General features: G+C 44.0%; 9 protein-coding genes and 1 pseudogene across 22 annotated transcripts; 4 read left to right on the top strand and 6 right to left on the bottom strand.

Annotated features, from left to right (window-relative positions):
• Positions 1-25,596: 25,596 nt before the first annotated feature.
• Positions 25,597-26,765, top strand: LOC123954388 (N-acetylgalactosamine kinase-like). The gene is given in 1 exon segment (XM_046025512.1): positions 25,597-26,765. A coding segment is annotated over 1 exon segment (1,131 nt). The 5' UTR covers positions 25,597-25,634.
• Positions 26,766-37,623: 10,858 nt separating this feature from the next.
• On the bottom strand, positions 37,624-53,662 carry LOC123954389 (disintegrin and metalloproteinase domain-containing protein 1a-like). The gene is made up of 2 exons (XM_046025513.1): positions 53,543-53,662; positions 37,624-40,143 (listed from the first exon to the last, which is right to left on the bottom strand). Exons 1-2 carry the CDS (start codon positions 53,660-53,662, stop codon positions 37,624-37,626), a joined length of 2,640 nt encoding a protein of 879 aa, XP_045881469.1.
• Positions 53,663-55,776: 2,114 nt separating this feature from the next.
• On the bottom strand, positions 55,777-59,195 carry LOC123954391 (disintegrin and metalloproteinase domain-containing protein 1a-like). The gene has a single exon (XM_046025516.1). It carries the CDS (start codon positions 58,519-58,521, stop codon positions 55,777-55,779), a length of 2,745 nt encoding a protein of 914 aa, XP_045881472.1. The 5' UTR covers positions 58,522-59,195.
• Positions 59,196-63,598: 4,403 nt separating this feature from the next.
• MAPKAPK5 (MAPK activated protein kinase 5) lies at positions 63,599-97,873 on the bottom strand. 6 transcript variants are annotated; one of them, XM_046024456.1, is made up of 16 exons: positions 97,733-97,873; positions 97,483-97,608; positions 91,569-91,697; positions 83,534-83,607; positions 82,754-82,829; positions 82,098-82,195; positions 80,476-80,584; positions 78,809-78,898; positions 77,956-78,051; positions 73,891-73,971; positions 71,154-71,341; positions 69,240-69,360; positions 65,823-65,953; positions 65,419-65,540; positions 64,321-64,425; positions 63,599-63,985 (listed from the first exon to the last, which is right to left on the bottom strand). In XM_046024456.1, the coding sequence occupies exons 6-16, from the start codon at positions 82,181-82,183 to the stop codon at positions 63,891-63,893; spliced, it is 1,224 nt and encodes a 407-aa protein (XP_045880412.1). In that variant the 5' UTR covers positions 82,184-82,195; positions 82,754-82,829; positions 83,534-83,607; positions 91,569-91,697; positions 97,483-97,608; positions 97,733-97,873; the 3' UTR covers positions 63,599-63,890. The 6 variants fall into 6 exon arrangements, with proteins under 6 accessions (XP_045880412.1, XP_045880414.1, XP_045880415.1 ...); XM_046024458.1 differs by lacking the exon at positions 91,569-91,697; XM_046024459.1 differs by lacking the exon at positions 82,754-82,829.
• Positions 73,965-75,211, top strand: LOC123953974 (annotated as a pseudogene).
• Positions 97,874-125,354: 27,481 nt separating the features above from the next.
• Positions 125,355-156,817, bottom strand: ALDH2 (aldehyde dehydrogenase 2 family member). The gene is made up of 13 exons (XM_046024453.1): positions 156,589-156,817; positions 145,747-145,851; positions 143,686-143,826; positions 142,522-142,601; positions 140,006-140,117; positions 139,376-139,504; positions 138,808-138,921; positions 137,049-137,151; positions 136,294-136,478; positions 132,252-132,416; positions 130,500-130,657; positions 128,693-128,807; positions 125,355-125,787 (listed from the first exon to the last, which is right to left on the bottom strand). Exons 1-13 carry the CDS (start codon positions 156,712-156,714, stop codon positions 125,755-125,757), a joined length of 1,566 nt encoding a protein of 521 aa, XP_045880409.1. The 5' UTR covers positions 156,715-156,817; the 3' UTR covers positions 125,355-125,754.
• A 19,522-nt stretch (positions 156,818-176,339) lies between these two features.
• Positions 176,340-214,523, bottom strand: ACAD10 (acyl-CoA dehydrogenase family member 10). Its single transcript, XM_046025978.1, has 13 exons — positions 214,498-214,523; positions 209,379-209,578; positions 204,650-204,798; positions 201,050-201,244; positions 197,938-198,096; positions 196,440-196,599; positions 194,701-194,842; positions 190,747-190,818; positions 188,812-188,993; positions 183,118-183,268; positions 181,961-182,112; positions 180,622-180,795; positions 176,340-177,368 (listed from the first exon to the last, which is right to left on the bottom strand). The coding sequence occupies exons 2-13, from the start codon at positions 209,563-209,565 to the stop codon at positions 177,241-177,243; spliced, it is 1,851 nt and encodes a 616-aa protein (XP_045881934.1). The 5' UTR covers positions 209,566-209,578; positions 214,498-214,523; the 3' UTR covers positions 176,340-177,240.
• Positions 214,524-214,607: 84 nt separating this feature from the next.
• LOC123954205 (BRCA1 associated protein) lies at positions 214,608-244,033 on the top strand. The gene is made up of 12 exons (XM_046025162.1): positions 214,608-214,858; positions 216,591-216,752; positions 217,438-217,636; positions 218,923-219,112; positions 224,993-225,106; positions 226,667-226,815; positions 231,003-231,078; positions 231,746-231,884; positions 232,265-232,374; positions 234,528-234,617; positions 239,311-239,414; positions 241,621-244,033. The coding sequence occupies exons 1-12, from the start codon at positions 214,777-214,779 to the stop codon at positions 241,982-241,984; spliced, it is 1,779 nt and encodes a 592-aa protein (XP_045881118.1). The 5' UTR covers positions 214,608-214,776; the 3' UTR covers positions 241,985-244,033.
• Positions 244,034-273,001: 28,968 nt separating this feature from the next.
• ATXN2 (ataxin 2) lies at positions 273,002-400,817 on the top strand. Of its 7 annotated transcripts, XM_046024746.1 has the most exons (27): positions 273,002-274,017; positions 308,801-308,834; positions 309,972-310,031; positions 310,564-310,635; positions 311,391-311,541; positions 337,237-337,361; positions 338,978-339,069; positions 339,764-339,961; positions 341,417-341,595; positions 343,443-343,652; positions 346,296-346,478; positions 348,512-348,709; positions 349,075-349,182; positions 349,441-349,511; positions 357,685-357,989; positions 359,527-359,590; positions 360,171-360,323; positions 360,706-360,772; positions 372,247-372,431; positions 372,750-372,882; positions 376,462-376,515; positions 382,214-382,359; positions 383,047-383,274; positions 385,494-385,662; positions 386,521-387,430; positions 388,187-388,255; positions 400,346-400,817. In XM_046024746.1, exons 1-25 carry the CDS (start codon positions 273,317-273,319, stop codon positions 386,547-386,549), a joined length of 3,915 nt encoding a protein of 1,304 aa, XP_045880702.1. In that variant the 5' UTR covers positions 273,002-273,316; the 3' UTR covers positions 386,550-387,430; positions 388,187-388,255; positions 400,346-400,817. The 7 variants fall into 7 exon arrangements, with proteins under 7 accessions (XP_045880702.1, XP_045880703.1, XP_045880706.1 ...); XM_046024747.1 differs by lacking the exon at positions 400,346-400,817 and having other exon boundaries at positions 360,706-360,766; positions 388,187-388,313; XM_046024750.1 differs by lacking the exons at positions 385,494-385,662; positions 400,346-400,817 and having other exon boundaries at positions 388,187-388,313.
• On the bottom strand, positions 387,738-425,213 carry SH2B3 (SH2B adaptor protein 3). 3 transcript variants are annotated; one of them, XM_046024753.1, is made up of 8 exons: positions 424,823-425,213; positions 414,036-414,833; positions 392,182-392,283; positions 392,009-392,100; positions 391,824-391,921; positions 391,507-391,721; positions 391,240-391,411; positions 387,738-391,091 (listed from the first exon to the last, which is right to left on the bottom strand). In XM_046024753.1, exons 2-8 carry the CDS (start codon positions 414,804-414,806, stop codon positions 390,796-390,798), a joined length of 1,746 nt encoding a protein of 581 aa, XP_045880709.1. In that variant the 5' UTR covers positions 414,807-414,833; positions 424,823-425,213; the 3' UTR covers positions 387,738-390,795. The 3 variants fall into 3 exon arrangements, with proteins under 3 accessions (XP_045880709.1, XP_045880711.1, XP_045880712.1); XM_046024755.1 differs by having other exon boundaries at positions 391,824-391,918; positions 424,823-425,212; XM_046024756.1 differs by lacking the exons at positions 414,036-414,833; positions 424,823-425,213 and adding an exon at positions 407,193-408,541.
• Between the last annotated feature and the right edge of the window lie 1,972 nt (positions 425,214-427,185).

Here is a 427,185-nt window from a genome sequence, read left to right on the forward strand (position 1 = left end):
CTGCATCATGGGATTGAGCCCCACACCAGGCTCTATGCTCAGTATGGAGTCTGCTTCTCCCTCTCCCTCTGCTCGCTCTTGCTCTCTGTCTCTCTGTCTCTCTCTCTCTCTCGCAAATAAATAAAATATTTTTTAGAAAGGTCTTTTTTGTATCACTTCATATTTGGCTTTATTTTCAGAAAGAAAGTAATGATGAAATGTTTTTCAGGTTTGTTCATCTTGCTTCTCTGATGAATTTTTTGCACAGACACTGGTCTTAGATCTTCTATGGATGTAAGTAAACAAAAACGTAGTAGGAATGAGAGATAGTAAAAGGCTAGGCAAGATCCAGATTAGGATTATAAGCTTTTTGTCATACTGAGAGTCAGAGCGGACACATGGAGCTGGGCCACTATTCAAACTGCCCCCCAAGCCCCTAGATTCACATGTAAGAGGGGTATGGATGTAGACACGGTGATTTTCATAAAATTATTGCAAATACTCCTCCATGACACTTGTCCAGGTTGTAGTCATAGTAGAGTATAGAGGTATCTAAGCAGGTTTGATTAATATAGATCTATGAATGATGTTGGGTACTATCCCTCTCAACAGCTCTGTCTGCGACTTCAAAAAATTCTGCACTCCAATACCACATGTCCTACATGGGGAATTGGGTAAGGTTTGATGTTTTTTAATTCAGTCAGCAGCCTTTCACATTTTTCAACTTTCCAAGCTACCTTTTTGTCCTTTCCAAAGATTTTAACACACAAATTCTCCAGGCTTCAGCACCAGCCCTGGTAATAATAACCTGTTCTTTGTAAGGAATGCCATCTTCCTTGTATCTGTCTGGCATTATCTGGAAATGCCATTACAGTGTTCTGGGAGGTCACACTCATCTACTCTGAGGCAGCAGGGGTAGAAAGGATCCCTTTTGAGAAGGATCCCAAATGTGCGATCTGAACCTTCCTTTGTTGGCATGAAGACAGACAGTAGTGATCCTTTTAATAACCAAGGACCCTGCCACAATCACATTCTTTTCCCTTATTAACTGTCTTTTCTTTTTCCCCAGTATGGTTTTCCAAAGGAGCTTTGGAGCTCAGGTTTTTTTAAACAGGCTATACTCTCTGTGCTTATGCAACAGTCAGTGGAAGTAGTCAGTGGTGCAGTTGCTGAAGCCCTTATCTACAGTAAGAAATTCATTCAGAGGTCAGAGGTTCTGGCCATGACCCTTGTAGGCCCACATGGTCATGCTTCATTCCCAAGTTTTGGCCAAGCTTGTGAGCCGCAAAAGCTGTAAAATGTGTTATATTTTCATGACAGAAAGATTCAACACTGGTTGAATTCTTAGCAATGCAGATTCCACTAAGAAATGCATGGCTCGGGGTGCCTGGGTGGCTCAGTGGGTTAAGCCGCTGCCTTTGGCTCAGGTCATGATCCCAGGGTCCTGAGATCGAGCCCCACATTGGGCTCTCTGCTCAGCAGGGAGCCTGCTTCCCTCTTTCTCTCTGCCTGCCTCTCTGCCTACTTGTGATCCCTCCCTGTCAAATAAATAAATAAAATCTCTAAAAAAAAAAAAAATAAGAAATGCATGGCTCTGGTACTTCCCAAGACTTTGGCCAATGATCATATGAATGGCATTATGCCTCACTCTTCTCAAAAGATGCCAGTCTCTCTAGCAGTTAAAATTTTGAAGTGTTTCTTGCAAATTCAGGGAGATTTTTCACTAGGTTTCTTTCTGTCTATATCTTTAACCCAGTAAGTAATACTGGGTTATAGTACATTTAGTTTCTTCTTGTACGTGTTAACATGAACATCCGTTACCATCTGTGTTGTCTTGGTAGCATTATTATTCCACACTTGGAACTGCATACTGTCAACCACAGTAAACATATTTCTGCATGCTTGGGTAGTGACCACATACACGACATTGAAAAGGAAGAGGGTTCTATTTTGCTCTGAAATTGTGAAGTGATTAAGAGCCCCTCTTGTTTATCTCCACTCACTGCACAAGAAGAACCTGATTTTTAAAAAAATTTTTTTATTTATTTCTTATTTTTTTATAAACATATAATGTATTTTTATCCCCAGGGGTACAGGTCTGTGAATCGCCAGGTTTACACACTTCACAGCCCTCACCATAGCACATACCCTCCCCAATGTCCATAACCCCACTCCTCCTCTCCCAACTCCTCCTCCCCCAAGCAACCCTCAGTTTGTTTTGTGAGATTAAGAGTCACTTATGGTTTGTCTCCCTTCCAATAAGAATAACCTGATTTTAAAGATATGCTGAAAACCATATGCCCCAAATTCTTTGAAGTATAGATTGTCTTGATGCCAAAGGCAGTGTCATCTAAAGTCCAGACTCCCTTTATACCCCTGAGCAAGTGCTGATAGTCACAGAGAATGCAGTTCACCCTCTGAACATCTATTCATCCTGAATAAAAGGTATGTCTAAGCCTAGTATCCCATTTTGATGTGTATAAATGTGGTAGTTCTTGATAAATAATCCTTTCTTTTGCTTCATATTAATAAGAGGCCATTTTCCTTGTATGAGCAGAATATAGGACATTTTTTCTGCTTTTTCTTTCAGAAGTTTGAATATCATCAAGTTGCTAGGGATGACTGTTTTATAATAAAGAGATTTCCATTTACAATGTACCCCTTGAAGAATAGTCATTATCAGCTGTAAAGATGTCATGCAGTTTAATGTAGGAAGGGCTCATTCTCAAGTGCCCATTCAAGAATTCTTGGAAGAAAAATCACTCTAAACCTTACCCATGACCACTTGATTTCATAGAAGGAAGAGAAAAAGGGAGGCAAAGTAACTACAGTTGTCATTTTCATGGCCCAGTTGAAACAACTAATAGTCTTATACCTCTGTCTCAGTTGCCTTGCCTGAGATCCATATCTTTGACAGTGACGCAGTTTGGTTAAAGCTCAAAGCTTTGCTGCCTGTTGCAAGGATAGCTGCTCCCATCCTGAGAGTTACAAGATGACATCTGTTGTTTGACTGTGCCTCTTCCTATTCCTGTTGTGGTCTCTCTTCTCAGGAGTGCCCTAACTTTGCAACCTTCATGAAAACACAAAATTTTAGTGCTGCTTAATTGAGCTCCTGCTGTCTTCATAGAGGAGTGTACCAAGGAAAACTTGGTACAGAGAGGAAACTTTCAAAGGTCCTGCCAGTATTATGACTCAGGATCACACACCAAGAAAAGAAAAGGCTATAACCTTATTTGTTTAGTCCCAGTCCCCATGGAAGTCTTCCTCTCCTATCATTCATTGTTCTTTTGAGTCATTGAAGCCACAGGTTTCCAGAGCAGGGGTTTGTAGATCTCTGGATAGGTCATATTTTGCACCATCCCTACTCTGAATCATTCAGCCCTTTTCAAACCTCCAGTTCCTTTTCCTTTCTTTGTCACAATATGTTTATTGGCTGATTCCTAGAATACATGTAAAGTATTAGAGTAACCCATGCCTCTGTGAAAAGCACATATGGAAACTGAAAAATAATATTTGTATTCAGTTCTTTTTTCTCTTTAGCCTTACAGTATGAGGTCAAAATAATGTTTTCTAGAAATATCTAGGTTATACTTCTTTATCTAAACTTATTCGGCGTGGTGATATTATTCATTTTGAATACAACTAAGTTCATATATTACTGTTTGTATTTCATTTTGGGCTTTCCCCCACATTTTGGATGATGATGATTTTTGGCATATATGAAATATTACCATGATTCTAAAACTCAGTAGTATACTGAAGAAAGTATGCAGAGTATACCTCCTTGAGCCTTTAATCTGTTCCATGTCCTACTTCCTTCTACCCAGCTCCTAACCACCTATCTTAATAGTACTTAGTTTATTTTTCCTCTCTTTCTGCACAAATTAGTAAATGCATGTATATTTTCTTGTATCCTCCTCTCTTTTTTTAGGATTTTATTTATTTGAGAGAGAGAGAGTGTGTGTGTATGAGAGAGTGAGCATGAGTGATGGGGAAGGGTAGAGGGAAAGGGGAAGCAGAGAGGAGAAGCTCAGCAGGGAGCTTGATGTGGGGCTAGGTCCCAGGTCCCTGGGATCATGATCTGAGATGAAGGCAGATGCTTAACGAACTGAGCCATTCAGGCGTCTCTATCCTCTTCTTTCTTATATAAATGTAGCATAACATTTTTCATTTTCCTCTTTAAACTTAAAGAAAACATCCTGTAAATAATCCCATAGCAGTTCAGTGAGAGCTTCTTCATTCTTTCTTTTTCACAGCTGCATAATACTCTATTTTATGGATATAATTTATTCAATCACTCTTCTCTGTATGGGCTTTTGAATTGTATATATTGTTTTGAAATTACATACAACACATCAACAAATAATCTTGCACATATGAAATTTTGTGGAGGCACGTTCCTTCACAAAATGGGGAAGCAGTACCTCTGTAACTAACTGTAAACGTAGCTTTGTTTAATGTTGCCAAATTCCCCTTCAAAAAGGTTTTGCCAGTTGCATTCCCACCAGCAATGTATTAGAATGCCATTTTCCCACATTGTAAGCAACAGGGTATGTTACCATGCCATAAATTGTAATTTTCAGCCATTTAATAGGTGAGAAGGGGAATCTCAGTGCTGTTTAACTTGTATTTTTCTAATTTGAATGAATTTGAACAGGTTTTAATATGTTTAAGGTCATTTAAAAAAATTTTTAATAGTTATCTGTTCATGTCTTTCCCCCCTTTTCTATCAAGCTTTTGGTCTATTTTCTCTTTAACTACCCCCTAGCTTTATTGAGGTATGATTCATGAATAAAACTGTGTATATATGAAAGCATACAACATGTTGACTTGATATATGTATGGACTGTGAAATGTTTATTTACATATAAAACATAAATATATTTATGTAAATGTAAATTTTCTAAAAGGCAAAGGAACTTGTACAGTTAAAATAATTTTGGGGAAGAATAACATATGGGAAGTATCCCTCTTTTCAATTTGAAGACACTGTGATATTGGTGATGGGATAGATACACTGATCAATCAAACAGAAAAGAGAACCCACACATGTGTGGCCAACTAGTTTTTGACAGAGGAATAATAGGAACTGCATGGAGGAAGGACAGTCTTTTCAACAAATGGTGCTGGAAAATTAGATATATAGAGACCAAAAAAATCTACCTCAACCTAAACCTCACATACAAAAATCACCTCAAAATGGGTCATAGTCTTAAATGTAAAATGTAAAACTATAAAACTTTTTAGAAGAAAATATAGAACATCTTTAGGATCTAGGGCTTGGTGAGGAATTTTTAACATGATACCAAAAGCATGATCCATAAAAGAAATCCATAAAAATTGGACCACATCAAAAGTAAAAACTCTTAATTTATAAAAGCCCCTGTTAAGAGTATGAAAAGACAAGCCAAAAACTGGGAGAAAACATTTGCAAACCACATACCTGATAAAGGACTCATCAAGAATATATAAAGAACTCTTATTACTCAGCAATCCAGTTAGAGAATAGGCAAAAGACAAAAAGACATTCACTGAACAGAATATATGGATGGCAAATAAGCACATGAAAAGATGTTTAACATTAGTAGGCATTAGAGAGATGCAACTTAAGACCCCATGAGAGACCACTACAGACCTATTAGAATAGATAAAATTGGAAAAATAGACAATGTCAAATGTTGGTGGGGATGCAGAGAAACTAGATCTTTCATACATTGCTGATAGGAATATGTAATTGTGTATTAATTCTGGAAAACAAACAGTTTCTTTAAAAAACTAAGCAAATGGTGTGACTTAACAGTTAACGATTCTAGATACTTATTCCAGAGAAATGAAAATGTATGTCTTCATAAAAACTATACACAGATAATCACAGCAGCTTTATTTGTAATAGCCCAAAACTAGAAACAATCAAAGTGTTGCTCAATAGGGAAAGGGTTAAACTGTTAAACTGCAGTAAGTCCATATCATGTATTAGCAGCAAAAATGAATGAACCACTGATCCACAAAAATTAGCTGGATCTCAAGGGCATTATGAGCGAATAAAAGCAATCTCAAAAGGTTACATACTGTATGATTCCATTTGTATAACATTTTTGAGATGACAAAATTATAAAAATGGAAAACATATTAGTGTTTGCCAGAGGTTAGGGATAGTGGGGTGGGCGAGGAGTGGTATGACTATAGATGGGTAGCATGAGTGAGAACTTTGTGATAACAGAATAGTCCTCTATTTTGATTGTGGTGGTGGTTACAGAAATCTACACATATTATAAAATGGCATAAAACTATTCACATTTTATCAGTGTCAGTGTCCTGGTTATGATAACCTCCTGTATCAAGGGTGTATCAAAAGCTCAGTGAAAGGTATATATCATCTTTCTTTTTTTTTTTTTTACTTTTTCTTTTTCTTTTTTTTCCCATTTTATTTATTTTTTCAGCGTAACAGTATTCATTCTTTTTGCACAACACCCAGTGCTCCATGCAAAACGTGCCCTCCCCATTACCCACCACCTGTTCCCCCAACCTCCCACCCCTGACCCTTCAAAACCCTCAGGTTGCCCCAACCTCCCACCCCTGACCCTTCAAAACCCTCAGGTTGTTTTTCAGAGTCCATAGTCTCTTATGGTTCGCCTCCCCTCCCCAATGTCCATAGCCCGCTCCCCCTCTCCCAATCCCACCTCCCCCCAGCAACCCCCAGTTTGTTTTGTGAGATTAAGAGTCATTTATGGTTTGTCTCCCTCCCAATCCCATCTTGTTTCATCTTTCTGTGTTATCTTTGCAATTTCGTATGAATTATTTCAAAATACATTTTTAAAAAAAAACCCACAAGGGTCAAGCACATTTAAAAATCTATTAGAATGTAACAGAGGAGGGTTACCTGGGTGGCTCAGTGGGGTAAAGCCTCTGCCTTGGGCTCAGGTCGTGATCCCGGGGTCCTGGGATCCAGCCCCGCATCGGGCTCTCTGCTCCGCAGGGAGCCTGCTTTCTCCTCTCTCTCTGCCTACTTGTGATCTCTGTCTGTCAAATAAATAAATAAAATATTAAAAAAGAAGAAGAAGAATGTAACAGAGGAGGGGCAAGATGGCAGAGAATTAGGAAACCCTGTTTTTTTTTTTAATTTATTTATTTTTATTTGTTTATTTACAGCATAACAGTGTTCATTGTTTTGGCATCACACCCAGTGCTCCATGCAGTACGTGCCCTCCTCATTACCCACCACCTGGTCCCTCAACCTCCCAACCCCCCCAACCCCCGCCGCCCCTTCATAACCCTCTAGTTGTTTTTCAGAGTCCATAGTCTCTCATGGTTCATCTCCCCTTCCAGTTTCCCTCAACTCCCTCTCCTCTCCATCTCCCCATGTCCTCCATGTTATTTGTTATGCTCCACAAATAAGTGAGACCATATGATACTTGACTCTCTCTGCTTGACTTATTTCGCTCAGCATAATTTCTTCCAGTCCCGTCCATGTTGCTACAAAAGTTGGGTATTCGTCCTTTCTGATGGAGGCATAATACTCCATTGTGTATATGGACCACATCTTCCTTATCCATTCATCCGTTGAAGGGCATCTTGGCTCTTTCCACAGTTTGGCGACCGTAGCCATTGCTGCAATAAACATTGGGGTACAGATGGCCCTTCTTTTCACTACATCTGTATCTTTGGGGTAAATACCCAGCAGTGCAATTGCAGGGTCATAGGGAAGCTCTATTTTTAATTTCTTCAGGAATCTCCACACTGTTCTCCAAAGTGGCTGCACTAACTTGCATTCCCACCAACAGTGTAAGAGGGTTCCTCTTTCTCCACATCCTCTCCAACACACGTTGTTTCCTGTCTTGCTAATTTTGGCCATTCTAACTGGTGTCAGGTGGTATCTCAATGTGGTTTTAATTTGAATCTCCCTGATGGCTAGTGATGATGAACATTTTTTCATGTGTCTGATAGCCATTTGTATGTCTTCGTTGGAGAAGTGTCTGTTCATATCTTCTGCCCATTTTTTGATATGATTATCTGTTTTGTGTGTGTTGAGTTTGAGTGAGAAGTTCTTTATAGATCCTGGATATCAACCTTTTGTCTGTACTGTCATTTGCAAATATCTTCTCCCATTCCGTGGGTTGCCTCTTTGTTTTGTTGACTGTTTCCTTTGCTGTGCAGAAGCTTTTGATCTTGAGGAGGTCCCAAAAGTTCATTTTTGCTTTTGTTTCCTTGGCCTTTGGAGACATATCTTGAAAGAAGTTGCTGTGGCTGATATCGAAGAGGTTACTGCCTATGTTCTCCTCTAGGATTCTGATAGATTCCTGTCTCACATTGAGGTCTTTTATCCATTTCGAGTTTATCTTTGTGTACGGTGTAAGAGAATGGTCGAGTTTTCATTCTTCTACATATCGCTGTCCAGTTTTCCCAGCACCATTTATTGAAGAGACTGTCTTTTTTCCATTGAATATTTTTTCCTGTTTTGTCGAAGATTATTTGACCATAGAGTTGAGGGTCCATATCTGGGCTCTCCACTCTGTTCCACTGGTCTATGTGTCTGTTTTTATGCCAGTACCACGCTGTCTTGGTGATCACAGCTTTGTAGTAAAGCTTGAAATCAGGTAACGTGATGCCGCCAGTTTTGTTTTTGTTTTTCAACATTTCCTTAGCAATTCGGGGTCTCTTCTGGCTCCATACAAATTTTAGGATTATTTGCTCCAGCTCTTTGAAAAATATCGGTGGAATTTTGATCAGAATGGCATTAAAACTATAGATTGCTCTAGGCAGTATAGACATTTTAACAATAGGAAACCCTGTTTTAACCGGTCTCCTAAAGTAAGCTAATTATCTACCAGAACACTCTGATCACCCATGAAATCACCCTGAGATGTAGGATTATACACTTCTGGATCTCTACAGGGGCAGAAGACACCAGTGGAGAGGTAAAGTGGAGTGGGAATCCTTGGATTGATATCTGAAGATAAACAGAAGGGGGCATTGAAAGTGCCCTGTGACTGGGGATCAGCATTAACTTGGAGTCTTGTTAAAAGCACTCAAAAAGAGCAAAAGATCTTAAGGGGCAACTAGTGGAATTGGGCAGTCACAGGCACGGGCCTAAGCCCACGGACCCAGGACGGCCACTGCCCACGACAACCCCTACCAGAGAGTGCAGTGGAGACCCTAGGGTTGTGTGGCTTGTACCACCGCTTGGCTGGGCGCACTCCCGCCCTTGCATGAGGGAGTCTGGTGATGGCACCAGCCTGCGTTCCCTAGAACTTTTGTGCTCTGCATGCACTGCACAACAGGGGTCTGACCCACTCCCGGTCTGTGCCTGAGAACGCTCCATCCGGGCGCTAGCTGGCAGTCTATAGGAACAGGCAGGGTCTGGACTCTCCCAGCCAGGACCTGAAGGAACTCAGCATGATCTCTGGTTGTGATCCTGCAGTGGCAGCCTTCGCTACTGTGAGATCTGGATCTCAGACAGCAGTCCCGGCAAAGGCAACCACAGGAAGCAGGCTCCCTGGACCAATACACTTGCGATTTTAGTGGCACAGAGATGCAGAGACAAGCAGGTGCCTCAGGTGACCCCTGAGAGGTTGGCTGGGGACATGCACTGCCTGTGGGAGGTCACATGGCCCCGCGGAGTTTGCAGAAGAGGAGTCTGTGTGTTCTGGACCAACCAGAGGGGAGCAGACTGAGGCTTCTCTCTGAGACGGAGGTCTGGGTGCAGTTTGCTTTCCACTAAACCTCCAGAAACCCTCAGAAAGCCACCAAAACCCAAAAATCTCCAGAGAACAAAAGCCTGAAAAACTGGTTTCCATAGAGCCCAGCCCCTTGATAGGGGACAGTAGGACTCAACCCAAGCAAGACTGACTGAAAAACAACACGGCAGGCCCTTCCCCCAGAAAGCCAGCCAAAAGGACAAGAGGACAACCACCACAGGGTCCCCATAAAACTGTAAAACTCCAGTATCAGGGGAAAACAGTATATTAAGCTCCCGGTATTGCCCTAAAACCTGTATATTTCACAGATACAACTTTTATTTTTAATTTGTTCTCACTATTCTTGTGCTTTTTAAATTTTGTTAACCTACTTACCATTACTACTAGAGGTTTAATACATCATATTCCATAATAACCTTTCACTTGAGCTTTTTTCATACATATACCTGTTTTTCTTTTTTTCTATTTTTAAAATATAGATATAAGCTTCAAGTAATCCTCTTTCCCTGACCAATACTACCCATACATATAAACCAGTTTTAGTCTCCCTTTATCTCTGGAAATTTGGTTCCTTTAACAAAGATATCAAGATACACTCAGGAAGAATCAAAATCACCTTCCTCCCCCACAGCGAGGATTTATAACCACCCTCCCATCTTTTTCTTCTGTCAGTGTTTCTGTGTATTTGTTTTTGTTCTGGTATTAATATAAATCCTATTCTTGGGGTTCATTTTGGCTGCGCTCTTTTTTGGATTCTTTTCTTTTTTTCTTGTCATTTACTTTTGTCGGTCTTTTTGTTTGTCCATTTTTGTTTGTTTACCTTATAAATCTTAACCTTTGGGGCCCATTCCAGTTGGGTCTTCTCTCTTTCTCTCTGTCTCTCTCTCTCTCTCATTTTTTCTTTTTTCTTTCTTTTTGGTGGTGACTTCCAATTGCTCAGAAGCATTCCAGGGTGCATCTTGTCTGGATCGTGGTTGATATATTCAGCTATACATCCCCTGAACCACCTCTCACCAGAATGACTAGGAGGAGGAACATCCAACAGAAGAAAAATTCAGAGACTGTGCCCCCTCCATCAGAACTCTTGGATATGGACATAAACAGTATGTCAGAAAGGGAATTCTGGGATAACAATTATCCAGGCAATGGCTAGGATGGAGAAAATCATTAGTGACAACATAGAATCTCTAAGAGCAGAAGTGAAAGCTGCCCAGGAAGAAGTTAAAAACGCTATCAGTGAGATCCAATCTAATCTAAATATTCTAGCAGCTAGGGTAACCAAGGCAGAAGATAGAACTAGTGATCTAGAGGACACTGATAGAGAAAAAGAATCAGGAGGAGGCATGGAAGAAACAACTTAGAAGCCATGAAAACAGAATTAGGGAAATAAATGACACCATGAAATGTTCCAACATCGGAATTATTGGGATCCCTGAGTGGGTGGAGAAAGAGAGAAGACTAGAAGATATAGAAGATCTAGTTGAACAAATCCTGGTTGAAAATTTTCCCAGTCTGGGGAATGGAACCAGCGTTCATGTCCTAGAGTTAGAAAGAACACCCCCCAAGATCAACGAATCTAGAAAGACCTCTCAAGATACTTAATTGTGAGACTAACGAATCATAATTTTAGACAAGAGCTTCTGAGGGTAGCTAGGGGGAAGAGATTCCTTACATACAGAGGAAGGTCCATCAGAATAACGTCAGACCTGTCCACAGAAATCTGGCAAGCCAGGAAGGGCTGGCAAGACATATTCAGTGCACTAAATGAGAAGAACATGCTGCCAAGAATACTTTATCCAGCAAGGTTACATTTCAAAATGGATGGAGAGATAAAGAGCTTCCAAGACCAGCAAGGTTTAAAAGAGCATGTGACCACCAAGCTGGCACTACAAGAAATATTAAGGGTGGTTCTATAAAAGAAGAGAGAACCCAAGAGTGACATAGAACAGAAATTCACAGAGACAATCTATAGAAACAAGGACTTCACAGGCAACATGATGTCAATAAAAATGTATCTTTCAATAATCACTCTCAACATGAATGGCCTAAATGATCCCATAAAACAGCACAGGGTTGCAGATTGGATAAAACAACAGGACCTATCCATATGTTGTCTACAAGAGACTCATTTGGAACCTAAGGGTACATCCAGACTGAAAGTGAAGGGATGGAGAAGCATCTTTCATGCCACTGGGCCTCTAAAGAAAGCTGGGGTAGTGATTCTCATATCAGATAAATTAGATTTTAAACTAAAGACTATAGTCAGAGATAAAGAAGGATACTACATCATTCTTTCTTTTTTAAAGATTTTATGTATTTATTTGACAGACAGAAATCACAAGCAGGCAGAGAGGCGGGCAGAGAGAGAGAGGAGGAAGCAGGTTCCCTGCTAAGCAGAGAGCCCAATGCAGGGCTCGATCCCAGGACCCCGGGATCATGAGCCAAGCCGAAGGCAGAGGCTTTAACCCACTGAGCCACCCAGGCGCCCCGGACACTACATCATTCTTAAAGGGCCTATCCACCAAGAAGATCTAATAATTGTAAATATTTATGCCCCCAATAAGGGAGCAGCCAACTACATAAGACAACTGTTAATCAAAATAAAGAGTCACATTAATATGAATACATTAGTAGTAGGGGATCTTAACATGCCATTCACAGTAATAGATCATCCAAGCAGAAAATCAATAAAGAAATAAGAGCATTGACTGATACATTGGACCAGATGGACCTCATAGGTATATACAGAACATTCCACCCTAAAACAACAGAATACTTATTGTTCTCGGGCACACATGGAACTTTCTCCAGAATAGACCACGTGGTGGGTCACAAATCAGGGCTCAATCAATACCAAAAAACTGAGATTATTCCCTGCATATTCTCAGACTACAATGCTTTGAAACTGGAACTCAACCACAAGAAAAAGTTTGGAAGGAATTCAAACACTTGGAGCTAAAGACCATCCTGCTTTAGAATGTTTGGATCAACCAGGAAATCAAAGAAGAACTTAAACAATTCATGGAAACCAATGAGAATGAAGACACATTGGTCCAAAACCTATGGGATATGGCAAGGGCGGTCCTAAGAGGGAAATGCATAACCATCCAAGTCTCACTCAAAAAAAAAAAAAATGGAAAAACCCAGAATACCCCAGCTCTCTTTACACCTTAAAGAACTGGAGAATCAACAACAAATTAAGCCAATCTCCCACACAAGAAGGGAAATAATCAAGATTAGAACAGAGATCAATGACATAGAAACTAGAGATACAGTAGAACACATCAGCGAAACTAGAAGCTGGTTTTTTGAAAGAATCAATAAGATTTATAAACCACTGGCCAAACTAGTCCAAAAAAATGGAGGACCCAAATAAATAAAATTATGAATGAAAAGGGAGAGATCATGACTAACACCAAGGAAATAGAAACAGTTGTTGGAAATTATTATCAGCAGGTTATATGCCAATAAGTTAAGCAACCTAGACAAAATGGATACATTCCTGGAAACCCACAAACTTCCAAAATTGAATCAGGAAGAGATTGACAACCTGAATAGGTCAGTATCTAATAACAAGATTGAAGCAGTGATCAAAAACCTCCGAAAAAACAAGAATCCAGGACCTGACAGATTCCCTGGAGAATTCTACCAAACATTCAAAGAAGAGATAATACCTATTCTTCTGAATCTGTTTAAAAAAATAGAAGGAAAACTTCCAGACTCTCATTACCCTGATCCTCCAACAAAGGAAAGACCCCACCAAAAAGGAGAATTTCAGACTAAAATCCCTGATGAATATGGATGCCAAGATTCTCAACAAAATCCTAGCTAATAGGATCAAACAGTACATTAAAAAGATTATCCTCCATGACCAGGTGGGATTTATCCATGGGATGCAAGGGTGGTTCAACATTTGCAAATCAATCAATGTGACAGAACAAATCAATAAAAGAAGAGAGAAGAACCATATGGTGCTCTCAGTTGATGCAGAAAAAACATTAGACAAGATACAGCATCCATTTCTGATTAAAACCCTTCAAAGTATAGGGATAGAGGGAACATTTCTCAATTTCATAAAATCTATCTATGAAAAACCCACAGCGAATATCATCCTCAATGGGGAAAAGCTGACAGCCTTCCCTTTGAGATCAGGAACACAACAAGGATGTCCACTCTCACCACTGTTGTTCAACATAGTACTAGAAGTCCTAGAAACAGCAATCAGACAACAAAAAGAAATAAAAGTTATTCACATTGGCAAAGAAGAAGTTAAACTCTCTCTCTTCGCAGATGACATGATACTTTATATGGGAAACCCAAAAGACTCCACCCCCAAACTACTAAAACTCATACAGCAATTCAGTAATGTGGCAGAATACAAAATCAATGTACAGAAATCAGTTGCTTTCTTATACACTAACAATGAAAATATAGAAAGGAAAATTAGAGAATTGATTCCATTTACTATAGCACCAAGAACCATAAGATACCTGGGAATAAACCTAATCAAAGAGGTAAAAGATCTGTACTTGAGAAACTACAGAACACTCATGAAAGAAATTGAAGAAGACACAAAAAGATGGAAGAGCATTCCATGCTCATGGATTAAAAGAATAAACATTGTTAAAATGTCTATACTGCCTAGAGCAATCTATATTTTCAATGCCATCCTGTTCAAAATTCCTCCAGCATTTTTCAAAGAGCTCGAACAAGCAGTCCTAATATTTGTATGGAACCAGAAGAGACCCGGAGTTGCTAAGGAAATGTTGAAAAAGAAAAAAACCTGGGGGCATCATGTTGCCTGATTTCAATCTTTACTACAAAACTGTGATCACCAAGGCAGCATGTTACTGGCACAAAACAGACACACAGACCAGTAGAACAGAGTAGAGAGCCCAGATATGCACCCTCAACTCTATGGTGAAATAATCTTCGACAAAGCAGGAAAAAATATCCAGTGGAAAAAAGATAGTCTCTTCAATAAATGGTGCTGGGAAAATTGGACAGCTAAGTACAAAAGAATGAAAATCGACCATTCTCTTACACCATACACAAAGATAAACTCAAAATGGAGAAAAGATATCTCATTGTGGTTTTGATTTGTATTTCCCTGATGCCGAGTGACGTGGAGCACTTTTTCATGTGTCTGTTGGCCATCTGGATGTCTTCTTTGCAGAAATGTCTGTTTATGTCCTCGGCCCATTTCTTGATTGGATTGTTTGTTCTTTGGGTGTTGAGTTTGCTAAGTTCCTTATAGATTTTGGATACTAGCCCTTTATCTGATATGTCGTTTGCAAATATCTTCTCCCATTCTGTCAGCTGTCTTTTGGTTTTGTTAACTGTTTCCTTTGCTGTGCAAAAGCTTTTGATCTTGATGAAATCCCAATAGTTCATTTTCGCCCTTGCTTCCCTTGCCTTTGCCGTTGTTCCTAGGAAGATGTTGCTGCGGCTGAGGTCGAAGAGGTTGCTGCCTGCGTTCTCCTCAAGGATTTTGATGGATTCCTTTCTCACATTGAGGTCCTTCATCCATTTGGAGTCTATTTTCGTGTGTGGTGTAAGGAAGTGGTCCAATTTCATTTTTCTGCATGTGGCTGTCCAATTTTCCCAGCACCATTTATTGAAGAGGCTGTCTTTTTTCCATTGGACATTCTTTCCTGCTTTGTCGAAGATTAGTTGACCATAGAGTTGAGGGTCGATTTCTGGGCTCTCTATTCTGTTCCACTGGTCTATGTGTCTGTTTTTGTGCCAGTACCATGCTGTCTTGATGATGACAGCTTTGTAATAGAGCTTGAAGTCCGGAATTGTGATGCCACCAACTTTGGCTTTGTTCTTCAATATTCCTTTGGCTATTCGAGGTCTTTTCTGGTTCCATATAAATTTTAGGATTATTTTTTCCATTTCTTTGAAAAAAATGGATGGTATTTTGATAGGGATTGCATTAAATGTGTAGATTGCTTTAGGTAGCATGGACATTTTCACAATATTTATTCTTCCAATCCAGGAGCATGGAACATTTTTCCATTTTTTTGTGTCTTCCTCAATTTCTTTCATGAGTACTTTATAATTTTCTGTGTATAGATTCTTAGTCTCTTTGGTTAGGTTTATTCCTAGGTATCTTATAGTTTTGGGTACAATTGTGAATGGGATTGACTCCTTAATTTCTCTTTCTTCAGTCTTGTTGTTGGTGTACAGAAATGCAACTGATTTCTGTGCATTGATGTTATATCCTGACACTTTACTGAATTCCTGTACAAGTTCTAGCAGTTTTGGAGTGGAGTCTTTTGGGTTTTCCACATATAGTATCATATCATCTGCGAAGAGGGATAGTTTGACTTCTTCTTTACCAATTTGGATGCCTTTAATTATCACCTCACACCAGTCAGAATGGCTAAAATTAACAAGTCAGGAAATGACAGATGCTGGAGAGGATGTGGAGAAAGGGGAACCCTCCTCCACTGTTGGTGGGAATGCAAGCTGGTCCAACCACTCTGGAAAACAGCATGGAGGTTCCTCAAAATGTTGAAAATAGAACTACCCTATAACCCAGCAATTGCACTACTGGGTATTTACCCTAAAGATACAAACATCGTGATCCGAAGGGGCACGTGTACCCGAATGTTTATAGCAGCAATGTCTACAATAGCCAGACTATGGAAAGAACCTAGATGTCCATCAACAGATGAATGGATCAAGAAGATGTGGTATATATACACAATGGAATACTATGCAGCCATCAAAAGAAATGAAATCTTGCCATTTGCGACGACGTGGATGGAACTAGAGCGTATCATGCTTAGTGAAATAAGTCAATCGGAGAAAGACAACTATCATATGATCTCCCTGATATGAGGACATGGAGAAGCAACATGGGGGGGTAGGGGGATAGGAGAAGAATAAATGAAACAAGATGGGATTGGGAGGGAGACAAACCATAAATGACTCTTAATCTCACAAAACAAACTGGGGGTTGCTGGGGGGAGCGGGCTATGGACATTGGGGAGGGGAGGTGAACCATAAGAGACTATGGACTCTGAAAAACAACCTGAGGGTTTTGAAGGGTCAGGGGTGGGAGGTTGGGGGAACAGGTGGTGGGTGATGGGGAGGGCACGTTTTGCATGGAGCACTGGGTGTTGTGCAAAAAGAATGAATACTGTTACGCTGAAAAAATTAATAAAAAGGGGGAAAAAAATGGAGAAAAGACCTCATTGTGAGGCAGGAATCTATGAAAACCCTAGAGAAGGACATCGGTAGTAACCTCTTCGACATCAGCCACAGCAACTTCTTTCAAGACATGTCTCCAAAGACAAAGGAAACAAAAGCAAAAATGAACTTTTGGGACTTCATCAAGATCAAAATCTGCATAGCAAAGGAAACAGTCAACAAAACAAAGAGGCAACCCATGGAATGCGAGAAGATATTCGCAAATGACACTACAGACAAAGGCCTGATATCCAAGATCTATAAAGAACTCCTCAAACTTAACACACACAAAACAGATAATCACGTCAAAAAATGGACAGAAGACATGAACAGACACTTCTCCAGAGTAGACATAAAAATGGATAACAGACACATGAAAAAATGTTCATCATCATTAGGCATCAGGGAGATTCAAATCAAAACCACATTGAGATACCACCTTACATCAGTTAAAATGGCCAAAATCAACAAGAGAGTAAACAACAAGTGTTAGAGAGGATTAGAAAAAGGGAACCCTATTACACTGTTGGTGGGAATGCACGCTGGTGCAGCCACTTTGGAAAACAGTGTGGAGATTCCTTAAGAAATTAAAAATAGAGCTTCCCTATGACCCTGCAATTGCACTACTGGGTATTTAGCCCAAAGATACAGATGTACTGAAAAGAAGAACCATCTGTACCCCAGTGTTCATAGCAGCAATGGCCACAGTTGCCAAACTGTGGAAAGAAAGAAGATGCCCTTCAAAAGACGAATAGATAAAGAAGATATGGTCCATATACACAATGGAGTATTATGCCTCCATCAGAAAGGATGAATACCCAACTTTTATATCAACATGGACAGGACTGGAGGAGATTAAGCTGAGTGAAATAAGTCAAGCAGAGAGAGTAAATTATCATATGGTTTCACTTACTTGTGGAGCATAAGGAATAACATGGAGGACATTGGGATATGGAGAGGAGAAGTGAGTTGGGGGAAATCAGAGGGGGAGACTGTGGACACTGAGAAACAAACTGAGGGTTTTGGAAGACAGAGGAAGGGGGTTGGGTGAGCCCAGTGGTGGTTATTAAGGAGGAATGTATTGCACTGGGTCTGGTGCATAAACAATGAATTTTGGATCACTGAAAAAAAATTTTTTTAACTATTAGACTATAAGGAATATAAAGGAAGATAAAGGAAGGTATAATATAAGGAATATAAAGGAAGATAAAAACATAATTTAAGAGGAAGTTTTAAATACACTATATATTGTTCAGAATTTGCCCATAAACTAAATAATAAAGAATGGTATACACACAAAATATAATAGAAACAACAAGCTTGATATTTTATACACACATATATGATAATTGTTTCCTATAGAAAGTGCATATTCTTATGCCCATTTAAAAACTGTAAAAATCAGTGATGAAAAAAATCATGAATTTTGTAATAAGCAATTGTTTAAGGGGACATTAATAAGATGGCAGGATGTAAGCTCTGGGCCCTCATTTCCCTCAGAAACGTATATTAATTGAATGCTCCCTGCACCAGGTGAACATGCATCCAGACTCTGATTGCTGATAAATTGGGGACACTTTCTTGCCAGAATCCCTACCCCTGTAATAGTGCTATATAATCAGAAGAAGACACCCCCCAGCTCCCAGCTTCTTTCATGGGAGAGAAGGGGTTGGTTTACATTTCCAGCACCGGGATTTTCTGAGAGGGCTCTCCAGTGGACTAGCTTCTGTCCTGACAGTATTAGAGATCTTATGGGCCTTGCACAATTTAGCTTCTTTGGGGGAGAACAGAGATGGCATTTTGGACAGGTAGACATCATAGTATCTACCCCCTGCTCAGCACAGAGTGAGAAGATGAAAAATCTCACCTTAGCTTCTCCTTGAGGAGGGAGATAGTTAATCTATATATCATATACTCCAACTTCTCTAGGACTGCCCCCAAACTGGCATCAGTCTTGCTGGACTTGGAACCTTGATGATCTGATGCAGTATAGTCACTTGGTGGAGAACAGAGATGGTGGTTTGGACTGATGGATGCTATACCTCCTACCTCTGGGTTAGCACAGAGCAAAGAGACAAAAACATAGCTTCCTGCTGCTCTCTGAGGGAGATAAAGATTTGGTAGAGATGCCCAGAATCTCTGGCTAGACTGATCAGTGGAGGTTTTCTGTATGAGGCTAGTCCATGAAGACTGAGGGAGGTGCCTGATTTGTTTAATACACAGACACCAACAGAAGGAGTCAAGGAAAATGAAGAATCATACAAACAGGTTTTCAAATAAAGGAGTAAGATAAATCTCTAGAAACAAACTCTAATGAAATGGAGGTATAAGATTCACCTAATAGAGAATTCAAAATAACCATCAAGAAGATGCTTACTGAGGTCAAGAAAATAATGCATGAACAAAGTGAGAATTTCAACACAGTGGTAGAAGATATTAAAAAGAAATACCAGGCAGAAATCATGGAGCTGTAGAACACAATAACTGAACTAAAAAATTCACTAGAAGGGTTCAATATCAGACTAGATCAAGTAGAAGAAAGGATCGGTGAACTCAAAGACAGATCATTGGAAAGAATTCAGTCAGAGGAGCTAAAAGAAAAAAAAATGAAATCTTAAGAGACTTAATGGATACCTTGGATAAAAGAGCAGTATACACATTATAGGAGGACAGAGGGGGGAAAAAAGACCAGAAAGCTTAATCAAATGGATATAGAGGCTGAAACCTTCGCAGATCTGGAGAAGAAAATGAACATAAAGATCCACAAAGACTAGAGAACATCAAACAGGAGTCCACAGTTAGCCACACTGAGCCATGTCATAATCAAATTGTTAGAAATCAAAGACAAAGAAAATTTTGAAAGCAGCAAGAAAAAAGTGACCTATCATATACAAGGGAACATTTATGACTCTAAATGTTTTGGGTTTTTTTTTTTTTTAAGATTTTATTTGTTTGTTTGACAGAGAGATCACAAGTAGATAGAGAGGCAGGCAGGCCAGGGGGGAAGCAGACTCCCCAGCGAGCAGTGAACCCAACGCGGGGCTTGATCCCAGGACTCTGAGACCATGACCTGAGCTGAAGGCAGAGGCCCAACCCACTGAGCCACCCAGGTGCCCCTCTAAATGTTTTGTTTTGTTTTTTAGCAGAAGCTTTGTAGACCAAAAAGGAGTTGCATGATATATTCAAACTGAGAAGAACCTTGCCAACCAAGAATATTCTGCCTGTCAAAATTATCCATCAAAAACAGAGAGATAAAGTTTCCCCAAACAAAAGCTGAGGGAGTTCATCACTACTAGAACTGCCTTAAAAGAAATGATAAATGTAGGTCTTCAAGTTGAAAGGATGCTATAAAGCAATACAATATCATAAGAAAATATGAAACTCATTATAAAAAGCAAATATATAAATACAAAAAACTATACTCCTATAATGGTGAGTAAATAATTTTTAATTCTAGTATAAATTTGAAAGAAAAAGTGTTAAAAGTAACTAAAAGTATATTAAAAGATGCACAATGTGAATAGATGCTAATTGTAACAACAATAACAAAGTAGGAGGAGAGGACTTAAATGTTGAGTTTTTTATGTGATTAAGCTTAAGTTGTTATCAGCATAAAATAAACTCTTCTATTTTATGTAAACCCCAAGGTAACCACAAAAAATATCAATAGAAATTACAAAAGAAAAAAGAAAGGAATAAAACCTACCAAATACCAAAAATTTAATAAAACACAAAAGACAGAAGAAAAGGCTGACAAAAGGAACTGCAAGACTAACAGAAAACAGCAAAATGCCAATGGTAAATCCTTCCCTATCAGTAATTGCTTTAAATAAATTAGGGGCACCTGGATGGCTTAGTCAGTTAAGTATCCAACTCTTAATTTCGGCTCAGGTCATGATCTCAGTGTCCTGAGCCTGAGCCCCATATCGGACTCTGCTCTGGATGTGGAGCCTACTTAAGATTCTCCCTCTCCCTCTGTCCCTCCCCCACCTAAAATGAAATTAGAAAATACCTATAGACAAATGAAAATGAAAACACAACATACCAAAACATATGGGATGTAGCAAAAGCAATACTAAGAGGGATTTTGCCAAATCAGTATTGAGAAAAACAACAAAGCTGGAGGCATCACATTTCCTGATCCCAAAATCTTTTATAAAGCTACAGTACTCAAAACAATTTAGTACTGGCATTAAGGCAGATACACAGACTGATGAAACAAATTCACACTGATGTGGCCAACTGATCTTCGACAAGGGTTCCAAGAATACACAACTGGGAAAGTATAGTCTGTTCAACAAATGATGTTGGGAAACTAGATATCTACATGCAAAAAAATGAAATTAGACCCTTATTTTACACTATACACAAAATCAATGCAGTGTGAATTAAACACTTACATGTAAGAACTGAAACCATAAACCTCCTAGAAGGTTTGACATTGGTCGTGGAATTTCACAGATATGCTACCAAAAGCACAAGCAACAAAAACAAATATGAATGGGACTGTCACAAGCTAAAAATCTTCTGTACAGCAAACAATCAAGAGATTGAAAAGTCAGAGTGGGAGAGAGTATTTGCAAACTTGATATCTGATAAGGGGTTCATCTCCAAAATATGTAAGGAATCCTACAACTCAATAGCAGAGTTAATATCCCAATTATAAAACAGGCTAATTAAAAATACATTATATGTTTATTAAAAGAGATCTATTCTACCTGACTATTCATTGAAAAAAAATAAATAAAATGGGCTAAGGACGGAATAGAAATTTATTTCTCCAAAGAAGAGATACAAATGGCCAAAAAATGTATGAAAAACTGTTCAGTGTCATTAATAATCAGGGAAATGCAAATCAAAACTACAATGAGATATCCCCTCACATCTGTTGAGATGGCTGTTATCAACAAAGCAGTGTTGATTAGGGTCTGTTGAAATTAGATCCCTTGCACACTCTTCTGGCAATGCACAACAGTGTGGCCACTATGGAAAACAATATGGAAGTTTCTCAAAACAATTAAGAATAGAACTATCATATAATTCAGCAATCTCATGGCATTTATTTAAAAGATTGAAGTAAAGAATGCAAAGAGATACTAAATTTCCTTTGTTCAATATAGCTAAGATTTACAATAACAAAATATAGAAACAAATGTCCAACAGATAAAGAAAATGTGTGTATATATACCATAGTATATTATTCAGTCTTAAAAAATGAGGAACTCCTTCAATATGTGACAACATGGATGAACCTTGATGACATTATGCTAAGTAAGATAGGAAAGTTACAGAAAGACAAATACTGCATAATTCCACTTATATGAGGTATCTAAGCTGAATTCATAGAATCAAAAAGTAGAATGACGATTGTCATGGGCTGGGGGAAAGGGATATGGGATTTATTAATCAATGGCATCAAGTTTCAGTTAAGCAAGTTAAGTAAGTTCTGGGTACAATATTGTACCCATAGTCAACAATAATGTATACTACACTTAACATTTTGATAAAAATGGTGTGCTTGGGTGGCTCAAATGGTTAAGCATCCACCTTTGGCTCAGGTCATAATCCCAGAGTCCTGGGATCAAGCCCCTCATCAGGTTCTTTGCTCAGTGGGGAGCCTGCTTCCCCCTCTCCCTCTGCCTGTTGCTCTCTCTGCTTGTGCTCAAATAAATAAATAAAATCCTAAAAAAAAGTTTAAAATTTTGTCAAAAAAGTAGATTTCTTATGTTGTTTCTACAATAAAAAATGAATAATTTAGGAATGTATGATATGGGTATGGAAGAGATTTGAAATTATACAAAAATATTTGTGCAAATCTGTTGTCACTAAATTTGAAAAGCTTAAGGAAAATATGGAAGGTTCTATATAGAGTTAAGATAATCATAATACCTTAACTTGATAAAGATGGCATTTTTTAACTTGCTTATCTGTTTTTGGGTATTGAGTTTAAGAAGTTCTTTCTAGGGGACGCCTGGGTGGCTCAGTTGGTTAAGCAGCTGTCTTCGGCTCGGGTCATGATCCCAGCGTCCTGGGATCGAGTCCCATATCGGGCTCCTTGCTCGGCGGGGAGCCTGCTTCTCCCTCTGCCTCTGCCTACCTCTCTGCCTACTTGTGATCTTTCTCTCTCTGTCTCTCTCTCTGACAAATAAATAAATAAAATCTTAAAAAAAAAAAGAAGTTCTTTCTAGATCTTAGTTATCAGCCCTTTGTCTGTAGCATCATTTGCAAATATCTTCTCCTATTTTCATTGTTTTGTTGACTGTTTTTATTGACATTATTTTGTTTGCTGTGCAGAAGCTTTTTATCTTGATGAAGTCCCAAAAGTTCATTTCCACTTTTGTTTCCCTTGCCTTTGGAGATGTGTCTTGAAAGAAGTTGCTGTGGCTGATGGTAAAGAGATTACTTACTGCCTGTATTCTCCTCTAAGATACTGATGGATTCCTGTCTCACATTGAGTTCTTTCATCCATTTTGAGTTTATCTTTGTATATGGAAGAGAATGGTCGAGTTTCATTCTTCTGTACACAGCTGTCCAATTTTCCCAGCACCATTTATTGAAGAGACTATCTTTTTTCCACTGGATATTTTTTCCTGCTTTGTCGAAGATTATGTCACTATAGAGTTGAGGGTACATATATGGGTTCTCTACTCTGTTCCACTGGTCTATGTGTCTGTTTTTGTGCCAGTACCATGCTGTCTTGGTGATCACAGCTTTGTAATATAGCTCGAAATCAGGCAACGTGATGCCCCCAGTTTTGTTTTTCTTTTTCAACAATTCCTTGGTGATTGGGGGTCTTTTATGGTTCCATACAAATTTTAGGACTGCTTGTTCCAGCACTTTGAAAAATGCCAATGGTATTTTGATCAGGATGGTGTTGAAAGTATAGATTGCTCCTGGGCAGCATAGACATTTTAATAATGTTTATTCTTCCGATCCATGAGCATGGAATGTTTTTCCATCTTTCTTTGTCTTTTTCAATTTCTTTCATGAGTGTTCTGTAGTTCCTCAAGTATAGATCCTTCACCTCTTTGGTTAGGTTTATTAACCTAAGGTATTATATGTGTTTTGGTGCTGTTGTAATGAACAGACATTTCTCCAGTGAAGACATAAATATGGCTAACAGACACATGAAAAAACGTTCATTATCATTTTCCATCAGGGAAATTCAAATCAAAACCACATTGAGATACCACCGTATACCAGTTAGAATAGCTAAAATGGCAAGAAACAGCAAATGTTGGAGAGGATGTGGAGAGAGGGAAACCCTTTTACATTGTTGGTGGGAATGCAGGTTGGTGCAGCCACTTTGGAAAACAGTGTGGAGATTCCTCAAAAATTTAAAAATAGAGCTACACTATGACCCAGCAATTGCATTACTGCATATTTGCCCCAGAGATACAGATGTAGTGAAAGAAGGGCCATATGTACCCCAGTGTTCATAGCAGCAATGTCCACAATAGCCAAACTATGGAAAGAGCTGAGACGCCTTTCAACAGACAAATGGATAAAGAAGATGCGGTCCTTATACCCAATGGAATATTACTCAGGCATCAGAAGGGATGAATACCCAACTTTTGTATCAACATGGATGGGACTGGAGATTATGCTGAGTGTAATCAGTTAAGCAGAGAAAGTCAATTATCACATGGTTTCACTTATTTGTGGAGCATAAGGAATAACATGGAGGACATTAGGAGAAGGAAAGGAAAAGTGAAGGGGGGAATTGGAGGGGAAGATGAACCATGATAGATTGTGGACTCTGAGAAACAAACTGAGGATTTTAGGGGGGAGGAGGGTGTGGGGATGGGTGAGCCTTGTGGTGGGTATGAAGGAAGGCATGCATTGCATGGAGCACTGTGTGTTATATGCAAACAGTGAATCTTGGAACACTACGTCAAAAACTAATAAAGTATTGTATGGTGACTAACATAAAACAAAAAAAATAAATAAAAATAAAGCTTTGGAAAAAAAAAAGATGACTTTTTTTTTTAAATTTTAAGAACTATTTTATTTGTGTCTGTAAGATTTGGTTCCATTGTCCTCAAGCTGAGCAGTTTGTACTGAAAACTTGCAAGAGCAGGAAATGGCAGTCAAGACCTTTAATGTTGCAAATAAGATATTAATTTCTGCAAAAGAAAAAGTCAAATCTCAAAGAGGAAAATTCAGAGGGTGAAGAATAGAAAAAAATTTCTTTCTTGATGCTCAGCTGAAATCTACAGACTCAGAGCACAGCATTAACTCTTGTTCCAACTCAATCAGTGAAGAACATTAACTTCTACCACAGTGAAGTCAGCTTCCACCTGCCCTGCCAGTAACCAAGAAATTCATGGGCTGGATCTTTACCCTCAGAAGGAAATTCTATTCTCTACCCCAACAGAAGACATTCGTTCAAGTAAAAGATGACATTTTTAAAGTCAGAGACAAATCTCACTTATTCTGAATGCGGACGCAAACAAAAAGATATATTACAAATTTGTGAACTGGAGGAAAATACCATGCTCAAAAATAATTAGTGCCAGAAACATAACCATGAATTTGGCATTAAGAAGTAATCATAACTCTACATCTAAAGAAATAATCATACTCCACATCTAAAACTAATGATACACTATATGTTAACTAACTGAATTTAAATAAAATAAGTTAAATTTTAAAAGATGGTTCATCATAATTCATCACAAAAATGTAAAGGAGGGGGATTACCTTGGGAGCTCTGTTTCGCCAGTTGCAACTGCGGAGGAAAGAAGGATCTAGCGAAATATGGCTACGGAGGGTCCTGCCATGCGTTGAGTGCAAGTGGCAGAACATCCCAGATTGCTGAAGCTAAAGGAGATGTTTAACTCTAAGTTTGGATCCATTCCCAAGTTTTATGTTCGAGCACCAGGAAGAGTCAACATAATAGGAGAACATATAGATTATTGTGGATATTCTGTTCTTCCTATGGCTGTAGAACAAGATATGTTAATAGCTGTGGAACCTGTGAAAACCCAAACTCTTCAACTAGCCAATACAAATCCCTTACACCCGGACTTCAGTACTAGTTCTAATAATATTCAGATTGACAAAACCAAGCCTTTGTGGCACAACTATTTCCTATGTGGATTTAAAGGAATTCAGAAACACTTTGGTCTTAGCACCCTGACTGGAATGAATTGCTTAGGGGATGGAAATATCCCACCAAGTTCTGGACTCTCCAGCTCCAGTGCTTTAGTCTGTTGTGCTGGCTTGGTGACACTCACAGTGCTGGGAATGAACCTATCTAAGGTGGAACTTGCAGAAATCTGTGCCAAGAACGAGCGTTATATTGGCACTGAAGGAGGAGGGATGGACAAGTCCATATCATTTCTTGCAGAAGAAGGAACTGCCAAGTTGATAGAATTTAGTCCTCTGAGGGCAACTGATGTGAAACTTCCAAGTGGAGCAGTATTTGTGATTGCCAACAGTTGTGTGGAAATGAATAAGGCAGCGACTTCTCATTTCAATATCAGGGTGATGGAGTGTCGGCTGGCTGCAAAGCTCCTGGCAAAGTACAGAGGCTTGCAGTGGGGTAAAGTACTACGACTAGAGGAGGTGCAAACCAAACTGGGGGTCAGTCTGGAAGAAATGCTGTGGATCACAGAGGATGCCCTTCACCCCGAGCCCTATAGCCCTGAGGAGGTCTGCAGGTGTCTGGGAATTAGCCTGCAGGAGTTTCGAACCCAAATTCTGAGTCCAAACACTCAAGATGGTGAGTCTGCAGAAGAAAGTGAAGAACATGCTAGTTCCCCTACTCACAGCTGGAAAGATTCCACTTTTCCCATGAATTTTACTGATTTTGAAGCATACTTGAGGGTATTTGGAGAATGTGTATGTTTTGGCAAACTTAATTCTCTAGATTCTGGACTTCGTTAAATTCATTGATTCATTATTCAATAAACATTTCCTGATCTGCCATATGCCAGGTATTCTGGCGAGGTAAAGGTGGATAAAACATGGTTCCTGCCCTCGAGAAGTTCCTACTTCAAGACGTTTCTCTTTCTTTCTCCCTCTGTGCATTTTTCTGATTATTATACTACGTGCACAAAAAAGTCTAGGTTGGAGCAGTGCTTATAACTGCTGAGACACCCCCTGGAACACCAGGAAGTTCACTGCTTAGCTTGGAACTTGTTGCCCACCTAGCATGAAAGCTTTTTCTGTTTGCCTGCTGCTTTCACGTGATGTTGTTTTCACAATGATAACATCAGATCCCTGAGACGGTAAAGGTTGGAGGTGAGGGATGCAGCGCTGGGGTGGCTTCTCTTCTTAGAAGTAAAAGTTGTCTATCTGTGGGCAGTCACCACTGGGGAGCAGGGGCATCTAGCTAAGATCCAGTTGTCTCTGGAGGTAGAGTTAGGGTGCGAGCTTGTAAAGGCTGGCCTTCAGTTCAGTGCATTGCCTAAGCTCCTTAACGTGGATGCTAGTTTTCTCCTCAGTTTGGCCTAATCCTGTGCTTTCCCTACTCCCTGTTGAGTCCATACAAGCACTCAGACACTATTGTCTTGGTTGAACTATTGTACTTACTAATTGCATCTTGGTTGTGCCTCTCGACTTTTAATCCTAAACATCACTGCCCTATTCTGATGGGATCTTTACTCTTTTCTGAATTGAGCTTATTCTCTTTCTCTGTACCCATGTTCCTTTTTCTCTGAATCTGTATGTCTTTCCAACCTTTTTTTTTTTTTACCATTAAAAAAAACCCAAGTTAAACAAGATGGGATTGGGAGGGAGACAAACCATAAATGACTCTTAATCTCACAAAACAAACTGGGGGTTGCTGGGGGGAGGTGGGATTGGGAGAGGGGGAGCGGGCTATGGACATTGGGGAGGGGAGGCGAACCATGAGAGACTATGGACTCTGAAAAACAACCTGAGGGTTTTGAAGGGTCAGGGGTGGGAGGTTGGGGGAACAGGTGGTGGGTGATGGGGAGGGCACGTTTTGCATGGAGCACTGGGTGTTGTGCAAAAAGAATGAATACTGTTACGCTGAAAAAATTAATAAAAAGGGGAAAAAAAAAAAAACCCAAGTTAGCTTCCCAGAAAACCTTGGAAAACACGAAAGATACTTTCCTTAATATATTACATGCATTGCTGTTTATGTATATATTTAAGGTTTCCCCCCAAAATAATGGTTTCATTGTTTTTATAAAAACGATGCATGCTTAATCTTACTCCTTCATCTAAAATAACTACCCTATTAACCCACTTGCAATGCCTTCTATAATTTACTTACACTTTGTACTCAATAAATCTATGTTGAATGAATGAAAAAAAAATGTAAAGGAATGGGCGCCTGAGTGGCTCAGTGGGTTGGGGCCTCTGCCTTCGGCTCGGGTCATTATCCCGGGGGCCTGGGATGGAGCCCCACATCGGGCTCTCTGCTCAGCAGGGAGCGTGCTTCCCTTCCTCTCTCTCTGCCTGCCTCTGCCTACTTGTGATCTGTCTGTGAAACAAATAAATAAAAATATTTTTAAAAAAACGTAAAGGAGGAAAAAATGAACATAAGAATACATGCCAAAAAATTGTTAAAATTCACCACCTATTCTTATTTTTGAAAATTTCATGGGAACACAAAAATACTACATAAACATAGTGAAGACTGTTTACCAAAATCTAATGGCAAATAACATTTTAATTATTGAGGGGTGCCTGGGTGGCTCAGTGAGTTAAGCCTGCTTTTCTTGTTTGGTTTTGTCAAATTGGCTCACTATGCTTCCCAGAGAATCTATTTGATAGTGAGGGGTTTTCTTATTCTGGGGTCCAGTTGGCATCTCATTACTCTGATTTCTGTCTGACACGCACTAATACCACTTCGGTCTTGGAGCTGTCAGTAGTTTGTCTTCATCTATGCATACTTTGGGGTTTGTGAGATGCCTTATCAGCTTTTGTTATTATTCATAAGTTTTGATTTTGCCGTCCTAATGCTTTGTCTTTATGGAGTGATTTGAGGAGATTCTGAAAAGGAGTGCTGTGCCACTTTCTACAAATCTCCCTTCCTTTCTCATAATTAAATATGTTTCCTAACCATTAAAAAGTAGAATATTGCCCAGTATGATAAATAATTTTTCCATGGACTGTGATATGAAGCCTTACTCAAAAAGTTTTTGTTTATATTTTTGTTTTGTTTTTAAACCTAGAAAACCTGAATTCAAGTCCCAGTTTGGTTATTTGCAAATTGTTATTTTTGTCATTTAATCTTTTTGAGCATCAGCTTCTTGTTTGTAAAGTGGAAATAACAATACATGAGATTTGTTGATTGTTCAACAGCATTTCTAGAAATGCTTTGCAAAGTACAAAGTGTGAGGCAAATATAAAATATTGTTACTTCCTTCAAAGTTTCCCTTTTGACTAAGAACTTTTCCAGGATTTCCCCTTTACCATGCATGTTTTTTTCCAAAAAGTTTTTTTTTAATTTAAGGAGAATATAACAAAGTTCATACGATATAATCGGGAATATTTGACCCATCATAGAGGCTCAGTGAATCAGCCGGGAATGAAATCCTTTGCAGAAATGACAGTGCCATCCCCAGATGTCGTGATTCTGCTTTATTTGAATTACATCAAATATAGTAAGCATTTATAATGCCCAGGATCCCACCAGAGCACTTCCTTTGAAGACTTTTGTGTAAAATGGACCCATCTCCAAAATATAATGAGTTTTTTAAAGCATTATACTATTTATGTTATACATATACTGTAAGGGCCTATTCAGCCAGAGCAGCCCCACCCTGGTTGAACTGGCATTTTGTTGTAAAACTTGGATTGACCTTGCCCCCCCCCCCAGGGGAACTTGCTTAGAGGCAAGTCCCAGAAACCAGTCCCATGTAACAAAGTCCAAGTACAAGGGTGTGTAAGGCCAGGTGGAGACATTCAATCAGTGGGCGCATACTGTCTCCTTGCTACCAAGGTGATGGGCTAGTTTTCATGGCTACTGTGGGGTGAATTGTAATTCAATTAGCCACCTGTGTGTGGCCAGGCCCAACCACATGGCCTTTGCTCTATAAAAGTCTGGAAAGCAGGGAGGGGTCGTCCTCTGTAAGGGGTGGCCCCAACCTGTCTGTTTGACGGGTGGTCTGATTCCTGATGCTTGGCCCGAAATAAAGGTTTGTTTGACTTTCGCATCAGTCTCATTCCTTTAATCACAGACCCATTATTGGGTACCCAGTTTTGGGGGGACCCAACAATACTTATGTACATAAAACAATATCATATATTTTCTACCTAAAAATGGACAAAACTGATAATAATGGTTCCCAATAGGGAGGGCTGGGGAGAAGTGATTACGAGAGAATTAGCCATATATTTAATGTTCTTCACTTTAAAAAATAGCTTTACTGGGGGGGGCGCCTGGGTGGCTCAGTGGGTTAAAGCCTCTGCCTTCAGCTCAGGTCATGATCTCAGGGTCCTGGGATCGAGCCCCGCATCCGACTCTCTGCTCAGCGGAGAGCGTGTTTCCCCTCTCTCTCTGCCTGCCTCTCTGCCTACTTGTGATCTCTGTCAAATAAACAAATAAGATATTTAAAAAAAAATAGCTTTACTGGGGCATCTCAGTGGCTCAGTCAGTTAGCAGCTGCCTTTGGCTCAGGCCATGATCCCAGAGTCCTGGAATCAAGCCCTACATCGGGCTCCCTGCTCAGTGGAGAGCCTGCTTCTCCCTCTCTTTCTGCCAGCTGCTCTTCCTGCTTGTACTTGCTGTCAAATAAATAAATAAAATCTTTTTTAAAAATAAAAAAATAGCTTTATTGATGTATAATTAACATACTAAAAAAAGTCACCCATTTAAAGCTTACAATTCAGGGCGCCTGGGTGGCTCAGAGGGTTAAAGCTTCTGCCTTCGGCTCAGGTCATGATCCAAGGGTCCTAGGATCCAGCCCCACATCAGGCTCTCTGCGCGGCAGGGACCCTGCTTCCCTTCCTCTCTCTCTGCCAGCTTCTCTGCCTACTTGTGATCTCTGTCTGTCAAATAAATAAATAAAATCTTTAAAAAAAAATAAAGCTTATAATTCAGTGGTCTTAGAGTATTTACAGATTGTGCAGCCACCATCATAATCTAATTTTAGAACTTTTTTATTACTCCCCATTCTCTCCCCTAAGCTTCTTCTATATATATACTTTCTTTGATTTACCTATTTCAGACATTAATATAGATGAAATCATACAATATGTGAACTTTTGTGACTGGCTTTTTTTACTTAGCATAATGTTTTCCTTTTTGGTGGCTGAGTAATACATATATATGTATATATGTGTATATGTATATATCACATCTTCTTAATCCATTCATCAATTGATGCTAATTCTAAAATGTGTATGGAACCAGGAAAAACCCTAAATAGCCAAAGGAATTTTGAAAAAGAAAACCAAAGCTGGAGGCATCACAATTCTGGATTTTAAGTTGTATCACAAAGCTTAATCATCAAGACAGTATGGTACATGTACAAAGGTATGGAGGTCGAGAAAAATTAAGGCCATCCCACCTCAGGTTTAGCCTTAGAATAAGTACAGCCATCTCAGACCCCTATGCCCAAGGACTGAACTTTCCCCCACCCTGCTTTAGTAAGCCTCACCCTGCTTTGGTTCCAGGAATTCCCACCCTGCTTTGGTAACAGGGACCCGTAAATACCCCTGCTTTAACTAAACCTGGGGTCCAAGTCCCTACTCCGCTGTGTCGGATATACTTGGGCCCAAGCTTAAGCTTGTTGAATAAACCCTCGTGTGATTGCATAGGTTCTTGGCTCCTTGGTGGTCTCTCAGAGGCGAAAACTCAGGCATAACAGAAGGTAGACACACATCAGTGGAGCAGAACAGAGAACTCAGAAATGGACCTTCAGCTCTATCTTAAACAAAGCAGGAAAGAATAACCAATGGAGGGATGCCTGGGTGGCTCAGTTGGTTAAGCAGCTGCCTTCGGCTCAGGTCATGATCCCAGCGTCCCGGGATCGAGTCCCACATCGGGCTCCTTGCTCTGCCAGGAGCCTGCTTCGCCCTCTGCCTCTGCCTCCAACTCTGTCTGCCTGTGCTTGCTCTCTCTCTCTCTGTCTCTCTAATAAATAAACAAAATCTTTAAAAAAAAAAAAAAAAAGAATAACCAATGGAAAAAAGACAGTCTCTTCCACAAATGATGTTGGGACAACTGGACAGCCACGTGCTGAAGAATGAAATCAGATCCCTTTCTTAAACCACACACAATAAACTCAAAATAGATGACAAACCTAAATGTGAGGCAGGAATCCATCAAAATCCTAAAGGAGAACACAGGCAGCAACCTCTTTGACCTTGGCTGCAGCAACTTCTTACTAGACCTGTCTCCAGAGGCAAGAGAAACAAAAGCAAAAATAAACTACTAGGACTTCATCAAGAAGTCAAAAAGGCTTTTGCACAACAAAGAAAACAGTCGACAGAACTAAAAGGCAACCTACGGAATGGGAGAAAATATTTGCAAATGACTTATCAGATAAAGGGCTAGTATCCAAAGTCTATAAAGAACTTCTCACACACAACACCCAAAAAACAAAATCCAGTCAAGAAATGGGCAGAAAACATGAATAGACATTTCTTCAAAGAAGACATAGAAATGGCTAACAGACACGTGAAAAAGTACTCAACATCACTTAGCATCAGGGAAATGGAAATCAGAACCACAATGAGATACCACCCCACACCGGTCAGAATGGCTAAAATTAACAACTCAGGAAACAACAGATGTTGGTGAGGATGTCGCGAAAGGGGAACCCTCCTACACTGTTGGTGGGAATACAAACTGGTACAGGCACTCTGGAAAACTGTATGGAGGCTCCTCAAAAAGTTAAACATAGAGCTACCCTATGACCCAGCAATTGTACTACTAGGTATTTATCCAAAGGTTACAAATGCAGTGATCTCAAGGGGCACATGCCCCCCATTATTTATAAGCAGCACTATCCACAGTAGTCAAAATATGGAAAGAGCCCACATGTCCATCAACTGATGAATGGACAAAGAAGATGTGGTATATTACACAATGGAATATAACTCAGCCACCAAAAAGAGTGAAATCTTGCCATTTGCAACAACATGGATGGAACTACAGGGTGTTATGCTAATCAAAATAAGTCAGTCAGAGAAAGACAAATATCATACAATTTTCATATGTGGAATTTAAGAAACAAAACTGATGAACATAGGGGAAGGGAAGGAAAAATAAGGTCAGCTAAAAACAGAGAAGGAAGCAAAGCATAAGAGACTTAACAATAGGGAACAAACTGGACACCTGTGTTGACTCAGTCACTTAAGTGTCTACCTTCAGCTCAGGTCATGAGCTCAAGAGTCCTGGGATGGAGCCCCACACTGGACTCCCTGCTCTGCAGGGAGTTTGCTTCTCCCTCTCCCTCTGACCCTCCCCACCCCCCGTTTGGCTCATGTTCTCTCTTGCTCTCTATCTCTCAAATAAATAGATAAAATCTTTTTATTTATTTATTTATTTTAAAGATTTTATTTATTTGACAGAGAGAGAGAGATCACAAGTAGGCAGACGAGCAGACAGAGAGAGAGGGGGAAGCAGGCTCCCTGCTGAGCAGAGAGCCCTATGTGAGGCTCGATCCCAGGACCCTGAGATTATGACCTGAGCCGAAGGCAGAGGCTTAAACCCCTGAGCCACCCAGGCACCCGATAAAATCTTTTTTAAAAAATAGGGAACAAACTGAGTTGTTGGAGGGGAGGTGAATGGGGGCATTGAGTAAAATGGGTGATGGACATTAAGGAGGGCACTTGATGAAATGAGCATTGGATGTTGTATGCAAGTGATGAATCACTAAATTCTATCCCTGAAACTAATACTACACATATGTTAACTAACTTGAATTTAAATAAAATCTAAAATAAAAATAAAGGCTTCCACAGTAAAGGAAACCATCAATAAAATGAAAATGCAGCTACTGAATAGAAGAAAGTATTTGCAAATCATGTATTTAATAAGGGGTTAATATCCAAAATATGTAAAGAACTCCAACAACTAAATAGCAATAAAACAATCCAAATAAAAAATGGGCAGAGCATCTGAATAGACATTTTGCAGAGAGGACATACCAGATGGCAAACAGGTCCATAAAAAGGAACTCAGGACCACTAATCATCAGGGAAATGCAAATCAAAGCTACAATGAGATATTACATTACACATCAAAGACACGGAATAACAAGAGTTGGCTAGGATGTGGACAAAAGGGAACACTTGTGCACTGTTGGGGGAAGATAAATTGGTGCAGCCACTATGAAAAACACTATGGAGGTTCCTCAAAAAATTATAAAGAGAACTATGATATGATTTAGTAATTCCAGTACTGGCTATCCAAAGGAAATGAAAACACTAAATTGAAAAGATCTCTGTAGGGGCGCCTGGGTGGCTCAGTGGATTAAGCCGCTGCCTTCGGCTCAGGTCATGATCTCAGGGTCCTGGGATCGAGCCCTGCATCGGGCTCTCTGCTCCGCAGGGAGCCTGCTTCCTCCTCTCTCTTTGCCTACTTGTGATCTCTCTCTCTCTGTCAAATAAATAAAAAAATAATAATAATAAAATAAAATCTTAAAAAAAAAAAGGAGCTCTGTACCTCCATATTTGTGGAGCATTATTTACAATAATCAAGACATGGAAGCAATCTATGTGTTTATCATTGGACGTATGGATAAAGAAATATATATATTTATATATACATATAAAATATCTAATATATACCTATGTATAAGGGAATGGTATATGTAATATATATACAATATTATTGAGAAATAAAAAAGAAAGAAATCTTGCCATTTGTAACAATATGAATGGATCTTGAGAGAATTCTGATATGTAAAATAAGTCACTAGAGAAAGACCAATACCATATGATCTCAACTGTATGTGGCATCTAAAAACAAGCAAAAAGCAAAACTACCTCATAGATACAGAGAATAAGTTGCCAGAGGCAGGGCATGAGAGGGTTGGTGAAATGGGTGAAGGTGACCAAAAAGTACAGACTTTCAGTTAGAATAAATAAGTCCTGGGGTATAATATACGGCATGATGACTAATTAATACTGTATTGTGTATTTGAAAATTGCTAAGAGAGTAGAACTTAAAAGTTCTCATCATAAGAAAAAAAATTATAACTGTGGTGACGGATGTTAACTAGACTTACTATGGTAACCATTTCACAGTATTTGCAAATACGAATCATGTTGTACACCTGAAACTAATATATTATATGTTCAATTATATTTCAATAAAAATAAGCTTAAAAATGAAGTTTGAACATACGAAAAGCTGAATTTTTATCAAACTAACATAAGTCTTTGTTGTGAGCATAATTACATTCATGTGAGGTTATGAAGATGTGATATGGGTTTTCAATAAATTATTTTTTAAAAAAGTTTCTTGGGGCCCCTGGGTGGCTCAGTTGTTAAGCGTCTGTTTCAGCTCAGGTCATGATCCCAGGGTCCTGGGATCGAACCCCACATTGGGCTCCTTGCTCAGTGGGAAGCCTGCTTCTCCCTCTCCCACTCCCCCTGCTTGTGCCCCCTCTCACTTTGTGTCTCTCTCTCTCTCTGCCAAGTAAATAAATAAAATCTTAAAAAAAAATTTTTTTAAGTTTCTTTCGCCTTTCACTGGGCCCCAGAGAATGTGGTGGAGTCTTATTCCAGGCAACAAGGATATTCTCATAAGCAGTCCTGCAGGAATAAGAGAGGTGGTTGGGTCAGGTCTGAGGAGAGAAATGGCCTCTCCAAGTCTACCATTAAGGCATAACCCCTGGACTCCAGGAGCACTAATACATATCTTCAGCACCCACATTTTCTTTCCCACATTGCAATTTCCCTTTGCTCCAAAATCTGGATAAAATTATAGAGCCTCCTCCCCTACCATAGTCTACCCTAATGTGGGTAAAACTTCATTTCCTGGAATTCAAGATTTGATAAACTTTTTATTATTTACTTGACAATTTATAAATGTTTAGCAATCAGGGTGCCAGGGTGGCACAGTTGGCTAAGCATTTGACTCTTGGTTTCAGCTCAGGTGGTGATCTCAGGGTCCTGGGATCAAGTGCCCTGTCAGGCTCCAAGCTCAGTGAAGAGTCTGCTTAGGATTCTCTCTCCCCCCTCTTCCCTCCTCCCTCTCTAATATGAATAAATTTTTAAAGTTTAGTATCAATATTGCATCTTAGTAAGATTTTGGTTGTGTTAAGGAGTAGCAAGAGGCATTCTGCAAAGTGAATTGAATCTGGCCCTGTATTTTAAGGTTAGCTCCAGTTAATTACTCATATGATAGACATTTATTAAGCATTTACAATATGCTGAGTTCAAGCACTGAATAGGAAGTCGACAGGCTCTTCCATGATGTCAGGATGTAATACGAGAAAAGACATTTTCATCAATAATAATGACACAATTTGAGAACTCATAATAGAGGTCAATTAGGGACACATTGAGTGTTTTCTCCATCATTTTTACCACAGTAAAAAGCCCATGAGGGAGTGGAGAATGGAGATGGAGTCATACCTGAGGAGTGATACAGGTTCCACCACTGACCAGTTCTGGAACAAATTTTCTTTGCTTCCTCATGAACAAGATGGAGATTTCATAGGGAAGTTGGGAGGACTAAATTGAGAAAATGAATGCGAAGTATTTAACATAGTTCCTACCACAGAATGAATAACAATATTATATTTGCTTCGTGCTTCTTCATGGAGAAGTATCTACCACCTCTAAGCTCCTTTGCCTGTAATTGGAGAGATTCCTTTTGATGTGAGTCAGCAAGTTATTAATTTCAATAAATTAAAAAAACAGAAAAGACAAAATTTTAGTTTTATACATATACTTAGCACTATGGTATGTTGGGGTGTGTATACTGTTAGAAAATAAGCTTAGTTTTTTGAGTCTAGGTGATGCTCTTCAGACATGAGACATTTAGAGGTCTGAAATTCATCCCATGAAGATTAGTAATGAGTAAAGGTTATGAAATCTGCTCTAGAACAAAAATAAATGAAACCTTTCAGGTGAAAGGGCATATGGCTCTATGAAATTCTTGGAAATGTTGGGAAGTAAACTGGATATACATACATCATGTTAAACACCTGCCAGATTTGAAAAGGTGGATGATTTTAACACTTGCCCCTTGACCTTGGGACAATCAGGGTCTTCTGGCTTCCCAGGTATAGTACCTCCCACAGAGTCCCAGAACAAAATGGACTCAATAAATATGCCAAGTGGAATCTGAAGATATGTATAATCTGAATAGGGTTTTATTTATTTTTATGCTTAAACACTCTTCATTTAATGAATATACATTTATAAGGCAAATTAAAATGATCACACAAACAACTACCCTCATAATAGGTAGTGGTTACTTACAAAGTGAAAGTAATAAATGCAGGCTAATGTGGTAGTACATGTCAAACAACTTAGACGAAAGATGGCATGTACTAAAAAAGTTTCTGGTGAATGGAAAAGTTGGCCCAAGACAAATACATTGATGTCTACAGATGCATGTGAAGAGTTCAAATGAAATGTGGAAAAGAAAAAGTAAAATATTTAGTATATTAAATAAATAAAAGCTTAATTACTAAAATGAGTTCCAAAAGTGGATGAATCCCTCCTCCTACATTAGTATATTTTTATTCAGAGCCCATTCCCGAGCCATCAATTCCCACTTCACTTGTACTTCCCTGAGCCTCATTCCCACTCAGTGCTTGAGATGTTTGATATATTTAGCTTCTTCCTCTCACTACTTCTCTTATGGCTCTGATTCTTCCTCCTCTTCCTCTTCTTCCTCTTCCTCTTCCTCCTCCTCCTCTTCTGGCTGAACCTCTTCTGCTGCCTCTTCTGGACCCTTTTCTTTGGGCTCTGGAGGAGCTTTTCTTGAATGTTTACACAAAAGGGTGATAAAAGCAGTTACAACTATTAATAGTAGGAAAAAAAGTATGAGAAATATTATGATCATATTGTCTACGAACTCATGCTCATCTTTGGCAACACTGAAAGCATTTTCAGATTCCCGTTGTAAAACAGGAGAGCCACTGTCCACACTACCCCCAGTTCCTATAGTCGTGCAGTCAGGAGGGGCATAGCCAGCCTCACAATGGCAGTGCTTTAAATTGTTGCAAACTCCTCTCCCATTACACATTTGTCGTGGTTCACAGTCGTAGTTCAGCACAGCATGATCAACGCAGGAGTAATTCAGACAGATTTTTTCTGGAGCACAACGTGTGCCAGCGTCCACATCTCCATCATCAGGGATATCAGTATTATTGTAGGCATCCATGCTCCAGCACCAGTCATCCCTATGAGGCACCTGGATCATTGTTTGCATGGGTTTGACCACTGGTACATGTTTAACATTTGTACATATAATTTTCCCACAATATATATTTTCAGCTGTACACTTTACGTATTCCTGGTTATCTGAAGTGGGAAGGCCACAGTTTCCAAACCGGTCCCCTTTAGTGTTCATGGAAACGTAACAGTCTTCTGGGGCAGACCTTGCAGGGTATCCAAAAACATTTGTGCATTGAAAATCAGCAGTCTTGCACAGACCTTCAATGCAATAGTGAACTCGTTGACAAGGTGTACCATTTTGCTTGTATGTGTTGGTGGGGCACTTGTCAGAGTTACCATCACAATACTCTGGGAGGTCACACTCTCCAAAAGGAGAACGGCACATGATTCCCTTTTCTAAATATCCACACGTTTCATTACAGCAGGGTCCAGAACTACACAATGCTGTTGCCTTCAGCCTACATGTTTCGTCACAGCACGGGTTATTACCACAGTCAGGTCCACAGTCACACTCCTCATTCACCTCCAACACACCGTTTCCACACGAGGCTTGCCTACGCAGGCGACCTTGGGGCCGGGGCTTGTTAAATAGGCAGGCCCCTTTGTGTTCCCGGAGGAACTGGTAGAAGTGGTCAGAACTGCAGTTGCTGAAGCCACTTTCTTTAGTGATGTTTTCACGCATGAGGCAAAAGCGTTTATCTTTACAAGTGCAGGCCGAGTGGTCGTGCTGAATACCCAAGTTGTGCCCAAGCTCGTGGGCCACGAGCGCCGCAAACAGGAGGACATCTTCATGGTGGAAGGATTCAACAGCGGCTGCAAAGCCTCTTGAACAGGCACCATTGAGAAATGCCTGTCCCACATGGTCTTCAGGATGATGTCCCACGATCATGTGGGCAACATCGTGCTTCACCCGGGGGAAGAGCTTCTCCTGTCTCCAGCTGTTGAAATTCCTCAGTGTAACTCGCAAGTCCGCTGGGACTTCTATGAGGTCCCCCTCGGTCCAGACCTCCATTCCAGCCAGCACCACCTCGGTGTTTATTCCCCGAGTGAAGATGTTGGCCAGAGCAGTGATGTCCATTACTCTCTGGACTGTCTCATCGACGTTACCGCCCCACATTTGGAAGCGCTGGTTGCTGACCACGACGAACATCTCCACGTACTTGGTGTGTGACCAAAAGGACGGCAGTGCCTGTGGACGGCGAGGCTTCCTGCTCCCTTGTTGCCGGCTGGTGGACACCACTTGGCTGCCTTTGGAAGTGACGCCGCAGGACACTCGAGCTTGGGGTGCCATGGTGTACAACACATGTTCAAACTGTTCTGAGCTGTCCATGGGCTCAATGCCATAGGGTTTCCCCTCCTTAATCAGGATGCCCCTGAGGCCTGAACAGGTGCTGAGGGAAACAAAAGAACCCGGGACTCCTTCTATGTAGCCTTCGTAGTGACAGTCATGCGAGATGAAAGGCACTTCTTGCCGCAGGACCCCACTGTGATAGCTGAAGACTGGAAAGTTATTCACAAAATAGTCTCTCTTCACCTTCAGTTGAATCACCTGCTTCTGGCCCTGCATTAATAGTGTATAGGATGATGCCTTTTCCCCTGGATCTTCCCTTCCCTTGACCGTCAGACTCTTGGGGATGACTGTTTCGTAAGAAGCGTAATATACAGATCCAGGGTCACAGTACAAGCCTGGCAGGAAAATCAGTACCAACACCAGCATGATGCCCAACCTGACACACGAAGGTCCCGGCACTTCTGGTGCTCGCCTCCAGCCCTTCATTTGTGGAGCCCACGCCGGAAGCTCTCTGCCAGCCTCATAGGCAGCCACTTGGTATTTCTGTAGAGAAGACGAGGAGGAGGCAGACTGTCTCAAAGAAGCTGCCACTGACGTGGCCGTTGGGAATCGGTTGATGGTGTGTGGCCTGTGTCCATCAGTAGCAGCTGTCCCTGACACAGAGACCCTCGGGCGGTAGCTCCAGATCTATGCTGGCCGCATGAAGGGTGGCTACCGCCTACCTGAGAGAAGCATAGCCTCTGGCTATGTCCTTTCTAGTCTTTCCGATCTGTTATCCTTCAGGTAGTGTCCTTTCTGTGTGACTTCTTCCCCAGCATCAACTTCAGTGCTCCCTGGCTAAGGTCCTTTTGACATCGTGGACTGATGTAATCATGAAGGACTGCAGGTACTAAAAGGCAAGACCCTGCCTGGAGAGTGGAAACAAAACCTCCATGCCTTCTCAACTGTGCCGCGCGGAATGCCCCACCCCCGCCCCTCCTGTCGTCCGTTGCTTGGCTAACTCCAAGTGTTCCAGACCAGGGGGCTTAGACATCTTTGGAGGCACACTCTGTTGCTCACTTCCCCTCCTTTAAAACTCTTGCTCCGTAACACACAGCTATCATAACTCTGATTGTTCTTTATCCCTGGATGGCATTATAGGGATATGCGTCATCTCACAGGCCAGTCTGTTAGAAAAGGCCAGTGGAGTGGCAGCCCTGTGCCACAAGATAGACTTGAGTGAGCTGGTGACTCTTGGGGCAAGGGTCAATACCCCTGTGTTTTAACATCGTCAGAGTTTGGTTTCTCAAGTTCTGTTGATAACACTGTCCAAACGTGTGTATGGGGATGCCAGTAGAGCGGCCTCCCCTTCTGGGTGAGTATCATGGGCCCGTTGGTGGGTGAGTCCAGGCCCACACTCTTCATAGGATGGCCCTGACATCCTGGTATGTAATACTATGCCTGTTGTAAACTAGGTATCCTGAAAGTCTCTCCTGTGTTAGAATGCGGCCTCCGTGTGTTCAGTGACCAATTCTGTCTGTTCGTCTTTATTATACCCTCAGGTCTAGGTGAGTGCTTGTCCAAAAGTAGACAAACAAGAATTATTTATCAAGTGAATAAATGACTCCCAGGTTATGAGTGCTGTGATGTCTCATCTGTTGTGTGTCATTTGTTTTTACTTGCTTGATGCCTGTCCTGAATGGCTAAAAATGTCTTCAGGAAAACCCACAACCATACTGACTAACGGCACATTTGTGTTCTCGGTATGTGCCTCTTCCTACATTCGGCCAGCAGGTCACTCTTCTGACTTCTTCTGGCCTCACCTTTGGCTGAGAAAAATAGAAGCAGTCCAAAGAGTGCTTCCACGTGTCGGTGCCGGGTGAGGCCCCCTGTGTCTAGATCTTCCTCCTACGATGGTGGATAAGTTGTCCATGCTCCAGTTGAAGGCCAGTCCCTCTGCTTGCATGAGGAGTCTCCTACCCTTTTTAATTTCTCGTGGACTTTGTTTGCTTTTCCAGTTGTCCCTTCTCCCTTTTCCATCTTAAACATCTGTTTGTCCATAGATCCAGTCTCATTATAAGCTGTAATATCTCACCCTTATGAAACCATCCTTCTCAGCCCATGTCACTCTCAGTCACATCCAGTTTCTCTTCTGTTTCATAGTGAAGCTCTTTGACAGAGTGTATTAACATTCTTTTTCCAGTTTGCATCACTTTTTTCTTTTCTGAAATGCTTAACTTTGAATCATACCACAAACCCATGACATGCATAAGACAGAAAAGTGTTTTACACTGAATTATTAAAAAGAGAACAGCTTAGCCAGACACAAAAGGACAAATATTCTATGATTTCATGTACTTAAAATTTTTTTATAATGCAATTCAATTAATATATGGTGTATTATTAGCTTCAGAGGTAGAATTTAAGGATTCATTAGTTACATATAACACCCAGTGATCATTCCATCAAGTGCTGTCCATAGTGACCATCACCCAGTTACCCCATTACTCCCACCCCCGCCTATTTCCACTCCAGACACCCTCAGTTTGATTCCCATGGTTAAGAGTCTCTTATGGTGGGGCATCTGGGTGGCTCAGTGGGTTAAGCCTCTGCCTTCAGCTCAGGTCATGATCTCAGGCTCCTGGGATCAAGCCCTACATCAGCATCTCTGCTCAGCAGGGAGCCTGTCCCACCCACCCCCCACCTGCCTCTCTGCCTACTTGTGATCTCTGTCTAATAAATAAGTAAAATCTTTTTAAAAAATTTAAAAAAGAGTCTCTTATGGTTTGTCTCCCTCTTTGTTTACATATGATTTAATTTTTCGTTCCCTTCCACTGTGTTTATCTGTTTTGTTTCTTTGGTCCCACAAGTGAGTGAAGTCATATGATATTTGTCTTCCTATGTCTTATTTCACTTAGCATAACACCCTCTAGTTCCATCCAAGTCATTGCAAATGGCAGAATTTCATTCTTTTTTTTTTTTTTAAGATGGGACCTCATCGTGATATTGATTTGTATTTCCCTGATGCTGAGTGATGCTGAGCATTTTATCATGTGTCTGTTAGCCATTCCTATGTCTTCTTTGGAGGAATGTCTATTCATGTCTTCTGCCTATTTCTTGACTGGATTTTTTGGTTTTTTGGTTGTTGAGTTTGAGAAGTTCTTTATAGATTTTTGATACTAGTATGTCATTTTTCTGGTATGTCATTTGTAAATATTTTCTTTTCTGGTATGTTTATTGATCTTATTAATTCTTTCAGAGAACCAGCTCCTAGTTCCCTTGTGATCTGTTGTACTGTTATTGTTGTTGTTGTTGTTTAATTTCTGTATCTTTAATTTCTGCTCTGATCTTTATTACTGCTCTTCTGCTGGATTTAAGCTTTATTTGCTGTTCTTTCTCCAGCTCCTGTAGGTGTAAGGTTAGATTGTGTACTTGAGACTTTTCTTGTTTCTTGAGAAAGGCTTGAATTCTTATATACAATGTAAGTGCATTTGGTGCATCCCAAAAGCTCTGAACCTTTAGTTTTCATTTTCATTTGTTTCCATGTATTTTTTAAATTCTTCTTTAATTTCCTGGTTGACCCATTCCTTAGTAGGCTGCTCTTCAACCTCCATGTATTTGTGTTCCTTCCAACTTTCCTCTTGTGATTGAGTTCACGTTATGAAGCCTTGTGGTCTGAAAACATGCATGATATGATCTGTCTTTTTGTACCAGTTGAGACCTGATTTGTGACCCACTGTGTGTGACCTATTCTGGAGAATGTTCCATGGGCACTTGAGAAGAATGTGTATTTTGTTGTTTTAGGATGAAATGCTCTGAATATGTCTGCGAAGGCCATCTGGTGCAGTGTGTCATTCATTCAAAGCCCTTGTTTCTTGGTTTGTCTTCTGCTTAGATGATCTGTCTATTGCCCTGAGTAAGGTGTTAATGTCCCCTACTGTTATTGTACTATTATCAATGTGTTTCTTTAATTTTGTTATTAATTGGTTTATACAGTTGGCTGCTCCCAAGTTAGGGACATACATACTTATAATGGTTGGATCTTCTAGTTGGATAGACGCTTTTATTATGATATTGTGTCCTTCTTCATCTCTTATTACAGCCTTTGGTTTAAAATCTAGTTTGTCTGATATAAAGATTGCTACTTGCAGTTTTTATCAATGTCCATTAGCATAAAACATGGTTCTTTATCCTCTCACCTTCAATCTGGAGGTATCTTTGGGTCTCAAATGTGTCTCTTGTAGACAGCCTATCGATGGGGACTTTTTTTTTTTTAATCCAATCTGATACCATGTGTCTGTTGATTGGAGCATTCAGCCCATTTATATTCAGAGTAATTACTGAAAGATATTAAGTGCCATTGTATTACCTGTAAAGTCGCTCTTTCTGTAGATTGTCTCTGTTCCTTCATGATCCTTGTTACTTTTGGGGTCTCTCTGTACTCAGAGGATCCCCTTTAATATTTCTTGTAGAGGCTTCTGGGTAGCTTGGTTAAGCAACTGTCTTTGGCTCAGGTCATCATCCTGGAGTCCCAAGATGGAGTCCCGAATCTGTCTCCCTGCTTGCCAGGGAGTCTGCTACTCCCTCTGACCTTCTCCCTATCTCTCTCTCTCTCATTCTTTCTCATCTCTCTCATTCTCCCATCAATCAATCAATCAGTCAATTAATAAATAAATAAAATCTTTAACAAAATATATTTCTTGCATGGCTGGTTTAGTGTTCAGGAATCCCTCTAGTTTTTGTTGGTCCTGGAAACTCTTAATCTTGCCTTCTGTTCTGAATGACATCCTTGCCAGATAAAGTAATCTTGGTTGCGTATTTTTCCCATTTAGCACATTGAGTATATCATGCCTGTCCTTTCTGGCCTGCCAGGTAGGTCTCTGTGGACAGGTCTGCTGCCAGTCTTATGTTTCTGCCCTTGTAGGTTACAGACCTCCTGTCCTGAGCTGCTTTTAGGTTTTTCTCTTTATCTCTGAAATTTGCAAGCTACACTATTGTAGGTCGAGATGTTGACCTATTTTTATTGATTTTGAGGGGGTTTCTCTGTGCCTCCTGGACTTGAATGCCTCTTTCCTACTCCAGATTAGGGAAGTGCTCAGCTGTGATTTGTTGAAATAAACCTTCTTCACCCCCTTCATCTTCTGGGACCCCTATTATTCGAATATTATTTCACTTTATGGTATCACTGATTTCTCCAAGTCTCCCTTCATCATCCAGTAATTGTTTTTCTCTCCCTTTCTTAGCTTCCTTGTTTTCCATCATTTTGTCTTATATATCACTGGTTCTCTTTTCTGCCTCATTTATCCAAGCAGTTAGAGCCTCCTTTTTTTTTTTAAATTTTTTAAATATTTTATTTATTTATTTGACCAAGAGAGAGGTCACAAGTAGGCAGAGAGACAGGCAGAGAGAGAGGGAAAAACAGGCTCCCCACTGAGCAGAGAGCCCAATGCGGGGCTCGATCCCAGTACCCTGAGATCATGACCTGAGCTGAAGGCAGAGGCCTAAACCACTGAGCCACCCAGGCGCCCCAGAGCCTCCTTTTTTTTTTTACTGCATCTCAGGAATAGCATTTTTATTTTTCACCCGATTAGTTTTTACTTCTTTCATTTCTATAATAATGGAGTCTCTAGTGTCTTCTCTGCTTTTTTTCAAGCATACTTTTTAAATAATTGTTTTGAATTCTAGTTGTGACATCTTACTTTTATCCATATTGATTAAATCCCTGGAAGTGAGTAGTACTTCCTCCTGTTCTTTCTTTTGGTGTGAGTTTCTCCATCTCATCATTATGTCCAGAAAAGAATAAAAGAGAGAAAAGGCAAAACAAACAAACAAAACAAAAACCACCAGAAAAATACAAACAAAACTAACCAGAGGAAATAAGAAACAAACAAATGTAAGAAGAAATTAAACAACAACTAAAACAGAACAAAACAATAAACTAGATCCTGAGTGTATTTTGGTTTGTTTGTTAAAAGAAACTAGATCTCAAAAATAGGAAAGAGAGAAAAACTTATATATATATATATATATATATATATATTTTTGTGTATCTGTTTGTGTATATGTATCTCAATGTGTATGTATAGATCTCAAATAGGAAAGAATGAAAAACTTTTATATATAAATATATAATAAGTATAATATTAATTTATATATAAATATATGTTATATATAAACATATGTATTTATACAGAAATACAAAATGTATATGTAAATGTAATATATAATATAATAACATATGTAACATTATATATAATAAAATAGTACAGAAGGAAACAAAGTATATATTACAAACTTTAATAAGAACCAGAAAGGAATTTAAAAAAATAAAATACCTGAAAAGAATAAAACTGAAAGGCTAATGAATAATAATTATTTTTAAAAAGCTGTGAATTCTATATACTGTCTTTCCCCAAAGCTAAAATTTTGCGGTTCCCTATAATGGGAAAACTTGGTGCAAGCGAGTTGTTCCAGCCCGTCTTCTGGCGGAGGGGTGTCTGTTGCAGGGAATCTCAGGTGTCCTTGCTTGGTGGAATTGCACTGCTATTACCAGGGGGCAGGGCTCAGTGCGAGCAGCTTCAGATTGCACGGTGTTGTGCACCGTTTTGTTCTCTGAAGGCCTTCAGCACCGATGGGGTTGAGGATGTGGATATGGCCATGCCCCAATCTCTAGCCACCAACCCCCCTCCCCGCACTCTTCAGGAAGCCCTCACAGGTGCAGTGAATCACCTCTTGTCTCCCTGGTTTCGGACAGAACTCTTTGTTCACCGGGCCTGTGACCGAGCATTTTTATCTCAGGCACCCACTCAGCTCTGAATCTCTAAACTTGACAGACTCCTGCAGTGCAAACACATGCCGTTTTTCCCAGGAAAGGGGGTGCGGGCCTCACTGTATTTCTGCCTGTTGCTGTCCCCTGCCAAGAGAGCAGTCATACCACTATGAAGTAATTCACAGTTCATGGCAACACAGAGCAGAGAGCCGGCTGCTAGACTTGCTGTTTTCACCTGGCTTCCCAGCTCCGATCCCTGAAAATCCTGCCACACTCTGGCACCCCACATTCTTCTTGTGACCTTGGGGATCCAGGGGCCACGCTATCTGACATGGGATTCCACCCCGCCTCACCACCTGAGCATCTTTAAGCCAGGGACGTCCCCCACTGTAGCAGATTTCTAAGTTCCAATTTTGTGCTCCCCTGCTTATAATACTTTGAGGGAGCTTCCTTAAGCAGGCTTCCTCCCTCCGCCTTATCTACTCATCTATTGCCCCGAATTCACGTCTCCATACCTCCAAAAGGTGGTCACTTTCCTATTTGTAGAATTGCAGCAATTCTTTTCTCAGATCTGTGATTAATGTTGCAGGTGTTCAGAATGATTTTGTAACTATGTAGCTGAATTCCAGGAACCAGACGAAATTAGGGTCCCCTACTCCTCTGCCATCTTAACTTCTCCTCTGTGATTTCCTTTAGATGAGGTTCCTCAAAAGGTCAGGTTCACGGAGAAAGTAGAATAGAGTTGACCAGGAGCTGGGGAAAAGAGTGACCGAGAGTTATTTTCTGATGGGTACAGAGTTTCAGTTTGGGACGATGACAGGTTCTGGAAACAGATGGTGGTGAAGGCTGTCCAGCAGTGTGAATGTACTTAATGCCACCAAACTGTACACTTAAAAAATGGTAAAGACATTTACCATTTTCAAACTGTACACTTAAAAAATGGTAAAGACGTTTACCATTTTCAAACTGTACACTTAAAAAATGGTAAAGACGTTTACCATTTTCAAACTGTACACTTAAAAAATGGTAAAGACGTTTACCATTTTCAAACTGTACACTTAAAAAATGGTAAAGACGTTTACCATTTTCAAACTGTACACTTAAAAAATGGTAAAGACGTTTACCATTTTCAAACTGTACACTTAAAAAATGGTAAAGACGTTTACCATTTTTTAAGTGTACAGTTTGGTGGCATTAAGTACATTCACACTGCTGGACAGCCTTCACCACCATCTGTTTCCAGAACCTGTCATCGTCCCAAACTGAAACTCTGTACCCATCAGACAATAACTCTCGGTCACTCTTTTCCCCAGCTCCTGGTCAACTCTATTCTACTTTCTCCATGAACCTGACCTTTTGAGGAACCTCATCTAAAGGAAATCACAGAGGAGAAGTTAAGATGGCAGAGGAGTAGGGGACCCTAATTTCGTCTGGTTCCTGGCATTGGGGAGGGGAGGCGAACCATAAGAGACTATGGACTCTGAAAAACAACCTGAGGGTTTTGAAGGGTCAGGGGTGGGAGGTTGGGGCAACCTGAAGGTATTGAAGGGTCAAGGGTGGGAGGTTGGGGGAACAGGTGGTGGGTAATGGGGAGGGCACGTTTTGCATGGAGCACTGGGTGTTGTGCAAAAAGAATGAATACTGTTACGCTGAAAAAATAAATAAAAGGGGGACAAAAAAAGAAAAAAAATGGTAAAGACGGTTAATTTTATGTGATGTATATTTTATCGAGGGAGGGAGACTGCTGTGTAGGTCGAATGATGTAATCAACAGTTTTAGGTCCGTAGAAGTCATCCATGTGCCATTGCCAATCACAGATCCTCCTGCATAACAGATAATCATGATTCTGTCTCTCATGGTAACTATTTTCTCCTTAAAAAAATTGTTTTGGGTGGGCGCCTGAGTGGCTCAGTGGGTTAAGCCGCTGCCTTCGGCTCAGGTCATGATCTCGGGATCCTGGGATCGAGTCCCGCATCAGGCTCTCTGCTGAGCGGAGCCTGCTTCCCTCTTTCTCTCTCTCTCTCTCTCTCTCTCTCTCTGCCTGCCTCTCTGTCTACTTGTGATCTCTCTCTGTCAAATAAATAAATAAAATCTTAAAAAAAAAAATTGTTTTGAGGACACCTGGGTGGCTCAGTTGGTTGGGCAGCTGCCTTCGGCTCAGGTCATGATCCCAGCGTCCTGGGATCGAGTCCCACATCGGGCTCCTTCTTCTCTCTCTGCCTCTGCCTGCCACTCTGTCTGCCTGTGCTCTCTCTCTCTGACAAATAAATAAAATCTTTAAAAAAAAAAAAAGAATAAAAAAAATTATTTTGCTTCCCAAATATGCATCCTGGTGTAACTGTAATTTTATTTTACTTGTCTTCTAATAACACCTTTATTGAGATACAATTCACATGCCATGATTGTTTTTGTTTAAGAAGTCCAGTTCAAATAAGTCAAGCAGAGAAAGTCAGTTTTCGTATGGTTTCACTTACTTGTGGAACATAAGGAATAGCACGGAGGACATTAAGAGAAGGAAGGGAAAAATGAAGGGATGGGAATCAGAGGGGAAGACGAACCATGAGAGACTGTGGACTCCCAGAAACCAGCTGAGAGTCTTAGAGAGAAGGGGTGGGGGATGGGTTGGCCTGGTGATGGATATTAAGGAGGGCACGTATTGCATGGAGCACTGGGTGTTATACACAAACAGTGAATCACGAACCCTACATCAACACCGATGATGTACTGTATGGTGACTAACATAACATAATATGAAAATAAATAAAGAGTCCAGTTCAGGGGCACCTGAGTGGCTCAGTCGGTTAAGTGTCTGCCTTCAGGTCAGGTCGTCATCCCAGGGTCCTGGCATCAAGCCCCACTGAGCAGAGAGCCTGCTTCTTCTTCTCCCTGATGCTTCCCTGTTTGTACTTTCTCTCTGTCTCTCTGTCAAATAAATAAATTCTTCAAAAAGTAATAGAGAGTCCAGTTCAGTGGTTTGTAGTATGTTCAGAAAATTATGCAACCATCACCACAGTCGAATTTAGAACATTTTTCCTCACCCTATAAAGAAAACTCTCCCATTCATTAGCAGCCCCTCTTCATGTCACCCCTCCCCCTGAGCCCCCGGCCACCGCTAGTGTGCTCTCTAGGACTTTGTCTGTTCCGGGTATTTCATAGTAAGAGACTCGTACAAGTTGTCATCTTCTGTGATGGACTTACTTCACCTCACGTGTTTTCAAGGATGAGCCATGTTGTAGCATGTGTCAGTATTTCATTTCCTTTGGGCCAAATAGTAGATTCCTTTTGAATAAAGGAATAGGCCACATTTTATTTATTTACTTATTTAGGACTCATCAGTGGTTGACCATGTTGGTAGTTTCCACTTTTGGGCTATTGTGAATAATACTGCTGTGGACATTGGAGTATAAGATTTTGCTTGGACGTATGTTTTCATTTCCCTTGGGTAGGCGCTTGGGAGTGGAATGGCTCGGTCATGCGTTAACTCTGTGTTTAGCGTTTCGAGGAACTGCCCGACTCTTCTCTAAAGCAGCTACATACTTTTCCATTCTTGCCAGCCGTGAATGAGTATTCCAGTTTCTCCACATCCTCACTGACATTCAACACTGCCTGTCTTTTTTATTTTAGCCATCCCAGTGGATGTAAAATGGCTTCTGATTGTAGTTTTGATGAGCACTTTTCTGATAATTCATGATATTGCACATCCTTTCACATTCTTATTGATCTTTGCTTCTTCTTTGAAGAAATGTCTGTTCACAGTCTATGCCCTTTTAAAATTGGACATCTTTTTCTGGTAAGAGTTCTTGATCTTTTCTGGGTACTAGTCCCCATCAGATATATGATCCACTAATATTTTCTCCCATCCTGTGGACTGTCTTTTCACCTTCTCAGTGCTGTTTCTCTGAGTGGAGAAGTATTCATTTCTCCTTCCAATAGTTTTTTCACCACTATTGATTACCAGGACTCCTTTTCATCTTATAACCTATAACTGAAACTGTAAATCTCCATTGCCTATTTGCCTCCATCCCCTAGCCACCACCATTCTACTTCCTGTCTCTAGAATTGTGACTACTCTAGGTGCCTCCTATGAGTGGACTCATACAAGACTTGTCTTTTAGGAACTGGCTTATTTCAACTTGGCATAATGTCCTTGAGGGTCATCCATTTTAGTGGCACACGTTAGAATTTCTTTTCTTTCTGAGGATGGATAGTGTTTCATTGTAAGTATACACCACATTTTGCTTATCCATTGGTCATCCATCGATGGACATTTAGGTTGCTTCTGTGTTTTAGCTATTGTGAATAGTGCTGCTGTGAACACGGACATACCAACAGCTATTCAAGACCCTGCTTTCAGTTCTTTGGGGTGTATACCCAGGAGTGGAATTGCTGGTTCCTATGGCAAGTCTATTTGTGATCCTTTGAGGAACCGCGACACTGTATTCCACAGCCTCTGTACCATTTTACATTTTCACTGGCAGCACACATAGGTTCCAATTTCCTCCACATCCACGCCAACACCGGATGTCTTATTTTCTGTTTTTTGGACAGCAGCCATCCTCATGGGTGGGAGGTGGTATCTCACTGCAGTTTTGGTTTGCGTTTCCCTCATGATGAGTGATGTTGAACATCTTTTTATGTGCCGTAGGCCATTTGTGTATCTTCTTTGCAGAAATGTCTCTTCAAGTCCTCTGCCCATTTTTTGAATCAGGTCATTCCTTTTGTTGTTCTTGGTGTTGAGTTGTAGGACTGTCCCTGTATATTCTGGATATTAATCCCTTATCAGACAGACACTTGATTTGCAAATATTTTCTCCCATTCTGTGGGTAGCCTTTTTCCTGTGTCAGAAGTGGTTTTTGATGCACAAAAGTTTTAACGTTTTGTTAAGTCCATTTCGTCTGTTTTTTTGTTGTTGTTGTGACCTGTGTCTTTGGTGTCATGCCTCAGAATTATCTTGGCCAAATCGAGTGCCGTGAAACGCTTCTTTATGTTTTCTTCTAAGAGTTTATAGCAAGGCAAGTCCTGTGAAGGGGGATTTTCTGGGGAACTGCCAGGCATAAAATTAGTAACAGCTCTATGGCCATGGTGCTTTTGAGGGAGCTCTAAACTGTCCTGCCCATTCCACTGGGTGCTAGGCTGCCTGTTTTCACAGCTACCCTAGTTGCTGTGATACAGTTTTTCAAGGCTAGTGGGAACCTGAGGGAGAGGGATATGGGACGAAGGCAATTAAAACGACATAGCTCAGTGCTCTTACCAAGATTCAGCCGTTTTATACCCATTTTTTGAACAAACAAGCTTCACTGGTTCAGTGTCTTGGATTAATACCCACACCTCCAAAAGGTGGGTTTTGACTCTTTTTGCCTGTGTTGTAACTGTTTTTATGGAGGAGGGGATTTCTGAAGGACCTTATTTTAACATTTTGGGAGTGCTTCCCATTTTACCTCTTAAGTTCCTGCGATTCCGAAGGAATGCAGTGTGACCTCTTCTGTTCCACGTGGTATTTAAGTTTACAGTTACTTACCCTGTTCGATGCCACCATAGTTCATTCACTGCCACATTGTTCTACCCTTGTATTTCTGTGTGTGGATCCATCACAACATTCATTGTATTATCTGTGAACACAGGGCTCTTTTCTTTTGGAATATTATGCAAGTCCTTCTTATGACCATTATTGTCCAGTAACATGATGCAAATAAGCAGAAATTTCTAAGGCATTTGCCAAAGAGTAAAAGAGCTAAGTTATAGGGAACCTGAGAAAATAAAATTAACTAGAAAACTGTAAGTGCTATTTCAAAGTGGCACGCCACTTTATGTTTCTGAGGCAGTTTATGAGAGCTTCTACTATTCCACATCAACACCTGGAATTTTAAGTTTCAACAGCCAGTCTTGTGGGTGTGTAGCAACATCTCTTTGTGGCTATATGATCTGTGTTTCTCTGAATATCGATGACAGTGGAATGCCCTCACAGATGTTTGTTTGGCTCACTCTTGGCACTTTGACTTCAGTAGAATAAGCTTTCATTCCCACCCATCCATCCAAACTGCTCTGCTCCAGGATACCAATGAATAACTCTCCATTGTCAAATCAAATGATCAACACTCGGTCCTCACCTTGGACCTACTAACAACACTTAAAAGATGATCGGAATGTTCTGACTTACCTTTGAAAAGAATCGCTCTGCCCACTGGGTGGAAAACAGGCTGCTGGGAGAGCCAGAGTGGAGGCAGAGAGACCAGTTAGAGACTTCTGCGGTTGGAGAAGGGAAGAGGGAGTGGATGATGGCTTGCAGTGTGCTGCAGAGTGGGGGTCAGTGGCGGTGGTGGTAAGAGGTCTCATTCTGGATATCTGTTGAAAGTAGAGCCCCGAGAAATTGCAGATGGACTGGCATTGTAGTGTAAGGCTCTTCTAGAAACACTTTCGCTCTTGGGTTTTCAGGACATGCTCTCTCCTGGTGGTTCCCCTACCATACCAGCCACTCCTTCTCCCCCCACTTCTTTCCTGAGTCCTCATTTTATCAACACCTACACATGGAGCACCCCGGAGCTAAGCCCTCACCCAGTCCTTGGATCTGTTCCTTTCTCTATCTGCTGGCTCTGCTCCCTGGGCAGTGGCCACCATCCCGTGGCTTGAATATCATCTCCGGACTGGCAACTCTCAAACAGACATCTGTGGCTGACTTTCCTCCTGAGTTCCAGACCCAGTCGTCTTGCTGCCTAGCTGCCATGCCCGCCTGGGTGTTTAAGAGGCATCTCAAGCTAAACACGTCCAACGCCTGCTTTTTCCCACTCATCTGCACCTCAGTGAATGGCAACTCTGTTCTTGCCGTTGCTCAGGGCAGAGCCAGTAGAGTCCTCCTTCTTTGTCACCTTTCTCTAACACTCTACGTGTGCTCTGTCACCAAATCCTTTGAGCTCTACCTCACGGTATACGCAGATTCTAGCCGCTCCTCACCGCTACCACTTCAGCCACCCTCCTAAAAGCTTCCAACATCTCCTGCTTGGTATATCACAGGGTATCTCAGGATTTTCTGCTTATGCAATGGTGCATCATCCCACCCCTTCCTGTTCTTTGATCATGTAGCAGATGGAGTGATCCTTCAGTACTTCTCAGCTCTGGTCACCCCTTTGCCAAAGGCCTTCTGTGCTTCCCATCCCCACTGAAATAGAAATGTAAGTCCTTACCGGTCCTTACCAAGTCTTCACGTGACCTGTCTCCATCCACTGCCCTCAACTGCTACTCCACCATGCCCACTCTGTCCAGATAATGCTGACCTCCTTGCTGCTCTTCAGACATGCCAAGCACGCTCCCATCTCAGGACCCTTCCACTTAGACTCCCCTCACCCTGATGGGCTCTTCCCCTTCTCTGACCATTGGCTTCAAAGAGAATTCCACCTTCACATCACTCTTGTTCCCCTTGCACAGCTTCATCTGCTCCGTTGCACATGTTACAGCCTGACGCATCATGGAGTTATCTTTTAGTTGGTGCCAGGTTTGCAGTCTTTTCTTTTCTTTTCTTTTTTTTTCATTTTCATGGGATCAGAGGCTTTGTCTTATTTTCTACCATGTCCCTAGTACTAGTACAACAGTTCATAGGTAAGGACTCAACAGTGGTTGTATGCATGAATGAGGAGAGGTGACGTGTCAGCTTCACAGTTCAATTAGACTTCTGTAAAAAGCACCAAGGTTGGACAGCAAGCCGCGAATGTGCAAGTTGGCGTGTCTTGAGCCATTTGCACGTTAAGGACTAAGGATGCGGTCAGAAGAGGGAGATAGCTGGAATCTTTGACTTAGGATCCAAGCAGCAGGTTGCTTTTAATGCCACCATGGTCTTGAAAGGAGGGCTCTAAGGAAAGGAAGAAAGTCCTTACCAGGCTTACCTGTAACTGGGCCCAAGGCAGCAATTGCCACGTCAGTCAAATCTTGCTCCTCCTCCCCCCAGAAATTTTCAATTTAGTAGGGGAAGTAGAATGTGTTTGCAAATGATCATGTATGTGATAGGTCAGAATACCATAGGTATAAAGGAAGTTCAGTACTGGGACTTGGTGGGTGTAGATCTTACCATAGCTGAACAACGTACAATTCATACACTCTTACATCCATCGACACAGTTGATTTTAGATCTCCTAAAATCAGTGTTGATGTGCATACCCGCTGTATGCCAAGCAGTGCACTGGATACCGACACACACGTCACCCAACTTAATCTCTCAGCCAGTCTGTGAGAGGCGTCCTTTGTGTGGCCCTTACTGAGGCAGAAACCTAGGCCCGAGGAAGTGAAGTTTGGTGTCTAAGACCAACCAGCCAGAGGGTAACACCTAGGATTTAGGAAGAGAGAAGATGAAAGCCCCCTTAATCAGAAGAAAGGTTCTCTTCTTCTGGTTGGATTTGTTAGGTTAGGAGAACACAAGATGCCAAGCTTACACAGCTCTCATGCTCTTAGCATCCAAGGAGAAGAAAAGAGCTCTCAGGGTGCTTAGGAAAGATAGTTTCTACTCTTCTCTCTTATGCTTGAGTTTTTTTGTAAAACACCCACTTATATTGACATGGGTCATAAAAACAACATGACAATAAAGATGATTAAAATTGTATCTGTTTTAGAATAAAAATCATGAATAAAAGGAATTTTTTTTTGGTGCATTGTTACATAAAATGTAAATACTGCAGTAGGACTCTGATTAGTTGGGGGATCTGATGTATTGGTACCATTTTGTTCCAACAGTTTTATAGTTTTCTGTCTGGCTTTTCTTAAACCATGATGCATCAGTTACCACAAAGTTCGTGTATTGTTACCTGGAATTTTAGAGGTTCCCATGAATTGTGAATAGATAAAATATCGACTTTAATATAGAAACTAAGAAATCAAGAGAATAAACAAAACTCAAATGAATTCAACACTGTGTATGTGTCTGTCCCTTGGTCTCCATTGTCTACCCTGCCCCACTCAACCTGGATCCCTGAATCAGATGCAGCTGCTTCCAGAGAGCCCCAATTTTATAAACCCCAGTTACTAGGCTGCATCGAGTTTGAAGTGATGCTTCATCCAAAAATTGCCTTTATTTATTTTAAATTACCAGTATTTCATGAATAAAAACTGTCATAGTAAATTAGAGTACTCAGTAGGTAATGTTCCTAAAATAATACATTGATGTGACTTGGGTGAATAATCCCAGGATAGCTAGAGATAGTACAATTCTGTCAAACAATGTAGATGGAAGATGGTATGCCCTGAAAAGTAATTTTAGCTCAGAAATCGAGCCAAATGATACAAGGTATTGATACAATATTGTTTCATGAAATGGGATAAGGCAAAACTACAGAATATTTTGTATATTATTTCATGTATCAATGTATAACCAAACTGCTAAAGTAAATATTGAAAGCTGGGTTCCTCCTCCCAGATTACTGTTTCTCTAGACTGTATAGTCCAGTCAGAGCACTGGAGCCATCAGTTCTCACTTCACCTTTGCCTCTATGAGCCTCTCATCCCCCCTCAGTGCTTGAGATATTTGATGTATTTGGCTTCTTCCTTCACTATTTTTATGCCTTCGGTTATACCTGTCCTTTACCTGCTACCTCTTATGGTGCAGGCCTTCCTGGGACTTCTGGAGGCGGGGAAGGTGGGGCCTGCGGGGGAGGTGGGGCCTCTGGAGGTGGTGGGACCTCCAGGGGTGCAGGGGCCTCCGGGGGTGGAGGGGCCTCCGGAGGTGGGGCCTCTGGAGGCGAAGGGCCCTGTGGGGGTGGGGAATCCGGTTGTTGGGGGACTTCCTGGGGTGGGGGCACCTCCTGGGAAGGGGGCGCCTCCTGTGGTGGGGGGCCCTCCTGTGGTGGGGCGCCCTCCTGCGGTGGGGGTGCCTCCTCTGGTGGTGGGGCTTCCTTTAGAGCCCCCTTTGGACCCATCTCTGAAATATCCGCGGGTTTCTTTCCTAAGTCCTGTGGTAAGACCTCTGTGTCCTCAGTAGTCTCTGTGGTCTCCTCAGAGGAGCCTTCTGGCGTCTCTGTTGACTCAATTCCAGCCTTAAAGCTAATGGAAAATACTAAAATCAACAATATTAGCAAAAGAAATGCGGGGAGTATGAAAATCACCTTGTGAAGAACATTCATTTCATTCTTGCGTTTAGTAGGAATGCCACTTCCTCCTACACTTAGATTTTCATCAGGTGATTTGCCAGGGGGACCACTGTCCACACTACCCCCATTTCCTGGAGCTCTGCAGTCAGGGGGGGCATAGCCAGCCTCACAATGGCAGTGCCTTAAATTGTTGCAAACTCCTTTCCCATTACACATTTCTTTTGGTTCACAGTCATACCTAAGCACGGCATGATCACTACAGGAGTAATTCACACAGACTTTGTGTGGGCCACAAAGGGTGCCAGTGTCGACATCTCCATCATCAGGGATATCAGTATCATTAAAGGCATCCATGCTCCAGCAGAAGTCTTTTTGATGAGGCACCTGGATTAATGTATGCTGGTGTTTGACTGCTGGTATCTTTTTAATATTTGTACATACAAGCTTCCCACAGAATATATTCTTATCAGAGCACTTAACATATTTTGGACTAGTTGAAGCCCCAAAGCCACAGTTTCCAAACCGGTTCCCTTTCGTGTTCATGGAAATGTAACAGTCTTCTGGGGCTGACCTTGCAGGGAACCCATATATATCCATGCACTGAGTATCAGGGTTCTTGCACCGGCCCATAAAACAATAGTGAATTATATCACACGATGTACCATCTTGCTTATAGTGGTCCCTGGGACATTCTCCAGAAGTACCATCACAATACTCTGGGAGGTCACACTCTCCAAGAGCAGAACGACACATGAAACCCTTATGTCTCCACTGGCAATTAAAACAGCACAGTCCATCACTACACTGTGCATGCTCATTCAGCCTACATGTTTGGTCACAGCACGGGTTATTACCACAGTCAGGTCCACAGTCACACTCCTCATTCACCTCCAACACACCGTTTCCACACGAGGCTTGCCTACGCAGGCGACCTTGGGGCCGGGGCTTGTTAAATAGGCAGGCCCCTTTGTGTTCCCGGAGGAACTGGTAGAAGTGGTCAGAACTGCAGTTGCTGAAGCCACTTTCTTTAGTGATGTTTTCACGCATGAGGCAAAAGCGTTTATCTTTACAAGTGCAGGCCGAGTGGTCGTGCTGAATACCCAAGTTGTGCCCAAGCTCGTGGGCCACGAGCGCCGCAAACAGGAGGACATCTTCATGGTGGAAGGATTCAACAGCGGCTGCAAAGCCTCTTGAACAGGCACCATTGAGAAATGCCTGTCCCACATGGTCTTCAGGATGATGTCCCACGATCATGTGGGCAACATCGTGCTTCACCCGGGGGAAGAGCTTCTCCTGTCTCCAGCTGTTGAAATTCCTCAGTGTAACTCGCAAGTCCGCTGGGACTTCTATGAGGTCCCCCTCGGTCCAGACCTCCATTCCAGCCAGCACCACCTCGGTGTTTATTCCCCGAGTGAAGATGTTGGCCAGAGCAGTGATGTCCATTACTCTCTGGACTGTCTCATCGACGTTACCGCCCCACATTTGGAAGCGCTGGTTGCTGACCACGACGAACATCTCCACGTACTTGGTGTGTGACCAAAAGGACGGCAGTGCCTGTGGACGGCGAGGCTTCCTGCTCCCTTGTTGCCGGCTGGTGGACACCACTTGGCTGCCTTTGGAAGTGACGCCGCAGGACACTCGAGCTTGGGGTGCCATGGTGTACAACACATGTTCAAACTGTTCTGAGCTGTCCATGGGCTCAATGCCATAGGGTTTCCCCTCCTTAATCAGGATGCCCCTGAGGCCTGAACAGGTGCTGAGGGAAACAAAAGAACCCGGGACTCCTTCTATGTAGCCTTCGTAGTGACAGTCATGCGAGATGAAAGGCACTTCTTGCCGCAGGACCCCATTGTGGTAGCTGAAGACTGGAAAGTTATTCACAAAATAGTCTCTCTTCACCTTCAGTTGAATCACCTGCTTCTGGCCCTGCATTAATAGTGTATAGGATGATGCCTTTTCCCCTGGATCTTCCCTTCCCTTGACCGTCAGACTCTTGGGGATGACTGTTTCGTAAGAAGCGTAATATACAGATCCAGGGTCACAGTACAAGCCTGGCAGGAAAATCACCAACAGCAACACAATCCCCAACGTAACACATGGAGTTTTTGGCACAGGTCCCAGCCTGAAGTCCCTCTTTTGCTGAGCCCAAGTCCGAAACTTTATCTTACCCTCTTTCAAGGCCCCTTGGTTCTTCCATAGTGAAGGCAATATAGAGGAATAGTTTCTCAAAGAGGCTGGCATTGACAATGCCATTGTGAGTCAGTTGATGCTGTGTGGCCTATGCCACAGCAACAGCTCTCCCAGGCATGCTGAGACCCGGAGAGTCAGACATCAGCTCCACGCCTAGGCTGGCTCCCTAAGGGGTGGCTGCTGAAACTTTGGGGCTGGATTTCTATTTGGTCTTGGCCTTTGGTAGTTCCCTTACCATAGGACTTTCTTCCAACAGCAGAAGCTCTAATGTTCCTTGGGTATGTTCCCTTTACCTTCACAGGTATGCCGTGTAGGCAGACTGTAATGATTCAGACAGTACTATTAACTCGTAATTTGCCTAAATTATCCTTATTCTCAGCCCAGGCCACACTACTCCTGATATCCGTTAATCTGCTCATTCTTTGAAACCCAACATTCTGACAGGAGGTAGGGGGAGGGGACAGGGATTCTTTGGGGATCTCTGAGCAGGACAAAGTTCTCTGTACCCACTGCCTCCTTTCCTCATTTCTGTAGTTATCAGGATACCGTTTCTCATCCTAACCCTCCTCCATCAGCCTATGTTCATAAGACATGAATTTAGACTTTTTGTATCTGTATGTAAACATAATTCTTCCCTACAGCAAGTTTTCCTAATACACATAAGTGATAAATGAACTAAAGCTAGTTTTACCATGGAAGTATACAAGTGACTAGGATCAACATTCAATTCCTCCTAACTGCCCCAACATAAAAACAAACTCTGATTAGATACCCAGTTACCGTTTCATCAAGAAAATAAAAAATGGACTGTATAAGAATTTTTAAAATATTTTTTCACTCTTATAACTAAAATTAAACTGTAATGTCTATATAAGTCCTTGGATTTGGTTTTGTGTCAATTTCCTCGTGTATTTAGCAGTAATTTTAAAAGGGGGGGGAAGCCTTATCCATTTACTTTTCTTGTAGTTATTCTCTGATAAACTAAGACTGTATATGTTACCCTGCATAAAAATAATTTTATATCAAGTCAAATATTTACAATATAAAACCTTTAAAATAAAGGTTATGACTACAAGTAGCACTAAAAAATGGGGATATGCCCTAACTCAAAAAGGAATGGTACAGGGTCACCTGCATGGCTCAGTCCGTTGAGCATCCTGACTCCTCTCAGGGTCGTGAGATGGAGCCCTGCATCAGGCTCTGCTCAGCGAGGAGGGTGCTTGAGATTCTCTCTCTCCTTCTGCTTCTGCGCCTCCCCCCACTCATGCTTGCTATATCAAATTTAAGAAAAAGGAATGGTTCAATACCACAAGATCTCAGATATGAGCAGGAAAGCAGATCAACTCAATAATATTTAATTCCTAATACAGATTTTGAAATTTATCATTAGGATCTGGCAATAGAACTTGCACTGTTATATCACAAATCCACTAAAAAATTTATAGCAAAAGGTAAAATGATTTCTAGCTGGACTTCTTCTTTTATTTTATATAAGAGGAGAAAGCCTCTCAAAATTATATAATTTGGAAATCATCAGACTTAAGGTATTTCCCTTATTTGAACCACAAACAGGCAGGGCAAATTAGGCAGTCATTTTCTAGGATAAAATAATCAAATCAATAATGAAAGAACACTTCTATTTTTAAAATAAAAATTGTAACTAAGCATATCCAATTTTCTAATTCTCAAATTGAAACATTTTCTTCAAAAAATACACATGCACATAAACATTCACACACAAGATCTGACTTAGATCACTTGCATTCTTTAACCAATAATTCCTTCAATTTGTTCTTTCTCACATTAATACAACAAGCTCTTTTTAAAAGCTATCATTTTAATTTTCTTTTTATTTCTTAAGTAAGTTCTATGCCGATTGTGGGGTTCAAACTCCTAACCCTGAGATCAAGAGTTGCAGCCGCTACCAACTGAGCCAGCCAGGCGCCCCTAAAAACTATATCCATTTTTAGCTTTGAAGAGCTAAAAAGCAGGGCGCCTGGCTGACTCAGTTGGTTAAGCATCTAACTCTTGATTTCTGCTCAGGTCGTGATCTCAGGGTCATGAGATCTAGCTCTTGGGCTCAGCATGGAGTCTAGTTGTCCTTCTCCCTCTGTTCCTCCCCCTGCCTGCACTCTCTTTCCCTCTCAAATAAATCTTTTTTTTTTTTTTGAGATTTTTTATTTATTTATTTGACAGACAGAGATCACAAGTAGGCAGAGAGGCAGGCAGAGAGAGAGAGTGGGAAGCAGGCTCCCTGCTGAGCAGACAGGCTGATGCTCGATCCCAGGACCTCGAGACCACGGCCCAAGCCAAAGGCAGAGGCCCTTTGAGCCTCCCAGCCACCCCTCAAATAAATAAATCTTTAAAAAAAAAAAAAGCTAAAAAGCTATCCTCTTATGTTTCAAAAAATAAATTTCTGAAAGGTATTCTCCTATGCTCATACAATATATTAACCAGGAAGATACACAAACTGTTTTACATCAAGCAGATCTTATAACTATGGTGAAGTCCATAGGCATCTGAGTGGTAAATAATGGTTTTAGTTAAACAGAGGGTTAGCAAATCATGTGGGAAATCTTGAATTTCTTGAATGCCTACAAAAGTTGTAATTACAATATGACTTCCTACGGGTATGAGCATTTAAAGATTTTATTTATTTACTTGACAAAGAGAGAGACAGACAGCGAGAGAGGGAACACAAGCAGGGGGTGTGGGAGAGGGAGAAGCAGGCTTCCCGCTGAGCAGGGAGCCTATGCGGGGATCAATCCAAGGACCGACCCTAGGATCATGACCCGAAGACAGACGCTTGACTGACTGAGCCACCCAGGCGCCCCGCAGGTAGAAGCATTTAGAGGCTGGAAGAGATGAGGACAATTCTGTTTCACTACCAGTTACATGTGAAATTTGCCTTATTAGTCAACCTGACGTAAAGCAGGATTTGCTACTAGCCTACAAACTCCACAAATAAAAGCCCACTTGGAAGATCAAACAGTGCAGAGTCCTTTGGGGACTACTGTTTTGTCAAGAGTCCCAAGTAGGACCCACTTTTATATCACAACAACTGGATCATCCTCCAGGGCATTCATAAACTTCCAGCATGGTACTCTCGTGTGGACATGTATGGACGTAGCATTTATTTTGGGGGCCAGATTAATTCAGTCTGGTAAGACTAAGACACGGGCAACTGCTGCTCTCTGAGTAAAAAGAAGCACTATTTTGGATGTCCTAGCTCATGCCTAAAATTCACCACACACTAATGGAAAAAAGTTATCCTGAGCCTTTGGAAGACACCTAAGTAAAAAATTGAGAAGGGAATGGTAGATAGGGCATACCAGAAGTTTCCTCTGAAGAGTAACAAAGCTAACTATGGCCTTCCTCTCTTCAGCCAATACCTCGACACTGAGAAAAACAGGTGAACATTCAGTTGTTCTAGAAATAAGTACAGAGTTTTCCTGACTGCAGTGATTTGTAAGACTGCATTTCATTAAAAAACAATAATTTGATTCAGCACTTAATTCAACTCTCAGCTAAGTCTTCAAGTCAGTAAATAAGAAAACCTTTTGTTTTCCTCTGCTGCCTAACTCTTAGATTTTGCCATGTTTAAAAGTATTGAATTCTCAGGGCACCTGGATGGCTCGGTGGGTTAAAGCCTCTGACTTCAGCTCAGGTCATGATCCCAGGATCCTGGGATTGAGCCCCACGTCAGGCTCTCTGCTCAGCAGTGAGCTTGCCCCCCCCCACCCCGCCTACTTGTGATCTCTGTCTGTTAAATAAATGGATAAAATCTTTAAAAAAAAAAAAAAAAGTATTGAATTCTCAGGGTGCCTGGGTGGCTCAGTTGTTAAGCCTCTGCCTTCACTCAGATCATGATTCCAGGCTCCCTACTCAGCGGGGAGTCTGCTTCTCCCTCTGCCCCTCCCCCTGCTCATGCTCCCCTCTCAAATAAATAAATAAAATCGTAAAAAAAAAATACTGAATTCTTCTTACATGGTATACATTCACAACAGTTATTCATCACCTAAGATTAGGGAGCCTTACCTCAAAAAATATCTATTACCCAATGTAATAAGGTAATTCTTACAAAATACTTTGTGTTTTTATCCTACATTTCCAGTCAGTCACATACATATGGGGCAAATGAACCAAATGTCATCCTGAAGACAAACTCAGCCAAGTGGAAGAGTTGCAAAAGTAAGTGAGCTCTGTGAGATCAATTTTGGTCGAAGAGAATGTGATGGGATGAAAGCGAAGAACTTGCCTACAGATCGTCTTCCTCTGCCCTATAATGCAATTTGCCTGCTAGACCTTCTATTTACCAACACAGGCACCCACCCAAAACTGCTACAATAAACAAACAAAAAAATAAAAAGGGTTTATGGAAGCCCATGAGCACAATAGAAAACAATAAAAAGCATCCGGCCTTGCTTTCTGTTCAAACAGCTGATCTCTGGGCCAGAACTACCCTTCCTGAAAATGACAGTACGGAACAAATAACTACAGCCCGGGCACGCCCACATGAAGCACAGGCCAAAGCATTCGACAGTAAAGTGGCATGTTTGAGAGAAAAAACCTGGTCTTAGCACTGGGGTATGGGGAGTAGGCAGAATCAGGTTTTTTTCTCTCCTTAGGTGCTAACCCAATAGTTCAGTTTACATGTATGTAACTTTTTCTCAGAAAAATCATCCAATAAAAAGAGCCAAGAGAACAGAGAAAAGGAAGAAAAAGCAACAGAGCTCAGGGAGGTCCATGAGGAAGGGGAGACGACTAAGAGGGATCTCAGACGACCAGAAGGAAGCTCTGGTTCTACGTGAAAAGAACATTCAGATTTAAGAAGTACACCGATACCTTTTGAAAGATACAATAAAAAAGAAATGTTACCACTTTTCTTGAAATAATTAGGGACAAGAAAAATGAGGACTCTGCTACCTGCCTCTTCCGTCATGGGAGTTGGTATCCTGTGGGTTCCAGCAGGCCGTCTACAGTATGGATTCACAAAAATTTTTTGGCAGCAGAGATAGTCTACCCATAGTGCAGAAAGCAAATACACAGGGCAAGTGAAACCAGATTCCACGGTACTTGATTCAACTGTTTACTAAAGAGACAGGTCAGTATAGTCAGTCCTTTGTCTACCACCAGCAAATGGTTTTTGTACACTTTATTACAAATAAAATAATCTTGTTTGACGATACCGCCTGTCATCTTACAAACGTATGAGAAAGCAGTCCTAGAGTAAGAGTGTATCTCTAGGAACTGAACTTTTCTTAAAAACAAACAAATGAACTATACTATGAATAAATCCTGTATCTAAATTTATACAGCGTCTTTAGATAATGTGGAAATGAAATTACGATTTATTAATTTACATAAAAATTACTTTATACATTAAAGAAGAATTTTTCAAATTGTTAAAAAAACAAAGTCTGAAGCTGTCATTATTGGGATTCGTGGGACATAGTTTGCTCTTCTATCACTTGCTTCACAATTTCTGCCAGTTTTAGTCGATCTACTTTATCTGTGAATCCACGACCTGAAATGTAAAAAAGAAGCCAGTCAGCCTCCAAATGTGTGGAGCTGAGATTCCTGACAGGGACCCAATAAAGTACCAACGTGGTGTATGACAGGGACTCTGCAGGGTTGAATCTGCAGCACACTGTTTATCTGAATTCTGTAAAACAAGTGACAGGGCCAGACATCCAGATATGCCTATGCAGTTAATGTAGGACGAACCCCCACCCACAATACCCTTCTCACTCTCTAGCCTCACTTCACCTCAAAACAGCCCCAGCTCAGCCCCCAAAGATCCTTCATGTTCTACACATAGTCACTTCTCTGCATCAATGAAGAAAGGAAGGATTTTCCTACCATTCCAGCTGAAGCTTTGCAGAGTATCTCTTAGAAGTTTGCATTCCCGGTTATACTTCCAAGCCTCCTGCATTACTTCATTCAATTTTTCATCTTCATTCTCTCCTATTGATAAAGATGAAGAAGTAGTTGTGTTTTCCAGTGGCATCATGGGATTTTAAGTGTCAGAGATGGAAGGACACCATCTCCAACTTCTTGAGAAGTGATGAGTAAAGGCACAAACTTTTGACACTGTTGTTACTACCAGTCTCTACATTACATGTAGGCCACTTCTGGGCTTTGCATTCTTCTACTCTGACAGCCTCACACAAATCTTCTGACGTCCCCAGGGTCTTAGCACTAGGGTATGGGGAGTAGGCAGAATCAGACTCTGCTGCTGAGCAAAAACACATGGTTAATCTAAGAAACCAGAAGAAGGGAGAACAAGGCTGAGTGGACCACTTTCTTTCTCCTAAGCTCTTTTCTTACTTTGGAAGCTATCTATATACGCTATGTGAATTCTCTGAAAACCCAAGGAATTTAGATAGTTTTCTGGGTGCCTACTTGAGGCATCCCATTCATCTGCTGAGAAGAGCCCATTATACCCCACTGAATGGAGAGATTGCACTAAAAGAAAGCTCTCACTCAAAAGGAGACATGTACAAGTCACAGTCTGGCCATGATACATGTAGCAGCAAGGGGCACTTCTGAACTTCTGGGAGGTACTCTCTTTATATTCACGAGTTAATGACAGCCTTGCACTCTAAAGGCTCTAGAAATGTTTCCTGACCTTCATAAGCTGATCCAGACCCTGTCCACATTTTCTGTTCTTCATCTTCTGTCCTGCGCCCTCGTTAACAAACAAAGAAAACACAAAACTGCATGCTGCACCAGATACTGGTAATTAACCCTCAACTAGCAGTTTCACAGAAAACTAAAGGGGGGCAGAACTTACCACCTTTCTGAGTTCCCACTGCCATCTCTTTTTAGTGGACACGGAATAACTTATATAATGTACTTATTCTCTTAGAACACAAAGATGAGGAAGACAACCTCAAATTAAACTGCTCCTTCTAGCATGTGCACCCACGTACGCGGAACATTCATAAATGGCGTGACCTTTACCAGCCTGGGGGAGAATACACTGAGCAATCACGTCTCGGAGCTTTTCCAAGGCAACGTTTGAATCCTCGGCTCCATTCTCACGGTCGTGGATATAAACACCGTCCTTTGGCTTGGTGCTTTAAAAGTTCGGAAGAGAGAGAATAACAAGGTGAAATGTCAAAAACCAACTCTCTAGGTTTGGTTAACTCTAAACACAAAGTTAACTCTAAACATAAGGCAGAACATTTTTTGGATAAATAATTAACAACAGAGTGTCTCCAACTTCTGATGCTATTTAAAGGGCTTATCCTTTCCACCCTCATAAGAGGTAGCAAAAGGGCAAACCCCTGGCTGACCTTCCAGAACCCTGCACTCAGTCACACCAGCCATGAAAGAGAATCCACGGAATAATCAGTTACCCGAGTAATTTCCTCTTCCTCAGAATGGGGTTGTTCACAGAGTGAAGGGGTTTGAGGCTGACTTTCAGATCCTGGATTCTCATGTTGGCCAACTGTTCTGCGTGAGCCTGCTGGATTCCTGCAACCACCGCCTGAATGTAAACACTGTCATCAGTTTTCACGCTCACTTCAGGGCACCTAAAAAGCTAATCTAAGAAACTGCGAAGGAGAAGCTACAAGAACTAAAAAGGCAATTTCGCTGTAATGCTGGCAGTATACACATTTTGATAAGCCAGAGCATTCTTCTCCATGGACTAGCAAGCCCAGGGAATACCAGGCAAACCAAGGGCCATACAACAGCTAGCCCTTCCTCCTGCCACAAGGACATTAATGCAAGTAAGAAATACTAACAGACTCATGTTCACAGTCATTGGCAAGAGCAAGTGTAAAAAGAGGCATTCATGTACATCAGGGAAAGGGTGGTAAGCTGTGCCCAAGAAGCCTCCCACAGTGGCATTTACTCACTGCCCCACAGTGTGGACAGTCACTTCAGCCCCAATGGCTCAGAACCCCAACCACTTCATATGATAAGCAAGTAGATCCTCAGGAACTCATCTACAAGTCAGTCAATTAATTTACAATGAGAAATAACTGTCATGGAGTCTAGAACTTTTGAAGCCTGTGTCTTTATGACCAGTTCGGGCTCTTAATATGGGCATACCAATTAAGGAAGGTAAATAATCAGCAGAAAGCTTTCTAAGAACAAGATGATTCCATGTTTATATTTTAAAAAAGGACAAAGTGAGTAGATGTGAGTCTCCCCAGAAAAAGATGAGGAAGGATAGGATACTAAGCCAGAGATGACCTCATCTCTGAGGGATGAGACTGAGGCAGAGGAATGAAAAGGGATTTATGCTTTTTAAAAAGATACACCTCTGTTATTACTTTAATTTCAACAATAAAATTTGACAATTTTAAAAAGTAGTTAGTTCCCTCTTAAGCATGCAATTAGAGCAGGTAGAGTTTGAACTCATTTAAAGGAACTGTAATAGCTGGCTCTGGCTATACTTTACTGGATCTTCAAATCACCCTTACCAGTGATGGCCCAACTGGAGAGATGAGAATAGCTCAGGTTTGTGAGCTCAGGTTCCACCTCCTAGGCAGGCTTAGATGGACACTATTTAACAACTGCATACATGGCCATTTTTCTACACTTCACATTTAGTTTTCTACACTTCAACTCACATCATGACCCCATAATTCCTTTACAAATGGGAATATACTGTCACCTTGCAGTTCCACCTTATAGGCCTAGGGGCCACTCTTAAAAGATTCTGCACATCCATATTTTGGCTTCATTATATACTAATTCTACAGTAACTCCAGAAAGCAATCTTATTTCTTCAATTTCAAGATTTTGAGGAAAGCCACACTAACCCCATGTGCTGATCTAAGCAATCCCTTAGGATTTTGGATCGATCAAACCAATTCTGGGCTACTAGGCTTATTTATTGATTTACTTACTTACTTTTTTTTAATTTATTAATTTGACAGACAGAGATCACAAGTAGGCAGAGAGGCATGCAGAGAGAGAGTGGGAAGCAGGCTCCCTGCTGAGCAGACAGGCTGATGCTCGATCCCAGGACCCTGAGATCATGACCTGAGCTGAAGGCAGAGGCTTAACCCACTAAGCCACCCAGGCGCCCTACTAGGCATATTTAAACCAGAAAGACAACCATACACAAATCAGAGATGGCAGAAAACTCTGCTCTTTCCAGTTCTTTCTTTCCCATACTACAGCAAAACTAAGGGAGGTCTTAGGATTCTTTTTTCCTGGGCGTCTGGGTGGCTCAGTTGGTTAAGCGTCTGATTTTGGCTTAGATCATGATCTTAGGGTCCTAGGATTGAGCCCCATGGCGGGCTCCCCACTCAGTGGGGAGTCTACTTGTCCTTCTCCCTCTCCCTCTATCCCTCCCTGCCCCTTGGCTCCTGCTCTCTCTCTCAAATAAATAAATAAAATCTTTAGGAAAAAAATAATTATTTTTTTCCTATCCCCTTACTTTCTTACACTTCAATTCCCCTCGCTTCTAAGTGGGTAAGACATAAGCCTGTTTCTCTGCCTTTACCTCTCAACCATACTACGGTCCCACACAACACGTCATTCATCTGCGTGTCCATCTAAGCAATATCTAAAACCTAAAAGGGGTGCCTGGGTGACTCAGTGGGTAAAGCTTCTGCCTTTGGCTCAGGTCATGATCTCAGGGCCCTGGGATCAAGCTCTGCATCGGGCTCTCTGCTCAGCGGAGAGCCTGCTTCCTCCTCTCTCTCCGCCTGCCTCTCTGCCTACTTGTAATCTCTGTCAAGTAAATAAATAAAATTTTAAATAAATAAATAAATAAAACCTAAGAGACTTCCCTTGACCTAAACGAGCCTTGATCCTGATTTCCCTCTATCTGTCAATAAGATCACTAGATATAGTGCGCATTATCTCTTTATTATCTAGTAAGTCACCCCAAATTGTAGAAATTTGTCTTCAAAAATACTGAGCCTATTCCCTTGTCTCTACTTCTCTGCTCCAGAGCTGTCCCAGGCTTGCCGATGGCTGCAGAAGTCTTGGGTTGACAAGTCTGCAAGTCTGGCTGACCATCCCTAAATACCTTCCCTGTGGCAAATCTCTTCCCCAAAATTGACAGTGGCCTCTCAGTTATGTGCTACTAAGACTTAAGTCCCTCTGTGTACTTTCAAAGCCTGGCCCTGCCACATATATTTCACTGACTTCCCATTAATGAAGCCAGGTGGTTTTCCCCACGGATGCACTTCGGTCAGTACTCGTTTGCTCCTGCCAGAGCTCACTGTAGCTCCACGTGCTCCTGTGGCTCATTTGGCGACGTATGTTCTCTACTCAAATTTTTAAAGGCAGCTCATGCCTAAACTAATGGGAATAGGTTAAAAACTGCCATGCAGTAATTAATAAATATAAGGGGTTTTGCCTTCTCTTTAGGAACCCTTCCCTAATTACAGCCCTTCAAAGATGTTCTCTTTTTCTGAATTCCCACAGCATTCGTAGAAAAGGTAGCATGCAAACTTCTGATATCTGAAATGTTCCCTCCTTATTTCATATAAATTGGTCTTTCCAGTCTTGTTTAAGCCCCTTGGGGGAAAGGAGGTTGTCTCATAGTACACCGTGCCCCTGCCAACCCCAAAGCACAAATATGGAGGATTTCAGTTTTCACTTAGTGTATATTTACCGGGCCTTGATCTGGTCTTTTACGCAAAGAAGCTTTTATTTCAGATCCTGATTTTCAGGAAAGCAGGGATGTCTCTCTGGGAAAGACTGAGTTCTCTGCATTGCTCTGCCTTTGACCCCTCCCTGAGCCTTGTCCCAGCATTCCTTCTCAACACAGCCTTTTTGGCGAACAAAGTAAGCACATTCGAAACCTTATCCATCATCAGTTGAGCAGATGGTAGCACATTATCCAAGGCCTCAGTCGAGTTGAGCCACGGGTGGTCCAATACTCCCTCAATGGTGAGTCTTTCCTCTGGTTTGACCTTCAAGAGCCTGTAGAGAAAAGCCCAACAGAGTTGCTTTCAGAAGGCCAGGAAGTTCCTGGGTCTGGTTCTAACCAGCTCCAACTTTTGACTTTCTACCAACTCCTACGAGCCTCGGTTTTCCATCTGTTGGCAGGGGTGGGGGTACCTAACCCCTAGTGGTGAAGGCACTGTATCCTTTGGTAAGTCCTTTCTACGCTAGGCAGAGTAAGATAAAAACTGTAGGATAAGGCTTAATCCAGTGATAACTGCAGACTGAGTTCTAGGTTCAATAAGCCTACATATAGCTTATAGTTCCTGAGACTTGAATCTCCCACATCTATGTTTTTAGGACAGTGGGTTCCAGTTTCCTAAAGGGACTCAAAGGGCTCTTTTGGCTAACAGTGGCTACAAAATTAGTTGAGGGGTCATGTGGTTGTGAAAGTCCAGGTTGCTACTTGTGATAAAACTGCTAGATGTCACCATATGGCAGGACATGAACACTTTATTCCGGAAATATTCAAAAGCCAAAAATCTAAAGTCTCTGATAAGGGGATGGCATTTCCTTCTAAGCTGCATGTATTGCTCTGCACCATCTGCTTTTTGATCCCACTTCTTCACATCTTGTCCATTCATGCTGATGCAGTTCTCGGCCCACCTCCGCATGTTCCCTGGCCTTTTTAGCCCCTCCTTCCAACTACACATCCTCACCTCGTAAATGTCAGTCAGGACAACATGCATACTTGCTCTTTCAGGTTCTCTGCAACCTTCTAGATCATTCTGAACAAACAGCTTCGGATTCTGAAGAAATGATTATTTAGAAAAGAGTCCCAAAGCTGAAAGAAGATAATCCTGCTCTATGGACAGGAAATATATTCTATAGAACTGACAAGAACCACTTAGAGGATATTGATGTTTTGGTTAAGTAGCTGAGAATACAGTGTGGAAACAGCAAGGGAAGACAAGTGATGCTTTAAACATTGCTCCACCATCCTAAAAACTTTTACTTGTATATTTTAGAAACTAGTCTATCTTTATATACATATTTTTCAACCAACAGGACAAGCTCTCTATTGAAAGGGAGTAATCTCCATAGAGAAATGGTTGTACTGTCAGGAGAAACCTCCCAGGCACTCCCCCTTTAATGCCTTCCTTCATCATATTACAGATGAAGAAACTGAAACCAAAAGAGGAAAAATTACTCAGTGAACACCAAGCAGTAGGAATACAAGAAGAATGCCAAATCCCTGGCAGCTAAGCCTCCCACACAGGTGGGCAGGAAAAGAAAATATACATCAAATTTAGGTCTGATTTCTTACCTAGCCCTTCAGCTACAAAAGTACTCTGTCAACTCTCCCTTAACCACTCACTAGCACTGAATCTTCTAAATTTATCTTAGCAGTGGGGAGGCTAGAGGCCCACACAATCAGCCACCTCCTCCCCACAGCAGCTAAGGAATGAAAAGACAAATGTCATTGTCATCTTAGCCCGAGTTCAGTTCCTGACGCCATGTCTGTTCCACATGACTGGCTAACATTCAGGAAGGGCACACCATGGGGCTTACCATTTAAGTTCCTAAATTAATGCCCCAAGGGATCCGGATTCACAGCCTGGGGACAAATTCTAAGAATACAACAAGAGGGAGCAAAGCTCCCATTTTCACCAAGGTGTGGACATGAAGAGCTCTCATCTCAGGCTCCAGGGATAAGATTTCTATGAAGCACCAAGGGGAAGGTGCATGCCTGGGAAACCAATGACTTTTCCCTGGTGATCCGCCATTTTGAGGCCTCCTTGGCCTCCCTGCCCCACAGCCTGGGTACTCACTTCCTCACAACATCTTTGGCCATCTCTGAAATCTGGCTCCACTCTTCTTCTGGGAACTCAAAACTGCCTGTCATGATCTTTCTCCGCATATCCTTTGGGATAGTCCGGCTGTGGTGTTTGGAGTAAAAAGGAGGGTATCCACACAACATCACGTAGATAATCACCCCTAGGGACCACAAGTCACAGCTCTGAAAAGAAAATTAAAATAGTCACTTACAGCAGAGGCACAGCCCCAAAATAAAGGACCAGCCCAGAAACAGCCCCTTACACAGGCTGCTATCATCAAAAATCAATTAACAGGGGCACCTGGGTGGCTCAGTGGGTTAAAGCCTCTGCCTTCAGCTCAGGTCATGATCCCAGGGTCCTGGGATCGAGCCCCACATCGGGCTCTCTGCTCAGCAAGGAGTCTGCTTCCCTCTCTCTCTCTGCCTGCCTCTCTGCCTACTTGTGATCTCTGTCTATCAAATAAATAAGTAAAATCTAAAAAAAAAAAAAGCACAAAGTAAAAAAAATAAAATAAAATAAAATAATATAAGCACAAAATGGATACATTAAAAAAATGCAAATCTGAGACGTGTAATAAAATTGGATTCTTGGGTGGTTTAAAAAAAAAAAATCAATTAACAAAGAATAGAAAAGTTTCAAGTCCTAAGGGAACCAACCTTCCTCTCTACCATAGATACTCTAACCCATGTTTTTGCCTAATACTAATGGATATTTGTAGATGACACAACCCATGCTACAGAACATAATTACAAAATTATAGAGGTGAGGTGCCTGGGTGGCTCAGCTGGTTAAGTGTCTGCCTTCAGTTCAGGTCATGATCCTAGGGTCCTGCTCAGCAGGGAGTCTGCTTATCCCTCTGTGCCCTCACCCTGCTCATGCTCTCTCTCAAGTAAATAAATGAAATCTTAAAAAATTATAGAGGTGATGGGGCGCCTAAGTGGCTCAGTGGGTTAAAGCCTCTGCCTTCGGCTCAGGTCATGATCCCAGGGTCCTGGGATCAGGCCCCCCCATCAGGCTCTCTGCTCAGCGGGGAGCCTGCTTCCTCCTTTCTCTCTGTCTGCCTCTCTGCCTACTTGTGATCTCTGTCAAATAAATAAATAAAATCTTTTTAAAAAAAAATTATAGAGGTGAAAGGAATCTTAAAAATAGTTCAAACTAGGGCAACTGGGTGGCTCAGTCAATTAAGAATCTGTCTTTGGTTCTGGTTATGAGCCCAGAGTCCTGGGATTGAGCCCCACATCAGACTTCTTGCTCAGTGGGGAGCCTGCTTCTCCCTCTCCCTCTGCCTGTTGCTCTACTTACTTGTGCTCGCTCACTCTCTAATAAATAAATAAAATCTTTGAAAAAATAGTTCAAATCCCTCACTTTCCACATGAAGAAGCTGATACAACTTTTTTTAAAATTAAGATTGATATAGTTATTTAATTTCTAAAAATTTAGTTACATCAGATTACGTATTTGTTATTTGCAAATGTAGCATTCAGTTTTCATTTAGTTGCCAATATAAAGAGGACTATCTCTTAACTAACATATATACACATTCAAAAGTAATATGAGTTGTTTATTATTCCAACATGCTACTCATCTGCAGCGTATAATTTTTATGAACGCCATGCTAATTCATGAGCACCACTAGGCTCACAAAATGGAACAGAAAAAGAAGACAAAAATACTACTGGAAAATAATATATAACACAAGGATCCATTGCATGCATGCTGAGCAAATTTTAGCAAGTAAATTAATGTCATCTAAGTGCTTCTACCACTCACTTCCTGCATGTATCAAGAAGCAGGAAGCAGTTTCCAACTCTGATGCCATAATCAGCACAGCCCTCAAATCCTCACTACATAAGGGTAGAGCTGACTATGGTTTTGGGTTCGTAGGGCAAGAAGGTGTGGAGCAGCGATTTCTTGGGGACTGACCAGAGTTACGGATGAAAGTAGATGTTTAGGGTTTTTGGTCACACTGTCCCAGTGACAGGGTGGAGCACAGGGCCCTGAGTGGCAGAGGAACCTGTGTGTTCTTTCTTATGTATGCTTGTGTGTATATGTGTGCATACACTATAGGAATATGTGGGGCCCTCTCAGTGTGGGACCCAAGAAGTGCCGACCTACTACCTTTTACCACCCTCTGGTCCCTCTCTGTCACCTGTATTCAGCCATGAGTCCCCAAGAAGCATCTACTCAGCGGCTCTAGGACCTGCTTTTAAGAGGCCCTAATCCTCTTGTGTTTTAGAACAGAGATACTTGATGTACAGACTACAGACTGAGAACTATAGGACCAGGAACATTTGCCGTGTGCTGTAGACACTGTTCTAAGTTGGGTATTTTATGGGAAGAATGGTACCATAAATGGCCATGGAATGTTCTCAGAAATGGCCTCCACCTCAAAAAAACAAAAACAAAAACCAAAAAAAACCACGATAACCATGTCTTTGAGATGTGGTCAGTGGACTACAACTAACCAGATAACTTGCAGGTGATCATTGCCCTTGGCTCCTGCTGCAAAACCTCAACTGTTAAGAACCTTATTTCCTACTTCATCAGACAAAAAACCTGAATTCCAAGGAATTTTCTGCATGGATGGCTGTTGTCGGCCTTTTGGGCAAGAATATTAAGGGATAAGAATTCCCTTAGAATTCCAAAGAATTCATTCTCAGAGAACCACAAACACTTCACAGGAGTAGAGGGGCTATACCTGAAGGGTGCATGAAAGTATCTCTTCCCCTACCTTGTTGTAAGTGTAGGGCGTTGGCGAGGTAGGTATGATGCCAGATTTCTCCTTCTGGTGCCTTCTCTGTGCCTCCAGTACCTGTCAGAGTCAGACCAAAGGGGACAATTTACTAAAGACCACACAAATGACCTATAACTTGAGAAAGAATATTGAAAAAGAATGCTGAAAGACAGTAGACACTGGCAATTTTGACAATTTAAAAAAAAAAAAAGACCCTCCAGAAAACACAAACTTTCAAAAACCTCTTAAAACCAGCAATTTTTCAGTTTTTGCCCAGGTCAAGGACATGAAGATCAAGTCCTTGGAAGAGATTTAACTCTTCTTCCTGCCCATCAAGGCATCCAAGGTCATGGACTTTTTCCTGGAGACACAGACATCCCTTACGCCTGTATAAAAGCAGACCAGTGCTGGCCAGTGGATCAGGTTCAAGGTACTTGTTGCCATCAAGGACTGTAACAGTCACGTTATTCTGGGTATTAAGTGTTCAAGGAGGTGACCATTGCCATCCATGGGGCCATGATCCTGGCCAAGTTCTCCATTGTCCTCTGACTGAGAACCCGAGGGGAACAACACCGGTGTACCCCACAGATTCCTTGCAACTGCAAGGATGCTGCAACTCTGCACTGGTCTGCTTCCTCCTGGCACCCAGACCCATGCTATGGTCTTAGCCCCGTGCCCACAAAGCTGCTGATGGCCGATGTTGACAACTGCCACACCTCAGCCAGGGGCTGCAATGTCACCTGGGGCAACTTTGCCATCTCCAAGACCTACAGCTGCCTTACCCCAACACTCTGGAAAGAGACTGTGTTCACCAAGTCTCCCTGTCAGGAATTCACTGACCATCTTGTAAAGACCCACATCAGAGTCTCCATGCGGAGGACCCAGGCTCCAGCTATGGCCACCACATAGTGTTTTTATACAAGAAGAGTAAAGCGAATTAATTAAACCTGAAAAAGAAAATACCATTTATAATAGGACCATAGAATAAATCTAACAAAGATGGGAAACACCTGTATACTGAACACCACACAAATACTGCTGAGATAAACTACAGGCAAAAATAAATGGAGAAATACAGCTTGCTCATGGGCTAGAAGGCTCAGTATTGTCCAGATGTCAGTGTCCTCATATTGAACCATACCTCTAAAAGAACCCCAGTCAAAATCCCAACAGACTCCTTTGTAGAAATTAACAGCTGATTATAAAGTTTATAAGGGGGTGCCTGAGTGGCTCAGTGGGTTAAGCCCTGCCTTCAGCTAAGGTCATGATCTCAGGGTCCTGGGATTGAGTCCCACATCAGGCTTCCTGCTCAGTAGGAAGCCTGCTTCTCCCTCTCCTTGCCACCTGTGTTCTCTGTCACTCTCTCTGTCTCTCTCTCTAATAAATAATTAAAATCTTAAAAAAGAAAAGTCTATACAGAAATGCAAAGAAATTAGAATAGCCAAAACAACTATGAAAAAGAACTAAGTTAAAGGGCTAACTCTACCTTATCTCAATAGTTATTATAAACCCACAGTAATCAAGACAGTACAGTACTGGTGTAAAGACAGACAAAGAGATCACTGGAACAACAGAAAATCCAAAATTAACACTCATTCAATTGATCTTTGAAGAGACTCAAAAGCAATGCAATGCAGAAAAGACAGCCTTTTCAACAAACGGTACTGGAACTGGATATCCGAATGCTAAAAAAAAAGAACTTAGATCCACACTCATATATTATATAAAAATTAAATCAAAATGGATCATGCATATACATGTAAAACCTAAAACTATAAAACTTGTAGGAGGAAATCTTGGTGATCTTGGGTGAGACAAAGATTTCTTACATAGGAAACCAAAAGCTGAGTCCATAAATATTTTAAAAAATTGATAAATTGTGGGGCCCTGGGGTGGCTCTGTCGGTTAAGCGCCTGCTTTCAGCTCAGGCCATGATTCCAGGGTCCTGGGATTGAGTCCCACATCAGGCTCCTTGCTCAGTGGGGAGCCTGCTTCTCCCTCTGCCTGCTGCTCCCCCTGCTTGTACTTGCTTTCCCTCTCTCTCTCTCTCTGACAAATAAATAAGTAAAATCTTTAAAAATAAAAATCTTTTAAAAAATCAATTAATTCATCATATTAACAAAATAAAGAAGAAAAATATATTATCAGCCCAACAGATGCAGAAAAAGCGCTGGACAGAATTTAATACATTCCCTTTCAGTAAACTAGAAATAGAAACCTCCTCAGCCCGAAAAAGGGCATCTACAAAAATGTAACAGTTAATATGGTTAATGGTAAAAGATTGAGCATTTTTTCCTAAGATCAGGAATGAGGCCAGGATGTCTGCTCTAATCCCTTATAATCAGCTAGTGGTCCCAGCTAGTACGTAAGACAACAAAAAGAAATAAAAGGCAAACATCCTGCAAAAAGCAAAGTAAAACTGTCATTATTCATAGACAACATGACTTTATACATAGAAAATTTTAACAAATCTACAAAAAAATCTACTATAATTGATAAGTGAATTTATCAAGATAAAAGGAATCAAAAGTCAATTGTACTTCTACAAACAATCAACAACTGGAAAATGAAATTGTTAAAAATATAATTTTCAACAGCATCCAATAATATGAAATATAGGAATAAATTTAAGAAAGTATATATAAAACCTATGCACTAAGAAATATAAACATTTCTGAAAAACATGAAGACCTAGTAGATCTACCATGTTCACTGATTGAAAGCCAAAGATTTCAGAAGAACACAGTCCTGACAAGACCTTGAACTGTTTCAGACTTCTAACCTCCAAAACTGTGAGGAAATAAATGTGTTCCTTAAGGCACTAAGTTTGTGGCAATTCATCACAATAGCAATAAAAAGTAATACATAAACACAACAAAGAACTTGTATCTAGAAAATAATAACTTCTTAAACCTCGCGATTATAAAACCAAAAATGGGCATGTAAGATTTATATCTGTAGTTTATGGGTTGTTGTAGAAAATACTGTACCCATATTTCACAGTAGAATATCTAATAAACACATGGAAAAATACAGAACAGTAACCATTAAGAAAACGTTATAATTAAATCCATAATGAAATAATACTATGGACTTACCAGAAGGACTAAGATTATATATACTAACAAACATGAGTTGACGGTAAGAACATGAAGAAACTGGAACTCTTATATATTACTGGGGAATAGGTAAAATGGTACAACCATTTTGGAAAAGATGTCCCCCAAAACTTGTAAATGAATGTTCCTAGCAGCTTTATTCATAACAGTCAAAATTAGAAAACCCAAAATGGCCACCAGTCAACAAACATGGTTCAGTCCTCTATAATAGAACACTACTTAACAACAAAAAAGAACTAACTGGTGATGTATGCAGCAACGTGGATGAATTTCAAACACATGTTGAGCAAAAGAAGTAAAACACAATAGGTAAGGGCGCCTGGTTGGCTCAGTGGGTTAAGCCTCTGCCTTTGGCTCAGGTCATGATCTCAGGGTCCTGGGATTGAGTCCCGCATCAGGCTCTCTGCTCAGCACGGAGCCTGCTTTCCCTTCTCTCTCTGCCTGCCTCTGCCTGCTTGTGATCTCTCTCTCTGTCGAATAAATTAATAAAATCTCTAAAACAAAAAACAAAAACAAAATACAATAGGTACATGAGTTCCATTCATATGAATTTCTACAACAGGCAAAACTAACCCATAAGGACAGAAAGTAGATCAGTGGTCACCTGGGGCAGACTACTACAAAGATACATAAGAGCTCCTAACATGATGGAAATGTTTCGTACCTTGATCATGGTGGTGACCATGCAAGAATATCTGTTTGTCAAAAGTCATCAAACTACACTTAAAGTAGGAGTATTTTATTGTACATAAATTTTACCTTGTTTTTAAAAGAAGCTGATTTTAAAATAAATGCCTGCACCTCATTAAGCAGACTGTTGGTTTCTGAAACTGGGCCCTCCCCTTCCCATTGGTAATACATGCCCGCTTGTGCTGTCAAAGAGAAGAACATGCCTACAGACAGCCCAGTGATATATCCTGTGGCAGAAACAGCAAATGCTTACCTGAGGTGCAACGTAATAAGGGGTGAATTGAGGTGTCATCAAGTCACCTTGGTCAATTTTGGCAAATCCAAAGTCACACAACTTCACTGGGGCATCCTGAAATAAAATAAATGGGAGTCTTTCTCCAGAGTCCTCAGTAAACACTAGCAGAAAATCCAGGTGGAAGACAGGTTACCTTGAGCTCTCTTTCACGAGTTTCTGGCTGACACTCAAAGCCTATGAATAGCATGTCCTCACATCTGAAGAAATGATTCATACTGAGGAATTTTTCTTACTATCACAGAGGTAAAGAATTTCTCCCCGCTCACAGTTGGCCTTGTTTCATGACTGATATATGCAGTACTAAAATCAAGATCTTAGCCAACTTTCCCTGACTCTATCTACTGGCCCATCGTCTCCCATCCAGGGTGCGATTTCACTTTTAGCATCAGCGTCAAGACTGCCAGAGCAGCTTATTTGTTGGCACATGATACACAGGGCAGGGAGTGAGACTGGAGAGAAAAAAACACCTTATCAGCATTAACAAACAGCAAATACAACTGTTACACTTCAAGGTAATATTTAACATCTTACAGACTCCTGCCCCTCTCCAAAACACCTCCAAATCGTATCTAAAACCTAAAGTCTTACAAATGTGTATCAGTACCATCCAACATTATCAATGCCAGGGGTATAGCAGAATGTCTCTGAGCCTCTAGCAAGGAAACGAGTGGGGAAAGTAAGATGCTGGAAGCACTTGGCTCCAAGCCTCTTCACCATGGATTCAGAGAACTCTGAATCTACACCCACCCACCCATTCCCAAACTGTGTTGAGAGCGGCAGCGCTAAGATGCAGAAAAATAAGTCATCTCACCAACGAGTTATCCTTGAAGAGCAGATTTTCAGGCTTGAGGTCTCTGTGAGCAATGTTTAACAAGTGACAGTGCCGTAGAGCCAAAGCTATCTGGAAAAGGACATAATGGAGCAACCATATCTTAGAAAAGATAGCTCTTTAATACCTCTGGTTTAGAGAACTCAGGATATTTAAAAAAAAAAATCCTTAATTAAGTCCATTCAGACTGTGGTTGGTTTTCAATTTTACAGCAGAAATTAAGTAAGACTTTGGGTACCAAGAAATAGAAATGAATTCAGCTTAGTTTAGCTGCAACCTGTATTTCATTAAACAAAATAAGTAAATAAAACAGTAAAACACTTCTTTGTCCGAGTAAACTGATGGTTAAATCCTGTACGAAATGGGAAGGATGAAATGCTTCCAATTCCACTCCTCTGAGATGCAACCAGCACGGCAGAGTAAACTCTGTGCCGGGCAGTCTTCAGCAGGCCTGGGCTCTCCCAGCGAGGCAGCAGGCACTAACAGCTGGCTCCGGAGAGAACCGCACTGTCCGGAAGCTCAACTCCAGGCTCTGCCTTCAAGAAAAATGGAAAGGCACTAACTGCATATTTTCCCTCCTGATGGTCCAGTTTGCTCATCTCATTTGCTAAAATGAAACGTCACCTGTTTAGGTGGGCTGGAAGGGTTTTTGTTTTATACGAGATTCTCAGAGTACATCCTAATACTTGAAACTTTGAAAAATACAAGATGTAACTGTTAAAATTAAATAGAACAAATTCTACCTGTTCTTCAACTGTCAGTATGGAATTGTCTTGGCATTCCAAATATCAGCTCCTTCCTACCAGAAAGGAGTTGTCAAAAAATGCCTGAGGCTCCCGCACATGGCCAGGGCTCACAGCCAAGTGGGCTACCTGAAGGGCAAGTCCTCCAGTAACACCACAAGAGGCTCCTGCCCAGTGAGCAGACTTTATAGGAATTCTTGCTTTAAGGGAGAGAAAAATGCTTGAGGCTCATGGAAAATTTGGGAGAATTTTGTATTTAGAACAAATTGAACTGATTTCTTCTTTTTGCCTTGCTTGCTTAGCCTGAAGATAACCCTTGTGCAGTTAGCTTTTCACCTCTTCAAGAGGTTATTTCCAGTTAGATTCCTAATACCATTTGTGACATAAATCATTTTTCTAGCAATAAAATGTGATGTCAAAAGAGAGAGACTATAATCAGGAATAACCCAGAATTACAAAGACCTTAGAATTCTATTAAAATCTGATGAGGTGACTCATAAGCAAAAAAAAATCTTGTATACAGTTGTCCCAGAAGATATTTTTATCCCAATCTTTCAGATGTTATCAGTAGCAATTTATCTCCAAGTCCAACAGTGTTTGAACACTACGTACTCAAAGATATCTACAGTCTACACAGTAATTAAAAGATTACCTTCCTTTCAGAGTTTATTTAAATTTATAATAGGCAAACAATTGACAACCACTTAAAAGTACAGTCCCCCCCCAACCAAAGCTTATAAGGGGTCACATTTCTCCTGTCAAAGCATCTTTTTTGATTACATAACAAAGCAGGCAATGAGAGATCAAATAGAGCTTTTCTTCAAGCTTTCTTTTATTCCCCCCCATGAAATTGTGCTTGTTAACCAACGCTGTTGGCAGTTTGATTGGTACCCGGGGTTAACTTGCCTGCTTTGTTACTTGGCTGGCTTGCTTCTCTGTAAAGTGCCGGTGCTGGCTGATTCTGTGAAATAGCTCTCCCCCTTCCATCATCTCCATTACAATTAAGAGTCGAGCCCTGTTTGAAAGCATTTGATTTTGTTAAGTTAAAAAAAAAAAACTGAAACATCAAATAGCTAACCTAAAGATACCTCATCTACAAAGTGTGCAACTACTTTCTAAGTCTAGCCCTACCATGCCCCTTGGAGTTGGACCCCTTGTCACTGTCAACTGGACACTACAGATAAGGAATATCCTTCACCTAAAATTTTCTAAGAAGCTAAAATGAGAGTAAAATCATTAAGTTCTGAAGACAATGATCCTTTTGAAGATACTGTACTTAACTTGTTATTACTAGATATTAAGGGGAGGGGGGAGTGATCCTTTAAGTGACATGTTTTTATATCATATTTAGGGCACCTAGATGGAAAGTGTATTGAAAATAGAATATGACTTTGTGTAGGACATGAATTTCAACTTGGCTGGTGTTGGACTACCCTGGTTATTCACTCTCTGTCTGTGTCTGTGTCTATGTCTATGTGTGTCTCTCTACACTCCTTCTCCCCACTATGCTAGTTTTCCATGTGACCCACAGCATACCCAGCAAGACAGCTGCTGGACAGGGTTACACAGGTACTAAAGAAAAGCAAAAATTCTCATGTTGTAAAAAAAAAAAAAAAAAAAAAAATCGGAACTCTGGTTACCATTCATTCTTTGATATAAATGCTTCCAGCTTCTATCCAAATGCTTTCACCAACAGAGCACAGTTGTGAGACATAGTCATAATTTCCCATTTGTTTTTACAAATCCATCTTCTTTCTCCACCTGGAAGACTCCTACCACCCCCTTCAAGTCCTAGCCACGACATAAGCACTCTGTGAGACACCTCACCTCCCCAGCCTATAGTCAGCAGCTCTCTTCTCCTTTATAAGCTCAAAATATCTTATGGAGGCCTCTTCTTGGTGCCTATCACATTGCTATGATGATAGGTTTACATCTCAGTCCCCAGTAGAAATCATACCTCATTTAACTTTGAATTCCCTGGAAGACACTTAGAATGCCACCCAGTGGGCTTGCCAAACATTTGGCAGCTAAAAGAATAATGTTGATTTCTTCCTTTAAAAGGAATGTCAGACTAAGCAATAAGGGCTTGTTGCCATAGCAACTCTAAGCCAGTGCCTAGTATTATCTGGTCCCCTTTCACTAATTTGAAACAGAATCTGTTTTAATTCCACACTACATACTTTTTTTTTTTTTTAAGAGAAAGTAATCACAATAATCGGGGGGTACCAGAGAGTGGATGGAGCAGAGATGAAACAAGACTGGCAATGAGTTGGTAACTGCTGAAGCTGGGTGATGGCTACCTGGGGATTCATTATATAATTCTGTCTGCTTTTACAAATGTTTGAAGATTTCCAAAATAAAAAGAAGAGAAGAGAGAAAGGGGGAGGGAAGCAAGCAGGCAGGGAGGGAAGGAGGAATGGAGAGAAAGGGGAGAGCAGAAAAAAACAGCACAAAAGAGAAGAAAACCCCACTATACCTTGGCCTACATGTAAAGAGGACATGTGGTGATCACCTCCGTGCGGTCTTACCTGGGGCTGGACTCATGAGGAAACTGTACACTGTTAGCAAACACTTCAATAATTTGAACTATATTTGGGTGTGTGGCACACATCATGTGCAGACGTACCTTAAAGAGAACAGAGGAAACATACCACCTCACCAACAGATTTACTTTCTGCTGCCCCATTCATTAGGAAATGAAAAACCTGGCAAATAACTTACTTTGTTTCAGAAATTATTCATGTATCCCTAAGCAAAAGAATACATCCTCCACTGCACATGTTACTAGTATGTCTTCACCACATGACTTAAAACAAATGTGTATTTTTTAGAACTAGAAACACATCCTCACAGCCCTCCTGCAGCACACTTACAAGACACTAGTCGCCATCCTCCACTCTCCCAGGATTTTGTCCAATAAGGACAAGCTGAGGTAAACCTAAATACTTCAGGGTATAAGAACCACATTAATTGAAAAAGAACAAGAGGTGGTTCAAAGAAGTTAAGACTGACAGCCTTTGGGACCACTTTGTAATGGTAACAAGAATAGGAAAAAGGGGTAAATGTGGATATAAAATTCTTTGTGCATCTCTGTATTCCCTCCAGGAAGCTGCCTTACTTGTAAAAAGAATACTTCATAGGCACTTCAAATATTTAGGCAAACCAAGGCAATAAAGGGTCGTACCTCATTTCTAGCTTTTGGACGATCAAAAAGAATTTTCAGTGCAAACCGTTCTTGAGTAGATTTCTTTACACAGACTCTAGATTTGGAGGAAAAATAATCAATCAGAAATCATCTATGTTACACTGAAAACTAATTTAACAAGTTCGTTCTTTTAGAAATGTACTTGTGATCAAGAATATATCTGGGTGCATCCAGACTTGCCCTGAGGGCTAGCAGGTGGAGAGGCAGAAAAGCCATTTCACCCTCCTGGCACAGGCCTCAGCTCCTGAGCCATGTGGAAGCAAACTGAGGACGGCCAAGGAAGGAATGGCCAAGGATGGCCTCTGCCAGCTAAAGGAAACTCTCATAGTAGGTCCATAGTCTCAATATCCTTTTCTTTCTTTCTGAGAGAGAGAGAGAGAGAGAGAATGAGGGGTTGGGGCAGAGGGAGAAGGAGAGAATCTTAAGCAGGCTCCACACCTAGGGTGACCCCAACACAGGGCTCAATCTCACAACCCTGAGATCATGACCTGAGCCAAAATCAGGAGTCAAACACTTAACCAACTGAGTTGCCCAGGTGCCCCAGTCTCATACCATAAATTATGCTATGTTACAGATCATGTGCATCAGTCATTTAAATATATTTATAAATGGATGAGGAAAAGCCTTACATAAATACCTCCACTTGTTAAATTAAAGCTATGTCACAAATCTGGTACACCTGATGCTTCTGAAGTATGATATATGTCAAAAGGCCCTTTGCAGAGTAATTCTGCCATAGTTTGCATGTGGGTCTCTTACCTAACTGGACCACTAATTCCAGCTCCCAGCTTCTGAGTCCAATTGATATTGTATTCCTCTAAAATGGAGGTTTCCTATTAAAACAGAAAAGGGAGGGGCAGACAATGATTCTCCAATTAAAAAGCTGAATAATTGAGTAGGGTGGAACAGGTAACCTTATCACTCAGGATCTCATTCTCTTTCTTTTTTTAAACAAGATTTTATTTATTTATTTGACAGAAAGAGATCACAAGAAGGCAGAGAGGCAGGGAGAGGGAGGAGGAAGCAGGCTCCCCACTGAGCAGAGAGACCGATGCGGGGCTCAATCCCAGGATCCTGAGATCATGACCTGAGCCAAAGGCAGAGGCTTAACCCACTGAGCCACCCAGGCACCCCAGTATTTCATTTTCTAAGAGAAACTAATAAGCAGTCCTTTGCATTCTTTTGGCTTTATAACTAGGTATTTCTTCTAAATGACTAAGTCAGGCACTGTTTTCCAGCAAAAGAGAAAGCAAACACTTTTGGGTAAGAAGAAATTCTTCACTCACCCACAAGATACTCAATGTTTTTCAAGGGTTGGGGAAGTGTGAGAGGAAGATATTCTTTCAAAATGCTTCACTGCTGGATATTCAATTGCTAAAATGAAATGGTCAGTAAATTTTCTGAAGTTCCAGAAAGACTGCTTTGATACAGGCTTCTATGATATAGAAGGCCTATATCCTTGAAGAAGTTGATCAAATTGTTGAAATAACTAAATAAATCGAGACTTTTAAAAGTTCAAATAAGGTAGTAGTGACTATAATAGTAAATTTATCTAATTTTTAACAGCATCACCTTGAGTACAAAAATACTGTCATATTCACTGTGTAACTACTTTTTTTCTTCTACTATTACTATTTTTTTCAGTTGTTTTATTTAGTTTTAATAGCCTTTCAATAGTTCCCGATACAGCCTCTATGATTTAGTGAAAGTTTTTATGGAATTCCTGTCTAATCACTATATGTTGAGCTTCTGTTGCCATAGGCTTTCAGGCATGAAAGCCATATATTTAAGTTATGGCAGGCTAAAATTCATTTTTCAGGGTTCCACAGGAAGAAAAGGAAACCAACGGAGACCTTGAGAAATTAGGCTGTAACTCATGAGATTTTCAAACTGTTTTGTTGCAATGAGAATCTAACAGAATCCCGATTCCCAGTATACAGGAACAGGATATCTGTCCATATAACACACACTCATTGAGCAGTTGGTGTGTGTGCCAGACACAAGGCTAAGTTCAGGGATAAAAAACAGAGCTTCGGCCCAATTAATATGCAAGTCTACAAAATAAGCTTACAGGGGCGCCTGGGTGGGTCAGTGGGTTAAGCCTCTGCCTTCTGCTCGGGTCATGATCTCAGGGTCCTGGGATCGAGCCCCGCATCAGGCTCTATGCTCAGCAGGGAGCCTGCTTCCCCCTTCTCTCTGCCTGCCTCTCTGCCTGCTTGTGATCTCTCTCTGTCAAATAAGTAAATAAAATCTTGAAAAAAAAATAAAATCTTGAAAAAAAAAATAAGCTTACAATAGTCATCTCCACTTTTCTGCTGTCCAGTTCTTGATAAAGGTTCTCACTGTATAATAAATGCTCAATAACTGTGTAATATGAGACTAGAAAGGTAGACTAAAGCTATAGAGGGATATTGATTTGGGAAAGATCAGTTAGATCATTACACAACCTCGGTTCTAAAAAACTTCGGAGTTAAGGAGCTTGTCAAGGTGACACAGTGAGTTACAGGGACTAATAAGACTAGAATCTATGGCTTTGGCCTCTTCCCTAGCTTCATTCCAGCTATCAAAGTTAACGGCCTTACACTGAAGATTAGGGACAGATCTTGCCCAATCAGGGAGGTCCCAGGCTCTGTCCCCAGTCACCACCTCCTAAACAGAATTCAAACCTACCCATTTAACTCGCCTATCTCCTTCGTGTTTCCACCACATGGCCTTTAGAAGTGTTTGAGAAGACAGGGAGGAATACAGGATTGGGAAGAGGGAGTTGAGAGCATAGTCTAAGCTTCATGGGGGAATAAAACCATTTGCTGTACTCCCCCTTTTCCTCAACTCAAATGAAAACATACACTCAGAGGAAATTCATGGAAAAGAGATTCGTTCCATGGAATTATGGGACTGTTCAAAGGGCTGTTCATTCGCCCATGCTAAGAAATAACATTAGACCAAATTCTTCACTGTGCTGGTGCTTATTCAGATGGTACTCTGCCTGATACACAGCCAAAACTGCTCAACTTGTAGAGGCTCTGATGAGGCTCTGACAGGAGGTTTAGCACTTGACATTACAGAAGGTAAGAGAGGCACTACCAGGCCTATCTAAGGCCCTGATTTCTGAACTCTGTTTTCCTGACACCTCTTGTCCTCTTTGGCAGGTTTTGTTCCTGCACCTCTATGGACGGTGCCATAAACACTAACCAGTCTAAGCCCTCTAGAAGCCTGGCTGGGGAGGAGAAGCACCACTCTCTCATCTGTAAACTCTTCTCTGTGTAGATGGCCTATTTTCTCACATATTTTAATGACAAGGAGAATATAGGAAGGCATATTAAAACCCTTCACTGAAGTAAATTATGGACTACTTCAAAGGCATCAATGACAAACACCCTGATTGAATTCTGCTAAAGAAATATATATACTAAAAAAATATATATAATATACACATTTTATATATATATTTATATACATATTATATATAATATACATATTATATATATAATATACATATTATATATACATATATATATAATATACATATTATATACATATTATATACATATTATACATATACATATTATATACATATACATATTATATACATATATACATATTATATACATATACATATTATATATGTATATATAATATACATATTATATACATATATATACATATATACATATACATACATATATATATACATATATATATATATATATATATATAATATATATATATATATATACACTGCCTTAAGTTAATAAGGATATAGATACATAAAATAAAGTAATTCTTCAGAATCCTTCTAGACCAAGGGTCAGGAAACCACAATCCATAGGCAAATCTATCCATTATCTATTTTTGTAAATAAGAAACAAAATATATTTGTGACAGATATAAAAATAATGATATAGTAAAAAAAGTTAACATTTACTGGATTAAAAAAAAAGATCCAACCATAGCTGTCTGTAAGAGATATACTTTGTTGTTTTTTTTTTTTGTTTTTTTTTTTGTTTTTTTTTTGAGATATACTTTGGAATCAGAGAAGCAAACAAGTTAAAAATAAAAGGATTTAAATGATCATGCTGAGTAGACCGGGTATCTACACACAAGCAAAAGAACAAAGTTGGAAACTTAACCCCATATACAAAAGCTCAAAATGGATCAAAGACCTTAATATAAGACCTAAAACAGTAAAATTCTTAGGAAAAAACATATGACACGAGTTTTGTAACATTGTATTTGGCAATGATTTCTTGGATAAGACACCAAAGGAACAGGCAACAAAAGGAAAACTAGACAAGATGAACATGAAAACTTAAAAATTTTGTGCATCATAAAACACTATTAACAGGTAAAAAAGGCAACCCACATAGTAGAAGAAAATATCACAGATGAAGTACCTGATAAGGGATTAATATCCAGAATATACACAAATTCCTAAAACTCAAAAACAACCTGATTCAAAAAATGGGCTGAAAACTTGAGTAGACATTTTCCCAAAGATACACAGATGGCCAATAAACACAGGAAAAGGTGCTCAGCATCACTAATCATGAAGAAATACAAATAAAAACTCCAGTAAGATAAAACCTCACACCCGTTAGGATAGCTACTATCAAAAAAACAAAGAAATAGAGGTGCCTGAGTGGCTCTGTTGGCTAAGCGTCAGACTCTTGATCTCAGCACTGGTCTTAATCTCAGGGTTTTGAGTTCAAGCTCCATGGTGAGTATGGAGACTACTTAAAAAACAAACAAAATAACAAGTGTTGGTGAAGATATGGAGAAATTGGAACCCTTGTGCACTGCTGGTGGGAATATACAATGGTACATTTCCAATGTCATGAAAAACAGAATGGCAGCTCCTCAAAAAAAATTAAAAACAAAATTGCCATGTGATCCAGCAATTCCACTTCTGGGTATATACCCAAAAGAACTAAAAAAAGGGTCTTCAAGAGGTATTTGTATATCTATGTTCATAACAACTATTCATAATAGCTAAAACATGGAAAGGGCCTAAATGTCGATATACATATGATGGAATATCACTCAGCCTTAAAAAGTAAGGAAATTCACAAATATGCTACAATATGGATGCACCACGAGAATATTATACTAAGTGAAATAAGCCAGTCACAAAAAGACAAATACTGTATAATTCCATTTTTCTGAGGTGCTTAGAGCAGTCAGTATTATAGAGATGGAAAGTAGAATGGTGGTTGGTAGACACTGGGGGAAGGAGGCAGAGGAGTTACTATTTAATAGATATAGAGTTTCAGCTTTACAAGATCAAAAGAATTACACAGATGGATGGTGGTGATGGTCGCACATTATAAATATATTTAATACCAATGAAGCATACATTTAAAAATAGCTAAGATGATAAATTTTACGTTATGAGTAATTTTATTATAATTTTTAAAAAATATTTATTTGAGAGAGAGAGAGCACGCACAAGCAGGGGGAACAGCAGGCAGAGGGAGAAGCAGGCTCCCCGCTGAGCAAGGAGTCTGATGTAGGACTAGACCCCAGATCCCTAGGATCATAACCTGAGCTGAAGGCAGATGCTTAAACGACTGACAGGCACCCCTTTTTACAACTTTTTAATGGAGAAAAAAGTAAAAGGATGGAAAAAGATATACCATGAGTAACCATAAGAGAACTGAAGTAGCTATACAGACAATAAACAAAATAGGCCTTAAAACAAAAAAGGTCAGGGCGCCTGGGTGGCTCAGTGGGTTAAGCCGCTGCCTTCAGCTCAGGTCATGATCTCAGGGTCCTGGGATCGAGTCCCGCATCGGGCTCTCCGCTGAGCGGAGAGCCTGCTTCCCTTCCTCTCTCTCTGCCTGCCTCTCTTGTGATTTCTCTCTGTCAAATAAATAAATAAAATCTTAAAAAAAACCCAAAAAAGGTTAAAAAAGAGGCACTTTTTATAAGGATGAAAAGGTCAATTCAATAGGAAGATAAGATGATTATAAACATTTATGCAACCACCTGACAACAGAGTCCAAAAATATATGAAGCAAAAATTGAGAGAATATAGGAGGAAAATAGACAATTCAAAAATCAATAATAGAAAAGCTAAACAGAAAATCATCAAGATGTAGAGGATAACACTGTCAACCAACTTGACCTGACATCTATAGAACACTGCATTCAACAACAGGAGAATATACGTTCTTCCCAAGCACACATGGAATATTCTTCAGGATAAAGCATATGCTGAACCATCATCTCAGTAAATTTTTACAAACTTAAAACATATAAAGTTCTTCAACCATAACAGAATTAAGCTAGAAATCAATTAAGCTAGAAATAAAAACAAAAATTTTTAAATTATATAATACTACTAAATAATCAATGGGTCAAAAAAGAAACAGAGAAATTAGAAAATATTTTGCTCTTGGGGCACTTGGGTGGCTCAGTCATCGAGCGTCTGGCTTCAGCCCAGGTCATGATCCCATGACCCAGGGATGGAGCTCCATGTTGCAAGGAGCCTGCTTCTCCCTCTCCCACTCCTCCTGCTTGTGTTTCCTCCCTAGTTGTCTCTCTCTGTCAAATAAAAAAATAAAATCTTTAAAAAAGAAGTTCTGATCTGAATGAAAATAAAAACACAATATAGTAATCCCCCCTTATCTGTGGGGTTTCATTCCAAGACTCCCAGGGAATGCCTGAAATCAAAGCTGGTGCCAAATCCCATTTATATATATATATGTTATATTATATATATGTATGTACATATATATGTATACATACATATATATATATAAAATGTTTTTCCTATCATATATATCTATGATACAGTTTAATAATTTAGTTTATATAACGTAACATTATAAATTACAATTTATAAATTAGGCATGGTAAGAGGCTAACAATAATAAAATAGAACTGTAACAATAATCTGTAATAAAATTTATGTGAATGTGATCTCTCTCTCACACACAAATATCTTTTTGTACCACACTCACTCTTCCTCTTCTTGTGATGGTGTGAGATAATAAAGTGCCTATGTGATGAGATGAAGTGAGGTGAATGACGTATATGACAAGGCATTAGAATGCTAATGATCTTCTGATGGCTCAGAAGAAGAACTGTCTGCTTCCAGACCATGGCTGACCATGAATAACTAAAACCATAGAAAGCAAAACCATGGCTATCAGGGGACTATATGCTAAAATTTATGATGTGCAGGTAAAGTGGTGTGTAGTGTAAATTTACAGCTCTAAATCCCTAAATTAAAAAGATTACAAATCAATAACCTAAGCTTCCACCTTGAAAAAACTAGAGAAAAAGAAATACACTCAAAGCAAACAGAAATAATAAAAACTAGGGTAGAAATCAATAAAACAGGGCGCCTGGGTGGCTCAGTGGGTTAAGCCGCTGCCTTCAGCTCAGGTCATGATCTCAGGGTCCTGGGATCGAGTCCCACATTGGGCTCTCTGCTCAGCAGAGAGCCTGCTTCCCTTCCTCTCTCTCTGCCTGCCTCTCTTGTGATTTCTCTCTGTCAAATAAATAAATAAAATCTTAAAAAAAAAATCAATAAAACAGAAGACTGAAAATTCAAAACCAAAAGCTGATTCTTCAAGATGACAAAATTAACGAACCTTCAGCTAGACTGAAGAGAGAAAAAAACACAAGTTGTTAATATTAGAAATGAAAGTGGGGGCATCACAATTGACTTTACAGGAATTAAAGCATTATAAAGGATCACCATTAACAATTTTATGCCAAGAAATTAGACCACTAGATGAAATGGACAAATTCTAGAAAGACATAAATTACTAAAACTCACTCAGGAAGAAATAGAAAATCTGAATACATCTGTAACAAGAAACTGAATTAATAACAACAATAAAAATCTTCCCACAAAGCAACGACTTGACCCACAGTTTTGGTGGTAAATTCTACTAAATCACTTTTTTTTTTTTAAAGATTTTATTTATTTATTTGACAGAGAGAGATACAAGTAGGCAGAGAGGCAGGCAGAGAGTGAGAGGGAAGCAGGCTCCCTGCCGAGCAGAGAGCCCGATGCGGGACTCGATCCCAGGACCCTGAGATCATGACCTGAGCCGAAGGCAGCGGCTTAAACCACTGAGCCACCCAGGTGCCCGTCTACTAAATCATTTAAAGTGCAGTTTCTCATCTCAGCATCACTGACATTTTGAAGCAGGTACTTCTTTGTTGTTAGATTGTCCTGTGCATTATTAAGATGTTCAGGAGCATTTCTGGCCTCTACCTGCTAGATGCCAGAAGCATCCCCCACCTGCACTGAATAATCATAATGTCTCCAGACACTGCCAAATGTCTTATGAGGGACAAAAACTGCCCCCTATTGAGAACTATTGATTTGATAAAATAATACCAAACCTCCACACAAATTCTTCCAGAAAATAAAGAAGGGTATACTTCCCAACTCATCCTGAGTCACGTATTACCCTCATACCAAAGCTAGACAAAGGCATCACAAGAAAACTAGAAACCTGTATCTCTCATGACTACAGATACAAAAATCCTCGGCAAAATTATTAGCAAACTGAATACAGAAACATATAAGAATAATTTTACATCAGCCTAAGTAGGGTTTATACCAAGAATGAAAGATTGGTTTAATATCTGAAAATCGGTTAATGTTACTATATACCACATTAAGAGTAAAGAACAAAAACTGTATGATCAACTCAACAGGTGAAGAAAGAGCATTTAACAAAAATTCAATACCTATTCCTGATAAAAACTCTCAGCAAACAAGAACAGAAGGAAACTCCTCAATTGGACAAAGGACATCTACAAAACCACTTACTTAGTGATAAGTCTTTAATGCTTTCCCCCTGAGATCAGGAACAAGGCAAGATGTCCACTTTCATTCAACATTGTACCTGAGGTTCTACCCATGGCATAAGGCAAGAAAACAAAATTAAGAGCATACATCCTGTAAAGGAAGAAGTAAAATGGTATTTATTTGCTGAAAACATGATTTTTATATGTAGAAAATCCTAAAGAACCTACAAAACAACAAAAAAAAATCTAGAACTTAGCAAATGTGATAAGGATGCAAAACACATTATCAAAATACAGAAATGAACTGTATTTCTATACACTAGTGACATACAATCCGAATGAAATTAAACAATTCTAAATAGCATCATAAAGAACAAAATATTAGGAATAAATTTATTAAAGAGTATAAGATCCATACACTGAAAACTACAAATACATTGCTAAGAGAAACAGGAGAAGCCCTAATGAAATGGAGAGCTATACCATGTTCATGGATTAGAAGACAATATTATTAAGATGGCAACTATCGCAAACTGACCTACAGATTCAATGGAACCTCTGTCAAAATCCCAGCACTTTTTTTTGTAGAAACAGACAAGCTGATTCTAAAATTTGTTTGGAAATACAAAGAACCTGAAGAGGCAACTTAATTTTGAAAAAGAGAAACCAAGTTTGTTCTCATACTACCCAATTTTGGAAATTTTACTATAAAGCTTTAGTAATCAAATTAAGTATGCTACTAGCATAAGGATAGTCCTATCGATCAAGAGAACAGAACAGAGAATCCAGAAATAAATTCACACACTTATGATAAACTGGTTCTTGAAAAAGGTAATACATAGTAATTCTATAGACAAACAACAGTGTTTTGAACAAACTGTCCTGGAACAACTGGATATCCATATTAAAGACAAACAAACAAAACTTTAGACCTTTATGTAACACCACACACAATAGTTATTTCAAGTGGGTATTAGATCTGAATGAACAACTAAAAACTGCAAAATTTCTAGAAGAAAATGTAGTTGAAAAGTCTTGTAACCTGAGGCTAGGCAAAGATTTCTTAGTTATGACACCATAAGCACAATCCATAAAAGAAAAAGGAAAAAAAAGATAAACTGGACTTCATCAAAATTAAAACCATTAAAAGTGAAAAGATAAGCCACAGATTGGGAAAAATATTTGCAGATTATGTATCTGATAGTCACTTTTATTCAGAGTTTAGAGAGAACTCTTCTAACTCAATAATAAGAAAAGCAGCTCAATTTAAAAATGAGTAAAAGATTTTAATACAATTAAATACCAAGAAAAAAATATGTGAATGCCAAACATATGAAAAGATGCTCAATAGCATTAGAATTAGTTTTTACTCAGAGCATGAAAAGAACTCTTACAACTCAATAATAAGACAAATAACCCAATTTAAATATGGGCAAATGACCTGAATAGACATTTCACCAGAAAAGATACACACCAAGCGCCTGGGTGACTCAGTGGGTTAAGCCTCTGCCTTTGGCTCAGGTCATGGTCTCGGTGTCCTGGGATCAAGCCCCTCATCAGGCTGTCTGCTCAGCAGGGAGCCTGCTTCCCCCTCTCTCTCTCTCTGCCTGCCTCTCTGCCTACTTGTGATCTCTATCAAATAAATAAATAAAATCTTAAAAAAAAGAAAAAGAAAAAAGAAAAGAAAAAGATACGCAAATGGCAAACAAGCACATGAAAAGCTGACCACCAATATTAGTCATTAGTGTCAGGCGAATGTGATAACCACTACACTACGGAAACAATCATTAGTAAAATACATATTAAAACCACAATCAGAACAACTACACAACCACTAGGATGGCTCAAATGGAAAGACTAACAATACCAAATATTTGTCAGGAGGGAACAAAAATAAAAACAAAGACAAAAACAAAAAACAAGAAAGGCCCCTCAAACACTACTGGTAGGAATGAATAATGGTAAAGCTACTCTGGAAAAGTTTTGCAGTTTCTTAAAAAGTTAAGCATAAACTTACTGTACCACCCAGTAATTCCATACCTCAGTATTTACCCAGAAGAAATTAAAACAAGGGGCACCTGGGTGGCTCAGTGGGTGCTTTTGGCTCAGGTCATGATCTCAGGGTCCTGGGATTGAGCCCTGCATCCGGCTCTCTGCTCAGCAGGGAGCCTGCTTCCCCGCCCTCTCTCTGCCTGCCTCTGTGCCTACTTGTGATCTCTATCAAATAAATAAAATCTTTTTAAAAAAGTAATTAAAACAAATATTTACACAAAAACTTGTACAGGCAAGTTTTACTTATCATTTTGTTCATATTAACTAAAACTGGAAACTAGAATCTAAATGTCTATCAACTGGGGATGAATAAACAATAAAGATTACTCGACAATAAAAAAAAAAATAAAAACTCCTAATATATGCACTAAAAAGTAAGTAAAAGAAGCCAAATACATAAAACTGTATATTCTACAATTTCATTAATTTGGAATTCCTAGAGACAAAACTAGTGGCAAAAAGTGTATCAGTGATTGTCTGGAGTGGGGAGTGGGAGTAGAGGCTGACTACAGAGAGGCAAAAGGAACTTTCTAGAGGGATGGAAATATTATTTATTTCTTTTAAAGATTTTATCCATTTATTTGAGAGAAGAGAATACAGGGTTGGTGGAGGGGAGAGGTTTGGGGTGAGGAGGGGAGAGGCAGAGAGAGAGAGGGAGAGAATCCCAAGCAGGCTCTACACCCGTACAGAGACCAAGGCAGGGCTTGATCTCATAAGCAAGATCATAACCTGAGCCAAAACCGAGTCAGACACCCAATACACTAACCCACCCAGTTGCCCTGGGATGGAAATATTCTAAAACTGGATTGTGATGATTGTGACGATAGTTGCACAACTCTGTAAACTTACTAAAAAGTCTTCAACTACACACTTACATTGAGTGAATTTTATGGTATATAAATTATACTGCAATTTTGAAAATATTTTCAGAACTAAGGAGAAATGAATTTTCACTAAATTCATCAAATATTAATAACTCTGCCATATACAGGGTGCCTGGAAGGCTTAGTTGGTTAAGCATCTGCCTTTGGCTCATTGGCTCAGTTCATGACCTCTGGGGTCCTAGGATCCAGCCCGGCATCAGACTCCCTGGTAGCGGAAAGGCTGCTTCTCCCTTTCCCACCCAACTTGCTTATGTTCCCTCTCTCATTGGGTCTCTGTCGAATAAATAAATAAAATCTTAAAAAAAAAAAAAAAGAACTCTGCCATATACCAGAGAAGGCAAATATGTAAGCAATCCCTAATTCCAAAATGCTTTCTCCAGGTTTAGCTAAGTGCCTTAGGAATAGTGAGGTCATGGGGCTAGGGAAGAAGAGACAGAAATGAAAAGACAGAGCCTAAGGTTGTTGCCTTGGCCATATCCTAATTATTTTGAAGAGTAATAGGATGAGATGTTAATCAGACTGCTCTTAGGTAGTCAGGCAGCAGAAGTTGGTTTTTTTTTTTTTTTTAAGATTTTATTTATTTGTCAAAGAGAAAGAGAGATTGAGCAAGCATGAACTGCAGGCAGAGGGTGGAGAAGCAGGCTCCCTGCTGAGCAAGGAGCCCATCCCAGGACCACGGGATCATGACCCGAGCCAAAGGCAGACGCTTAACCAACCAAGCCACCCAGGTATTCCAGGAAGTAGAAGTTTAAATGGTCTGATTAGAGCCCAGGAAAACAGCTTTTCCAGCTAACTACACTGGTCTTAGACTTCACAACTGAGGGACATTCTCAAGAAAGCAAAACAATGCATACAATACAATGCCACAGAGTAGTTTTATTTGATGTGATGCTGGCTTGCTTGCAAGGGAGTAGTATATCCTAGTCAGTACTGGTTGTCAGATCCGGTTTTCAACTCCACTTATTTGTATTGGTTGGACACGCTCAAACTAGTAGGCAGACTCACCAATGACTGTCAAGTACATGAAGAAAAGCTAAAAAATTTTAAGAAAGTCAGATTGGGCAATTGTGACCAAGTGAAGAAATTAAGACTTTCTTAAAATACTCTTTAGTTGCTATGAGCTAACATTCATGAAGTTCCTACTAAATGTTAGGGATTATTGTAAGCACATTTAGATATATTTGTTCATTAAATACTCAAAAAACCCTATGAGCTGTGGAGTGTTTTATCTCCTTTCTACGAGTGGGGAAACTAAGGGACAGAGAAGTGAAGTGACTTACTCAAGGACACAGCTAATGAATGGCAAGGCTGAGATTTTAACCCATGAGTTTACCTAGAGAAACAGTGGTAACTACTATGTAACACTGCCTCCCCATTTATAGATTTATCCATTACAACTGTGTCCCTCTTCTGTTCAAAATTCCCTAGTGTTCCTCTGTACTCAAGGTCGAAGCCAAAGTCCCTACAATGGTCTACAAGTCCCTATGTGCTCTAGCTTTCCGTCACCTCCCTAAAACGTAATCACTGACCCACTGCATTCACTTTGCTGTTCCTGGATCACGCAAGACTTATACCTACCTCAGAGCCTTTGTATCTGCTGTTCCTACTACCTGTCATACTCTTCTCTGAGACAGTGGAGGATTGCTTCCTCGTTCCCTTCAGATCTCTACACAAATGTGACCTCCTTAGAGAGGCCTTCCCTGATTACTCTTCCTAAAATAATACCCCCCACCCTTCTCATAATTATAAGCACCTCGCAATGTTTATTATCTAACTCCACCATCTAGGATATAAGCTCCATGAGAGCTAGGCCATCTGGGAGTGTGGCTTTGCACCACCAGTGCCTAAGACAGCACTTGGCAAAAAACAGACAATACCTGAATCTAAAAATCTGCCACATATGTTTTGAGTCACGACCCAATCATATAACTTTAGGTAACAATTCATGACCCTGTACCAATAAAATCCAAACCAAAAGAAAAAAAAATGCAGTCTTTTAGAACCTTTATTTCTATTATTTAAGATTTGATCTTCCTTAATGTGTACGTGTATATTGCCATGCCTCCTTTAAAAGGTGAAGTTTCGGGCGCCTGGGTGGCTCAGTGGGTTAGGCCACTGCCTTCGGCTCAGGTCATGATCTCAGGGTCCTGGGATCGAGTCCCGCATCAGGCTCTCTGCTCAGCAGCGAGCCTGCTTCCCTCTCTCTCTCTGCCTGCCTCTCTGCCTACTTGTGATCTCCGTCTGTCAAATAAATAAATAAAATCTTTTAAAAAATAAATAAATAAATAAATAAAAGGTGAAGTTTCTTTGGAAAGAAAGATGACTTCTGTAACTTTGCTATACAAAAAATTATTACAAGTGTGACTTTTTAACTGTGTATTGAAGGGGGAAAATAACCCTAAGTTGCCAATGGATGCCTGTCCTTCAAGGGAAAATGAAATTCTTAAATACACTTATTTAATACTGCAAAATAAGTAAATGATACATATCGAACTTCGGGCTCAATTTACACAAGATTCTAATTTCCTAGCTACAGCCAGATGACTTTCTATTAATACCTCAAAGTTTGCCTATTAAAAAAAAGAGTAAAAAGCACATTTTTAATAACTTTTCACTTTATTTGGGTCATTTTAGAACACACATATTTGCTTTGTTTTGGTTAACAGAGCAGTAAGTCACAGAACACCATGAGCTCTTCCTCAACAAATAAAATGCTCCCTAGGAGAGGAAAAAGGAAAAGGTGAGGGAACATACGCAAAAGTAAAAACAGTATGTGCCAAAAGACAGATTTTTGTAAGAAGGCGAGCCACCCCTTCTGAAACTGCAGGTTTTGAGAAAGCTGGTTTCAAACAAATGGAGAGCGATGGATAAAGTCCAACTCTCCAAATACTGTTGTAGATCATCCGGAAACAAATACTGGCCGCACTTGGAGAGTGATCGAAAGTGGAGTAGTAGGGCCCTCTCCTTCCCACTCATATCAAGTATCTCCACTACACTCACCTTGCGATTTAGATGAGTACAAATCACATCCCTACTTTAATCAGAGAAGTCAGAGGGAGTCGGACATCCCTCCCTATATATACACAAACCATTCGCCCCAGGGCTGTAAAACGCAGTCCACGGAATCTGGAAAGACAGAAACCCGGAGTCGCTGGCATCTCTCACTCCAAGTTCTCTCCGCTTTCTGAGGATGAGCCGAGAGGAATGCCACAGGGACAAAGCGGGGAGGAAGGGGGCATCTCCCCCTTACCTTGATGGCTTTCTCCATGTCGCTCTCCTCGGACATGCTCCGTGGCGCCTCTACGGCCAGGAGCGGCGGAGACTGCGCAGCTGCCCGGTCCCACCGTAGCTGAGGGAGCACGGAGCTCGGCGTTCGGGCCCCTGGGCCTCGGGGAGACCGGCAGCAGCCGCCCCCAGGGACCGGCGGGGAGGAGGGCCCCGGAGCCGGTTCCGCTTCGGTAGGCGGCTCTAGGCTGGCGGCGGCGGCCCCCGGGGACAAGCCTTTGTGCTGGGCCCCGCGCGGCCGCCTCCCGGCTTCATCCCCGGCCGGGGAGGCAAGCTCCCGGGGCAGGGCGAGGCGAGGAGGATCCCCGTCCGGGGCGGGATGGAGAGGCCTCGCGGGGCCGCCGATTAGGCCTGGGCTCGCCAGGTCCTAATGAAGAACCTGCGCCTCCGTCTCCGCCGCCGGCACCGCTGCGAAGCCGAGGCCGCCGCCGCCGCCGCTGCTGCTCCCGATGCCGCTTCAGCGCCACACATCGCCGGGACACCCGCGCCAGGCAGCCCCGCCGGCCGGCCGCCCGCCTGCCGGCTCTGTGTCCCGCCTGAGCTTCGGGCCGCCCCTCCTGCCGCCCGATTCCTTTCCCCCACGCTGCACGCGCTCCTCGCCGCCGTCCGCGGGGGTTTCCGAGCGCCCCCAAATCACGAGGTTTATTTGCAGGCGTCTGCCAGGGCCCCCTCAGGCTGCGCCATACTCAAGACAGGCCCCGGGGCCCTCCGCAGCGCTGGCGTCGCGCTGATGGCGTAAGACGGGGGCGGAGCCACTAGAGAACGCAGCCTGACCGGAGTGGAGTTCGTGTTCCTTCTTTCCTCTCCCGGGCGGAGAAGGAGGTTCGTTCCGTCAGAAACAGCCTTCGCGAAGGAGCCTGGGCGGGATGTTTCAGCTCGGGATGAAGAAGAGGAAACGGAGGTCCTGGACGGGTCCAGCGGTAAGAGAACAGAACTGTGTATAATAACAGCAGTCATAGTAATATGTTCGGAGGGCTAATTTTACGTGAGGCTCTCTTTCGCCTACCAGGTTCTTTCTCCTTTGCAAAGGAAGCATTTGGTGCTGCGAGGTAAGTATGCTCTTAACCCCGCGTTTACAGGTTACGTAGCTGAGAAGTGGTTAAGTCAGAATTGGAACCCACGTTTGTTCCCCTTCCACTACACCAGCTACCAGTCCCAGGACCTTGTACGAACTGTTGGCAGATCCTTTTGGTGGGTCTTCATTCGTTCAGTTACGTACTGAGCACCACCGTGTACCAGCCCTACCCAGCACTTGGGAAACAACAAAAACAAGAGTCGGTACCTCCTCAGTGGATCTTACTTTCAGGAAAGCTAAGCAGCACATAAACAGAGGGAGACACAGAGTTTGTAGATACTAGGAAGAAAGTGAACAGGATGCTGAGGTAAGAGGATAACTGGATGTGGGGACTTTTCCTAGTTGATGATCAGGGAAGGGTTCCTAGGAGGTAACATTTAAGCTGAGACCTCTGAGAAACGAGAAGGAGCTGACCGTTGGAAATCTGAGGAGGAGAGTTCTGGGCGGGTGGAACAGCAGGTGCAAAAATCTTAAAGTGCAAATAAGCTGAATATAGTCAAGGAGCAGCGGAATGTTCATCGAAGCTGGAGCAGAGCAAGTAGAAGGAGAAAATAACAAAGAATGAGGTTGGAGAGGCGGGCAGGGGCTGTATCATACACCCTAGGGTCATGGTAATGACTTTAGATTTTATTCTATCACTGGAAGGTTTTTAACCAAAGAGTGATGCGGCTGAAGTTAGTTATGTTTTGAAAGATCATTCTGCTAGATAGAGAGATACGGGCAAGCAAGAGTGGAGACGTGGAGAGCTGTTAAGAGGCTACTGGAATAATCCAGATGAGAGATTATTTTGATGCTTGAACTCAGACAGTGGCAGCAAAGGTGGGGTAGATGGATTTATGGTATATTTTGGGATAGAGTTGACAGTATTTCCTGAAGGATTCGATGTGGAAAGTAAGAATAAGAAATGAAACAAGAGTAACTTATCCTAAGTCTGGCTTCAGCAACTGGAGGGATGGTGGTGCTGTTCGGTGATGGAAGGACTTGATGCCGGTGAAGGTGGGGATTCCACGGTCTTTTTCTGTCAAGGATAATTTGAGGATTTTGTATGATATAGCAGAGGATAACTCAAGTAATTGGATATATGTTGTGGTGCGGATGTCGTTGTCCTCTTTGTTGGCCATATGCCTACAGTGCATTTCTCCGCCCCCTTTAAGTAGCAACCAGTGCTCTGCTCTCCCCAGTGAAAAGTGAACGGGAGAGATGTGCACCGTTGTCGGGCTGGGTCCAGAAAATTTGTCAACAGGTGCTCTGCCTTACTCTGCCAGCTAGACGATGATGAGAAGGTTCTGGAGAAGGCAAGGCTTCAAGATGGAAGATTCCTGAGTAGAGGAGAACCCCTGCTCCACTGACTTATATATCCACCCAGGACTGTTGTATGGGAAAAAATAAACCTTTATTGTTTTGACCTTTTATGTATTTGAGTCTTTTTGTAGTAGCAGCTTTGCCTGTGCTATCTAATATAAGAGCAGTGGTCCAGCAGCGAACTTTGGGAGGAAATTTCTAGATGAATTGACATTATCCGTAACAGAAAATAAAAGGTGCTTGGATTTATTCATTTGTTGCTTCCATAATAATTTATCAGGTGCCTCACTGTGTCAGGCTCTGTGTTACATATAGAAATGCAGAGACTCATACACTGAGTCTGGCAGCTCAACTCATTGACTGTTATTCTACGTGTTCTTCAATCACATTCCAAATACCATTTTGGGGACACCAGGGTGGCTCAGTTGGTTTCAACTCAGGTCATGATCTCAGGGTCATGCGATGGAACCCCGTGTTAGGCTTTGGGCTCAGCGCAGAGTCTGATTGAGATTCTCTCTCCCTCTAGTTCACGCTGTCTGTCCCTCAAATAAATAAAAATAAAATCTGAAAAAACAAAAATTTTTTATCAGAAAGACATGTCTAATTCTTATCCCCAGTCTAAGTCAGATTTTCTTATTGTCTCATAACTTACTTTCTTGTACTTACCACAGTTTTTATTTATGTGTTTGTTTGTTTGTTTGTTATTCTTTAGTGTTCTTTCCCCAACTAGGCTGTAAATGATCTCAGGAGAAAGAATCTTACCTGTACTATTGACCACATCCTCAAAACTTAACCCACTGCAAGTGTTTAATAAATATTTTTAAAGGAATCAGTGAATGGAGAAGGCCGAGCCCAGAGGAAGGAGAAGTTTCCTCCATTTTTTGCTGGGGAGGTAGCTGTGGTAGGCAACTTCTAATGTAGCCATCAATGATGCCCACCTCTAGGTATTCATGATCTTGTGTAATCCCCTCACCCTGCTTATGGGCTGATCTGGGGACTTGCTGCTGCTGCTGCTTCTTTTTTTTTTTTTTTTTTTTTTTTTTTTTAAGAGATCATACTGCTCTTTTTTTCTTTTTTTAAGTTTGTTTATTTGTTTGTTTGTTTAAAGAGAGAGAGCACGAGAGGGGAGAAGGTGAGAGGGAGAAGCAAACTCCCCGCAGACCCAGGAGCCAGATGTGGGACCCGATCCCAGCACTCCAGAATCACGACCCAAGCCAAAGGCAGTCACTTAACCAACTGAGACACCCAGGCGCCCTGGGGACTTGCTTCTAATGATGACATGTCAGGTCTCAGATTACATTACAGAAAGCCTTTATCTTCCATCTTGGGCACCCTCTTTTACTCTCTTCCTCATTTGCTCCGAAAGAAGCCAGCTTAAATGTGAGGTTCTTTATTAGTTTCCTGGGGGCTGCCATAATAAATTACCATAAACTGGGTGATTTAAAATAACAGAAATTTTATTTTCTCACTGTTCTGTAAGCCAAAAGTCTGAATTCTATGTGTTAGCAGAGCTGTGCTCCCTTTGAAGTCTCTAGGGAAGAATCCTTCCTTACCTCTTTAAGCTTCTGGTGGCTTGCAGCAGTCCTCAGCATTCCTTGGGCAAAAGGAGTGCATTACACCAGTCTCTGTCTTCACCTGGCCTTCTTCTCTGTGTCCTCTCCTCTTATGAAAACACTATCATTGCATTTAGGGCCCACCCTAATCCAGTATGATTTTGTCTTAATTACATCTGCAAAGATGCTGTTTCTAAATAAGGTCACATTCTGAGGTTCCATGTGGACATGAATTTGGAGGGGAAGATACTAATCAGCCCACTGTAGTTGCCTAGTAGAGGGGCCCACATGTCAAGGAACTAATGTCAACTGACAATGAGAACCTGAGACCTGCCAAAGGCCACATAAATGACCTTAGAATGGATCCTCCCCCAGTTGAGCATTGAGATGATTGCAGCCTTCTGTGCCAGGAGGAGGCTCCCAGCTTAATTGTGCCCAAATTCCTGACCCCCAGAAACTGAGATAACAAATGTTTTTAGGACACCGAATTTGTAAGTAATTTTTCATGCAGCATAGATAAACTAATACAGATTTTGGTGCCTCGAAGTGGAATGCTGCCATAACAACTACCTAAAATGTGGGAGTGGCTTAGAACCAGGCAGTGATGGGGCGCCTGGGTGGCTCAGTGGGTTAAGCCTCCGCCTTCAGCTCAGGTCATGGGTCCTGGGATCAATACCCACATTGGGCTCTCTGCTCAGCAGGGAGCCTGCTCCCTACACCCCCACCCCGCCTGCCTCTCTGCCTACTTGTGATCTCTCTCTCTCAAATAAATAAAGTCTTTAAAAAAAAAAAAAGAACCAGGGGCGCCTGGGTGGCTCAGTGGGTTGGGGCCTCTGCCTTCGGCTCGGGTCGGGTCATGATCTCGGGGTCCTGGGATCGAGCCCCACATCGGGCTCTCTGCTCCGCAGGGAGCCTGCTTCCTCTCTCTCTCTGCCTGCTTCTCTGCCTAGTTGTGATTTCTCTCTGTCAAATAAATAAAATATTAAAAAAAAAAAAAGAACCAGGCAGTGAAGAGAGGCTGGAATGATTTTTAGGAGTGCATTAGAGAAAGCCTATCTTGAAGAAACTAATTAGAAATATAGGCTTTGGGGGCGCCTGGGTGGCTCAGTGGGTTAAAGCCTCTGCCTTTGGCTCAGGTCACGATCTCAGGGTTCTGGGATCGAGCCCCACATTGGGCTCTCTGCTCGGCAGGGAGCCTGCTTCCTCCTCTCTCTCTGCCTGCCTTTCTGCCTACTCTCTCTGTCAAATAAATAAAACCTTAAAAAAGAAACAAACAAACAAAAAGAAAGAAGGAAAGAAAAAGAAGTACAGGCTTTGGGGGCACCTGATTGGCTCAGTTGGTTAAGTGTCCGCCTTTGGCTTGGGTCATGATCCCAGAGTCCTGGGATCGAGCCCTGCATCCGGCTCCCTGCTCAGTGGAGAGCTTTCTTCTCCCTCTGTCCCTCACCTCATGTGCTCTCTCTCAAATAAATAAAATAATTTTTAAAAATCTGGACATTGAAGATACTGTCAGTGAGGGCTCAAAAGGAAGTGAGGGCTCAAAAGGAAGTAAGGAACGTGTTACTGGAAACTGAGGAAAGGGGATCCTGGATATGAAGTAACACAAGGTTTAGAAACAGTGTCTTCAGCCATTATGCGGAAAGGGAGAATGTTCCCAATGAAGTGGGTGATCTTATAAGGCAGTTTCTAAGCAGAAGGTACTGCCTGGTTTTTATTAAACAGGAAGGAAGCAGGGCTTGACAGTTTTGAGATTTTAGTCTCTCTAGATGGCAGCCAGTGCTAAAATTTAGCAGTGACTTTCAAGCAAGGATCAAACCCAGATTACTGCAAGGAAATGTGTCTGTCTTAGGGCTGCCGTTAGAAAATACCTGGCCTCAAAATTCATGTCCTTGCATCCAAAATACGTTCATTCCATTTCAACAGCCTCAAAAGGTAACTCTCCTACCTCAGCTCCAATGTCCAAAGAACCTAAATATCATCTAAATCACATGTGGGTGGCACTGTAGGTGTAATTCATCTTGAAACAAAATTCCTCTGTGAAATCAGGTAAGTTACGTGCTTCCAAAATACAGTGGTAAGACATATGCAGGCTAGCCATTCCCATTCCAAAAGGGAGAAATCAGAAGGAAAGGGGTGATGGGTACCAGACAAGTCCAAAATCTTGTAAGGCAAATACCATTAGCTTTTTATTTTAAGGCTGGAGAATAATCCTCTCTGGTTTGAGACTCTGCCCTCTGGACCCATTGGGGTTGCAGTCCTGTCCCTGCATCTTTGCTAGACAAGGTCCCACTCACATGGCTCTGCTAGGTGGCCCGGTCCTGCCCCCAGGCTTCAAAAGAATCCTCTCTGGCCTGTCAAAACCAAGGCATTGGCCCTGATGATTCTGAATTGCTTTTGGGATCATCTTTCTCTTTTCTTGAAGAATAGTGCACATTCACCGCCACTTAACTTTGTTGCCCTGTTTTGTAGAATCTAAGAAGTCCAGAAGCCTTCCTTCGTATCTTCCTGTCTTGGTTCTCTTCAGTTCAAACAAGCACTGTTTCTGCTCCTATAATCTCTATCATGTTAGTCTCTACTAACAAGTTTAGATGTATAATGTATAATCTCTACTCATGATAGTGTCTATCATGTGATGGTCCAACCACATCCTTCAGTGTTCTCTTTCAAACACAATTTCTAATATTTTGGAATATGGACAGGCTGAGAATTTTCTAAATCTTTAGGTTCTAGTTCTTTTTGGTTCAACAATTCTTTCTTAGGCTCATCTCTTTCCTTTCACATTTTATTAGTAGGAAGAGGAATCAAGCTGCTCTTCAAACACATCTTAGAAATCTCTGTTGAGTATCCAGTTTCATTGCTCTCAAGTTCTGCCTTCAAAGCACTAGGACACAGTTCAACCAAGTTCTTTGACATTTTGCAATAAGGATTACCCTTTCTCCATTGTCCAACACATGCTCCCCATTTTCCTCTAAGGCCTCACCAAAATGGACTTTCCCATCCACATTTCTAGCACGCACCTCTTGACTCTTCCAGCCTCTCCCCATTACCCAGTTCTAAAGTCACTTCCACATTTTTAGGTATTTGTCACAGCAACACCCTCACTTCTCAGTACCAAAATCTGTCTTCATTAGCTTCAGCTACTATAACAAAATACCATAGACCAAGCATCTTAAAAATAGACATTTATTCCTTACAGTTCTGGAGGCTGGGAAGTCCATCAAGGTGTGGGCAGATTTGACTCCTGGCAAGACCCTATTCCTGGCTTGTGGATGACCACCTTCTTGATGTGTCCCTCACATGGTGGAGAGAAAGCCACCTCGAGTCTCTTCCTTTTCTTGTAAGGACACTAATCCCATCATCCTCATGACCTCCTCCAAACGTAATGACAACCCAAAGGCCCTATCTCCAAATAACATCATGGTAGGGGTTGGATCATCAGCATATGAATTTGGTGGGGACCATAATGTGGCCTAAAGGTAAAGTAGAAGGTGTGACTATATAATAGTTTGTGAAAACTTCAGACAATCAAAGGTGGTACCTCAGAAGCCTGTTCAGTCATGGAAAAGGTCCTCTAGAGACACTCAGGGTGCTTCTCCCAGATCCTGTCAAACATAAGGCCTCTAGGATGCTTGAGGTCATTGTTCTGCAGCAGTCACAGCAGAAACTGAAGGTAGAGGAGAAGGTAGAAGGCCAGGTAGACTTTGTTCAGGGAGATTTGTGGGTGTGGCTTTAGTTTAATGGTGTGAACACCCATTAAGTTTCCAGGAAGCCCAGGAGTTCTTGAAAGAGTCATATTTGGGCTCTTGGACTGAAGGAGAAAAAGACAGCACAGGCTGAAAAGAAGCCTTCAGACCTCCAGGATTCTGGCGGAAAGCCAGCTGAGCTGCTCAGCTGCACATATGTGCTACTTTTTATGAAATAGGATGACTCAGAGTGGAGCCAAGAGCCATGGATAATCATTCTCAGGCTCTGAGAACTCCTAAGGGAGTTGCCAACATTTGCCCAGCTGGATTTCAGACTTATTGTGGGCCAGTGGCTCCTTCGTGCCTCTCAGAAGAATGTCCATCACTGTTGTCCTAGGTTGGTCCCACTGTAGTATGTTGGGGAGACAAATAATTTGCCTCCTTATTTTCGTAAGTCTACAGATTGAAAAAATCTACACGTTGAGGAAATGTACTTAAGGGATTAATTTACACCTAGACTTGATTTATTTTTGAGATTCTGGACTTCCTGCTGATGCTATAGTGGGATGAGGCTTTTGAGGCCCTTCAGAGGGAGAGGGTACATTTTGCATATGCGAAAGACATGAATCACTGGCTGCCAGAGGACAGGTTGCAGAGAGGGTAGCCTCTAGGATGGTGCCTGGTGATACCTTTGTGTAGTCCCCGCCCCCTCACTTAAAGGTGGCCTGGAACCGGTGATTTGCTTTTAATTAGCAGAATATAGCAAAGTGATGGAATATCCCTTCTAGGATTAGTTCACAAACACACTGTGAAGTCTGTCTTGGGCTCCCTCTCACTTTTTTGCTCATTAGCTCTGAAGGAAGTCAGCTGCCATGTTGTGGGCTGCCTTATAGAGGAGTACACATGGCAAAGAACTTGTCTCCAACCAACAGCCCACAAGGCCCTGAGCCCCACCAAGAGCCATGTAAGTGAGCTGGGAAATGGCTCCTCCACCATTTGAGCCATAGGACGACTGCAGCCCCAGCCAATACGTTGATCGTTGTGAGGTTATGAGTCCAAGCCCCATGCTGGGTGTAGAGATCACTATAGAAAAAAGCATTGTGGGTTTTAAGCTGCCACATTTGTAGTCATCTGTTCCATAGCAATAGATAACTGATACAGGAAGTTAAAAAGAAGAAGAGGCCTGCAGGTGAGAGGTCACAGTGACCTGGACTGGGACGATAGCAGCAGACCTCAGGGAGAAGGGAACAGATCTGAGATGTATTTTGCACATGGATTCGGCAGGAGTTGGTGATGGACTGGATGTGGAAGATGCAAGGGAAGGCAGTGGCAAGGGTCATGCCTAGGTTGTCCCAGGGCACAAGCTTCTAGTGGGTAGGGGTGACTTCCTAAGAGCAAACTTGCTGGGAGTAAAGTACTTGTGGGGGCTCAATGAGTGAAATGTAAGGCTGGGTGGATGAGAACCTGCAGCCAAATGACACCACATGTCATTTTCTCTGATGCACAAGTGCCCTTCATCAGTTTCAGAAGAGTGACCCTGCTTGGCAAGGGTTGGTGAGGATATGAGGAACCCGGAACCCTCATAAGCTCTCATACATTTTATACTGGTTAGTGTGTAAGATGATTTACAGCTGTGGAAAACAGTTTGGCAGCTCCTCTGAAAGCTAACCATAGAATCCCCATGTGTCTCAGCAATTCTATCCTAGATATATACCCCCAAAGAACCAGAAATAGGTATTCAAGCAAATACTTACAAACAAATGTTCATAGCAGCACCATTCACAATGGCTGCAGATGGAAACATCCCAGATGTCTTTCAACACATGAGCAGATTAACAAAATGTGGTATATCTATATGATGGAATATTATTCAGTCATAAAAAGGAAAGAAGCACTGGGGCTCCTGGGTGGCTCAGTAGGTTAAGCCTCTGCCTTTGGCTCAGGTCACGATCTCAGGGTCCTGGGATCGAGCCCCGCATTGGGCTCTCTGCTCGGCAGGGAGCCTGCTTCCTCCTCTCTCTCTCTGCCTGCCTCTCTGCCTACTTGTAATCTCTGTCTGTCAAATAAATAAATAAAATCTTAAAAAAAAAAAAAAAGGAAAGAAGCACTGATTCCTGCTACTAAACCTCAAAGACATGATGCAGAACAAGAGAAGCCAGAACAAAAGGTCACATATTGTATGATTTCGTTCATATGACATTTCGAGAACAGGCAAACCCATAGAGACAAAAACCAGACCAGTGGTTGCCAAGGCCTGGGTGGAGAAGGAAATTGGGAGTAACCGTTTCATTGATACAGAACTCCCTTTTAGGGTGATGAAAATGTTTTGAAATTAGAAGTGGTGGTTGTACGGCATTGAGAATGTGCTGAGTGCCACTGAATTGTACAGTTTAAAATAGTGGTCAATTTTATGTTCTGTGAATTTGACCTTAATGAAAAAAACCAATATGACAATTAGCCCCATTATTCTCAAAAGGATCTTTCCTTTTTAAACTGAATTATTTCATAACACAGTTAAAAGGCCAGTTAAAATATTAACAGACCCAGGCTACTAGATGAATTTTCTAAGTGCTTGGAACAAGGGTGGTGAACTTGTGAGTCTGACGTGTTTAGTCAGTCACTTATTGGATAATCTGCTTGAGTAACTGCCAGGGAAGTATGTTCACTTTCTTTTCCTTTGGTGGCTTGGTATAGCTCGCATTCCAAGTGGGACCTTTGAAGATTTGAGATAAGGAAGCAGTTGAAAACCATATAGCCTTTTTCCCTCCCCCCCCACCATGTTTTCCCTCTAGTTGGAGTTTCTTTTCCAATTTCAGAAGCATTGTGTATGTCATCAGTTTTTAAGAGCTGAACAAGTATAGGGCGCCTGGGAGGCTCAGTTGGTTAAATATCTGCCTTCAGCTCAGGTCGTGATCCCAGGGTCCTGGGCTCAAGCCCCATGTTCAGCTGCAGGGAGCCTGCTTCTCTCTCTCTCTCTCTCTCTTTCTCTCTCTCCGCAGCTCTGTCTGCTTATGCTCTCTCTGTCAAATAAATAAATAAAATCTTTAAAAAAAAAAAAAAAAGAATTGAACAGTCTAGCAGTTAATGCAAACAGTGGAAATCTATGAACTCACTACCAGAGGCAGCCTTTGTTAACTCTTTCCTGCTGCCCTTCTCTGAAACCAGGTTTGCATTTACCTGCCCCTAGCATAGCACCTGTAACGGCAGCTGGCTTTTGTGGAAACACAACTTACCTCCTTTCCAGAAACTCTGCAGAAACCCAAGTTTTATTCTGTGGTAGGAACTAACACCTCGAAGATAGTCTTCACCTACCTTATCTCATTTAACCTCCTAGCAGCCCTGGGAGGTGGGTGCAGACAGACAGATGACTGTCGTCAACCCTGTTTTATAGATGAGGAAATAAGACTAATCGAGATTAACTAGGCTTAACCAATCTTCAGTAATTGATCCAAAAATATTTATTGACAACTTACTGTGTGCCCAGCAATGAGCTGGATCACCCAGCTGTTAAGAGGCAGCTCATCCTGGAACCGAGAACAGACCTGATTCTGGTGCCATAGCCCCATTTTCCAACCGAAGCACCATCAGTGTAGCTGAGGCAAGGGTTATTGCAATGTGCTCCTTACTGTACCTTGCCCAGAAGTCTTCCCACCTACTCAAGACAAGAATAAATTAGTTGGTCCAAAGGCCTAGCAACACCTCTTCTAGCACAGTACTTCCAAAACCTTAAGGTGCAGACAGATCCCACGGGGATCTTATTCAAATGCACGCTTGGGTTCACTGTGCCTGAGCTGGAGCCTGAGAGTCTGTATTTCTCACAAGTATCCAGGTGATGCTAATTTATGACCCATTCTTTGCCTAGCAGGGTTCCACTGCTCCCTTAGCCACCGTCTTCAACCTTGAGAGGCCATTTTCCGTGCCTCCATGTCCCAGGCCCATGTTCCTGAGTTCAGAATAATGCAGTCCTTAAGTGGCACCCCAGTTCTTTTGTAATATATCCCTTCAGGCATTGTAACACACATTCATTGAGCACTTACTCTAGGGATACAAGTTGGTCTCTACCATCAGAGAATTCAGGGTCTAAAGAAGGAAACAGGGCTGAGTGGCTTAGTCTGTTAAGCGGCTGCCTTCGGCTCAGGTCATGATCCCCAGGTCCTGGGATGGAGCCCCACATCAGGCTCCCTGCTTGGCGGGAAGCCTGCTTCTCCCTCTCCCTCTGCCTGCTTCTCTGCCTACTTGTGCTCTCTCTCTCTGTGTCAAATAAATAGATAAAGTCTTTAAAAAGAATAATGAAGGAAACAGATCAAGTAAAAGATACTATAGGCAACACGTGGAAGTCTGGGCTAAGTACAAAGTGCGTGTAGGGCTGGAGGAAATACCAGGTCCTGAAGGAAGTGAGTTGAGTACCATTCCAGAGAAGACATGGGGTGGGGACTGGTGCTGATGATTTAAGACATTGTAGTGAGAGTGGAGGGACCAGCAGCATGTTTGCCAGGGCAAGTCAAATGAAGGAGAAGCTCCAGGACTCAGTGCTCAAGAGTTATGGGGTTATCAGATCCAAGGATAGCTGATGCTCCAATGCAGTCAAGTTCTGCTCCAGCTGGACAAGTCGTGCGATCCCTCCCAGCGGTTACTGCCTGGTGAACAGCTCATCATCAGTCAGAGCGAAAATGTTTTGCTCAATTGTACAGAAAGAACGTGCCCAGAGGCACACTAATCATCACACCCCAGGGGGGCTCTTTCTCCAGGTGACATGAAAATTCCAGTAACAAACTGAAAATCAGCAGGAGAAACCGACTGGAACACTGGTTTTCTGTTGTGGTGGTGTCTTCCTTTTTTAACTGTGATTTTTTCGAAATTAAATTCTCCCTATTGTGTTTGCTGGTTATAAAAGTAATATTACCTGAATATCCATTAGTAGGGGCTCGTTCAATAGCTTATAAACACTTATGCATTAAGTAACAGGGTAGCCATTGGACAAGAGGCCTGTTATATGCACTGAAATGAAAGATGCTCATAGTAGAAAAAGTGAAAAGCAGTAAGATACTAAGCGTTCGAGATAAAGGCAGTGCTTCTCATAAGTAATAATGAACGATTGTATAAAAGTTTATTATTGACACACACACGGTTTTCTATACTTCAGATGTTTTTATATGCACTTGTAAATGTGTGTTTGTCGTGAGATAGTCTGGGATGTGCAGACCAGCAGGAAGTACAATTATTTGTGGCAGGTGGTTGATTTATCAGTTACCACTCTTCTCCAGGAAAGGTCCTTGATTTGCTGAACAAGTCTGGAGGTGAGTGAGGGGGAGCAGAGTGTGCCCAGCTGGTTTGCTGTGTGGCGGAAAAGGATGAGTCAGGGGAATGCTGGGAGAGAGGAAAAGGAGGGGCCATGGAGAGTGAAGAACAAGAGAAAAGGAAACCCCTGGGCTAGGGGGAAGGGAGAGGATGCGTGTGGGGTAGGAAAGGACTGGACTGATAGTTCGAACCCCATGTGACGTGTCACTTCCCCTTGTTCCTCCAAAAAGCTTCAATAAGTTTTGCTTTCAGGCATATTTTTGCTTCGGAGCAGATCTACACAGTTCTGAGTCCCGTTTCAAGATTAGCACTGGGTGATACCAGAAGCTGCCCAGCAGGGCCCAGTCACGTCTGAGTTTGTTATGTGATTTTTTTCCCCCTGCAAAAATGGAAATCTAACCAAGAGAAATGAAAATATGTCCACCCAAACACTTGTGCGTGAATGTTCCTATCAGCATGATTCATAATAGCCAAAAAGTGAAAACAGAAGATGAATAGATAGACAAAATGTGACCTGTCCCTATGCTGAAATAGTATCGGGCCATACAAAGGCAAGAAGTGCTGATGTGCGCTACACTGTGCATGAATCTTGAAAACATTCCACTAAGTGAAAGAAGCCAAACAGAAGAGGCCACATACTGTATGACTCGACTTACATGAAATGTCCACGACAGGCAAATCTTTAGACACAAGCCAGGGAGGAGGGTAATTGGAGGAATGGGAAGGGGGGCAGTTGGGAGATGAAAGCCAAGGAGTATGGGTTTCTTTTTTGGACGATGAAAATGTTCTACAATTGTCTGTGATGATGTGAATGTACTAAAAATTTGAGTGATGTGCTTTAAATAGTTGAATTGTATGGTATGTATGATATACAGCAATAAAATTGTTCGAGTAAGGGATGGAGGGAGGGAGGGAAGGAAAGATGGGAGGAAGGAAGGAAACAAAGGGGAGCCAGCCTTCCTTTCTTGTGATAGACCAGTGTCTGTCAAACTTTAATAGACATACCAACCATTGAGGACCTTGTTAAAATGATTCCTAGGTGTGGGAGTGGAACCTGGGGTTCTGCATTGCTTGGAAGCTGCCTGGTGATGCAGTTGCTTCCACCTGGTCCTAGGTGGCTCTGGTGAGCGAGTATAGACACCTCATGGTGCCCGTCACTCAACAGCCCCTGCCTAGGTGATGGGCCTAACTACAAGTGAGTGCCGTATGATCCCATCCTCCAACCACAGCTGACTGGCTCAGGAATGGGCATCTGACCCAAGCCGGGCCGATAGGAAACTCCTGGGAATTGAGACTTAAATGTTAAGCCAGTCAGAGGTCATGGTGTCCAGGCTGAGGCAGTCATTGTCTGTCCCATGAATATTAAAGTGGTGAAAGACCTTCTGCGGAGAAAGGAGAAGGCTGTGGAGAGAAGCAGAAAGGAACAGCATTCCTGGCTCACTGCACTTCCTGTCCCACAGCCTCCTCCAAACATCTCCCTTTTGCTTAGAGTGGCACCTTGTCCCTCCAAATGCCATCAAATGGCCACTGTTGCTTTTTTTTTTTTTAATGGACATTTAAGTTGTTGGATTTTTCTGCTATTAGAAATAACAATGACATGCTTTTCACACTTGTCCCGTTGTTGTCTTGGATACATTTTTAGCAGTGGATTCCTACCGGAAAGGTCGTACTCGGTTCTATTCTCCCATAGCCGGAGAGCACACGCTGCTGGTGGTGGTGTTTGTTTTTTCACCCAAACTTCTGTTCTTCAAATATATTGTAATAAGATCTTACAGTCTGTGAATGGAAAATTTAAGCATTTGCTGAACTTGGCTCCAGTCCTTCAGCTTCTCAGAGTTGGAAGGAACCCTAGCAATCCGGTCCTGCATTTCCTCCGCGTCCCTGCTTTGGAACACTTCCTTGACCCGGTCTGAACCATCTCACACACAGCCTTTCCTGCCCATTGCGAGAGGACTCCCGTTGGCTTCCCTCACTGTTTGCCAGTGGCCCAGGTCTCTCCTTTGAGAGCCACAGAAACACCATTGCTCTCCTGGGACAGCTTTTCATATGTCTCACTTGGTAGCCTTGTTACTTACTGTGATTAAAAAAAAAACAGGGGTTCCTGGGTGGCTCCGTGGGCTAAAGCCTCTGCCTTTGGCTCAGGTCATGATCTCAGGGTCCTGGAATCGAGCCCCGCATCGGGCTCTCTGCTCAGCAGAGAGCCTGCTTCCTCCTCTCTCTCTGCCTGCTTCTCTACTTACTTGTGATCTCTGTCAAATAAATAAATAAATAATCTTTTTTAAAAAAGTATAAGGTAAAATTTACCATTATAACCATTTCTAAGTGTATAGTTGAGGGGATCTAAGTATATTCACATTGGTGTACAATCAGTCTCCACAGCTTTCTCATCCTGCAAGACTGAAACTCTGTACTTATTAAATAGCAGTTTCACTTGGTAGGCTCTTGAAGCCCAAATGGAAAAGTGGATTTGGAAAAGGCACACTTACTAAAGAATTGTAATACCTTGGGGTGCCTGGGTGGCTCAGTGGGTAAAGCCTCTGCCTTGGGCTCAGGTCATGATCCCAGCGTCCTGGGATGGAGCCCGCATTGGGCTCTCTGCTCAGCGGGGAGCCTGCTTCCCCCTCTCTCTCTGCCTGCCTCTCTGCCTACTTGTGATCTCTGTCTGTCAAATTAAAAAAAAAAAAAAAAAAAGAATTGTTATACCTTACTTGACAGTCGTGATTTCCACTTGCTAAGAAACAAGACACAGAGGTTACCTCAAATGTACAGGAAGGCATATGACACTTAGATGTAGCTTAAAAATAAACTGTCAAACTCTCCATTTTTATCATCACCATCATCATCATCATCATCATCATCATCTACCATCACCAGATAATATACAGAAGTGACATCCTTTCCCCCACCCCTGGCAATGGGATTAAAGAGAGGAGTCTTCTCCCTCTCCTTGTCCCTCTGCTGCTCCCCCTGCTTGTTCTCTCCCTCTTTCTCTGTACAATAAATAACTAAAATCTTACAAAAAAAAAAAAAAAAGAAAAGAAAAGAAAAAAGGAAGCAAACACCAATCTTTCTGAAGGAAGTTCTGGTCCCTCTTTTTTTTTTTTTTTTAAAGATTTTATTTATTTATTTGACGGAGAGAGATCACAAGTAGGCAGAGAGGCAGGCAGAGAGAGAGGAAGGGAAGCAGGCTCCCTGCCGAGCAGAGCGCCGGATGCAATGCGGGGCTCATGAGTGGCTCGCAGGACCAGGACCCTGGGATCATGACCTGAGCTGAAGGCAGAGGTTTTAACCCACTGAGCCACCCAGGCACCCCTATGGTCCCTCTTTTATTAAGTGCGGCTCCCAAACCAGAGGTAGCAGCATCACCTGGCACTTAGTAGGTACCCCTTAAATATTTCTTCCTGGGGCCACAAGATTGGAAGCCAGATTTATATTTCACTGATTTTTTTCTTACCATGTGTATTTCCTTCTGAAAAAAGGTTAATAAAGTCAGTATGAATCAATAAATATCAGTCCCCTTTTATCCTTCACAAAATTGCTGAATGAGAGCTAGAAGTGACCATAGGGGTTACACAGCTTGCCGGAGTTACCCCAGACAGCTCTGTGACTCTGGCTGCTTTATTTTTTTTATTTGAGGGGAAATTCATAACATAACATTGGCCATTTAAGGTAAACAATTCTTTGTCATTTGTTACGTTCATAGTGATATACAACTATTATCACTGTCCAGTTCCCAAACATTTCATCATCCCAAAAGGAAACCCCACACCCATTAAGTAGTCACCCCCCAACCTCCAGCCTCTGTAACCACCAGTCTACTCTCCATCTCTATGGATTTGCCTATTCTGGACATTTCATATACATGGAATCCTACACTATGTGGCCTTCTGTGTCTGGCTTCTTTCTCTCAGCCTCATATCTTTGCGGTTCGTCCATGTTGCATCATGTGTCAGTGCTTCCACTCCTTTTCATGGTTGAATATATTCCATTACGTGAATAGATCACATTCTGTTTATCCCTTTATCTGGTGATGGACATTTGGATTGTTTCCACCCTTTGGCTACTGCCAGTAGTACTGCTGCGAACATTCGTGTATAAGTTTTTGCTGGAGTCTCTCTGTTCAGTTATTTGGGGTATGTGACCCTGGCCTCTTGATTCCCTCATTGCATTGCCTGCCAGACGTCACTAGCATACACTGTGTCGTAACACGGTCTTTGAAAGACCCCACCAAGTAGGTCTATCAGCTCCTGGAGAGGATGGCGCTGTAGTTGTACTTATTGCCCACGAGGTGGCGCTGACACTTAAAAACAAAATTTTTAAAAAATTTTTATTTATTTCTTATTTTTTTATAAACATATAATGTATTTTTATCCCCAGGGGTACAGGTCTGTGAATCGCCAGGTTTACACACTTCACAGCACTCACCATAGCACACACCCTCCCCAATGTCCATAACCCCACTCCCCCTCTCCCAACCCCCTCCACCCCCAGCAACCCTCAGTTTGTTTTGTGAGATTAAGAGTCACTTACGGTTTGTCTCCCTCCCAATCCCATCTTGTTTCATTTATTCTTCTCCTATCCCCCTAACCCCCCATGTTGCATCTCCACGTCCTCATATCAGGGAGATCATATGATAGTTGTCTTTCTCCGATTGACTTATTTCACTAAGCATGATACCCTCTAGTTCCATCCCCCTCGTCGCAAATGGCAAGATTTCGTTTCTTTTGATGGCTGCATAGTATTCCATTGTGTATATATACCACATCTTCTTTATCCATTCATCTGTTGATGGACATCTAGGTTCTTTCCATAGTTTGGCTATTGTAGACATTGCTGCTATAAACATTCGGGTGCACGTGCCCCTTCGGATCACTATGTTTGTATCTTTAGGGTAAATACCCAGTAGTGCAATTGCTGGGTCATAGGGTAGTTCTGTTTTCAACATTTTGAGGAACCTCCATGCTGTTTTCCAGAGAGGTTGCACCAGCTTGCATTCCCACCAACAGTGGAGGAGGGTTCCCCTTTCTCTGCATCCTCGCCAGCATCTGTCATTTCCTGACTTGTTAATTTTAGCCATTCTGACTGGTGTGAGGTGGTATCTCATTGTGGTTTTGATTTGTATTTCCCTGATGCCGAGTGATATGGAGCACTTTTTCATGTGTCCGTTGGCCATTTGGATGTCTTCTTTGCAGAAATGTCTGTTCATGTCCTCTGCCCATTTCTTGATTGGATTATTTGTTCTTTGGGTGTTGAGTTTGCTAAGTTCCTTATAGATTTTGGACACTAGCCCTTTATCTGATATGTCGTTTGCAAATATCTTCTCCCATCCTGTCAGTTGTCTTTTGGTTTTGTTAACTGTTTCCTTTGCTGTGCAAAAGCTTTTGATCTTGATGAAACCCCAATAGTTCATTTTTGCCCTTGCTTCCCTTGCCTTTGCAGTTGTTCCTAGGAAGATGTTGCTGCGGCTGAGGTCGAAGAGATTGCTGCCTGTGTTCTCCTCAAGGATTTTGATGGATTCCTTTCTCACATTGAGGCCCTTCGTTCATTTTGAGTCTATTTTCATGTGTGGTGTAAGGAAGTGGTCCAATTTCATTTTTCTGCATGTGGCTGTCCAATTTTCCCAGCACCATTTATTGAAGAGGCTGTCTTTTTTCCATTGGACATTCTTTCCTGCTTTGTCGAAGATTAGTTGACCATAGAGTTGAGGGTCTATTTCTGGGCTCTCTATTCTGTTCCATTGATCTATGTGTCTGTTTTTGTGCCAGTACCATGCTGTCTTGATGATGACAGCTTAAAATAAAACAAATTTTTAAAAACCTGCCTGGCCAAGCCAGTTCTCCAGGCTACCAGGAAAGTTCCTTGTGTCCTTTATTCAACCAGAAGCCAAGCATTCCCTCTTGGACACTCAGCAAGACCAAAGGCAGAAACAGCAGCTTTACATCCAATACTCCTGTGACTTACCCATATACAAATACCCAGAGAGATTAGGTTGTTCATAACCTGAGAACTTTGTTTTTCTTCAGACAGTTACTTAGGGATCTAATTGGTTCCTGTCCCTGAAAACACGAGGAGATTAGTAAGTGTCTAGAATGTCTAAGTCAACATTATATGATTTAGTTTTGGAATCTAGGTGAGATTTGGCGGGGTGATGTCCAGAGACGACAATCAAGAAAGAATTCTTTGAAACAAAATGGGGTTTTCTTAAAGCACAGGGACAGGACCCCTGGACTGAAAGAGCTGCTGCCCCAGGATTGTGAGGAGTGACTGATTCTGTACTTGGGAGTTGAGGGAGGTAAGGAAAAGGGAGATTTTCAAAAGAACTTTCATATGCTAAAGAGGATTTATAAGACACTGGGGGCCTCACCATTAAGTTAAGGTTGTTTTTCCCTCCAGCAAGGCATTAACATTAAGACAGTTGTGAGCTTCCTTGAGGAATATTATACTCTGCCTCCCTCAAGGATTTGTCAAAGGACTGCAGATTATAAGGGCATTTAATTTTTTTTATTTATTGTCACCAAGAGAGCATGGACAAGCAGGGAGAGCGGCAGGAGAGGGAGAAGCAGGCTCCCCACCAAGCACAAAGCCTGACGCTGGGATCAGGACCTGAGCCCAAGGCAGACCCTTACCTGACTGAGCTACCCAGGTGCCCCAAAGGCATTTAATCTTATCTACATTTCCTTCTGGAAGTTAAGTTAATGATAAGAAGGCTTTTTTCTTTTTTTAACTTTTTAAAATTTATTTGACAGAGAGACATCACAGGTAGGCAGAGAGGCAGGCAGAGGGGGAGGGGGAAGCAGGCTCCCCGTAGAGAGGAGAGCCCCACGCTTGGCTCTATTCCAGGACCCAGAGACCATGACTAGAGCGAAGGCAGAGGCTCAACCCACTGAGCCACCCTTGTAAACCGAGGGAGACTCATGTCTTACAGGACTATAATCTCTATAAATTAACCCTTTGTTTTTCCTTCCCTTAGCTTTAGGACAGCCAGGATTGCCTAAGAAATGTCAACTCACGTCCCACCCAACGTGGGGGAGACGGTTATGGGATTTTAGCTCAAGCTTTCTCCTCAGCTTGCCTTTTGCTCCCTCGTTGTTACAGACATCTTCCTAGCATTTCCTTGTTTTTCATTGATTTAAAGAGTGGATGTTCTTAAATTTATAGTAAATTTGATTCACAGGACCCCAGGGTCAAGAAACTTTACAGTTCTCTTTTTTTCAACACATTCCTAAAGGGGTTCTTGGCAAAATTGTTTGGAGTACTAAAAGTTTGATGATAACTCGGAAGGGAATGTTCCAGTCTCTGTGTTCTTTTGGCGATCTACCCCTTTCTCATTCTTAGCCAGGTTGTGCTGGAGTTGGACACTCTTGGCTCTAAAGGTGGGTTATTATGACACAGGTCTAAGTGAATCACCACATCGCATCCCCCTGACCATAGTGATTGGCCAGGGGGGACATAGGATGTCACATTAAGGGAACCAATCAGCATGAACCTCGGGTCCCTGCAGTTGGTAGCACCATCGGGCTTTCTCCTAGCCATTGAATTTGCGCTGGCAGGGTGTGACGCTGGAGTTCTTGAGGGCACTTGGCTCTTCTAAGGGTCCAGACCCACCAGAACTAAAATGGGTAAATGGTCTGAAAATGAAGCCCACATAGTAGAGGTGGAGCCCAAGAGGTGGAAACTTTTAAAACTTCTAAATCAAGCCATGGCAAAGCCATAATTCCAGGATTTTGGAATATTTTTTGCACTAGTTGGAATTTGGTTTTCTGACACTGGCAGCTAAAATATTGTTAAGTGGTACACTGTATAGAAAAACCTTCCCAGAAGTAAGCTTACCCTACACCATGAGATTTGGAGTAAGTTGGTGGTAAGGTTAGGTATCGGGAGGTATCACTCTAAAAAGGAATTTTCTTTAGCTTAGAGAATATTGAAAAGAAGGCATTGCCTTGATGACTGTCAAGTCATAGGATAGAGTTTCACAACATGGTAGGGATTGCTATTTGCCCTAAGCCATCTTCCTTTTCTTCTTCAGAATGAAGAACTTCCAGTTTTAACTAGGCACACAGATACCCAGCAAAATGCCTCTTCCTTTGTATCTAGATGTGGCCATGTGTCTAAATTTTGTCCAAAGACATATAAATGGAAGTATTGTGTGCAACTTTTAGGAAGTCTCCTTATAGGGAACAGTATCCTTTCTACCATCCTGGAATACTGATGTGATGACTGGAATGTCAGCAGCCACATTAAACCTTGAGGATGAGGGCCATACCCTAGGGATGTTGGAACATTGCAATTGTAGGAGCCCAGGTCCCTTAAAGACTTTGTGGGCTCACTTTAACAGCCCTTCACTGCCCACCTTTAGACTTCTTTCACTTGAGATAAAAATTAACTTTCATCCTTGTTTGAACTGTCTTTGCCACACATGTGGACTGGGAACAAAATCAAGGAGTATGAGTCAGAACTCAGTGAGAGATACCAAAATAGCTAAGTAAACATTAGCTTTCCTTTCATCATTCCTCATACATTATTCCTTTTAAGCACTAAAACCAAACATTAAGTGTTTAGTCCATGGAGGGTGATATAAGCCCCACACAGTATAATCCCACAATCTCGGGATGTCTGTCATCCCATTGTGATGCTTCACTTGATGCACTCACTTGTTTCATTATCGTGGCAGCTGAATACATGGTGGGGGCAGGTCATGTGCCCAGCTGGCTCACTGCAGAAGCAGAGCCTAGCACGGAACCTGGCCTAGGAGATGTGTTACTGAAGACTTAGTAGAACAAGGAATAGATCAATGAATGGGAAAAAATAAACCCAGCATTCTTTGTGAAAGTGTTGCTGCAAGGAGATCCCCAACTCAAGGCTCCTTGATGAAGTTCTAGAACATAGGTGAGGTTCAATGGGGTGAGGTCCGGAGCCGATGACCAAGAAAGAATTTTTTTTTTTTAAAGATTTTATTTATTTATCTGGCAGACAGAGATCACAAGTAGGCAGAGCAGCAGTCAGAGAGAGAGAGGGAGAAGCAGGCTCCCCACCGAGCAGAAAGGCCCATGCGGGGCTCGACCCCAGGACCCTGAGATCACGACCTGAGCCGAAGGCAGAGGCTTTAACCCACTGAGCCACCCAGGCGCCCCGACCAAGAAAGAATTCTTGACTTTGGTGCAAAATGGTGGTTTATTAAAGCATGGGGTCAGGACCTGTGGGCAGGAAGAGCTGCTGCCCAGGGGATGTGAGGAGTGGTCTATTATATACTTGTAAGTTGGGGAGGGGATTGTAAGTCTCTAAGGAATTTTGGAAGGAAGGTTTCTAGGACCTTGAGGGGCTAGCTATTGTCTAGGGAAAAGTTTATTCATTACCAGTAATAAAACCTTCTCCTGAGACCCTTTAGGTGTGTATCAGTGGGCCATGTGCTTGGGAATGATTGTGGACACTATCTTGGAGGTTTAGAGATAAAGTTTCCAAAGGAATTGTTAAAGTAAACTTACAGGGGGCGCCTGGGTGGCTCAGCGGGTTAAAGCCTCTGCCTTCAGCTCAGGTCATGATCCCGGGGTCCTGGGATCGAGCCCCGCATCGGGCTCTCTGCTTGGCTGGGAGCCTGCTTCCTCCTCTCTCTCTCTCTCTGCCTGCCTCTCTGCCTACTTGTAATCTCTATCTGTCAAATAAATAAATCTTAAAAAAAAAAAAAAAAAAAAAAAAAAAAAGTAAACTTACAGGATCCTGGTTGGGGGTAGGGGGTGGGTCAGGCTAGGATTGTCCTTTGCCCTTAGCAAAGCCTTAAGGTGGGGGTAGTTGAGTCCCTAGAGCAGAGTCACTCCGCCTGTTTTAAGGGCTTGTGAGTAGGTAAGGAAGTTTAATAATTTTTCTTCTGCCTCTGTTTCCCACATCACTCCTCCTGTACCTCCACCCACATTGGCTTGAGCGGGTCTCAAATCTTATAGGTAGAAGAGTAGTGAAACAAAGGTTAGGAATTGTTTAATCTGAACTGCCGGAGGGACTTTCTTGGAATCGTGGTCCTGTTTCCCAAAGTAAGCGTCGCCCACCAGTGGTGCTGCAGGGATGGTTTCAGTTGGATGGTGGGGAGGCTTCTGTTCTGATGATTGTGTGTTTGCAAATTATCTTGTTGGGTCCCCAATGTTGGGTCCCCCAATAATGGGTCCGTGATTAAAGGAGCGAGACTGATACAAAGCGAAGGTCAAGCAAAGCTTTATTTCGCGCCAAGCATCGAGAATCAAACCGACCGGCCAGGGCCACACCTCTTACAGGGAGCGAGTGACCCCTCCCTGCCTCACAGACTAACTTTTATAGAGCAAAGGTCCTGTGGTTGAGCCTGGCCATACAGAGGTGGCCAATGAGATTGCAGCACACAGAGAAAGCTGCACAGTCATGCTGGGTCGCACATGGGTGGCCAACTGAATTACAGTTCACCCCATAGTAGCTATTTGAATTAGCCTATCACCTCAGTCAGAATGGGCATCCAAAAGGCACCACAAGGGCAGGGCCCATACTCCTTGGTAGCTAGGAGACAGTTTGCGCCCCCACTGATTGAATGTCTCCACTTGACCTGACCCACCCTTGTACTTGGGCTTTGTTACCCGGGACTGGTTTCCCCGACTTGCTTTTAAGTAAGTTCCCGGGGGTGGGGGGGAACAGGGTCAATTTAAATTTTACTGCATAAACAACAAAATGGCAGTTCAATCGGGTGGGGCGCTCTGGCTGAATAGGCCCTTACAATCTAAAAATTGCAAATGTGGCCGGGTACACTAGCAATGTACATCCCTTCCACATCATGCCAAAACAGTTTAACAGGCATACACAGATCTCATTCTCTAGGACAAAAGTCAGCAAACTATGGCCAAGGGCCAAACCCAGCCTGTGGCCAGTTTTCTTAGGGCCCTTGAGCTAACAACGGTTTTTCCATCTTTATTTTTTCATTATTACTATTTTTTTAAAGATTTTATTTATTTATTTGACAGGGAGGGAGAACTCACAAGTAAGCAGAGAGGCAGGCAGAGAAAGAGGGGGAAGGAGGCTCCCCACTGAGCAGAGAGCCCGATGCGGGGCTTAATCCCAGGACCCTGGGATCATGACCTGAGCGGAAGGCAGAGGCTTTAACCCACTGAGCCACCCAGGCGCCCCAATGTTCGCATTTTTTGAACTTGGTCTTTACTAATTAAGAGCTCACACTGTGAAGTGACCAGTGTAAGGACTTATTTAGAAACTGTCCCTGCTCCCCTTTCCCCAGGGGATTTACTTGGAGACAATTCCCGGAAACCAGCTCCAGGTAACAAAGCCCAGACACAAGGTTGGTTCAGGCCAGGTGGAGACATCCGATCAGTGGGGGGTTGCATACTGTCTCCTTAGCTACCAAGGAGTAGGGACCCCGCCCTCTGGGAGCCTTTTTGGCGCCAATCCTAATCAAGGTGTAATAGGCTGGTTCAAATGTCTACTAGGGTAAATTGTAATTCAATTGGTCACCTAGCATCACTGTGGAGTTTCCTGTGTGTGTTACATTTTCATTGGCCACCTGTGCGTGGCCAGGCCCAACCGCATGGCCTTGCCCTTAAAAGCTAGTCTGTGAAACAGAAGGGTGGCCCTCTCTTGTAACAGGTGCGGCCCCGAACGTTGGGTTAGATTCTTGATGCTTGGCGCGAAATAAAGCTTTGCTTGACTTTCGCCTTATATCAGTCTCGCTCCTTTAATCACGGACCCATTATTTGGGCATAACAACCTACAGCATGTAGGTTTATGCGGATGATTTCTAGCTGGTAAAAACAAAATGCTCATGGTTACCTGTCTCTTGCTCTAGAAGACTTTAACCAGCTTTATGTCTGACCTAGCAATCTTACTCTCACATTCCTATACTAAAATGCCACGGCCAGTTCCTCCAAGTGATTTTTGAACGTGCCTCATCCTGCTGGTTCCCTCATTAATTAATAAGTAAAGGGTTGACCTATCTTATTTTATATTTGTTCATGAGTCATGTTTTTAACTTGTGAAAATCAGACTTTTGATGTAGTTTTTGGAGTGTGTGCTTGGGGTCCAGAGCTGATGGCTAAGAAAGAATTCTTAAGAGGTCTTTGGTGCAAAAAAGGTGATTTTATTAAAGCACAGGAACAGGACCCTTGGGCAGAAAGAGCTGCCGCCCCAGGATAGTGAAGGGCAACTGATTATATACTTTGGGGTTGGGAAAAGTAAAGCTAAGGAAAGTTCCAGAAGGATTTCATATGCTGAAGAAGACTCACAGCATCCAGGAAGTCTTGCATTGTCAAGCTAAGGTAGCACTTCCCTAAAGTAAAGCATTCACATTAAGACAGTTGGGAGTTTGCTGGAGGAACATTATACTTCACCTGCCTCCTCAAGTATTTGTCAGGCAGCATGTTAGAAGGTATTTAATTTTTTTTTTTTTAAGATTTTATTTATTTATTTGTCAGAGAGAGAGAGAGTGAGCACAGGCAGACAGAGTGGCAGGCAGAGACAGAGAGAGAAACAGGCTCCCCGCCGAGCACGGAGCCCGATGTGGGACTCGATCCCAGGACGCCGGGATCATGACCTGAGCCGAAGGCAGCACTTAACCAACTGAGCCACCCAGGCGTCCCAGAAGGTATTTAATTTTATCTACATTTCCTTCTGCCTTTGTGTCCTACATCACTTTCACATGCCTTTAGTATAGCTTAGGGTAAATACTAAGCAGATAGGAGTGGTACTCCTGCTTACTTGTAAGGGGCACAAGTTATAGGGAGATAACCCAGGCTCAAGCCTTCAGGAACTGAACCTCCGGCAAGAAGCCTGGAAAATAAACAAAAGACAGTGTGAGTACCCTCTAGGGAGCTTTCTTTGAGCCTGCAGTCAGCAGGGGCCCTTCTTGGCCTTCCATGACCACAATACCTGATCACTGTCATTGCACCCGGCACCTGTATTCTGTTATAATCACCTCTTTTCTTTCAAGATTTTATTTATTTATTTGACAGAGAGAGAAGGTAAGCGAACACAGGCAGAGGAAGCAGCAGAGGGAGAGGGAGAAGCAGGCTCCCCAGTGAGCAGGGAGCCCAACTCGAGGCTCGATCCCAGAACTCCAGGATCATGACCTGAGTGGAAGGCAGATGGTTAACCATAACCATCTCCTTGGAGAGTCTGACTGGGCTCACCAGATTCTGTGCTTACGGAGGTGTAAGTGTGGCTGATTCATTCTTGCATCGCCAGTGCCTAGCACTCAGTAACCTCCCAAGAAATGTTTACAGTACAGTGGACGAAGGTTAAGTGTGAAGGGAGTTTGTGATCTTCCCCTCCAGCTGGCCAGCGTGGGCCAAGTGTCTCCCTTTCACACTCTCAGAATACCCTCTTCCTTTTATTTTCCTATGTTTACTGCCACTCCCTGTGCTCCGCCCCCCAACCGGGGGTGTGTGTGTACCCTGACGGCTATCCCAGGTTCAGCTGACCACCCCATCCCAGCTACTGTGGGCCACTCTCAGCCTGGGAGGCTATTGCAGGATGGGAGAACAGGGGCAGGTTCAAAGCTTTGCTAGCTTCACGTGTCCTGACACTGTTGTTGCTGGTTAGCATCAAAGCTAAAATACAGAATCATTTTCTTGGCAGTGAACCCCATCTGATCCTGAAGTAGGAAGAAGGGGAATGTGTCTGCCCATTGGTCATCAAATCCTAGGCTCCTCATTGTGGCACACTAATTTCAGGTATGAATAACTGTGGAAGGAGTATGTTTATTTGTGTGTGTGTGTGTGTGTGTGTTTGAATATATACATAATCTAAGTGATTAAGGTTATTTGTATTTTCTTATTTTAAATGTAGTCACATTGTTTTGCTTTCCTCTTTTTTATGATGCCTTCTATTTATGGCAGTTGAATGTAGTTTTTTATGTATGGCAATAAGGTCCTTAATTTTTTATCTAAATAAGAGTCGATTTAAAGAAAAAAGCGATACAGGTATATGCATATGACAAAAATTATGAAGCACTATTCAAATAAGTCAGATTAGTCTTTAGTGGAATAGGGATTGTTGACCAAGATGTGGCTTGGCCTGAGTGAAGCTGGGAGTCAGGCAGCATGTTCCACAATGCCTGGACACTGTCTGCAAAATGATATAGAAGGCGGGTTTTCTTTAGGAGAGATCAGACTTTTCCTCAAATTGTTAATCTGTGACCCACACATGATCACAACCTTGACAAACTACTACAGCTATATGGCTTTTTGCCGAGTCCATTACTCACCAAGGAATCTTCACATTCCTTGTTTACTAATAATCCTAATTACAGGTCCCTTAACTAAACTAGGGCAGTGTTCTGGACAGGAGATTCACGAGGTCTGGTTACAGGAATACAGACCTCACTTAAGATGAATAAACAGACATCTGGCTTCCAAATTAATCTTGTGAACTTCATCAGCACGAACCTGTCTCAGTTTACTTTGACCCAAGTTTTTCAACTTAAAACAAGGACAACAGACATTGGATGTGAAATGTGTCTTTCCTGGTTGACTGCCCCCCCTCTCTGAGGGCAGGGCCTGGGAGTCCTGTTTTGGTGATTTCCCTAGGGGCCTAGCACAGGGCCGGCCACAGGTAGACAGGATGGAGAGAGGAAACAAAAGCTATTTCCCCACAGGAGGGGAGCATCCCCGTGTGGTGGTATGTCCGTGGGTTACTGAGATGCACAAAGACTTAACCAAAAAGTGAACAGCAGCATTGCTTTTAATGAATTTTAGTCCAGAATACAGAGGAAGGTACTAGCTGTTGCCCAACTTGTTAGTACAAGTAGAAACAATGGCTTTTTTTCCCCCATTAACGCAAGTTACAGAGCAGTCTATCAGATGGACAGGACAAGACACTTGAATCCAGTTTGGAAAAACCAGCCTGAAAACTAGCAGCGCTGCTGGCAGGTAAGAAGCTTTCCCGTACTCTTTGCCCCACACCCGCTCCCATCTAGCAATTCAAGCTCTGAGACTTTCTTGATCAAGAGACTTTGTGAGAAAATTTCTCTTTCGAGACTTTTAGTGTGCCAGGGTCATTTTTCTTGATTTTGCTGCTGACGTCCTTGACCTCTGCTGCTGACTGAAGGAGCTGGCACAGTTCTTCAGGAGTTCTTCTGAGGCACTTTGACCGTGACCTGTAAGAAGAGAGTACAGAGCAGCTGTTCAGTCTTCATGCTTCCCTGCGATCTGTGGGCGCTCTCAGCTGGCGTGCTGCCTGAGGACGAGCACAACGGCTTCCTTTACTTCTGATAGCTTGACAGACAACTGGCCAATTCCAGGGACATCGCCAGGACCCTGTTTTGCGTGAGAACACTCTCTGCCTCCCCTTAACCCAGTCATTTTTTGATTGTCAGGGGCACAAGAGAGGGGATCACTATGGCATCTAGTAGGTAGAAGTCAGGAATGCTGCTCATGGAATGTCCCACAGTACACAGGACAAACCCCGCAACAAAGAATTACACAACTCCAAATGTCGATAGTGCTGAGCTTGAGTGACCCTGACCTGTATCTGTACTTTCCTCCAAAACAATCAAAGGAAAAAAAAATAACATGCTGATAGTTCATGGATGTCTCAGCATGTTAAGTGGGAAGATTCCAGACTCAGGTGCAATTGGGGTTAAATCCCTGTTTTACCCCCCATGGGGCAAGGGCTTCTTCACGTCTCTGTGCTTCGCTTCCTCATCTGTATGATGGGGTAATGACAGAATCTCCTTCCTGAGCCTGCTGTGAGCTCTGACCGAGATGACCTGCATAAGGAAGTCTAGCAGATTCTGGACCAAGTAAGCTCTCTGTAAGGATGACTTCAAAAGAAGACATCTTTTCATTAGTCCCCCCTGCAAACTGGATTTCTCTTCTGAATAGTTTTTAATCCTATTTTTTTAAAGATTTTATTTATTTATTTGATAGAGACACAGCGAGAGAGGGAACACAAGCAGGGGCAGAGGGAGAGGTTGAGAAGCAGGCTTCCCGCCGAGCATGGAGCCTGAGGCAGGCCTCAATCCCAGGACCCTGGAATCATAACCTGAGCCGAAGGCAGACACTTAATGACTGAACCACCCAGGCGCCCCTTTAATCACATTTTTGTCAGGATTATCACTCAAGTTCCCCAAACTCAAAATACAGGAATCTTGAGCATCACACGCACAAAGCTCAGTGCCTGGCACGGAGCTGAAGCAGCTGTGCCTCCTTCGCCCGCAGCCTCCACCCTCCAGCCGTCAAGTCCTGCCACTTTTCTTCAAAAAGCTTCTTCCCATTCTCCCCAACATCCCAGTGCCCGAGGCCTCCAGCATCAGCAACTTATACTTGGATTCCTGCACAAAGCACCTCAACTCAAGCCTCCTCTTTTCGGGCTCTCCCTCCCACTGCCCTCCAAGGAATCCTGCTGCTGTGACTCCTGGGGCTCAGTCCTAGCACCGCCCCCCTACACCAGGCCTAAATAATCTTATCACTGTTTAATGAACAGTTACAGGCCAGTGAGTGTCATGGTCAAATCTGGGTCTTGCCTTTTGTATGGGACAATTTTATTTATTTTTTAAAAAGGATTTTATTTATTTGAGAGAGAGCGAGAGCGCGAGCACATGAGCAGGGGCAGAGGGAGAGGGAGAAACGGACTCGCCTGCTGAGCAGGGAGCCGGACACAGGGCTTGATCGATCCTGGGACCATGACCCAAGCTGAAGGCAGAGGCTTAACCATCTGAGCCACCCAGGCGCCCCTGGACAGTTTTGAATAAACAAGCCAACAGGTTTATGTTAATCCAACGAGCTTCTTGAGAACACAGGTTGTGGCTTATCAGATTACTGAGTGAAGTGCCCATCGGCCCTTCTCACCCTGCTCCTCCTGGCTGGTTTGCATGCCCTGAGCCTTCTCTTTCCCAGTCCTTGGAAAGACCAACTCTGTCGTTACTCTTTTATTTAAATAACACTTGTGAGTTTGTTGCCTGGTTAAACCGTAATTAGTGTCCCTTGTAGAAAAAACCATTTTCACTTTGGTGCCTTTCTTTGCTATCTTTTCCACAGTTTTATTTATTTTTTCAAAGATTTTATTTATTTGACAGGGAGAGATCACAAGTAGGCAGAAAGGCAGGAGAGAGAGGAGGAAGCAGGCTCCCTGCCAAGCAGAGAGCCCAATACGGGGCTTGATTCCAGGATCCTGGGATCATGACCTGAGCCGAAGGCAGAGGCTTTAACCCACTGAGCCACCCAGGCGCCCTTTTCCATGTTTTAAATAAAGGTACCTAAGTATATATTGATGTATATATAGCCTTTAAATTGGGCTTACACTTCATGTATGGCTTTGTATCCTATCTTTTCACTTTAAAGGATGATGATTTTCCATGTCAAATATCTACAAAAGTATTTTTAAAGGATTTATCTATTTATTTATTTATTTGAGAGCAGGAGAGAGCCGAGCCGGCCCACATGGGGGACGAGGCGGGTAGAGGGAGAGAGAGAGACCCTCAAGCCAACTCTGCACTGAGCACGCAGCCCACCGTGGGGCTCCATCTCATGGCCCTGAGATCATGACCTGAGCCGAAACCAAGAGTCAGATGCCCAGCCAACTGTGCCTCCCCAGTTACCCCCTACAGAAAGATTTTTAATGGCTACTTGGTAAACCATGATTTGGGTGTTCCATAATTTATTGGGCATTTATGTTACATTTGACTTTTCCATCTTTGAGAGATCATGGAATGTCACTTTCTTTGTATTTATGATTCATCCTTCAGGCTATATTCCTATTGCTGACATTATGAAATCAAAGGATATTGGTATATTTATGGCCTTTGATCTCTAATGCCTCATAGCTTGATTCTTATTAGAAGCTTTTCCTTTACTGCTTCCTCTCAAGTCTTACAGAACTTGGTGTGTAACAGCCTAGCAAAGGAGTGTGTAGGCATAGTGATGGCCAGGTGCCAAGTATTTCTCATAAGACAGAGCAAAGACTGGGTCCTCACCCTTTTCTGTGGCTTAAAACAAGAAATAAGTAATAAGTGCTGATGGGAGTCGAGCACCAGAGAGAGCTGAGAAGGCGCCCATACTCACTGTTTTCACTTCGGTGTACGCCTGCAGCCCGTACTCGCCCAGCTCCCGGCCGCTCCCAGACATCTTGTAGCCACCGAACGGGGACTGGGCCCCAAACACATCATAGCAGTTGATCCTGTAATTTGAAACAAGATTTCGGAAGTAACTTATAGGAGATAGGGTGTCATACCCCTCCAACCTCCTGAATGGCTCTAAAATATTACTGAGGAAAAATAGATGGGTCAACCTATAGTTATAACCAGTCATGTAGGAGCCAAAAGCAAACCACGTGAAATAAAGCTGTTAAGTCATCACCCCTCATGATGTGGTCACAGATGAATGTTAGTAACAGGCTGCACCACATCAGAGCTTCCCGTTTGAATGAATCGTTTGTGCTAACCAGGTACTTTTTTTGGCCATTTGGCTCAGTGGTTAAAGCCGCTGCCTTCGGCTCAGGTCATGATCTCAGGGTCCTGGGATCGAGTCCCGCATCGGGCTCTCTGCTCGGCGGCAAGCCTGCTTCCCTCTCTCTCTGCCTGCCTCTCTGCCTCCTTGTGATCTCTCTCTGTCAAAGAAGTAAATAAAAAAAAATCTTAAAAAAAAAAAAAAAAAAAAAAAAAAAAAAAAAAAAATTTTATTTGAGAGCACTAGAGCACAAAGGGAGAGTGAGAGGGTAAAGGAGACTCCCTGTTGAGCAGAGAGCCTGATGTGGGACTTGATCATAGGTCCCTGAGATCATGACCTGAGCTGAACGCAGACGCTTAACTGACTGAGTCACCCAGGCGCCCTTAAAAATTATTAAACTTTAATTGAATTTGAAATTCACCACTTTCAGGTGCACAGTTGAGTGGATATAGCAGACTCAGTGTGGTGCAATCATCACTTCCATCTAATTCCAGAACATTTCTATCACCCCACAAAGAACTCGACCCAATAAGCAGTTATTCCCCACTCCCCTCCTCTCCTAGCCCCTGGAAGCCTCTAATCTACTTTCCGTCTTTATGGATTTGTCTATTCTGGACGTTTCATATAAATGGAATCACACAGCATGAAGCCTTTTTAAGGCTTCTTTCACTTAGTATCGTGCTTTCAAGGTTCATCTGTGTTTGTAGTATCAGCACTTTATTCCTTTTTATGACTGAATGATATTCCAGTGACAGACCACATTTTGTTTATCCATTCATCAACTGATCATCTCCACCTAGGTCATCTCCACCTTTTGGATATTATCAATAACCTGGTATGAACATTTGGGTATACTTTTTTGTGTAGATGTAGGTTTTTATTTCTCTTGGGTATATATACCTAGGGGTAGAATTGCTGGGTCCTATGGTAATTCCACATTTAACTTGCTGAGGAACTGCCAGGCTGTTACCCATGATGGCTCCAACATTTTACGTTCCCACCAGCAACATGTAAGGGTTCAAATTTCTCCACATCCCTCATCAACACCTGGTATTTTGTTTTGTTTTGTTTTTAAATTACAGCCATCCTAGGGTGTGTGAAGTAGGTGCTAAGCTCATAAGACCGGTATTACACATAGCTGTAGACCCTTAGCTCTGGTCTCCTGCCCTTGTTCACTTGGTAAGGAGCCCCCATCCCAGTCATTCATCTGTTTTTCCAAGAACAAAGCTGCATGGGCATATGTACTAGAGGGAATTTTAATCTCCTACAGGAGAGGGGATGGGAAATCTCTGTCTGCTATACCACACCCTGACCCAGGAGGAACTGAGACCACACAAATTTTGGGGTGTGAGCACCAGATTCCAGAAGACCCTAGTTTGGGGATCCCTGCTTAGGCCGTGAGGGGTTGCCAGGAGGCTCTTACCACACAGTGCCTGCCTGGAGGGCTTGGGACAGATAATTAGCCTTGTCCAAGTCCTTGGTGAAGACAGCTGCAGCCAACCCATACTTGGAATTGTTGGCTCTCCCAATGACTTCCTCTATGGTCTTGAACTTCAGGATCTGCATCACTGGCCCAAAGATCTGTGGTAAGAGAGTGCACAGTTGGGAGGGTGTAGCAGACACAGAAACCACCTGCCATCTAGCTTTCACAGTGCTGAGCAGATCATTCCAGACATAGCCCAAGAGTTCCACAGGAAGACAACAGCTCCCGAGCTCAATGAAACACAAAGGGAAGGAAGCTAATGGAGATCGGTTACATTCTATATGCCACGTTTTTACACAGCTGGTCTTATTTCTGAACAATCCTACAAGGTAGGGGCTTCTGGCATGTTGTTACACATAGATTTAGTTTCAGAGAATTTACACCAGTTTTTCAGCAAGGCACAAACTGAAAGCTGAAGAAGTAACTGTGAAAGAAACAGGGTCTCTGCTCTCAAGACATCCAAGTTTACTTTGTATTTTCCCGGCCCTATTCCTGGCATGAGCTATTTCTTCAAGGAATCCTGTTCTTTTTAGTGGAGAATGAGATTCAAAAGCAAAGTCACAGGGGCCAGGTGCGTGGGCTGCTATGGGGGTGTGGGAATGCAGTGTGGGTGGTTCTAAGGTAGTCAGGGCCTTAGAAGGAACCGTTACAAGCAGTGTAATGAGTGCTGAGAGCTCCTGGATGGACCAAGTGGAGAGCAAGGGTGAGGCTTTGACGACTGACAACCAACCGGTGACACTGGCCAAACCAGGTCCAGCGGGGGAGCAGGGAGGAGGGAAACAGAGTTCTAAGCATAAACACACCCAGCGCCCATCCTCAGGAAATCCCACTTTTCACTAAAAGGAGGTAGGACTTCTTAAAGAAATGGCTGATTCCAGGACTGCCTGGGGAGTGTCGAGGCAGAGGTGGGAGAAGAGTGCCAGGAGCTCATCATGGTTGGAACAGGACTGTGGGGTGGGGCACCATGTGCTTCAGGCACTGGCAAAGCAGAGGCACCCCCCCCCCAATCCTTCTGGAGAAGTGGTATTTGAGATTTCAGAAAAAGCATCAAATAGTCATGATGGGGAAAGAGGCAGAACTCTGTTGGACTTTCTTCCCCTGATTTTGCATTTTCATATTATTTTATTTTGAATTATACCTGAAGAGGAAATGCTGTCCCTGTATACATGACGGGGAGCGCGTGTGGACCCCAGAAGGGCAGGGAACACGTCTTGGATACCTCTGGATCTCCAGTGTCTGTTGAGAGCCTGGCACATAGCAGGCACTGAGTATTTGTGAAATGAATGAATGAGTGAGCCAGAGCTGCTCTCCTATGTTCATAATGAGTGCTGAGGAGAAGAACATCGGGAACCTTGCCGTGTGGAAAAATCACAGCCCTTTGGTCAAGTCCAATGTCCTGCTTATATAAAGATCATAAAAGGGCTGAGCAAAACCACTCCTTGATCCATGGCTTGCAGGGACCACAACACAAAGGGCCCGGAAACTGTGCAAGGGAATTTGGAAGTTTCCCCCAACAGTGGGTAGCCATCAAGGGTGGAAGAGAGGGATAAGATCAGGTAGAATTATAATTAATCTGTCTTAGAGCACCAGGATTTGGCCCAAAGCCAGAGGATGGGTCGTGGTACAAAGACACCAAACTTAACTGTCCACTTCTCCTAAGAACATTCCCCGGAGTGCCGGCCCCACGCTAACCTCTTCCCTGGCGATGGTCATGCTGTCTTGCACGTCTCCGAACACGGTGGGCTGAATGAAGTAGCCACGGTCAGCAGCCGCCCCTCCACCACACAGCAGCTTCGCCCCCTCCTCCTTCCCAGATTTGATATAACCAAGGACCTTCTTAAACTGAGTTTCATCCACCTGTGGGAAAAGGAGTCCAAAGTTTCAGAGATGGCTAGAGCCAGACCTCTCCTAGCTTTAGGCTTAGAACCACACAGGCAATGAATGAGACAACTGAGTGACCAGAGAAGCTTAGGAATAAGCAAGGCTCAGAAGAGGAACTCCGAGGGGCCAGTAAACATAAGAAAAGGGTCAACCAATCTCATTAGCCCTCAAAGAAATGCATATCAAACCCACTGTTTTTATTTTCCAACTATGAAATAATTAAGAATTTAAAATGGTGAGGGGCGCCTGGGTGTCTCAGCGGGTTAAGCCTCTGCCTTCAGCTCAGGTCATGATCTCAGGGTCCTGGGATCGAGCCCCTGCATGGGGCTCTCTGCTCAGCAGGGAGCCTACTTCCTCCTGTCTCTCTACTTGCCTCTCTGCCTACTTGTGATCTCTCTCTCTGTCAAATAAATAAATAAAATCTTAAAAAAAAAAAAAAAAGAATTTAAAACAGTGAAAAAATAAAAAATAAATTAAATAGTGAAAAAATAAATGTGCTTGCTTCGGCAGCACTAAAATTGCAAGCATACAGAGATTAGCATGGCCCCTGCCCAAGGGTAATAGATTCGTGAAGCATTCCAGATCAAAAATAAGAAGAAGAAAATACATTGATGGCAAGGGTATGTTACATAATTCTAATATTCATATGCTCTCAGAACGGCTAATACGATAGTTGTATCTCAGCTTTAAAAAAGGCCTATAAAGTGGTACAGCCCTTTTGGCAGGTACTTTATTAATACTGGTCAAAAAATGAAATACTCGGGGCGCCTGGGTGGCTCAGTGGGTTAAAGCCTCTGCCTTTGACTCAGATCATGATGCCAGGGGGGTGGGATCAGGCCCCACATCGGGCTCTCTGCTCAGCAGGGAGCCTGCTTCCTCCTCTCTCTCTGCCTGCCTCTCTGCCTACCTGTGATCTCTGTCTGTCAAATAAATAAATAAAATTTAAAAAAAAAAAAATAAAGAAAGACTCATTCCCTTTGACCCAGCTATTTAACTTAGGAATTTATTCTACATTGTCACAAAGGGACCTAAACAAGGATATTCACTGAGGAGCACTTTATAAAAGTAAGAAACAGAAATAGTTCTAAGTATACGTCAGTAGATGGACTGGCTAAAATAATTACTGTATGGGTATGTAATATATATTGTGTCCTTGGTAATAACAGATCTGTGTGAGGTGCCTAGCTGGCTCAGTTGGTAGAACATGGGCCTCTTGATCTCAGGGTCATGAGTTCAAGCCTCCCACTGGGCCTGGAGCCCAGTTTAAAAAAAAAAAACAAACCAACACTGATCTGTGGACTGACACAGAAAGATTGCCTAAGATATTCTGTAAAGGTGAGGGAAGCTTGTAGAATGTTAATATAACCCTGTTTTTGTTCAAACAAATATACAGAAACGGAATTCTGCGTGTTTGTGCACCTGCACGCATATGTGGTTATATATGGGGAACAGACATGGAAGGGAGCCAAGGGGGTTTTATTTTTTCCTTTAAATACTTTTTATCAAAAATTTTATACAACTTTGTATTACCTTACTAATTAAATAGCCATAAACTACAAAGAAAAACTGGAGAGGAAAAAAAAAGGTGTTAGGATTCATAGTAGCACTATTCACAACAGTCAAAACATGGAAAAAACCCAAGTATCTATCAGCAGGTAAGTAGGTAAGGAAAATGTGGTATGTCCATGCAATGGCATATTCCTCAGCCATAAAAAGGAATCAGCTATCAAGTCACCAAAAAATATGAAAGAAATGTAAATGCACACTGTTAACTGAAAGAAGCCAATCTGTAAAGGCGACATGCTGTATGATCCCAGCTATAGGACATTCTGGAAAAGGCAAAACTATGCAGACAGGGGTGCCTGGGTGGCTCAGTGGATTAAGCCGCTGCCTTCGGCTCAGGTCATGATCTCAGGGTCCTGGGATTGAGCCCTGCATCGGGCGCAGGGAACCTGCTTCCTCCTCTCTCTCTGCCTGCCTACTTGTGATCTCTCTCTGTCAAATAAATAAATAAAATCTTTAAAAAAAAAAAAAAAACCAACTATGCAGACAGTAAACAGATCAGTGGTTGCCTAGCATTGGGGTAGGGGAGGTTTGAATGGGTGGAGCATAGGGGAATTTCAAGGCAGAGAAACTATTCTGTATGCTACTGCTGTGGTGGATTCGTGTCTTCATACGTTTGTCAACACCAAGAGTGAGCCCTGAAGTAAACTACGGACTTCAGTTGATAATAATGCAACACACTGGCTCATCAGTTATAACAAATGTACCATACTAATACAAAATGTCAGCGGTCGGGGAAACTGGAGGGTAGGGGTGGGGAGTGAAGGGAGCTTCATACTTTCTGGTCATTTTTTATAAACCTAAACTGCTCTAAAAAGTAAGTCTATTGGGACACCTGAGTGGCTCAGTGGGTTAAAGCCTCTGCCTTCGGCTCAGGTCATGATCCCAGGGTCCTGGGATCGAGCCCCACATCGGGCTCTCTGCTCAGCAGGGAGCCTGCTTCCTCCTCTCTCTCTGCCTGCCTCTCTGCCTACTTGTGATCTGTCTGTCAAATAAATAAATAAAATCTTTTAAAAAAAAAAAGTAAGTCTATTAATTAGAGATGCCTGGGTGGCTCCCTCAGTTAGTGTCTGCTTTCAGCCGGATCATGATCCTGGGGTCCTGGGATCGAGTCCTGCATCGGGCTCCTTGCTCAGTGGGGAGCCTGCGTCTGCCTCTGCCTGCCTCTCTCCCCAGAGCTCTCTGACAAAAAAAAAAAAAAAAAAAAAAAGAAGAAGACTGGTCTTTACCAGCCGTGGAGCCTGGGGAGAGGATAGACACTAGCAGCAGACACCCTCAGGAGGATGGAGCCTGTAGAGAGGCACCCGTGAGCCCCAGAAGTGGGTGTAGGGATAGGTGGGAGCTGGGAGCACCCCTGACGCTGTGGATTCCTTGCTTCTTGAGGGGTTACTGGGGAAGGCCAGCACAGAGAGCCCAGGACAGGCAGGGTCTAAGAGCAATGCTGGAGCTAAGGCTCAGGATATGAGGAAATGGGCAGAGATACTGTATTTCTTCTTGTTGTAATTACTATTGATTATAGTTTTGATTAAAATGAGTATGTCCTCATGGTAAAAAATATATATATATATATATATATTTGATATATGTAAAAATATAAACATATATATAGAGAGAGACATATATATCATTTTTTAATTCAAACATTTCATAATAGTATAAAGTCAAGTCCCTCTGCGACCCAGGTCAAGGCTCTCTGGCCCACTCCCCAAAGATAACTACAGTGAACAGATACATGTGTGTCCTTCTGGAAGATGCATTTTTTTCCTAAAGATTTTATTTATTTATTTGACAGGGAGAGACACAGCGAGAGAGGGAACACAAGCAGGGGGAGTGGGAGAGGGAGAAACAGGCTTCCTGCTGAGCAGGGAGCCTGATGTGGGACTCGATCCCAGGATTCTGGGATCGTGACCTGAGCGGAAGGCAGACACTTAACAACTGAGCCACCCAGGCGCCCCATGGAAGATGCATTTTTATGGGTGGCCAAGGTCCAGGAAGCATGCATTCCTTTTTACACAGACACTCCTGATATTTATTATGTGCTTGAAATTTATAAGCTGGTTTCTATTATTGATTTCCACTTTAAAGCCAGCCCGTGAGTTCCAGAAAGGTGATTATTACAGATGAGAGAACAGTGGCGCAGAGAGGGCATGTAGCTTCCCAGGGACACACAGCTGGCACATGGCATAGCTGAGACTTGAAGCCAAGCTTCCCTGCCTTTGAGTCTGAGACCCCTTCTGCTCTTCCATTCTGGCTCTGGACACCCAAACCCATCTGCAGCAGCCGGGCTTACCTGCGGCCCCTGCTCAGTCTGGCTGTCAAAGGGGTTCCCAACTACACGAGACTTGGCCCGGGCAACGCTCCGCTCCACAAACTCGGCATACACGTCTTCTTGCACAAAGGTCCGAGAGCCCGCACAGCAGCACTGGCCCTGGTTGAAGAACAGGGCGAAGTGGGCCTGCTCCACGGCCCAGTTCACTGAGGAGGCAGAAAAGCAACCATGAGAAGAAACCGACGATGAGCCTGGCCCGAGGGTCTGCTTACCCTCTTAACCCGCTCATGCCACCAACAGCGCCGACCAGGACAGACCTGATCTCTCCTTTCCTGGGGTATGGACACCCAGCAAACAGACACAAAGAGAGAGGAGGTCACAGCCCTCTGTGGTAACAGACGTGAGGGTAGTGGCAGGACCCACCCAGCCAGCCCGCAGCAGTCAGGGAAGGGCAAATCAGGGGGCGCCCTGGCGGGACTGGGAAATGGGCTAAGAAGGAGGGGGCACAGTCTGCTCCGAGGGAAAGCATGCGGTATGGCTAGGCGACTGAGCACCGCAGCCCAGCAGCATAGTGGGGAGCAAAGAGGAGAGAAGCCGGGGATGGACCAGGTCATGCAGGCTGGAGGGCCATGCTGTGGACTCTGACCTTCCTCCTCAGGCCTAGGGGGCAGACACTAAGTCCAGTGGTTGCCGAAGCTCCGTAAAGTGAGAGGAGCCACAGTATGGACAGCTTGTGGCCGCCTTTGTCCCACACCTCCTCCCCGAAAAAATCTTACTGTCTGCATCTGACATGATGATGTTGGGGCTCTTTCCCCCCAGCTCCAGGGTCACTCTCTTGAGGTTACTCTTCCCTGCAGCAACCTGGACTAGGTGGCCAACCTGCAGGGAAGCAGAAATACAGAAAAGCTCTCAGGAGGAGGAAAGAAGAACCAAATGCTTCTCTAAGGAGCGGCTGGATTACAAGAGACCCGGAGAATTTCACCCAGTCTAGCTATTCACGTACCACTGCTGCTCCACCCCTCTGAGCTCCCAGGACGAGAGTGACCGGAAACCGTGGGAGCAATATGACTTCTCTATACCCAGCGTGCCTACATACCAGACACCATGCCAAGCACTTCGTGTTCATTTAGTTCAATCCTTGCAGTGACCTCAAAGGTAGGCACGACTCTTTGCCTTGCTTCAGAAATGTGGGAGCCGTGGCTCAGAGTGGTCAAGTCACTTGCCCAAAGTCACACAGCTGGTGGTGAATGTGGAATCAGAATTCACACCTGGGCAGTGTGAGTCCATCACCAGGTCAAACCGCTATCCTGCCCCCTTCCCACAGTGTAGTGAGTGTGGTCCCCCAGCCCATGGCACACTCTGTGGGGGCAACGATGAGGTGCTCCTCACCTCCTTGTTCGCAGAGCCTGGCACAAAGCCACCCTGAACCTATGAATGAACAAACCTGTCTCTGTCAGGAAACCATCACCTCTGTGAGATTCTCAACAGCACCTCAAGGCATTCATGTGGGCAGTAGCAAAGCAAGGGAAGAGCTTGGACCGTGCTCTCCTGGGCTCTGTCCCTGCCCTCCTGGAGCCGCCATCACTGCGCGCGGACAGAATGCTGGGCTGTATCTATCTCTGGGGGAACAGTCTGAGAGCACATTCGTTACGGTATTCAGTGCGCCTTCTCTGGAGCCATGTGATGAAGCCTCCCAGAAATTCAAGGACAGGAAAGGCTACTCTTCAGAAGGAATTCCATCCTTGCTTTGAAGGAGGTGATCACCAGACCTCTCAGCTATCCCTGTTTCTCCCGGGCCTGGCACACAGCAGCACGACACTCCTCACTCATTCATTCCCTCCCTGAGCACTTACTCTGAGCTAGACCTTTGCTGATCGCGTCATAAGCTTCATCGCCCTCACTCCAATCCTGTGAGCGGGGTGCACTTATCATCCCCGTTTTACAGATGAGACTGAGGCTTTGGGAGCCTGAGTGACCTGCCCAAGATGGCAGAGCGAGTAAGTGCCACTGAAACAGTAAGACTCCGGAGCCCCTGATCTTCCCCACTACACCACACGTATTGTCTCCACTGCCTCCATATTGCTGTCCTCATATTAAAGACAACAAATGAAGCCCCGAAGGCACTCAGTGAATCACCCATGTCATAATGGTGAGGCTGGGATTTGAACTCATGTCTTCCCGAAGCCCACGCTCTCTCTCAGGGCAGTGCTGGTCCTGGAGCCTGACACAGCCAAAGGGCTTTGACCCCGGGCAGGAGGTCAGCTCTGGCATTCATGAGTTGTAGACGGCCTCGGCCTCTTTATTCCACGTGGGCTGCTGGCCCCTCAACTCAGCCAGAGTGTCAAGCAACCCACAGAGGGCTCCACCCCAACAGCCACTACTGGCCACATGGGGCCCGCACTCAGGCTCCTCAGAGGCTGTCTTGGGGATCCTCCACGCAGTACCCAGAGGTGAATTTTCAACGCATCATCCTTGGAGGACAGTGGGAACTTGGGCCGAATATGCCACAAGCTTGAGGTCCTGGTGATGCCTTACCTCAGTGGAGCCCGTGAAGGCCACCTTGTCCACATCCTCATGGGAGGCGATGGCGGCCCCAGCTGTGGGACCAAATCCAGGAATAATATTGACCACACCAGGGGGAAAGCCGGCCTGTGGGCAAACAGACAGGGACACTGGGCATCATTCTCCTGCTCCAAAGGGCTTGGACAGAAGAGCACACACCCCTCCCAGAGGCTAAAGCAGCCTGCCCAGTACCCAGACAAGCAGATACCAGTCTGTGGGGCACTGCTCAGGAATTCCAAATGGCACAGCAGAGAACCTACTTTGCAAGGTTCCTTGGGGCTGCTGCCCCTCCGAAGTGGCATTCACTTAGAACAATTGTCATTCTTCAAAGGGATCTGGCAGTGAAACTCAGTGTAGAAAACAGGTAAGGGAGGGCCATTTCAGCTGCCCTGTATCAGGTACAGGGGGCAGGGGGGAGGCTCAGTCCCTAGGCTGTGAACACCTACCCCACTTTGGGGCCCCCAAAACCCCTCTTAAGAACCCCCAAAGAGCAAGCCTGTACAAGGGCATTCAAAGGTCAAGACTAACATAAACCACACACCTCCTTAATCAGGTTGGCCACATAGAGGGCGGTGAGCGGAGTCTGCTCGGCTACTTTCATCACGACCACGTTTCCAGTTGCCAGGGCTGGACCCAGTTTCCAGGCTTGCATCAGGAGCGGGAAGTTCCACTGCAATAAACAGTACCTCCTCTTGGAACCGAAGCTGAGAGCTGCGCCGGCCAGGGCAGGGGGCAGCCCAGGGAGGAAAGGCTGCACCAACTTCTCTGAGCCCCTTGCGCTACCCCCACAACTTGGCTGTGAGTCAAAGACGGATGGACAAGCAGGAGGATGGAAGCAAGAGCGACTCAAGCTCATTAGAGCTTTTTCCGTACTAGGCTCCGTGCTGTGCTATTGCATTTTATCCCCCCATCCTGCCCTGAGACAGTGCTGTGTTCCCTTTCAGATAAGAAAACCGAGTCTTAGGGAGATCAGTAATTTGCCCAAAGTCAGAGTCCATGCACGACAGCACCAGTTGGCTTTGTTAAAGCCTGTGTTCTCACCCACCACCCAGGCCGCCTTCCAACAGCATCCACAGACCCCACCACCTGTATAATCGGCCTGTCTGAGATCGCTGCATCTCAAGGCACTCCTGATAAGCCTTCCTGTGTTTATTAGGAGCCTCACACTCACCGGAATGATCTGCCCACACACCCCGACGGGTTCATGGCGGGTATAGCTGAAGAAGTCCCCATCGATGGGAATGGTTTTCCCGTGGTACTTATCAGCCCAGCCAGCGTAATAACTTAAAAAAAAAAAAAATCCAAGCTTAATCAATGACTGGCAGGGACCCCTGTACACCCTGGCAGGAAGAGAAGACTCAAACAGGCCCAGTTAAGTCCTTCTGATCATTGCCCTTGCTCTTGGCTTAATCCGAGAAAGACTTCCTGGGTAACTGCTAGGGTCACAGTAATCCACTCCAGACAACTAACATCTAAGCCTCAGAATCACCTGGGATGCTTGTAAAAAAAAAAAACAAAACACCACGTTTCAGGTGCCCTGAAACTTTCAACCTACTTAACCTGGAGCTCTGAGGCTGATCCCCAGGAATCAGTATTTTTCATAAACATTCAGATTTATGAAAAACTGTGACTGCTGAACCAGCCCAGCGCCACAGATTAGCATTTGAGAACCACGGGCTGGATCTGGTAAGGAAGTGAAAACCTCTCTAACAGCTAGCACTTCCTGTATGCAGACAAGGAAAGACTGAGGGAATGGCTACCGGAAACAAATCTTCAGCTGGCCTAACCCCTTGTAAATTAGCCTTCTATCTAGCCACACAGGTGGAGGGGACAGTAAAGCTCAGCACACTGGAGAGAGGGAGAAAAGAGCAGTGTGGGTTTCCAGCACATAAAGGAGATGTTTTCAGGGAAGTGGGAAAAACGAGAGAAGGGGAAAGATGAAACGTGGAGTAAAAGGAAGCATTCTGAAATGAGCGGGATGGCCACGGGAGTCCGAGCCCCACCCTGACCAGGCTTCGAACACAAGTCTGTGAACCTGGGGAGAAAAACAGCCAGGGAGTTGCCAATCTCTACAAGGGAAAGGCAGTACCGCTCCCTTCCTCCCGGTCTGTACGACGTGTGTCTTGTGAGCCCCAGAATGGTTACCTAATCAGCACAAAGGCATATTCCTAAAACTCAGGAGGGCACAGAACTTAGCCTGAGCTTCCGCAGGCTGCTCTCTCTGGGGCGTCCTCACAGAGCGTTCTAATCTTGGCACTAAGATCATATGGGGCTGGAAAATTCTTCGCTATGCTGGCCATGCTGTGCACTGTAGGCTTTCTAGCAACCTCCCTGGCCACTATGCACCCTCCCCCTCCATGCTGTGACAACCAAAAATGTCTCCAGACATTGCCAGCCATCACCTGGGAGACATGACCAATACCCTGGCTGAGAACCCATTATGGTGCCCAACCCCTACTTTCCCAGCACGGCGGCTTCTCCGCCACCTCTGTCCACAGACAGGGTCACGGGGAAGTACTTATTATTTGCACATTGATCTGTCCACCTGGACCATAGCTGGTCAGACTCGAGGCCAGCCAATCAGGGCAGCATCTGGCCTCTGAATCTGGCATTAAGACTCTGGCATTTGGCACTCGGAGAAGGGACTGCAGTGTAGTCGGTAGGATCACAGATACAGAAGCAAGCCCAGGTGTGGGCAACCACGTTCTAGCATGCACACTGGCCCTGACAGTGGCCAGGGGGGTCACTGAGAGAAGATGAGGCAAGAGGGCTGACATAAGCCATAGTGGGGCTCAGCAGCCTTCTGGATTTAAGGCCCCCGACCCTCCGCAGTGCCCGAGTCAGGCCGAGGCTTTGTTACCTGCATCCCTGAAGACCCCAGCAGAGCTCTTTTTCCTTATCTTGTATTTCCTGCGCATTAAGACGTTTGATCAAACTAATTCCAAAGCTAGCAAGAAGACTACAGCAGCAGGGGCACCTGGGTGGCCCAGTGAGTTAAGCCTCTGCCTTCGGCCCAGGTCATGATCTCAGGGTCCTGGGATTGAGCCCCCGCATCCGGCTCTCTGCTCAGCAGGGAGCTTGCTTCCATCCCCCCACCCACCCTCCCCCCCCCCCCCCGCCTGCCTCTCAGCCTACTTGTGATCTCTCTCTCTCTGTCAAATAAATAAATAAATAAAAATCTTTAGAAAAAAAAAAAAGAAGACTACAGCAGAGACAGATGAAATGGAGAACAGGTAAACAACAGAGGAAATCAACAAAACCAAAAGTGAGTTCTCTGTAAACTCACCAGATTGACAAACCCTTCACTAGACTAAGAAAAAAAAAAAGAAGACGCAAACAACTGAAAACTGAAATGAAAGCAGGGACATTACCACTACCTTATAGAGATAAAAAGGCTTAAAAAGAGAATATATGAACAACTACAGCCAACAAATGAGATAACCTACATGAAATGGACAAATTCCATCTAACATAGAAATCACTGTAACTGCCCTGTAGAAGAAAGAGAAAATGCTTACAAGTAAGTTATAACTTTGATACTGAGGGATTTTCTCCTAAGATGGAGTCTCACAGAACATGTTTCTCCAACTCCTGTGATCCTGTTAAATTTATCTAATTTCTGGCCCCTGCAAAACCTGCTCCCCTGGGGCATGGTTAGAATAAAGAGTAGGAAGCCTGAGCCCATACCGGATGCATTTGAGGACCATGTCCAGATCCACCAGGTAGGAGATGACATAAGGCTTGCCGTTATCCAGAGTCTCCAAGGCCTGAGAAAAGAAAACGGTCAGCACGGACTTGCAGGCACAGGACTGAATCATAGCAGTCAGTGGCGACCAGTGCTGAACCTCAGCACAGACCAAGAAGGGCTGATGGGCCACTTTGTGCCACTGAATGCCGTGGCATTTCTGGCCCATCACCCCTCCCTCTCCAAAGGCAGGAGAGCGAGGGGTGGGGAGAGGAATGGTGCAACCACTTCTCATGCAGTCACTTCACAGGCAGGTTCTACTCTAAGCCAAATCCAGGGGCCGGGATAAGAGACAAACAGAGGGGCTGAGTGAGCAAAGTGCCAGTGACTAATGACCCGAAGCCTCAATCACGAGTGTTAAAGAGTGCTAGAAAGGAGAAACCAGGCTGCCCAGCCCAGTCTGAGAAACCCTCTAGCCTAAACCTGAAGGATATGTAGCAGGTGACCAAGCAAAAGGGAAGGTACAAATGATGACAAAGCGAAAAGCACCCCAAGCAGAGGGAACAGCATGTACAAAGGCCCTGAGAGCTCAGAGAAGCTGGGTAGTCAAGACGCTGAGGGAAGGCTGCTGAGCTGAGCTGTGTGTGTGTGAGGGCCACAGTCCAGCATGAGTTGGGAGATGGAGTCAGATGAGGCAGGGCCTCGCAGACCATGTTGAGGGAACAGGACTTTATCCTAAGGATATACAGGATACCGTGGAAGGCTTCAGAGTGGAGCACCATGGTATAATTTGCCTTCTAGAAGATTCACTCTGGCTGCTATTTGCAGATTGGACTGGGGAGAGGAGAGGGTATTGCCTCTTGGTTTCTTCAGCCTCTGGCAGCCACCCCACAGAGGGGCTCCAAGGGAGGTGTCCATCCCTGGGTGTCTCAGTGACGGCTCTCCACTGTGGCTCCCCTCCCCATCCCCAGTCTCCTCCTTTTTTAGCCATCGTAAGAGACAATGAGAAGTTCCTCTGGTTGGTACAGCGGCATACCCCCAAAACGCCCAGCCTATGCAATTCTGACCAGTGACATGTCAGCAAAGCAGCCCCCTCCTGGTTGGCTGTGAGATGCTCTGAACCTATTCACCAGGTGGGATGAGAGGGGAGAGGGGTGAGAACTCACTGCTAGGTAGGTCCGGTCCCGCTCAATCAGATCGGCCAGACGGTTCAGGAGGCGGCCCCTGTCGGATGCATTCATGCGGCGCCAGGGTGAGCCCAGCTGGAAGGCGGCCCGAGCAGCCTTTACTGCCCTGTCCACGTCTTCCTGGAAAACACCCACCGAGGACACTCAGGCCTTCTCAGCACTGTCTCCAATTACCACCTACCCCGCTGCCAAACACACCTATGGGACTTCAGTCAATGCCTTTGTGGAAACCTGACCCAAACAGCCCTTCTCCACCAGGAAGGGCTCTCCTGTGGAGTTTCAGACTCTCCTTTCCAGGACTCACAGAGGGAGTGAGAATCCTGACTGTTCATGTTTTTGTATTTTCATCTCAGAATCCCCCAAAGAATTCTGGAGGGAAACATTCAGGGCTCTGAGTGTGACCATTTTCCCCCCTTCCTAAGAAAGCAAGCCCAGAGAACTTAGACATTCCTTCTCCGATGACTGGTAGTCTCCACCAAATGCAGGTTTAACCAGCTTCTCTCTCCTTGGAGAAGCAGTAAAAACGACAGAGCTAGCATTTTTTATATAGGGAGATGTGTATCAGGAGGATGGAAGCATGGTTTCCATTAATATTAAACATATCTCCGCAGGGAACCTGCTTCCTCCTCTCTCTGCTTGCTTCTCTACCTACTTGTGATCTCTGTCTGTCAACTAAATAAATAAAATCTTTAAAAAATAAATAAATAAAAATAAACATATTTACCGCCAGACTACCGTAAAAGTAGACTACCAGGAAAGTACTATATTCACGTTTGCTTTTAGCAGAGGGAGCAGGGCTTTATACATGAATACAGAAAACTGTCTTAAAGCAGAGGATAAGAGGCCTTCTTAAAATATTTTCAATGCCTTTTCTTTTTTAAGATTTCTTTATTTTTGAGAGCAACGGAGCGTGAGTGGAGGAGGGGCAGAGGGAGAAAGAGAAAATCCCCCACTGAGCACAGACCCGGCGGTGGCACTCACTCTCACAACCCTGAGGGGCACCTGGGTGGCTCAGTCGTTACACGTCTGCCTTCAGCTCAGGTCATGATCCCAGGGTCCTGGGATCCAGCCCCACATCGGGCTCTCTGCTTAGCGGAAAGCCTGCTTCTCCCTCTCCCACTCCCTCTGCTTTTGTTCCCTCTCTCGCTGCCTCTCCCTGTCAAATAAATAAATAAAATCTTAAAAAACAAAAACAAAAGCAAAAAACCTCACAACCCTGAGATCATGACCTGAGCCAAAACTGAGAGTCAGATGCTCAACTGACTGAGCCACCCAGGCACCTCTCAATGTTTTTTTGAAAGAAAGGAAGGAAGGAAGATAGATTTTTACCGAAAGTCTAATTTTTAAGTTGTAGAATTATTACTACTATTTTTTATTCCAAGTATAGATAATTTCAACAAAATACACTACCAACGCTAGACGAGATCTCAGGAAACCCAAAGTCTAGTCCACAAGATGCCTCTATCTAGATGTGTTACCTCCCTTCTCTGACCTTCAACTTTCAGGTCTAGGAAAGAGACTGGATTAGATGTTCCCAAATTCAGGTCCAAGTCTACAATTCTACTGCTGTGTGAATTACGGAACCCAGGTATAATCTAGCACCTTTGTCTGAAGGAAGAGTTTCTGTTGATTCATTTACTCAAAAGATATTCATTGGGGGGCGCCTGGGTGGCTCAGTGGGTTAAAGCCTCTGCCTTCAGCTCGGGTCATGATCCCAGGGTCCTGGGATCAAGCCCCACGTCGGTCTCTGCTCAGCGGGGCACCTGCTTCCTCCTCTCTCTCTCTCTGCCTGCCCCACGTCGGTCTCTGCTCAGCGGGGCACCTGCTTCCTCCTCTCTCTCTCTCTGCCTGCCTCTCTGCCTACTTGTGATCTCTGTCAGATAAATAAATAAAATCTTTAAAAAAAAAAAAAAGATATTCATTGGGATTTCTGAGTTATGAAAATAATACACTCCTGGTAAAGTTTCAACCCCATAAAAACAAATAAAGTAAACAATGAAACCATCCTTGCCTGCTCCCGGCCCAGGGTAGGTCACGCACCTTGTCTCCTTCAGCTACCTGACATATGACTTCTCCGGTGGATGGATTGACGGTGGGGAATGTCTTCTTGCTTACAGCATCATGCCACTCATTGTTTATGAAGATCTACGAGAAGGAAGAAAGTTCTCAGGACTGGCTCTCAACCCAACACCGACAACCAGCGATGTGGGCGAAAAAAAAAAACAGAACACATATGAATTAGCCTTAGAGTGATGTAGCAGGAGGTTTAAAGCCCCAGCCCTGGAGACAACCAAGTTGGAATGTGCCCTCTGTCAAGCAACCTTGGGTAAGTCACTTGCCCTTGATTTCTTTGACCTGAGAAATGAAAAGAATGTGTCTACTTATTCAGTTGTCCAGACTGTTGTGCAACATGTCAAAACTCGGTAGCTTAAATGATCCATCCTTCTCTCACAATCGTGTCCACTGATTGAGCTCAGCTGCACAGGGCTTCCCTGGGCTGGCTCATGGGGTTGTAGAGCAAGAGTGCATGGGGCTGGATGTGTACGAGGGGTTCTGCACCACAAACATGTCTGCTTAGGCCTCCTGACTGTATGGCAGACTCAGGTGCGTCAGCCTTCTCCCATGACAGCTGGCTTCCCCAGAGAGTGTTCCGAGAGACCCACGCAGAAGCTGAAAGGCTTCCTAAGCTTCTGAAGACACACAGCCTCATTTCCGCCACCAAACTCCACAGGTTGTTGTGAGTCACAGGCCCAGTCCAGATCTTAGGGAGGGGAGAGACCCGCCACATACTCCTTGGAAGGAGCGGCAAAGAATTTGGAGCCATCTCTCCTCTAGCACACTACGGCCCAGGGTTGTCATGAGAATGGGGTCAGAATGTTCTTTAATGATTCAGTAAACATGCAGTGAACACCTGCAGTGGGCCAGGCACTGTTCTAAGGCTGAGGACACAGTGGAAACCAAACCCAGTAAGGACCTTTCTCTCTCATGGAGCTGGTGCTCTGATGGGTACAGACAATAGAGAAGCAAGTAGAGAAGAAATACACAAGACAACCTCAGACTGCAGGGGTAGATACAGAGGAGGAAAACAGGATCCACAACGAATACTAAAGGGGGGAAGACAGACAACTTTACATGGGATGTTGGTAGGGTCTCTGTGACAAGCAGATACTTCACTTAAGCCCTGACTGGTGAAAAGGAGCCAGCCACAGGAAGAGTAGGAAGATAAGCAGTCCAGGCAGCAGGAATAGCAAGTGCAAAGGCCCTGGGGTGGAAATAAGTTGATGCATTTGAGAAAAAATGAAACTGGCCAGAGTTAACTGGCTAACCAAGAAGGAAGTGCTAGGAGATGGGATCAGAGAGGAGGATAGGTCCTGTGAAGCCCTCAGTTCAGCACCCGTCAGCAATCATTGCTGTTGCTGTTGTGAGGTTTAATAGCAATCAAGTCTGGAGAGGGACTGTATGCTGGTTTAATGAGGCCAAAGTAGTGGCGGTGGGGCGGGAACGAACAGAAGCCTCTTCATCCAGAGAAGAGGTCCTTATCCAAAGCTGCTTAGTCAAGTGCCAAAATTCACTCTCTGTTTCTAAGAGCCAGGCGATGGCCTCAAGGGAGGACAGGGAAGAACTCTCCCAGCAAGCTGTTCCCCTTCAGGATGGGGAAGCTGGTCTCAGGGTCAGGGACACTTGGTCATTTTGGCAGGGCTGAGCAAACATCATAGTTAGGGTGAACATCAGTTCAAGGCTACTCCTCCTTCCTTCCTCAAGGGTTCTCCTTGGCCCCACCATCCCAACATGGCCTGGCTCTGGCTTAGGACCCTGGGGAGTCATCCCCAGTTACTCTGGGCCAGAGTCTAGGACCACAAACAAGAGCAAGCCACAAAGCAAAGTCTGGAGCTTGGCCAGGGCCAAAGATTTCAGGGCCAGCAGGGCCCAGGGAGGGCTGGAGCAGCGTCAGGAAGAACACCTGGATAAATCCAGGCTCCTCTGATCCTAGTTGTTTCACATGGGGGCAAGGAACTTCACCTCACTCTGTAGCAAGAATCATCGCAGTACCCCTCGTGACGTGGCATGTGAGGGCCCCAGGTGTATGCGCAAAGTTCGGGAGGAGCAGGGCTGTGTCGGGGCCCATGGGACTGGGTGGCGCACGAAGGAGCTCATTAGGAAAGGGTCTACCAGGGGTCACTTTCCCAGGCTCAAATTTGGTATTTTGGCACCATCCCCACCCACCATCAGGGCAGAATCCGCAGCTACGCACCTACAGTGAAAGGCTCTCATAGGTAAACATCGTCTGGAGTTTTTGGAAGTGTGTGGTGTGGACTCACATGCGGCTGATCATGAATCTTGAGGGACACAGACACCTCTGTTGCTGAGAAGCAGGCAGTCAGTAGTTTCCAGTGGGGGGATGGGGCGTGGCAGAAAGAGGTCTGGCTCGGAGCCCAGTGGCCCTGAGTGCTAGTGGGCCCAGCCCTGCGCATGAGCTCCCCTGAGAATCAGCTTCCCCCTCCTGGTGAACTCTTTACCTGGTTCTCCTCCAACTCCAGCCTGCAGTCAGAGCCCAGGTGTGCCTTCAAGGCGGTGAGAACTCTTGTTTCCTAATCTCCATCTCCATGGTTTACGTACTGCCCAAGTGCAGGTCTGATTTAAGGGTTTTATTCTGGGGGGTGTAAAAAGGACCAACCTCTAAGCCACACACACCTGGACTGGAAGCTCACCTCTACCCCTCACCAGCTGTGGCCAATCCCTGCACTTCCAGATGCTTCACCAGTCCCTGGGCAGAATCTGTCTGGGGCTGATGTGAGGATTAAATGTAACAAGGGGTATAAAGCTCCCGAGCCAGGACTCTGCACACAGTGGCTCTTACACAGCAGTCACTATAATTATGACAAAACTCTGGATCCTGTGGCTCTCTCAGGCCAAAGATTTTTCGGAGCAAAAGCCAGGCAGATCCGTATACCTCTGCCTGTGTTATTCCCTGTACCAGGGCATACGGAATTAGTTTGTCCTGAAAAAGTTTTGATTGTTATTTTGCAAAGATCAGAAGTATGAAGCAGGCAAGCAGGCCAGTCAGCCGAACCCCCAGGCCTCACCCCTTCCTCCCTGCGCCGGGCCCACACCACTGCCCTGATCTTACACTAGGTGGGAAGTGGGAAGACGGGTTCCCTGGCACCCATTTGCCTTTCAAAGCCTTGAACTTGCTGGGTCATCGCCATTGTTGAATTTTTAACAATCCACCCTTCTTTCTCACTGATAAAAATAAGCCTGAATGTGCCTGATAGGAACCTAGAATCTTCCTTGTTTTGAGTTCCCATTTCTCTGCTCCTAGAGCCAGCGTTCAGTGGTCTCCCCGACCCACCCTCCGTCAGGGATGGGGAGCAGCGCAGGAACTGTTCTCACTCTGAACCTCGGCCAAAGTTCTCCTTCAAGCGAGGAGAGTTTCACTGCATTCACTTAAGTAAACACAACTGCTGGTATCAAGTCAAATGCTTCGTAACCTCTTGGCCCGAAACCCAAAGCTTCACTTCCTAAACAGGCTTAAGTCAGTCACTGTGGGTGGTAGTTTTCCCAGCTCACACTTCCAAACTCAAGTTTCTAGAGGCAGAGCAACATGCAGAGGGCTATCCTAGAGACCACCTAGCAACATCAGGAGCTAACGCTCAGAATCTGGACTGCGGGCAAAACTCTTAGAGCTTTTCCATCGACATGCTGTATTTCCTCCATATTTTAAGAAACATGTCTCCCTTCATTTTGGACAAGTTGGACTCACTCATCCACGCAATCCATCAGTTTTAACAGAGTGCCATGTCCATGCTGGGCACTGAGTGAAAAAGCAAAGTCCTGGCTCCCTGAGCTCAAGTCCTGAGGAGGAGAGAGGCAATCAGTAAGCAGACCAACAAAGCGAGAGGCACAAACAAACAGCCAACAGTGAGGAACAGGCCAGGGAGTCAGATGACACCCGACAGGAGACCTGAAGGAAGAGTTTGGGGACAGGAGGAACCCAAAGGGCCCCGTGATTGCAGAGTAAGGGTGAGGGACAGGAGAAGGGGGCTCTGGATCCCAGACCTGCTGTGTGCAGGGAGCTGTGCTGGCGCTGGGGTACGCAGGGAACGGGACAGAGGCGGGAGCTTCTGCTCTGAGTAGGGATCATCGACTTTCTAATTTCTTCACTTGCTTTTCTCAGTAGCGATTTTTCTTATATAGCAAATAATATGGAACATTATTTCACAAGCAGATCACCCCATTATTTTAAGCAACCCAGCAGTCCTCAGTATGAACAGACCAGAGTTTATGTTAGCATTTCCCACACGTGTGCTTTCAGGATGAATTTCACCATTCCTGACGGTGCTGCTGCAGCAAACAGCCTTGGACATGCGTCTTTGCAAACCTGGAACCAATGACCCTATAAAAATTAGAACTGCTGAGTTAGAGGGAAACAGGATCCTTGGGCTGCCTCCAGAAACCTGGGTGGTGTGTCGGTGCCCCCAGAAGCTGGGGACCCCAGGGAGGAGGCCTGACCAAGGCGAGGACGGAGTGACATTTCAGTGCCACCCCCAACCCCAAGACACTGGACAGTCGTCATCTAGGCAAGGTCTCCAAGAACAGGTCTGGTGGTGTTCAGCAGCTCCAATGTAACAGACGGGATGCATTTTGGAAGGTTTTTTGTTTTGTTTTGTTTTTTTTTTTTTTTTTAAAGATTTTATTTATTTATTTGACAGAGAGAGAGATCACCAGTAGGCAGAGAGGCAGGCAGAGTGAGAGGAGGAAGCAGGCTCCCTGCAGAGCAGAGAGCCCGATGCGGGGCTCGATCCCAGGACCGTGAGACCATGACCCGAGCCGAAGGCAGTGGCTTAATCCACTGAGCCACCCAGGCACCCCTGCATTTTGGAAGGTTTTAATTCGGGCTTTGATGCATGAAAGAACTGAGGGTCTGTTACCTAGGAAATCTATGTCCCTACAGTATGTTCCTTTCCCCAAGGGTGAGGGAGGAAATGGGGCAGACTCTTGCTGGCATCTGCTTTTTCAACAGCAGTTAGATAACTTGTGTCCAGTAGAAACTAGATTCTGAGGAGCTAAGTTCAAGAAAAACACTGAATGCCACACACGTTCACATATCTGAAACTTCGGGGTTAGTTTGGTGACAAGGTCAAGGACAGCCACCTCCCCCAGGCTTGCTCTGGTACCAACATTCTGGCACCTGACCCAAGCCCCTGCCTCCTCTCCTCAGCTCCCAGGGCATTTTATCCTGCATTCCTGGATCTTTTTCACCACATTCACCACAGGACAGTGGTGGGACGGGGGGTTTCTACTGCGGACTGTCTGCCAAGCAGTCACGCCCTCAGTCTGTTGACGTTCTCTGGGCTCATGACATGGCAACCTCTATCTTGCTGCAATCACTTCCCTTGGATAATTTTAGCCCTCCCTGCATGTTTTCACATTCTTATTCACATTCCCCTTCTGAGTGGAAATACTGTGTTCCTATTCCTTGCTACTAGAACACAAAATTATAAACATAGTTTCCATTCATCGCCTTCAATAAATATTTACTGAGCAGCAATCATATTTCTGATCTCCACGCCTAGGGTCTACGAATAGACATGTGAACACAAACACGGCTCCTTCCATCTGATAGCAAATGTGTAAGTTCAGTAATCCAAATATTGAGTAATCTAAATATTTATATCCTTCGGGTGCCTGGGTGGCTCTGTTGAGCTCTGACTCTTTACCTGAGATCATGATCTCAGGACTATTAAACTGGACTCTGTGCTCAATGGGGAGTCTGTTAATTCTCTGCCCTTCCCCCACCTCTCTCTCAAGTAAATACATCTTTTTTTTTTTTTTAAGATATTTATTTATGTATTTGTCAGAGAGCACATGCACAAGCAGGCAGAGGGAGAAGCAGGCTCCTCTCTTCAGATGTGGGACTCCATCCCAGAACCCCGGGATCATAACCTGAGCCGAAGGCAGATGCTTAACTGACTGAGCCACCCAACTGTCCCAATAAATACATCTTTTAAACAAAAAACGCTGACATCCTTTTTTGACCATAGGGCCTGGTCATGAGGTACCACAGAATGTGGCTAAGGACATGGACATCAGAGTTGAACCCTGGTTTCAAACTTACTACTTAATGTTAATGTGCCCTGCCTGAGCCTCAGCTCCCCGTATCTGTAACAGCTACAATACCTGCTTCATACAGTTGCTGGAGGGATAAAAGGTGAAAATGTAGTTATACATCCTCAGCACGGGGACTGACAGACCTTAAGTGACCATAATTACAATTTATTTGATCAGGGGATCTGTACACATGTCCACAGCACACACAACTGTCCTCGCCACCTGACCTCAACACCACAAACCTTAGAGCCCCGTCGCTTGTAACTCTGTGTGTTGCCACAGATGCACAGATTCCGGAGAGGCGGGAGGTAATGAAAGGCATTTGTGTTCATTTATAATATAATTATTGTTAGAAGCAGAGGTACCGGGGTGCCTGGGTGGCTCAGTGGGTTAAGCCTCTGCCTTCGGCTCAGGTCAAGATCTCAGGGTCCTGGGATGGAGCCCCACATCGGGCTCTCTGCTCAGCAGGGAGCCTGCTTCCCCCTCTCTCTCTGCCTGCCTCTCTGCCTCCTAGTGATCTCTCTCTCTGTGTCAAATAAATAAATAAAATCTTTAAATTTAAAAAAAAAAAAAAAGAAGAAGCAGCAGCAGCAGAGGTACCAAGGAAGGCCTGGTGAACTCCTCTGATTTTCTGGGTCACCTGAATCTATTATTTCCAAGCCATAAAACCAGTATGGTCAGTGTGGAGGGAGATATTTCACTTGACTCATTCAACCCAAACACTTGAAACCACTGCTTAACCCAACATAAGTTGTGCCTCATTATGTAAGAATCTCCCCAGGAAAGCAAGGAAAATCAAATTTCCCTTCTGTATATACTGTTAGCAGTGATTATCTGCAGGTGTGGGATAACAGAGACCTGTCACTTTCTTTTTTCTTTTTATATCTGTTTACAGGTAACTTAGCTTTAATGAGGTAAAACATTTTAACTAAAGCCAAAGTTCCCTTTAACCACTACCTACAAAGAGATTCTCCATGCAGCACCCCTCCCCCAACCCTCACACCAATGTGCATATCCCTTACAAGTCTACTCACAGTCAGTGTAAAAGTCTGTTTGGGTAGTTCAGTAAGTTTTATATCTGCAGAATCCCAGACCCTTTCCTCCCTTGACACACAGTTTTTTCAGACCCACGACTCATACAGCTCCAGCTAATTCCTGTAACTACTGCTCGCACTGAATTACTCCTTCCTCTAACCACAGCACCATTCTATTTCCCTATGGACGGCAAGCTGGCTTCCTGGGTCTTTGCTAATGTAAACCACTCGGCAATGAACATCTGTGCATGCCTACATATATTTCCAGTGAGTTTCCACCTCACAGACTTCCATAATACTTGTCTTTTCGTACTGAGGACGTATTAATATTGTAACCACAAAATTCTATACAGGGAGATCCTTTCCTAATTTCCTTTTTGTCAGTTCTCTCTTTAGTTCCTGAGTGCTGTGGTCAAAAAACTAGGAACAGAGACCCAAATTTAACTCACCCCAAATTCAAGTTTACCAGGACCTAGCTCACCCCCTTCAGGAAACAAATTACAACTATAATATCTGTGGAATGAATGAACCTGCCCAAGTCAACTCCAGCGAGTGGCAGGCGGTCTGAGTCCGGAGGGCAACATGGTATCTAACAATATTCTGGTCTTCATAATTATTATCAACCAACACAGGGAGTCTGGAAGATGGCAGAGTGGGAGGATCCTGAGCTCACCCTGTCCCACAGACATTCCAAGGTAACAGCTACATCTATGCAACTGCCTCTGAAAACCCCTGAGGACTGGCAGAACAGACCTTCCACAGTTCATCTTAGACAGGAGGCCACACTGGAAGGGTAGGAGGGCTAGAGACATATTTGGAAACCAAACCCCTGGCAAGACAAAGGGGAGGGCCACCACAAACACGGAGAAGCATACAAGAGATCAGACCCTACACTAGGCACCAGGCACTGGCAATCACATCGGGAAGACAGTCCCCGTAATACCTGGCTTTGAAAAACCAGTGGGGCTTAACTTCAGGAGCGTCTAAAATCAGCAGGGCTTAACTTGGGGTACTTATAATCAACCAACATGAATCGGTGATGTCGAAGATGAAAGTAACTGTCACACTCTATCCAGGGAGGTTATTTGCTGAAGCCACTGTCCCTTGGGTTTTCCTTTTAGTTGTCTTTCCAGATTTTGATTACTCTCCAAATCAGGAAAGGAAAACAGAATGAAAAATGAAAATCAGTTTGTTGACAGAGGAGTGTCTCTGAAATCGCCAAGGATAAGAACTGTTGATCTTCAAGAAGCTTGGCCCTCCCCCTACAGGTCCGTGTTTGTGAGTGGGGGATGGAGAACGTGTTCTGAAATCTTCCTAACCCAACCAGTAAGTTTACCCTACCCTGTAGCCTCACCCAAGACAAGTAGAGGCAAGAGGACCCCAGGAAGGTGGACCAAACCACCCCCTGAACCTCTTTTGGATTGAGAGGAGGCAGGAGAGACCCCACAAGCCTGAAGTGTGACATTCCCTCAAAAGCCCACACACCCCTGCAAAGGCCCTTGGCAAGAAAACCTAGCCTGCAGAAGCAACTTCAAAGCCTCCTGGACAAGCTCCTTTTTGGGAATCTTAACTCCAGACCAGTTCATTGAAATTCAAGGACTCAGAAACACCCTGGGAAATGTGCAGGAATACGATCTGATTTGTAATGGAGCCCCTGGCTCTTAGAGACTCAAAATATTCAGATTTGGCTTTGTCATGCTTGCCAGCAGGGTTAGCAACAATGCAACACGGAGAAGAGCCCAAGGAACTTTAAGAGCCAGTTCCAACATGATGGGATGCCCTGCAACCTTGGGAAGAATAAAAAAAGATATGAATGTGCTGAGGAGGATAACTCAGATACACTGTTCAATGAGACAGGGCTTCGGAACAGTAGGTGCAAGTATCTCATTTATGCAAAAAAACAAAAACAAAAACAAAAAAAACAGTGCATGTCTGCTCACATGCACACAAAGAAAATGCAAGATCACAGACCTCCCTGTTAACAGTGCTCTTTGGAGGTGTGCAGTGGGAGATGGGGAAATGTTATTGTACTCTGTAATTTTACAGTGAACAACTGTTACTTTTATGATCTCAAATGTGACAAAGGAAAGAAGCTGCAGGGAGACTGCACTCCTTTCCAACTTACATCCCCAGACTAAGTCTGGAGAGCAGGACTCACGCTATCTACAAGACCCACGCACACGTGCGTCTGAATGACATTTCCTCACCTCCATGTGACCACAGAGGAGGAAGATAATAATTAGATCTTGTGTCCACAAAGGCCTGGGGTGCTGGCACCTTTCCCTTAAGGATATTTCTGTGTGATCTTTCTGATGTTCAATCTTCCGACCATGAACTCCTCATTAAGCAGCCTACCAAAAGAACAAGAGCTGCTGCCTTTGGGGCTTGGGTTAAGCAAAGGGCATTTTATCTTGTTTTTATTCCCTTGCAAGTGACCATTTGTAACACTCCTTACAATCACAGAGATGTGCCTTTCCCCACCACCTGTGCGCAGATTTGCAGCCCCGCTCTGGGCCAGAGAAGCAGGTCCACTGCTGAAAGTAGTCGGCCAGGGATCAGCTGTATGGCGTCCTAAATCAGCAGTGACCCCTCTATTCCAACCCCGAGTTGCATCAGTAGTAGCACGGAACATTCTAGTTAAAGGCTTTTCCTTGGGAGTCTAGATGTGAACCCCAACTTTGCCAGTGGCTTTGATCTTCAGGCAACTTCCGAAATCTCTCTGTAACTCAGGCTGCTCATCTATAAAATGGAGATGATCACAGTGCCCACCTCACTGGGCTGTTGTAAGGATGAAACTGACAAAACAGAATGGTGGCAGGTGCACAGAGGATAGCTGATATTGCTGTAACAGTTCACCAAAAGTAAGAGGCCCGTTGCTCACCCTCTCACCCACTTCCCTCTTTACAGAAAGAGAAATCTGAAGCTCACAGAAGGACGGTTTGTTGCACATACAAAACGAACTCTTTTCACAATGACTTCCTGCTCTGGGAATTCCAGCACTTTACCCAAACTCAAAGATCTAAAAAGAGAGTATTCCGAGCAAGAAATTGGCCTCTGGGTATCGGTATTATCCTGGAAAGCCCCTTTTTGGTTTGCTGGAAGAAAACCAGCTCCTTGGAGGGCGCCGACACCATTTGGATGACACCCCGGAGGCGAAGGTCCCATAACCCTTTCCCCATTCCCCGGAGTGGACGTGAGCGCTTCGGGCCGAGGGACCTTGGCCTTTTCCTTAGCGAATGGGTGAACTTCAGAGAAGGTCCCCTCCTTTTCTCGTTTTTCCTTCTGGACTTGCTTGGACGTGGCCAAGAATGAAGGAATAAGAAATGGCCAATAAAAAGAAAAGCTCCCGCTAAGACGGACTTTGATGGAAACGTCGTCTGGGCGGGCGATGAGGAAATAAATCCCTGTGCAGACACTGCAGAGACTAAGAGGCCGAGGGGCGGAGATTGGAGCCCCGAGAGTGGGCGCAGGAAAACAGACGGGGGCGGGGCGGGGGAGGGAGAGACAAGAAAAAATAAGCGACCCAAGTTACAGCCGGAGAATGGAACCGGGGCGGTGAGAGTTGGTGAAGGGGCCAAAATCCTCTCCAGAAGGAAGGCTAGGGTGTGCGTAAAGCCCAAACGCAGCAAACCTCTCAAGCCCCAACTGGGTAAAATGGGGCCCCCAAAACCCCAGGGCCTTCCCACTCGGCGGGCTCCTTCTCCCCAAGAGAACAAAGCCCCGGGGCCGGCGGCCTCACCTGGTTGTAGAAGACTTCAGGCTGCTGATTGGGGGCCGGCACCGCCTCGGTGGCGGCGGCCGACAGGAGACGGCAGCCCAGGCGGGGCCCGAGGCCCGCGGCGGCGAGCGCAGCGGCGCGCAACATGCTGCAAAAGGAGCGGGCGCGCAAGACTATGTGTGTCCCGCGGCAGGGTGGCGCAGCTAGGGCTGGAGTACGCGGTGGGGGTCACTGCAACCGCGACCTCTCCCCGCCTCTGGCGCGGCCGCCAATGGGCGAGCGCGGGGCGGGGCACGGGAGGCGAACCTGCCACCTCCCCGCGGGTCCGCGGAGAGGCTGCCCCGCGGCGCTCCCTCCGGCCTCCGGGCCCGGGGCTGATTCACCTCCACTCCCTTTTGTGCCTCGCTACCGCCCCACCCCCGCGCGGCACACCGGATATAAGCAATAACCCGACCTCGCGGATTCAGCGTGCATCGAACCCCTAATGTGTGCCTGAACGCTAACGTGGACAGGCCTGACCCGGAGCAACCCTGGCCTTGACTTACTCAGGCTTACACTCTCGTGAGAGACACCAACCTTAAACTAAACGCGAGGTAATTTCGGAAAGTGGTAAGGAATGCGAAGATACCGAATGGAGGAGGGTTGGAGCAGAGCACTGCTTTTAAATCCTTTGGTCAGGAGGTGACAGGTGAGACCTGAATTGTCTGCAGAAGATGTTACAGTGGTGAGGAGTTCGCAGAAGGATGGCGTACTTGATTTGCATCTTAAACTCACTGGTTTCTCATTCTGTGCAGAATGCACTAGAGAGAGCCGGGGTGGGGGCAAGGATCTTGCAGATCGTTTGATGACAGGAACATCCTGGAGCCTGGCACTGGGGAGCCAGGGAGGAATCAGAGCACTTAGGTAGGAAGGGGGATGGATACAAGGTCAGCCGTGTGCATTGCAAACAGAGGATCAGCAAAAGTCCGAGAGGAGGTGAAGAAAGCTGGCAGGAAGACCTGGGCTGTGTTTTGCCAGCAGAGAAACAGAGGGAAGGGGCGGATGTAGGCAGCAAGGGTAGGGGTTGTTACTGAGACTCCAGCCACTGGAACTAAGGCTGAAAAGGCTGACCAATGCCAGGTATTAAGTACCAGGCAAAGGTGTTCTAAGGTCTGAAAGAGATTCACACGGTCTATGTGGTGTGTGCGTGTGTGTTGTTTTGCGTTAAAGAGCTAATGTGATAGCAAAAGGATAACACATTAATTAACAGAGCTCCTGTAACAGATATGCCAGGAAATTCCAGTGACTACCTACAGTAAAGTCCCTGCTCACACTGTGACTCACACAGATGTTCCCCTCCAGGCAGGTGCCCGGGGACCCAGTCTCTTTTCCTTCTATGACTCTGAGGTTAATAGCTGATGCCCAAAGTTCCCGTGGAGCTCGGTATCATTTCAGACAACCATAGACGAAAAGAGCATTAAAGATGGCACAGCGGAAGTTTTTATGACTGAGCCTGTTTCACTGGCTCTTCAGACACTTGGCCATTCCTCCATATAAGGGAGTGTGGAAAATGAGCAGTGTGCCCAGGAAGAAGGGGCAATAGGTTTGGAGATCAGCTTAATCAGCAGAGACTAACTGAAAAGTGAACCTCCCTCTTTTCTGAATGCGGCTCTCAGCCCCCACTTCCCCTTCCCCAGACATCTTGCTTTGCTCACTTAATCATGTGTTAGGAGATGGTTCCGCACCAGCACACAGTAAGTGTCCCCATTCTCTTTAACAGTTACGAAGAATCCCAATGGATTCATGTACCATTTTTATTTAAGGAATTTCCTATAGATGGGCTTTTAGATTGTTTCCAACCTTTTGTCATTATAAATAATGCCAAAATGTATATATCCTTGACTGACTTGGGAAATTCATAGAAGCAGACCTGCTAAATCAAAGGATATTTACAACTTTAATTTTGTGTTGGATCTTGAACAATATGGGTTTGAGCTGTGCAGGTCCACTTCCACACAAATGTTTTGCAGTACGGTAAATCTATTTTCTTTTCCTTATTTTGTTAACATTTTCATTTGTCTAGCTTACTTTACTGTACGAGTGCAGTACATAATACATAGAACTCATACAAGATGTGTGTTAATTGACTGTTTATGCAATCAGTAAGTCTTGTTAACAACAGACTATTAGGGGGCGCCTGGGTGGCTCAGTGTGTTAAAGCCCCTGCCTTCGGCTCAGGTCATGATCCCAGGGTCCTGGGATCAAGCCTCAAGTCAGGCTCTCTGCTCAGCGGGGAGGTCTTCCATAACCACAGCAGCCTTCATCAGCTTCTTTCACACAATCTTCAATTCCAAGTCATCCAAGCACTGCAGACCAGTTGACTGAATGTGCTAAAACCCTAATACACTTGTGGCTCCATGTGTAACTTGTGGCTCCATGTCAAACATTGGGAGTTTGACCAGAATATTAACTAGAATGTAACTCTCCACCTAGATTTCTCCCTGACAGGGTGTGTTGGTCTTTTCTTCCTTTCTTTCAATTCATTTTCTTTCTCTTAAGTCTTTGTTCTGATTTAAAAAAAAAAAAAAATTCTCATTTTCTCTAGATCCATCTTTCTTGCTCTCCATTGCCCTTTGTGAACTCATTACCAGGAACTGAGCTGACAAAAGCAAAGAATCTTTAAAGGGCAGAAGAGTGAAGCAAGGGGAGGAAGGAAGGAAGCACAGTGACTTTTCTTTTTAGCATGATGCAACAGGGAGAGATGTGGACACTTGGACCTGAATTAGTGTTGTCCTCCCACTGCACTGAGATCACTGGGAGAAGCAGCAAGTTGAGTAAAGCTCCCTTCACTTGCTCTGAGAAGATAGACACACTCTGAACTTTGAGACACTCTGAAGCATTTCCTGGTTAGAGCCCAACTGTATGCGTTCACTTTGAAAATAATCTAGTTCCACCCGCTCTCTAAAACAGGTGGTAACTAAAGTGTCCTTTGGAGTCACTGAAGGGTGAGATTTTAGATATTTGGTTAGTTAATATCCATGCATTCTGGGACACTGACTTTATCTAAGGGAAGGTTCCCCCCCCCAAAAAAACAATGGATGTGAGGTGGGCAATTCAAAGCAACATTTATTTATTTATTTTAAAGATTTTTATTTATTTATTTAGAGACAGAGTGGGGGAGAAGGGGGAGAGGCAGAGGGAGAGAAAGAATCCCAAGCAGACTCCCTGTTGAACGTGGAGCCCGACATGGGGCTTGATCCCACGACCCTGAGATTGTAACCTGGGCCACAATCAAGAGTCAGATGTTCATCCGACTGAGCCACCCAGGTGCCCCCAAAGCAACATTTAAACAGAAGATATTCTACCTCAAAAGCAGGAGGAAATGTGGTGCAGCCCTGGGCCCCGGCTGCCCTCCTTATCTGCATATACACAGAAACCTGTGACACGTGTGGGTTGTTTTTTTTTTTTTAAGATTTTATATATTTATTTGACAGATAGAGATCACAAGTAGGCAGAGAGGCAGGCAGAAAGAGAGAGAGGAGGAAGCAGGCTCGATGTTAAGCAGAGAGCCCGATGCGGGGCTCGATCCCAGGACCCTGGGATCCTGACCTGAGCCGAAGGCAGGGGCTTTAACCCACTGAGCCACCCAGGCGCCCCCTGTGACACACTTCATGCTAGCTCACTACCCCACACATGCAGCCAGGTGCACAGAGCAGACCCCATCCGCTCTGTGCCAACTGCCCTTGGAAGGCGATGAGAAGGTAGTCCCAAGATTACCAGCTTTGAAAGTAGAATCAATGGGAAAAATTCATATACTTTCTTTATGGCAGGACATGCCTCCCTTGACTCAATAGGGCTTCCTTTTCTTCCTTCTTCTTTTCCAGGTGAGGCAGCCAGCATCTCTCAGGAAGCCCCACAGAGACCATAAAAATCCATGCCTCAGAGTGGAAAGAACTCCGCAGTCCCCAAGTCTAGGTCCAAATTCATTGACCTTAAACAAGTCTCTTTGAACCTCAGTCTCCTCACCTCCAAAATGGGCACAGAAAAAGTAGTGACCAATTATTGTAAGGGTTCAAATAATATATAGATGGTTCTTGCACCTGGTGTGCACTAAATACCCAGTAACTGTCATTCTAGCCACGTGGAGCAGCCTCACTCCCAGGGGTCAGGTGAGGGGAGTCTAGCCACATGCCTCATCCTTGCTTTTCCAGATGGGGTCCCCAAACAAGCAACCTTGTCAGACTTGCTGAATTACACTCTGCCTTTTAACCTGATCCCCAGGTTAACCCGATCCCCCAATACCTTTGGACATTATGGTCTGAGAAACGTTGCTGTCTTAGCTGGTCCCAGGTGGGGGTTGACCCTGGAGCCCCCTCAGGCCTAAATCTCAGCTGAAGCACAGCCTGCTGTTTAACCCCCTGGGGAGCCCCCTCAGGACTCCGGCCACATACCACACGCACACGCACTGCGTGCACAGGGGCTTCTGACAAGCCATGCCTCGTCTCATCTAATCCCCCAAACAGTCCTAGAGGGGAAGTGTTGTTCTCCCCATTTCTCAGATGAGGAAACCAACTCGATCGGATGAAAGATGGCTTTCCAACATTGCCCTGCTCATCTGTCACGGAGGCAGGTTCAAACCCAGGGCCGTTTGAATCCAGATCCGTAGCCGACAAAGATCCTCTTGGTAACCAAACTCCGCTCTGCTTCTCTAGCCTTTCTTCTTGAGTAGCCCTCAAACCTGGCCTGTTAAAAACTGCAGACTCTCAGCACAAAAGATTTATGAATCTACCCTCCACCCCCACATCACCACATCAAAAGATTTGAACAAAGAGCAACAAAGTTTCTAGCAACTCAAAGCTGCATCTCTACAGTGACCTCAGCCCCCAGGAAAGTGCTGCCTAAGACGATTCAAGGCTGCCCAAAGAAAGGTATTCTGTTCCAGCCAGCACTCCAAGAAAGGGCACTTGTCTCCCAGTCTTGGGTAGGCTCCGAGCCCAGCTTCAATAAGCTGGTGCCAGTCAGCAAACCCAGGTGGGTTTCACATGGACCAGCCCCCCCACTTCCCACTTTCTGTAGATCAGCAGGAAATTCCCTGTACAAGCCCCTTCCCCCTTCCTTCCCTTGAAAATGCTCATTCTTAAAAATGGAGATTGGGAGTGCCTGGGTGGCTCAGTGGGTTAAGCCTCTGTCTTCAGCTCAGGTCATGATCTCAGGGTCCTGGGATCGAGCCCCGCATTGGGCTCTCTGCTCAGCGGGGAGCCTGCTTCCCCCCCTCTCCCTCTGCCTGCCTCTCTGCCTACTTGTGATCTCTCTCTCTTGAATAAATAAATAAAATCCTTTAAAAAAATTAAAACTTAAAAAAATGGAGTTTGAGGGCAGTTTTTATGCTGCACCCTCTTCCCTATTGCAATAATACATTACTGATTAATGTCTCTCCTTCCCACTGTAATTAGCATCTGCCTTTCTCTTTGACAGCTCTTTGCCCCGTGTTACTTATCTAGTGCTGATAGGATAACAGAATTCCCAGAAGCTGTTCCTCTACTCAGCCATCTTGGTTAGAACAAACAGCTCCCAGAGTCCTCGTCCAACAGACTGCCGATTTGGACCCCTGGTTGCTGGAGTCTGAGACGCCTCCATCCGTGTGCTCTCATGCTCACACACATTAGCGAGGTTGATGGAGGGTACAAGTCTGTAGCCCTGTGCCAACACAGAGGACAGTATAAATACCAACTCTCATGTCTCAGAGATGTTCAAGCACTCTTTCAACCCTGGGCTGGCACAGGGTTTCACAATGACTCAGAGGGGCAAGCTGCAACACAGCCTGGCCCGCCCACGTTATCCCCGGGGAAGTCTGCAGCCCTGGGTGCTGACAGGCAATGGGCATCTCCGGGCGGCCAGTGGAGACTTGGCGGGGGGTGGGGAGGATGTGATGGAGCATATGGAGCCTGTTCTTTGAGATCTTTTCCAGCTGCTGTCTTGAGGGGGCCCCAGCCAGGCGAGGTGTCTGGGATTCAGTCTTTCTTCCAGCCTCTATAGGGTTATTATGGAATTATCTGATAGTATCTGAAATCAGGGCTTAGGACAGAGTGGGCAGCTTGTGGATGTCATGCCCACAATTTGCTGCAGGGAGAATGAGGAGCTGAGAGAACAGGAGGGGCTGAACGCCCCCCACCCCCACCCCAGAGTCCTTACTCCTGATGGAACCCTGTGAATGTCTGACCGTCACAGGATCACTGGGGAGGGTTCAGCCCTACAGAAATCCAGCCCCTAGTGCTGGTCAGGAGAGGAATGGAGGAATGTGCGTTCAGTTGCTTTGGGATAGAATATTGCTGTGACAAGGGAAAAATCTTTAGTGTGTTGTGACCACATGCTGTTCCCTTTCCTACGGCTAAGAAGAAGACAGGTCTAGCCATGCAAAGATGGTGGCAAGATGATCAGTGTTTCACAAATAAAACTGGTCAGGCACGATCATTACCACACCCAGTTTGTTCACACCCGCATGTGCAACTGCAACCGCAACGCACTCGCATTCTAGAGAAGCACAATGCTGACATCATCATCCCGTTTTTACCACGTTTGGCTTATCAGAAACGGTAACTGTTGGAGGTGGAAAAGACACCAGGTTAGGACCAGGTTAGGACCAGGTTAGGACCAGGTTAGACTTCCTATGTCCTCTGGATCCTTTGCTCTGTATCTTCTTAAGGCCCTGCCCCCACTTCCTTTTCTCTCTCTCTTCTCTTTTTTTTTTTAAACCTTCGCAGGTGGTTCTTTTAGAGCCCCGTGCAGTGTTAGGGACCTTTAAGCCAACTGTAATCCTCCTTTATTCCTTCTTCATTCGGTGAAGTTTGGAGAACAGAAAGATCTTTTCAAAACTCAAGTCATATCACACCACTTTCGAAATTCACCACTTTGTTATATGTTTATTATTTTCTTAAGATTTTACTTATTTATTTGACAGAGAGAGGGCGCACATGCACACAAGCAGGGGGAGCAGCAGAGGGAGAGGGAGAAACAGGTTTCCCATGGAGCAGGGAGCCCAACATGGGGCTCGAACCTGGGACCCTGGGATCATGACCTGAGCCGAAGGCAGATGCTTGACCGATGACGTCACCCAGGTGCCCCTGTTACCTTTAGAATCAGCACCAACTCGTGACCAAGGCCGCTGAGGCCCGGCGTGACCTGGCATCTCTAATCTCTGCTTCTCACCCCAGACCTACTGGGTTGCTCACCAGGGCCTTCTGGAGCACCCTTGCCTGTTCTTATCATGCACCAATGACTCAAAGGCGTCTTCTGGAAAGAGTCCCTTAAGCTCCCAAGTGCCCAACCCTCCACCCGCCCAGCAGTGCCTGCCACATCCCCCACCACTGTCTGGGGATACTCTCCGCCATCCCCTGGTGAGATGTGCCCTCCCGTTTTGTTTACCTGAACATTCCCCAATGCCTCGACCGTGCCAGGCCCACCTGACATTGAGGAGTAGGATTTTTAACAGAACTGGAACCGCTGAGTGAGGGGCTGCTGGAGGTTGCATCCCAGAGACTTCTGGGACTTGTTGTTCTTTGCACAGCATGCGAGGGCCCAGAGCTTTTGCAGCCAAGGATCTGAGGGAACGTGAGGCCACCCCCTAGCACAGCTTCTATTTTTACCCCTGCAGCTGCCATACTTAACCTCAGAAGCCGTGAGAGCCGGTGGAGGGCCCAGTGATGTGGCAGGCCACCACCCCAGGCACTTCCTTATTCTTAAAAGCCCGCCTTCTCCTCCCTCTTGTGGCCAGAGGCAAGAACTGGGGCTGTACTCAGATCCTGCCAGAGTTTGCAAAAGACTGTTTGCCAGGGTGGCTGGTGTTGAAATAGCCATTCACTTGGGGCCGGAATCGAACTTGATCTTTCCAGAGCAGCCAGCAATATAGTTGGGGAGGACTTGCGTCCCCAGACTGCTGGGGCTCAAATCTCTTGTGAGCCCTTTCCCAAGGCACCCAAGCCTCTCCCGTTCCCTGATGGCACAGCCCTGGCTGTGGCTGGTGGCCACTCTCCTGGGTAAAGCTCTGCCCTCGAGGAGGGCAAGTCTGCAACGCAGCAGAGCTGGGCAGTCCCTGCCCTTCTGGACAGCTAGCTTTTGGCCACATCCTCACAAATTATGAGATCAGCAGACTGGGTCCCGATAGCCAGTGGCTTCTCTTTGCATGCCACCCGGGCCCATGGGTACACCTGTTTCTCAAAGAACTCAGACCTCAGGCAGTGAGCATTTCTGCCTTCCCCAGAGAGGGGACTATTGCTCTCCAAATTGTGATGCTGTGTGGTCTACCATCTCTCCTCCCCAGAAATATGACTATGAAGCAGATAGAAGGGTGTGGAAGTCGTAGGGGCCCTCACACACAGCGAGCATGGTCCTTTGGTAACACTTACGTGAGTGTCAGTGACATACCAGGGCTCACAGCATCTGCACCCCACACACGTATAGGCCAGTGCACTTTGTAAGATCCTCTGTAAACCCAAGGATCGGGAAGGAGCAGACGCACTGAGACTGAAGGGCTCTAGTGATAACCTTTATTCTCAATTCCTTTTGAGAACGTTCATTCACTAAGTCTCTCTGATGTATTTTCTTACTCCTTTGTGTCCCCAAACACCGTTTCCAAAATAATATCTTAATTAGCGTTCTGGGCTGTGAACCTTCAAATGAAGAACATCAGAAACCAGTGGCTTCACGATTTGGGCTCATTTCATTTTCCCAGGAGCGCTCTGGTCCTGGATCCTTGGGCTGTGGCCAGTCGTGGCTGTCCCTCTGCTGGCTGGGGAGGGCCCGAAGGAGTAGGAAGTCCGCGGGTTTGGGAGCAAGCACAGGGCTCCTAATATGGGGCCTCATCGCCACAGCATTTACACCCCACAGCCAGGGAGGAAGGACGCACAGCTTTGGAGATTGGAGATTGGAGACCAGCTTTCCAGGCTCTGTACAAAACCCATTCAGCTCTCAGCGCACCCCCTTCCTCCTTGCCTGAAACAGCAAACTCACGGAAAAGCCTTCTGTGGGGACATAAGAAGGTTGAGTTGGCAATGACCATCCCAGGATAGAGATGCCAGGCGGTGTGCGAGAATGACACATCCCACCCCCTGCAGAGCACATCACTTACCATTTGGGGCACTGAAGGCCCAGTGGGGACATTCCGGCTGCTGCCATCCTCCAGCTCCGTCTCCGCCACTGCTGCCCGGCGCACCTGGTCAAGGCTGCTGGCAAAATGCAGGCAGGGGCCCAGGCAAAGAACGGAGCCAAGAAGTAGTTGCTGCTTGGCCCTGTTGCTCTGAAGGCCTGGAAGACACAAGGTGGAAAGGAAGGAAGCCCTGAGTGAGCCCTAGCCCTGAGGGCCCCAGGAACAGGTGCCTGACTCAGAGTGGCTCAGAACAGCTCTCTTCCTGGGGCTGTCCCCTGACAGCTATGTGATAACGAAGGTTCTGGAAGCCTTCATGTGGGACCATACCTGCTGTCCACTCTGCTAAGTGAGTTCTGCCACCAGGGGATCTCTAGGTTAAGATTTGGGAAGGAGGCATGACCGAATGGTTAGGAGGCCATGTGCTGGTGTATTCAGGACCTAGATTTCCTAAAACTCCAAGATCAGATAGGCTGAGTGACCTTAAACAAGTCACTTCACTTTTCTGGGCCCCCGTTTCCTCATATTCAAAATGGGGTAGGATTGAGGACCGCTTATAGGGTTGATTCGAGGAGGAAACAGAAAATTACATCATGTAATTGGGCAACAACAGGCAGCTGCTGGAGTTTACAGGAGGTCGGGCAGCTGAAGGCAAAGGAAATTCGAACGAGCCAGCAATCCACAGTCTGTGCTCCCCGGATTAATGGGGAGGCCATGGGCGGGGCCACAGTTTTCATCATGGCAATATCTAAAGCTGCAGCCTGCAAGGACGCGGAGGAGACCCGGGTAAAAGTGTACACCCAAGAGCAGACTACTTGGAAGAATCATCAGTTTCACAAGGAGGAGTGGAAACAGCAGCTCAGAACAGAGACCCGAGGTCCGGCTGGACCACAAGCTCCGTGAGCAGCCCCTGTCTGGTTCATGGGCTGTGCCGGGCAGCTAGTGAGACGGCGTGGAGGACTCGGTGGTGGTGACTACAAGGGTGACCCAGGACATTGTGTGAGCAAGTACCGGGCCAAGGAAAGACTCAGGAATGTGGAAACAGGGACATCTTCCCAGATGGGAAGATCACCAGCACACACAGCACAGAACGGGGAGTGGCTGGTACTCCACTCAGGGTCACAGCCAGCCCTGTCTCCAACATAACAAGGGACCAAGGCCAACCAGGACTCTGGGGGATCAAGCTGCAAGGATCTGCCCTGGGCCAGGCATTCAAAGGAGGCCCCTGCGAGCCTCCCCTGTATCTGGCATTCGAGTGCCAGCGAGCCGGGACCTTGAGATTCTCAGCTGAGAGCTGGTGGCTGCCCTGTGAAGAGTTGGAGAAGACAGGGGTCAGGCATAGTGCCTGAGCACGAGGGGTACTCAGACAGAGCCGCTAAAGGAATCATGAACAATCAATCTCTTTTGGTTAGTTCTTTTGCTTCCTTGGTTTGCCTGATACCCGCACCCCACTGGGCAGAGCTAAGGCCTGGCCCCGCTGCCTTAGAGACAGAAGTTCACCAGGCCAACAGACAGAAAGTTCAGAACGCTTTTACCGTCCCTTTTTCATTTTCGAAAAGCTGCCCAAGTACGTCCAAGCAGAAGTAAAGCAAAGTTATTAATGTCGAGGAGTCAAGCTCTTTCTCCACGATTCGCTGCTTGGGGAAGGAAGTGTCAGTGTCTGTAGATGCCCAGGCTGGATTTCCTCACTTCGACCTCACAACCTGTCATCCTTGGGGGCCCTTCGGCCTCCCTTCTCATTTCCTGCCACGTCCACGCAGTGGGTAGCTTTCTGCACCAGCGGCCGGGACTGATCCATCTCCACGGCCACTGGGCGATGGATGTCGGCCGGGAGCTCCCTGAAGGCCCCACAGGACCTCACCTCTGGACACAGGAGCCACAGCCAGAGGGGCGACCCTGGTGCCCTGCAGAGGAGGTGGGGGGGAGAGGAGACAGGACAGGGAAGGGAGCAAAGCAGGAGCCTGTCAGCCCTGTAGCCACAGGCAACCTCCAGGGAGAAGAGCCAGACACAGAAGGCAGCTAGTCACCATGGTGACTGCACAAATTACTTCCAGGAATCCCTTTCCTCCCACAGTTCAGCCCCCTCTGGGCAGGGCTGGCTGCCCGACAGAGAGCTGAGCTGGCCACTGGCCCAGAGCTTCTGGAAATGAGGCGGTGACTGTGGGGTCCTCCCAGGCTGGCCCAACCTCGCATCCTCTGGGTGCCCGAGAGCCAGGTTGGAGCAAGGTGCCGGAGCCCCCTTGTGGGCAATGGTTGTTGCAGTGGGGATTCTAAGTCTTTGAAACTCAAAAGCAATTAGAAAAGGCTGTAAGGGATTCTTTTATTTTCATATATTTTTAAAAAACTAAAATATACAAAGAATGTATCTCATGGCAGAAAAGGTACACGTTTTCACATTAAAAAAAGGGAGAACTTAGGGGTGCCTGGCTGGTTCATTTGGAAAAGCCTGTGACTCTTGATCTTGGGGAGGTGAGTTTGAGCCCCACAGTAGGATAGAGATCACTTAAATGAATAAATAAATAAATAAAAACTTTTTTTTTTAAGGAAGATAGGGACTCCTGGGTGTCTCCAGATGCTGAGTGTCCAACTCTCGGTTTCAGCTCAGGTCATGATCTCAGGGTTGTGATGTGGGAGTCAGCTAGAGATTCTCTCTTCTTCTGCCTCTGCTCCTACTCTTCCCCCTCAAACAAATAAATAAATAAATCTAAAAAAAGAAAGAGTATATGGTGAACATCTATGTTAAGGAATAGATTTCTCAGGGCGCATAGGTGGTTCAGTTGTTAGGTGTCTGCCTTTGGCTCAGATCAAGCCCTGCATCGGGCTCTCTGCTGGGTGGGAAGCGCACTTCTCCCACTCCCACTCCCCGTGCCTGTATTCCTGCTCTCGCTGTGTCTCTCTCTGTCAAATACATAAAATCTTAAAAAAAAGAAAAGAAATGAAATAGATTTCTCCAGCATCATTTTGGAATTTCACTGTAGCTCACACCTGGATGTATCTGACCAGACTCCTTATAGGTTATCCTTACAAGTTATTCCCAGCATTTTGGTGTTACAATCAGTATTCCAGTGAACCGCCTAGGATCAAACCTTTTGTCGGCTGCTATTTACTCTGGTCCTACCAAGTCCCATGAGTGGAACTGCCACGTCGATGCTGTGTACCTTCTGAAGACTTCTGACTGGGGTGGTCAAACAGCTCCCCAGGAGGGCTGGTCCAAGCTTCAGCACAGGATGGGGCTAACCTACCATATCTGAACCCTTAGAGGGGAGCACTTTCTTTTTGTTTTTTAATTTTATTAAGGTTTTAATTTTACTTGCAGTGTAGTTAGCATACAGTGTTTATTAGTTTCAGGTGTACTATATAGTGATTCAACACTTCCATACATTACTCAGTGCTCATCATGATGCGTGTACTTATTTTTTTTAAGTGGGCTCCATGTTTAACGTTGGGCTTGAACTCACAACCTTGAGGTCTACTCACAACCTATGGTCTACTGGCTGAGCCAACCAGATACCCCTTGAAAGTGTACTCTATTTTTTTTTTTAAGATTTTATTTTTGGGGAGTGCCTGGGTGGCTCATTCATTGGATGTCTGCCTTTGGCTCGGGTCATGATCCCAACATCCTGGTATTGAGCCCCACATCGGGCTCCCTGCCTGGTGGGAAGCCTGCTTCTCCCTCTCCCGCTTCCCCCGCATGTATTCATTCTCTCACTGTCTTTCTCTCTGTTAAATAAATAAATAAAATATTAAAAAGAAAATATTTTATTTATGTATTTATTTGACAGAGAGAGGGAGATCACAAGTAGGCAGAGAGGCAGGCAGAGAGGGGGAAGCAGGCTCCCTGTTGAGCAGAGAGCCTGATGCAGGGCTGATCCCAGGACCCTGAGATCATGACCTGAGCACAAGGCAGAGGCTTAACCCACTGAGCCACCCAGGTGCCCCTGGTAGTTCGATTTTTAATTTTTTTGAAGACTCTCCATGCTGTTTTCCAGAGTGGCTGCACCAGTTTGCATTCCCACCAACAGTGTAAGGGGGTTCCCTTTTCTCTGCATCCTTACCAGCACCTGTTGTTTCTTTGTGTTGTTGACTTTAGCCTTTCTGACAGGTGTGAGGTTGTATCTCATTGTGCTTTTGATTTGCATTTCCCTGGTGCTGAGTGATGTTGAGCATCTTCGTGTGTCCGTTGGCCATCTGGATATCTTCTTTGGAGAAACATCAGTTCATGTCTTCTGCCCATTTTTAATTGGATTATTTGTGAGTTTTTTGGTGTTGAATTGTGAGGAGCACTTTCTTTTTAAAGGAATAAGAACTAGTTAGTCTCAGCTCAAACGGGTGTGAATCGTAGAAGCTTTGCTCAGTCATCCAAACACACAGGACCACTTCTGTTCTATCTGTGCAGAGGTACATGTGAGACATTGTTTGGTCTCAAGGGTTGGCTTCATTTTTGTGAAATCGACGCCGCTGATTTGAATTACCATTCCCAGGGATAGCTCTCCTTTGCATGGGCTTCCAACCTTTGAGGGGATCAAGGAATAAAGTTCTCTGAGGACATGTTGGGGTGCTAGGGTAGGATAGGGCTAGACACAAGAACCCCAGGGACAAATCCACCAATGTGGGCTCTCTCTGGTATCTGATGTTTAAAAATGAGCTAGTAGCAGAAGTGGTCCTCAGCAGCCCCATGACCTTTTGGACCTTGGATCTTTGCCCCCTCCTGCCATAGAGGCTGGCCTTTTCCTTCTGATCACCTTGACAGAGAGAGACTCATTCTGTTCTGAATTTCACCAAAGTAACAGATGCAAAGCAAAGACAGGGACACAGCTTCTTGGCAAGAACATCATCTTGCTTCACCTGCTAAGTGCTCTCAGGAAACGATTAGGATTTGAGGTCCAAAAACAAAACAGACGGGTGGCTCTGGGTCAGATCTGGCATAAGGAGAAGCACTCAGTGGGCATTCCTGAGCACTGGGACCCTCTGTGACGACCTCGTCCGCTGCATGCCTTGGTGGATCCAGTCTGCCCTGGGTGATCCTGAAGCCTTGGTCAGGGGCCCAGACCATGTTCTCCTTGAGCATGCCCACCTGTCCAAACAGGACTTCACCAGGGCCCCTGAAACACCCAGAAGATTTCCACTGAGCAGTCTGTCTACCTGTTTCCCTTGGATGTGTTTATCCCTTGCAACAGTTCAGGTCACTGGCTGGCAATATTCCTGCCCTTTCCTCAGCCTTCTAACTGGGACATGTTTGATGGGGAAGGGAGGGTAGGAGGGAGCCTATTGAAAACGGAAAATAAATCACTGATTTGCAGTGTGAAATGAATGACTCTACCTTGAACTGAAACTCCTTGGTGGGATGCGACTCTAACAGTATAGTGATCCTTTGGAAACACTGAAAATAAAAACGCAAATGCTGTCAGCAGAGAGAAAGAGCCCCTGTGGGAGGGGCTCCAAGCCTGGAGGTCAACTGAGTACTGCGATCTAGAAGAGAAAGTTTACAGTGCACGTCCCATCTACTGCTTCTGTCTTGTGTGCCCTCCTCATCTCACAGATCCTTGGCTTATCTTCTACGTTCAGAAGAGAAAAAAAAAAAGTATAAAAATACCTGTCTGAAATTTGCCTTGGGGCCTTCCAAATGTCATCATATTCTTGGAGGTTTTGTGTCCTGAGCTTGAGCAAGGGCTGCCCAGAGCCACACACAGAGGTGAGCTGCTCCTGGGATCCTAACCTGGACCTTCCTCCAGCCCACACGCTGGCACTGCCTGGATGGTTTCCATCCCCGAGTACCCATGGGAATGTGACTGCTGCCAGGGCTCGGGACCTGTAGGTCTGTTTTTCCCCTAAACACACCAAGGTGGCAGCGAGGATCCGGGATGGAGAGGGAAGGAGAGAGGCAGACCCTCTCATCTGCCGCGGAGGCATCTGCCCTCTTCTCAGATGCAGTCTGGCCCAGGAAAGCCGCAGCCAGCAAGCAGAGCGAGCTCAGGAAGACCTCACATCATCAGACTAGAAATGAGAGCTATTGGTTTTTGTCCCAGTGGAATGAATCCAACATCATAAGAGCAATTTTTTTTTTTTTTAATCAGCACATAGAGTTGAAAATATAATTTAGAGACAAGAGGCCGACAACTGCTACATCATTACTAGTAGCAGGTTCTGCTGTTCCCGCAGGTGCTGTCAACATCACCGGCACAGGCTGCAGAATCAGGCCAACCCTGCACTCTTGGTCCCCGACGTGTGGGGCAGGGGGCTGGTACCATAGGCAAGTGACTCAAGGCACTTCTCGGTCCTAGTTTCCTCCTCTGTCCAATGGGGTGATAACTCGTACCTTCTGCGGAGCTGAGGTCCACACAGCCCTTGGAGTGAACGCGTGATGAAGGGCAGGATGATCACGGGCCCCTGTGACGTTGCACACCTTGATCTCTCAGGAGGGAGAAGCCACCGACATCTCTGCCTTTCCAGTGGAGATGCCCGGGGGCACACCGAAGCCAGTGGGGGAGTGAAGGAGAGATTCCCGGCGCGTCACATGTGTGATGCCTCTGTTGATGCATGTGATCTGGTGACCGTGTCAGCAAAGAGCTGGCCAGGGGCCCTCACTCCAGGCTCCCTGCCTAGCAGAGCTCAGAGGGGACCTGCAGGGGTCTGGCCTGATGAGGAGGAGCCCCGGTGGGTGGTGTTCCAAGTGAGGTGCCTGGAGCTGGGTCCTAGCAAAAAGGGGAGCCGGCCTCTCCCTCTGGGAACAGAATCAGCCAGTGGGCCTTTTGCTCCATGTTCTCTGAATCTGGAACGGAACAATTAAGGAACTAAAAAGGCGAGAAGGCATTACAGTGACTCCCATGTCCATATTCAAAATTTCAAACCCCCTGGAAGTGTGAGCCAGGCGCTCCTTCCAAGTCATATTGTCCTCTGACACCTTCACGAAGGTTCTTCCGGAAGCCCAGTCATAAACCTCCTTTGATGAAAGAAAACTGACTGGAACTGGGGAGCCGAAGACTCTCAGAAGCAAGCCAGGCCCAAGCCTCGCATGGCTCCCATCTTTTCTGGAAGACTCCCATCCTGAGTGGCTTTCCTGCTCTGCCTCCAGCCAGCTGCTGGAAGCCGTCCTCCCTCATGAGAAGTTTGAGTTCGGATCAGTGTTCCTGCAGCCCATGAAGCCAGAGGGAAGCCCTCAATGCCAGAGGGGGACTGGCATTCTTGCGGAAGACTAGAATATCCTTGCACGCTCAGGAAAATTGTAAAGGAGGAAACTCAGGCGCATACAGAATACCCAGGAGTTCACACAAATGTGCACACTCAACATTGGTCAGTCCTGCTCCATATTGTTTTCTCAGGATCCATCTCCAAGGAAAATGATTCCAAAGTCTTTCAGCCTTGGCTTTCTCCTAGCCTAGGAAAAATAAGTCTGGGAACTACAGTGGATTTTGGCCTATGGAAAATCGTGAAAGGGACTGGAAGGAGGAAAGTAGACAGCCAGAAATGAAGTGTGTGCCAAAAATAATGAGGCGAGTCAGCATCATTGGACCGGAGAGAAAGCCTGCAGATTTGTGGGTTGGCTGAGCACGAGGAGGCCTGGGGTGCGGGGTCCTAGCTGCAATGGTGGCTGTCCGTTCACTCCCTGCAGGCTCCATATCCCAGACACTGCACGTACCTACCCTCCACCATTGTTAGCCTTCCTAGGGTTATAATGAATCTTCCAGAACATGCTCCGCAAACACAGGACACTGAAGGATCTATTAGTGTGCCTGGTAGGAAGCAGGCCCAGTACCTGTGCCTGCGGCCCCAGCGGCTCTGATATGGTGCATAAGCAGATCCCCAAACCAGCTTCCTTGATGAGGGGCAACTGTGTTCCTCAGACAAGGAACCCCAGATTTCTAAACAGAGCTCCCGGTCAGGTAACTAGGAAGTCTAGCATGAGGGGCAGGAACTCGGTCTTCAGTCAGATTACCTACTTTAGCACCACTCCTGCCGGGCGAGGTATTTGATCATTTTTATCATCCGTGCAACAGGGCGTGACAACCCACCAATCAGTCAGGAATCAGTCAGGACTACCGAGTAGCAGGAGACATCAAATGTCACTAACTAAAGGGGAAAAAGGAACTGAATGGAAAGGTTCTCAGGAGCTCAGGTTAGAGAAGGAGGCTCCGAAACAGACACCCTAGAGGATCACAGGGGACGGGACGCTCAGCAGTCCTGCTGGGGAATGAGTGAGTGCCGGTGTTTCTTCTCAAAAAATACTGTTCAGTCTCACAATTCCAGAGAGTCTGGCTGGCCTCACTTGACTCATGTGGCCATTTCTTGGCCAGGGAGGGCTGGGCTGTCACCCTGAGAACGTGGCCACTGTATCCAAAGGGGGAAAGGAGTGCCCGCAGATGAAACTAGGAGCTGCCATTGAGAAAGGGGACTGACCCCTAGGCAGCCCAAACCCAAGCAGGGTCCAGAACGCTCACAGGACTGGGCTGCTGTAAGGGTAGCTGAGATGACACAGGGAATATAAAGTGCCCGGCACAGAAGCCGACAGGCTGCACTAAATGTTAGTGAAATATGATCGCCATCACTTCTTCTCATGGGGAGCGGACCAGCTGGCCTGACTTTTACATTGATATTGGGCCTGGTTTGATGACGTACTTCCAAAGTCAGTACACGCACCGGTCTCACCTTGGTATTAAACTCATTAGCTCAGAGTGCAAGGAGCAAAAGAGAAGATTAACTGGAAGAAAAAAGGAGGCTGGGGGCGGGTAGCAAGAAGCAAGGGAGTTTTGGGGTGTCTGGGTGGCTCAGTGGGTTAAGCCGCTGCCTTCGGCTCAGGTCATGATCTCAGGGTCCTGGGATCAAGTCCCGCATCTGGCTCTCTGCTCAACAGGGAGCCTGCTTCCCTCTCTCTCTCTCTGCCTGCCTCTCTGTCCACTTGTGATCTCTCTCTGTCAAATAAATAAAATCTTTAAAAATAAATAAATAAAATACCTAAATTCTTAAAAAAAAAAAAAAGAAGAAGCAAGGGAGTTTTAAACAGGCAGAATAAGGAAATGGATCTAATCATGTCCTTGTGTATGTCTGGGAGATCCACAGAATTTGAACGCAGGAGCTCTGGACAGGAATCCAGACGCTAGTATTCCTAGCTGTGTCCCTGGACTAATCTGTTTCCTACCTTTAAATCAAGGTTATCAATGTGTACCTCACAGGATTTGTGAAATGCACCATAAGTGGCCAAATGCATCCTCCTCTTTTGGGGAATAATGACACTTGGGAGGAACGCCATGAGCTACAATTTCACCTCTTTACCCACAAATCTTACCATCGTGTTCCCATGCAGGTATAATTACAAGTAGAATGATCCCTAATCTAGGTTTTGCCTCGGCATTCCTTTTAGAGTCTGGATGTGTTTGATGAGTGTTTTCTTTCCAATGTTTCCGTGCCCTTGATGGGCTTACATCACATGCACGAGGATGAAATGTGTTGGCAGGAAAGCAGTGGTGGGAAGGGCAGTTCATGCATTAACGATGGGGGCATAAGTTAGTGAGCAGCTTCTTGATCAAAACTTTGCAATATTGGGGCACCAGGGTGGCTCAGTGGGTTAAAGCCTCTGCCTTTGGCTCAGGTCATGATCCCAGGGTCCTGGGATCGAGCCCCGCATCGGGCTCTCTGCTCAGCAGGGAGCCTGCTTCCCCTTCTCTCTCTGCCTGCCTCTCTGCCTACTTGTGATCTCTGTCTGTCAAACAAATAATATCTTTAAAAAAAAAACACAAAAACTTGGCAATATTTGGCTCAGTGCATGGAGCATGTGACTCTTGATCTCAGGGTTGTGAGTTCAAGCCCCATGTTGAATTTAGGGATTATTTAAAAATTTAAAAATCTTTAAAACAACCTTGACAGTATTTCTTAAAACACTAAATGGTCTCATTCTTGGACCAATATTTTCACTTCAAAGAATTTATCCTGTTGAAGAAACAGTAAATGTATATAGAAGTGTGTAAGAGCATTCCATGCACCTTGCTTGCAAAGCAACCAAACCACCTTCTTCTTCTCCTTCTTCTTTTTTTTTTTTTTTTTTTAAGTGGGCTCCATACCAGCGTGGTGCCCCGCTCAGGGCTTGAACTCATGACCCTGGGATCAAGACCTGGGCTGAGATCATGAGTCAGACACTTAACCAAAGGAGCCACTCAGCCACCCCCAATCACCCTCTTATTCTGGAAGACTCCCTCACTATATAAATTTTAATGGGATCAAGGCAGAGTCTCCCACTGCAGAAGGTGAAGGGGGCCAGACATGCCTTCCTTCTCCCTGCTTCAGGGCAATGAAGGCGTGGCCTTTGGACCTACTCCCCGGATTCCCTGCCCTCTGAAAATTCCCATCTCAAACTCCAGAGTCCCGAGGAAGCTTACCAAAGAGACCTCTCAGCCAGCAACTCTTGTGACAACCGTGGCACGCTCTGTGGCCTGCCTTCCCTTGACTTCTCAAGCTGGGTCTTCAGCTTCCCTGTCCGTGTCAGCAGCTAGCTAGTGTCCTTTGCTGGTTAAGTGATCCAGAAATGACCCAGCCTGCCAAATGAGACACCCACCGCGTCCCTCAGCCAAGGGGAGGGTAGACAAATGACGTACACCCGGACTGCAAACACCTTGGACGGTCCAGGCGCTGATGGGTCATTATATTAAATAAGCAAGTGAGAGATTTGAGTGTATACAACAATCCCATTACAACACAGGAATATGTTAGTTTGTGATAGAGAAAAGCAGCTGGGAGCCTAATACACCAAACTGTTGACAGTGATTATCTCAGACAGCAGGCAATTTTAGAGAAGTCTATGTCATGAACTCTTTTTCACTCATCATAGTTGAGCTTTGGTTATTTTGCAATCGGTTTATAACCAGAAAAAAAGTGGTAATGCCATTTTCTTAAAAAGTAGATGATGGCTGCATCATGGGCAAAACGTGTGCTCTCCAGACTTCAAATCACTTAAAAACGCGCACAAGACTCCTCCCGACAGAGAGCAGCAGGAAATTTCCATCATCAGCTAAAAGGGCCTCCCTGTCTGTCAACAGTTTGCAGTGGGCTCTAGCCCTCTGGCTTTGATGTTAGGGGTTCTTCAAAGAGAGACTTTATGCACTGATGCATTTTATTTCACACGGCTTCACATTTACATCATACAAATATGCATAAAATAACGAGCCCAGGAAGTGAAAGCTGAGTCATCTTGAGCTGGCTCTCCCCGATGACGATGGCGATGCAAAGCCAAGATGAATTCCCCTCCTGTTTCTTCCCTGCCTCCGAGGGGAACAGACGTGTCCGGTCGGTGAGCTGAGGCTCTGCCCTGTTGACATCTTACCGGCTCATGACATGCTGCTCTCCGTCCAGCTGTGCGGGCGGCGGGGAGGCCGTGGCTCTGACTCAGCGGGGTGCCGCGGCCACTGAGACAGGTCCCCGAGAGGTGTGGAAAGACCCTCTGGACAGAGAATCAGAGCGCCCTTTGAGGCCTGAGCTGGGGAGGAGTCTGTGAAGAGGATACAGCTGCTCGAGCGGGTGGCGGGGTTGCTCAGCAGGGACCATGACCGCCTGAGCGCGGCAGGACCTCATTAGTGGTTTTGTGGCGGCATCTCTTTGAAAACCCGGAACCCTTCCTTGACCGCAAAATCCCAGGCCAGGTTAGACACATACTCAGTCAACTTTTCATTTTGTTGGGCGGCTGCCAAGCCTGCTTGCCCTAAGCAGAAGCAAAGAAAAACAGTGATTACTCCCAAACGACCCTCCATAATAATGCTGTTAGCATCCCCGAGCATTTGCTGAGCACTTGCCATGTTCCAGACATGGTGCTAAGTGCTCTGCGTGTACGATTATAGCTCACTGAATTCCCAAAGCAACTGATGATTTTTTCCCCCACTTTATGGACAAGGATCTGGGTCTCAGAGAGAAGGCGTGCCCACGCTTACACCAGTGGGTGGGAGCCAGGAGTCAGGCTCGGCCGTCTCTCTCTTCCTGATGTTAGCCCCGTTGATGCTTATTTCCCAGATCCATTAATGTATTAGGGGTAGAAAACTGGTGATCTGCTAATTCTGTCATTCTGTCTGGGATGCTTTCCTAGAGAGAAACTTCCCCTCATCAGTTACTTGGTTAGCCTGACCTAGAACTTGTACACGATAGGCAGGATAAATCCTTGATTTTTTTCCCCCTTTCTTTACCCACTTTTAGAATCACGGATCGTTTCCCTGGTGTCCTCCAAAGCCACCGATGAGATTTTGACTCTGTTTTAGTGTTGGTCTTTACTCATGGATGTAAACACACTTGATGATTTCCCATCCATTTCAGCTTCGTCCTTGCTGGCGCTCAATGTCGCCTGTCATTAGCCAGTGGGGGCCTATTCAGGCTGGCTCCTGAGTGCTGTAGAGATGACCCCAGTTGTCCTCAACGGCTCCCTTGCTTACTGGTACAATAAGGTGCCCCAGGCTCCACTTGTAGACATCCTGCCCTCGACCTGAACACAACCACTTATCTAAGAAGTCCCAGTTCCTTTTGGTGGGAATGGAATTTAGAGATTATGACATGCGGGAAAAAACTGGGAGTACATAGTGCTACTGGGACTTTCTAGGACTTTCTGGCAGGGTCTACGTGCTTTCTTTCTGCCTGTGTTCCGTTCCACATAGGAAACAAACTGTAATCTGCCTAGAATTCTAGCTTCTTTTTTTTTTTTTAATTTTATTTATTTATTTGACAGAGAGAGATCACAAGTAGACAGAGAGGCAGGCAGAGAGAGAGAGGGAAGCAGGCTCGCTGCTGAGCAGAGAGCCTGATACGGGACTCGATCCCAGGACCCTGAGATCATGACCTGAGCCGAAGGCAGCAGCCTAACCCACTGAGCCACCCAGGCGCCCTAGAATTCTAGCTTCTTAACTAATTTAGGAGAGAGATGATTTCATTTGCTATCCTGTAAGATTTAGAATTAAAACAAGTAAGGTTGTGCTGTCCTCTCATATATATGTGAACATTCTATAGGCGATATGTTCATTTATATATACATACCTGACTCAACTCTCAACCCTTAACTTTTCTTCCCAGGAGTTCAGATGCACAAGATGTAATGCAGAACTAACTCCCAGCTAGTTCAATAAAGCATTTCCCCATGTAAGATGCACCACGTAAGAAAGCACAATCTTTTTTCTCCTTCAGGATTCATCTTACTGGACAATTTTGCAACATGTACAAAATTTTAAAATGCACATACTTTTAACTTAGGAATTCCAATTCTGGGAATTTATCCTTTAGGTATATTCACAAATGTCTGAAAAAGGATGTTCACCATCTATCATTTGTGATTGCAAAAGTGTGCAAACCATCCAAGAATACCTCAATAGGAGAATGGGTTAAATACATCACATTATATCCATACAATGGAATGTTCTGTAGAAATCAAAAAGAATGATGTATATCTGAACATACTCATGTGTAAAGTTCCCTCTCAATATTGTTAAGTGCAAAAAAACAAGCAGGGAATATATCTTACGTTGTGAAGTATATCTATGATAATCATATACACATCATATACATATACGCATCATATCCCATATATGTACATACACAAATATTTCATAGGAACTGTTAAGCATGAAACATTTTAAAATCAAAGTACTAAAAATGCATGTAGGCTAGTCACATTTTTATAAAACTTAGAGGGGGGGAGCCTGGGTGGCTCTGTTGGTTAACCATCAGCCTTCGGCTCAGGTCATGATCCCAGGATCCTGAGATCAAGTCCCCCATCAGGCTCCTTGCTCTGTGGGGAGTCTGCTGCTCCCCCTGCTTGTGCACTCACTCTCTCTCTGTGTCAAATAAATAAATAAATAAATAAATAAAATCTTTTGAAAACTTAGAAGACAGAGACACAAAAAAAATTGGTAGGGGGGTGCGCCTGGGTGGCTCAGATGGTTGGGCATCTGCCTTCAGCTTGGGTTCTGATCCCCAGGTTCTGGGATGGAGCCCCGCCCTAGGCTCCGGGCTCAGCAGGGAGTCTCCTTCTCCCTCTCCCCCTGCTGCTGCTCTCTCTCTCTCTCTTTCTCTGTATCTCTCTGTCTCAAGTAAATAAATAAAATCTTAAAAAAAAAATTGGGAGGCCCATTAAGGGTAGTATTTATCTTTGAGAAATGATACTGAGAAGAAAGGAAAATAATTTTGTATTCTTTTTTTTTAAAGATTTTAATTTATTTATTTTTTATTTTAATATAAATTTAATAAATTTAATATAAATTTAATATAAATTAAAAATTTATTATAAAAATAAATTTAATATAAATTTATTTATTATTAATTTATTTATTTGACAGAGAGAGAGAGATTACAAGTAGTCAGAGAGGCAGGCAGAGAAAGAGAGAGGGAAGCAGGCTCCCTACTGAGTAGAGAGCCCGACGCGGGGCTCGGTCCCAGGACCCTGAGATCATGACCTGAGCCGAAGGCAGAGGCCCAACCCACTGAGCCACCCAGGCACCCTAATTTTGTATTCTTTATGATTTAATTCATACCATGTTAGGTTTTTAATTTCTTTTTTGTATGTTAATAATTTTTAAAAGTTTGGGGCACATGGGTGGCTTAGTTGGTTGAGCGTCCAACTCGTGACTTAGGTTCAGGTCATAAACTCAGGTGATGAGATCGAGCCCCAAGTCGGGCTCTGTGCTCAGTGGGGAGTCTGCTTGAGATTCTCTCTCTGCGTCTGCCCTTCCCTCCACTTGCACATGGTTGCTATCTCTCTCTCATAAATAACTCTGAAAAAATAATTTTTAAAAGTTTAAATATTTTAAAGAATATATACATGCCATTAATGACAGATGGTGAAATTAACCGAATCTTATAGAATTCTGACAAATCGGTCCCTCTGAAGCCTCTGTGGCCACAGTGGTGGCAGTGGTGGGAGTGGGGGGCTTCCTCCGGGGAGAAGCTTCGTGGCTGTGACTCAGACCCTAAGGCAGCATTACCTGGGAGCAAGCGCTTATGGACTCCTTGCAGGATTATGGCCATGCGGAAAAAGGAGAAAGCCATGTAGAAGTTCCAGTTCTCAGGGGGAGGGATCTCCGAGTGACGGCAGTACATTCCAAGATACTCCTCTGCCATAGGGATTCCCAGTTGAGTGAGATCACAGTCACGCAAACCTGAGGCGACAGAGCCATCTCTGTGCGGGCAGTCAATGACCGCCCACTCCCCTGTGCCTGCAGGGATCTAATTATGAAAATCACCTCCTCCCTTGGCAATGAGCTTCACAGCTAGTTCACAGCCTCTGCTCTGTATTTCAGTAGCTCTCCTGCCCTGACGAGCTGGGATCCCAGGACGAAGCTATTCACAAATCGGCCCTCAAAAGTTTCAGACTAAATTGGCAGGAAAGGCAGGGGGGTGCCTGGGTGGCTCAGTCGGTTAAGCATCTGACTCTTGATCTCAGCTCAAGTCTCGATCTCAGGGCTGTGAGTTCAAGACCCACACTGGGCTCCATGAGTGGGGTGGAGGCTACTAAAAAAAAAAAAAAAAAAGTCCTGCCAAATTATGAAAAAAAATAATTACAACAAATAATGTTTTTTACTGATTTGCTTCATTGGTAATCTTTTCGTGGCTTAGAAGCATGTAGCACATTTTATTCCTAGGATTTTGTCCAGGAGTATACTTTATAATATAGGCAAGGTTATTCCTACAAAGATGTTCACTGCTCTTTTGTGAGGGCTCGGGGGAGGTAATAGAAAAGAAATCAGAAATAAATTAAATATCCAAATAGGAATCAGACATCTTGATTAAGTTAATTCTATTCAATAAAATCCTATTCCATGATGAAAAATGATGCTGTAGAAGAAATACCTAATGGCATGAAAACATGTCCAAAATACACAATTAAGTGAAAAAAGGCAGGCCATAAAATCGTTGAATTGCATTTTCATTTAAACAAACGTATGAAAGCATGCAGAAAGATGAAAGTGTTGGCAATGGTCATCTCTGGGACTATCCACGACTTTAACTTTTCCTTTTGTTGTCTGTTGGCTGCAACATTTTTAAATAAACTTGTATTTTTAATTTAGAAAATTAAATAGAAATTAGTTGTGTAAAAACACAAAAGGGGTCCATGGACATATCCTTTTCACTTAAAATACACCCTATACCCATCTCCCACTGCGGACAGAAATGCATTCCAAGTGGACTTTCCATCCAAAACCACCAGGACCTCAATTTTACTCACCCAGGCCATCAGCCATCACTGCTACTTTTGTGCCTCAGGTGCTTTGAGAATGGAGCTCCCTCTTCCCTCCTCCTCCCCCCCCTCCCCCCAGTTCCTACCTTGCAGCTGGGAGCCGGGAAAACTGGATGGCAGGTAGTGAGCCAGGCAGCTGAAGGCCACGTCTGCAAGGGGGTCGCCTAAGGTAGAGAGCTCCCAGTCAAGGACAGCAAGCACCTCGGCCCTCTCTGGGTGGAACAGCAGGTTGTCCAGCCTGAACAAGCCACAGAAGGAATGTGGAGAGACAGCTCTAAGGAAACTGAGCACTGGGGTGTGTTCTGTGCCGAGGGTCTTCCATTTGTCCCTCCCAGTGTCCTTCCCACCCTCTCAGCCCCTCGGTGCCCTGTCTGCTAGCTCCCCTGCCCTCTGGCTCAGGTGGACCCAGCCAATGAGGACACCAGCAGGAGCAGGAAGGGGGACAGGTGGCTGAGAGGCTCTGTATCCCTCTCCCAGAGGCCAGTTTGGGTCAGGTAGCCCTCTCCACATGGCCATCCTCTCTGGGTTCTGGTAATTCCTCCTTCCCTGTGATGGGTTCAAACAGGTCTGCGAGTTCTTGGACACGCCTTCCACAAAAGGAAGAGTCTAATTCTTTGCTGCTTGAAGCCTTCGGCTTCTATCAAATAGAACAGGCAAGTGAGACTACGTGAATCCAGGGCCTCAGAAAAGGGGATCAGCTCCCAAACAGCCCGGCCTCTCTTGGAATGCACACCTTTGCAGCCCCGAGCACCCCCAGGGAAGAAGTCCAGCTCTCCAGAAGCTGCGATGCCGGAGCAACCATGCGGGGACCACGAGCAGACACGAGAGGCCCAGGGAGCCCAGCTGTTCAGTCTTCTCTGCCCCAGTGGCAGGCATGTGAGCGGCCCCCAGCCTGACCGCCACCCCAGCTGGAACAGACTGCGGATTCTTGAGCAAAACTACAGCTGTCAGTCTGCAGCCATGTGGTTTGGGAGATCTGTATGTAGTCGTCGTAACTGGAGCACCCGTGCGCACTTTCAAACCTGGGGGCAGTTAGGCAGCCCACCATCATTACCAACTATCTGGCCCCAGATGTCACCAGGCCAAGGTGGAGAAACCCCACCTTAGAAGGCCACGCACAGGGAGATCCTTTGTAAAGGGAATCACCCTCCACTGTACGTCAGGCTCAGGCCAGCTGCTTCATTTTCCCTTCAAGTGCCCTGCCCGCCGTTTTTCACATCGACATTGGCCGCTCCTCACAGACCTGAAGTTCCCGTGCACCACTGTCGTCTCCTGTTGCTTCGGAAGATGGCGGGGCAGCCACTGGACGAGCCTCTCCATCGCCGGGATGGTGCTGGTTTCTGAGGCTCGATACTGCTTAATCCAGGTTTGCATCTGCTGTGGAATATAGTCCTCTGAGGAAAAGAGAATTCAAACATGGTAGGCCACTCTAACACCCTAACCTATCCTCCAAAGGTTCCAGAAAGTAACCAAAACACTGAAAGCCCTGGTAATGCTCTCCTGATGACCGAGGCGTTTCTCACAGGACGCTCCTGCCACCGTGGCTGGATCAGTGGGACGTGGGAGTTGCTCCCAGCCACAAGGCCTGCAAGCCTGATCCCCGGCCTCTCAGACATCCTACCAGCTTCCTAACAGCCTTCAAGAAATCCCTTTTTGGCTAAACAACAGTGGTTGGCTAAGCGCAGGGACTGGGGCCAGACTCCCTGGGTGTGGCTCCCAGCTCTGCCATTCTCTGTCTTTGCGATCTCAGACGCATCACTTGACCTCTCGGTACCTCAGTTTTTCTTCATCAAAGAGATGCTCCTTAGAGTTGCTGGGAGGAAGGCCCTGGAAATGTTCCTGGCATGTAGTAAGTTCTACATGAGGATTTGCTATCATTATTCAGTTGCTTGCTAAGAAACCCAAGAGATTCTACCATTGAGGAACTTGTGAGTTCTGTCTGGGACTGGACACTGGAAGGAATTCTGCAGTCAGCTCGGCTCACAGTCCAGATCATCAACCGATGTAACTGCACCATCCTCCCTTGGTTGTTCTGTATGAACTGTACGGACGCTTCCATAGGACTATTGTGAAGTCTAACCGAATCCCCTCCGTAAAGGGCCAAATACTGAGCTGCACAGAAGGCCGCTCAATTTGTCCTCATTTATTGTCAACTGACAATTATTGTCCCTATTAATATAATCGATAAATGTGTCAGGTCCCTCGCTCTAAGCCAAGCCCTCATTTCTCAGCTGAGAGAAAAATGGTCCGCAGAGCCTGATGGGTTTGAAGACAGATTCTTTCTGTGGAGTCCTCCGCACAGCTGGACCATCCAGACACCTGCCCTTTGCAAGATCTCGCTGAGCCATGGGAAGTGGAGATCAAAGTCCACAGGAATTTAATCCAAAACAAATCAAGCCTTTAGAATTACAGAATTTACAGAAGACAGAAGTAAATAAAACCGTAAGGAAATAATCGAGATAAATATATAACACAACTGACTTGGTCTGCTAAAAATTGCATTGAAAAAAAGAGATGGGAGGGACTGTTCTAGATTCTTTGATTAGATCCTGATTTGGGCGGGGGGGAAGTCATTTATAAAATATTTAAGGGGAGGGGCGCCTGGATGGCTCAGTCAGTTAAACATCCGACCCTTAATTTTGGCTCAGGTCATGATCTCAGGATCCTGCGATCAAGCCCCACATCTGGCTCCACGCTCAGTGCAGAGTCTGCTTGAGATTCTCTCTCTCCGTCTGCGCCCGCCTTCTCACTCTCTAAAATATAGAAATCATTTTTAAAAAGATACAAGGGGATAATTGATGAAATGTATCTGAATATGGAGTGGGGTTTGAATAGTCAGAGAAAGTTATAAATTTTCTTTAATGCGAGAATAGTATTGGGGATTATCCTTATTTTTAGGAAATGCATACTGAAGTATTTAGGAGTCAAGTGCTAGGGTCTCTACAGCTTTGTTAAATATATATAGAGAGAGACAGAAACAGAGGGAGAGGGAGAAGGAAAGAGAAGCAAATATGGCAAAAGTTAACCCCTGTTAAAATTAGTAGTGGGAATATGTAGTTATTCATTGTACTATTTCACATTTCTGTAAGTTTGAAAATTAAAATCATAAGTTAAATACAAAGACCATAGGAACTGAGTTAGGTGCGTGGGTGGCTCAGTTGGTTAAGCGTCTGACTCGGGTTTGACTCAGGTCATGATCTCAGGGTTGTGGGATCGAGCCTTGCCTCAAGATCCACGCTCAGGAGGAATCTGCTTAAGGATTCTCTCCCTCTGCCCCTCCCCTAGCTCACACGCAACTATGCATACTCTCTCTCTCTGTTTCTGTCTAACTAAATCTTTAAAAAAGAAACACACACACAGGACCTGAGCATTTGTGAAAGGAGCCTTTCAGGAAAATCTCCTATATTGGGGCGCGTGGGTGGCTCAGTCGGTTGAGCATCCGACTCTTGATTTAGGCCCAAGTCATGATCTCAGGGTTGTGAGATCAAGCCCCACACTGGACTCCGTGCTTAGTGCAGAGTCTGCTTGTCCCTCTCCCTCTGCTCCTCCCCCGGCTCTCTCTCCCTCTCCCTCTCTCTCAAATAAATAAATAAAATCTTTTTTTAAAAAAGGGAAAATCTCCTATACGGTTTTGGGACCTCCCACCCCAAACACACCAACCAGCGCTACACACATTCTCTTCTCATGGGAAACAGACGCAGCTGCCCCTGTCTCTGGCTCTGTTGGCCACTGGCCGCTATCAACCCTGCCAAGGCACTGAAACATTTTTCCTCAAGTAGACTGCCCCTCTGGTTTAAGAATAGAGGATTATGTGCTCCCTATAGGTCACTGGTGATAGAAAGGTTCTTTGTGGTAACTGGACTGTACCTAAAGGATCTTTGTCAAAGTGCCGCTTTTTTTTTTTTTTAAAGATTTTATTTATTTATTTGCCAGAGAAAGAGAGAGCACGAGCAAGCAGTGGGAGGGGATGCAGGCTCCCCACTGAACAAGGAGCCTGATTCGGGACTCGAGCCCAGGATCCTGGGATCATGACCTGAGCCGAAGGCAGGGGCTTAACCGACCGAGCCACCCAGGCGTCCTGTCAAAAGTTCCTCTTAATTAGAAATCATGTTGGTGTGCAATCTCTCTCTTATTTTTTTAACAAACGTAAATGTGTGCTCTTGAATAGATAATACATACACATGGCTTGGAATAAAGTGACAGAAGGGCATGCGGTACTCTTTCTCCCACCCTCTGCCAGCCACTCAGCTCTTTTTCCCAAAGGCAACCCACGTGATGAGTTTCATGGAAATAATCACTTGTGCAAGCAAATATTTGAATGTATTTGAATATGTAAATTTATTCAAATGTGCCACCCTGTGCACAAATGGTGGTGTCTATTTACAGCCAATGCCCTGCCCGGCAGCTGGATCCCTGACATCACCAGGGAAATTGCAGGTTTCTTGAAAAGGGAGAGCTGATGCGTCCCTGACCAGTGAACCCGAAGCATGATGAAGCTGCTTTATGCTATCAAGCTCAAAACACGGCCCGTGGCCCAGGATGCCGGCTCTTGGCTCACGTGAAATCACATCAGATTTCTGCTCTGCCTCTGTGCACTAAGAGGTCACTGAAAAGAGCATCAAAACAGTCTCCTTTATTTTTTTTTTAAGATTTTATTTATTTATTTGACAGATAGAGATCACAAGTAGGGAGAGAGGCAGGCAGAGAGAGAGAGAGGAGAAAGCAGGCTCCCTGCCAAGCAGAGAGCCCGATGCAGGGCTCGATCCCAGGACCCTGGGATCATGACCTGAGCTGAAGGCAGAGGCTTTAACCCGCTGAGCCACCCAGGTGCCCCAAAACAGTCTCCTTTAAAAGGGAAAGGCAGGGCGCCTGGGTGGCTCAGTGGGTTAAGCCGCTGCCTTCGGCTCAGGTCATGATCTCAGGGTCCTGGGATCGAGTCCCGCATCGGGCTCTCTGCTCAGCAGGGAGCCTGCTTCCCTCTCTCTCTCTCTGCCTGCCTCTCTACCAACTTGTGATCTCTCTCTGCCAAATAAATAAAATCTTTTAAAAAAATAAATAAAATAAAAGGGAAAGGCAAAGGATCCACTCAGCACAGAAGCTGCTGTCTGTCCAGGGCAGGACGTCACACTGCCCATCACTGCACCTGCCTGGGGCTTTACCTTCATTCAAAGCACAGTGACAGTGGCCACCCGTGAGGGAGGGAGTGCAGGACATTTTTTTTTATAACCCAACTTTTACTACCTTACTGTTGAGAAAACTATAACAAAGTGAGGAGACTTGCCTAAGGTCCCCTGACAAATTAGCATCCAACTTCTGCTCCAATGCTCTTTCCATCTTGAAACACGGATCAATATGGACAACATGTGTTGTCTTTGCCTATTGGCCTTTTTACTGGGGATGACGGCTGCCAGATCAAATACAGGATACCCAGTTAAATGTGAATTTCTGATAAACAACAAATACATTTTTATTTCCAAATGAGGTGGAGGGGAACCCACACTGAGTTGGTACCCCTAGTCAACAGGTTAGAATATGGGGGAGATGGGGGCACCTGGGTGGCTCCGTGGGTTAAGCCTCTGCCTTCGGCTCAGGTCGTGATCACAGAGTCCTGGGATCGAGCCCCGCATCGGGCTCTCTGCTCTGCAGGGAGCCTGCTTCCCCCTCTCTCTCTCTGCTTATTTGTGATCTCTCTCTCTCTGTCAAATAAATAAAATCTTAAAAAAACAAAAAAAGAATATGGGGGGAATGGATCTGGCTGTCCTTGGAAGGGATGGGGAGTACCCCCCCTCAATTTGAGCTGGGAAGTCATCAAGCTTTCTCTTTTGTAGCAAAGTGTTTCAAACTGATCACTTGTGGGGACTCAGCTCATGTGCCCGTGGAGAGGTGGAACTTCAGGTGACTTGGCAGAAAGGGCAGGAGGTTGATGTACGCAGGAGATGTACATGGGAGACTGCAGCTTCTGATGTGATCCTACCGAAAACACATTTTGGCCAAAAGCAGAGAAAGAAAATACAGCTTAGCTGGAAGGTTCTTTTTGACTACAGCCAAGCATACATCCTGATCAAGAGTCAGATACTCTTGAACTTTCCAGGGCAGAAAAAGTGAAATTCTTTGGCTCGTGCTAAAGTTGGTGCATGGAGACAGTGGTGATGGTGGTTTTAAAATTATGTGTGTTTGTCAAATATATAGAATGTTACACTTCAATATACCTGATTTCAAAAAAAAACCAACAACAACAACAACAACAACAAAAACAAGGAAGGAAAAAAACTGACAATAACAATGAGGACGAGGAGCAACTGAACTCTCAGACAGTAAAAGACAAGCAGAAACACACTCTACCAAGAAAACGCCTTGGAATAATGGCATTTGAAAAGTCTATCCCTGTTGAAAAGAATACTTAGGGGAAAGAGTATAAAACAGAAGAAAGTATCTTTTTTTTTTAAAGATTTTATTTTTACTTATTTATTTGACAGAGAGAGAGAGAGATCACAAGTAGGCAGAGAGGCAGGCAGAGGGGGGAGAGGGAAGCAGGCTCCCCAAGGAGCAGAGAGCCTGATGCGGAACTCGATCCCAGGACTCTGAGATCATGACCTGAGCCGAAGGCAGAGGCTTAACCCACTGAGCCACCCAGAAGAAAGTATCTTAAGTACTCTTGGCCAGTACCAGAAAAAATAAAGATTGAAATGGTCCAGCAAGATCAAAGTTGCAGGGGAGAGAGATTCTATAGGCCAGGAAGGGACGTATCTCAGGATAACGTATTAGATAAATGACACCTCCATTAAAATGAAACTGGATGTCCAAGTAGGGGGCTAAGAACCCCCCTCACAGTTAGTAAACACCAGGTACGTGAACCCCCTGACATCATGCAAATCCTGAGGATAAGGGCACCAATGAGGAACCCATCAGCACAAAAGATAAATGGCGGCCTGCTCACCGTGCTTCCCGCAGTCTTCTAGGCCTGCAGCCTTGAGGTCCACACTGTGAATTTTGCACAAGACTCTGTTCATGGCAGTGTATATGGCCCGCCTCTGGCTGGGCTCCAAGCCTGGCAGAGAAGGGTCTCTGTAGATGAGGCCTGGGCAGTACTCCAGCAGATAGAAGGGCGTGCCGATCACCCTGGCAGCGACACAGATAGGGGGTTTCAGCACACCTTAGGCTGTTAGGGCATTGCTTTTTTTTTTTTTTTTTAAGATTTTATTTATTTATTTGATGGAGAGATCACAAGTAGGCAAAGAGGCAGGCAGAGAGAGAAGGAAACAGGCTCCCCGCTGAGCAGAGAGCCCAATGCCAGGATGAACTGTAAGTGTGATAATGGAGGAAAGCGCCATGTTGATGGGGGATCTTCGGAGCCACACAGAACCAGGTTTAAATCCTGCCTCTGGATTTTCCTAGCAGTGTGATTGTGAGAGACTTACTGACCCCCTCTGGGCTTTGTTGTTTTAATCCGGAAAACTTCAAAGGGTTGTTAAAAGAATTAGGGGAGCAAATATACAAGGATTGCCTGGTTCCAATGAGGCTTCAATAACTATCCCGTCTCATTGATGTTATTTCTGTCATTCTCTGCTGGTGTGAGAGGCACATATACCCCCCTGTGGTATTAAGGTGATACACCAAACTCTCATTAAACCATTTTTTAGTCATTATTAGAAATCAGTTTATAATTCTAAAAAGTTGCTTTGAAAAGGCTACCATTAAAACTGTTTATCCTGGGGCACCTGGGTGGCTCAGTGGGTTAAAGCCTCCCAGGGTCCTGGAATTGAGCCCCGCATCAGGCTCTCTGCTAAGCGGGGAGCCTGCTTCTCCCTCTCTCTCTGCCTGCCTCTCTGCCTACCTGTGATCTCTGTCTGTCAAATAAATAAATAAAATCTTAAAAAAAAACCCAAAACTGTTTATCCTGACTTAACCATGGGTTAGATATTAAATTTATTATTGAACTATTGTTAATTATCTTAAGTAAAATAACACTGCTGTGGTTATGAAAGAAAATGTCTTTATTTTTAGGCGGTTTATGCTGTATGCAACGTACTTCAAAAAGTTCAGCCAATTGGGGCACCTGGGTGGCTCCATGGGTTAAGCCTCTGCCTTCAGCTCAGGTCATGGTCTCAGGGTCCTGGGATCACGCCCCATATCGGGCTCTCTGCTCAGTGAGGAGCCTGCTCCCCCGCCCCCCATCTGCCTCTCTGCCTACTTGTGATCTCTGTCTGTCAAATAAATAAATAAAATCTTTAAAAAAAAGATTCAGCCAAAAATAACTGATATAAAGTGAGAGAGAAAACAGTTATTTATTTATAAAATGTGTAATGTTATAAAATTATTAGATTGTATAATTATTGCTATTAAAGTTTTCACATAAAATACATCTATACACATACATCTATACATATAAAAAGCAAATATGGCAATATGTTAACAACGTTTTAATCTAGATGAAGGACTCTTTATACTATTTTTTTCTTCTTTCACCTTTTCTGTATGTTTCAAAATTTTCTTAATTAAAAAGTTGGGACAAAAAGAGATAGATTCAAAAACCTTATTAAAAAGCAGTGTAGAAAAAAATAAATAAATAAATAAAAAGCAGTGTAGAAGGACCATAATAAAAAATTAACAAAAACAAGCAACATGAAAGTAGATGGATATAAATTTTTAAATGATAAAGAATGTTTCCTACCAATTTTCACAAAAGCAGGCATTTCTTTCAGGACAACTTAAGGCCCTGTGAACCTCCAGGGGAGGTTGCTGTAAAGTCTCTTTTCTCTCCCACCCCAAATGTATTTGTCTTCTCTCTAACAAACTGGTATTGGAGTTACTATATGGGCTTTTCTCTTCTGTAGTTTGAATATGTAATAAAAGAAATAAATCAGAACATTACCCTGAATCTTCACAAAGATCAAGAACTTTGGGAACAGGCACTCCAGCATTGGCAAGGGCTTTCATTATCCTGCTGGAACAAAGAGAAATGAGCAACAGTGCTGGCTGAATTGAGATTTTCTTGAAACTATTTTTCTGAATTAAAATCAGTACATGCAGAAATTAAAGCAGAATTCTAAAAAATATTCAATTGACCCCAAGATAGTCACGATGAACAAAAAACAGATGGGAAAAACAAGAAACAAATAGCAAAATTATAGAACGAATTAAAACATCAATAGTTACATTTATCAGACTAAACGTTTTAATTGAGACAGAGATTGTCTTACTGCATAGAAAGGCAAGACTTATCTATATGCTGTCCACAGGAGACATTCTTTTTCTTTCTTTCTTTCTTTTTTTTTTTTTTTTAAGATTTTATTTATTTATTTGACAGAGAGAGAGAGAGAGAGCACAAGCAGGGGGAGTGGCAGGCAGAGGGAGAGGGAGAAGCAGACTCCCCACAGAGCAGGGGAAGCCCGATGTGGGACTCGATCCCAGGACTCTGGGACCATGACCTGAGACAAAGGCAATGGCCGAACCAACTGAGCCATCCAAGCGTCCCATTCTTTTTTTTTCTTTTTTAAGATTTTATTTTTTTTTAATTTGAGAAAGCATGCCTAAGAGAGAGCAGGGAAAGGGGCAGAGAGGGGGAAAGAGAGAGAGAGAGAGAGAGAGAGAGAATCCCAAGCAGATTCCATATTGAGTGTGGAGCCTGACTTGGAGCTCGATCTCATGACCCTAAGACCATGACCTGAGCTGAAATCAAGAGTCGGATGCTTAACTGGCTGAGTCACCCTAGGCACCCCCAAGGAGGAAATTTTTCAATGTTTTAAATAGAAAAATAATTACTCGGTTTTATCACCAGTATTGGGCATTTTTAAGTGTTTTAAATAGAACAATAATTACTCGGTCTTATCACCAGTATTTGGCTCCTGCTTTTGTCTGCCTGGTGTCCTTTCCCTGCTTCATTAGGCTTTCCTTTGGGAAACGGCTCTCTGTAGCTACTGTCAGTCCACATAGTTTGGGTGGGACTGACCCAATGCGTGTTTCCAAGGCTGGGCACAAGAGCCAGACTCAGCCAACCTGAACACTGCAGCCTCCTGACCCCAGACGATGGTTCATATCGGGCCAATAAGTCAATCTCAGGAGGTATGCTGGAACATTCACTAAGGTTATCGAGGAAAAAAAGAGTGGAGAGATGGAGGTAGAGAGAGAATGAATGGGTCTTGGTGATATTATTTGGACCCCTTGATCTAGTCATTCCTGAAAGATTTAAATTATGAAGCCAATACATTTTATCTCTCCTTTTATTTTTTTAAAGATTTTATTTATTTATTTGAGAGAGAGAGAGAGAGAGAGCAAGAGTGGGAACACCAGCTGGGGGTGTGGGAGAGGGAGAAGCAGGCTTCCTACAGAGCAGGGAGCCCAATGCGGGGCTCGGTCCCAGGACCCTGGGATCATGACCTGAGCCAAAGGCAGATGCTTAAAGACTGAGCCACCCAGGCACCCCTTACCTCTCCTTTAAAAGAACAAAACAAAATACTTAAGTCAGTCTAGGTGGGTTTCTGTCACTTGCAGCTGAAGAATAGTAACATGCTACCCCAACATGGTAAATATTTTTGGCGGGTTCCTTTCTAATATTTCTGTTTCAGTGCAGAAGTCTTTAAAAAAAAAATTTGGTGATGGCTCAGTCAGTTAAGTATCTGCCTTCAGCTCAGGTCATGATCCCAGGGTTCTGGGATCGAGCCCCAAGAGCCTGCTTCTCCCTCTGCCTGCCACTCTCCCTGCTTGTGCACACACTCTCTGTCTGTCTCTGTCAAATAAATAAATAAAATCTTAAAAAAAAAAAAAGTTAGGGGTGCCTACTAGCTCAGTAGGTAGAGCATGCAACTCTTGATCTTGGGGTTGTGGGTCTGAGCCCTGTGCTGGGTGTAGAGAGTACTGAAAAACAAACAAACAAACAAACAAACAAAAAACCAAAAAAAAAAACCCCACAAGACATAGTTAGGATAGTACTATATGTGCTTTGTATCTGTTTTTATTATACTAAATTATAATTTTCTTATAATTTTATCACGTTTGTGTTATTTGTGTTATTTTTGTGTCATACTTTTGTTGGCTGCAGTAAGAGCCGAGTCATTAAGGCCGGGATGTGGAATCCTACCACCCCTGCATGTGAGGCCGAACTCCGTCACTCACATGCTAGTTGTGTGTCCTGGGGGATGTTGCTTAACGTCTTTAAGCCTCGCTTCCCTCGCCAGTAAAACAGGATCTTAAGAGTAACATACCATGAGTTGTTGTGAGAATGCTTTGGGTTAACAACACATCCGAAGCATTTATGATAGTGCCTGGTGCGTGCTAAACACTCAGTAAACGTTGGCGGTACCCTTGTTGTCTTTGTTGCAACAAACAGATATGCCAAGGTTTCATCATTTCCTGATTATTGTACCATTAGGGTATTTCCAATTCTTTATTATAAACAACATTGTGGTGGCCATATTAATACATAAAGCTGTTTTCCCTATTAAGAATTATTATTATTACTTTTTAAAGATTTTATTTATTTGACAGAGAGAGATCACAAGTAGGCAGAGAGGCAGGCAGAGAGAGAGGAGGAAGCAGGCTCCCCAGCGAGCAGAGAGCCTGAAGCGGGGCTCGATCCCAGGACCCTGGGATCATGACCTGAGCCGAAGACAGAGGCTTTAACCCTCTGAGCCACTCAGGCGCTCCGAGAATTATTTTTTAAGGAGAGATTCCTCTAACTAGAATTACTAGATCTAGAAGTGTGACTACTCTGAGGTTTTTAATAAATTGTGTCGTGCTGTTTTCCAAAATTCCCCAAATTGTCCATTTGGCACTTTATAGCAGATACTATATCATGTTTCATCTTCAAATGCACATTTTATTCCTTTACCAAAATGGAAATTCTCTGCATTCCTGGATTTTTGGAATAGCACCCCCAGAATTCCTCAGTACCTCTGGGAATGCTCAGAGAGCGTCTATGAGCAGGGTGGAGAAGAGCAGAGTGGGGGCTTTATACTTCTAGGGTTTCCCTCCTATAAACGCACACCTGTTCCTGCATGAACGCATATAGAAATGCTCAGAAATAGCTATAGCTTTTCTCCTCTGATGACCCCCTAAGGCTTCATAATCATCAGTCACCAGTGCCTATAGTACTTGGAGAAGCCAGAGTCCAGGAACTAAAAAACCCCAAGGACAGAGAGTAAACAAGAAGGGGCCAAGAGACATCACATTTCCTTTTCTACTCTGCAGCACTCCTTCTGCAGAGCACGAGGGCTGGAAGGGAGAAGGGAGCAGAACAGGAGAAAGGCTTCCAGGAGAACAAGCCCCCAACCAATGGAGCCCATCCAGAATTTTCTAGTTTGGAATTAGGTTTTTCAATCTACTATGTTTAATATTTCCTATTTGCAAAGGGGTTGGGAGGGGGGTGTAATACATATATTCTTTTACACATTTTACTATGGAAAATTTCAAACATACCTCCGTAGAGAGATTCTTATCACAAACTCCCACATGCCCACCGGCCAGTTTCAACAACCATCACCTCATGGCCATACTTGTTTTGGCCTCACCCCCACTGATATACTGAATATAAGACTAATGGTCTTAAAGTCTTTAAGACTCAGGGGTAAGACTAATGGGTATTTCAGGAACACTCTTTTTCACCCAGAGGATCCCCAAAACAGTCTGGTTTTCTAGAGGTGTAGGTCTAGAAAAGCAAAAACAAACTTCGGAATAAAATTAGGTGACATGTTCTTATTGGAAAGAATTTTGGAAATTCACACTTGCACATTTAAATGTGTCAGGGCTCTCTGACGGGGCACTGCCTTGTTAGTTCGGGGCTGAGCTGCGGAGGCTTGGGGCTGAGGTCACCCTGGCTCTGAGAAGTTACCTGAACACCCTCTCTACTGCATGGGTGGACGGAACAAGTGTCCCCGGGGGTTTCCTTTTCAGAACCAGCTGGTGGTGACCGAGCCTGATGTAGTAGGTCGGACTGGACTGCCCATGATCAAACCGATGGAGTTCCAATGGACCTGCAAGTTTGAAAACCAAGAAAACGAAAGCGGTTCTGGAGGACAGAGCTGGGCATTCCTGCTTTCTAATGAATACCACTATTTGGGGTGCAGAGCATTCTGATTTGGGCTGCACCTCCTCCTCGGGCACCAGAAATGACTGAGGGCCAGGCGTACCCGCCCCCTCACCCCCCAGCTCAAGTCCACTACCATGCGGCAAAGGCCACTCTGTTTCTACCACCATCATTCTCACTTTGTACAGGTGTCCGATTTTGTCCCTCTGGCCAACTCCCGTTCTGCGAAGAAAAGCTTTTCTGGTTCTGTTTATCAGCCACAAGCACAATCATGGCAACCCATCAGGCGAAATGGGATGCTTTAAGCCTGAGCATGAACAGTGTCCTTGTGTGTCCCTCAGCCCATACCCGGCCAAACCATGTCTGATACTGGTGTGACGGCTAAAAGGAGCTTCTGCAGAGGCCGACAGCTGAGCCAAAGTGCTTTCACGGGACACGCTCTCCCACCCCAGTGGGCTGAACTCTGTGGCTCTCTCCCAGGAACATCCTGATGAACCCTTAGCTTCATCACAAGACTGAACTCCGGACGTAGACTCGTCTCACGTGGTCAGAAGAGCAGGCAATGGGAGTTTGCCCGAGTTCGCGGGCCTGCTCCGAAAGGGCCCATTAGCAGTACAAGAGACCCTAAGAACAATCCAATTCCCGGAGAACAGAACTGTGAAGCACAACACAAAATGTCTTTTTCAAGGATTGAATGGGTGGAAGCAAGGCTTTATCACCAGGTGGAAATGTCTTCAAAAGCCCCCGAGAGGGGCGCCTGGGTGGCTCAGTGGGTTAAAGCCTCTGCCTTCGGCTCAGGTCATGATCCCAGGGTCCTGGGATCGAACCCCGCATCGGGCTCTCTTCTCAGTGGGGAGCCTGCTTCCCTTCCTCTCTCTCTGCCTGCCTCTCTACTTGTAATCTCTGTCAAATAAATAAATAAAATCTTAAAAAAAAAAAAGTCCCCAAGGCAGGGATGCTTGGGTGGCTCGGTCATTAAGCATCTCCCTTCAGCTCGGGTCATGATCCCAGGGTTCTGGGATCAACCCCTGCATTGGACTCCCTGCTCTGTGAGAAGCCTGCTTCTCCCTCTCCCACTCTCCCTGCTTGTGTTCCCTCTCTTGCTGTGTCTCTCTCTGTCAAATAAATAAAATCTTAAAAAACAAACCAAAAAAAGAGCCCCTGAGGCAGCTAGCTGTTTTTCCGAGGCTGAAATTCAAAGAATGAAAGAAGGACCTTGTCCCATTGTCAACTCAGGGAACTTCTTAAGTCACCTTCACAGAACAGGCTGTTGCCTCAAAACAATTAAACACACTCCAGCGCTCCTGGGCACAGACCACTGGCTCCAGGTCCCAGGGGATCCCCGTGACACCCCCCCCACTTCTGGTGGAAGAGGGGGCACGTGACCTTTTGGGGTTAACGCTTTTTTCCAAGCAAGACTGAAAGCTGTGTTCGGATCCACTGAGCCCAATCACACCACCTCTGTCTCCACAGGGGTTTCAAAAGGAGAGCCAGACTGAAAGCTGAGCCTTAAGAGAGTCAGCAAAATACAAACATGGAAATACCTGCGCTCTGGGTCCCCAGTAGGTCTTTGAGGTACTTCTCCAAGGAATCTCGTGGAATTTCCACTGTTTCTCTCACAGGGCCAGTGTTTGGAATAACCATTCTCATCGTAAAGCCTAAAAGGGTTTCTAATTCCTTTACAGCAGTTTCTGGGTCATCAACCTGGTTTCAAAGAGAATATTGAACATGTATCACCAGTCAATCCTCACCTGGCCTGTTCTCCAAAAGGGTAGTTTTGTGGTTTTTTTTTTTTTTAAAGATTTTATTTATTTATTTGACAGAGAGAAATCACAAGAGAGGCAGGCAGAGAGAGAGGAAGGGAAGCAGGCTCTCCGCTGAGCAGAGAGCCCGATGTGGGACTCGATCCCAGGACCCTGAGATCATGACCTGAGCTGAAGGCAGCGGCTTAACCCACTGAGCCACCCAGGCGCCCCATTTTTGTGGGTTTTTTAAAAAGATTTTATTTACTTATTTGAGAGAGAGATAGTGTGAGTGAGAGAGAGAGAGAGAGAGAGCATGAGCAGGGGGGAAGGGGCAGAGAAAGAGGGAGAAGCAGACTCCCTGCTGAACAGGGAGCCGGATGTGGAGCAGGACACCAGGACCTTGGGAATCCTAGGACCCGAACACAGGTGCTTAGTGGGCTGAGCCACCCAGGTGCCCAAAGGGTAGTCCTTTAGAGGGAAATAGCCAAGAAGTCAGGTTTCTGGGCAAGGGCCTTGGAGGCCAGGATAGTGAGCTAACAAGGAAGCTGCAGAATGAGCTTCCTCTTCCCATTTAATTCCTAACCACATTAACCGTTCTTCTCCCCTGGGAAGAGTGCCAGTTAAGAGTCCATGATGCTCTTTCACACCAGGAGGCCAGCATACAGCAGCATCCACCCTACCCGATGGCCTGTCAGCTTCATAGCGAAAACCCAAACGTGACAAGCCAGTCAGAGGCCCCCTCTCGTGGCTTCTCACCCTTCACAGCCATCACCTGTGGTGATGTGGTGGTCCGTGTGGCCTAACCCAGAACAGCATTACTAGGGCACCCTAACTGCCATCCCAAACGTCTTAAGCCTGCCAGCCACGTCCTTGTGTAATTCCTTTTTTTCCCTAAGATTTTTAAAATTTTTTTGAGAGAGAGAGAGAACATGATAGGGAAGAGGGTCAGAGGGAGAAGCAGACTCCCCACTGAGCAGGGAGCCGGATGCGTGGCTCGATCCTGGGACTCCAGGATCATGACCTGAGCTGAAGGCAGTCGCTTAATCAACTGAACCACTCAGGTGCTCCTCCTTGTGTAATTCTTTTCTCAAACTGCCTTCTTAGTAGGTGTTTGTCCTCCTTCCCTTTGAAAATGTGAGTGGCTCGTCACATAGATTTCCTAATTAATAAGAAAAATAAGACGACAGCAGCATGGGGGGAAACCACCAAACACAACTATGATTGTGAACAGTCTGCACAGAAATGCTTAGGTTAGTGCCTGTTGCACAGCAGGGGTTCCAAAAATGGTGACCATTACCTGAATGGTGCGAATGCCAAGGCTGGCAGCAGCTTTTAGATTTGGTTCAAGATCGTCAAGAAAAATGGACTCAGAAGGCTGCAGGCCGAGCCGCTCCAAGCACAGCTTGTAGATCCTGGGGTCTGGCTTACAGACCCCTTCTAGGCAGGATTCCACGACCTGAGCGAGGGACAGGAGTGAGAGGTGAGTGTCTCTAAAAGGCGGTGCTCCCACACGCGTCCTGCCATAGTTTTTGAAGAGAATACTATAAGGACAGTTGAGATTTGTTGTAACAAGTAACTCAGGAGTGTTATGATGTAAAATGATGTTGCTTTTTTAAAGTTGGACATGGAAATCCTGGATTACTACCTGGGGGCAAGCTCAGAAAACCAGAGTTCTGCTTCAGACACAGTGACCTTTTGCAAACAGTGAGGCCGTGATGGGCCTCCGTGTCCTCATCAGTAACACGAGGATGCGAACAGTGATCTTACCTACTGTAGCAGTCGTTGAGAACTTTATTTTTTTATTGTATTTTTTAAGGATTTCATTTGTTTATTTGACAGAGAGAGAGAGTACAAGCAAGGGGAGCGGCAGGGAAAGGGATAAACAGGCTCCCGCTGAGCAGAGAGTCGGACATGGAGCTCAATTTCGAACCCAGGACCCTGGGATCATGACCTGAGCCGAAAGCAGAGGTTTTAACCCACTGAGCCACCCAGGCGCCCCTGTTATGTGGGTTTTTACAATAAAAAACAATGTAAGAGCTTTTTAAATAAAAAAAAAATAGATGAAAAAAAATTCTTAAAGCCAAGACAGATTCCTACGATACAGAAGAGTTCAGTCTCTAAAGTTGATAGAGATTTCAGGATTGCTCACACTATCTTTATTCCATGAAACGTGTGTGCATGTGTTTGCATGTGCCCGTGCACGTGTGCATACATATATATGTATATATATATGTATGTATGTATATGTATTTAGAGCTTTAGAGAACAAAAACCTAAATCATTGCCCTTGAGGAAATATTTTTAAAACTCCAGGTCTCCTGCAGATCTAAAATATGAAAACCCACTAGACAAGCTGCTGGAAAGCACATGCCAGAAAGCCTGTGAAGTCTAAATAAACAAGTCCATTTTTTTCAAAAAGCTCAATAGGTCTTTTAAATTGTAGCTTCACTCGGAAGGCTCAGTGTGAGTCTGACCAGCTTCAGCTGTCCAGATGACGATACCATTCCTATAGCTGCCCTGGATGGAAGGAACCTCTGAAAATAACTGCCAAGAGCCCGAACCATGCAGAGAGCTTTGCATGCATTATTCCGTGGGGGATACACAGCTACCCTACAGCCAGAACTTGCTCTTCCTGAATTACAGATGAGAAAACTGAGGGTCAGGGGAGCAAGTTTGCAAGCTGCAGAAACAGGACTGAATCTGGCCGAGGTTCGGAGCGCTCACAGGGGAGGGAGCTTGGAAGAGGTCTGTATGTGTACTGCAGGGAAACTAACCATCTAAGCAGGTGGGGAGCCAGGCAAGGTGTCCAGAGAGGAGAGGACTCCATGTCTGATGGGCTTTCTACAAGAAGGAGGGAGGATGTGGCAGGTGAAAACAGTATGGGCTGGGCAGTTAATTTCCAACCTTTGTGCTCTGAATTTCTGCCTGTCCATTCGACTCGATTTCACGTTCTAAACTAGCGCTATCTGATAGAGCCTTCTGCAGTGATGGAAAGGCTGTGTCTGCACTGTCAGATACAGCAGCCACTAGGCACATGTGGTGAGTGAGCCCCTGAAATGCAGCAAATGTGTGCTCCAGCGGGCAAAGATCGTCTGTCGCATGTGACACGGTATCCCTTCGTGCCTCGCCAGCACCCTGCACAGAGTAACGGCTCAATGAGAATTTATTTTCTAACTGAAGTTTAAGCAGGTCATCTAAAAATAATTCATTATCTATCCCAGGATCATACTCTATTTTCTCTTGGGGAAATGGGGGAATCCTTTATAGGTACAGTAACCTCCTGGCCCAGAAGACCATCTCTGCACTCGGTATGTCCTCAGTGTGGTTTGACAGTCTAGCACTGGGCTAGCCAATACAGTAACCGCCAGCCGTATGTGATTATTTACATTTTTTTTTAAAGATTTTACTTATTTACTTGACAGAGGTCACAAGTAGGCAGAGAGGCAGGCGGGGGGGGGGGGGGAAGCAGGCTCCCTGCTGAGCAGAGAGCCCGATGTGGGGCTCAATCCCAGGACCCTGAGATCATGACCTGAGCCGAAGGCAGAGGCTTTAACCCACTGAGCCATCCAGGTGCCCTGATTATTAACATTTAAACTAATAAAAATGAAATAAAATTCAGTTCTTCAGTGATACTAGCCACATTTCAAGTGTTTAATAGCCGTATGTGACTAGTAGCAACCATACTGGACATTTCCGTTACTGCAGTAAGTTTTGTTAGCACTGGTCTCAGGATTAATGCCACAGAAATAGAGAGCAACATCACTGGTCTTTTTTTTTTTTTTTTCTTTTTCGAGGGGGAGGGCAAAGGGAGAGGGAAAGAAAGAATCATCTTAAGCAGGGGCTTGACCTCACAACCCCGAGATCATAACTCTAAGACCATGACCTGAGCCAAAATCAAGAGTTAGACGCTTAGTCGACTGAGCCACCCACGCGCTCCTTTTCCTTCTTTTTTAAAAAAATATTTATTTATTTAAGTAATCTCTAGACCCAACACAGGGGCTCAAACTCATGACCCTGGGATCAATATTCACACACCCTTCCAACTGAGCCAGTCAGGTATCCCAACAGGACTGGTCTTTGAAAAGGTCAGCAGGCCCTTTAAGACGTGAGGCCCAATGGAAGTTTGTGTGTTATATGATGAATAAGGATCAAATTCAGAATGTGAAAGAGTCTCTAAAGCTGAGGTTTCAACCATTTATCAAATCCCATAAATACTGGACTTTGCTGAGAGCTCAGTGACCTTTTAAATGTCCTCTTTTCATCCTGTTATGTCTAAACCTAATTTAGTCAAGTTAGTCTGGATAAGAAAACCCATTCATTCAAGACCAGCTAAAAGGCAGCATTTAATGACGCCTTCTGAAGCAAGGACAGAGTTTCTGTTTTGATTGTTTGGGTCGCTTCAAGCTTACCACATCAAACTGTTTCCGGTCCAGGGGCAAAAAGCTTTTCCCATTGGGAAGATAAAAATTATTGCTCAAGACTGCAGTCCGAAGGCCTTTTGCCCGAATTTGAGTTATGGCCTCAGTCATCACTGGGAACTGCCTTGCCACTTGCTCACTGGTCAGCAGAGAGAAAAAGGAGCCCACAGGTACAGAGGTCTTCACCTAAAAGGGGGAAGGGGAGAGGAGAACTGATAATAATTAAGAGTAGGAGGAAGAGCTTATCACCAACAGAGAAAAATATTGCTGCTAAAGGAATTCTCCTTCAGCCGTTGTGCAGAACTTTGCATATACGGTTGTATAAACTGACTTTCAGTGCCAATGGTAAGAGACTGGAGTGATCGGGGCGCCTGGGTGGCTCAGTGGGTTAAAGCCTCTGCCTTCGGCTCAGGTCATGATCCCAGAGTCCTGGGATCGAGCCCCGCATCGGGAGTCTCTGCTCAGCAGGGAGCCTGCTTCCTCCTCTCTCTCTCTCTCTGCCTGCCTCTCTGCCTACTTGAAATCTCTGTCTGTCAAATAAATAAATAAAATCTTAAAAAAAAAAAAAGAGACTGGAGTGATCTCTATCAATATTCCTGATAAATGAATTCCTTATTTCACTCATGGATAGGCAATCTTCAGAAGTATCGACTGCAAAAGCATATGAGGCAGATCTGATTTAATCCTTAATGACCCAGAAGACATGTAATGATTTTCTTATTTATTTATTTATTTGACAGACAAAGATCACAAGTAGGCAGAGAGGCAGGCAGAGAGAGAGGGGGAAGCAGGCTCCCCGCTGAGCAGAGAGCCCAATGCGGGACTCGTTCCCAGGACCCCGAGATCATGACCTGAGCCGGAAGCAGAGGCTTAACCCACTGAGCCACCCAGGGGCCCCCATTTTCCATTTTTAAATTTAGTCTGTACGTTTTGAAAAGTCTCATCATATCTCAAAATCTGCAAAGGCAAGTCTGCTATTTGATATAATCACACACATACACATATACTATAGATAACTTCACTGAAATACAATTTACATACCACACAATTCACCCATAAATTGTATGATTCCAAGTTTTTTTTTAAAAAGATTTTATTTATTTATCTGACAGAGAGAGACACAGTGAGAAAGGGAACACAAGCAGGAGGAGTGAGAGAGGGAGAAATGGGCTCTCTGCTGATCGGGAAGCCCAATGTAGGGCTCCATTCCAGGACCCTGGGATCATGACCTGAGCCAAAGGCAGATGTTTATTGCCTGAGCCACCCAGGCGCCCTTGATTCAAAGTTTTTGATGTGTTCACCAAGTTGTGTGACCATCACCACAATCAATTTTAGACCATTTTCATCACTCTGAAAAGAAACCCACATACACTGGCAGTCATTCCCCATTCCACCTCCCATACTCCAATACTCTCAGTCCTAGAAAATCAGTAATTTACTTTCTTTTCCTATAGACTTCCCTATTCTGGGCATTTCATATAAATGGAATCATACAATATGTGGTCTTTTTTTTTTTTTTTTTCAAAGAGTTTATTTATTTATTTGACAGACAGAGATCACAAGCAGGCAGAGAGGCAGGCAGAGAGAGAGAGGGAAGCAGGCTCCCCGCTGAGCAGAAAGCCTGATGCGGGGCTCGATCCCAGGACCCTGAGATCCTGACCTGAGCCGAAGGCAGAGGCTTTAACCCACTGAGCCACCCAGGTGCCCCAATATGTGGTCTTTTTTGATCAGCTTCTTTCTTTCATTTAGCACAATGTTTTACATACATATTTGAAATTGTGGTAAAATATACCTAACACAACATTTACTATTTTAGCCATTTTAAGTGTCTAGCTGGGTGGCGTTAAGTACATTCATTATTGTGCAACCAATACAACCACTGATCCACAGAACTTTGTTTACTATAATTGAAATCATTTTAGTAGGATTACTGTAAAGTCTACACTTGAGTTAATGTAAATAAAGAACTTAAAACCAGGGGCACCTGGGTGGCTCAGTCAGTGAAGTGGCCGCCTTCAGTTCAGGTCATGATCCTGGGGTCCTGGGATCGAGCCCCATGTCGGGCTCTTTGCTTGGCAGGGAGCCTGCTTCTCCCTCTCTTTCCCACTAATGCTTGCTCTCACTATCTCTATCTCTCTCACTCAAATAAATAAATAAAATCTTAAAAAAAAAAAAACTTAGAAGAATGCATAGTACAGAGAAAATGGTCAATATTATTATTGTTTTTATTTATTTTTTTTTAATTTTTTTTTTTTTTTAAGATTTTACTTGTTTATTTGACAGAGAGAAATCACAACTAGGCAGAGAGGCAGGCAGAGAGAGAGGAGGAAGCAGGCTCCCCGCCGAGCAGAGAGCCCGATGCGGGGCTCGATCCCAGGACCCTGAGACCATGACCTGAGCCAAAGGCAGCGGCTTAACCCACTGAGCCACCCAGGCGCCCCTTATTATTGCTTTTTAAAATTTTTTAAAAACTTTTTTTTTAAAGATTTAATTTATGTATTTGAGAGAAAAGAGAGAAAACATGAGTAGGAGGGGCAGAGGCAGAAGGAGAGGGAGAATCTCAAGCAGACCCCATGCTAAGCACAGAGCGTGATGCAGGGCTCAATCCCAGGACCCTGAGATCACGACCTGAGCTGAAACCAAGAGTTGGACGATTAATGGACTGTGCCACCCAGGCACCCCTTATTATTGCTTTAATTAAGCTTTCTGATCAAAGCTGTGATGCAGACAGCTCCTCTTAGAGATGAACAAGAATTGATGGAGCTTAGTAAGGAATACTTTTACTTATTCATATCTGTAGCTACAGTTGATTTCCTGGGAATGGAAGAAATACATTAAAAACTTTTGCTATAGGGGCGCCTGGGTGGCTCAGTGGGTTAAGCCTCTGCCTTCAGCTCAGGTCATGATCTCGGGGTCCTGGGATCGAGCCCCACATCGGGCTCTCTGCTCAGCGGGGAACCTGCTTCCCCCCTCTCTCTGCCTGCCTCTCTGCCTACTTGTGATCTCTGTCTGTCAAATAAATAAAACCTTTAAAAAAAAAAAAAAAACTTTTACAGGGACACCTGGGTGGCTCAGTTGGTTGGGCGGCTGCTTTCGGCTCAGGTCATGATCCCAGCGTCCTGGGATCGAGTCCCACAGGGGGCTCCGTGCTTGGCGGGGAGCCTGCTTCTCTCTCTGTCTCTGCCTGCCACTCTGTCTGCCTGTGCTCGCTCTCACTCTCTCTCTCTCTCTGACAAATAAATAAATAAAAATCTTTAAAAAAAAAAAACTTTTACTATAAATGGGTGATGGGTGTTAAGGAGGGCACTTGTGATGAACACTGGGTGATGTATCCAAGTGATATATCAACTACTCCCGAGACTAATACTACACTGTATGTTAACTAACTAAAATTTAAATAAAAACTTAAAAAAAATCAACCGAACAAAATAAATAAAAACTTGAAATATTGAAAAAAAAACTAACAAAAAACTTAAAATAGATTATTAGGTTTTTCCCTCTTTATCCGCAGTTTGATCAACTTAACGGGTGAGTATGGCATCCCCCATTTGGCAAAAAGAATATGTAAATTCAGGTGTTTTTATCACTCACAATTTCAGAGCAAAGTCTCCCAAATTCTTGCAAGAAATCCTCTGTTGTTATCTCTCCCCTCATAAGCTTCATCCAGGGCCCATTCTCGCCACCTGAGATCCAGGCCTTCCGTATAGTTCCAGGAGGGATATGATTTTGTAGTTCCCATTCTATAGGAAGTAAGATATGCAGTAAGTGAAGCACACGGACGCCCCGCTTTGGGAAGCCTGGGGGAATTAGCGTCCCCCCCGACCCGAGGCACTGCCATGGTACCGAGTGGATTCTGCTGGGAATCTGAAGAAATTCAGGAAATGCAAAAGCTCAGAGTGAGGCCTCCAAGGCGACAGAGATACTGAGTGAGGGGACACCGCTGCTAAGTGTCAGGTCTTTACCGGCTGCTTGAAGGGACTCTGGACACTGCGTTGTGTCTTTTCTTCCCAGGTCTCTCATTAGCCGGCTCATTCACACTGGCCTGGCAGGTAGCACCGGAATAACATGCATAATCAGCTGGATGCTGCTGGCGCTCACAAACAAGCCTGTCATTTTGTAAACTGCAGTAATCCCGTATGGCAGTGGGGCTCGTGGTACACGGAAACGTTTGCTTGGGGGATGCCATCTTTGTGGACTAAAGAAGAGAATTTTTTTTTTAAAGAGTTTATTTATTTATTTGACAGACAGAGATCACAAGTAGGCAGAGAGGCAGGCAGAGAGTGAGAGGGAAGCAGGCTCCCTGCTGAGCAGAGAGCGGTGTGGAGCTGGATCTCAGGACCCTGAGATCATGACCTGAGCCAAAGGCAAAGGCTTTAACCCACCGAGCCACCCAGGAGCCCCTAAGGAAGAAAATTTCTATCCACAGGATGCTCAAGCAGTGAACAGATCAGCATTTGTGTACACCGGGGACCTTTAGATAGGGGCTGCTTTTTCTTGTACAAGGTTGTTTTTTCTTTCTAAAATATAGCTGCTGTGGGGCAAAAATACATAAAGCAGGGTGCCTAGGTGGCTCAGTTGATTAGGCAACTGCCTTTGGCTCAGGTCATGATCCTGGAGTCCCGGGATGGAATCCCGCATCAGGCTCCCTGCTCAGTGGGTAGCCTGCTTCTCCCCTCCTCCCTGCTCCTGCCATCTCTCACTATCTCTGTCTCGCTCTCCAACAAATTAAAAAAAAAAAAAAAAACTTAAAAAAAATGAAATAATTGTAATTATTTCTAAGACATAATATGCTTTACACATTTTTTGTTGTGATAAAATAAGGCCTGTGCACTGAACATATCTCACCATAGAAAGTATAAAAAAAGAAAGTAAATGACAGTCTCAATCTTCAGAAATAATCGATGCTACCAATTTGATCTGTATTTTTCGAGAACAGCAAGACTTTTTTTTTTTTTGAGAGCGAGCATGTAAGTAGGAGAGTGGGGAGGGGCTGAGGGGGACAGAGAAAAAGAATCTTTTTTCTTTTCTTTGAGATTCTTATTTATTTATTTGGCAGACAGAGATCACAAGTAGGCAGAGAGGCAGGCAGAGAGAGAGAGAGGGAAGCAGGCTCCCTGCTGAGCAGAGAGCCTGACGCGGGGCTCCAGCCCACGATGCTGGGATCATGACCTGAGCCGAAATCAGAGGTTTTAACCCACTGAGCCACCCAGGCGCCCAGGGAGAAAGAATCTTAAGCTGACTCGACCCTGAGCCCAATGAGTGGCTCAGTCCTACCACTGCGAGATCATGACCTAAGCCAGAACCTAAAGGTGATGCTTAACCGACTGAGCCTCCAAGGTGCCCCAAGAATAGCAAGGCGTTTAAAGCTCAATCCAAATAATGCTACTTGTTTAATTTGAGAACTAAAGTGTGTCACATTTTTTATGGTCTGAGAATTGGCAAGTACATAAGGGAGCTGGCACTCTCACATACTGTTGATGGGAGTGGGAACAAGCACAACCTCTATGGAAAGCAAAATTTTAAATGTATATCCAATGCAGTAATCCTACTTTCTAGGAATCTCTCCCACAGATAGATCCATAAAAGTCAGCAAAGAATATGTACAAGGCTGTGCAGAATTACTTATAATAAAAAGAATCAGAGGGTGCCTGGGTGGCTCAGCTGGTTAAGCATCTGCCTTCGGCTCAGGTCATGATGCTGGAGTCTCTCAGGATCAAGTCTTGGGATCAAGTCCCAAGTCTTCCTCTGCCCCTCCCCACACTTGTTTTCTCTCTCTCTCTTTCCTCTCTCAAATAAAGAAATAAAATATATTTTTTAAAGATTTTTAAAAAAATTTATTTGACAGACAGACATCACAAGTAGGCAGAGAGGCAGGCAGAGAGAGAGAAGGAAGCAGGCTCCCTGCTAAGCAGAGTCCAATGCGGGGCTCGATCCCAGGATCCTGAGATCATGACCTGAGCCAAAGGCAGAGGCTTACCCTCTGAGCCACCCAGGCACCCCAAGAAATAAAATCTTAAGAAAAAAAAAAAAAAAGAGAACCAGAAATTAAATGTATATGAATAAATGGCTTGTTAAATCAACTATGGTACATCCATATAACGACTACCACACAGATGTATAAACTGAAGCAAGGATTTGCAAACTTGCAATTTGAAGCAAGGATGGCCTGGGAACCAACTCTGTCTCCCATCTGTTTTTTTTTTTTTTTTTTTAAGATTTTTATTTATTTATTTGAGAGAGAGAGATCACAAGTAGACAGAGAGGCTGGCAGAGAGAGAGAGAGGGAAGCAGGCTCCCCGCCGAGCAGAGAGCCCGACGCGGGACTCGATCCCAGGACCCTGAGATCATGACCTGAGCCGAAGGCAGGGGCTTAACCCACTGAGCCACCCAGGTGCCCCTCCCATCTGTTTTTGTAAGTAAGGTTTATTAGAACACAACCACACCCATTCATTTACTGCTGTCACTGTTTTCTTGCCACAACAGCAAAACAGAACAGTTGTGGTATGGCTTGCAAAGCCTATTTAGCCCTTTATAGAAAAACTTTGCTAACCAGAACACACCTTGGTAGAGGTTACGCTGACATGCTAGCCGGGGACATTCTACCCAGGGAGGAGGTCAGAGAAGGTTTCCCAGAAGCGAAGTCTTAAAATCAATACTAACAATCACCACGAGATGTAGTGAGTGCACAAGACTCCAGGCACTGAGCCAGTTAACATACTGCTCAACTTACCATCAAAAGTACCAGTAGGATCTGAACAGGTAGACAGGACGGGGAAGGGCAGCTGCCAGCAGAGGGGAGAGAACTTGCAAAGGCACAAGAATGTAAATGTGTTTGGCAGGTTTAAAGAATATCAAGTCAGTCCATGGCAGCTGAACCGTGGGCCATGCTGCAACACAAGGACGGGAGGGCTAATTTGCAAGAGGCCTTCGGATACCAAGTGAAAGCTTCTGGACTTCATCTAAGGGACAAAGCACAGGCACTCAAGGATTTGAAGCAAGGAAGGGAGGGGATAAGATCTGTATTTCAGGAAGGTAATTCTGGGGGCTGTGTGGAAGGTGGCAGAAAACCCAGAGTGCTGGCGGGGGGCGGGCAGAGACTGACAGCTTAGGAGGCTCATGTGATGGTGCGGTGGGGGAAGATAGAGAGCTAACCCTGGGCCGAGGCAGACGGAGTGGAGAGAAGCGAATAGGTTCTGCAGATACTCTGGAGAAAGTTGAGAAAACTTTCAGTTTTGTCCAGTGACCTTTGTCAAAAGGAGATTCGGCTGCCGGTCAAGGATGCAGGTTTGTGGCGCAGAGAGTAGGATGGCTGCTGGGGAGGTGGGAACTGCCCTGCCGTAAATGCCAGTGGAATATGAGCAGAAGAATAGAGAGGCTGAGGGCCCAGCAGCAGCTGGAGGTTAAAAAACTGCTGAGTCCACTTGCTTATTAGCTAGGTCATGTGAGAAGGGAAACCTCGCTGAAATGAAGCCAGGAGGCCAGAAGGGGGAGCTCTCATGCCCTTCCCAGTTCCGTCAGTTAACAGAACCCAATAGAATCTCCAAAGGGACAGGATCATCACTTCCTGGCCTCAGCAGGAGAAAGATGTGTGCTTAACTCACTACCCCAGCACCTCAGCTGATGAGAAATCATCGTTGCCCTGAACTCCTGCCTTTCTCCAGTGGACTTTTGTTCAAAACAAGCCCTCCCAGTTTCCTCCTCTTTCTCCACAAAATAATGTTCCTCTCCTTTGTGGGACTAGCCTGTGGTGTTGGCCATAGCTTGTTTGTCCCAAACTGCAATTCTCTTGCTATTCCCAAACAAACTCATTTTTTTTAAAGATTTTATTTGACAGAGACAGAGATCACAAGTAGGCAGAGAGGCAGGCAGAAAGAGAGGAGGAAGCAGGCTCCCTGCTGAGCAGAGAGCCCGATGTGGGGCTCGATCCCAGGACCCTGGGATGATGACCTGAGCTGAAGGCAGAGGCTTTCACCCATTGAGCCACCCAGGCACCCCCAAACTCATTTTTGCTGGTAAAACTGCTTCATATTTAAGGTCAATAGGAAATATTTACTCAGGGGCATGTAAAACCTGTACTTGGGTTTGCTTAGCATGGAAAACTGCCCAACCAGCCACCATAGTAGGTCAGTTCTTAGGCCTTTTTTCCTTCCTGCTGGCTGGAATGAGAACGTGATGGCAGGAGGTGAAGCAGCGAAGACAGGCCATGAGGTAACATGGAAATGAAGAGCTGCCCAAACGTTCCTCTCAGCCTCCCCTTACACATTTCATTCCCCCTGCGCCGACCCTAGTTTCCAAAAGTGAAACAGAATGAAGAGCTCACCTGCAGCCACTCTCCCTGGAGAAGGAATGAGAACTCCACTCATGTCAAAAATCACCGCTCTGTAGGTGCCGCCTCCAGAATGTGCCCATCGCCTGGCTCGCTGGAGCCTCCCCTGGCTGTGTTTCAGGAAGGTTGCCCTCCGAGCCCACTGGAGATGTGAGGACTGGAAGAGCTGCCTTATGTACATGTTGAGGCCAAGGCTGCATGAGAAGAAGACACAGGGCACAGCTTGCCTTCTCTACCTCCAATCCAGACCTCCATCTGGGCACTTAGGCGTGCCAACTGGACATCTCCACTGATCTCCCGCAAACACTTCAAACGACACTGGAATTACCCTCCTGGACTACTCTGTTTTCTAGGCTCCTTAGCCCAGTAAAAGGTTCCACCATTCAGCTAGCTGCTCAAGCCAGAAAACTGGGATTCACCCCTGATTTCTCTCAGTCTCCCGCTTGGTCACCTCAATTCCATGCGCTCTGTGCTGTTGTCTTCCTTCTGAAAATTGCCATCTACCTCTCTCCACTTACTACCCACAGATGGTCTTGTCCACAGATCATTGCAACAAGCCTCTTAATGGGTTCCCTTGCCTCTTCTCAAACTCTTCGTTTTTCTCCACTCTTCAAGCAGAGCTGAGTGCACCTTCAAAATCGCAAATTTGGCCACATCTTATTCCCATTTAGAACTTTCTTTTTTAAAAAAAAATTTTTTTTTAAGATTTTTATTTATTTATTTGACAGACCGAGATCACAAGTAGGCAGAGAGGCAGGCAGAGAGAGAGGAGGAAGTACGCTCTCCGCTGAGCAGAGAGCCCGATGTGGGGCTCAATCCCAGGGCACTGGGATCATGACCTGAGCCTAACGCAGAGGCTTTAACCCACGGAGCCACCCAGGCGCCCCCCACTTGAGAACTTTCAATGTCTCCCCACTGCCCTCAAGATAAACTCTCATTTCCTTAACCTGCCCCAAAATTTAAAATCAAGATTTAAAATCTGGCCCCTTCCTCGGCAGCAACTCTCCCTCTTTTTTCACTTTAATCTAGATGATGTGGACATGCAAATCTACACGCAGCTTCTTCAAACACATGATGTTCTCCTCCAGCTACCATGGCTTTTCCTGTGCTGTTTCTTTACCCTGGACTGCTCCCTTCTACCTGTTACCGGGCTAATTCTGAAGTGTCCTTTAGGTTGTAGTTTACCTGTCACTTCCTTCATGAAACCTCCTCTGGCTACCAGAATAGATGAGAAGCCTTTCCTGTATACTCCCAGAATGCCCACTACTGACCACCTCCTAGTACTGACGATGCTCCCAATCACACCAGCAGGCTCCTAACGGTTCCCCATTTGTCTCTTTTCTAAACACACTTTCAAAAGGTTAAAAAAAAAAAAACTATAGGGGCGCCTGGGTGGCTCAGTGGATTAAGCCGCTGCCTTCGGCTCAGGTCATGATCTCAGGGTCCTGGGATCGAGCCCCGCATCGGGCTCTCTGCTCCGCCAGGAGCCTGCTTCCTCCTCTCTCTCTCTCTGCCTGCCTCTCTGCCTACTTGTGATCTCTCTCTCTGTCAAATAAATAAATAAAATCTTTAAAAAAAAAACTATACACACACAACACACACATATGTATATACACACATATCTATATATGGGGACAGAGATAAACCAAAAGTGGCAGGATGTTTAGTCAATCTAGGTGAAGGGTTAGATGAAGAGTATATAAGAGATCATTCATTGTACTGTTCTTTCAACTCTTCTCTGTCTGAAATAAAAAGCTGGGGTAAAAACAAAATGATGAAAGCAAATTCTATTTGCAGTCAGTTCCACATGAAAATCTTTGCACCTTCTGTGTCATTTCTATAGCTTCAAAGCTTACTAAAAATCAGGTTTGATTTTCTGATTTTCTGATTTACTGATACAAAACAGTATGGGAAGACAGCCTGTAAGTGTACAGGAGTCACTTCAGTGCGGCCATCAGGATTCAATAAACCATAGAAGACTCTAAGGAAAGGGTCCTCAAGCAGTAAATCTTCAAGATGATACTATGTTTTTCATGTAATTGAAAATTTGCAGAATGGGGGGGGTAGGTTTTGAAATGAAAAACTCAAAGGTGGATTTGCATTTTCAGTTTTACTTATGTTCCCACGCCAAGGCCAGAGTTTATGATGAAAGGAGTTTATTTATAGGCTCATAAAAGCGTCAAAAACTTTGTGTCAGGGCTTAATGGCGACGAAAGTCGTCTCTGGGGCCCGAAGGGCTGACTCGCATCTCCACGGAGGGTGCTAATGGATGAGTGGGCAATGCTCCCATGACCAGCTTGCTTACTCCTTTCAACCAGAGATGACGGTTCTGTTCTAGCCACTTCCCAACACTCTCTTCAGAGTGGCCAAAACCCTGATCTCTCCCACCTCCATGCTTTGGTGCCTGCGCACTGACCATGACGGCCTTCCCCGCTTCATCTGCACGTACATTTCCACTCATTTTTATATCACAGCCTCAGCTTTATCTTTATCTCCTCTGCAGAGGCTTTTAAAAATTGATTATTTTTTTAAAGATTTTATTTGTTTGACACAGAGAGAGATCACAAGTAGGCAGAAAGGCAGGCAGAGAGAGAGGGGAAGCAGGCTCCCCGCTGAGCAGAGAGCCAATACAGGGCTCGATCCCAGGACCCTGAGACCATGATCTGAGCCGAAGGCAGAGGCATAACCCACTGAGCCACCCAGGTGCCCCTAAAATTTATTATTTTTTTAAGCAGGCTCCACACCAAACGTGGGGCTCGAACTCAAGAGTCTCATGTTCGGCTGACTGAGCCAGCCAGGCAACCTGAGGATTTTTCTTTTCCAGGCAGCCTCTAGTACTACTTTTTCTTCTCCCCTTAAACTCCTATTGTTTCTTCTCCATACCTTCACTAGAACATTTACTCCATGACACAGTAACTCTTTGCACGCTCATCTGCTCTTATCGTTGTAAGCTCCTTAAACCAAGGCTCATCTTGTCTTTTTCATCTTTGTATATATATATCATTTTTGTATATACCCATCCCCCTGGGGCCAGCACTGTATCTAGACACACAGCAGGTGTTCAGTATAAATGAGCTGGAAGGATGAGTTACACTGGATGAATCAGAAAATAGGGAAGGCAGCGGGACAGGTTTAGTTGTTGATCACCAAAAAGAACGGTAACAAGCCAACTTGCCCGTCACTAGTCAGCTATTCTCTGGAACTAGTGTCTTCCTTCTGTACCATAGAGAATATTGGTCTTCTGACTTTCAGAATGAGATGAGTATGATAATGTAGCCTTGCTACTTAATTTATGCTTTTGTAAATATGCACACTGTATGTTGTCGCATATTAAGAGGATCGTTCAGTAAAGAGGTTGAATGTGGCTCTGGAATCAGACTGCCTGGGTTTGAATTCTAGCTTTGCCACTTACTGTGAGATCCTGAGCAAGTTTCCCTGAGACTCAGGTTCCTCCTCCCTCTGTAAATGGGAATAATTATATACCAATCTCAAAGTTGTTACTATTACATGAGATAAAGTATGTAAAGCACGCAAGTTAGTAGCTGGCATACTATTAAGTGTTAGTACGACTGGGGCTCCCGGTGGCTTAGTTGGTTTAGCATTCGACTCTTGATTTCAGCTCAGGTCATGAGCTCAAGGTTGTGAAATCAAGCCCTGCATGGGGCTCTGCTGCTGGTCATGGAGACTGCCTAAGATTCTGTCTCTCTGTAAGAGACTCTTAATCTCACAAAACAAACTGAGGGTTGGGGGGTGGGAGCGGGGGGGTTATGGACATTGGGGAAGGTATGTGCTACGGTGAGTGCTGTGAAGTGTGTAAACCTGGCAATTCACTGACCTGTACCCCTGGGGCTAATAATACATTATGTGTTAATAAAAAATTAAAAATTAAAAAAAACACATTAAAAAAACACACTAAAAAAATTCTCTTGCTCTCCCTCTTCTCCCCACTCCCTTCCCTAAAAAAAAAAGTTATACTACTACTGTAGTATACTATAAAAGGTTCATGAGGTCTCACATGTTATATGCACATACTATGTGAATATGGCATATGAATTTTCACAGCCATTCTCAACAAGGTGTGATTTTTAGTCCCAAGGGGTCAATTGGCAATGTCAGGGCCCATTTTTGGTTGTCACCATTTGGGGGGTGCTACTGGTATCTAGTGGGCCAGACCAGGAATGCCATTAAATATCCTATAAAGTACAGGACACACACCCCAAAGAATTATTGGGACCCAAAATGTTAATAGTGCAAAGATTGAGAAACCCTGATCTAAACAGTGTGTATTGATTGAAACATATTCCGTAAGATGCAGTCACACACATAGCATGGGTTACTGTTATATGCTTGGAATAGCATCCTGTCATATGTGCGACGTTTACATATTGATTGTGGCTTCCAGTATCTATATGCTAAAGGCAATCTGACATACTGGAAAGAAAGCTGAATCTAAGGAAAAGGGGTATATGTAGAGCCACAGGCTCTATTTTATGCTCATGACTGTATATTATCCAATTTTATGTCAAAACCTAGCTCAAGGTCATACAGATGATCAAGGTCGACTCCATTTGAGCAGGAACTGTGTGTTTATCACGAAAATATCCCCACCACCCCAGCAGTGCGTAGGTTCTCAGTAAACATTTGTGTTATGGGGCGGGGAGCAGGACCCAGATCTAACTCCCAACACCGTGCGATTTATCAGCCCACCGCCCTATCTCGGTAGAGTCAGAAATTCCGCAATGGAGTCCCTGTTCCTCAAGGGCTTTCAGGGAGGCGGGTACCCCTCTCTGCACGTCTCTGAGCTTTGGTGTACCTATGTGTAAAATGTGCCTAACGCAAAGCAACTCCTCCAGCGTTACAGCGAGGAGTCCGACACAACAAAGGGGCAAGAGCTCGCCACAGGTCACGGTTCCTCCGACAATTCGGAGACCTCGCGGACCCGGGGACCCCTCAGCATCGGAAGGCAGCCTGAGGGTAAGACCTCTCAAAGACGTAAACTCCAGCCTGGGCGCAAACCGACGAATCGGCCTAACCCGGAACCCAGCTCCTGAACCTTCCTAACCCTCCTTCCCGCAGACCTCCTCAAGACCCGGTGAGGGGAACGCAGACTCACCTCCGCGCCGTTACGCCAGTCACGTGGCGGCCACCCTAGCCAATCGGAGCGGGCGCTGCTCCGCGCACGCGTAACCTCGCGGGTCGGCGACGGCGGCCGGGAGGCGGAAGTGAGGGTTGTTGTGGCTCGGAGGGTAACGCGGGGAGCTGCTGCTACTGAGGCAGTGGCGGCGGCGCTGAGGCGGTGGCAGCGCTGCCGACCCTGGGCCGCTCGGCCTCTCAGCTCGCCTCCCAGCGTCGCCTGAGCCCGCCGGGGCCCGTGCCGGCCAGCGCCTGCCCTATGAGTGTGTCACTGGTTGTCATCCGACTGGAGCTTGCGGAACACTCGCCCGTCCCCGCCGGCTTCGGCTTCAGCGCCGCCGGTGAGTCCCGCGGCCTCGCAGCCTTCCGTCTAGCCCCGCTCCTGGGCCCGAGAGGCTCGCCCTTCCAAAGTACTGGCCCGGGGAAAGGCGGCGGCGAGGGCCTTTGTGTCAGGAAGAAGCCGGGAGGTAGTTGAGATCCGTCTCATTCCATCCATCCTAAATAGGCCTCTCGGATGTCATCTCTGGGAAGCCCTCCCGGTCCCTCCCTCCTGGTGCCTTCCCACGGGCACTCTGTTTATACCTGGCGCGACGCCCTCTCCACCCAGGGTTGGAGTCAAGTTGTGTAAGTCGGTCTCCTCCAGGCTTTGTGAAGGCAGCAACTGGATCCCAGAGATGGTGACGGTTCGTGGTTTAATTAAATCGCTACTCTTTGGGAGAATTTCTATTTAGGCGCCCTGCAACTACAGTAGTGACTGTAGCTAAAGTCTGTACACTTACTGTGTCGCAGCACTGGACTGAACACTTTGTGTGCACTGTCGTCTTTCATTATCTTCACACCAGCCCTGTTAGGTACAGATTGAGAATCCGAAGCCCAGTGATCAAATGACTTGCCCATAATTGTGTGTAAGTGGCGAAACTGGGATTCCTACTCCGAGCTGGGCTTGAGAGCCTGAGCTGTTCATTACCAGCCACACAGCCCCCTTCCTGGGGAATGAAGCTGTGACTGTGTTCCTTGGACCTTCAGCAATTTCCTAACAATAACATTTATTCAAGAAGTAATTACCGGATGCACACTCTCTGCTAGGACTTTCGTTGTTTGCAGAATCACACGTGGTCCCTGCTTTAATGGCACCACCAACTCAAATGAGGTAGACAGATGAATTAAATAATTACAGAATGAATGTGGAATTACATCCGTGAAAAGCTGTGAAGGAAAGAAAAAGTTTGGAAAGCTATCACAAGAGGATCTTTTTGGTTTGTGAGGTAGCCTGGGGCAGGTAGAGAGGGTGGCCTTGGAAACTCCCCTGAGTGTGTGAATTTTGGAGCTGCAGATTAAAAATTGAATATGACTTTAATGGGTTACAAGCACCTTTCAAGTACAAGTGATCCCTAAGTTGTGAAAGTCACCTGAATTGACATTAGGCACGTACACACTTCTACACGGGCCAGTCATTGATTCACTGGTTCAGCAAAACTTCAAAGACCTTCCAGGGTGTGCTAGGCACTGTGGTGTAAGTGCTGGGGATAATACAGTGGTGGGCAAAACAGGCCTGGTTCCTGCTCTCGCAGAACTTATAGTAAGAGTATTTCAATCAAGTCTCCAAATTCCTTTTCCATTTTTATGTGATCACAGATGTTCATGGTATGATTCATGGCCTGAGACTAATCCAGGGTTTTTAAGAAGACAGCTGCTAAAGGTTTTTCACATTTTTATTTATGGACTTAAGACCTTCATTTGGTGCTCAACACAGTTTCACTTTACTAGAGATTACTTAAAATGTTGGTTCAATGTGGACATAATTACTGCTGAACCTTCTTTAAAGCTCTTTTTTTCATTGATTTGCTTTAAAGTGCATTATTTCACTAAAACAACCCCGCATTTCTGAATTTATTGCACTGGGTGTTTATTACTGGGCACTGAGGAGCTCCAGAGGTGAGTGAGAGATGCAAAAGCACCTTATTATCTTGGAGGAGGGCAGCAGAGAGAAAAGGCAAGCTTATCGATGGATACATTGAAAGTGAAGAAGAATGTGTTTTATTATCAGATATTAATCATTCATGTGTTCCTTAGCCGGGGAAATGTCTGATGAGGAGATCAAAAAGAAGACACTAGCTTCAGCTGTAGCCTCTTTAGAAGGGAAGTCACCGGGGGAGAAAGCAGCAATCATACATCAGCATCTTGGCCGTCGAGAAATGACAGATATGATCATTGAGACCATGAAGTCCAATCCAGGTATGCTTTCTAAAACCCCAGACTTGGGTATCATAAGTCCCTGGTTGCCTGTCTTATACATGTTATTCCATGAACCCATGATTTTGACCTCTAGCATACTTATATCTTTCACTAACTGTGTGCCTTACATCAGGTTGTGAGGCCACATTTCAGCATCTCCAAATATTTCTCCTAAATTAATACTAACTAGGTGGGTTGACAGCTTTATTCAGTGAGGAGAGCTTCTTGCTATCTAGGTTAGTGGCAGATCACCACTGAATCCAGATAAACATGTTGTGTCTCTCCCCTCACCCTGTACACACACTGCCAGCTCATTCCAATCCAGAGACTGGCTGTGTACTTCTCTCCAGCGTGGAGGTGAACAGAGCTGGTAGATGTGATTTTCCAAATTAATAGCCCTGGATATCCCATTTAGGAGCACATGATGGAAGACATCTGTTTTTATTATGGTACTGCCAAATGTAAGAGCCATCCTTAAGTTTCTGTGGGTATTAATGAAATTTTTATGGGGCGAAGAGTACTTTCAAGTTTAGATGCTCCTAAAAACTTGGCTGCTCTGTAAATACAGTTCTTAATGCAATACATTACAATTTCTCTGTTGAAGTTTATTTTTCTGACTTAGAATTTTAAGCTAATTAGATATTTCCTATCAGTTTATAATCTGCTAATTTTTGATTTGTGAAAGATGAGCCGAAAGCCACAATGGAAGAAAGGAAGTCTTCAGAAGCATCTCCCACTGTACAGAGAAGTAAAGATCAAAGTATAGAATGCATAAATGCTACTCCCGATTCTCCATCCAAACAGCTTCCAGACCAGATTTCGTTCTTTAGTGGAAACCCATCAGTTGAAATAGTTCATGGTATTATGCATCTATACAAGACAAAGTAAGAAAAACACTTTTCCTCTTGAGTTGGTCTGTTGTTTTTTTGTTTTGTTTTGTTTTGTTTTTGTTTTTGGTCTCAGGACAGTGAAAAATTTCTTGCCTTGCAGAGCGGTGGATGTTTTAAGGTTCAGACAGATAGTACTTTTCGTATATTGTGTGTTAGAGAATTCTTAGATGTTTTACGTTTGGTTAATCTTATAGATTGGGTCAAAGCTTCTTAGAAAAGAAACATGTAGATACACTTGAGAAAATACTTAAGAAAATATTCCCTGAGAAGGTAGGCATGCAAGTTGACTGGAAAATTAAATGGAAGGAAGATTAAAAAGGATAAAAACATTATAAATGATTCATAACATCATTGCAGTCTCATATCCCCTCACATGTTTGCTAAAGAAGCTGTTAAGTCAGTTAATGGACTACATTTTCATTGTCTCTTTTACCCTTTATTGTGGTCCACACAAAACTTAAAAGAAGCCAAAGGAAAAGAAGCGTTTGGCTGGATAATCTATAACCTGGGCCACCAGCCCCTTGGATAATTGATAGCTGATCACTTTAAAGCCTGTCCTCCTAACATATTTGCTAGGTCCCCACTAGGAAACAGTGAATACTCAGGTCACCTTATGGGATCACACCTGTTGAATTAAGTTCGCAGCATTTTAAAAGCAAATTGCATTGTGGGAGGTTTTTTTCTTTTTCCTCTGTTCCAGCTATTCCCACCTGCTACAGTTTCTATAATCTTCAGAGTCACATCTGCATAGTTCTGGATTCTCTTATATTTAGAACACTCCTGTTCTAGACCGCTTGAGAGAAGTACATAGTTAGAGGTGCCCATGAACTTGTAGATTGATCCATTCTCTGGGTGTCTCTCTGCCTTTGTGGGAATTTTCTTTAACTTCCAGAATAGCGATTTTAAAACTTAAGGAAAAAACAGAGTTGTGCTTCTGAGTTATCTAATGAGAGATTATTATTGAAAAGCTAGTGAGGATAAAATACAAACTGCAGATTTATGATCGTAATAAGCCTTTAACTGAAGGTTAAGAATTTCAATAAAGTTTCAGTGGTGGGTGTAATCCAGACCACTGCACAGTTTATGTTAAGCTCTGTTGCGGACATGTTGCATTTACCCAGGTCGTGTGTGTTTTCAGGTATTGTAGCACTCTGTTTAAATCAATCTGTGAAGTATAAGGTTTATTTTTTTCTATTTTGGGCGTAAAAGTTGTCTGATTAGTGTTGTCTGAACTAACCATACCTCATCCATTCAAGACAGTCTAATTATTGTCTTATTAGTAAGATGACCTCCTTAAAAGAAGATGTGAGGCGCAGTGCCATGCTGTGTATTCTCACAGTCCCTGCTACAATGACCAGTCATGACCTTATGAAGTTTGTCGCCCCATTTAATGAAGTCATTGAACAAATGAAAATCATCAGAGACTCTACTCCAAATCAATATATGGTGCTGATAAAGTTTAGTGCTCAGGTAAAAGTTAAGATATTAAAAATCTCTTTGCCACAGAAACTGTGTTTTTGAAACTGTGTGATGCTAGCTGTGTGTGATTTACATTTTGCTTTTAAGATTCTTGATATACCTATCTTCTAAGGTATTGTTATTTTAGAAATCTTCCTAAATTCGGTAGCAGACACTCAACGTTAATTCGTACCCATAATGTTTTTATAAAGCAGATTGGGTATGAAATCTAGGGTTGTGTGTGTTTGGTTATCCAGCAGTAAATATTCCAGTAGAGTAGTAGTCCCCAAACTTTTTGAAATTGACACCATATTATTATCTGCCCTTATAACACTGTTCCCTGCTTCTTTCATTCTCTTTTTAAAAGATACTCTCTGGCACATTTTAGAAAATAAAATCTGTTTTATACTTTTAATTTTGGTGATGAGGGATTTGGGGACATTCCTTGAAGTATTTAAGCTTTAAGAGTTCTGATTGGAAATCACTGCAACAGATGCAGAAACAGTGAAAGGATGGTGATATTTTCAGTTTTGAAAATTACTTGCACGTTATTATAGATATTTTTGATGTAAGAAGATTTTGACATTCGCTTCATTTTACTCTTCACATTAAGCAACATTTTCCGTGTGCCTCAGTTCTAAAGATGTTAGGAAGACAGTCTTTTGGTTTTACGTATTCATTCTTAATAGTATATGTATTTCTGTATGAATATAAGAGTGAAGTAAGCTTTAGCTGTTACCCTGGTTGTTAAAGAGCCATCCTATCTGTAGGTTTTGGTTTGTTGTTGTTGTTGTTGTTTTTTTAAAGATTTTATTTATTTATTTGACAGAGAGAGATCACAAGTAGACAGAGAGGCAGGCAGAGAGAGAGAGAGAGAGGGAAGCAGGCTTCGCCGCTGAGCAGAGAGCCCGATGCGGGACTCGATCCCAGGACCCTGAGATCATGACCTGAGCGGAAGGCAGCGGCTTAACCCACTGAGCCACCCAGGCGCCCTGTTGTTGTTGTTTTAATGACCTGTTTTATTTGTTCATTCATTAGGTTTTGAAATGTACCTTTGTCAAAAGTTACTTCTTTCTTACCTCCTTGGTAAACAGCCTTCCTGAATTTGGCCCAGATAAACAGTTCTTGCTTGCAGATTGGCAAAGAGTCGGTCTGCCTTTGGATCGTTTGCCACTGCCTCTGACGGGTTACCAAGATTTGTGGGTGAAAGGGAGTCCATGACACGAGGACCATTTGTCATCTCCTTCCTCCTTGCAGAAATCCAGAGTTGACAGCAATAGCAGTCATTCATTGGCCACGGGGAGGAAATTAAGAGAAACGAGAGTTGGATTATGTTTATGCCTATTCCACGGGCCACAGAAAGAGAACCCTTAGTGTAGCGCTCTATGTACGAGAGGGTACACAATTGGTATCTTTAACCTTTACAAAATACCCCACTCACATTGAGGTGAGACATTTAAAATAGGTTTGAACTGGGCGCCTGGGTGGCTCAGTGGGTTAAGCCTCTGCCTTCAGCGCAGGTCATGATCCCAGGGTCCTGGGATCAAGCCCCGCATTGGGGGCTCTGCTCAGCAGTGAGTCTGCTTCCTCCTCTCTCTCTGCCTGCCTCTCTCCCTACTTGTGATCTGTCTGTCAAATAAATAAATAAAATCTTAAAAAAAAAAAAATAGGGGCGCCTGGGTGGCTCAGTGGGTTAAAGCCTCTGCCTTCGGCTCAGGTCGTGATCTCAGGGTCCTGGGATCGAGCCCCACATCGGGCTCTCTGCTCCGCAGGGAGCCTGCTTCCTCTTCTCTCTCTGCCTGCCTCTCTGCCTTGTTGTGATTTCTCTCTGTCAAACAAATATTAAAAAAAAAAAAAATAGGTTTGAACTTTCCTGCACACAGACTTACACTTCACAAGTTGACAGTGAGAATGGAAAAGTACTTCAACAGCTGTGTTCACTGACTGTCAAGAGACCTTCCAAGGTCATTGAGGAGCTTTGCAAACAGTGGGCAAGTGGGCAACCTTTTAAATCTGGTAGCACATGTAATAATAAGGATAATGATGATAATTTGCAGTCTTACTGCTTGTGCTATACCACTCTCTGCTAAGTGCTTAATGTGCATTATCTCATGTAGTCCTCACTACACCCCTTTGAAGTAAGTAAGTACTGTTATTATCCTTGTTTTACAAATGAGGAAACTGACTGCGGAGAGGTTAGTGATTTGCCCTCAGTGACTGAGCTGGGATTTGAACCCTCACTTTTAATCCTAGAGCATACTCTTTTTCCACTAGGGGGAATAAAAGTGTGGGGAGGGGGAGATAATCACTTGGCAAGAGATTGTGTAATGCCAATATTTTAGTTATAGCTTCTACTTGACAGTTAAGGACAGTCAGCAAATGACACAGGAAAAGTCATTGAAACAGATCGGGGATAATGAATCATTGAATGTTACATCAAAAACTAATGATGTTTTATAAGTTCGCTAATTGAACTTAAATAAAAAAAAAGATTGGGAAAAATGTTTAAAAGTGTATTAGACTTTTTAAGTAGTCTGAAGTCTGCTAAACCCACAAACTGTAGCAAGGACCACCCTTTGTAGTGTGCAGGTAATGCTGTGGAAATTTTCTATTACTGTTAATGGATTTTTCTGCAGTCTCTTCACCTCTTTTTTTTTTTTTTAATATTTTATTTATTTGACAGAAATCACAACTAGGCAGAGAGGCAGGCAGAGAGAGAGGAGAAGCAGGCTCCCCACGGAGCAGAGGGCCCGATGTGGGGCTCAATCCCAGGACCCTGGGATCATGACCTGAGCCGAAGGCAGAGGCTTTAACCCACTGAGCCACCCAGGCGCCCCTTCACCTCTGTCTTTTGACCAAGTGCATGTTGTACAAGCTCACGGATGTTAGTTTGAGGCTATGAAACATTGTACTAGCTCTTCCCCATGGGGATAGAACCCTTGACCTAGGTGAGTTGTCTTATTTATTGCTAATGCTGAATCTCAGGGTCTGAGCTTATCCTATCAGCGATTTTCTAAGGTCTAAAAATACCCTTCTAGTATAAGACTTTAAGTTAAATTAATACTGGGGCCTAATGAAAAAAATGGGCTCAAATAGGTACCAGCTGTTGAGCACTTATTAGATGCCCGGCCTATTAAGTGCTTTTCATGCATTGGCTCCTTGAGTTCTCTCAACAATGCCGTGAGGTAGGTGTTGTTACTTTCATTTTTATAGTTGAGGAAACAAGCATGGATAAGTCACTTGCCCAAAGCCACACAGCTAATAAGTGTCTGAGTTAAATTTCAGACCCACGCAGCCTGACTCCATAGCCTAGGCAGCTGACTATATCCTTTTTCCTTTCTTTTTTTCACCAGAAAATTTTTATTGAAAGTAATCCTCCACTGTATCTCTTAAAAGCTCTGGAATTTCTGTTGGCCTCAGCTTTATGCTGTAGTGTTCTAATATGATACGCTTACATAGTTGTACTGTGATGCTTAGGAAACTTAGTCTTTGGGTAAGGAATTTATAATTCATCAGGACACAGGAAGGCAGGAGGGGGTTCAGTTTTGTAGTTCTTGGGGACAAAAAGAGAGAACCTCTCAGTAGAGTGTGCAGGCTCACTTTCACTCACATGCTTACGACAGCCCAGCAGACCTCTCTTTTGAGAAGTAAAAACATGGTCTTAACACTGGTCAATCGCTGTGACAGTAAAGGAACACGGATCGTAATGGATTTTTCTTTTTCTGAGTTTATCCTGTGAAGAGGACAATTAGAACAAAAGACTCGGTGGGGGGGGGACCACAACCAAAAACAAAACCAAAAGCAGGGTTTCTTAGAATGTTGGGCTCTGTACAATGCAAGCATTTTAAATAAAAGAGCTGCTGCTTCTGTGTTTTTTGCAGTTAGCTTCAGGCTTTTGTTTCGTGCATTTCAGTGGTGGGTTGAAGTAGGAACCATGCGTATTTTGTTCTCTCCTCTGGTCCTAGCACGTAGCACAGTGCCTGGCAGATGCTGGGTGCCCAGTAAATATTCAGACAAGCTACATTTCCAATACTGAGATTTTAAACAAAGAGATCCATGTGTTCAAAAAATACATTTCTTTGTCACAGATAAACAGCTCCCCCAAGAAAAGAACCATTTATCTGGTAGTGAGTAGATTTTGTCATCTTCTCAGTATCACAGACTTTGTCCCTTCCTCCAAGGAAGTGTGCTCGCTTAGCAAGCATTTGCAGAACTGGAGGTCTGGGAAGGGGTATGCCTGTCCTCCCTGGCACAGATGTAGCCAGCTCCCGGTGGCCTTATTTCTGGGTAGTCACTTCCCTCGGTACGCAAATCCTCTTGCTCACCGTGCTGCTTACTCATCCAAAGCGTTTCAAGAAAAAGACGTTGCTCTTGGAGAATGGGGGAAGCCAATTTAGGTTGCCTCATCTTAATATTAAAGAGATTTATTAACTGCCCTCCTCACATTTTGAAGCTAAAATGCACTGTAGCCAAGACCGGTTGTTTCCTGAAAGGGAGGCTCCCCACCCCCACCCTCCAAAACAAAACAAAACTGTCCAGAATTGATTATCTTCCCTTAGCTGCTTAGCTCATCTGGCCATATTAAGAAAACATAAATAAATCAAGAATCCACACTTGAATTACATCATTGAAGTAAAATTAAAAGCTACAGAAAAGCTCACAAGCTTTTGTTGTAAGGTTCAGAATCCTCTGAGGGTAGACAGCCTGGTGCAGAGGGGAAACTCTTCCTAGAGGTTGACAGTGTGGCATTTCCTTTGGCAGAAAACCCTTCTTCCCCGCAGGCAGCTTGTCTGCATTGGTAGGGCCAAAGCACACGACTTCTTATGTTTGGGTTAATGTCCATGTGGGATTGAAATCTAGACAAACCTTGGCCTCCTGGCTGCCTCTCAGAATTGCTGAGTTTAAAAACTGGAATCATGTCTTTGTTCCTTTCTACTATTCTAGAAGGTTGGGTTTACTTGTGCTCGTATTCGCAGATGCACAGATGCCTTTAGAGCTTTATCTACAGGGGCCTGTTTCCCCTATTTTCCACTCCAAGTATTTTAAAGGCTGGTTCATCTTGGACCTCTTGAGCTTGGCCAAGGGTTTTGCTTTTGATATTATGCACTGGGTTGTTTAAAATCTCCTGATCTGTGATGTATTATTATTATTATTATTTGGTTTATTGAAGAAAAGGAGTTGGCTTTTTACTTCATACCAGTCCCTCCGGTCCTTTGTTCTCTCTACCATAGATCCTGATGTTTTTTAAAAAGAAATCTTTCCTGGGGCGCCTGGGTGGCTCAGTTGTTAAGCGTCTGCCTTTGGCTCAGGTCATGATCCCAGGTTCCTGGGATCGAGCCCCGCATCGGGCTCCCTGCTCGGCAGGAAGCCTGCTTCTCCCTCTCCCACTCCCCCTGCTTGTGTTCTCTCTTTCACTGTGTTTCTGTCAAATAAATAAATTAAATCTTTAAAAAAATAAAATAAAAAGAAATCTTTCCTAACAGTCGTCCATTATGATTGAGTTCTAAGCTTTGCAAAAACAAGTGTTTTCAGCTGCTGAGAAAGTGCTGATTCGAGGGGAAAAATACTGATATCAAGGGAAATGATGGCCATTGCTGGTTGAGTATTAAAGTTGAATTGGCTGTCAGCTTATTGCACTTCAGCAGCTTCTGCTGGTTTAAGCGAGACTGCGGTGGATCAGGAAACATTGTAGAAATGCAGGATATTGACTCGCAGTGTTTGACTCACCTAATGAACCTGCTTCCTTAGATGGTGCTTTTGGTGGTTGCTTTCTCTCCTCTTAAGTATAAATTTTAAACGCTGATGAAGAGAATAATTGAAGCTATGCATCTTGAACAAAAAGCGTATTTTCAGGATATTTTAACTTTTTCCTTTTTCCATTGGTATACCTAGGCTGATGCAGATAGTTTTTATATGGCGTGCAATGGCCGCCAGTTCAACTCAATAGAAGATGATGTCTGCCAGCTGGTGTATGTGGAAAGGGCTGAAGTACTGAAATCTGAAGATGTAAGTGTACATCTTTCTTGTGTTTTTGTGTGAATGCCATAGGTTGAATGTTAGGGTACCAGGGGCCGAGGGAAGTAAGGGATGAGGAATGACTGCACTGAGTACAAGATATCTTTTGGGGGTGAGAAGGATATTCTGGGATTAGTGGTGAGGGTTGCACAACCTTGTGAATATACTAAAACCTGCTGAATTGAACACTTAAACATCCAGATTTTATATTAAATGAATTTTATCTCAATTTTTTAAAAGTATCCCAAAATGTTAAAAAAAATTATCTGTGTTATCAAAATTGAGTGTTCATCTATTCAGATGGCCTGGATCCTAAAAGAAGCATTTTTACTTTAACTATCAACCCTTAGTCCCTGTGCTAATTTTTAATTCTGTTTGGATAACAATCTATAATTGTTCTGGTTTTCCATCTTCCGTGGAACCTTTTCCTACAAAATGTGTTCACTTAAATCATTTTATAAAGTAGTAGGTTCAGCTCTGTTATATTTTTAAGATTTTCTTTCTTTTAAAGTAGACCTAAAAGTGTTTTTGCTTTGAAATTAGCTTAATGGAAATAAGCTCTGGTTTGATTGTTCTATCATTAGATGAGGTAAAATAAAAATTGACAAATGATATAATCAGGCTTCCTTTGTGCCAATTTAGAGATTTTTTTTCTCTAAATGAACATGGCTTCTTGAGAGAGTTCCTGTGAAAAGCTTCTCTTCAGGGACCATAGAGAAATGTGATTTTTCTCAGCATGTCCTTCTGTGCATACCTCCCATCTTCGGTTCAGTGTTTCCTGCTCATGTTCAGCTGGCAGGCTCACGTCAGCCACTGTCTTGGGGGGGGGGAGCAGGGGTTGCCTACAGACCATTATGCCCCCTATTTCACACCCTGCTATAGCTTCCTAAACTTCTTTCATAGCACTTATGACCACTGGTACTTGTGATTATAGCATTATGATTATGACCACTGGTAATTTAAAAAATTTGACTTTTGTCTCTCTGTAACAGATTTTAAGCTCTTTGAGGACAGGCCTGATTTGGTTGGTTGGGACTGAGCGTGTCCGTTTTGCTCACCATTGTGCTACAGCTAGAACAGTGTTTGGCACACATAGCAAGGACTCAATAAGTGTGTATTAAATAAATGAATAAAGCAGTGTTGTTGATACTATTATCACTTTGTAGAAAGTGTTAAGTTTTCCTTTTATTCATGTGTTCTGTTCTAGTTACAGAGCCTTAGAAGTAGGGCCAGGAGTCTGGTAACACTTTAGATTCTCTTTTAAGTTTTTGATGGTAGTCTCCCCTCCAGAGTATCAGCTCCGTGAGGGCAGGGATCTTTGTTGGCTTATTGGCCACCCTGTCCCCAGTGCCTTGCACAGCGCCAGGAAGCTAGGTGCTCAGTCAGTATTTGTTGCGATGAAAATCTTACCAACGTAAGTTATTTGCACAGAGCAAAAGTGTTAGCAACATCCTGCCAGGAGTCAAAAAGCAGCAGGAAAACTAGTGTTAAAAACATATATATTAGAACCACAGATGAAGAGTGAGGCTTACGTGAGATATTTCCCTGTAGGGCGCCAGCCTCCCCGTGATGGACCTGACCGAGCTCCCCAAGTGCACGGTATGTCTGGAGCGCATGGACGAGTCCGTGAACGGCATCCTCACCACGTTATGTAACCACAGCTTCCACAGCCAGTGCCTGCAGCGCTGGGACGACACCACGTGAGTGTAGGAGCTAGTCCCCCACCCTCTCAAAGCCCGTTATTCCCCTTTCCCAGAATTAAAAATAGCCACCACCAAAAGTGAACCATTCCAAGTGCTCGACTTTACACGTGAGCACCATGACAGTGTAGAGGTCACTTGGAAGGCCCTTCCGTTTTTCTGCACTTGCCTCAGTTCATGTGGTAAGCAGTCAGCATTCTTACAACACCTCCTCCTTAGTATGTTGATTCAGAATCTGTGTGGGATTTCCAAAAGCAGCATGAATTGTTTGCTTCTAAGAACCTTTGAGGCTCTTCTCCCTCAATGAAGTCTAGGTCTAAAATCTCCTTTATCATCTGATGTTGACTATTTACTTTGGCTTTCTTACCATTCGGGCTGTGGTAGTCTAGCATTTCAGATTTCTATGTTGGTGGTGGCACAGTGGCCAGTAGTAATAGCAGTCACTAAGTCTGAAGCACCCATCCACCCCCACTGCCCTGTTTCCCACTGTAGTAGAGGCCTTATTTGTAGGGTGGCATGGCGCAGGCAAAGAACTGAGGTGTAAACTGTACCTTGGTTTTTGTTCTTTCAAATCAAGAGTTGTTCCTTTTATAAACTGTGAACATCCACAGGAATCTCTTTTCTACCCCGACGTGACCAAAAGAATGGCAGCTTTCACAGAGCAGGGACCTTGTCTGGCTTGCTCACTGCTGTGCCCTCACCCTTGGCAGGAGAACTGGCACATAGTAGGAGCTCAGAAAATACTCTTGAGCAGATAAAGAAACCCAGGGTTTTCTCTAGCCTGTTAAGCTTGACATGAATCTTACCCTAATTCTAAAGCTCCCTCTGGGGTTTCTTGTGGGGCCTTTTCAAAGAATTGTCCAGGTTTAAATTCGCCTTGAATAATGCCACACTAAGATGTGTGCATTCCACAAAGTGTTCATCTGTATTTTGTGTCCGTCTGCAACACCATTTACGTTTTGGACACTTCTTTGTCCCCTGCCACTCCAGTTTTACTCTCAGTGTACGTTAACTGCCCCAGAAGCATAGCATTTTAAAGTTTAGAAGTTTGCTCAGGAACCATATTGTCCAGCCTCCTCATTTTAGAGAGGAGGTAACAGATCCAGAAATGAAAAAACAGCATGTTGAAAGCGTTCTGCAGAGAAGACCAGATCGGGACTAGAATTCAACCCTCTGTATAGACAGACCTGACAGCTAGCCTCAAAAATACACAGTTCCTTCAGCAAATACGTTTTGAGCCTCAGTACATGCATTGTATACTGCTGGCCGCTGACGGGAGAGAATCAAACATAGATCCTCCTCAGGGAAGTTCGGTCAGCTAAGGGAGCTTACATAAGTGCATACAATTCAAGGTAGAAATCAGAGGAAGATACAGATGGCTTCCCCACTGGAGGTGTTCAAGAAGGGCTACATGGAGGAGGCAGCATTGGTATGCAGTCTTGAAGAGTAGTTTTTGAACACAGGGCGATGTCAGAGAAGGACTTCTGGGAAGTTTTCCCCAAATATCTCCTCAGGAAAATAAGATGACAACTCAAAAGTTATTTTTAAGGAGAAGGAAGCATTTAGTAAACTGCTAATGACCTTTTAATCAATGAGATGGTATGTTACAGAATACTACATGTATAGTACAGATAAGGTGACTTTTGTAGTTTTCTCCCTTTTTTTCCTCAGGATCATACTTATGCTTTAGAAAGATCATTCTGACATAATACAGGAAATAAGATTTCAGAATTCGTGTTTTGTTTTTTTATCCAACCACTACCGCAGCTGCCACACAGACCAAAGGAATGACACAGAGCTAGTCTGGACCTTTGACAAGATAGCTCGCTGCTCATTACAGCTGCCATTTCATTGTTTCTTCAAATTTGTCTTCTAGCTTCTCTCTTTTTGAAGTGTTTATTTAAATTCCAGTTAACATACTGTGTTACCTTAGTTTCAGGTGTGCAGTATAGTGATTCAGCACTTCCATACATCACCCTGTGCTCATCACAAGCGCCCTCCTTCATCCTGTCACCTAGTCCACCCATTCCCCCCTTCCCCTCTGTTACCAGCAGTGTGGTGGTCTCTGTGGTTAGGAGTCTGTCTCTTGTTTGTCTCCCTCTCGCTTCCCTTTGCTTGTTGTTTTCTTAAATTTCACCTATGAGTGAAATCATACGGTATTTGTCTTTCTCTGGCTGACCAATTTTGCTTAGCATTGTCCTCACTAGCTCCAGCCACATTGTTGCAAATGGCAAGATTTCATTCTTTTTGATGACTGAGTAATATTCCAGTGTATGTATATGTCCCATCTTTTTTTATCCGTTTATCTTTTAATGGACACTGCTTCCATAATTTGGCTATTGTTGATAATGCTGCTGTTAACATCATGTCTGGGTGCATATCAGGCTTCTCTTTTGATACTAAACGTAGCGACTAGATCATTTAGCATTTAGCTTTCTCTTAGGAAATATAGATCAAGCCTTGTTATATGTGATAAGAACCTCATGTTCTTCCTGCTAATTGTCTTTACTTTGTTTTGTTTACTCAGTTGGGTAACAAATGAATACTAGTTATATCGTAAGTATTCTTTCTTCTTAGCGCTAGATCACAATTAGCTTCAATTATAACCTGCTTTCTATAATTTTTGCCCATCTGACAGAAATATTCATGACTGGTACTTAGTGTTACTTGTCTTGAGTATAATAGAAAGGCATTAATGGAATTTTTAAAAAGATTTTATTTATTTTATTTGAGAGAGAGAGAGCATGAGAGGGAAGAAGGTCAGAGGGAGAAGCAGACTCCCCACGGAGCTGGGAGCCTGATGTGGGACTCGATCCAGGGACTCCGGGATCATTATCTGAGCCAAAGGCAGTGGCTTAACCACTGAGCCACCCAGGCACCCCATTAATGGATTTTTTAATGGCCTTTTCCCCCAGCTTTACTGAAGTATAATTGATCACCAAAAAACTGTGTATTTAGGGGTGCCTGGCTGGTTCATTCTAGAGTGTGTGACTCTTGATCTTGGGGTCATGAGTTCAAGCCCCATGTTGGGGTTAAAATAAAATCTTTAAGAAACTGAGTATATTTAAAATGTACAACCTGGAGCTCCTGGGTGGCTCACTCAGTTAGGCATCTGCCTTCGGTTCAGGTCATGATCCTGGGTCCTGGAATCAAGCCCTGCGTCGGGCTCCTTGCTCAGCAGGAAGTCTGTTTCTCCCTCTGCCTGCTGCTCCCCCTGCTTATTCTTTCAAATAAATAAATAAAATCTTTAAAAATAAATAAAATGTACAACCTGATGACTCAGTATACATATACTTTATGAAATGTTCACAACCAAGCTAATAAACATATCTTACCTCACACCTTTATCATTTTCCTGTTTTTCGTGTGTATGTGTGTGTGTGTAGTAAGAACACCCAAAGTCTATCTTCTTAGCAAATTTCAAAACAATATAATATTGTCAGCCATAGTCACACTGAGGAACAACAGTTCTCCAGAATTGATTCAATCTTGTATAATTGAAACCTTGTAACCTTTGACCAACATCTCCTGATTGCCGCCCCCCCCCCCTCCGCAGACCCTAGTATCCATCTACCTTTCTGCTCCCTGTTTCTGAGTTTGTTTCTGAGTTTGCCTTCAGTGCCGTTTTAATTGACTTCTTGTAAATTGAAACTTGAGTACTTGGCACTGCTATCCTCTTCCACACATTTATTGTATGCTAACATGCCATGTGTGTTCCAGTATTCACTTACTTTTGGTGAAATTTATTACAGATTTTAATTTTAACTCTTGGGAGCAACCTAGAGAAGACAGAGTATCTTTTGAGTGACTTAGATCTTTGGGAAATAAAGTAGATCGCTTGAAATAAAAATACCTTACAGATACCCGGACATAAAATTAACTTATCTAAAGTCCCTAATTCTAGCCTGTACACATTTAGTTCTTTGATCAAGCATAGACAGAAAAATGGAAGAAGGCATGAAGCAGATCAAGACTCATTCCTTTCATTCTTCCTTCATAAAGATTTTGTATTTTTTTCACTTCTTTTGAGAGTAACTTACAAGCGTTCTTCGAGAGATACCATTAGTTATGATAAACATGCAGTATGTAAGAGACCGAAGATTTAAAATGCAGTTTTTGACTTTTGATTCTGTAACAGCCGTCTCTTGTATTCCGTCTGTACCATTCTCGTTTGGTGTCCTGGCTAGGTGTCCCGTGTGCCGGTACTGCCAAACACCAGAGCCAGTGGAAGAGAATAAGTGTTTCGAGTGTGGTGTGCAGGAAGTAAGTATTGGCCGACTGCTGGGAAAGAACAGTGAGCATGGCTTTCATGGTCTGGGGTTTGCTTCAATTCTTTTCAATTCTTTTTCAGGCTGAGTCTTTTTTTTTTTTTTCTTTTTGTCTAGGGTCAGGCAAGATGTATAAATAAATTATTTTATATTCTTAAGCAAAATACTCTCTGCTTTTTATTCTTTGTTTTTTGAAGAGGACTAGACTTTTGCTGATAAACTGTGAATATTTGTCTTGCTGTTTACTTAGAGTTCCTTAAAACCCAGAAAGAGAAAATGATTGACCTGTAAAAGCATCCTTGCTTTTTGGGTTTTAAACATAGATTTAGGGGCACCTGGGAGATTCAGTTGTTAGGTGTCTGGCTTCCGCTCAGGTCATGATCCCATGATCCCACGGGTCTGGGATTGAGCCCCACATCAGGCTGCCCACTCTGCGAGAGGCCTGCTTCTCTCTTGCCCACTCCCCCTGCTTGTGTTGCCTCTCTCATTGTCTCTCTCTGTGTCAAGTAAATAAAAACCTTTAAAATAAACAAATAAAAATGTTTATTCAAAACTCCTGTAGAAACAACTCAGCTTCATTCTCTGTCGGGCCCCTTCCCACTCTGAGTGAGCCAAGTCATGTGTTTTTGTATAACTAATGAAGGTCTTACCTTCTCTGACAGAACCTGTGGATTTGTTTAATATGTGGCCACATAGGATGTGGACGATATGTGAGTCGACATGCTTATAAGCACTTTGAGGAAACGCAGCACACATATGCCATGCAGCTCACCAACCATCGAGTCTGGGACTATGCCGGAGGTGAACACTGTCTCATTTCCTAATTCGGAATCGTTCTGCATGAACATCTCTCCCTCAGAACCTCTCCGCTTTCTCTTCCAGCTTGAAATCTTCCCGACAGCTGCGGCAAACTCAAATTCTCATGGTGCCCCATAGGGCACTATTTCCTACTAATGGCCTGAATTGCACATTATAAAGAGAGTTAACACTGCCATACTTGCCCTCTCACTCCTGCTTAATTTCAAATGATTTAGCCCACTTGTACAGAAGTATCGCAAGGCATTTAATTTAGAACACATAAAAACAAAAATTTGTCAAAGTTCAGCGTGTAGGCAGACTCTTTTCATTGTGAAGAAAGAAGCCAAACCAGCCTTGATTGATGCGTTCATTCTTTTCTTTAGATAACTATGTCCATCGACTGGTTGCAAGTAAAACAGATGGAAAGATCGTACAGTACGAATGTGAGGGTGATACTTGCCAGGAAGAGAAAATAGATGCCTTACAGTTAGAGGTAAGATACTTTATTAGTAATTACTAAGTACCTTTTTTTACTTCTTTTTACTGTACTAACTTAAAAAGTGACTTGGGCTTTTAATTTTGGCATTTCTTCTGTATGTATGTCAACTTTTTAAAAAGTTACATCATGGCTGAGAAGGATTATTAAAATATTTTTATTCTGTCTGATAATCTTCTTTGAAAGTCTAAGTCTCACCATGCCTTATTATTTTAAATGTGATGTTCCTTATTGTCTCCAGCTCAATATTAAGGTGGTCCTCTAGCTGCAGTAAAACAAAGTTGAGAATCTGCCCGATGGCATCCCAGTAGCAGTTGGAAACTGAGCAGTTCAGAAGGAGGAAACCCCAGTAGCATCCCTCCAAACCCAGGAAGCTTTTGTGTATATCTTAGACATTGTATGAATTAGACACATATATACTCAAAGTACGTAATTTATGGATTTGATGCTAAATAAAGCCATTTGGGAGTATACATATAGTCAACAAAATTAGCACAGTCTGAGTTTTCACTGAAGCAATAAATACCATCTACTATAAGATTGTACTGTAAAGTTTACATTAATGAAGGAGAAGTTTAACAGGAGTCTTGTTTTTCTTTTTGTTTTAAGATTTTTAAAAACTTATTTGACCAGAGAGAGCATGCAAGCATAAGCAGGGGGAACGCGGAGAGGGAGAAGCAGGCGCCCCACTGAGCAGGGAGCCCAATGCCGGGCTCCATCTCAGGACCCCAGGTTCATGACCTGAGCCAAAGGCAGTCTGGTTGAGTGATACTGAGCCCCAGGTCAGGCTCTGCGCTCAGCATGGAGTCTGCTTGCCCCCTTCCCCTTCACTCCTCCCCCTGTTTATGTGCGTGTGCGTGCACACGCTCTCCCGTGCTCGCTTGCTCTCTCAAATAAATAAATAAAATCTTAAAAAAAAAAAAAAAAAACAACTTCAGGAAGAAATGGATATTTGAAAACTTGCTCATCTCCAGATTTCTATGGTCTAATAGATTCAGTAGAATGACCTAAATGATGTTTTACTATTAATTGTATTGATACGAAAAAAATTTAAACCTTTTACATTAAGTTTTTAGAATAGCAACCCTTCCACATTAACACTTAAGTATAATCATTCAGCAAATGTTTATCAAGGGCTGCTCTCTGTCGGCCGCTCTTCCTGGTGCTGGGAGTGCAGCATTGATCAGCCCCCACTGCCCATTCAGGGGACACACACACATTGCCCCATCTGGCCTTTCTCTCTCTCTTACATCTTCATTCCCTTCTCTAGCTCACAAACACATTCACATCTCTTTTAGTCTTCTAGAATGGTCTTTCTGAAGTGCAGATGTGATGTTGCCACTCCCTGGCCCACATTTCTCGATGTAATACCTGAGAGCCTTCCATAAGGCTCCATCTGTCCATACCTTGCACCCTTGCCTCATTGATGTGACTGCTTCATCTTGAAGAGTTCCTGAATGTCTACAGCTCACATATGGGGCCAATAGTTCTCTGGAATCAGATCTCTGTCTTTACCTCCTCCTGTCTGTCGAAAACCCTCCCAAATCTCCCCTTCTCTCAGAAGCCCTGCCAGACCTACTGTCATAAGCCATCTATCCGTTCTCTGCTGTTACACTGCACTGTTCATCCATTCATGCAGTCAGATAGCAAACGTTTCTTGATGTCCAGCATGTGCCAGGCACTGGGACTACAGAAATAAAGGTAGAACCCTCACTTTGAACAAGTTGATAGTCTTGTCAGAGAGACCTGGTGGTTAAGTGCTGTTAATGATAGGCACCGTACTGAGGGAACTGAGAGGACTGCTTAACCCAAGGCGGGGTGGGACAGGGACAGCTTCCTGGAGGGGGCTGAGCAGATTTCACTTATATTTTGATTTAAAAACCTGTGGTTCTTTAAGTTAGCTTGAACAGAAATGTATTTGTTAACGTGCATTGTTCTGCTTACCTTGTCCAGACTAGATGGTAAGCCCCAGGACAGGAGTGTAATTGACATCTCTATATTCCCTGGTTTGTTGAGTAGAGTGTAACCAAGATGTAATACACATTCTGATGGTTATACCTACTCTTCCTTAGGGGATTAAATGTTGAGTTTTAATTGAATTTAAGAAACTTAGTGATTTATGCTTTGGTGTCTATTCTCTATGTTTCCAGTATTCGTATTTACTAACAAGCCAGCTGGAATCTCAGCGAATCTACTGGGAAAACAAGATAGTTCGGATAGAGAAGGACACAGCAGAGGAAGTAAGTTTCTGGTTTGGTGCTGCTGACGTGCCATATGGCAGGGCTATCTGATGTTGGGGGTGGGAGAAGGCAGGGTACAAGAAAAGAGGAATGCTGGAATCTTCCTTAGTCTGATACAGAGATAGAGAATTGTTTGGCTTCTAAAAAGAAACCTTTGTTATACGTTAGTTATATCTCAGTAAAGCTGGGGCGCGGGGGAGGGGAGGATGCAGTGCACAGAGAGAAGAAAGAAAGCAAGAATTTGGAATCAGTTGTCTCACCCCAGTAATCTAACTTTAGATCAGAATTCCGAGAGAAGTAGTTGAAAACATGAATCATCATTATATTACAGACTTAGCCCCTAAAGGCAGTTTTAAGCAACAAGAAATTCTAGACCACAATAAGAAAGAAATTAGTCAAAAAGAGGAAAAGGAAGAGACGAAAATATGCTGTTGCAAATGCAGCCAGCTGAACATTATTTAAGAAGGGGAGGGAAGCCAACATGTATTCTTACCTAGGATTAGTAAATCAAGACGAATGGATTAGAATTGTATGCTGAGCTTGATATTACATTAAATATGAGGTGAGGAAGAAACGAAATACCTGTTATATATCCTAAAAAAGGAAAACTTGGGCTTAAAGCCCTGAGTATTTTGGTATTTTTGAGTGGGGAAAGATTTATTTAACTTCTGTCAGGTTTTCTGGTGCCTTGTGCAATTCCATTAAAAAAACAAAATGCAGAAGTATGTACACGAGGCTTGTAATTTGAGTCTGCCAGTTGGTTTGTCAGCTTGGGAACAGCTGCTTTGAGGAGCTGCGTGTGCGCTTCTGTGGCAGTACGATGGCGCCGAGCTCTTTGAAATCGCAGAGAAGAAAGGAAGACAGAGGTGCTAGAGCTTCTGTGGTTCCCATGGTTCCTTGTTTATCTAGGGCGGAGGTTTTTAGATGTTAACAAAATCCTTTAAAGAAATTGCCAGTTCACTGCTCCAACAGGTGAAAGAGAAAAGTGGTATGATTTTGGTGGAAACCCAGACGGAGGGCACAGAGCTCCACTTGCTTTTTTCCCGTTGCCTCCAGCACGTACAAGGGACCCTGCCAGTTCCAAAGAAGGGAGTTTGAAAACTAGTGAGCGCCTCAGAGAACTCCAAGAACCTTCTTCAGGTTCTAAGAACAGTATCCATACAGACTTTTAAATTTTTTTTTAATGATGATTTTAGTAATTTTGTGCGTCCCCAGCACTAACTAGACCTTCAGATAGGGACTGCAGAGCCAGGCTTGGGTCTCATCTGTGTGGTGGAATTGGGCAGGCAGGGCCAGGCTTACACATAGGCCAGGTCCTTTGGCCCCAGTTTCTGGATATGCCTACAAATGAGGAGAAATCAGGCTTCTAAAATTAAGGCTTAACACCAGCTTTGACATGATCTTTAGTTATAAGTTCTTGATATAGTTCTACAAGAACCTTCCAAGTGACGGAAGTGCCTTTCCAGAGGCACTCAGGGTCACTTGATGGACTAGTTCTGAATAGGCCTTGATTGGAGCACATATGGAAAAGACATGCCTCCAACAGCTCTCAGGAAGCAGAGCACGGATCACTGCCACTTGGTGTCAAGGTAGGATGTCCCAGGGACTAACACTGGCAACTCTGCACAGACTGAGTAATGGGTTTGTGCACAGGGGATATACCTGAAGTGCTTCATGCAGACCCTTGAGATCTAAGCTTAGGGTCCTCTCCGCCTTTTCAGATTCCTTAGGATTAACTGCATTCCCTAACAAATGCCCATGAAAAGCAAGTCAAGGGGCAGGAAAGCTAAACACTGAAACTTGTGGGTTTTTTTTATGGAGGGGTGAGATGGAGGCAAGGGCAGCCCTCCATAAAAGCTGGAAGGGCTTGAAAAGGATGTTTTGTTTTCTAGTAACAAATGTTGCTTATTCATAAGTTAATGGATGATGCAGGCTTTTTGTTCTGCCACTGTCCTCCTCTTGACCAGTCCTCCGTCCACTGGCACCTCCAGCAGGAGAGCGTGTGCAGAGAGATACACAGGTTTCACTGGTGGAGATTCTTGTTCATGGGCCTCATTGTGGGCTTGTTACAGTGCTGTTCGGCCCCTGCCGCCAGCATCCTTCAGGGAGTAGATTATATAGCTTGTGAGAGTCTGTTCTAGAAGCTCATGTCCACTCGAAGGTTCTTGTTTTAGCGGTTCTTGTTTTAGTTCTTCCATGTAGGAAGAACACAGAGCAGGCAGACAGGACAGTGAATTTCCCTAAAGATCTGTCTTTTCTCATTGGACTTGGAGCTCCATGTAAATCAGTATTTTTCCAGCTGTGGATTGTGAAATGAGTTTGATAGCTGGCATTTTTATTAAACAGGTAAGGTGGATATAAAATATTTAATACTGTTCTGTGAAGCTCTTGGTGTCATCTGTATGTATACTGAGTATACTGTGTATACTGAGTGTTTCTTACTGCAGGCTCATGGTCAGAAAGGTTTTAAAAAGCACTGATTTAAACCAGTGTAACTTTTGTCTATAGCAATTTTAGAGAGCTTTTTGGGGCTACTTGGTTTTCATCTTGATTCAAGTGCATTTGGCCTAAGTATCTCCAGTTAGCAAAACACACACAGTTTGGTTCCTTTTGATAGTCATTTTTGTCCTGTTCAATTTCCCTAACTAACAGGAGTCAGTTTAGGAGACAATGTACAAAGGATCTAATGGTCTTTTATTTTAAAACAATATTGGGGAGGAAATTAATACCAAGTTAGAATTAGAGCAATTTTTTAAAAAAAATTTTTTAAAGATTTTACTTATTTATTTCACAGCGAGAGAGAGAGAGAGAACACAAACGGGGAGGGGCAGAGAGAGAGGGAGAGGCGTGCTCCCCGCTGAGCAGGGAGCCCAGCATGGGGCTTGATCCTAGGAGCATGGATTAGGACCTGAGCTCAAGGCAGATGCCCAACTGACTGAGCCACCCAGGCACCCCAAATTAGAGCAATTTTTTAAGCTATATTTGTTTTCATGACATAGAGGAGTCTTGCTTTAATTGTTCTTCCAAATTAACAGAAGTTGGCTATAAAGTTAATTTCTACAGTTATTTTCTTATTTAAAAAAAACAACAAAACAAAACAAAAAAAAACAACAGTGCTGTTAGAAATCTGTTAGTCAGACCACGTGGCAAGTTTTTAAAAGTAAGTGTTAAAAGCAGTGGCCCTTTTTCTAACCTGATGGACAATTGCTGAGAGTTTGCCTCTGCCCAAGGGTCGTTTTTCCTTTGCTGTACAGCTGTAGCCTCCAGTGTAGTACAGAGAGGTCTAGAGCTTGGCTCTGGATTCAGATTTGGTGTCCCAGTCCTGGACCCACCATGCTCTGGTTGGGTGACCTTGGGCAGATTGCCTTACCGTTCTATAAGGTTCTATAAGGTTGCCGCATCCAAGTCTCTAGCTTCTTGAAAGATATAAAGGGATACTGCTTACAAAACACCTGGTTGGTATGTGGGCCTTAGGATTTAAATTCTCAGTCCCTTTCAGTTCCTGTTATTACTGCCTCATGATCTACCCAGCCTCGCTACTTCTCCTTCCCATCTAATCTTCGCCCTGTGTCCATCTGTACATCAGTAGAGCTGAGGCATTTCTCAGTTGTGTAGATCGTCACACCCAAGTGAATCCAGCGTCTGCTTAGCTAGACTTCAAAAGTCTCTTGGTTTCCAACACAGAATACACGAGAATTTTAAAATTCTCTTCAGTTTCTTTCTTTCTTTTTTTTTTTTTAAGATTTTATTTATTTAGTTGACATAGAGACCACAAGTAGGCAGAGAGGCAGGCAGAGGAGGGGGGCGGGAAGCAGGCTCCCTGCCAAGCAGAGAGCCCAGTGCGGACCCCGATCCCAGGACCCCAAGATCATGACCTGAGCCAAAGGTAGAGGCTTAACCCACTGAGCCACCCAGGCGCCCTCTCTTCAGTTTCTAAGACAATGTAGCATGAATTCGTTCTCTCTATATTGCACTTGCAAATTAACTCAAAACAAGAACCACTTATGTTCCATGTCACTCACTTTGTGTACATGAGAAAATTAGGAGTTTGGGAAGGGGGGGTCTGAACAGTTAAAATCAGTTATCACCATTTTCTTGGATTAGATTAGTTTGTTAGATTATTTTAATAGTAATTTTTGGAATGTGATCTCAGAAGGAAAAAAAAAATGACGAGTTAAGAGGAGGACGCTCTGGGGGCGCCTGGGTGGCTCAGTTGGTTAAGCGACTGCCTTCAGCTCAGGTCATGATCCCAGAGTCCTGGGATCGAGTCCCACATCAGGCTCCCAGCTCCATGGGGAGTCTGCTTCTCCCTCTGACCTCCCCTCTCATGCTCTCTCACTCTGTCTCTCTCTCTCTCAAATAAATAAAATTAAAAAAGAAAAAAAAAGAAGAGGATGCTGTGGTCTGGCCTCGGACAGACCATCTCCTGCTTGACTGCCCAAGTCTACTTTTGAGTCGTTCGCTTGACATTCAGCTGCTCCTGATCATCCTGGTATAGATAAACAGTAAGGGGGGAAAAGAATTTCTCAAAATGTTTATTTCCATTACAGGAATTCTTTCAAATGATTGTCTCACCTTAGTTCGGTTTGTCAAGGTTATAGACAGGTAATTGAAGAAACAGTGATGAAGTTATCCCCAGAGACCAGCAGCTATGCCTCCGTGAAGTGAAACTGACCTCTGTTTGCTCTTCCAGATTAACAACATGAAGACCAAATTTAAAGAAACAATTGAGAAATGTGATAATCTGGAGCACAGACTAAATGATCTCCTAAAAGAAAAGCAGTCTGTGGAAAGAAAGTAGGTGTAATTGGCCTCTTTTAATTAGCTTTTTCATTGTAACAGGCTCATAAACAGGTAATCTCCTTCATTAACACTTTCCAAATGTGTCTGTCAACTAGGTTTTCAGGGGTCTCCCTATATATGAGCAAATTTACTGTGACTTTGCATCTATTAAAAACGACAGCGTTTCATGCCAGGTGAATGCTGTGTGGAATGCAGTGCTCTCTGCTGATGGCTGTGCTTCTTGTATGTGCAAATATCTTTCATTTTTGCCACTAGAAATCAACAGCCTTGTGCTCAGAGCTGCAGCTTCTCTGAGCCATGTGACTGAGAACTGGCACTTAAGAGAGCGACTGTCTAAGCCAGAGGTGGTGTGTACTCTGGGCTTAGACAGGAATTAAAAGCCAAATTTGTTGACTATGGTGTGAAAAGCTCAAGAACAGCGTGGCAAGAACATACTCTACTATTATTCTATGGGGAGATAGTTGCTGCTGATTAAAATTACCTTTCTAGCTTAAGTATACTCACAAATATAATGGTTTTTTTTTACCTCCAGACAAATAGTTAAAAAATAAATTTAAGGAGGATATAGCTTTAAAAGTTGTTTTTTGTTTTGTTTTTGTTTTAAATAAACCTTTATTGTGGAAGAAATGCAACTTTGCAGAGGCTACCAAGATTGTGCAAAAAGTTCCCATTTCCCCTTTACCTGTTTTCCCCCTATTCAAAAGTAAGGATTATTGTAATAGTTTTGTTTTTGTTTGTTTGTTTGTTTTGTATTGTGGCAAAATCTATAAAACATGAAATTTGTCAGTGACCTTAAATGGCATTCACAACATCCTGCTCCTGTTGCCATTATCTGTTTCAAAATTTTTTCATCAGCCACAATACCCTTCACCAAAGTTGTTTTGTTTTGTTTCTTTTAAACATTTTCTTTGTAAGCAGTCTCTGCACCCAACATGGGGGCTCAAACTTAACAACCCTGAGATCAAGAGTTACGTGCTCTTGAGCCAGCAGGCGCTCAAAGACTTTTTGTGTGTGTGTGTGTGTTTTTAACTTCTGTAAAAACAACACTACGGCATTAAGAGAAATTAAAATACTGTCCTATACTTTCAGCTCCCTAACAGACTATATGAAAGAATTAAAACTGGAAGGTTTTTTCCACCCTGTAGATCATGCTGTCTATCTAAAGGTTACCATTATTAATTAGTGGTACCAGTGACTATTGCCTCTTCCAAATCTTTTGCTGTACCTGTATAAACATCTCACATACATAATCTTTTCTCTTAAAAAAATAATATTAAGTATTCTGTTTGGTAAAATACTCTATTTTAGAGGGTTTTTTTTTCATATTAGTACATCTAGATCTATCTTGATCTTCATAAAGGCGGCACAGTATTCCATTGTCTGGAGGTCCCATAATAATTTTAACCAGTTCCCTATTGATGGATGTTTAAGTTGTCTCAAGTCATAGACTACTCTAAACTCTGTTGCAGTGAGCATTTTCTCCATGTTTCTTTCAGTGTGATCTGAAATATGTGCTATGGGATATATTCTGTAGGATAAATTCCTGGAATAGGGGTGGCAGAAGGCAGGGTGAGATTTTTATTTTTATCGGTATTGCCAAGGTGACTTCTAGAGAGTTTGTAGCAGTTCATGCTCCAGTGCCAATGCGTGCAAGTCCCTCTTTCCCCGCATCGGAGCTCGCTGGTATTCTGATACATAAAAATGGGATCCCAGGTGGTATTTTAATTTGTAATTTTTTACTTCTGAGTAAGATTGAGCATCGAGAATAGGGCGCTCCTCTCCTTGAAAACTCTCCTCCAGCAAATGCAGTGAGGTCAGTGCACTTGACTCTCGGAGAATGTCACTTTTCCTCATAACTTCTTTATCGTAGCTGTTATCTCTGAGACACCTATTTAACCACAGACTGCAAAACAGAGAAGCGGTAGGAGTTTTATCATGAATCACAGAATCGTTTCTGCAGTTGAAAAATATCTGATGCTTAGAAAAATTGTCCCGAAGCCATGCTGTTAACTTGAGCAAAATCCTTGCTTTGTAAAGCTGTTGCAGTGGCAGCAAACCAATCTCCTTCCACCACAGGAGGGAGGAGTCCAGTCCCTCAATGGATTCTGAGATCACAGCGCCTCTGTTCAATCCCAGAGCAGAAAGGGGACCATGTCAGCAAATGAAAACCATGCTTTTGTCTTCCTTTGTCTTGCAAAAGGTGCACCCAACTAAACACGAAAGTAGCCAAACTTACCACAGAGCTCAAAGAGGAGCAGGAAATGAACAAGTGTTTGCGGGCCAACCAGGTCCTCCTGCAGAACAAACTGAAGGAGGAGGAGAGGGTGTTGAAGGAGACCTGCGACCAGAAGGATCTGCAGATCACGGAGATCCAGGAGCAGCTGCGTGACGTCATGTTCTACCTGGAGGCACAGCAGAAGATCAACCACCTGCCTGCTGAGACCCGGCAGGAAATCCAGGAGGGACAGATCAACATCGCCATGGCCTCGGCCTCCAGCCCCCCCTCTTCAGGGAGCAGTGGGAAGCTGCCCTCCAGGAAAGGCCGCAGCAAGAGGGGCAAGTGACCTCTGGGAAACAGACGTTCCTGAGACTGTTTTCCCTGGCGCGGCGGGGGTGCGCTGGGGCTCCAGTGTGAGGGTGGACCTTGAGCAAGTACAATTGAGGACGGAGCCGCCGTTGTTTGGGTCTTTTCTTTGCGGGCGTGCGCTGCAGGGACTGCAGCCCGGCGGCCGCGGAGCAGCGAGATGGGCTGGGGCTTCAGAGCTGGCTGCCATTGCCCACCATGATAGTTCACTAGCCTCAGGCCCTCTCATGGCCATTTTGCCTTCCTACTTGATAGAAGCCCCAGCTCTGCTGCGCATTTTTCCATTGTATTTATTGAGTTGGTGTATTTGACATTCACTTCTGGGGTCTGGTTCAAGAAGACGACTTTTTTTTTTTTTTTTTCGGGGAACCTCAAAGGTCACGTTACCTGAGGTCATAGCAGCTGCTTTAAAGAGAGGTTTGCACTGGCCACTGAGGATTTACGCAAATTCCCTAGCATTAGTCGCCTGTCATTGTCATCCCTCCCTGCATCTGGGAATTGAAGAATTGGTTGAAGGTCCCATGAGAAGAGGCCAGGCCTGTAAACCGTTAGTCACTAGCCTGTCACCAGCGGCCACCTCTTGCTCCAGGGCTAGCCAGGAAAAACAAATATCCCACGCAGGCCGAGCAGACCCAGGGTAGGAAAAATGGTGGCGCTTCTAGGTTTTGTTTTCGATGACTCCACACCACATTGTGAACCTCACGTAAGGAGGAGGCTGAAGGGTTGCTCTAAGACCCAACTGTGAGAGTGGATTTCCTAGCATCCAGCAAGAATCAGCAAGCAGATTTATCATCCGTGTGAAAATGCGGAGTGAGGCCTCTGACTAGCTGATTGTGTATTTTGCTGGGATCAGTGTTTTCTGAATGTTTACAAAAGATCGGGCTGCATGTTCAGGTTGCGGCTAGAGGGACCTTGGGCAGATTTTCAGTGATGCTTTCAAGATACAACCAAACGCTGTTTCTAAATCCGAAGATTGGCATTTTAACAGAGCCCCTTTAAAGCAGTCACACGGTACTTGTTGTGAGCCAACAGAGGGGCTGTGTACTTTCTCTAGAAACCTCAACGTCAAGTAATTCGTAATACACAGTGATTGAGCAAACTTAAAGTAAGACCCGTGTTGGAATTGAAGCTTCCAAAAGAGGTAGCTAGATAGGTTAACAAGACATGCTGTTAAATGACGGGGTTTGTTTTCTGCTTCAGAATTAGCCAGAGTTTTCAGATGATCACATTTTCATTGTTTTTTAGCCTATGGTTAGGCCTCATCCCCTTTGGCCTAAATGTCTTTCATGTTACTTGTTAGCACACAAACTGTATTGTTAATCACCATCCATTTTTGTGGGATGTGCTATAGCATTTCCCAAAAAACCTCACCTGTAACTTTGCAAAATGAATGTACCTCAGACATTCTCAATTTTTACTTAGGGTAGACCCACTCTACAAGTCCCCCTTGGACTTACATATACAGAGATCTTAAGGCAAGAGCGGGAATGTAAAGCATAACCTAATTCTCTTTCCTATAGAGATTCTATTTTATTTAAAATCTATTTTTACACTAGTTAGAATCCTGCTTTTTTGGCCAAGTACTTGTCTTGCATGTCTGACCTTGCAGAAGCTGGGGTGGATTGTAGCATACTAATTAAGGGAATTAGAAGTAGTTGACAAAGCTTGCTCGCTCCTTATTTTCCCATGATCACCTCCATCACGCAGCCCTACCACCAGCTAGAAAAACAGAGATCTTCGGTACAGGTGAGCTAAGTGGTCTGAAAGGCTGTGCCAGAGGAATGAGCAAATAGGCAAATGTTTCCAAACTACCTGAAGGTTTAAAAATTTTTTTCCAGAATAAAGAATCTTATCAAGATACATTAAGAAAATGTCTTTGATAAAGGTCAAAGAGTCATGTTTGAATTTGGCAAAATTACAATAAGATAGAAACTGTTCGTGTTTTCTTCAGGATGGAAATGAACCACTTAATATATCCATTCTACTTTGAACAATGAAATTCCATTAAAATAACCAAACTTTGAAATGATTCTGCCCTGTGTGAAATTTGTGTCTCTCTGATTGACATTTTCTTGGGAGCTTCTATCTACATAACCTAAGAAGGTATCAGTGACCTGGATTTAAAAGAAGCATTAAAAATCATCACCTCAGCACTAGAGTGAGCAGCTAGATCATTCATCTCTCCACCCCTTTGCTCCAACTTCCCAAACTCATAAAAAGTAGAATAAGGAGAATTATCTGAATTCAGAGGCTCGGGATAGGCCTAGACCCAGCACCCAACTCTTTGGCAAATGGAAAGCAATCAATATACACATTGGAGACTCTTTCCTGGGCCTATTGCAAACTGAGACTGCTCTGTTTTTTGAAACTGCCCCAGATGTGCCTGGTTAGGATACACTGGGTAAGGCACAGCCCCAAAGCAACTCCCAGCTCCGTGCTTGCCCAGGGAGCTTGTCCTCAGCAAGAGGGCTAGGAAACGAACCAGCCAGCCGGTAGTGTGGAGTGCTTGGCAAATCACAAATGAACAACCTTCTGTCATCACTTGGAAACCCCTCTCCTGGTACAGTCGGGATACACAAGTTACAATACTACCCTTGAGATTTGGCTGCTGTGTGCTCTGCCACGTTGCTTGCGCTGGTGGCAGACGGGCTCACATGATGAAGTCAATGCGCTTATCTAAAAAAGGAAAGTCGCTCTCACATTTGAGGAGAGTGATTTCGTCTTCTCAGGGATAAAGCTGAGTTAACTGCTGCATTGAATTCTGCTGCGTTAATTTCTTGGCAGCAGAAGGGAGATTTTTCAGGAGTCTCTCCTGACCCAGCTCCTGTTCCTTCATGGTGCTGGGGGATGTCTACACTGCTCAAAGACCTGGCTGTCACCTTAAGCGAGTTTAGGAAGATACCCAGTGTTCTCTGACAAGCTTCTGCCTCTGGCCAGCCCTTTTCATTCTTGCCTGTGAAGGTTCTTGAAGTGGGAGTCCGAGAATATCTGCATAGTGTCTACACCAACAGATGTAGCTTTTTTTCTCTTTTTTTAAGATTTATTTGAGAGCGAGCATATGTGTGGGGGTGGGTGGGGGACGGTGGGGGAGGGGGAGTAGGGCAAGGAGAGAATCCTCAAGCAGACTCCCCGCTGAGCACTGAGCCTGACTGGGGCTGGATCCAAGGACCCTGAGATCAAAACCAGGAGCCAGATATCCCACCTACTGAGCCACCCAGGCACCCCCAGATGTAACTTTTTTAAAAGTTAAAAAATTTTTAGGGGCGCCTGGGTAGCTCAGTCATTAAGCCTCTGCCTTTAAGAGTTCAGGTCGTGATCCCGGGGTCCTGGGATCTAGCCCTATGTCGGGCTCACTGCTCAGCAGGAAGCCAGCTTCTCTCTCTCCCACTTCCCCTGCTTCTGTTCCCTCTCTCATTGTGTGTCTCTCTGTCAAATAAATAAATGGAGTCTTTTTAAAAAAAAGTTAAAAATTTTTAAATGGCAGGCAAGAGTAAAGCAGTACTAGGGAGAAAAGCCTTTCCCTTCAGGAACCTCCCCACCCTGTTTTGCCCCAAAGCCAAGTGTCTCATCCTGTGCAACGTGAAGTTCATTTCCACCCTGCACTGCCCTCAGCCTGGAGCAAACAAACATTTTGGCATTGGTGCATTAGGAGACCTCAGGGAAGTTATATAAAACTTCTTTTATTTTTTACCCTCTTTTGAAGAGGGGCATGGGGAGGGCTTGTGGACTCTTTATCCTGATTAATGTAGTAACTGACTCCTTTATGCCTTCTTTTCATCTTTTAAAGGTAATGGTAACCATTTACCACTTACTGGTAACCCTTTTTTCCCTGTCTCCTTGGGATTCCTGCCCTCCCTGGAATGCTCAGACACTTAACAATATTAGGTTCTATTAGACATACATTTAGAAAGCTGCACTCCCAGAAGCCAAAACTATCTCAGCATCATTTTAGCTAGTATACTTTTCATGCACATGGCACAGTCTCTTACTGTCATTCTGGAAGCTTAGGCGAGCGTGAAGGGGACTCTGCATTTGGTTCTTAATCTGGATTTTGCATTCTTGATGTACTAAAGAAGGCCAGGGGAGAGATGAACAATCTGTTGTTTTATACAAGATGATCGTGGTCTTTGGGGCCCAATGTTGAATTGCTTTGGGTCAAAAACTTCTCACTGGAATAATCTGGAAAATGTGGTTTTGGTACTTGGCACGGAGCTGTGCTGGTGCAGATAACGTTTGTTACTCTGAGGCTAATTACCAAGTGCGCTAAAGTGAACTAAAGCAGCTTTGCTTTTTTTCAGGCTGGGTTCTAAATCCCCTGACCCAAAACTCCTTTCAAACCCAGCCTCGTAATAAATGCAGAGAGGCTAGTGTCCTGTATAATATGGCTGATGTGGAATTCTTCTCGAAAGATAAAAGCAGAGCTCTAGCACTGAGCATAAATGCTGAATGCAAGAATCACTACTGGCCTGGCCTCTGTGGAGATGTCTTTCGCCATCTTTCATCTGGAGGGAGCAGAAAGTCCCAGACCAAATCTGCCCTTATGCCCATTTCCTTACTGAAACCCCTCCAGCAGAATCGATTAGTGATCGCAGATTCTCAGTCCGTTGGGTATGGCCCAATGGGCCCAGAGTCCAGACTTTTCCCTAGAGGGCTGGGCACAGTTGAGTGCCATTAAAAGAATGATGAGTCTCCACCACTTGAAAAACCAGACGGTGTCACTTTAATACCACTAACGTAACGGTTAGGCTCCAAAAGACCTCGGTGCTAACTGAAAAGAAGGAACACGAACTAATTTCGGGGGCAGCAGAGCAAGATCACAGAGAAAGACCGAGAAACGAAGGAGAGTCCATGGAAAATTTTAGGAGGAACAAGAGAGCCGCTCTCCTGGAAACCCTCCAGCGGAGAGCAAACAAATTGTGACTTATCACACACAGCCAGAGGGTCCTCCAGCAGCATTTTCCAGGAATTATCTTTTGTGAAAGACTTAGCCTTAAGTCGTGGCCATGCCCCCTCACACATTCTAACTGATACGTTTGTGCTCACACAGAAACTATGAGCGCAAAAGCGTTTGCAGAAAAGACAGCAACAGAAGAGCCACGTCACAACGCACCCCCCCACCAACGTCCCGGCCCCACCTGTCCTTGGGGAAAAAATTAAAATCCTCTTTTCAAAATGCATGCCTCAGGAAAACAGCTTCGTTGCATTTGTTTCCATGCTGCAGAAAATCAACACTCACTGGCTTCGATCCCAAACAGGGCCAAATGCAAAACGTGGAGGTTCAGCCGCCAGGAACTCCGAGGCCTCCTCCATCCTCCCTCCCCCCAAGCACATTCGACTTCAATTATGTGGGAACATGCCTGGGCCGGGGGCTGCTGCCAGAACTCTCCTGGCCCCGATGGAGGAGGCCCCGTGCTGCAGCCCAGAAGCTTTCCTAAAAGTCCATACAGGATCTCTAGGCTGCTGCCAATCGTGCACTCTCCCTTTGGCTAGATTCCTAGCTCTGGCCCGAGGAGCGCCAAAGCTCTCCCTTCTCACTTTCTTCCTGTAGGCTCGGTGCTCCTTTCCCCACGGCCCCCTTTCCCCTCGCTCTTGTAAATAAGAATGTTCCGCTGCTTTTTAGAACCAGAATAATCCTGAGAAAAAGAGCCTACATCTAGCCCCGCCTCTCTCCTCTCCAAGCCCTCCTCAGGAGAATGCTTTTTGGTGAGCCCTTAAAAACAGTTTTCTTTTCACCTGCTGAGATAACATTCGTGTGAGGATGGAGGTAATTGACGCTAAGAACTCATTGAGTTACTGTTAGCCTGTGTGAACCCACGTTGACTTGGAACAACCTAGAAGAACATCCCCAGGAGAGACCTCTTTTCCAGCACCGGTAACCCCTAAGTAGGCAATACAGACGGGCAGACCCGGAACCTCTGGTTTCTTTAGTAGGACCCAAAGCCAGGAGAGAATGAGAAGCGCAGAATTAAGAGGATTCTCCTCCACTCGCTGAGCGATAGAGACGGGAGCACACTCTGCCCTGATTTGATGCACCTGATTCCAAGGACTAATGCACGTTTGTTGAATTCCTGCTGACCGGACCACAGTTCCTGTGCATGGTTCCGTTCAGTAGCGCACGCCAGCCTGTGAGGTAGGTAGAGCTACCCCGCTGTACCAACGGAGAAACCCAGGCCCGGCGGGAGGCATCTCAGAACTGGCTGAGCTCACATCGGGGATCCCTAACTAGGGCCATGCTCAATCCCAGCATTGCCTGAGTCCAGACTCTGGGCTCCTCGCCACTCCACTCGACTGGCCCCTCTAACCTTGGGATGTGGGGACAGAAAGGACACAGCTCCCAAGTCCCCGTTTTGTGGTTGCCTTAGGAAAGGAGCAGAGTATGGAGTTGAGGCCACTTTGGCGTGAGTAAAATGGTCTCTTCTCCCTGCCTTCTGCAAGCCTCCCTCTCCCCATGGAACTTTCTGTCTCCTCTCCCATTTCCACTGGGCCTGAGCCAGAGCTGATAAAGAAGGAGGAAGAAAACCACGCCAGTGGTTTTCCCCCACTCCACCCAAGGGCCAGCTATGGGAAATCACTTTATTCCAATAGCCTGTTGTGGCCCTGTCACCCCGGAGAGGCTCGGGGCCTAACCATTTAAGCTGACATCTCAGTTCTGTTTTACAGAGCTTCATGGAAGCCGGGGTGCTTCCCTGGCTGGAAAAGTTGCTTCTGGAACAAAACTGTCTAGACCCTAAGGAGTCCTTTCTTCGAGAGTGTAGACTCAGTTACTGCCCCCAGAGGCACCAGCAGGAATAAACAGGCTAACTGGAAACTAGATTCTGAAGGGATCAGTTTAGCTTGCGGCTTCAGTTTATTACAGAATCAGTGGAGAGGGAAAGCCTGGAACACATTTTTTATGAACTCCCGGGGGGGTGTTACAAAGCAGTGTTAACTTGGCAGGTATAGACTGGTCTGTCTGTGTCCGCATGTAAAGGTTATCCAAAACCTTTTTCTTCTTTTTTTTTTTTTTTTTGATATTGTAACAAGTGAAATTTAATTTAGAATACAGATGCAATACCTATTATCCTGTTTATAATTATATATTTTAAATGCTGTAAGATAATGGCAAGAGCATTGTATTTTGAGATACACGTATATTATTCGTATATTGCTTGTATGGTTTTTTTAAATTTTTGAGATATAATTAGCATACAAGAGAATGCAAGTCTGAAGCATTCGGTTGGGTGAGTTTTGACAGTTGTCCACGTCCGCGTAATCACCACCCAAATCAAGATACAGAGCATTTCCATCTACCCCCAAAAATAGAATGCTTTATTTTTAAAGCAGAAAAATATAGAGAGGAAAAGTAAAAGTAGTCTCATTTCAACAGATGAAACCATTTAACACTTTGGGGTGTTTCTTCTAGTGTTTTCTAGGCATATAGTTTCTATATGGTTGATTTGTTCTCTCAGTAATTACTTGAGGGCCTACTAAGTGCCACACCCCATCAGGGTTCTGGGGCTCCAGCAGCAGATACAACTGTCCCCGTCATTGCTGCCCTACAAACAAACGAAATTGTATGGAATTTTAGAAAATGTAAATACTAGGATGAAATAGTGTCAGGAGGGAAGGGCTGCTTCAAGGAGGGTAGGTACAGATGCCTCCCTGGCTGACTGTGTACAAAAGAGGCTTGCTTTGGACTTCTGGCCTCCAGAACTATAAGAGAATCAACTTCTATTTGTTCTAAGCACCCCCAGTTTGTGGTACTTTGTTATTCTGGGACACTGACCCATGGGTCTTTGCTTCCATTCCCTCTGAAAGCTTGGCAGCTGCTCCCTTCCCCCAGCCATTTCCTATTCCTGCAGTCTACCTGACCAAGCACTATGTCCTCCTGAGGGCCCTCCCTGTCTCCGGGATGAGCCTGGCCTCCCCAGGCTGCGGTTTCTCTCCACACCAGCAATCATGATTCATTCCTGGTCATCTCCACCAGCTCTCAGAAAGAGAGGGGTTCTCAGGGATGGGTCCTGGCCTCCGTCTTCCTTCTCCTCTCTCAGTGAGCTCACCAGGTCCTGTGGTTTGAAAGACCATCTTGATGCCGTGAAATCCCATCCCCAAATTTCTACCTGTGGCCTCAACCCTGCCCTGAGCTCCAGTTGCAGTGGCTTCCTTGCTGGTCTTTCCACCGTGACTCCTGCCCCCTTCCAACACCCCCACTTATGGCAGTTATAAAGCCCATCCGTGATTCTCTGGATCTCAGAGTAAAATCCAAAGTCTTGCCTGGGCCTACGCGGTCTTGGGTGATCTGGCCCTGACCTGCCTTTCCAGGCTCACCTCACAGCTCCCTCCCTCCCTATCCTTCCCTTCTAGCTCCCTTGAGACCTCCACTGGTGTGTTTGTCTGCTAGCACACAGCCGTTAGAGTGCCACAAACCAAACAGCTTCAGCAACAGAAATGTGTTGTCTTGTGGTCTAGAGGTGGAAAAGTCCAAGATCCAGTGACGGCAGGGCTGGTTCTGTCTGTGGCTGTGCAGGAAGGGTGGGCTCAGGGCCTCTCTTCACAAACGGAGATCTGGCCAGTCTGCCCCCGAGCCTGGACAGGCAGTGCATTTAGAAGTTTGTGCCCGGGGCCTGGGTTCAAATCCCAGCTCTGCTACTACCTGGTTAAGTGATTTAGGGAAAGTTACGTGACATCTCAGAGCAGTGATTTCATCTCCAAAATGGCAATAGTAGTAAGAGCTGCCCCTCAGAAGATTTGTGGGAGGATTAAAGGAACCGGTGCTTAGCTTAGCTCGGTGGGCACAAATAGTGGTCTCCATGTCAGCATTTCTCACCCCAACCTGTGTTAGTGGCCGCTGTGCTTATCTCTGTCACTGTCCCCTGGCTAGATGATATGCATTTTGAAGGTGGGGACCATTTTTCCTCATCTGCACAAGGTTTGGCCCAGAGAAGCTCCTCAACATGGGACTGTTGGATGGAATGAAGGAAGGAGGGAATGGAAAAGGGCCGGGCAGAGTAAAGCCAAGCACACTCTGCATGATAGAAGGCACGCAAGGGGCAGCCTTGCCTGGACAATGCCAGCACCCAGCCCCTCCCCTAGAATCTGCAGGACTTTAATAGAGTGAATGGGGACAGGCAACAGGAAGAAGGAACAAAATGTCTGAGGGGTTCAGGAGAGGTCAGGGTGATTGTGACCAAGCATGCCAGGAATGGCTTTAGGGACAAGGTGGCAGCTGAGATGGACCTTGGAAGGACAGAGTGGACTGGCCTGCCCTGTGGCCTCTGTCTTTGGAGCAGGAAACCAAGTCTGGAGAAAACTGCCTGGAGCAAATGCTGCTGGTTAGAGGAATGAGTCTGTGAGATGCCTTCAGGTACAAGTAATAGAATCCCAACTGAACAGGATGGGGGGTTTATCTCACGAGGTAAGAACGGAGGTAGGTCCAGTTCTGGATTGATTAGATGAGCGGCTCAACAACTTCACCAAAGATCCAGTCCAGAAGCCCTCCAGGAGACTCCCTCACTTTCCATGAGGCCAACCATGGCTCATCTCCCAAGAATGGGGTTGGACCTCGCCACCCCAGAAACTCAAAGAGGTTGGCTTTTGAGACAGTCATGCTGCTCTCTTAGCAAATAGATGAAATCATAATTGGTTGTAGCCAGTCATAGGATTGGTATGGACAGGGATGGTCATCTGGTGAGATTATGGCCAATGAGATGGAGAGTAAAGTCCGCTGGGGGTTTCTGGAAATGATTTTACCCCCTGAGATAAAAAAGGTGAAAGTGAGAAAGTTCCTTTTGTTCCTGGCTCCTGCCTTCCTTCTTTCCTTCCTTCTCAGAATGCTGCTGTGTGAGGCTGTGATGCTTGGTGTCACAGCAGCCATTCTGTGACTCAGAGGGACAATGTTGCAGACATGCTAAGGATGGCAGAGCAGAAAGTAAGAAAGAACCAGGTTCTTGATGACGTAGTTGAATCACCAAACCAACACTGAAATTGCTTACCTCCATACAGCATGCAATAAATAAACTTTTATCACTAAGTCCCATTAGTAGGTTATTCTATTACTTACAGACTAAAGCATTCCTAATTGATAGAGTCCCTTATTTCCCTCAATACATTTCACATTCCTTCTTTGCTGGTAATAAATCTGGAGCTGGTGGCCGTCTTTTCTGCCATGTGGAAAGAGAGCACTTGAGAATAAAATCAATACAGCAAAAAGGAGAGGGGAGAAATGGAGAGGGACTGGATCCAGCTATGCCAGAAATGAGCCCTATTCCTGGACTTTGTAGTTACATAAGCCAATAAATTCTATCCTCCCTCTCCCCCCACTTTTTTTTCCCTCTTAATCCAGGTTCTTCTGATTTTCTGTCACTGAAAGTCTTGACTAATATACTGTGTCCCCAAGTGCCATTTCAGGGTGTTCCCCCAGGTCACAGATCATCACAAAGTATTTGTCAAGAAAATGACAAATAAATTCGCCGACAAGGAAATTCACTACTTTACCTTCTCTTTCCTGCATCCCAGACATTGGGAAGATACCCAGCCCAACTACAGTCCTATTGCTGGGTGTCTACAGTGCACGGTGTGTTAGGCCATGATATCTTACAAACTTAAGGCCCGTATTAGTCAAGGTCATTTGGGCACAAGTCAGAAATCCAACCCCAAATGACAGAAGCAAAAAAGAGGAATTGCTTAGCTCTCATTAAGGGAAGCTCAGGGGTGGGGGTGGCCTTAGGAACTGTGGTCCCACACCTGGCCAGCTCACTAACCACCCGGAGCTCGGTTTTCCTTCAGACTGATCTCACTTTCCCGTCCACATGCAGGCTTCCTCCAGGTGGAGGCTGATGAGGAGGGCGGGAACCCGCATGGCTCTGGGTGCTGCTCACACTGGCTCACCAGCACCTTCTATCTCCATCCTCCGTGTAGAATCCCATGACTTCATTTCCTTTAGCCCAGTCTGGGGCACATGCCCCTATCTGGGATAACCACCCTGACTCTGACTGGCCATCTGTCACAGTGCTGTGTCCTTTAGGGCAATGTGACCATGACCACCTTGTGTGGGGAACAGAATGCCCCCAGAGAAAGGAAGGGTGCTATTGTGCAAATGAGGGGTCAGGAAGGTAGGGCCTGGTGGATGGAAGTGCTGACATCTGTCATAAAGCCATCCCATTACAAACTGGGACTTCAAAAAATCTTGATGGATTTCACAAACTGCTTTTGGACTCACTAAATACTTCCTTTGCACCTGTTAAGGGCCACGAGCTACGTGTTAGGAGCTGGAGCCATGAAGATGATCAAGCAGAAGTCCCTATGCCTACAGACTTCACTGTCGAGTAAGTGACCAGATGTGTAAACCAGTATACCATGGTTCGCTGTCATAAACTGTTTCACTCTGGGAAAATGAGAAAGGGTGCGCTTCATTCTCCCCGGTTGTGGGGCTTAAGGAAAGCTACAAAAGAGAAGTGTCATTTGAGCTAAGCCTTGAAATCCAAGTATGGAGATTGGCAGGTAGAAGGGGTGGGCCGGTCCTGCAGCAGAGGAAACAGCAGGAACAAAGGAACAGAGGGAAGGAAGTGCCTAGTGGATCCTGAGAGCTCGCAGGGAGGCCCAGCTGGTTGAAGGGGGGGGGGGGGGGGTGTCGTGTGTTTGGTACCGTCATGGCCAAACATGGCCACATCCTCATCGCCTGAACCTGTGCGTATTACCTTATATGGCAAAATGGCCTCTGCAGATGTGATTAAGTTGATGATCTTCAGATGGGGAGGTTATCCTGATTTGTCCAGGTGAGACCTAAATGCAGTCACAAAGATCCCTATCAGAGGGAGGTGGGAGACCAGAGCAGTAGGAGGTGAGGTGGAATCAAAAGCAGAGGGAGCAAAGGCCATGTAGGGCCAAAAGCCAAGGCATGGGAATGGCAACGGAAGAATAAAAGATAAGGACCAGATTCTCCCCTAGAGCCTCCAGAAGAAACGAGGCACGTTAACACCTTGGAGTTAGCCCCATAAGTCTCACTGTGGATTTCTTACTCCCATAACTCTAAGACGTTGTGTGTGGTTTTTATCCACCAAACTTGTGGCAACATGTTATAGAAGCAACAGGAAACTAATACAGGCAGCCCTCCATTCTCTGATGGAAAGAGAATAGGATCAGGTTACGGCGATCTTGTCTATATGACTCCAAGAAATTTGGCGTGGCCAGTCCACGGGTTCTAACCCCCTGGCCACAGAAATAGGTTAATAAAAGAACATGGGACCCAGTTCTGCCCAATGAGCATTGGCTCTAGGAATTTTGTGGTGATCCTGTCTTCGGGGATTGCCAGTGTCAGAATGGAAGCTTGGAGTTGTAGGGAGCCATCTTTGCTACCATGTAAGGAGGACTTGTCTGGGGATGTAGTCAACACGGAGGATAGCAGAGCTAAGAGATGGAGAGGGACTGGGTCCCCAAGTCTAATACATTCTTCAGCCAATTTGTACAATAAGCCTTTGGTGCCACTTGAAATGGAGACTCATGGGGAGGAGTGGGGATGATTTTTTTATTTTTTAAAGTAGGCTCCACCCCAGTATGGGGCTTGAACTCAGGACCCTGAGACCAAGAGTCGCATGCTCTTCCAACAGAGCCAGCCAGGCGCCCTGAGTGGGTATGATTTTTATTGGATGGGATGACACCTGTTCTTCTCAAGCTCATTCAGGAGCTCACACTGGCCGGTGTCAGTTCCTCCCTGGCTGTGGCAGGAGGCTTTGGTTCTCGCTACGTGGGCGTCTCCATAAATTGTGGGAGTATCCTTCTGACATGACAGCTGGCTTCTGCCAGAGTGAACTGTCTGAGGAAGAGAAAGTGAGAGCGCCTGCCCAAGATGAAAGCCGAAGACTTCTTAGTAACCAAATCTTGGAAGTGACCAATCACCATTTCTGCCATGTTTGATATGTTTGAAGCTAGTCACGAAGTCCAACCCAGTCACAAGGGGACTAGAGTTAAGCTTCACTTTTTAAAAAAAATTTTTAAATTTATTTTATCTTTAGATGTTTTATTTATTTATTTGACAGACAGAGATTGCAAGTAGGCAGAGAGGCAGGCAGAGAGAGAGGAGGAAGCAGGCTGCCCACCAAGCAGAGAGCCCGATGTGGGACTCGATCCCAGGACCTTGAGCCGAAGACAGAGGCTTAACACACTGCGCCACCCAGGTGTCCCCCTTTTCGCCACACATGGGGCTTGAACTCACGACCTGGAGATCAAGAGTGGCATGTTCTACCTACCGAGCCAGCCAGGCACCCCCAGCTTCAGCTTCTCAAAGGGGAGACCTATCAGAGGATGTGTAGGGCATCATTTTTAAACCAGCAGACCACCAAACTTCCCCGATACCTCATTCATGAGATTTGGGTCACATGGTTGTACCTGAGCCAGTCACTGGTAAGGGGAATGGATTCTCCCAAGACTAGACATTTCTGAGGGCTGGGCTCAGTTTCCTTGGGGCTCAGTGCTGCGTGGGGGAAGGGAAGTGCCGGAACAAAACCAGTATTCTGGGAGAAAGGAAAGAATGGGTGCCAGTGTGGGACCGGCGGGAGTACCGGCGGGAGTGTGCCATAGGCGGTACGCTGGGCTGGGGTAAATAGGAAAGGCAAAGGGGGAACGTGTCAACAGAAGAGGAGCTCAATTTAATACTGAATTAAGTCTCAAGATTCTTTAGTGGTATATATTTACCAGAAGAAGAAGGAGAATAAGATGAATGGCGTTTCCTTCCTGAGTTGGAACCCTGTTTTGTCCCCTCTGCCCTAGAAATTTTGTAATTTGTGTTCTCTACGGAGACACAATAATCCTTTTTATCGCTGAGTCTTTGCAAAAATGCTAACTATTTCATAATGAAAGTCAAGGTTGCGCTAATTAAAAGATCCAACGTGAAGCCCAAACGGTTTTTTTTAATTGAAGTGAAATTCACATAACACAAAATTAACCATTTTAAAGTGAACCTTCAGTGCCATTTAGTACATTTGCAGTGCTGTGCAAACACCACCTCTGTTGAGTTCCAAAATGCTCACACACTCCTCCACCCCCAGAGCAACCCGGGAACTATTAGCAGTCACTCCCCGTTCTCCCTTCCCCCAGCCCCTGGCAACCGCCAATCTGCCTTCTGTCTCTATGGGTTTGCCTGTTCTGGGTGTTTCATATAAATGGAATCATATACTCTGTGGCCTTTTGTGTCTGGCTTCTGTCACTTAGCATCCTGTGTTTGAGGCTCATTCATGATGGTATGTATCAGAACCTCACTCTTTTTTATGACTGAATGATATTCCATTGTCCAAATATACATTTTGTTTATCTGTTCACCCACTTATGGACATTTGGGATGTTTCCATTGTTTGGCTACTGCGAGTACTGCTGTTATGAATGTGTATGTACATATATTATTTTTGAGTTCCTGTTTTCAATTTTTTGGGGGGTGTACACCTAGGAATGAAATTGCTGGGTTGTATTGTACTTCAGTGTTTATTTTAACTCCTGATGAGCCAGCAAACTGTTTCCTTTTTTTTTTTTTAAGATTTTATTTATTTACTTGTCAGAGAGAGAGAAAGCACACAAGCAGGGGGAGTGACAGGCAGAAGGAGAAATAGGCTCCCCACTGAACAGGGGCTCATGACCTGAGCCAAAGGCAGATGTTTAACTTGACTGAGCCATCCAGGCTCCCCTGCTTATGATTTTCTTAATAACACTTTTTTCCCTCTAGCTTAATCTATTTTTTTTAAAGTTTTATTTATTTATCTGACAGAGATAGAAGAGAGCACAAGCTCTGGGAGCAGCAGGCAGAGGGAGAGAGAGAAGCAGGCTTCCTGCTCAGCGGGGAGCCCAATGCAGGGGCTTGATCCCAGGATCCCAGGATCATGACTTGAGGCAAAGGCAGATGCTTAACAACTGAGCCACCAGGTGCCCCTAGTTTACTCTAGCGTAAGAATACAGTGTATAATTCTTATAACCTCTGAAATATGTGGTCACTATGTTACCAATAGGCTTCCAGTCCACAATAGATTATTGCGGGGGTTCACGCCCCCACCCCTGCATTGTTCAAGAGTTAACTGTATATCTCTTTTACCGTCTCATTCATTTCCCTGGTTCTCCAGGAGTGCGTTAAAAAAAAAATTTTTTTTTTTTTAGTAATCTCTATGCCCAACATAGGGCTCGAACTCATGACCCTGAGCTCAAGAGTCACATGCTTCTCAGACAGAGTCAGAAGCCCCCAGGAGTGGATTTAAAAAACACAACACATAGGGGCACCTGATGGCTCAGCGGTTAGGCATCCAATCTTGGTTTCTGCTGGGGTCACAATCTCAGGGTCTTGAGATGAAGCCCCATGTAGGGCTCCATGCCCAGTGTGGAGTCGGCTCCAGATTCTCTCTCCCTTTCCCACCCCGTCTGCTAACCTAGCTCCAACTCATACATGCACATGTGCTCTCTCTCTCAAATACGTAAATAAATAAGCAAAATCTTAAAACAAAACAAAACAATACATACACACACCACACATATAACTCCATTTAAAATCTGTTAATTAGGGGTGCCTGGGTGGTGTAGTCATTTGGGCATCTGCCTTCTGCTCAGGTCATGATCCAGGGTCCTGGGATCAAGTCCCACATTGGGCTCCCTTCTCTGTGGGGAATCTGCTTCTCCCTCTCCCCACCACCACCCCCCTTCCTGCTCAGGCTCTCTCTGTCTCTCAAATAAAGAAATAAAATTTTTTTAAAAATAAAATCTATTAAATATCTGTTAATTCATTTAAAATATCAAGCAGGATGCCTGGTTGGGTCAGTCGGTTAAGCGACTGACTCATGATCTCAGCTCAGGCCTTGATCTCAGGGTCATGTGTTTAAGCCCCACACTGGGCTCCATGTTAGGCATGGGGCCTACTTAAAAACAAAATCCAAACAAACAAAAAACCAAGCATCTATTAAGGGTCAGGCAGTGTTCTAGGCTTTATAACTGCAAACAATAAAGTTCCTGCCTTTGTTGGGCTTACGTCTAGTGGAAGGAAACAGGTGATAAAGAAACCACCAAATATATATCTAGTAGTGATAAGTGGTATGAGGAAAGATAAAGCAGATTATGGGGGTAAGTGTGAGGAGGTAGGGTGCTGTTGTACACAACGGGGTGCTCAGGGAAGCCTTCTCCACTAAGAAGGATCAAAAATGAGCCCAAAGATCCAAATAAGGTAAAGGACTGAGCCACGTGTATGCCTGGGGGAAGGGCATCCCAAGCAGAGGGAGCCACAAGTGCAAAGGCCCTGAGGCGGTGGGGGGGGGGGGGATGTGTTTGGCATGTTGGAAGACTGTCGAGGAGGCCAGTGTGTGGAGGCCGGGATAAAGTACAAGAGTGGAAGGAGAAGACAGAAGAGGTAGTAAAGGTCCAAATGTTTAAGACCTTATAAGTCAAGGTAACCATGTGGCACTTATTATTAAGACGGGAGAACTATGGGAGTATTTTTTAGCATGGGAGCCACAGACTATGACCTGTGTGTGTGTGTGTCTTTTTTTTTTTTTTTTTTAAGATGTTTTTTGAGAAACACACCCAGCGGGGTAAGATTGTAAGCAGACAGACATAGGAGAAGCAAGTGCAGGGCAGGCCTGGGGGAGAGAACGCAGCTGAGATCAGGAGGGTGTGAGTCCCCACAGGGGAGAAAAGCGAGCTGGGGAAGGTAAGCGGGGCTCGTGAGAGAGTTCAGGGCAGAGAGCCAGGTGGCAGGAATGTCTCTGGAAGGGGGAAGTGAGGAAGTCTGCTGCTAAGGCCAGGAAGGCAGGCTTCTGCAGTGGGGCGCCAGAGCAGACATTGAGGAAAGTGTTTCTTTGAAGGGGTGGGGCTCAGGAGAGAAGATGAGTGGAGGAAAGGGAGGTAGGGGCAGGCAGCTCTGCTCAGTGGTGGGCAGGGCAAGGAAGGTAGAGGTGGCCCCAGGGGGATGAGCACCAGCAGAGGGTTACTTTTGTAAAGATGAGAGGTAATTATAGTGCTTACTGAAAAACATAATAATACATTTTTAAAACATTTAAAGTTAAATTTTAAAAGAAAAAAAAAATATTTAGGGGCCCCTGGCTGGCTCAGGATATATATATACATATAGAATATATATATTCTATATATAGAATGTGACTCTTGATCTCCGGGTGGTCGGTTCAAGCTCCATGTTGGGTGTAGAGTTTATTTTTTAAAAAGATAAAAAGGGGGGACGCCTGGGTGGCTCAGTTGGTTAAGCGGCTGCCTTCGGCTCAGGTCATGATCCCAGCGTCCTGGGATCGAGTCCCACATCGGGCTCCGTGCTCGGCGGGGAGCCTGCTTCTCCCTCTGCCTCTGCCTGCCATTATGTCTGCCTATGCTCACTCTCGCTCTCTCTCTCCGACAAAAAAAAATAAAAAAAAAAAAAATAAAATAAAAAGGGACGACTTGGGTGGCTCAGTCAGTTAAGTGTCTGCCTTCAGCTCAGGTCATGATCCCAGGGTTCCAGGATCGAGCCCCGGGTTGGACTCCCTGCTCAGCGGGGAGCCTGCTTCTCCCTCTTCCTCTGCTAGTCTATCTCTCTGTCAAGTAAAAAGAAAATAAATAAATAAATAATAAATTAAAAAATAATTACGAGTTTTAAAAATATGATAGCTGTTACAGCACGTTGGTTTGCTGGAGAGAACGAGCCAGAAGAGAGCTGAGCACTGGGGCTGTCCCTCAGTAAGAGAGAGACAGTAGGATTTAGATTGAACAGTGGACCCTTCTATAAGCACAAATAATGTTTCTATGGGTGAGCCTGCTACTGGACTTTTAATTTGAACTCCTTAGGGTTTATCTAATAACCTAAGAACATCACCCATGTTCTCTTAGCTCCAAAGCCATCTGGCAGTAGTTTGCTACTTAGTTATTACTTTTTTTATTATGGTAAAATATACATAAAATTTACCATTTTAATCATTTTTTAAGAAGATTTATTTATTTGGGGGAGAGAGAGCTTGTGAGCAGAAGGGAGGGGCAGAGGGAAAGAGAATCTCAAGCAGATTCCCTGCTGAGCAAGGAGCTCGATGAGGGGCTCGATCCCACGACCTTGAGATCATGACCTGAACCAAAATCAAGAGTCGGGTGCCTAACTGACCGAGCCACCCAAGTGCCCCCATTTTAACCATTCTTTTTTCTCTTTCTTTCTTTCTTTCTTTTTTTTTTTTGAGAGGGAAAACAAGCTGGGGGAGCAGCAGAGGGAGAGGGAGAAGCAGACTCCCCGCTGAGCAGGGAGCCCCACATGGGACTCCATCCCAGGATCCTAGGATCATGAACTGAGGTGAAGACAGACACTTAACCGACTAAGCCACCCAGTTGCCCCCATTTTAACCACCCTTAAGTGTACAGGTCATTGGCATTAATTACCGTGTTCTGCATCCATCACGACTATTTTTTTTTTAAGATTTTATTTATTTATTTGACAGAGATCACAAGTAGGCAGAGAGGCAGGCAGAGAGAGGGGGGGAAGCAGGCTCCCCGCTGAGCAGAGAGCCCGATGCAGGGCTCAATCCCAGGACCCTGAGATCAGAACCTGAGCCGAAGGCAGATACTTAACAACTGAGCCCCCTAGGTACCCCTCGAACACTGGGCTTTGCCTAGGGGTTGAGAACTTAGGAATCTACCTCCTCAGTTCCCTGCTACCTAGACTTTCCCAAGAAGCCAAGTTGGCACCAGCCCTGCCTCGTTTTTGTCATTGTAGGTGAGCCTCTCATCTCTGCCCCTTTGGTCTATCTGCAGGAAGTAGCGCAAAACACTCAGGGCTCCAAATGCCAGGACACCCACCACGTCTTTAGGCAGGAGGTGAACGAGGCTAGAAGGGGAAGGGCCTGTGGGAGACACATGGGCACAGGCCCCACATACCCATCATGACTCCCTTCACCGCAGCCTCTTGCCTTGCTTTCCCTCTGGGCCAATATAGAAGGGTAAGCTCAGACAACTCTTATTTTTCCATTTGGAAGGGGACGGAGATGAGTGGGAATGGGTCCATGACTCGATTACTAGAGGTCAGTCCACAAAAAACAACTTCCAAAGCTTGGCATGAAATAGACTATGTGTAAATGTAGTCCGTTCATTCAGTGGAAACGTACTCAGCCTGAAAAGGGAAGGAAGTTCTGCGATATGCTACAACAGGGATGAATCGTGAAGACATTATGGTGAGTGAAGGTAGCCAGACACAAAAGGACAAATATTGTATGACTCCACTTCTTTTTTTCTTTTAATTTTAATTGTTCATTTGAGAGAGAGAGAGCACAAGCAGGGGGAGAGAGAGAAGCAGACTCCCCGCTGAGCTGGGGGCCTGATGTGGGGCTTGATCCCAAGACCTGATGATCATGACCCGAGCCAAAGGCGGACGCTCAACCACCTGAGCCACCTAGAAGCCCCATCGGATTCTACTTCTATAAGGTACTTCAAGTAGTCAAGTTCATAGAGACAGAAAGTAGAAGGGTGCTCACTGAGGGCTAGGGGCTGAGGAGGGTAGGGAAGAAATGAGTAATTAGTGTTTAATGGGGACTGAGTTTCATTTTGGAAGATGAATGGTGGTGTTGGCTGCCCAACCATGGGAATGTACTTGATGTCACAAAGTTGCAAACTTAAAAATGGTTACAATGGTAAATTTTCTGTTATGTATATTTTGCCACAAGAAAAAGAAATAGCCCAAGGGGCAGAAAGTAGATTAGGGGTTTCCAGGGGCTGAGGAAGGGGGAACAGGCATTGATTGCCAATGGTTATGGGATTTCCTTTCGGGATGATGGAATGTTCTAAAATTATACTGTGGTGACGGTTGCACAACTCTGCAAATATACTAAAAACCACTGAACTGCACGCATTTGAATGGGGTGACTTACAGAGGACGGGAATTAGATCTCAACAAAGCTGTTAAAAGGATAGTGCAAGTTGGACATCTTAAGAAAAGTGCTAAATTAACAGATTCTTTTCCTTCATTTGCTTTCGCTCTCCCTCTCCTTCCTGCTTTCTTGGTCTTCATGTGTTTGGACATTTTTAAGAAACTACTGTCTGCCTTTCCCCTTTTTACATCTAGCATTGTTGAGTATTCTGCTGACTTTTAATGCCCTTTAAGGCCTGGGGGAAAGGAAAGGCTGTTAAGGTCGGGCTGGAATAAATGGGTATTTGTAAAGTGGTATAATAATATTACCCAATAAAAATGAGATAGATCAAAGGGCTTAACCAGGCCTATGAGGAGGAAAGGCTGAAAATCATAGTCTTACAGACCATACCAAAAATCTGGGTGAAAGCTGAAAGTTCCAGCCCCAAGTCTAACCATCTTCTCTCTACAAGCAGGGGTTGGGCTATTCAGCATGTGGCCTGTTCTTTCATTTTCTTGCAATGTAACCTCTGAAAGTTCCCTGCGGCTGGCTGGCCTAGTCTGTGAAGCATACAACTCTTGATCTCCAGGCTGTGGGTTTGAGTCCCACATTGCATGTAGATATTCCATAAAAATAAAAGTCTTAAAAAAAAAAAAGTTCTCTTGCAACTTGAGAACATCTAGTGCCCCCCTCATCATTCATAAGGGACAATGAGGATGACTTTCCCAAGGTCATACGATGACATTTCTGGAGTATCAGTGTGTTACTCAGGGTCCCCCAGAGAAACAGATAGATAGATATCTATCTCCTATTGGTAATGTTTCTCTGGGGGACCCTGAGTAACACACTGATACTCCAGAAATTCATTATATAATTATAATTCATATATATATATATATATCCATAAATAGATTTATTATAAGGAATTGGCTTGTATATTTATAGAGGCTCAGAAGTCCCAGTCTGCCATCTGTAAGCCAGAGACCCAGGAAAGCTGATGGGGTAGTCTAATTCCATGTCCGAATGCCCGAGAACAAGGAGCATTGATGATTTTAGATCCCAGTCTGAGGGCAGAAGACCAATGACCCAACTCAAGTGGTCAGGGAGAGGACTCTTCCTTCTTCTGCATTTTTGTTCTAATCAGGTGCTCAGTGAATTGGATGGTACCCACACACATTGGAGAGGGCAATCTGCTTTACTCAATCTGCCAACTCAAGTGGTAATCTTTTCTGAAAACTCCCTCACAGACACACCCAGAAATAATGTTTCACCAGATACATCTGGGTATCCCGTGGCCCAGTCAAGTTCATAAATAACATTAACCATCACAACCAGCTTTGCAGAAAACACATGCAGTGCTGTTTTCATCGGGATGCTTCTAGCAATCCTGAGTGAGATGACCAAGAACCTGGAGGTTTGAAAATCATCAAAGGGTTAAAGATAAGCTTCTCAGCTTTCTTCTGAATACTGGGCATCCTCTTATTAAAAAAAAAAAAAAAAGGTTTAAATAGATTTTTCTAATTACCCCATCCCTGATGGTGATAGATTCCAAAAAAAAAGGACCACAACATCTTTCCTCCCTGCATGCTTATCCTTTGCAAAGTAATTTTGCAGCTTGTTGCCTCGAGAGATGGAGTCTCTGTCCCCACCCCTCAAATCTAGGCTCGGCTTTGACCCATGCGACATTAGAAAATGTGACACAAGAAGAGACACGAAAGTGCCATGGGTTGAGGCTCGCCCAGTTCATGCTGCTCTGGGGCCCGTTGTGACCACTGCCATGTGAATGAGCGCAGGCCAGCCTGCAGGATGATTCGAGTTATGTGGCCAAGTTGTGCTTCCCATCCCCAGCTGATCCAGAGCCAATGGCCAGACATGTCAGTGAGGCCATTCTAGACCATCCACCTCCAGTCATGCCAACCCAGAAAAGAAGAATTGTTCAGCCAACCTAAGAATTTTAAGGGGAAAAAAAAAAGTTTGTTGTTTTCAGCCACCATGTTGAGGGGCAGTTTGTTGCAGGGCAAATGCTAACCAATACACAAATATTTAGGATGTTCTTAAAAAACACTGAACAACAACTTTTAAAAAATGATGTGTTGAGATTATTAGAAATCAGTAACAGGGGACCCCGCGTGACTCAGTCCCTTAGGTGGCTGGCTCTTGGTTTTGGCTCGGGTCATGGTGTCAAGGTCATGGGATGGTGCCCTGGACTGGGCTGTGTGCTCAGTGGGGAGTCTGCTTGGGTTTCTCTCTCTCCTCACTGGCCCAACTCACAGGCACCTGTGCACACACACTCTTTCTCAAATAAATAAATTCTTTTTAAAAGAAAAAAAGAGGGGCGCCTGGGTGGCTCAGTGGTTTAAGCCGCTGCCTTCGGCTCAGGTCATGATCTCAGGGTCCTGGGATCGAGTCCCACATCGGGCTCTCTGCTCAGCAGGGAGCCTGCTTCCCTCTCACTCTCTCTGACTACCTCTCTGCCTACTTATGATCTCTCTCTGTCAAATAAATAAATAAAATATTAAAAAAAAAAAAAAAAAAAAAAAAAAAAAAAAAGAAAAAAAGAAAGAAATTGCAGTATCAGGATTCCTGAGTCATTTTCAGGATGCCAGAAGCCTATCCATTGCTTATTTGATGGATGAACACTTATCTGGTATTGACAGGCTGAGGACAGAAATGAGCCACGTGTGCGGTGGAAGAGAGCGGGGTCCCGATCACAGGAGGGTGAATTCAGCACTCCCAGTGCCCCAGCAGTCACCTCTGCAAGCCCCGCTGAAGTCTGGTGACTAAGAGTAGTTCCCCAGGAGGCCCCTTGCGGTTTTCTGGCTTTAGCGTCTCTGATGAACTAGGCTGGCACTTTCCCGAATGCCCATATCACAAGCTATTAACTGGAAGAGAAGTAAGCTTTATCCATGGGGGAATGTGAACTCCACCCAAATCACATGCGATGGAAACACATGGATAAAGCAGGCTAGTTGTCCAGCCGTCCTCTCCCTGCCTGGAAATGCTTGGGTCATTAGGGGGTGGCCTTGGATGTGGGCCCCACCATTCTGGCCTGGGGCTGGTAGTCATTAGCAGGTTTAAATAGGAAGCATATGCCATTCCAGGCCCAAACAAGCAAACATGTATAAACCGAGAGCAAGTCTCTATCAGATCGAGTGAGCTTGGGTTTATTAAGTGCCTACTGTGGTGCTCGCTTCGGCAGCACATATATTAAGTGCCTACTGTGGACTGACTATAGGTGGTGGGGGTGAGTGGGTCTACCTGTTTCCCTGGCTCCTCTGTTTGGCTGATCTAACATTTCAGCACTAAACAATACAAAAGTGGCAGAAACGGAGGAGTGTGTGTGTGTGCACGCGCGTGCGCATGAGAGAGAGAAGAGCTCCTGAAACTGGCCTTTTCTCTTTTTATGGGAATCAGGATTTTCTGCTAGAGTTTGAGAATGACAGTTTGTGGTGGAATAAAACAAAAATTAGTGGTGGGGACAGTGATTGATCTTTGGGAAACGGAAGAGAGGTAGGTGAGGGAGTCAGTGGCGAGTGACCTTGGGTGGCTCAGGCCACCTCTCTAATCCAGGATCACCGTCTCTGTAATGGTGTGAGCCCCGAAGGAAATCCTACAAATAAAAGTGCTTTGTAAATCATGAAGCGTTATATAAACAGCAGTTACTCTTACTGATGCCCTAACAGTCTATTATTTTTTTAATAAAAGGTAATATATGCACATGGTAAAATAAATTTCCTTTTTTTTTTAAGATTTTATTATTTATTTGTCACAGAGAGGGGGGGAGAGAGACAGAGAGCAAGCACAAGCAGGGAGAACGGCAGAGGCAGAGGGAGAAACAGGGGACCCAGTGCAGTACTCCATCCCAGGACCCCGAGATCATGACTTGCTAGCTGTAACACTTAATGAACGTGACCTTAGGCAAAGCGACTTAACCTTGTTGTGCCTCAGTCTCCCTACCTGTCACATGGGAATAATAATCCTATCTACTTCATAGCGTTATGCAGGTTTTCCCAGTCAACCTTGGCACTACTGATATTTGGGGCTGGGTAATTCTTTGTGTTGGGGGGGGCAGTCCTGTGCACTGTGGGTGTTCAGCAGACTCCCTGACCTCACTCACAAGATGCCAGTAGCATTTCCTCTTCATTTGTGACAACCAACAATATCTCTAGACATTTCCAAATGTTCCCTGTCAGGGGAGGGGGCAGCGCAAAATTCTCCCCTTCCATTGAGAATCAGTGGGTATTGTGAGGATTAAATGAGTGAGTTATTATGTAGAAAGCACTTAGAACAGAGCTGGTCCATAGAACACTGTGTAGTAAGGGCTTGCAATTATCATTCTCATTCTCTTGTCCTGGCCTACCTTATGGAAAATGAATAGTTTTGATAAAATAGCGTCTTCAGCAAGACAATGAGTATTGTTAAGCCCCTATCTGATTTCACTCTGAAACACGCATCCAAGTCCTTCTAAGATGATAGGTCAGCGATGCCAGTATTAATTATAGTCTGATCTCTCTGGGGGTTCCACCGTGGGGTTCTCCATCTCTTGTAACAAACTTAACACCATCCCATGCTATCGGCCACTTTAGCCATCTTCAGTGCAGAGCACATCAATTTCAAAGCCTCTCCTGTATGCATCACATGGTGCATGCTTCAAATCTCAGGTTTTCCATAAATCCATGGCCCCTCGGACAATAGGCTGCCCCCCAAATCCACCGAAAATAGGGGGCAAGTGAAAACAGAAAGAGAGAATGAGGAAAACAAAAGGCTGCATTTCTTTAAATTTCTGGCTTTGCTCAGCACAAGCATTTCCAATGAAAAATAAAGAATTCTTTCTTCTGTGTCCATTTCAGCTGGCATCCAGCTTTTGCTTCGTGAATAATGTCGCCGCATCATTATTCTGTCCCACAAGGTAAAACAAAATGAGCAACTTAACAACCAGAAGGGTGCTTGTGTGGAGGAAAGGCTCATTTAAAAGCTTTTCAGAGAATGTGACTGTTGTTCCCCTACACTTTGCCACACCCCCCTGAAGTTTTTTTTTCAAACCTATGGGAAAGTTGTTACTTTGCACACAAGGTGTATAAATTATGCCCTCCTGGAAGGCCTCCGCACCATACACGTTTTCTTTTTTTATTCCTTTTAGTCTTTTGGGATTCCTGGAGTGTCTACAAATAGATTAGCCTCTAAGAATTCTGAGTAACCATGGTTAGAAAAAAAAAAACACTGGTTTAATTAGCCATGGTCCTATTTTTAAAATTACATCTGCTCTTTTTTTTTTTTAAATGAGGATTGATCTACGCAAAAACTTGAAGAGGATGGATGGGGGGGCGCATGTTACTTTTGAATTAATTTTCATGCTTTTGAAAGTGAAATCAAGAGTATTGAGTGAATAATGTATCATCATACATTAAACATGCTCAAATGAAGAGAGTTGAAAAGAAATGATTGGAGGAAAATGAATGGCTGAAAATACTGGATCACCTGATGTGTGCTGCTGTACCGGGAGGTAGCAAATCACCCTTCGCATTTCAGTTTTGCGGGGCTGCCTCCGTTTTTCAGCCCCCAATCCTCAGACTTGATTAATCATTGAAGGGATAAAAATTAAAGGGCCATATGGCTCGCTGAAGGGTCATTGAAAATCAGAAAGCAAGTGCGGAATTCACAGGACTAGGTTCCCAAGTTTGAAAGTCTTTCTGCTTCCTCATTTGACACATTCTTCATTTCTGAAACCGTGTTTGAAATGTCCGCAACTATTTTTGAAATTTAAATTTTAGCAACATTTCTCAATGTCAGAACTCTTGCCGAACAATATTCTTCATCGCCCCTTGATGACAACTCGCCAGAGACACTTGTGGATTTGGTTTGAGTGGCTGCCGGAAGATCATTTAGGAAGCATTCAGAAATTTAAATTCTATTGGATATAACATTTCTGATTTCAGCATTTGTCTTTAAAGAATTCTCTTTTTGCGGGGCAGGGGCTGGGTGGCTCAGTTGTTAAGCTTCTGCCTTCGGCTCGGGTCATGATCCCAGGGTCCTGCTCAGTGGGGAGCCTGCTTCTCCCTCTCCCACTCCCCCTGCTTGTGTTTCCTCTCTCCCTCTGTCTCTCTCTGTTTCAAATAAATAGATAAAATCTTTAAAAAAAATTCTTTTTTTAATTTTAAAGATTTTATTTTTAAAAAAAAAAGATTTTATTTATTTGAGTGAGAGAATGAGAGAGCACAAGCGGGGGAGGGGCAGAGAAGTGGGAGCAGCAGACTCACCACTGAGCAGGGAGCTGGCCGCAGGACCCCCCTGGGGATCATGACCTGAGCAGAAGGCAAACGCTTAACTCACTGAGCCACCCACGTATCCCTTAAAGATTTTATCTTTTTTTAAATTACTTTTTTTTTAAGATTTTATTTATTTGAGAGAGAGACAGTGGGAGAGAGCATGAGGAGGGAGAAGGTCAGAGGGAGAAGCGGACTCCCCATGGAGCTGGGAACCAGATGCGGGACTTGATCTCAGGACTCTAGGATCATGACCTGAGCGGAAGACAGTTGCCCAACCAACTGAGCCACCCAGGCGCCCTTAGTAATCTCTACACCCAATGTGGGGCTCGAACTCACAATCCTAAGATCAAGAGTCACATGCTTCACCAACCAAGGCAGCCAGGCGCCCCTTTAAAGAATTCTGAACACATGTGGAAATCATAGGAAATGCACTTTTTGCTTCATCTGTATTGGTTGTCATTTGCTGCATGATACATTATCCCAGAAGTTATTGATTGAAACAATAAAAAGGCTGGGAATCTGGTGTGGCTAAGTCGAGGGTCTTTAGTTCAGGGTCTCTAACAAAGCCTATGAATGTGCTTTGATCAGGACTGTAGCCACTTCAAGCCTTGGCTGCAGGATGAGTCATTTCCAAGCTCACCCACATGGCTGTTGACAGCCATCAGGTCCTACTGCTGTGCTTGTGGACAGCAATTCCTTGCCACAGAGATCTCTCCATAGGGTAGCTCGCCACATGGTGCTAGCTTCCTTCAAACAAGTGAGAGAAGGCAGTCCAAAATAAAAGCCACAGTCTTTTTATAACTCAATATTGGAAGTGGAAACCTATAATTTTTTCAAATTTTTTGTTGGAAGGAAGCCACTGGGTCCAGCTCATATTCAATTGGTGGACATTTCACTGGGTCTGGCCACCAGGAGAGCAGGATCACATGGGGGTGGTCTTTTTTTTTTTTTTTTAAGATTTTACTTATTTATCTGAGAGAGAGAGAGAGAGACAGAGAGAGAGATACTGCAGCCAGAGTGGGGGAGGGGGAAGGCAGAGGGAGAGGGAGAAGCAGGCTTTCCGCTGAGCAATGAACACGAAGTAGGGCTCGATCTCAGGACACCAAGATCCTGACCTGAGCCAAAGGCAGACGCTAAACCTACTGAGCCGCCCAGGTGCCCCCACATGGGTGGTCTTACAGGCTGCCTACCACACCATTTTTTTTTAAGATTTTTTAAAAAAATTTATTTGACAGAGAGAGACACAGAGAAAGGGAAGACAAGCAGGGGATGTGGGGGAGGGAGAAGCAGTCCTCCCGCCAAGCAGGGAGCCCGATTCGGGGCTGGATCCTAGGACCCTGGGATCATGACCTGAGCCCAAGACAGACGCTTAACGACTGAACCACCCAGTCCCCCAGATTTATTTTAAAGAGAAAAAGAACTCGAAAACATATGTGTTTGAGTTGGGGAGAGGGGCAGAGGGAGATAGAGAATCTCGATCAACTCCCCACTGAGCACAGAACCTGATGCAGGGCTCAATCCCAGGACCCTGAGATCTTGACCTGAACTGAAATCAAGAGCTGGGCGCTTAACCGACTGAGCCACCACACACCATTTTGTCTTAAGGTATATTATCCTGACGTTTACATTGAAAGCTAGAACATGCTGATATCACAGTTGCTGTTATATAGCTACATTTTCAGATGTCTGGAATGGAGGTGAAGGGTTTGCAATAAAACATATTTCTTGGTTTTGGGTGGTGATCTTCCTTGGACAAAGAAAAAAAAAGGGTGTGTGTACAGAATGGACTCCATTCTGTAGAGGTTCTTTCGGTTTCCATTTTAATATAAAAGCAGAAATTTGGGACGCCTGGGTGGCTCAGTTGGTTGAGCAGCTGCCTTCGGCTCAGGTCATGATCCCAGCGTCCTGGGATCGAGTCCCACATCGGGCTCCTTGCTCAGCGGGGAGCCTGCTTCTCCCTCTGACTCTGCCTGCCACTCTGTCTGCCTGTGATCCCTCTCTCCCTCTCTCTCTGACAAATAAAAAAATAAAATCTTAAAAAACAAAAACAAAAACAAATTTTAATGAGAAACCCTCAAACATTCCAGGTGTGGATGTAAAATGGCAGTCACTTTAGAAAAGAGTTTGATAGTATCTTCTTTTTAAAAAAATTTTTATTCATGTGAGAGAGAGAGCGAGAGGGCACAAGCAGCAGGAGAGGCAGAGGGAGCAGGAGAAGCAGGCTTCCCGCTGAGCTGGGAGCACGTCATGGGGCTCCATCCCAGGAGCTGGCGATCATGACCTGAGCCAAGGGCAGACGCTTAACCATCTGAGCCACCCAGGTGCCCTGATAGTATCTTTTAAAAAGTTAAATATAGGGGCGCCTGGGTGGCTCAGTGGGTTAAGCCGCTGCCTTCGGCTCAGGTCATGATCTCAGGGTCCTGGGATCAAGTCCCGCATCGGGCTCTCTGCTCAGCGGAGAGCCTGCTTCCCTTCCTCTCTCTCTGCCTGCCTCTCTTGTGATTTCTCTCTGTCAAATAAATAAATAAAATCTTTAAAAAAAAAAAAGTTAAATATAAATTTACCATACCAGCCTAACATTCCATTACTAGGCCTCTGCTCAAGAGAAATATATCCATATGAAGACATACATGTACAAAAATGTTTATAGCAGCATTATCCATAATAGCCTCGAACTTGAAACAATCTAAAAGCCCACCAACTGGTGAGTAGATACACAAAATGTGATACATCCATACAATGGTATAGTACTCCATGATAATAAGTAATACTACTCCATGATAATAAGTATTAATACATGCTAGGACATAGATAAACCTCCAAAACATTAACATATGCTAAGTGAAAAAAGGCAAACATTGCTTATTGTTAGATTCCATTTATATGAAATGTCTACAATAGATAAATCCATGGAAAATCTATTAGTGTTTGCTGGGGCTGAGAATGGGAACCAGGAGTAAGTACTAATGGGTATAAGGATCTTTTTGGGGTGATCGAAATGTCCTGAAATTAATGGCAATGGTTACATAATTATGCATTTACTGAGAATCATTAATTGTATACAGAATGGGTAAATTTTATAGTATGTAAATTATACCTCAATAAATTATTATATATATATTTTAAAAGATTTTATTTATTTGACAGAGAGGGAGACTGTGAAAGAGGGAATACAGGCAGGGAGAGTGGGAGAGGGAAAAGCAGGCTTCCTGGCTGAGCAGGGAGCCTGATGTGGGGCTCCATCCCAGAACCCTGGGATCATGATCCAAGCTGAAGGCAGACGCTTAACAACTGAGCCACCCAGGCGTCCCTAATTATTAAATATGTTTCAAATGATAGTGGGTAAAAACTTTCTCAACCTAAATGAAATTAAGTTCAGCTGTCAGCTTTAGGTTTTCTTATTCAACTTCTTTTATCTCCCACCTGTCTGAAGTTTGGTCCTAAGACTGAATTCTGGGATCATGTTTGCAGATATGGTTAACTATCAAATCATTAAACCAGAGAAAGCTGATGTATTTTTATTATGGTCCTTTTAAATTAAAAAAAAAAAAAAGATTTTATTTATTTGAGAGGGAGAGAATGAGAGGGTGGAGGGGCAGTGTAGAGGGAAAGTGTTCTCACTCCAGGCTGAGCAGGAAGCCCCTTGTGGGTCTCTATCCCACCACCCTGAGATCAGGACCTGAGCTGAACGCAGAGGCTTAATCAACTGAGCCACCCAGGCACCCCTCTTCTGGGTTTTGTTTTTTTTTTTTTTTAATATTTTATTTATTTATTTGACACAGAGAGAGAGGTCACAAGCAGTCAGAGAGGCAGGCAGAGAGAGAGGGAGAAACAGGCTCCTCACTGAGCCGAGAGCCCGATGCGGGGCTCGATCCCAGGACCCTGAGATCATGACCTGAGCCGAAGGCAGAGGCTTCAACCACTGAGCCACCCAGGCGCCCCCCCCTCTTCTGGTTTTTTAATCTCAATTTCCTTTGGGTTAATTTTTAAAGGATTTTGCCACTGTTGGTTTAAAATAATACTTTTCTTTTTTCTTCTCAACCTTTTTACCTCAGTTGGGAGATAAAGCTGACTTCCTATTTTCAAGTATTTGCAGAATTAATGTTAATTTTTGCCTGGACTATCTAGGAGATTAATTTCAATTTGGCTCCTGGAGACTTGTGGTTTAATCATTCTCCAAAGGGTGGTTTTTTGTTTGTTTGTTTGTTTGGAAATGTCTTTATCTGACAATTCTGGTCAGATTCCTTAACTAATTTTATTTAAAAAACAAAATCAAAAACCGAAAGACAAAAACCTCGATTCTTAAAAAAAAAAAATCTATTAGTTTCCAGTTTAATTGCCACACATTTAAAAAACGGACTACTGTGCTGGCTAGCAATCTAAGTTAAAGTAAAACTTCTAAAGGGGCCAAGGTCTAAAGTTCATACATTCTTGTGAGGTCTGTTCTGTCTCCACCAAGGGAGACCCCATTATCCATAGCTCTACCAATCACGTACATTTCCTTTTGAGTCTCATGAATGAGGAAAAAAGAAGTTCAAGTGAGGGAAAATGGGTTCAAATGAAGGTCAGATACCGAAAAGTTTTCTGGCTCCTGTGTGCTGCTGGGGTGGAAAAAAGTGGGGAAAAGGTAACCAGATGTAGGTGGCCCCGAGAGGTTGCTCGACTCCAACCTCGTTGTTAGTCTTGGCAAGGGAAAAAAGGGTCTGCCTTTATTTTAGACATCGAGTGACGCGGTGAGAACCTACTGTGTGCCAGGTGTTGGGGATACAAAGACAACTATGGGATGCTTGTGTTCTAGATGCTTCTTACGTAGCAAGACAGAGTCTCCGCCCTGAAGGGACTCGCAGTCCACGTTTGAGGTTGCATCAGGTGGGGGTAAACGCGGACTCTCCCAGTACTCTGAGGACGCCGAAGGATTACTGGGGGGCGGGGAAGAAACGCTTCCCTCCAGTCCTCTAGACTAGGCAGGCCCTGAGGGTGAAGAAAGACACGCCCTCCCGAAGGGCAGACCCGCCTCGAGGAGGGCGGATCCGGGCAGGGCCGCCGGCCGGGCCCTCACCCGACCCCCGCGAACGCAGCCCAGCGCGGCGCCCGCTCCTCACGTGTCCCTCCCGGCCCCGGGGTCGCCTCACGTTCTGCTTCCGTCCGACCCTTCCGACTTCCGGTAAAGAGTCCCCGTGCCGCACCACCGCGCCCACCCAGCATCGCCACGCGGCGCCTCTGTGTGCCCGACCCCCGATGCGCTCGGCGGCCGCAGCTCCTCGGGGCCCCGCAGCGGCCATCGAGCCACGCCGCTTCGCCGCGGCCAGGTGGCCCGGGCGGCGCTCGCTCCCGCGGCCGGCGCGGCGGGGCGGGCGGGGCGGCGGCGGCGGCGCGGCTCCGGGCCCGTATCCCTCCGCCGCCCCTCCCCCGCCCGGCCCCGGCCCCCCTCCCTCCGGGCAGCGCTCGCCTCCCTCCGCCTCAGACTGTTTTGGTAGCAACGGCAACGGCGGCGGCGCGTCCCTGCCCGGCTCCCGGCGGCTCCTCGGTTTCGGCGGGCCTCCCCGCCCCTTCGTCGTCCTCCTTCTTCCCCTAGCCGGCCCGGGCGCCCCCCCGGCCGCGCCATCCCGCGCCTCCCCGCTCGGCGCCCGTGCGTCCCCACCGCGCTCCGGCGTCTCCTCGGCGCGCCCGGCTCCCGGCTGTCCCCGCCCGGCGTGCGGGCCGGTGTATGGGCCCCTCACCATGTCGCTGAAGCCCCAGCAACAACAACAACAGCAGCAGCAGCAGCCGCAGCAGCCGCCGCCCGCGGCCGCCAATGCCCGTAAGCCCGGCGGCAGCGGCGGCCTTCTCACGTCGCCCGCCGCCGCGCCGTCGCCGTCCTCAGTTTCGTCGTCCTCGGCGGTGGCTTCCTCCTCCTCGGCGGCGGCGAGCGCAGGCGGCGGGCGGCCCGGCCTGGGCAGGTGGGTGTCGCGCCCCAGTCCCCTCCGTTCCGGGCCTGGACGAGCTCAGGCCTCCTGTCCCCTCCCCCGCGGCCCACACCGTCGTCCCCGCCCAGTGACCGGTCAGGCTTGGTGGGGTGGGCTGGGGGCCCGCAGTGGGGGTGGGGCTCCCCCTCCCCCCTGGAGCCCGGGGGTTTGGGTGGGGGGCGCTGCGGGGTCTCTCCGGGAATGTCAGGTCGTGTCCAGCCTCCTGCAACATCCCCCCACCTCCGAAACGGTCAAGATGGAAGGACTGGGAAGCCTCCCCCCTCCATTTAAGTGTTAGGGAGGGATTTACAGGTCTCACTAATTGTCAGCCCCTGTCCCTCTTTTAGCCCCAACGTGGAGGAGATGCTTGGGCAGCGCCCCCCGGCCTCCTCCCCCCCCCCCACCGCATTTAAATATTAACGTGGAATGGTCTTTAGGTTTTGGTTCAGTCTTCCGAAACTTGCCAACTCCCCCTTTGGGGAATAACAAGGGAGGGGGAAAGTTAGGGCAGCGTCCCCCCCCGTCCGTTAAAGGGGCAGCTACGGGGCTCATCTGGAATCGTTAGGGTCTGTTTGTTGTGCGTAACCACCCCACTCCCCTGCCCTGGGAAAGCTCGAAGAACCGGACTGAGGTGGGTGGGTAGTGGTCCCCGCTCCCCTCCCCATTTAAATCTGAGGTAGCGGCGGGGGCTCCAGAACTCCAGGAATCGTGGGGCTCTGTGCAGTCTCCTGCAGCGTTCCGCCCTCCCCCACCTGAGGAAGGAGTGGGGAGTGCCCGGCCCCCTCCCGGCCTCCCTCCTTCCCCCGCAAGGCCTCTCCGCCGCGGGTGGTGGCCGATCCGCAATGCTGTTCAGAGGCCGAGAAGGCGCCTTTGAATAGTGGTGGGCGAGGGCCGGACCCAGGCGTGCGTCAGAAGTCCAGGCCAGATCGGGAACAGAGGGGGATGGTGGTGGCAAGGAGCGGGCACGCTGCGCATTTTCCCCAACCCCCGCCCCAATTCGTAGAATTTCGAGGGGAGAGGGATTGCTGCAGGAGACCTGGTGGGGTTCCTGAAAGCAGAAATGGGGGTTTTTACTTGCGTCGTCTGCTCCTCTTTCCCCATAAACCTATGCTTGTGGTAGGGACTGGGGGCCGTGTGCTGTCTCTCTAACCGGGTCTGACTTTGGAGGGTGTGTTTGTACGGGAAGGCCTGTTGGGGAGGGTGTGTGTGTGTTGGGGGGGTGGGTGGTTGACAGTTCGTATTTCACGAACTAAGAAAATGCTTAGTGTTCAAACGGGGCAGCAAATGTCAATAGACTCCATTCCATTGTGGCCAGTGTCCTTAACTTGGGAAGTGCCGCCAGAGCTCACCAAGGGCACGCAAGTCTATTTCCCCTGTGCCCCGAGCCCATCCGTGTTCGGCACTGCCTTGCCTCCCTTAGACCTAGGCGGGGTTGGCAGTCAGTGACGAGGGTCCTCCGGAAATAGACATCCTGGGCTTTAGAAGGTGGGATAGGGGATTTTTTTTTTTTTTTTCCGTGCACTGAGTTTTCTTTTTGAAAACAGGTTTTCAGCGATCCGTTTCTAAAGAATTTTCATTTATGGCCCAAGAAGTTACCCTTCAAGATGAATCAGGGCTGATTTTTAAGGAATCCTGCTTTCAAAGGGGGGAAGGGCGAACATTGTGTTTTTTGTTTTTGTTTTTGTTTCTTTTACTTTTACCTCCCCTTCACAATTGTCCTTCTCTGAACCACCCTCAAACGTTAACCTTACCCCAACTAGTTCAGATAAAGTGCTTATTTTCCCAGCTCTTTCCACTTAGGATTCTGTAACTTCAGTTTCCCTTTTTCAGTGGCATCCACAGTGAAAAGTGGACAAATTTTGTACCTAATTTTTTACAGAAAAGGATCCACGGTATTTTTCTTCTTAGGTATAATAGAGATTTGCCAGATATATTCAACTTGTTCATATAATTAGAAATTAAAACTTAGGCTTTTAGGTTGCAACTGCTCTCCTTAGGCTTAAAAATTATAATCTGTTCCAGAGTGCCTTGAATGATCAAAAATACTTGGAATGTTTTAGTACCAAAGAGCTTTTTCTGTTCTTTGAGGCTTTACATTTAAGATTAATTTAAATTCTTCTTTGCTTTAAGTTCTTTCATTTGAGACATGAATTCTCGCCCTTGTTCTTTCTGATAGATATGTGAAGTTCTGCTTATGGATTCATATATTGTGTACTTTTATTATTATTTATTACATAGATCTTACATAGAATTCCTTTGGATTTTGAACCACTGCTGCTGGGTTCTTTGTAAACTGGTTACAGTTTTTAAGGTCTCCTTACACATGTTTGTGTGTATCAGCAGTTAAAATACGTCCCTGAGGCCAGGGGTAAAGAAAGAAAATGCAGCATTGGGCTTGACGTGTTTAGAGATAGTAAAATATCCTTGAAAGTCAAGAAATTCACATGTCTTCTTTAAATAACATTTCGTTATGTTTGACTTTTTTAAAAATAGTGGTTTTTTTTATGGCTTTCAAAAATTTATTCTGCCTTAAATTATCATATATGTTTTAGAAGGTTACTGTTTTCTCTTAGAACAACATACCCATAATATTAAAGTCTGTTAATCAAAATCTTGTTTTCGGTTTTTACCTTTTCATTTTTATGTAGTTTTAATGATTGTGCATGTTATTTTGAGTTGTGTGTGTGTGTGTGTGTGTGTGTGTGGGTTTCTGTTTAGCACTGTAATATAAATTTTCTTTAGGTTTTTGGTTAACCATTCAACTGTTGGGATTTAGATGTCCACATCTTTATTATTATAGTTAGTGGTACACTAAATATCTTTATACTAATAGCTTTTGGCTTTAGTCTAATTATTGCCTTAGAGAAAGTTCCCAGGAGTGGTTTTACTGGGTCAAAGGGCTTCAAGGTTTTTATGGCTCTTGCTAGCTGTGCCATATTACTCTTGAGAAGACTTGTGTTAGTTTCCATTGCCAGGAAGGTGGCTCTTCTATAGAATGGTTTCTTTGTCAGACACTGTGGGGGATTTTCGAGGGAAAAGTTGCATTTACTGTCAAGTGAATACATTATTAAGTACTTTTGTTAGCTACCTGATTATTTATACTTGAGTTTGAATTTGGTTTCTCTGAGGACTTAATGAAATAATATAAGGGAAGATGCTTTGAAAACAGTAACTATTAACACTAATGAGGATACATGGTTTAGCTGTTGTGCTCATACTTCTCTAAGTAGAGGAATGAAAGTCCTGAGAAACTTGTTCTGAAGCTTTTGTTGTTGTTAATCTCCCTCATTCATCTAAAAGTACTTTTTATTAGCTGTTAGCCTGTGACTAAGTCACTTTTGTTGACTTTTATATAATTTCATGGCACTGTTGGGAATTATCACTGGCTAACCTATATCTCTTCCTCTCTCACATTCCCTTTCCTATTTAAAAAAATAATGGGTTTACCCATTCTGTTACCCATTCCTAAACCTAAATAATACAACATTAGAATGTCTTTGGATACAGGATTAAATGTGAGTAAAAACTTTTTATTTTAGTCATTTTCAGCTTAGTACTTTCACTGATTATTTCTTTTAAGGCATCGCAACTTCAAAATTATGCTGCAATTTAGTGTAAGTTTTCATTTAAGAATCTGCGAGACATTCGTCTCTTTAAATATATTCTAGAAGAGCCTAAAACGTCGACACCGTTGAACATAGAAATTTATTGAAAATCTATATACAGGCAGTTACAAGTGTTTGGGATATACCAATGAATAAAACAAAAAGATAGCTGCTCTCCTCCTGTTTCCATTCTTACATAATGAGTCAGACATTAATTGAGACATTAAATTAGCAAACTATGTATAATATTAGGTAAGATCTGTGGGATTAGGGGAGAGCAGATTCAGGATATAATATGAGAATGTGAGGGAAGGGAGTGGGCTGCACTTTTTTTTTTTTTTTAATATTTTATTTATCTATTTGACAGAGAGGTCACAAGTAGGCAGAGAGGCAGGCAGAGAGAGAGGGAGAAACAGGCTCCCCACTGAGCAGAGAGCCCGATGCGGGCGATGCGGGGCTGGATTCCAGGACTCTGAGATCATGACCTGAGCCTAAGGCAGAGACTTAAACCACTGAGCCACCCAGGCGCCCCGTGGGCTGCACTTTTAAGTGGATTGGGGAGGCTTCTTTGAGGGGGTAACAGAGCAGAGTTTTCATGGTGAGGTAGTTAGCCATTTGCTTTAACTCTAGACTAGTCAGTCATATGGTCCCATTTGTAGCTTAGAAGATTTAAACTGTATCATCCCTTGTTAACTTATTCTTTTATGTGGGTATTGATAATAACCACATTTGCAGTGGGACCAGAAAAGTTAATTGACAATCGAAGTCATCAGAGGTAAGCTCTAGATGGCTATTAAAAGCTGTACATTTTTGTTTTTCTAATGGACTTATGTATTTTAACCTAATTGACTTAATTTTCATCCTAAGTACCTAGAGAAAATAGACTTTTTTGGATTGGGCAAAAACCTGTATCAAATCTTTGTCAAAAAAAGTAATCCTGTAGTTGCTTAAAGATTTTGCATTTTGAAAAGTCAAAACATTAATGGTGTCAGTTATGGTGTTCCTTTTTTGGTTAAATGTTGTTTGTATTTTCCATGTCTAATTAAGACAGTTATAATTTTACAAATTTTACAGGAGGGCTGTTAACTCATATCATAGCTATTTAATAGCCATATGTTTCGACTTAAAGGAGGATCTAATTTTTTTATTGTTGTTCTGTGTAGCTACAGCTGTGTTAGAATTTATTTTCACTGTGGCAAAGTGTGTTTTTATACCTTGAAAGGGATTTTAAGTCTCTCTAAGAGTTTTTTCCTGGAGTTGTAGTTTTCTGTTTTGGATAGATAGTGATAGTGTTTTGATATGTAAAGAGTTGAGCCTGAACAAAACCCTGTTTTTGTAGCTATTTCAAATGAGTGTAGTAACTTCAGCTGCGATGTAGTTGATTAACAGGTCTGCCTGCTACTGTATCTTTTTAAGTGAAAGTACTTGTTTTTGTTTTTGTTTTTTTGTTTTTGAAGCACATCTGGGTCATTTATGACTGTTACCATACTATGATTTTAAGAGATCAGTACAGTGGTCTTTTTCATATTTTAGCAAGATGTTACTAAAATAGAAGTAGGGTGCTCTTTCCTCTTGAGTCTTTTTTGCCTCCTTAGATGTTAGACTTCAAAAATAGGGATGTATTTATCAGAAGATTTACTTATCAGTGACTGTGAAGCTGGTATCAAGCCTTTGAACGGTTGTAGCATCTATATCTAGAATCTGTAATGTAGGCACCTTTGAATGTGTGACCTTTACTAGCATTACTTAGGATAGGTTGAGCTGCATCTTAATGTGTTTTTTGATATCCTTAAAGTCTATTTTTCTACTCAGAAAGAATTTCTTCTGCTTTTGAAGATAAATGTTCTATGTAGAATAGTAGTAGTCTCCATTGAGGTGCTTGCCAAACAAAGCAGATTTGCAGTTTTGTAGGAGTGGTGTCATAAACCGCTTCCCTGTTATTTAAAACACCAATTAATTCAAGAGATTTTTATGTCATATATATATGTGTGTATATATATGTATATATATAAGATTTCAGGCTTTGTGGCTTGAAGATATGTATAGAACGTGGTTGTGGATCTTCAGCAGATCTTAAGCTGCCTGTAGTATAATGGAGAGAGGAGATGTACTTGAACCAGTGTCCAGAACAGATTTCTTCTCCTCTCTCTTTTTTTTTTTTTTTTTTGACCTTCTTATTTTTTTTTAGTATAGTTGACACATATAATGTTACATTAGTTTGAGGTGTAGAACTTGGTGATTGGATAAATCTATGCATTATGCCATGTTTACCACAAGTACAGCTATCATGTGTCCCATTATATCACTATTAAAATATCATTGACTGTATTCCTTATGCTCTTTTTACGCCAGTGACTGACTTTATCTCCTCCCCTTCACCCATTTTGCTCCTCCAACCTCTGCAACTGTCAGTTCTCAGTGTTTATAGTTCTTATTCAGCTTTTTGTTTATTCTTTTTTTTTTTTTTTTTTTTTTTAAAGATTTCATGTAAGGGGTGGAATCATAAGGTATTTGTCTTTCTTGGTCTGACTTATTTTCACTTAGCATAATACCTTCTAAGTCCATCCATGTTGACTCAACAGAACAGATTTATTCTTGAAATTAATAGAGAGGGTACCTGGGTGGTTCAGTCACTTAAGCGTCTGCCTTCATCCTGGGATGGAGCCCAAGCCCCCAATGTCAGGCTCCCCGCTCAGCGGGCAGTCTGCTTCTCCCTCTGCCCCTCCCTGCTGCTTATGCACCTGTGCTCTCTCTTGTGCATGCGCAAAAATAAATCTTTTTTAAAATAAAAAAAAATTTAATAAATAGTCTTTGTACAGGTACTGCCTTATCTATATATGAAAGTTCTGTCTCATAATTTGAAAAACAGTAAGCTTTAAATGCTCATTGTAGAAAAGAGTACAGAGAATCAAAAAAAGCCAAAACTCTTTTAAAATTACCCACAATCTTTCCATACTATTGTTGGAAGTTTGGAGCTCATCTTTTCAGACTCTTTGCGAACAGATATAGAATAAACAAAATGGAATCATATGGTACATACTGTTACAGCTTCAAGAGTATATATTGTCTGTCTTTTGAAATATTTTCCTCCTAAAATTAGAATTTTAGAGCAGGAAGAAATAACAGAAAATCTTAAAATAGAAGGGAAAAACCCCTAAGCTTTGAGAAGTTGGGGGACTTGACCAAAGCAACTTATTTGAAGAATTTTATTATATTCTTCTCTTTAAATAAATGCAGACATAGACCTAAATAAAGTTATGGTGTGTATTTTAATTTTATTTATTTATTTATTTATTTATTTATTTATTTGAGAGAGAGAATGAGAGAGACAGCATGAGAGGAGACCGGTCAAAGGGAGGAACAGACTGCCTGCCGAGCAGGGAGCCCGATGTGGGACTGGATCCTGGGGCTCCAGGATCTTGACCTGAGCCAACGGCAGTTACCCAACCAACTGAGCCACCTAGGCGCCCTATCCTGTGTATTTTAAAGAATACGACAATCACAGACGGTGGACCTTCAGGGTATCTTTTTGTAACCTTGAAGTTTGGCTCAGTGAAATAGGAGGTCTAGTTTTTTATCTTTTTGGAAGATAACATGCAATTTTGTACATACGTGGCATGAAATCTACTTAAATGTTAAGTCCTTGGTTGTTTTATTATTATTATTTAAAGATTTTATGTATTTATTTGACAGAGAAAGCTCAAGCAGGCAGAGAGGCAGGTAGACAGAGAGGTGGAAGCAGGCTCCCTGCTTGCTGAGCAGAGAGCCTGATGCAGGGCTCAATCCCAGGACCCTGAGATCATGACCTGAGCCGAAGGCAGAGGCTTTAACCCACTGAGCCACTGAGGCGCCCCCCCTTGGTTTTATTATTTTTAATAGTTGAGTATTGTTATGAATCTGTGGTTGCTTATGAAAATTTGCCACAACTGGGTACCTGGGTGGCTCAGCTGGTTAAGTGACTACCTTCAGTTTAGGTCACGTCATGATCCTGGGGTCCTGGGATCGAGTCCCACATCCGCTTGCCCTTGCCCTGCAGGGAGCTTGCTTCTCTCTCTGCCTACCACTGCCCCTTCTTGTGTTTTCTCTGTCAAATGGATGAATGGAATCTTTAAAAAAGAAAAAAAGTGAAAATTTGCCACAACTATTAGCCTTAGATTTTATTTGCTGAAAATTGTTTGCAGTTGTCATGTGAAAATTGGAAATTCCTTTTAATTTAAAAATACTCTGGTGTAGATTGCGTATATTATGAGCCTTGAAGTGTCTATAAAATAGCAATTTCATGCCATGATTAATAGCTAACTTCATTTTGGAAACTGGATAAAATGGCATTCTATAATGGCTTTGTAAATCCTATCACTTTGTGGTATGAAACTTGTCTGTGATGTAATTATAAATGAATGTAGCTGATTTTTAGTAAGCATATAAGAACTGTAGAATGTCGTACTTGACAGTTTTGTCAGTGGTCAGATATTTTTGATTGCCACTTTATGGCAATCTTCTGGTTTTATGAATTATTAAATAATATTCTTAATAGTAATCTTGTAAATAGGTAATATTAATCTTGATTATAGTTTTAGTTTAAAAAGAAGGGAAAGGTTAGTTTTGAACCAAATTGTGCATTTTTCCTTTGGGACTCAAAATCATTTTTTTCCCCAAAAATCGTTTTTGTGGACTGTGTGTAGTTACCTGTTTTCATTCCTGAAACACACTTGAAATTAGGTAAAGACCTGTGGTTTTTACATTGAAGTTAGTGTAGATTACAGAAAGGGGAGCTCTTCAGGGCCTCTTTCAGAGTTTTATTTGCTTTTACTTTACATGATTTTACATAGCTTGCATTTTTGATTTACAGATTGCCGGCAATAGAGAAATAAAACTTACTTACTTATGTTTTAAAGAGTTTATTTATTTGAGAGACAGGGGAAGGGACAAACAGATTTTGTGACTGGGGAATCTGACACAGGGCTCATTCTCACGACCCTGACATCGTGACCTGAACTGAAATCAAGTCAGACACGTAACTGACTGAGCCACCCAGGTGCCCCAGAAAGGGGCACATTTAGAGGCAAACATATTGACAACAATAAGAAATACTAATTGTGTGACAAAAAGTGAAGAGATTGGAAAACTATAAAAAATAGACAAAAGAACTCAAAGTATACCATTTGACTCTAAGGTTATAGCTGTATGCCTTCTATTGGCATTCAGCCTGAGGCATTACTATTTTATAGCACAATATAGTTAGTTGATGGGCTTATAATAGTGACTCAACACAAAGGTAAATTGTTTTTCATATTTTTCAAAGAAGTATTTTTCGAGCTGTACATCAGGACTCCCTAATAAATTGTAAAAATCACTTTAGTGAGTCATGACAAGCATTTTTAGAAAAATGAAAAAGAGTAGAAGATACTAGAATGCATTGTATTGTTAGAGGTGAGAATGGTTTTAAAGAACTGTTTGACTTAATGTATATGTACTGTGTTGTGATATAAACTGCAATATTTTAGAGCACTGAGATGTAGTAAAAGGACTGAGGAAGGGTTTTATAGTTAAGTCTCTGCTAGGGTTGCCAGATTTAGCAAGTAAAAATACAGGATGCCCAGCTGAACTTGAATTTCTGATGAACAGTGACTGATTCTAAAGTATAAATGTGTCCCAAATTGCATAGAACAAAACTATTCATTTATTTGAAATTCAGATTTAATGGGGCATCCTTTATTTTATCTGGTAACCCCAGTCTAGGCTAGAATCAAGGTTCACCCCTTGGTAACTAAAATTTAAGATTAGTGAGGGCAGAAACAGTCTTTCTGTTGAAACAGTCATTGGCCCTTAGAAGTGGTGAGCTGTTTGAATAATTGTGGCAGGTCACTCACTCTTAGTCTCAGTTTATTAAAAACTTTTTATTTATGACACTTATTAAAAGGAGAGGGGGCACCCGGGTGCCTCAGTCGGTTGAGTGTTCAGCTCTTGGTTTGAGCTCAGGTTATGATCTCAGGGTTTTGGGATCAAGTCCCAGGTCCCCCTGCTCCCCCTACCCACTGGGGGCTCCGTGCTCAGTCTGCTTGAGATTCTCTCTCTCTGCTGAGCAGGGAGCCGGATACAGGGCTCATTCCCAGGGTGCAGGGATCATGACCCAAGCTGAAGGCAGCCACTTAACCGACTGAACCATCTAGGTGCCCCAATTAAATGTTTCTAAAAAAGGAGGAAAAAAATACCTTCCTTAAAAATTGAGATACTGGGTTTTTGTTTGTTTTTTAAAGATCTTGTTTATTTATTTGACAGAGGTCACAAGCAGGCAAGAGAGGCCACAGAGAGAGAGAGAGAGAGAGAGAGAGAAGCAGGCTCCCTGCTGAGCAGAGAGCCTGCTGTGGGCCTGAGCGGAAGGCAGAGGCTTTAACCCACTGAGCCACCCAGGCGCCCCAGAGATACTGGGTTTTTACTACATTCCATTCTTGGTACATGGAAAGCACTCAGTATTTTAGGATCATACAGATTTGGAGCTGGAAACTGGCTCAGGTGGATTTTTAGTTCTTATTTTTCTTTATGGATGAGGAAACCAAGGCCACAGAGCTTATTTGCCAGGAATCTTGTTCCCTTTTCTTTCTAGGATAACATTTAAAAAAATTTATTTAAAGTCCGCAGTTAGTTAACCTACAGTGTAATATTAGTTTCAGGTGTATGATAATAGTGATACTAATATACAGTTTTTTAAAAATAATTTTATTTATTAGAGTGAGAGAATGAGCACGTGCTCATGGAGTGGGGAAGCAGAGGAAGAGGGAGAAGCAGGCTTCCCACTGCCGATCAGGGAGCCTGATGCAGGGCTCCATCCCTGGATCCCAGGATCAGGACCTGGGCTGAAGACAGACAGTTAATCAACTGGGCACCCAGGTGCCCCTAATATAACACATTTCTTAAGACTTATTTTTAATATTTGGTGTTTATTCAGTAATCTAAGAAAAGATTGACCTGTCCAAAAAAATATTTTTTTTTCTGAAGTTTTCTGAGTTAGCAAAGGCTCTACTCTACTTTTGCTCTTGTTTTGTCATGTTTCAAGTGAAAGTGTGTCTTTAATCCTCCTTTAAAAAAAAATGTATTTGAGAGGGAGCATTTGAGGGGGGAAGGAGTAGAGGGAGCATGAGAGAGAGAACCCCAGTCAGATTCTGTACAGAGCCTGACCTGACTTGGGCTTGATCCCAGGACCCCAAAAGCATGACCTGAGCTGAAACCAAGAGTTGGATGCTTAACTGACTAAGCCAGCCATGTGCACTCTTTAGTTCTCAGTAAATGAATTTCCCCTATTGTTTCTGCCAGGGATTCTTTTCCTTTCTTCTGTGACTATCCATTTCTGATACTCATTCTACATGGCAAGTAGGTTTTACCTGATACGCCAGTTCTGATTGGAATGTTATGTAGAGGATTTGTCTTTTTTTTTTTTTTTAAAGATTTTATTCATTTATTTGACGGACAGAGATCAGTAGGCAGAGAAGCAGGCAGAGAGGAGAAAGCAGACTCCCCGCCGAGCAGAGAGCCCAATGCAGGACTCGATCCCAGGACCCTGAGATCATGACCCGAGCCGAAGGCAGAGGCTCAACCCACTGAGCCATCCAGGCGCCCTGTCTTTTTTTTTTTTTTTTTTTAATGATTTATTTATTAGAGAGTGATTGAGAGAATGAGTGGGAGGAGGGGTAGAAGGAGAAAGCAGACTCCCTGCTTGAGCAGGGAGGACTCGATCCCAGGACCCTGGGATTATGACATGAGCTTCTGCCTTTAGCTCATGTCAGCCACCTAGGCGCCCTATGCAGAGGATTCTGAGATTTCTTTTGACCTTAGGAAAAAAATGTGGATAGAAGTGGTGAGGGGAGTCTTTTAATCATGGGCACCAGACGTTATCGGTTGCCTGGAGCCTAGCAGGCTTCCCAGTTGGTCTCTTCATGTCCAGATACTTCTTCCATACTCCATAGCCATAAGAATCTCCCCCAAACATCTTTCACTTACCCACTTACTACTGAGAAACTTTCAGCGGCTCTCATTACTAGCTGAATCGAATCCAGACTCTTTGGTCTGCCAAGTCCCTCTGCAGACTGCACACTGTATTTATTCTCCAGCATAAATCAAATTATGCCAATGTCTACCTCTCATCCTCTTCAGCATAGGTCTTTAATGGCTTAGCCCAGATTTTCTCTTGTAGTATCTTACCATATTTACCTTTGGAAAATGTGGTTTCTCCTATGCTGCTAAAGCTTTTGGCAGTTATCATTCCCGTGGTATTGAATGCATAGTGCCTTATATTTAAGGGCAGCAGCTTCTCCCCTTACAGACTGTCTTTAGAATGAAATCAGATGGTAGCATAGCTATTGCCCAGAACAAAAGTGGGTTAAGTCTACCAACAGATGGGTGTTTTTTTTTTTGGAGGGAGAGGTTATTTATGACTATGGTCATTTCATAGTCAGCCATCCCTGATGTTTTAAAATTCTCTGTGTTTATACTTACCGTTCTTAAAGCTGTCATTTTCAACAAGTGCAGCAGCAGTATTGACAGTGCCAGTCAGAAGAAAACATTTAATTATGGTAGAAGTGAGAGATTGGGGCACCTGGGCTGGCTCATCAACAGAGCATGTGACTCTTGATGTCAATGTGGTTCAAGCCCTGCATTGGGCGTAGAGATTACTTAAATAAGTAAACTTAAGGTAATGAGAGATTTTTAAAAAATTAGTAGGAAAATGATGGCTGGGGCAGGATGAATTATTCTGAAGGACAGAGAACAAAAAGTACCATGGTTTAGTAATGATCAGCCAAAAATAAAGATAATTAAATGGATGAAATGGGAAAACTTGGAAGTTTGCAGCTAACCAACCATGCTGATTTGAGAGAAGGCTAAAGTAGTTAAAAGTGCTGCTGAAACTTGTGTCAGGACTTGCAGATAGTGCTCCAGGTTCACCGTCATTGAGTACAGGGTCTCAGGTGGCTCCCATGACACTAAGAAGGTTTTTTAGAAAAGGTTGGGGCGCCTGGGTGGCTCAGTGGGTTAAGCCGCTGCCCTCGGCTCAGGTCATGATCTCAGGGGCCTGGGGTCAAGCCCCACAGCAGGGAGCCAGCCCCCCCCCCCCCCCCCCCCGCCTGCCTCTGCCTACTTGTGATCTCTCTCTCTCTCTCTGTGTCAAATAAATAAATACTCTTAAAAAAAAAAAAAAAGAAAAGATTGTCTTTTGGGAAAAGATGCCCAATAGAATGTTCATATATTGGGTCTGTAAGCCTCAAAACCTCCTCCTGTCCAAACATGTGGATGATACACAAGAGATTTTAAAAATGTGTTGCTCAGTATACTGTGGCTTAGCTCAGGTCGGTAGACAGTTATTCCTTATTGCGGTAGGCTGCATATGATCTACATAAAGTTCACCCTTTTTAGTGTATAGCTCTTGAGTTTTCACAAACAGAGCTGTGGAGCCACCACCACAATTAGAGTGTCACTTGACGGTTTCCTTGTGCCTCTTACCCGTCGTCAGTCCCCATCGTCTAATCCTGGTAATTATGGTCTTTTTCCTGTTGTCATAGTTTTGTCTTTTCTGGAATGTCATTTAAATGGAATCGTACAGTATACAGCCTTTTGTGATTAGCTTCTCTCATGTAGAATAAAGGGTTGAGATTCATTTGTGTCACTGTATGTAATAGTAGTTTCTTCCCCACAGTTTGTTCATTGAGTGTTGGACAGTTGTTAGCAGTTTTGGCTATTATGAATGAAGCTGCTATAAGTATTTGTGTATAGGTTTTGTGTGGTCATGACAATTTCATTTCTCTTGGGTAAGTACATAGAAATGGGATTGCTGAGTTGTATGACAAGTGTTTATTTAGTTTTAAAAGTAATTGCCAAACTGTTAAAGTCCTGTCCTATTTTGTATTCCCCTCAGCAGTGTATGAGATTTTTTAATTGCTCTAATTCCTTGGGAACACTTGGTATTTTAATCTTTAATTTCAGCCAATCTAGTGGTATTTCATTGTGGTTTGAATTTACATTTCTTTATTGCCTAATGATATTGAACTTCCTTTCACATGCTTGTTTGCCATTTATATATCATCTTTGGTGAAAAGGAACTATTTGGGCTCTAACTTGTTTGGAAGTAAAAGAGCTTCTGAATTTGTATTGCCTTCTGGGTTTAAAGCATCTTGAGGACAGGGACAAGTGCGTTGTACAACTTAGCATACTTAATAAGTGGTAAATTCCTTATTGACCGTATGAGCCTGGGTTTCATTGTTAAGCAGATGAATTTACTCTGTCAAGGAATAGCTGTCATTTCCAAAAGGAACATGCTATTTATTTTATGGGCATACCTTAGTTAAAACTATTCTTAAAATTTCTTGTTTTCCAGGCCCTGGGGATACGTAGTAATCAATCCAGATGAGGTCTCTTCCTTCCTGGATCTTACCTTCTACCTGGGGGGAGACAAGGGAGAAAGTTCTAACTGCCTCCTCATGATATGTTTGAGTTGCTAATACTTGCCTCTTGGAAGGAAGTCTCTTAGATAAGGGGAAGAAAACACGCTGCTTTCATCAGAATATAGGCCCTCTTATGAGTAGTCTAGTATTTTTTAATAGCTAATATTTTTTAATTTAAATTTTATTTTTTTTAGGGTGCCTGGGTGCCTCAGTGGGTTAAGCCGCTGCCTTCAGCTCAGGTCATGATCTCAGGATCCTGGGATCGAGTCCCACATCGGGCTCTCTGCTCAGCGGAGAGCCTGCTTCCCTTCCTCTCTCTTTGCCTGCCTCTCTTGTGATTTCTCTCTGTCAAATAAATAAATAAAATCTTTAAAAAAAATTTATTTTTTTAAAGGTTTCTTTCATTTATTTGAGTGAGTGCAATTTATTTGGGTGAGGGGCAGAGGGAGAGAAGCAGACTCCCTGAGAGCACCGAGCCACTCAGGTGCCACTAGTATTTTTTTTTTTAATTAAGTAAGCTCTGTGTCACTGTGGGGCTTGAACTCAAAACCCTGAGATCAAGAGTCCAGGCTCTGTGGACTGAGCCAGCCAGGGGCCCTGAATAGTTTAGTATGTTACTAATGTATTACTCCTAATGCTTTAGAGGCAGCCACTGGCTGGCTAGTCACAGAAATCAGTAGGTTTGAGAATCCTTGTGGTCTAAGCTTGTGAAAGCTGAGTAAGGTTATAATCGAAAGGGAGGGGGAAAAATTACTGAGTAGAACCTGCCTTGAGCTGCTGCTTCTGTTTGGGCATATACACTTAATGTAAATATATACATGTATACATACATATATTTTTTTCTTACTTGGTTATCACACAGTCCTATTAGATAACCTGTTGCCCTGTCCCATTTTACCTGTGAGGAAGGTAAGGCCCAGAGAAGCTAAGTACCTGTTTAAATTTACTCTGCTAGAAAGTGGCAAAACTGGAATGACTTAATATTGTTGTATTAGGATCTCTGAAAAGATCTGCAAGTGAGGGGAGAAGAAAACTGGTGATGGATTTTTTTTGTTTTAAGATTTTATTTATTTATTTGACAGAGACAGACACAGAGGGGGAGCACAAACAGCGGGAATGGGAGAGGGAGAAGCAGGCTTTCCGCTGAGCAGGGAGCCTAATGATCCCAGGACCCTGACCTGAGTGGAAGGCAGATGCTTAAAGACTGAGCCACTCAGGCACCCTGAATTTTTTTTTTTTTTAAGGTTTTATTTACTTAACAGAGTGAGCACAAGCAGGGGGAGTAGCAGACAGAGGGAGAGAGAGAAGCAGGCTTTCTGCTGATCAGGGAGCCCCACGTGGGGCTCGATCCCAGGACCCTGGGATCATGACCTGAGGTGAAGTCAGATGCCTAACTGAGCCACCCAGAAGGCCCTGGTTATGGATTTAAGGAAAATTACAATTAGCGTCTTATTTTAATTGACCAGGAATTTGCTTCACCTGGTGAAGAAATGTACTTCAGAGGCTCCTTAGGATGAACAATGGAGAAGAAAGTGAGGAATTTGCATTTGTGATGGATACAGAATTCAGTTGTTGATAGTCTGTAAATGTTATAGGAAGTCTGTATATATATTTTTTTTTAAAGATTTTATTTTTTTATTTATGACAGAGAGAGATCACAAGTAGGCAGAGAGGCAGGCAGAGAGAGTGAGAGGGAAGCAGGCTCCCTGCCGAGCAGAGAGCCGGATGCGGGACTCGATCCCAGGACCCTGAGATCATGACCTGAGCCGAAGGCAGCGGCTTAAACCACTGAGCCACCCAGGCGCCCCAGAAGTCTGTATATTTTTAACCCAGTCTGAAAGGTTAGAGAATAAGAACCCCTGTTGACAAAAACTTTTTTCCTATATAAAATGTGTTAGGAAAAAGCTAGCATTTCTGAGTTGAGTGGTAGTAGTAGTAGCAGCCATTTTTCTGAAAAAAGTTTAGGTATCTGTGATGTGAAAACGGTTTATGGAGAACTTTCTGTTTATATAATGATAGTTACCATTTATCGTGGACCTGTTAGGTTTCAGGAACCGTGCCAAGTGCATTACGTCTTTTTTTTTTTTTTCTTTTAAGATTTTATTTATTTATTTGAGAGAGAGAATGAGAGAGAGCATCAGAAGAGGGAGGGTCAGAGGGAGAACAGGGAGCCGGATGCGGGGCTTGATCCCAGGACTCCAGGATCATGACCTGAGGTGAAGGCAGTCGCTTAACCAACTGAGCCACCCAGGCGCCTGTCTATATCCTTTACTCCTTAGAACAGGTCAGCCTGTCAGGTTGGTAGTGCCATATCCATTTTACAGATGAGGAAGTGGTAGTTCAGGGAAATTAAGGAACTTGCCCAAGGTCAAAGAGCCAGGAAGAGATGAAGCTGAGATTCTAAGCCTGTGAGACTTAAGCACTTTTGCATTTATTTATTTATTTATTTTAACGGGGGAAAAATTTAATTTTGTAGGTACAGAAGTCCAACAAAAATATGAGACTCAGAGGCAGTCAGGCAATGGAGGTTCACATGCCATCCTGAGCTGAGGAAAGAGATGGGGCTGGGGCTTCAAAAGGAAGGAGGGCAGTTTGCAGGAAGATGAAAAGAGCGGATGTTTCCTAGGCAGATGTTGGCCCTGCTATGTGGGTAAGTCTTTCAGATTAAAAAGAAAACAACAACAAAAAACCTCTGGTAATAACTCTCTTTCGGGCCAGGCTCCCCATCTAAATTTCTTTTAGGCAATTTCTTTTAGCCATCATCAGTCAGTTTTTCTTGAGTCTACTGAGACTTGATTGAGACTTGATTGCCTTCAAGTTAAAATAATCTACATGCCAAAGTGGCATATTCTGTTCCCTTCAGTCTCATCTTTGAAACTTTCCGCAGTTTGTAAGTTGAGTTGCTAAATCACCCTATCTCACTGGACAAGTCTCTTAGTCCAGAGAATAGGCCAGTTCAGTTGAAAAGTTGTGTCTCATTTTAGGCGGCCGAAATGCAGGTGGACTTCCAAAGTTAGGTCTGTGGTGCAAGCAATTAGATATTTAATAAGAAGCATTTCTATGGAAACAAAAGGAAAACAACAGTTAATGCCTGGAGAAGAGTATACTCCTAGTTTCCGAGTTCTGAAGGCAGCCAGTGGAGAAGATTTTTAGATATCTGGCTCCAAACCTCTTCAGAAGGAGTGAGAAAGGGCAGCAGCAACCTGACAGATTTTTCTGGTTGGCAGTTCGAATGTCTCTGGTGACCCTTCTGTGGCGCGGAGGCATTAAGATTGTCCGTACATGAGCTATTGTGGTGATTTCTTTGAAGTTTATATCAAGTTGTCCAGCTCTAGCTTGTTTGCCTGGCTTCTGCGGCTCCGTAAGTTGCAGCTGCCCTGGAGGAAGGGTGTCCAGCCAGCAAAGGTCCCTTTGAAGGTCACCAAACTGTCAGAGGGCACGGGGTGGGGGAGGGAGAAATTTTCCTTCTTTCTTTCTAGGTTCTTTGGTTGCTCTAATACGCTGTGGTCATTTCCTCAAGGTCAGGCATCCTTGGTGAACTCTTAGTTCCATGAAAGCAGGGATGGGTGGTTTTGTCCGCCATTCTACCTCCTGCCACCAGCACTGTTCTGCATCAGTGTTCTCACTCGTTCCCCAAACCCAGATTCCCAGTTGGAGGTAGCAAGTTGCAAACTATATTGTAGTAATTTGCGGAGGTGTCTGTCTTTTCTTTTTCTTTCTTTAAGATTAATTTATTTGACAGAGATCACAAGTAGGCAGAGAGGCAGACAGAGAGAGAGGGGGAAGCAGGCTCCCCGCTGAGCAGAGAGCCTGATGCAGGGCTCAATCCCAGGACCCTGAGATCATGACCTGAGCTGAAGGCAGAGGCTTTAACCCACTGAGCCACCCAGGCGCCCCTGTCTTTTCTTTTTCTCTGTCACATTCCAAAACCTTGTGAAGAGCTACTTGGTCAGCTACCTCGCGCCTCAAGGAAAGAATTTGTGGAGAGAAGGCCTCCGGCTTTCCTGGCGGCCACTCGCTCCTCCACACCCAGCCCTGCCATCGGGGTGCGCAAGAGAAAGTGGAAGTGCCTGGCCCTCCCCGCAGAGGCCGCGAGCGTGCTTTCGCTGTTAATAACTGCTCTGCAGCTTCTAGTGTAGCCCTCTGACAAAACGGATAAAAATCCATGGAAACAATTCAGTCATTATTGTTAGCCATAAAATGGCTTCAGTTATCCATGCCTTAGTCCTGGCAGTTGCATTTATTTATAAATGAATCTGGATCTAAAAGTTCATGACTTTTATTTTAAAATCTGAAAACAGTATTATAAATGGTGGTTAGTTTACACCTGCCTATTTTGTCAGATTGTCAGTTGTAATCCATAATTAATTTGAACTAAGTATTGTATATATCATGGGTTGAGAAGGTGTTTGTGGTTTGAACTAAGAACCCAAACACCACTTACGATGTTTCTATAGGAAAATTAGTGTTGAACCCACTTCTCCACTCTCCCTGTCTTAGTCAGGTTAGAGGCTGCATAGCCCCGGGGCTAGGACACACTAAATAAGACTTAGCACACGTTAGTCTTCCAGAGAGAAAGGATTAATAGTTGAGGAAATGATTGCTGACTTCAGGGAAATTACTGCTGCAGTTATGTGTATGGGCCAGACCATCATTTTAGGTGATCATACATTTTATCCTTAATTACTGCAACCCATTAATTTTGTCCACCAGATTAACCTAGCCTACCTTTTACTGTTAGACTTAAACTCTACTTTTGTTCAGAAATCACTCTGTTCCCAAGCCCAAGGTCCTCTTCACCTTTCCATGGTCTAACTTAGGGATTGGCAGGCTTTTTTAGTGACGAGCCAGATGATTTAGGCTTTGCATGCCACATACAGTCTTTTTTTTGTGTTTATATTAAACCCTGGGACATATAAAAACAGAGCATTTGCTGACGCTTTATAAAACCCTATTTTATCTTTTTGGTCCTATTTTCCATCAACTCTTCAAAACATGACCCATTTAAATCACTATGGTCTCCTTTCTCATCGCCTCTGCAGGTACCAAGCTCAGCCTTCATTCTCTTCTTGCTCTTCCATCATTTTTCTGTGTTTCCATGTCCTTATATTTATCCTCATCCTCATCCTTATATCCCTTAGATCTAGCCTAAGTCTTCCATTGAAACAAATTCTCATTTTTCTTTTTATTAACTCCTGTAGAACTTAGCTTGTCCCATATGTTAGTGTTTGAGAACATTTCCATATTTCTCTATAGTAGTTTGCTATGAAATACAAGAATAAAGATTGACATTTTCCCTCAAACGATTTTATGGAGAATGCCTAAAATTACTTTTCTTTTCACAGATCAGTGTTCCTTCTATTTGGCATCCTATTCCCTTCCCACAAATCTGAATTTTAAAATGGGAAGCTTGCGTTTCAGATCATCATGACTCATCTTTATTTTACACAGGAGCAGGCACTTTAAATGACTTGTCCAAAGTCATACAACAATTTGTTTAGCACCCTATTTTATATTGGACGTAAGGCTGGCTCTTTCATTTGTGCTTGGGTTTCTTCGTCTGTGAAATGGGGACGATGAGTATAAAATGAGTTGTGCGTGTAAAGTGTTTAAATCAATGCCTGGTGTGTAGTGAGTGCTCAGTAACTTTTAGCTGTTAATTAGCATTTTTGGAAATTGGTAGAAACTATATGAGCAAGTTAAGGCTGGAAAGTGCTTATTGGTGGGTTTCGGGTAGTAATGGATGAGTGTATGCAGTTTAGCATTTTGTTGAGCTTGTATGTATACTGTTCATTAATTCAGTAAAAGTTTTTTTTTTTTTTTTTAAGATTTATTTATTTATTTATTTGACACAGAGTGGGAGAGAGAGGCAATAAGAGAGGGAACACAAGCAGGGGGAATGGTAAAGGGAGAAGCAGGCTTCCCGCGCAGCAGGGAGCCCGATGCAATGTGGAGCTCCATCCCAGGACCCTGGGATCATGCTTGAGCTGAAGGCAGATGCTTAAGGATTGAGCCACCCGGGCACCCCTTTTTGGTAAAAGTTTGAAGCTGTGTCTGGGACAGTTAAAAAGGTGAATGATTCTTGAATCAGTATACTGTATGCCTGAAACTAACTCTGTATGTTAACTAACCGGAATCAAATTGAAACCTTAAAAGATGAATGAAACATCTCTGCTTCCAGGTTTCTCAGTGTAGTGGGGAAGGCAGGCATTCAGATAGTGTACGCTGGTAGTACTGAGGAGGGAGTGAGTGACTGCTGTGGGTGGGTGGTTAGGGAAAAAAACCTTGAAGAAAGCAGGAGGGTTGAGCTGGATCTTGAGGAATGATGAGCAGTTTTCGGTGAGACCATGGAAGAGAAGAGAAAGTTCCTGGCAAGGAAGTTTGTGCTAAAGCAGAAGATGCTATCAACATGGTATGTGTAGAAAGACGTGGTTCACAGTGTGGCAGAAGAAATGTAGGGGAGGCACTTACTGAAAGCGGGGGGCCAGATTTGGAAGCCCCTATAGTTAGAGAAGGAATGAAGTGAGTTTGGAAATAAATACCAATGACAATTTTTTAATAGAAAATTTCAACATATGTAAAAGTGAAAGAGTTTAATGAGCCCTGTTAAGCTACCACTCAGCTTTAGCAGTGATGGCTCATCTTTTTTCACCTGTACTCCCCTCTTCCTCATTATCACTTGTTGTCTTTTGAAGGGGATTAAAGTTGTTTTGAGTCCCCAGGAAAGATTAATGACCAATGGGTAAAACCATTGGGACAGAGACTTGAGTTTACCATATGGAAGCACTTTTGGTCAGAGGGGATGATGACTGCTTTGGAAGGTCGGAAGGGCCTTTTGCAGAGGAAGCAAGCTCAAGGAGAGGACTGAAACTGTACTATCCAATATGGTGGCTATTATCCGCATATGGCTATTTAAATTTACAGTTACATTAATTAAAATTCAGTCCTCAGTCACACTAGCCATATTTCAATTGCTTACCCATCACGTGTGCCCCTGGGCTACCATATTGGGCAGTACAGATACAGAACTTTTTTTTTTTTTTTTAAGATTTTATTTATTTATGAAAAACAGAGGTAGCAAGAGAGGTAACATAAGCACAGGGGAGCTGGAGAGGGAGAAGCACTGAGCAGGGAGCCCGAATGGGGCTCGATCCCAGGATGCTGGGATCATGATCTGAGCAAAGGCAGACGCTTAACGACTGAGCCACCCAGACACTCCCCCCCTTTTTTAATCATTATAGAAATTTCTGTTGGACAGCACTGAACTTGAGCCCTGAAACTCCTTTTTATCTGAGTCTTGTGGAACTTTTGGTGGGTCTAGGTTATATCTAATTGTGTATGGCTTCATGTTATGGTCAAGTCCCTTATCCCTTCCTCTAAGTAAAACTTCATTTGAAGAGATACTTCTTTTTAAAGATTTAATTTATTTGAAAAAGAGAGAACAGGCACGTGAGCAGTGGAGTGAGAGGAGGAAGCAGGGAGCCCAATGTGGGGCTTGATGTGGGGCTTGATCCAAGGACCCTCGGATCATGACCTGAGCTGAAGGTAGACACTTAACCTGCTGAGCCACCCAGGTGCCCCAAAGAGATATTTTTTTTACAGCTTTAGTTTGTTCTGTAATATGAGGAAAATAATTGTATTAAGCCAACAATCATTAAGCATTTATTTAATGTACCAGGCGTTGTTCTTAAGCCAGGCTGTCTTTATGAATATCATTTAATTTTTTATAACCTTATGTGCAGATACTGGTTTTTGTTTTTGTTCTTTTTCAGAAGGTACTGTATTTATCACCATTTTACAGATCGTAGATTGAGACACAAACAGCTGAAGTTAATGAGGTTAAGGTCACAGAGCTAGAAGTGATAGTAGGGTCAGATTTTTAATCCCAGCTGTTTGCAGAGAAGTTGAATTTGTTCTTATGGGGATGGTAGTTTTTTTGAAATGTTGATTCTAGATGCTTATGTAACTGGATTAATCTGACAGTTGTTTTGTGAATTTAGAGTTGCCAGTCCACCTTAGTTTGCTAAAAAGAAAAAAAAAAAACACCTAGCTTTACTCATCTTTTCAGTGAGGAAATGTTGTTCAGTAAGTACTAGTTACAGAATTTCCCTTTCTAATAAAAAAACTGAAATGGGAAGAACAAAATGACTCACCTAAGTGAGTTAACTCTAAGAGCTGGAATTAGATTTCTAGGTTTTAGTTGTCCTTTCTCTTGACAACTGTAGTTACTCTGTACTATAAAAAGAAATTGAACTAGTTGATACTTGTCATAATTCACATAAACTGTTCTGTATACTTAATCAACAATATAGAGTACTTACTGTGTGCCAGGCTCTGTTTAGCTGTGGGCACACAATGGTGAAGGTGGCAGAAATGTTTGCCCCCATGGAGTTTATATTCTGGGAGTGGGAGGTAGACAGAGAAATTAAATAGATGAACACATAATAGAATTTCAGATATTAAGTTCTATGATGCACTAAAGATTAGTTACTGATAAATACTAAAACGGTGTTATACTGTTGGGGAACTAATTTTTTTTTTTTTTTTAATTTTTTTTTTTTTATTTATTTGACAGAGAGAGATCACAAGTAGATAGAGAGGCAGGCAGAGACAGAGAGAGAGAGGGAAGCAGGCTCCCTGCCGAGCAGAGAGCCCGATGTAGGACTCGATCCCAGGACCCCGAGACCATGACCTGAGCCGAAGGCAGCGGCCCAACCCACTGAGCCACCCAGGCGCCCCAACTAGTTTTGATAATATGGTCAGGGCAGGCCTTTCTGAGGAGGGGACGTTTAAATTGAGATCTAAATAACAAGCAGGTGGCCATGTGAATACCTGAGGAGAAGAGCATTATTACAGCTTCTACTGGAAAGGGGTTGGAGGAATGTAGTATTCTTTCTAAGTGTGTCAGAGAATATTAGTTACATCCAGACAACAGTTTCTGGTTCTAGAAATCTGGGTCAGTGAAGTATTTTGATTGCATTTACTCAGGCCTGATGAAATAGTTGTAGAAACTAGCAAATGACATGTATAGCTACAGTGTTGAAAGATGGTAATGAAGGAGCAGAATGGTGAAAAGTGAAGAAATAAAAAGTTCCATAATTGCATTGTGGATGGCAGTTCCAATGGAGATTGCATATTTCCCAGACCCCCAGAATTTTGAAATGATAAGGGAGGGAATTTTATTCTTCGTAGATTTTTAAATGTGTTTCAGTTACCAGGAGTGTATTGGGGGGCATCTGGCTGGCTCTTTCAGAGCATGCAACTCTTGATCTCAGGGTCATGTGTTCGAGCCCCATGTTGGGCATGGAGCCTACTTAAAAAAAAAAAAAAAAAGGAGTGGGGCACCTGGGTGGCTCAGTGGGTTAAGCCTCTGCCTTCGGCTCAGGTCATGATCTCAGGGTCCTGGGATCGAGCACCACATCGGGCTGTCTGCTCTGCGGGGAGCCTGCTTCTCCCTCTCTCTCTGCCTGCCTCTCTGCCTACTTGTGATCTCTCTCTCTGTCAAATAAATAATAAAATCTTCAAAAAAATTAAAAAAAATTTAAAAGAGTGCTCTTGGGTTGTTTGTATGTTTTTATTTATTTAAGTGGTGAAGGAAACAGATAAAATATGCATATGAAAATATACATTCTAAACTTTATGTCCTAGACATAACCTCTGAAGTGTAAGCTCTCAGAAGGCAAGGCTGTATTCATCTTGCTGTTTCAATAAATATTTGTCAAATATAAAGTTAAAAAACAAACTAGTTTTTGAGTGCTTCCTGTGTGCCAGACTTTATTTTACACCTTTAATGAAGTTTAATTGACATAAAATAAGCCTATAACTCTGGTCCAAATGAGTGTGTATGTGCACACATATGTTTATGTAGGTACATTTTGGGTATTATTTGATCCCCAACAACCCTTTGACTTTTTTTTTTTAAAGATTTATTAGAGAGAGAGTACATGTGAATGGGGGGAAGGGGTAGAGGGAAAGAGAGGAAAAAAAATTTTTTTAAAGGATTTTATTTATTTGACAGAGAACAAGTGTAAGCAGGAGGACAGGCAGAGGGGGAGAGAGAAGCAGGCTCCCCAGGAACCTGATGCAGGGCTCCATCTTCTCACCCTGAGATCATGACCTGAGCTGATACCAAGAGTCAGATGCTTAACCAACCGAGCTACCCAGGCACCCCCAACCTTATAACTTTTCTTATTAACATTTTACAGATACGAAAATTGGGGACCAGAGTGGTTAAATAACCATTCTGAGGTTCCTGTAAGTGGCTGGCCTAGGATTTGAAACTGAGCTGTCTAAAAGGCAGTAGAGTAGACCTTTGGGTTTTGATATGGTTGCCCTCTGTTTTTAAGGAGTGCACTCTGGAGTCCTGTGCTTTTTGTTTCCTGTGTTAGGGGATATCTGAGATCTCTTCCATAATTTATTCATAGTCCTTCATATTTCTGGGTTTTTTTTTCATGTTTTTGGTTTTGGAGTTTTTTTGCTATTGTTTTATTGATGTCTTTTGTGGCAAAAATTTATTTATTTATTTGTTTATTTTTTCAGTAAGTAAGCTCTATGCCCAGTGTGGGGCTTGAACTCTTGAGATCAAGAGTTGGATGCTCTGCTGACTGAGCCAGCCAGGCACCCCAAATTTCTGATTTTGATCGAGTTCCATATAAAATATATATCCATTGTTTGCTTTTAGAGTCCTATCTAAGGATCCATTGCTAAGGGCACCTGGGTGGCTCAGTTGGGTAAGCACTGCCTTCAGCTCAGGTCATAATCCCAGGGTCTTGGGAGGCCCAACGTCAGGCTAAGGGAGCTTCTTCCCCTACCTCTGCTCAGGTGCACATTTAGGCTGTCTCTTTCAAATAAATACATTTAAAAAAAACAAAACAAAACAACCAAACAAAAAGAATCCATTTCCAAATCCAAGGTCTTGAAGATTTAATCCTATTTTTTTTCTCCTAAGAGTTTTTATAGTTAGTCTTTACATTTAGGTATTTCATGTATTTTGAATTTTTATATATGGTATGAGGTAGAGGTCCAACTACACTCTTTTGCATATGGGTATGTAATTATGCCAGCGCTGTTTGTTGAAAAGACTATTATTTCCCCAATAAGTTGTTTTGGCTCTTCCTAAAAATCATTGACCATAACTATAAGAATTTGGGGGGGGGGCACTTGGGTGGCTCAGTTGTAAAGTGTCTGCCTTTGGCTCAGGTCCTGAGATCTGATGTGGATCAAGCCCCACATCCGGCTCCCTGCTCGTCGGGAAGCCTGCTTCTCCCTGGCCCACTCCCCTTGTTTGTATTCCTCTCTCACTGTGTCTCTCTCTATCAAATAAATAAAATCTTAAAAAAAATAATAATTTTTTGGGGGGGGACTTTGAATGCTGTTTCACAGCTCTTTTATCTGTCCTTACGTCGACATCATACTATCTTGGTTAATGTAGTTCCCATATTATTTTATTTTATTTTATTTTTTTAAAGATTTTATTTATTTGACAGAGAGAGATCACAGTAGACAGAGGCAGGCAGAGAGAGAGAGGGAAGCAGGCTCCCCGCTGAGCAGAGAGCCCAATGCCGGACTCGATCCCAGGACCCTGAGATCATGACCTGAGCGGAAGGCAGCGGCCCAACCCACTGAGCCATCCAGGCGTCCCCATGTTATTTTAAAGCAATATTTCAATAGATATCTCTCTAAGAGAATGAAAGTTTTAAAAACAACACATGTACGGGCACCTGGGAGACTCAGTCATTAAGTGGCTGCCTTTGGCTCAGGTCATGATCCCCAGGTTCTGGGATCAAGGCCTGCATTGGGCTCCCTGCTCAGATGAGAAGCCTGCCTCTACCTCTCCCAGTCCCCCTGCCTGTGCTCCCTCTCTTGCTATGTCTGTCTCTGTCAAATAAATAAAATCTTTAAAAACAAAACAACACATGTAGTGACACCTGGCTGGCTTAGTCAGTAGAGCCTGTGACTCTTGACCTCAGGGTCATGAGTTCAAGCCCCTTGAACACTGAGGGTAGAGATTACTTAAAAACATCACATGTAAAAAATTAAAATTCTCAAGTATTATTTCATGTCTAGTTAGTTCAAATTTTCCCAATTGTGTGTCTCTTAAAAAGTAAATCAGCTTTACTGTTGAAGTATAACTTATATACAGTAAAATTCACCAAATTTATGTTTGCAATATAATCAGTATTTTAAAAGATTTTTTTTTTTATTCATTTGAGAGAGAGCACAAGCAGGGGGAGAGGCAGAGAGAGAGGGAGAAGCAGACTCCCCACTGAGCTGGGAGCCCCACATGGGGCTCCAGCCCAGGATTCTGGGATCATGACCCAAGCCGAGGGCAGACACTTTACCATCTGAACCACCAGGTGCCCCAGTATAATGAGTGTTTAACATCAGATTAATTTTGTTACAAAATTCAACCTTTTTTTAGGTATATGTGTTAGGAGTTTCTTTTTTCTTTGGATCTGCCTTTAGTTTGGGGAGTGGCAGGGTTTTGAGGTATGGTTTATATGCAGTAAACTTACCCTGTTCAGTGTAAAGTTCTTTTGAGTTTTAACAAATGTGTATAGTCATGCAATCACTATCACAATTGAGATACCACCCTTGGGCGCCTGGGTGGCTCAGTGGGTTGAGCCTCTGCCTTCGGCTTGGGTCATGATCTCAGGGTCCTGGGATTGAGTCCCGTGTCGGGCTCTCTGCTTGGTGGAGAGCCTGCCTCCTCCTCTCTCTGCCTACCTGTGATCTCTCTCTGTCAAATAAATAAACAAAATCTTAAAAAAAAAAAAAAGATACCACCCTTTAAAGTTCCCACTGTACTTTTATAATAAATATCCTTTCTTCTCCCTTAGCCCAGGGTAGTCATTGATCTGATTCTGTATCTATAGATTTGCCTTTCCAGAATGTCATATAAATGGGATCATTTGTGTCTAGTTTCTTTCCTTTAGCACAGTGCTTTTGAAATTCATCCAAGTTGTGTGTAGCATGTATCAGTAACTTGTAACTTTATTACTGAGCAGTATTCCTCTGTTAAGGATGTACTATTACAGTATGTTTATTTATTCATCAGGTAATAGACATTTGAACAGTTTCCAGCATTTGGCTGTGTGAATAAACCAGCTCTGAACATTCACATTCATTTGGTCTTGAATAATTACCTGGGAGTGGGATTGCTAGGTTGTATTAGTATGTTTTTTTTGTTTTTTAATATTTTTTTTATTTATTTATTTGACAGAGAGAGATCACAAGTAGATAGAGAGGCAGGCAGAGACAGAGAGTGAGAGGGAAGCAGGCTCCCTGCCGAGCAGAGAGCCCGATGTGGGGCTCGATCCCAGGACCCTGAGATCATGACCTGAGCCGAAGGCAGCGGCTTAAACCACTGAGCCACCCAGGCGCCCCATGTATTAGTATGTTTAACTTTATTTTTTAAATTTTAAAAATTATTATTTTTTTTTATTTATTTATTTGACAGAGATCACAAGTAGGCAGAGAGGCAGGCAGAGAGAGGAAGCAGGCTCCCTGCTGAGCAGAGAGACCAAGACCTGCAGAGCAGGTCTTGGGATCATGACCTGAGCTGAACGAAGGCAGAGGCTTTAATCCACTGAGCCACCCAGGTGCCCCTTTAACTTTATTTTTTAAAGTATTTTTATTTATTTATTTTTTAAAAGATGGGAGCGCCTGGGTGGCTCAGTGGGTTAAAGCCTCTGCCTTTCGCTCAGGTCATGATCCCGGGGTCCTGGGATCGAGCCCCGCATCGGGCTCTCTGCTTGGCGGGGAGCCTGCTTCCTCCTCTCTCTCTCTCTGTCTGCCTCTCTCCCTACTTGTGATCTCTATCTGTCAAATAAATAAATAAAATCTTTAAAAAAAAAAAAAAAAAAAAAAAAAAAGATTATTTATTTATTTGACAGAGACAGATAGCAAAAGAGGGAACACAAACAGGGGGAGTGGTAGGGGAGAAGCAGGCTTCCCGCCAAGCAGGTAGCCCGATGAGATGCAGGCTCATCTCAGGACCCGGGGATTATGACCTGCGCCAATGGCAGATGCTTAATGACTGAGTCACCTAGGGGCCCCTAAAGTTTGTTTGTTTATTTATTTATTTTTAAAAGATTTTATTTATTTGACAGAGAGATCACAAGTAGGCAGAGAGACTGGCAGAGAGAAAGGGGGAAGCAGGCTCCCTGCTGAGCAGAGAGCCCAATGTGGGGCTCCATCCCAGGACCCTGAGACCATGACCTGAGCCAAAGGTAGAGGCTTAACCCACTGAGCCACCCAGATGCCCCATTTTTATTTATTTTTGAGAGAGCGGGGAGGGGCAGAGAGAGAAGCAGACTCCCCAGTGAGCAGGGAGCCCAATGCAGTCCTATCTATCCCAGGACCCTGGGATCATGACCTGGGGCAAAGGCAGATGCTTCACCAGCTGAGCCACCCAGGCATCCCATTATGTTTAATTTTATAAGAAAATGCCAGACTCTTCCAGGAAAAGAAATCTACATTTCCTTTTCCAGCAGTGGTTTGTGAGAGTTACAGTTGCTTGGCATCCTTCCTCGTGGTTAGTATTATCAGGCTTTAATTTTATGAAGTCTTCCTTGGTTAAAGGACTGTGTAAGTCTTCTGCCCACTTATGGGCTATTTATCTTTTCTTACTAAGTTGTAGGAGTCTTTGTATATTCTTGGTGTAAATCTATTATTAGACATTTTGCAAATATTTCCTTGTTTGGATCGACTTAATTTTCTTTTTTTTAAAGATTTTATTTATTTATTTTACAGAGAGAGAGACCACAAGTAGGCAGAGAGTCAGGCGGGGGGGGGGGGGGTGGTGTGGAGCAGGCTCCCCGCTGAGCAGAGAGCCCCAGGACCTGGAGATCATGACCTGAGCCGAAGGCAGCGGCTTAATCCACTGAGCCACCCAGGCGCCCCTCGACTTAATTTTCTTAAGTCTTTCAAAGGACAGAATACTTAAAACTTTGATAAAGTCTCATTTGTTAGTTTTTGCTTTTATGGTTTGCATTTTTTGTCCTATCTGAAGTCTTCATCTAACCAAAGGTTATAAAGATTTCCCCCCTATTTTCTTTTAAAAGTTTCATTTAACCCTTTTGTGATTAGGTCACTGATCTGTTTTGAGTTAGCTTTGCTAAGCTCTTATTTCTTGCAGCTTTTTTGAAGATTCTCTTAGGATTTTCTGCATAAATGATCATGCTGTCTTTATTACTAAGGACATTTTCCTTTTTTCTGTCCAATCATGGTGCCTTTCCTTCCTTCCTTCCTTCAGGTTTTATTTATTTATTTTTGACAGAAAAAGACTGCGAGAGAGGGAACACGAGGAGGGGGAGTAGGAGAGAGGGAGAATAGGCTTCCCGCAGAGCAGGGATCATGACCTGAGGCAAAGGCAATTGCTTAAGGACTGAGCCACACAGGCAACCCTTATTTCTTTTTCTTGCCTTGATATGGCCCAGGCTAGAACCTCCAGTTCAGATGTCTCATCAATTTATTTTTTTATAATTCTAGTCAGGAGTCTTATGAGCTTCACAAGGTGATATGTCAAGTCTATCGTATAATCTACCATTTACTGTTTCATTGGTTTGTGCTACATGCCTTTGATTCAGCAATCGATACAAAGTCCCTGGCTTTGTGAAACTTGCTTGTATTGACATCAGATGTTAGTAAAATACCTTGATTTTTTTCAAAATTTGGATCATCCTCAATTCCATTGTGAAGCTTAAAAATAATTAAGAACAAGAGCACTTGGATGACATTTTTTCAATTATGTGTACATTAAACTTCCGTTAAAGAAGTATTTAATAAGCTATCAGATTTGTTTTAGAAGTAGTGGTTCATGTAAAATAGCAGTAAACTTTTATTTTTTATTTTTTTATTTTTTTAAAGATTTTATTTATTTATTTATTTGACAGAGAGAGAGAGAGAGACCACAAGTAGACAGAGAGGCAGGCAGAGAGAGAGAGGGAAGTAGGCTCGCTGCCGAGCGGAGAGCCCAACGCGGGACTCGATCACAGGACCCTGAGATCGTGACCCGAGCCGAAGGCAGCGGCTTAACCCACTGAGCCACCCAGGCGCCCCAACTTTTATTTTTTAAATTGCCGTTGTTGCATCGCAGCCACTTTTGCAGTGCAGAGGTCATCAGATTTTTCTTGAAATGACCCAGAGAGGTAGTATTTTAGGTGTTAAAGGCCATGTAACTTCTCTGTTGCATATTCTTCTTGGCTTGTACCTTCTCTCCTCCCTCCCTTCCCATCTTCCTCCCTACCTAAAAACGTACTTAGCTCAGCATCTCAACAAAAACAGGTTGTGGGCTGTATTTTGCTGACCGTTGATTTATGTAATGATCACTTTGAAATCTTTCTCCATCTTTTTCTTTCTTTTTGGCTGGGCTCATTATTTATTAATTATATGTCATAATGTAAGCTATGGTTCTTCTGTGCTGATTTTGGTAGATGTTACTAAGATGTGTAGGATACTGTCTGCCAGGCTTGGTTTAGGTTTTATTTCATCTAGGAGCTTTTGGCCAAGGACATGAATGCGTGTTGAAATCCAGGAGTTTCTTCTGGTACCTCTTCTAATTTTCACAAAAGCACTGGCTGCTGATCACACTCTTTTCTCTAGGTCACTGGGGTTTGACTCCCTGGAGGAGGCATTATTTTCTGATTTGGTCAGTTGATGACCCTGAGTAGTGGGCATATGATAGGTCACCAGTAACTATAATACAAATCTGGTTATGTCAGATTCCAGTCTGGAGAGTTGAAGAGAGCACTGTATGTTTGATTTGGAATGGTGTAATCCAAGGAAGGCTTCTTGAAAAGGTGGCATTTGAGTTTCAAGGCTGTGTAGAATTGAGTTGTTTTTTTTTTTTTTTTTTTTTTTTTTTTAATTTTAAGAAAGACATTCTGGACAGTAAAGTAGATAGAAGTTAATAAATCATAGTTCTTTTTTGTTTTAAGATTTTATTCATTTGAGAGAGCAGCGAATGAGAGAGAAAACACGAATGGGGCGGGGGGGTGCAGAGGGAGAGGGAGAAGCAGACTGCCCACGCAGCAGGGAGCCCAACGTAGGGCTGGATCCCAAGACCCCAGGGTCATGACCTGAACTGCAGTCAGATGCTTAACTGATTGATTGAGCCATCTAATCATCTCCAGAACCCTGCTTTCTGTTATTTTGGGTATATATTCTGATGTGGTAATTGCTGGATCATATGGTAATTCTGTTTAATTTTTTGAGGATCTGCCATACTATCTTCCACAGTAGCTATACCATTTTACATTCCCACAGGTAGTGCAGAAGGGTTTTGCCAGTTTTTTGCCAACACTTGTGATTTTTTGTCTTTCTGATAATAGCTACAGTAGTGGGGGTGAAGTGGTAGCTCATTGTGGTTTTGATTTGCATTTTTCCTGGTGACTAGTGATGTTGAGCATCTTTTCACGTGCTAATTGTATGACTTCTTTGGAGGAGTGCTATTCAGGTCTTTTGCCCATTTTTGAATTAGGTTGTATGTACTTTTCTTAGTTAGAGTTACAGTTGTTTATGTATTCTGGAATGAACCCTTTATCATATCAGATATGTGGAATGCACATATCTTCTCTCATTCTGAAAAGATTGTCTTTTCACTCTGATAACTCTGATAATCCTTTGCACAAAAGCTTTTAATTTTGATGAAGACCTTTTTACTGTTTTGTTTTATGTTGTCTATTCACTTTGGTGTCACAGTTAAGAAATCATTGCCAAATTCAGAGTCATGAAGACTTGTCCCCTCTGTTTCCTTTAAGAGTTTCGTAGTTTTAACCCTTAAGTTTGTATCTTTGACCCATTTCTGAGTTAGTTTTTGTATATGTTATAAGGTGTAAGGGTTCAATATATTTGTGAGGGTTTATTTCTGGACTCTCTATTCCATTGAATTTTATGTCTGTCCTTAACGCCAGTATCACACTATTTTGATCACTGTAGCTTTGTAGTAAGTTTTGAAATTGAGAAGCCACACTGGTTAAATCTGATCCACCTAATCATAAGTATATTTAGGAGTGGAGTATGATCTTGGCTTTTATTTTTTTCCTTTTAAGATTTTATTTGACAGCGAGAGAGAGAGAGAGCGCGCGAGCACCCAAGTAGGGGAAGTGGGAGAGGGAGAAGCAGGCTCCCTGCCTGTGGGGCCTGATCCCAGGATCATGACTTGAGCTGAAGGCAGACACTTAATTGACTTGGCTTCTTTGAAATTATGTTTTTGTTTATATAAGAAACATTAAGATGCTTTGTTCCAAAATACTAAAGAAAAAAATTAAAAGTGAAGCATAATCTAAGTGGATCCTAAAAGAAAAAAATGAATGAATTTGGACTTGTAGCATAAGCTTCAGAAAATGCTACTATGGTACACTAACATTCCCCTTGGTTATTCGATTTCCTGGTTTGGTCAGTGGAAATCTGTTTCTATACTCTGTACCACTTTATACTGCCATGGGTCTTCTGTTACTTTCTTTGTTGCATGATTTGTTCTAATTAGTAAACTGGATTGTCAAAACAGTTCTTTGTTTGTCAAAGATGTAATTATATAATCAATAAAAAATAGTGTGACTTCTTTAGAGGGTCTGTAAATTCTTTTAAATAGCTTTATGGGGATGCCACATGAATTTAAAGGTACTTAATTGGTGGCATCTCAGCAACCACCAAGATAAGATAACCTACACAGGATTTTTAGCTATTTAGAAGCCTTTGGTTTTAGACTACCGATAATTAGAAAAACCCAATAAATTCAAATGATGTTTGAAAAAAAAATAAAAAATTTGGTTAGGTTTAATTGTGAAATTAGTTTATTCCTTGTGATGCAATTTCAGAGAGGCAGAATATAACCTAGAAATGAAAAGCCTAGACTTTGGATCACCTGGTTAAAATACCAGTTCTGCTGTTCATTAGCCAGATGGTTTTGGTCAAGAAAGTTAACTAAAGGGGCGCCTGGGTGGCTCAGTGGATTAAGCCGCTGCCTTCGGCTCAGGTCATGATCTCAGGGTCCTGGGATCGAGCCCCGCATTGGGTTATCTGCTCCGCAGCGAGCCTGCTTCCTCCTCTCTCTCTGCCTGCCTCTCTGCCTACTTGTGATCTCTCTCTCTGTCAAATAAATAAATAAAATCTTAAAAAAAAAAAAAAGAAAGAAAGAAAGTTAACTAAGATCCAGTTTCTTCACCTGTAAAGTTGGGGTGAGAGTTTGACATAGTGCTTACCATAGTATATGGTTTGTAGTATTATAAATGGTATTATTAGTCCTATTCCGTGGACTACAGGAATTTTTCTGTGCTGTGTGTGAGGCAAAGAGTTACAGAATCAGAATGTTAGAAATGGAAGGACTTTCAGAGGTGCTTTGGTCTAAGATGTTATTTTCTAGTTGAGAGAGGGTTACTGAGTTGGAAAGCAAACCAGCCCTATCCTTGGAGTTCTAAAATCAGTGCCATTTTACTGGGAATTGGCACATTCATAATGTTAGACTTTTTAGACCTGAATTGTGCTTCTCTTTGAATTTGTGACTTAATTTGAGGATCTTGATTTTTTTTTTTTTTAAGATTTTATTTATTTGACAGAGAGAAATCACAGAGAGGCAGGCAGAGAGAGGAAGGGAAGCAGGCTCTCCGCTGAGCAGAGAGCCCGATGCGGGACTCGATCCCAGGACCCTGAGATCATGACCTGAGCCGAAGGCAGCGGCTTAACCCACTGAGCCACCCAGGTGCCCCTTGATTATTTTGTTAAAATAAGATTCTAAGGTTTCCTGGCTGGCTCAGTCAGTTGAGCATCTGCCTTCAGCTCAGGTCATGATCTCAGGGTTATGAGATTGAGTCCTTTGTCCAGCTCCACGCTGAGTGTGGAGCCCACTTAAGATTCTCTCCCTCTCCCTCCGCCCCTCCCTAATCACACTTTCTCTGTCTCTCTTAAAAGAGAGAGAGAGAGATTCTAGTTCTATTATTTCAGTTTTATTTTTATTCCATTATTCTGTTTTTTATGAGGAATATAGCCTTTTATGTTATTAATGTTTTTATCATTTCATAAGGGGCCTAATCTTTTCCAGTGGAATAAGCCTTAGCTTGTATTATGCTGTATAACTAAATTCACTTGAGTCCATCTTACTGGAAATAACTTGACAGCTGACTGGTGTACTGCATTGTTTCAGAGGTAGGGGATTAGAAGAGAAAGGTACTTGTTACATAGATCCTGACAGAGGTACTTAGAAGTGAAAGTGCTTTGAATGATTTAACTTATTTTCAAATGTTTTTCTGCAGTTGTAAACATGGTGCCTATTTTTAGAGGCAAGAGAAAAACACAGGAGGTTACTTTGATGTCAGTCAATAATATGTCAGTTAAATCAGGAGTGGAATTTATATTTTATTCCTAAGTAGCTTTCTGTAACAGAACAATAGGTTACTATGGGACTAAAGATTATTATGTTTAGTATTGGTTATTTTTTCCAGTAGGCTGTTTTTATTTTTACTTCATCTATTTTATTTTGGTCATGTTCACATTCTTCCTCCTTTCTCCCTCCCACGATACATAACTGTTCTGGGTCTCTGAGCCAGCGAAGCACAGAGGGAACCATTCTTATGTAGCCTTTATACTTAATATTAGATGAGCCTTCCTCACACTTTGCTTGTGCTGTATTTGAATGGAATTATAAGATGTTTAAATTTGCAAATATTTATAAAATTTAAATTTGAAAAAAAATTTTAAGCTTGTTTCTCCTGTTGAACTTGATAAACGTTTTATTTTTTTCAGAGGTCGAAACAGCAAAGGACTGCCTCAATCCACAGTGAGTAATTTTAATGTCATTTGTTTGGAAGAATTGGTAACTGAAATGTTATTTCTGCACCATAGACGAAAGCCATGACGAAAAGAAATCTTGGGTTTTATACCTCATACAGCTTTTGTATGTACCTCAGTACTGTTTGGTATAAAATTATTAGCTATATGTGTTTTTGGACGTGATTCTTCATACAAAATGTAAAATTATCTGTAAATAGTATTTTTCGTGCCAAGTAATAAGTCATTTGTTGTTTTATAAATGGCTAAAGGCAAATCTAAATGAGTAACACCCCAAAAGATAAGTGGAACACCAGGACTGGAGTTTGCAGAGTTCTTTGTGGTTTTGATTTTGAATTAATGCTGTCTTTTAAGTCCTTTCATTTTTCTCCCTTGGAAAGGGCCTTATTTTAAATTTTAGAACTTTATCAATAAAATTAAACTGGGCATGAAGGGCAGTTCCATGTGCTGGAAAAATAAATGGGAAACTGTCATTTATCTTTCAGATTTTGGCATTATTGGACAGATACTCTTATTTCAGATCAGAAGGACACATGCTTTTGTAGCATGTAGTAAGGAGTGGTGTGGTTGATGAGACCTGAGAGCACTAGCGTTGATTCATATGTGCTAAGAGAAGAAAGTCAAGGGTCTTTGACAAAGGTGCACACTCCTGCACCCCATTTATTTATTTATATATGCTTAGCCCTGTTTAGTGTACAGGTCTTTGAGTTTTGATGCATACAGTTATGTAACCACCACCACAGTCAAGCTAATAGGACAGTTCTCTCACCTTGAAAAATCACTCATGCCATTTAGTGGTGATCCCTCCTCCCTCTGCTCCCCAGCCTTTGCTCTGTCCTCTGTTTCTGTGGTTTCGTCATTCTTCATATATGGAAGTTCACTTTTGCTTTTTTGTATCACGTGTAGTCAAAAACATTGTTAGATGATATGACTGTTTTCTCTGTTGAAAACTTAAGCTTCTATTCTCTAAGGAAACAAAAGATCATAGTAAACCCAAGTCTTTCTTTAATGTGTATAAGGCATCACAAACTTAACTAGACATTTTTTAAGAAAATAAATGTTAATTTTAATATATATACAAGGATAAATACTAATTGCTAATAGTGTTTTCTTCTTAATATTCCAGATTTCTTTTGATGGAATCTATGCAAATATGAGGATGGTTCATATACTTACATCAGTTGTTGTAAGTTACCAGATTATTGGGGAGAAACTGCCTTGGGAGTGTACAGTAAAGTAATTGCGTGATGCTAAAACGTAGATGAATGATTTTCAAAATAACATTTCTTAGGTCACACTTAATCAGGATTATTTAGAAAAAAAAAAGCTTAGAACTCCATCCAAACTATTGTGACACTATAAAAGCATTCTTCTTAACCCTGGTATGTATAAAATAATAGTAGTAGTTGATTAGTGCATTATTTGTCACCTAATAAAGCCAGAATCTGAAATACTTAACTTCAGTATTATTTTATCTATTTATTTATTGTTTTAAAACTTTAGTGTTTAAATTCATACTGCAATCTCTGAGCAGCGCCCCCTGAGGAATTTTGAGAATTCAGTGTATTGTTAATATTTTAGAATTTATTGTTCTGTCAGTGAATACCTAATATGCTGAGTGAAGCCTGATGAGCTATATAAAAAGTAAAATGAAAACAATTATCCCTCTTAACTGGGTAGCACACTGTTTCTTTGATAAATTAATTGTATGTTTTTAGGGATCCAAATGTGAAGTACAAGTGAAAAACGGAGGTATATATGAAGGAGTTTTTAAAACATACAGTCCTAAGGTAATTTTTACTCTTCCTTTTTGTTAAATGTAAAAGCCCGTGTATCATCAACTACTGTATGTTTGTATGCCGTCCTGACACTGTGTGTTAATTCCTGATTTAGTGTTGCAGTTGTTTCTGACATTTTCATGTTCTTTAAAGCACTTTTAAAAATTTACACTTTGGGGATGCCTGGGTGGCTCAGTAGGTTAAGCCTCTGCCTTCAGCTCAGGTCATGATCCCAGGGTCTTGAGATCAAGTCCTGCATCGGACTTCTTGTCAGCAGGGAGCCTGCTTTTTTCTCTCTGCTTCTGCTTGCCACTGTCTGCTTGTATGCTCGCTCTCTCTCTCAGATAAATAAACTAAAAAATCTTAAAATTTACACTTTGATTTTGCTCTTTAGTTTGAAATACTGATTATTTTATAGACTGGTTCATATAATTAAACTTGGTCTGTGTGCTTATTAAAATATCTTGACCTTTTCAAGCATTGGAGGCTAGAAGACGTATTGAGTGGTTCATTATTTTCTTCATCATCACCATTAATGTACTTAAAACAGACTATGGTAGCAAGGACCAACTTTCAGATAAGAGGATTTTGAATGATGGAATAAATAAGAGGTCATATTTTTGAGAAAAACTTATGATTATAAGGTTCTTTTGAGATAAATTATTTTTGTCAAAGACATAAGAAATAGTACCTTGATGTGCTGAAGAATCCCTGTCATATTTTATTTTATAAGTAATTTGAATATTTACTCATGCTTCTCATTTTAGTGTGATTTGGTACTTGATGCTGCACATGAGAAAAGTATGGAATCCAGTTCGGGGCCAAAACGTGAAGAAATAATGGAGAGTATTTTGTTCAAGTGTTCAGACTTTGTTGTGGTACAGTTTAAAGATATGGACTCCAGTTATGCAAGAAGAGGTAAATTTTGATTTCCTAAACATGCTTCATGGTTTACAAGATTTATTTAAACAAGGACTCTATACTAAATTATACAGACTTTTTTCCCCATTTTTTTAAAGAAAAAAAATTTTTTTAAAGAATAACCTGTTTAAGATTAAAGAAGAATCTGTTTAATAACAGATGGGAATTTTAATGCATTTTTGTTGAAAAATATTTAAAACTTCAGAGGAACAGTCCTTGGTACTTTTGGTAGGATAGATAGTAAGAGTTCTATTAAAGTTTGTAAAGGATTTTCTACAGTTTCATGGTCAAAAATGCTATAGATCATATTCAGCTGAAATTTCTAGTCCTATTTGGCTTACAGTTCTTTAGTTTATAAATTTTTAGTTGTAAAATGGTTATAAATCATGGTTATTTAGTTTTATTATGCTTTTAGTTCTATAAATGTTTTTAGTTTTGTGACCTGGAAATAAAGCACAGGTCTCAGGGAGAAAGCCAAAGAGCTATGGATGGAAAAACAATTGTCCAATGAAGATGAAAAAGGTAAAGTAGAACATGCATAGTTTTAAAAAAAATTCAGGGTATGGTGGGAGTATGTTTTGATGATATAAAAGGGGTGATGTAGTTATATTAAAATTTAATCTGTTTCAGGGGCGCCTGGGTGGCTCAGTGGGCTAAAGCCTCTGCCTTCGGCTCAGGTCATGATCTCAGGGTCCTGGGATTGAGCCCCGCATCGCGCTCTTTGCTCAGCGGGCAGCCTGCTTCCTCTTCTTTCCCTGCCTGCCTGTCTGACGACTTGTAATCTCTGTTGATCAAATAAATAAATAAATAAAACCTTAAAAAAAATAAAAAAAAAACCTTAATCTGTTTCAAATGTCCACTGAGGAGGGAAATATGGGAATGCTATTACTTGTTTGGAGAGCATTCTTTGCAGTGTTGAATGTTCATAACGTGTTGAAAGGCTCTTCTGGGCAATTTTGAACTTGGTTCTAAAATTCTTAAATTGATTTTTTTTTTCTGGTCACATTCTGTAGTCAATTCTCTTTTGAGTTTTAACTCACCACAATTTTTGATTTTCATTATTCAGTCTGGTCTGTTTTTTCTACACTGTTATTTAGAAATACAAGCTACTAGAAAGTTAAAGCCTTTCTCTTGGACCCTTAACAAGGCTCTCATGTATAGTTAGCTTGTTTTTTTCAGAGGCTAGGTACCTTTAACCGCTTTGCCTTGCTGCAGAAAGCACTGTGTCCTGTTTTTGTACCTTGTACTCAGATGTCTGTGTTTCTGATTCACAATTCTAAGAGTCCTTCAATGGCCCATACAAGGAAACAAGTCTTTTTTTTAGTTTCTGCCTTTGGAGTTGATCTTGTTTATGCCTAGGACCACAAAAATACAGTTACAGTTGAATTTAGTACCTAGTACTCTAGAAAAAGTATGGGCCACAACAACATAATATTTCTTACTCTGTTGGGTACCAGGCTGTTTAGCTAACAGCCATTCACAATAGACTTTGTTTTTTGTTCTTAAAGTGAATTGGCATTTCCCAAATTTGGAAAGATAAATATTACTTGGAAATATCTGTGGTATCCTATTTTTTGATCCTCTTCAAAATAATGTCTTTAAATTTTTTATTTTATTATTTTGTTATGTCTTTATTTCTCAGATAATTTGCGTTCATTGTAGAAAGCCAAGAACATACAGATCAGAGTGACAGCTTTGACAGTGTTCAGTACACTCATAATGGGCTGGATGTATTTTGCTATATACATAAAAATACAGTTTTCTTGATGAGGATATCCCATAGTGGAGTAATTTAAAGTATTTTATATAAAGACTGTAGTGGTTTAGTGAATTACAAAGTTGTGTCTAGTGCATAGTATCCTGAAAATAGTATTAAGTCATGTGTTTAGGATTTCAGATCTCTTTTTTTTTGTTGTTTTTAATTTTATTTTTACTTATTTATTTTTTAAAATTTTTAATTATTTTGGATTTCAGGTTTCTTAAGCCAGGTTTTTAGACTAATTAATTGGCATGGTTCATTAATTACAGAAATTAAGACACAATTCAGTGTCTTGGTAAAGTGATGACACAAACCTAGTGCTCAGGTCGTGATCCTGAGGTCCTGGTATCAAGTACGACATTGGGCTCCTTGCTCAGCAAGGAGCCTGCTTTTCCCTCTGCCTCTGCCATTCCCCCTGCTTGTGCTCTCCTCCTCTCTCTCTCTGACAAATAAATAAAATCTTTAAAAAATTATTTATTTATTTATTTGACAGAGACAGTGAGAGAGTAAACACAACTAAGGGGGAGTGGGGGAGGGAGAAGCAGGCTTCCCACTGAGCAGGGAGCCCAGTGCAGGACTCAGTCTCAGGATCCCGAGCCGAGGGCAGGCACTTATGACTGAGGCCCCCGGGCACCCCCCAAATCATGTTCTTAAACATTGTACTACTGTGACATAAATTATGTGGTCTAATTTGTTATTTAGCTGTGTCAGAATAAATCTGCATTTACCTTAAAGGATTTCCCCACAAATTAAACCAAAGGTTAAAAAAAAAAAAATCTTGTTCAATATAAATATGCAAATCATTATATTGTTTAAGATTCTTTTTTAGATCTTTGGCTTTATTTTTGGGGAGACTTTTAAAAGTTAGGTTATTACGACTTTTAACTTTTTTTTTTTTTTTTAAAGATTTTATTTATTTATTTGACAGAGATCACAAGTAGATAGAGAGGCAGGCAGAGAGAGAGAGAGAGGGAAGCAGGCTCCCCGCTGAGCAGAGAGCCCGATGTGGGACTCGATCCCAGGACCCTGAGATCATGACCTGAGCCGAAGGCAGCGGCTTAACCCACTGAGCCACCCAGGCGCCCGACTTTTAACTTCTTAATGCCGAATTTATTGATTTTATAAGTTTGTCTTTTTCATTTTAATACGTTTATAAGGTTGTCCTTTTCATACACATATGCAAGTGAATAAGAGGCCTAGAAATAATTTTTTTTTTATGATATGGTGGATAAGTTTAGTTTGATCTCATGAATGAAGATGTTACCAGATTGATTTGCAGACAAAATGAAAAGTAACTACTATTTTGTAAGCTGTGGGTTCCTTTTGCACATCTATAGTTAGGCCATCAGATTATCACTGGAAAATTAGTGTGTGTTTTATACTTTATCTGAATTCCATTGCAGACAGAGCTGGGATGCTCTCATTTTACCTGCTTCATTTTGCCACCTATTTTTTAGGGCATTCAGTTGCTTTGGTGTCTGCATTTTTCTACCTTGGAGTTGGTATATTATCTCTACTCACTTTTTACTTGGTTTCTTTTCTCTTTCTAGTGTTTCTCTGTCTGCTTTTCTCCTTCACTCTCTTTCCACTTTCTCTTTTGCTCCTTTATTCATATTTTGCTTTTGATTTAATGCCCCAACTCAACTACATTTTAGTTCTGTGGCCCCTTCCTTCCTTAGATTTTATTTATTTATTTGACAGAGAGAGGGAGAGAGCACAAGAAGGGGGAGCAGCAGGGAGAGGGAGAAACAGGCTCCCAGCTGAACAGGGGCTCTATCCCAGGACCCTAGGATCAAGATCCCAGCCAAAGGCAGATGCTTAACTGACTGAACCATCCAGATGACTCCTGTGTTTACTTTCTTATTTCATTCTCCTCACTTATGCTATTTTCTACCAGTTCATTTCCTTTGCTGTGTTCTCAGTCTAAAGAATGGGTCAGCAAACTTAAATCTGTGGGCCAGATCCATTCATTGCTAAATAAAGTTTTATTTTAACAGGGTATGCCTGTTTATTCATGTATTGTCTATAGCCACTTTGATGCTACAGTGATAACATTGAGTAGTTGTAATAGAGACTATATGGCTTGCAAAGCCAAACAATATTTTCTGGTTCTTTACAGAAAAATATTGCCAACTTTCATCCTAGATCTTTTTTCCTACTGTGTTTGGGTTATTAGGGCTGATCAAAAATACATACTGTACTGTCTTTGGTGAAATAATTTAGAACATACTTTGTCTCTAACTCATGCTTTGGCTCTAATACTGTGTAATTTCATCTATTCCTTATTTGTGACCATTGAAATTGGATTTAGTTTGAAGAGTCAGTTTTCTTACCAGCTTTTTGTCACAATAACTGAAAAAATCACAAATGAGGAAAGTAGTTATTTGGAAAGACCTCCATCATCAACCAGCTGCTCCCTCCCCTACCTTCAACTTTATCTTCCCCTTGCTGTCACTACTCTTTCCTTTGGTTTTAATAAATGCGATGTTTCACTTCCTGCTGAATCCCAACTTCTCTGGTCATGCCCTTGACTCTATTTTACCATTCCTGGGTTCTTGCTCTTTTATGTCACCTCTGTTTCGAGACTCTTCAATCTTTTCCTCTCCAGTTAGTCCTTCCCTTTAGCCAGAAAACCTATTCAAGTCCCTCCCTTCCTGAAAAGGATTCCCTTTTATCCTGAACTCCTACTTACTATCCTTTCTTCCTTTCTTGTCCAAACATTTTTTTCCCAAAGATTTTACTTACTTATTTGAGAGAGAGCATGGGGGGGAGAGGGGCAGAGGCATATTGTGGGACTTGATCCCAGGACCCCAAGATCATGACCTGAGCCGAAGGCATACTCTTAACTGACTGAGCCACCCAGGCACTCCATTACCTAAACATCTTAACTCTTATTAGTTTCTTTTGACTCCTGCAACATAATCTGACTTTTATGTTCACAACTGGGGAACTACCTGGAACTAACCTCTCATTGCTCGGTCCTTTGTAGTCTTGCAGACTTTACTATGGTTTTTGACACTATTGGCTTCACCCTCCCTCAGAAGCTGCTCTTCTGTTTTTCGTGTGTGTGTATGTGTTTTAAGATTTTTTTTATTTATTTGACAGAGAGACAGAGAGGGAACACAGCAGGGGGAGTGGGTGAGGGAGAAGCAGGCTTCCTGCTGATCAGGGAGCCCAGTGTGGGGCTCAATCCCAGGACCCTGAATCATGACCCGAGCCGAAGGCAGATGCTTAACAACTGAGCCTCCCAGGCGGTCCTGTTTTTCATGTGTTTATTCATCATTTCTTCCCTGCCCATTTTTAGGCTTCAGTTCTGTTAAAGTGGTCTTAATTGTGTGTGTATTTCCAGTGTTTGTTTCTTTGCTCACTGATCTTAACTGCCTATCAGTTGTTTAATTTCAGCAGCCACACATAAGCCCATTCCCAACATCTTTTGTATTGCCTTTATGCTGTGTTGTTTTATATAATTAGATGTTTCTGTCTCCCCTGTTATACTTGGAGCTACTTGCGCATGAATACTGTTTTGTCTTATTTTTGTTTTTTTGAGTTTTTATTTATTTATTTGACAGAGATCACAAGTAGGCAGAGAGGCAGGCAGAGAGAGAAGGGGAAGCAGGCTCCCTGAGGAGCAGAGAGCCCAACCCGGGGCTCAATCCCAGGACCCTGAGGTAATGAGCTGAGCTGAAGACAGAGGCTTAATCCACTAAGCCATCCAGGCGCCCCTGTTTTGTTTTTTTAATCTTGTTGCCTAGCATAGTGTTTTCCCACATAGGACAGGCACAGTGTAAATGTCTCTTGAATGAATGAAATAAGGACCTTCCCATATTTTTAAAAAACTATTTTATGCAAAGAGTGAGAAAACTCGAAGTGGTCTTATGTATACAGCCAGGCAACAAACACTTATTGGGCCCTGGAATGTGTTCATTGCTCTGCTTGTTTCTATAGACAGTACAGAGAAATTCAAGACTTAATCTATTTTGGGTCCCTTTTGAGAACTTCGTGAAACTGTATACTCTAACCCTAGAAAAAACACGCACACAGACTTTTATATTTAATTCTGTAGTGTTCACAGTTCCTTAGGGAGTTCTTGTACTCCATGTTAAGAAGCTCTGCTTCAGGCATTTTCACAGTTGGAAATACCAAGGCACATGAAGGAATTCAAGAAAAATGGAATGTTAAAATTGGTGGCATTGAATTCCAAATAGAGTTCAGAGACAAGTAGATTTGTTGTAGTAGTTGGAGGAATTCAGGGTGTGAATGTGTGATTAGAGGTAGAGCAAAATAAAGTAATACGTGATACTATTGTGTTCTCATGTGGTTGTTCTGTAGTTCTGATAGGGCACGGTCCTAGGAGTAACAGAGAATGATCTCTTCTTCTTTTCTTCTTTTTTTTTTTCCTTAAGATTTTATTTCTTTATTTGAAAGAGTGAGAGAGAGAGAGAGAGTACAAGCAGGGTGAAGGGCAGAGGGAGAGGGAGAGGCAGACTTCTTGCTGAGCAGGGAGCCTAACTAGGGGCAGATCCTAGAACCCTGAGATCACAGGCCGAGCTGAAGGCAGACGCTTAGCTGACTGGAGCCAGCCAGGTGCCTGGGAATGATCTTTTCTGAAAGGCATGACATTAGGAAGGCCGTATCAGTCATATCTAAGGAAGAGACAAATCTCCGCAGGCTGTGACTTGGAAAACCTTGAATTCTGAAGAGTCTGAATGTGTTCTAACTTCTTTCATGGGTGGTCTTATAGTAGGGTGATGAGGCCACAAGCCTTGCAGCTGAAGAGGCGCATTCTTGGAGCTAGGAGTGCAGTCAGTAGGCTCTGTAGATGGGCAAGCCGTGCTAATGTTGGACAGGCAAGCAGCTGTAATGCTGGACAAGTACTAATGACCAGTCTGCCTTTTGGCAGGAGGGAGGGTAGGCCCTCTGGTGAGTAGGCAGATGGGGTGATGGATAAGCAGGTGGTCTTGGCTGGGGGATTCCAGGGAACGGTGCAGGAAAGCCCTGTAAAGAGATTGGCTTGGGCCTGTGGGCTTTGGACTAGTTTTTCTATTGAGCCAGCTGAGTAATTTTGTGCTCTTAATAGTTTTCTGTTAAAACTTGAACCATCAGAAAGTTGACTTCCTCTGCTGTGGGCTAGTGAGAGAAGGTTGTGTGTCCATGCTGGGGGAAGTGGTTGAATGGAAACTAACATTTACTGAGGCCAGTATGGAGGTGGCACAGAGATTATTGAGATAGGCGCCTGGGTGGCTCAGTGGTTTGGGCCGCTGCCTTCGGCTCGGGTCGTGATCTCGGGGTCCTGGGATCGAGTCCCACGTCCGGCTCTCTGCACTGAAGGGAGCCTGCTTCCCTCTCACTCTCTCTGCCTGCCTCTCTGCCTACTTGTGATCTCTCTCTGTCAAAATTAATAAATGAAATCTTTAAAAAAAAAAGAAAAAAAAAAAAAAATAAACATGTAGTAGAACAGGTGATGAAACATTAAACAGTAGTTGGAGTGTATGCAATAGGGAAGAATTGCATGTTTATTCAAATATCTCTGATTTGTTAAAATTTCATTTCCTCATATGTTTTTAGAACATATAAAAATTCTCTGCTGTATTTTTCATGTGTATGCGAAGATCAAAACAGTAATTGTTCCAGGGCGCCTGGGTGTCTCAGTGGGTTAAAGCCTCTGTCTTTGGCTCAGGTCGTGATCCCAGGGTCCTGGGATCCAGCCCTGCATCAGGTTCTCTGCTCAGCAGGGAGCCTGCTTCCCCCTCCCTCTCTCTGCCTGCCTCTCTGCCTGCTTGTGATCTCTGTCTGTCAAATGAATGGATAAAATCTTGTAAAAAAAAAAAACAAACAAAACAAAACAGTAATTCATTTATTAAAAAACAAAAGAGGGGCGCCTGGGTGGCTCAGTGGATTAAGCCGCTGCCTTCGGCTCAGGTCATGATCTCGGGGTCCTGGGATCGAGTCCCGCATCGGGCTCTCTGCTCTGCAGGGAGCCTGCTTCCTCGTCTCTCTCTGCCTGCCTCTCTGCCTACTTGTGATCTGTCTGTCTGTCAGGTAAATAAATAAAATCTTTAAAAAAAAAAAAAAAAACAAAAGAAAGTAAAAAACAAGCAAATGAAAACCTCTAGGATAAAATAGAATTTTGTTTAGATAAAATAGAAATATTTAGAACTAATAAGAGTAAGGTGGACTGACTTAAGATATATGAAAACTGTTGCTAACTATTGGACAGCATTAATCAGCTAGATAGTTTAAAAGGAAAACATCTTCACAAAGGAGCAAGACTTAAAGGAAGGGTAGAAATAAGCATAGTTTATGTGAATAGGCTGAAGACTTCATAAAAACACTACTGAAGAAAATAAAAGTAGATTAGACTAAATGGAGAAATGTGCCATACTTTGAATGGAAATATGTAACACTGTAAAATTGTCCTTTTTCCTCAAAATAATCACTAAAGATAGTATCTCTATTTTTGTAGAAAGTGACAAAATGATTCTAAAATTTTATTTATTTATTTTTTAAAGATTTATTTATTTATTTGACACAGAGAGAGAGAGAGAGAGAGAGATTACAAGTAGACAGGCAGGCAGAGAGAGAGGGAGAAACAGGCTCCCTGCCTAGCAGAGAGCCCAACACGGGGCTCAGTCCCAGGACCCTGAGACCATGACCTGAGCCGAAGTAGCATTTTTGAGCTCTTCTGGCAGGTAATTCAGATGAGTCCAGGAAGACCGTTTACTTGGCAGTAGTGTGTAATGCCAGTATACCTAGTTACTGTCTGGTTTTAGTTTTACTTTTTCTCTGGCTCTGCACACACACAGTGAATACGAATAGCACATATATTAAAAGTAGTAAAAAAGCAGGGCAGTGAAGGGATGTGGATAAATTGTCTGCATTTTCTTTTCCATTTGACTGCTTTCTTACCCAGATCAGCCCTGGCAGAGAGTTTTAAGGGAGCATGTGCACTTGAACAGTAGTTCTTCTAATTTACATAAGAAAAGAACAGTCTGATTTGTAAAGTGTTTTATATATTTTCCAAAGAAACAGAAAGGTGTTTGTACAGCTGTAAAAATTGGAATTAATTCTAGCTTTTTCTTAACCTAGGTCTCAACACTTTGCTATAGAATCGGGATTAAATTGCAAAAAGAACACTGTATTGGCTAATGGTATTGGCAGTTATTTCCCAAATTATTTTTTTGCTTCCTGAACATTTCTGAATTTACTCCCCTGCCCCCTAAATTTTCAACAAAATCACTTTCTTTCCATTTTTCCTCTCTTTAACTTTTGAGATAAAAGCAGTTACCTTTTTTAAAAAAATTGCTCTAGCAGTGATTAGACAGATTTCATTTTTTCTGATGGTGTAGACTAAAGACTCCCCCTACCCCTTCAAAATGGGTTCTGAACCAGGAGTCTGATGGAAAGGCTCAAAACAGAATGTCACCTCCTGATATCCCACAAAGTATCTTTCTGTTGGCATCTTTGTTAGAATTTCTTCTGAAGATAATATAGAAAATAGAAGTCTAACATTCTCTGTAATCTGTCACCTTGGGTTTTTTTGTTTGTTTGTTTAAAGATTTTTACTTATTTGAGAGAAGAGAAAGGGCACAAGCAGGGGGAAGGGGACTAGGGAGAGGGAGAAGCAGGCTCCCTGCTTCTCAGGGAGCCCCATGTGGGGCTTGATCCTGGGACCCTGGAATCATGATCTGAGCTGAAGGCAGATGCTTAACTGACTGAACCACACAGATACCTCTATCAATTTTTTTTTTTTTTTAAAGTAATAAAGCAAGCCTCACAACGTGGGTTTCCATTTTTCTCTTGTTCTGTGTTACATTAATCTGGCTTTGCTGTAGGATTTGGTGTGCATTTGATTCTGTGGAGTCTTGGCTATTGATCTTCATTTAGATCTTTCCACAGAAGTCTATGGTTTGTGGGTTTAAGGTTTTTGTTTGTTTGTTTTGTTTAAAGATTTTATTTATTTGAGAGAGAAAGTGAGTTGGGGAAGGGTGGAGGGGGAGGGACAAGTAGACTCCATGCTGTGTGCAGAGCCCATCATAGGACTTGATTCCATGACTCTGAGATCATGACCTGAGCTGAAATCAGGAGTTGGACGTTCAACTGACTGAGCCACCCAGGTGCTCCTGTTGGTTTAAGTTTTTAGCCCCAATACTTGGTTGATTTTTAAGTCTTACATAGCAGTATATTAAATGGTAAAGTTTCTTTTAAAAAAGTAGGATTTCTGGGGCGCCTGGGTGGCTCAGTGGATTAAGCCGCTGCCTTCGGCTCAGGTCATGATCTCAGGGTCCTGGGATGGAGCCCCGCATCGGGCTCTCTGCTCTGCAGGGAGCCTGCTTTCTCCTCTCTCTCTGCCTGCCTCTCTGCCTACTTGTGATCTCTCTCTCTGTCAAATAAATAAATAAAATCTTTAAAAAAAAAAAAAGTAGGATTTCTGAAAAATTTGGGGCACTTGGGTGGCTCAGTCATTAAGCATCTGCCTTCATCTCAGGTGGTGAACCCAGGGTCGTCCTAGGATGGAGCTCCGTATCAGGCTCCCTGCTCAGCAGGAGGCATACTTCTCCCTCTCCCACTCCCACTTCCCTTGCTGTGTTCCCTCTCCTGCGGTGTCTCTTGTTAAATAAATAAATAAAATCTTTTTTTTTTTTTTTAAAGATTTTTATTTATTTATTTGTCAGAGAGAGAGAGAGCAAGAGTGAGCACAGGCAGACAGAGTGGCAGGCAGAGACAGAGAGAGAAGCAGGCTCCCTGCAGAGCACGGAGCCCGATGTGGGACTCGATCCCAGGACGCTGGGATCATGACCTGAGCCGAAGGCAGCCGCTTAACCAACTGAGCCACCCAGGCGTCCCAATAAATAAAATCTTTAAAAAAAAATTTTTTTTCTGAAAATTTTAGCTCAACTTCTCATTTTGCTAATTAAGATTTTAAGAAAATTGCTTCTCAAATGTTATATTCAGTGTTTTCATGTTATATAGCAGGTTAGTAAAAAGATAAAATAGTTTGTCTAAAAATACTTTGCCTTCAGTTTAAATTAGAGAATCCAATATGCACATTTTTCAAAGTTTATTGGTAAGGAAAATAACTGCTTTTTCATATTTAAGTTGGATATATTTTTCTCTGAGGGATTTTAGTAATATTTTATCATAGTACTGTAAATATTTTATATAAGAATATGAGACTTCATCATTAATACATTTTGACATAATTTGGTACTGTCCAAGTAGAGCTACTGACTAAGCAATTTATTTGAACTTTGGTCAAATACTGTAACATGAAAAGGATTTATAGGGCTGTTTATTGTGAAAGGCCTATATTGTGTGCCCTTTCGAAGTGGTGCATTGATTCACGTTACCCAGTTTCCTGCTTGGAGTCTAGGCTTACCTGTTGGGCTCCATAAGAGAGACAGAGATCACAAATTGAATTTAACAAGAATAGTATCTGGGCTTTGCATTTCCACATCTGTTGATTCTTTCCACACTTCAGTCAAAAGGGTACCTAGTCCAGATGTCAGAAAAGAACAAAAGAAAACGATTTTGGTGGTTTGATTTGATACTGACTAGAAAACCATAGAGTCTTTTTTTTAGTATTTGGTTAATTTATTTTTAACACAGTAGGTGATGTGTGGACTGAAACTGAAGTCTCCCAACATGATACACTCTCCTTTTCCTTGGAGCAGCATTTTACTCAGGAAAGAATTTTTTCAAGTGGCTTAGCCGTGTTTCAGAAAGCCCATTATTGGTGCTTTCCCTGCGCTGTGTTCGCAGTTTCGAAGCTGCCGTCCTTTAGGTCTTTGCCTACTACAGCTGTTTGGATAGCCTCCATCTCAGTTTTCTTGCTAAGGGTTTGTCATTCTTCCTTGGGTGGTAATAAATTTACTTTAAGTTCTAGGACTCAGAAGTTTTTATGGAAATCACAGTTAAAAAGTAAGCACTGTTCTAGGCTGTATTATTTTGTCGTCAGAGAACAGGACATAATGACATTTTTTTCATAGCTGCATATAACTATCAAGAAGAAAACATCCCCCTCCCAGGTCTTTTTTTTTTTCCTCAAAGGCTGCATCTTGAAATTGTGTAAGCTTCAGAAAAAGTATGTTGCTGTGCTTTTAAATGGGTGACATCCCTTTTTGATTCTTTCCAGGGTGACTTTTTTTTTTCTTTTTTTTTCTTTTTTTTTTTGTCTTTTTTACATTTTTTTACTTTTTATTATTATTATTATTATTTTTAAATAAATTCAGTGTTCACATTTCTATAAAGAATTAACCCAGTTTTGGGAAACCCTGCCCCAGCAGGGCGAGCAAGCAATGCTTTTCCCTGCCCACATCTACTCTGATTACCCGCCCTGATGCTTCGAGGTGCCCAGAAAAGCGGCTCCAGGGTGACTTTTAAACAGTGTAGTCTTTATTTCCAAATGACTAAATGATGTCAGATCCCAAAAGTTACATACATCCACAATAAAATCTGATAAAATACAATTTCTGTCCTAAAGGGATTTAGCAATTTGGGGCTTTGTAGCCTCGAAGCTTTTATGATTTTGCCTCTTGTTTGTCACTTCAAAAGAGTTACCACCTTAGGTTATCAGTATGATTCACTTTCTGAGATTGATAAGCACTGTGTCTAAGAACATCCGTTTTTTTTTTTTTTTTTTTTTTTTTTTAACTAGCTTTAAACAGGCAATGTGCAAAGACATTATTTAGCTTTATTTCAGGTTAAGATAAAGCAGATGATTTGGGTTATATAATCACTGGTTTGATAAACTATCAGTCAAATACGCATTTGAATGCAGAGCAGTATGCCTGATGGAAGAAGCAGTCAGCAGTATTGTGACCAGTGTTATTTGAAAGTTGTCAAAATGAGTCCAGTTCAATTAAGGTCAGACAAAAAACTTCCTCTTTTTTTTTTTTTTGAAGATTTTGTCTGTCTATTTATTTATTTATTTGACAGAGCACAGGCAGGGGAGTGGCAGGGAGAGGGAAAAGCCAGCCCCCTGTGGAGTAGGGAGCCCGATGTGGGGCTCGATCCCAGGACCCTGGGATCATGACCTGAGCCAAAGGCAGATGCTTAACTGACAGAGCCACCCAGTGCCCCTAAACTTTCTTCCTGTTGATAGTTGCATTATTGTGAGTCATCAGTATAATAGGCATCAAGTTCCAAATCCTGAAAACTGGATTGCTGCTGTTTATGTATGCTGGTCTCTTGAATTGCATGCCTCCGATGCAAGACAGTGTAGGGATTCTGGCTAGTCTGAAGTTTCCCAGAAAATACAGCTTCTGCCTCCTTATGCCCTATACTTTGCAAAGAAGTAAAGATTTTATTTGTTGTAATACTGGCATTTTTCTTTGTTGCTGACTTATGAGACAGCATTGTAGAGATAATAGATTTCAAGCCCTGAAGTACCTCCAGCTTTTGAGTTGCCTTTCAATAAGGTAATTTGGGGGGCTGGGGGTAAGGGGACCACTGACACATAGTCCTTATCTTTTGGACTGTTGAGAGCAAAATTGGATTTTTCTTAAAAACAGTTTTATTGATTATATAATTCACATACATTATAGTTTATTCATTTATATTATACAATTCAGTTTTTAGTATATTCATAGAATCTTTAACTATAGTTAATTTTAGAATATCTTCAGCCTAAAAAAAAGCCTCGCACTCTTTTTTTTTTTTTTTTTTTTTTTTTTTTTTTTTTTTTTTTTTTTTAGCCTCGCACTCTTTAGTGTCATTCTGTGCTTGCTTCCAACCTACCCAGCCTTGGACAACTACTAATCTTCCCTCTGTCTCTGAAGGTTGCTTTTTGTGGTTATTGCATATAGAATCACACAGTATGTGGTCTTTTGAGACAGGCTTGTTTTACTTAGTGTGTATGTAATGTGTTCATCCATCCGTCTGTCAGTGCTTCTTCCTTTTCACTGCCAAGTGATATTCCATTGTAAGGCTAGACTACATTTGTTGTTGACTAACAGATAATTAATTTTTTTTTAAGATTTTATGTATTTATTTGACAGATCACAAGTAGGCGGAGAGGCAGGCAGAGAGAGAGGAGGAAGCAGGCTCCCCGCTGAGCAGAGAGCCTGACGCGGGGCTCGATCCCAGGACCCTGAGATCATGACCTGAGCTGAAGGCAGAGGCTTTAACCCACTGAGCCACCCGGGCGCCCCTTAATCCTGTTTATCTATTATGCAACCCCGTCACCTCCCTTTAGGCAACCACCAGTTTGTTCTGTTTAGCATGGGTTTTTGTTTGGTTTGGTTTGGGTTTCTTTTTTTGTTGTTGTTGTTTTGGTTTTTTTTAATATTCCACATACAAGAGAAATCATATAATACTTGTTTTTTTTTTTTTTTCCTGACTTCACTTAGCATAATGTCCTTTTCATCCATTCTGGGTATACTACATTTTATTTATCCATTTATTAGTTGATGGACATTTCAGTGTCTGCTTTTTATGTTGAGAATATGCTGCTGCTAAGATCATTCATGTGCTGATTTTTGTGTGGACATTATGTTTTCATTTCTGTTGGGCATGTACCTAGGAGTGGAATTGCTGGATCGCATGGGATGGTTTGAGGAAACTGCCGGGATGGTTTTTCAGAGTGGCTGTATCATTTGACCGTCCATCAGCAGTGTGTGAGAGCTCGTTTCTCCATATCTTCATCAGCAGTTGTCTCTTGGATAATAGCTGTCCTAGTGTGTGGTTGTGAAGTAGCATCTCATGTGGTTTTGATTTTCATTTCTGTAGTGATTAATGATGTGAGTTTTTTCATGTGCTTATTGTGCTTTTCTTTTGTTTTTTGAGATTTGTACATTTTTCTTGGAGAAATGTTCTTTGCCTACATTTTAAATTAGTATGTCTTATTATTGAGGTATAAGAATTCTTTAATTCTTTAAATATTCTGGATACCATTTATCCCCTTAGCAGAAACTGTTTGCAAATATTTTTTCCCCATTATGTGGGTTATCTTTTCACTCTTTTGCTGGTGTCCTTCAAAGCACAAAAGATTTCGGGGCACCTGGGTGGTTTAGTAGTTAAGTGTCTGCCTTTGGCTCAGGTCCTGATCCCAGAATCCTGGGATTGAGCCCCACATCAGGCTCCCTGTTCAGCGGGAAGCCTGCTTCTCCCTCTCCCACTCCCCCTGCTAGTGTTCCCTCTCTTGCTGTCTCTGTCAGATAAAAACAGAAAATATTAAAAAAAAAAACAAACCCCAACACAGAAGATTTCAATTTGTATGAAGTCCAGTTTATCTGTGTTTTCTTTATTTTTTCTTTTTGTGTTATATCTAAAAAAAAAAGTTGCTTACTCTGAGATTAGAAAGATTTGTTCCTCTGCTTTCTTTTAAGATTTTTATAGTTTAAGGTCTCATAGTTAGGTGTGTGATCCATTTTTCATTTAAATTTTATATAAAGTATCAGAGCCCTAATTTAATGGTGTTACATGTGGATATCTACTAGTCCAAGTACAGTCTGGGTGGCTCAGTGGGTTAAAGCCTCTGCCTTCGGCTTGGGTCATGGTCCCAGGATCCTGGGATCGAGCCCTGTGTCGGGCTCTCTGCTCAGTGGGGAGCCTGCTTCCCCCTCTCTCTATGCCTGCTTCTCTGCCCACTTGTGATCTCTGTCTGTCAAATAAATAAATAATATTAAAAAAAAAAAAGACTCTTCTTTTCCCATTGAAGTATCTTAGAACCTTTGTTGAAGTTTACATTTACATAAATGTAAAGATGTTATTTCTGTACTCAGTTATATCCTATAGATTATATGTCTCTCCTTATGTCAGTATTATTCTATTTTGATTGTTTGTACCTTTTTTTGTTTTGTTTTTTAAAGACTTTGTTTATTTTAGAGAGAGTATGCAGGGGTGGGGAGAAGAGGAGAGCAGCAAAAGGGGAAGGAAGAGGGAGAGGATCACGAGCAGACTCTGTGCTGGGTGCAGAGCCTGATGCAGGGCTCAATCTGAGATCATGACCTGAGCTGAAACCAAGATTTGGATGCCTAACTGACTGAGCCACCCATGTGCCCCTAATTACTGTACCTTTGTAGTAAGCTTTGAATTCAAGTTTTAAGTGTTTTTTTGTTTTTTTTCCTGCTGAAGATTGTCTATTCTGGGTCCCTTGCATTTCAGTGTGAATTTTAGGATCATCTTGTCAATATCTGTAAAATGACAGCTGGGATTTTGATAGAGATTGCATTGAATCTGGAGATCATTTTGGGGAATGTTACCATCTTAACGATGTTAAATCTTCTAGTTCAAGCACATGGTATATCTTTCCATTTATTTAGGTCATCTTTTAATTTATTCAAAAATGTTTTGTTATCAGGGTGTAAGTTTTACACTTCTGTTGGTAGCTTTATTCCTCAGTATTTTAAATGTTATCCAAAATGGAGTTTACTATTATAAATATACTTTATTTATTTTTAGAGATTTTTATTTAGTTATTTGAGTGTGAGAGAGAGCAGAGAGGGGAGAGGGTCAGAGGGAAAAGCAGACCCCCTGCTGAGTGGGGACCCTCACGTGAGCTCAATCTAGGACCCCAGGGTCATGACCTGAGCCAAAGGGAGACACTTAACCAGTTGAGCCACCTAGGCAGCCCTGTTGCAAATGTACTTAAAAAATATTTTTTTTCATTTTTAGATTAGAGCAGTATTGTTTTATAGTCTTTGTATCCAATATAAATCTTCCTTTTGACTCATTAGTAGGATAGGTACCAAGCTTTGAGCTTGTCTGCTCTGCTACCTTTTGCTGATTTATTAATTTTCCACTGATAGTAGCATTTATGCATGTCTATTTTGTAAAATTTGTTTTCTGTAATAATCAGAACAACTTTGTAATTGGTATTTTGGCAAGGTCAGATTTTTACCGTGTTTCAAAGTGACAGTGTTTTATGAAACAACTTCTGGAGATGAAAACAAAAACTTTCTTTCCTTTGAAGCAAATGATAATTCATTCTACTGTAAGAGTGGACATATAAAATACCTATTATATAGATTGAGTCTTAGAGGCTATGTAACCTGAGCTGGATTTATTCTTTTAGCTTATCATACACTTCCAAACAAGAGTCACATCTTTTTTATCGATCCTGTTCTTCAGCTGCTTGTAGGGAAATAACAGACACAAGGATTATTTTGGCTTCTGTTTGGGAAGAAAGTTGTATTCTTCCTTTTACCTTTGTAAAGTTTTCCTTGGTTGTCGCACTTGCATTCTTTTCTTCCTCACTGTTTCTTTTCCTGTGATAGTTTGTTACCAGACAGTACTGGAATCACATAGTTAACTTCTTCCATACCCCATCATTTTCAGCCAGTCCTGGACATTAGTACAAAGAAATTCTTTTTTTTTTTTTTTAAGAGAGAGGAGAGGGAAAGAGAGAATCTCAAATAGTCTCCATGCCCAGAGGCGCCTGATGCAGGGTTCGATCTTAACACCCTAAGATCATGACCTCATCCAGGCACCCCAGCACAAAGAAATTCTTAAGCATTGCTTTTATTACATCATCTCATTTCTTGTTCAAAAATCTAGGGGCACCTGGGTGGCTCAGTGGGTTAAGCCTTTGCCTTGTGCTCAGGTCATGATCTCAGGGTCCTGGGATCAGCTCTGCATCAGGCTCTCTGCTCAGCAGGGAGCCTGCTTCCTCCTCTCTCTCTGCCTGCCTCTCTGCCTCCTTGTGATCTATCTCTCTCTGTGTCAAATAAGTAAAATCTTAAAAAAAAAAAAAAAATCTACAGTAGTCTTTGTAGCTTACCGAATAAAGTTGGGATGCCATAGGGCATTCAGGGCCCTTCCCAGGATATCTTCTCTTTTTCAATCTAAAATCTCATTATTCCTCAATATTAATCCACTTCTTGACCCAAGGAGGCATTTTCTGTATGCTACACATTCCTGTGTCTACCTTTGAGCTTGCTTACCTAACTGCTGGATTTACTCTCTGCCTTAAATAACTTCTTCCTTCGTAGATTTTTTTAAAAATTTAATTTATTTGACAGATCACAAGTAGGCAGAGAGGCAGGCAGAGAGAGAGGGGGCAGCAAGCTCCCTGCTGAGCAGAGAGCCCAATGCAGGGCTGGATCCCAGGACCCTGAGACCATGACCTGAGCAGAAGGCAGAGGTTTAACCAACACTGAGCCACCCAGGTGCCCCCTTCGTCGATTTTTAAATACTTTTCTAAAACCATGTCAAACCTCCTTTCTTCTTTATAGTGTTCCTTGACCTTCCCTGCTCCCTATGGTCTGATTGTTTTGCCTACACCAATGGCTTCTAAAATTTACTACATTTTATTTTTAGCACAGAATGGTTTGTTTCCCCCTACCCCCCATAAATCTCATGCTGAATTCCAGTTACAACAAGGTAGTGGTGAGGGAGGAAAGTTGGGAGGAGGGTGTCCTAGAGCCTTAACTTATTCAGCTTTCCTTTTGTCTGCTGAGGTACCCTTAAGAAATCATAGGGTTAGGGGCGCCTGGGTGGCTCAGTGGATTAAGCCGCTGCCTTCGGCTCAGGTCATGATCTCAGGGTCCTGGGCTCGAGCCCCGCATCGGGCTCTCTGCTCTGCAAGGGAGCCTGCTTCCTCCTCTCTCTCTGCTTGCCTCTCTGCCTACTTGTGATCTCTCTCTCTGTCAAATAAATAAATAAATAATCTTTAAAAAAAAAAAAAAAGAAATCATAGGGTTACATGCAGCATAATGGGAGAGCCAGTTGTCTACCTCATGTCCTGAATGCTCAGCATTACAAAGCAATGTGTGACATTTTTTTCTCCTAATGCATTATAATTTTCTGCAGTTCAGAAACATGTTTATAGAACTAGGGATGTGTATTCCCCACGGTGTCTAGCATAATGTCTCACAGAGAGTAGGTACCCATCATGTATTTATTTTTCAATTAATATTTTTAAAAATTTTATGTTTTTGCATTCACTACATTCAGATCAGGGGCCAGCTTTTTTTTTTTTTTTTTCTTACATGGACATACTGCCATAGATGATTAGAAACTATAAGTACCACTCATTTTCAGGAAACTAAAGAAAACAGTTATTCCTAATCAAACCTAAAAATGGCTTTCCTACAACATGACATATTCGGAGTATGTTTTTCTTATAGGAGATCGCTTCTAGGAGGCATTTTAATAATCCTTTTGAATTATTAGGAAAAAAATCCCAAGTATTAACTTTAAAAATAAGGTCCAAATGATGCTTATACAAATGAGAAAAGTCAGAAACACAAATAAGGGATTTAAGTATAAATGCATACCTACATAGAGGCTATTTGAAATTCTCTTAAAATAATTAATTTGCCTTAAGTATTGTGTGTGTTGGAAATGCATGCATTTTTGGGTTTATATCCATGTATACGGTATATGCATTTGTGAAGATTTGTATCAAATCAGCTTTATCTGAGTTCAGTTTGAAACCCTAAGATGAAAAGATACCATACTTTAGAGATTAATGCATTTCATTTTTGTGCTAACCAGGGTAAAACAACCCCCTTTCTGCTTGTGGGTCACAAAACTCATTTTCCTTGTTCAGTGCCCAGGAGGCAAAGATAGGATTAATTGCTTCTTCTCTGAAAAAATGACATCCTTTTCTGTTAAGGTAGGAATTTTTTTAAAATAGATTTATTTAAATCCCCCCTATGCTTGTGGGGTCCATGGATAAAAGAAGAAAGGTTAAGAACCCCTAATCTAGATAGAGGCTCCTCCTTGTGCCCCATTTCCCTGCATTTCTCTCCTTATTATTTTTATTATTATTATTATTATTATTATTATCATTATTATTTTAAAGATTTTATTTATTTATTTGACAGAGAGAGATCACAAGTAGATAGGCAGGCAGAGAGAGAGAGAGGGAAGCAGGCTCCCTGCTGAGCAGAGAGCCCGTTACGGGACTCGATCCCAGGACCCTGAGATCATGACCTGAGCCGAAGGCAGCGGCTTAACCCACTGAGCCACCCAGGCGCCCTATTATTATTATTTTTTAAGTAAGGTTTGCACCACTGTGGGGCTTGAATGATCAAGAATCACATGCACCACTGACAGCCAGCCAGGCCTCCCCTCCCCCATTTCTCTCTTACTCCTTTTTCTCCCTCTTGCCTGAGAATAATGCCTCCACTTATCCCTTTGTTACTGTTGTTCCTTTTCACACACCTTGGCCCTTAATAGTGTTATCCCCCATCTTGTTCCTTTTTTTTTTTTCTTTCTAGCCTGTTTTAATAGTTTACAGAAATATAGATAAAACCTCTTTCACTTTTCACCCATCCTCCTACTCGCTTCCTGGTAACCATCTGTTTATTCTCTAGAGTTGAGTCTGTTTCTTGGTTTGTATGTGTCTCTTTTTTCCCCCCCCTTTGTTAGTTTGTTTCTTAAATTTCATGTGTGAATGAAACCATATAGTATTTGTCTTTCTCTGACTTATTTCACTTAAAATTAAACTTTCTAGATCCATCCACATCATTGCAAATGCCAAGATTTCATTCTTTTTTATGGCTGAATGATACTCCATTGTACATATATATCACATCTTCTTTATCCATTCATAGTCAGTAGACATGTGGGCTGCTGCTTTAATATGGCTATTGTAAATAATGCTGCAATAAATATAAAAGTGCATATGTCTTTTTGAATTATTTTTTTCATATTCTTTGGGTAAATACGCAGTAGTGGAATTACTGGATTGTATGGAAATTCTATTTTTAATTTTTTGGGGAACCTCCATACTGTTTTCTGCAGTGGCTGTACCAGTTTATGTTCCCACCAACAGTGCTTGAGGGTAAAAAAAAAAAAAAAGGCGGGGGTGGGATGGGGGAGGGGTCCGTGGGTGGCTCAGACAGTAGAACATGTGACTTTTGATTTCAGGATCATGAGTTCAAGCCCCACATTGGGTGTAGAGATTACTTAAAAAAACAACAACAAAAAACAGTGCACAAGGGTTCTTCTTTCTCCACTTGTTTCTTACGGTTTTGATTTTTAGCCATCCTTACAGGTGTGAAATGATATTTCACTGTGGTTTTCATTTGTATTTCCCTGATGGTGAGTGGTGTTGAGCATCTTTCCATGTATCTGTTGGTCATCTGTGTGTCGTCTTTGGAGTAATGACAGTTCATGTTTTCTGCACATTTTGTAATTGGACTGGGGTTTTTTGGGTGTTTTCTAAGTTCTTCATTATTTTAAATGCTAACCTTTTATCAGATATGTTATTCGCAAATATCTTTACCCATTCAGTGGATTGTCTTTTAGTTTTGTCAGTTTTTTGGGGGGTTTTTTTTTTTTTGCTATACAGAAGCTTTATTTTTATGTAGTTCCAATAGCTTATTTTTGCTTTCGTTTCTCTAGCCTCAGGAGACATATCTAGAAGAATGTTATTGCAGCCAGTGTCAGAGAAATTACTCCCTGTGCTCTCTTCTAGGATTTTAGGGTATTAGGTCTCATATTTAGGTCTTTACTCTATTTTGAGTTTATTTTTGTGTATGGTGTAAGAAAAAGGTCCAGTTTCATTCCCCATTTTGTTTCTTTATGCTATTCTTTAATCTTTTTTTTTTTAATAAATACTTATTTTAGAGAAAGGGAGTATGAGCAGGAGGGGCAGAGGGAGAGAATCTCAAGCAGACTCCAAGCTGATCGCAGCGCCCCACATGGGGTTTGGTCTCACGACCCTGAGATCATGACTTGAGTGGAAACAAGAGTTAGACAATGAACCAACTACACCATCCTGGCACCTTGAGAAAATATTTTTTTTTTGTTTTTGAAAAAAGTCACAGTATTAATTCATCAAAACAGAACAATAACAAAGAAGTTTTAAAAAATTGATCTAGAATTTCAGTGTTTGAGAAAAAGATTTATGGCGTGGTTTGGTGGCTCAGTCGTTAAGCATCTGCTTTTGGCTCAGGTTGTGATCCCAGGGTCCTGGGATCTAGCCCAGTGTCAGGCTCCCTGCTCAGCGGGGAGTCTTCTCTTCCTGTTGCTTGCTCTCTCTCTCTCTCTCATATAAATAAAATCTTAGAGAGAGAAAGATTTAATTGAGAGAGGAAATAGGCAGAGAAGTCTGGTGCAGACTTTTCTGTAAGTGCATTTGAGGGCTTCTGATGTTAAGCCTAATACTGATTTTTTAATTTTCATTTATAACATTTAAAAAAAATTTTTTGGAAGATTTTATTTACTTAATTGCCAGAGATCTCAAGTAGGCAGAGAGGCAGGCAGAGAGAGAGGAGGAAGCAGACTCCCTGCTAAACAGAGAGCCTGATGTGGGGCTCGATCCCAGGACCCTGAGATCATGACCTGAGCCGAAGGCAGAGGCTTTAACCCACTGAGCCCCCCAGGCGCCCCTAACATTTTAAAATTTTTGATAATGATTTTTAAATTTCATCTAGTTTTATGTCATTTTGTGGTTTGAATAAATTTAAATTTGTATTTATTTATAGCATGCCACTAGCATTTTATTTCACCACTATTCTGATCCTTCAAAAAGTTCTCAGACAACTTTGAAGGATTTTTCGGAGTCGTAGATGAGCTTAATTGAGAGGTAAAAGAGGAAAAGCTGAGGAGCAGAACATGCATCCTGGGTGTGGGTCCCTGGGCTACCCCCAAGAGTTGGTGCTTTGGCTGAAACACTTCTTTCTGATTACCACCAGGTGTCGCCACTGACCCAGGGTGACTAGACCTCTGCCTAGAATCAGAAGGGAAGGTTTTGAGAGCCCATCTTCTGTTGGGGGTTGGTGACATTGAGGGGTTTGCAGATGTGTGGGTAGGAGGATACTTGTGTATTCTTTGCCCCTCTAGTCTAGAGATTTTGGTAAACTGTTTATAAGGCAGGGAATGAAGCACATGAATTTAAATCTTTATTATCTTTATAATTTTTTGTTCTTTCTACTTTCTATACCTGTTACTGCTTCAAAAACAGGTAACATTTTTCTAACATCCTTTTTGTATTCTTGCATCTTGCTTTCATTATGCTTTTGTTTCTTGCATAAAGGATAATGGAAAATTAATATACACTCACATGGCATTGGAAAAATCTGCATGCAAATTCCCACAGTTGTAATTAGATTATGGCCAGTTGATTTCTCGAACTTTGCAGAAATCTTGGCTACAAACTGTATTATTTAATACCAGCATTGTTTTTTTAAAAAATCCGAACATGGAATTTTCAGTATCTACAGCATTGGATATTGGTAACAGTGTAGAATGAAATATCCAGGTCTTGCTTCCTTCTAGCTAATAATAAAACACAGGGTTGACCTGAAAAACAGTATTTGTGGCCAGGGTTTCCCTTAGCATCCTGACTGTATAACCTCATTTTTGTGCTCACTCTCTACCTTTGCTCATTTCTTTTTTTTCTCCCCACATCTTTCTCTAAACTCTTCACTCATCTTTAAAAAGAGACTTTCTTTGGAGGAGGTCTTAAAATCGAGGAATATCATTCTTAATTAAGGGAAACACACCTTTTGTCTTTTCTCTCCCTCCCCATTACTGCCTCAAAAGAAAACTATCATGCTAAGTAACAACATGTGAGTAGTTAATTCCTTTTACAATATTGATACTGTAAACAGAAATTTATGGTAAAAATGTAGTAATGAAAAAAATAGGTTACTTAATAATGTCCTGTTAAATTTGAGAGGCAGGGCAGGGGGTTGTGGGGGCAGGGAAGGGAAAAATGAAACAAGATGGGATCGGGAGGGAGACAAACCATAAGAGACTCTTAATCTCATAAAACAACTGGGCGTTCCTGGGGGTTGGAGGGGAGGTATAGGGTGGCTGGGTGATGGACATTGGGGAGGGTATGTGATATGGTGAGTGCTATGAAATGTGTAAGCCTGATGGTTCACAGACCTGAACCCCTGGGACAAATAATACGTTATATGTTAATAAAAATAATAGAAAATAATGTCCTGTTAATATAGCCTAAATTGTGATCCGCAGTGTAAAACTTGGCTCAGTGAACTGTTAAATGCTTGCTTTTCCACTGTTAAATGCTTGCTTTTCCACATTGACTTCCATTCAGGGATCCTTTTTGATTTTATTTAGAATAATGCTGATAAAAATATATTTATCAATTTGAGGACAGCTTGGATCAGCCCGTCTTTCCTAAATATTTTGACACACACATGCACTCACATGTACATACACACGCTTAGTGAGAAAAAGGCAGTTTATTTCATTGTGTAAAAATACCTCTGGCTGCTTTGAGCTTTAATTTCTTGGATAAAGAGTATCATCTTTAGAGCTGGGATTCCATGTAAGTAAATATTCACTGAAGTAGATGCTTTTCCAAGAACTAATATGATTACAACATAGGATCAGCAGTATAATAGTAATCCTATTGCTTTTTCTGAGAAGATGACATGACTGGTTGGGAATTTTCCTGTAGTCTAGTGTTCTGGAGAAAATAGGGAATTTCAGCATCCTAATGTAAGTTATTATTGATGTTTTCTTGAAGCATTTCATGTTCTTAAAAATAAACATGGCAAGACTGATTTTTACCAAGAATTTGTCCAGTTACAAGGTTGTAGAGAGTATTGCTTGACTTAGGTGAATGTCACATAAAGCCAAGTTTCTAGGGCCATTAGTGGCTTCCAGCTGAACGTGGCATTATGAAGACAACACCGGTCTATTAGAAGCTCTTAGAGAGCTTTTCCAAAGTACAGTAACCTTTCAGTGGATGCTCCATCCTACTTTAAGCTGAGGCCTGCTGCTCTTGGGGATTCTCCTTGGTATGCAGCTTTTATAATTGCTAGCAGCGGGAGCCATGCTGTTGGTAGAGCTAGTGGCTAAGCCCATAGGTGCAGTTATGCTTTTATTTCTTGGGTTGCATGTACATGCCCATCTACCCCTACTTTAGGATGAGAGGAGGCAAGAGCTAGTTAGGTTTGTAGTGCCAAGCTGCTTAAATTTGCTGGCTCAGATTTTTTATTTTGGTTATCACCTTGCCCACTAGGGAGCCAGTGACTGTTACCAGAAGTTGTACCAAATAAAAAATCCCTCTGGAATTGTCTCTATTAAAAGAGCCACAGTTGTTGATTCTTCCCTACTCCTTGGTGGCTGCTTATAGTATGGTGAGGGCACAATGACTGGGAGCTAGTATCCTTTGACAGAGCCAGATCAGCAGAAGTATTACTCCCTAGCCCTGTGCTAGGTGATACCTTGTGGGCCCATCCATTTAAATGCAAGCCTGTGTCTCCAAAGCATTTTCTAATACTGTTGTTAGCCAAGTAGACCTTTACTTACCTGGTCCTAACACCCAACTAGAGAAAAATTTTCTTTGTTGTATAGCAGCTATGAGATATTTCCCGTCAGCTAGACATAGTGATGCTCTCACAAGCTACTGCTTCTCAGTAACATTAGAGAGGAAGAGGGGACACAATAATTATAAATAAGTGTTGGTGGGAAGTCCAGGTAGATAGGCCTGCCTCCTGAACCTTTTGGGGACAGGTGACACTGTAGCACCTGAACTGTATAACAAAGTGGCTGTAGGGAAAAATGGATTTTCTGAAGGATTTGCTCATTTAGAATGGCTTCCGTTACTAACGGCAAGATTATGTTAGGATACTGACCCCTGCATATAGACATGGCTTTGGAAAGTTAAAATATCTGCACATGTTTAGATATAGGAGCTCTGAGCTTTTATTTAATTAATGGATCTGTTAAACCAAAAACACTCTATTTTAGATGGATTGAAAGCTTCTGGGTCACTTCTGAAATACAAAGTAATTATTTTTAATACAATTTAATGACCTGTGTGAATACATTAAAACATTTCATTTGGCTTAAGATTATATGGGAAGAACATACCTTACTCAAAGTGTTCTGAAGATTATTGTATTAGAGGCATTATACATCTGAAAGCATACCATTAGTGAACGTTATACCTTCTACATCATAGTTATTTTTAGCATATCTCTGTTGATAATTTATGTGTGTATATTAGTGTCACCCGTTGTCTGGCTATATGATCTTTCAGCTAAGTCCATCCTTTGCAGATGCTTTTACTGACTCTGCTATCAGTGCTAAAGTGAATGGTGAACACAAAGAGAAGGACCTGGAGCCCTGGGATGCAGGTGAACTCACAACCACTGAGGAACTGGAGGCTTTGGAAAATGATGTAGTAAGTAAACTGTTTTTGCTTAGTATCAGACTGTGGTCATGTGATGTGGTGTGAAATCATTTGGTTTTAATTTAAGTATGTTGTCATCATTCCGGTGGATATATTTTAATCAGCAGTTTTTATTGTCTATATAGAGACCTCCCCCCAGGCAGTAAATATAGACAAATCTTTCTTTGGGATGCTTATGAATGATTTCCATGTTTTTAAATAGATCATAATAAGCAACTTACAGATTTGAGTTGGGAAATATGGGAAAGTGGAAAAACTGGCATGTTTTGCTTTGAATGCTTTACAGAATAAGGCAGGCTAAGGAAATTAGTGTCTTAATTGTCTCTTGACCTTTCCTAGAGGTACGACTCTTGGGCTTCTTATCTGAGGAAGACGTACTCACTATTAAGATACATTGTTAGGTTGCATTAGAAATAAAACAGTAAGTAGATTTCTTGGTCTTAAAATTAGGATTATTCTCCACAAAAATTATATTTTTTTAAGATTTTATTTATTTATTTAACAGAGATCACAAATAGGCAGAGAGGCAGGCAGAGAGAGAGGGGAAACAGGCTCCTTGTTGAGGAGAGAGCCCGGTGTGGGCCTCTATCCCAGGACCCTGAGATCATGACCTTAAGGCAGAGACTTAACCGCACTGAGCCATCCTGGTGCCCCAAAAATCTGCTATTTCTAAAAGCTTTTTAATATGTATTGTTTTTACTTTTCCATTAACACATCATCTATAAGTCAATGCTTCGTAGTAAAGGCTATCATTAGGATTCTATAAATTATGTTTCTAAGGTAGAGAGATAGAAAGCAGTCTTTTGCCAAAAATGAATGCTTAGCTACCAAAATTTGAATTGGATGAAGAATCTTCCATTGACTTGTTATAAAGAGAAGTCTTTATAACAAATCTGTTTTTAATATTTAAGTGCAGCTATGAAACTGAAAATATATAGGCAATACATCATTATTCATTTTCAGACTTTAAAGAATTCGATATAACCTAATATAAAGGTTCTCAGGTCTCTGCACCACATCACCTATGTAGAATACAAATAAGGTATTCCTTTTTTACTGATAGTAAGGTGGATAAACTGTTAAGTTGCCAGAGAGCATTCTGGCAATATTTATAAAAGTTTAAAACACACCTATAGTTTGTCTCACCTCTGAGAATTTACTTTTGTCTCGGTATATCCATAGGACTTGCAAATAATGATGTGTAAGGATTTTTTTGCAGCATTATCTCTGATAGTGAAAAATTAGAAACATCCTGTCCATCAGGAGGACATGAGTTAGATTTATTGTACTTCCATTCAGTTGAAACACTGTGGTTCCACTAAAAAGAATAGCATTCTGGTATGGAAAGGTACTTAAGACTTATTAAAAGACCAAGCAAGTTATCCTATTTGAATTAAAAATGAACTTGATCTAACTGATCATGTTCTTAATGAATGCATAGAGTGCATCTGGAATTATGCCCAAGAAGTTAGTAGTGGTTAACTGTTGTGGGGAGATTTTGCTATTGTAGATGATGTTACTAATGTGAGATGTTAACTGTACTTTAATTGAAGCAATTTCCATGACAAATACTTTGTCATTTTGAAAAATACTTTATTTTCTTCTAGTCTAATGGATGGGATCCCAATGATATGTTTCGATATAATGAAGAAAATTATGGTGTAGTGTCTACGTATGATAGCAGTTTATCTTCATATACGTAAGTTTAAAAACTTGTCTTTTAGTACATTTGTCTGTGACTTTCATCAACTTATATTAGGATGTTGAATAAATTTTTCTGTTTTTTTTTTTTTTTAATTTATTGTACTTTTTTTAAGAGAGGGGGAGAGGGGCGAGGCCAGAGGAAGAGGGAGAGGGCGAATCTTAAGCGGGTTCCATACCCAGTGTGGAGTGTGACATGGTGCTTGATTTCACAACCTTGAGATGATGACCTGAACTGAAATCAAGAGTTGGATGCTTAACTGACTGAGCCACTCAGGCACCCCTCTGTCAGATTTCAAGTTAAGCAATTATGTGAAAGAATTAATCCTATTACTGCTTAAGCTGATAAATTCTCATTAAAACAGGGCATAAATGTAGTTTAGTTTACCTGTATTCTAGTTTTACGCTCTAGATAAATTTTCTTGTTTTAAGTTGTAAAAACTCTTTTAAGTTTGCAAGTGTAGATGTTATGGGAGAATGGTCAGTTTAACCAGTTTTGGAAATACTACATTCTTCTAGGGAAAAGTGAAACAAAAAAAAATTCTAATTTTGATTTGTACATGAGTAGATCACTTAAGTGTTTTATATTTTTATCAGCCTTTCAAACTTTAAACTCTCTTAATAGTTGATTAGGACAGATACATAAACTGTGCCTTCAAAATACTCACTTTGCTCCCCCCCCCTTGTTTCAGGGTACCTTTAGAAAGGGATAACTCAGAAGAATTTTTAAAACGAGAAGCAAGGGCAAACCAATTAGCAGAAGAAATTGAATCAAGTGCCCAGTACAAAGCCCGGGTGGCCCTGGAAAATGATGATAGGAGTGAAGAAGAAAAATACACAGCCGTTCAGAGAAATTCCAGTGAACGTGAGGGCCACAGCATAAACACTAGGTATTTAAAGGAAATCATGATGCAGTATTTTGGATACACAACTCAAGGTCTGTGTGAGAAGGTGTATTATTATTATTTCATCTTCCTTTAATGTAGCTTAGGTAGAGAATGCAAGGGGAATTGGTTTAAGATTCTTTTAGAGAAAAATATTTTAGTAATTTTAGAAAATATGTTTTGAGCATCAGCTTTGTGAAGCCAAGCGTTGGAGGTACAGTGATGAACAAGCCAAGGTGTGGAAGAGCTACTTACAGAAAAGCGATCAGGTGGGGGGATGCTGCACAGAACATAACAGCAGTTCACTGGGATTTGCTAGATTAGAGGTGTATTCAGAGTGAGAAAGAACTAGCAGGTATCCAGTGGGGTCAGAGAAGAAGCCTCACAGAAGAGAAATTTTGTGATAGGATAGTAGCATTGTCTGCTGCCCATCGAGGAGTAAGAGAGAGGCATTCCTTGCATGATGAAAACACATGTTAAAGAACTTGGTCAACCGAGGATGAGGCTGGTTGTTTCATATGTCTGGCATACAGGGTGATGTTGAGGGTGCAGTGGTGGCAGCTGGTGATAGGAACTGAGGTCCTGAAGGGTTTGTGTCCTGTTAAAGAGCACCCTATAGGCAGGGGATGGTGTGAACAAACTCTGGGGCATTTGAGAATTGGCTGAAACATGGAGACCAGTTAGTGTATTGAAATTGTTCAAGTGTGAAAACCTGGTAACCATCTAGACCAGGACTGGTGAGAGAAAGGTTAGAAAAACCATGGGTGAGTCTGAGGTTTATTTGATAACTAAGTTGATTGATATTTTTACTGGTAATGGAGATAGAAAACAGAGAGCAAATTTGAGGGGAGATAGAATGAGCCCTTTGTTAAATTTATTGCATTTGAGGGGCTTGCAGGTCTTTGATTAATTTATTTGTAAACGTGTTGAGAACCATCTACTACATACCTGATGGAGTAAGATACAGATTCTTTCTTGAAGATGCAGCTTCTAGTGAGGGTTTGAATGAAAGTGTTCAGTGGGAGATGTTGAGACTGTGGGATTGGCAGTGTGGATTTAGGACTTGTCAGCATTGCTGATATTGAATGAAAAAAACAATGAATAGCTATAAAGAGAAGAGATCCGAGAGAAAACAAAGCAGAGAAGGCCAAGGACAAAGAAAGTTTTAAGAAGATGGACCATATTTGATAGACTCAGCCATTTAGAGGTGAAGTTGGATGAGAATGAACACAAATCTGTTAAACTTTTTGCTTAGGAGGAGAATCTGAGAGAAAGGAAAGGCCAGAGCCTAGACTTCAGGGTAACATGGAAGAATTAGGGGTGTTAGGGAGTGAGATATTTTGGTTTAGTGTTTAACCTTTTTATAACAAGCATTCACTTCTGCCTAAATTATTTTTAGATTTGTTTCATTGGCCTGATATCTGTTAGGATAAAATAATTTAGAGAATCTCTCATTTTCAGGGAAAATAAATATATTCCTCCTGGACAAAGAAATAGAGAAGTCATATCCTGGGGAAGTGGGAGACAGAATTCACCGCGTATGGGCCAGCCTGGATCGGGCTCCATGCCGTCAAGATCCACCTCTCACACTTCAGATTTCAACCCGAATTCTGGTTCAGACCAAAGAGTAGTTAATGGAGGCAAGTATTTTGACCAAATTCATCAATGTCCTCAATCAAATATACAGTTTTCTGAATATTTAAGTTTAACATAATTGGTAAAAGCATGCACATCTTCAGTGATTTCTGTGGAGTAGTTTTTACTTCAAAACTATTTAAAATTTGCCTTTGTGGATATCAAATTAGTAAAATTAGTATAAATCATTGGCATACATAGTATTTAGTGTGATGAAATACTCACGTGTTAAGATAAAGTGCTAAATTTAACCAAAGATAATTCACTTGGCCAAAAAACACTCCACATACAAAGAAATTGGAAACTTTGGGTAGGTTCTCAATTTAAAAACCCTGTATGATAAAATTACTTAAACATAGTTTATATGGCAAATCCTAGTTTGTGTGAAATGCTCAGTAGTTAACACAGATTAAATTCATTAACTGTTTGCACGTTTATACTCTGCTTATTTCAAGAAACGATTTGAGGTAATTTGCTATATGAGACATGACCAAGGGTCATGTGAAGAAGATGAAGAAAAAACAGTGCTTAAAAAATGATAAAAACGACTGGATATTGCAATTTATCATAAGTACAGTGAAAGAGACTTGCATCTTTAGGAGGAAGATATTTTTCTGCTCTACCTCTAAATCTAAGATTGAATATAGCTTATAGGTCATGGATCTTTCATGTGAGTCAGGGATACTGGACAATAGTGCTATAGGCAGTATGGAAATACCATAGCGGAACTATGTTCATAACCTAGGGAACAAAGTGGACATTCAGTTTAAGATACTTAGGTTCAGAAAGTTAGAAAAGTAGAGAACACTTAAGTTTCCAATTTCAGTTGTTTCTGTTGAGTCTCCAGAATTCCTCTCCAAATAAACACTCTTGAGTATTTTCTGTACTTATTATTGGGGGTGAAATTTCTTTGCTCTCTGAGTAAAGAATTTTAGATCATGAACAGAATTTTCAAGTAAAAAACCTGAAGGGGGCTAGGAAGTGGGTGATACTCAAGTGTGTGGAACCCTGTGGAGAGGAGACCTGGGCTGTTTTCCTAAGATTAAGGTAAGTGATATGTAATGTTACACATTAGCTGTACTTGACCTGTGCATATCCATCAGTGTCAGCTTATTTGGTGAGGACTGCTTTTTAGTTGCATTGCTTATTAAGCAGTCACTTAAGTAAGTGTTTAACTGCATAAATTAGCAGGTCCCCCCTCTTTTTCTAATTTGATAAGATTAAAATGTTTTTTTTGAAAAGGCAATGAATAGTAACCTTTTTCACTCTTCTGACTCTAAAAAATAGAAGTAATGTTATATTTCTACGAAATGGGCTTGCTTAATGAGATTTCAAACTAAATTTTATCTTCAAATACAAATTAGATGAGAATCACAAATGGTTATATAAAAACCAGCATTTTTAATGGGATATAATAGCTCCTGCTTATTTTCCTGTTTCAAAAGCTACAATTAGTAAGTAATCTTATTCCTGAGTTTTGTCATTTATTGTGTAAAATTATCTAGTTTATGTTAATACTCCTTTAAATAATTGATTATTGAGAAACAGTTACAGAAGCAGGATTAATAGGCAAAGTCTTAACTGTCTTCTTCAATAGTATGTGTAGATCCTAATTAACCCTTTGGGAACGTATGTTCATTTAAACAGACTTAATTTTAAGGAGGTTAAAGTAAAATGTGAATTTATGTCAGTTAAGTTATGCTAAAACTTATCACAAATCAAATGACTGTCCTCAAAGGGTTAAAATGTACAAGAAATCATTTTTGTCATTTTACTTTTTTTTTCTGTTTACTTTTTCCCTCATTTTTTTCTTTAGTTTTTATACTTTCCTTCATATCATTTGTTCTGTCAGGTGTTCCCTGGCCATCGCCTTGCCCATCTCCTTCCTCTCGCCCACCTTCTCGCTACCAGTCAGGTCCCAACTCTCTTCCACCTCGGGCAGCCACCCCTACACGGCCGCCCTCCAGGCCCCCCTCGCGGCCATCCAGACCCCCGTCTCACCCCTCTGCTCATGGTTCTCCAGCTCCTGTCTCTACTATGCCTAAACGCATGTCTTCAGAAGGTACAATACCACAATTTGTTCATGTTTTTGTTTGTCTTTGTTTAACTCCTATGTGAGTTTATAATTACAAAATAGTTTCCTCTTCATTATTTAGTAACCTATAATTTCCGTGTTTTAACTTTAATTTATTAAAACTATTTCTATTAACCTTTTGTTCATTGGAGAGAAATTTGATAAATGCTGTGTGAAGCTATGAACTATCCTGGATTATAAGAATGGGGTTTATCTCTGCCTGGTAAAAATGATGTTCCTTTACAGCCCCAGGAGGTCTGTCCCAGGTTTTTGTCCCTCTAAATATACAGTCTAAACAGTGGTTAATGATAAACAATGAACTTTCTTCACCAGTCTTGGACTTACTGTAGAACCTTCATTTTATAGCTCCTTGGCCAATGTACTCGTGAACCTACCTGTTGGCCATAGGCAGTAATGGTGATTTAGGGGTCCTTTTTGAAAGGGACATTCCACATAGCTGCCTTTGTGTGTCTACTCTTAGATTATACTACAGAGATTGGTTTTATGTTTGGGGAATTTAAGAAAATTCGCTTTGTAATATTTTCTAGTGAAAGTCTAATCTGAAAGTCTTTGATCTAAGATAAAACATTGTTATTAAAAACTATTTGCCCTTGTCAAAAAAAAAAAATCCTGTAATTCTCTTGCAGTGTTTGATGCTAAGTCTACTATTACTACATATCAAATCATGGAGGTATTGTAGACAAATGACACTTTAATATAAATGCAGTGCATATGTTAAAAACCTATTTTCTGAATATTTTTGATATTATTTCAGGGTATATATGTTTACATTTTAGTCTGATTTATTCATTAAAATCGTAGTTCATAGAACTTACGCTGAGACTAATACAGTTTTCTGGCATAAAGTGCTTCCCTGGAGAAAACCCACATTGGCTGCTTTTTAATAAATTGTTGCCATCCAGGCAGGAGGGAGGTCATGTGATCCTGATTAAAGTGGCTGACCTTGAACAGCATGTTGCACTGATTTTCAAGGTGACTTCCTTGCTAGAAAGTGCTTGTCATAGTGGCCACTAAGTGAAAAGTTAAAATCTGTTGTGGTATATTGTTTGAGTAAAGCAGGACTCAGTGAGTATGAACATCTTCACTATAGTAAGTTGTACACTGCTTGTAAGAGGGACTGTTCACGTAGAAAATAGACCTTCTGGGTATTCAGAGCTGCTACATTATCCAATTTTTCTTTTTAACTGATTTGAATTAAAATGTTTTCCAGTCATGTAGTTAGATGAACTCCAAACGTAGAAATATGAAATTCAGTGGTTTTCTATGTTTAATATGGAAGAGTATTTTGTATTTTATGTATTACCAAAAAGAATGAAAATTTTTTTTTTTTTAAAGATTTTATTTATTTATTTGACAGAGAGAAATCACAAGAGAGGCAGGCAGAGAGAGAGGAAGGGAAGCAGGCTCTCCGCTGAGCAGAGAGCCCGATGTGGGACTCGATCCCAGGACGCTGAGATCATGACCTGAGCTGAAGGCAGCGGCTTAACCCACTGAGCCACCCAGGCGCCCTAGGAATGAAATTTTTTTAAAGTTAGAGTTTGATTTCATTGAGCTATGCCAACCAGCTTTCTTATTCTTTTTCTCTAAGGGGGTATAAAAAATTTATGATACACATATACCTAATTCTTAAATAAATCACCTCTCCAGTTGAAAACTATAATATATAACATTAACATTTGTTTTTAAGATTGTGTCCATGATTAAATTCCTACTGAAGGTACAAATTTATTTGACATTCTTAAGATTTTGGCAGGAAGGTAAGGGTGAGGACCCTTGGCTATGACATTAAGGATGAGTTTTGCTGAGTATTAGCACTGTCTGGCTTTTCTGCTGAGAGCCATTCTGTCTACTGATTTCACTTGATTGTTTGAATGCAGAGTAGACTTCTTTAGAAATAGAAGTCACTAATGGGGTGACAGAATTAATGATCTAGAATTTTTGATGATTCATGTAGTGCACATTTCTTCTCCAAATGCCAGTTATTTTAGTCTTTCAGGTCATGCCTTAACAGTAGAATTTTCAGCTTATAGCCTGTTAAGCCTGAGAAACTGCTTACAGGTGAAGACTGTTTTAAGGCATGGGTTGTAAAATTTATTGCCATATTTCAATAATATAAAAGTATGTAGGGATTAATAGTCTGTTTCAGAATCTTTTTCTAATTTTAGAAATAATAAAGTTTGAGGGGGAAAAGCTAAACATATGTGATAAAATAAGACTGATCCTATCATGTAACCGTAACTTCTGTTAACATTTTATAATATATTTATTTTTATATGCCCACAAGTAATGAGTATAGATTAAACAAATGAATAAAAATTTTTGAAGAGTTACAACGTCTGTTTGATTTTCTGACACCAACTTCATCCCTCCCTTTCTTTAGAAAACAGGGAAATAATACAAAATTTATTCATAAAACCTTGTTGCATTCCACAGAATAATTCTGAAGGAATATGGCCCAAAATACGTTTCTCTGTTCTTTCGTTTATAACCAAGGAGAAGCTAGAGAGAGTGTGTGTTTGTGTATGTGTGAATAGGGTCTGTGTATTTAGCAGAAAAGTTGTACTGATGGACGTTGTAGCATTTATGTGATGTTCACTATTCCTTTCTTAGGGCCTCCAAGGATGTCCCCAAAGGCCCAGCGACACCCTCGAAATCACAGAGTTTCTGCTGGGAGGGGTTCCATTTCCAGTGGCCTAGAATTTGTATCCCATACCCCACCAAGTGAAGCAGCTGCTCCTCCAGCAGCAAGAACTAGTCCTGCGGGGGGCACATGGTCATCAGTGGTCAGCGGGGGTAGGTAACACTTGGCTTGGAGCATAATGACAGTGGACATTTTGTAACTCTGCTGCATGTAAGAAGGTCTGAGCTCAGTGTATATATTAAAATTAGTGGAATAATCAGGATGGAAACCTACATTTTTATTCTGGCTTCCACCACATATTCACCATATGTTAAAGCAAACCATGTGATCGTTCTGAATTTCAGTTTGCTCAATGGATTAGAGTAATTTTTGCCTGTTCTACTTTATGGACTTGTGATAAGATTCATATGAGGTTCATAAGTTTAGGAATGTACTTCATAGTTCTATAGAGTACCACCCAAATATAAAACAAATACAGTATGTAACATCATATGAACAGACGGTATTTCCTGTCTTCTTAGCAATTTTGTCTGTGGATTCATTCCACAGACACTTTGGGCTTACAGTGCTGTGTATTCCTGTAGCATCTGTATATGGTACTAATTCCCGATTGTATTTCCTTGATAAGGAATATCAATACATGATGGGCCCAAGTTTTATCTGTGATTAGCCTGAGGAATGTGCTGACAGCAGCTGTAAAAGTATAAAAGATATATAAAAAGACTAACTGTAAGCTCAGTCCAAAACTGCTTTTGCTACTTAATGTTTTGCTTCCATGATAACTGTGGAGAGTTAGAACATGCAGTGATTGTGATTTTTTTAGTCCTAGTCTGTCTTAATCAGCAGATAGGATTTTTCAAAGAAAAGATCTTCAGGCTTAAACAAAAACATACCCAACTCTCTAAACTTAGTTGGTACACATTGCTCAGCATCATGTATGCATAATTTTATGGTCAGCTACTTTGTATATTCTGTTTTCTTCTTTGGTCTTCAAGGAAGATCAAAAGAAAGGTATTAGAAATTAGATATTTTATTAACATAATCTAATTAGAAATTAGGTGTTAATTGTTAGAAGGAAATAATTCACTTAGCAAGAAAATAGAATTTCTAAAAATCTCTATTTCTTCAGTTGTACCATTCATCATTTGACATTGCTTAGAGAATTTGGAAGTGAATTTTGAGAGTAACAGCATAATCATAGAAGTGAAACAATAATTGTTATTAGGAATACGTGCAGGGTGGTGTTACAGTTTTTTTTTTATACTAATTAGAAAAATGACAGTTGTTGGGTAGTTTCCTTCCATGATCCTAGGACTTAAAAAAGTAAAGAACCACTGAATTGTAATTGGAACCATTTTCTTTAAACCGTTGAATCTGAGTTCTCCAGATGGATTTTTTTTTTTTTTAAGATTTTATTTACTTATTTGACAGACAAAGGTACAATACCACAGTGGGCAGAGAGGCAGGCAGAGACAGAGGAGGAAGCAGGCTCCCCACTGAGCAGAGAGCCCAATGCGAGGCTCCATCCCAGGACCCCAGGATCATGACCTGAGCTGAAGGCAGAGGCTTTAACCCACTGAGCCATCCAGGCGCCCCTGCAAATGGGTTTTTTAAGAAACCTATGAGTTGTTTACTTGAGGTCAGGTGGAACAGGAACCCTGGTGAATTATCTTCTGCTTTTGGCTAAATTGGTTCCCCGATTTTCTTAGTTCTTGTAAAGTGCCTCATGAGGTGGCTGGAAAGAGCATACAGGATTGGTTGCAAGCTGCCAAAAGGTGTTTGAGTTTATTATTTGAAGGAGAAACAAATAAGCCTAATTCTTTGGGATCTGCCACCCTACTGTTAAAGAAACATCTCACTTCTTAGTGGAGAATGTTGCTTTCTTCATCTTAAAAAATGGGGTTTATCCTGTCTTAAAATCCAGTTTCTAATTTCATTTCAAGTACTGCCTTTTGTAATTAATCTGATCTATTTAGTTACAAGGAAGAACTGCAGCTGTACTTAGGAATTGCTGTCATTCTTCAGGTATTTGTGTTTTCAGTCAGCACCAGTATGGGTGATGGGATAAAGAGTAATAGGGATAGTGGTTGACGAGGAGTATTTTACCTAAATTTTCTAAGAAGCCTCTTTGAAGAAGTGACATTTGAGCTAAGAATGTAATGGATAAATTTTCTCTTTCTTGTAGTTCCAAGATTATCCCCTAAAACTCACAGACCCAGGTCTCCCAGACAGAATAGTATTGGAAATACTCCTGGTGGGCCAGTTCTTGCTTCTCCTCAAGCTGGTATCATTCCAGCCGAAGCTGTTGCTATGCCTGTTCCAGCCGCGTCTCCTACGCCTGCCAGTCCTGCATCCAATAGAGCTGTCACCCCGTCTGTTGAGGGTATGTAAGAAAGGGCTTCTGGCTCCTTGTCATTTGTGAAGTTGAGTGTTAAAAGTTTAACATTAATATGAAAAATGCTGTATTTATTCATAGGTATGTATTTGAGTGTAAATTTAATATTTTATGTAAATGAAATTTTAATACTGTTTCATATATATTATTCTTGAATGTCTGTTGTTACAAGGGTTAACATTCTTAGGTAGTGCATATCAATATAAATAAAGTTGTTGGTGTTTCATTTGTCTGCTAAGGGAAGAGCTGGTTAAATGGAAAATTTTTTTCCACAAACCATAGGAAATAAAAACTGGTGTGAATATTTTCCCATTTTACTTTACTGTTATTTTTTTAAATATGTATTTTTTTAGCTAAGGATTCCAGGCTTCAAGACCAGAGGCAAAACTCTCCTGCAGGGAATAAAGAAAATGTGAAGCCCAGTGAGACATCACCTAGCTTCTCAAAGACTGAAAATAAAGGTTAGAGCTTTAAAAAGTCTTTCAGTATAATTATGGAAATAGGAAGGAGATGTCTAAGCTCATGCCTAGTACAGATTGGTTTTGGTCAACACTTTTTCTTAGGATTGTGCACATTTTAAATGCATAATTTGACAGATGTCAAAATCTGTAAATAATATATTGAATAAAATCTTATTTTTATTTCCAGTATCTCATCCTAAAGAATTTTAAATTAAAGATTTGCAGTGAATTTGTATTTAACAGTTTGTAATTTTATAGGTATATCACCAATTGTTTCTGAACATAGAAAGCAGATTGATGACTTAAAGAAGTTTAAGAATGATTTTAGGGTAAGTGTTGTTATTGATTAATGAATTAGAACTTTAAAAATGAATAGTAAACATGATTACGAATTTTTAGATCCTTCATTTACAAAAATGCATTATATGCATACTCAGAAACAATGAATCATGTCTGTAGAAAGCTAAACGTTCTTAAAGTTGTCTTTGTGCTTTAAAATTATTTATTTTATTTACTTACTTTTAGAGAGAGAGCGACCTTGGGGGTGGGGGGAGGAATAAAGAGGGAGGGGAAGAGAGAATCTTGAGCAGACTCTCAGCTGAGCGCAGAGCCTGACACAGGGCTTGGTCTCATGACCCTGAGATAATGACCTGAGCAGAATCAAGTCAGTCGCTTAACCAACTGAGCCACCCAGGTGTTCCTGCTTGTGCTTTTGAGTAGGTAACTAAACCAGCAGCTTCAAGAACTATACAGATACCAAATGAAAGAGAATATAATTTTGACATTTAAAGTCAGTCATAACATAAGTTATTATTTGATGCTCATTTGATTACTTTATTCAGTGAAGAGTAGAGCAAAGCCAGGGTATTAAGATGTAATGGACCCTGGTGTTCTGGATAGTTGCAGATGTACACTTTGTGCACAAATGTATTATGGTAGAAATTGGTCTCTAATACCAGTTCTCTGTCTTAAGACTTTCCAAGCATATTCCCATCTCTTTTGGATGAACACTGCATTCTTCTGCACACGTTTACTATAATACACTTTGTATATCAAGTCATTTTGGGACCAATGCAAGAAGTTATCCTGAACTTAGCTTCTTAGAGGAAAAGATCTGATTATCAGCATTTGGAAAATATGGCTGATTTAAGAGATGAATCAGTCAAAGGGCAGCTTTTTCATAGCCTGTGTTAGCTTCCTAAAAATTAATGATTTTGTGGTGATAGCTTCATATTTATTGGCACCATTCAAAGTACTACATACCACATTTTTCACAATTTATCTATTCAGCTTTAATGCTGTTAGTGATTATGAATTTAAATTTTAATTTTTTAAGTCATAGCTAATCCATGGACATGAAATGGAGAATTAGAACCGAATGCCCAGATAGCCAGTTTAATATGCCATGCACTCCCCACACAATTAAAGCTCTTTTATGTACTTGGTCTCCTCAACTGCATGCTCCTGCCAGAGGGGAGGGTTTCTTTTCTGTGCAGTTCTTTACACTGCATCTGAATAGATTCCTAAGGAATAGGTGATACTATTTTGCATAATCTTCCATTTGATGTAAATGAGCTCATTTATAGGTATTGCCTATTCCCTTTTATTTTCTCACATTACTTTTTAGAGTCAAGCATTCAGTCCTTTCTTATGTTGAATTTATCATGTTATGAAGGAAAGAAAATTTTTACTTTGAAGCATATGAGTTAGTAGAATCAGTCTTACTCTGATAAAATTTACATGTCATTCATTGTAGCCATACAAAGTGTACAATTCAGTGGCTTTTCGTATATTCACAGATTTGTACGACCATTACCACAGTCAGTTTTACAACATTTTATTCACCCCCAGAAGAAACCCCATACCCCTTAACAGTCATTCCTCTTTTGTTTTTAAACACCTCTCCCATACACCTTCCTTGGGTCCTAAACAGTCTGCTTTCTTTCTCTATACAGTTGCCTATTCTGGACATTTCATATGAATGGAATCCCATGATATGAGGCCTTTTGAGTCTGACTTCTTTAATTAGCATATTTTCAAAGGTCATCCATGTTGGAGCATCTGTCATTGCTTTTTTTTTTTTTAAAGATTTATTAGAGCGCACAAGCGTGTGCGAGCAGGGGGAGGGGCAGAGGGAGAGGGAGAGAGAATCTCAAGCAATCTGTCTGCTGAGCGGGAAACCCAACATAGGGCTTGATCACACAACCCTGAAACCAGGACCTGAGCTGAAACCAAGAATTGGTCACCTAACCAACTACACCACCCAGCACCCCAGTACTTCATTGCTTTTTAATAATACTCCTTTATATGAATAGACCACATTTTATTTATCCATCATTTGATGTCTCTTTGAGTTTTTCCCATATGTTGAGTGTCATGAATAATGCTGCTATGAATATTACTGTAATTTTTGTTGTGGACATATATATTCATTTCTTTTGGGTGTATATACATAAGAGTAGAATTTCTGGGTCCTTTGCTAACTCTGTCTTTAACCTTTTGAGGAAAATTTCCAGACTGTTTGCCAAAGCAACTGGAGTATTGTGGTTTCCATCACCAGCATATAAGGATTTCTGTTTCTCCACATCCTTGCCAGCATTTGTTATTGTCTCTTTTATTGTAGACATCCTTGTGGAATCTCATTGTGGTTTTGATTTGCATTTCTCTTTTGGCTAACAATGTTGAGCATCTTTTTATGTGTTCATTGGCCACTTATAAATCTTTCTTAGAGAAATGTCTTATTCAGATCCTTTGCCCATTCTAAAATCTGAGTTGTCTTATTATTGAGTTCTTTATTCTGTGTACAAGTCTCACATGAGATACAGGGTTTGCAATTTTTTTTCTACTGTTCTGTCAGTTGTCTTTTCACTTTCTAGATGTTGACCCTTAACCAAAAATATTTGATTTTACTGAAGTCCACTTTATCTCTTTTTTTTTATTGCTTGTGCTTTTGGTGTCATATCTCGGAAACCATTGCTTAAGCCAGTCATAAAGATTTACTCTTATTTTTTTCTAAGAGTCTAATTTAGGGCTGTGATCCATTTTGAGTAATTGTTTTATATAGTGTGAGTTAGGCTTCCAGATTTACTCTTGTGCTTGTTGCTCTTACTTGTCCCAGCACCTTCTCTTTTAAAAGATACTGAATTGGGAGTGCCTTCTGGGTGGCTGAGTTGGTTGGTTGTGAGGTTCTTAGTTTCAGTTTGGGTCATGATCTCGGGGGTCATACGATCAGTCAAGCCCTATGTTGGGGGGTGTGGAGTCTGCTTGGGATTCTCTCTCTGCACATCCCCCTGGTTGTGCTTGCTTTCTCTCTCTCTCTTTAAAACAAACAAAATCTTAAAAAAAAAAAAAAGAAAAGATACTGAATTGAACAATCTTGTGGAAACTCCATTACTGGACTCTAAATTCTCTTCCATACATCTCTCTGTATGTCTTTTCTTTTGTCAGCAACATACTGTCTCAGAATTAGTGTTTTGTTTTGTTTAAGGTGGGGAGGTAAAGGGGAGAGGGGGAGGGACAGAGAGTCTTAAGTTAGTTCTGCACACAGTGCTCCATCTCACAACCCTGAAATCGTAACCTGAGCTGAAATCAAGAGTTGGGCACTTAACCAACTGAGCCACCCAGGCACCAATAGAGTAGTATATTTTTTTAAAAGATTTTATTTATTTATTTAACAGAATCACAGGTAGAGAGGCAGGCAGAGAGAGTGGGGAAAGCAGACTCCCTGCTGAGCAGAAAGCCCGGTGCGCGGGGCTCGATCCCAGGATCCTGAGATCATGACCTGAGCCGAAGGCAGAGACTTTAACCCACTGAGCCACCCAGGCGCCCCTAGAGTTAGTATATTTTTAATAAGCTTGTAACTTCATTTAGTAGAAAACATTTTGTTTCTCATATTATCAGTTCACAATTTTCTGTAAATCTTTAATGCTTGTCTCTTAAAGTTTAGGTGGTTGTAGGATTAGAACGCTACCTCTTTAGGAATTCTCATCTATTACTATTGGGAGCCTGAATAATTTAATGTAACATTAAGTCTCTTATAAGTAACTTTTTCGTCCATAAAGGAGTTCTGAAAAGCAAGGAGATGGTATTAAAAAATGTTTGAGGGTGAACTTTATACTTCAATTAGGGTAAAATAACATTAGTAGTTTACACATTGAATATTGTCTATGTATCCTATGCTGTCTTAAGTGCTTATGTGATCAATCTTTTATTGCCTATCATCCCTTTGAAGCAGCCTCTATTATTATTTCCAGTGTGTATATTAGGAAACTGAGGTAAAGACAAATTAAATAATTTGCCAAGAATCACATGGTTAGTAAAAGATAGGCCCGGCCATTTGTGTGTTTAAGCTCCTAGTAGTGCTTTCGATAGTACCTAACGCATGGGCTGTACTGCTGCTATGCAGTGAGTGAATTATCAGAGCCGTCCTCATAGTATACATGTGGCCTCAAAGTATGGGGATTCACGAAAATCTCTAGTCTTCCATTGAGACAGAGGTAAAAGTACTCTGTGGTTTTCTTTTTTCTTTTCGTTTTCATTGATAGCCATCTGCAGGATCTATATAGCTATGTGCACGATGCTAATAGCTTTATTTGTATAAGAATTGCTAGTAATTTGATCTGTACAGATTAACAGTATGGCGTTTGGAGGTAAGTAGACTATCTGATTTGAATCATCCCTTTACAAATACCCTATGTGAAACACTGAAGTATGTTATCTTCTTCTACCTAGCTGAAATGGGATTGTTACAGAACCAATTTCATTGTTCTTATGAGAATTAAATCAGATACTAATGTGAAGTGTTTAATACAGTACATGACACATACCATATGTATTCAGTGATACTAATTCTTACTAGGAAAAAAAAACCAGTGTTTTACTGGCAATCACTTGTCTTGTTTGTTAAATAACATAAGAATTTCAGTTTTCCCATTAAATGTCCATACTACCCAAAGCAACCTAGGGATTCAGTGCAGTCTCTATCAAAATTGCAATGGCATTTTTCACAGAAAATGAACCAATAATCCTAAAAATTGTGTTACTGTAGTACATTTCAGACAGCCAGGGCGGTCTTGAGAAAGAAGAGGAAAGCTGGAGGCATCATGCTCCCTGATTTCAAACTATATATAAAACTGCAGTAATAAAAGTATGTTCTTGGCATAAAAACAGACACACGGGTCAATTATACAAAAATAGAGAGCCCAGAACTAAAGCTATGCACATATGGTTAATTAATTTAGGACAAAGGAGCCAGGAATATAGAATGGGAAGGGGAGAGGTGCCTGGGTGGCTCATTTGATTAAGCATCTGACTGTTGATTTTGACTCAGGTTATGATCTCGGGGTCCTGGGATTGAGCCCCATGTTGGGCTCCATACTCAGCAGGGAGCCTGCTTCTCCCTCTGCTCCTCTCCCTGCTTGTGCACTCTCCCTCCCTCTCTCTCTCTCAAATAAATAAATCTTAAAAAAAAAAAAGGCATGAGGAAGGGCCAGCATCATCATTAAATGGTGTTGGGAAATTTAAAAGAATAAAACTAGGGCATCTGGGTGGCTTAGTTGGTTGAGCATCTGATTCTTGATTCCAGCTCAGGTCATGATCTCAGGGTCAGGAGATTGAGCCCTGCATCAGCTCCCCGCTCAACACAGTCTGCTTGGGATTCTCTATCTATCCCTCCGCTCCTTCCCCTGCTCACATGTGCGCTGTCTCTCTCCTCTCTCAAATAAATAAGTAAAATTTTAAAAAGAATGAAACTGGACTATCTTACACTCTACATAAAAATTAACTCAAAATGGATTAAAGACTTGAACAAAAACTCCTAGACGGGAACCTAGGCAGTAAGCTCCTTGACATTGGCAGTGATTTTTTTTTTTTGACATCAAAAGCAGAAGTAACAAGAGCTAAAATAATGCACAGCGAAGGAAACCAAAATGAAAAGGAACCTACTGCACGGTGGAAATATTTGCAAATCACATAACTGATAAGGATTTAATATCCAGCATACAGAACTCCTATGACTGAGTAGCGTGCCACCCCCCAAAAAACTGATCTAAAAATGGCAGAGGATGTAAATACACACTTTTCCAAGAAGACATACAAATGGCCAGTAGTCCATGAACAGGTGCTTACCACTAATCACCAGGGAAATGCAAATCAAAACCACAATGAGATATCACCCACACCTTTGGAATAGCTGTTACCAAAAAAAAAATTAAGAAATTAACAAGTGTTGGCTAAGATATGCACTTTTGGTAGAAACATAAATTACTGTTTATAGATACAGATATACAGTATAGAGGTTCCTCAAAAATAAAAAAAATTATAAAAGAACTACCATAAGATCTAGCAGTTCCATTTCTGGGTAATTATATAAAGGGAATGAAAATACCAACTCAGAAATATAGCTGGACCCTCATGTTCATTGCATCATTATTTACAGTAACGAAGACATGAAAGCAACGTAGGTGTCCATTGATGGGTGAATGGATAAAGAAAATGGGGTGTGTATATATATGTATATACAAATACATACACATACATATGTATATATAATATAGATACACACGGGAATATTGAGGCATAAAAAGGAGATCCTCTCATTTGTGACAACGTGGATGGACTTTGTGGTCTTCGTGCTAAGTAAAATAAAAGAAATAATTGCATAATCTCGCTTATGTGTGAGATCTTAAAAAAAAACAAAAACCCTTCAGGTACAGATTGGTTATCACAGGCAGGGGACAGTGAAATGTGTGAATGGGATCAAAAGATAAAAACTTCTATTTATAAAATAAGTCATGGGGGTGTAATGTTCAGCATGGTGACTCTAGTCAGTAATACTGTACTGTAATATTTGAAACTTCCTAAAAGAATTGATCTTAAAAGTTGTCAAAAGAAAAATTTGTAACTGCAGTTATGGCTCTTAACTAGACATTGATTATTTTGCAGCATATACATATGTTGAATGATTGTGGTGTATGCCTGAAGCCAGTACATTTATACATTATGTTTCATTGGAAAAAAGTGGTTCAGTTTCAGGGGAAAAAAAATCTCAGTTTTCACTTAGGCTTCCTTAGTGTACTGAAAAGCATGAATTGTGCCTTAGTTTATCCATTTACGAGGTGGTGATAAGTGTCTACATCACATAGGTCTGTTGTAGCAATTAAATGAATGAGTTTGTAAATCATTTAGAACAGTGTCCACACCATAGTGAGTACTTTAGGTATGTTTTCCATTATATGAGTAACATTAAAAAAAAGTCTCATTTTTGTCTCATTCAAAGACTTCTGTAAATACTCAAGAGGTCTCTGCAGTATGCAGTTGGTCTGTTAATGTAGGTAGCTTCTACTAAAGATTACCTGAACAAATGCTGGCTTAAACATTAAATGCCTGTTTGTAACTTAAGTTGCCACTGGGTTCAAATAAATGATCCTCTCATCACCTTTTGGCATGAGCTGCTTGTGGATTCTTGTGGATTGGTGATGTAGTGAAGCTTGAGATGCCCCCAAGATGCCAGCCTGCCAAAGGGCCTGAGGAGTGAGACTTTGACATTTGTTTGCCCATCCTGAGGCTGGGGAGAGACTTTTTTTTTTTCTGTCCAGCCAATGCAGTCCCTTCTTGACGCCTGGGGTTGCTGCTGTATTCACATTGCCACTTTGGCTGCTTCTACTTGGTGTCTTTTTCCTTCTCTTTTTCTTATCATTTCCTTCAGATGCTTCTCTTCCTTTAGAGTATGGCATCTTAAATCAATCATCTTCAGACAGTAGTAGCATTGATTTCTTCTAGCCTGTAAACTTAAAAACCCCAGCACCTACTTCACTAACATCTTTGCCTTCTGCTCATCTCGGTACTTGGGTTTTGCACTTTCCTTCTTCAATAAGGTTAGAAGATCTAATTGACCAACCTTCTATCCCTCTGAATCCACCTGCTTCTGACTTGCCAACCCACCACTTCTGCAGTCCAGGCCCAGGTCTTAGTCCACTAGTGCTTTTCTGTTTCTCCCTTTCCCTTGGGTTTTTAAACATGTTGTTTCTTTAGCATAGATAATTCCATTTTCCAGGCTACCGCCACCCCCAAACTTTTATACCTTAGACTAGATGGCGCTTCCACTGAGAAACCTTTTTCTATAAATTGCTTTTCCTTTAGGATCCCAAAGCATTTACCACATTTTTGTCAGGTATCTGATCTCACCCAGGTGGTAAGCTTTGTGAGGATAGGAACTGTTTCGTATTTTCCATACCCAGAGGGTACAATTTCTGACACATGGTAGGTAGTTAGTAGATATTTAACTTTTGAGGTTGGGACATTTGAGTGCCTAGATGACTATGGGTGTGTTGTATATATGTTCTGTTATTATTGCTTTATAGTAAGTACATTACTTTTGAAATGTAAAAAGCCTTATTTGGTATATCTCATGCTTATAAGTAGTATTAGTTTGCTTATACTCATGGAGAAAATTGATTATAGAGTTATTTAAAATATTTAAATATAATTGTTTCCTTTATTTAGTTACAGCCAAGTTCTACTTCTGAATCTATGGATCAACTGCTAAACAAAAACAGAGAGGGAGAAAAATCAAGAGATTTGATCAAAGACAAAATTGAACCAAATGCTAAGGATTCTTTCATTGAAAATAGCAGCAGCAATTGCACCAGTAGCAGCAGCAAACCGAACAGTCCCAGCATTTCCCCTTCAATCCTCAGTAACACGGAGCACAAGAGGGGACCTGAGGTCACATCCCAAGGGGTTCAGACTTCCAGTCCAGGATGTAAACAAGAGAAGGATGATAAAGAGGAGAAGAAAGATGCAGCTGAGTGAGTAAACTTTGAATTGAGCACATCCTGTTACTTACTTTTTCTTAGAATGTACAGGGGCTTTCAGCTCAGGAATCTATCTAGACTTTTGGACTGCTTTCTGAGTACCCCCCAGGTTACAAACAACTGTAAACGATGACTTCTTAAGTAAATTAAGTCTTTGTACCCCGTACTCTGTTTCTTTCCTTCCCCAGTTTTGTTCCCCATGGCCAAAATCTAGACTAAATTAAGAAGAACTTTTTTCTATAAATGTACAGAGAGTTTTGGGAAGTATATCCCCTGGATGCTGGTCATACCCCAATCTTAGCCCTGCTGCTAGATCCAAGAACTGCTGCTGCCAAGAAGAGAAAGAAGTATCTGGTGCTCCTACTTGGAATTTAGCATGTTTTCCATCAGAAAACATTTTATTAATTGTTAGATTTCTTAAGATAAATTTAATCCTCCACATTTGATTTGTTATCAACTGAACAGATCTTTGTGGGCTAGCTTCAACCTAACCACTGTTAATTTATCTGTTCTGGATTCCATACGATCCATTTACAGCCGAACTTTTGGAATGCAGCTGTTGATCTGTCAAAGAGTGCTTATTCTTAATATGAGGCAAAAATTTTTATTAGATTCTTCCCAAGGTGGTATGTAGGAAAACACTTGGTTGCATTAGAAAATACTGCATGCTAGGGGACACCCGGCTGGTTCAGTCTGCAGAGCATGTGACTTGCAGTGGTGTGGGTTCCACCCCATGTTGGGTGTAGAGAGTACTTAAAAGTGAAATCTTTAAAAAAAAAAAAAAAGGAAAGAAAATACTGCATTCTAGAGAATTGGTATATTAGGGATTGCCTTTAGTGATATTTTATCTTCTCAGTTGATTTGTTGATTGCCTTTGAGAGAAGAATTTTATATATTAACACATTTTTAAGGATTTATTTATTTATTTTTGGGATTTATTATTTATTTGTCATACACATGTGTATGCATGGTTCGGGGATGGGGAGAGGGTGAGAAAGAATCCTCAAGCAGACTCCCACTTGAGTGCAGACCTTGATCCCAGGACTCTGAGATCATGACCTGAGCCGAAATCAAGAATCGGATGCTTAAATAACTGAGCCCCCAGGTGCCCCCACTTTTTAAAAAAAAATTGCCTTTTTTGGCCATGTCTTTATCTGATTAAGGTGTGGGAAATACATGTATGCAATTTTTTTTTTTAAGATTTTATTTATTTATTTGACAGAGAGAGATCACAAGTAGGCAGAGAGGCAGGCAGAGAGAGTGAGAGGGAAGCAGGCTCCCTGCCAGCAGAGAGCCCGATGCGGGACTTGATCCCAGGACCCTGAGATCATGACCTGAGCCAAAGGCAGCGGCTTAAACCACTGAGCCACCCAGGCGCCCACATGTATTCATTTTAATGAAGAGAATTTGTGATCTAGTAAGAATTGTTCAATGTATGTTTAGCAATTTTTTTAAAAAGTGTAGAAGACTTGAGAGAAATGCAAGTTCCATACAGATTTTATTGACCCCTTTTAATTTTCCCCTGGTTTAGGCAAGTGAGAAAATCAACTTTGAATCCTAATGCAAAAGAGTTCAACCCTCGTTCCTTTTCTCAGGTAAGTTTATTTCTCTCTTTGAAGTAATCATTGTCTCTAAAAAAATTAATTTATTATTGGTAATAGTATTTTTCACATACCTGCCATCTAAACTCACTTATAGGCTGTTGAAACGACTTGTAGTTTAAGTTCCTTTTTCTTTTATGGTCATTCATGAATATTTTTGAGTCACTGAAAAGATTTCTTCTTTCATTTTGTTACCAGTTATCTGGGGTAAATCTTTGACTCTGACTGGCTGGCAAGCTAGTCTCTCAGGTTTATAGATAAACTATTTTTATTCTACTGAATTTGTAAGACACTTAGTAAATTTTAAAAATACTTTCTTTAGTTCCTTAAAAATCACAGCTGTTTTTAAAGTATTATTGACAAGTTGGCAGATTATTGTAATAAATTAATTGGCAAATTTAACTTTCTATCTAAGTGTTTTTCCTTTTGAAACGTGGAAATTTATTTTCTAAAACTTTTTTTCATTAAAAGGCACTAAAAGCAAGTAGAGCTTAGAAAGGTGGGAAAGATCAGTTTTCAGATTGAAATAACAGTTAGCTTTTCACCTTAAGATGGTTGATTTTTATTTTTGTAGCCAAAGCCTTCTACCACCCCAACTTCACCTCGTCCTCAAGCACAGCCCAGCCCGTCCATGGTGGGCCACCAACAGCCAGCTCCAGTTTACACGCAGCCTGTTTGTTTTGCACCAAATATGATGTATCCAGTCCCAGTGAGCCCAGGCGTGCAAGTAAGTTCTAGATTTTGATGTTCGTTTTCCCTCCTTAGTTATTTGTATTCACACCAAGCACTCTGTCAGTGTGTAGTGACTTAAGGCGGTAGTGGCAAAGCAAAAGTACTTGAAAGGGGGAGGCATGCGATGGCATGGTGTGTTGTTAGTATAAAAACCTAAATCGGAGAATGTTCCTGGTGAGAAAGAAAGACAGTTCAGGTTTACTGCAGTTTGGGGTTTGTCCTTTTAGGTGTGGGGTGATTTTATTTTTTTAATGACTCCTGAAGAATCAGGAAACCTCAGAGCTAGCTCTCTAGCAATATACGACTAAGAGAAAATAGTAAAATATATTCTTACTATCTGAAAAGTCTAATCTTTTTTTTTTTTTAATTCCCTCAAGCCTTTATACCCTATACCTATGACGCCCATGCCAGTGAATCAAGCCAAGACATATAGAGCAGGTAAAGGTGAGAATAATCCTGCCTGTGTTTGCTTGTAGTCAGCATGCTGCATGAATTTGGTAATTCATAATGAATGAATATTTGTGGTTGAGCTTTCATTTTTGGTCAGCCTGTGCATTGACTTGTGATACCCAATACTAAGTAAGGTATTCAATGCGCTCCCCCCCCCAAGATTGATTTATTAGAGAGAGAGAGAGAAAAGGGAGGGGGCAGAGGGAGAGAGAAACTCAGGCAGACTTCCCACTGAGAGCAGAGCCAATCTCACAACCTTGAGACCATAACCTGAGCCAAAATTGAGTCGGATGCTCAACGAAATGCCCCTCAGATGCATTTTAATAAATAAGACTAGGGGAGGAGAAAATGTTCATCAGTTGTGATTGTTTAAGATCCTTTTCAGAAATAATAATTGAATTTTGAAGTTTTCATTATTAAATTTGAAAAGTGTTGACTAAATTAATTTATTAGGTTGTTGACCTTTTGTTTCATAATAACATACAACCCCCCCCCAATCTAGAATTTCTTTTTGAGCTGAGGGCAGCTCATTTCATAAACCATCAAAATCTTCATAGTAGAGGGATGTTTCATTATCTTCAAAATGAAAATGTTGTGGGGAACCTGGGTGGCACAGTCGGTTAAGCATCCAACTCTTGGTTTCAGCTCAGGTCGTGATCTCAGCGTTGTGAGATCAAGCCCTGCCTTGGGCTCCCTGTAGAGTCTGTTTGGGATTCTCTCTCCCTCTGCCCCTCCCCACCCTCAAATAAATAAATCTTTAAATTTAATAAAAAGAGAATGTTGTGTAATCTAATATTCTAGACTTGTGGTTAAACAGCCTTCATGGGAAAAAAAACACATAATGATCTTAAAAGGAGATCTTTTAATGTGGGCAAATGGTAAAGGGTGTCCTTTTTTGCCATCCAGGTAGTTGAGAGCTAGTTGATACGTTACTCAATGCCTAGCAATATTCTCCTGACCTAAAACTTCCACTTCTTAAATTAATAAGCTTTCCTAAGTATTTGAAGTAATCATTTTTGGATGTTGATTAAAATTCTTACTTTTTTTCCCTCATTTTTAAATTATTATTATTTTTTTTTTGTTATTTGATAGATCACAAGTAGGCAGAGAGGCAGGCAGAGAGAGAGGGAAGAAGCAGGCTCCCTGCTGAGCAGAGAGCCCAATGCGGGGCTTGATCCCAGGACCCTGAGATCATGACCTGAGCCGAAGGCAGAGGCTTTAACCCACTGAGCCACCCAGGTGCGCCCCCCCCCTTTTAAAACAAGTATGGTATTCTTTCCCTTGGAACACTGGAACATGCTGAAAGAACTGTAGCTTAGATAATTGAAAGTTATCTAGTTTTAGGATTAATCTTATTCTGTGGATCTAAAAAAATTCAGGTGGAGGAAAGGTTCTTCTAGTGCCATTTTGAGTGAGGTTAATATTAAGGTATCTCTTCCTCTCAAACTGTTGGGAATGCAGGCTGGTGGAGCCACTCTGGAAAACAGTATGGGGGTTCCTCAAAAAGTTGAAAGTAGAGCTGCCCTATGACCCAGCAATCACATTGCTATGTTTTACTGCAAAGATACAAATATGGTGATCTGAAGGGGTACCTGCACCCCAGTGTTCATGGCAGCAGTGTCCATAGTAGCCAAACTGCGGAAAGAGCCCAGATGTCCATCAGCAGATGAATGGATAAAGAAGATGTGGTGTGTGTGTATATATATACACACACACACAATGAAATATTACTCAGCCATCAAAAGAAAAATGAAAGGGTGCCTAGTTGGCTTAGTCGGTTAGGCGTCTGCCTTTGGCTTGGGTCATGGTCCTGGAGTCCTGGAATCAAGTCCTGCTTCAGGCTCCCTGCTCAGTGGGGAGTTTGCTTCTCCCTCTGCCTCTCCCCGTGCTTGTGTTCTCCCTTTCTCAAATAAATAAAAAAATTTTTAAAAGCCAGTGGGGGGGCGGTTTGCCTAGTTGGTTCAGTCATTAAGTGTCTGCCTTTGGCTCAGGTCATGATTCCAGGGTCCTGGGATTGAGCCTGCATCGGGCTCCCTGCTCTGTGGGAAGCCTGCTTTCCCTCTCCCATTCCTCCTAATGTGTTCTTTCTCTTGCTGTCTCTCTTTCTCTCAAATAAATAAATGAAATCTTTAAAAAAAGTAAAATGAAATATCTTGCCATTTGCAAGTATGTGGTGGAACTAGATGTTATTGTGCTAAATGAGAGAAGTCAGAGAACAACAAATATCTCACTTGTATGTGGAATTTAAGAAATAAAACAGAAGATCATAGGGTAAGAGAGGGAAAAAATAAGATGAAATCAGAGAGGTAGACAAATCATAAGAGATTCTTAATCATAGGAAACAAACTGAGGGTTGCTGGAGGGGAGGGGGTTGGGGGGGATGGATCAACTGGGTGGTGGACTTTAAGGAGGGCAATGGGTTTTGTATAAGACTGATGAATCACTGACCTCTGTCTCTGAAACTAATAACATGTTAATTTAAATAAAAATAGAATATTAAGGTGTTCGTATATTACTTCCTGGTTATGGGATATTTTAATGATTACTTAAAACAGTACAGTGGAGTGTTTTTATGTTAAAACAAAAAAGATGGTTACTATGAAAACAAACACTATAATAGTATGGCTCTGATGTGAGGGCGGCACTTTAACTTCAGGCAGCAGTATCATTTCCCAAAGACAGAGAAGTTACACGGCCTGCGAGACCCTCAGCCAGTGTTGTAGAGCCATTTCTAGGAAGGTGGAACAGGCACACTGCAAACAGCAGCCGTAAACATAGTCTGTGCTAAGAAGGTGGAAAGTGACATAATTGCTTTGTCCATAGTTTAGATTTGGTGATTATCAAGATTTTGTCATACTTATTTGAGGGGTGCTTTGTTTCTTTGCTGCAGTATTTAAAGTAAATCCCAGACATCATGCCATTTTATTTCTATATACTTAATGTGTATCCTTTTGAATATGGACATTTTTCTTAGCCAGAGTGCTAATTATCACACTTTTTAAAAATAGTAATTCCAGGGCGCCTGGGTGGCTCAGTCGGTTAGGTGGCTCCCTTTGGCTCAGGTCATGATCCCAGCGTTCTGGGATCAAGTCCCGCATCAGGCTGCCTGCTCAGCGGGGAGCGTGCTTCTCCTTCTACCTGCTGCTCTGCCTACTTGTGCTCTCCATCTCTCTAATAAATACATAAAATCTTTAAAAAAAAAATTGTAATTCCTTTTTCTCTAATAATCACCACAATCACATTATCTTGGTATTTTTACAGCTGGTTTGTTTTGAATATGGATCAAAGTAATAAGATCCATACAGTACTGTATTTATTACATGTCTTTGTAATTCCTCTGCTGTTTTTTCCCTGCCGTTGTTTTGAGGCAGAAACCAGTGGTTACATAGGAATGTCCGGTATTCTAGATGGTCTGTTCACTTCTTACGATGTCACTGATTACATTAGGTTTAATTTAATTTTCTTGTGGCAGAGAGGTAAGAATATTTAACAGACGATTGTGAGATATTTAACAGAAGATGGTAAAGAATCTTTAACAGATGATATTGGATTGTTCAGGAGGTGCTCATTATCTGGTCCTACTTTGGTAATTGGTAAAATTAAGGGCTCAGGTGGTGATAGCCCAGTCCTCCCCTCCCCAGATGTAAAGTTTTCTGTAATTTGTTAGGGCTCTGGTTCTCAAATTTTAGTGTGTATCAGAATCACTTGATGAATTTGTTAAAAACACAGATTGCTTGGCCCCAGCCCCAGAATTTCCAATTCAGTAGATTTGGGGTATAGCCTGAGAATTTAAATTTCTAGTACAGCTTATAAAACCAGCTCCCTAGTGATACTGATTGTCCGTGATCATATTTTGAAAATCATTGCAGTTAGGAGTTTGGAAACAGTAATTTCTGAATTCCTTGCATCATCCTGTAAGGGGCTGTTCTTTTCAACTAGGGCTGGATATGGTTATCCTCAAATAGTTGGTACAGGAAAGTGAAATTGCTTTGTTTTGAAAGATGTGACTGTCTCCCCTTTCTTTTATTCTTATTTTTAAAAATATTATGAATGCATGGATTTTCGTATACTTTTGTATACTCATATGTTTCAGGTTTTTGCTGCTCCTATTGCCCCGTCTTTTTTTTTTTTTTTTTAAAGATTTTATTTATTTATTTGATAGAGATCACAAGTGGGCAGAGAGGCAGGCAGAGAGAGAGAGGAAGGGAAGCAGGCTCCCTGCTGAGCAGAGAGCCGGTGTGGGGCTTGATCCCAAGACCCTGAGATCATGACCTGAGCCGAAGGCAGAGGCTTTAACCCACTGAACCACCCAGGCGCCCCTGCCTCATCTTTTAATCAATGCCAGTCCCTTCAAGTTGGCTCCTGTGTCCTTTTAGTACTATTCCTTTGTCTTTGTTTTTGTTGTTGTTGTTGTTTAAGATTTAATTTGTTTATTTGAGAAAAGCACAGAAGAGTAGGGAAGAGATGCAAAGGGAGAAGCAGACTCCTGCAAGCAGGGATTCTCGACATGGAGCTCAGTCCCAGGACCCTGAGATCATGACCTGAGCCAAAGGCAGACACTTAATTGACTGAGCCACCCAGACTCCCCTATTCATTTGTCTTTGATAGCTTCCTTAGTTTCTGCCCCGACCTGGATCCATATTCCTTCAAGGAATCCTAATTCTTTTGGCAGAAATAGTAGTTATAAACCATTTTCTGGTCTTTGGGTGTGCTGTTGAGTTACTGTGTCTTGGCCTTTTCAGTGTACAAAATTGGGAAATTCATACTGATACATCTAATTCAAGTTAACATTACAAGATTTTTACAGTGACTTTTTGCTTGCATCTTTTTCGTTTCCATTGAAAACCTTGTAAAAATAGTGACTGCATTATCTCTTTTTCGGGAAAAAAAAAAGTTTTTATTTATTTATTAGAGAGAAAGGGGAGAGGGAGAGAATCTCAAGCTGACTCCCTACAGAGTGTGGAGCCTCCTGCAGGGCTCAGTCTGATGACCCTGAGACCATGACCTGAGCTGAAACCAAGAGTCAGACACTTAACTGACAAGTCACCCAGGTGCCCCTGTATTATCTTTTAGCAAATTACCAGAGAGCTTAGCTGCCTAAAACAACAAACATAAATTATTTCACACAGTTTCTCAGGGTTTAGAAAATCAGGAGTAGCCTAACTGGGTGGTTCTGTCTCAGTCTCTTATGAAATTGCAGTCAGGATATTGGTTAGAACTATAGGGTATGAAGGGGCACCTGAGTGGCTCAGTGGGTTAACCTTCTGCCTTCGGCTCAGGTCATGATCCCAGGGTCCTGGGATCAAACTCTGCATCAGGCTCTCTGCTCAGCAGGGAGCTTGCTTCTCTTCCTCTCTCTCTGCTTGCCTTTCTGCCTACTTGTGATCTCTGCCTCCCCAATAAATAAATAAAATCTTAAAAAAAAAAAAAGAACTATAGGGTCTGAAGGGTTAAATGGGGTTGGAGGATCTGCTTCCAGATTCAGAGATATTGACAGGATAGAGCTGGTCATAACATGGCAGCTGGCTTCCCCCAGAATGAGTATTCAGAGAGAGAAATTGATCTAAATGGAAACTAGAGTGTGTTTTACAATCTAGCCCTGGCAATGACATAACTTTTGGGGTATGCTATAGATCACACAAAGCAGACCTGGTACAGTGGGAGGGGACTTCACAAGAGTGTGAATACCAGGAGGCAGGATCAGAGGGGCCCATCTTAGAGGTGGGCTTATTTACATTTTGTTATAATGTGTATAATATATTTTAAAAATATTTGTTGTCTAATTGTTAACAATAAAATTTAAAATTTCTTTGCAGTATTAATTTCCTTAGTATCTCTTTCATTTAGAAATCTTTAAGTGACAGCTTTCAGAGTGAAAAGTTGTTGGTATTTTATATTTTTATGCTGCTCTTTCAGTGTTTTAAATTTTTTTAACATTATTTACCAAGTATATAGAGATACACTTGATTTCTTAATACTGACTTTGTGTCTTGCCACTTCACTAAATTCATTTATTGTTTTTAGTAGCTTCTTTTAGACTTAGAATTTTCTGTGTACATAATTATAGGCCAATCACTGTATATTTTTCTTGCTTTATTGCACTGGCTAAGTCTTCTAAGTGACATGACCCTTGCATTGCTCTTGTTCCTAGGGTGGAGCCTTGTCTTACAGTGTTAGGTACAGGCTTACTTCTTTAATTAGACTCTACAGGTACTGCTTTTTTTTTACAGAGTGACGGTTTGTGGCAACCCTGTTTTAGGCAAGTCTGTTGGCACCTTTTTCTTTTTTTTCTTTTTTTAAATTTATTTATTTGTCAGAAAGAGCATAAGCAGGCAGAGGCAGAGGGAGAAGCAGACTCCCCGCTGAGCAAGGAGCCCAATGTGGGACTCTATCCCAGGACCCTGGAATCATGACCTGAGCTGAAGGCCGCCACTTAACTGACTGAGCCACCCAGGTGTCCATGGCACCATTTTTCTAACAGCATTTGCTTAGCATTTGTCTCTGTCACATTTGGTAATTTGGTAATTCTCTCTTTGTTTGAAGCTTTTACATTATTACTTGTTTTATACATATATAAAATATGTGATCAGTGGTTACAACTCACTGAAAGCTTACCCTCATCCAAAATCCACTTTTTTGATTGATGTATCTCTCTTAATGATAAGTCTCTCTTAAAGTTTTCCCTTTACATTTTACTTAAATCTAGCTGCTTTGTCCTATATCTTTCTTACAATTGAATTTCAGGAATTGCATCTCCTTGGTGGTGTTTAAAGTGGCCGTCTATTCTCTGTAATCCTCGCAAACTGAGAGTAGATGTCTAGAGAGGCTTCATAAGATCAGGTTGTAGTTTTTAAAATTTAATCTAGAATGTTTCATAGGTGAAGTGTATACTGTCATTAGGAGTCATATGATGTCACCTTTTTAAAAGACAATTTTTTTTAAGATTTTATTTATTTATTTGACAGAGAGAAATCACAAGTAGGCAGAGAGGCAGGCAGAGAGAGAGAGGAGGAAGCAGGCTCCACTCTGAGCGGAGAGCCCGATGCGGGGCTCGATCCCAGGACCCTGGGATCATGACCTGAACCGAAGGCAGAGGCTTTAACCCACTGAGCCACCCAGGCGCCCCTGATGTCACCTTTTTGTGATAATAGAATAGCTGTATCTATTCAGGATAACATTTCCTACCAGTCATTCTCTGTTGAGCAACCACTGACAATCATTGTCTAGCCCTAGAGCCATCATTTCATTAAGGGGTGGCAAAATGGCGACATTCTCTATTATCCCTCATTCAATTATTAGTTGGAATAGTTCTATAAAGAAAATATTTAGGGATGCCTGGGTGGCTCAGGTCATGATCCTGGGGTCCTGGAATCAAGTCTGCATCAGACTCCCTGCTCAGCAGGGAGCTCGCTTCTCCCTCTGCCTGCTGCTCCCCCTATTTGTGCTCTCTTCTCTCCCTGACAAATAAAATCTTAAAAGAGAAAAAGAAAAACTGGTTACTATGAGGTATAGTTCGTGCAATTAAAATGTTATCATTTCGAGAAAGTTCTCAAAATAATGAGTTGATTTCATACCATCCTCTAAAGGTTGACCAGTGATGGGTTTTGTTGTTCTTTTAGTACAAACTCATTGTTTTTAACATTTAGTTCTCCAGTTGGCATTTTTATTGGAATGATATTAAATATATAAATTAGAGGAGAATTGCTGTCTTTTTATTTAGTCTTCTTATGCAAGAACAATTACGCCTTTCTCCTTTAAATCTGCTTTTGTATCTTTAGTGGTTTTTTTAAAGTTTCTCTTAGAAGACAGTGTATATTTTTTCAGTTTATACTTAGGTATTTTATTTTTTTATTGTTATAAAACCAGTGTGTTTTCCATTGCAGTTTAAGTAGTTACTTATGAAGTAAGTTTATGAAGTACTATATATGCAGGCTATTTCTGCCTTTATGTTAATTTTGTATCATGCTCTTTTATCTGTCAAGGATTTGCTTCTGAAACGCAGTCATGGATTGTATAAGGCATATCATTCCTGCATGATAGTAAAGCCTTTGCACAAAACCACTTTGTCTTCTTGGTACAAATGTGATGGGTTTTTTTTGGTTTTTTTTTGTTTTTTTTGCAATTTGTGAGAAAAATTTTGTTGTTCTAAAAAATATGCCAAAGTCAAGAACTTGATTAATGTAGAACAGAATTTCTTAGCCTTGGCCCTGTTGACATTTTGGGACAGATATTTTTGGTTTATTAGCATACCTGGCCTTTACCCATTTTTAAAAACTTTTTTTAAGACTTCATTTATTTGAAGGAGAAAGCAAGTAGGAGAGAGAGAAGAGAGAGCATGAGCAGGGGCGAGCTGTAGAGGGAGAGGGAGAAACAGGCTCCCCGCTGAGCAGGGACACTCCCCCAAACCCCCCACTCCATGTGGGACCAGATCCCAGAACCCTGGGATCATGGCCTGAGCTGAAAGCAGATGCTTAACTGACTGAGCCTCCCAGGTACCTGGGCCTTTATCCATTTGATGCTAGTAGTACTCCCCTTCTCCCATTTGTGGCAACCACAGTGTTTCCAGATACTGCCACATGTCCCTTAAAAGACAAATTGGTCTCAGTTGAAAACCATTGGACATACGGAAATCATTAAACTATGGTCCATCTAAGTTAGAGTTTAACATTAAGACAGATTCAATTTAAGGAAGAAAATATGCCATAAACCCAAGTATATGTCTGTATAAATACATAAGCGTAAGTGCTAATGCATGGGAGATAATCTAGAAGGCCACACACACAGTGGTTGCTGTTAGTGGGAAAAAATGTATGTAAATAGTGGGATGGAGGATTTTATGTTGTATTGTAGAATTTTTTTATGTTTTAAATTATATTCAAGCATTTTCTGTGTGTATAACTAGAATTTTAATTTTTTTTTTTAAGACTTTATGTATTTGACAGAGATTGCATGTGCACAAGCAGGGGAAACTGCAGAGAGAGAGGGAGAAGCAGGATCCCCATTGAGCAGGGAGCCCGATGTGGGGCTTAATCCCAGGACTCTGGGATCATGATGTGAGCTGAAGGCAGATGCTTAACTGACTGAGCCACCCAGGAGTTCCTAGAATTTTAATTTTAAAAAAGATAGTACACTTGACTAGCTTTTTTACTTAAATTAATTTTTTTAATGTATTAGGGTTATAATCAAGTATCAAGTAGTAGAAAGGGTTATAATCAAGTATCAAAAGAAATCGTAAACTTTCATTTGTTAAAAATGTTATAAGAGGGGGCACCTGGGTGGCTTAGTGGGTTGAAGCCTCTGCCTTCGGCTCAGGTCATGATCTCAGGGCCCTGGGATCGAGCCCCGCATCGGGCTCTCTGCTCAGCAGGAAGCCTGCTTCCTCCTCTCTCTCTCTCTGTCTGCCTTTCTGCCTAATTGTGATCTCTGTCTGTCAAATAAATAAATAAATCTTTAAAAAAAAAATGTTATAAGAGTTTGGGGCGACTTTTCTTTACTGAAAGGAATTGCTTTTTCTTTTTTTTTTTAAGATTTTATTTATTTATTTGACAGAGAGAGACACAGCGAGAGAGGGAATACAAGCAGAGGGAGTGAGAGAGGGAGAAGCAGGCTCCCCGCCACACAGGGAGCCCGATATGGGGCTTGATCCCATGACACTGGGATCATGACCCGATCGGAAGGCAGAGGCTTAATTCACTGAGCCACCCAGGCGCCCCAGGAATTGCTTTTTCAATACATGGACTCTCAAGATCAAATTCAGAAAAATATTACTGTATACACATTTCTTCTATTTCCACATTTCCTTCTCTGTATAGATAAAACTCTATATTACCAGCTCTCTTAAATTTCAGCAAGTCATAACATTTTTAGCAAGAAAATTCAAATATTTAAACAAACTCTTTCTCTAAATTAGTAATTACTTGTGTAATTAGTTCTGATGATTTTATGAACATGCCAAGTTATACATTCTTTGTGCCTTCTGCCCTGTTGTAAGCAGTGGTTCATGATTCCTTCCCTCAAGTGGCTTTGTTGACATCATACCACCCACCCATTACAGACAACAGTCAGTGTAGTGCTCTAATAGACAAGTGAGGAGAAGGTATACAGAGTATGCAGCTCGTTGTTTTGGGGGAGCTAGGAAAGATGTTACAGAGGAGGTAACATCTTTTTTTTTTTTTTTAAGATTTTATTTATTTGAGAGGGAGAGAAAGTGATAGCATGAACAGGAAGGATAGGGAGAAGCAGGTTCCCCTTGAGCAGGGAGCCGGGTGTGGGGCTCAATCCCAGGACCCTGGGATCATGACCTGAGCCAAAGGCAGATGCCTAACAGACTGAGCCACCCAGGTGCCCCTGAATTTCTTTTAAGTAATCTCTACACCCAGTTTGGGGCTCGAATTCACACCCCAAGAATAAGAATTATATTCTCTACTGACTGAGCCAGCCAGGCGCCCCAGTTGAGTTGAATTCTGAATTCTTTTTTTTTTTTTTAGAATTTTAACACTGGGAGGACCATGAGGCAGAAATCTGTGTGGAATAATAAAAGACATACAGTAGGGCTGCCTGGGTAGCTCAGCTAGTTGGGCATCTGCCTCCACTCAGGTCAGATCTGGGATTGAGAGCCCCATGTGGGACTCTCTGCTCAGCAGGAGTCAGCTTCTCCCTCTCCCTCTGCCCCTTCTCCCTGCTCATGAGCTCACTTGCTTCCTCTCTCTCTGTTCTCTGCCAAATAAATAAAATCTTAATAAAAGACTTACAGTAATTTTTAAAAACAACTATTAGAAACCTGCTACATGGTAGTATGTGTTGCTGTGTTTTGAGAAAGAGCAAGAAATTGTATAAGAATTCAGTGATGGGAGGGCACCTGGGTGGCTCAGTGGGTTAAAGCCTCTACCTTCAGCTCAGGTCATGGTCTCAGGGTCCTGGGATCGAGCCCCGCATCGGGCTCTCTGCTCGTCAGGGAGCCTGCTCCCCCCCCCCGCTCCCCCAGCCTGCCTCTCTGCCTACTTGTGATTTCTGTCTGTCAAATAAATAAAATAAAATCTTAAAAAAAAAAAAAAAAGAATTCAGTGATGGGAAAAGAGTAAAGCTTAGTATTGGGTCTATTTTGGCTTTTTTCTTGTACTGTTGTTTTTCTTTAAATAACTCTAATAGCCTTCTGTAGTAAGTGGCATAATTTGGTGTGTCAAACAAGGATTATCTCAGAAAGTAGTATGTAGGAAACTTTTCATAGTGGTGTATGAGAGTCGATTTACAGGGACTCAGTCAGATCTGGGGGTCATTGGAGAGAGTCTCTGAGGAAGTTGCTTTCAGGCTGACACTTGAAGGATGAGTCAGAGTTGTGCAAACTGAGGGTTGGGCATTGGTGTTTGAGGTTACATGAGACACATGTAAGAGCATGTGTCCGATGCTACGTGCATGTGTCTGATTCTGAGGAGAGGGTATTTTCTAATACTCAGTCATCTTTTCTTCAGTACCAAATATGCCCCAGCAGCGGCAGGACCAGCATCATCAGAGCACCATGATGCACCCAGCCTCAGCCGCGGGCCCGCCAATTGTGGCCACCCCACCAGCTTATTCCACACAATATGTTGCCTATAGTCCTCAGCAGTTTCCAAATCAGCCTCTTGTTCAGCATGTGCCACACTATCAGTCTCAGGTAAGGCTGCTGTGACCTCTTAACTTTTGTTCCATTTAAGTAACTTCCAGTTTTAACCTTTAATAGGGTAAAGGGCTTTTCCTTTATATTTTGTGTTCTGTGTCATGGTGAGATAGATAGCTAAGGATTTGGGGGTCTTTTTAGTATAAGAAGGTTGCTGATCAGCATAAGTATTTCAAAGGAAATAGCCAAAAACAGTTTTAGGATTTTCAGAGTTTCTATAAACCTGGAAAGTGTGGCGTTAAGATGTCTGACTAAAATTTGCCTGACTCTGTTCGATACTTTAATGTGTTTTCTTTATATTTTGTTTGAACACAGCATCCTCATGTCTATAGTCCTGTGATACAGGGTAATGCTAGAATGATGGCACCACCAGCACATGCCCAGCCTGGTTTAGTGTCTTCTTCAGCAACTCAGTACGGGGCTCATGAGCAGACGCATGCGATGTATGGTAGGAAGCATTTTGTTTGTCTCTTTCAGTGTGAGTGACTATTAATTTGTTTTAAAGCTCTGAAAAGAAACTTTAAGAATAACTTAGCCTTTTATACCAATGAGGGTCAAGAATCTAAAGAAAAGATTAACCCATTTCTATAAGTCTTGGCAAATCATTTCAACTTCTATTGCTGAAATTTGTGTTCAAACGTCTTTCCTTATTTTAAGTGAAATTGAATGACTTGTATAACGGAAAGTATCATTTGTGGAGAAAGGCATCTTCCTCCTCTTCCTCATCACTATTACAGCAGTTTGGTATGGCCTGCCTAAGGCACGCAAGAAAGTTTTGACACAATGAAAGCCCTCTCTGGCTAGAAAACATTCTGCTTCACTCCTTCCTCTGGCAGTCATTGGCATTACATATTTTTATTGCAGTTTGTTAAAATGAATGCTACTTTGTGTCTGCCTCATGCTGATTTTAAGAGGTCAAAATAATATGATACTGGGTCTCCTTTAGACATGAGTCACACTTTAAATATAATCACTATAAGCAGTGGTAAAATGAAAATGAGAAGTATCCTGTTGTAAAATAATTAAAACAATATATAAAAGAATAATGGGCAAAAATCTCCATCTTAGTTTGTGGCTGGAGAGTTTTGTGCAGGTCACCTTACCATCCATCTGAAGTACTAAAATAATGTGGTTTTCGATGTTGAGCGTTTAAAATGACATTTCCACTCATAATAATAGAGTCAGTGAGTGGACCCATATTTTTCAAAAAACTTTAATTAGTTCTAGTTTCATTAAGATGTAAGTTTTGTTTTGAACTTTCCTGAGCACTCCTGTATTGTCATTTAGGTTTTCTCATTGGCATTTCAGTTTTTTGGAGTGGGAGGAGAGAAATTTAAATTTATTCATACAAATGGAAAGTATACCACTATGAGAAAGAAATTACCATTACAAGTAATTACGTGGACGTTGCATTTTTTTAAACCTTTTAAAACTTTTTTAATGACTACAGCTATATGATACACTGTAGGCTCATAGGAATAGGACTGAGGCAGCAGCAGTCAAGTTTCTTGTCATCCATAACCTGCTGCTCATGCTTTCTTCCCTGAGGTGAGCTCCCACTGCACACACACAGTCATAGGCATGTTAAATGATTCAAGGCATTGTTTTTGTAAAATTCTTAAACCCAGTCTTTATATATTATCATTTAAAACCTTCTGCTGTGGATTATGCCCTTTAAATTAAAATGATGTAACTGCCACGTTTGGGGAAACTTTCTTACAAGAAACTCATTCATAATTTAATTGAAAAAAATACCAACAGACTGATTTTGGTTACGATTGCTTTTCATTGGCTTGTCTTAACCAGGACTAAGTATGTATGAAATTGCATAAAAGTGTATTCATCATACATGCTTCCACGCAATTTGTATACATTTCAACAGTTTTCTGGTTTGCTAAAGGCTTATGTGAAAAAGTTCATTATGATTTTTTTTATATTTCTGATAAATACATCATGATTTGGAAAGTAGAAAAAACACTTCTCCCTCCCCATTTTCTGGCATACCCCCCCTTGGAATAAGGTCTAAAACTTTTGAGTTAAAATTTCCATTACTTTTTAGAGAATAGCTGTTTGTGTACCCATGCTTCTGAGACATTGTAGTAATACTGTGATGTTGAGAAGAATCTCTCTCCTCAGTGTGTTCACTAACTGCCAGTATTTGGTTTTGTCTTTTGGATGGATGTTCATTGGTTTGAAATAGCCTGTATTGTAAATACTGTGTTTGATACACTAATGGTTTTATAATTGCTTTCCCAAAACATTTCCATTTGAAAAGTAGTTGTCCTTGGACCCTGAAGTCAATTCAAATGTGTGTAAATAGGAAATACTGCAGACAAAACACTAGATCTAATGTCTAACATCCAGTGAAATCTGGAATGATTTGTCCTTAAGACTAGTTCTTTATTGCTGGGAGAAAGTTGCTCAGCCAGATCTGAAACTCCTCTCCTGCACTTTACACATGTTGTAGCTAATTGACATCTGTTGATAAGGGTAGGCTGGGTGAGGCTATGGACTTGATATGGTTGTTGCTATGATATGGTTGTTGATATGGTTGTTTACTCAGGGTCTTGTTTTGATATTTCATACTCTAAAAAGAACACTAGAAAATGAAATATTTTATTCTTTGCCATCATAAACCATAATTTAATCTAGTAAAGCAAGTTCATTAATTCTTCAGTAATTACTTCAGTTATTTTAGATCTTCCAAGACTTAATTATGCCAGATATAGACACTTTTGTCTTAGTTTAAAATAATGTACTTTTAAATCTGTTGCATAGAAATGCTAATTTTATACTTACTTCCCTTGAACAATTTATATTTCATATTCCCAAAGGAACCAAGTATTTTGAGTATGAATTATGTCTATTTTTAAGTTTCATTCTATCTAAATATTTTCAACTTTTTATGCAAATAAAAGAATATGCACCCAGATGTTGGCGACAGTTATATGTCACCCTTTTGTCATTTATTCATTGTTAACAGCCACAGCAAAAGGCTTTAAGAATAGAAAGGACACTGATGACTACAAAATGAAAGACTGATTATTTTCTTTAAATGGTTGGTATATTTAATATAAATATGCTGACAGATTATTGAACAGCTAAATTATTCGAGATATTAAATATTCTAAATAGTTACTGACCTTGTTCTCTTTCTAGCTGTTATAGAAAGGAGTTTGATCACAAACTTTATCTCTGACCTTAATCTAACTTAAATCATTGCCTTTGCCCCTTCCCTCCTAAGAAGTTACTTTTTGTTTCCTGGTCTTCTAGTTCACCTAATTTTGTTCTATGGCAGTGGTATTTTCCCTTTCAGAAATAGTAGTAATGAAACTTTCTTTACTAACTGAAGCTGTCAGGAAGAATTAGATCTAGAATCCTCTTTGAGTTTGAGTTTGTTTTTGGAGTTTAATGCAAGCAAATGAGAAAATACATGAGGGAAAAAGATTTAAAATACACCTACTATCCCCTCCACCTGACAACCACCAGTTAACATTTTGGTGCATATCCTTCCAAATGTACTTACAGACACACAGATTTATGTAGACATTTTAATAAGAAATGATACTATACCCATGTTTAATATTACCATTATTATGTTTCTAAATTTTGGGGTTCACTTCCAGATGCCTAATAAATATTGATGTTTTTCTTCATGATTTACAAAATTGTTTGAGTCTTTTGAATTAAACTTGGTAAATATTCTCTTATTTTGGTACGTTATTTATATTCAGGTTGTTCAATGGAATGCCATACTGGTCTTTGATTAGAAAATGATTTTATACCTTTTATTTAAGCAAGTTAGAATGTGGAACTCAACACATAAGTACAGAAGAAAGTGTCTTTTGGTTCAGTCCTTTGTATAATTTTGTAGCAATGTTTAAAGTGCTTGTCATTTCTTGTAAAATAAGAAAAATGATTTATGCATGAATACAAAAAGAAATTACTAAGTATGTCAACCTTTCCAGAAAATTAGGAAAATGCACACCTCAAAAGGCTAATTTACCTTTCTATTTCCCAAATTCAGCATGTCCCAAATTACCATACAACAAGGAGACAAGCCCTTCTTTCTACTTTGCCAGTGAGTTGGGTTTTTTATACTAATTTTAATTGAACAGTAAAACACTTTTTAAAGAATACATGTTAAGGGAATAGACTTGTTGAGCAATATTTTCCTTGTGCCAGACAAAATTGTTGAATATATGTATATTTGTAAATAATTCAGAGTTAAAAAAAAATACAACCCAGCTTCAGAAAGCTGGAGTTAATTTAAAAATTGAGTTGCATCAGAAATTAATTTTTGCATACCAAGCAAACATGTGACAACTGTTTTGGAAGTGCCTAATATTTTCCTTGTTCAGAGAAACTTCTGCTGATCTGCCTTTTTTTTTTTTTTTTTTTTAAATCCAAGCCACAAATTTAGTATAAAAGGCTTAAAATAGTAGGCTTTTTCAGTATCCTGGTAAGAAGAAATTATCCTTACAAGGATTTTTTAATTGAATAGGGTTGAAATTCTAGGGAAGAAACATTTCTGTCTTTTCAGTCTTTGCATGACTGAAGAAGGTTTAAAATATTCAGGTGGTAGACACCCCAGGATGTTTTGAGCTTCACCAGGAAAGCACAGCCTCGCTGCTTGATTATGTTTGGCAGCACTGGCCTCTCTCACCAGCAGTGAAAAGGTAAATAAGCAGTGGCTCCTAAATGGACAAAGTCTGGGCAGGGCTCTGTTTTAGAAATGAACGTGTAAGGTGTGTCTTCTTAATATGGAGGGCAGTTTTTAAATAAGGCTAGTGTCAGACTTTCGGTATTTGGATACGAGAGGTACTAACTTGCACAAGTCCTTCAGAAATGTATGTTAGTAATGAGCCATTTTATGTGCAATACTGTATTTTAAGGGATATTAAGGATTAAGATTTTAAATACTAAATTTTGGATTATTTAGACAGGTTTAATGTCTGAATCTACTAAATGCCAGATTTTAAAAAGTTGAGAAAACATTTTGACTTAAGTTTTCATTGACTGTGTCATGACTTGGTATCCAAAAATAAGTGTGTACATGTTACTCATTTGGTGCTAGGAATTGTTAACAAATTTAATCCTTTAATAGATGCTCTTTAAAAAGGAGTCTTGCTGTATATCTATACTATTAAAGGGAAACTTTGTATGTAATACAGTTTGTAAAAGACAGTGTCAGTAATTAATTTTATTATGTACTCAATTTGAGGTCTCAAATGTAGTTATCCTCACCATCTTACTGTCTCTGATAGTAATTTTGGAGTCAGTTTCCTGGTAAGTAGTTAAAAGGTCCTTAATCATCAGACCTAAGTATTAACTGCCTTAGGTTACAATCCCCCTGAAAGGAATTAATAGTTTTCAAAAGAAACTAACAGTGGGGCTGCTGTCTGTAATTTAATTTGCTGCTTTGTACCACCCCCTCCCAAGAAGCCGTTCTGTCCTGGTTTGATCTAGTTGCCTGTTACTCCCCTTTAAGAGTTCAGTTTTCCCCACTTGTTTTTTTCTGAATTTAACATCAAATTGGAAGATTTTGTTTTCATTTTTAGTTTTGCAGTGCTGGTGATCTCTCATGACTTGTGCATCCAAGGTCAAAATGATAAAACCTAGTTAAAAATTAAATGCACAGCCTTGTGGACTGAATTGGCTTCAGTAGGATCATGGCTTAGGAAACAGTTTTTATAATGTAGTTATTAGTGTTAGGAGGATTTGACAAGTCATACATTTAGAGTTTTAAACATTTGTATCAGGGAACACAGTGAATGGGAGACTTCTGGACCAGGTAAAACCCAGAAAAGCAATGCTTCTTTGATTAGCTTGAAATCATCCACGTTTCATGAAGGCAACTTAATTTTTATAAATAGAAGTTTAACTGATAAATAGCTAAATCAGAATTTTGAAGAAAATTTATTTTTAGCCTTTGGAATCTTTAGCTAAATTAATGAAATAATTAGACTCAGTAAAGCCTAGCATTTACTGTCTTCCACTCTCCCACTCTCCCCTTCTCCCTTTCCCTGATTCTAGTAAATTTTCCTCATTTATTCTATCTTGGTTCCTTCCTCTTGGCTCTCTTTTCTTCCAACCTTTCCGCCCCTCAACCTTTGGATATATCTCCTACCCCACCTTGTCCCATTCTTAACTGGCCTTTCAAGGAACCAGATTATATTTTTGTTGTTATGTAAGTATTGAATTAAAATGTGTCAGTTTCACATTTTTTCCCAATTAGCTGCCCAGTTTTCGTATTTGAGTGGGGGGAAGAGTTCCTGGATGAGGTCCTTGCTCAGCAGATATCTTTCAAGCAAGAAGATAAAGGAAATTTTTTCTAATTAAACCTTTCAAAGTTTTATTTGCAGTTAATGATGCATATTTACATGTGCTTGATTTTTCTTAGAATGCATTGTAGTTTGCTGTTACTTAGGTAGTGAAAGGATTAATTTTTTGTTTTTAAATAACAATGTATTACTTGTTTTAGGAGTACAGGTTTTTGTTTTTTTAAACAAAAGCCTGTGTCGAAGCACACAGTTTGGGTTACTTCAAGTATTTGTGCTATGAATGCAAATGAGATATAAATTAGAATATAGCCTTTTGATACCTTTTAAAAGTGCACAGTAAAACATATTTCATCTTTAATTTTTTTCCAAATAATTTCAAGATTTTAACCTTTTTTTTTTTTTAAATATTTTATTTATTTGACAGAGAGAAATCACAACTAGGCAGAGAGGCAGGCAGAGAGAGAGGAGGAAGCAGGCTCCCTGCGGAGCAGAGAGCCCGATGCGGGGCTCGATCACAGGACCCTGGGATCATGACCTGAGCCGAAGGCAGAGGCTTTAACCCACTGAGCCACTCAGGCGCCCCTAACCTTCTTTTTTTTTTAAAGATTTTATTTCTTTATTGACAGAGAGAGAGATCACAAGTAGGTAGAGAGACAGGCAGAGAGGGGAGGCAGGCTCACTGCTGAGCAGAGAGCCTGATGCAGGACTTGATCCCAGAACCCTGAGAACATGATCTGAGCCGAAGGCAGAGGCTTAACCCAGTGAGCCACCCAGGCGCCCCAAGATTTTAACCTTTTTAAATTGATGAATTATTTCATTATGAGACATCATGGGTGTGATTATTCTCCTTGTGTGAGGTAATGTTTTTATGTCAGAAAATTAATAATATAGCACCCAGCTAGAGTTTATTTTTTATTTATTGTTTTTTTAAACTTAGAAGGCTAGGGGTGCCTGGGTGGCTCAATTGGTTAAGCAACTGCCTTCGGCTCAGGTCATGATCCTGGAGTCCCAGGATTGAGTCCCACATCGGGCTCCCTGCTTGACAGGGAGTCTGCTTCTCCCTCTGACCCTCCCCCTTCTCATTCTCTCTCTCTCAAATAAATTAAAAAAAGGAAAAAAAAACTTAGAAGGTTAAAGTATAAACATTTCTTGAATAAAGTTTAAAAAATAGAAATTCTGAGATTCTGTACTGGGTCTTGGTATGCAGGAATTGCTTTCCCCTAGATATATTTAGTGTTGTTACAAATGAAACATTTAAGAAGCTTGGGGATAAGGGAGGATTTTGATGCTAATAGTGTGAAAATAAGGAGCATGAGGGGTGCCTGGCTGGCTTAGCGGTGGAGCACGTGACTCTTGATCTCAGGGTCAGCATTGTAACTCCACACTGCGGGAGAAGTTGTCTTTTTTTTTTTTAAAAAGGCCTGTGAGTGACTCTAGACAACATTCTCCAGTAGAACTTCTGTGATAATAAAAGTGTGCTGTAAATTGTGCTGTATAATCAGAAGCCACTAGCTATCTGTGGCTATTGTAGTTATTTAAAAATAAATTTGAAGAATGACTATAACATTTTTATAAGAAATGAGTATAAATGAGTATAAAGAATGAGTATAACATTTTTTAAGAAATTTCAGGTTCGAAATTTACATCAAGTCTTTTAGACCAAGTCAGTGCCTAGACAGTTTGGGGGGATCTGAAAGTTAACCTAATGAATATGATGGTGAAGAATGGCCGCTTAATAAGCAAATGAATTACTGGAAAGACACTGACGTTATAGACTCGGGGACCATGAAGTTCAGGGAAAGCAGTTAGCACATTATTCTTCCTAGCTCCCAGAAAACAGGCATGGACTCTTCCTAAAAACACCCAGAGACTATCTTGCCACAATTTTCCTTATTAATATGTTCCAGTGTGTATTAACTCTTAGAGTTAGGGAACCTTTTTCACTGTATAAATGAAAGTGTTTTGTTTAATTTAATCTGGGTATTAACAAATATTAATGCCTGCCGTGACATTGGCAGTGGATGCACAGGTGATCCTAGCACTGGCTTTTTGCCTCACCCTTGCCTCTTTTAAAAGATATGTGTATGGGGTGCCTGGCTAGCTCAGGGAGTAGAGTGTGCAGCTCTCAAACTCAGGGTTGTGAGTTCAAGCCCCATGCTGGGCATAGAGTCTACTTTAAAAAATACATATATACAGTTGGGGAGATAACCAGTTAGGCTGGAATATTGATGGCCTTTGGTCCTACAATGTCAGGCATAACAGAATTGCTTCATGTGCCTAACCCTCTGCATAACATTTCTTTGGGACATGCCAGGTGTCACCTATACTGGTGACTCTTGGCCGTCTTGCCTATTAGACTGTTGGAGTTAGAATGCCTGTTCTCACAGCAGCGCTTGTTTCTTCCTGTCAGTCCCCTGTATGTCTGTATTTGCTCACATGTCATAGGAAGAACATGAGGAGCTATTTTGGAATTGTTTCTGTGTACGAACTTAGCTTCTCTGAAATTTTAGGATGAATTTGAGAGAATGCTGGAAGTCCTGTGTTGCTAGGGATGTGTCTTGAGAACACTGTGCTCAGCTCATTGCCACATCGTGGTTAGATTTGTGTCTGTGCTGCCAGGAGTTACTGGAAGCAGTGAATCCACTGTGATTTTGATTCTCAGATTGCTGTTTTGGGAATACATGAACAAATGAATTTATACCTAATCTCCTATTTGGTATCAAGGTATGGTCTTGCCGAAATCCATAAAGAATTGGCGTTAGGTTCTCAGGTTTAATGAACACATTTTTACTTAGAATGGCCCATCATATTTCCTTTGAAGTTATTCTAGCTAGTAAAAATCTTCCTGAAGTCTGGGATGCTTTGAAGGGAGTTCATTTTTCTACATAGTGTGGGTAATTCCATTTACTAGATTTTTTTAAAGCAAAGGTAAGGCAGGTCCTTGAGTAGGGAGGATCCAGGGTACAAACGGAACGGCAGAGTGACTTCTGTGATCTGCGGAGATCGATCATGGTCATTTTGCTGTGAAGATAGAGCCCTGACCTTGCCCTCGCTCCCAGCCCCATTGCAGTCCGTGCCCACGGGACACTGTGCCTGCTCCAGGGCAGTAGCATGGTGAGGTTAGCCAGATGATGGCCTTGAGCTAAAGAGAGAGAGAGAGAGTGAGTGTGTGTTTGTGTGTATGTTGTTTCTGTTTATCTGTTTAAGTTGCTTTTTCAGGAAAATATGGTGACTGTTTTTAAGAATAAATTTAATTAGATTTTAATACAATGTATATAGCTGTGTTACAGAAATAAAACGCTAGTGTGATTGGTAAGTGGTAACGTCACACTTGGATTTTCAAGAAAATGGATGGTTTAAGTGGAGTCAAACTCCACTTGGTGAAAGCCTAAGTAAGGCGTGGAGTGTCACGAAAGCTCAGCTGATGAGGCACAGAGGAGCAGTTGAGACAGTCCTACATGTCGATTGTACGCACACCTTTTTCTTTCACTTCAGTTTCCACTGGCTCCCTTGCTCAGCAGTATGCGCACCCTAATGCTACCCTGCACCCACATACTCCACATCCTCAGCCTTCAGCTACCCCCACCGGACAGCAGCAGAGCCAGCATGGTGGCAGTCATCCTGCACCCAGCCCTGTTCAGGTAAGGAGACACTCAGGTCCTTGCAGAAATGCGTCCTCGTTTTGTTCACTGGGCGTTTTCGCTGCTGAGGAGCGCGCTGGATACCGCTTCACCAAAACCCCTCACAGCACTGCCTCATGGCACCAGCAGACAGCTAACTCTGCCCGCTGTGGCCCTGGGGTTAGGTTTTTGTTGTTACTGTTTTTAAGGCATGTTAAGATACATCTTGAGAATGAAGTGATTGGGTAAGTTCTAGAAATAATTGATTGAAAAATTAATTTAACATTATATAGGAGATTTGCTTGGGACTTTTTTTTTTTTTTTTTAACTTCATTCCTGACAGTTACACAATGAGCTTTTTCCCCTGTTAGTTTCTGTAGTCATGTTTGTTAACAAGGCCGTTAAGGATCTCTTTGACATCTTTCAGTTCCCTGGGGGAGTGGACTTGTTTTACCTCTGCTTGTTTGGGGTCTTGGTACTGCCAGGCTGAGAACTGGGCTTGTGCCCAGGAAGGAGTGTCTCTGAATGAGGGGTGCCCCCCAGCCCTGCCCTTCCCACCCTGTACATGCTCTGGTACTTGCCACTGGCCCTCATCTTCAGTGGGCCCAGTGGAGCCTACGCTCATGTATGGAGTTCAGCTTTGTGTGTGACCTTATCTGCTTTTCACTGAAGAAATGGTTTTCTCAGTTCTTTCTTGTCGCTTTGCAGCACCATCAGCACCAGGCCGCCCAGGCGCTCCATCTGGCCAGTCCACAGCAGCAGTCAGCCATTTACCATGCGGGGCTTGCACCAACCCCACCTTCCATGACCCCTGCCTCCAATACGCAGTCGCCACAGAATAGTTTCCCAACAGCACAACAGACCGTCTTTACAATCCATCCTTCTCACGTTCAGCCGGCATACACCAATCCTCCCCACATGGCCCACGTACCTCAGGTAAACCAGCTTTAGCCAACTTTCTGTGGAGACCAAGTAGAATATGAAAGTTATTGGAGAAGCAGCGAAGAGCCAGGTGCTCTGCAGGCTAGGAAACCCTGTGTGTGATGCCATCTGCCTGTCTCCCTTCCCCACTCAAATACATGTGATCTGGCCCTAATGAATGTTGGTGTGGTTTTGTAATGGGGTCAGTGAAGTTGCTGATTGGTCAGTCCTTTAATGTTTCCCATCTGAGACCTTAAATATCTGATTTTGGAATGCAACCCAGTCCTTTTCCTTCCTGTGTCTGCTTTGCTATGTTTATACAGCTTCACTGCTATATGTGTATACATAGTACATACATTCTTTCTCCTCTTCTCCCTCCCCCCCCCCCCGTCCCTACCCCATTCTCCCTCCCTCACTCTCCCCATCCCCCCCCCCCCCCACACACACACAGAGAGAGAGAGAGAGAGAAAGAAGACTGGCAGGGAGGTTGGGCCTTCACAAATTCTCAGCTCTCTGAGGTGACTGCCCTGAGCCTGTCCGCTTGAATGTTAGTCACACGAGTTCCAGAGAAATCTCTCCCCTTGCTTTCCTTGCCTATCAGTACACCCGCTTTGACCATATGTTGTACTTCTTGAAAGGGCTTGGCCTTATACATTGGTGCTGTGTAACTAGAAGCTGGAAGCACTCAGGCGTTTCCATTTTTCTTAGAGAGCATCCTGGCTCTCAGAGCTCTCCTCCAGCGTAAGCCTCTGATGGTTGAAAGGTGTGGTTGCCATCTCCGTGGCCAAGTTAGATTCTCTTAGTAAGGAGCTGCACTGAAATTGGGCTCTAACACTGTCCTTGAGGCCCTTCCTGGAGCTGTTAAGGGTGGATCGGCTGTATTTGATGGCTCTTTTTGCTGCTTTCATAATAGAACTCTCTGAGGCAGGTGTAGGCTAGACTGCTCACTGAACTCCATTTCATGTCAAATGGTGCACCCCTGAGGCACTGGCGTGCTGGGGTTGGAGACGCGGCTCAGTCGGAGCTCCCTCTGAGAAGGTGACATTGTGACTAGAGTCCCGCAGCTCTGGGAAGTTTGGGCGTCCTCCTCTGCACAAGTGAGGAGGGTCCTGTAGTGTGGCGGATGATTGGTTTTGACAGTGGGGAGGGGGCCAGTCTGGTCAGGTGTGGGCCAGCGTGGTTTGGCTGAATCAGGAGCTTCATGAGAGCTGGGGTCCTGGAGGTGGTTAGCAGAGGCTGGTGGCTAAGTAGATACGTGAATTTACCTTAAGTTAGAGTTCCTAAAACCTCACTTTTGTGTTTTTGTGCTGAAAGAGAAAAAGGTTAACACTTCCAGAGAAGTCCAGATATGCCATGGGCCCACTGGAATATGTAAGACAGTAAAAGCAGCATTTCATGCAAGACTTATTGTGGTCTAGGACATGCACAGGGAGGCAGGAAAGGAGGGCTCTTCTGGCCCTGCCGTGTGTCCCCCTGGGCTGGGATCCAGCAGTTGGGCCGGCTAACCCTTTGCCAGCTTGACAGACCAGGTTGCACTCACTGTAGCTTGGTTTAGGGACGCGGGGCTGGCCCAGATAATTTCACATCACTCCTCCCCATTTCACTGGAGCCATTTACTGCAGCCTCCTCCTCCTGCTCAGTCAGCACGTCTCTTAGAATAAAGGGGCTTGACTGTCTCTTCTCTCCCTGCCCAGACTCATTCTTCACAGAGATGTGCTGGTGAGCAGACAGGAAGCAGAGGGGAGGGGCAGACAACAAGAGGGCTGAGGAATCCATAGATGACTGTCATCACCTGCTTTCCTAATTAAAAGGGAGGTTACCTTTACAACTACTTCAGGCCCCACTCGGAAGCCAGATTCTAAAGCACCCTTGCATCTCTCTTCCTAATAAGTTGAGAAAGCTTCCCTCGGATCAGACACATAACTTTGTGACGGTCTTGCCCGACGTACACAGAATCCAGCAGTCAAAAATGTTGAAGGCTAGGATGTTGCAGCCTTTACTTTTACCCAGGCTTGCTGGGCGCCTGCTCCCTCAGCCTTGCGGGACCTGCTAAAGGGTGAAGCATGTCTGTAGGTCAGTGGATGATCCACTCGGGAGTGTCCACAGAGGAAAGAAAGGGCCCTGAGGGCCCCCCTGTTGGCCTTTCCTGCCCCAGCCCAGCTAAAGGAACACAGTTGACATGTTGTTTAAGCTGGAGATGTTGCCTGTATGCGTAAAAGAGCTCTCTGTTTCAGGCTCATGTACAGTCAGGAATGGTTCCTTCTCATCCAACTGCCCATGCGCCAATGATGCTAATGACGACACAGCCACCCGGCGGTCCCCAGGCCGCCCTCGCTCAAAGTGCACTACAGCCCATTCCAGTCTCGACAACAGCGCATTTCCCCTATATGACGCACCCTTCAGGTGAGGCGTGTGTGTGCAGGGGCCGCCGGGCACCCCAAAGCATTCTGCTCGCACAGATCGAATGGCAGGCAGGGCCAGCGCTTCAAGCCCCGCATTCAAGGACTAGGATGACCCGTCAGAGTGTGCACAGTAGGGACTGTGATGATCAGTTCAGTGTCAGGGCCTGAGGCTTCCAGGAGCCGAGTCTGTGTGTGTTCTGATGGTATACAGGATTTGGCTTGATGAGAAGCAGCAGCAGCATTCTGTGTGGCTGACGCATGCTTAGGACTCAGTTGGCCTTCCTTGTTACAATAGGCTGGACAGGGCAGCATTCGCCTTCCTTAGTCCCCGTCCCCTCCCCACCGCCCCCAGTCTGACGGGGGTGGTTACCACCATGGCAGTGTTTGATTGTAGCTCTGGAGAAGACTACTGATGAGAAAGTGTGCTGTGTGTGGATTGGTTTTGAGTGTAGCCTTAGCTCCAGCCTATGCCCTGACAGGGAGAGAAGGCCCCGTGATTGTGCTCTAACACTTGATGGCTGCCATGGCGATATTTCAGTCTAACCTGTTACTCTGAAAGCAATACTGGTGCTTGGCTAGTATCTGGGGAGGGGGTATGTTAAGGCCTTTTTCTCTACCCCATGAGCAACAAGTCTTCTGGGAGTTTTACCTGAAGTGGTTTTACATCTGACTGGTTTGTTTCTACCCACCCACCTACCCCTCCCCTTTTTGGTGCAGATGGGAGGGGGAAGAGTGAATTGAATTTTGAGTCTTGTTCAGCTAGCACAAGGATAGTTTACAGTCGTGTGCTGCAGAGACACTAGGCTGATTTGCGGTGTTGCCAGTTTTCTGTTTAAATATCCACTTTTCTTTCTTACAGTACAAGCCCACCACCAACAGCAGTTGTAAGGCTGCCCTGGAGGAACCGAAAGGCCAAATTCCCTCCTCCCTTCTACTGCTTCTACCAACTGGAAGCACAGAAAACTAGAATTTCATTTATTTTGTTTTTAAAAAATATATGTTGATTTCTTGTAACATCCAATAGGAATGCTAACAGTTCACTTGCAGTGGAAGATATTTGGACCGAGTAGAGGCATTTAGGAACTTGTGGGCTGTTCCATAATTCCATATGCTATTTCAGAGTCCCGCAAGTACCCCAGCTCTGCTTGCCGAAACTGGAAGTTATTTATTTTTTAATGACCCTCGAAAGTCATGAACACATCAGCTAGCAAAAGAAGTAACAAGAGTGATTCTTGCTGCTATTACTGCTAAAAAAAAAAAAAAAAAAAAAAAAAAATCAAGACTTGGAACGCCCTTTTACTAAACTTGACAAAGGTTCAGTAAATTCTTACCGTCAAAATGACGGGTTATTATTTATAAATCAAGTTTGATGGAGTGATCACTGTCTACAGTGGTTCAACTTTTAAGTTAAGGGAAAAACTTTTACTTTGTAGATAATATAAAATAAAAACTTAAAAAAAATTAAAAAATAAAAAAAGTTTTAAAAACTGATATCAAGTTAGTGTGTGTTTGTATAAGCTTAAGATATTTCTATTATAGGATACTTCGTATCAAGGCAGGAGGGCTGAGTGTGCTTTCTTAAATAATCCTGGAAGGTTAGTTGTCAAATGACTTTTCTTCTTCACCTTTAGTTCTGGTTCAAGGTATCTCTAGAAAAAGACAAGACTGAGACATTCTCTTTGGTGGATAAAGGTCCGCTCCAGAAGGAGGAAGGCTGGCCAGAGCTGGGCAGCATTGAGATGCCACATCCTCAGCCTGACGCTGGTTCTGTAAGCTTCCTTTTTAATATCTCCTGAACGCAGAGGAGTGTTGTTAGTCAGAAGTCGCCCTGATTCACACACCTATTTTACCAGAAGGGGGCAGAAGACACTTTTTAAAAAGAAACTGATAAATCAGAAGACTGAAAAGCTAAAACAAAACAGCGCTGTACAGAGTCACTTACTGCCGTAGACTCGCAGCAGTGCTCCCGCTGCCGTGTGTGGGGGGACAGGGAGGAGCAAGCAGGGGAGCAGAGCAGGGATTTTGCAGAGACTGCAGTCCTGTAATGGTAGAGCCTTTAAATACTGTGGCAACAAGTCAGTTCTGAAAACTTTTAATTCTTGTGTAGCAATTTGTACATTATAGCAAAATTTGCATTATTCAAGAATAAGTTACTTGTACAGTACATAAACAATACATAAAAATTTGCCAAATACCTTCTGCCTATAATGATACGGAATGGATCCATTTACGCCGTTTTCATTACAATGTGCTGCTTATTCCAGCCAAACACTGGGTGTCAGATGTGTACTTGTTAATGGTGGATAATATACTATCGAGTTCATCAAGCCTGTGGGAGATGTTAGAGCTCACGTGACATTTGCGATAGGAGACGTAGCCCTGAACTAAAAGCATGAAGGAGTCTCAGGCAACACTTAGGGAAGAGTTCAAGGCCTTGATTTTAGGTTAAGAAACTGTTATGTAAAAATAGTGTTTTCTGGCCTAAGATTTTAATGATTGCTATTCCTTTTTCCTACACGGTCCAGAAATGATCAAAGGCAGAAGATTTATACCAGATAAAGCCATATGGATTGCTGGTCTAAAATTCAAGGCAGGTTAGTTGACTTAATTCTTTGGTGCTGGTGACTGTTAGTATGTAAAACTTCATTGGAGACAGAAGGAGGAAAAGTGGTGGTGCTGGGAGCAGTCAAGCTGTCCTTGTTGTCTTGTCCTTAGAGCTAACTGGAGGGATCATGGTGCTTACTGTCCCTTTGGCACTCAGAGCCCGGGCTCTCAGTGCAGGCTGCTGGCTTGGCTTCTTGCTGCCAGCAGCAGTCACCCTGGGGCCAGGAAGGTGGTGGGGTATGCAGTGACCATGCTGGGCTGACTGTAGCCAGCAGGGTCATTGCCTGTGAAGGCATCTAGCCCAGGGGACCCACGGCTCCTTTTTATCCATCTCGACCTGCTCTAGCAGAAAGAAGAGGCAGTGGCTCAGTGTCACTTCTCAGGCCCTGAGGGGGCTTTTTTGGGGGATGTATTTGAGCTGTCCTGGGAACTTGGACATGTTTTAAAAGGAAATGTTTTTCTTGAGCGTATTAACTGAAGCAGTCTGGAGGTGGGTGACTTCTAGTTTTCTGTCACTGAGTCTGGACTTGACCTTCGTAGCCAGTGGGTCAGAGCTGCTAGTTTGCTGTGCCTGGCTTGCCTTTTCGTATTACCTGAGAATTGTATGGTGAGCAGCTGAGCAGTGAGGGCCCCTGGCTTAACGATGTCACATTCCAGGTGTTTAGATTCCATCCCTTCTGGCTAGAGGGAGGGGACTCACGTGGGTTGTTGCCTACTTGGCCCTTTTCCTGTGCAGCCAAGGGGACAATCTGTACCGGTGCCTTCTCAGCACTTTCTTTGATGAGTTTTCTCTACGAGAAATTCAGAACATAGAAAAAAAACACAAATCTGGATTGGATTTGCTTTATAATCTACTGAAAACACCCAGGAGTGTTGGTTTCTAAAGTGGTGAAGAGGTGACTGCTTGGCGCCCTCGACGCGCCCCCTCCCCCCCCAAAAAACCAGAAAATTCTAGAATCAAAAGTCTGACCCTCTGGGGATACAGAGAATGGCTGGAGGGAGCAAACTGAATCCTTACTCCAGATAAGGCAAGCAGTAGTTTTAGCCCAGGGTTTAAATTTAGCCTCTGATTGATTGATGTATCTGTAAAGGTTAAGCTGTGCTGAACTCCCACTTTCCTAGAAGCCACATGGGTGAGCCTGCTGGCTCTACGGAATGGCTCTGCTGGTACCCGGGAGCAGCTGGCTTCACTCGGTCACTGCCCCCTTGTTTTAGAGCCTCTGCGTGAAAGTCCTGGGGGGAGCCAGCTCCCCTGTGAATTGTATTACTGGTGAAAGGCAAGTATAGAGGGAGGCTCGACTGCAGGCCCCCGGCTGGTGGAGATGCTGCGTACCCGCAAGTGCGCGTGCACATTCCTCATCAAGAGAAGCAGTAAGCGGCTAGAACAGAACGCTGATTGTGGGCTGTTAAATGAGTTTCTCATTAGGTGTGGCACCAGATTCCCAGCTCCTCTTTTGGCTCAAGAATGAGCCTAAAACCTTGTGGGGTAGGTTATAAGCCATTAGATGCCTGGGGGTTTCTGAGCCTGCCCCATTGGTGAAGGATGGCCCAGGAGCCTTCCTCCCTTTTTGCTTGTCCCTCCCTCACTCCTTGATTAAACTAGTTTAACTCTCACCATAAAACTGCTATTAACCAGAATCCAGTTTTTTATTCATAAGGCACCAGGGTAGAATTATTCCTTGCCACTCTCCGATTTCAGTAATTGCCTGAATTTCCCTGAAAGGGTGACGTATTTCACTTCTCTACATTAGTAAGGACAGTGGCTACTCAGCAGCAGGTGACTGTCCTGAGGATGAAAAAGACATGGAAGCCAGGCATGCTGGCTCAGACTGGAAACTAGTCAAGTAGGGTTTGCATAGCTGTCTCTGAACTACAAAATCGCATGGGTATTAGTTTAAAGAGTGCAATGAGATAAGCAATAATTGAGTTCTGGAACCTGAATCCTTTGAAAAATTAATCTGAGGTAAAATGTTTAAAAAAATTTTTAACCTTGAGCTTTGTCCTAAAGCTGCGAGTCCGAGCAGGAGTGGTGTGTTCACCTATGACATGGGTGACGGCAGACCTGCCACGTGGACTGAGACTGCAACAGGCAAACCATATGAGAATCCAGGGCTTGTTAGTGTTTTGGGCTTCCTGACCCCCCCCCCCCCCCCCGAACGGCTGCCATCAGCTGTGACAGTGTCAGTGAAAAAGAGAACCCAGGTTCTGCCGCCAGCTCTGGCCCTCACCCGCCACCTCCTGTAAGAGGATGGGGACTGGTCCTGGGGACTCAGGGCAGGAATTGGTGGCATCTGCGAACAAGAACTACATCTGTAAACAATAAGGAGAAAGCCAGATGGTGGACGATGAAACTTACAGGAGGCCCTTTAACAGGCCAAATAGAAGGGTCACATCGAAACTGGAGCAGTTAACAGTGTCCCTTAACTCTCTCTCTGGAAGGAAGGAAAGAAAATTACATTCACAAGTTCACATCTCTGCTTGCTTGTGCTCCTCGGGGGCATGTGTGAGGCCGGGGATTCCACACCGCCGGTCAGAGAGGTGTGTACTGGTTGTCTATGGCCCGTAGATGGCTCCGGGAGGAGGAGTCCATTTCGTAGTCTGAGTCCCGGGCTCGACTGGCAGCTTCAGGCTCCAGGTGCCGCAGGCTGTTTTCCAGCTCCTCGGGCGAAGGCAGCAGGTGGAATATCTGCTCTGGGGGAGAGGGTCGGCTGGGGGGACCCTCCGGGCCATGCCCTCGCAGACAGCCAGAAGAGCTAAGGTGGGGAAGGCCCAGCTCCGAATCCCAGTGAGCAAGGGAGAAAGGGAACAGGACGGTGTTGGAGGAACCTGGGGGACAAGTGACCAAGTCAGTCTTAATGTGACCGGGGGCAGATGTTGGAAAAACACAAAAACAGATCTTTGTGCCCGTGGGTTTGCAGCAAGCTTTTACCCTCTGGTTCCCTGTGCCACCCACCCCCTTTATCAAGGGTCACACCTGGTGGCTGGGAGACGACTACCACGTAGCTGGACAAGCGGACGTCGCAGGCAGCACCGCACTCGAGGGGGATGGGAGAGCGCTGGAAGTGGTGGAGCATGTCCACGACGGAGGGGAAGTGGAGGTGCTGCACTCGGCACTGGCCGCGCTCGGTCAACGACAGGCGCAGGTGCTAGAGAGGAGAGGAAAGTAGGCTCAGTCACTGGCCACTGAGGGCTTTGAACTTGGGGGTGGGGGAGGTACGGCCCCACCTACCATGCCCTGTACCTTGGCTATGCCTTGGAAGTTGAATGTGAGCACATACTCCCCTCGCCGTGTCTCACTCTGCCGTACCAGGAACACTCCGTGAGCGTCAGGACCCTGCAGCTGAACCAGCTGGGCTGCCTTCACCCGGGAGATGGGGCCATGGAACCAGGGATAGCAGGACAGGAAGTGATCTGTTTTCTGACAGGCTGGGTCCAGCAACCCCCCAGGAGAAGCACCTGGTAGACAGGACGGGTGATGGTCACCCCCGGTGCGTACCTTATATCCTAGGCTGCAGCTGGTTCCGACTTACCCGGAGAACGGAGGCCTGACCCACTCACCTTGGTTCAGGGAATCTGTGCTTCCCCGCGGGGAGTTGGATGTGCCAGACTCTGGGGCTGAGGGAATATGCGTCTCTGGGTCTGTGCTCTCCAGCCTGCTGAAGAGGCTGAGATTAGGATCTGGATAGACGAGGGCAGTAGGAGAAGCTGTGCCAGGAGTGGGGCCCTATGGTCTGGGGCCTCACCCTTGGCCTGTGCACTCCCGGAGCTCAGCCATCCAGGAATTCAGCTGCTGCTCGTCCCCCACCTCAAAGATGATGTCTGTCCGGTCCTTCACCTGGCAAGGAGGAAGGGAGTGGCTGTGCGGGTGCCTTGGATGTGTAGGTGTGACCCCTGGGTGGGAAAAGCCATTACTTACCTTCAGAACAAAGGTATAGAGGTTGTCCGGCATCTCGAGGCGTGTGCATCGCCGAACCTCCTGGATATTGGAGCAGGGTGCTTGTAGCTTGGGCTTTGAACTCTAGGAGACCAAGGTGGGGCACTTGAGGCTTGTTCCTGATGGCCCTTCGTCCACCCAGGCCTCTCCTTTCCTGCAGTCTCCCCAAGGGCTTAGCTGGGTAAGTGAGTGCTCGTGGTGCTGCCAGGCAGGCACCCCAAGCCTGGACCAAGGTCTAGCATCCCGGCTTGCTGGAGCCTTGCCGAGGGCCCTTCTCCCGTAGCCTCTAAGCACTCTTCCCGTGCCCCAGTGTACCTGAACCTCTCTCTGACAGGTGTCTGCCTGCTGACATCTGTTCCTCCTCCGCTGGTGGAACAAAGAGCGCCTCCCGCCTCACAACCCAGCCGGGTCACAATGGCTGCTGACCTCCTCATCAAAAGAAGCGCGGAGAGTGTACATGAGGGCATCCAACCCAAGTCCCGTTTCCCTCCGTGGCGCTGCCTGTGCCGGGGGCTCAGGCCTCTGTCCTGCCTTTAGTTTCTCCCCCTGCCATCAGTTCCTCGTTAGTGCAGGCCTCTCCGGACCTTGTAGGAAAGGTACTCTCATCACATCAGAAAGAAGCTCAAGCTCAAATCCTGGAGGTGAAGTCTTTTGCCTGAGGGAGGGTTGATCAGGTTTTCGCGTCTGTCCCCAGCATACAGCCTAGAAGTTCACACTGCCACGCCCCACTAGTCTGTCTGCAAGGCTGAGGATGTGGGGTTGGATCTGGCTGCAGGGTGGGGGTTGGCAGAGTGGCTTAGCCTTAACACAGGTTCTTGGGGCTCCTGCTAGCATCCCTAAAGGAATGAAGCTTGGTATGGCTGACCCCAGGTAGAACCAGCTGGAAACCCACACAAAACCTTAGACTCGGGAGTCTCCCGTGACATCCAGCATACATGGGGCTTAGGGTGCACAGGAAGTGGTCCCCTACCCCTTTGCCAGCAAGGGCTCCTCTCCCAGATCCTGACTGAACCTGACTAAAGCAGGGGCTGAGCTTGCAGATGCCTGTTGCCAGGGAGCAGGAAGCTCTGGGGCTCTAGAACACGGAAGCCAGCATCTCTAGGGCAGCAGCTTCTCAGAATGCAGGTCTCCCCTCTACTGCCCACCCCCATCTCCTCCTCTTGTGATAAGAGTGATAAGATTATTTCTCGTGGGGTCATGAGATGATGAATGGCTGCTTCCAGCAGGGACCAGAAGCAGGTAAGAACAGCGGAAGGAGCCAAAGATGATGGAGTAATGGACAGGGAAACTCAGCTGGGCCCCGTCTCTCCAGTACCTCTTTCTTCTCAAGGACCAGGAGACCACCAGGCCCACCTAGGACCAGCTGAGAAGGACCAGCCCGACCAAGCCAACACAGGGCAGGGGCAGAGGGATGGAAACAAGGCAGGCCCGAAGGCTTGTTCCTGGCACTGTGACTTTGGGGGAATCTGACCTCCACATCTCGAGCAGAAACTGCCTTTTCAAGAAGTGGTACAGGCGCCCATCCCCAAAGCCACGTGTGTGACTGCTCGCAACACACAGGCATCAGGCATCTCTGATAGAAGGATGGTGACCCTAGGGCCAGGCCACCTGCCTTCTGCTACTCCCTACCTGCAGGAGGGCTGGTGAACAGTGAGGGATGCAGCAGTCTGGCAGGAGAGGTTTGGACAAACCGCGGCTCTTCCCAGTCCAGGCAACCCCTGCCCCCGGCAGTCCGGAGGAAAGAACAACTCTAGGAGCCCCTGACGTTCGCCGTGGTGGACTGCCTCATCTCACTAACGTGATAGCAAGCGCAGAGAGGTGGCCAGCCAGTCCCAGCCCTAAATGACCACCAGCCAGGGGGTTTTTAATCTTTCAGGTTTCTCTCACGTGTCCCCCACACCGCAGTTTCTCAACCTAGGAGCCCGTGAGATGTGGGGAGCACAGGAATCCCATGCGGTACTGACACGGGCCCTGGGCTTGCTGCAGTGCGTGTGGCTCCACCTCTCAGAGCCTCTGTTTCCTTTCTGCACAATGGGTACGGTCCAAGTGCTGTTTCCTTCCTTCTGCTGTTGCAGTTGGCTCTGCCTGGCCCGCAAGCCTCCCCACTGGCTCCAGGCCCTCAGGATCACTGGGAGGAAGTAGGCCAGGCCAAGAAGGAACAGAACTAGTCTCCCTTTCAGTTCCGCTCTGGGCCTGGCCCCAGGGTGAGTGCTGAGATTAACCAGCAGAGCCACTGGTTTCACTCTGAATGTGGGGCCTCCATGCCAGCTCTGCCCCCAGAAGCTGAGGGACTGCTGACCTGGCAGGCAGTGGTGAAGAGGATTCCCCTGCTTCCCCCACAGCCAGCCCTGCTGCAGATGCTAGCCCCCATCTGCCCACTGGCTGACATACAGGCTCTTCCTGACTGTCAGGCAGCTTGGGGGACAGCTGTCCCAGCCAGCCCAGTGTCTCCCCTGTTGCCGCACCGCTGGGGGCACAGCCAGGATCTGAACCCCAGAGCTGATATGTCTAGGTACTGTGCTGTCTGATGGTAGAGGCCAGAGGCTCTGCTCAGACTGGAGTGGTGAGCGAGCACTTGGGGCAGGATAAACCCTGCCTGTGGCCACGGCCCTAGTTGGATGGTCCAGAGCAGGACTCGAGAGCACTGGTCACAGGCGGAAGGACCAATGGATGCCTTCCTGGTTCAGCAAACAGCTGGGATGGAGAGCTGAGCCCAAACCCTGGGGTTGGATCAGCAGCTATAGGAACATTAGGGGACTCCACGTTCCCCTCTCGAGCATGTGCTCTGTCCCACCTGAGTGACTGAAAGGGCCAAAGCACTCCAGATGATGTGGTGTGAGCAGTAACATGTCACTCACTACATCCCCTCCTGGGAAGCAAGTTTCAGCTCCCAGCATCCACAAAGCTACCCTCAGGCTCCAGGGGGAATAACCATTTCTTTCTTTGCCCTGGCTGCCAGGAAGCTCAAAGGCAAAGAAGCAGATAAGCTCGGACACTGTCCCCACAGTAGGCTTGGATTTCTATACCTGACTTTATCTAGGCTCTACACTTTCTTCACCTTCTAGATATTAGTGTTCAGTCTTGTCTGTGCTACTTCTGTAACCCTGGCCAAGTGGCTTAGCCCTCTGTCGGTGTTGTCATCTATAAAGCAGATTTAAGAGTCACTGTCTCCTTGCACAGCTGCTATGGTGACTGGGCGAGCTACTGCAAGTGGGGGAAAATGGCCTGACAAACAGCTGTGAGATTTCCAGGCTGGGGCCAGCCAAGGTGGGTAAAGCCCAGGGTCCCCTGTGGTTGCAGTATGGCAGCTTCCCCTCCATGTGGCCCAGGGACCAGAAACACATGCCTTCCTTCAGCCCATCCTGCGGTGAAATCATGTGTCCTCCAGCTTGCCTCTGTAAGTGCCCTCGTGAAGGTAAGGGAAAAACCGCAGGATGCAGTTTATATTAAGATGTGCTTCAGGGGCGCCTGGGTGGCCCAGTCAGTTAGGCGGCTTCCTTCGGCTCAGGTCCCTCTCCTCCCTGCTTGTCCTCAGTGTCTCTCTCAAATAAAAAAGTTTTTTAAATGTATTTTAATGTAACTATCCAGACAACACAATGAACCACTCAGGTGCTTCGAGTTTGTTTTAAAAGGAGCCTGAGAGCAGGGTAAGCCCTAAGAGAACAGTTGGTCTATTCAGTGGACATTAAAACTGGGCAGAAAGTTCCATGTGCTTCTGTAAGACTGTACTTTTCGGGCTCTAGGTTTGTCATCTCTCATACTTTTAGAGGGGGGCATGGACATCTCTGCCTCAACCTGTGGGTTTACCTGGTCCTTCCTGACCCCCACTGACCCATGGGCCCGCCTGGCCCTGGTGGGGCTTTGGGCATCAAATCTGCCTGGGGTACTAAGATGGACAACTGGAACCAGATTTCCTTTCCCATTTCTCTCAGCCTTGTTTTCCCCTCATGTTGTCACTTGGAAGCTGTCCCATGACCTGTTGCTGTTGCCCATGTGCTAAGTTAGGGTAGGGCCACAAGCATGGGCTGAGGGCAGGGATGGCCCAGAGCTCCAAGGTTACACGCTATGTCCCACTCTGCCATGTCCTCACAAGCACCGTGAATGGGGCCTGTCACCATTTGTTCTTTCAAGACCCCAGCACAGGGACCGGCCAAGCCCTCACTGAACTCCAGGTGCAGTACCGAAGTGGAAACAAAATACCCAGTCCCTGACTCACAGCTTACATTTTAACAAGGAAGACAGATGCCCAGTGTGAAGGAGATGGGAAGGACCCAGATAGGTAGGTGGGAGAGGCCGTGAAGGGCCACAGAAACACGATGGGCTTACTTCAGCTATGAGGTTCCCAGCTGAGGTTCCCAGGCGCCAGGATGGCCCTTGCAAAGGCCCTGAGGTGGGAAAGCACATGAGCACCTAAGGAGGCTGATGGGACTCCTGTGCACAGGGAGGTGGTTAGAGGAGGGTGCCAAAAGTCCCTGTGCGGTGTGGAGGCTTTGGGGGTCAGTTTGGGCTTGTCCTAAGTCAGAGATGTGGAAATGGCAGCTGGATGTACGCTTCAGAGGCTCCGGGGAGCTCCTGCCCAACAGCGGCATGCCCGCTAGTCGGGCCGGACCAGCTCTTACCTCCTGCTCCCTGGGAAACTGGAAGGGAAGGCACCACTTCACTCACACCCAGGTAGTGAAGGGCCTGGCATGGAGGGTCCAGAGGTGTGGGGAGTGCAGGCCCTCACAGTGGCTCTGTTCCACCCGTGGCATCCCACCTGGCCACTGGAGAAGCCCTTATCCAGCGCCAGCCTAGGGGAAGGCATCTCACCAGCGGGAATCCCCTCAGGCCATCGTGCGCCCCTGGCAGTCTTGTCTCTCCCAGGGCTTTGGGCCCTCACCCCTTTCATACAAAGAACAGCAGTGGCACAAGGAAGGAGGAGACTGTGTACAGTTGGGAGGTCTAGGTCCAAGCCACACGTTTCCACCCCAGCACCCGAGCCCTCTAGGCAGCCTCTCAGTGGCCTGGAGCCCCGCTCGAGGTGGTTAGACGAGTCCTAACTCTGCGACTTGGTACCTCTGGGATCTTGGGCATGGCACTAACTGCAGCCTCAGTTTCCTCTTGGTGACCTGGGGACAGTAAAAAGATCCTGCTGACCTCCTAGGAATAGAGGGAGGATGGGAGGTGGTCTTGGAGGACGGCTTGAAAACTTAGAAGACAGAGCAAATTGCAGATCCTAGTCCTGGATGGCGGCGTCTCCCCCCATTCCCACCCAGAGCCTGGAATGGGTGCTGCCTGGATGAATGAATGAACAAAGGATGAAACATCCCTATGGAAATGCTCCATCAAGTCTTACTGATGGTATCAAAACAGCAGCCTACGTACAAGATAATGAGAATACCCTGGCTTATTTCCCCCCGCACGCCTCCAAAGATGATTTTAGGATCTCTCAGTGGGAGGGAGACAACTGCTAGAACACAGAGCAGAGTTCCACTTGCACTTAACTGTCGCTGAGGTACCTGGCCGCCAGTGCAAAAGAGAGACTCTTCCCAAGAGAGGGCAGCCTCCTGTGCCCAGGAATCCTACGCACAGTCCACGGAAGGCTCTGGACGTGCCGGAGCCGAGAAACCTGAGGGACGCACGTGTTCCCGTGACTTCAGCGTGACCCGGTGTCCTACTTAGACACCTCTCTGGGGCCTGCATAACAGCCACACAGCAACCTTTCCATCCCGGGCCTTGGGTCTCAGCTCTGCCTCGTCCTCTATGCACAAGTGACACCTGTCCGGCTTGTCTTGCCTCTTGTCAGACCCGACAGTGCCATACCCTCCCACGAGAAGCTGGTGACGGGGTGTACACGGTGGGTACGGGAAGGCCCCGGAGGGCGGACGCAGGCCTTCGGCAGAGTCCATCTACGTGGCAGCGGAAGGCTCCTCTCTGCGAAGCTTTCCTCCTGTTACTCGCCACCCCCCTTCTCACCGCGGTGGGCCCACGCAGCTGTCTCCCCACTTTACGCCGTAAGCTCCAGAAGGCTTCGCTTCTCTCCATCTTTGCCTTCAGCAGGGCACAGAGTCAGCGGCTCTAAGTGTTTGCTGAGGACCCCTGAGTGGCACAGGTGGAAGGAAAGGCGCTGGAGGCTCAGAGCACAGCAAGAGCCGCTGCTCAGAGGCCAAAGGTACGGCCAGACCCAAAGGATGGCAGGGGAGTTGCCTGGGGCTGCAAATGCTGGCGGACCCCCTTCGGGAGTCCCTGTTCGGTGCCAGGCACTGCGGCCTGGGCTGTCCCATCAGTGGCTTCTGGACTGTTGACTTCATAAGCCACCAAAACTTTTCTCCCAATTTCACAGAAAAGAGCACCATAGTGAAGAGATGCCAGGACCAAGGAAGCAGGAAGGTCACTGTCCCGGTGTAAGGGACAACCCTAATATTAAGTGTGGAGGGAAGACCCTCACACCCTGCTCTGGACCATCTGTCTGCCCGAGGAGCAATGGTGGGGGCCTTCCGCGTCCCTCCAGCCGCCCAGGGGCCAGTGCTTTATCCCCGCTTCACAAAGGCGGCGCAAAGGCTCAGAAAACCTCCGGGGGTTACTAATCACAACCCAAGTCTGGCCTGTAACCCGTGCAAGTGAGCCTGACGTCTGTGTTTTAACCGGCGCCCTGGGTGGGAAGGCCAGACCCCGCCTTCTCCCTTGCCCCCTCCCCAGGCTCCTCCCACAGAGGCAGACCCAGGGGTGCTGGGGACCTGGAATCTGGAGGAGGGCAGCTGCTGAGGGCAGAGCGGGTGCTCCGAGGGAACCCCCACTACAGAGTGAGAGCCGAGAAAACAGGGTGACCTCCCGAGCCCCCAGGAGGTGGGCAGCACTAAAACAGAGCTGCCCCCCACCAGTCCTTCCTGGACTACTCCCAGATGGGTCCAGAGCCCAGCTGCTCCCCACCCTGCCGTCGGCTCAGCACTCCGTGGGCCTCACCTTGCCCCAGGAGGAGTGCAAGTCCTCACCGCGGCCCGCAGGACCCCGCAGCGCCTAGTCCTCAGGACCTCCCGGAGCTTGCCTTCTCCCACTAAGCACAGCCCTGGCCTCCACCTTCTGTAAGTGGACCGAGCGCACTCTCGCCCCGGGCCACTGCACCTGCCGCTCCCTTGGGGATGCGGTCCCCCTTGGCTTCACAAATCTAGCTCTTCGCAGATTTGGGTCTCAACCCATGTGCCACCACAGGAAGGCCCTCCCTGATGATCCCAGTGACTAAATACACAGTCCCTGTCACAGAAACCCCCGTACTTCCTTCCCTGCATTATCATCCTGTGAAACAGGCTCCGCTGGGGCCTTGCTGTAGTCATGCAGCGGCCCGGGCACCGAGTTGGCCCTGAGTGCTGGGGGCCTGGGGGACACAGGCCACGGTCCCCACTGTGGAGCCCCACCCAAGTGAGTGCCCTGGAGGAGGGACAGGGTACCTCGAGGCGCTGTGTGGTCGGGGGAGGAGGACAAGGAGTCAGGACGTGAGCTGGGCCTCTCCGGGCGCTCCACCCCGGCACCGGTAACCCTGCCCCAGTACAGATGAAGAGAGGGAGGGCCTGACAGGCGAAATCCGCTTGTCCCCAGCCACGGAGAGGAGCTGCAGAGAGCCAGGGCTTGGACCCGCGGCCGTGCCTGAAAACCGAGTGTGGCCTCGGCAGAGGGAGCCTCCCCTCCAGGGAGCCTTCTCTGCTCACTTGGTTGTGGTTAGTGCGATTCCCCTGCCTCTCCCTCCGCGTGGGTCTTATCAGGCCCGGCCATAATTTCCTGATGAGGCAGCTGCCCCCACGTCCGACTGGGAGTTCCTCTGAGGGTGGGGACAGGGCACCAAGACCTTGTGCGGAGGTGGGGCCCAGCGGGGCGGGCCCCGAAGACATGCTTGGGCTGGGTGCGGGGGTCCCAGTCGGCAGATGTGGGGTGTGGTGAGTTATCACCCCCGGCCTCTGTTCCCCAGCTCCTTTGGGGGCAAAGTGAAGGCAATGAGCCTGTTCCAGGGCTGAAGGCTGAAGAAGTGTTGGAACTACAGACCACAGGTCACTTCCTTCCTGGGGCCCAAAGCCCCACGCCACAGGCCTTCAAAGGCCTGTTTCAGCCACTTCTCTCTGGGGTGACCCGGAATAAATCACTTCACTTTCCTGTGCTTTTGGTTCCTCCTCTGTAGAATGGGAATGATCATGGAACCCGCCAGCCAGGGCTTCTGAAAGCAGACCTGCCTGTGACCTGACTGCACAGGAGTCCCCCAGACGCACCAGTTCACTGTGAGCCAGATCTCCCCCTTGGTCTGGTGTCTTTGCCTGATGGGAGACACTTCTGGAAAACCCACATGGGTCAAGTCAGCTTCCCCCCTTCCCTGGCAGGCAAGAGTCCCCAGAGCCCCCGAAGGGCAGGCACAGACACAGCGATACACATCCCCCCCAAGTAAAACAGTCCTGCTAGAGACACAGTCCCCATCATCTGTCCTCCCCTCCTCGCACTCTTGGACTCTCAGAAGCCCCAAGGAGGCCCTAGAGTGTAGGTGATTAGCCAGAGATGCTGAGACAGAGACTGGGGGCCTGTCTAAAGCCCCACCTGCAGTGAGCTCCCCTTCATGCCCATAAGGGTCCCCCCACATGGCAGACTCACAGTGACACAGTCACAAAGCCCACCTCGAGATGACCCCCATCTCCTCCCCCACCCCAAATCATAGGAACAGGGACACAGAGCTCCTCCCAAATGCTAGAGCAACCTCCCCCTGACAAACACCTGGAGATAGAGACTCCCCCATACAGAGAGAGACAGTCCCCCAACAAACAACTGGCCTGCTATCTCCTTGCCACTCACTGAACCCCCTTCCGAGATGCAGGACTCCTGGTTCACAGAGTGGCTGAGTGTGAAGGAACCATCTGTGAGGACAGACGTGAACCTCTACTCCAAGGCCTGCCCATGGAGGGGCCACACCCAAGCCTAGGCGGGTCATGGCTTAAGAGGGACCACGCCTGCAGGTGCCACACCTGCCGTACCCACTTGTAGGCATGACCGGACAGATGAGCCAAGGAGCCAGTCAGTCCGTTAGCACCTTTGTCAGCGGATCTCGCCCCCCCCCCCAACAGGGTGACAAAAGTGACCACACCTGGCAGCACCCAGGACAGAGGGCAGGAATGGAGGGAACCAGTGCCCCCCACCCTCACTGGCCAACACCTCCTGGCTGTCTCTCCTCCACACCTGTATTCAAGCTGCACCCCCCATGCAGGGCACCATTCCTGGCCCAAACCTGGGCTCTCAGGGTGGCAGGTTAGGATCAACAACTCTCTGGACCCTGGAGCTGAGCCGATGCAAAGACCCTACGGACCTCATGGGCTGGTCACCCACCACCACCTTCAGTCAGTTTATGGCTGGCCTGGAACATTCTTCCGGACGGAAATGGCCTCTTAGTCTGAGAGTGCTCAGCAGGCAGCCAGCAAGCCCAGAGATGGTCCCGAGCGGGATCAGGACCCAGCCAGAGCCCTTCTCTACCCTGCCCTTCCCGTCGCCCGCTGCAAACCAGCTGCCACCAGCCCACACCTTGAGCAACCACATCCTGCTCCGGGAGACCCCGCCAGGAATCGTCCCTGTCCCCACATGACCACAGAGCCCCAAGGCCAATGCGCCCCATCCCCATCCACCCCTGCCCCAGGCCATGCCCTCCTGTCACAGTGCCACTGCTCCTGGCCACCTCCGTCCCGGGGACACCCCAAGCCATGAGTGCAGGGCGGCGGTCAAGACAGAGCTATGGCTCCAAGAGTCCAGGCCATGTGTCCAGCTGTGCCCAAGCGTCAAAGCTGGCACTGCCCACCTGGGCCTTCCGGCCACACAGTAGGGTGCACTCTGCGGACTTGGACACCCCTGCCCTCGAACACGGATGGGCCCACTGGAGTCTGCAGGTGATCACCACGGATGTCACCAGGCCGAGGGGTCCCAGGCCCCAAGGCCTTGGACAAGGTGCCCACCAAGGGCCCTGCTGTGAAGCCAGAGCAGCTGGGGGAAGCCCCTCACCCCAGCAACTCGGGCTTCAGCTGCAGCCCCGGGGCCCAGTGGCTGCTGAGCCAGCTGAGGGTGGAAAAAGCTGTGGTTGAGAACTAACAGCCTCTGCCGGTGGCCTGGGGTGGGGAGGCGCGGCGGCGGAGGGGGGGCTCATCACCACCAAGACCCACCGCCTGCCTTCGAAGAATGGTGATTCAGAAGAGGCGGAAACAACGGCCTCTGGGGCGCAGGGGGCTGCAGGGGCACCAGGAAGGCTCCAAGCCCCCGAACAGATGGAAACGCGGGTGAGAGCAAGGAGCTGGCCAGGTCCAGCCGCAGCCAGCACAGTGCCCGGGAGTCCCCCACCCCTCTGAGCATGTCGGACAGACTTGCCACCCTTCCCTTGAGCCTGTTCAGTGAGCGCTCCCCATGCCATGTGCCTGCACACACAGCATCTCACGGACATCAGAAAACAGGAAATCACACCAGCCAGAAAGAATAGAAACCGGATGGGTTAAATAATTAGAAGTGAAAAATAAAGCTCGAGACAAAACTGGAATAGAACCCAAGTAATTATCTGATCCAGGGTGGGAGGGGCCTGAGGCAGAAAAAGCAAAGGACAAAACCCCAAGGGAAAAGATCACTGTATTTTATTGCCCAGACTTAAAAACCTCCAGAGATGATGAACCTCAGGATAGAAATTGAAAAGCCAAATGGCGAATAGGGGAATGTTAGCAGCATGTGACAGCTTATGCTCATGTAAAGAGCTCTTGCAAATCAACAAGAAAAAAGACAGACAGTGTTGTAAATGGCCTGTAAGCCACAAAAATGTGTATGACCAAGAAATGGAAGAGAAACGGTCCAAATCCACAGGGACAGAAAGCAGACTAGTGGCCGCCAGGGGTTGGGGAGGGTGGGGACGGAAATTGGACTGACTGCTAATAGGTACAGGGTTTGTTTCTGGGGTGACAGAAATGTTCTGGAATTAGTGGTGATTGTGCACACAGTGAATATAGTAAAAACCAATGAACTGCACTTTCCCGTGGTGAAATGTTATGTGAATTCTATATTTTCATGGGTTTTCGAGAAATGGTCCGTTCCAATGCACTGAGAAAGGGCAGGATAACCACTTCACCTAGAAGTTGGCAGAAGTCTTGAGTACCTGGTGCTGGGCCCGCTAGTGGTGAGGAGGTGAGCGGCCCCAGCCCTTCTGCAAGGCTGTCTGCAGAGGATCTACCGGAAGCATAGAAATGGCCAGTTCAGCGCATGAAAAAATGCTCAGCATCAGTCGCCATCAGGGAAATGCAAATCAAAACCCCAGGAGAGAGCTCTTCACACCCACCAGGACGATTACAATAAAAAAAACACTGATAACAAGAGTTGGCGAGGATGTGGAGAAGCTGGAGCCCTCACCCGCTGCGGTGGGAACAAAACAGGGCAGCCGCCGCGGACAACAGTCTGGCAGTAAAATATGAAACCGAGAATTACCATGTAACCCCGCGGCGCCACCCCTAGACAGACACCCAAGGGAGATGAACCCACGATGTCTGCACAAAAGGTTACACACGAATGTTCACGGCAGCCCGGCCCCGTCCGCACGGGAGCCACGCCGTGTGCCAGAAAGTGGGAGCGACGCAACGTCCGTTCACTGATAGACAGACGGAACGTTGTGTGTCCGCACGATGGAATAGGACGAGCCATAAAAGGAGTGGGGTGCTGGCACCTGCCACGACATGGGTAACCTTGAAGACGTGACGCCAAGTACAAGATGCTGGTCACAAAAGACCGGCAAATTCTCGGATTCTACTGTAAAAACAACCTAAGAGGCGAATGCAGAGAGACCGAGAGCAGACCAGTGGCAGAGGGAGGGGACAGTGGGGAGTGCCTGCTAATGGGTGCAAGGTCTCTTTCTGAGATGACGAAAGTGTTCTAATAAAATCAGATTACAGTGATCACTGTGCAAGTCCGTAAATTACACCCAAAGCTGCCGCTGTACGCTTGAAATAAGTTCATTTTCCGTGCTTGTAAACTGCATCTCGGTAAAGCTCAGAGGGCTCCTGGGTGGCTCAGTTGGTTAAAGGTCCCCCCTCGACTCAGGTCATGATCCCAGGGTCCACATGGGGTTTTGCGGGGCGGGGGGGCTGCTTCTCCCTCTGCCCCTTCCCCTGCTTGCACTCTCTCCCTCACTTGCTCTCAAATAAATTAATAAATAAGTCATCTTAAAAAAAAAAAAAGCAAACAGCGCAGCGTGTGCACTGTAGAAGCTGTCATAAAGCCTTCGACTCAGCACTTCCCTTTCTAGGAAGTTAACTAAGGAAATAACGAGAGCTGGGCACGAAGATTTATGTACGAGATGTGTGTTGCACAGTTCTCTCTCCAAGCAGGAAAGTGAGAAACGGCTGAATTAGGAGTCTGGATAATATGAAATACATCACAGCCTCTCTGTGTAAATGAAATATTGCGTAGCCAGTATAAAAAAAGACATTCTTGGAAGATAGTTCAGAAAAATGTCCAAACTCTGTTAAGTGAAAAAAAGCAGGTCACAAAGCAGAAGGAGGAGTGTGCGTCCCCCCGGGGCTGGGGTTTTTGTTCTAAGGTGTCTGCCCGAGCTGCCCCTGCGCCTGGCGCACATGATGGGCTCCAGAGAGAAGCGCAGGAAGAAGAAGGAGCGAGTGCTGGAGGGTCTGCAGTTGGGGGGAAATTAGGAAATGCAAGAAGGTAGGTCACGAAGACTTCTACCAAGATGGAAAACGCGGGTTCTCTCCAGGTGCGGGGCTTGGAGGTGGTTTTCAGTTACTGCTCTGCAGGCCCTGCCGTGAGCTTCATTAGCAGAAAACACAAAACCAAAACCAGAAGGAGCTCAAACGTGGAGGCTCTCGGCAAATTAAAAAAAAAAAAAAAAAAAAGAGTTTCCTAGATTACGTGACAGTTCAGATGAGACAGAGCAGGGACCCTCGGTTCCGCAGGATTCCCTGGAGACAGGTTTCTCCCTCCACTACTGTTCCTGCGGGCTCGCAGCACCCCCGCGTCTGCCAGCGCCGGGAGCCCCCGCTTCAGCCCCAAGTGAGGGAGGCTCCCGAGGCCTGGTGGCGGGCGCTGCTTTGGTTGTCCCCGTGGATGGTGTCACCCACTGGTGCCAGACCCTGAGATGTCAGCGGAGTCCACGGCCGGAGGACAACAGTGGCCTCCTCCCCAGCACAGACGGGAGATAGGAAAAAGGGGTGTGGGGCCCCCAAAAGGAAGCTGAGTGGGCCCCTCCTGCCTTGGGGAAGGAAGCTCCCCACCCCCAATCACCACCGAAGGCCAGTGGCTCAGAGCGCGGAGATCTCTTCTTGTGCATTTTGGTTTCCTTTTCCATTCACAAAGATGTGGGTGGGGGATTTCCAGCAGCGGCCTGCCTGGCTCGCTGGGGCTGCCAACCCGTGCGCAGGACGGCCACCGTGGGGGCCAGCCAGGCTGTGGCCCAACTCCGGGACAGCAGCCGGGGACCCACCTCCGGGATGCGGCACCCTCTCAGGTGGGAGCACGCTGTGCCCTTGCTGAGCCTGATTTTGACTCAGTCACCCCAAAAATGCCACGTACTGACATTTGGCTTTCCAGAATGTGAAACAGGCTCAGAAAGGCCAAGCTCTTGGCCCAAAGTCACATATCAAGGACATGAAAGCCAAGATCTGAGCCTAAACCCGTCTACCTGCTGCCCTTCTCCCCAGTGACCCCAGTCCCAGCCCAGACTACGGCGATGGTCTTGTCCCCGTCCCCCAAACGAACAAAAACCGAACGCGCACTTCCAGGAAGCTGGCGAAGGGCCCTGGGGAGCAGGTGAAGCACCCCCAGAGGCGCTGGGGGCAGAGGGTGAGGATAAACCAACATGGTCCGCCGCCCTCCCCTGCTGGAGTCAGGAGCACTTTCTAGCATGTGGGTTCATAGAATTTGAGCCGAAAGGAAACACCGATATCATTTGCCCGCGGTGTCAGCGTGGTCAGGGATTTCTTCTGGGTGGCAAACTACTCTTCAGAAATGATCTGACTCGGAGCCCCAGTCAGGGGCAGCTGTGTGTGCCTTCGGGGCCCCCACGAGAGCCCGGCCCACCACCACCCCTTCCTTCCTTCCCCTACCAGTCCCGGAAGGCCCAGACCAAGCCCCTTTGTTGCCCATTTTACAGCTCAGAGAGGGGTGGGGACCCTCCCGGGGCCCAAAGCAGCCCGGAGCGGAGCAAGGACAGGAACCCCATTCTCACCGGGGGAGCCCTCTGCCTCTGGTCATCCTGGGAGAGGGTGGGACTGGGGCACCACCGGCCTCTGGCACTCCCATCTGTCCCCACGGGAACACGGGATCTCTGCCCGGCCCACGAAGATCTACAGGGCTGGCAGTGAGGGGTGGGTGACTTCTCCACCTGTTGGGGGGCCAAAACGCAAACCCCTGGCCTTGGCAGGCCTATAGCAGATGCTGTTCCTGACTCTTCCACCTCCCAGCTGTGTGGCCTTGGACAAGTCTTTCTACCTCTCTGTGCCTGGTTCCTCACCGGTGAGATGGCTTCATCGCCACCCCCCACCCCCACGGTGTGTCAGATCGACAACCAATGTTGGTAGCGACACAACCACAGCTCAGCGGTGCGGGGTGCCCTCAGGGGCTTCGCGGACAGCAGCTCGGCAAACCCCTCTCAGCTGCCCACAGGTGAGGGCCGTCACGCCGCTAGTTTTGGGAAATATTTGAGGAAACTGAGGCACAGTGAGAGAAGGCCGAGTGCCTTTCCCAAGGTCACACAGCTCAGAGGGGGGCAGAGGCAGGACTCAAACCGAGGTCTGTCTGAGCCAAGGGAGGGTGCCCCCTCCCGCCTGGCCGCTTCCTGCCCGGCCCTCCTCCTCTTCCTCCTCTTCCTCCTGCCTCCGAGAGGAAACCGCCAGGCCTCCGGCGGACATCCCTTTCTCTCTGCTTCCTCTTTCCCACACTCAGGGGCGCGAGCTCCAGGCTCAGGCCCCCGGCATCCATGCTGTGGCTCCCTCTGCCTCTCCCAGCCTCAGTCTCCCTACCTGGAAGGCAGGCGCAGTGCCAGAGCCGACTTGATGGGACAGCGAGCAGCCACAGGCTCCTACAGTGGCGCCCTCAGCCGCGGCGCGCCCCCCGGGGGTGGGGGCCCGGCCAGCACCCGGGCGGCCAGCGCCCCGGCAGCTGCACAGGCTCCGAGAACCACCAAACCTGCAACTCCGCCTCCTCCCGGACACACAGTGGGCACGGCTGGGGAGCCGAGGGGACTCGAGGCCTGGGGGATCTCTTGTCACAAACTGGGTCCCCCAGTCTCCCGCTGGACAATGGGCTCTGTGAGGGTGGGGCCGGAGGGCTTCCAGGCACCCCAGGGAGGTCTGCTGCCTGGATGCAGAGGCCTGAGGCCGCCCCCCAGACACCCAGTCAGCACACACTGCATCCGTGGCCTCTGCCACATGAGCAACCCCACGGGCAGGTGCTGTGACCATCCCCATTTTAGAGATGGGGAAACCGAAGCCCGGAAAGGCTGAGGCGCTCGCCCCAGGCTGCCCAGCTCAGAAAGAGCAGAGTGGGAACGGCTCTGAACCACAGTGTCCAACTGGCCCAACCCCAGCCGCCCCAGGACCAGCAGCACAGCTACTCCCAACCAGACCACTTCCTCCCGGGGCTAGTTGAGGCCTACGGTGTATGTGGGGGAGCTCAGGGCTCTGGGCTGCGGTGTCCCCCGCCTCCTTCCTCTACCTCTTCTCCAGGCCAGGCAGCAGAGGCCAAGGGCAGAGCATGCGGGTGAAGGAGACAACTGGCCGGCACTGGACAAAGTGGTCACAGGGAGCCTTTCCCGGGCTGCGAGCTCTGAACAGCGCCCCCCCCCCCATGGGGCCGCTGGTGATAGTAAGTCCTGCTGAAGGCTCACTCGGCACCCGGGGCAGCCTGGTTCCCTGGGGTTCCAGTCCCAATCCGGCCACTCACAAGCTGTGTGACCTCAGCCAAGTTACCATTCTTCACCTCCTTTCCTCATCTGTGAGATGGGGGGCAAGTCTGAAGCTCTCACAGAGCCGCTGCGAGGGTTCAGCAAGCCAGGTCAGTAAAGTCCCACGTATATAACAAGCGCCAAATAAATGTCGGCGAACAGGTTACTTTCTGACCGCAGCTAGAACTCCACCATCATCCCCATGTGCGGAGGAGAGAAACTGAGGCTCAGCCCCCAGACCTGACGGGGCTTTGAGACCATTTCAGCCAATTAAGGCCTGGATACATGGGGGAACTGAGGCCCCAAAGAGCAGAGAGCCGGCCCAAATGCCATGGCCGGCCTGGTTGTGCTCTATTTGAAAACGGACCCGGAAGGCCTGGCCGGTGGCTGCTTCGGTTCCTTCTCCCCTCCCCGCCCCGGTCTGCCCACCGTCTCCCGCCAGTCTCTCCCTCCGCAGCACGCATGCTGCGTCCATGCCCTGTGACGCCAGCCTGGCTCTGCTGGATCCACGGACTGGTTTGTTTTTTTATTTATTTGTTTGGGGGAGGGGAAGGAGAGGGACAGAGGGAGCAAAAATCTCAAGGAGATGCACCACGAGCAGGCAGCCCAGTGTGAGGCTTGAGCCTGTAACCCTGAGGTCACGACCTGAGCAGAAATCAAGAGTTAGACACTCAACCGACTGAGCCACCCAGGTCCCTGCTTATCCACTGACTTTATAAGAGAAACCAGAAATCTATGGGGCGCCTGGGTAGCTCAGTGGGTTAGAGCCTCTGTCTTTAGCTCAGGTCATGATCCCAGGGTCTTGGGATCGAACCCCACATCGGGCTTTCTGCTCAGCAGAGAGCCTGCTTCCTCCTCTCTCTCTGCCTGCCTCTCTGTCTACTTGTGATCCCTGTCTGTTAAATAAATAAATAAAAATCTTAAAAAAAAAAGAGAGAGAGAGAAACCAGAAATCTGGATTCTTCTGTGAAATCTCTACATTTTATGTTTTAAATATTGGTAACCAATCCAACTTTGTTTTTTCTGTTAACTGCTGAGTACAATGACATGTCTCAGGCCTGGCCTGGCGGGAGGCTGACACTCCATGGGCTCGGGCTTGGGCTCCAGGGAGCAGTTGAAGAGTGTGCCCAGGGGCTTGGAGGTGGGAGCCCCTTGTGATCAGGGTTCCTGTCTCATCAGGTGCATGACCCTGAGCGAGTCCCTTTGCCTCTCCCAGGCCTTAGTTTCTCCCCTGTCAAATGGGCCAGTGGCCCCGACCTCACGGGTAGGGACTTCGGGTCAAGTGTTTAGGGCAATGGTCGGCACATAGCAGGTGCCCAGGCAAGATAGTAAATATGCTGCCCGCCTCCCCCCCCCCCCCCCACAATTCTAGCCCAACCCTGGGACTCAGTTGTCTGAGGAGGGGGAGTTGCCATAGGACGAGTAGAGATGGAGACCAGAGTGTCTCGTAGAAGAATCACACCACTGCTGATAGCATGAGACCCCCAAGTCCTCCCTATGGCCACATGGCCCCCACCTAACCCAGCCCCAGCACCTTTCCAACCTTCTCTGTGCTTGTTCCCTCCAAGCCAGCCCCCAGCCACTTGTTTATTCCTCAAAGTCTCCTGGTTCATAGCCACCCCAGGGCCTTTGCACTTGCTATTTCATTGACCTTGGACTCCTACACCCAGATCTTTCAGAATTGGCACCTTTCCTCATCTCAGACATCACCTCCTTCCAGAGGCAGGACTACTCTGAGGACCAGCCCCCAATTCCCAGCCTTCTCCTGAAGGTGAACACCCAGAAGGGAGGCCCATCTCCCGCCCACCCACAAGGTTGCCACTGAAACCAGAGATGGCCATAACCACCCATCTTTGGACACTGGAAATAGCCACAAATGTCTCCTCCAACCACCCTCCAGCCACACCCCCCACCCCCGCCAGCAGCCTGGCTCCAGCCTCTACTTACATCCCCATTAGCAAGGAGCTCCCCTTGAGAGCCTTGTCATGACTCTGAGGGGCTTTCACTCCTGCTTAGAGGTGAAGAGAATGAGACTGAGTGGGAACAAGGTCAGCCAGGGTCACACAGCTGGTCAGAGGCAGAGGTGAGTCTTGGGGACCCATGAACCCCTGGCTCCCTGGCCTCAGATTCTGGGTGGCATTTGCTTGGCTGAGGCCCAAGGAACATGTCTCTGGGCAGCTGCCCTGTCTCAGCTCGTGTCCTCCAAACCTCTGCCTGCTCTAGGCAGCGGGACCTTCTCCAAGCTGGTGCTCAGCACCATGCAAGGGCCATGGTGTGGGCATGAGTCCAGAGCCGAGGCCCTTAACCACCACCCACCGGCTGCGGAAACTGCAGCCTTCCTTTGCCTTCTGTTCAAAGCTGCTCCTTTGAATGACTCCAGGCTCAGAGGTCAAGACTGCCCACCTGGCAGGCACACTCAGCAAAGACTTAGAGTCTAAGAATCCTCAGCCTGGAGCCTGGATGCTCCAAGTCATTCCAGGAAACATTCAGGACCAGCCCCTAGACTGTTCCAAACACAGTGGGGGGCTGCTGGAAGCTGTTGGAACTGGGTTGCTCTGTCAAGCCAGATTCTTGGTGCAGGGGCTGGGAGAGGCCCTAACAGGCTGCTCACTTTGTGGGGGACACCCCAGGTCTTGGACCAACTACCAAGCCTACGACACAGCCCTAGGGCCCCAGCTGCCCTCCCCCAGGCCTCAACTTCACCAGGGGCAGAACACCACACACAACGTTTGTGCCTCCCAGTTGGGCACTGAGACCCAGACCAGCACTGGGAATAAAACTGTTCTCAGTCCCAAAGCCATTACCATGACCACCACCATGACAAGAAGAAGCACTAACACTGAGTGCTCCCTGGGCCGGGGGCTATCCCAGTTAACGCAACAACTCCGCGAGGTGAAACTGTGAGTAGCCCCATTGTACAGAGGAGGCCACTGAGGCTCAGAAAGGGGATATCACTTGCCAGAGCTGGGAAAAAAGTTAAGTCATTATTTAAACTCAGGTCCATTTGACTCCTGACACCTGGTTTTCCAAGATGGTTTGTTTTAAGCAGAAGTTTTTTTTTTTAATTTATTTTTTATTTTTATTTTTTAAAGTATTTATTTAGTGTTCTCTACCCCCAACATGGGGCTCAAACTCATGACCCCCAGGATCAAGCATCGCACACTCCTCTGGCTGAGCCAGCCAGACACCCCAGAAGCTGTTTTGAAAGTGAAGTTTTATAGGGACCCCGTGCTGTCACACAGATAAGACCACGTGTTTGGGATGTTATTTGCCTTTCACGGTGTCATAACCTCAAGACTTTAAAAATGATGAGAAAACAGTTTTTATCTGCACTTGCATTTTCCAACAGCTTCCCGTTGTGTTTGGAATAAAATGCTACCTCTTCACGGGACCCTCTAACCACACATGTGCCCCAGGCCCCATCTTCCCTCTCTGTGCTCCCACCACCCAGGCCTCTTCTGTTATATTCTTCAAAACGCACAGAATGCCTTCCCACCTCAGGGCCTTTGTCTGTGCTGCTCCCTCTGCCTGAAACACCGAGAGTTTTTTTCGTTTTAAAGATTTAATTTTTAAGTCATCTCTGCACCCAAATTGGGGCTCGAACTCACAACCCCGAGATCAAGAGTCACATGCTCTCCCGACTGAGCCAGCCAGGTGCCCTGACACTGAGAAATTCTTCACTTAGGATTAAGACAGTCCAAAAGTCACCAGCTCAATACTCACTAGGACACTTTGGTAATTGGGACAGGGTGGTGTTGGCCTAAGGACAGACACATGGGCCAGTGGAACAGAAGGGAGAGTCTTCCAGAAGCACACCAATGGACCTGGATTTAGGATAAAAGCAGCATTGCAATCCAATAGAGAAAAAGATGGTCACATCAGCAAATCGTGCCAGAACAACTGGAAGAATTATGACCCCTACCTCACACTGTACATCGAAAATAATTCAAGATGGATTTTGGTCCAAAATGTGAAGGCTCAAACAATAAAGTTTCCAGAAGAAAAGACAGGAGATCTTCATCACCCCGGGGGATAAAATTTTCTTAAACAGGACCCAAAAAGCGATAACTGTAAGGAAAGCAGCTGATAAGCCGGACTTAAAGAACTTGTGTTCATGGAAAGATTCCATTAAAGAAGAAAAAAGTCAATCCACAGAGTTGGAGATGATATTTACAAAACAAGGAAGTATATCCAGCATGTATAAAAACTCCTATAAGAAGAGACAACTCCATAAAAACAATAAGCAAACATAAGAGTTAATTCCAGTGGCCAGTAAACATATGAAAAGGTGCTTAACCTCATGAGTCATCAGGGAAATGCAAATTAAAGCTGCAGTGAGCACCGGGTATACACAGCCACCGGAGGGGTAGGACGGAAAAAGACTCTCATACACTGCTGGTGGGGACAGAAGATCTTGCAGCCACTTTGGAAAAAATTCAGACGTTTCTGATAAACATGCACTTGCCACATGACCTAGCAAGGCCTCTAGGAATCTCCCTGAGAGAAATGGATGCACATGTCCACACAGGGAACTATACATGAATTTCATAGCAGCATTATTCATAAAAGTCCTAAAGTAGAAACGATCCAAATACCACCAACAGGTGGGTGTAAGCTCCCTGCGGTACCGCGACAGGAACGGGCTCCTGACGCACACGAGAGTGCGAACAAGCCTCTACAACATTCTGCTGAGCCAAAGGAGCAGACGCAAAAGGCAACATGCTGCGTGATTCCATTTGTATCAAGTTCAAGAACAGAGAAATGTAATCCGTGGAATAGGAGTCAGTGGGAGGTGGGGGTGGCCTGGGTTACTGACAGGCAGCGGGAGGGAGCCCTCAGGGTGTTGGTGACTTGCGTGTGTGCGAACATGGCCACACTCGTGGGGCTTCCCGTTCGCTCACCCTCTGCCCTGTATGCCCGGGACACAGCGCCGAAGGTTAGGTCACACAAGGGGATTCTTTGGCAACACCCGATCCCAACCACCAAACCGGGAGCCCTCGGAGATGCTCCCAGAGGCCCCACTGCTCTTCCTTTAGAACACTGTGCAGAATGTATAACTCCCTGTCCGGTTGTAGGTTTCTTGCCCAGTAGCTCCCACTAAAATGCCAGGTCCCCAGCATCAGCATCCCTGTACACGGTCCGCGCTCAATAAACATCTGTTAAATGAATGAATAACTAAGTCTCCTCTGTTCAGACCCTCTCGGGGCTAGGATCATATCTGCCCTGCTCACTTTCCAGCAGCGTAACAGAAAGAAAGGAATCAAATGAAAGCCACGTTGTCGCATCAATTTGATATACCTGAGTCCAAAATAGAGCTTGTCAGGTGTTTGGAACCCCTTAAGCCTCCCGCCTCACTTGCAGAGCTGAATTAAGTTATGGAAAAACACACATGGAGAATTTTTAACACTTGAAATAAGACATCCACCAATTATGAGACATGCAAAGGAATCAAAACGACAGTTTTCAACCCCCCCTAGAGAACCTCCTCCTCTTAGTCATGGTCCAGCTGGGTCAGGGGTGTCAAGGACCAGAGGGACCTGTCACATCCCACGTGATGCCCATCTACGGTGTCTCTGCACTTTCTACAAAATACTTGACCACTACTCCTCAAAACTGTCATCAGAAACAAGGGAAGCCTGAGAACTTGTCAAAGCCGTGAGGCCCCTAAAGAGACACCACGACAACCGAATCGAATATGGAATACGCTGGAACAGAAAAACCGCCGCGAGCCGCGCGCTGCCTCAGTTGGGCACATGCCGCAGTAACGCGAGCCGCTAAGGTCAGGCACGGCTGCGTGGGGCGTCCGAGGGAACCTCTCCGCAAATCCAAAACCGCCTGAAAGCAACACCTCACTTTTTCCAAGGCATGCTTTCCCTCCGGGCCCGTGGGGCCGCCCGCAGGGCTGTCGCGGGGAGCTTACCTTGGGCGGGTCGAAGAGCTCCAGCACGCGGTCCGCGTCGCCGTCGGGGCCCCGGGCGCGCCTCAGCGCCAGCCGCCCCCGCTGCCAGCGTGCCCCGATGTCCATGGATGCCTCGTCGGCCAAGCTGTAGCGCAGCGCCGCCTCCTTGAGGGCCTCGGGCGGCGGCTCGCGAGCCAGACTCCAGGGCAGGAGCTTCCTGGCCAGGCCGGAGCGGGCCGGGCCCTCGCCTGCCTCCCCCGCAGCCCCGGTGGCAGCGGGCAGCTCCCCCGCCGAGCCGCGGCGCAGGATGTGGCGCAGGCTGTGGCGCAGGTGCTGGAAGGTGCAGGCGGCGGACGGTCGCGGCGGGGCCAGCTCCTCCGAGCTACGGGCCTTGGGCAGCGCGGGGGTGGCGGGACCCGGGCCCGACTCGGCCGGGGCCGCCTCCGCCTTGGACGGGGGCCCGCGGCCCGTGTCCCGGTAGTCACGCGCAGGCGGCGTAGCCCGGGACCCCGGCGGCCCGGGCGCCCAGCCCTCCCGCACCTCGCGGCAGAAGTAGCGCTGGAAGAGGTCGGTGAACTGCAGCGACACGAGCTCGGCGCGCAGGGGCGTGTGGTGCGGGTGCTCACGCACGAAGAGCCAGTATTGCCGGGCCAGCTCCCGGGCAGCGGCCACCGCGTGCAGCTCACAGAACTCACTCCAGCCCCGCGGGGACGGCGACGACGTCGCTGCGGCCGACGAGGAGGGCGAGGACGCGGAGGAGGCCGAGGAGGGCTGCAGGGTGGGCCCGTTCATGGTGGAGACCGAGGTGGGGCGGCCAGGCTGAAAGACACAAGAGGGGTGGGCGACAAAGGAGTAAGCAGCTGAGCAAACGACTACTTAAACCCGCCACCACGAGACAGGTTATTCACCAGGCACAATGTCAGAAATCGGAAATCACTGGTAATACCCGGTGCTGGTGAAGGTGCAGCGAAATGGTCACTCCCCTACGATGCTGCCAGTGCTCGGAGTGATACAGTCTTTTTGGAGGGCGGTTTGGCAGGGTGCGTTTCAGACCCAGGAATTCCACTTTCAAGTATTCGAGAGAATGCTTGCTTGCATGGGCAGAGAGGCAGGTACAAGATAATCCCCGGATGTGTCCGACTTCGGTATTTATACAACTTAAATCCCCATCAGAGACTGGTAAAGCAAACGGCGCTACATCTGCAGGCTGGAATATTCTGCAGCAGCAGAATTCCCCAGGTAGGGGAAGGTCTGAGCTGCCACTCCAGGGAGATCCCCAAGGCAAACCATGAAACAATGCAGACTCTGTGATCCCATATACGTGAACACACACAAAACCGAACTACAGATTTTGATGTCCATGTAAATGTGTTTAAGTGGTGGGCAAGAAAGGTGTGGCTGGAGCAAAGCCGCTGGAAACAGTGGTGACTTCTGGGGGAAGAACTGGATTTGGGATTCAAGTAACCAAGGAACACTGCTGCGACATGTCTCTATGGTTGACAACACTGAGCCTGGGTTCAAACGCTAGCCGCCACTTACTCGCTACCTGACTTTGGGTGAGTTATTGACTTCTCTCTGTTTCCCCATCTGTAAAATGGGGAACACACTTGTACCTGCCTTATAGGAGTGTTACGAGGATTAACTGAGTTAATAAGTGTAAAGGCGTTAGAACTTAGGGAACGCCTACTAAAGGCTGGCTGTTACTATTTAAATATTACAATGAGAGTATATCATTGGTGTCAATAAAAATAAATATAAAACGATGAATAAAAAGGAATTAACAAGACTCACAAAGGAGTGCAAAGGTTATTTCCGGCTCCAATGAGGGGGGATGTCAGCACAGGCAGACCCTTGCCTATACATCCCACCTGGGGCTCCCTTCTCCTCCTACCCCCATGGCTCCTTCTTCCGCACCACACAATCAAAATGGTAGAAGCCCCCCACCCTCTGCTGTCCGAGGTGCTGAACCCCAGACCGCTCTAGTTACAGTCAATGCTGTCCTTCCAACAAAGCCTGGCTGGCCCTGGGCCCCTTTGGGGACCACATAATGATGGCTGCTCATTCTACCACCATGCCCCCTCCCCAATAAAAAAACTATTACTGAGGGTCTACTCTGTGCCAGGCACCATGCTGGCACCAAGCTATATTATACACATATGTGGACGCTGAGTGACCTCTGACACCTGTCTGGACCTCTCTGAACCCCACTTCCCTCATCTGTCAAATGCAGAGTACCATGGTACCCACTCCATTAAATGGTTATAAGGAGTCCTGGAGAGGTACTCAAGGTGGAGACCAGAACCTGGAGACCAAGGTTCCTTCTACCACACCCCACAGCACAAGCACCTTCTATCTATGCAGGGGCGGGGTGGGGCAGGCCTGCAGGGAAGCTACAGGACAGCGAGGGCTGAGCTGCCCTGCCCTCCCCGGGCCACAGTGGGGACCCTGCAGTGCCGGAAGCAGGATGCCCCAGGCAGTGCAGAGCAAGTGTCTGCATCAGTGAGGAAGGCGGAGACCTGGTCGCAGTAAGCGCTTTGCACACAGTTGTCAAGGAAGGCTGCCAGGCAGAAGGGAAGGGAGGGGAGGAACATGTGCCATTGGTCCCCACACTGCCCAGAAAACTGCCCTGCTGCTGAGGGCGTGTGTGTGTGTGTGTGTGTGTGTGTGTGTGTGTGTGTGTGTGTGATTTGTCCTTAGTTAACCCCATGGCCACGCCCATGAAGCCACACAGGTGAGGCAAGCACTGTTCTCGCAGGTTAGGGGGCCCAGAAAGCTCTCGGATTCCAGACCCAAGCTCCTGCTCCTCTAGGAGACCCTGTGTGTGCAGCATCACTTGCTGGCTGCAGCCTCTGGGCCTTGCCTTCAGTGTCCCCTCGGCCCTGCCTGCTCTCAGCTGGCTTCCAACTTCACACGTGAGAACCTTCCATGAGCCCACAGAGTCAAGTCCTGAACTTGACCTTCAGCACACCCGTCACATGTTAGCACTCAACAGCTATGGGCGGCTCAGTCAGTGAAGCGTCTGACTCTTGATTTCAGCTCAGGTCATAACCTCAGGGTTGTGAGATCCAGCCCCCCAATCGAGTCTGCTTGAGATTCTCTCCCTCTGCCCTCCCGCCAAGTGCGTTCACTCCCTCCTCTAAAATAAATAAATCTTTTTTTAAAAATAGTTATTTTTTAAATTAGTGGCTATCTCCACACCAGACTATGAGCTTCCCCATCTGCTCCCTGCTCCAGCCCCAGTTCCTAGCCTGCAACAGGAGCTCAGTAAATGCTGCTGAATGAACGAACATATGAATGCAAGCGGTCAGCTGCATTTGCAACCTGTGGCCCCGCAAGAGATGCATTGGGGCCAGTCCCCCCCCCCCCCGCAACAACCACCTCTCACCGGGCCAACCCACCTCCCAGGCGCCACCGACTCCTGATGCCCAATGGCAGGGCCCAACCTCGGCAGGAGGCTTCCTGGAACAGTGTGCCGGCTCCAGGCTTCCTCACTGCCCGGGGGATGGCTGGCAGCCCTCCTAACCACACCTCCTACAGTTCCCCCAACAGAAGAGCGGTGTGGACCAAGTACTTGCTAGACATCAGGCATCGGTTCTGCTTCTGCAAAGCATTAACTCTCCTAGGCTTCATGGAAGCCCTAGGAAGTTGGGCCTATAGTTGCTCCCATTTTACAGACAGAGAAACTGAAGCATGGGAGGTCCCATTGCTGGCAATAAAAACCCCCATAGAAGCCGTCCCAAAATGCCTGATCAGTGCCAGAATGCACACCGTTAGGAAGAGTCACTTTCCCAGTGAATGTATATTGAACGAAGGAGACCCAGGGGAGGGACATAAACTTCTTTCTCATTCAGCCCCTGCGGGAGTCAGGAGGCATCAGCTCCCCTGCCCAGGTCCCAAAGCCACCAGGGGGTCAGGAAAGCAACCACAGGGTACAAGTTTAAAAACAATGATTCTACATTTGTATACATGGTAAAATGATCACGGGAAATCTAGTTATTATGTTGTATCCCTGAAACTAATGTATGTCGATCATATCTCAATTTTATTTATTAAGATTTTATTTATTTGACAGAGAAAAAGAGAATACAAGCAGGGTGAGCAGCAAGCAGAGAAAGAGGGAGAAGCAGGCTCCCAGATGAGCAGGGAGCCCGATGTGGTGCTCGATCCCAGGACCCTGGGATCATGACCTGAGCTGAAGGCAGACACTTAACCGACTGAGCCACCCAGGCACCTCAGTCGTATCTCAATTTTAGAAATACAATTTTAAAAACAAAAAGAACAATAAATGACACTATTTCTGGCTTTTTAGATGCCCTGCTGTGTGCTAAACAGTTTGCATTTATACTGGCTAGTTTAATCTACACTGGAGGGTAGAGGGGAGACCCATCAATACGTCCATTTTACAGATAAAAAAGCCAACACATGGGAAGATTAGCTTGCCCAGAGCCCCACGGCCAGTGAGGCGTAGAGCTGAGATCAGAACCACTCTCTGTCCTGTGCGCTCAACCAGGGCTCTTTGCCCCTGGAAGGTGCAGAGGCCATCTCGCTCCAGTCAGCCCCACGGCCAGGTCAGAGTAGATGCTCCCGAAATAGCACCTGTATGAGTTAATGAACTCCTGGGATTGGGGCGGGCTGCGGTTTGGTAGTCCTGCTCTTGGAGTCATGCTCCTGACCGACACGGACAAACAGAAGGGCTGCAGGGCTCTGAGAAACACACCGAGATCCCCCCACTGCCCAGGCAAGCACTTGTGGAGCTACCAGGCAAACCTGGGGCCACCTCCTGCGTCTGCCACTTCTTTGCTGTGCAGTACAGAAAAGGGGGCTCCTCTCCCTGAGCCCGTGCCCCCACCTGTAAAATGGGCCAGTGTTCAGCTCTCAGCATTCACTAGGAATATTCTGAGAACGGGAGGTCTGCAGGGTGCTGGGCACTGGGCTCAGCAAACAAGTGCCTGTTGCTATTTTATTACTCTTACTGTTAGCGGAGAAGAGCACCAGCTCCGGAGAATTTCAGGCCTTTGGTCACAGAAGCCGGAGAGGGAGCCTGCCTTGCGGGCTGGGCCAGTAGGGAGCGTCAAGGGAGCCTGAACAAAAGGCCTTCTCAGGGGAGAGGTGGCTCCCGGCAGGAGGGCAGGAGCTCCGGGCAGGAAGTCACCAGTCAGAGCACTGAGCGCTCAGCTGGGGCCCACGTCTGGGAGGGGGCGTGCCTCGGAGGTTTCCTGGCTGGGCTGGCAGCCAGGCGGCAGGAAGGTGGTCCTCTCCTTGGGCTTGAGTCCCAGTGGTAGCCATTTATTGAACACTTACTATATGCTAAGTAATTGATCAGATCACACCAGCTGTGGGATTAAGGCCTGAAAAGCTCTTAGCAGATAGCATTTACTAATCACCTGAGGGTTCCCAGGAACCTCCAGGCTTAGGGTGGGGGATATAAGTAGGAGGGTCTTGGGGGCACTTCCACTGGCCCCCTCCTCCCCTTTTCCCCCACCCACCAGAGCACTGGAAGCCTGGGTGGCCAAAGGGATGAAGGAACTCACACAGAGGGGCCTGCAAAGCTGCAGAGTCTCCCACCTGATGAGCTTGGGCTTCTGGGAAAGGAACTGGGAAAGGGAGGTCCCGGCTATGTGTGTGGAGGTGGGGCGACAGCATTTCCCAAATAACATGGTGGGGTGAGGGACAAGAAGGATGTTATGCGGAGCAGGAAGGTCGAATCCTGGCACCCCTTTCCCCCCAAGTCCCCACAGGGAACACAAGGAAATCACGGTCTCCCTGCCCATCCTAGGGCCCTGGGCTGGGCTGGGGGTAGAGCTGCCTCCCAGGACCCCCACGTTCAAGACAGCTATGTCCACCAGAGTGCCTGAGGGCCTTAAAGCCCTAGCCCAAGCTTGGTGTCCCCCACTGAAGCAGATCCAGCCTAAGCAACCCTCGAGCCCCTACCAAGTTGGAGAGAAATGAGGCGCTGAACAGCTGGGAATCCTGGCTCTAGGCAGGGAATCTGAGCTGTGGGTCCCACTCTAGCCCGTGACCCCAGTGACTGGGGCTCCTCAGCCCCTCCTCTACCCGATCACCCTGGGTAGCAACGTAATCTGGGGAAGCTAACATTTCCCACTTAATTATGAGGCCCAGGTGCAGGCAAGATCTTTACCCACCTGTGGGAATTCCACCTGCCAAGGCTTGGGGAGGATAGTTTAAATTGTGGTAAATGAAGTTAAAGTGAGCCAGTCCAGAGCTTCCATCCTCCCCTAGGACCACAGCTTCCCCTGCCCCCAGCTCACAGATGTTTTGGCAGGAAGTCCCATATCCTCAGAGGGAGACACCTCCTCCAGGGAGGCCTCCAGGTTGACTACAGGCCACAGCAAGCATTTTGTCCTTTCCCACCTACAGCGCCAGCTTCTTCAACAGCCCAGACCCTCTGCCCAAGGAAGCCCAGAGAGTTGGGGGATTCCAACATACATGCCTGGGAGTCAGCCCAGTGCCCTTTCACACCGTTCAGGCTGTCCAGACTGTGGAGAAGCCCCTGGGATATAGGGAATAAAGGTTCTGAGGTCCTGTGGTGGCTAGGAGGTGGGTTCTGCCCTATATCACTGAGCAGCCCATGGAGTCCTGAGGCACCCTTTCTAGGGTCACCTAGTGCCCAGGGACATTCAAGTCCTCTGTCCCCACACCCAGCCTGACACCCCAACTACCTACCCAGCTAGGCTTCAGGAGAAAGTCAGGCAGTGCTCACCAGCCCCAGCACCACCCCTCCATACCAGCATGTGACTTCTTTTCACTGCCCCGAGTTGAGAAGGCTGAGACTCTACCCAAGGGACACCCCCTCTGTGCGCCCTGCGATGGTGTCAGGAGAGGTGAACCTCTCCCCACAGTACTCACTGTCTCTGGCCTGTCCTATGAGAGGCGGGCTCTCAGAGGACATATTCATGCCCAAGGCCCTCTTTTGGTTGTGACCACCTCCCCCAGTCACATTTCCAGTCCTCCAGCTCCCCAAGGCCGGCGCCTCCATCAGGCACCCTGTGAGTCAGCTGCTGGTGAGCAGGGCAGACTTCCTCCCTCCCAGGCCTCCCTGGGGACACAAGGGGCAGTGGCAGCCTGCCCCCCCTCACCGCCTCCCCCCGCCAACCGGGGTGGGGGCCCACATCCGGACAGGCCCCCAGGGGCTCACGGCCTGGCTCACGAGGAAGCCTGCAGCCTGGCCCCCCTCGCCGACCCCTGACAGGGTGGCGTGGGAGGACAAATCTTCCAGCCATCTGCTCAGCTGCTGGGTTTCCGGTCGAGGCGGGGCTGGGGGACACCAGAAGGACTTGCTCTCCTGGGGAAGTGCCCCTTGCCCTTGCTGGGAAGAAGACTACCAGGTTGCGAAGCCTAGGGGTGGTCCGTGGGACCTCAGAGCCCCGGGCTGAGGAATGGTGGTTGCCCAGGGGACAGGTCCCAAGTGAGCGGGTGTCCAGCTGTGGCCTTTGGACCTGCCCAGTTTCCAAGGGACTACAGGCCCCCGGAAGCCAGGGAGCTGGGGTGCAGGGCTCCTGGGTCCAATTAAGCCTGACTCAGCGAGTGACCCCAGCTGAGTCACTTCCCCTGGGCAGACTGCCCGCCTCAGTTTCCTCAGGGAGGGCGGGTAGCTGGGAGCAGGGTCTGGCTGGGAACAAGAAACTTGTATTACACCTCTGGACTCTGAGGCAAGCTTCTCCCATCTGCCAGATGGAAGCAGCTTCCTGTCCCGCCCAGCCAAAGATGCTGAACACCCAGGGAGGAGGGGGAGGTGGCCTTGGGACCATTTTCCCAGGAAACCTGGCAATGAAGTGTTAGCCCCCTCTAGGGCACTCACAGCAGCAGCTCACACTTATTGAGCACTGACTGCATGCCAGGCATTATGCATCCCTCTTTTCAGTACAATCCAGTCATTAGTACTCCCATGTCATAGAGGAGGACAGCAGAGCTCAGAGAGGTTAAGGGACAAGCCCAGGGGCACAGAGCCATAGTAATTACAGCCAATGCGTTTCAAGCCCCTACACTGCGCCAGGCTCACACACTCCATATATGACCTTACACACAGGTTCATATACCCCGGAGAGGCTAAGACTCTTGGTCCCTGTTGGGCAGATGAGGTCCAGAGAGGTCTGATAATTTTCCCTAGGCCTCATAGCTAGAACCTGGCAGATCCTGGATTTGGCTCCAAAATCCATGTTGCTACCAAGGAGAAGTGGGAATTTAACAGGAGAGGCAACTCATTTAATAATATTAATAATAATATCCTCATCTATTATCGTCAGGGGAGGCCCAGCTCTGACTGCTTTATGTGCATCTCCATACCTCCCCCAGCCCCCAAAGTGGGCTGCACTGGGACTGGGAGGTCTCTCCAAGTGCCTCTAGCCCTGACCCCTTTGTCCTTGGGGAGGTTCCATACAGGAGGTGGAGGGTGTCCTGGGGTAACACGGTTGGACCAAGATATCCAAGGGCCCCCAAAGGCTCACCTGCTTCAGGGCTACCTGTGTCTGCTGGGCCCAGGCTCCCCCCATATCTGGAGTGGTTCTACAGAATCTGATTTGTACTAGAAAGTTCTATCAGGAAGGATTAAGTCCAGGGTTTACAGGAACGGCAGGGGAGAGGGGGGAGGGAAAGCCGAGGATCAGGAAGGAGAACAATCCGAGCTAACATCCACAACAAACAGTAACAGTCTCATAATTATTATTATCACTCCTGATCAAAATGTTCTAAACGCTTTGCAAATTCGCTCATATGGTTCCAATGACCCTAAGAATTAGGTACTCTGATCACACCCATTTGACAGATGAGGAAACTGAGGCCGGGATAGTTAAGCAAGGCTTTGTAGCCAGGAAGCACCATCCCCTCATCCCGCCTGCATCTTTGCAATTCTTCTCCTAAAGACCCAGGACCCCCCAGAGCCACACACGTGCTGGAGATGCTCGAGGGATGCTGATGGACAAACATTCCACAGCCAGGAAAATGACAATAATGATGGTAATGATAATAATAAAATCACCACCACCACCTGTAATTGAACCTTTTCTCTGCCAGGCAGCAGGTGCTTCTCACACAATGACTCATTGAATCCCTACCATAAACCTGTTATTATCCCATTTCACTGGGAGGGGGGGGACTGAGGTTCACAGGTGTCACTTGGCCATGCCCTCAGCTGGACAGAAGCAGTGGGAACATGGAACCTACGCCTCCAGGACCCTCCTCTCCCACTGCTAAATCCCTGAAGGCCCTCAGACCCCAGCAGCTGGTACTTCAGTCCAGCTCCTTCCCAGCTGGCTGTCTCTGTGGTCCACAGGGACTCGCACAAGTTCGAGGAATGTTCACCCTTTGGCTCAGAAGGATTTTCCCTCCCAGAGGAGGGTTGTGGGAAAAGGCTCAGAAAAAGTGTATTAAAAACCCTTCCAACTTCCCAAGCGGGCCCTGGCCTCTCATCGGCGACCCCAGCCCGCCCGGGCGGCCTCTGCCTGCTCTCCCCCCATTAGGGCTGGGTCTCCAGCCCCCGCAGCCCCAGGGATCCTTGAGAGCTGTTTCCGCTCTGGCAGCCAGGTCAGTGATGAGAAAGCCAGACATGACTCCCGCCCGTAGCCCTGGAGACCCATGTGCCCATCGCCTGGCAGGGGCCCTGCAGCTGGACTGTAAAAGGGAAGGCAGGATGGGCTGGCTGCCCTAGCTGAGCCTGGCAGCTGGTGGAGGTCAGGGGATGCTCCTCTCCCAGGAGAGGGGCATGGGGGTCAGATCTCAGCCCCTCCTGCCCCCAAAGCTGGACGTTGGCCCTGCAGACATTGCTTTGCCAGGCCCTCTGCTCCAAAGCCCCCACCGCAGCCCAATTTCACTTCCTCCCACTCAGTCAGGCCTGGCCATGCCCCTCCCTGGAGGCCTCCAGCTGCAGGCAGTGACCTCCTCACCTACATCATCGTGGCCGGGAATGGGGAAGAGAAACAGGGGAATGAGGAAATTAAAGAAAAAAAAAAAAAAAAAGGCAGGACAGGCAGGAAGGCCCCCCTCCCCAGTTCCTCAAATGCAATCCCCATCATCCCAAAAGCCCCCATGGGCAGAAGGAGGGAAGGGAGGGGATTTCTGCACCAAGCATTAAAGACCACTGAAACTACCCTCCCAGCCATGCTGACCTGCATGACCATCCCACCCACTTTTTTTTTTTTCTTAGATAGGAGGATTCACCTGAGTTCCAGGTCTGGGGTGTGAGCGCACCAGCTCAGAGAGAACTGAGCTCCACGACTCTTGAACCCTTGGGAAACCCCAAACTCAGCGGCTTGGGGGCACCTGGCCTGGCCCACCTCTGAGGTGAGGTGACTGTGGAGAGGGGCTTCTAGAATCCAGAGACACCCTCATAGCCACATGGTCTGGGCTGGGACAGTGGGGAGGGACAGGTGGCCCCACTCCCAGAGGGCTCTTCCATCCTCGCAGCCTCGTCTGACTGCTTTCACTTTCAAGGTACCAAGCACTTGACCCTGGACCCCTCCTCACCACACACAAGTTGAGGGGACTGCTGCCCTCGACTGACTGGGCTACTTTAAGGGGTAGACTGGGAAGTATTAACCATACCCTCTCAGCGCCTTCCCCACTGCCTCCCCTATTACATCGCCAACACGTGTGTGGGTGGGGGTGTCGGCTGGGAGGGTGTCGCAGGAGCTGGAGAAGGGCCGCCCTGAACACCCCATCGGGGTCAGGGGCAGGACAGTATTTCAGGCTGTTGGAGTGCGCAGACACCGGGCAGAACCGGACAGGGGGCCTCCTCTTCCCCCATCAGAGCCCTCCCAACCCGGTGGAGGGAGCGCCGGGAAAGACGGGCTTACCTGAGAGAGAGGGGGTCCGGGCCCGGCCGGCCCATGGCGTCGCGCGCCCCCGGCCCCCCGAAATGCCGAGGGGGCGGGCGGGCCCCCGCCCCGGGCGCGTTCTCTCCCGCGCGCCGGCTCTTGGCTCGCGGCTCGCTCGAGCGGGGCTCAGGCAGGAAACCCGGGCTCGGAAAATGGCCAGCGCCTCATCATTTCCGCCGCCAGCGCTTGACAGTTGCGGGGGGATGCGCCCCCGGGCCGCCGCCGGGGAAACTTTGCTGCTGCCGCCGCCGTCGCCACCACGGGCCGCGACAGTCCAGGCGGGCGGCCGGGCGGAGGCGGTGGCCCGAGCCCATGCCGCCTCGCGCCGTTATGTAAAGAGGAACCGGCTGTGCGAGCGGAGCCCGGCGGGGGAGGGCGGTCACGGCCGGGGCGGGACCAGGGTGGGGCGGGACCGGGAGAGACCACGCCCCGGCCCTTCCCCGAGCCAGACTCGACCGGAGGGGGCGGCCCCCTAGGGGCGGGGTCGGACCTGGCCCCGCCCATCAATCCGGATCCGCCACCGCTGACTGGGTCCTGGGGTCTCAAAGGCGAGCTCGGAGAGAGGCGGGCCCTACCAAGCCACGCCCACACCTCGCCCACCCGAGGTCGCATCGCGAGGGCTAAAGAAGGGAATGAACGACCGAGGGGCGGGGCAACCTTGGCCCCACCCACCTAGCCCGTGCAGACCCCCAGGTGCCTCAGCGCTGCGGGGGCGGGGCCAGATGGAGGAGAGGCGGGGCCTATGAAGGGGCGGGGTCGAGCCTCTTTGGCCTCGAGGGGGCGCGCCCCTGCGACTCCCTCCTGCAAGGCCTTATCTGCACTCTCCCTGCAGGTCCGTGCAATAGCGACCATAGCTTTCGTCACTCCCCGGGGAAGGATCCCAACCCCGCCGGGCCCCGACTATCCGCGACTCTGCTGAACCGACCCGCCACGGCCGTAGCCCCTCCCCATTCGGGTTCTGTCCCCACCCTCGGTTCTGCTCCTGCAGTTGCTGATGCCTGGGTAGACCAACCTCCAATGGGCCACTACTATGGGGCCACACCTCAGGAATACATCTTTCTCCAGGAAGCCCTCCCCATGCCCTCTGGGCCTCCCTCTCTGCTCTCCCCCGTGCTTTCATTTTCTCTGCAGGCCTTAACGTGGGATGAGGTTGACAGTGGGGTGCCCCTTAGTCTGAGGTGGAACATACAGTCAGCGGGCCCTTCCCCCAACACGGGGGAAGCGAGGTGAGAGAGGAATGTCTACACTTCTCTCCCTCCCACAACAGGAAACTATTTGATTAGGCCCCAAGCTTGCAGGAACCTCATCACCCCTTCCCAGACAACACACTGTCCGGTCTGCTGCCTCCCCCTCTTACTAACCTTGGGCAAATGACTTGACTTCTCCATACCTCAATTTCCTCATCTGTGAAATGGAAATAGTAAGAGTACCCACTCCACTGGGTTACCGTGGGGATTAAATGAGTCAGTGCATTAAAGCACTTAGCGTTGGGATTTGCCCAAGGGAAAGCACTACTACCTGCGTGTTTGTTAATCAGGCTTGAGTTTGCCCCTGGAGATGCAGAAAGGGGTTCCCCAGAAGATGGGGATTTCCAGATTCCACCCAAATGGGGATCAGGGTTGGTCTGCTGTAGGATCCTTGAAATCACATAACCTTGAAGGACCTCTAGCAATGAACATGTGCTTTCCCACAAATACTTGTTAAATGCCTCCAATGCGCCAGGCACTGTTGTAGGTGCTGGAGACACAGACGTGAACAAGACAGACAAATAGGCTGCCCTTGTGGAGCTGACATTCTGGCGAGGGGACACACAGCATAAGTACTTGAATAAATGGGATAATGAATTGAGAGAAAGATAAAACAGTTAAAGATAGACAGTAGGAAGGGGCTGTCTTAGACTGGAGGCTTGGGGAGGACCACTCTGAAGAACTAGCATTTGAGGTGAGACCACCCCTTTCCCCGTCCTGTAGCAAGAAGCATCTGGGCATGATAAAGTCTGAGGGAAGGGCATTCCTGGCCAAAGGAACAGTGAGTGCAAAGGTCCTGAGGTGGGAATAAGTCTGGTGCATTTGAGGAAAGTCAAGAAGGCAGTGTGATACCCAGGCTTACAGATGGGAAGAGATGAAGTTGGAAAGGCAGGCCTGTCACATGGAAACTTGAAGGTCCTGGTGTCAAGTTTGGGAATTATCTTGAGAGCAATAGGGAGCCACGGGGGATTTTTGAAGGACCTGTTGAGCTTTGGATTTGAGCTGCAAAGTCTGGAGTTAGCAACCCGTTAGAAGGTGCGCCAGTAACATTCACACAGTGTCTGAGGATGTGGGACGGCCAGGGGTGGGGGGCGA

The sequence above is a fragment of the Meles meles genome, chromosome 12, assembly GCF_922984935.1.
Source record: "Meles meles chromosome 12, mMelMel3.1 paternal haplotype, whole genome shotgun sequence".
Lineage (NCBI taxonomy): Eukaryota > Metazoa > Chordata > Mammalia > Carnivora > Mustelidae > Meles > Meles meles.

Bases quoted from the DNA above. Each gene is read 5' to 3' on its own strand.
- LOC123954389 (XM_046025513.1), bottom strand. From the start codon at position 53,662: ATGCGTCAGGCTGTAACATGTGCAACGGAGCAGATGAAGCTGTGCAAG. The intron at 40,144-53,542 runs GTGAGGGGAGTC...CGGCCAGCATAG, and splicing joins AAGGGGAAGAGCCCATCAGG to ATCTGGAGCTACCGCCCGAG.
- LOC123954391 (XM_046025516.1), bottom strand. From the start codon at position 58,521: ATGGCATTGTCAATGCCAGCCTCTTTGAGAAACTATTCCTCTATATTG.
- MAPKAPK5 (XM_046024454.1), bottom strand. From the start codon at position 97,768: ATGTCCGAGGAGAGCGACATGGAGAAAGCCATCAAG. The intron at 82,196-82,753 runs GTACGACCCTTT...GTTCTCTTTAAG, and splicing joins GTCCAAAAGCTAGAAATGAG to GTACGTCTGCACATGATGTG. The intron at 64,426-65,418 runs GTCACGCCATTT...CTTTATCAATAG, and splicing joins TCTCCCCCAGGCTGGTAAAG to GAGAGAATGAAGATGAAAAA.
- ALDH2 (XM_046024453.1), bottom strand. From the start codon at position 156,714: ATGTTGCGCGCCGCTGCGCTCGCCGCCGCGGGCCTCGGGCCCCGCCTG. The intron at 145,852-156,588 runs GTGAGGCCGCCG...TCCTTCTCGTAG, and splicing joins CTGAAGTCTTCTACAACCAG to ATCTTCATAAACAATGAGTG. The intron at 142,602-143,685 runs GTGAGTTCTCAC...TTCTTTTCTCAG, and splicing joins GGGACCGGACCTACCTAGCA to GCCTTGGAGACTCTGGATAA.
- ACAD10 (XM_046025978.1), bottom strand. From the start codon at position 209,565: ATGTACATAAGGCAGCTCTTCCAGTCCTCACATCTCCAGTGGGCTCGG. The intron at 204,799-209,378 runs GTGAGCTCTTCA...TACTTCCTATAG, and splicing joins TCCAGGGAGAGTGGCTGCAG to AATGGGAACTACAAAATCAT. The intron at 196,600-197,937 runs GTAATGGTCACC...CTTTGAAACCAG, and splicing joins TTGGCATTCGCACCATTCAG to GTTGATGACCCAGAAACTGC.
- LOC123954205 (XM_046025162.1), top strand. From the start codon at position 214,777: ATGAGTGTGTCACTGGTTGTCATCCGACTGGAGCTTGCGGAACACTCG. The intron at 231,885-232,264 runs GTGAACACTGTC...TCTTTTCTTTAG, and splicing joins AGTCTGGGACTATGCCGGAG to ATAACTATGTCCATCGACTG. The intron at 232,375-234,527 runs GTAAGATACTTT...CTATGTTTCCAG, and splicing joins TAGATGCCTTACAGTTAGAG to TATTCGTATTTACTAACAAG.
- ATXN2 (XM_046024746.1), top strand. From the start codon at position 273,317: ATGCGCTCGGCGGCCGCAGCTCCTCGGGGCCCCGCAGCGGCCATCGAG. The intron at 274,018-308,800 runs GTGGGTGTCGCG...TATTTTTTTCAG, and splicing joins GGGCGGCCCGGCCTGGGCAG to AGGTCGAAACAGCAAAGGAC. The intron at 339,070-339,763 runs GTAAGTTTAAAA...CCCTTGTTTCAG, and splicing joins AGCAGTTTATCTTCATATAC to GGTACCTTTAGAAAGGGATA.
- SH2B3 (XM_046024753.1), bottom strand. From the start codon at position 414,806: ATGAACGGGCCCACCCTGCAGCCCTCCTCGGCCTCCTCCGCGTCCTCG. The intron at 391,922-392,008 runs GTGAGGCCCCAG...CAGCCTCTTCAG, and splicing joins CGGGAGTGCACAGGCCAAGG to CAGGCTGGAGAGCACAGACC. The intron at 391,722-391,823 runs GTGAGTGGGTCA...CCTGTCTACCAG, and splicing joins CACAGATTCCCTGAACCAAG to GTGCTTCTCCTGGGGGGTTG.